Here is a 457,774-nt window from a genome sequence, read left to right as displayed (position 1 = left end):
ATCTTGCCTGGCAAGCATGCAGTTTCATTTGTATTCATGACTGTATATAATACGGGTTTCATTCTACCACTGCATATCAGGTTCCTTGCAAAATTTTTTTCCTCGTTTGTTACCTTTTTCAATAATCACATTACCTATTTATCCAAATCTGTTCCCACCTCAAGATTTTCCAATCCCTTTTTATAAATTCAGTAACTTTTTCCACACTATTAAGAATGCAAAGCCATTATTAAAATATATATACATATTGAATCCTGCAAAATATCTTAAAAGATACTGTTCCTCAAAGTCATCAAGATATTGTTCACTACTTCCTCAATTCTTACTCCCATATCAGTGTCATAGTGGCACCACTTCGTGGTCCCTATAGAGAATCTAGAGCTAGACTTACCCTCACAAATGAAACAACTGGAAAAACTAACAAAGCACATGAGACAATCTTGGTCATCAGGCCATAAAGAGTAGTGGGCCCAGGCACAGTGGTCCAGGCCTATAATCCCAGCTACTCAGGAGACTGAGGCAGGAGGATCCCAAGTTCCAGGCTAGCCTCTGCAATTTAGAGAGATCCTGTTTCAAAATAAAATAAAAATAAAAAGGGTTGGGGATGTAGCTCAATGGTAGAGTGTCCCTGGGTTCAATCCTCAGTACCACCAAACAAAAAAATAAAGAATGGTAGGACCTAAGAGATTGGAAATATACTAAGTGAGCTCTATAACTGTCCCCAACTTACTGCCTAGAGAATTTGGACTATGACACAGGGAAGGGAGATTCAGGAAGATCTTGGCAGTATTTTGTACTGAGGACATGAATCTGGGAGTCTGGGGAGATCAAGGTAACTAGAGTTAGTACACTGGTTAAGGGAAAGCCACACAGAAAGGCAGAATTCTTCCTAGATCAGTGCATGTTTGTGAGGAATCTATACAAGCTAGAAACCATCAAAAAGATTAGAAGGAATAACACCCAGACACATGTATGAAAATTCCTGTTCCTACCCCCTAGGATTTTGTCTTAATTAGTGGGATAAAATCAGTTCTAGACTAGTCTCATCTACAAGAGTTAAAAAACAATACCAGAAAGGATAAAACTATTTCCAAGTAACTTAATCAAAGAACACATCTCATAAATATCTGTAAAAATACAAAAACACCCTGTACCAATAATGTCTGGCATGCAATCCAATGTAAAGAAGCAGGAAAATATAACCAATAATAAAGAGAAAAATGATTAATCAACTGAAACTGATCCCAAAATTACAAAGAATGAATAGATAAGGAAAATACAACTGCATTCACATGTTCAAGAAATTAAAGGATGAACAGAATATGTTAAATAGGAATACAGGAGATAAAAGAAAGAACCAAATCAAATATATAGACATAAAAACTCTAAAAGTGGGAGGAAATTTTAGAAATAAAGAATATCATGTGACTTGACTACACGGTGAGAGTTTCAAAGATGTGTACATGTCAAAACTTAGCAAAGTACACTCTTTAAATATGTGCAGTTTATTATAGGTCAATAAAATTGAGAGAGACAAAAAGAGAGATCCTCAACCCCGACTCTACTTCTGTGAAAGAGATTAGTCTATTACTTATATATGGTGGATTTGAGATATTTAAGTCTCAGTATAGTATCACTTAGAGTCCTCATTGCTTCAGTGGTAAATTCTTCAATCCCCAGTTTCCTTGTTCTCTTAACCCTATAACACTGAACTGACAGTTGCAGAAACGAAAATACAACCCTCAAGCCAGGGCCAGTGGCACACACCTGTAGTTCCAGCTACTCAGGAGAATGAAGAAGGAGAATCACAATCACTATAGCCTAAGAGCTTGTGACCAACCTGGGCAACACATTAAGACCCCGTCTCAAAATTAAAAACCAAAAAATATAATTCTCAGTCTATAATGATACTACTACTATCATTCTCTACTTCTACCTATAACACTTTACCCACAAATGACTAGTTATTGGGGTGGAGGACATGAAAGCAAACAGTCTTTTCAGACTAGTGGCTCAGAGGAGACCAAGTTTCTCAGGCAGTCTCTGATATAAGAGAAACCCTAGATAAAATTTTTCTTGATTCTGGGTATGTTATTATTAGTAGAGATCCTATAGAAAGTTTTTCACTAAGTTGTCTTAATTTTCAGTGTTTTGTATTTCACTTTTGTTTCTTAACAAATATTTTAGCAGACACTGCTGTTCATACATCATTTTGTATCACAAACCTGAAACTGCATATACTAAACACTTTTAGTTTGCTTGAGACTTACTTTTCCTTAATAATTTGTAGATTATTTTATAATGTGAATGTCTTTTTAACATTGTAACCATTCTCAAGTCTACTTATATACAAGTAATATCCAGAAAAAAAGACTTTATAGAAATAAATTTTATTTTCAAACACATTATTTTACATCAGACACAAACCTTGAAATGGGATGTTTTATTTTATTTATTATTTTTTTTGTTTTTGTTTTGCTTTTTTATTTTTTCCTTGGTGTTGAGGATTGACACCAACAGTGCTCTACCACTGAGCTACATCACCAGCTCTTTCCTTATTTATTTTTATTTTGAGATAGGATCTCACTAAGTTGCCCAGGCTAGTCTTAAACTTGAAATCCTCCTATCTCAGTCTTCTGATTAGCTGGGATTACAGGTTTCCACCACCACACTCAAAAGAAATTTAGGATATATCTGAGCACCTTATACTGCTTGAATTTTAGCTTGCATATATGAACTATGACCAACCAGCTTAACTTAATCACAAATGATGTTTTAATATTATTTCCTTACAATATTTTTTATCACATACTCATGATCCTAACAGAAAAAAAGTTAAAGTATGATTATAGTGGATTCAAGGGAATCTGAATTTTTCTATGAAGATATTTAGGCTTAATCATAATGTTCAAGACCATGTACAAATGTTTTGTTAAAGAAGAAAACTCAATCCCATGGCTTCCTACTGTCTCAATCTGGTGTTGAGGATATACATGTCATAGGCTAATAAAATTCAACTGGAAAGGAAGCATACTTTATTAGTCTTTTCTTTCTAGAAAACTCTCCCCAAAAACCTTGGATTGGGCTTCACATTGCCCCCTTGTACTCACGTATGTTGAAGGCAAAACATACCCAGCCCATGGGAAATCCCTCATCTACAATCCCAGTAACATTTTCAAAAAAAAAATATATATATATATATATATATATATATATGTTAGGCTAATTTGGTACTGCTTACCCTTAGCAATCCCAAATTTTGATAATTACTTCTAATCATTTTTGTTTAATTCTATGGATATCCCCATAAAGTTTTGATATCAGAGGTTTCGTTTTAAGCATACAGGTGAGGATATAGACTAGCAAATTACAGAATGAGGAAGGTTTTCTCTGCTGGCACCACTGGAATCCCTTGCTTATTATTTGATTCTTTATCATATCCATGTATAACTATTTAAACATTTCAAAATATGCCCAAATATGCTAGATAAGATTTCCAAGGAATGCCAGAATAGATATATCTATTATCATAACTATGCCTTACGAATGTGCCCATATGATAAGAGGAAAGAGGTAGAAACAGACCTTCTTTCCTGCCTAAATTAATAGTTTTTATACTGCCACAATAATACAAAGGCCAATAGGAACCAATTCATAGGCTCACTCCTCTATACACTGGTATATACATTCTATACTGTCATTCTACCACTTACTTATTGTGTACTTCTTTTGAATCCTATTTTTTCCCAGTGCTATAACCATAAGTCTCATCCCTCAAAACTGATTCTTATTTGGTGCCAAGCATTTTTCATTAAAATTCCAAATTCATTGTTTTTTTTTAGGGATGAGAGTTGGGAAGACATGAAGAGATCAGAGAACAATATGAAGTTGGACGTGCTAGTCTTCATCATTTCCCTGTAAACAGTTTACTGGTTTTTCTCTTACCATCTCTATTCTATTGCTTATATTTGTATGATACAGACTGTGTTCTATAGTTTTAACTATGCCTATAGTCCTGTCCTTGAAAAGTGAATTTAATATCTTCTCTGGAAGTCCAGCATATCTCCTGCAGAGTACATTCTTCATAGGATTCCAAAGGAAACTTGCCAGAAACTGGCTATCCTTAACATAGAATATAGTTTAAAAAAATCAAAACCCAGTTCTTCAATAGCACTGGGGAACTGTAATGCACTTCCCCCACCCCACCCCACACACATACATATCAGAATCTCGGAATATAACCTTATCTTCACAAATGTTAAAGATCTTGAAAAAAGATCATCCTGAATGAGGGTGGAACCTAACTACAATAAGGATTATCCTTATAAAAAAGGACTGAAAAAGAAAAGGTAAGAGAAACACAGACATAAGGAAGATAATCAAGTGAAGATGAAGGCAGGATTGCAATTATGCTGCCCCAAGCCAAGGGACACTCAGAACTACCAAAAGAAGGAAGAAGAGGGGAGGAGGATCCTACTCTAGAGTCTGCCAATACCTTAATTTTGGATTTCTGGCTTCTAGAACTATGAGAGAATTAAACTTCTGTTGGGTTAAGAAACCAGCAATTTGTTAGACCAATCTTAGGAAATCAATACATCATCATAAGTCCCAAACTTCTTCTATGAAGAACCAGATGGCAAACTGGGCACAGTGTCACACATCTGTAATCCCAGCAGCTCAGGAGGCTGAGACAGTAGGAACAACAGTTCAAAGCCAGCCTCAGCAAAAATAAGGCACTAATAAGCAACTCAGTGAGACCCTGTCTCTAAATAAAATATAAAATAGGGCTGGGGAAGTGGCTCAGTGATCAAGTGCCCATGAGTTCAATCCCCAGTACAAAAAAAAAAAAAAAAAGAACCAGATGGTAAATATCTTAGGCTTTATAGATAATACAGTCTCTGTTGAAAATATGCAACCAGATGGGTGTGGCTATATTCCTGTAAAACTTTACTTACAAAAATAAGCAGGCCAGATTTAGCACATGAGCTGTAATTTCCTGACATGATATAACTCATACTTAAATTTTAGCTACACATCTAGATCATACCAATCAATTAAATAATCTAAAACCTATATTTATTTTCTATACACTTATTTCTCTTTCAGAGAAAGAGAAACTCTAACTACTCAAATCCTACAGTTTTTATTTCCAAAATTTAATCTCAAAATACATTTCAGACTTTTTCTTTAATCCCCCCCACAAGTCAACAAAGAGTAGGATCAGGGTTCTGGTAGCCCTCCCCAGACTCTTCCATCACTAAGGTAAGTACAATAAGAAGGCAGTAGTCTTCTTTAACACCTTGGCCATCTCACATATCTACATATTCCTCAGCAGTTAACAGCTAATTACCTCCACTGACCTCTTCATTCTGGACGTGAGAATGTGATTTCTCAAACATACCAATACCAACTATTTTTCCTTTGATATATGTATTCTTATGCCCAGAGCCACCATCCATAAGAACCTTTATTATCCAATGAATCTGAAGTGTGCTTTCTCTTCTTGTTTCATTATCACTTTCTTCTACCCGACTTATGTTGATTTCCTCCCAATGCTATCAAGCACATTTTCCTTCCCAAAGCATTTCTTCCTTCTTTTTCCTTAAGCAACCTTAATTTTATCAAGCCAGCATTTACTCAAACCGTTTTACTCTGTCTTCAGCATATATAAAACTGTTAATCTTCCTTATGTAGGAAAATAAACATAACACATACCCTGCATACCACTGCAACTGCTCTTCTGTGTCCACACGTTAAGATCTCTGGATGAATACTGCTTTTTGCATCCTTCTGCAATGCAGCTCTGTTAATTCCGGAAATTTCCACAGTAAACTCAGTCTGTCAGTTACCATGGAAACTGCCTGCTTCCTGGCACTACTAGCAAAATGAGTATCTTTGCCTAAATCTAAAATGAGGCAAAAGGAAAAACTGAAAAAAGAAAAATGTCCAAAAGACTTGCTCAAACACTCCAAAGGAAATTTTCACATTCTAATATATTCAGAATGTATTAGACAAAATAGGCCTGCAGTATTTTAAAGCAATACTGATTTAAGAAGAAAAAAATATGTATTTTTATAGTCAAGAGTAATATTAAAGAGGACAAGGAGAACATTCATGGTTGTACCTGAATGCCATAGACTACATATTCCCTAGGAGCTAATCCTATGTCAGCTATAATCAGATCTTAACATTATAATAGTTTTTATGGGCTATGCTTCATATAGAAAATGTTAGGAAAGCTGCCATAAACCAACAGGCTATATATTTTCTTAACATCATTTCCTTATTTGGGTCCCAAACTCCAATGGTGGTTAAAAACCCCTTCCCCATTCTCCACGTATATAAGAAATCAGAGTAGTTAAAAGTATATCTCAGGGGACTGGGGTTGCACCTCAGTGGTAGAGTGCTTGTCTAACATGCACAAGACCCTGGGTTTGAGTCCCAGCACTGCAAAAACATTAATGTTGCATTCAATTTCAACATGGCTAGTGAGACCTAACTAATCCAGTCCTAAATTGTAGCCTTATTAGTACTCTCAGAACATTAGACATAGCTGACCATAATCTCTTTCCACCTGCTCTTAGAAAACAGTGCTGAATTTCCATAAAACCAAACACAATTGATTTGTTTCCTCTCAAGTATCTTTCTTTTTCCCTGTCCCTTCAACCTTTAAGTGTTACATTTTCTTAGTGCTCAGTCCTGCATCCAATTATCTCATCAAAATACATATTTACTCTGTTCCCAGGCAGCCTTATAATCTATATGCTGACAACTCTTTAACTTTGTATCTCCAACTTACAATCCTTCCTCTGGCGCCAGAATTAATTTGATAACCAAAGTATGCAATATTGATATACTGAATATATATATATATATATCTTGATATTGCATACTTTAGTGTAGCTTTGATACACACACACATATATATGCATACATACATAGACACACACACATATGTATTTTTTCTTCATATCTCTAATAGTATATTTCACAGGAATCTCATACTTATCTAAAATTGAACTCTTGTTCTTTTTATATCCCTTCATCCACAAATGTTCCTTAGTAGTATGACAAATAAATCCATTCATTAAATCCAACATTCTGTCAAACACTATAAACACCTTCCCCTTTTCACCACCCACATTCAAATTATTATTGATGTTTGTTAATCGTACTCTTTGGAGTTTTCCCATTTCTATCTCCATTATCATCAATCTAATTTCATCATCACCCATCAAATTTCAGTCATAAGACCAGAGCCTTATTAGGGCCCCTAATTCCATTAGGGTCCCCTAATGCCTCCTTCTATTATGATTTCAATACAGCAGCCAGAACAATCACCTTGAAATGTGTATCAAATGGTACCACTCACCAGTTTATAACCTTTCTATAGGTTCCCTCTGCATTTTGGATTTCATCCCAATTTTTTTTTTAACTAAGCACTACATTATGAGGCCCATGTCTCCATGCCTGACTACCTCTTCATCTTTTTAATCATACATACTTTTCCTTCCTTATTCAATCATTTTCTAAATTGGCATTCTTTTCATTCTATGAAAAGCCTAATCTTTCCCATGCTGACAATTTAAAATACTTCTACTGCCTCCATTTGGAACACTTCCTTCAATGAATGTAGTAAAAACTTACTCAGATTTAGAGGCCTTCAATTTGGAAAGCAGTATGGAGATTCCTGGGAAATCTGGAAATGGAACCACCATTTGACCCAGCTATTGCCCTTCTTGGACTATTCCCTGAAGTCCTTAAAAGAGCGTACTATAGGGATACTGCTACATCGATGTTCATAGCAGCACAATTCACAATAGCTAGACTGTGGAACCAACTTAGATGCCCTTCAATAGATGAATGGATTTAAAAATGTGGCATTTATACACAATGGAGTATTACTCAGCACTAAAAAATGACAAAATCATGGAATCTGCAGGGAAATGGATGGCATTAGAGCAGATTATGCTAAGTGAAGCTAGCCAATCCCTAAAAAACAAATACCAAATGTCTTCTTTGATATAAGGAGAGCAACTAAAAACAGAGCAGGGAGGAAGAGCATGAGATAAAGATTAACATTAAACGGGGACGAGAGGTGGGAGGGAAAGGGAGAGAGAAAGGAAATTGCATGGAAATGGAAGGTGACCCTCATTGTTATACAAAATTACATATAAGAGGATGTGAGGGGAAAGGGAAAAAAATCAAGGGAGAGAAATGAATTACAGTAGATGGGGTAGAGATAGAAGATGGGAGGGGAGGGGAGGGGAGGGTTGGATAGTAGAGGATAGGAAAGATAGCAGAATACAACAGTCACTAGTATGGCAATATGTAAAAACGCGGATGTGTAACCGATGTGATTCTGCAATCTGTATACAGGGTAAAAATGGGAGTTCATAACCCACTTGAATCAAATGTATGAAATATGATATGTCAAGAGCTTTGTAATGTTTTGAACAACCAATAAAAAAAAAAAAAAAAGATTTAGAGGCCTTTACTGTGTCTCTACTCAAAAAATTAGGCTGGCCCTCCTTTCAGTCTTTGTTTGTTGCGGGGAGGGTCAGTACTTAGAACTGAGTCCAGGGGAACTCTATCACTGAGCTATACCCTGACCCCTTTTTATTAAGAAAAGGTCTCACATTAAGTTGCCAAGGCTGGCCTCAAACTTGTGATTGTTCTGTCTTAGTCTCCTGACTAGCTGTAACTCTGGGCACACACCACCATGCCCAGTTATACATAATCTTGATGTTTGCATCTACCTCTAAACCTTAAGCTTCATTTAGTAGCAGTAACATCTCATTTTCAGTAAGAAATAACCAAGCCAAAACCACAATAACTCGCAGATGGTGGGCATTCAACAAATTTATGACAGAACATATGCTGGGCTGCTTTGGTTTCTGATGCTATCAGTTGCTCCCAAATCTCAAATGTTCTCCTAGACTCTATATCTCAATATCCATTCCCCAGACTCTCCTTTTTTGCATCCACTCAAGCTCCAAGATAAGGAAAAATTTATATCTGACCATGGTAGCTCCTCTGTCAGGAAAGAGGTAATAGGAACCATCTGTGTAAAGCCACAAGGTTCTCTACATCAGTGATCCTTGATGAGGGATAATTTTGTACCCCAGAGGTCATTTGGCAATGTCTGAAGATATTTTGTTACAACTCAGGGAGGCAGGTGCTACTGACATCTAGTGGGTAGAGTCCAAGGATGGTGCTACATTTCCTACAATGCACAGAAGGGCCACCACAACTTTCTTCCAGCCTCAAATGTCCATAATGCCAAGACTCACAAGATACAAATACTTTAAGATAGAAGAGCCAAAAAACTACCAATCTATAAAGCACAAAATATGTTTTAATTAAACACACACACACTACACCAGCACAAAACTCTTCTTAAGGAGTAAAAATATTTTTAATTCAAAATAAAAAAATATAGTTACTTTTAAGGAATTAGTTTAACACATAATACACCTACACAATTTAATAAATGCTGTATAACGTTAAGAAGAAGGTAAATACTAATTTAAAAATATCTTTGTGATGTACTAAGAAAAAAATGAAGTTACAAAGCAGTATTGAATAAAGCTTTTTGTGAAGATTTTTAAATAAGCTTATAAACTTATCACTTTTACTTATTTATTAAATGAAATCTTAGCAAACTTTTAAAAATATGTAATTGGATACTTTTATTGTATATTTTAATAAGTTTTATACATTCTGGTACCTAATAAGTTTTAGGTACACAAAAATATATTATAATTAACAGGTTTATCTTTGGAGAGAAATATCAAGGGCATGAAGCTTACCTTTTATCTGATAATTTCCTGAACCAACTGAATACTCTTACCAGAAGCATATGTCATTCATTTTTTAAACATAGCATAAACTATCGCTATAGATAGTAAGATTATGGGCCAAATTGGGTTCCTTCATTATACTTTTCTTTATTAAAAAAGGAGAGAAACACTAGATTTTTTTCCTTTTTTTTTTTTTTTTTTTTTTTTTGAGATGGGGTGTTGCTATGATGCTCAGGTGAGTGGGCCTGAAATTCTAGGGCTCAAGTGATTATCTTACTTTACCTCCCAAGTAGCTGAGACTACAAGAGTCAGCCACCACACCCAGCTCATAAATATTCTTTCTAAAGCACAATAAAATGAATATGCTCCCACAAGTCATCTAGGGAAATCCAACTGCTTAGGGGTGGTCTATACTTGCTGTAATACAGCAAATTACTCTAGGTTAATCTTCACAATACATTCAAAATACTTCTTAAAGATATTATGTTTTTTAAAATATTTTTTAGTCATTGCTGGACCTTTATTTTTAATTTATTTATTTGTATGTGGTGCTGAGAATTGAACCCAGGGCCTCACATGTGCCAGGCAAGCACTCTACCTCTGAGCTACCACTCCAGCCCCAAGATTTTATGTTTCTAATACCATGACAAGGGGAAAAAATAGAAACAAAATTTGTCACAATATTATTCTATAGGCATAAGAGCTGAATTCAATACAACTCTGTGTTAACATATTTATCATCAAGTATCTAGAGTGCTAAAACACGCAGGTCCTTTGAGAACAAGGACAGAAAACCACAATTACAACCTATTCATATAACTTTGTTATCATTCTGTCTTTTTTTTAATTGAAGTATTACTTACATATAGTGAAATCCAAAATTATAAGCATAAAGTCCAATGACTGAGTTCTGACAACGGAATACAGCCTTATAAACTTGTAAGATACAACACTCTACCACCCCCAGAAAGTTCACTTGTGCCATTCTTGTCAATCTCCCCAAGGCAAGTACTATTCTGATCTTAATCACCACAGATCAGTTTTGCCTGTTCTGAAATTTCACATACATAGAATCAAACAGTGTGTTCCCTTTTGTGTATTGCTATTGCTTCTCAACATTTTTGGATGGGCACCGATATGGTTGTGAATATTGTTATACTGTCCATTTTATTGGTGAAGAATTATTTACTGAATTATATGCCACAGTTGTTTATACCTTCTGAACATTTGGGTTCTTTCTAGTTTGGGGGCTATTATGAATAAAGTTTTTATGAACATTTGTATAGGAGTTTTTTAGAAAACATTTTCAACCTTTGTAAATAAAAAGTAGAATTGCTAGATCAAGAGGTAGGTTAGGATAAACTTTCTATTGTATTTATATACAGTCTTAACTTTTAGCCATTGGGGGGAAATATAGTAGTATTGCCTTATTTTAATTTGCTAACATCGTTAAGCCATGTTTTTCATGTATTTATTATCCATTCCTACACCTTCTTTGTGAAATGCCTATTCAAATCTTTAACCCAGTTTTGAAACTTGGAAGTTGTAGTAGTTCATTACATACACAAAAGTCCTTTGTCAAGTATATGCACTCAATATTTTCTCTTGATTATATGACTTGCGTATATATGTTTCTTAGAAATGTTTGATGAGCATTAAAATTTTATTTTGGTAAAAATCCTATGAAGTAACTATATATATGTATGTGTGTGTCCACTAGACTTTCTATTCTATTTCACTGATCTATTTCTCTATTTCTTATCCTTCCACAAAGCTTTAATTATTGCAGCCTTATAGTAAACACTGAAATCAACTTATTCTTTTACAATTATTTTGTGTGTTTGTGATATTGAGGATTCAATGTAAGGGTGCTTACCACTGAGCTACATTCCCAGGCCTTTTTTATTTTCAGAGAGTCTTGCTAGCTTGCTAAGGCTTTCCTCAACCTTGTGGTCCTCTTGCCTCAGCCGGCGAAAAAAATTTTGACTATTCTATGTCCTTTAATTTTTCATGTGAATTACAAAATCAAAATATCAAATTACATATATTTTTAAAAGTTTGCTAAGATTTCATTGAATCAAGAAGTTGAAGTGTTAAGAACAGACATACTACTGATATTAACTTCCAATACATGAAAATGGCATCTTCTTTGTTGTTGTTTTTTTAGTGGTGCTAGAAATCAAACCCAGGGCCATCCACATGTTAGACAAGCACTCTACCACTAAGCTATACTTCCAGCCTCAGAGTGTAGAATAGTGATCCATGTTTTCAAGTCTTTACCTCTCAGAAAGAAAAATCTTAAAGTACTTTTCTTTAAATGTATCCCTAACTATTTTAAGCTTTTTCAAGATGCTACAATCATTCTGAAACTTTATTTTCTATGTTTTTTTTTTTTTTAACTAATAAACCTTTTTTTAAAATTTGATTTGGGGGCTGGGGTTGTGGCTTAGCGATAGAGCACTTGCCTGGTACATGCAAGGCCCTGGGTTCAATCCTCAGCACCACATAAAAAGAAATAAATAAAATAAAGGTATTTGCCCAAATACAACTAAAAAATAAACATTTAAAATACAAATTTGATTTGGTATGATCTTCAGATATTCTGTGATTTTGCTAAGGCCACTGAATAAGTCTAGTAATTCTGGTAGACTAGGATTTATTACATGTACAAGCATATCATCTGTTCAAAAACATACTGGCTTGATCTTTCATTACAATCTTTAGGTCTTCTAATTCTTTTTCTTGTTTTATTACTGGCTAGGACCTTAAGTAAAATGAGAAAGAACTGGTGAGTATAAACTTTCTTGCCTGGTTATCAATCAGGAATAAGGCAAAGAATCTTTCATTACTAGTATGATATTAACTGTAGGTTTTTGTTGTAGATGCCCACTAACAGACTGAGAAATGTTTCCTTCTATTCCTAATTTAGTCAGAAATTTTTATTGGTGAATATTGAATGTTGTCCAATACTTCTTCCATGTCTACTAAAATATTTAGAAGCTTTTTCTCTCTTACTATATTAAGAAGTTTATCAATGGATTATATTGATCATTTTCAAATGCCTAATTAAAATGAATTTCATTTGGTTGTGATATGCTATCCTTTCTATACATTGCTGAGGATTTTCAAATAGATGTTCATTAAGCATAGTAGTCTATAATTTTCTTTTTTATATAATGTCCTTGTCTTGTTTTTATATCAGGATTATGTTAATTTCATAAAAACATGTTGAGAAATGTTCCCTATTACAATTTCTGAAAAGTTTTGTAGATTTGACTTTTTTTTTTATTTTTTTCAGTGTTAGGTATGGAAACCAGGCTTTCACACATACCTGGCAAGCACAGTTTACCCAATAAGCTACACTTTACCCAGTGAGCTACACCTAAGCCATTTATTTCTTCTTTTAATATTTGATAAAATTTACCGGGAAAGCCACATAGCCCCCCACATTTCCTTTGTGGGAATGATTTTAACTATAAATTCAATTTTGTTTTATAGATGAAGAGATTTGGATTTTTCATTTTTCTTGTGTTCGGTTTAATTATGTCAATAACTCTGACTAATAAAGGTTGGTAAATTTATTGGCATAAAGTTATAATTTGATTTCCATAATATGCTCTTGTGTTCAGGGGATCTGTGAAAATATGTCCTCCTTCATTCCTGACAAGAATAACTTAGATTTCCTCTTTTCTTTGCTATGTCTTGTTAAAGGTACGTCACTTTTACTGATCTTTCCAAGAAACAACTTTTGAAATGGTTTATATTCTTTACTCATCCATTCTCTATTTCATTGATTTCTGCTCTTAACCTTTATCTTCTACCTACTTAAGTATTTAATTCATTCTTCTTTTCCTTAAAGTTATTTATTACTCTTCTAATGATTCTATGTTGTACATTGCGTAGGCATTTCAATATTTAACAACAACATCACATTCTTTTCCTGATTCATTCAGAACCATAATCATTTTCTCAACTGGGTTTAATTCATGTCTGTTCTATTAAAAACACAATTCCTAAATTAAGAAATATTTAAATTTGGGCATGCAACTCAGTGACAGAATACTTGACTTAGCAAGCACAAAGCCCTGGGTTTTTTTTTTTTTTTTTTTTTTTTGTTCAATCATCAGAACCAAAACAAAACAAATATGTGTGTGTGTGTGAGATCAGTTATAAAAGGGTATAATTCCTTTAGTCAATAAGCTTAATTTTAAAAGCCCGTTTAATAGAGAGATTTCCAGATAAATATGCCTTTAGTCTTCCCTTGCTTCTGAAACATATTTTCACAGGATTCAAACTTACAGTATAAAAGAGAAAAGGAGAAGAGGCAACACTAAAGATGAAATAGCATTAAATTTTTGGAAGAGAAAGTAAACTATAAAACCCACAAAAGTGCATGAATGAAGATTAGGGTTAAGGGCTCAATTTAATGACATTATTAAAATTCTATGTAAGAAGCAATTAGATCCTTAGATGGCCTCAACCAGGGGATGGTCCCTCTTTTGCCTCAGTAGGTGACACAAGGCTATTAATTCTGGAGAAACTACACTGAAAAGATACCAGAGTGTTATGATTTGATTATGAGATCTCCCCCAAAAAGCTTATGTGTCAGTGCATGGAGGAATGTTCAGAGGTGAAATGATTTATATATGATAAGAACTATAAACTCATCAATGCATTAATTCATGATGGATTAATAATTTGTATGGACTACGAGGTAATAACTACAGGCAGGTGTAGTTATTACTGGGTATGATTGGAAGGTGTGCACATGGAGATATATTTTTGTCCCTGGCTCCAGGAGCGCGCGCGCTCGCGCTCTCTCTCTGCTTGTTGGGTGTCATGAGCTAAGCATCTTTCCTCTTCCATGAGGCTTTGCCTTATCTCAGTTCTGGAGCAACAAAGTCAGCGTACCATGGACTGAACCTCTGAAACTGTGAACTACAATATACTTTTCTTCCTCTAAATTGTTCTTCTCAGATATTTTGGTCACAGCAATGAAAAGCTGACTAACAGGCACAGAAATACAGTAAGGTGAATTGTATAAAAGCAAAGGAGATATACCTCACCTTCTTTGCTTAGTATGAGTCCCAGAATTTTAGCAGCTGGATATATACAACTAGGTTTAGCAACATAGTTTACACCCTATCCAACTCTTATGTACCCTTAAACAGAGACAAGAAAAAAAGAGTAGTCTAGCCCAAGAGAAAAAAGGAAAAGACCTCCAGATGCTAACACTTGGGAATCCTCCAAAGGAAAAAAGCAAGTGCTTTTTTTTCACTTCACTGTAAGTAGCACCAGTGAAATTTCAAACTTTCTAATCAAATTCTTGTTGTCTTATTGTCTATATGTGTATGTGTGTGGTGGGGGGGGGGGGGCGGAGGAAGAGAGAAAACACACACACACACCAAGAAACAGCCAAAGAAAAGAACAAAAAGAGAGAGAACACATAAAGTCAAAGGGGAAACAAGTTTTTTTGTTTTGTTTTTTTTTTTAAAAAAAAACAAAACAGGAATTAAAACTAAGAGGTCCAAATCCTGAAGTGAAGGTCCATCAGGAAGGTTCATAAAATAAACTGCTTTTCCTAGTACGAAAGACTGTTGCTTCTACACTGAAAAAGTCCAGTAAGGATAAGGTGGAGGAAAGAAGAAAAGGAGGAGAATAGAAATGGGGGTAGGGGAGCAGATGTAGTGAGATTTCAGACACTAGGAAAAAAGACAAAATCCCACAATCAACCACAAAGAAAACAGCAGTCACATTCCAAGATACAGAAATCACAACTAGAACTGACTTTTTAAAGTAATCCTACAACACAGAAAACATTGGAGCAATGCCTCCAAAATTCTGAAGAAAAATTTCTACTCCAGAATGCTACAGCCAAAAAAATTGTTATGAGGATTAATAGGATGAAGAATTTCCCAACATACAAAAGAAAACAAAAAAATAATTTCTTCAAAAAAAGTACTCTTATCTCAGGAAGATTTAGAAAATATACTCTACTGAAATAAGAGTAGAAACTGAAAAGAAAAAGAAGAAAACATAAAATTCCAGAAACAAAGAATCAAAATCATGCATTCACAAACCATAAAGTGATGTTAAAGTACACCTACTCCAAATTACAAAAATAGTATAGATGGACTGCTGACTCTTAAATAGAAAAAAAGAATTGAGGATCAACTGAAGTATTTAATCATGTTGACAGAAAAGTCAGTGATCCATTTAATAAGGTAATGTTAACTCTCAGGAAAACAAATTTGCTAAAGAACCATAATATTATCATGCTAAGTCTCAACTATAAATAATAATTTGAAAAAATAAATTTTCTTTACATAACAAACTTTCTTAACAGACAAAAGTTTCCAGAAACTTGCCTACACTACAAAGGCAAGGTCCTCATGATACTCTAAACTTAATCAAAACTCAAAACTTGCTACCCAATACAAATAGTTGATAAACTCATCAGGAGCAAGGAATCCAGACATTCAAAAAAAAGTAGGCCTTTTCAGTACTGTGGGTTAAAGAATAAAGTACTAACACCATATTTAATGTCTGCTATGAAGAAAAATGATTTATAACTCCAAAACTAAACTCATTTTTAGTATCATGCAACTCATTCGTTTCTCCAAATAAGTATTCCAGAATAAACATCCACTACCTCAACTATAAAAATCAAGTCAGAGATTTATATCCCTGAATTTTAAGGAGTAGGAGGCCACAGAATAAGTTCAACCACTCCTATTACCTCTGCCACCTTGTTGAGAAATGTTTCCCCAATAAATAGCAGCTGGCTTATGAAACTGTACCACAACCATCCAGGGAACTAACATAGAGTGGATACCACTAAACTTACAACTTTCAGAAGTACAATAATACAAGCTTTAAAATATTATTCACAGAGCAGTATTATTCTCTATAGTCAAAAGGTGGAAACAACCCAAATGTTCAACAACAAATGAATAGCTAAACAAAATATTACACACACATACAAAAAATATTTATCCTTTAAAAAGGAGGGGAAACCCTAATACATGGTGCAACATGAAAGAACCTTGAAAACATTGTGCTGAATGAAATAAACCAAGCACAAAAGAACAAATACTGTTATGATTCCATTAGGTGAGAAATATTAAGTTCAGTGGTCCATTTTCAGAATACAGCATTTATCCTTAATTGGGATGTAAGATCCAATTGTAGCCATTGGATCTCTCTCTCATCCCCCCCACAACTCCCCAACTGACTATATAAAATAGTGACTGTCCCTATTTTAATCCAATTCTATAGTCTTTCCTTTGCCTGCCCCAATTTTAAAATCAGATTATAATCCCAAACTCTTCCTTATCAGTGCTGTGTTAGGGATAAAAGCAGGCAGACTGCCTGCCCTAATGTGCTTGCTAGCCAGGTTCAGTAGCACATCCTTTTGGCAGAAGTAAAGTTTGCCTTACCCACCCACTTCCAAGCATGTTTGATTTCTTGCAGCACCTTGATATTTCTCAGAGTTAGGTAACCAGAGTACTCAAATTCATAGAAACATAAAGTAGAATGATGATTAGCAGGTTCCAGGGAGGAAAGACAAATGATTATATGAGGGGTAGAGTTTCAGTATGAGAAGATGCAAAAGTTCTGGATATGAATAGGGGTGATGGAATACACAACAATGTCAAAGTACTTAATGCCACGGAACTATAGTCTTAAAATGATTTACATGAAAAAAAATATTTATGATATAGAGATATATATATACATATATATATATATATATATATATATATATATATATATATATATATATATATATATATAATTTTATCACAAAAAGAAAGGGGAAAAAAGGCAGGCCAAACAAGCCCTCCTTCACAAAAAAAAAAAAAATCCACAGATTCAACAAATTTGGGTTTTAAAACATCAATTAACTTGTACCTACAAATATTTATACCATTACTACTACTCTAAGTGCTCCATCACAGAAACATAGAAATTCCATATTTTGCCACAATTGTTTCAAAAAAACTTCAGAGATGAAAAAAAAAAACCTGTCTAGCTTATATACACTAATTATTTTTATACTTAGAAATATACCAGAGATGTCATGAGAACTATTTTGAAGGGAAAAAGTAGACAAGGTTACAGTCCTCTCCTGGCTCACAGTCACAGCAGTCCTTCCATGAGTTCTTTCCTGAGACTTCATATGAAGAAAAGTAATACAAAAATAGCTTAATTCATTCATATTCTTGCTCTCTCTCATCCCCCTCACAACTCCCCAATTGACTATATAAAATAGTGACTGTCCCTATTCTAATTCAATTCTTAATTTGAGATCAGAGTTAAATGACAGCCAAGGTCATAGAGACAGTGACAATGCTGGGATAGAAACAAGGATTCCTACATTTCGAAAGTTTTCACAATTTAAACAACAATGTCTAGACAATTCATAATTACTCTTCTACCTTTTAAGATATAGCTTTACTAAGTAGTTTATCATGGAATTTAGAAGATTAGTGATTAACTAGGGACTTTAAAACTACTCCTAGATGCTCTATAGCACAACTTGTGTCTTTGTTCAAATGTAATAAATATAAATGAGATCCTGTAATCCTCTTGCTCAACAGACACCCCTTAAACTTAAAACGTGGTTCCAAAATATTTAAGAGTCAAAATATATCTGTACTCATCATCATTTATTTCCTGTGTTAACTTTTAAACTAGTGTTTCTTCTTGCTTGATGATTCTGATAAGTTATAAAGATAAAAGGGCTGATCATTCAGAAAAACAACTATGTACATTTTTAAGGATTCAGTACACCGACAATATTCAACCATTATTCATCATGATAAAAACAGAATTTAACAGAAGATTTACTTCTGTGTGTCAAATTTATGTACTGAACATGATTTTAGCATAAACCTGCCACATTTATAAGAACATCAAAAAGATTTATATGCTAATGCAATCCAAATCTGATAAAAATTTAAAAGGTAGCCATACATTTTTTTCTTTGATCTTCCTTTGTACTTCTTGGTTATACATCTTAATCTTTTGTTTTAAGACCCAAAAGGCAAAATACTAACATCTGTTAAATCTAGGTAGTAGGTATAAGAGTATCTTTCATAATACTAATTTTCTATGTTAGAAATATTTATAATTTTAACCAATTATAATTAAAAATCAAAATTTTTAGCTGAACATTGTGGCACAGGCTTATAATCCCAGTGCTCAGAAGATTGAGGCAGGAGGATCACAAGTTAGAGGATAATCTCAGCAACTTAGCAAGAGGCCCTGAGCAACTCAGTGAGACCCTATCTCAAAATTCTAAAAAATTATTAAGGGCTGGGGGTAAAGCTCAGTAGTAAAGACTTCTAGGGGCAATCCCGAGTACCCCTCAACCCCCCCCTCCAAAAAAACTTTTGTTTTTGTTTTTTGGTGGTACTAGGGAATGAACCTAGGGTCTAACATATATTAGGCAAATGTGTTACCACTGAGCTACATCCCCAGCACCCCAAATGAACTCTAAATTAGAGAGGATTCAAAGTAAAATAAATGAAGGTTTAGAATTTAAAGAGTTTATTATAATTATTTCTAAAGAAAGGTCTAGTCTGTGCCACATTTTCTCTTCACCTTCCCTCCAAAGTGAAAAGTGAGCATAATTCTAAAGAAAACAAACACATCTGGGGAGAATACTGGCCCTACTTAATCTGATATTTTGAATATTCCAGTTCTAACAGCAGCCATCTCTTAACTATTCACAGAAAAGTAAAGTCAAGCCTATCAAGTGAAGATCCATAATCAGAGCTTCCAATCAATAAATAATCAAGACTTACAAGATACGGGGGGGAGCATTAAGGAGAAAGACAGAGATGCAAGAAAAATGAACCCCTGAGGAAACAGATAATCCAGAGGACAGTTAAAATACCCTACTTTGCATCCATAAATTAAGAATAGAATACTAAGAAAAAGCTACAATCAATCCCTGGAATTTAAGAGCTTGACGAAACAGAATATTCTATAGAAGGGTCAAAAAATTAAAAAAAAAAAAAAAACATCTCCCAGGATATAGAACAAGAAAACAAAGAGAAAAAATTTAAAAAAATAAAGGAAAAATAAAATTTAAAAAAACACAAGGAATTTAGACAGCCCAACATTCAAATAAGTCAGGTTTCAGAAAAAGACCATAGGAAAAACATAAAGGAATACACCAAAAGGAAAGCAGTAAAAATTTTCTCAGAAACACAGATACTTGAATCTTTAAAAAGCATTCATCATATATGCAGAAAGATGACCCATACCTAGGCATATCCTCTTATAATTTTAGAATACCATTTATAAAGAAACAATGCTAAAAGCACCAATTAGAGAAAGAAATAGGTCATCTGTAACTAACATCTCTACTACAATTAACTAGAGCTACATGATTCCCAAAACATATTGCACTTAGACTCAGCAGAAAGCCATTCTCTATTTTTTCCACCTATTCTTTCCCGTCTTTCAAAATTCCATTCAAATCTTGCTCCTCTATGAAACTTTTCACTACAAAACTTAAAGTGATCTTACCCACCCCTTGCACCTTTCACTTGACATTCAATCAGCATTTTTATGCCTCAATTCTTGAATTGCTGTAACCTCTTGCATTTTCATTAAACTGTTAGTTTTCAGAAACTAAGGATGCTATTCGTGAACTTTTTTTTTTTAGTCTTTCAAAGGATTGCTGCACCCAGGAGAAATCAAATGTGAAATGGATCTGAAACTAGTTCCTGGAACATATCTTAACATCATTAGTTAGTTCTTTTTCCTAAAGTCATGAACAAATTTACATTTAGTTCCATAACAAAATGTTCACAGAAATTTTAAGAGGAAAAACACATAAATAGCAAGAGATATCTTACTTTAATGCTCCCACAAACTGCAAGTTAGGATTTCTAATTGCAAAGTACTATCCTAAAGAGCGATCAACAAAGAGAACAAAGGACACCTTACAGAGGTGCTGGGGAGGTGGCATCTACTATGTATATACCTCCTACGTAATAAAACAATTATAGTTGACCAATGTCAATGCCAGTAGTTTTCTACTCCTGATCCAGATCCATAGATCTAAAATTATACAATTCCAACAAAGTCTAGGTCTAAATTTTTACATACCAGAGTCAAGTTCTAAAGATTCTGTCATAAGGTAAAAGTACCTATTATCATGTCCTCCCAAACATTTAAGAGTTGTTGAGAAAAAATTGGAAAACATAGGAGGTTATAAATTATTATAAATCACTAGTTTAGATAAATAAAACTCAACTCTTTTTAGAAAAATATTTACCCTATATTTACTTGTTTAAAAAAAAAAAACTAAAAAAGGAGATTTTTGTCTACAAATTCTCCATAAATCAAGAAACTTCTGAGGGAAGAGTACAATATGTAAATGTTTCCCTAGTTATAAATCCAAGTTAGGTTGTCTCTTCTGTTCAAAGGTCTTAAAAAAAGAGAGAGACAGATCTATTAAGTTTATTGGTACTTCAAGTATGTGGTTTAGCTGGTAAATAGCAAGAAATATCTTTAAGAATTAGTTCTATATGAGCCTTCACTAGAAATCCTAGGAAATGAAGAAGGAGGAGATCCTTTTAAGAGCACGTCCTTGCTACTGGAGCTCTTACTAATTAAAAAGTACTATGTTTCCTCACTCAATATAGACCTCACCTGATGTTTCAAAGAAGGAAAGAAGGCTGGGGCTTTAGCTGAGCTCTGATAAGAAATCTAATTATAAAAACTAGCCTAATAAAATTGACAGAATTCTTAGTCAAATAATTTGTTATATGCAGCTTTCATTTAATCTATCCTTTGTTCTAAGGCTACAGGTGAAAGCATAAGTATGTACAAACACATACACACCCCTCCCTTCTAGACATTGCTATTCTAAATATACTTCTGAAGGCAAATAACTGATGTTTCTAATAATATTTTCAGTGAGATGCTACAATATCAATTCTATTTTTAATTAAAAATATTCAGTGAATAAATTTTTTTAAATCACTGACATCTGTATAATTATATCATTCTTTCAATTTGCCATGACATGGAAAATCTTGGAGAAATTTAGCTTATTACTAGGTGAATGGTAAGGATTTACACAGGTACAGGACAGATAAATTTCCTAAATATATATTGCCATTTAACTGGAAATCTAGAAGGAAAAAGATAAATAATATTCTCAGAGAGTTTAATAAGCTAACAATGAATCTAAATCTTTGGCTCTTTTTTCCCAAGTAAACTTTTTAAAAAAAGGAAAATCATGTTTATCAACTTAAGACAACAGAATCCATAACTTTACACTTAAGTTGAAGCAGTAATATTTCAAATGGTCCATTAATATAATGGAAACACCAACCCCTCAGCTCAGAAAAATTCATAAAATCCAATAACTTTAAAATCTTAAGTTGAGCTTTTTAATTTGATTACCGAGAATACTCACATGTGTGGGTTTTGGACTCCTGTAGTATTGGGATTCAGAGTAAACCTTGTTGTGGATTTGACAGGTGGATTTGCAAAATTCAACTTCAGTGCTTTGCGTTTACCTAAGAAATAACAAATAAAAAGTGAAAGTTTCAAGTACCATAAAACAGGTACTATTCTGAGGGTATAAGAAACTTATACTAAAAAGGCAGAAATAAACACTTGCTTTAAAAAATAATCAATGCAGGATAATATTCTGAAAGGCAACAAAGAATTTCTCAGAATTAAGAAAAAGCAAATAAAATTATCTAATGGTGTTACTAACCACAATCACTCACTATGCTACATGCATCAGGTAATGATGTTCAGTGCTTCAAGTTTATACTGTTCAGAAGTAATAACACTTTCGCAAAGAAAAATAATAGTTGCTGTAAGAATCATTTATTTCAGCAGATAAACTGTAAAATATTGCCACCTCTCAGTGTAATAATTTAATGCCTTCAACTTAATAAAAATCATTTTCCCTTAAGTTTAATATAAACAACTGAGTAAGGAATATTAAGAATTCTGCAACCAAAATGAGCTAAAAGGATCATGGTACAGTCAACTTCCAAGTTAATAACACAGGTATTCCAAATACTTATTTTCATAAATCAGTTTATTTGAGATCAGAAGGGAATAGATAGCAATATTTTTATTATACAAAGCCAGGAAATGCAGGTACTACTTTTATAAATTCATAAAATTTATAAAAATTTTTTTATAATTTTTTTTTTTTTTTTTTTTGCTAGTACTGAGGACTGAACCCAGAGGTACAATTACCACAGAGTTACACTTCTAGCCTTTTTCATTTTTTTTTTTTTTTTTTTTTTTGAGACAGGATCTCACAAAATTGCCCAGTTTGGTCTAAAACTTTACGACCCTCCTGCCTCAGCCTCCTGAGTCACTGGCATTACAGATGTGTGCTATTGCACCTGCACCTGGTTTCTTAAAAAATTCATATACGTTTATCAATCCAATTATCCCCAAATAATCACTGTTTACTTTCTATTGCAGATTTTTTTTCTATGCAGATACAGACATGTATTTTCCACTGCAATTTAAATCAGATCACATTGTTTTTAACATATTTTACTCATAACCACATTCTTTCAATATTAAAAAATCTTACAGGGCAAGGGCTATAGCTCAGTGGCAGATCACTTGCCTAGCATGCGTGAGGCACTGAGTTCGATCCTCAGCACCACATAAAAATAAACAAAATAAATACATTCTGTACATCTACAACTACAAAAAAATAAATAAATACATCTTATACAAATATATCTTTAGGATTTAAACAGCTAATTTTTAACAGAATTGGTTTTTTAAGCACTTGCAGCAAATCTGTTTCTTTTTTTTAATTTGGGTTTCATCATGTTCATACAGGATATGCTTTTGCCTGCATTCACTCGCCACAGTTTATTACATATGTACCTAGTTATTAAAAAAAAAATCTTTAAAATCCGAGCATTTTTACACTTCAGTAGATTTAGAAGACTTATTAGAGGGCTCAAACTCTAGGCATAAGATCTGAAAGCTGGAGTGAGCCATGCTAGTTGGAGGGAACTGCAAGGGTGAGAGCACAGTGCTCACTGCCATGGCTCACACATCAGCTATTACGGATGGGCCTTTCTATAGGAAAGACTTCTCAAGAACCCCACACACACCCAATCTCAGAATAAGAAGAGTACAACATGAATTTTCTACATAATTTGTCCTTTCAGGTATCTAATACTTATTTTAAAATCATTTTTACCTGACAGCAAGTAGAAGAGGGCATTGAAAGTGCTTATACAGAGTGGCCAGAGGGCATAGCTCAGGAGTAGAATACTTGCCCAACATGCACAAGGTCCTTGGTTCAATCCTCAGCTCCACCAAAATAATAATGATAATCAGGTACTCAAAGAAAAAATGACAGATTTCACTATAATTAAAAACAACAAACTCAAGGCCACGCATCACTGTGCCTCCCTGTAATACTAACACTCAGAATGCTGAGGTGGGAGGACCATTTAAGCTTAAAGAGTTTGAAAATAGCCTGAACAACATATTGAGATCCCCATCTCAAAAAAGAGGAATAAATGAAATTATGTATGTATGTATGTTTGTGTGTGTACACCACACAAATCAAGAAAAAGAAAATTAGGCAAGGATATGAACATAAGACAAACTGGAAAAAAATATGAAAAGGTACAATTATTAAAAATGTTAGAACTTTTTTTTTGCTCATGTTAAGACTGGCAAGTCTGAAGGTCTTACATTAGTTACAGATATGTTAGAGATATGAATACATGTATTGATCAATGTGACTAGATAAAATAATCAGTAATACAATAAATTGCTGGCAGAAAACATAACTTTCCAATAGGAGCTTAGTCATATACAAAAAAATATTTTTCTTTTAATGAATATGCCCTTTATTTCTTGAAAATTTCTTTGTAATACTTGGACAAGACTATTTTCAGGCCTTGAACCCCTGTGGAATTTCCTGTACTGGATTCTGAAATTGCTTCAGTCTAATGGTTGATTCCTTCTATTTCCTTCCTTTTGAATGGGAATGTCTGTGTTACTCAGCAGCTGTCCCATTACTGTGTTTTAGAAGTAGATAATTTCTTTTCTAGTTTCTAGGTTCACAAGTAGGGGAAGATTCTTGTGTCAGAAGGAATAATACTGTGAGTCTCATTCTTACCTGACTGGTATAATTCTGATGATGAGATGTGGGATAGATCAGATACTGTAAAGATACTGTAAAGAGGTAAAACTTTGGGGATGTTGGGGAAGTGTCAACATATTTTACACACAGAATGCATATGACTGACTCCTTGTGTTCTAAATGGTGGCTCCCAAATATACCAAGTCCTAAATCCTTGGGAACTATGAATATTTCATTATATGGCAAAGTGCAGAAAAGATTTAAAAAAAAAAAAAAAAACTTTGCTATAATAATTTTGAATGAGCTCAAACCCAACAATTTTCCAAATCAAAAGTTGAGTGCCACCTTTCATATGGTATGTGTTTGAATTTACATAGTATATCATTCATGATCTCCATGTGGAGAAAAATTGATAAAACACTAATGAAATGCACAGCATAGAAAGAATGAAGAAAACATCCAAAGAAAAATACCAAAATGGTCCTTTCTTCAAAAGTTCAATTTGGGGGTACAATAGGTAATTTCTACAAACAAAGGCAAATAATAAAATATATTATTACAATTAAAAATTTCTCAAACTCTTTTTTGAAGATAAGTACACTTAAATCAGAGAGAGAATGTGGATTCTTTTTTAGTACTGTATTTGCACTTAAAAAAATCAGGGATTTTATTGGCTATTTACTTCATAAACAAACATACACAGAGTTTAACAGATTGGGGCTTAAGTTACATAAATTTAAACATACACTGTTTCAGAAACATTTGTAATTGTCTTGTAAACATCCAAGTACATAGTCCAATCTCATTGATTAACAAATATTCTAAGTAACTGTAAAAGTTTAAAGTCTCTCCAAGTAAAGAATCAGAACCTAAAATTAGTGCCAAAGAGTACAGATCAAGTTATACTGCCTGTTCTCATGTATGCACCCCAACTCTCCAAATGATGATCAGTTCAAGATGAACACATATGATAGTCTTGAGGTAAAGGTAGGCTCCAGTCAGTTGAAGGTAAGAAGGTGAGATTCAGGTATGGTAGAAGGGAGTAGTTTTTACAATACTTAAAAAGGGCCTGTTCAGGCTCTCTATAGAAATCAGTGTGTGGCTGGGGAGGTTGGTGCATGCCTATAATTCCAGAAGCTCAGGAGACTGAAGCAGGAGGATCACCAAAGCCAGCCTCATCAAAAGTGAGGGGCTAAGCAACTCAGTGAGACCTTGTCTCTCAATAAAATACAAAAATAGGGCTGGGGATGTCGTTCAGTGCTCAAGTGCCCCTGACTTCAATCCATGGTACCCAGCCCCCAACCCCCCAAAAAAGGAAATAAGTGTGTGTGCATGCACATTTTAATCATCTCCCCCTCTCCCATTCACTTTACCTACTAGAACCTCTACCATGCTGGTCCTTCTTTTATTTCTTCTCTTTCTTAAGGGCCCAAGGGATCAAACTCAATCAAATTCAAGTCCATGGTGACTGTTGTTTTGATGGTGGGGTTTGAACTCAAAGCCTTGTGCATGCTAAACACCCACTCTACCACTGAGCTATATATGCAGCCCAATATTCAGATACTTCTAATCACCAAAACTACAATTATAGGACATTACTATTGATTTTTTTTTTCCAAAGCCCAAAACAGCTTTCACTAGGAGAAAAGGATGGAAGTGACACTATCAGTAGTCTAGGAGTTTCAGATGGCAACAGAGATTAAAATGTTTGTATGACACAGTTTAAAATAACTGATCAAAAAGATTATAAATACGTAGCCAAATACAATGGCTCACGCCTTTAATCCCTGTAACTCTGTAATCCCGACACAGGAGGATGGTGAGTTAAAATCCAGCCTCAGCAATGACGAGGTGCTAAACAGCTCAGTAAGATCTGACTCTAAATAAAATACAAAGTAAGGTTAGGAATGTGGCTCAGTGGTACAGTGCCCCTGTGTTTAATCTCCACTACCCCACAAAAAGAGAATATGCAGCACTATTTAAACTAGTTTTTCACATCATCTCTATACAATGTCTTCTCAAAGTCCTCATGAGAAAAGCACTACTAAACATGGGATCATCAAGTATATTAAGAACCATGATTTTGAAGATCAGGGATTTGGCAAACTAATTACTGAAGCCTAGGAAATCCTTTGCTCTAATTCTGAGCAACTCGCAGATTATTAAATTAGAAGGAAGAATTATCGCTCAACTTTATTTAGCTTTAAACAAGATGACAACAGCCCTGATAATTCTCCCTCTACTAACTTCTCAAGCAATACTTAACATCACCTTATACAATCAACATAGATGACCCTATACTTTGGTTCAAACTTGGCCAAAGACCCCAAGGTTAGCAATTAAGAATCAGCCATTCATATATGGCATCTATGGAAATTTCTTCATCCTAGGTTACCAAAAACATCTTTTATTCACCTTTTACAGATAAGGAAATGGTATCATTTTCTCATTATTCATTAAGAATTGGGGTTATTTATAGTTTCCAAAAACATCAAATCTGTTGTCAGAGATACTATGTTTATGATGGGTCTACCCAGCCATCCCCTCTCACACTCAAGAAACTATTTCCACCATCACATTGTGAATAATTTTTTGTTCTAATTTTTTTTATCTTTTTATCTCTACAAATCACCTGCAACATAATAAGAACCTAAAACAAAACCATACAACTTTATACTCAACTTTAGAAATGGAGAAATAAAGTAAGAGAAATGAACTTACTTTCATTCCCATTTCTCCCTTATATTAGAAATGGGAATGAGGACCCTAACATTACTAGCTTTTGCTACATGCTAAATGATCACCATTAAAATACCAGTAGCTGGGCACGTTGGTGCATGCCTATAATCCCAGCAGCTAAAGAGGCTATGACAGGAGGATCTCAAGTTCAAAGCCAGCCTCAGGAATGATGAGGCGCTCAGCAACTCAGTGAGACCTTGTCTCTAAATAAAATACAATGTGGGATGTGGCTCAGTGGTTGAATGCCCCTGAGTTCAATCCCCAGTATCAAAAAAAATTACTAGTAAGCCTAAAAATAGATACTTCTTTGATCTAGAAATCTACACTTCTACAAAACTGGGATAAAAACATTCCTTTACTTGACAGCACCACTATGATAAGGATTAATATACCTTCAATATGCAATGGTTGGCAAATAATAGGTATGAAAAAGTGATAATACCTGGGATATTTGCTGTAGTAAAACCTAACTAGGGCTGGGGATGTGGCTCAAGCGGTAGCGCGCCCATCTGGCATGTATGTGGCCCGGGTTCGATCCTTAGCACCACATATAAACAAAGATGTATGTCTGCCGAAAACTAAAAAATAAAATATTAAAATTCTCTCTCTCCCCCGCTCTTTAAAAATAAATAAATAAATAAATAACCTAACTGAAAAATTACTAAATTCTTCAGAACAGAAAACTAAAAAAAAAAAAGTATGCCTAATAGCTTTTAAGCCAACCAATATTAGCAGCAAGAAAGGAATTAAACTTGATTTGTTTAAACTACTATTCCATAAAAATCCCTGTTCCTATCCAAATCCAATATCCAAAGGTACTCACTCAGAAACTAGAAAAAGCAATATAGAATAGTAAAACCAGTCTTCCTAGTTTGGAAACTCAACTACACTTACTAACTATGTAGTTAATGAACTACTCAGTCCTTGGGCAAAAATGACTTCACCTCTCTGCATTGATTGCATACTTAACAAATGGAATTAAAATTATCTTCCTCATAGAGGCATTGTAAGATGTAAAGGTACTGCTAGGCATAAATGTCAGCTACACAGTCACTAATTTTCCCCAGGCTTATTATCAATTAGGATATTGATAACATCATTACCAATGCCCAGGTATATATGATGGCAAAGTCCTGAACTAAAGTGCCATTATATCACTAACAGCCATGTTTCCTAAATATTAAATATTTCCCCATCTGGTAAGCTTAGTCTTCTGAGGCTCCACTGCCAAGGAAACAACCAAAATAATTCACCTCCAGTATTCCCACTCTCTGGCAAATGATTCAGAGTCCTTTCCTTGGGTAAAAAAGACAGTTTACAATCTGGAATATCATGAATTCTGTTATTCCTCTATCAATTTTCAAAAAGGTACTCCTTTGATAGAAAGGTTCAATATTAACAGCTCCTGGCAGATTCTTACGATCTCCAGACAAAAGCAAAAGAAGCATTCAACTTATAGACTACTATGAAGTCCTTGTCTGGTTACCAAAAATCTTTAGGAAGTATTTAAAGGCTTAAAAACCCCACACTTGCTCCCAAGTTGTTCACCCAAAAAAGGAGAAAAAAAAATTTAAACTCATTTCAATGGTAAAATTAGAGAGTTTCATAGAATGAAATTCATAAAACACCCTAAAAATTGTCTGAAACCTATTAACAGAAATACATTCTTCCTTTTCTGATTTAGCTAATCATCAATAATCAAACATTGATTATATTTGCCCCCAGTGATCACCAGTAATTTTATTTCAATTATGCACAGTGTCATCATTACAAGATTCTACAGGTAGACACACCTACCTGTATCAATTAATTAATATCAATAACAGCATTTCTATCAGATTCTGAAATACCTCCTTTGAATATATAAACAAGCAAATATATAATTCTTCAGGTTAAGTTGTAAATCCCTCTGCCAAGTACTGAATAGTTTAACCCCCTGAAAAATACCCAGGCGAGGCTAATCCAGGAAGGCTGTACTGTGATTATCAAAAAGAAAAAAAATATCAAGGACTAGAGATGCTTGTCCACAACAGTGGTATGACTGCTCAGATTCTATTTAGCAGAATCTTGCTTTTGGATCTCTATAATCCCATTCTCCTGTGAGGTCTTCATACAAATACACCTTTGCAAAACAAATACACCTTTGTCTAAGCTACACAGTCCAAATTGAAAGGGTCATAAAGATTATAAAAGGGCCTTACTTATAAACAAAAAACATGAAAAAGCAATAAGCAAAAGAATACAAATAAACCATTAACACGGAAAATCATCAAGTTTTCCTAGTTTTACAATAAATTTAAAATACAATTTTTTCTTTAATACCACACAGAAATAGAAAGAATCCTAATATCAACATTAACAAAGGTATTACCATCAATTAGTCTGTAACTTATCACAGCTGTACTTTTATTTGTGGTTATTTGATTAATGCCTACCATAGCAATCATACTTTTGTTATCTGCCAGAGGGCAGAAATTCTATTTTTTTCTAACATGCCTCAGTGCCTAGAATTATGCCAGATACATAAATCTTTGACATTTACTCAGTAAACAAGTGAACATACACAGAAGAATGAACCATATTACTGCTGTGAGTATAAACTGGCCCAATCTCTAAAAGGCAGTATCTAATAAACACCTCAAGATAACTTTATGACTAACCAATAATTCAATTTCTATAAATTTATTCTAAGGAGCCAGGACAGTGGTGCACTACCGTAATCCCAGGATTTATGAGGCTGAGGTAAAAAGGATAGATCTCAAGACCAGCCTCAGCAACTTAATAAGAACTTGTTTCAAACTAAAATTTAAAAGGTTGGGGATGTAACACAGTGGTCGAGCAAACCTGAATTCAATCCCCAATACTTAAAAAAAAAAAAAAAAATTCTGAGGAAATTAAAGATTAAGCAAATATGTTGCTTAAAGCAGTGATAATAATGCTATATTACTTTAAAAATTATGGTACATCCATAACTGGAATATTACACTGTTACTAAGGGGAAAATGATTAAAAATAATTAACACTAGAAAACATTAATAATGTAATAGGAACTTTTTTAACAAGGCAGCAAGAAATTGGATTAATAAATTATCATTTTAGGAAAACATGTTCAGGTATGATAATTTATTTGTACACACACAAACTGTCACTTGTGATTAATCCAAGGTGCTAGAATAAAAAGCAAGCTAGACTTTCTTTTTAAAATTGTTTTTCCCCCAAGAAAAAATATTTTTTGTTGTTGTTTTAATTACAATCTCCTTGCCGTTATTGCAGACCTTTCTAAAAGGAGACACCTTGTTCTCTAAACTTAATCTTAGACCTAGAAAACAAGTTTGTTTTTTTTTAATGGTCTAAATATATGTGTGTGTGTGTGTGTGTGTGTGTGTAGGCACTTTCATATACCTGCTGAAACAATTTAGACATTTCCACATTTCCATCATCTTTTAATAATTCATAAATAATTTTTGTGATTTTTGAAGCATATGTACCACCTAAATTTAATATCTTTTTTTAAATATTAATTTTTTAGTTTTAGGTGGACACAATATCTTTATTTTATTTTTATGTGGTGCTGAGAATCGAACCCAGTGCCTCATGCATGCTAGGCAAGCGCACTACCACTTGAGCCACAGCCCCAGCCCTAAATTGAATATCTTAATCACTAATAAAACAAGAAAACTATTCAATACAACCACAACTCCATGCACCAATGCATCTGCAAGCCTACTCCATGAAAATCTAAGAGTTGGAATTCCATAGTTACACAATTAGAAGTTCCAAATGGATACATAAAAGGTGCAGCTGTTACTATTAACATATTTCTACCTTAAATTTAGGGAAAAAGAGAAAGAATGTGTTAATTCTTTTCATCCCTAATTTATCCCAGCTCATTTAAAGAGTTATTTTATCCCTTCATCTTTCATATTCTCAATTAGAAAGGCCTATCTGCTACACAGCATTAATTCCACTCATAGAAGCACTATTGCTACACACGGTGCTGAGAGTTTTAGCCAGGAAGAAGGAAGGAATGTTTACAGCTTAACAAGTGTCAGTAAAGGTACACAGTACTTTACCTAGGTGCCCAGACCACTTTAAATCAATGTAATGCCTAAAATTCTGCCAAATCCATAGGACAATTTGTTTATAAGCCTCAAATTTGTGCTTGAATCAACAAGAGCCACATAAAGTCAAGTAAGCATAAAGCCTACCTTGAACAACCCCTATACAATTTTCTTTGTAGAACTGTCAACAGTGTAGAACTTTCTTCATAATGCACCAGCCATTGTGATAGATTATAGTGACCTCTGCCTCTCAGACTCCTCAACATTCTCATTAAGCTCACTGTGAGCACACCTAAGTTTTAAGTTACTGTCACACTATGCACCAATAGAAATACATTAAGATTTCTGGAAAATCATCCACATAACTGCCTCTTATTTTGTGGCAGCCATCTTTCTAATGGAACAAGAAACATAACATTCATGCAAACTTATGAAAGCTATATCAAGAAAAGTCCCAAGACTTATTCTGTTTTCTATTCCCAGAGCCCATGGAGCTCTCATCGTGGAGACACAGATAGTCTCAGAAGAATACCTTCCTTAAACGTTAGTAAGGAACTAAAGTGTTCGCTAGTCATAGGTCCATATTTATTTTTCCTTTTTAGTAAAACCCACAACACCCTATATCTCTACACTTCTTAAATTCTCCACCACCCATTATTGAAATGAGGAACTTAACCACATTTTCTAACAATACCATAAGTAGTTTCTCAATCAGGACTGTCGAACCTTTTTTATAAGTGTCATGATGTGATGAAAAGATTTGTGTGACATGACAAAGAAAAAACAATGATGTTCTTGGCTGAAAGACACTAACCTGAAGCTCCACTGAGTGGCCCCAGGGCTACAAAGATTTACACTGGGGATTTACATTTCAGCTAACAGGTAAAGTATTCACAGCAACACACAAACAAAGAGCTACCAAAACAAACAAATATGACTTCTCCTTGGAAAGTTTACTTAAAATAATATTATTAACCACAAAAGCAAGCCAGATTTTTGTCAAAGGTAAATTTGATGTGTTCTTCCCTATCTGCCCCAAAACCAACAAGGATTCCCTTTAATCATAAGTAACTATTCTGGACTTCAGTTCTGTAAGAACTACATTAACAAGCAGATTAGAATAAAGAAAGCTATAAGATACAATTTCATAGTCTAAGTACCATTTGCTCAAAGAAACAAAGCACAGTCAAATTTAAATGAAATCCAACTGTGTTATTACCAAGGCAAATAAGAGAGGTAGAAAATGAACAGGCATTTTCTATACAAAGCTAGTATTGTATATGTACAAACAGTAACTACAGCACTATTATACTCCTCTCCCTCATCTGAATAGCTTCTTTTGACCCTCATGAAATACCTCCCAATTTCAAAAACATTAAGACGTGAATAAGACTTTTGCTTCTCAATGGACATAATTAAGAACTATCGGTTGACCATAAATGTATTCTATAAATAGAGGGGTTTTTTTAAGGTTAGACTAAATTAAGACTAATTATGAGTGAAAGGCACTCAAAGAGGATATGTTGTATCCTATCTACTTCAAGTGTATGTAGTACTGGAGAATATCCTGACTGAAGTATGTTTCTAATTTGTTACTTAAAACTTGTACATTCTTAGAATCCAAGACAGAAATCAAAGGATCAAGTCAGTTTTAGAACAACATGAGGGAAAGACCTGAAGAATTTAAAACTGGATGACAGAATAAAAACAGTGAAAAGGAGAGCTGGCTAAGAAATTATTACTGCTGAGGGAGGAATGACCCCCGTTGGACAAAAACTTACTGGGTGCTAAAACAGCAATGCTAGTTGGAAAATAAGGTTTTGTATTTTATTGTTTTGTTTAGTTTTGTTCTGCTTTTATATATATTGGTTAAGCACTCTGACTTCTGTTCTCACCAAACTGCCCATTTTTTGCAGGGCGGGGGATGGGGGGATTGAACCCATTGTTGGTGCATTCGAGGCAAGCACTCTACCAACTACCAAACTGCCTTTCAATTCTTATTCCCAAGTACTGGGAAGGTACCTGAAAGACCTGAGCATTCTAAGCACTGAATTTGAATTTAAAAAGCTAGATTCTATTGGGATTGGCAGGTATAAAAAGCTAGATTCTTAATTTGGAAGAAATCAGTCCTGCATATCCACTATTCTTCAATTTCATTTAGAATGTCATACTTTAATGTGGCTTTTGATTAACTTCAGAGATTGACTTTTTTAATTAGGGAGAAAAAATCCTTTGATTAATGAGTAAATCAATTCATGTACCAGTTATGAAGGACAGATGTCCAGTTTTTACCTTCTCATAACACAGAAAGCCCCAATAGATTTTTGTGCATAATGTGTGTGCACATAGACACACACTTTCATAACCTTCAATACTGTCACAGTTAGGTCAGAGATGATCAATGCTTAATTCTACAATTTGCTTCAATGCTATGCTCCAAACACAAACTTTGATTTTTGGCTAATCATAGTGATCACTTGCAGGGCCCATAATGTTAAGAAATAAGAGTTATCTAAACCTAATGAAATAATTTGGACAAAATTATTAATATTAAATCTTAATATTAATATTAAAATATTAAAATTAATTTTAATTAAATTAAAATATTAAAATATTAAAATTAATTTTAATTAAATTAAAATTAAAATATTAAATCTCTGATTAAGTTAATGGGAAATGCAGACCACAAAGGAACATGTTAAATAGCATTAAAAGATGTATAAAATACAACAAAATAAAATGTAATTTATTTTTCAATAAATGACAAGAAAAATGAGAAAAGAGGGAACTATTATAGATTTGAGGAACTTAAGAGATATCAACTAAATAAAATGTGTGCCTGGACCTTGTTGAAATTTTGACTTGAACAAATTAACTGTAATTAAGGTAACAAACTCTTGCGGTAATGTGAACACTGGGTTGCTATTTGATAACTTTGTCTTATTATATAATGCTATGATAATAATATTGGAGGCTAAATATATTAGGGTCCTTATCACTTATAAGACATGTGACCGACATTTATATGGATGAAATAATGGTAATCAGAATTTAAAATATTTCAATAGACTGCAGGGAGTGCATGCAACTCAGTGGTAGAGCATGTGTTTATTAATGTGCAAGGCTCTAGGTTCAATCCTTAGCAGTTCCCTAAATATTTATTAAATAAAATACTACAGTATACATTGGTGAATGGAGGAGAAACAAAATAAACAACACTGGTCATGAAATGATAACTGTTGATACTAGGTAACAGGTACATTCAGGGTGTCATATCATTTTTAAGTATGTCTGAAAAATTCTATCATTAAAAAATTCATTCAAGTATAATTATATTCTTTATTCCATCCTGTCAAAAAGTGGGCATGGGAGGGAAATACCTTTTGCTAAAAATATCAACTTATTCTTCAGACAGTTATATACACAGTTGGCCCTCATGCAGCTCAGTTATGCCACTTGTCCACTAACTACACATCTCCCAACCTACTAATCTTGTTCGACTGCCCCCCTACCCCCCAACACACAAGTCATTTGAGAGGTCTGGAGCAACTCATTCCCTACATCTGTCTAAACAGGGACAAAGTTTTTGTTTCAAATTAAACTTTTTTTTTTTTTCCCTAGTGGGAGATTCCCCAATTTATAATGTTCAGTAAGATTTAGAACTATCTGGTACCAGACAATCAGAAAAAAAATACAAATGCCAGACCTCATAAGCATTTGCTGTTGAAGACCACTCAAAAGCCATTTGGATTAGAAAACCATTTATATGAGCACCCCTGCTTTCCCCCACACCCAAGAATCAATAAAACACTGTTCTTTTACAATGTAACCAGTAACAAGACCAAGGTTACTCAGGTCTGCTACAAATTAGCTCTATGTGTAAATTTTACTTAAATTCAATGCTCCAGTTTCCTCATCAGTAATAACAATATACCCACTTCATAAAGTTGTTATCAAAATTAAGTTAATATAAAGTGCTTAGAACCAGTTTTATTTATTTATTTAGTATTTCTACCACATGACTTCTCTACCCATACTTAACCTCTCAAAGTCATATTCTTCTTCAAAATAGTCTCTAGATTTACTCCATCTTTAAAAACCCAGGGTTTTTATTATTGCTGATACCTATGTAAACTATATAGATACAAAGAGAGAACGTATACACAAATATAGATTCTTAACTGTTACACTTGAGCCTCTGCTACTTATCCTTATAAGAGCTTCACTGAAAGAGGGTGAGTATACTTGTATACACTTGATCTTCTTTTTTGATTAATGTTTACCTGGCAGTTTTACCTCATAAGAAGATGAACACCAAGATGGGATCAAATTTCTTTTAAAATATCCTTTTAATCTGGATATTTCTGTCTAGATTTAGAAAAACTCATAAAACCATATAGTGAGAATTCAAATAATTACCTAACCTTATTTGAAAACCATCACCCGAAATTTGCAAGCTAACATGGAAACCACTTTAACTGGGGATTCAATGTAGTTGTGAATAGTACTGGGAAACTTTTCCACATTTCTACTTTGAATCTCTTCAACCACAAAAATATTGTCAAACATCTCTTTGTTATTAATAGTAAAGTTCAATTGGCATATGAAGGTGAACTTTCTGTAATGTGGAAGAATTCACCATTTATGTATTTATTTTTTTCAAAAACACCACACATTGGACTGGGGTTGTGTAACTCAGTGGCAAAGCGCTTGCCTAGCATGTGTGAGGCACTGGGTTCGATTCTCAGCATCACATATAAACAAATACAGGTCCACTGACAACTAAAAATTTTTTTAAAAAATACCTCATATTAAGTTTCTCCAACTTATTTTTAAGGTGCAGCAGCTGTTAAAAATCTTCCTTCTTTTAGGAACAAAACTCATTTTCAGAATTCATGTTCCAACCAACTTCCAAGGTCAGAGATAATTAGTAACAACCCCATTGGAATGGTGTAAATTATAAAGAGAACAGGTGAATCTCCATTCTGCCTAAATGAGACTACTACAATCCTTAAACTAAGTATAAAAGTTGTTTATCCAAGCAGATAGACTTTGTATTGGCTGTTTATATAAGTCCCCACAGATAGTAATAAACATACTGGATATCAGCCTGGCTTACAGCTAATCCTACAAAAATTTCATTTTTCAACTAACTTTGTTATCTATATAATTTTAAATTAACTGTACTAACACTTGATAATAGCAAATGTGGTTATTTTATTTCCTAAACTGCTAAAAAGCTCTGCTGCATTTAATAATTTTAAAATGATAAAATTTTGGTCATTAGTTATAGACTGTTGCTACACACACACACACACCAGGGATTTAGAAATTAAGCTGAATTAGAAAAACTCTTAATTTTAAGCACAAGACTTGATCTTCCTTCCACTCCTTACTTTTCCTGGTTAACTATACCCACACCCCACTTTATTAGAAGTCAAAATATCATCCTTTACACTTTATATTAACTCAGTAAAACTTATTAATATATACCCCAAATTTCTGAAAAGATTGCCAAAACATCCTTCCTCCTCTTTTTGTTGTTTTACTGTTATCACCAATTTAAAAACTACTAGGGATATTTATTGTAAAAGAATAGTTTTACAATTAAATGAGTCATTTCATTTCCTCCAAATACACCAATATAGAGTGTCACCTATAATAATCACCACCTGTAGTCTAATTTCAATTAATTCCATCAAGGATAACAGCTCCTAAGCATATAATTTTCTAAAGAAAGATTCTATTGCTATGCAAACATTCCCAAGGAGAACAATTCTTAAAAGACACAATGGAGGGGTAGTGGTAGCACTGGGAATATGGTTTAGGGACTTTTTTTTTAGAACTGCCTAGCAGTTTTTAGAAGGCCTAGCAATTTTTAGAAGACCACAGTTGGATCCCCAGTCAGGGCAGAGACAGAGGGGGGCACAAAAAGTTTTTAAAGCCACCAAAAATATAAAAGGCAAAGGCAGTACTACCCAATATTTTCTGTAGAGCCCAAGAAGTCTTCAGCTATGAGCCAAAAATAATACAGCAGTGCGGTGGGGGGAGGGGGAAACTAAAAGTACCTTAAATAAAAATTAATTTATTAAAGGAGTTTATAAAAAACTTCTAACTACTCTCATTCAGACTACCACAGGATTCTGTTAGACATTTTCGGGGTTGGGGGTGGGGGGGAGGAACCTATGCCCAAGGATCTTTAATGGGCCAAAGCTCTTATCCAAAAAATAAAAATCAGAATGCTGGGCTGGGGATGTGGCTCAAGCGGTAGCGCGCTGGCCTGGCATGAGTGCGGCCCAGGTTCCATCCTCAGCACCACATACAAACAAAAGATGTTGTGTCCGCCGAAAACTAAAAAATAAATAAATAAATATTTTTTTAAAAAATCAGAATGCTGATAATACTAGGTAAAGTTGATGTTTATAAAAGGAAAAAAGCATTTTATGAAAGCAAGTAAATCATATTCTAAAGAACTGTAAGTAAGTTCATTAAGGCCAATGAGATATAATTCAAACGTGATCATAAATTACATAAATACCTTTTCATGCACAAAAGCATTATTCTCCAATGATTAACCTACAAGTGTTCCAAATCATTAAAAGAACTTTCTAAAGGTAGAAAATTCTACATTTTGAATTCTGTATTTACAAATACAAAGGGTTCCCACACACACAGTACTTATATATTGAAAAATTCAATGATCCATCAGGATTAACTATATACATATTATATATGTCATATATAATATATATATTAAATATATATAAAACATTGTTATCTTAATAAGTCTAACTTATTTTCTTAAATAAACATATATTTAGAAAACCAAATATCAGATAAATACACAAACTTTAATTTATAAAACAGAAGATCATGAGGTCTACAGTGGGTTTATTAAACTTCTCCACGAATGTGGATGTCAAATTAAATATATAATCTCACACCATTTGTGCATGTAAATACGTAAGTCTCCAATAAAATTCCACTAACTTATTACAGGCAATTATAATAAACTGATTGGAATAGAGTGATATAACAATCTAAAAAACAAAAGCTATGTGAAAATCAAACAATGGGAAAAATTAATCTTTCAGAGCTTCCATTAATCATCAGAATCATCTAAAAGTAAATCTTTTTAATTTGTGATAGAGAATTAAGCATTTAAAACAGTATTCAAACTTATAAGACTTTTCAACATTATCTAATTTTGTGCTTAATGCCCTATCCTACCATTAATTTATGATACATAATTATTCTTTATAAATTAAATATAAGTTTCTCTGCTAATTCTGAAATACCCCTAGAATAAAACTGGAGTTTCTGGAAACTAGAGTATACAGAGGAGAAATCACTTCTCTGATGATTTTTAAGAAATGAGTAACCTCTTATAACTAAGTTAATGTCTGCCTTCTAGAATAAACAGAAAATTGTATGCAAACATTATGAAATTGTACTTTTAATTTTTAAGCCATAAGAGCAGACAAGCCTTGTTTTAAAAAAATAGGATTAACACATATATAAGTAACTGAAAAGTCATCCTAAAGATAGATAATGATAGCTACACTGATAATATAGCTACCAACCTCATGCTGGCCATCCCTACCAGCTCCCTAGCTCCTCCTCTCCCTGATGTGTATGCTCTTTGTCCTGAGTCTTCCACTGAGGTCTGAGCCAGCACAGACAGCTGGGTGGGTAGGCCCTTTGCTGGATTTCTGAGTCAATCTCTGATTAAGAAAGCAGTGATTGCACAGGGTACAGTGGCACATGCCTATAGTCCCAGCTATTCAGAAGACTGAGTCAGAAGGATTGCTTTAAGCATAGGACTTCAAGACCAGCATGAACAACACAGCAAGAGCCCTTCTCAAAAATAAATAAATAAATAAATCAGTAAATAAAAGTTTAAAAAACAGTTATCATCGGGCTCACAGCATGCCTTATGCTCGTACCCTCTCATGGAATAGCAGGAGCAAAAGTGCCCCACCGGGCTTTAGCTCCTAATCAATTTTCATGTAGCATCAGTAGCTAGATGCTTATAATCAATAGAGGATCAACTCTATTCCACTATACTGTAATCTGCTAAGGCCAGGTACCTATGGTATTCATCTTTTGTTCAAAATCTCACTTGCTAGATGGTTCCTAGGTGTCTAAAATGTGCTTCAGAAATAAATAGACATAACTGCTGAATCCCAAAAGCTTGAAAAGAAAAGTAGGAGTCTCATAAAGGGAAGAGGAAGAAACTAAAAGGAAAATGTGAAAAACCAGGACAAAGCAGTGTGAATAGAGAGTTTGAGCAACAAAGTGGAGATGCACATGCCTCTCCCACATGATTATGTTATAGTCAGTTCTGCTATCCCAAGCCTCCTTGTTAGAGTCTTCCAAATTTATCAAAGCAAGCAGCACTGTAAATCTATCATTCCTACAAAAGGGGAAAAGATAGAACCATTTGGAAAGTCCAAAGACATTTTAAATCTATTTAGAGTTATCTGCAGAAACTGTACACATTTTTAAAATTTAACATAATTATTTTTTTTCCTATTTTATGTACAAAATACAACTAAGTTAGAGAAAAGAGAAATAGTATGAATAGAATGTTAACTTTTAGAAAAGTCAATGCTTTTTTCTTGAATTAGAATTTAAGTCAACAAAAGTTAAATTGTCATGTTATATACAAACAGAAATATTTTGTTAAAATGTAGATAAAAGCTAAAAATTATCAAATTGTATTAAAGTTAAAATAGCATAAATAGGAGTTGTAACTTCATTAAATATATATAAATATCATATTCATAGGACACTATGGGCAGGAAATCATGTATTATTTTTAGTTTATTATTTAAGGAAGAGAAAAGTGATAAGAATGGACCGATTAAAATCTATGACCTAGGACATAGCTGCCTTATCTCTCATTTATTATATATTCACATCATGGGTATAAACCATTCAAGAAATAAGTTTTTGCTCACTATATTTCAAAGGAAGTCACAATGGTCAACCCCCAAAACTAAGCATTTTGATGCCATAAAAAAATTTTTTTAATCAGTAGAAATATTTTTTCTCCAGATTAAATTTTTCCCCCATGAACAAATTTACTAAAAAATGATACATATCAAAGACTGGTCATCATTCTTTCCCAGACCATAAATAAGCAGAAGATAAAATTACATACACTATACTTTAGAATATTTTTATGTTAACTGAAAAGTAGTCTCCTTGAGATTTTTTTTAATATTTTTTAGTTGTAGTTGGACACAATACCTTTATTTTATTTATTTTTATGTGGTGCTGAGGATCAAACCCAGGGCCTCGTATGTGCCAAGCGAGTACTCTACCGCTAAGCCACAACCCCAACCCTCCTTGAGATTTTTTTAAACTGTACTTTATGTGACTAAGTTTAAGGTCCAAAATGCATTTGTTTTAACTTTACCTACACTGCGTTTCTATAGAAAATCTATTCTGTATTCTTTCAAGACTAATGTCCTAATTCAGAATGATGGGAACGGGAAAGAAGGAAGAGGAAGAAAAAAGTTTTGTTTAAAAAAAATTAAAATGCATCAAATATGTTTTTTAAAAAAGCAAATTTTAAAGCACAATATCTTTGAATGTAGTTAAATAATTTCTGCACCACCATCTTAAAAGTGAAATTTCTTCAACTTACAATTTAAATTACAAAGCCTGAATGCTGATTATATTTTTCTATATCTATAAACATCTATCTGAATATCTATATACATTTTTTTCCTACTTCAAGTAAAAATAAGACCAATTTATAAGAATGTAACAAAATGAAAAATGGAAGCTCTTTTCATGTCAATTTACCATGGTTGGTTAGTTAAAACAATAGTGGACACATTCCCAATACCAAGATGGATATGAAAAAAATAAGTAGCAGAATATCAAAATTTGTAGCTTACTTTGTGCCTTTTCACAGAAGTTTATCTGAAAGCCTAAAGTAAAAGAGATAAGTTCCAGTTCATTTACTGTAAATCAAACAAACCAAAATTAGAAAATGACACTGTATTTCTATGTTACATTTTGAATAAAACTAATTCAAGAAAAGTTCAAATCACATTACCCCCACATTACAGAGACAATGATAACACTGGGGCTCTTTTGAATAGATGTATCATATGGCTCTGAAATCAAGTTTAAATTGTGTCACAATGTCTAATCTTTATCTTCATATCTATTCAATAAAAAGAGTAGTCTATTAGCCCTTTGAAGTTTCAGATAATTCCATAAATTTCTGCAATATTTTCATCCTATGAACTCAATTATATTGTTAGTTTACTAACTCAAATTATTAATTTAGAAGCACCCATGATAAATCACCACTCATGGTTCAAGTTTTAGTAATTTATAAACTATAAAATTTTTAACACAGATAAAGTAACATTTATTTCCAATCAATCAGCTGACTTCAAATGATAAGACAAAAAAACTACTGAAGAAAAGCTAAAATTATCTACAGAAGGAAAAAAAAAAAAACTTTGCCTGATAATAAGGCAAAGTAAGTTACAGCAAGAAAAATAAACTTGAAAGGTATATTAAAAAAAAAAACTATGAATTTCCACTTAGAAACATGCACACATTTTCCAACAGGACCTGGTTATAACATACATACACTATATATAAATGTAATTTTTGTAAAATGGACCCAGTACAATAAGCCATTTAAAACAGAAACCTTTACAAAATATTGTTTTATTCCCCTTGTTTATTGAAATGTGGTTTCTTTAGTCATCTACTTATGCTTGTGTTTATTACTGATTTCAAGGAACAAAATGAGGAAAATCATTTAGTCTGTGTTTACACAAATTCAATGAAAACACATAGGAAAAAGAACCAAGACTGAAGGAAGGACATTTTTTAAGTAGTCCTTCCCATCCAATTATCAAAATTCTTAGGATTCTCAGAAGAGCCAGCTATCAATGATGATGTACAAAACTGGAAAAAGCTATCATTGATGATGTACAAAACTGGAAAAATGCTAATATAGCCAAGGTTCCTTTGATACACCACAAAAATAACCCACAGCCGAGTACCTAATCATACAAATGACAAAGCAGGAGGAAATGGGAATGGAAAGACTTCATGGGAAAGAAGTCCTGCTGGCAAACCTGAAAGGTATACACTTGCCCATCTCTCTACCCTAAGGTCAATATGCTTCCACACAGAACATGCTGCAGAAAAATTCAGGAAGAAAAATAAGAAACCCATGAGTCTTTACACTAGTCAACCAGCATCCCAAAATGAGCAAGGTATAAGTCAGAAGGAAAGGGTTCTCTGGAAGCAACAGTGGGAGAGAGAGCAAAGGAGATTCTCCACTAATCTCAGAAACAAGACACTCTTCCCCATTGCATTAGAAGAAAGGAAAAACTCACCTCCCACAACAGGAAGACACTAGGGAAACACTGAAACAATCTTAAGGCAACAGGTAATCTCCTCTTTGTAACCGTAAATATGGTGAAGAGTTGCTACTAAGAAGAAAAAAATAAATGGTAAGAAGAGAAATGAATAAAATAGCAATATAATTGGCAAATAGAGCAAGAAAAATAAACTTGAAAGGTATATGAAAAAGCAGGAGTTGGAACTAAATGTAAAGTTGTGCAAAGAAAAAGTTACAGAATAAAATATAACAAATACAAAACAGTCTGGGATTGTGGCTCCGTGGTAAATCTGCTTGCCTAGCACGTTTTAGGGCCTGGGTTCCATCCCCAGCACTGTAAAATTAGATAGAGACAGAAGAAGTTTTCTTATATGTGACTGAAAATGATAGATGTCACCAATTATTACTCTTAACACATGAGAAGCTAAGCCCAATATATACTAAAAACCTGAAGTTCTGTCATCAGTACAAAATCAATCCAAATAGCTAAAGGGGAAGGTGGATTGAAATTCTTAATGCATAACTGTTAACTTACTCTTTTTTACCTGATTATGGATGAAGTTACCTACTTCATCCATAATCAGGTAAATCCACTTTGAGTGGATTCTGAGGTTTCATACAGTCACCTCTCTGCATTATTCCTCACTCAGCAAAGACTTGATAAGCAGCAAACCAAGAGCTAATTAACCATGATGGTTCACCATTTCTTTGGTAATTCCATGACTTTTTAAAATGCACATCAATTAAATAAGGTAGAAAGAGCTACTTTAGGCAGATCATTTTATACTGCTAAAAGATTGATTGATTTATCTGAAGAAGTCAGAAAGTGCTTTCAGCACAAATTTGAGAAAGTGCCAAATAGCTCTACTAGAGCGTGTGAAACATAGTGGAAAGAAAATGGTGAGGAAACATTCCAATATCCTCAACTTTACAAAATGCAAGTTTGTGGCTATGCTACAATGACCGCTAACATTCATTCACATGGTTTCAATTTTTAGCTTTCCCTTATCTCCTAAATTCTCTCTTCCCATTCTACATCTCTGGGAGTGCTAGATACCAGCTTAATCTTGTTGATAATAACTGATTAATTTTCAAAGTTTTGTGTATCTCACACTGGCAAGTTGTCTGTACAGTGGGACTTAATTATTTCCACTTCAATTTCACCACTACAAGTGAAGAGAAATCTGAGTTTTGATCATTTTTTCTGGCGCCAGTCAACTTTAAGTAAATCCTAGATCATTCCAAGAATAAATACCAAGACATATAGGACAAAATGCTAGTAAGCCGAAGAAAGAAATAAAGTTATAAGTACGGAAGTTTCTCCTCCTTTTTCTCTCCAGGTCTCTCACACCCTCTTTCTTGTCCTCCTCACACTTTTCCTTCGTTCTCACTCCTCTTACCGCAATTCTGAGTTCCCTTAACTGGCAACAATCTGAAACTTATAATTTACTGTATTTATCAAATAAATTAAGATAGTCTATAGTAGTTTAAAAGGCTAACAGCTCAGTGCATAGCTGAGTACCTGGCCCAAGCCTGTAATCTCAGCAACTCGGGAGGCTAAGGGAGGAGGATCATAAGTTCAAGGCGAGCCACAACAACTTAGCTAGACCTTCTCTCAAAATACAATAAAAATGGCTAGGGGTGTAGCCCAGTTATGGTACAGCACCCCAGGGTTCAGTCCCAGTACCAAAAAAATAAAATTATAAAAGATTTAAGTGTGTATATAAATATAAGGCAAACAGTGTTAGAAAACAAAATGAAAAGTGTCAGGTCAGAATTCTATCTTCCAACTGAGTTACTTAAAAGTTATTTCACTGGAAACTAAATTTCATTTCATTTGAGCCGTAGTTTTCTCATTTATACATAAAATTACTCTCAGATAATCTTAGAATTTGAAATCTTGCTTTTATAATGGCCCTTTTGGGATTATGCAGTTATCTCTGTTCCCCTTCCTCTATGGTAGTAGTATTACCTAGTTTGGGACAGAGCATTAAGTGGTTTCCCACCATCTCCATGGTTCCTTCTGATTCCCTGGACATTCTGGATTTTTATGCTAAAACTGCACTATAAACTACACTATGAACCTACACTAACATAAAAGAAAGCAGCTGCCTTACTGGGGCATGCCCTTAGATTATGCTACATAATCTTTCTTCTGTCATAATGTAAATAGTTGTTTGCCACCTTCCAACTTCAACTTCAAAATTCTGACAGGTGCCTTTCACGGCAGCTACCCACAGCATAGCACTACAGCCCTAATATCTAGCGAGTTATGTAAAATTGTCCTATATTTGTATTTTCATTGTACTTAAAATGAGTTCTGCAGGTTTATTTCCTGATGGTTTTTTGCTTTTTGATTTCCTTGCTTCAACTTTCTAAAACTTTATCAAAAAGCAGCCTGCCCAATATAGTGATTTCGGGTTGTTTACCAATCAGAGCCAGTTGTTATTTTACAAAATACTAATCAAATCCTTTCCACATTTTTTAAACTCGGGATTTTATTGTCCTTATATGCCAGCTCTTCTTCTCCCTGTGGGAAATGACTACCTTATTTATTCTACCTAAACAACACCATATTGTCATCTCATACCTCACACCTAAACAACACCATATTGTCATCTCACCCCTGTTTCATGACCCTAGGGATGGTCACCCCACTCTAGGTCTGTGATATTATAACATATTTATTAGTTTTCATTCCATGACTTCTTGCTCTAAACTACCCTCCCAAAGCAGGTCATAGAAGTAAATTCTTTTCCCCAAGGGAACTCTTAGAAACTCTAATCAGCCCTCACCTTTCTGTCCTGGATCTAGCCATAAAGAAATTCTCTGACCTGGGTTACTGGTGTAGCACAATAGTAGAGCACCCAGTCAGCATGTCTAAGCCCTGGGTTCAATTGCTGGAAGGAAGAAATTAAATCTCTGACCTACTCTTAACCTACTACATTAGGTCATAAGACCCTCCTTATTCCAGAGGGGTCCTGCCCCATAATCTGGAGGGAGGAATGTTGCAGGAAAAGGCCAAGATGAATGCTAAAGCAACAAGCATTGCTAGGTTTCCCCATCCAATCTATTAGCACTGATGTTAATGAAACCTCCACAAAAACACAAAATGACAGATTTCAGGAGTTTCTCGAGAGCTGAAACATAAAGGTTCCTGGAGAGTGACCTGTAAGCTCTAAGTTCCTTCCTTCATGCCCTACCCTATGCGTCTCTTCATATCCTTTTGTTTCCCTAAATTCTGTTCAGATGCTCAAACAAATTGATTAACAAGAGGAAGGGTTTGTGAGAGCTCCCAATTTTATAGCCAGTGGGTCAGAACCACAAAAAACCACCTGGGCTTTTGACTAGCATCTAAGAGGAAGTGGGGAAGTCTTCAACCTATGGTCTGACATTATCTCCAGGTAGAGCTATGAGAATTTAACTGGAAGACACCCAACTAGTATCTGCTGCTGTAGAATTACTTGCTTACTGGTGGGGAGAAGTTCCGGAATCTTTTGAGGTCACAGAATTCTTCTATATTGATTGCTATGATATGAGAACAGAGGAAAAAAGATGCTTTATTTGACAGAAGACCTCAACCACAACTCCTCCTAGGCACAGCCTGGTGTCTTAAGGATGCTAACAAAATGAAAAAGTCAATACTTCTCTGTGACAGGAACCTAACCCAGATCCCAAGGAAACTGTCAAAAACATCAGAGGAGTCACACAGTGTCACTTATTTTTTAGCCAAGACAACCATAAACAGACACAGACATGTCAGATATACATACTTATTAGAGAAAAAAATATACACAGAGAAAAGAAATATGTCTGGCAACACTTGGTTCTTCTTTTTTTAAAAATTCTGAGTGATTTTGAGTAAGATGAAACACAATAAAGCTTGAAAAAGCTCCTGCAGTATCTACTTAAGTCCTCTTTCCCTTGATGGGGAAAGATGTGTTGTTGTTAAGAATCAAGCTGTGTATGATGTAATTGTTTTCTTCTTTCAAAGCCCATCTTGAGTGGTGTTCACTACTGACCAATGCTCCCTTTCACTGTGTAGCCAGTTAGGCCAATCTTATGACTCCTTGCCCTTCAATCCTTTCTGCAAATTGTGAGCACCAAGTCAGGTAATGACAGAAAAAGAGCTATGTCCATTGTTAGTTTCACATTAAAAAAAAAAAAAAAAAAAAACTCTGAATTAAACTCTCAGACTTGCTAAGAGTGAGAAGAGACACCCAAGGACTTTCTGGAGCTAGACATGACCATTAACAGAGACAGTGATCTACCCAGTTAACAAATTTAGTCAGAACAACAATATATGCTATTAACCTTTATGCTAAATGGGTTCCTTTTATATATTATACAGTGTTAAGAGGATTTTAGTACCTACTCTGACATCCTGGACTAAGGCCTAAATCAAGACTTCTATTTACTTGTAGATTTCCAATTAAAATGTCTCTAAATTCAAAAGATCACTATAAACATTCCAGCAAGTTTAGAACTCTAATATAAAGGAGCATCAAGAAGTACCAAGGCTTCAAAATCAACCCAAATGGTGCCTGGTTCCTTAAAGATTCTCTCCCTGACAGAAGCCTAAAATAATCTCTCTCATCTCTTCCTCTATATGTGCCACTGTGGCAAAGATTCTTTCTTCAGACTTGACTGGCTGAAATGATTTAGAGTTCACTGTGTATGAACCTACAAACAATAGGAAGAACAAAGGTACTAGTCATTCAGGCAAGTTAAAACCCACCTCTACTAGAGCACATTATTTAATGTAAGCATTGGTTGCCTAACCTATGTCCAACTACTCTTAAAGTGTGGTGATGAAAATCAAATCAAGTAAGGTCAGAAAAAAAGATCTATGGCAATTGTTAGTTTCTTTTTCCTTTTTTTTTTTTTTTTTTTACTCTGAATTAAAGTTTCCCAGGTTGTATAATGTAAGCCATCTCCCAGAAATTACAAAGAAGACTGACGTGGATTATATAGGATGGAGTTGATTATTATATTCAGACTCCTTAAAATAAGGAAAGCTCTCTGGACCCAAATCAATCTAGCTCTCAATTTTGGAAGAAATTGAGTGAAAGAAATGTAGTACTAAAAAAATGACTCAAAAAACAGATTAATATTCCTTCTTAAACAAATTTCTGCATGCATTCACTCTGATATGATACATTACAGAAAAATGTAAGGGAATATGTATTCTAAGAATAAGTTGTTTTTCTTACCTGTTCTCATTAAAATTAAAACAGTCTCATTTTAAGGGAATATAAGAGAAATCCAATATGTGCTTTGAAAAAGGACTAACTTGCTAACCTGAACTTGTAGCAGGTTATGCTAAATAGCAAAAAAAAAAAAAAAAAAAGGATGCAACACACTGGGAAAAGTCAGCAATTCCAGGATTTGAAAACTCATCACTGCACAATTCAGTTCTTTGACCACAGAAAGTGTAAAAGTAGATAAACATACCCAAAGAGATACGGTGTCATACACACGTACTTCTTTTTTTTTTTTTTTCTTGGAGACAGGGTCTCATGTTGCCCAGGCTGGCCTTAAACTCAAGATCATCCCACCTCAACCTCCCTAGTAGCTGGGACTATAAGCCCATGCCACCATGCCCAGCTTATATTTTGTATATTACTGGGAGAAAACATACATTGATTTTAAATACTCACTTTTTCTTAACAGATACACTTCAATATAGTTTTATGTGTGTGTTATTTAAGTAGAATCAAGTTATTATGCTTTTACTTAGGCTATATACATAAAACAATCAGCTGAGGGTAAATAGGTAAGGACTAGACAAAAAGCTTCCAAGTATATACTCAAGTTTAAGACCTGAGAAGAAAAAATAGGAAGAAAAACTGCCTACATCAGCACATTAAGGGATTCTGAGGCACGTACAACACATACTTTGTAGCTATTTACTCTAACAAGTACTTTTATAAATGCCTCAATGTTTTTCAGAATTAATTATAGGTGCTAAGAATTGTAATCATTTTAAGAAAACTGACATTTCTCAGTCACCTGAATAAAGTTTAGGAAAAGGCTTTATTTTTTCCTGCTTCAAGCCATATACATATATAATACAAACTTTTTTTTTTTTTTTTTTTTTTTTTGGTACAGGGGATTTAACCTAGGAGCACTTTACCACTAAGCTACATCCCCAGCCCTTTTTCCTTTATTTTTTTTTACTTTGGGACAGGGTCTCACTAGGTAACTTAAAGCCTTGCTAAGTTGCTGAGGCTGGACTTGAACTTGCAATCCTCTGGTCTCAGCATCCCACTCCACTGGAATTACAGGTATGTACCACCACATTCAGCACTTGTATCAAATCTTTATGAAAACTTTGTTTTAACATTTACATTTTATAAATTTATTCTTATATTTACTTTATAATAAATTTTACTTCTTATGTTTAAAAGAACTTTTAAATCCATTACATTTTAAATGGCTGGTGAATAAAGCAGGTAAATACATGTCTAATAATGCTTATATATTTATAACTATTTTATAATTTTCAAAGCAATTTCACATGCATTAATTTAATAATGCAATTCTCAAAACAGTCTATAGGTTAGGTATTATCTCTAGATATGTTCATTTTTCAGTTCAGAAAAGTGAGAGAGGGCTGGGGATGTGGCTCAAGCGGTAGCGCGCTCGCCTGGCATGCATGCGGCCAGGGTTCGATCCTCAGCACCACATACAAATAAAGATGTTGTGTCCGCGGAGAACTAAAAAATAAATATTAAAATTCTCTCTCGAAAGAAAGAAAGAAAGAAAGGAAAGAAAGAAAGAAAAGTGAGAGAATTTTCCCCAAAGTACAACTTGTACACAGCATGGCAGTTATCTGTGCCTATGTTTTCTGGGTCCAAATCCAGTGTTCTCCCCATTTCAACATCCTTTTTTTTTTTTTTTTTTTTTTCTTAAACATTACTACCTGCAAGGTAAAGCTAGCTACTAATAATTAAATTTAAATTTAAATCCAGAAGCTGTTAAACTATCAGCTAACTGATAAGCTCTTTTAACTAGAATATGCTATTTTCCAACATGCCAACAATAAATTAATATCATGTTCTATACATGAGCTCTCCTCAACTGAGTTTAACTGCCCAGTATAGTAAATCTGCTTCTCTTCACATGCTTCCTACTAAATGGCTAAATTCCCTGGGCTTTTGAATTGCCACAATAGAAAATTCAAGCCCTGTCTAGAAAAGTTCTCAAATGTAACAAGTCTATCCCATGCTTTAAATTTACCAAATTTTTTTGGATTTAAGAATCACACTAGCTAAGCAAGGTGGCACATGCCTATAACCCCAGCAGCTCAGGAGGCTGAGGCAGGAAGATTGCCAAGTTCAAAGCCAGCCTCAGCAACAAAGCAAGACTCTGACTCAAAATACAATATAAAAAGGGCTGGGGATGTGGCTCAGCGGTTAAGTGATCCCCATTTCAATCCCCAGTAACAAAAAGTAAAAAATAAAAAAGATAAAGAATCATACTATCACAGAGTAATCTAATATTTAAAAAAAACTCCCAATTAAATCTACTTGATGACAAATTGTTAATGAAATGTTAAGAATTAAAGCATAGCTGGGTACAAAGCTGCATATTTGTAATCCAAGAAGGTTTAGGTAAGAGGATCACAAGTTCAAAACCAGTCTGGGAAACTTAGTGAGACTTTGGCTCAAAATAAAAAATAAAAAGGGGTGGGGATATTAATTCAGTGGCAAAGCAAAATACCCTGATTTCAATCTCCAATACCAATAATAATAAGCATATGTCACAGTAGCTTATTTGAGTATTTTTTTCCACAAATTCGAACTTATCCTAATGTCAAATACATTTTTATTAAACCATTTACCTATTTTGGTAAAACAATCTATATTATTGTAGTTTTAGTCACCCAAGAATCAAAGTATAAAACTATCAACTTGTAGAGGATGAATGTGTTTGTGAATGGGTATGAGAGGAAAAAAAGAAAAATCAGGATGAATGAAAATACTCAAATGTATGAGTGATAACAAAATCAACAACTACTCCCCATCATAAGGAATAATGGGAAGAATGCTAAAAGAAAAAAAAAAAAGCCAGATTACAAGTCACAACTGTTAGCACAAAAAAGTAACCAAATGATGTTATGAAGCCAAACTCACCATAATTTCCCTTCCAGCCATCTACACATTAAAAAAAAAAAAGCATAGCAAATTTATAACTAGACTTCTAATTCATAACATTACAATCATTTGAGAATCCTCAGAAGATATGGAAAAGACAGAAGATCTGGAGTTTGCAATAGAATAAAGTCTCCTCTAGAATATTCTAAAAAAGAAATTGCTCAATAATGAAATTAACAGATTAAAGAGAAAGGTAGGACCAACTAATAATGAAATTTAAAACACTTCTCAAAGTACCTGTGAGGTAAGAATTATTCTTGCCTTTCCAACTGAGACACAGGCTTGGAGAGATTTAAGAACCTTGCCTGTACTAACAAAAAGTTTAAATCCTGGCAAGAAGATACAAATCTAGGACTTCAGAGCTCTGATTCTTCAGTACTATGATGTAAAGAATACAATCCCAACTTGGATCTCTCTTGGACTACAAAATGTCAAGCCACAAAAAACTACAGAGATATCCAATACCCACCATGGCATCCATCACACAGAAAAAATGTCCAATATCTGTTGAATGAAATGTATTCCATACAACCCACAACCCTGCTGGCTGGATGGGCATGGTCATGAACTCCCAGAAAGGCAGCTTTGGATAGCAAGTAGAAGCAGGTGGGGCAGAAGGGAATGGCAGTACATCAAAACATCTTTCAAGGACCACTCTGGGAAGTTTGATCTAAAGCCAGAGGAGAAGTCAGGAGCACTGGTGCCTGTAGTCTCAGCTACTTAGGAGGTTGAGGCAGGATGATCAGTTTAGCTCAAGAGTTGGAGGCCAGCCTGGGAAGCATAACAAGACCAGGTCTCAAAAACAGATAAATAAATAAATAAAATAAAGTCAAAGGAGGTCATTGGTATATAATGTACGGGAAGCTTGGTTCCAATGTAGAAAAACAAGTAAGACAGATATCTTCATTGGTACCTAAGCTCAAGTTTTATAACTTGGGATTGGGCTAGACAACATTCTGAGAATTTCAAGCAATTCTCATTCTAAGCAATCTAAAGAGGTTCAAGAACAAGCTACGGTTAGCATGTTCATGCACTGATCAAAGATAGACACAACACTATTTAAAGAAAATTCAGGGGCTGGGGATGTTACTCAGCGGTAGAGAACTTGCCTGGTAAGCGTGAGGTCCTGGGTTCAATCACCCAGAACAAAAAAAAAAGAAAGAAATAATAATAATTCAGGAATAATTCAAAGAGAGGTCTGGGGCTTCCTCACCCTTTTAAAATGGGTTCAGCTTATTAGATAGTTCAGATTACTGGATTATCAAAACGCAGAGGTAAGGGAGGAGAATAAAGAATATCAGAATAACTCCTAACCACAGGACTTATTTTCAGGTCCTAGAACACTTCAAGTTCTTCCCTGTTTTGGAACCTTCAAACTCATTTGTTCCCTCTGACTAGAACCTCTTCTGTTCTCCCCAAACAGGCCATCTCTTAACATCTTAACAAGCCAACTGCCCTCCCCTATTGTCTTTCATCACAAAACCCAGCTTATTACCCTCATAACACTTTCCTCAATTAGCAATTTTTCTTATTTATCTGTATATTGTCTCCTCTCCTCCATCTTCACAGGAAGGTAAGCACTATGAGATGAGATAGTCAGATTCACTCCTCTCTATATATTCAGGACTCAGCACTAGAGTACTATGATTAGTTCTCAACAGATGCTCAATAAATATTTTTTTGGAACAACAAAAATATATACACCTTTTTCAAGCTATCAGCCTCCACCGCCCCCCAAAAAACCCTCAAATTTAAAATATCTTACCAGTTTTACAAGTCACTCATTTCAGACAAGCCATACAATCCTAAATCATCATTTTGCTGTTTCATTTCCCTCTACCATCAACTACACTGTAAAGCTGTGAGATCAGGAAAACAATCTTGTACTGTCTGCATAACCTGCTATGCAACATAGTGAATATCCAATAACTAATTCAATTTGAATTAATTAGCTTAGGGCCTACACAGAAAGTGTCCTCTGAGTTCTGACATCATCCTGTCTATATATCATTTTTTTTTTTTATGAAATACTATGGGGAGGGATATAAAGATGAATAAAAATCCTGTCCCTGCTTCCTGAATCACAGCATGCTTTCATAAACACAAAAGACTCAATAAATGTCTGTTGAACTCTAACTAGACACAGTAGCTCTTTAGGAAGAATATGATCTAAAAGTAACCAAGTTTATACTGACTACCAAACATAACCCCACCGATTCTGCTAATAATTCAACATAAGTAGTTCGCTTAAGTTGTCAAAAGATGCCTGAGTCTCTGTTTTAAAAATAGCATTACTACTATTCAAAATTTCCCAGTAAACTTAAGGGTTTAAACTAATGGGCTCAGGCCTGGTATTTTTCATAATACCCCCCTGTCAAGAGTCATACAGAGCAAAAAAGCCTTTCCCAATGGGAAAAGCCATTAATTGGAAGAACTGCCTCAGATGTCCAGATACTATCATTTTGACCTCTGTCTTTCTACTTCCTGTTATCTCTCCATTTAAACCGAATTTAGTCTTCTATTTTTATCTTATTTTCAGCATGCAATGCTAACACAGAAATCTAACCTGGAACAAATGCCCCCCTCCCTCAGGCCAATGGCTAGCTACCTACCTTACAGGTGGCACAGGACTGAGCACCCCCCGCCCCGCTCCTCCCAGAGAACAGACACCCTGCAAAAGTTTGGAAACGTAGGTTCCAACAGCCCCGTGAACCCCAGAGGTCAGCTAGGTGGTCTGGCTACAGCTGCGCCCTGGCGAGAACCAAGATGGCCTTGAGCTGGCCCCACTGCGGCGGCGGGTAGCCGCGCTAGGGCGGCGGGGCCGAGGGGCCCCGGGCTCGGACGCCGCCGCCTACCTGCGCGGTCGCAGGGACCCGGAGCCAGGCCCGGCAGCACCTCCCACCCGCTTCAAGTCCTAGCCGGCACGTTCCCGGAAACCGGGGCCGGCGGGCGCCAGGTAAGCGGCGACCGCAATCGGGGCGACCGCGGGGGCGGTCCCGGGCCAGGTGGGCCCCGCCAGCCGGCGGGGAAGCGGAGCAGGGCCGAGCGGCCGAGCGCAGGCAGAGGCCGCGGCCGGGCCTTCGCGGGTCGAAGCCCGGATCCAGGCCCGGCCCAAGGCGGCCGACAGCGAGGCGGGAAGCCCCGGAGGAGGCAGTGAAGGAGGCGCGGAAGGCTCGGGAGGCTTCCTCAGCCGGGTCCGGAGGCGTTCGCGGCCACTAAGGCAGGCCGCGACGACGCCGACGGCCGCGAGAGTGGGCCAGGGTCTCAGCGCGGGAGCGTTCCTTACCCTGCATGCTGCTGACGGCCGGGTGGCCTGGCGCGGGGGACCCCACGGGGCCCGGGGTGCCGCTGCCGCTGCCGCCCCCGGAGCCGCCGCCGCCGCTCGGGCTCGGAGCCGCCATTGTTGGGAGTGAGGAGCCGAGCGGCGCCGCGGCGGCTGCAATGCAGCAAGCTCGGCCTCTCGTACCGCCGAGGGCGCGGCGTGCGCCGCCTTGGCCCCGCCCCCAGACACGCCCTGGTCACGCCCCCACGGTCACGCCCCCGCCGGAGCCTGGAGCAGAGTTCCCTGCAGAAGCTGAGGTGCAGGACTTGATAGGTCCCAAGTGCCAGGGGCCAGAAAGACAGGGCAAAGATCCTGAACCCAGGACTGCGGGCCCGCGAAGTCTAAAGTAGTTCGCAGAATCAGACGTGTGTACGCATTTCGGGAAAAAAGAGTGTTCATAGCCTTCCCACAGAGTTCTGTGACCCCAAAAGTTTAAAAACCGCTATCATGGAATCTAAGACCCCAAAATTAGAATAGCAAAGCTGAAAAGGAATCTCGGAGTTCAGTCTTCTTGTCTAGTCTCTGCTACATCACGTCTAGAGAGTTAATCTAACTATAGTTTCAGTTTTGTCTTGCCTAATATCCCATCCTCTTTGCCCGCAGAGGCGAGGATTGATAACCAAACTGCTGAATCAGAGACTACATTTTAATAATTATACCCAGATAATTTATATACACATTAAATCTTACTAAACATTATCGTAAACATCCAAATTTCCTGACCCCCCCTCAAATATACCCCTCAAAACTGAATTCCTAACCCAAATCCTCTATGCCTCATAAGATCAGTCATAATCATTAGCATAAATTATATTAAATGACAGCCCCACCCCACCCCCAATAAAAAAAACAATATTAGGTTTCTTCCAATGCTTTGCACAGAGACTGACTTTAGGAATTCAGCCATCAAAAGCAGAAAAATAGTTCTTTGTGAAGATAGGGATTTGTGGGCCAACCACAATGTAATTGGAATGATAAAGACATGGGTTTCTGAAGAGAGGTGTCTTGCCTATAATATAATGACCAGCTATCCTACATTCCAATGAGTCTAAATCATGGAACTGAATGTTTCTGCCCTTTGGAAGCATTGTGCAATATGTACCAGGACCTCCTCAAAACTCCCCCATCCAGATTTTATCCAACACTAGAATCTCCTCAAAGTATGTTGGAAATATGTCCTAAGTCCAAATAGCCCTGCCTACTTGCTCCAAACTTAACCTCAACTGTGACCTTGATTGCTTGGATCCTAACAGTAGCTATTCATGACTTAGGGAAGTCAACTGGATACAAAATAAAGGCAAATTGAAGATGAGAATGGTTAAGTGTGCTAAATGTAGAGTCCACTCTTCTCCCAAGGGCCTGGCTGAAAAATATCTCCAAGTCTGTATTGTTCTAAACTTTTCACCAAATCTCTATTTAAAAATCAGTAGCCCAACTTATGCTTATTGGTCCTGAGACATAGTAAATGTGAAGTCCTTGAAAGGAAAATCCTATCAGAACCCAAAGGAAAAGTTCCCATCCAGGTTGTTCAGCATAAAGTCCAGGCTAAATAGTCTATCTACCTCTTCAGCATAATGCTGTTGGAAAAGGAGACAACAAATGACAAACAAAAGGAGAACTGTCTAACTGTCTAACACTGTCTCCTATTAAAGTTCAGGTTAAAAGGCAACTCTTTTTTCTTTTTTATGGGGATTTATATTTTAGTGCTGGGAGGAGTAAGTATTAAAAAATTGAATGAAATACTTCTTCCAAAACATCAATTTAGAGCTGGGTTTGTGACTCAGTGGTAGAATGTTTGCCTAGCATGTGTGAAGCCCTGGGTTTGATCCTCAGCACCACATATAAATAAATAAATAAAAGTATTGTGTCCACATACAACTAAAAAATATTTTTTTTAAAAAAAAGCATCAATTCAACTGGACAATGATTAGAAAAGATAGATGCAGAAATATAAGGAAACCTCCTCCCAATACAATAGTTTCCTTTGACTTGACTGCATTGGCACACACACAAAAGCACCAACAGCCCCACAATTTACTGGCAATAATCCCAAATATCATATTCTTTCATCACCAGACTCCAGAGGCAGGATGATCAAGTACCACACAGTTTAATTGAGCAGTCTTTTGGATAATTTATTCTAATACCTGTTTAGACTGTCATCTATGCATCACTGTGGTGCATCATCTCATTTCTCATTTTTGTTTCCTTGGGGTCTGCAGGGGTACTAAAATGCGGCTTGGGGGAGTTTTAGTCTTCACACCCCCATAAGAACCAAAGCATCCTACCCCATTGTTTGATATGATAATTGTTATAGTCACAGTCTTTAAGTGCCTATGTAAAATCCTCTTTTTCAATTTAACTATTTATTTTACAGTGCAGGGCCTCAAGCATATTAGTCAAGCCCTCTACCACCAAACCAATTATACATACTTCTTTAATAGAAATTTAATATACACTAATCTAAGATAAATTCCCTTAAGGCAATACTAGAGATTAGGCAACTATCAGAAAATATACACACATGTATAATGGTTTCTAATATTGTTTTAGATTATGTATAAGTAGTTCAAAAGGAATTTAATCAAATAAGAAACACATTGACCTGATGCAGTTAAATGAACATAAATGAGAAAACATGTTAGTAGCTGGGCATGGTGGCACATGCCTTTTATGACAGCGGCTTGGGAGGCGGAGGCAGGAGGATCCTGAGTTCAAAATCAGCCTCAGCAACTTATCAAGGACTGAAGAAACTTAGTGAGACCCTGTCTGTAAATAAAATATTTTTAAAAGGGGTGGGGATGTGACTCTAGGTTCAATCCCTGGTACAAAAAAAAAAAAAAAAGAAAAAAAGAAAAATTTAAAGTTAGTGACAAAGAAATCTAAGAGAAAACATCCAATCTAGCAGATTCATTAAGAGAAGTTGAATTAAAAGAGCCATCTAGAAGTATTTTCTACTAATACCTAATGCTGGATTTGCAATAAAACTGACAGACTTTGCATTGCTGTTGTTATTATAAACTAGTAAATGAGAACCGGGAATAAGAATCGCTGATTAAGTCTGCATTTGGGCAAAACCGAGAAAGGACTTTGATTTGTTTGAATTCATGAAAGCCTTAAAAGTAGGTGATTTTAAATTCTATATTCACATTTCCTTTTATATTTGTGTTTTGTATTTGTTATAAAATGTGTCCCCCTTCCCAAAATCATTGTCTGAACTCCTAACCCCAATACTATAGAATATGATTATATTAGACAGGGTCTTAGAAGAGGTACTTAAGATGAAATAAGATTGTAGGAATGGGCCCTAACCCAACCTGACTGGTGTTCTTATAAGGAGATTAGGATATAGACACACATAGAGGGAGATCTGTGTGAAGAAACTAAGGACAGATGGTCACTGACAAGCCAGTAAGAGAGATTGCAGTAGAAACCACCCTACCAACACCTTGATCCCAAACTTTCAGCCTCCAGAGCTATGATCAAATAAATTTGTGTCTAAGCCACACAATTTGCAGTACTTTGTTATGGAAGCCCTTGAAAACAAATACTGCACATAGTTCAAAAGAAAATGAAATTATTTAGAATAAGTTTAGTTTTTTTAGCAATAATCATACATCAGAGAGTGGAAGGCAATTAGGCAATATGTATCAGTAGCCAGGAATATCACTGTTACAAGAAATTCTTAAGGAGATCCCTAAATGAGCCTGAAAGCCGAGGCTCTGTTAAGTAATGATTTTTCCTTCCCACTAGAAAGTAATGGAATGACAGATTTATATCATTGCTAAAAGCAAGACATAGCAAAACCAAAATGCCCTGTCCTAAAAGAGGCTGCAGACCAAGAATAATGTTTCCATGCTCCCTGCTTAGGGGTCTTTTGTTGAGAATGCTAGTTTGCTTGTTCATTTTGATTCATGTCTCAATGGTTAGATTGGGTATATTTTTCACTTCTCATTCCAACTAAAGCAAAAGCAATTTATGAATTGATTTCACCTTAGGACCCCAAATTTCAGCCTTTGAGTAAGTAATAAGAGTCAGATACCACTCTGTGGATGAAACAGCCACCAGATGTTTCCCTCTAAGGGCTCAGGAGTTAACTTTGAGCAAAACTCATCTGTCCACACCCAAATCACCAAAGGCTCAGGACCAAGCCATCCAACAACTGAGGTTGCAGCTACAGGCAAAAGGCTATAAGCAATGCAGTGTTCTGAATATCATTTGAACATTGTATTTAAATGTAAATACAGGGCAGGTGAGAAGGTTGACCCATTTCCTGCCATCAAAAGAACCAGTTCCAACTGGAAACACATAAAAGGAGATATTATTAATTTTTAATACCAATAGTCATATATGCATATAAAGATTTATAGGCATATGTTTATCACAACATTATTTTTAAGAATAAAAGAATGGGCTGGGTGTGGTGGTACATACCTGTAATTACAGTTGTTCAAGAGGCTGAGGCAGGAGGATAACAGGTTCAAAGCCAGCCTTGGCAACTTATCAATGCCCTAAGCAATTTAGATTCTGTCTCAAAATCAAAAAGGTGTGGAGGTGTAGCTCAGCGGTTAAGCATCCTTGGGTTTAAGCCCTGGTACCAAAAAAAGAACAAAAGAATGGAAATATCTCACTTTAAGTCACAACCAACAAGTGAAAAGTAACATGGATAGTGTTAGCCTTGGTCTGACCAGATACAAATACGTTTTGAAAGGATATAATTTTATTCTGCCAGAACTACACCCACAACCTGGCCTTGTATTCTATATTCTGTTGCTCCAACTTCACTTAAAAAGGTTGCAGTGGGGTTGAACTGCAAGCCTGGCTGAGGTAGGAGGATCTCAAGTTGGAGGCCATTCTCAGCAAATTGGCCAGTCCCTAAGCATCTTAGTGAGACTCTATCTCAGGACTTCTTTTCTTTTAATGAATGGATAGTATCACATTGTATGGATATACCACATTTTGTTTATCCATTTGTCCATCAATGGACATTTAGGGTTATCTTCACTTTTTGGTCATTATGAACAATGCTGCAATGACCATTTGTGTACAAATTTTTCCTTGGACCTGTGTTTCTCAGCTCTTTCTTATACCTATGTAGCAGTGCAGTTGAGAGATCTTATGGTGACTCTATGTTTAACCCTTTGATGAAGTGCCAGACTCTTCCAAAGTGGCTGTCACTTACATTTCCATCAGAAGAGCATGAGTATTCTACTTTTTCACGTACACACCAAGAATTGTTATTATCTTTTTTTAAATTATAGCCATCTTGGGGCTGAGGCTGTGGCTCAGTGGTAGTGCACTTGCCTGGCATGTGTGAGGCACTGGGTTCAATTCTCAACATCCTGTATAAGTAAATAAAATAAAGATCTATCAACCACTAAATATATATATATATATATATATATATATATATATATATATATATATATATATATTTTTTTTTTTTTTTAAGTAAATTTATTGGGCTGGGTTGTGGCTCAGTGGCAGAGCGCTTGCCTAGCATGTGTGAGGCACTGGGTTCAATTCTCAGCACCACATATAAGTAAATAAAATAAAGCTCCATCAACAACTAAAAAATTTTTTACAAAAAAGTAAATTTATTAAAAATAATTATAGCCACCTTTGTGGGCATCAATATGTCCTTTGGAATCTCATATATAATATGCACTGAATTGGACATTAACAGACATTCTACTTTTTTGTAAGCTGAAAATGAAAATGTTCTTTTCGAGAGAAGATATCACAATATGAACTCTCTTGGGATCACATATCAACCACTTTTGATTCAACCAAATCGCATCAAATTCAACCCATCAGAGCCCAAGAAAGCCTCCCACTTTCCAAGGAGAACAGGCAGGATGCTAAGTTACTTACACATCAGTTATCAGTTGCTAAACTCTATTAATAGTGGATGAAGCACTTAAGTAATATAGATGAACTGAAAGATTATTGCTGGACACATAAGAAATTATTTTTGGATTGTTGCAAAAAATTCAATCACCCAACATTTGGAAGTAATAACAAAATAAAATTGTACACAGCACAACATGTGAATGACCAGGAGGGAATATATCAAAAGAACAAAAAAACAATTGAATTAGCCTTTGCAAAAAGAAAAAGTAGAGACACTTAGGGAAAATGTTTTTTCTTACATTATACAGATGCTGAGAGTCTTATTAACTCTAAATATATCTTTTAAAACTATGCCACATTATGTCCTAGAAACACTTTATATTTTTGGTTTGTTTGTGATACATAAATGGAAGAAAACTTTTAAATTATTTTAATATCTAAAGAGCATAAAGCCAATAAGTTAACACAATGAAATAAAATGAATAAAATATTAATAAAAATAAAGGGCCTATAAACTTACACTAATAGATTTCATGCATAATTATAGTAACACACATTGAAATTATACTAATAAATAATATTTTACTTCTAAAATTGACATATAAAAGTGTTCAATGATGTATTGTTTTCTGTTGACCTTTCCAACTTATGAGGTATCCCAGTAGTTCAAATAGAGGTCATCTTTACTTAACTCATTCATTTGAAGTTTTTCTCTCCCTCACTCTCTTTCACTTTTTAGCATAAAAATATCAGACTTCCAACTATAGCTCACAAAACAGAGGTACATTCTAATATCAATTTAGAGTTGCAAGGTTCTTATATGATACTATGTCAAATTTTGTTTTAAATAAAAAGGTAAAATTTTCTAAACTAGAATTGTGCCACCTCCTATCTCCTTTATTCACCTTTTCCTTTACATAAACTATCATTTTATATATAAAAATAATTGAAGGTTTTTCTGTCATTAATGTATCACAAACAAAAATATGAAGTATTCATGGGATATCATGTGGGATGATTTTCAGAGATGTATTGATAATAATAGTAATAAGTCTCTCCATATATGTTACTTTTCCTAAGTCTCTCTACTTTTTTTTTTTTTTTGCAAATCCTAATTCATATTATTTTGTTCTTTTTGACATCTTGTGACATATAGCATGCATTAATAAAAATCCAATCTCCCACCAGGCACAGAGGTGCATACCTATTATCCCAGTGCCTCAGGAGGCTAAGGCAGGAGGATGGCAAGGTCAGCCTCAGTAACTTAGCAAGGCCCTGAGCAACTTAGCAATACCCTGTCTCTAAATAAAAAATAAAAATGGACTGGGGATATAGTTGCATGCTAAAATATCCCTGGGGTCAACCCCCAGTACCAAAAAAGAAAAGAAAAAGACAAAGATATCTGTGTGCAGGGCCATATGCCTATAATCCTAGCTACTCAGGAGACTGAGATTGGAGGAACACAAATTAGCAAATTTGAGGTCAGCCTGAGGAACTAGCAAGATCCTATATCAAAAAAAAAAAAAAAAAAAAAGGAAAGAAAGAAGAGAAAAAGAAAAAAATATATAAAGAAAAGAACCAGGAAATGTAACTCTGGTAAAGTGCACCTGGGTCCAATCCCCAGTTCCATAAAAATGAGGAGATGTATATTGAATATACACAAAATCTTTTCAAGTCTATTTGAAAGGATACTCAAAATTCTAAAAAAAAAAAAAAAAATGGATGTCTAAAAGTAATCAGGTGATGGCAAACAGGATTAAGAGGGAGACTTTGCATTATACACTCTTTGGATGCTTATGAATTGCCAACATAATGAATGTAAAATTTAATGAAAATGAATGAAGTACTATGTAACTAAATCAGGAATAATAATTGTCCATTCTTGGTATGTCAGCAGCATCATTACAAAACAGTAAAAAATATTTCTCATCATATATTCATAATGTTTTTAAGTTGCATTAAAAATGTGATTCAGCCGGGCATTGTGGTGCATACCTATAATATCAATGACTCTGGAGGCAGGAAGATTGCAAGTTTGAGGCCAGACTCAGCAATTTAATAAGGCCCTACATAACTTAGGAAGACCATGTCTCAAAATAAAAAAATAAAAAGGGATGGAAATGTGGCTTAATGGTTAAGAACCCCTGGTCCAATCCCTGGTACCAAATGATGTACTGAGTTTGTTTGTTTGTTTGTTTTTAGTTTTGGTACCGGGGATTGCACTTAGGCATGATTTACCACTGAACTACATCCCCAGCCCTTTTTATTTTGAGACAGGGTCTTCCTAAATTGCTTAGGGACTTGCTAATTTGCTGAAGCTGGCTTTGAATTTGTGGTCCTCCTGCCTCAGCCTCCCGAGTTGCTAGGATTATAGGCAAACATCCAATTAGTGGTGACAGATGAGTCCTAGGTCTTGCCTTCTCTCCAGGGAAAAAAGAAGCTTGGTTTTTCTATTAATCCAGATGACCTTCAGGAGCCACTCCATTCTCCTGGAAGTGTCTGTCAGAAGGAGGCGAATTCATTCTGAAAGAAAAAATGCAGGCAGAATTTCAAGGTGGCCCACATCCAGCCATCCCCCAACAGGCAGCAGGGACAGATGGGGCCTCCCACAGCTCAATGTTGAAGGGATTTTCAGGAGTCCCAGCGGGCCTTCAAGGTAAGGAGGATCTCATAGATGTACCAAGGGCAAAGTCTGACTCTCCAAAGTCAGCAGAGCCATCAGCTCAGCAAAGGGCACCTTCAAGTGAAGGAGGCACCCAAGTGAATGCAGGACAAGCAAAAGTCAGTTAACAAGGGGTCAGGATGGGGTTCTTACGACAGCCAAAAGAGGAGAATTCTGGATGGTGAAGGGTGTATGGACATATGTGGCCTCTTGCCCGATCCCTCCAAGCTCAGAACCTGGACAGAACTTCCTAAATGTTAATGGAGCCTTAGTCATTTAATGAGATAAAGAATCACCTCTAGGTCTGTGCTAGAGTATGCATGAGTAAGCATCAGGGAGGCCCTGGGTTCCATCTTCAGCCCTGCAAATAATTTTAATAAACAAGAATTTAAAAGAATCATCTGTAGAGTTCAGAAGCTTTCTAAATCTGCCTCTGACCTGCTGGACCTCTTTTTCTGGAAGGAACTGAAGCTCAAAAAGGTGATCAATATATACAGAGGTCTTGAGGGGTAAGATCCCAGACTTTTGTTGAGAAGGTTCTATGGCTAAATCCCTAACCCCTTCTTGATGGGGAGGCCAGATTCTGGATACCTCATTACAAGGACAGTGGTTAAGCTCAGAGGCACTGGTAAAACTTTTAAAAAATAAAATAAAACCAAATAAAGATTGATTCGACAGTGAAAACCAAGTCAATGATAGCTGGGTATCTCTATGAGGCAACATTCTCATTTACTTTGGGTTTTAATTTGTTACAGTATTACAGAAGGTGTCACAATGTACATAACTCACTTCACTTAGCTGAGACTTTATCACATTACTGATAGTTACAAATCTGGTTCCCCCTACCCAGGATATATGGATATTATGTTGAAACACTGTGGCATAAATAGTGTGGTTAAAAAGAATCTTTAGGCTGTGTTATAATAGCTTTTTATTACCATTCACTCCAGGAATCTCCTACCCTAAAATAGATGGCATATAAACATTGTATCAATAACAGCTAGATTTTTTCCTACATGCCAGACATTATTTGTTCTAGGTATTTTACTCATGTTTTCTCATTTGATTCTTGTAACAATCCTAAGAGGTAGATGATATATTTTATTGATGAGAGAACTGAGGCACTTAAAGATGACTGAGCGTTATTATAATGTACATTATTATTATGTTATTATAATGTATCATTCTACTAAAGGGATTTCTATGCTAAGAATTTCTAGGTGAAAGGAAGAAAAGAATTGGTTCTGTAGTAGCTGTTCCCAAAGGCATCCTATTGTCATTCAACTGGGTGAGTCCCTGTGTTGTGCTACCATCATTCCTGATGTTCACCAGATGTCAGAGGTACTGATTTATAAGTTTTGGCAACTGCTATAGTTTGGATATGGAATGTCCTCCAAAAGCTCATGTGTTAGAGATTTGGTCCTCATTGTGGCACTATAGGGAGGTAATGGAACCTTCAAGGTGTGGAGCCCCCTGGGAAGTCTTTAGGGGTGTGTGTGTGTGTGTGTGTGTGCGCGCGCGTGCGCGCAGCATGTAACTTCCAGGGTGGCACCACAGTCTCTTTCTCTTTTTTACTTCCCAGCCGTGAGGTAAATGGTTTTACTCATCCACACAATCCCTGCCATGATGTGCTGCTCCACCACAGGTCCAAAAGCAAGGGACCCAACTGATCATGGACTGAAACTTCTAAAACTGTGAGCCCAAATAAACCATTTTTTTTAAAGTTGATTGTATTGGGTGTTTGTTACAGTAACACCAACACGGCAACAAGCCACATCAATTTCTCTCTCTCTCTCTCTCTCTTTCTCTCTCATTTTTTAAAATTTATTTATTTATTCTAATTTCTTATATATGACAGTAGAATGCATTTCCGTTTCCTTCACAGAGAGCACAGTCTTTCATGTCTCTGGTTGTACACAAACTAGAGTTATACTATTTGTGTCTTCATACATGCACTAGGAGGGAATGATGTCCATCTCATTCCACCGTCTTTCCTAGGCCCCTACTCCCTTACTTCCCCACCCTTCTCTTTGCCCTATCTAAAGTTCCTTCATTCCTCCCATGCTCCCCACACCACCCCAATATGAGTCAGCCTCCTCATATCACAGAAAACATTTGGCATTTGGTTTTTTGGGATTGGCTAACTTCACTTAGCATTATCTTCTCCAATGCCATCTATTTACATGCAAATGCTATGATTTTATTCTCTTTTAATGCTAAGTAATATTTCTGTGTGTGTGTGTGTGTGTGTGTGTGTGTGTGTGTGTGTGTAGATAAAGAAACTGTGGGAGTGAAGCAGGTGGCATGACTATACCAGACCTCAAACTTATACTATAGAGCTATAGTAACAAAAAAGGCAAGGTATTGGGACCAAAATAGACTGGTAGACCAATGGTATAGAATAAAGGACACAGAGACAATCTCACATACATACATTTATCTCATATTAGACAAAGGCGCCAAAAACATAATGTGGAGAAAGGATAGTCTCTTCGACAAATGGTGCTGGGAAAATTGGAAATCAATTTGTCTCTTGAAGCTTATGTTAATGAATGACCATGGATTGGGAGGTTGCTTTCAGATCAGTGTCTAAAGCATCACTTTGGAAGTCTGTTTAAGAAATCACATTTCCAGGACCCAGTTTTTTTTTTTTTTTTTTTTTTTTTTTTTTTTTGTAGTTACTTGGAATGGAACCAGGACCTCAAACATGCTTTGCAAGTATATTACCACTGAGTGATATTCCCGGCCCTTTTTTATTTTGAGGCAAGGTTTTTCTAATTTGCCCATACTGGCCTTGAACTTGCAATCCTCCTGCAGCAGCCTGCTGAGTAGCTGGGTTTCCAGAGTGTACCACCATGTCTGTCCAGGCCCCACTTCTCAGAGAATCTGATTTAGGGGAGAAGGCATAATAATGTGGGTTTAACACTCTCTGTGTGAGTTTGACATACAGCCAGATATGCAAACAGGGGTTTTTACATTTTTTTTGGTTAAGCACTTATTATGGGTAAAAGTATTTTGAAGATAAATAATTATTCTTTGTACATATTTATTAATGAAAAATACAGATATTATTTTACCTCTGTTTTATGTTCTATAAAACATATGCAGAAAGAATGAGGTAAGAATGAAGAAATAATATTTTAAAATATGTGTGTTATTAATTAACTAATCTATTTATTTATTTATTTTATCTTTTAGTTGTAGATGAACACAATACCTTTATTTTATTTATTTATTTTTATATGGTGCTAAGGATCAAACCTAGGGCCTCACACGTGCTAGGCGAGTGCTCTACCGCTTGAGGTTGAGCCACAACCTCAGTTCCATGTGTGTTATTTATTAAATAAAGTTATCACTAAAAATAAAATGGACAATGAATTTAAATATGCCTATTATCTAAGCAAATCTTGGTTTAACACTCTGGGATACAGAGATGTTTTTAAGGTCACGTTCTAAGTTTATTTTATTTTTGATACCCAATTTTAATGATTGTGAAGAGTGAAAAATAAACTTCACAAACTTTATCCAAATGGCTAAAGCAGATCATTGGTGGCACATATAAAATAATATTTATTTCTTCAATAGCTTCTGCAAATTTAGCAAACAATTTTGATGAAATGTCACTACTAATTTCTAGTGAGGCAGTAGCTCTTGCAAACTAATTGAAAGATAGTTTTAATAATTGTAATTGTAACCTGCATTCTAATAATTGTAACCAATGGGCTTAAAATGAAAATCACTAAAACTTTTTATATGGAACATTTTATGTACTGATTCTCATGACACCCATCTGTAATCACAGCAGCTCTGGAGGTTGAGGCAGGAGGATCACAAGTTCAAAGCTAGCCTCTGAAACTTAGATCCTGGATCAAAATAAAAAATAAAAAGGGGCAGGAGGGGATGGGAGGGAGCAAGGGGGTTAAAAAAAATGGTGGAATGAGATGGACATCATGACCCTAAGTACATGTATGAAGACATGAATGGTGCGAATATACTTTGTATACAACCAGAGATATGAAAATGGTGCTCTATATGTGTAATATGAATTGTAATGTATTCTGCTGTCATATATAACAAATTAGAATAAAAAAATTTTTTTTAAAGAGCTGGAAATATAGCTCAGTGAAAGAGTGCTCCTGGGTTCAAGCCCCAGTACTGCAAAAAAAAAAAAAAAAGAGAGAGAGAGAGAGATGGATAAACATTTCTTATTGGCTTTAATAGAATTTCATGAAGTACTTGATATAATATTGTATGATCTTAAACTCTGATAAAGTTTCTTCATATTCTGTAGCTATATACATACATAGATACACACTGAATACATATATTATCTGTAAAAATTACATATGTTGTATATGTAAAAATATTTGAATATGTGTGATCTGTGTATATATACATATATCACACATGTGCATGCACAGGTATTTAAATATAGTATATAAATAGAATATAATACATAATATATTTACATAAAGTATGTTTATTTATATATGGTAGCATAAATATATAAATATATTGATACATATGTATCTATCTATATATATATAGAAGGAGAGAGAGGGAGAGATAGGTAACATTCCTTTTTAATGGTGGTAGATAGAAATGCACAATTTCTAGTAGACTTTTTAATATTTGAAATTATTTTGCTTGCTTTTCATCAGATCAACTGGTTTGATGCTGTCATTACTTCCCATTGTATCTGAAAAGAGGCTCAGGCTAAAAGTATATTTCTGCCATTTTCTTCTTTTCTAGTGATCACATTACAACTGTTATCTTCAAACTGAGATTTCCCTTGCAGGGAACTTTTTGAATCGTGTGTCCATTTATTAAGGTTAGTTTAGTTAAAACTAGGTAACATTATGCACAAACCCACTGAATCTACCATGTGTCAACTTCAACCTGTGGCTATATTGAGAGCAAGTGAAAATGAGCAGAACTCACCCTCAACTGTTTCATGGCGTGGACCTCCTCTTTCCTTGCAGTACCTCCCATACTTTCACCCAAGTCTATTCAATGTTTGACCAAATAAGGGGGCTTGTCAGTGTATTATATCCAATCTTGGTGAAGCTGAAATTCTTTCTCATCTAAAGGAGTCTGCCTAAGATGCAATGACTTTTCAACTACAAAAATAAATGTATAGGTGTTTGGGGGTGTAGCTCAGTGTTATGGTTTGGATCTGCCATTTCCCCTGAAGCCTTCTGTGTTGAAGGTTTTGTTCGCAATGCAGCAATATTTAGAGGTGGGCATTTTGGGAAGTGGTTGGATCATGTGGGTTCTGATCTCATTAATAGATTAATCCATTGAGGGATTCATATTTGATGGCATTATTGGTAAGTAACGAAACTATGGGCAGTGGGTCCTAGTTAGAGAAAGTAAGTCAATAGGAGCATGTTCCAGAGCATATATCTTGTCCCTGGCCTCTTCCTCTCTCTCTCTCTCACTTTGCTTCTAGGCTTCATGAAGTACCTCACCCTGTCCTTCTTGCTCACCATAGGTCTAGCAACAACAGGGCCAGCTGACCAAGGACTGAAACCTCTGAAACTATGAACCTAAATAAATCTTTCCTTCTCTAAGTTGATTCTCTCAGATATTTGTTCCAGGGATAGAAAGCTAGCAAATATACCTCCCATGCATGTGGTTGTGGGTATGATCCCCATCACAAACAAAAAAAGTCATAGAAGTATGTACAATTATTATGTGTCAACCTAAAAATATACATGGATACACTCAAGGAAAATGTCTGTCCCTACAAATGTTTGCATTAAAGGGTGTTGGTAATTGAAATCTCGAAGTTGCAGGTTGAGAATCTTAGCCTAAAGACTTAAAGTACTTATGAAGGAATTTGTTTTGGATATAGAAGCATCAGGATTCATCCACAAAATATTTTTAAAAAGTGTAAACTTCAGGAAGTGAGCCAGGTTTGTGGTCCTCTGTGTCATTTGGAGATACTTTTAGAAGTCATTTCCCAGCACCACCTGAAACTTTTTGGACATCTTTTTTTACTGGGGGTTGCGGGGAGACTGGGAATAAAATTGAGGCCAGGGGACACTTAATCATTAAGCCACATCCCCAGCCTTTTTTTTTTTTTTTTTGTATTTTATTTAGAGACAGGGTCTCACTGAGTTGCTTAGGTCCTCTCTAAGTTGCTGAGTCTGTCTCTGAACTTGCAATCCTCCTGCCTCCCAAGCTGCTGGGATTACAAGCTTGTGCCACCATGCCCGGTTACTTCTTAGACATCTTAATGATCTCCTCATAATGAACTTATAATCAGAACACAAGAATAATAGCTGGGCACAGTATATCTGAAATCATAGTGATTCAGGAAGCTGAGGCTGGAGGACCACAAGTTCCAGGCAGACTTCAATAACTTAGCCAAGCCCTCAGCAACTTAGTGAGATCCTATTTCTAGATAAAATTTTAAAGGCAGCAGGGGCAGTGGGTGGGTGGGGTGTGGTGGTGTAGATGTACCTCAAAGGTAAAGCAAACCTGAGTTCAATCCTTAGTACTGAAGCCAGAATTAGACAAGCAGTCAGTGTAGATAGGTAAATCAAGTCAGGTTAGATCAAGGAGGCCAGTTTTGAGTGAGTCTGGCAAGTTGGAGACTGTGCCCTGAGGAATCTTATCAAGAATCTGCCCCTGCTCCAACCTGTTGCCAAGGTAAACTGTCCCAGGAATTTCTCCTCCCTACAGGGAGCTATAATGTTGTTACAGTATCCTTGGCTACTGCATCCTGCCCTTTCCCCTTCAGCCCACCTGTTTCCCACCTTTTGGCTGTCCCACTGAGCATTCCTGGGCCTAGTCACGCACACAGGAAGGAGAAAGATAAGGGGGGAAAGGCAGGAGAACAAAGGAAGCCTAGGACATATAAAAGGGCAGAACTCCTCCCCTCTTGGGATACCAGGATACCAGCTATGGCCCTCTCCTCCTTCCCTGGAGAAGTCTACCCCTTTTTAAATAAACCCTGCTTTATATGCTTGCCTGGGCATGCTTCTCCAATGTTCAAACTTCAACATGAGGGGAAGCAGGACTGATGGTATCAGTACCCCCTCTCCAAAAAAAAAAAAAAAGGAAGAAAACAAAAACAAAAGCACAGAGTTAGCATTTGTTTAATTCTCTGGTTTCCAAATAGCCCATAGAAGACAATTCACTTCTGCCAATTCACTATGTGCTCCATAGAAGTCATCAGGATACAAACCATATCTTAATGGCAGAGGCAGAGCACTTGGGACAGGTTTCTGTTCTGGCTCTCCTTTCCCTGAACAGTCCCTTGGTCAGCCCTTTCCATAAAGCCTGCACTGATCGCCTCTAATGATACCCATGTACCTTTAATCTTGAGTCAATCTAAACCTCTTTCTCAGTTCAAATGTGTCTTTTCACATTTCTGCTCCTAGGTTTCTGAGAATTGGTGAAATAACTGACCTGGCTCATAATAATTTCATACAATTTAACTTCATCTTTGTATGAATTTAAAAATCTCATAGTAGATTGTGTAAAATCTATTACACAATCATTTTAAACAGTTTGTTCTGTCTGTTCTGCTTTATTTGGGGCCAAATGCAGTAGAGAGGGGAGATCCTGCGTGTTATGATTTAGATAGGAAGTGTTCCCCCAAAACTCGAGACAACACAAAGAATGTTTAGAGATGAAATGATTGGGTATAGAGCCTTAACTTCATGAGTGCATTAATCCATTGATAAGGATTAACTGGCTGGTAACTGTAGACAGGGAGGGTGTGGCTGGACAAGGTGGGGGGGGCTATCTTTGGGGTTTATATTTTGTCCCCTATAAGCAGAGCTCTCAGTGCTTCCTGATTTCTATGTCCCGAGCTGCCTTCCTCTGCCGTTCCTCTGCCATGATGTTCTGCCTCACCTCAGAACAACAGAGCCCCGGAGCAGTGGAATTAACTGGCCATGGTTTGAACCTCTGAAACCAGGAGCCCAGAGACACTTTTCCTCCATGTTGTTCTTGTCAGGTCTTTTGATCCCAATGACAAAAACATTTACTGAAACACTGGTATTTGAAGTCAGAAAAATCAGAGTTTAAATTATGGTCAGTAGCTGGGTGAGGCTTTTTATTAGGCAGGATCTCTGAATCTCAGTTATACATTTTGTTTTTCAAATTTAAAAAGTAAATATCTTTTAGTTACACACACACACACACACACACACACAAATTCTTGGTCCTGAAGTTTTATTTTTTTCCTTTTTTACCCTTTTTCCTCATAATTTTGTTTTATGGTTTCTAGTTCATGTCTTTGAACAACTCAGAAATTTTATTTTTAAAATCTCCTTTAGATTGCTCAATTTATTTATTTACTTATTGATGCTGGGAACTGAAACCAGGGATTCATACATACAGATTGCTCTATTATTTCTAATTCTTGGAGCACAGGTTCTTCTTTCAATTTTTTGTAACTGCCATTTATGATGGATTTAAAAAAATTATTATTTTTAATTAATGAATTATAATTGTATATATTTATGGGGTACAATGGGATATCTTGCTATTATGTATAAAGTGTGAAGGATTAAAGCAAGCTAATAACATATCTATCATCTCATACATTTTTTGAGCTGAGAATGATGAAAATCTATTCTTAGCAATTTTGAGATACACATTAGTAACTATAGTCACCATGCTATGCAATAAATCTATAAAACTTATTCCTCCTAACTGAAACTTTGTACCCTCTGATCAACGTTTCCCCATTCCCCCTCATCTCTAGATGATGGATTATTCTTCACATGGCTTGTAATTTTTGACTTTAAGCTCCACTTCCGTGAAGTTTGTTTCCTTATTTTTTGGTCCTAGGAATTGAAACCAGGGGTGCTTAACTACTGATCCCCAAACTCAGCCATGCTTTTATTTATTTGTTTTTGAGACTGGGTCTTGCTAAATTTCTTAGGACCTCACTAAGTTTCTGGGACTGACTTTGAACCTGTGATCCTGCTGCCTCAGCCTTCTGAGCTGCTGGGATTACAGGCCTGCACCAACCATGCCTGGCTTCCTATGGGTTTTCTATATGATTTAGGTTGTATGAGTGCCTGAGAACTTTGTTATTAAACAATTGACATCTCTTCTATTCAAGGACAATTAACTATTCAGTAGTTGTCCCTCCTTTCCTCTGCAATACAATTTCTTACTGAATCATTTTCCTGCTATCAATTCCCCTCCCACATTGCAGTTTTGTCTCTTCTCTTCTCAGTTAAATAAACCCTACTTTTCCTACTCTTCTCTTTTGTTATTGTCCATGGGTTTTATTCTTCAAATTTACAAGACAAGAACCCAGAAAAAAGAATGGCTGAAACAAAGAATCCAATTTCATGTCAAAACTCCAGTTTCACAACTTATCCTCCTTACTTTGATGTATTTTTCCCCACAATGCATCATTACCCAAAATGCTTATTATTACTTGTGCATTTATTAATTGTTTAGCTCATTTTACAAAATATAAAGTCCTGTGAGGGCCAGAACTTTGTCTGTCTAGTTTTATACACAGTTGACGAAACAGTGCTGAGCACAGAAGAGGCATCTGATGTTTATTGAATGAGTAAATAAATAAAAGTAGATGATACCTTTTCAGTATTCTTTATGCCTGTTGCCCTATTTAATAAATATCTTTGCCACTTCAATCTGTTCAGAATGAAGGTAAGTTTTAAGCCTCTTCCCAAATTGCTGGTGTATAAATAAATTATTAAATGTCAAGTGTCATATTCATATTAGCAGCAACTGACTGCTAGTATTAGAAGTCTCAGCCTAAGATTCATGGGTTCCAAGAATGGCCTTCAGAGATCTATTAGATCCTTGAATTTGAGAATAAAATGTTAATATGCAGCTTCCTTCCTTCCTTATTTTTTTTTTTTTTGGTACCAGGATTGAATCAGTGGCACTTAATCACTGAGCCACAAATCCAGCCCTTTTTAATATTTTATTTAGAAACAGGGTCTTGCTGAGTTGCTCAGGGATTTGCTAAATTGCTGAAGCTGACCATGAACTCAGGATCCTCCTGCCTCAGCCTCCCAAGCTGCTGGGATTACAGGCATACACCACCAGGCTTGGGAAAAGTCTTAAAGCTTCCATTAGGTTCACAAAAGGGTACATGGTCCATATAAAGCTTTTGAAGTACTGCTAGTGTCTTTGGATACCGATCAGCTAAAACCTACTACTGTTGAAGATAAAACATCATCTTTGCCTCTAAACCATCTTATCTCTTTGCTTACCTAGAAGGAAAGCACCTTGGTGTTGAAGTAACACCCAAGGCTAGTATCCATATAAATGTCCTGTAACTTGTTAGTCATGCTATCCTCAGGAGCTCACAAAGTAGCACTGACATACAAGTCAATATTGGAAAATTCCATTCAGGTTTCTTACATTTGGTCTTGTTTGGCCCCAGGGACCTACGGAGTATGTCAAATACTTTTCTACTGGTCGGTTTTAGAAGTATATGAAGAAATCATGCCAGCTCCCTGGAGACAATATCTTTAATTCCTCTGAACATGGGACAGGCAGAGAACATTTCATTATACTGATGTTTTTGAGTACTCTCCTGTTTGCCATTAGCTCAGATTTCGACATGACACTTCTGTTAATGCAACTTAGTATCACAAGACGATTATTGTGGGCCAGCTAGGGAAGGTCTGGAAATCAGCAAGGCTGGAAACTGGTGAGAAGTCTTAGGGTCACAAATGATGTGGAATCGAGACCAGGTAGTTAGAGGTAGTGAGAATGGAAAGAGGGCAAGGTGTCTGCCCAGACCTGAGGACTTGGCGATTGTTGTCAAGTGGATGAAGGGGAGGGAGGAATCAAGAATGACATTCGTAAATTCGTAAATGCAGTAAAATGAGAAGGGGCGGGTAGAGGAGAAAGAGGAGAGAGACACAAGTGGCAAGGGACCTTGGCACCTCACTTCAGTGCAACACTGAATGAAAAGTGGAAGGAGAGATCCAAGAAACACATAGTTTTTGACAGTTGGAGGAGAAGCAAAACAGATTAGGGCAACTTAAATGCTCCAGGAAGGCCAATTGAGGCAAGAATAGCAGAGAGGAGAGAGAGACACTGGGGTAAAAACCATGAATAATGGCAAATGTCATCTTTGGATGAGAGACTGAGCAAAGGGGTCTGAGCTAGGCAAGAGAATTATCTTTGGAGACTTCGCAGTGTTTGGCCCACTGCCTTGAACAGAGTAGGCGAACGACGTCTGTCTGGAGAACAGTGGAGGAATGCACCAAGCTTAAATGAATGGAGGAAGGAAAGAGTGGCAGAGTAGGCTCTGCAGCGGACTACAGCAGCCTAGATCCTGGGCGGCGGCGCGAGGCCTTGGGGCGTGGCTCACTGGCCGCCAATCGGAGCCTCAACCTCAATTCAGGCTCCGAGGCCCCGCCCCCTAACCCCGCCCCGCCCCACTCCGGCGCCGCGCGTCTCTCTCCGCTGGTGGCGCGCGCAGCTGCTCAGCTCCCGGAAGTGCGCCCGAGTCGGCGCCTCGGGCCGAGGTGAGCTCGTGGGCTGGGCTGGGCTGGCCCGGCTGTTGGTCGCTCCGTGACGGGCCTGGCTTCCCCCCCGTCAGCGAGAGACTCAGGCGGGCCACCCGGAGCGGCGGCGGAGTCAGCGGACGCGCGCGTTTGTGCGCCAGGGAGCGCGCTCGCGGCGAGGGCGGGGGAGGGGCCGCCCGGGCTGTGCTTAGGCTCCGGGTGCGGGGGACACGCCTGCAACCCGACCTGGCTCGGCTCCTGGGGGTGTTGCCGGGTCTGTGCGCCGGGAATGGAAAACGTCCCCGCTGCTTTCCACGGACGACTGAAAAATGAGTCTCAGGAGGAGGGCTACCGACCTGATGTAACCTAGGGTCTTTCTCATCAGGGTGCTATCGGTGGGGGTCAGAGGACTCAGGGTGGAGACCCTTCCACTGGTTAGCACAGTCTAGTCCAGGCACTAAATGCCAGTAGCTGCCCCCATCCATTTATGACAATCCCAAAAGTGCCCCCCCACCCCCAGCCTCCCAAATTAAAAAACGTTGGCAGTGCTCCTCCCCTAATCGCAGGCTTTAGCACTTTCTAGGTTAGAATTTGGTTCACTTGTGAGCCTCCAAGTTTCCAGATCTGTGAACTTTAATAGGTAACCTTGTAGGGTGATTGTGAAGATCAAAAATACCGTGAGCAGAGTTTAATAGAGGATAATAATAGCTGCTCAACAAATGGTTACTTATATGTGTAACCATGTAACTTATAAGAAAGCTTATATATAGGTGCACATTTAAAAATTCTGATTTGTTAAAGTCTTAATAACAAGTATGCATTTGTGGTAGGTAATTTAGGTGTTTTTGGTTGGTTTTTTTTTTTTTTTTTTTTTTGATAACTAATGGGAGCAGATCCTCCGGAAGTCGATGGGCTATAAACTCATAAGCCCTCTATTAAGTGAAATAATTTTGAAACTTAAAAGACATTTTTCTTACTACTATAATAGTGTATATTAATTAACACCAGATGTATAGTTTTCCCCTTAATGGCATTTCTCCTAAATGTTATCTAAATTGCTGTCATAATTCAGGAAACAACTAAATTTGAATAAGTTTACACATCAGTATCTTGCTGTTTGAAATCTTGGCACTTGTTATTTAAAACTCAGAAGCCAAATTCATTTAGATAATGAAGGATTTTTGCACATAAGCATTTTAAATTTTTATTTTATGTAATACATATATTATGCTTTTCCTTTTTTCTTAAAGTGGTGCTGAGGCTTGAACCTAGGGTCTTGAGCGTGCTAGGCAAGTACTGTAGCCCTGAGTATGCTCCTAGTTCCTCATTCATTTTTTTTTTAAAGATATTTCTTTGAATGTAGGTTTCCCTGTAAGAAATACTTCAGCTGCTTTCCACAAAGTTTGAGATACTGTTTTTATTATCATTTATTATGAAAATGTATTTTAATTTTCTTTCCTATATATTTTGACTATGGGTTATTTTAATAATTTCCATAAATTGGGATTTTTCTAAATATTGTTATTCATTTCTAATTTAATTGCACTGTGGCTAGAGAATATGTACTTTAAGTTTCCAGTCTTTTGAAATTTAATTATACATATGATCTGTTTTGATAGTGTTTATTATGCAAAAATCAGTGTATATTCTGCAGTTGTTGGGTCTAGTGTCTTGTAGATGTTAATTAGTTGGCTATAATGTTATTCACATTTTCTATATCTTATTGATTTTTGGTTTTGCATATTTATCAGTTACTGAGGAAGGATATAAAAATCTCCAACTCACACTGAAGATTTGTCCTTTAGAATTGTTACTAGATACATACACATTTAGGGTTATGTGTTTTATGTGATTTGAATTATTTGTTCTAGTGGAATATTACCCCCTGTCCTCTAGAACTGGGGGCTTCATGCATGCTAGGCAGGAACTGTACTGTTAAACTACACCCCCAGCCCTGAAATAGTCTTATTTCTCTTCATATGACATCTACTTGTACTGGTATAGCCACAGTAATTATTTATTTTTCATGAATTATTTTTCGTAAGGAAATGACTCTTTATTTTTCTCTTTGTCTTGGTCACATACTAGCCATATCAACTTTCCTATGTTTGCTCTTTGCATAGACTTTTTCTCATCCTTTTATTTTCAACCTATCCATATTTTTATATTTAAATTGTCTCTTGCAGATGGCATATAATTGGGTCTTGCTTTTTACAGTTAGATAAACTCTGTCCTGTAATTTGAGTGTTTAGTCTGTTTATATTTGCAGTTTTTGATATTGCTTCCCTGCTGCCATGAGTTGAGCATGCCTTTCTGCAGTGATGCTTTACCTCACCTCAAGCTCAAAGTAGTGGAGCCAGTTGACCTTGCACTGAAACCTTTGATACCGTGAGCCCAATAAACCTTTCCTCCTAGTTGTTTGTGTTTGGTATTTGGGGATGAAAAGCTGACTAACACAAGTGTTAAGGGAGTCTTTTCATTCTGGATTGTTGAAAACTCTGGTGTCTCTCATTATCAATTGGCTTCTGTCTTTTGCTTTTAACACTGTCACAACTGCTCCTTGTTAAACCTTGCAGTTTCTTCATACTGATTGCAATCCAACCCTTATCCCAAGAGCTTATGGGGCCATCCTCTTCTTTTTTGATTTTTAAATGATATTCTGATAAGGAAGAATTATTTTTGAAGAATGTTGCTTATTACACCTCAAGAAAAATGCAGCTATTAAAAAAGCTAGAATTGTGTACTGATCTCTGATTCAACCAGAAATCCAGGTGACTTTTGTGTGTGTGTGTGTGTGTTTTGATTATTGCCATTAGTATTATGGAGGACTGATGATTTTTTGCTCCTTCATAACATTTACAGACTGACTACTAATCCATTGTTAAAAACACCTGCATGAAAGTTAACCATAAATATGAAATATGAAGTTACTGATCCTTTTAATATATATATATATATATATATATATATATATATATATAAATAAATATATATATATATACTATGTATATATTTTTTTGTTTTTGTTTTCTACTGGGGATTGAACCCAGGAGTGCTTTGTCACTGAGCTACGTCCCCAAGCCTTTTTTGTTTTTTATTTAGAGACAGGGTCTCACTGTGTTGCTTAGGGCTTCACAAAGTTTCTGAGTCTGGCCTTGAACTTGCAATTCTTCTGCCTCATCCTCCCAAGTTGCTGGCATTACAGGTGTGTGCCACTGGACTCTGCTTAAATATATTAATATTAACCTTGCCCTTACTGCTACTCAGTTGCTATCTTCTGAATTTCTATGTTAGTCATCTCTTCATCACTGTGTCTGAATACCTGAGATAAACAACTTAGATGGAGGAAAGGTTTATTTTGGCTCACAGTTTCAGAGTTTTCAACCTATTGTCACTTAGCCTTGATGCTTTGGCATGTGGTGGCACGGTATATGTATCATAGTGGGAGCATGAAGCAGAGGGTGCCTGTTCATCTGTTATGGAAGCAGCTCATCCTTTCAGCCTATATTCCTAGGGCATGAGTGTCTTTGTCCAGCTTCATTTTATAACCTGCAGATACAGAAATGTTTTGCAGAAGAGCTGTTTACCTGGAAACCAATAGTAAAAATGCTTATGTAGTGCGTTTCCTTCTTTACATGGTCTAGATATTTGATGACCAAGGGAGAACATTATACAGCATCAGGGCAATGCTGGCTCTTTAGATAATGGTATCAAGTTTGCTCTGAGGTTTCAAGTTTGCATCTTTCAAAATAGAATAGTGTATATGTTGAGCCATTTCAAAAGACCCATGATTGACCTTAGGGCTATTCAGGTAGGGCATATGCATTGTTCTTTTTGAAAATGTGTTTTTCTCCTCTGTGTAGCACTCAATATCATCCTCTCTTTAGCATTCCTGAGAGGATTTGGTTCTTCCCAGAGACAATCCCACCTCAGAAACACTTCTCCTAAAAGAACTTGTAAAGCCAGACAATGCCCATTGACCTGGGGCAGGCCCTAGGCCTGCTGCCCTCATTGTCGAGGAGTGAAGACTTTTCATTCTCTGGACCAGATGCTGCCCCTCAAGGGGAGCTCTCCAGCCCTGAGACTGCACGCCAGCTCTTCAGACAGTTTCGTTACCAGGTGCTGTCTGGGCCCCAGGAGACCCTGAGACAACTTCGAAAGCTCTGTTTCCAGTGGCTGCGGCCAGAGGTTCATACCAAGGAGCAGATCCTAGAGATTCTCATGTTGGAGCAGTTTCTGACCATTCTCCCTGGAGAGATCCAGATGTGGGTGCGGAAACAGTGTCCAGGCAGTGGAGAAGAAGCAGTGACCCTTGTGGAGAGCTTAAAAGGAGATCCGCAGAGACTGTGGCAGTGGGTAAGCAGAAGTATTATTATCTGTGAGTGAAGCACAGAGCTTTTCTGGTGCTCATCCTGTATATTGTCTTATTTCTGATACCATTTATGACACCAAATGTGTGGGATTTTCCACACCAAAAACCAATTCTCTGATTCTCTGACACAAACTGAGCATTCAGCATTTCAGTTCAATTCTGACATTATCTGGAGTTAGCACTTATACCACCCATGCAAGGCCCACTCCCACAAGACTGTTCCCCAACTTCAGATGCCAGTTTCAAGTTCTAGGCATGAGCTGTCCTTCTGAAAATCTGGCTATGATTGGGCAGTTCTCACAGTTTCCTCTTCAGATCTGATAATTAGAATGGCATACAGAATTCAGGAAAGCACTGTACTTACTGTTTCCAGTTTACTATAAAGGATACAACTCTCTAGCAGTCAAATGGGAGAGGTACATGGGGTGTTTCCCTTCCCTCCCCTCTCCTGGTGTACTTAATAGTACCTCAGTCAATTCAACAACGTGGAAGCTCCCTGAGCTCCAGCATTAAGAAATTTTTATGAGGGCTGGGCTGTGGCTCAGTGGTAAAATGCTTGCCTAGCATGTGTGTGGCACTGGGTTCGATCCTCAGCATCACATAAAAATAAATAAATAAAACAAAGCTCCATTAACATCTAAAAAAAAATTAAGCAAAAAGAAAAGAAAAAGTTTTTGTGAGGGTCTCACTGTTTCTACACAATTGATTAAATCATTTCCATTGGTGATTGAAGATCTTCAATTTCTTTCCCTTCTCCAGAAGTTAGGATATTGGGGCATTGAAGTTTCAATTCTTTAAACTTCACATGGTTAGTTTCTCTGTCAATCTACCTTCATCCTGAAGCTATCTAGGATTCACTAATAGTTAACTCATTGGCATAACTTCTGGTATGGCTGATAAGGCCATTATGAATAACAAAAGACATTTCTTTTAGGAAGTTACAAGGGTTCTAGGAGCTATATGCCAGGAATCAAGGACAAAGACCATTTTTTTTTTTCCTTTTTTTGGTACTGGTGATCAAACCCAGGGATGCTCTACCAGTGAGCTGCATCCCCAACCCTTTTTTTTTGTTTGTTTGTTTTTATGTTTTAAGACAGGGTCTCACTAATTTGCCCAGCCTGCCTCAGACTTGAACTTGTGATCCTCCTGCCTCAGCCTCCCAATTAGCTGAGATTACAGGTGTGGGCTACTAGACCTGGCCTAATTATGTTTTTTACAACACATCTGCATTTCTTCATACCTCACCTAATTCTGACTCTGTGACTTTCAATGCTTAAGCCATTAGGGATTGAAGATAAAGTCTCCCTTCCCATTCTATGTTTAGAACATTTGAGTTATTAAAAAACACCTGAGTTTTAATTGGTGGAGAATGTCTAGTAGAAACAATATAGTGGCATGTTTTAGAGGTCTCCTAGGCTGATTCAGGCCTTAGCTTTTAGTGTCTCTTCTGATAGTCCATTCATTGTTTCCTGCTAGACTAAAAGTAGAAGCTGGTTTTCTCTTTCTCTACTTATTCCGTATCTTCTAGGAAGACTATCTTCCAGTCTGTTACAGGAGGCTTGCTCCATATGCTTTAGAAATCCTAACTCTGCATCCTTTAGTAATTAGTGTTGTCTGTTCTCTAGATAAGCATTCAAGTTCTAGGACAGGAAATCTTATCAGAGAAGAAGGAATCCTCCATATGCCAAGTGGGTGAAGTGGAGCCCCAGCTTGAAGTGGCACCTCCAGAGTTGGGACTTCAGAGTACATCCACAGGACCTCGGGAGCTGCTCAGTCACATGGTGAAAGAGGAATCTGAAGTGGAACCAGAATTAGGTGAGGAGCAGTTATCCATGGCGGTGTGTGGTGCTGTCTTGGAGAAATTTAGGGATTGTGGTCAGTAGGCCTAGTGTTAGTTGAAATGATACGGTGTCCCTGAAAGTTTGGAAAAGGTAGATTTACATGTACCAGTTTGACTTGGACATTCAATTTTGTATTTTAAACCACTTTGTGTTGAGGCCAGACCATTTGGATTTTGGTTCTCAGGACAGAGAGTGGAAGAAAGAAAGAAAACTGGAAGTTTGGTGGGGGAATTTGTTAGAAGGTAAACTCAAATCCTGAAATTCGAATGGCAGAATGGATTGTTCTAATTTGTGGGGATTATTTTCTGTACTCTCTGGGGAGTGGTTAAGGAAAACATCTAGATTCTGAAAACTTCCTTTTCTCACTGCAGCTCTGGCTGCTTCCCAGCTTCCTGCCCAACCTGAGGAAAGGCTCATTAGAGACCAGGACTTTGGAGCTGCACTTCTCCCTGCTGTCCCCCAGGTGAGCTGGGTCCCTGCTCTCTTCCCTGGAACCAGGCTTCAAGGGTTTGTCATTGGGCAGGAGGATTGCCAGGGGTACAGTTACTGAAGGGGAGTAAACAGGAAGACCTGGTTGGGTAACAGTTATAGTAAATATAGAATGAACTCTGTGTTTTTACTTAAGACAGAATGTTTCCTAATTGTCATCTGGAGTAAAGGAATATGGCAAATCCTGTCTCTACCCAAGTATGGTCATCTCTTTATTACTTTTAGGTTATGTTAAGACTGTCTTGGTTGGGTGTGGTGGCACATGCCTATAATCCTGGCTATTCAGAACCTGAGTTAGAAGAATTGAGAATGGGTAACATAGGACAAAACAAAAACAAAACAGAAAAGAAAAGAAAAATCTATTTCCTAGTATAGTTTTCATGGGAGTCATTTTAATTTGAATGGTTATTTCTAATGTACAACAGGTGACTCGCTGACTTTATGTAAAAATAAAATAAGCAAACTGACTACACATATCTAAAATGTACAATTTGGAAAGTTTTGACATCATATTTGGTCCTAATACCATGACCACAATCAGTATAGTAAATATACACACCACACTCTAAAGTTTCCTCTCTCCTATCCCTTTTTGCCTTCCCACATCATCCCGAGATAACTAAGGATCTACTTTCTGTTACCGCACATTAGTTTGTGCTTTCTCAGATTTTATATACAATGGAATCATGCCAATAAGTCTTATTTTTATTTTCGTTGTTCTACATATAGTATATGTTTTTTGTTTACCTTAATATATTCTCACTTTAAAAAAAATCTTTATTTTATTTGTTTATTTTTATGTGGTGCTAAGGATTGAACCCAGTGCCTCACATGTGCAAGGCAAGCACTCTACCTCTGAGCTACAGCCCCAGCTCTCACTGGTTTTATTTAATTTTAATTTTAACTTTATTTATGTTTTTTTGTGCTGAGGATTGAATGTAGGATTTTGTGCTTGTGAAGCTTCATTCCCAGCCTGGATAGTGGATATTTTTGTATTTCCATAAGTGTTCTTGAGCTTCGCTCTGGGATGCAGTAAATTGGTTGGACAAAATTTGTTATACAGTGGTTTCCTCTGATTTGGAGGAGATGTGTTTCAGTACCTCTAGTGGATTCCTGGAACCATATATAATTTTTTTTTCATATCCTTAACATGCCTATGATTAACTTACAAATCAGGAAAGATTAGAGGTTAATAACTAATAATAAATTAGAACAATTATAACAATATATTATAATAAAATATATCTGGATGTGGTCTCTCAGATATCTTATTGTTTTGTTCTTAACCCTTGTGGTGTGATGTGAGATGACACAAGACCTGTGTGATGAGATAAAATGAGGTGAATGACTACATATTTACTGCTCACTTTGGCCATAACTTGTGCAACCTCAGCATATGAGTTTTAAAAATTATCATGTTGAAAACTTTCGTATTTTTCACTTAAAGGAAGCACTTTATGACTTCTCTTTGACATATCCACTACTCTTATATTTTGGGCCTTTATTATGTAAAATAAGGGTCATTGAAAACAAGCACTGGGATACCATAACAGTGGATCTGATAACCAACATGGTTACTAAATGACTTTAACAGGTGGGTAGTGTGTACAATGTGGATATGCTAGACAAAGGGATGATTCTTGTTCTGTGAGAGTTTTTATCTTGCTACTTAGAATGATGTGCAATTTAAACTTACGAATTGTTTATTTCTGAAATTTTCCATTTAATATTTTCAGACCACAGTTGACTATGAGTAATAAACCATGGAAAGTGAAACTTGGATTAACGGAGATTACTAGTTTTTGTTTTTGCCATAGTAGGGATTGAACCAGGAGTGGTCTACCACTGAGCTACACCCCAGCCCTGTTAAATTTTATTTTAAGATAGGGTCTTGCTAAGTTGCTGAGGCCTGCCTTGAACTTGCAATCCTCCTGACTCAGCCTTCCTAAGTTGCTAGGATGACAGATGTGCATCACCATGTCTGGCTAAGTGGGATTACTTTATAGAAAAGCCTTTAATATAGGGTTAATTTTACCCCCTCCTGTGGCAGTAGCCTTCTGAGTATTCTGCCTACTACCTCTTACTCTACTGGGTTTTCCACTCTAGCTGGTAGAAGTAGCTGTGTGAGTTTGAATGTTCCCTCTGATTCTTTCGTGTGATCCTTTTCTCCGACTTGAGGAGGACCCCTCTGTAGATCTCTCAACCTCTCTTTGTATAGCTTCTTCGTCTCTGATCTTCAGCCCTGCTAACTCTAACCACAGTGGCCTCTTCAGACTCTGAGCTCCTTCTGCTTAATTCTGGGGGCCTCCTGACTCCACTTGGGTTCCTCCTTTCTGTGCTGCTGCCTGGGTTCTCCAGGAATTATGTTTGGACAACTATAGGACCATTTGTTTGCTTGCTTTCAGGGACCTCTTTTCTGCTTAATGTGCAACATCTGGAAGCCATCACTTCATATATTTTGTCTCCCTTTTTAGTTGTTCAATGCAGAAAGAGAACCTAGTTCCTGATACTCTATTCTGGGTTTAAAACAAAGTCTCTGGGACAGGTGTAATTGTTTATTTTTATGTGGTGCTGATTATGTTAATTACTAACTTTGAAAAGTTGTATTTGATTTAAAAAATTCTTCAGGAATCAATACATCTCAATTGAAATATTGTTTAAAATTTTGAAAGTTATCTTCTTGGGACTTGTTTTGGGAAGTACTTCAGAGTAAAGGCAAAAATAGAGAAGGCTATAAATAATAGGTGGTCCTTGATGCCATATCTAGACCAGGGTCTGAGTTTCAGCTTTCTGGGTTGAGAGACTTAGAAAGTAGAATACCAGTGTTGCAGTTTATCTTTGGCAGGAGAGGAATATGCCTTTTTTAGTGGCAGGAGAGGAATATGCCTTTTTTAGTGAATCAGGGTTCCAGAAACCAAGTCAAGATGTTAAGCAGGAGGTTACTTGGTGAAAAAGATTTGGGATGCTGGACATATACTTCAGTGCTAGAGCACATGAGAACAAAGGTTTAATCTCTAGCTGAATGAATGAATGAATGAATGGATGAATGAATGAGGTATTCTGTGAAATATTTCAATCAGGCATAGAGGATTATTGCCTCTTACATACAGTATCCCTATGACAGTCATATATAACTTATTAATATGTTTTAACTAGTGGAGTACACGGACATTAGCCATTTCCTGTTCTGGAGAACTTTAAAAGATCAGAATACTTGGCAGCACCAATCCATTATTGACAATTACATATACATATACATGTTTCTACCTGGAGCTAGTAACTGATTATGAATCACTCAAACAAACATCATCCCCACCCAATCCCAACATCCCTCCCCCAAACTAAAAACAATTATCTGCCTCAGGAAAAACCTTGATATTTAATGAATTCATTGGAAGTTTGAAGGAAATTTTAAATATAAATAATTACTTCTGATCTAATGCATGCATTAGGAGCTTTGTGAATAATACTAGAATAAAGAAGTGGGGTCACTATCACTACACAGTAGTACTTTATCATCAGAAACCATGACTAAGTTGGACCCTCATCTAGACTGGAGGGATGGATGCATTTACCTCCCAGATATTTTTTTCAAACATGTAGGATAGGAGCACTCCTTGTGAAGTCAGGTGTCATAATGTCTTATCAATCCACAAGATGGTGCTATTTCCACACAAAAACAGAGCTGTTTGGAAGTTGGACTTTTTTTCTTCTCTCTAAATATGAGAAAAGAGCAAGATGGCTAGTATTTGCATTCTGTGTCTTAAGTGGGGGCTTCATTCATACTCTTGAGCATCTTGGCAGCTCCTTTGAGTAAGTGTGTCACTTTAAGCTGGAGGTACACTGTTCAGAGACTCCTGAAAGTAACTTTTCTGGCTTTTGAATAAACTGATGAACCCTTGTGGGCTTTGAGGCTAATATCCTTTTTTGTCTTGTACTGATGATTCTTCTTGTCCCCATGGAATAGGCCCAAACCATAACACTATCTTCTTTGATGCCTAGGTCAGATTTGGTTCAGGACTGAGAATGCCATTCCTGAGGGATATATGTATTATATGTGATAGGAAGATGACTTCATCATTCCTCTCCTCATTTATGCCTCTGGCTTATTACAACATATTGCCTGGCTATAAACTTAAGGGTCCCTGAAAATAAACAGAATCCCTTCCTTAGTTTTCCTGCAAAGCCTGGGGATGAGTCCGGGAGACTTCAGAGAATGGTAATAATATATCATCTACTGAGGACTTGGTCTGAGAGCTTTATTTTAGCCTGACAATGTATGTTGAGTGCCTACTGTGTCACAGGCAGTGGAGAGTAGGACCAAGTCCTTTTCTTGAGCAAACTGGCCATCCAGTCAGACATTACTGAGCTTGGTGGCTGTGTCCTTTTCTTTACTAACACTGAAGTGAGGATCCATGTGTTCTGACCATGAAGACTAAGGACTCCTGTTTTCAGCAAGATTTGCTCAGGCTGGTTATCTTCAGGAGGTTATTAAAATAGCCTTATTTATAGAGCATTAACAAAATAAACTGCCAGCCGCTCATACTTTTTTTTTTTTTTTTTAAACTGGTATGGGGGATTGAACCCAGAGGAACTTTACTACTGAACTATATATCCTCAATCCTTTTTACTTTTTAGTTTGAGACAGGGTCTTGTTGAGGCTGATCTTGAACTTATCATCCTCCTGCCTCAGCCTCTCCAGTCACTGGGATAATAGGCATGCACCAGTATCCCTGGCTTAGTGCAGACTTTTAAACATTTTAAATTGAAATTCATATTAAAAATGTGGTTCTAGGGCTGGGGTTGTGTCTCAGTGATAGAATGCTTGTCTAACATGTATGAAGCACTGGATTTGATTCTAAGCACCACATATAAATAAAATAAAGGTCCATTGACAATTAAAAAATATTTAAAAGTGTGGTTCTAGTTATAGTTCTAGTTTCCTGCCTTTTTCCACACTAAAAGATTCAGATTTTCCTTTATAAAATTATTTTGGCTGAGCATCTTCTAATTCAAGACTTTTTGGTGTCTCCTTTCTCCTTGAGTCATTTCCACCTGTTTTAGTCAGCTATTTCACTGCTGTGACTAAAAGACCTGACCAGCACAATTATAGAGGAAGAAGAGTTTATTTGAGGGCTCACAGTTACAGAGGTCTTAGTCCATAGAAGGCCAGATCCCTTTTTCGGAGTTTGAGGTGAGGCAGAACATTATGGTGGAGAGCGGCCGGGGCCCAGAGCGTGACTCGCCCGCTTTGCACTGCCTCTTCCACCTCTGTGTCTCGCTGCCGTCGCTGTGCAGCCATGTCCAAGGAGAAGCCCAAGGAGGGTGTGAAGGCGGAGAATGACCATATCAACCTGAAGGTGGTGGGGCAGGATGGCTCAGTGGTGCAGTTCAAGATCAAGAGGCACACCCCATTGAGCAAGCTGATGAAGGCCTACTGCGAGAGGCAGGGCTTGTCAATGAGACAGATTAGATTCAGGTTTGATGGGCAACCAATTAATGAAACAGACACTCCAGCCCAGCTGGAGATGGAGGTTGAGGACACCATTGACGTATTCCAGCAGCAGACCGGAGGCAAGGCCTCCAGAGGGACCACTCCACACCCTGCCATCGTCCTTGCATTTGTTATTGAATGGTGAGCGACCACGCTGATCACAGAGGAGTCCGAGAAAGACAAGAACACTCACCAAAACGATCCTCGAAGCACTTCAAGTGCAGCTCAAAACTCTGCAGGGATGAGTCTACAGCTTGCATTGGGCCAATCACATTGTTCTCTTTGTGAAATGAGTTTTAAAGTTTTGGGTTTGCTTTTGTTCTTGGTTTTGTTCATTGCCCCTCTCAAAACATGTTTTCCTTCAAACCTGTGGCCAAATGTTGGCTTTCAGTCTGTGGCCAGGCTCTCACCCCTCGAGTAGTGGTTACTGCTGGAGCTACTTGTCCAAATCACGTGAAGAGCTCATGTTCACACTGTGCATCTGAGGGAGAGTGTTGGGGGTGGAATTCCACCAGGCGCATTATTAAAATTCTAAAAGCTGAAAATGACAGACTTTATCAAGCATATGGTATAGTTGAAGGCAAAATACTGGAATACTTCTTCAAAGGTAAAAAACAAAATAAGTCCTTCAGTAATAAGGCCCAAGTGCTTTCTGCTCCTGAGTGTGTCCCCTCTGGGTCTGAGGCCCAGGATGACACCTCTGCACTCAGTGCCTGGGTGTGGTTATGTGGGCAATGATTGGCACAACCAAAACCAGCTTTTATCTTTTCAAAACTAGGAAATAATTACCATATTTCTCATTTGTTAATTGTATCATGGCCTCAGATTTACTTCTAACAGATAGTTATGGTCTTTATATAAAGTAAAATGAAATATCACTGAATTTGCAATTATGTTATAAAGAGCTGCTTCAAAGTGTGCTTGCAAAAGAAACCCACAGAAAGGTGACTTTAGTGTTCTTATGGATTTTTACTTTGCCATTGTTCAAATAAGTATCGAAATTATGCATTAGAATAGTTACTCCAGTTCTGTGAGATACTTGGGAATCTATACCAATTAAAATGTTCATAGTTCTGCCTATCGTCGTGTAAGGATCCATTGCTGCTTGATGGTCATTCTCTGCCTTTTATAGTCACCTGACAGTGACCCATCACCTCGCTTGCTTGAGATCTTGCAGAAATGTCCTAATTTCCTGTTTTGCTGTATGGGTTCTGGTGGGATGTTGTTGGCTCTGTTGTTTGTTCACCAATTTGTACATTATGTTACCCTTTACTACTATAAACAGTAAAGATAGTTTGGTTAAAAAAAAAAAAGAAGAAGAACACTATGGTGGAAGAGTGTGGCAGAGGGAAGCAGCTCATAGGTGTGAGCGGGGAGCAGAGAAAGAAGCTCCACTAGCCAGATACAATTATGTACCTCAAGTCCACACCCCAATTTCCACCTCCTCTAGCCACACCCTACCACTTCAGTACACTCAGTTAATCCTTATTAGGAGATTAATTCACTGATTGGGATAAGACTCTTACAACACAATCATTTCTCCTCTGAACCTTCTTGCATTGTCTCATATGTGAGCTTTTGGGGAACACCTCACATCCAAACCATAAGACTACCTTCTTTGATGACTAGGACAGATTTGCTTCAGGATGAGAATGCCATTCCTGAGGGATATATATATTTATTGTATGTGATAGGAGGATGACTTCATCATTCCTCTCCTCATTTATGCCTCTGACTTATTACAACATAAAGACTGGCTATAAACTTAAGGCTCCCTGAAAATAAACAGAATCCCTTCCTTAGTTTTCCTGCAAAGCCTGGAGGATGAGTCCGGGAGACTTCAGAGAATGGTAATAATAAATCATCTACTGAAGACTTGGTCAAGAGCTTTATTTTAGCCTGACAATATATGGAGAGTAGGACCAAGTCCTTTTCTTGAGTTTAGTGCTAGTAGAGGTGATGATTAATCAAATACGTGTGTGTGTGTGTGTGTGTGTGTGTGTGTGTGTGTGTGTTTTATACATATATATACGTACACATATAAGTATTTAATAAACTGATGATTGCTATAAATGAAATGTATGATGTGCTTTGAAAACAGTAGACACTGTCTTGTTTCTTCCAAACCTCCCTACAAGTTTTTGAGTTCAGTACTGTCATTAGGTGAGGACCAGAACTCTAAAAGGTTAAGTAACTTGCTCGAAGTTATACAACTAGAAATTAGCAAGGCTGGGACTTGAAGCCCCATATATTCTATTCCAAAGGATGGTTGCTAATCATTCCAAGTTTCCAATGGTCTACTTCATAGTGGGGAGATTGAAATTAGAATTTATAAAAGTAAATCCTAGCTGGGTGGCATTCCCAATTTTGTTTCTAGTCTGGTTCCATGGGAAAAGATACCTGCTTTGTGGATAATAGAGGGGTAGCTTGCTCCAGAAAACATCAGTTTTCCCCTGACTAGGAATAAAACTAATTTGATGTTAGGCTGTGCATACAGAACTGTTGAGAAATTCCAGGGGTGAATGGCTGCAACATCTGTCTTTTGAATCTACCAATTTTTGTTTCAGAGTAAGGCTTACAAAACAGTTGGTTTCACTATTGACTCTTCTCACATTTTCGCTGATTTTTACTTGCTTTCCCAACAAGTTCCTTTTAAATTTCTTTGTTTTCCTTCTTGAATTTTCATTAAATAATGAATATATCAGGTTCTATTGCCAAACTCATATTATAAGCACTTGAAAGAGTTAAAAAAAGGAACAGTATAGAAAAGGCTTCTCCTGTATGTTTTCCACTCTTAAATACCTGCAGTCTCCCACAAAACCAGAACTTAAGCCCTAAGTGTTTTCTAACCAAAACAAAAAATACTGATGTGAAGTATTGTCATTTTCCCCTTTCCCTGTTTGTTTCTTGACCCATTCTCCCTTATGTTCTTAGATCTGCTGATGAGTAGGATCCTACAGCATATTCCATTCTTGTCAGCTTTCCTATAGGAAAGAAATGTAGGTTTAAACACCTTCATTGGAGTGACAGCATTGTATTTTTTCCAGGAGCACTGGAGACACCTGGATTCCAGTCAAAAGGAGCAATACTGGGATCTCATGCTGGAGACCTATGGGAAAATGGTCTCAGGAGGTGAGGGCATGGGTCAGCTTTAACAAAAGGAGATGGAAAGAATGGAAAACTGTTAGGCATTTTCTTTGCACTCAAAGATATCTGCTCAAATTTAAGTTCTGTGGGTAAAGGAAGTCATTTAGAGACACAGTTAGGAACTGGAGCGAGTTGCAGAGTTATAGTCAGAATTTCCTTGTATTAAAAGTGTTCTGTATTCCAGAACATTTTTGAGAGTTATGTACAGTAACATCTTTAATTTATGAAGTGGGTATTTCTCTTTAAAAATGATGGAAGTGAGTGCCAGCTCAGCACTTGCTCATTGTTACAGAGCTCTTAAGTGCCAAATTAAGATGGGATTAATTGTGATTGGCTCAGAATCCAGGCTCTTTCCTACTAAATCACACTGCCTCAGAATAACCACTGGTGAAATCTCTATCACGATCCTTTCACCAGCCTGACAGTGGTCTGCTAGTTACCTGTCCAGATTCTTGTTTTTGTGGCCTTTACATATGTCCTGGTCTAATAGTGAAAACTGGTGTCTTAACCTTTTCCATGCACTATTCTCAGGTAAGCTTCCCTAAGTGCTCTTGGAGCCTTCACATTTCCCTTCATGCTGGGGTGTTCCTTTGAGAAACAGCTTGAGCTCCCAGACATCCCCATTCATGAAGGCCCACATGCTTATCTTTCTGTCACAGGCATTTCCAACACTAAACCTGACCTGACTAATTCAACAGTGTATGGGGAAGAGCTTACAGGGCTGCAGCTTCAGAAGATCCCACGACTCACTTGTGTAGGTGAGTGATTTATCATTGCTCTGGAGCTCTTTCTTATTTCCTGTTTTAAATTGAAGGTGGAAGAGGATGTATTAGGACTTTAGTTTCTATTCCATTGATTAGACCTAGCCTGATTGGGCCAGTCTGGTTTGAATCCAAAGTTAAGTGTCCTTTTCTCTGGCTATAGGGCTGTTAATTCATATATTTAATCATGAAAGGAAGATCACACACACATTGGATTTGCTGTCATCAATCTTGTCTCTTGTAATAGCTTTGTTTCTCAGAGTTAAGAGTTACACATTGAGGACCTGTATGTAGAGATATAGCAAGAACTCCATAAAAAAAGATTTTATAATAACCATTATTGTCAATCCTAGCAAGAAGGTTCAAAGTAACTAGAATTTTCTCATTCTGGTTATAGTGAATAGTAACCACCTACCCTCAGCAAAATAAAATAAACAAACAGAGAAACATGTTTTTTTAATTTCTTCATACCTAACAGTCATTAAATAATTCATATTAGTCATGTATTTTAAGACTGGGGAAGAAGAAATTTGAATGTATTCTGTTGTAAAATGGCAGTTACCCTTTGCTTTCTATACTTTTTCTAAAACATGGCAATTGTGCAAAACTTAGTTATCCAACCAGTACATACACTCCCATCCCTGTTCACACACTTTTACATATGTAATAAATCCCAGAACCCTAGAAGAAGAAAAGGAAAGGATGGGAGAAGCAGTTCTTGGCCACAGTAGTCTAATTAACTATTTTTCTTTGCTAAAGCATCAACTAAGACCTAAGATTTTCTTTTTCTTTCTTTCTTTCTTTTTTTTTTTTTTTTTTTTTAATTTGGGGGATCTAACCCAGGTCTTTGCACATGCTAGGCATGTACTATACATGTACCTTTGCTCTACACCAACCATAATTTTACTTCTAAGCTGTTCTTTAATGGTAAGACTGGAAATAAAAAGATGCTTGGGAAAAATAATGAGTTTAGTTTTTATTTATGTCTCTTTTAGTCAGCTTTTTTGCTGCTGTGACCAAAAGACCTGAGTAGCACAATTAGAGGAGGAAAAAGTTTATTTGGGGGCTCACAGTTTCAGAGGTCTCAGTCCATAGACTGCTGGCTCCATTCCTGGGGGCTCAAGATGAAGTTGAACATCATGGTGGAAGAATGTGGTGGAGAGAAACAGCTCAAGACATCACACCAAGAAGCAGAGAAAGAGAGAGCGCTCTGCTCATCAAGTACAAAATATATAGCCCAAAGGTACACCGCAGCCTACCAGGCTACAGTTATCACTCAGTTAATCCTTGTTAGAGAATTAATTCATGGATTGTATTAAAGCTCTCATAACCCAATCATTTTCTCTCTAAACATTCTTGCATTGTCTCACACATGAGCTATGGGGGACACCTCATATCCAAACCATAATGTATTATACCAAAATAAGTTGGAAATATAGTTTTAAAAGATATAATATGAAAGTAAAGTAAGAAGAAAAAAATGAGTGAATATTTTTATTGTGACTGGATAGGAAAATTTTTTATAAGTATAAAAGTGATGAAAAAATTATTTAGGAAAAGATTGATTGGCTTGAGAATCTTTAAAAAGTAAAATCCCCCACAACTTCTATACATAAAAATAACCCCAAATGGAATCAGGGTAACTATGCTGAAGAAAAACATTTTTCAGAAACATGACAGATAAATGATATTCTATGTTATTTTTCTTAATATAGAAAAAGTTAAAGCAGGTTAATAAGAAAAATAACTTCATAGTGAGAAATGGACAGCGGTTTGGGATATTAAAAAATAGCTCATAAATATGAAAAATATATATCCTTTCATAACTAAGAATTTAAAATTTAAAACAATGAAAATGCATTTTTCACTGATGGCATATATTTATTTTTTCATATTTTATAGGTACATTATAATTATACAAAATAGAGGGATTCATTGTTACATATTTGTGTACACACAAAATATAACAATATAATTTGCCAACATCATTCCCCAGTATTTCCCTTTCCCTTTCCTTCTCCCTCTTCTTGGCCCCTTTCCTCTATATATGGCATATATTTTAAAAGCATTGAATATTTGAGTCTTTATTCAGCTCCCCCTCTGCCCTGTTTCACATACTAGAATATGGCAGAGTTGTTCAGGAAATCAGGTTGCCAGTAGGTGTCAAGAGCTTTAATATTCATGCCCATTGACACAGTAATTCCACTTTGAAGAATTCCTTTAAAGTGTTAAGCAGAATTGTGGGCAAAAACTTATGAAGAAAAGTGATTATCACAGCATATTTATAGTAGCAAAGACATAATAAACAACATAGATTTCCACAGTAAGAGGATTCTTAAATACTTCATGTGTTTATTATGACACCTTCCTAATGGGCCATTACTCAGTTCTTTAAGATGCTATTTATAAAAACTTCTTAAAAGAAAAGTGACAGTACCTTTGCCATTTGAGTGGAACATGTTCTAAAGCTTTGAGGATAAACAAGTTCAGTCCTAGTTCTGTAGCAGAAGCCTAAATCTCTGGCAGATAATTGGAAAGACATGAATCCATGAAAGAGAAAGTTAAACAGCCTCTTTAGATCTAAGGGATAATTCATAAAAGTTGAAAAAATCCTACAGCCAAAATAAAAATCTTTATCATATGCATCTGTAAGCAGTAAATAATTGAAAACCTACATTATGAGAAAATAAATATAACTGCTTATGTGAGTTCATAAGGCATAGATAACTGGGTACAGTGGCCCACATTTATAGTCCCAGCTACTTGAGAGGCTGAGGAAGGAGAATCACTGAGTTTGAGGCTAGCCTGAGTTGAGTGAGAACTCATCTCTAAAATAAAGCACATGTAAATTCTGGATTCAAGCAAAGACTGAAGAATTTACTTTTACACTCAAGTCCTGTTGCATTGCACCCATAGGAAAGTAACATCTTAATGAATTTCATGAATTTTTGAATTACTTGCAAATGGGGGAATCCATGTTAAATTGACCAGTGCTACTCTTTACAATTTAAATGCTACATAACCAGATATAGAACTATATATACAATTTAATATCATCTGTATCTGAAATAGCAGTTACAGTAGATTAAATAAATAGTCTGGGAGGAAGCATATGTTCACTTCTATCTGGTTAATACAATTGAGGTTGATTTGGTTTTCCTGTATGTACTTTTTTCTCCTTCCAAATTCTTTTTAGTGATCATATTTATCTTTTATATGTAATCAGATTAAAAAAAGATCATTTTAAAAAGTACTTCTGGTGCATAGTATACTTTTCCTGGCCCTTAAGAAATGCTTGCTGCTGATTTGTGGCGGGGGCGGGGGCGGGGGGGGGGGATCAGAAAAGCCTGCTGTGAGCCCTCATTTGCTATTCAGAAGTTCTTAGCTCTAGAGCTGAAACACATAGTCCTGAATCCAGTGCAGTTGAAGCAAGTGTGGAGCATCAGGCTGCGTGACAGTTTTCTTTTTGTCTCACTAATGCTATCTTGGTAAGAAGAATATTTTCTGGTGACCCCATCTTTGAGAGATGAGTTAGAAAACAGGGCATAACATTGAACCATTTCAAATTTTCTTTCAGGAGATAGACAAGAGAACGACAAAGAGAACTTGAACTTGGAAAATCACAGGGACCAGGAACCGCTGGTTGCTTCATGTCACACCTTGGGTGAGGCACTTCCTCAGCCTGCCTTGAAGGATTTCTTCAGTGAAGATGAATCTGGACACTTTGGAGAAGGAGAAAATCTTCCTGAGGCACCAGAAAACCTTCAGGGTGAGGGGACAGGGGAACAACTCTCTCCTCATGGGAGAAGTTCTGAGAAGCAAGTAGGTCAGAATATGCCAAATCCTCCTCCAGCAGAACTGTCTGCTTTGTGGTTGGAGGAGAAAAGAGAGGCCAGTCAGAAGGGGCAGCCTCGAGCCCCCATGGCCCAGAAACTCCCCACCTGCAGGGAGTGTGGGAAAACCTTTTATAGGAATTCACAGTTGGTTTTTCACCAAAGAACTCATACCGGAGAGACATACTTTCAGTGCCCCATCTGCAAAAAAGCCTTTCTGCGGAGCTCAGACTTTGTGAAACATCAGAGAACGCACACAGGAGAGAAGCCCTGTAAATGTGATTACTGTGGGAAAGGCTTTAGTGACTTCTCAGGATTGCGCCACCACGAGAAAATCCACACAGGAGAGAAACCCTATAAATGTCCCATCTGTGAGAAAAGCTTTATTCAGAGGTCGAACTTTAATAGACATCAGAGGGTTCACACAGGAGAGAAACCTTATAAATGTTCCCACTGTGGCAAAAGTTTCAGCTGGAGCTCAAGCCTTGACAAACATCAGAGATCCCACTTAGGAAAGAAGCCTTTTCAGTAGCCATGCTCGCTCAGACCCCGTGTGTCCCCAGCTCTATTTTAAAAATGCTCAGCCCCACCTGGAGGAACAGCATTCCTAAGAGGATATCTTATTCTCTTTTCATGGATTGGAGGGAGAGAACCTGGACATGATTTTGGATTAGAAGGTGTATCAACCTCTGGATCTGATTTTACAGTGGCTTAAATTCTTGCTTCTTTATCAGGAGAAAGAATAGTTTTTTTGTTTCAGGCCATCTCTTCTTTTGGACCCGATGCAAAGTTTCACTTAGAGGTTAGTTTTAGAAGTGCTCCCTGGAGATTAACCAAGTGGCTGCAATCACTGCTTGTGGGAAGAACCTCAAATCAGCCCTTGAGGATTGGGGTTCTAGAGCAGGTATCCTGATGCAGAAGGGGAGGCATAGAGGGCCAGTGAGCTCACATGGGTAAAAAAGTTAACTTCCAGTGTCTTTGGTTTGAAATAAACTTGGGTGAGTCACTCCCTAATGTATCTGTGTCTGAAGTGTTCATTGACTGTAACCCAAAACATATTTTTTGGTGTTTTTTTGTACAGGGAGTTAAACCCTGGGGTGTTTAACCACTGAGCCATAACCCTTGCCCTTTTTAATTTGCTTTTTTTTTTTTTTTTTTGAGATGGGTCTTACTAAGTTACCTTGTTACCTTGCTAAATTGCTGAAGCTGGCTTTGAACTTGGGATCTTCCTGCCTCAGCCTTTCGAGCTGCTGGGATTATAGGTGTGGACTACCATGTCCTATCCTCCAAACATATTTTTCCATTGAAGAATGTAAGTGGGAGTTGATCTTCAGGACCAGCCCATATAAACCTACAAGTTTGTAATGTTTCAGCACACCAATAGGAAAGTGCTCCACTATAGTTCAGGCCATGAGTGCAGGACCAGTGCTGGGCACAACTTTTTCTCAGCTATATCTGTCTTTGGTATGCCTTTTTTGAATCTCCCTGCCACTCGATCATGTGCCTCAAACTTCCTCTTTTTCTCCCAGCATGCTACTTGGTTTGTCTTATTTGCTACTGTGCTCTATGCTTTAAAATGATCTTTATTATCTTATTTTGCCAGTAGGTGTTAGGAAGAAATCGATAGTATTGATCTAGTTTTTAATACTGTCTGGAGGTTTATTAACATATCTATCTAACCCATCCACTGTCCTTGTCTTCGAAAACTGCCTGCCTCAAAGTGTCCTGCTTTCATTACAGTGAGATGTCTCTCCTCAACCACCTTAGTGTTCTCAAGGGGCCCTCTTGCCCTGTTTTGGTGAGGGTCAGGAGCAATGATGCTAATGAGAAGGGCAGAGCGGTTTCTCTGAAGACAGGTTAACCAATACGAAGGAAACTAGAGGATGTTGGTAAATAATGGGAAGTACTAGTTGTTGGGGAGGAGGGACACAATTTCAGTTAGAGTTCCTGGAGTCCAAGAGCAATTTGTTAACTCCGTTATAGCATGAAGATGAGGAGTAAAACTCCACTTAAGGGGAGGCAGATCTGTAGGGAAGAAAGCAGGAAAATCATGGAAAAATTTGGCACTAGATTCTATATGTTGCATAACAGTGATTTATAGAATTATGGGACTTGGGTTATGTGTGTGTGTGTTGTGTTTTGCTAGAAATTGAACCCAGGGCCTGTTTGTGCCAGGCAAACACTACCACTGAGCCACATCCTCAGCCCAATTTGGTGTTTTAAATCCAGTTCTCAAAGTATGGCCTCCAGACCAGCAGCAGTGTCATTTTGTTAAGGCTATGAAATCAGAAATTCTCAGTTCCCTGGAGGACTTGTTAATACCTGCTCTAGTTTAAGAACCACTGTATTAAGTAGCAGTTAATAATAATAATAAAGTCTGCAAGAATATGAAGCAATAATGATCCCAGAGGAAAGCCTCCCAGACTTTTCTTAACCAAATAGCCTCTTGGAGTCGTGAAAACTCATCTATTAGAGGAAGAGTTTCTCCCTCTTAAGTGATCTCAAAATAATAGAGATACAGAGAAACATCCTGCTTGCTTGTTCACAGTTGTATCCTCACAAAATTGTAGGGGTTAGACAAAAACAGTAGATATGTGCATTAATAAAGATCAACATCACATATGTACTTCCCTTAGCCTTTACAGCAGGGATCATTAAAATGACCCGTTGTTTGTTTCTGTAAGGTTCATGGGAATGTAGCCTCACCTGTTCATTTACATATTGTCTAGGCTGCATTTGTGCTACAGTGGCAGAGTAGTTGAAACAGAAAATATGACCTGCAAACAAACCCTCAAATATTTGCTATCTGGCTCTTTACAGAAAAATTTGGGTGACCCTCTAATCAAGTGTAGTATTTCTATAATATGCAGGCAAATCACCCAGACATCTAAAGAAGATGGAGATGCTGATTCACAGGTGGTGCCAATTCTGCTTGGGGTCCTTGGGAGCTACAGCATTGAGGATAGTAGCATCATGTAACAGGGCTTGTGTTTGTGGCTTGTTTCTCTTGGACTTTTCCTAATCCCTGATGACTCAGAAACTCTCAAAAGTCTGGACTAGACACAGTTGAAGAATAAATCACTTTATTAGAAGAGGTTCAGTACTACAAATTCTCCTACCAGAGTTCCCGGGCCCAAAAGCCAGCTCAGCTTCACTTTTAGGCACCCTTCTCTCATATCCCATAGGGGAATCCCGCAGAAGTTGAGTGCTTGTGATTTCTTATCTAAGTGTCTGTGGTAACCCCTCTCCCACCTGTCTGTCAGGGAGCCTCTGGCCTACCGTCTTTTCTTGTTTTCTCAGAAAGCTAAATCTGGAGAAGTAAGGCTACCCCAGCTAGAACCCACTTGGAAGGATTTTCCTTAGTCTTCAAGTTGAAAGTCCACACGTAAGTGGGTCCCCGCTGACAAGTCTTGTACACTGGACAAGAATAGACACTGCGGCAATCCTGCTTGTCTGCAGGAATGGCCTTGATGAACATCACAGGCATGGAGGGTGTCAGGTCCTTCAGCTTTGCCTCTGTAATGATCCCAGCCTGAGGATAAGAACATGAGAAGAACCGTCTTAGATCAGACCCAGAGCCCAGCCAGCCATCCTTGCTTCCGTTAGAAGATACAAGGAACGAGAGAATGGGATGTCCTTGGCTGCCTTTCTGCCTGCGCTCTTCTGGATTCTCTCAGTCACCCACGGTGGAAGGCATCTGATACTGGGAAAATGCATTTCTATCTTTTCAGGCTAAAGTCACCTCTTGATATAGAGTTCCAGAAGTTTTTTATTTATTATTGGTGCTTGACTTTGCCCTAGTTTTTTCATTCATTTTTTTTTTTTAAGACTATTGAGTGCAGCTGTTTGACGGATGTCATACTAGGTGTTGGGAATTTAAAGAGGATGAAGACACAGATGCTAACTGTGCAAATGCTTTAGCTCTTAAGGCTTTGATTATGTGCTGTTTCTGCGTCTCCAGTTTCATATGCGATTTCATCCACTTCTAGATTATGTCAACTTTTTGAGCAGAGAGAGAGATATAATCTGACTTTAATCATATAATAAAGATATAACCATTTTAACTTTCCAGATGGAGCCTCCCTAGAGTTTTCTTCCATCCTTGTAGCATTCTACCACTGAACTCAACTCAACTCACTCAACTCCCTATGATTTTCTGAGATGTCTCAATAGAGTTATCTAGTTGACTTGAGTTTTTCCTACTAGTCCTGAGAAATGTTCTGAGGAAAAAGAGAGTCCCTTAGTTGAATAAATTTGGGAAATGGTGCTTATCACACCATTGAGATGTACTTGAAGCTCGATAATGTACACTTGGCACACTGAAGGCAAGAAGTTCTTGCCGTAAAGATGAATACTTTAACTATATTTAACCTGGTGTTTTCTAAACAGGACCACAGGAACCCTCCCACCCACTTTTTTTTTTTTTCATAGTCTGTTCATCTCATAGATGCTCTTTGGAAGATGATGATCCAGAGTGATTCACAGATTCCTTAATGCTGTCCAAGTTGTGTTATGTCATGTGAGACCCTTATGTTGTAGACAGTGTTTGGTTTGTTTTCAGGAAGTTTATTTAAAGGGAAAGACATGCCTTTTCAGTTCATTTAGAGGCTGATACAAGGCATGGTGAGTACCAGAATGAAAATGAGCGGTGGGGGCCCCCTTGTCCTACAAAATTGAGTGTTTATGATTAGCAGTAAGAGCAGGAATAGAACTTTTTTTTTTTTTTTTTTGCATACTCTAAAACCAACCCCTTTCAATTTTTTTGGTTGTTGTTCTTGGTGTTGGGTATTGAACCCAAGGATCTCTACCACCAAGCTATACCCACATTTTTATTTTTTATTTTGAGACAGGGTATCACTAAACTATCTAGGTTGGCCTCAAACTTGTGATCCTACTACCCTGGCCTTCTGAGTAGCTGCATTTACAGGTATGCCCCCCCCACCACCACATTTGGCTAAAACTAATCCTCTTTAAGTTTAAAATTTATTGTTTTTAACATGTTCACAAAGCTGTGTAATCATTAGCAATCATTATTCAAGATTATTTTTATCACCCCCCAAAGAAACTCTGTAACCATTAGCATTTACCGTTAGCACTGATTGAACTGGATATTCAATCCTGTTTGCTTCTGTTTCATATATTTTGAGGGATCTTTTGTTAGGTGCTTATATGTTTATAGTCATTTTATCTTCTTGATGGCTTGACCTTTTTGTCATAAAATATCCTACTTTGTCTCTAATTTCTCTCTCCTACATTTTCTCCAGGAATGTAACAGTGTTTGTCTTATAAAGTCTACTGTATCTGATAATAGTTTAGTCCCTTAGCTCTTTTTTTGGTTACTGCTTTTCATAGCACATTTTCTTCCATCTGTTTACTTTCAACCCATTTGTGTCTTTGAATCTTAAATGTCTCTTATAAACAGCATACAATTGGATCATGTGTGGGTTTATCATTTGGTTTCTAAAATTCATTCTGCCTTTTCAATATGAGGATTAGTCCATTTATATTTAATGTAATTCCTGATCAAATAGGACTTAAGTCTGCTACTTTGGTATTTGCTTTTGTTCCTCATTCTTCCACTAGTGTTCTTTCATGTTCATAGATATCTATCTAGTATCACCCTGATACCAAAACCAGACAAAGACACATCAAGGAAAAAAAATTGAGACCAATATCCTTAATGAACATAGATGCAAAATTCTTAATAAGATACTGGCAAATTGCACTCAAAAATATACATATAGGTAGTACACCATGATCAAGGGGGGTTCATCTCAGAGATGAAAGTTTGGTGCAACATATGGAAATAAATAAACATTAATCACATCGGTAGACTTAAAGACAAGAATCACATGATTATCTCAATAGTTGCAGAAAAAGTATTTGACAAACTACAACATTCACTCACATTCAAAACACTAGAAAAACTAGGGGTAGTAGGAACATATCTCAATATTGTAAAAGCTATATATGCTAAGTCCAAGGTCACTATCATTCTAAATGGAGAAAAATTGAAAGTATTCCCTCTGAAAACTGGAACAAGACAAGGATGCCCTTTTGTAACTTCTATTCACATAGTCCTGGAAACTCTAGCCAGAACAATTAGAGAAAGAAATTAAAGAGATGCAAATAGGAAAAGAGGAACTCAATTATCCCTATTTGTTGACAACATGATTTTTTATTTAGAAGACCCAAAAGCTATACCAGAAAACTCCTAGAACTCACAAATGAATTTAACAAAGTTGCAGGATATAAATTAACACCCATAAATCAATTGTGTTCCTATACATTGGTGATGAATTAAATGAAAAAGAAATTAGGAAAACTATCCCATTCACAGTATCCTCAAAGAAAATAAAATATTTGGGAATCAATCTAACCAAAGAGGTGAAAGACCTCTACAATTAAAACTACAGGACACTAAAGAAAGAAATTGAAGAAGACCTTAGAAGATGGAAAGATCTCATGTGTTCTTGGATAGGCAGAATTAATATTGTCAAGATGGCCATAGCACTATAAAGAATTATGCAATTCCTATTAAGGTTCCAATTATGTCATTCACAGAAATAGAAAAAGCAGTCATGAAATTCATTTGGAAAAATAAGAGGTCCAGAGTAGCCAAAGCAATCCTTAGTAAGAAAAGTGAAGTAGGAGGCATCACAATACTAGATCTTAAATTATACTACAGTTATAGTAAGAAAAACAGCATAGTATTGGTACCAAAACAGACATGAAGACCCATTATACAGAATAGAAGACATACATACAAGCCTACATAAATACAGTTATCTCACATAGACAAAGGCACCATAAACATACATTGGAGAAAAGATAGCCTCTTCAACAAATGGTGCTGGGAAAACTGGAAATCCATGTGTAATAAGATGAAATTAGACCTATATCTCTCACCCTGCACAAAATTAAACTCAAAGGTGATCAAGGACTTAGGCATTAGACCAGAGATCCTGCACCTACTTGAAGAAAAAGTAGGCCCAAATCTCTATCATGTTGGCTTAAGAACTGGATTCCTCAATGAGACTCCTAAAGTACAAGAAGTAAAATAAAGAATCAATAAATGGGATTTTTATCAAACTAAAAAGCTTCTTTACAGCAAATGAAACAGTCAAGAACATAAAAGAGAGCCTACAGAATGGGAGAAAATCTTTACCACTTGCACCTCAGCGCATTAATCTCTGGGATACATAAAGAACTCACCAAACAAAACAAAACAAAACAAAACAAAACCCCAAATAACCCAATCAATAAATGGGAAAAGGAACTGAATGAACAGACACTTCACAGAAGAAAAAATATGAATATATGAAAATATATTAAAAAATGTTCAACATCTCTAGCAATTACAGAAATGCAAATTAAAACTACACTGAAATTTCATTTTACTCTAGTCAGAATGGCAATTATCAAGAACACAAGCAATAATGTTGGTGAGGATGTGGGGAAAAAAGGCACACTCCTACATTACTGGTGGGACTGCAAATTGGTGCAATTACCCTTGAAAGCACTATGGAGATTCCTCAGAGAACTTGGAATGGAAACACCATTTGATACAGTTATCCCACTTCTTGGCATATACCCAAAGGACTTAAAATCAGCATACTATAGTGATGCAACCACATCAATGTTTATAGCAGCTCAATTCACAATTGCTAAGCTATGGAAGCAACCTAGGTGCTCTTCCACAAATAAAGAAAATGTGGTACATATAAAGCACAATGTGGTATGTTTACATATGAATACCCTACCAGTGTAATTCCACATCATGTACAACCACAAGAATGGGAAGTTATACTCCATGTATGTATGATATGCCAAAAGGCATTCTACTGTCATGTGTAACTAAAAAGAACAAATTTCATTCTGCCTTTTCATTATAAATTAGTCCATTTATATTTAATGTAATTACTGATCAAATAGGACTTAAGTCTGCTACTTTGGTATTTGCTTTTATTCCTCAATTCTTACATTAGTCTTCTTTCATGTTCATAGATATTTTCTAATTCACTATAAAATTATTTCACAGTGGTTGCCTTGGGGATTATAATAAACATTCAACATATAACAGTATACCTCAGATTAATTCCAACTTAATTTCAATAGTATATAAATCCTTGCTTCATTCCCTCCCTCTGGGTTGTTTTCATCATTCAAGTTCTATATTTATTTATATATGTATTTTATGCCTGTCAACACGGATTTATAACTATTGCCTTATACAGTTGTCCTTTAACTCAGACAGGAGAAAAATAAAGGTTATAAATTAAAAGTGCATTCATATACTTTTTTCTTCAGGTGGACTTGAGTTACTGTCTAGTGTTCTCTTGTTTCAACCTGAAGGATTCCCTTTAGTATTTATTAACTGGTTCTTTTTCAGTTATACAGAACATTAGGATTCATTTTGATATAATTATAAAATCATGGAATATAAATTGTTCTAATTCAGTCCCCAGTTTCCCTTTCCCTTCCCTCCTCTCTCCCCCATTCCCTTCCTGTACTCTTATTTCCCTCTAGTATTTCTTGGAAGGATGGTCTGCTAGTGACAAATTCCTATTTCTCTCTTCTCCATCCTGGAAACGTCTTATTTCTTCATTTTTGTTTTGCTGTGTATAGAATTCTTGACTATCTTTTCTTTTAGCTTTTTGTCTATGTAATCCCCCTGCCTTCTGGGACTCAAGGTTTCTGATGAGAAGTCAGTTATTATTCTCATTGATGAGAATGAGAGATGAGAATGGTAAGCAATGAGCTGATTTTCTCTTCTGCTGTCATGCACAATGGCACAGGCCTATAACTCCAGTTACTTGGGAAGCTGAGGCAGGGGGATTCTAAGTTTGAGGCCTGGTTGGGAACTTTTTGGGTCTCTAACTCAAAATAAAAAGGGCTGGGGATGTTGCTCAGCTACAGAGCATTTGCCTAGCTTGTTTGAGGCCCTGGGTTTCAGAACTAGTACCCCCCGCACAGACATACACACACACACACACTCGCGACACACACACACACACACACATGCACCAAAGAAAAGAAATGGCTACAAAGTTTCTCACTGGCATTCAGCCATTTTTTCTTGAATAACTCTTTGGATTGCTGAAAGCCTTTGGTTAGTTTCCAGAGTTTTGATAAAAGTTCATTCTAATTTTTTTTTTTTTTTTGCTAGTACTCTTTTATGGAAGGGAAAATTTTGGTAGACTTCCTGACTCTTCCATTTTTTTCTGTATGTATGGTAGTGAGGATCAAACCCAGGGCCTGACACTTGCTAGACAAGGGCTTGCTGTACACTGAGCTATATCCTGAAACTGACTTTCATTTTTGCTGACATCTTTCTGAGATAGAACACTTGAAAATAAGAATTAATGGGGGACAGATGTTGATTTTTGGAAAATTATAAAAATTTACCATAAGGTATGAAAAATGAGAGGTTAGTGATTAGAACTGACATACTTTTTACTCTTCCAGAGTGTTACTGCCCTTCCTTCTGGGCTTCTTTCCTGTTTCCCTTTTTGTACTTGTCTCATTTTGGTGTTGTTGGGGATCCTAGTTCAGTGCTCTGGGCCACTGTGCACCTGGTAAAATCTGTATGAGATCTCAATGGACAGACTTCTACAAACGTTCAGATGGAGAGAGAAACCCTCTTAAAATGTGGGCTGTTTGAACATTGTTTTACTTTACTGTCCTTTCTGTTGGCTCTCTCATTGTTTTCCTAGGACTGGTCTAACAAATTGCTGTATGAGCTTTGGTGGCTATAAACAAACTTGCTTTCTCACAATTTGGGAGGCTGGAGGTCTTAAGGAGTAGACAGGGTGGTCCATCTGGAGGCTCTGAGGGAGAAACTTCTAGTATCTGGTGGCTGCTGGTAATCCTTGGCATTCTTTGGCACCCACATCACACTCACCTCTGCTGCTGTATTCATAAGGCATTTTCTTTAATGTCTCCCCATGGACTTCTTGAAGGGTCCAGTCATTGGACTTAGGGTCTGTGGTTATCCAGTATGGTTTCATCTTACATCTGCAAAGACCCTATTTCTAAATAAATAAGGTTTCATTTTTCTTCTGGGTGATGTGAATTTTGGGGGAACACCGTTGAACCCTATACATTTTCATATGCATATTCATAGAGCTTCCTGTGATATTCAAGATCTTTTAATAGTTTTGCATGGTTAGATTAGTATTGTCTTCTGGGAATAGTTTAGTGTCATCCACCGAGTGGGATACGGCACGAGGTAGTCTTTCTAGATCATGTGTATACCAAGTGTAAACTTGCTTTAGAGTTATCCTTTGCTCATTTTGTTACTTCAGCCATCTGTGCCTGTTTGCCAGTTTCTTAACTGTGACTAAACATCTCTAATCTATGGTGACTTGGCTAATTTTTATTAGCTTTAAGTGAAGATTTTTTTTTTTAAATTCACTTTAGATGTCTTCTATGGGCTCTTTTTTGCTGATGTAGAACAATATAAAAGGCAGAAGGAATTCCTGCCTATCTAGAGCTCATAGATGAGGAAGGTGGGACCAGAGAGGTTAAATAATATCCTGAGATCACATGGCAGCAGAGATGCCTGTCCCTAGCACTTTTCAGCACAGTCGATGTGCCAGGTGTCTTTCAAGAATCTTACATAGTATCTCCTTCGATTTTCAGTGTCTCTACTTTCCCATTTAAAAGTTGAGTACACTGAGATCTTATGAGGTAAAATGACACTCAAGATCACAGAGTTAATAAATGGTGGTGATGATTTTCGGAGTGAGCCAGTCTGGCTTAGAGTGCTTGCTTTCAGCCGCTCTGTTCTACTCCATCTGCAAAGTCTATGTTCTCTCCACTACCCTTGACTGAGTAAAAATGACCTCCAAGAAAGAAAGGTTATCTAGGTAGGAAGATTCAGGGGCATCTCCTTTAGTAGTCAGACTTTATGGGAGGCAACATTTATTTAATCAGCCCACCAGAGAATACTCCTTGGCTTGTCCCAGGTCTTACCTGTGTGTCCCAGCGGGCACCTTCCATGAAGAGGCCGTGAATGTAGGCCCCTTCCCGAGGAGGACTCCGGAACTCCTCTCTGTTCTTCTTTGTCACATCACACTGCAGGGCCATCTGGTCCAGTGGCCACTCGTTTTTACGAGCCATGGACTGCATGATGGCAGTCAGGAAGGACTGGGGATTGAAGAAGCCTGTCAGCCACACAGTGGAGGGCATTGCAAAGTCACCTGTCCACGTCTCCAGCTCCTTGATTCTGTTGAGGAGATCTAGAAACCAGGCTGCTAGGCCGGCTGTGGAAGGGTAGGCTCGCCTGGCCCAGGGCTCTGGCACCATATCTAGGTACAGGGCGTTCTGTAAGTTTTCCATGTCGCCGGTCATGGTCAGCTCCCCCTGAAGTGAGAGAGTGAGAGGGGAAAGAGTAAGGGGACAGGAGGTCCTTGGAAACAATCTGCCTCAGATTCCTCTGGCTCGCCCACCCAGGAAATGGGAGGTGTCACTGGCAGTGGATGCCACAAGGACTGTCCTGTCCAGTATTCTTTGCAAAGTCTGTGTCACAGAGAGTGGTCCTTAAAAACATTCCCTGCTCCAACGATGTTAGTCTCAACTGTCTGTGTTAGTGTTTTGGAAAACACTATCCCACCGTGGACCTTAAACCATCTGTGAGTGACATGTGCTCCAACCCTACTCCAAAGCTTGACTCTCCTGCAGCCCTCCAGGCTTCTGCTTGCAGCTCAGAAACACAGAAGCCAACGGATGCAGTGGCACACGCTTGTGATCCCAGCGGCTGGGGAGGCTGAGGCAGGGGGATCTCAAGTTCAAAGCCAGCCTCAGCAAAAGTGAGATGCTAAGCAACTCAGTGAGACCCTGTCTTTAAATAAAATATAAAATAGGCCTGGGGATGTGGTTCAGTGGTCAAGAGCCCTGGGTCCCTGAATTCAATCCCCAGTATCTTCCCTGCCCCCCACAAATAAAGGAAAGAAATACAGAAGCCAAAGCCTACAAAGACCTATGTAATCCAATAGATCAGGGTGATGGATATACAGTCAACTTTAAGGGGATCCTCTTTCAACTGCTAGATGGAATTTGTAAAGAAAGGTTTACATCAAAAAACATCTTTAAATTAAACTTTGCAATATTGGTTCTGTCAAATTTCTTGCAAATTGGTTCTGGCAATTTCTTGAAGACCCCATCTCATTTTTTAATTTTCCTTTCTATTGTTTTTAAATTTTTAATTGGTGTATTATAGTTATACATAATAGTTGGGTTCATTACGCTATATTCATAACCATTGGGTTATTATGCACATAACCCAATTTGCTGTCTTCGTCCCCAATACCTTCCCCTTTCTTCTCCTCTGCCCCAGATGAACTTGTTCTTCTCAACTGATCTCCCATCATCATTGCTATTATTTTAATTAGTGCATTATCATCCTATATAAGCGGGCTTAATTGTGGTATATTTGTACATGCACATAGCATAGTTTGCTAGATTTTGCTCCCCAGTACTTCCCCATGCTCTCCCCTCCTCCCTTCTTCTTCATCCCGAAGGCCCCATTTCTAATGCAGTGGTTTCCAGGTTGCTGTGCATTATAAGGGTACTCTGCAGGGTCTGGCTCACTCTGTAAGTGCAGAGTGCCAGCCTCTGTGTGCAAACCCTCTCCCTTGGGGTCTTGATTTGCCCTTGCACTTGCTTGTGACTTGCACTGTAGAATTCTGGGTCCGAATCTTTCCCTTAACTTTTGGAACAGTTAAGAAATGTTAAATGCACCTACCTCATGATGAATGCATTTCAGTGACCTGAATGATATCCAGAGACTCCTGATTAATAGGATGTACACTAAATTAATAGATTCTTTATGAACTTCACATAGATAGTTATTACACATATTTTTTTTTCTTATTTTGTGTTATTGGTGATGGCATCCATGGCCTTGTACATGCTAGGCAAGTGCTGTACCATGGAGCTACATCCCCAGACCTTTATTTTGAGAGAGGGTCTTTCTAGGTTGCCTAGGGTGACTTCAAGCTTTTGATCATCCTGACTCAGCTTCCTGAGTGGCTGGGATTACTGGTGTGTGTTCACGGTTTACACATACTCTTTCTACACTGTAGATTCTAATGGATGAACTCTTTTAAAGTAAAAATACCTTAACATTTTAAAGGAAATACAGACATCCTTAATCAGCTTAGTGCTAGACGGGTCAGTCTACATGAGTGAATACAGCCTGAATCACAGATATGTTGCCTTTCAAGTAAGAGGACTCTATTAACAGTAATAGAAAATAGGTTTTACCCCTGTGCCTACTTAGATTTATTGGGGTGGTGGTGAAGGAGTCTGAGGTCATATCAAGGCTCAATAGGAAGTACGAGGGTACCACATCTACCACCAAAGTTATTACTTTTAACTACATTCAAATTAGGTGAACAGGTTTCTTCTTCTTCTGAGATTTCCTGAAGGATCTGCTGAAATGAATACTATTATGTTAAAATAGAAAAATATTTTTCTCACTATGTGGAATCTCTGCAAAGAGGATGTAATTTATTTCTTGTCTTCTTGAACCCACACGAGACTTCTGAGACTTCTGAGACAATATGGTCTTTCTCTTGTCTGGAGTTATGTGATAACTTATTGTTATAATTTATAAATGAATTTAAGTTTTCTTTCAAATATCCAATTACTTAATAAAATAACATTAAGTGTAAAGATTAGTGCAAAGAAAAAAAATATCAACGATGATTCTACTTTTTGTTTCATGAGACTCCTATCCTTGTACTACCTGAGGACCTTCATGATAATGGTGAACAAAAGTAATGATGGTGGACATCTTTGCTTTGTTCACAGACTTAGAGAGACAGCATTTAATGGACTTTTACCATTAAATACAATAATTTATTAGGTGTTCTTCAAGTTAAGGAAATGACCTCTTTTATCTGGTTTTCTGATGTTTAAAACAACTGGAAGTTAAATTTTGTCAAATGCCTTTTCTGCATGTATAAAGATGATCACATATTTTTTCATATAGTACACTAATAGGGTGAACTTCTTGGACTGATTTCTTTTTAATGTTAAAACCAACCTTGCATTCCTGGGATAATCCCATTTGGTCACACTGTATAATCCTTTTCTTATATTGTGTGATTTGAATTATTAACATTTGGCTAAGAATTTTTGCATTTGTGTCTATGAGGAATGTCAATCTGTCATTTTCCTTTCTCATAATGTCTTTGATTTTGAAATCAACTTAATTCTGTTCTCATAAAATTTGTTGGGAAGTATGCTCTCTGCTTTATTTTCTCTTCCATTTTCTTCTTATCTTCTTCTCCTCCTCCTCTTCTTCCTTCTTTCCTCATTCCTCCTTCCTATTTTGTTAGCATTGCTGGGGATTGAACCCAGGTCTTCATACAGGGCTAGGCATGTGCTCTACCACTGAGTTATACCCCAAGCTCATAACTCCTTTATTTGATGAGCTCTCTCTCTCCACCAGTACCACATAGTCCTAATTATTGTGACTTTATAAAGCGAACTTTGTTATTTTCTTACAGCAGCCCATGTTAAGACAACCTTGGGGAAGAGAACCAGGAGAGTTTAGTAGGGGAAGTAACTGTAGTAGACTTAAAAAATGACCTTGAATGGGTGGGGATGTAGCTCAGTGACAGAGTGCTTGTCAGACACACTCAAAACCCTGGGTTCCATCCCCCACACCACACACACACACAGCACATGCACGCACACACACAAAGACCTTTAAGAGCTACAAGCCATTTTAGGAAAGAGGACTAAAGTTCCCCTTTGGAAGTCGGAATCGGGGAGGGGGGGGCTGTTCTTTATGGGAAAACCACCTGATACAAGGCAAGTCCTTACCCACTGTTCTTGGCCAAACACTGCAGTGCCCAAATAAAAATGTTTTAGGCCTACCATGTCACATCTGGCTATTTAAATGCAAATGAATTAAATTGTAAATTAAAATTTTTGTTTCCAAGTCCCATTAGCTACATTTTTCTGCTCTAGCCACATGTGACCTTATTAACCCAGACTGTCTGTTCAGAAGCTTTACAGGACAACACTTTCTCCGACAGAAAGACTGTTTCTATTGGTCATGTGAACTGTATTATGTATGTTTTTGCCAGGCCTGTGTTTAATAAAAATGTTTTTGTACATATAATATCACTGTTTGCTTGCCAATCTGGTGAAAATATATATACAAAAGTCATGATTTATTACAAAAAACAAAGTACAAAGGAGTTAATAAAATATAGACCATATTGATTTTTTCCTTTTAAAGTTTTCAGTAGCCAGTATATGTCCATGGTTATGAAATATTTTTACAAACAATACAGCAATATAAATAATGCTATCAAGTTTGCTTTTCTACAAAATCATTTTGGGTATTATTAGATTGAAGCGCATCTATGGAAGTATGTTGTATGTATGAGTATCATCTGTCATGTGAGTTGAGGGGGAATAAAGGACCTCACCCTGGAGTTGTTCTATAACATGACCCAACAGGACTCACAGTGGGTGAGGTCCTAGACTTGCTCACAGCACTGGAAGGGATATAAAGAAAATGGCTCAGTCTTTGCCAACTCTGCCAAAGTGGGACAAACACAGAAGTCAAATGGGTCCCTGGACACTGCCAGCTGCCATTCATGTGCTTATACAGAGAAGTCCTTTGTTTTTGATTATCTCCAGGGGCTAAATTGACACTGAGTCTGTGTTACCAGGACTCAGTGAAGCCATGTAAACTCTTTTCTTGTGTTTTGTTGCAAGAAGAAATGATGTGCTTAGAAAAGATTAAAATGCATGTAATGCAGGGGGCTTTTAGGGCAGTGAAAATACCCACTTTGATACTATGATGGTGGTTTGATACATATGAGATATGTCATTATTTATTTGTACAAATCCATAGAAAGTACACCAAGAGTGAATCCTAACGTGAACTATGGATAATGACTGATAACAATGTGGTAATGTAGTTCCTCAATTGCAGTGAATGTATTACTGTGGTGGGGGCTGTTGCTAGTGGGGAAGGGGCAGGAGGCACATGAGAAATCTCTGTATCTTTTGCTCAATTTTGCTGGGAACTTAAAACTGCTCTAAAAAATAAGATCTAATTTAAAAAAAATGTAATACAACACTTAATTTTTAACACCCTTCAGAAATCTAAACTCATTTTGATTGCAAAGGAACATAAAATGTGTGACTTGGCTTTCTTAAAAATTTCTCACATCTGCTTATAATAAGATTATAATTTATTCCGACAGTGATTTTGCACTTACTAATTGAATGTGCAAGTGGTGGAAACTTCAAGAATGTACTGTCTCTTTGGTTTCCCCAGTTTAATGGGGATGTAGAAATGATTTAGAAAAAGAAGAAATCATCCACCTTAAAGTTAGGTTTCTGAACTCAGGAATTTTCATGACCTTGAGCAAAAGTCAAGAAGTAGTTGAGAAAAAGCAAGAGAGAACCCCATCCCCCACCCCAGTTCACTAAATATACCAGGCTCCCCTCCTGTGGAGGAGAGGAATATGCCCACAAACCCCAGGCCATTACATCCTGAAAGGTGTCTCAGAAAAAGACATTAGTTTCCCAAAATGTTGACAGATCTGTGGAGGCAAGGGTGGGTGGGACAGGAAGATTCTGTGGCCAAAACCTGAATATATGGACCCATCTGAAAGGCTCAAGCTACACTACAGTACAGAAACCTGCTTGCATACACTCAAGCATAAGTTTCCTAAACTCCTCTGGTCTGGATCTAGGGAATACCAATTAACATCCACATTACCTGCTCATGGGTTGAGGCCACAGAAAGAAAACTTAAAACGCTGGACTTTGAAGAAGATGCTGCATTCAGGGTGCTGTGACATGCTTCCTTTATTTTCATGTGGCAAGGGAAACTGGGAGAACTAGGTCCGTGGCACCTTTTCCTGGCTATGATGAAGGCTGTCTGGCTGCGACCTTAACTACTTATTCATCCCTAAAAATAAATGCTTTCATGATATTTCTTTGGTATAATACAGAAAAAAAAAGAACCCCCAACCTTATTTTCTCTAGACTTTCACTCCTTTAAGCCAGGGAGCTTGTTAGAAGTTCCGATTCATAGGCTACAGTCCAAACCTAAGGATTTAAGTCTCTAGGGGTGAGGGGTAGGAAACCTCCATTTGGAAAGGGTTCCACTGGGCATCTCAAGCAGCTGCTGCCCTGGGCTCACAGCCATGCAGTAGCATTCAGGCTACAGAAACTAGGGACAGGACAGTAATGCCCAAAACAGCTCCCTCCTTGAGAGGCTCCATGCTACACTCTGTCCTAAGGATCAGCTCCCTTCAATTCTTTCTTCCCTAGGGAGATGAGAATGTAGATGGCTATTTATTTATTTATTTGGTACTGGGGATTGAACCCCGGGGTGCTTTACCGCTGAGCTACATCCCCAGATCCCCAGTCCTTTTTATTTTATTTTAAAATTTGAGTTAGGGTCTCACTAAATTACTGAGGCTGGTCTTGAACTTGTGGTTCTCCTGCCTCAGCCTCCTGAGTCTCTGGGATTATAGGGGTGAACCACCATCCCCTGGGAAGATGTTCTTGGCAACATGCTTTCATTTGTATTAAGACACGGGGATGTGAGGAGATTGGAAGGAAATAGAAATGGTAAGGGTCCCACCACTTTCCGTCTGGCTTGAAAACTAAGGTTGACAGCAGTGGTGCATCTTGGGTTTGTGGGAGAGTGCCAGATGACCAAAGGCACATGGACCAGGGCAGCTAGTTACCAGTGGGTGATGATTAAGGAGCCAAAGCAAGTAAGGCAACCCTCCCTCCCAGACCTGAACTATTAAGTCAACCCAGAGTGTGGGAGTGAAGACCAGAACAGATTCCGGCATCAGCAAGTCAGACTTCACGTCTTAACATCTTTGAACATCTTTACTTATTTAGAAGCATTTTTTTTTTTTTGGTTGATCAGCAGAGGAAATCGATCACTGAAGCATAGAAATAGTCTGATGCCATCAAACATTTGAATAATGAAAAATAGTTGCCCAACCCTGTCCATGTCTCCATCTAAGATATCATTCCCCAAGTGAAAGGGAATGCAAGCCACAGAAGTGAGCCATTAGCCTCTAAGAATAGATTCTGGGCTCCTCTGCTTTGCGCCTCTGAAGCCCCCTTCTCTTGTCACCTGTCCTAACTTATCCTTCTTCCAAAGCCTCCTCCATACCACTTCCATGGGGGCCTTTCCTTATCTCACATACCTGTTCTCCTTTCTTCTCTAGCTTCTCTCTATGTGACATTTAATTAATTCTGCCATGTATTATAATCCATTTGACTGTTTCCCCAAGACTGTCCTTCTGGAAGGTGAGGCTCCACTTTCAGTCTCCTGAGACTTGCATGAAGAGCTCATCTGTCAACATAGCTTGAACTGGACTCCACCCCTTGCCCCTCCATCTTTGCCCAGCCATACTCTGTGATTCATGACACAGAGTCACAGCAAAGGCTCACAGAAGAAAAAATGCATGTGAATGAATCGAAAGTTAAATGGCTAAATAGGCTGCATCCAATTTCATCGATTCAATAAGCTAAGATTGCAGCAAAACTTCTGAAGATAATTGCTAATATATACCTGCTTACCACAGTAACGGAGACGCATGACAGGCAAAATCCTTATTTACATTTGAGATTGTTAAGTGGCATTTTGTATTTCATTTGATTATAAGCCGGTACAGGATTTGGAAACACTGGCAAACTCTGTGGGTCTTCAACAACCCACCCATTCTTTTCTCATCTTTATTCTCATTTTTCTACACCCATATGGGGGGGGGGAGAGAAAATCAAAAGGTTTCTTTAAAAAAAAAACCCTAGTAATCTAGATTTTGTAGTTTGTTTCCTAATTTTTATATGTCTATAGGTGAAAAGTTGACCACTGTTCTTCCTACACACATGGGGCCATAACTCCAAGAGCCAGACACGAAGCCACCAGCAGTTCCACACCCAGACCTCCAGGGCTCGTGTGAGCTTTAATCATCAGCTACAAAACTAGGTTCTTACTTTCCCTCTGTTTGGGATTACGGTTATTATTTTTTATGACACTGGGGGGGTTGAATCCAGGGCCTCATAGTGATAGGTAAGTGATCTGCCACTGAGCTACTGGCCCAGACCCAGATTACAATTCTTTTAATGAACATGCCTGTGTAAATGGACCACACTCACCTTCCTCAGTTCCTCAAAGGTGGCAAGATCTCCCATTTACCTGTCATCCAAGTGAACAGTCACAACAGACTCCAGGCTAGATTCTTGACATCACCTTGCAGTGAATAAAGTAAACTTGCCTAAGTCATTTCTAGAAGAATAGTAGACTTTCTTTGCTCAAGAGAAATGTCAGAGCGTGGGCAGTATCTTGTTCTTCCAGACAACTTCATGGTCAGATTTTGGTTTCTGGACTAACATCTTTTGGGCATTTAGGTTGCTCTAGAACAAATGCCTTCTGGTTCCTAGGTTCTCTCATGTTGCTTTTTTTTTTTTTCTGTTGGGAAAGATGTATCCTCTACCCATGCCTCTCCCCCTGTAGATCTCACTCACCTTTAAGCCAAGATCCAGCTCCCTCAGTGAGCGCTGAATCTCTCTGGTGAGGAGGTTCATCCGCTCACACTCCTGGAAGGCAACTACAATGTAGGGAGTGCGCTCCTCCACTTTGGCCATCAGTTCTGGGATGTTAAACTCATCTGTCACCCGCTCTAATATTTCTTCCAGAAGGACCTTGACCTGCCCCACGGCAGAAAACACACGATTAAGGAGGGTACTCTGATTTTCCGGAAGGACTCCATCTTCCTGCAATATGGCGCCAGAGAGGTCAATCACCCATCACCTGCTGCCTTCCGCCTCCAGGTTGTGCTCTTGTGTGCTTGCAAAGGTCAATTAGGTCAGGGGTTGAGGACTGATTCCAGGAGTACCTTTTAGCTTGCCAGCTCTCTGAGACTTGTATGACCAGCTTGAAAAACTAACACAGATGATTCTCTTAAAAACTGGGATTGAAAAACTCAGAGGCTGACCCAGTTAGCTACGGGAACAAAACTAGTAAGCTATAAGTAGACTTTGACCTAGGATGGCCCTTGTGGGTCATGTGAAGCTGAAGTGATGTGAGCAGCAGTGATGAATGTGTGTATGTGTATGTGTGTGTGTGTGTGTGTGTGTGTGTATAAATTGCATTTGTACTGACCATGTACAGATTGTGTATAAATGTATAAATTGCATTTGTACTGACCATGTACAGATTTGTCCTTGTCGTTACTCTTCAAACAATATAGTATAATAACTATTTACATAGCATTTAAATTATATTAGGTATTACAGGTAATCTAGGGATGATATAAAGAATACAAGAGGATGTGCATAGATTATATGACCTGCCCCACTATGCTATTTTACATAAGGGACTTGAGCATTGTGGACTTTGGCATCCTTGGGGGGTGGTCCTAGAATCAAATCCCCATAGAGACTGAGGAGTCACACATGCACGTACACACACACACACACACACACACACACACACACTCCGTTCTCTGTTTCAGTTTGGTGATACTGTGGTTTCTAGCCTTGAAGAGGCACCATCATCTATCATGTAAACCTTCTCTTCTACCCACAATTTCTTTCCCCATACAAACTGTCAGCTAATTAGACCAAGGGAGTTAGAACAACCAGGGTCTGTCTTCTGGAAAATTGGAATTGAGGTGCAGAGATTGTGGGTTATTCGGGGGCAAGCACTTGGAGGCTGAGTCTGCCATTTTGGAGCAAATGAGTAAGCCCGGGAGGTCTGTCAGCAAAGAAAGAAAAATGAAACAAGTGCAGACATAATAGGCCATATGGCCAGCAGATTGGGATGTAGGGAGAGGGCGGGAGAGAGCATGTGAGTGAGCACCAGCTCTTCCTGGAGTCCCAAGAGAGCCAAACTCCATACGCCTGCCGTGGACTCTGCTGTTTTGATCGGTTCATCTTCTTGGTCCACTTCTTCTAGGAGCAGGTCCCTATTTCCTTTGGGAAATGACCTCTTCCCCATTGTTCTGGAAGACAGTCACTGGGCCCAGCCTCTCCTGATTCAAATTAGGCCAGTCAGATTATCTTTCCCAAGAGCAAAAAAATATGAAACCCGGCATCCATGGATCCAGTGGGAGGGAAGATGGAGGTTCCTTGAAAGGCCTGTGCACTCTGCTTTCTCCCTGGGACCTTAAAGCCATCATGGTCTTTGTTCTTTCTTAGGTTGACTTTTTTGATCTACTGAACCATTTCTTGACTAATTCAGCTAGATCAGTGTCTGTTCCTCACAACAAAAGAGCCCTGACTGGGCCGATACAGCACCCGTAAGCATGACTCATAGGCATAGATGCAAGTCACTTAGACTTCAAGTTCTTCATCCATAAAAATTTCTAAGAGTCTTTCCATCAGCCCTGATTTCCCAACTCCCAGGGTTGATGCAAAGATCGAATCAAATAAGCTGATGGATGTGGCAGCATCTGAAAGCTATAAAGAACTATATAAATGTAAAGAATGATTAATTTCCCCCTTGCCTTGTGTGGTTAACATACAATACATTCCCCAGGAAAGGAGCTGATGTAGGGAAAAAAAGAAACTAAAAACCCATCACCCCGTCACGAAAGGGTCTAGTGCTGTCACAGCAAAGACAGGAATGGAATTTTAATGGTACCACAAAGTGACTGCCAGAGTGGAAGATAAACGGCTAACAGTGTATCATATTTCTGTCTTGAGTCGAATTTGGAGAAACAACTCTCTGTCAGTGAGCTGCCATTTGGATTTTATTCACAGAATTGAAAAAAGACAAGTCAGGAGGTATTTTTGCAAAATACATTGAATTTGGGGACACAGAGTTTCATCCCATCTCTGATCAGGCTGTGAAAAGTTTGGCAGCCAGGAAAGCGAGAGGGTGGATAGGGAAGTGAACAGGTTACAGACAAATATGGGAATCACTTGCTCAGGGAACTCCAGGCCCCTTTCAGATAGGAGGAGTGGACTCCAATCTTCTTGGTTTCCAGGAGCAACTGGTTTTGCTTTTTTAAAAATGTGTGTGTGTGTGTATGTGTGTGTAATTGAACCTAGGCATTCTCTACCACCGAAATACATCTCCAGTCCTTTTTATTTATTTTTAATTTTGAGATAAGGTCTCACTAAGTTGCCAAGGCTGGTCTCAAATTTATGATCCTCCTGCCTCAGCCTCTGAGTCACTGGGATTACAAGTGTGTGCCACTGTGTTCAGCTGCTCTTTTTCTTTTCAGAAGAGTAATAGATACATACCAGAAAAACCTAAACATTGCAGATACATATGATATTAGAAGCAAACCCCTCCCACAATCTTAGCTCTTCCCCCAAAGGGGACAACACTGTGAAAAAGGGGTTTTTTTGTTTGTTTTTATTCCTGCAGATATCTTTCAATGCACATAACTCTATCTATCACCTATCCATCCATCTACCCACCATTATTTATCAATTATCCATTCATCTATCCATCCGTCATGTCTGAGCCTCTTCTCTCTTTCTCTCTCTGCCCCCACTCTTCCCTGCTTTTCGCTCCCTCTTTCTCTCCCTCCCACTAATAGAATCCTATTATGCACCCTTTCAGCTTGCTTTTTCTACCTTATAGAAAGTCTTGGACACAATCCCTTGTTATTACAAGTGGACTTTTTAACAGTATGTACTATTTAAACATCCCCAAATTTATAAGTCATTTCCCTACTGGTAGATATTTGGTTTGTTTACTATTTCTACTGCTATAAACAATTATGCAATAAATAAGTATAAATACTTTATAAAACCCATGCAGTTTTGAGTGTTTCCACTGGATGATTTCTTAGAGATAGACTCATGAATAAAAATATGAACATTTTAAATTTGGATAAATTATTGTCAAATTATACTATAAATTAAACTTCCATCAACAGAGATAAGAGTACTTATTTTTTTATGCACTCACTACTGAATATTATCATAATTTAAAACCCTTTAACGATTAGGTGATAAATAAGATTTCACTTTACTTCTTCTAGACATGAATGACACTGAGAATATTTTGCCATTTTTATTGGCTGTTTGTATTTCTCATATAAACTTTCCTCATGCTCATCTTCTTCCTCCCTTCTTCTCTCCGGGTTCTTTTTCCATAAGTAAGAATTTCATACATTACAAAAATCTGCTCAATGCCCCATATCTGGGCTGTAAATAGGCTCTCATAGTTTGGCTTTGACTTTGTTCATGATGATTTTTGCTTTGCAGATGTTTTAAAGTTTTCAAGCCATCAAATTTGCCAATCTTTTTCTAAGGTTTTTTTTTTTTTTTTTTTTTTTTTTTTTTAAGTTGCAAAGTGTCTTCCTCTTTGAAAGATCATAAAAAGCATTCTCCTGAGATGTTTCCAGTGCTTTTTAGGTTTTTATGTTTCACATTAAAATATTTCAGCCATCTGAGATATAGTTCAGTAAAAGGGAGAAGAGAACCTACTTTTCTTTGCTCTCAATTACTAGCTAGTTGCTAAGCCTAAAGGAATCCAGTATTGGAGGGATTTGAGGGCCACCTCATCCCTGAGGAAGAAAAGAAAGTCATACACCCAATCGGTGCTATGGGCTGAATTGTCCCAGCCCCCCGCCCCACCCCTCATTTACATGTTGAAGTCCTAATCCCCAGTATCACAGATCATGACTGACTGTATTTGAAGATAGGGGATTTAAAGAGGTGTTTAAGTTAAAATGAGGTCATTAAGGTAAGCTCAAGTCTCACTGGTGCCCTATAAAAAGGGGAAATATGGACACAAAAATAGAGAAGAACAAGGCTTAAGCATAAAAGCCATGTGAGGACACAGCAAGGAAGTGGCTGTCTGCTGGTCAAGAAGAGAGGCCTCTGGAGAAGTCAGCCCTACCTATGCCTTGGTTTTAGATTTCTAGTCTCTAGATGAATGAGAAAATTAATTTCTGCTCTTTAAGCCACCCGGTCTGTGGTGTTTTGTTATGGCAGCCCAAGCAGACCCCTCCTGATGAGTAGCACATCCGTCTGCTCAAGAGAGTCATCAGGAGGGGAGCAGTGTCTCAGACACTGTCATCAACTGAACCACTGTGTCCTAGAGAGACAATTCCAGGTTGAACTGGAGATAGTAGCTGAGAGCTGGTTGCCTTCTCCTGAACTCCCCTACCCCCCCCCCCTTTTCTTTCTTCTTCCTATCAGCACAACAACTTAGCCTTGTGCCAGCTTCCTTTCTCAGAGATGTTAACTGGGAGTAGATTTAGGTTAAGAGTTTGAAAGTGTATGTAAAGTATGCAATTCCTGGTCATTTGATCTCTAACAACAAAACACTGTCTCTGAGCTTTGGCTCTTTGCCCTTCCTTTGGCCTGCTACATGGATGGGAAGGAACAGAGCTCATAAGAAGATATGAATGATATGAAAACCACTACCATGAGCATAGGGGCATTGCACAACAGGTCACGTGCCCAGTAGACTGCATGCTTCTCCCACACAGTGTCACAAGTGGCAGTTGATCACAGTTCCTACCATTTCTGGCACACATCATACACATTCACCACCACCACCACCACCACCATCACCACCATCATACCTTGAGTTATCTGGGGGAGGGGTAAGGAAACAACAAAGGTTAGAAGCTTCTTTGAACCTGACCTGAAGAATCCTAAGTCTAATACTTATTGAGTTCCAACCTTTCATTTTTACAGTTAAGAATACTTTTCCCTCTGGGTGGTTAGATTCTTTCCTTTATTCTTAAATCATATCATAGGGAAGAGTGGAATAGGCAGAGCAGTATGATCTAAAGATTTCTCATGTGCTCACCTACATCAGAATTAATTCCTGTTCCTAACCCTAGATTTTAGAATCAGAATTTTTCTTTCTCTCTCTTTCCTTCCTTCCCTCCCTCCCTCCCTCCTTCCCTCCTTTTCTTCCTTCCTTCCTTCCTTCCTTCCGCATTGGGGATTGAACCTAGAACCTTGTGCATGCTAGGCAAATGTTCTAGCACCTAACTACAATCTCAACTCTTAAAGAGTCAGAATTTCAAGCTCAATTTTAGACATTTTAAAGGTTGAGAATTGCTATTCTGATGACAGCATTCCATGCCATTAAAGTGCAAATCCTTTGGTATTTCACTTTCTTAAAAATCAGTCCCTGCAATGAAAATCCAGGCTCCCTAACCCTTGGTCCCCCCAAAATATTTCCCTAACCCAATAGTATCTCTGATTAAAGGAGTCCAAGTAGTGTCATGGGTGGATGGGGTTGACAAATGTACTCTCTTGGAAAAATTTATCCGAGAAGTTTCCCTGTGGTGGCCCTTTTTCTTTTCTGCCCTCTGCTATCCCCTCATCAGGAACAGGGCCTCCAAAGTGCCTTGAGTTATCCTCAACCCATACCCAAGTCTGTTTTTCTACACCATAATTCACCTCCACATTCCTAAAACTTTAGGAGATCCTTGTGTAGAAGCACTTAACTGGTGTTCAGAGACTCTGGCTAGAAGTTATTCAAAGAGAAGTTCTATTCATTAAAAGGAGTATTTTTCCGAATGGACATTAGTTGGTAGAATGAGGGTGGAGCATTAGAAGCATCCATCGTTACTTGGTTTGCCAAAGAATCCTGAGTCAATTTTCAAGGTTCCCAAACCACCTGGTCTTTCTTCACTTTGGCAGACAAACCAAATAAAAACCAATATTCTGTAAACCTGTACACTGCCCACCCCAAAGGCTTCCTATGATTTAACTAGAGGGTCAGTGTTTTGACACGACCAATCTGAGAGGGGCTCTTGGAGGTAAAGGGCCAACACTTCAGGTTGGTAGTACTGTGCCTTGTGTATATTATTTATCCTCTGTACCACCAATGTGGCCAATAGGAGTAGGGTGCTTCTCTACAGTCCTGGGGCTCCCCCAGTTTGATCTCAGGCAATCCCCACCACTCACCTTTTCTTCTCTTGTGGCACCGGCTCTGTCTCCTGTTTGGCTGTCCCGAGGCTGCAGCTCCAGCACGGTGTGGAAGAGCTTTTCTGAAGTCTGGGTTAGGAAGCCGATCTCTGCATTTGGGTGAAGGCCGTAGAGGTAGGGTGACTCTGCAGGCAGCTCGGCATCAATGTACTGAAATCAAGGGCAAGCTCACTTAGAAAAGCAATCAAGATGCACCTCCCACCTCCTACAGCAGCTCCTTCTCGGCAGGGGCACATTCTCTTTGGGGGCACATTCTCTTCCCCAATCTGTCATTGACTTCACTTATTTTCTTATGCCAGACCAGCTTCCCAGAACAGAACTTTCACATTCACTACACCCCCCTTCTTTTGGGGGGAAGTTTAGACAATGCTATCCATCTCCATTTCCAGCCCTTTCCACTGCTCACTGATATATCCTTGTTTCCGCAGGACTTCTATAGTATTTAAAAAATATATTTATATTTATATTTACATTATTGGTATTTTCACAAGCTGCAGAAATGATCCCTGAAATCTTTTCCCCCATGGTGTTTTTACTTGAAGTCTTTTAGGATATGAAAAGTCTTCCTTTTAAATTCTTTCTCTTCCCTCTGTTTATCTTAACCAGAGATGGCATGCTTTAACACATATGTGGCACTGTGCAACCCAAAGTCAGTGTGTGATTTGGGCTGTTGGATGAGCAAGTTTGGCTGAGAACAGAAGAGTTCACAGCCCTGGTGAAAAGCATTGCAATTAAAACATTATAAAAAAGCGAGTCTCCCCAACAACAACACATCTAATGTCCACAGTCTGCGACGTCTGAAAAATCCTGCTCAGTTTGTAAGGGTCACTTTCTCCTCTGGATGTTTTGAGTATTCCTTCACAAATCTGTTTATAATAATAAGAAACTAGCTCCCACGTTATGCTTCAAATATGACTCTGATGATTACTTTGTGTTAGTGACGTCTCACCTAGATAAACATTGCTCATTGTTAAAGGCAAGTTTGCATGTTTATCTTTGTATTTCCTCCAGCACTCAGGACAATCCTGGGCCCTGATGTCCTATAGCAATCTGTTCCCTCACAGATCAAAGAGAGTTGTAAAGAAAGGAAAGCCCAGCTTAGTTGTTTGGACATGTACAGACCATGCTACTACGAAATTCAGATCCACTTGCTTATCTTACTTGGCTCATCCCCTGCTCCAGCCCCCTGTCGAACTATCCCATGGACACTAGGGGATGCTCTTGCACTGTTTTCCTGGGTAAAGCCTTGCTGCCTTAAAAGGTAGCTAACAAAACCCAATTCCTCCTATTTTCCTTAAGGAGTCTTACTATTTTCAATTTCTTCTCATAGGTATGGTTTTTGTGGATCAAATAACTTTTATAATTAACTCTCTTATACTTAATATTTCTATGATCAGCATTTTCCTTGGGTTTGGTATCAACTTTGGTAAACTTAAGATCTTTTAGGCATGATAAAAAATCTAGCAATAATATTTTTTTTTCAAAAATTATCTTTGAGTGTGTTTTCTATGGCAGAGAAAGTAGTTTAAGTAGGCAAAGCTGAATGTTTTAAAAATAGCTGTAGAAATATTATGTGAAAAACTAAAGTAACAGTAAGAAAAATCTCTATGAGAACTATTTTCCTGCATGTGGATATGGATGCCTTTATTCATAGCATCAACAGAGAATGGGAGGGGAGAGCGATCTGTCCACAGATGGTATAAAGATATTTAGAATCACTGTTAGAAACTTTATTTAAAATTTGCTAAGCTCTTACTTGAAATAATAATGACTTTGTCAATATCCTGAATAAAAACAACCAAACAACTCTCTTAGATGCTACTTGCAAAAAAGAAAAACAAATAGAATTATTTTTTAAAATATTTATTTTTTAGTTGTAGATGAACACAGTATCTTTATTTTATTTTATGTGGTGCTGAGGATTGAATCCAGGACCTCACACGTGCTAGGCAAGTGCTTTCCTGTTGAGCCACAACTCCAAGCCCAACAAATAGAATTATTGAATCAAATGACTAGAATAAAAAAAGATCCCTAAAGTCTCAATTTTATAATTAATGTGAGGCTAGGCCAGAAATTCACTCTTAAGTTGAATAAGAGAAACTTGGGGTGAAGAAACCAAAGTTGATACAAACTCACCTCTTTAAGTCCCTCTTCTCAGGACCCTGCCTCAAGCCTGTAGCCATGTCCCAACATGAACAGTCCTGATCATGTGGGGCAGATGGGAGGATTACCTAGACCTTGTGTGCACCATCATGCTATCGGGTACACAGAGCAGAGCCTTACCTGATGATAACCATTGTAGTCCAAGTTGCTTGGGAGTGGGAACCCTGGGGCCAGACACAGTTCCCCTTCTAACATTTCTGGTTTAATGAATTCCTCCAGGTAGGTTCTGCAGAGTCTCCTGTCCCAGTCATCAGTGATGTGGCCCCCATACATGATCTCACCAAACAGGTAGCGCAAGTCATCATAGGGTACCTGAGAGACAGGGAAAGAAAGAAGGAGAGAAAGATCCACATGCAGATGCTGGGGCTGGCTTGACATGCGGACAGAGCATAAGCTACAGGATGGGATGTTTCCTCAGGTAAGGAGCAACCTCGTATTTATTTGCATACCCTCAGTGCCCAGAAGTGAAAGGCATTTTATCTAAGTGTTTAAGTTCACTTTAACACTTGAGAAAACATATCAAAGGGCAAGAAGAGATAAGGTGCCAACCCCTCACACAGATGCCTTCTCTCTCGCATGGTCATTAACCGTGACATTGAAGTCAGGCTCTTCCTAGAAATGCTTTAAATAGGTAAGTGTCAAATGGAGGGAAGCAGGGACCAGGGAACTTTTCTAATTTTCTGCCATTAATGACAAGATTAATTGTTCCCTTTAGAATTTTGAAGGGAATAAAATACAAGTTATACATTTTCTAAAATGAAAGTTAGGGTGGGCAGGCACTTGGAAAAAATAGTGATATGGGCAGGTGGAGTTCCCAGGACCCAGGGGGCTGGAGGCAGAAAGATTTCCCAGAGCATGTTGGTCCGATTCATTTTCCCCAAAAAAGAAGAGGTGTTGGCCCTGCTGATGCTGTGTTTGGTCCATGGACAAGAAGAGACTTGATGGTGTGAACATTCCTTTAAGTGGAAGATCATCAATTTTAGTGCAAGTTTTCCCTGAATATGAGTTATCACAACAGCAGAAGAGGTGGTATAGCAAGGATTTGGTTCCTTCTTCAATTTTGGCAAAACCATAGGGTGAAGAGCTGTATGCCCAAGACAAGGTCTTCATCCTTGGCTAATTACATTGGGAACTCACATTAGCTAAGTATGAGGTCTCTTCCTGCCAACCCACAGACCACCTGTTATGCTGTGAGTACACACAGCGGTCTGGTGGGTACCCGGACAAAATCTCATGGGACCAACTCACACCAGGCGTGAGTCACTAGTTTGGGTTCCTAGCTTCTTCGCCTCTGATTTCATTATGATATTTCTCAGTCTCAGACTGGTCCTGGGGTCTACACCTCCTCTTCCCACTCACGTAGGATACAGACCTCTCTGGGAATCTCTCCCACCTCTGTATGGGAATGACACATCAACTGAGAGGTGACCCTCCTGACTTACACCTGCATCCCTCTCCTTTACCTTTGCATTGGCCTCCAGGAAATTGTAGAGCACATTCACTGAGATGGTAAGGTCTCCCGTGTTAAAAGGATAGGACCGATTCCAACCTTGAGGTCCAAACTTCCGTCTTTCTGCCACCACCGCGTGAAAGTAACAAAGAGCAAAGAGGATGCTCTTAAACTCTGTCTCCCTGGAGCACATCTCCAGAGTGTCCTGAAAGGAAAGCATTGTTTGCAATATTGACACAACAGCTTCCCTTCCCTGGGTCAGACTCTGGTGTTATATTTGGGATTCATCCTGGTTAGGGTTTGAGTTATAGTCAGATGATGATTTCACTGAAGATATGTGGGGGACAAACTTGAGAGAACTTGTAGAGGGGTTGGGTTTTAGTTTAACGTTTGAGTTAAGGTTTACATTCAGGTTATAATTGGTTTGGTTTATAGTTCAAATTTGCAGATATGGATATACTAATGAGGTTAGCTGGTATAATGAATAGAAAACAGGATAGTGGACCACAATGTCCTTGAGCACTGGGGTGTGGTTGGGGACTCCCCCAGTATCATCTCTAAACCTTCCCTTCCTGCCATACTTTTCTTGTTTATCATGAAGCCTCAGTAGGTGTAATTGCTGCCTATGTGACTAAGGAATCCCTGGCTCATTTGCTGGAGGAATGGCTAAGATGAGGGAATGGTTGGGAACTAGAACTATAAGAGATGGAGGAGTGCTGTGATCTCCAACCTCCTCACTGCTCCCCCAAACCTGAGCATGGATGACCCAACATGAGGCTGAGGAAACTGGAATATGGAGGACTCTTGGCTGAATAACAGGAGGCACAGGAAAAGATTTAGCTAGTGAAGGAGAAAGAAAAAAGAGAGAGATGGAAGAAAATAGAAAAAGGCGATGAATTAAAGGGAAGCATTGAGGCTGTGCTTAGCAGATTTTTCAGGGTGATGGTAATGTGGCTACAGAGGGGGAATGCCTGTCTTCTTAAGGGATGATAGGATGGGAACCCCAGAACTCTTTGGAATTAAAAATAGTATCCTCTAAGTGAGATTTTCTGTTCAGGATGGAGCAAGAGGTGGCAGCTGGAGCCTAAGACAGACACTTTCAAATCTCCCACTAATTGAATTTAGCTCAGTCCTGGCATTTCTTCTAGGACTCGCCTTTTGACTTTGCTCACATGGGCAGCAGCAGACGAGGAGGCAGGACAATGGGCTTTTGGTGAGTCTAATTTCCCCATGTAGAACACACAGATACAGTTTCTGTCTCTTTCTGGACATGTGGGGTCTCTGCAGTGCCTTAATGGGTTAATGTTATGGTTTGGATCTAAATGGTTCCCCAACAGCTCATGTGCTGAAGGTTTGGTCCCCAATGTGGCAGTGTTTGGAGGAGGCACCTTTGGGAGGTTGACTGTATCATGAGGATTCTGACATCATCAGTGGATTGATGCATTGGTGGGTTTATAACGGGGCTTTTAGGAGGTGGTGGAAGGAGGTAGGGTTTCGCTGGAAGAAGTAGGCACTCAAGGTGTGCCCTTGGAGGGTGAATCATATCCTTAGCCCCTTCCTGTCTCTCTTTCTCCCTCTTTGCTTCCAGGATGCCATGAGGTGAGCAGCTTTGTTCCACCATGCCTTCTCCCCCAGGACGTTCTAAATCATCACAGGCCTAGAATCAATGGATCCAAGTGACCATGAACTGAAATCTCTGAAACTGTGAGCCCAAATAAATCTTTGCTCTTGTAAGTTGATTGTCTCTTTTTTTTTTTTTTTTTTTGTCAGAGTGATAAAGAGCTGACTGATACAGGCACCACGCTTGTCACAAAGGCATTGGTGTGAAAGGTCAGAGGTGGTATAGAGGACGAGGCCATTGCCTTGTGCAAGTAAAAACTTAATAACTGCTCTATGGATAGAGCTGTTCTCTACAGACATGTAGGATGCTTCATTTGTTACTTCTCACACATTAAAAAAAAACTGGGTCTTGCTGAAAAGTGCCTTGAAGCACAAAGATAAAAAAAAAAATCACACATCAAAATGTTCAAGCTTCTGATTATGGCATATTCACATAAAAGCCAGAATAAAATAATCATCTCCAAACAGCATGGCTACCAGGGAAGCAGGAGTAAAAAGTGTTTCATTTCTAGGATTTGTCTCTTAGGTGGTTAGAATGGGGCTCTGAAGGAACAGGGTTAGTGTTATAGAGGCTTCTGTTCCCGGGCACTCGTGAAAGCAGAATGGAGAAATTAAAACTCTTGTAACCAGTGAATATAGACATAGAGCTATCTCTCTTTGTCAGAATGACTTACTAAAGGTGACCATAAATGATGAGCAAACCAACTGTTGTAGGAACAGAATGACAAGAAATAGACAGCATCTTTTGGGATATATTTCCCAGTTGTCCAATGTTGAAGATTAGATATCCAGTTTGCAGGGAGAAAACCCAAACACAGTGGTCCCTGGGGAGGAGGACCAGACAAAAGCAGGTGTGGCTAAAGATGATAATAATCCTACTGAGGCCCAACATGAATCAGTGAGAGGAGTGGTATGTGAGGCTCTGCTGCCTTCCTCCTGACTGCCTAAGACCCTCAAGTTGAAGAGTCAAGAATGGTGTGCTACTGGAGCCTTTGACAGAGCTGGCTAATGGCATCCTAATAACTTTTATTCCCCCAACTTTTAATTAAAAGAAAGAACTGTGCCACGGGCTGGGGTTGTGACTCAGAGGTAGAGTGCTCGCCTAGCGCGTGCGAGGCCCTGGGTTCAATCCTCAGCACCATATAAAAATAAATAAAATAAAGGTATTGTGTTAACTACAACTAAAAAATATTAAAAAGAAAAAAGAATTGTGCCAAAGTACATGTGACATACAATTTGCCACTTTCACCAGTTTTATGTGTGCCGTTCAGAAGCATCTTGTGCCCTCATATCACTTTGCAAGCTAGTGTCTTGTGAGGATGGGATTATCTCTGCGTGAACCAGCTATACCTCTTATAAGAAAGACTATAGATTTAAAACTTCAGAATTTATGTTTTTTTGCCAGTAGCAGTGCCACATGCTTGTAATCCCAGTTACTTGGGAGGCTGAGGCGGGAGGATGGCAAGTTCAAGGTCAGCTTCGGCAACTTAGTGAGACCCTGTCTTAAAATATAAAAAGGACTGGGGGTGTAGTGTAGCTCAGTGATAGAGCACTTCCAGTTTTAATCACCCATACCCCAAACAAAACCAAACAAAATAAAAACAAACAACAATGACAAAAACCAAAACAAAAAAGGGAGGGAGACCTGTAAGAATAGGGGTGGGAAGAAGGGACTGGGGAGAGAAACAGGAGGTACTGGGGCATGAAATTGACCACATTATGTTAGACACATGTGCAAATATATAAAAATGAATTCCAGTTTTATTTGTAATTATAATGCACCAATAAAATTAATAAAATTAATTTATGTTTCCTCTATGTGAAATGTAGCCAGAAAATTTAGAGGTTTTAACCTTTGTACTCTAGCTCAGAGTATCCGGGAGGTTTGCCAAGGTCTGTTTAAGAAAAAAAAAAAAAAAAGAAAAAGAAAAGAAAAAAAGAATGAAAAGAAAGAAAATTCCCTGGACAAGGGAATGTGTCGGGCAGGATGTTTATTATCAAAAACTTAAAGCTAGAATATCCTGAATTTTTTGATAATGTCTTTGTAATGTCCTCTCGTTCTCTATTCCAGATGATGTGTGGGGTTTGGAGTTGAGTTGGATAAAGGTCTGAAAAAGGATACTGAGTAAGTTTGCCTTTCAGAACTTTGTGAAGCTTCCTTCTCCAAGTTGGACTGTGAGACTCCTACACTATGCGAGTATCATGCAGTTAATAAAATCCCGTTAGACTCTTGACTGCCACATATTGTAAACCAAGCCAGGCCCCAAAGGGTCAATGGCTCTGCTGGTTTTCACTGGGCTAGCTGGAACAGCTGTCCTGTCCAGGATGGCCCATCTCCGGTTCCTAGGTGACCTGTCTGGGACAATAAGTTTTAGCATGGCTTCTATGAAACCAGAGTGTCTTTGGGGCTATTATAAGATGATATCAGAGAGGAAAACCTCCTAGATAGCTCCTAGAAGCTTATCCTAAGACTCTAATAAGGTTTGGTGTGGTGGATGAACTTTAAGGTGACCCCCACCCCTACCCCCGCCCTTGCCCTTTATGTCTTCACCTTTCCGTAAAGTGGAATTCCCCTACGAGGAAGCAACAAGAAATGGTGCCTTCCAGAAAAGATGGAAAAGACCTGAGCTGCAGACTTCACAGGTGCCTCAGGATCAGCCACCCATGGTCCTGGACTTGGCTTTAAAGAAACACTCTCCAAGTCTTGGAATCCCCAGTAGTGGAAATTCCAGTAATGTAGCAGTCTGGTTTTGAATCATATGTCTTAGCATTCTGAGTCTCTCTGGAGCAGAGTTCTCAAACCTGATCATGTATGCATATCACCCAGAGGGCTTGTTAAAGTACAGATTCCTGATCTCCATCCCAATTTCTGGTTCAGTAGGCTCAGGTGGTGCCTGAGAATTAACATTTCTAACAAGTACCCAGGTGATGTTGATGCTGCTGGTCTGGGGCCCAACTTTAAGCATGTGGCTGTATTCCAAGTCTAGATTCATACCATTGAACACCTAGATTATTTGAATCCTTGATCCTCAAGATGCATGTAGATGGGAAGTGACATCAACTGAATGAGAACATCATCCCCCCTGATTGAAGACAGGATGTTTAGCCAACAGGTGTGTTTAACCAACAGGTGTGTAAATCAATTAGATTTATAGCATCCTGCTCTTCGCCATCTTGGAATATCAGTGCACAGTAGACTTGCAGAAAGCTCACCCACACCATTTTGCCAAAGAATGGTCCTATGCTCAGTTCCTCTAGGTGCATCTGATATTGGGAGCTGGGTTGTACCGAGTGGGTGCTGGGTGGAGGCCAGTCACCCAGGGAACACATTTCACCCATATCAGCATTCGTGCATAGCCAATCAGCATCCTGTCCCATGCCCGGGTGCATATTCTTCTCCCACCCAACTTGAGTCAGCTCTTTGTGAGGTGGGGTGCTCTTCCTCCCTCCCTCCCAGGGCAGTACCTGAGTGAAGTTGTCCAGGGCCTTGTGCAGGTTGGCCTGCATGCCAGTGGGGGGTTCGTTGGTGATCTTGATGGAGTTTTCCAGGATTCCCTGGGGGATGATGTGGCCCTCTGGGGAGGGAGCAGGCTCGGCACTGATGAAGACCCTGAATTCAGGGTGGCTGTCATTGCTGTGCTCCTCCAGCTTCTTCTCCAGGGTGCTGAGCCACTTGGCCACTAGGTGGATGTTCTGGCAGAAAGGAAACCCCACAATTCAGGTCTCTGCTTAGTTCCATTGACAGTAAACAGTTATCTGAAAGGCAGCTAGAGGGGGCACGTGGCTTCAGTTTTAAAAAATGTTGTTCCTATGTACATATGTAATCATCTCATGGTGAGTCTCACCTTTGTGTACATTAAAAAAAATTAAAAACCCAAGAAATTAATTAAAAAAAAACTATGGGTAAGTGGCAGATAAATCACAGAGGGAAGGGAGCTGGGAGTGGGGAGAGAAAAGGGGAAGGAGAGGTACTGGGGTCTGAATTAGAGCAAGGTGTATTGCAGGCTTGTATAATTATGTCTGAATGCATTCAGCTGTCATGTGTAACTAAAAAGAACCAATTAAAATGTGGTAAAACAGACATGATACAAACTTTACCACTTCAACCATTTTAAGTGGATACATTTTTAAATGTTCAATGGCATTATGTGTACCCACATTGTTGTGCCACCAAATGTCTTGGGACAGCAGAAGTGTCTTAACCCACATCACAGAACGAGTCTTGGGATGTCCAGTTATGGGGACCTTCTAGTCCTATCATCTGTCAATGTTTTCTAGCACAGTGTTCTCAAACTTGGCTGCACACAAGAATCCCTGAGGGCTTGATAAAACACAGATTTCTGGGGCCAACCCCAGAGTTTCTGAATCGGTAGGTCAAGAGCTGAACCTGATATGTACCAACATGTCATAATGAATCCGACTATTAGGCATAATTATAATGAGCTATTAAAAATAAATTAAAGAAAAGAGTGGACCCTGAGCATTTGCATTTCTAACAAGTTACTAGGTGACGCCAATATTTGAACCCTTCAGAGTTGCAAGGGGGCGCCTGGGCCAGCACTGTTGGCATTACCTGGGAGCTAGTCAGAAATGCAGAATCTTAGGTCCCACCCAGACTTACTGAATCAGCGCATTTTAATGAGATCCTCCAGTAATCTGTACCCGTGCTAAAATTTGAAAGGCACTGATTTGAACTTCTTCTAGCTAGCTTTCCAGAGTCGTCTCTCCCCATCTTCAAACCATTCTGTTAATTGTTGCCAAACTTATCTTTCTAAAACACACTGAGTCATTGCTGCTTAAGACCCATGGAGGCTCCCTACTCCAATCTGAAGCTCCTCTGCTGGTCTTTGAGCCTCTCTCTTCTCTTGAATCTGATTCCTATCTGTCTGTCTGCTTGTCTTCCTATTCAAACCTACATTTATTTCTTAGCACCACTCTGCCGAATGCACCTCTCACTTTGGTAAAGATACTCACTTGGCTTCATTGCAATATGTTTCATTATGATGGATAGATAAAAGTTCCTCGATCAATATTGGAGGAAATAGGCTTGCAGAGCCTTAAATACACAGATCAGCACTGAGCACAGTATTAGGACCACGGTAATTTGGTCTCTGAGTGCTGTTTTCTCCTCTATAGAAAGAGAAACGACAATCGTGTTTTCCATACTGATTTCACAGAGTTTCTGCAAATAACCAAAGGTAATGAATTTGAAAGAGCTCTCTATCCTGTAAAAGGCGGTGTGAGGGTTGGTAGTGGTTTTTAAATGAAAATTTGTTTAAAAATTCATTTATAATCACTCTGTTGGAGCAGAGAATTTAGTGGGCTACTTGGAGAGCCAGTGTTCCTATTAGTGGCAGTTGCTTCAATTCAGCTGCTTCTTTGGGAACTTCTCTGCCAGGCAGGAAAAGGCAGGGCTAGGAGAAAGAAGCACTGTTGCCTGGGTGGATTCAGGGAACTAAGTCTGCCCTACTAGGTTTAGGGGCCTGGATATGCCATGTCCAGGGTCTGTGAAACCAAGCTCTTGGCTACCATAGCCAGGAAGGAAGACGGGAGACAGCCCCAGCCTTAGTCCCACACCAGCTCCCCAGAAGCCAGCTCCCCCAGGAGAGACACTGTTGGGGTAGGATCCTCCAGCAGCATTTCCCAAAGGGTAATAGACTTTGGATACTCTGGGGAAACACTGGATTAAACAAAACTTCTATAACCACAGGAGTCTCAGAACCATTCACCTACTGATATCATGGAGTGTTCTCCACATTTTGAGAGAGGAACCTGTTAACTGTTTTCCCTTCTTTTCAAAAACTCTCTCAGGTTCCTGGGCTTGGAGACACTGTCCAATAGGACTCTGGTTCAGTCTAGTTCATTATACCTGAAGATTCTTAAAAAACTGGGGCAGCTATGAGTTCTAGGAGAGATTTTATAAACCAGCAGGGATCCACTTCACAGTCTGGACAGATCATATCTCGTCGGTACTCAAAAAATGCTGCATTCAGGGGGAAAAGGTAATCATCTAGATTGTGTGGTACTTATTGGGAGAAATGATTTTCCTTAAAAGTGCCCAGTCAGCAGGGTTAAAGAGGGACCTTTGAGAGCTCTCAGGAGCCACATCAGCACAAGACATGGGAGTCTGGGTTGGCTAGCAGCAGGTGCTGGGGGAGAGAACTCTCTGTTAGTTATCTGAGTGGGCTCCCTGGAGGCAGAACTGCAGTCCCAGAATCAGACTCTGACCTCCATGCTGATGTCTGGGTTTCCAAAGGCATCAGTGCCCAGGATGAGGTCTCTTGGCAAATGAACCTCAGATGGCAGAGTTGGGTAACACCTCCCTGCTTGTGGGAGGAAGCAATTGTCATGTTTTATCCTGGGATTGCCACAGCTTCTGAAAAAAGAGTCCCAGGAAACCGCAGATCTTTCAGCTGCTAGGATCCCAACAAATAACAGGATGAAGACTCAAGAACAAGATAAGATGCGGTGAATTATCAGGAGACAGATAAAGTACAGGGAAGTGAAAGCCAGGACAGGAAGAGAATGGTCTTTTCACTTGTTGTTTAATTTCTTTTCTTTTTTTTTTGTACCAGGGATTGGACTCAGGGGCAATTAACCACTGAGCCACATCCCCAGCCCTTTTTATATTTTATTTAGAGACAGGGTCTTGCTCAGGGGCCTCCCCAAGTTGCAAGGCTGGCTTTGAACTTGTGATCCTCCTGCCTCAGCCTCCAGAATCTCTGGAATTACAGGCATGCACCTCTGCGTCTAGCTCTTTAATTCCTTTATTGATTCACCCAACAGGCTTGTGTCGGACATCTACTATGTTTAAGGCAGTGAGCTTGGCGATAAAAATTAAATAAGGAACATCACTTTCCCTAAGGAAACCTAGTGATGGGGCAAATCATATAATAAATCATGTCATCCAACATAGCAATGGATGGTTGAATGAAGTGATTTTAGAGTGCTACGGGAGAAAAGAGGAATAAGCCATTTTTCTGCTGCAGCCTCAGAATCCATGTGAATTGCATGAAAGAGGATTGAAAGGACAGACTTCGCTAGAAGAGTGGCAGCTTTTCCCTCCTTGTAACTGGTGAAATTACCAGCAATAGATATTCTAGATTTCCAAACACCAACATGAGCTCTCAAAGAAACAGCTAAGGTGGTTCTAGTCATACTTGTAGGTATGAGAGTCTAACACGTAACACCAATGCATAAGAAGGGATCCTCAACTGAAAGAATCCAGCCACCAAGCCTTCAACTCAATGCCAACTTTCTGAATGTGCATCAAAGTGGAAATTCACTTTATTTTGTAAGCAGAACGAGTTAAGCCAGAGACAGTGGTAGTGCAGGTGAGTGGGGGAGAAGAGTTACTGGAGATGACGTGGGGAAGAGGACATAGTGAGTGAGGGAATTGTAAAGAGAGACACTGGTATGGAAGGACAGGTGGGCGAGAGGGTAAGAGTGTGCAGAGAGATGCAGAGATTTGGGGACGAAGTTCAAACAGGCACCCAAGACTGACCTAGATCAGGGCAAGGGGCCATACCTGCAAAATAACCCAGTGGCCTTTCTTGGCAGCTAGATCCAGTGCAGCCTCAGCCACCACCTCTTGTCCTTGCCCCAAAGACACATTGTGAAAGTTCCGGTTGTTGAATGTATATCCGAGTTTCTTTCCTAAAAGAAGCATGAAATTGGCATTATCATTTATTGAGTCGAATGATCTGTGTGTTTAATGTTCATAAGGAAAGGCGTACTTCCATATCACCCCTCAAACTCAGGCGTGCTTGAACCCATATCTGAGCCTCATTTGTTGACTCTGTCTTCATGGGAGACCACAACTGTCTTTCTCTCTCTCTCTCTCTCTCTCTCTCTCTCTCTCTCTCTCTCTCTTTTTTTCCCTGACACTGGGGATTGAACCAGAAGTGATTTGCCACTGGGTTACATCCCAACCATTTTTATTTTATTTTGAGACAGGATCTCACTCAGTTGCTCAGGCTGGCCTTGAACTTGTGATCCTCCTGCCTCAGTCTCCCAGTTCACTGGGATTATAGGTGTGTGCCACCATGCCACACTCATCTTTCAGGTTTTAAATCCCAGATAAAAGGAAGCACGATTCATATAAAAAAATCACTTTACCCCTCCTTCCTCACTGAATCCTACAAATGGTTTTGGATGCTGATCTCTACTTTGTGGCTTCCTTTTGGATCCTGGGCCTCGATCTACAAACCTTCAGAGTGAGTATATGAAAGGGTCCAAAAGCAAGATGTGAGTGTGGTTCCTTCTGGGTTGATTTATCCTCTGATTATATATATATGACATCTTCCTTGGGACTTTATTGGGAGGTGTGGTCAGTGGGGGCAGGATTCAGTTAATTCTAGCCTCCTGGACTTTACAACATATTAATCTCCTCCCCTACTATGCACAATACAGAAAAAAATGATCTCATTTTATTTTTGCAAGAATTAGAGAAATGGAGGCAAGAAGCAAGACAAGTAGGAGCTTGGACACATAGATGTGGATGCTTTATTGTTATCTTGATAAAGGTTCCTGGTGTTGGAAATAGTGAAGGAATGACCATACAAAGAAAAAATCACAACTGTACCACTGCAGCAAGGCCAATGTCCACGAGTTGCTCTCCAAGGCCAAGGAATACCTAACATAAAAGAATCACCTTAATATAGAGGAACAATTTTGTTTACACATTAGCTATTAGTCCAATCCAATAAAGTTCAGAGAAATTATATGCTATTCTTTAGATAAAAGAGTCATAAAGATGTGTAATACCATGAAGGAATCATTGAGCAATTTTTTTTTCTAAGAAGGTGAAGTAGGTGAGAGAAAAGAGAATAAATTTAAAAAGAAAAAAAAGACTCAAAATATGTACTCAAAAGATTTACTTTCAGAAAAAATTGAAGACCTTATTTGATGCTTGTCCAAGATTGGATATTCCTTTTAAATAGTAAAAAGAAAATGTAGAGACTCTCCTTCAACCGTATAGGACAAGCAAGATGATGACTTTTTATACTGAGAAATAGTTATTATAGATTCAACTGAGATGAACCCAAGAAATACCTTTATTAAACGCTATAAATCCTCTGTGGCAATGCGTCTGATGTCAGCTTTAGAACTGGGGAGATAAACAAGTAATACCAGAGAAAATACCAGGATAAAAGGTGCTAGGATTATTAGATGGCTTCTGTGACGTTTCTGCTCACAAAAGAGCCCATTTATTCTCTTTATTAGCAAGAGAAGGAGATGGGGAAAGAGGTGCTTAATAAAGATTAGTTTGAAAACTGCAGACTGGAGGGGTCATGGGTGAGGGCAAGTCTATCACCGTAAAGCCCAGCCAGGATCAATCTGCATCAATCTAAGCCTGAGGCATGACAATAAGGTTGAGAAGAGAGAAATGGGTCTTGGAAATATGGAGAAGGGGAAAAATTGATGGGACTCTCACTGATTCATCTCGCAGCCACATGTGACCGTATCACATGTGAGTCTCGTGGTGTGTGGGGTGAACCTGCAGAGTCCTTCTACTTCCGCCTTTGAGGCCTCTCCAGACATCTTCTGAGTCATAAGCAAGCCCTTCTTCTGGGTCATAAGCAAGCCCTTCTATCTTCTCTTGGCTTGTCACGGTCATATTGTTTTGTGCGATGGCTTCATGTCCTACCTCCACTGTGTGTGACTCATCTCTCCCTTTTTGACCTTCCTTCCAACTCTCCAGATGGAAGTGTCACCTGGAACCATGGTAAACACCATTTAATCTCTTCATAGTGTGCTGCATCTTCCTCCTGGATTTTTGGGAAACATTGTGACTCCTATGGCCCCCTTCTCTAGTTCCATATCTCTATGGGAATGCAAACACTTTTCTAGTAGTCTCTTGCTCCCTGTGAGCTATTTCTTCTCCACCCTCATATAAAAACCCTTCTCCCTTTAAAACAAAGGCTACCTGGCTAGATTAGCTACTAACTTTCTTGTTCTCTGACCAATTTTTAGTGAGACTTATTTTTATGAGAGGCATTTGTGCTTGATTAATTGAAGCTTCTTGTGTCAATTATCCTGGTAAACTTCAATGTCATTGGGAATGACTTGGCCAACGTCCAGCCTCATGTTTCCTAATTCTTCATTGTCATAAAATTTAGCTCCATTCCATTTCTGCTACTCACACCCAGTGGCTGCACTCAGGACTTGATCATTACTGAGAACTCCATGGCTAAAATTCTTTCATATCCACGGATCACTATTACTTCCTACTTTCCAGATTGTTTACGCTCTTATTTCCTCACTACCTGGTTTTCTACGTCCATGAAATGTCCAGTCTGATATCTTATTGGCTCTTTTTAAATTTATTTTATTCCTGAGACAAGGTCTTGCTATAATGCTCAGGCTGGTCTTGAATTCCTGGGCTCAAGCAATCTTCCTGACTTAGCCTCCTGAGGTGCTGAGACTACAGGTATGCACCACTGTGCCTGGCTCATCTATTTTTTTTCTAACTTCACATTTGCCATTTTATTTATATATTAATATGAACCAAAATAATCCTTCGTTGGAATCATGATCTTATAAAATCCTCAATTCCATTGCCCCCTTCTACTTTTTCATTACGGAACTTTTATAAAACCTTGACTCTGAATGAACCCAAACAGTAATGAAAGAGAAGAGTAATATAGGTAGAAAATTGGTGCCACAACAAGCTAATGATCCTTTTTAAAAATATTTATGTTTTTTAGAAGTAGTTAGACACAATACTTTTATTTTGTTTATTTATTTTTATGTGGTGCTGAGGATCGAACCCAGGGCCTTGCACATGCTAGACGAGAGCTCTACCACTGAGCTACAATCCCAGCCCCGACAAGCTCATGATTCTTAACCTTGGATCTACTGGGTACTTTTTCCATGTGTCCAGAAGTCAACGATGTCACTATGCGGATCTGATTTTAAGCCTCCTAATAGACCCCCATCCTTCTTATTCTCAGCAATTTGCTTCAGTCTTCCCAACTCATGCCATTTGGTAGAAACTCCTTTAATTTCTGCCACTCGATCTGTATGGTGTTGTTTTGATTCGCTTATTCACTGATTAGAACAATTTTAGAGGAAGAAAAGTTTATTTGGGGCTCATGATTTTGGAGATGGCCAACTCCACTGCTGTGTGTCCAAGGTAAGGCAGAACATAATGGCAGAAGGGAGAGAGAGGGGGGGGCGGGGCGGGGGAGGGAGACATCCACTCATCAGGGGCAAAGTATATATCAGAAATGCCCCAATGACTCACCTCCTCCAGCCACAACCAACCTGCCTACAGTTATCACCCAGTTAATCCCTTTCAGTGGGTTAATGCACTAATTAGGTTAAGGTTCTCACAATCCAATCATTTCACCTCTTAACTTTATTGCATAGTCTCATACATGTGCTTTTGGGGGACACCTCATATCTAAACCACAATAGTTGTCCTCCTCTTTTCTGTTCTACAAACCCCATCATCCAAATCCCATCTCCTTTCAGATCTTCCACCTTCATCTCTCTTCTCATTCATCTGCTCCCTGCCAGGAGAACAAGTGAGTTTCTGTCAACACAAAAAACAACACTCCCTCCATCCTGAAGGCACTCTGAAAAGAATGGACTTGCCCCAGCCCAATATACTTTTAATTGCCTCTTACAGAAATGAGAACACAGGTAAGTGCAATGAAAAAGAAACCCGGAGCAAGGAATCGATAATGTGGCTGCCAAAACACTCTCAATGAAATCTGCTTCTTTGAACACATTTGGTAGCAGGCTTACGCCAATCGAAGCAAATTCTTCATTCCGACCAGAACACTGGAAAAAGAAAAAGGGGGCAACGAGGAGCCAAAAATGGGATATATAGCTTTTGTTTCTGATCACAAAATAGACAGGGCAGAATTCACTTTGTCAAAACCAGGTACTTGGATAAAGGAGGAAGGAGCAAGACCACGTTACAGATGAGTGAATGGAAAACCAGAGAAGATGCCTGTGTTAAGGGCAGCGAGGGGAGGGCCAAAGATGAAGCTTGGCTTTGAAAGGATGTGACAGGAAGATACAAGGGAAGGAGCACACTGAGCTGCCTCAAAGAACAGACGAAGCATCTTCGTCATTACAAGGCCGCACAATGCTAACTGGGCTTTCAACTTTTCAAAGTCTTCTCACATCTGAGATTCCATTTTTATCCTCACAGCAACCTGAGGGGGGGTGTGTGTAGGAAGGCATCTTGGATGAGAGAAAACAAGGAAAAAGTAGATGAAGCAAAAGTGAAAACACGTGTTGGTTCCTTTGGACAGGAGGTGATGAGGAAAGAGAGAGAGAATAAAGGTAAAAATTAAAGCCCTGTTAAAGGATTAATTGGAGGATGAAGGAGAAAAAGCAGAGAGGGTGAATGAGGGTAGATTTCACCTGAAAACAAAGACCCAACAAAGTGGATGGAATTTCTTTCTTCTCCTCCCCTCCCCGCTCACCATTATTCAGGAAAGAAAATCCCAGAGAAGACCGGGTTGTGCAAAGGGGCCAGAAAAGTAGAGATGATTTACCAAGGATGAGACTATGAACTTCAGGAGCCTGGGGGACTCCCAGCTTTGTCTGTGCATGGGAACATGAAGATTTGGGGTGGGGAGTGGAATGAAGACAAAGGAACAAATCTTTAGTCTGACTCTTGGGATTTTTGACCTCTACCTAACCTTAAAGACTGCTGTAGTAAGACAAAGGACTAGAGAAACGAGAGAGGTAAGAACACAAATGCTCAAAGACGGGAAAGGATGCCAACATTTCAAGAATCTAAATGGAAGAATACAATGGACTGTCTGATATTCAGACTCTGCACAAACAAAGCAAAGACACAGTAAGTTTATTTAATATACTGGGGTTAGGGGAGATTGGGGAAAAGCGTTGGTGTCAAACATGAAGATTCCAAGCCTGAGAACAGAGACTCACTGGGCAAGCTGATTAGATTCAGGATGTGGGAAACGTGTGTCCTCAGAATATGTGTTCTAAATGGATGAATTAGAAAATAAATCATACCGTGAAGAGGGCAGGAGGGAGAGGGGCACAGGTGTCTAAGTAATCTCTGGCTGATGAACAGCAATACTGCTTCTAGAAATATGCATGGAGCTTATGCCAAGGGCAAGCCGGAGATAATGTATTCAGAGACAAATAAGCAATATGGATCAGGGAGGGGTCAGTTTGCCTGACTGACAGAAAGCTTCAAACTACATGATGGAATAGTTGGAGGTCAACTGGCTAGGAACACTAGGAAATTGCTCATAAACACAGTATATAAAAGCCTCCAGGAGGGAAAACACTGAATGAAAATGAGGAAACTAGGTTTATCTCTATAAAAGGAGCAAAGCTTCTAGTGGACAGAAGGAATGCAGAACACTCTGCAAGACTGAGAGTCAGGAATAACTTAGCCATGACCATAGTTCTTATGACAGTCCTTCATTTATCTGTTAATTCATTCCCCAAATACTTACTGAGTACATCTGTGGTAGTTTCACAATTAGGCTCTGGTAAAGAGACGATGTGCAAGATGTCAAGGTCCCTGACCTCAAAGATGTCAGTGACAAGCAGGCAGGCAAGCGTAAAGTGAAATTATCCATGATTAAATTAGAATTGTATTAAATGCCCTGGTGCAAATATATAGAATTCTATAAGAATGTATAATTGGGAAGCAAATCGTCTTGCAGGGAGGAGGTCAGGAGAGGCTGATCTTTGCAGGATGAATAGGCATTGGACTGTCAAGAATATTTCAGATAAAAGGAACCATTTGTGCAAATGTCCTAGTTCAGGAAGGCTTGGTGAATGACTGAGGATCTGAAACAGTCAGGTGGCTGGCGTAGAATGAGCATGGGGGAAGGTAAGACCTAAGGCTGGACAGAAAGGACAGTCTGTAAATGCCACATAGATCATGTTAATGATACTGGACTTAACCTTTAGAACAATGGGATTCCACTGGAAAGTTTTAAGTACAGAGTGATATGACCAGATTTGAGGTTTAGCAGGATGACTCTGGTGGAAGGGTTCAGAGGATTGCAGGAGAACAGAGATGAGTTAGGAGGCTATTCTGATAATCCAGGTGAGAGATCAATGGTGATTCAGACTAGAATCTAAATGAAAATAGAAACAATTGAATGGATTGGAGACACATTTAGTAGGTTGAATCAATAGGACAAAATGTGGTGAGAGTAGAGGAAGTTTGTTTAAGAGGATTAACTGACAACTTGGTGAATAATGGTGGCATTTACCAAAATAATAGAGGAAAATTTCTGGAGCTAAAATGACATGCCAAGAGATGAGTGGATGAATGGAAAGGACCCACACCCAGACACTCCTGAAATTTCAGGACATGAGGTAGAGAGATGATTCCAGTTTCCAGGGAATAAAAATGGTTCACTAACCAAAAAAACAAGAGAATATCATTCTACTGGCAAATGACCACGCATGAACAAATTGGCTTTTAGAAGACAACAGAGTCACACATCCAAAGTTCTGAGTAGAAATCACTTGGTACTCGAAAAACTATCAAACAATTATTTGGGCTAAATGGAAGCATTTTTAGATACACAAGACTTTGGAAATTTTACTTCTTATGATTCTTGTCTGATGAGATGGAAAATAGGAAATAAAATATGTGGGCTATAAAGATAGTAGAACTAATACAGAATACCAAGAAAATAAGTCCCAGGATGTCAACTTCGTAGGAAACTGAAATATAACTTTTCTATATTAGAATAGGCTTGTCACTGGGCTCTAGGAAGAGTATGTTCAAGAATAAAATGGATTCCTTTCAATGTATAGAATGAATAAGAAGCCAGTGTAAATAGTAAATGGAACTTTTTTCCCCTCCAAGAAAATAAAAGGCGATTTGCAATTCCAGGGGAAAGAAAAAAACTAGAAGCTATCAAAGAAGATTATCATTTACATATGAAGTAAACTGAAATTTTACATGATTTTAAACCTCTACACTAGGAACATTCTTCTTTGAAGACACCTAGAGATTATGATATGGAATCAAAAAGAAAGGGATGTAAACCTAGTCATTACTTGCCTCTGTAGCAGGTAATATGTTTGTATTCATTAGGATACATGTGCTATTTATTGGTTTTAAAATTTAAAAATTAACCCTTAGACCAGATATGCATAAAATTATTCATGGTAACAGGAGAATGAATATGAATTTGTTCTTGATTGCGTAAAAATAAAGGCATAGCTAACACAAGTTAGAAAAATGGAAACCTTAGCTCATAGACAGGGAAGTCAAGAGAAATTACCTGAAATTCATGGCACAAGAAATTAAAATTTTAACTAACAGTACTTAAGTTACAATATATTCAGTAGAGGAATTAAACATTTTAATATAGAGATCTCAATTTGGGAGGTGTTTACCAATAAATTGTATAACTTAGATGAAATGAACAAAGTTCTAGAAAGGAGAAAATTACTGATACTTGATCAAGGTGAAATAGGAAATCTGAATAGACACGTAACTGGAAAAGAGATTGAACTAGTAATTTAAAAACTTCAGAAAAGCTCAGGACTCAGATGGCTTAACCATTGAATTCATAAAAATTAATTCTTATGCTATGATTTGGATATATTTTGGGTTTCTTCCCAGGGTCCCTGTGATTGGGGGCTTTGTCCTTTGGAGTGGTGGTATTAGGATATGCTGTGGAGTCTTTAAGAGGTGTGGACTAGTGGGGATTCTTGTGTCATTAAGGGTATGGCCCAAGAAAGGGATTATCTTGTGTTTTTCTTGAGTTCTAAGAGAACTGTTACATAAGCAACAAGTTCAGTCTGGCCCTCCCTCTCTGTTTCCTGTCTTCTCTGTGATTCTCCCGATATATGGCCCTGCCATCCACCATCAGGCCTTTGCCAGAACCTGCACTGTGCTATTTGGAATTTCAGCCTCACAAACTATGAGATAAATCAACATTTTTTCTTTATGAAGCTAACTGCCTCAAGTATTTTGTTGTAGTGACAAAAAGCTGATGTCAATCTTTCACAAAATCTTTTAAGACAAAAAAAAAAAAAAGGAAGGAAACACTATTAAACTCATTCTGCTATATAAACTCCTAGGATTATTCTGATACTAAAGTCAGACAAAGACATCCGTGGAAAGGAAAAAAATAGGTCAATATCCCTTATGAATCTCCATGTCAATATCTTCACTGGGGATGTTGGCACACATCTGTAATCCCAGCAGTTCAGGAGGCTAAGGCAGGAGGATCACCAAATTTCAGGTCAACCTCAGCAACTTAGTGAGATCCTGGCTGAAAATAAAAAAAATAATAAGGGCTGGGGATATAGTTTAGTGGTAAAGTACCCCTGGGTTCAGTCCTCAATACTCCACCCCCCCAAAATATATCCTCAACAGAAGATAAGAAAATGGAGTTCAGAAATATATAAGAAAATTTATACACTGAGGCCAGTTGGAATCCCAGGAGTTTAAGTTTTGTTAATTTAAAAAAAATAAAGAATACAATATACTATTATGTTGGCTGTTTATCACTGTGACAAAATACCTGAGAAAATCATTGAGAGGAAGGAAGATTTATTTTGGCCCATGGTTTCAATCCATGGTCACTTGTCCACATCATTTTGGCCATTTGGTGAGGCAGAACATCATGATAGAGACCATTTAGTGCTCACCTAATGGTACTCAGGAAGCAGAGACACAGAGAAAGGCAAGGGACAAGTAATACCTTTGAAGGCATGACCCCAGTGATTTGCCTTTTTAAACTACGACCCGCCTCCTAAAGTTTTTATTACTTCCCAATAGTACCACCAGTAGGAGAACAAACCTTCAATACATGAGCCTTGGGGGACATTCCAGATCAAAACTATAACAGCCCAATTAATAGAATCAATAGAAGATATATTATCACTGTACAGTAATCAAATGCTTGCAGGAGAAGCATTTGACAATTTTTAACACCTTTTCACCATATGAGGAAATAAACTCAACAAACTAGAACTTGAAGGCAACTTCTCTAATCCAATACGGGACTTCTGCCAAGAACCCACACAGCTAACGTCAGACTTAACGGTGAAGACTAAATTTTTTCCTCTAAGATCAATGACAAGAATATCAAAATTTGCCACTCCTACTTAACATTGTACAGGAAATTCTAGCCAGAGAAATTAAGAAAACAAAACAAAACAAAACAAAAATCAACCAACCAAACAAAAAGGCTTCCAGACTGGAAAAAAGAAATAGCAGAACTCTCTGTACTTATAGGTGACATGACAGTGCATCTGGAAAATCCTAGGGAATCCACTAATAATAATACTAGGTCCAATAAATAAGTTTGGCAATTTTTTAGGATAAAACTTTACTCGAAGTGAAACTGAAGTGGAGGAAACCATTTCATTTACAATGGAATAAAAATAAACTTAGAAATAAATTTAACAAAGGGAGTGCAAGATTTGTGCACTTAAGGCTACACAATATTGTTCTAAAAACTGAATTAGAAAATTAAATAAATGGGAAGGCACTCTATGTTCATGGATCAAAACCCTAAGTATTGTTAAGGTGACAATTTTCCCAAAATTGACCTATGTGCCTAGTACAATCCCTGTTAAAATCTGAGCTCTTTAATTTTTGCTGAAACTGAAAAGCTAGTTTTACAATTTATATGGAAATATGAGAGACCTCACGTAGCCCAAATAATCTTGAAATAAAGAACAAAGCTGAAGGACTCATACTTCTTGATTTCAAACTTACTATAAAGTGACACATGGATCATGAGAATAGAATTAAAATAAGTTTTTATATTTATGGTCAATTTAATTTTGTTAAGAGTTCTAGGACAATTAAATCATGAAAGAGTAGTCTTTTCTGTAAATGGCACAGGGGACAATTGGATATACACATGCCATGGGGCAAAGCTGGACCTCTTCCTTACACCATATGCAAACATTAACTTGAAATGAATCACAGACCTAAATATAAATCTCTTAGAAGAAAACATGGGAGAACAAATATTTGTGACTTTGGGTTGGGCAATAGTTTTTAAAATGCAATACCAAACCCCACTTATCCAAAGAAGGAAATAAACTGGATTTCAACAAGATTAAAAATTTTGTGCTTAAACAAGTAAAATGAACCTCCATAGAATGGGAGAAAATATTTGCAAATCCTATGTATGATAAAGACCTTGGATTCAGAATATATAAAGAACTCTACTACTCAACAATAGAAAGACAAATAACCAAAATTCTAAAGATGGACTAAGGATTTGGATAGATATTTCTCTAAAGAAGATATACAAATGTCCAATAAGCACATGAAAAGATGCTCAACATCATTTGGGAAATGCAAATCCAAACTATAGGGAGCTATACACTTCATACCCACTATGGTAGGTAAAAGATGAACAATAACAAGTGTTGAAGCTGTGGAGAAACTGGATTCACATATCACTGGTGGGCATATAAAATTGTAAGCTGTTTTGGAAAACAGTTTTGAAGTTCCTCAAAAAGTTAAAACATAAAGTTGCCATATGATGCAGCACTTCTACTCCTTAGGTATATACCCAAGAGAATTGAAAATATTTTTAACGCTTTTATTATAATTGAAAACACTTGTGCACACACAAAGTTGTATGTGGATGGTCACAGCAACATCATTCATGATAATGAAAAGATGAAACAGCCCAAATGCCCATCAACAGATGAATGCATAAATAAGAGGTAGTATAGCCATATAATGGAAGATTATCCAGCCACATGAAGGAAGTTCTGATACATGTTTTGACCTTGAAAAACTTTTGTGAGATGAAAGAAGCTAGTCATAGGAGAAGCATTTATTGTATGATTCCATGTATATGAAATGTCCAGAACAGGCATATATTAGACACAGAAAGTAGATTGATGGTTGACTAGCTCTAGGGAGGTGGTGGGATTCAATAGGGAGTGATTGCCAGCATATATAGCATTTATTTGGGGGAAAATAATATTTTTTCCAAATTTAGAATGTTGCATAGTTTTGTGAATATACTAAAATACTTTGAATTGCATACTTTATTTATTTATTTATGTGGTGGGGTTCTTGTTGTATTGCTCAGGCTAGCCTTGGACTTGTGATCCTCCTGCCTCAGCCTTCCTAGTAGTTGGGAATACAAGGGTGCACCACCATGGCTGGCTGAATTATGCACTTTAAATGGGTGAATTGTATGGCTTATGAATTATATCTCAGCAAAACCTGTTGAAAAATTTGGGAGAACAGATAGAGTCTTGGTGAGTAGTAGCATGTCTCATTTGTATCTATGGGATTTTAATTTATAGAGATAAGGGGACAAGAGGAAGCTAATGCCACTGAAGGGGTATTTTTTTTTTTATCACATTTTATCACATTTCCTGAAAGAGACACATTATACCATGCAGGGCCAAGTGGGGGAAGTACTAGGTTTGGTCAGGAGGTAAAGGGAGCAAGGGTAAATCCAAGTCAGAGCCTTTCTCAAGGTTTTCATAGGGAACACAAGGCAGGGCAGGGTAAGTAGATCAGGACTGCTTAATATGATTATTTCTGGTGAGCGTTGGGGCATCTGGACTGTCCCTATTTGTCTGGTACCTGACTGTGGGTTGACTTAGGGCAGGAGGAATACTGGGCTTGGTGTGTGAGAGCTCACCAAGGAGATGGGTGGACGTCTAGACTGGTTAGTTTGCACAGGAGAAGTGTGCTCTCAGGTGACCCCTTTCCTATCTGGAAGACCAACCTGGGAGCTTTGAGAGGGGCAGTCTCTCTCCCTATCCACAAGGTCATTAATGTCATTGCATCAAGAAAGCAGAAAACAAAACAAAAGTAAAATAAAATGAAATAAAATAAAAAATTAAAAAACTCATAAAACTCTAATAAAATATTTTTTAAAAAAATAAAAAATAAGCTTAAAAAAGACAGTGTGGTCTGTATACCTACTGTGTGACACATGGATGCCAACAGACACACGGAGTTTCAGATAACAGTGGGAGCTAGATTCCTACTTCTCATCTCATGGAATAAATAGGTCTCTAAAACTGATTAAATTTAGAAATGGCGACAAACGATCACTAGTATGAATCAGAAAAGTAACTCAGGAGGACTAAACTTAGAAATGGTCAAAAACTGTGTCTGGAAGAAAGGACTTGGTATGGGGAAGGCCGGAGCTGTTTTTGTTTTTTTTTAAATTCAACTTTATTATTCATTCTTTAAAAATACTGTGAGCAGGTGTTACTTGATTCTTTTTAAGAAACTGTGAAAGTCCATATTTAGTTAGTGAATAAGGAATAGTTAATTCCTTCTTTCAATTATACAACTCATCTACTCTATAGGACCAGGGTAGTTTTATCTCCCAAGGCATGTGCTGTGTTTTCCTTTCAGTACACAATGAATAAAAGACTGACTACTCAGGAAGTTGTATTACATAGTCTGCATTTTTGTTTTATAAAAACTCATCACGTCTTTATTTAACTCTGAAAAAAAAATACAGTTTTGCTAGTTTTATAGTTTGTGTTAGTCATTCATTGGCTCACTCCTTCTTAAATCATTGGCTCATGGTATCCTTGGGTTCTTCTTGCACAGATTCAACCAACCATGAATGAATATTAAAAAAAAAATTGTGTCTGCATTAAACATGTACAGATTTTTCTTGTTGTTCCCTAAACAATGTAACAACTATTTCCATAGCATTGGGATTATAAGTCATCTAGAGGGCTGAGGCTGTGGCTCAGAGATATAGAGCGCTCCCCTAGCAGGCGTGAGGCACTGGCTTCCATCCTCAGCACCAAATAAAAGTAAAATAAAGATATTGTGTCCACCTATAACTAAAAAATAAATATAAACAAATAAGACCTCATCTAGAGGTCATTGAAAGTATATGAGAGAAGGTGCATGGTGGTATGCATGCAAATACTACATCATTTATATAAAGGACTTGAGCATCCATGGTTTAGGTATCTGTTGGGGGTCCTGGAACCGATTCCCTACAGGTACTATGGATGAGTGTGTGTGTGTGTGTGGGGGGGTGGGGCAGGCATTACACCCATGACATAAAAAAACACAATACTAAGAACTAGAGATAACAAGGTTGAAAATAATACCCAAGGGGTGCTCACTCAGAGAGACAGAAGTCACCAGGCAATGACAATGTGGCATTCGTAGAGATAGGGTGCTCTAGAAATACATGGGAGGGGAGCCTACAACCTCAGGAATCAAACAGGACTTCTTAGAGGTGATGATGTTAAAGTCAACCCAGCAGGATAAGTAGACCGAGGCTAGGGAAGAGAATGTAGGAGGGGAAACAGCATATTTTGGAGAATGAAAAGTAATTGAGTTTGGTGCAATAATGTAGAGTGTAAAAGGAATAGGTAGGCAGAGGAACAGGCCCCTGAATATGTCCATTTGCTCATCTCTGGAACCCACGAATATGTACTTCACATAGCAAAGAGAATTCTACACATGTGAGTAAATTAAGGATTTCGAGATTCAAGAATTATCCTGGATTGTCTGAGTGGGTTCAATGAAATTGAACCCTACACAGCACAGAGTGGGCCTCTCTCTCAGATGATATTCTCTAGTTTTGCTTCAGCAATGACCTTGATTCTCTACTGTTTATAAATGGAGAGTATTGCATAGTGAACCTTGAATCTGGAAAAGAGAACCCACAGACCCAAGAGTAAAGGGGGCTAGTACAACGTTGGTTCCAAGAGGAGGTTTTCCTTACCTTGATTTTCCACATCTTTCAGTGGATCTACCCCAGGGGACAGGATAAAAAACATTGGAGTGGCTGGTCCTGATTCTTCAAAGGAAGTTGCAAAATCTAGTGCTCTTCCCATTACGTATTTGCTTCCTAACTTCTCCTCAACAAAATCTCTGCCAGAAAGAAAGTATACACACATATAGTCAGAAAACGATAACATTTGAGAAATGGAAGCCTCTAGAAAAGAAAGAATAGGCCCCAGATCGTGGATTAGGTAGCTATAGAGCTAGGACTGGCTACAAGTCCACAACTTGTCAACACTTACAAACTGTGCTGCTAGTTGGAGGATAGCTCATCTAGATCAGAGCTCCTTCTGTACTACTGTCCAACCAGGTCACTACCAACTCCAGCCTGGCGCCCTCTCACGTCAATCCATCCATAGGGTTGATTAGGACCAATGCCTTCTGAATACTTTTTGGCAGCTAGACCACCATTCTCTAGATCCTTGCTATGCACCATTCCTGCCCAAGATTTAGAGCTCTACCAGATTCTTTCTTTGCTCTCATCTTTCGTCATTCTCCGTTTTCTTTCCTCTCACTCCATTGAACAATGCTTCCCTTCTGAAGTGGCCCATTTTGTGCTAAATAAATCCTCACAGCTGCAAACGTTTTATGACGGTCTTGCCAAACTCCTGACCTTCACTGAGACTTCCACTATCCCCCGAGGACATTATTTCTTCATGCAGCCTTCTCCTCTGGGCTCATACTCCTGCACCTGAGGATTGTCAGTGATCAGGGTTCTGCTCACTGTCCAGTGCTATTTTTAAACCATTACCTTCCCATTATCATGCTTCCAGTGAGGCTCATTATCCCTGTCTCACCACTATCCATGCACATCATTGTCATCTATCGCCCCATTTGGCCACACTTCTCATTCACTGAACACTCGAGCCTTAGGCTCCTGGACTTCCTCTCCTCTTGCCTGGGTAACATCAATATCCATGTGGACAATCCTCTATCCTCTAAGTGACCTCAATTTGAGTAATCTTTCATTTCCTTCCCTCTTCAGCTACCTAATTCCATGGCTACACCTTCATCCATATCATTACTTGGAAACTTCTCTTATGTCTGATGCCATAAAGGGAGCTATCCCTTTTTCTAACACTGTGTATCCTTATACTTGTTTTGGTGATGCACCTTTACTTCACCTATTCTTTGCCCTGGTGCCATTACAAATGCAGGAATTTCAGTATCCTGGCCTTTCTGGTATTTTCCCCCATACCACCTTACTTTATTCATTTTCCTATCCAGAATAGACTCTGTGACCTATATAATTTCTTTTTTTCTTTAAAAAATAATTTCATTGATGTATAATCAATATACCCTACAATTCACTCATTTTTAAGTATATTTTTCAATGTTTTTAAAGTACATTTACCAAGTTGCACAATCTTACCATAATCTACTGTTTGAACTTGATTTTCATCACACTATAGATTCCTTATAATTGATTCCAATTCTCATGCCCTCATCCTCAGCAATCACTGATCTGCTTTCTGCCTCTGCAAAATACATGACCTATGACTCCTAGTCATTTTCTTGCCAACATCCTTACCTTCCTTGCCTAATTCTTATTTCAACACACCAATTTGAGATGATCTGAGCTCTGGATCAATGTAGCTCTGAATGTATACCTGGGATTCTGGAGAAAATCATCCAATGGTGAAGACAGGTGCCCCTACAAGTGCAAGATCTTAACCAGATCGTAACCAGGCCCTTCAGTGCCACTTGGAGCTCCCTGGTCAGCCTTCCCTCCCATTTTTCACAGATCCATTTTCCAACATTCTCCACTCTCTTCAAATATTCAACCTTGCCCCTCTCCCTTTCACACAAATTCAACTGATGGTCTTCCAACTCTTCAGAGAAATGAGAAGCCAGCAGATAAAAATTATCCTCAATTTTCTGCCATTCATTTATTACATTACTTAAAGCTATAACCATCTTTCTTTCCCTTTTAAAAAACATGTGATGAAAGAGATGTTTTTCTTGCTAAGGATGAACTCTCTGTTCTTTGGAATTTTGGTTGTTGATAAAAAGGATCTTATTACCGTACACACATGGCCTAGACGCTCAACCGCTATGGTTTATATTATTAATATCCCCCTAAAAGCTCATGTGTTAGGCAATGCAGGGATGTTCAGAGGTGAAATGATTAGATGATGGGCTCTGTAACCTCATTAGTAGATTAGTCTGCTTGACAGATTAATAATTTGAATAGATTGCTGGGTGGTTTAACTGTAGGCAGCTGAGGTGTGACTGGGAGAAATAGGTCACTGGGGACATGGCCTGGACAATATCTGCTCCTTGCCCCTCTGCCCCACCCCTCTCCTTCCTGGCTGCCATGATCTGAACAGATTTTCTCTTCCATGTCCTTCCGCCATGATGTTCTGTCTCTGTCCTAAAGCAATGGAGTCAGCCAACCATAGACTGAACATCTGAAACGGTGAACCAACATAAATTTTCTTCCTCTATAATTGTTCTTGTCAGACACTTTGATCATAGCAGTGAAAAGCTGGATAACCCTTTAGCCTTGCCGTCCTGAGACTGTCTTTTGGAGTGCCTGTCCCAGGCCTCCCACCATCCCATGTTCTCTACCTCATGGCGTAGGTCATCCGGTCAGGCCGCATGGCCCTCATCATGCAGAGGCGCTGAAGGGCTGTCTTGTTCTTCCACTCCTGGGGGAACTTCTCCTTCTCGGGACATTCCGACTCCACAAACTTCTTCCAACTTTTGGCAGATCCTTCAATGTCTCGATCCAGATTAGAGAATTCTTCCATTGATGAAAGTGCCTGGGAAATTGCAAAGAATCTTGCTCCAAAATACAGTTTCTCTAGAAAGCTATAATTTGCTGTGTGTTGCATTGGAGGTTGAAAGGCAAGTGGTGTTATATACACAACTCTGTCTCATGTACAGTCTGTTTGGAGTCTTGGATCTTCCTCCAGGAAAAAAAAAAAAAATCAAAGAAGAGAGAGGATTCTGACCTGCTCATCCTCATCAGACTTCCCCCAGTAATATGTAAAATTAGCAAATGACCAGTTTTCTGAGACTATAGACAGCAGAGACTGAGCCACACTTACTTGCATGATATTACATGGAAAAGAGGGGCATAAAGGGGTACCATTACTATTCTGGTTGTGCTACATGGACGCCTAAGTCATAGGCTTCTTCTTTCCATCTGTACACTCACTCTGCCACCAAATCCTGTCAATTCATCTCTCAAAATATCTCATTGACTTTGTATTAATGTCAACTACTAAAATTTCCATGAGTTGTCTATTTCTGTATGGATTAAGTCAATTTGGACATAGCTAAGTAATGAAATCTTTTCATGTATTTCTTCCCCCCAATTCATCCAGTTTACCAGGTATGCTGCTGTGTTCTACCTTGTCTCAGCTTACCAGTCTCCTATCTGGAAGTATGCCTGACTCGTTCCCCACCCAATTCTTCCTTTGCACTACTTCTACCACATGCAAGACTCTGTGGTCTTCTCCACTAAATTTTACTCCTTGCTTTTCTTGTGCTGATCATGCTTTCTATTTTTTAAGGTTCTCTGAGTTGTCAAGGGCCAGTTCAAAGTCAGCGACTTTCCCCAGGCACAGACTCTATAACGTAGAACATGTAGTCCTTCCCCTGGGGTGGAGCACATAGAGCTGCTCACAGAGTTGGAAACTTTACTAAACCTTCAATCAGTTTCAGATGTTTGGTTGCTGATAGCATTGAAGCCTTATCCCTCCTTCTTCCTCTTCTGCTCACATCTGGGCAAGCTGATCACTAAGCCTGGCCATTTCCTCCTTAGGTGCTAGAGGGATGTTGTACCAGGTAAGCCCCTGCCTGTGCCCAGGGGCACCTGCTCCGGACTCATCCCCTAACTACCATAAGTACCCCAAGGTGGTTTCTTTTCCTGGCTCTCTCAAGCCATTTTTAGAATGCTTGGGATTACCCCTGCTTCTGCCAGAGGCCTCATTATTGGATTAATCAACTTTTACGTATCCTTTTGGTATATGTGTGGCATCATCAGTCTTGACACAGGAACTACATTTTGGGTGGATGAGTGTCTATCCTGTTTATCCAGAGTGCCCACCAACACCACTAACCTAGATGCTTACTGACCTGCAGTCCCTTCATCATTATTCAACTCTGCTGATGTGTTTGGTTTCTCCAAAGCTAGACCGCATGTTTAAAGCACCTATGACAGTGCCATGAATTTTGAAAAAACCTAATCCTTTCTTGTTATTTGAATCCCTTCATTCATTGACTCATTCATGATTCTTTTAACATTTATTGCATGCCTGCTACTTCCTAGGGACTTGGAATCACAATGGTGAACAAAAAGACATGGACCTTCAAGGAGCTTACAAGCCTAAATTGAGGAGGAAGGAGATGAGTGTGGTCTTGGGAGATGTATAGAGTTCTGTCGGGTAGAGATGGAAGGGAGGGGCTTTTTATGAGAAGGATCAACAAGAGCCATAGTCTGGAGGGTAGGGCATGGCAGAAAACAGTGTGGTTGCAGGATAAGAATCTGGTGAGAAGGGCAAGGTGAAGTTGCAGAAGGACCCATCCACTTGACCTGGACTTGCCTATTCTCTTCCTCCAGGGGGATGAACACAGATCCTTTCACAGGTACTCTGTGACTCCTGGATTTCATGCTGACCACTTATAGCAGGGAGACCACATTTTCATTCATGCTGAGAAGCAGTGAATGAGACAGTGGAGGAAGCTCAGATAAACAAGATTTCTGGTGATGAGCTCCGGGACTTGGAGACTGTTTTTATACCTTCGTGAGTTTTGGATTTTTTTCCATCTGGAAAGTGAGGCCAAGTAATCACCTGTGGCTTCTCTTACTCTCTCACTCTCAAGTAGATGCAAAGTTTTGAAAACTATAAAGTCCTCCCTGGTCCTTCCTCCGGGGCTGGATAGCTATTGAATTGCAATTACCGGTTTACTTATCTGTTACTCCCACAAGATTGTGTGTTCCCGGTGGGCAAGAGCTTTCTAAGGCACTGCCCGGCACTTAGTGAGTGCTCGATTAATAAAGTTTGACATCTGGGTGGCCAGTAGGAGGGCTCTTGGTGGACCGAGAACAGCTGCCGCTGCTGTAATGATTTCTGTCTGTGCTGGGGAACCGACTTTCATCTTCTTCCAGATAGCCACTCACCTCCTCTCCCCAGCTTACATCATCATTAACCCTTCTGCAGGCCAATTACCCCCACAGCATCTCCATAAAGAGGAGAAAACTACACTGTGATCAGCACCCCCAGCTGCCAAGAACTGGGTCTGAAACACAGTTTCTTGAAGCTCTGGGGTGAACACAATTGCAACGTTTAATCTCCCAAATGAGGGAAAGGGATTTCTAGCCTTCTAATAAGCTAAATGGAAATGACTAATTAACCTAATTACTTTGGACTGCACAGCAAAATACAACTGAGCTAAACTGGCAACCAGAGTGGTAGTGAGAGGCCTTTTCAAAGGTTAACAAAGAAATTCATCACAGATGAGATTTCCTAATGAAGAGAACATTCCTATTACCTTACAGTTCAGCATTTGATGGGATTGAAAAAAAAAAACCCTTCCAAAGGATAATAATAAAAGCAGGATTTTATCAGAAAGATCTCATCCATTTCCTGCTTATTAGTTCTTCTGGGGAAACAAGACAATCAACCTTCCTCATTAGATAGAATGCTTTAAATTTTTTTTAATATTTATTTTTTAGTTGTAATTGGACGCCATGCCTTTATTTTATTTATTTATATGTTGTGCTGAGGATTGAACCCAGGGCCTTGCACATGCTAGGTGAGCCATAACCCCAGCCTCTAAAATTTTTTTTAAGATCATGTCCTATTTAATTATACTTATTTTGTTGCTTTAGGCTAAAATCCAACCAGATATTTTAAAAGAGTATTTATCAAAGTCCATGTATACCACATATCGCATTGTCCCTCACCTGTGTGCATCCTGGATTGCAATTGAGTTTTGAAGGATCTGGACTTTGCTGCTTCACACAACAAACTCATATAGAAAGATAAAGCTTTGCTCATTTGCAAAAGACTTTGAACAGCCAGATGAGCCCCGCCCACAAAACAAAACGAAGAGCAGAAGGAAGCCAAGCCAAGCCAAGCCAACCAAACAACACATTTTGTGAAAAGAGGAATGGAATGAAATTGCACAATAGCTTTTGAGTTGAGCTATGTAAAATGAATGCCTGTGAATCACTTATTCTTCTTGACTTTTACTGCAGAGGGCTTTGTGTGATAATATAGAGAAAGGAAACTGGACTAGGCCCAATTGGGCAACTTAGAGTTCCTGAAAGTTTTTCTTTCTATATATAATACAAATTCTATTAGGCACAACTGGTATCAATGACAGCTATATGCGTCTTACAGGGTAATGAAGAATCATGATTGTTATAGGATAAATCGTGCCCATCAAAAAGATATATTGAAGAACTAGCTTCCCAGACTTGTGAACATGACTTTATTTAGAAATAGAATCTTTGTGTTGATGTAACTAATTTAAGAGGAGGATATAAGGGTAGGCCCTAATTCAGTATGACCGGTGCCCTTATAACAAGAGGAAAAAAAAAAACCTCCACAGAGGAAACCAACTTTCATCTTCACCATGTGAAGATGGTAGAGTCAGAGACTGAGATTGGATTTATGGTGCCTCAAATCAAGACACCATAATCTGCTTCCACTTACTGAACATTAACACAGTCTGACAACCCTCGACAAAGGTGCTAGGTAGGATGGCCATTTTGCAGATAAGGAACCGAAGGCTCAGAGTGTTAAGGTAGGAGATATGGCACACGGAAGGAACCATGTCTTAGGGTTCTCAGCTCAACCTAGGCCCTCGCAGCACGGTATCGTAAGCCCCTTCTTGTGAAGGAAAACATGGCCATCTTGTGGTTAAAGTGAGAAAGCTAGATGACCACAAAGGGAATTCAAGATCACTCACGAAGGGAAAGCTCTCAGTCTCAGGTATGTGCAATAGCCCAAAAGACCGACCTAAAAGTTAACTTGTTGCTGTTGAACCTATCATTAGCATTGTGGTTTGCTCCCCTTCTATGCATTTTCTGAGGGAAAAAGAAACATACATGGGCAGTAGAAAAGAAATTATATAAAATTCAGCTGTCATTCCAGGTGCCAATCAACCTCAGATCCAGCTAAGGGAGAAGGAGAGAATAAAAGTGAGGCCTATTGTGTAGATAGTGCTTTGAGCCACTCTACCCTCCACCCACTCTACCCTCCCAATATGTTACTTTCACTTTCAATAAGCCTCTGCCTTTCCTGCCAACCTCCTGGGTCTCCTTCAATTCTTTGCTCTGGAGGAGGAGAACCTGGACTCAGGACCCCCTGGAAACCTCTGCCCTTGCCCTGGAAACAAGAGGACTAAGACAACATATGAGAGGCCATTTGCACACACGTACTTGAACTGGAACCCTGGTGTGTCTGATTCCAGAGCCCGTGTTGACAAATCCATTTCTCTCATTGTTCTAGTTCTGCAGATGGGCTCATTCAAAATTGCTTTTCAGAACCTATTTTTCCATAAAGTAATCAGACATATGAGTTGTTGTTTTCAAGGTCTGGGATCATATTGTCCAAAAGGTAACCACTGGTCACGGGTGACCATTGGTCACTTGAAGTGTGGTTATTGTGACAGAAGGATCGATTTTTTAAAATCTAAGATAGTCTTGTCACATTAGCTAGACTGTCCTTGACCTCCTAGGCTCAAGTGATCCTTCTGCCTCAGCTTCCTGAGAAGCTGGGACCACAGGTGCACGAGGCCATGCCCTGAATTTTTAATTCTATTTCATGTTAATGGCTTTAAAATTGGAATGTAGAAACTGGAACTTATTTTAGTAATAGGAAAACTTTTAAAGATGTTTAAGCTGACTTGGGTATAGGAACCAATTGTTTCAACTCTTAACTTTAATGAAGTTGAAATACAAGTGTTTTGAATGAATATTTAACTTCTAAATTGAGATGAGCTTTATGTATAAAAATTACACATCGGATGTCAAAGACTTAGCAAAAAATATAAAATTGTTTTCTAATTGACAGTTTAGATCCTAAATGTCCCCCAAAAGTTTGTATGATTAAAAAAAAGGCTTGGCCACTAGCCTGTGGCATTATTGGATGGTAGTGGAAACTTCAGGGGGTGGTAGAAGGAAGTTAGGTCATTGGGGGTGTGCCCCTGAAGGACATTTTGGGACCCTGGTCTCTGCTCTCTCTCTCTCTTTTTGGCTCTCTGGTTGCCATGAGATGAACAACTTTCTTCTGCTATTCACTTTTGCCATGTTTTTCTACCTCACTAAATGCTCAGAGCAACAGAGTCAAGCAATCATGGACTGAAACCTCTGAAACTGTGAGCCAAAGTAAACATTTTCTCCTTTTAAGTGGTTTATTCCAGATATTTTGTCACAGTAATGGAAAGCAAACACAATCATTTTATAAAAGCTGTGCCCTGAAATGATAATATTTTGGCTGTACCGGGTCAAAGAAAATATTTATTTTATTAAAACTTATTCCATTCATTTCTTTTTACATTTCTTAATGTGGGTAATAAAAAAATTTAAAATTACAAATGTGGCTTGCATTACATTTATTTTGGACAGTGCTACCCTAGAATAAATACACTCTAAAGTGTTATCTATTTATTCATATTCTGTGCGGTAGAAAAGTTGATGGTTTTCCCAGATATCTGCATTTATTACATAAAGGTTTTGTAAGTTTGTGGTTTTGGTTGGTGTTGTGAAGAAGATCCTCCTTTGTTTCTTTCCCAATGTATTATTTCCCTTTTCATTCACCAGATTGGGCTCAGGATGATGAATGAAGTTAAATAAAAATTAAATTCCACCTATATTATTTAAATCAAGGATCAGCAAACTATAACTTACATGCTCAATCTGGCCCACCACCTGTTTTGTAAATAAAATTTTACGGGAACTCAGCCATGTCCATTCATTTCCACACTGTATGTGTCTTTGGCACGGTTGAGTGGTTCCCTCAATATTTACTATGTGGTCCTTCACAAAAAGTTTGATGATTCCTGATTTGTATATAGTCCTAAGGTTGATTGAAAGGATAGCTATAGACTCTGAAAAAGAAGTTAGGAGAGGATTTTAAGCAATGGTAGCATTAGTGGAATTAGCCTAGAATTTCTTAAGACGACTCCTTTGAAAGAGGAAAGCCTGCACATAAATGATTTATTTCGGGGCTTTTGTTATAAAGTAAATCAGCTTGGATGGATCTCAAGGGAATTATGCTAAGTGAACAAGCCCATTCCAAAAAGTTATGTGCCATATGTTTCCACTCAAATAACATCCTTGAGATGACAAATGTTATGTAAATGGAGAACTGATTCGTGGTTGGTTGGTAGTAGGAACTGGGTAAGGAAGGAAGACACTGTGACTATAAAAGGCCAACATGAGGAAGCTCTGTAAAATGGAACTTTCTGGGTCTTGACTGTGGTGGTGATTACATGACTCTTCACATGTCCTGTAACTAAACACACACAAGCACGCACACACGAATTTCTGTAAAACTGGTGAAATCAGACTAAGATTGGTGGATCATGTCAATGTTAATTTCCTGGATATGTGATTGTATATAGTATTATAAGATGCTAGCATTGCAGGAAGCTGGGTACAAGGGATATCTTTGTATTATATCTTACAATTGCCTGTGAATCCACAATTACTTAAAAAAAATCTGAGTAAGATATATATGAGAAAGAAAACCCAATCCCATTGCTGTAGACTCATAATTCTTTGTGAATCAAGTCTCTGTAAAATGCAACAAATATGGAAGATCATAAGTAGGATTCATCTTATGCAGATGCCATTCCATAGGTGACTCCTCTGGTAGGGACTGGACTCTCTGGAGTTGGGATTCACTCAGTTGTCCTTTCCAGCAGGCATCATGTCAGGTTCTCTTAATGTAGGCACAGTGCCTATTGAAAGGACTTTATTGATTCTTTTCAACATTCATACAATCCCAACTTAACTGCACAATATGGAATGAAAATGGGCTCGGCCCCCAGCCAGGCCAAAATGTGAGTTCTGAATTTGCCACTAGTAAGAAGTGGGACCTCAATTTCCTCAAATGTTAAATGGAAACACATAATACCTATTGCCAAGTCGGACATGGCCGTGAAATGAGACCCTGCCTTTCTGAGGCACTCAATAAGCATGAACTCCTATCACTGCCAGCATCCCAGGTTGGAATGCATTCCCTGCTTGGAGTCTGAGTTCAGATTCAGGTGGAGATGTCTGCTTTTTTAGAAATGCTACTGCAGCAGCAGCTCCACATCAGTCCCAGGAACTCACCACAGAGCCCACATTCCAGTCCTGAGCCTTGGTAGATGAAGGCAGCTCAGAGAAGTTTATAGGGACTTCAGGTTCCTTTCTCCCCTGGAGGCACAGCCCTCACACACCCAAATGCGTGCTCAGAAGATTGAGCCTGCTGTGGGTGTACAGGAAAAGGGACACAGCTCTATACTTGAGCTCAAAAACTGAGATCCTGGTTGACACCGTAGGGACAAGTATCAGGAGGAAAGTAAGAGATGAGAACTTGACTTTTTCATAGGAACCAGTACTGACCTTGACACCTCCCCAGGCCTGATGGGAGAGGAACTCCACTGGGCTAGGGGTGCCTGTCTGCGCTGGAGATCGAAGCAGGAAGTCCAGTTCTGCTGCACTGATTTCCTGGTTCATGAGGAGGATCTGCAAAGGAGGGAACATGACACCATATTTCTTTAGCTTGTGGTGGCCTCAGGTTCAGGGGATCTTAGGGATTGTCACTCAGTGTAATTATTGCTGCCTCTAACACTAGAGCTTGCCCATCAATTTTGGTTATTTAGAGAGGATGGAGTGGAAGAAAGTGTATATTTATGCAAATTACTCCTATGTGCATCTGTTTTCAACCCCAATATCACAGTGACTTAAATATACCCAGTGGATGACTATATATCTTGGTTAGCAGGCATTTATTATGAATCAATCATAAATGCCACGGAGTATGTGCCTGAAATTTAATTGAGCAGATGACACATACAAATGACATGATTTGAGGAAAGTGCCAAAGTGACATATGAACACACGCAAAATAGAAACACACATATGAATCAACAATGTGAATTTATGCAAAATAGAAGCACATATGTGAATTAAAAATAGGAGAGAGGTTCCTGAACAAGGGAGTGGCCAGCAAGCCAGAGGAAGGAAGGGTTTAAATTGACTAAATTTTCTATAAGTAGTCCCCCCCACCCCCCAGCCCCGGCCTCCGCCCCCAGTACTGGGGAATACACCAAGGGGCCTTGTATTTACCAGGCTAGCATTCTATCACTGAGCCACATCCTAAGTCAGTTTGAATTAGGTCTTGAAAAGCTGAGAGATGGGAATATTGAACAGGAAGGTAGGACTTTCAGATGGGGGGGGCGGAATGAAAAATGCAGAGGCTTGGAAGGGAATTACAACAGAGTGTGCAGGAGGGGAAAAGCTTTTGGCTTGGTTAGAGACATGATTTTCAGTGAGAGGTAGAACCCCTGTATTTTCAAAGTCCAAGCTATCATTTAGGCTGGCTTGGGAATTACAGAACATGAGAGGACTAAGAGATGCTCACATCTATGAGCTTGACTTTGGAACGTGGAGTCAACACAAAAATGATACAATATCTGATTTTGGAACTGGAAGTGGCCTTTGAGACAGTCTAGTCTGTGCTACCAAGGTATATATTGAAAAAAAAATTCCCAATTCTAAATAATTAGGGGGATCAGTGAAAGGAAGTAAATTTTTATGACTTTTTGATGTTGAAATTAAATGGAAGACCAGGGTTTCTCGTTCAAGATGCAGCAATATTAGAAGTCTCCAATTTTCCCAGGCCTTTAAGAACCAAAGCTGTTGAAAATTTTCTAAGGCCATGGTTGCTACCATGTCTTGTGTGATTTCTTAACCCGGGAGGAGGTTAGGTCAGTAAACTTATTATCTAGATAAATATTGATGGAACAAAACTTCGGATGGCATTGGAAAATCTTCTAGTTTTCAGTATGGCCCTCTAGTTCCATCTTCGGTGCCAGTTTTGATTGACTAGTAGTGGCTGCTGGAGGGATATTTTTAGAAGGATCAGAGCTCATCCGGGATCAGCAAGAAAATGTACCATGATTGATTCAGCGTATCTGTCATGAGGGGGACAATGTGGGGGCAGCATGCATGTATCCTGTCGGAACTTCTTTGGGAAGAGATGTTAGAAGAAGAAAGTTTCAGGGCTGTGGCATGACTCAGGCAGTGGTGGAGCACTAATTTAGGCCCTGGGTTTCATCTCCAGCTAGTGGGAGGCAAAAAAAAAAAAAAAAAAAAAAAAGAAAATTTCTTAAGACCTGATGACTGGGCACTAAAAATGACCTATCTTTTAGAAATTATTTTTTTTTTGTTTTACTTTTACCTGAAAGGTGAGTTGGGCAAGGTAGGTCAACTTATCGCACTCGAAGAGTCCGCGGGTCGTATACTGGTACACAGAAAAGGTTATGTTGTCTATTAGATTGGCGACCCGTTCCTTGAGACTCTCACCAGGAGCGGCCTTCTCTACAGCCTTCTGAAAGACGATGCGGAAGGCCTGAGGACAGAAGGGTAGCATCTTGGTGACTTACGTGAACCTCCTTTTATTATATGAGGGGTCAATTTTTCCAGCCCACCCAATGAAAACTTATCCCCGTATATCTGGGGAAGACAAGAAGAGACAATGGTAACAAGAGAAGATGCTTTAGCTCTTAGTTTGCTCAGATGAACAATTAGATTGTTACGGGGCTGCCACTGTTTGAATGTAGTTTGTGCCCTATGAAAGTCATATTGGATTTTTAATCCCTAGTGTGAGGTATTAGGAGAGTGGAAGCTTAATTTGCCTATGGAATTAAGAGAAAGGGAATTTGGGAGGAAGGTAAAACTGGATAAGATCATCAGGGTGGAACTCCTAACGTTGAATAGAGATTTTTTCTTGTGGGTGTGGGGGGGGAGGGTAGTACCAGCGATTGAACTCAGGGGTACTCAGCCACTGAGTCACATCCCCAATCCGTAATTCTGTAATTTATTTAGAGACAGGGTCTCAGTTGTGAATGCCTCGCTTTTGCTGAGGTTGGCTTTGAACTCGTGATCCTCCTGTCTCAGCCTCCTCAGATGCTGGGATTACAGGTGTGTGCCACTGCACCCCCTAGTGGTGGATTTTTAAGGAGAGAGACCAGGAAACACACATGCCTTGTCCCACTTCAATAAGGACGCTGCCAGCAATAAGGCCATCACCAGATGTGGCCTCTTGACCTTGGACCAAGAACTGTGAACAGAAATAAAACTCTTTTCTTTATAACTTTATAACTTCCCCAATCTGTGATGCTATTGTTCTTTTAGTAAAAGAAAAGGATCAAATACAAGGACACACAGAGAAGAGCCCAAGGCTTTGATCAGTGAAGAACAAACATCCAGTAGTCAATATACTTTAAATTCAGTAAGTTTTTGTTGGATAACTACCTGAATAGAAAGTAGACACAGCTGGGATTAATGATGCTCTACAGCATGGGATAAAATTCTTGGGGGCAGAAACAATCCTCTGTTACAACTTTGTTGAACTGACCCTTGCACATAGCAGTCAGTGAGAATATTTTTAGTTAATGATTTTTCCTTTGATAATGATCAGAGTCTCAGATATTATTTGTTCTTTTCCTATTAATTTTGCAGTCATTTGAAGAGTCCTTGAAAAGTGTCCTTTTTCCCTTATGAACCCTTCTGCAATGGTGGGGAGTACAGCCAGCTTTGGGTTCTTCTTTAGAACTATATATTATCGGTATGATGGCCAGTAAAAAAAAATCACATAAGTTAATTTTCTCTTGTTTTAAACTTAAATAATGACTCCTCGTAAAAGTGAATATTTGGAATGCTACCCTTCAAGTGTGACATGAATAGAACAAATCCTTAAAGAAAATAAAAGCCAAGATACAATTGGACCTTTTAGATTCTTGGTTCTACAGATTTCTAGTTTCTTCTCTATTTTCCTTTTGTGGTTTTAAGAAGAAGAAAAAGAAGAAAAAAATCTAAAGTCCTTTTGAGACCAAGTATTTGAACCTAGATGGAAACCAAGTAAGATTTGAGTCTCAGTAGTTCTTCATTTGCAAAATAGGAAAAAAAATGTGAATTTCTCTCTCCATTCACAGATCCACATTTCTTCTTGTTAACAAAGCCCTTGGAGTCTTCATCTCAGCAAAATCTTCAAACCAATCCATTGTGATGTTTGCCTTCACTTGGTAGATTTTAGGTGAAATATTAGTTGACTATGAGCTGATGAAGCCATAGCTCTCTAGAACCACACAGAGCAATTTGAGAAGCTTCCATGTGCAGAATAGGTCCATGGAGATGGATGGGTACTTTTCCAGGTGGTTGCTATAGCTTTCTTCTAAGGCTCTATCAAAATAACAGTAATCAGCAATGAACCTCGAGTTACTAAGTTTAAATAAAATGATTCCTGATTCAGGAAGAGAGTTAAGGAAAATGAAAAATCTGGATACATCCAGGATATTTTCTTTACACTAAGCTCATTTGACTGTCGTTTTTTTTCCATCCCTGTTTCTCTCCCTTTGTGGTTATGAACAACTCTGGTGCTGGGCCTGATCCTCACTCCCACAGCTTTCTCCAGAAGGTCTGTTCTGCCCACATGGTCTGGTTATTAACTTACCCTCCCCTGGTAGATACTCACAAGCTTTTGGAACATTTTTAGGGCCCATGAGTGATTGCCTAGAGTTTTGTCTTTCTACTTGTATAAAAATAGTTGCATTTCTCAAAATCGAGTCCAGCTCTGTGCATATTATAGGTTTGAAAAAGAATGGTTGAATGAATGAATAAATTTGCTCTGCTAATGCCCAAGAGAATGAGGGACGCTCTAGATCAAGACTGTCCAACTCAAATGCCTCCAGGAACCAGGTGTACAAGACCAAATAGGGAGGAGGAAGACTACCAGGACACAGAGGGCAGGTGCCCACCTAGGGAGAAGCAGCTACAAATTCATCCCATGTGGAATGTGAGTACAATGTTGTCAATCTTCCAAATTTTCATGAGAAGCCCAAAATTGGTATTTATGTGAATTCTCTTTATATTATTGTAATATTATTTGTGGTACTGGAGATGGAACCCAAGTCTGATGCATCTAGGTAAGCACTCTACCATTGAGGTATACCTTCAGACTAATCCTCCTTATTTTAAAATATTGGTAACCTATTCAAGTATTTGAAAAGCCTTCTGTGGACCAAAGAGAAGAGATCAACAAGACCTTGGGTTCCCTGTTTGAAACCCGTGATCTGTGTTCATCTTGCTTCTGTCTATCAGATGATCCCTTTCCCATCTCATGGAGAAATGGTATTCCTCAGTCATGCCTTTCTATAAAGTGCACACGGCAGCTACGCTGGGCCTCCCATCAGTCTGCAGGATATCCTAGGGAGGTGTCCTCTCATCTATGACACTGTGGTGCCTTCTATGTATGTCTCCCAGCTTTTGGCTGAGTTTTGAAGAAAAAGTTACTTTGCTTTCATTCCCATCTTAACCACATGTTGAACTTCAAGTTCATTCAAAACTTGCATTTGGATGAATTTCTGCTTGTGTAAAAGCAAGGACAAATATTTTAACGCATTCTTGCTCAAAACGCTTTGAAAGATGGGACATGTGGCTCCTGGCACACTGGTCTCTCTGGGGTTTTCATATTCTGAGAATGTCCCTCCTTTGTGTGCCAGAAATGAGAACTGCAAAATTGACCCTCATATGAAAATCGAATCTGTAGAAACTCCAGTAGCTAGCTTTTAAAAATCAAATCACAGGAGACTTTCAAATGCATTGTTCTTTTGAAGACCCATTCCACAGCTATTTATCATTCAGAATTTCCATCTGTTTTCAATGATCTAGTTGATCAATGAAAGGTAGTTGTCCTTGGCAATTCTTCATAACCACATGGAGACCCAAAGTGCACCTCTTTCTTTTTTTTTAAAAGTAGTGCTTCAGAGTTTCCTAGATCAGGATGCTGTTGCTGCAGAGCAACTGACAACATGTTTTAGCCCATATTTTCATGAATTTCATCTCAGATCGTTTTCCAAGTCACCGTGGTAGGCTTCTGATAGTCAACTTCAACTACTCTTGGAACTAGGGAGATGACCCTGTAGTTAATAGGCTTATGCTAACTTTTATATCTGTTTTTGAAATATCTTATATTTCTTTCACATGTTTTCATAATCTGACTATACAGCCAAGGATCGAGTTTCTCCTAAAAACATAAAATATTATAACCACATGTCTTCCAATCTGCAGAGACTTTGAGTTAAGGGAAAAGGATTGGGAAATGGTGAAAACCCTCTCCAATTAAATGAGCCCCAGGTACTGGGGGTCTTCTGATTTCTCAGGTATTCATCACCATATCCACACCTTGACCTCCACATGATGACTTAGCATGTAATACACATACTGAGGAGTGTGTGTGTGTGTGTGTGTGTGTGTGTGTGTGTGAAATCTCTGTGTCCATATACATCTGTTCTCTCTGTCTCTCTCCTATTTGTGCATGTGCATGTCCTCTCTGTTGGGTCAAACCAATGAAGTTGCTCAGAAACGTTTGATCTCCTCTTAATGCTTCTTTAATTGTGGTCATTTGATGAATTCACTAGGGGAGAATGATAGTTTCCGAGGTTCACTTAAAATTTATGGGTTTTATTTTTTCATGGGTAAGATGAGTTTAGTCAGCACTTGAAATTTGCTAACAACTTTGGCTTCAGGAATATTGCAACAACCATAAAACAGTTGCTTTGGGGATATTAAAGTAATAAGAAAAGTAATTTAAAGTTGACTGTTATGATGACCTGCACTGGTCTTTCATCAGTACAAGTGGTGTGCATATTCAATCCTCTCTGGGGACAGGAATAATTTCTGACATTTCTCTGATATCCTCGTCCACACATCCAACATGCACACATCCAGTAGCCACCCGTACTGAATTTGCTTATGGAATGAATGAAGCTAAGCCTTGCGGTGGCACCTGCTTCTGTTCCAATGAATTATATAAGACTAAATTAAAGAAATGAGGACCTATAACGCAGGTCTGAAGCCAATGAAGCAGTACTCCTGGCCTTGATCTTCAAGATCTGCCGTAACTAATGAAGCACATGGATAAGCTCTCATGGGAAATTACATTAGAGACCTAACACCGCTTGATTACGATTATTCAAAAAAAAAAAAAAAAACTCCAGGTATAAATCACCTTGAGAGAGAACTGATACATTGGGTGTATCTTGCTGAGGTCATTCATGATGAAGTAGAGCAGAGAGGCTTGGGCAGCTGCTGGCCGATAGTGCTCTCTGGCCTCGTTGATTTTTACTTCAGTCACCCTGGCTTCCTGGACCTGTTGAGAAAATAAATAGCAGGCCATTGTTCAAACTAAATAGGGCTTCCAGAGAATCAAGCTGATCTTTCTGTGTGCGTGGTGTGTGTCTGTGTATGGGGTGGAGTGAATGGAAATGGGAATAGTGGGAAGAAGTTGGAAAGGCCCTGTATCAAGCTTGAATGGAAGGACAGTATTCACAATCTTGCTCTCACAGACTGAGCTGTCGGTTCTCATAGTTAGGAAATATGCCAGCTTCTTAGCTCCGAAAAAATATATATATTGCTTTAAAATGAACTCCATGCCAAGCAGTGGAAGTCCATGGGAAGAAGCAAAATAATTTTCTTTAAAAAAAAAAGTTTAATGAAATAGTGAATACATAAATTCACAAAGAAAACCTCTTTTAATGGAGTATTTTTATTTTCAGAAAATTTCTTATCACCGGTAAAAATAAGAAGAGAAACCTAAGCAACAGGAAGAGAGATTTCTTCAAGAACATGTCACTTAAATACGAACCTCAATGCTCTCTGCCCTCAGACTCCAAAATAGAATCAACTACTGATAACTTGTGAAAGTCCACAAGAAAAAGCAATGATCCCTATTAAAGAGGTTTTCACAAGAAGAAGAAGTGCTAACAAAGGGGACAGTTAGAAGGCCTCTTCCAATGAAGTGAACACCTCCTAAATCCCAGAAGGATTAGCACTCTGAGAAATGAAGATGACTGAACAACTTAAAACAGAAAGACAAATACTGCATATTCTCCCTCATTTCTGGAAGCTAAAAAAAAAAAAAAAAAACTGATCTCATAAACACTGGTCTTTAAAGTCTAGAAAGGACTGGGAAGGCAGACAGAACAAGTATGTCCTTGTTCCAGAACAAGTAGATATAAAAGAAGCATATAATAAGGTCATTACCAAAAGAACAGGCATATGTGAAAAAGAACTAACTAGACTTCTAAAAATAAGACAGTTATTTAAATTAAAAAACTGTACAGGTAAATATAAGAGGCTTGAGTTGAAAAGAAAGAAACAGACTGGAAGAGAGACCTAAAGAAATCATTACAAATGCAGCTCAGAAACGAAGGTAGAAAATATGTAAGTTTATGAGACTTGGAAGATAGAATGAGAAGATTCAGACAGTCCTAGTAGGAAGAAGTAGAGAATAGAAAGAATGAAACAGAGACAATATTTGAAGTTGTTTTTTTTTGTTGTTGTTGTCCTTGTTGTACAAGGGATTGAACCCAGGGGTGCTCATTACGTTGCCCAGGCTGACCTCAAACTTCAGATCCTTTTGCCTCAGCCTCCTGAGTTGCACCATGATTTCTGATTGGAAGTTACTTTGGGAGCTATATTTGGAGTTAAGAATTTTCGAAAATTGATAAAAGGCTACAGTGCTTATCTTGAAGAAGCATATCAATCGTGAGTACAATGAATAAAAAAAATAAATTCTGACTGTGGTGAAATTCGGAAACATCAAAGAAGAAGGGAAACTATTAAAAGCAACTAAAAAAGACAAAGCTGAAAAGGAATAGCAATTAGACTGAAAGCAGATTCTCAGCAGCAACAAGACAACATTAGCTATATTATAAAACAATAACAGAAGTTGGGAGGGAATGATCAGAATTAAAGTACTCTCTAATCTTTATGCTGTTTGGCAAGAAGCAAATACATTGCTTAATTTTGGACTCTTTAAAAATATATTTTTAAAGTCACATATATTTTTACATATAAACAAAGCAAGGTTAATCCATAAAGTAAAATAAAGTGAATAGCTTTAAAATTAGGAAAGATCTATAGAAGTTACCATAGTCTCTATAGCAAGCAACATGGAGATTCCTCAAAAAACTAAAAATAGAATAACTAGATGATGCAGCAATCTACTACTGGGTATGTATCCAAAGGAAATGAAATCACATCAAAGAGATATTTGCACACTCATATTTATTGCAGCACTATTTACAATAGCTAAACTATGGAGTCAACCAAAAAACAATGAACAAAAGAAATAATATTACATTTCCTGTGCTAGTTGGAAGACAGCAAGTGCTCAATAAATGTTCACTGGTTTTTACACAGCTGATTCATCCTCTGACCTACTCGTATGTGAGCTAGATTTCTCCTGCCCAGAGCAGAGGACTTTCTGCCATCATTGCTTTACAAACTCTTTGGTCCCCTCTGGAGAGGCAGAGGTCATAGATAAATGGCAATAAAAGCTGAGAGGCACATCCTCTGCTGAGCCAGGGTTAGACTATACCCTTCTTTTTTGGGGATCATCACTCCAACCTGAGTGAAGAGCTGTTATCCCACAGGGGGTCTGATCTGGTTTATCTGCTCTGACCATTACTTTTCAAGTTTTCTACTTTGTCTCTACTTGGAAAAGTCTTTCATATTTGGAGAAACCCCAGTAAGTCAGCAATAAGCATATTCATTCCAAGGTTCACTGTTCCCGGGCACCGTTAAGATGTATGTGATATCTGAATCAGAATGAGTAATCACAACTGGTCTTCTGATCCAAGAGCAGGACTGGGATTGCAAAAGGGCCTATACCGGTTTGAGTGTCCGTTGGGAAAGGATGAGAGACTGGGCCTCTCTTCCTTATCAAGTCATCTTCTAGTTCTCTGCAAGGGGGAATAAAAACCTTCCAAATGTTGTGAAATGGATGAAGGAAACTATCTGCTCTAATTGTTTCCCAGGATGATAGAGAGTTTGAGAACTGAGTTTTCCTGCCCTGTCATTGAAGTTTTCTCATTAAAATCAGACTTGGGAGATTTTGCTAGTCCAGTGGGTTTTCTTAGGATGCAATCATGCCTGAATCTCAGAACTTTCACAGCAATGTGATTCCTTAGCTTCAGGGCCATTCCACAAACTATCTGAGGCATTCAGTTTGAAGTCCGATTCCCTGAACAGAAAGCCAGGACTGCACAGGGTTAAGTTTGTGGAGCCCAGATGTCAGAAGCATTTTCTAGAAAATGGAAACTGTAACACAGAAGTGGAGGTAGTCATTGCTTGGAAGAATGGTGGGAAGATGGAAATGCTATCTGTTACTCTTCTTTTTTTCAAAAAGTCAGACTGAGGGACTGAGCAGAGAAAAATCACAGGAGGACCCCAATGGGGGGCTGCCTCCCTGGTCCATCTAGAATAAAGTTACCTTTCTTTCCACCTCAGCAGCAGTCTGCTTGGTGATCTCCAGATTCTCCACCAAAGCTGTTTCTCCCAGGAAGTTCCCAGATGCCGAGGAGAGGCGCGAGAGCAGATTGTCTTCTAATGTTTTGAGTGTGATTTTGAATCCATTTTGCTGTTTTGTGAGATCTGACTGCAAATAAGGAGGAAGAAAGAGTAAGGCAGAGATGCCCAGGGCATCCTATTGCTGGGGAGAGGTTTGAATTAAAAAAAAAAAAAAATCATTCCTGGAGCCAGAGTCCCTGCCCTTCGAGACTGTAAAGTGGAGGCCAAGTAGTGGGGTGCTTGAGACCACAAGCAACAGGAGATGAGCAGATAAGTCAAAACCCAACAGTACCCTACACTGCTGCCCTCCATATCCACATGTGCAAATTCAACCCACCGTGGACCAAAAATATTTTAAAAAATTGTGTCTTTCGTGAACACATACAGGCTTTTTTTTTCTTGCCATTATTTCCTAACAATACGGTATAAAAACTATTTGTACAGCATTGACCTTGCATTAGGTATTATGAGTAACCTAGAGATGACATAAAAGTACAGGGAGGTTGCAAGTGTGTTATATGCAAATACTATTAGACCAGTGGCTTGAAACTCAACTGGTCTTGGAATCAAGAGGGATCCTGAAACTCATCCTCCGCTCAGACAAAGGGCATGAGACTTGGGCTAATTTTTCTCTTTCCAGTGGGGTTAATATCATCCCTATTTGCGGGATGTTTGTGCTATCCTTAGCACAGTGTTGATATACTCAGTGTCACTAAATGTAATTGATTGCTGCGAATAGAGGGAAAGGTCAAGTTTTAGTTCTCTAGCTTGTCCTCTTTATCACCACTTTACTGCCCCCAAATGAACAGCTCTCCTATGCTTTGCTTGCATGAAACAAAACAAAACAGCAGAAACTCATCTTACCCAATTTAGTCAAGATCATTGCAAGAGCCTTCTCCAAGGCTGGAGAGAGACTGGCATCCAAGTGAATCCCACCACATTTTCCCCTTTCTGATGGTCAGGCTTCATATTCCAAGGGACTGGGCACCTTTTATTCCAGTTTTGGGAGCCAGGGGGTTAAGTTCAGGCAGCTCTAGCTCTTTTGTCCTCACGCAGCCTTTGGATCCATGGAAAGATCCAAAGGCTACATGTGGAGGCTTCAGCTGTGGCCACCCTGGTCTACCTCAGTCCTATCTCAAGACCAGAATTTGCTGCTCACTTGGCTGAGAATTCTCTGTTTCAAGCAGCTTTCGAGTTATTTAGGAATTAGTTCAAATGCCAGCTCCTCCTAGAACTCTTTTTGGTTACCACTATTTAAACTAGCCCCCTAGCTTTCTAGTATCACCCTGTTTTATTTTCTTCAAACTTCTCATCCCTGGAGACTATCATGCAAAGTGAAATAAGCCAATCCCCCCCCAAACCAAAGGTTGAATGTTTTTGCTGATATGTGGAAGCTAACCCATAATAATGAGATGGGGAGGGAGAAGAAGAGAAGTTCAGTAGATTAGATAAAGGGGAACCAAAGGAAGAGGGAATAGAAATAGGAAAGACAGTGGACTAAATCTAACATGATTTCATTATTACCCTACGTGCATATATGACTACATGACCCATGTGATTCTACGTGAGGTACAACCAGAAAGTGAGAAGTTATACTCTATTTATGTATGAGGTGTCAAAACGCATTCGACTGTCAAATAAACAAAAATAAATAAGTAAGTAAGTAAATAAATAAATAAAATTAACATGACTTTCCTATGAACACCTGTGAAAATACCTTAGAGAACCCCACCATCATGCCCACCCACAAGAATGGGGTCCGAATTAGAATAAGATATACCTCATGCTTGTATACTTTATCAAAATGGATTCTATGGTCATGTATAGCTAAGAAGAACTAATAAAATTAAAAAAATAAATTACATTATGTGCATATACCAAAAAAAAAATCCTTATCATCTGCTGAAATGATATCATGTCTTGGTTTACATTCTTATTTTGCATATACTTCTACTAGGCCATAAGCTCCATGTGGACAGTGCATGGTTTTCTGTGGTCACTGCTCTATCTTCTGTACCTATCACCTTGACTGTTATGCAGTTGGTGCTCCATCGGTGTTCAAAAAAATAAATGATCACAGAGGCAGAGTCCCAGGGAAGGCCTGAAATCAATCCCAGGGGCACTGCCATTTTAAACCCATGTAACCTAACCTAATCGCGATTCAAGAAAAGAGAAAAAAAGAGATATTCACCACAGACTGAGTTGTCTTTCCCCTAAATTCATAAATTGAATTGTCAAAGCCCTGACTTCCTATGTGACTATATAGGAGACAGTGTTTCTAGGGAGGTGACTGAGGTTAAAGGAGGTCCTAAGAACTCTAGTCCTGTTCTGTTGGGATTAGTGCTCTTTTGGGGGAGATGCCGGAGAGCTTTTTCTTTCTCTCTCTACGCATGCACCAGAGGAGATTCAGATGGGGGAGCACAGTGCACAGGGAGAAGGTGGCTGCCTACAAGTCAAGAGGAGAGTCCTCACCAGAAAAGACCATGGTGACACCCTCATCTCAGGCTTCCAGCGTCCAGAACTGTGGAACAGTAGATGGCTTTGCTAAAGCTACCCAGTCTATGGTGTGTTGTTATGGCACCCAGAGCTGACTGAGGCACAACCCTAGCGGGGTCGAACCCACTTCTGTTACCACTGCAGATTTGATTCCACTTAGGCTGGACATAGGCGTGTGAATGTATGGGATCAGAGTCCTGGGCCAGGCCCTGCTCTTGGCTGTAGGAGTGTCCCTTTTCCTGCCTGTCCTCTGCTTTAACTCACTATATCCTCTTTTTCCTAACTTGGTGTTTCTGGGTGGCTCTATGGGGTTGGGTTTCTTCCACCATATTGCAGAGTTCACTTTCTTGGTAGCAAGGAGAGCAGCCCCAACCCCTACTCCCAGAGTAGGGTGCACTGCAGGATCTAGAGCAGAGCACCTCCCTTCCTTGGGGAACACCCCACGTACCTTCAGCTGCTCCAGATCTGGCCTCTCCATGCTGACCACGGCGGCCAGCAGCTGGTCCTCCAGGCCATCTCTGGTCACGGTGAAGTTGATCAAGGTGGCCTGAGCCTGCAGCTCGGGCTGGTAGTGAGGATTGGCCAGCTTGGTGTGAAGGATGAGCCGGAACTTGGGATTGTATTCACACTCTTTGTCTCCAATTTTAATGAATCTGGAACATACAGGCTCATGTGAAGGTGGGGTGATTTCCTGTGAGATTTTTTTTTTTTTCAAGATCACAGCCAACAATGTGGCTATATTCAGATGTACTTTTCCTAGGCATGTCTAGTGTGCACCCTTGGGTCCTTCTTTGCCGTAATTTAGGGTTCAGGTTTGGAAGGGAACTAATTTTCCCTTGGCCACCACATTTGATATGTGCACTGTGCAACCCTAGAGAGAGCCATTCTGGTGGTGGTCAGTACAGATTAGGATATTATGGAAAAGCTCCAGCAGATGGCAGTAAAGTGTTTGGAGGAAGCAGCATCTTGTACTTTGCACAAAGGTGTTTTTAGGCTATGATAGGTCATACTTTTTTTTTTCTTTTCCTCGTGGCCGACAAGAGAATGACTTTGATGGGTGAAAATAATTAAACACATAAATGAGCATGGAAAAGCAGCTTAGGGCCTGAGCAGTGGGTGAGACTTTTGCTACAGTTGGATATGGTTTGCCCCCCAAAAGTTCACAGGCCGGAAGTTTGTTCCCCTGTGTTATGATATTGATGTTAAGAGGCAGGACCGAGTGGAAGGAGGTAATTAGGTCACAGGGGTGGGAAGGGATTTATGCTGTTTCTCTGAAGTGGGTCAGGGCTGGTGGGAGTGGATAAGTTCTGAAGAGAGTAGGTTGCAAGATGAATGAGCCTGGCTCCTCAATCAGTGTCTTGCTTCCTGTTTTGCCATAGGATCTCTCTGTCCTTCTTACATGTCCTCCTGCCATAGTGCCATCTACAATATTGTGATGTAACCAGAAGGCTCTCACCAGAGGTCTAAAGGATGGCTCTGCCTGATCATGGACTTTTAGCCTCAAAATTGTTGAGTTAAGCAAAAATTATTTTCTTTATAAACTATCCAGCCTCAGGTATTTTGTTATAGCAACAGAAAATGGACTAAGATCCTAAGTCGAGCATGCCTTCATGATAATTATCACTCCCTGTCTTAGTGAGGATGGCTTTTCTACTTCTTCTCATTTCCCTTGTGCATCATATCCTCTTTCTGCCCTATTCTTGCTAAGCCTAAATCCATAATGGCACTGAAGATGAAACTGAATTGTGTACCTGTGGGTGTGGGAGGGGGTGCAGGAAATCAAACCCAAGGGCTTGATTGATTGCATATTCTAGGCAAGTGCTCTACCACTGAACTGATGTGTCCAAGGCACATCAAATGACAGGAGTTGGGTTCTCAGAACCCAGATGTCTGACTTGGATCAAATGTTCATACTTACATGTCAGTCTGATTTTTGACCACTTTCCTTCCAAGGTTCCTCCTAAACTGTACACTGTGGCCATTTAGAAGGAAGTCAATGGGTTGCTGATTGATGAAAGCAAAGTTCATGCCAGGAAGCCTTCTCTACCAGAGAAGGGCAGCTAAGCAGCCCTCTGCTGGGAGACAGAAAGGTGTGCTGGCTACAGGGAGCTACTTGACGAGAGCAGAGGAGAAGAGATTCTAGCAAAGCAGACCTCTCCACATTTCTAACTGGGGTGGGGAACCAGCTCTTCACACAGGGGCAGCCACATGGCTTGAACCTTACCGTCCTTTCTTAATAACTTCTCTCCCCAGCAGAGGTCCCAGAACAGGATCAATGGACTCCTCCAGGTTTTCAATCAGCACCACGTCTCCAGTTTCCAGGGCACGCTCGATGGTTTGCAAGTAGCTGGGGGAGCAAGTCAGGCAGTGTGAGCCTGTGGCCAGGTGTGCACTCAGAGGCAATTTAATAAGACGACCGTGGCCTCCAAGGCACAGTAGTACACTTGGAGGAACAGCTATTTGAAACGTCTTCCGTGGCCCCATTTTTTCTCTATTTCAAGTGACATTTATGTAATTTTGTACATTTTTAGAAATGGGGAGAAATTACAAAATACGAAAAAGATTATGGAAATTCATCATAACTATATTAGCAATGTGGCATTTACTGGGTGTAACTGGACAGTCAGTGATCCTTTGGTAACTGTGGGTGTTCCAGACCCCTGTGGACACCAGAATCCGCAGGTGCTCAAGTCTCTTCTATAAAGTGATGTAATATTTGCATTTAACCTGGACACATCATTCTGTATACTTTCTACATACAATACCTAATACAAAGTAAATGCAATGTAAATCATTGTTACACTCTATTGTTTAGGGAATAATGACAAAGGGAAAAAAGTCTACATGTGTCCACTACAGGCACAGTGTTTTTCATATATTTCTGTTGTGTGGTTGGTTGAATCTGTGGATTTCTGTCCTGCAGATACAGAGGGCTATGTTGTATTTTCAAATTTAGTTTTTATATGGCATCTTTATTGAATTCATATGGCATCTTTACTTTAAAACCCAGTTTTCATAAATAAAATATAGTTTAAACATTTCCCTGTGCTATTAAATATTCGCCCAAAGCAAATGTTAATGACTGGATATTAGACTTTTATTTATATAACTTAACTTATTTATCAATCAATCAATGAATATCTAGTTTACTTTTAGCTTTTCAGTGCTTTATAGCATTTAATAAACACATAAAAATGAATTTCCCCAAATCAATTTATAAGTTTGATGTAATTCCAGTTCAAACAGAACAAAAACATTTTACATAACTTGAGCAAAGATTTTGAAGTCATCATAAAGGAAAACAACAAGGCTAGTTAACAAAAATAAAATGATGAAAAAGAAAGGAGACTCATATTATCTAATGCTAAAATATTTTATATAACTTCAACAATACAGGTATGTAAAAAAAGTCCCTCTCTTTCTCTCTCTCTCTCTCTCTCTCTCTCTCTCTCTCTCTCTCTTTCAATTGGGTATTGAACCCAAGGATGCTTTATCATTGAACTACTTCCCCAGTTTTTTTTCTTTTGATATAGGGTCTTACTAAATTGATGAAAGTCTCATTAAGTTGTTGAGTCTGATCTTGAACTTGGGGACAATCCTGCCTCAGCCTCCTGAGTCGCTGAGATTACAGGTATGCACCACCATACCCAGTCAAAAGAACTCTTAAAAGACAAGTATTGAAAAGTTAGCAAGTTAGCAATGTTTTTGAATGATAAATTATAGAAAGTATTATTTCTTTTCTCTTTTTCTTTCTTTTTTTTTTTTTTTTTGCAGTACTGGAGATTGAAACCCAGGTCCCACACCTGCTGGACAAGTGCTTCACCACACCACTAAGCTACATACATCCCAGCCCTTTTAACTTTAATTAATTAAGTAATGTGCTGGGAATTGAACCAAGGACTTTGTGCATAGTAGCTAGACAAGTGCTCTACCACGCAGCAACAATCACAGTCCTCTTTCCTTTTATCAGTAACTACTTCTCGCTACCTTTTCCACAATTATAATGCATTACTCTTGTAATGAGAAATACTACAATTAATGTGATTGAATTTATGACTAAATAATTTAAAAGCGAGGTCAGTAAGCTAGTATAGTATGAGACACATAAAAAGAACAAAAATGCTGTTTAATACAATAATGATACAGTAAAATGGCATTTCTAATTAATCGAGAAAAGGATGGAAAATGTAATAGGTTACATTGGGACAGCAGCTAACCACTTGGAAAATTAGTCTGCATCTCATTTAGGGAACTTAAAGTATGATTGGATTTCAGTGTAAAAAGAAAATTCACAGAAAACTAAAATATAATAAAATTTCTGGAGGAAAAAAAAAGACATTTTTCTAAAGATGATCCACAGAAGAAATGGGTGATAAGTCTGAACAAATAAAAGCAAAATTAAATGAACAATAGTATGTCAAATCTCACAAATAAAAAGCCTAGACAGGTTTTTCATTCACTTGACAAAAGAAGATTACACATTGTATGGATAATACAGCATTTGCATTCAAATAAAGTACAACAAATCTAAAAAATCATCCAACAGAAAAGTAGTCAATAGACATGAACGGAGAATTAATTGAACAAATATTTATTGAAGGCCAACAAAGTGTTAGGCAGTGTTTGTGGTAGTGGGGATGTAGCAATGAGCAACACCCCCCCACCACCACCTCCAAAAACAATTCCACTTCTATCTAAAATGCATTCTGTTGACTAGAAAGGGATATTTTAACCAAAGTTTGGGAAGAAGATTAAGGTTAGATTATTCTGTGACTGAAGATGTAGATAAAAATATATCATGTCATTCCTGGGTGTTCATTTGCTCTGTTTTACAATTATTATTTATAGTTCATGAGATTGAACCTAGGGACCCTCTACCAATGAATTACAACCCCAATACTTATATTGGACAGGGTCTTGTTAAGTTGCAGAGCCTGGCCTCAAATTTTCTAGCCTCCTGCTTCAGCCTCCTGAGTAACTGGGATTAAAGGTGTTTAACTGTTATTTTTAACATTACACATTAGGTGTAAACAACCCTGGGTGAACTAGACCTGTGGGAGAGCATGTTAGGGACACACGACTAGAGAAGCAAACCTCACCTCACTTGTGCTATGTTGGATAAATCTCAGGTCTCTCAGTGAGGATAACCTGGGTTCAAATATTGCCTCTATCACTTAAAAAAAACAAAACAACTATTTAGTGGACTATCATATGCCACAAAACAACATTTTAGTCAGCAAGCGATTGCCTATATGACAGTGGTTCTATAAGTTATGCCACCTAGTGACATCATACCTATCTCACTTTGTGTAAAAATGTTCCATGCCAAAAATCAATGAAATTGAAGAAAAAAAAAATTAAAAAAAATTTTTAAATTAAAAATCAACAAAACAAAAAGTTGCTTCTTTGAAAACATAAATAAAAATGATATATATTTAGCCAAGCTAACAAAGAGAAAGAGAGAGAAAACTCAAATTACTAAATTCATGATGAGAAAGGAAATATCACAACGGACACTATTGAAATACAAACAATAATCACAAACTGTTTTGAACAATTATACTCTAATAACATAGAGAATCTTGTAGCTCAGGAGGCTGAGATGAAAGTATCACAAGTTCAAAGACAGTCTCAGCAATGGTGAGGTGCTAAGCAACTCAGTGAGACCCTGTCTCTAAATAAAATACAAAATAGGGCCAGGGATGTGGCTCTGTGGTCGAGTGCCCCTCAATCCCCAGTACCAAGGGGGAAGAAAAAGAAATAAAAAGAAGAAAAAAAAAGAAAAAAGAAAAAGAAAATCTTGAAGACTTTGACAAATTTTTAGAGACAAATGACTCACCAAAATTGAATCATGAGGACATAGAAAATTTAAACAGATCAGTTTCAAGCAATGGAATTGAAGATGCCATCAAAAGCCTGCCAACAAAGGAAAGCCCAGGGCCAGATGGATTCTCAGCTAAGTTCTACCAGACCTTCATAGAACTAACAACAGTCCTTCTCAAATTCCTCCATGAAATAGTAAAGGAAGGAACCTTGCCAAACTCGTTCTATGAAGGTAGTATCACCCTGATACCAAGACCAGACAAAGACACATCAAGGAAAGAAGACTTCAGGCCAATATCTCTGATGAACACAGATGCAAAAATTATTTTTTTTCCCAGTACTCTTTATTTATTTGTTCTTTTTAGTTACACATGACAGTAGAATGTATATATTATACATACATGAAGTACAACTTCCCATTCTTCTGGTTGTACATGATGTAAAAATTATATTGCTCATGTATTCATATAGGAACACACCAAAGTTATGTCTGATTCTTTCTACTAACTTTCCTATTCCCATCCCCCCACTTACCTCCATTCCCTTTAGTCTAATCAAAGTACTTCAATTCTTCCCTACCCACCACCCTTATTGTGAAGTAGCATTTGCATATCAGAGAGCACATTCAGTCAGCCTTTTTTTTTTTTTTTTTTAGATTGGCTTGTTTTATTTTGCATGATAGTCCCTAGTTCCATCCATTTACTGGTAAGTGCCATAATATCATTTTTCTTTATGGCTGAATAATATTCCACTGTGTATATATACCACATTTTCTTTATCTATTTATCTCCTGGAGGGCACTAGTTTAGCTATTGTGAATTGGGCTGCTATAAGCATTGATGTGGTTGCATCACTATAGTATGCTAATAGATGCAAAAATTCTTAATAAAATACTGGAAAATCACATACAAAAACATATTAGAAAGATCATGCACCATGATCGTGTGGGGTTCATCCCAGAGATGCAAGGTTGGTTCAACAAATGGAAATCAATAAATGTAATTCATCACATCAATTGACTTAAAGACAAGAATCACATGATTATCTCAATAGATGCAGAAAAAGCATTTGACAAACTCTAGCCAGAGCAATTAGACAGAAGAAAGAAATTTAGGTGATACAAATAAGAAAAAAAAGGACTCAAACTATCCCTATTTGCTGAAGACATGATTTTATACTTAGAAGACCCAAAAACACTTCACCAAAATCTTCCAGAATTCATAAATGAATTCAGCAAAGCTGCAAGAGGTAAAATTAACACCCATAAATCATTTGTGTTCCTATACATCAGTGATGAATCAACTGAAAGAAAATCAGGAAAATGATCCCTTTATAAAATAAAATAAAATAAAATATTGGGGAACCAATCTAACAAAAAAGGTGAAAGACCTCTATAATGAAAACTACAGAACACTAAAGAAAGAAATTGAAAAAGGTCTTAGAAGATGGAAAGATCTCCCATGTTCTTAGATAGGCAGAATTAATATTGTCAAAATGGCCATACTATCAAATTCCAAAGATGTACTTTATATAGAGAGAAAAAGCAGTCATGAAATTCATTTGGAAAAATAAGCCAAAGCAATCCTTAGCAAGAAAAATAAAGCAGGAGGCATCACAATACCAGAACTTAAATTATAGTAAATTATACTACAGAGCTATAGTAACAAAAAATGCATTGAAGACCCATGGTCCAGAATAGAGGACATACAGACAAACCCACATAAATACAGTTATCTCCCATACTAAACAAATGCACCATAAACATACATTGGAGAAAAGATAGCTTCTTCAACAAATGATGCTGGGAAAACTGGAAATCCATGGCATTTGCTGGTAAATGGATAGAATTGGAGACTATCATGCTGAGTGAAATAAGTCAATCCCCCTTAAAACAAAGCCTGAATGTTTGCTCTGATATGTGGATGTTGACACACAATAAGGTGGTGGGGAAGAAGAGAAGTTCATTGGATCACACAAGGGAGAAATGAAAGCAAGGGAGGGGGAATAGGAATAGAAAGACAGAAGAGTGAATTGAACCCAACTTTCCTATGTTCATGGATAAGTACATGTCCAGTGTAATGCCACATTAGGTACAACCACAATAATGAAAAGTGATATCCCATGTATGTATAATATGTCAGAATACATTCTATTGTCGTGTGTATCTAAAAAGAACAGTAACAAAAAAGAATGCTCTGTGATGTTCACACGATGATAAAACTGCATACTATCATCACGAATCCCTATCATTAAATGACACGCGTGACTGTATTTTTCATTATGGGAAAATACACAAAATATAAAATTTACCATCTGCACCATTTTAAGGGTACATTCATACCGTTCTATAATAAGCACAAGTATCCATTCACAGAAAACTACTTTTTGTAAATTCTGTACCCACTCTAATTCCCTAGTTAGAGGTGGGGTAACTTGGAGGAGAACCAGGAAGGAACTTGTGTGAGATCAGGAGAAGAGAGACAAGCTAGGGGGCCCCTAATGTCTGCTCCTGATATTTCTTTTCTTCTTAAAATTTTTTTTTTGTTCTTTTCAGTTACACATGACAGCAGAATATATTTTGATGTGCCATCCATACACACTTACATTTCTTTTTCCTGCATCCATGGCAAAATGGTGACTTTTGTGCTCAGTTACTTACCCTTTCTGACCGATCTGGGTGACCCGGAGGTCTTCTCCATATTTGGTCTTGATCCACTTAATGCCTTGTAGCTGAGGGTCCACCATGAGCGGCCAGCGCTCACAGTTGATGAGGATGGTGGCATTCTCCATGGACATGCGGTCTGCCGGGAGGCCCTCATTCTGCCAGGCGGCCACATCGGCATCATCTGTCAGCATTCTCAGGGGATCCAGGGTTGGGGTGACTGGGATGGGAACCTGGTGAAAGTGAACACATGTGTTCAGAATGGAGGAGCATTTTCTCAGTGGGGGGGAGGTGGACTCGGATCTCACTTTAAAAAGCAAGATCAAGGTTCCTCCAAAGAGTGTGCATGGGGGTGTGATCATTTTTGGAATCAGGTGTTTTGTTGAAGTCCTGATAGTCTTTTTTTTCTCTTGATGGATAAATAATAATAAAAAATCAGCCCATTGCTCTTTGTTATATTCACCTAAACCAAATTTCTGCTAGAGGTGGGTTATATTTTAATATAGAACCTCCTACATTTATTTTTCTACCATGTTTCCCGGTTACCAGCCTGAAACTTTCATCTGTTGCACCACCTTGCAAAGGGGTAGAAAGGCTTACTTTCCCGCCTGCCCCAAACATCCTATTCCCAGGGTTGCTCACAGGACCCTCTCTGCACATCTGCCTGCCAAGAGCATCCACCATCCCTGAGAAATCTCCCCCATGGCTCCCTTGAGGGCTCCCAGACTCTTCCTTTTCTTCTCTTTTGGTCTCTATCTGCTTATTTAATTTTCCTACAAGCAATCTTTTTCATTGATGACTCATATACACTTTTTAAAAACTAGAAGTAAAATTCACACAACAGAAAACTAACCATTTTAAAGGTGTCGAATTCAGTGGCATTTAGAACATTCGCAATGTTGTGCAACCATCAGCTCTGTCTATATCCAAAACATTTTCATTGCTCCAAGAGGGAACCTCGTACACATAAAATAATCACTCCTCATTTCCCTCTACTCCAAGCTCTTGGCAACTACTAATATGTTTTCTGTCTCCATGGATTTTCTGATTATGGATATTTAATATAAATGGAATCAGACAATATGTGACCTTTTGTGCCTGGCTATTTTTATTTAGTGACATGTTTTCGGGAGTCAGACATAGTCCCTTTCAACCCCTCTATCTCTCTCCTCTCTTTGCTGTGCTTTGCCCAGTTGCCCCAGGAAAATCTCTTCAAACCATCTCCTGTCCCTTAACTTGATCTATTAAGGGCACAAATGGCCGGTGCTATGCCATCAAACAAACCATTAAAGAGAAATCAGCCCCTTCAAGATTCTCATCCTGGGATCGGATTTTTCTTTTAATCTTATTCACAGTGGCGTTATTTTGAGAAGGCATTAGTATTTTTTTTTAGCAGAGTGTCTGTTATAGTTTGAATGTGCCCCTGAAATTCATGTGCTGAGAACTTTATTTGTGATGCCACAGAGCTGGGAGGGGGCCCTAATAAGAGGTGATGAGGTGACGGATGCTGGGCCCTCCTAAGGGGATTTCTGTCCTTACCATGGAGTGGGCTAGTCATTGTGAGAGTGGATTTGTTGTAAAAGTGAGTTTGGCCCCCTCTTGCTCTCTAGCTCTCACCCTCTCTTGTATTTTTGGCTCCCACTCTGGGATGATACAGCACAAAAGCCCTCACCAGATGTCAGAGCTCTTGGGCTTCAAGACTCATAAAGCATAAGCCAAAAAAAAAAAAAAAAAAAGAAATCTCTGCTCTTTATAAATTACCCAGTCTCAGGTACTCTGTTACAGAAGCTGAAAACAGACTAAGGAGTCTATGGCATAGAAATGTTTAAGAACCCCGAACAAAGCCAGTAAAATCTTCACCAGCTGCTACAAAGCAGCTCATCTTCATTTGCTCAATTAATGATGGTTCTTTCAATAATTTCCTCTTTTCCACCAGTGTTCAAGATGAACAAAATAACAGTTTAATTAGTACTTTTAACATGACTAGTTAACACAATGAGTACTGCTATGTTATAATAGCTTAACTAGTACTTGTACCATTCCAAGTACTATAATAGTCTTTAAATCACTGTTTAGCAAATCATCACAGAAGTAGGATTTTATGAGATAATCTGGGAAATCAACCATTTATCCCCGCTCTCAAATGCATCTGTTTTGTTCTGGGGATACAGCTACCAATGAATTTTGGAAGACATCCCTTACTGTACATTGTGAACTTTTGGTGCTGATGCTTCCCATAGCTGAATTTTATGAATTTAAGATCCTCTGTGAACATGTTGGTGGTATCCTGATCTTGGATGACTTCTGAGACTCCTTTAGAATGGAGGGTAGGGCACACTAGATACTCACTGAATATTTGTGAACTAATGATAATGAGTGATGTGAATATGCCATGGGAATATTAGGAATTATTCTGACTATAGGATCCAAGTGCAGCTTGGATTCCCCTTTGATTAGAAACTAGCACCTCGCCTATTTCATTCAGTTGGGTGGGAGAGGTGTAGAGGAAGGACCCGGGAGTAGGTTCATCTACTTATATAAAGACCACCTGTGCAGCCCATGGCAAAATCACCTGAGCTGTGGTGGCGTGTCTCAGAGTCCCAGGCACAAATTAGGCAGCTTTGAGGCCTGGTGACAAGGTGCAATGAGTAGCTGCTCCTATGACATTTGGCTCTGGAGCTGAAAGATCGGAGAAAAACAAAGGTTTTGTTCGGGTCTCCTGGATTTTACTATTTTGAGAAGGGCCAAGAGAGAGCTTCTGGCCAGAGGACCCAAATTCCCATGAAGAACTTCATTAAGAAGTGAGATTCTGTCCTTGGCTGGCCTAAAGGGTAGTGGGCCACAATGCAAGGCAGGGTAGAAGGACACGGAGGACACCCATGTCCCAGGCCTGGTGCTAAAAGAGTGGTATTAGGAGTGAGTGTGCAAGAGGGCACCAGAAGGTTTGAGTTCCTGTGGTCGTGTGACCTCACTGGTGTCCATGTGTGGACACAGGAGCAATTCAGGAAGTACGTACTTTCAGCTGGTTCAGGTAGGGTCGCCAGGTCCCGTCCATGAGGCTCTGCCGGTATTTTTTGGTAAAGAAGCCAAGGTACGAAATGAAAGCTGTAATAAGCAAAATGTCTCCACACAACGTCCTTTCCTGCTGCTTGAAGTTCTGCACAGCTTCTGCCCACCTCACGTTTTCAGAAGCGAGTCCCCCAACCTACCATTTCAAAGGCCAGAGAGGAGAGAAGACGCTGTCACATGCCGGGCAACAGCAGTGGATCTGACCACAGAGATCACTCATTGCACGTTCAGAGCAGGAAGAGCCAGGACATCATTTGTTTGACCCTTTCAATCAGTGCTATTTGTCCTGATTTCAGCAAACAAGCCCTTGTTCTGTGCTGTGCCTTACGAGGACTACAGAAAGATGACTTTTTTTTAATTGGTGCATTATGATTATTTATAACGGTGGGATTCATTATGGTACGTTTCTATATGCACATGACATAATTTGATCAATTTCATTACCTCGTACTTCCCCTTTTCCTCTCCCCCTACTCCTGGTTCCTATCCTCTACTGGATCCCTTATAGTTTCATGAGGTTCCTCTAAAAACTACTTTCTTCTAACTTCCATATATGAGTGAGAATATATGACGTTTGACTTTCTGAATTTGGTTTATGTTGCTTAACATGGTGGCCTCCAATTCCAACCATTTTCCTAGAAATGACATAACTTTGTTCTTCTTTATGGCTGAACAAAACTCCATTGTGTGTGCATACACACACACATACCCACACATGCGTGTGTGCGCGCGCACACACACACACATACCCACACATGCGTGTGCGCGCACACACACACACACGCACGCACACATATTACATTTTCTTTATCCATTTGTCTACTGATGGGCACTTAGGCTGGTTCCATAGCTTGGCTAGTATGAATTGTGCTGCTAAGAACATGGGTATGCATGATTGCTATTAGTTGGATGAAAAACAAGCTTTTAGGCTCTGCCCTTTTTCCCCTGTGGAGATGGACACCACCCACTTTACAGGTTGTTGGGAAGATTAAATATGATCTGTATGTTAATCACTTAGCACCATACCTGGTCTATAGGTACCTCTCCCTTCCTCTCTAAATGCTGGCCTGCCTTCCATTGCATTTTTCATTATACAATGAAAATAAATAAAATCAAATCTGTGTGCTATAAATAATTACCACGTGGTAAGTAAGACACAAATTGTAGAAGTACTGTGCCAAGGACCACAGACTTCGGAACACACCCTGATTGACCTGGCCCACTTTGGGATAGCAGCCTCTCCTTGGGAATAGAGCCATCTTTCCACCGAGGATTGCAAGGTGTCTCATGGAGCTTCGTTCCTGTGTGAGGACTTGCCCTTCATTTTTCCCTTGAAAGAAGCCACCATACAGTGTCAGAACTGGGAAGGACCTGAGGAATTCGCTAACTTCACCATTCCCATTCCATTTTTAGATTAGACTAGAAGGGTGTAAGTATTTCCCCACAATCTGCTGGTAGAGAAAGAGGTGGTTTCAGAACACGTGCCTCATGTTTCTCCAGCCTAGTGCCATCCTGCCTCCCATGAGAACCATCTCAGAAAGTGCTCTAGCCAGGTGCAGCAAATTGTGCTGAGTTTTGGAAACCCATCAGGGAGCTGAATGGAAGGCAAGCCAGCTAGGAAATCTGGATGATTTCTCGCCCAATTCAGTTGAACGGAGGGTCTCTAAATTATGTAGAGGCTGGTCCCACAAGCAAGCACAGACACACACTTGTGGTACAGCCTTTCTTTACTAATGCATGACTCAGTTTAATGGTGGCAATGACTCATTTCTCCCTAAATTAAAAAATATGGCTTTGTTACACAAATAAGTGGTGTCTGGAATAAATGTAAAAAAGAATCGATTATATTTCCCTTCACTGGTAGGGATGGTGCTGCTAAGACTCTCAACTGAAGAGTAACCTCATTCAATGGACTGCTTTGCAAGATCTTAACTGATAAAGATAAAACTGATAAAGTGCCATTGTGCTGGGTTTTGTATCCAGGCTTTAAGAGACTGAAACTGTCCACTTTCTGTCTTGGAGTCCTGGGTCACTATGGAAGATATCTGACTAGCCTGCAGGAGAGATTGCATGGAGAGGCCCTGAGACTACACTCTTATTATCAAAACATAGCATAAATAAAATCTTTAGAGCTTGCCTATAAAAATACATGCTTCCTCTAGTAATGTTTCTGCACACATGCAAGCTTAATTGCATCTTGCATGGGTGTGACAGATCCAGCATTTCCTTCCATCCGACCATCTCTATAAGCAATCTCTTGGCATGACCAGGGTGCATGTCCACACTTTCCTGAGGTCTCAGTCCCTGCATCCCAGCACGTATTAATGTTTCCCCGCAAGATGGGCAGTGCTGAGCTGTGCCATCTATTTCGCACCTTCACAATACTCCACAGAGCTGCTAATGTAACGGGAGCTCAGGCTGCCGAGGTGTGCACTCACCAGGCGGTTTGCAAGGGAGATGGTGCCTGCGGTCATTTCAGCTTCTTGCTGACATCTGAGTTTGTCGGCCGTTGCTTTCTCAAACTTGGCAGTGAGCTTTGCCAGGTTTTCGTTAAGGTGCTGTTTAGGAAGGAGCACAAGGTCTGTCAGTAATCCCAGCTCAGGTCACCTCCAGTGCTTCTGAGATGAGGGTTCATGTGATTATAGAAGAAGTGGGTTGCGGGGAGCTTAAGGGCCTGGGAAAGCAGGGTAGGAAAGGAAAGGAGCCAACTAAATGATCTCAAGTGGAGTCCCAGGGAAGAAGTTGGCTTTATACCGTAGTGAGGCTATGGAGTGGGAATGCAGAGATTTCCCATCCAAGGTGAGAGAGCTGAGCTTCCACACTCCAACACCTCAGTCATGTGGTAAAGGCTATAGGAGGTGAGACTGATGTGGGGGGTGGGGTGCATACATCCCACCTCTCTTTGTATTGGGGAAAATTGGCTTCTTGTGGTCTGTCAAAATGGTGCAGGTCTTGCTACTAAAAGCAAAAGCACATTAAAACTGGGGGAAACTAAAACATGGTCCAGAGGATACCAGGGCAGTTCTTCCTGGATCACTGACTGTACCTTCTGTGTCTAGTCAGGACAGGGCTGTCTAGGCTGACTAGAAGGCCTTAGACCTATAGGACAACTGTTATATAACCTCATTGCTTGTCTCCCGCTATTTCAAAGTATGGGAATATTTTTGAAAAAGTCATAGTTTTGATTTTTAAAAAAATTATTAAGAATCTAGGACTGGGGCTGGGGTTGTGGCTCAGCGGTAGAGCGCTCGCCTAGCATGTGCAAGGCCCTGGGTTCGATCCACAGCACCACATAAAAATAAATGAACAAAATAAATGTATTGTATACAAATAAAAAATAAAAAAATAATCTAGAACTGGAGCATAAAGCATCTGATGCCCTCAAGAATACATATTTGTATGTATAAAGAAGACACAGGAGATACCTACAAATGTGTCCCATGTGGGTGCAGTAACTGGGGTTCAGGCTGTTCTGTTAGCCATTACTAAAGTCACAAGAGAAATAAATACAAGGCCGAGTTTACACAGCCAAGTAGGTTTAAGAGCAGGTGGTGAGCCATCTGATTAATGATGGCCGACTGGCCACTCATTTCCCACCTCTCTTCCCCAGACTTCTCTAAACTGATTGCAAAGCAATTAAAAAAGCCATAAAGCCCTTAACAACAAGCAAACTGGTGAAGGCTGTTGGCGGATGAGGCTTTCCAAAAGATCTTTGGAGGGTCATGCTATGGAGGGAGTGCAGAGCAGGAGGAGGAAGGAGGAAGCTACAGCTCCCATATCTCACCAGAGGGTGAGCTGATGAGCCTACAGAGGCCCACTGTGAGTTGGAGATTTTGGGAATGAGAGGAGCTGGAAATAGGGGGGCTCATTGGGAGCCTATGGATCCAATTCATATCTCCATCCCCATGTCCAGCATTCAATGCCCCTCGGCACCTAGGCCACCAGGCAAGAGAGTCAACAGGGGCAGAGAAAAAGCACCATATTTTGGCATTTAGGGAGCGTCCAACATAACTTATTTGATTTGGAAAACAAATATAGCAGTCAGCTCTGCACTTATTTGCAGAACTAGAATCAGTGGGTTTTTTTTTCCTTTCTAAATATCTTTATTAGAATATTATAACTGCACATAATAATTGGGCTCATTTTGACAAAATCATACTGAATGGGATTTGGTTTACTTCATTTCAGTCCCTAGTACCCCCCTTCCCTTCTCCTGCTCACTCTCCCTATTCCCTTTCTCTAATCCTACTGGTCTTCCTTTCACGTGTTTATTTATTTATTTATTTTTAAATTTTTAAGTTGTAGATAAACACGATATCTTTATTTTTATTTGTTTATTTTTATGTGGTGATAGGGACCGAACCCAGCGCCTCAAGCACGCAAGGCAAATGCTCTACCACCGAGTCACAACCCCAGCCAAATATTTATTTATTTTTGATCGCTGCCTTACACATATACTTAAAGGTGGAATTCACTGTGGTATATTTATACATGCACATAGCATGATTTTGTCAAGTTCATAGAATCAGCTTTTGAACACTACCTCTTATAAACATGAAAGAACAAGAAGATGTTAATGAAAACTTAGATTAAGGTAAATAAGAGGAAAATGAGGGTCTGGAAAAAGGGAGATAATTCAGTAACAATAGCAATGTTAAAACCTTTTCCAACTATTTTATCAGAGATGTGCAAGATATTTCACCCCTCAAATGAGAACAGGATGCTACCAAGACAACTCATTGGCAATGACCAGTATTGCACTGTTAATTTACAACATATTAAGTTCAAGGGAAGGGCTAAAAGAGGAATTTGAGGAAATCTCCTAGAAATTACAAGAAATCATACAGTGACAAAAAGAAGGGAAAGAGAGGACCATGTCAGGAGGGTTGTCATCCAACCGATATGCATTATGAGTTGAAAAAGAAGACAGAAGGATGAGATAATAGCAAGTAGCTGAGGACAGTAAGTCTTTACATGCAAAGCACAATGAATACAAAGAGAATGACAGCTAAGCACATCAGTGTAAAATTTCAGATACTAAGAATAAAGAGAAGGTTGAAAAACTTCCAGAAAGGCGAGGGTGGGTGGGGGAACGGCATTCACAAAGGAATGGGACCCCAATGGTTCATTACACTTCTCACCAACAACAGAATAAAGCACTCTGTGTCTCAAGGAGAAAAAATAGCAACTTGGAATTCAAAACTTGGCAAATTAATTGTTACTTCAGTTAAAAAAAAAAAGGCATTTCCAGACTTCTACTATTCAGACAATTTACCTCTCTCTCTTAAGTTTTTTGAGAAAGTTTCTTGAGGATAAACCATAGAAGAATTAAAGAAGAAACCCACTTTACGCATCCTGAATATAAAATTCTGTACTGGGAATTATCCTTAAATTCTAACCACAAAGCATGCACGTGGCAGGTATTTACGTGTGTGCATGTGTGAGTATGTATGTGTGTGTGTGGAGAGTGTGTGTGTGTCTATGAGTGTGAGTGTGTTTGTGTGTGTGACTGGAGAAGGCTGGAAGGGCTTTAACAGCAAATGGGGAGGAATTTTCTTGCTCTGAGTGAACCTGCATATTAGGGACAGGTGATGGCCCTTGTCCTCTGGTATTAGCAGGGACAGTTCACATGCTCTTGATGTTAATAGGCACATGAATAAGCAAAGGATGGAGAGGAGGTGGTTAAAAGCAAGAATATATATATTTTTCCACTAGAAAATATTTTGGCAGAACAGAAGTGCCTCCCTAAGGTAGCCAAGGATTTTAAACATATTCTTATTGCTTTCACAGGTTGAGTGGGCTCATCATGTGAATGTCGGCTACTGAAAAGGTATAAACATTTTGAAAACATCCCCTTTGCACCAAATGTTCTTTTAGTTAAACTAGCTTGAGTAGAGAGTCTCAAAAATTCTCTTGTTATACTTTCCTGGGAGAGACTGAAGAACATGAAATTATTGGGAGGTCTTTTCCTCCCAGAAATCTGGAATGGGGATATCATGGTATTTTACCCTTGGTGTTCTTTGAGGAGGAACTGCTATGGAGATTATCACCTGTTTTAAATAAATGTTCCATGAACATCTGGATTTACAAAGCAAGTATTTTAGAGATCAGCTGCTTTACCAAAACTAATATTATTATTATTATTAGTGCTGGGGATCAAGCTCATGGCTTCACATATGCTAGGAAAGTGCTCTACCACTGAGCTACATCCCCAGTCCCAAAGTATCTTTCAAAAATAGAGATTGGTGGCAAGGATTTTCGAATTAGAGACATTAGTCACATGTTTTCAATTAACAATCAATAAGCCCACGCCACATGAGGCATGCCGCACGTCTACAATCCTGCTTTTGACAATTTGTAAGACCTGCTTTATCGTCATGACAAATGTGCAGCAAGCATCTCATTTGCCTGGAATGCAGGTGTAGAAATTAAATATCCAGAAAATTGTTTGGATTGAAGTTGATTACGGGAGCGACTGAATTCTTGCGTGCAGTAGACATGCATGTGATAGAAAGTGTGCGAGGCAAAGGAGGGCAGGAGAGGCAGAGGGGCAGCAGCGAGACCTCAGGCTGTTCCTGCTGCTCCCTCTGTCCTGGGCAGGTCTGGCTTCAAGCTTTACTTGTGCAATATCCTTTAATCCTCACAACAATCCAGTGAAGCCAGTTCTATTACTGTGTCCATTTTACTTTAGGAAACTTTAGTTTGGGCATTCTGAAGACACCACCAGTAAATATCACAGCTTGGTTTGGAATTAAAGTCTATTGATGAACATATTTTTAATTGCTGTGCTATCCCCAGGATTCTAATGTCTATCTTTTACTTTTGAAGTTTTCATTTTCATGGTCAAGGTGAAGTTCAAGGGGACTCCTCTCTAAAATAGATGTGAACCCAAGATCACCATCCCCTTCCCCCAGTGCTGGGTGAAGCAGATATGCTAGTGCTACCTATGTGATGTTTAATATAGCTAATGACCCTTATAGTTTTATAGTTTTGGACAATGGAACACCCCCCGAAATCACAGAATACTGCTTGCTTTTTTTCTCTTTTTCTCCAGTACTAGGGATTGAATCCAGGGGTGCTCTACCACTGAGATACATCCTAAGACCAGCTCTTATTATTTCTTTTATTTGGAGACCATGTGTCACTGAGTTTCCCAAGCTGGACTTGAACTTGTGATCCTCCTGCCTCGGCCTCCTGAGCCACTGGGATTACAGGTGTGTGCCACCATGCCCAGCTATACTGCTTGCTTTTAAAAGCATCTATAAAACAATGCAGATAGCATAAGACATGTCCACACTGCTGAGTGTGAGACCGACACTGTTGGCCAGAAATGAAGCTAATTAGGTACCAAAGGTGAAGCAAGGTGGCTAAAACCTACATTTCAAAGGGGATGAGGAGGAAAGAATCTTGAAGTCTTAACTTTTTTCTCTTAACTATCAAATGTGCAAAAAATATTAAATTCACTTTAACATTTAACATGGTTAATAAGAGAACAGTCAGCTCCATGATAATACTGTGTGTCTATGATATATCTACCTATCTGCCGCCCTTTCTTTCTTCAGAGAAAAAGGAAAAAATCTTTTGAGACCAGAATTGTAAGCCAGTGGTTCAGGGGATTTGTCTTGTTTGGCCTAAAAGATGTTAGAAAAAGAAATATAAAAAGTTGCCTCTGTTGACAAATGAAATTTTGTTTAAAAAAGGGGGGGGGCTGGGTTGTGGCTCAGCGGTAGAGCGCTCGTCTAGCATGCGCGAGGCCCTGGGTTTGATCCTCAGCACCATATAAAAATAAATAAACAAAATAAAGGTATTTTGTACAACTACAACTAAAAAAAATAAATATTAAAAAAGGGGGGGGGTGTTTCCTATTTCCCCTTAGATATCATTTTAGGCACTGGATCATGGCCAGAGAATGGTGTTTGAGAGGCTGCACTGTTTGCAATGGGGTGAAGAAGGGGCTGGGGTCCACTCACAGCAATCTTGGCTTTGATGGCCGCCAGCTTCTCCTGAGCAGCTGTGAGCTCCGAGGTGGCTTTGCTTAAAGCCTGGCGCTTGGGTTCCACATCACAGAACACCTCATAGAACCTCACAATGTTGATGACCCAAGAGCAGAGGCCCGAAGCTGCGTAGGACTTGGTGGCCACGAACTCAGGATTGAACTCAGGGTCTTGCAGATATGGTCTGATGGCTTTGAGGCAATTCTCGTGAATGTTCTCCTTGTCAAAGTGGATCAGGGAATCCAGGAAGCTGTCCACTTTGGTCATGGTGACCTTAGCAGCCTTCCAGCTCCGGTCCTTGGGCACCTTGCCCCCTGGGGCCATGAGCACCATCACTGCGGCACTGACGTTGCTGACAGCTGGAGGTGGGGAACCAAATGACTTCAGCTCTGTCAGGTTGGTCTGAGAAAAGAGAAGGAGGTCATTAGAGGGAAAAACGAATGAGTTTTCTTTGTCCTCTTGGCCACTAATGGAGTTAGGCTGGGGAGCAATCAATCTGAATGGGCTGCTTTGAAGCCTGCAGCAGCCCTCTGAATTTTAAATATCATGACTCATCAAAAGGAAACCAAAGCTACTCCCCAGTGACTTCAGACTTCCCTGAATGGTTAGACGGGGACTCAGCTATGTTCTTTCAATGCTTTAACTGACTCTCAGCCCCATTAGAAACACACAATTATTTCACATTCAGCTGAAAAACTATAGGGATGCCAACATACTCTGAAATATGCAGCATGACATGAATAAAAGATAAGGTTATTATAAATTAATTTCCACCCCGGATTGAAGAGAATAGCACTGAAACTCAACTAATTTTTTTTTTCTTTAATTAAACTGCTTTGTTCCATGAGCTCGTTCTAACTACTCTTGACTGTCCTGATAGCAAAGTGGCATTTTTTTTCTGCCAAGAAATAATTCAGACAGAAAGCCAGGCACGGCTCCTGAGTCAGCTGCCCCTGCCGGGTCTCAGGTTTGTCCTTTGTTCCAAGTCTCACTTGCTCTGGAGAGGTGTGGCTAAAAGGACTGACCTTGGCAAATCACTTAAACTTTCCGGGACTTGATGCCCTCGTGTGTAAATTGGGGTCAGGGGCACCCACTAATTCATGTATAAAATTGTGTTCTAAATGCTCATGAAGTTGATGTGAGACTCTCTGTGATATTCCACGGGAAGCCCAGGAATGAAACCACTCGCTTATGGGGGAAGATCTTGATTTCAGAGATGAAAGCCTTTTCCGAATTTATTCAAGGTGCACTTGAACCTGGAAGTCCACCAGTGAAGGGGGCTATTTCTAGCTCCTAATGGAAAGACTGAGGAAGATGCTCCTTTTGTTCCTGAACTGTTTTCACATGTGGTTATGACTCCCCGGCAGGGGCAGAAATGAAGGATGGCATAGGTGTGAGAGGGATGCTAGCACACCTGTGGTGGTAGCCTCCATGGAGGTGAGAGAGGGCAAAGGGAGAAAATAGGAACAGGCAGAAATAAGAAATGGCATCATTTAAAAATTAATGCTCTGGGCATGATGGTGCATGCTTGTAAACCCCAGTGGCCTGGGAGGCTGAGGCAGGAGGATCGTGAGTTCAAAGCCAGCCTCAGCAACTTAATGGGACGCTGTTGGAAGGAAGGAAGGAAGGAAGGAAGGAAGGAAGGAAGGAAGGAAGGAAGGAAGGAAGGGCTGGGGATATAGCTCCGTGGTTGAGTGCCCCTGGGTTCAATCCCAAGTACAAAAACCAACAACAAACAAAAAACCCTAAGAAATGATCTGAACATGGATTCTCAAGACAATAACAATGGGGCAGGCAGCAATGATACTACTAATAGAAGCCCAAGGTTGGCAGAGACATTTCTCAAGAGGCCACCATCGAGTGTGCAAACGTTGGGCAGCCTTGGTTCCACTCCTGTCCTAGGGCTATTACTTTAGCTGTGGCCTTGACTGCTTTTCTCCAGGTACCTGCCTAATTAATTTGTCCTTTCCCCCCAATTTTCTCAAACTTCTCAGGATGGTCCACATTCACCTTCTTTAACACCAACTGCTACCTTCTGCCTTCTACCGCTGGTCCTCACCAGCTGCCCGGCCTCGGGGCTCCTCCATGCTGTGCTCCACATTTTTCTTTTTTATTCCACAGCATCTGTCATGCTGTATCCCTTCGTGTAAATTACCTCTTCCTTATGCTGATGGTGTCTTGCCTCTGCTAGAATATGAGCATCCTAGAGACACAGCTCTTCTTTTTTTTTCCTGCCTAGTCCACTAAAGGCAGTCCATAAATCTTCATTGAGTGAATAAATAAATAAACAAATGTACATCCAGAGTCATTCACAGGACAAAAATTTAATAAGTGCCCAGTACTGTTTTATGGGATGAAGATACTTAGAACACAAGAAAGGAAAAGTCCTTTTACTTATTCAGCTGGGGGAGATGGTTAAACAAAGAGATAATCTTTGATATTTTTGACAGTGAGAAGATAAACAAACCAGGGCTAATGGATAGAGACTACTTGGAGGGTGATGATACCATGTTAGCTAAGAAGGTAGGTCTGCAGAGGCCTCTTGGAGAACCTGACTTTCCAGCTGGGAGCTAAAAGATAGGAGCAAAGCAGTTCTAGAGAGATCTGCAGGACTATTCCAGGCTGCTGAGTCAGCAATGGAGAGGTCAGAGGCAAGAAGGCACTGGGCCATGATGTAGGGGTCAGAGGAGTCAGGAGATTGGTGGAGATGAAACTGAAGGTGCAATCAGGGCCAGACCATGGGGACCAGGCACCATGGGAAGAGTTAGGATTTTATTCTAATTTCAGCAGGCAGCCACTTGGAGGCCTTAGACAGCAAATGAAATTATCTGCTTTACGCTTTAAGAGGGTCACAAGAGAAAATTACAACATATCTAGCTTTGCAGATCTTTATTGCTTTGGTTTATGATTCTAGATTCTGGCAGCAATTCGAACAAAAACAGGTCAGAATGCTCCCTGACTGCACCAGTGGGTTTTGTTTACAGCCAGAGAAAAGGAGGTGACCTACAGAAAGCAGAAAGAAGTGAGGTACAGAGACGGCGCCACAGGTTACAGCTTGACCTTGGCCTTATTGGAACCTGCTTTGAACAGTGGGTCCTTGGTTGGCTGAAACTCTGCTGAGGGGATGGGTTAAGACGTGGTCATTCATTACAAGAGGAGGTTGTAGACTCTCTTCACTTCAAGATAGGCTTCAGTTCACTCTGTATGGAGAAACCTTTAGGCCAAATTTAAAATATGTTCAGAGGCATATTTTAATGAACAATTAATAACTTATGAATGTTATTAATTATTTTTTTATAAAGTGTGATTTTTAAATAAGCAATGTACTTTTCTCTCTTACAGGTACATAATTGATTGGGCCAACTTCCTAAAGGTCAAACTTAATTCAGTTTAACCAGAGTGTGTTGTAGTGTGGGGGACAGGGCTGGGGTGTGCCTGCACTGTCAAGGGAAGCTGCTTTAGTCATTTACGAAGGAGACTGAAGAGGGCTTGGTCCAGGTTTTTCCCCAGTGCACGTGATGAGAAATGATTGGAACTGGAACCCATTTGGGGTAGTATAGTCAGAGCTTACTGCTAGGCTCAACAAGAAGTGAATAAAATTCTTCAGCAGGATTTTTTTCATCCTTCAGATGGATGAACCCAATTTATACAAAACAAATCGAATCTCAGGAAACCTAGGTCATTTCCAAAAATTTACCTCATGCAGGATGCTTTGATGAATGTGATTCTATATACAGCTGTGTGAAAAATCTTAGAGTCATTTTTTTTTAAAGATAATAATATTCCTGGAAGTGGATTGGTTGGGTCCAAATGCAGAAACATTTTTAGCATTCCTTGTGTATACCATCAAGTTATTTCCCAGAAATTTCAATGACAAGTGCTCAAGAGAGCCTGACACATGCCCATTCTTTTCAATATTTAATTTGATAAGTTGAAAATGATATCACAACATTGGTTTAATTAATTTACATATCTATATAGTCATGTACGCACACCCAGACACATGCATATCCCTGTTTATGTTAACCTTCTTTTTCATGCAAAGCATCTTGAACATTTTAATGTTATTAATTATTTTTATAAAGTGTGATTTAAGATATGAAATGCAGTTTTCTCTCTTACAGGTACATAATTGGCTCAACTTCCTATTGTTTCACATTTAATAGTTGATTAAAGGATATTAACTTTTAATGATATTAGAGACAAAAACCAAAAATCCAAACTGGACTTCAATTAGATTTGTATTTGACTTATGAATAAATTGGGGGAAACAGTGGCATCCTTATGAAATTGAATCTTTCAGTATACAAACTTGGCATATGTTTATTCACATTTTTTTAATCCACTAAGGATGTGCAGTTTTCTTCACAGTTTCAACAGATTTCCTTACACTTATTTGGACCCTGTGTTTTGGTTGTTACTTTGAAAATACATTTTCCAAATGGCTTTTGTGGATATTACGGAAGCTATTACATTTTGTAATCTCTTTTGTAATAAGCCCTTAACCTTTCACATTTATTTACTATATTTTATAACATGTATGAAGAATAAGACATTTATCTGCTATTGCATAAGATTCATAGGATTGATATTTTTTTCATTTATTATTGCATTGTTTAGGAATCTAGGATAGATTTTTTTTAGTAACAGTAGAGAGGGGGGCAACCACAGTGTCTTTTCTATGTCAATGGGAGTGTCTCTAGTGGCCTACTATTAAATAGGATGTTTTGCCCTTGGATTGGGATTGATTGCCTTCTGTTAGCAAAAAAAATCTAATTATCCTTTTATCCCTACTTTACTAAGAGCTTTAATAAGCAGTGAATATTGAACTGTGTTAAATACCGTTTTGACATTTCTCGGACTAAAAAGCTTTTCTCCCTTGCCGTATACTGGATAAACCTTTCTGGTTGCTGGCAAATGGGTGTTTGAACACATTGCCAAAGTTGACGGACTGGTATTTTGTATGCACATACCTTATACCATCATTCATAAATTAATCTGAGGCTGTGTCTATCACTTTTAGTATTGAGCTGCTCACCTTAAGGAGAACTTGAGAAGTTCTGCAGGGAAGAAGTTTGTCTATTATCCTAGCATTCCCCAAATGAATAGATTATAAAATCTATGTTTATGTTACTTGTTAGGTTAAAAGACAAAGAACAGACTGGGAGAAAATACACACACACACACACACACACACACACACACACACACACTCACACACCAAGGAATTAATTGGAAACATTTGTAAAGAATAACTGTAAATCAATAGCAAGAAGAGAAACAATCTCAAAAGAAATGGGCAAAGAACCTGAACAATTGATGAACCAAAGAAGGTCTAAATATTTGGAAAGATTCTTGGTCTGTTTAGATTGAAACCATTTAAAATTAAAGTATTATTTATACAGCTTTCTCTGGCTTCTGTAGCAAATTACCACAAATGTAGCAATTCAAAACAACCTAGAGTTATCAGTGTGCGGTTCTGGAGGTCAGAAGTTCTACAGTCAAGGTGTTGGCAGGACTGGTTCTTTCTGAAGGCTCTAAGGGTCAATCCATCCCATGTCTCTGCCAGTTACTAGATACTGTTGCTCCTTGGCTTATGGCCCCATAACACTCCAACTTTCCACTCCTTCTATCATCAGTCACCTTCCGTCTCTCTCTTTTGCAGACCCTGTGATTACAGTTAGAGCTCTCACAATAATCCAGGATAATCTCCCTACCTCATGGCCTTTCACTTCATTATATCTGCAAAATCATATCTGCCATATACAGTAACATTCCTATGTTCTTTGGATTAGGATGTGGCTCTCTGGGGGAGAGGCATTATTCAGTCTGCCACTTTGTTCTACCAAACAGTTGTACTTATTTGGCCCAGAGAAATACTTGCACTTATGCAATTAAGGTATATGTACCGAGATATTTGTCTCAGGAGGAAGCCCTACAAACTCAATGAAAAATGAATGAATACAATACAGTACAATTATAACATGGAATACTACTTGCAATAAATAAACGAGGTTTCAACATAGGTACTCACAAGAAATGACCTTGTTTCAAGAGAGAAAATAACTTTCCACATATAAGTGAGTTCATGCAACATTTTTCTTTCTGTCTGGCTTATTTCACTTGGCATAATATTCTTCAGGTTTAACCATTTTCTCACAATATAGCAGCATCTCTTTCTTTTTAAAGGCCAAGTAGTAATCCATTGTATGTGTTACATTTTCATTTCATATCTCTCTCTCTCTCTCATACACACACACACACACACACACACACACAAACACATACATACACACACACAAAAAATGTTATACTACAAGATAAGCTGTTCGATTTGTTAATTTTCTTGACTATAGTAATTATTCACTATGTATACCAAATCATCATGTTTATACCCTAAACATATACAATAAATAAACAAGAGAAAGTAAGTTGGTAGCATCTATTTGCATTTAAAATATGGTATATTTTATATAATGTATATATGGTATGTATGCATTTGTTCAAATGTAAATGCATAGAAAAATTGTTGAATTAGATACACCCAAATTATCTTCTGGGAAAAAACTGGGGCTGGAGTAGAAAATGAGAGTGACTTCATATTTGACCCTATATAGCCTATAGTATTTGAATTATTTTTAACAATAAAAATGCCGTTACATATTATGTGTGTAATAAAAATAAATTTGCTATAAAAATGCATGGGAAATAGAAAATTACAAGTAATTTTGTGGAGGGAGAAAAGGCCATGACATTGCAAGATATACCATTCCTAAACTAAGGCAGGAAAAAAAAACAACTATGGAATTTATTTCAGTTTAGCTATAAAAGCAATATAAAACTGCTGAGATGGAGACAGAATGTGCAGAGACGTAGTACCCGCCTCTGGATTTACAGGTATTCTTTATGTATGAGCTAAAAATTTATAGTTAACTTTGAAAATAATGAGCAAACAGGGAAATGGTCCTTAAATACCAAAGTTCTGTGAGTGCAGAAGGGTTTGTGGTGTCCTGGAGTCTGTGGGATCATGAAGCAAAATATGTCCTTATGACATGTTGTACACTCAGGTCCATTCTACTCCATCAAAAAAAGAAGTGCTATTTGAGACTCTGTTATGGTCTGGGTACGAGGTGCCCCCAATGAGCTCCTGGGGAGGCAGAAATATTCCGAGGCACAATGATCACATTATGGAGGGCTGTAACCTAATCAGATCATCCTAGTTTGACTTGATGCACTGGGTGGCGACTGTAGGCAGGTAGGACATGGCTGGAGGAGGTAGGTCACTGGAAGAATTCCTCTCCCCAACCCCTGCCAATTCTGTTTCCAGTCCCCACCATAAGCCCGGCAGAGTTCCTCTACTGGGCTCTTCCCAGGATATGCTGGCCTCACCTGGAGCTCAGAGCAATTCAGTAGACTCTCTATGGACTGAGACCTCTAGAAACTGAGAGCCCCAAATAAACTTTCCCTTCTCTAAGCTGTTGTTGTTGGTCATGGTGACCAAAAGCTAACTAAAACAGAATCATTAATAGGTTGCCCACCTGCAGATTGTGAACACTGGCCTACAGTTAAACTTCTTGGTGATGTCATGGGACTATTAAGGATGGTCGACTCACCCTCAGAACCCTCACCTGGGGACTTCACTTTATATTTATTTATTTAAAATTTTGAGACAGGGTCTCATTAAGTTGCTCAAGTTGGCCTCAACCTTGAGATCCTCCTGCCTCAGCCTTCCAAAAAGCTGGGGTTACCGATGTGGACCGCTGTGCTTGACTTTCAGGACCCCATTTTTGTACCCACCACTCAGATACACTGCAAAGATTGTTCCTTTCTGGAGTGTTCTTTTCTACTGCCTCCATCTAGTAAAATATTCATCCAATAGTAACTGATTAATTAACTGTGTCTTCTTTATTTCCTACCTGGCCAGGCAGTTCACTCTGCCCTCTTCTTTGCTGTCAAGTCATTGAAAATGTTTAATTTTTATTTCTGTTAGGTAATGCCTGCACAGGTTTGTAAACTCTACTGGAGCTGCAAGTCTTAGAACAAAACACCTCCCCAGCTTTAGCTCCCAGAAATCACCCCGTAATTTATTCCATGATTACCTCCAGATTTTATGCATTACTGATAGAGAAAACGTTTAGATTGCTGTTAAAAACATTTTAACATTATCAAGTGACTTAGTACTCTAGAAAATGAATACTTTATTATTTTTTGACTTCATTTTTCTCTCAATGTCTTCCTCTATTGTAGTTATGTCACAGTTTTAGTTAAGTTAGCATTGAGTGTGATTATAAGTATTGCATCAGGCTAGCAGGATCTCAGTACCTAAGGCCAGAAAGGAGATCACAAAAAAACTACAGGCCAATATCTTTAATGAACATAGATGCAAAAGTCCTCCACAAAATACTAGTAATCCAGATTCATCAAAAGGATCACTCAGCATGATCAAGTGGATGAAAGAATGGTATTTGCAGATTAATATAAATGTGATAGAATGCACTAACAGAATGAAAGACAAATCATTTGATCATTTCAGATGCAGAAAAAGCATTTACCAAAGTCAACATTCTTTTAGGATTAAGACACTCAGCAAATTAGGCGTGGAATGAATGGATTTCAATACAATATATTGAATATAATATATAATTGAATACAATATATTCAATACAATATATAATAAGTCAAGAGTTAATACACTTAATGGAGAAAAAGTGGAATCCTTTTCTCTATGATTCAGAAGACAAAAATACTCATTCTTGACACTTCTATTCAACATAGTATTGGAAGTCATTGGAAGGCAATAAGGCAAGAGAGAAATAAAAGGAATGCAAATAAAAAAGGAAGAAATGAAATTATTGCTGTTTGCTGCTTGCATGATCTTACATATAGAAATCCTAAAGTTTCCACTGGAAAAAAAAACACCTGTTAGAATCCAAAAACAAATTTAGTCAATTTATAGGATTACAAAATCCACAGTCAGAATCAGTAGCATCTCTCCACACCAAAGAATGAGCTTTTTCAAGAGGAAATCAAGGCAATAATCCCATCTACAATGACTACAACAAAACGAAATCCTAGAAATAAATTTAACCAAGGTGAAAGAATCAAAAACACCAATACATACTTGTTTATGGACTGGAAGAATTAATATTTTTAAAAAGCTACCCAATGTGATCTGTAGATTCAATGCAACCCTTTCTGATATTCCAATGTAACTTTCATAGACATAAATTCAATTCATATGGACTATCTCTCTCTCTCTCTCTCTCTCTCTCTCTCTCTCTCTCACACACACACACACACACACACACACCCCAAATAGCAAAGACAATTATAAGCAAAAAGAACAAATCTGGACACATCACAATATGTGATTTTTTCTCTAATGCTAGGGATTGAATTCAGGGCTTTGTGCATACTAGGCAAGCACCCCACCACTGAACTAGATCCCCAGGTCTTTTTATGTTATTTTGAGACAGAGTCTCACTAAATTGCCCAGGCTTGTCTGGAACTTGTAATCCTCCTGCTTCAGTCTCTCCAGTAGGTGAGATTATAATTGTGCCTCTCTGTACCTAGCTCACAATATCTGATTTTAAACAATACTACAAAGTTATAGTAATTAAACACCATAGGTCTGGCATAAAAATAGATCTGGTGAATGGAACAGAATAGAGCCCCCAAATGAACCTACGTATGTACAGTCAATTAAATTTAAACGAAATGTCAAGGAAATACAATGGGAAAATATAGTCTGTTTAATAAGTGGCATGGAAAAAACTGGATATCTCTAGGCAGAAGAATAAAGTTAGGCCCCTATAGCATACCACATTAAAAAAAAGTCAACTCAAATGGATTCAAATCTTTAAAATAAGACCTGAAACTATAAATTTCCTACAAGAAAACATAGGAGAGAAATGTACAATGTACTGTTCTGGGCAATGATTTTTTTTTTTTTCAGATTGGACTCCAGAAGCATAGAAACCAAAAGCACAAGTGGATCAATTGGATTACATTGAAATAAACTTTAAATAAAAAAAGAAACAACAAAACAAGGAGACAGCCAGTGATTGAATGAAGATATTTGCAATCCAACTGAGGAATATTAAGTCTGAAACATGTGAGGAACTCAAGAGAAAGAAAATAGTCCAATTAACAAATGGTCAGGGTCCTGAGGGGGTGGCTCAATGGTAGAGCACTTGGTTCATCCCCCAGAATCTCCAAACCAAAACAAAAGACAGAGGGGAAAAGACATGGGCAAAGGACATGAATAGACATTTCTCAAAAAGACCAACATGAGTGGCTAAGAGGTACAAGGGGAAAACAAACAAACAACCCCCCCCCAAAAAAAAAGACAAGCTCAATGTCACTAATCATCAGGCAGATTGAGATTAAACCCACAGTGAGGTATCATCCATACCTATTAGAATGGCTACTATAGAAAAGATGAAAAACAAGTGCTGGTGGGTGTTATGGGCTCTACGGGCAAGGACCAAACAGACTCCATTTTACCCTGGGACTCCATACCATGTAAGAAATGCTTCTCCCATGGGAAAGCCCCGTCTCTGTACCCATTAATTGTCACCTAGCATAACATACTTGGAAACACAAAATGGCAATTCTTATACAATATAAAATTGTTCTCTTTGGTTTCCCTTTTCCTTGGGCAATGTACCTTGTCAGAGATTGACTGTCTAGACGTTAGTAACCATTCTCTAACATATACTGAACTAGGGTTATTTTGACCCTCTTCCCTTCTGCTTGCTTGCTGCTATGCCAACCTGGAAAGTCCCTTGAGAAATACCAAGGCACCCATTGCATTGTCTCGCTAATTGCTCAGTTCAGCTTCTATACCTGCTTGCTTGCAGCTACGTCAACCTAGATGTGGTTTTTGCCTTTAAATATTCTAAAATGCTCAGGCTCTGGGCTCTTCCTTGCAGAGACAGTTATGGGTCCTGAGAGGAGCAGTCACCTACCAGCCTGCTAAATAAAGACTCTTCCATTTGGACAAAACTGGGACTTGGTGTGTTTTCTGAGTGACCTGCCCCACAACAGTGAGGAGACGGAGAACAGGGAGCCCTTGCATACTGTCAGTGGGAGTGTAAATCAGAATAGACATCATGGAAAATAGAATTGCCAGATGATCCAGTAATGCTACTCTGGGTATTTACTCTAGGACTTCAAACCAGTCTGCAAAGAGGTATCCACACTCCTGGGGTTTGTGGCAGCATTTGTTACACCAGATAAGATATGGAATCAACCTCAGGACCCAAGTGTCTATCACTGGATGAATGCTTAAAGAAAATGTGATGTGTCAAACTCTCGACAGGGGGAATACATCTGAGTTTTTTGAGGTCTACTGCACAGTGTGGTGAATATATTTAATAATTAAGTACCATGTATTTTGATACCACTAAAGGAATAAATTTCAAATCCTCTCATAAAAAGTGTTAAGTATTTGAGGTGATGGATACGCTAACTAGCTTGATTCCATCATCCCACATTGAATTAAAAAATCATAACATCACTTCATACCCCATAAATATGGGCAATTATAATTTGTCAATATACAATAAAGACAAATAATAATTGAAAAGATTACTCAGACTGCTCTAATGGGCAAAGACAGCACTGGAGCAAGGGTGGACACAGACTTATGAAGAAGCTGTTAACAGCCCAAGGAAGAGATGATTGATGGTGGCTAGGACCAAGTGGCAGCGGTAGAGATGATATAAAGCATTCAAATTCTGGATATACTTTGAAATTGGTCAAGTTTGTTAATAGATTGTATAGGAGTGTGAGATAAACAGCACATTAATTCCTTTTTCTTTTCTGTGTCATAGGGATCAAGAACTTCAATGACTTGCAGGGCATGGTGCCATGTGCCTAAATCCCAACAACTTGGGAGGCTGAGGGAGGTGGAGTTTGAGGCCAGCCTCAGCAACTTAGCAAGGCCCTAAACAACTTTGTGAGATCCTGTCTCAAAACACAAAGTAAAAAGGGCTGAAAAGGATGGAAGGAAAAAGGCACACTCATATATTGCTGGTGGGACTGCCAATTGGTGCCACCACTCTGGAAAGTGGCATGGAGATTCCTCAGAAAACTTGGAATGGAACCACCATTTGACCCAGCTATCTCACACCTCAGTTTATACCCAAAGCACTTAAAATCAGCATACTACAGTGATGTAGCCACATCAGTGTTTATAGAAGCTCAACTCACAATAGCTAAACTATGGAACCAAACTAGGTGCCCTTCAACAGATGAATGGATAAAAAACAATGTGTTATACATACACAATGCATTTGCTGGTAAATGGATGGAGCCGGAAAATATCATGCTAGGAGAAATAAGCCAATCCCAAGAGAACCAAAGGCCTCATGTTTTTTTCTGATACGAGGATGCTAATTCACAACACGGGGCGGGGTAGGGAAGAATAGAGGTGCTTTCGATTAGACAGAGGGGACGTTGTATCTTATTTCAGACTTATATCTTAAACATTTATGAAGGAGCCTTAGAAAGCTCTTGTGCCCTGTGTGGTACTCAAAGGTCAAAAGGACCCTGGGTTGCCACACTGGAAGATCTAGGGATTGGATTCTGAAGATGTCAGTTCAAGTCCTGACTCTAATATTGACACCTGTGACTGTGGGAAAGTGAGTGACCTTGCTGAGCCTTGGTTTCCTCATCTGTGAAGTGCTCTTTCATGTTCTGGTTGGTTCTATGATGAACATCTATGGGATTTCTGTGGTAGCTCTTGGACCCTGACACAAGAGTCAGTTAAATGAGTATTTGTTTACTTAGTGAATAAAGCAGTGGCATCTGGGGTCACCCGAACCCTCCCGACTCTGCCCTTATGTGTCTTGAGAACACCAGGACACCAGGTGGTCTTTGGCCCACCCCTGGAGGTGGTCAGGTGTGGCAGGCAGTCTTCCTACCTTGTTGAGGGTGTTGAGGGCGGCCTGGGCGGCCGTGAGTGCCGGCTCTGCTTTAGCCAGATCTTCCTCACAGTCCTTCTGCTTCTGCTTCACCTCTAGCATGATGAGGGCCACCTTCTGCTCCTCCTCATCTGCGATGGCTTTCTCTTTGCTCACTTTATCAGTTTCCACGCTGACCACCTGAATCAATTTGTCTGCATCTTCGTTCTTCTGCTGTAGCTCCACTTCCTGGGTGGCCAGCTTGGCTTTCAGATCATCCACCTGCATCAGAGAAGTAAAGAGGCTTAGCAGGAGTAAGGCAGGCATGACCCTGAAGACCATCTCTGCAGAACAGAGAGCCAACTCCTGATGCAAACAAAGGTGCAAAGCTATGTACCCCGGTGAAACCCAGCTCTCTGATCTAGGAAAGGAACTGGACTCTCTCTCCCCTTTGATGGAATATTCTAAACAACAGGCACTCTGATACTTCTCCTTGATATCTCAATGTTTTAGGCTTCTTCTCACTGATATTGGTATGTCTTTTAAAATTTCATGCACCAAATAACAACAAATTATTTTTTCTATGGTGCTGGAGATTGAACCCAAGGTCTTGTGCTTGCAAAGCAAGCACTCTACCAACTGAGCTATATCCCCAAATGAATTTTGCACATAGAAAGTCCTTAATAAATATCAGTTGTTTAATTAAAACTGGCCAATGTGTTGGTATTGGCACCAAAACAGACTGGTAGACCAATGGTACAGAATAGAGGACACAGAGACTAACCCACATAACTACAATTATACTAGACAAAGGTGCCAAGCACACGCATTGGAGAAAAGATAGCCTCTTCAACAAATGATGCTGGGAAAACTGGAAATCCATATGCAACAAAATGAGATTAAACCCCTATCTCCCACCATGCACAAAACTTACCTCAAAATGGATCAAGAACTTCTTAGGAATACAACCAGAGACCCTGTATCTAATAGCAGAAAAAGTAGGCCCTAATCTCCAACATGTGGGATTAGGCCCCAACTTCCTTAATAAGACAACTGTGGCACAAGAATTAAAATCAAGAATCAATAAATGGGATAGACTCAAACTAAAAAATCTTCTTCTCAGCAAAAGAAACAATCTGTGAGGTGAACAGAGAACCTATATCCTGGGAGCAAATCTTTACCATCACACATCAGATAGAACACTAATCTCTAGGGTATATAAAGAACTCAAAAAGCTAAACACCAAAAAAACAAATAACCCAATCAATAAATGGGCCAAGGACCTGAAGAGACTCTTCTCAGAAGATGAGGTACAATCATCAACAAACACTTGAAAAAATGTTCATCATCACTAGGAATTATAGAAATGTAAATTAAAACCACTCTAAGATTTTATCTCACTCCAGTCAGGATGGCAGCTATTATGCATACAAACAACAATAAGTGTTGGTGAGGATGTGGGGGGGAAAGGTACACTAATACATTGGTAGTGGGACTGCAAATTGGTGCAGCCAATATGGAAAGCAGTATGGAGATTTCTTGGAAAATTGGGAATGGAACCACCATTTGACCCAGCTATCCCTCTCCAGGGACACAGCCACATCAATGTTTATAGCAGTACAATTCACAATAGCTAAACTGTGGAGCCAACCTAGATGCCCTTCAATAGATGAATGGATTAAAAAATGTAGCATATGTACACAATGGAATATTACCCAGCAATAAAAGAGAATAAAATCATGGCATTTGCAGGTAAATGGATGGAGTTAGAGAAGATAATGCTAAGTGAAGTTAGCCAATCCCAAAAAACCAAATGCTGAATGTTTTCTCTGATATAAGGAGGCTGTTCATAGTGGGGTAGGGAGGGGGGGAGCATGGGAGGAATAGATGAACTCTAGAGAGTTCAGAGGGGTGGGAGGGGAAGGAAGGGGGCATGGGTAATTAATGATGGTGGAATGTGATGATCATTATTATCCAAAGTATATGTATAAAGACATGAACTGGTATGAATATACTATGTATACAACAAGAGATATGAAAAATTGTGCTCTATATGTGTAATAAGGATTGTAATACATTCTGCTGTCATACATAAATTAAAAAATTTACATAAAAAACTAACCAATGTGGGATTTTCCTAGGATATACAAAAAGGAGGATGTCTATGGTGTTGTCTGAGAGACTAAATATACAGATGAACAATGGCAAGACTGTATATAAAAAACAGAACTCTGACCCACAACCTTCAGGAAGACTTACAATAACCCTAGAACAATCAGCCTCAAATGGCTAGGACTTGATTAATAATGGATGACTGCCTTCATTTTTTTTTTCTTTTTTTGAACTCAGGGGCACTCGCCCACTGAGCCACATCTCCATCCCTATTTTGTATTTTATTTAGAGACAGGGTCTCACTGAGTTGCTTAGCGCCTCGCTGTTGCTGAAGCTGGCTTTGAACTGAAGATCCTCCTGCCTCAGCCTCCTGAGCCACTGGGATTACAGGTGTGCACCACTGTGCCTGGCTCCAACTTCCTTCATTTTTGTCTCTTATTCCAATGTAGGGCCAATCAAAACAAAACAAAACAACAACAACAACAACATCAACAACAACAACAAAACCCCCAACACATCTCCCTGACCAGTTATATAGGATGCCTACTTCTAGTGAACCCACCTGTCCCTTCCCTGGCCTGCTCTCAGTGTGCACTGGACATCCTTCTCCTTCCTCATCATCAAGCTCTTCCACTTCTCTGCCTGGTTTTGGCTCTCTGCTAAATACCAGTGATGGTGGCAGATTCCCTGGCCTGTAGCAAGCTCTCCCTAAATAGCTTGGATACTTCTCCTGGTTGGTCTTCATTAATTTCCACAATCCTCAATAGAAATAGATGACCAGGTTAAAATAATGTGATAGCAAGAACTCCGGTGGTCCAGGCCACCCGATTCCCCTATCCAGCCTCTGAAGTCAAATGTCATTTGGAGGCATATGATGAAGTGATGGGAACATCAGTGCTGGCAAACCATCTATTTATCTCATGAGCTGGGAAGAGAGGAATGGTCTTCTGTTTACACTCAAAATCAGCAGTGCAGTGGTTTTCATAATGTTGCTTCCTGGACTAGCATCAGCTTTACATAGGAATTTATTAGTCATGCAAACCCCTAGGCCCTATTCCAGACCTACTGAGCCAGAAATTCTGGAGGTGAGGCAAGGCAATCTGTGTTTTACAGGCCCTGCGGTTGACTCTGATGTCCATGTAGGTTTGAGAATCACTGATGGAGTGTAACGGCCTTTTTCAGATGCACAGGGAAGACACAGACCTGTTTATTTCTTGAAAGTCGAAAAGCTATTTGTATTTGCAATATGGCTCATAAACTTTCCATTCCAGAATGACCTCTTGCCTTTATTTTTTTCCTGCGGCCTATTGCACACAACAACCAAAGATTCAGAGCTCCTGGAATACGTCAAACAGATTCAAAGGCTTTATGATGCAAAATAATCAGGGCGAATATAAAACTGAGGCTTAGACACCACTGATAATTCCCTTTTCATGGCAGATCAAAAGGAAAGAAAAGGAAAGGGGGAAAAAAAAAGAATGCTCTTTAATTTTGTGTATTCATGGAAACCGGAGACTTTGTGTTAACCTCAAATAGAGGCTTGCACCCTAGAACTCCTCTTATATTCACATGTTGGAAGGTTAATCTGTTTCCATCTCCCGTTGTTCAGCTGCAGAGAGTTATTTCTACAAGGACAAAGATGCAATTGTAAATCAAAATGATTGAGTTGCATAATCACTCCAGTCAGCAAACACACCAGTAACTTTTTGTTCCTTTTTAAATCTTGGGAGATTTGAGAAAATTGAAGTGGTTTTTTTTTTTTTTTTGGTTATTGTTGTTTTGTTTTGTTGATTGCAGATATGGCTTGTGACCTCAGCCCCAAGGTAAATAATCCCCTGCCCTGTGAATGGGAGCTTAATAGACCTTCAGCTATGACATGGGGCAACATGAGGGTCCTGCCAGTCAGAATTAGGCCACTCCCCTGAAAATCAGAGAAGGCAGAACTCAGATTAGTTTTATGATTCTTTTGCAATAGAATAGGGAATTGGAACAGATTACTTTAAGTCTTTTTTGACTCCTTTTCCTTCTTTATTCAAAACACCTGAGTCACACTTTGGATTTCCACCTTATTTAGACACCTCCAAACCTGGATGGGAAGATTAAGAGGGACAGTGCCCTGATCATAGGAGAGACCCTTTCCCTCAGTCCTGTTGGCCCCCATGAATTGGGAACATGAGTGGAAAATGGGGGAATTTTGGCAAAGACGGGTGACAACATGGGTGTTGCGGGTGGCCCCTTCTTCAAGGATCAATAATGACAGAGAGATCAAGCTGCTCGGGAACTTTCCCCCCAGAACTCCAGCCACCTTGGTAATGATGTGAGGAGAAATCAGAGGAGCTGAGCAGGGGGTGTCAAAGGCACACATGACTACCCACATTGCCCAGGGTGGAAAATCCTGCTGGCTCCTCTGGATGTTTGGGGAGGGAGGGAAAATATCACCATTTGCCAAAGAAGAGGAAGCAGGGTGATTAGCAGCAATGAATAGTGCCCTATGGATTGGCAGTCTAGAGAATTCTTCTGCTTATTCTGTGTCTCTGTAGTCACTCAACACTTCCTGATATGAATTGGGATTTCAAGGAAGTTTCTCTTGGGTACATGTGTTTTTTTTTCCTTCCATCTCTGCTACGTTGACGGGTCTGATAAAAACTTTGCATCCTATTCTGGAAATATAGTTGAATTTTCATTTTGAAAAACGTGCCCTTCCCAAGACCTTATGATTGCTGGGGAGGACTGATTTGTTGAACAGGACATGTTACAACAAACTAGTTTCAGCTCTGTCCAAATTAACCTCTGTATTTGACTTTTTAGTAGTTTAAAAGAAGTTACCTGCTTTTATTTAAGCAGGTCAACAATGAAGTGAATTGTTTGGTCTAGACCAACTTAAGGTAAATTTTGTTGTCATCAAGAGTCCTGATAACTATTTCATGTGTTCTTAAGGTTTTCTCTTTCTTCTTTCCCTCTGCTCCTGTTCTTTCCTATCTTTCCTTTCTTCCTTTCATTTTTGTATTTTTCTTTCTTGCTAAATGAATTTTGAATTCTTTCACTTGCACCCCCCCAAAAAAAAATCCAGACAAAAACATCATGAATTAATAAATCACTAACTTCAGGTAAATTTGGTGGCATGAGATTATTTGAGAACCCCAAGATAAGCTGAATTTAATTTACATGGATCACAACACTATATTATACCGCATAAATATGTACAAATATCATGTGTCAATCAAAAAAATTGAATTTAAGAAAAAGCATTCAGATTAACAGACGTGTGAGTTAAATCCTATATGCAGGGAATTGGCAATAGCCTTTAGGCCTTTTGTGAACATTTCTTCAACCAACAGTCTCCTCTTCCTCATGAATATGCCTGAATTTTATATAGAAATGATGATCCCAGTGGTTTCTGGACAGTGCCAGGGAGGGACAAAGGCACCCAAGTCAGGTTGAGGGCTCTGAACATGCCAGGAAACAGACCACAATTTGCACCAACCATGAAGCCTGAAGTTAAAGTTGATGCAAAGACAGAAGAAGATGATACCTAAGGACCCTCCAGGGCCAGCCTACCTTCATGAGAGCCAGTGAAATCTGGTGAATCACACCATGATGTTTATCAGTTGCTTCTTGAAACCTCACACTACCACAGAGAGGAGAAGGTACAAAGATCCTTGACAGGAAAACACTTTGAGGTAGAGTTTGAACTGTGAACTGACTGCCCTCCAAGAACTAAGTTTTTAACCTATTCCAATAGCGTAAGAAGATACTTGATGCTGGATAACTTATAAAACAAAGAGGTTTATTTGGCTCACGAATTCTGGTGGCTGAAGGGTCCAAACAGTATGCATCAATGTTCTGGTGTTGAGGGTGCCCTAGCTTCATCACAAGATGGCAGAAAAGTGGAAAGCAAAGTGGCTGTGTGTAGAAGAGGCTAAATATATGCAATGGCTTCACTTTATAACAATTCACTCTTTCTGAAGCTAAGTAACTCTGCAAGACCATTCATCCTTTCCAGGGCTAGTGACCCCAGGACCTAATTACCTTGTATTAGACCCCCACCTCTAAAGTTTCCACTACCTCAGCACCACCAGGATGAAGACAAAGCCTCTACATATGAGCCCTTGGGAAACCCCCAAACATACCCAAGCCACAGCTCCTGAAATGACTACTCATACTGAAATGCAAGATTTCTGCTCTTCAAGAATCAAGATGACGAAGAACTAAGTCAAATTCAGTTATGTTGAATCGGAAGCTACATTTGTGATCAACTCTTAAGTATGAACTGTAAGGCTAAAGATAATAAGCTTTAGATTATCACAAATGGTTGATTTTTGTCACTCGGATCACAAACATTACTACTTTGGCTACAACTAAGATGGCTAAATAAAATTATATCCTGAGCCATTTAGCCTGCTCCCACTAGGTTATAAGTATTGGAACTGTCATAGTCAGGCAACAGGAGTCTAATGACAATATGATTCAAGTCATTATCCTTATGTTAGTTATGATAGTACACATTAGTCTCTTTCTACCATAGAAACAGTTACAGATGAATAGTTTACTCCAGAGTTAGGAACCCCAAATGCCATTTTTAACTAGAAGAATCATCATTATAACCATCAATAGGCATTTATGGAATCTATTCCATGAGTACATTACTGCCCCAAACCACCTTCCACCCCCACTCTGCACTTGTAGGCGATTTGAGGGCTGCACATTTGCTAATTTGTTTATCCAGCCATCATCCTATGACCTACCTATTTAGCTACTAACTTAACAGAACACCTGCTATGTGCTGGTCTCTGAGATAGAACATAAATGGATCCTGCTGTTTTTCTTTGAAGAACTGATAACAGCATAGTATGATATATGCAGAAGAAAGAGAAGTCAAGGAAGAAACCTCAGAGAAGGAAATTCATAATGACTTGGAGATTAGAAAGAGATGGGGGGTGGGTGGGTAGCAAATGGTTTAGGTCTTGGCAGGGATGAGGTGACAAGGTGAAGGCACAAGGAAAGGAGTTTTGGGGGAGTCGCAAAGAGCACCTATGAACTCCAGAGTCCAGTGTGGAGGAGGGAAAGGATGGAACAATATATAAAGGTAGCACTGATCAACAGCACTGCTCATTCATTTGTTCAACAAATGTAAAATGAGTGCTCCCTCTGTGCGGGCACTCTTAGGCACTGGGATATATGGGTGAACAGAACAGACAAGGATCTTGTCATTACAGACCCTAGAGCCAAAGGATGGAGATAGATAACAAACAATAAATGCAACTCATGGAGTCCATGATAGATTATGTTAGATGGGGGTGTGTGCTATAGCAAGGGAACTAAGGGAAGGGCTGTGATTTAAAATGAGGTCATCGGGATAGGACTCATTGAAGAGGTGGCATTGGGCAAAGAACTGAGCCTTGGTGATGTTAGAGGGAGATGTCCAGGGAGAGGGATAAGGCCAGTGCTAAGGCCTAGTGTCTGAGCAGAGAGCAAAGGGAAAGTCTGATAGAGACAGAGGTCACAGGTACGGGGTGATAGATGAGGTCTGAGAGTCACAGGTAGAGTCACAGCTAGAGAGGAGCTCGGTCCCCTGGAGGAGTGGGAATTAGCATTAGGTTTTACATAAACGCATGACATGGTCTCATTTATGTGTTAAATTAATCAACTCTGCCTGCTCAACTTGACGATAGACTATAGAGGGACCAAAGTAGGAGCAGATCCATGAGTTTGAAGGGTATTATAGCTACCCAGGTAAAATAGGGTCAGTGGCTCCGACAGTGAGGGGGTGGGTGCAGAGATTTGGGGGTGTACTTTGAAGTTACAGCCCCCAAACTTCTTATGGTTTAAGTGTGCATACAAGAGAAAAGAGCAATAAGAAGCATCAAGGATGATCCCAAGGATTTTGTCCTGCGTGGAGGATGCCACAAGTCGTGGGTAAGGCAGGTTTGGAGTCAGGGAGAGACTGAGTGTTCGGCCTATTGAAATAATCCTATTAATAAGTGTCTAAATGAAGACATTGAAAATAGGGATACAGAAGGATGGGCATATTTCAGAGATCTTTAGAAACACATAGGACTTTTTGTTTTCTTTTTTGATTTTTTGATACTGGGGTTTGAACACAGGATGCTTTACCACTGAGTCACAGCCATTTTTATTCTTTATTTTGAGATAGGGTCTCACTAGGTTACTTAAGGCCTCACTAAGTTTCATAAGCTGACAGCTGGTTTTGAACTTGTGTCAGCCTCCTGAGCTGCAGGGATTACAGGTGTGTGTCACTGTGCCTGGCTAAGACTCGTTCATTCTTAAATGTTTAAGTGACAGAGTCTGGGATAATTCCCAGGTTTCTGGCCTAGGTAACTGGGTAGCCAGAAGTATCATTCATTAAAGTGGAAAATACAGATGGAAAAGATGGCCTGAACTTAATGCCAGGACATGGGAGAATAGAGCTGGATTCACCTAACAATATCACCAGTCTTCTTCTTATTAAATAGAGGTCACCTAAAACAGGAACACAGACCTGTGTGCCTTCATCATTGTCTGCTCAAGGACCGTGCATCTGCACAAAATAGATTACCGCTCTAGAGAGGGTCAGAGTGTCTCCTGTCCCTTGCTCCCTGGCCGCCATTCTTTACACAACCAACCAGCAATTCCTAGAGGATAAATGGGCAGGAAGTAGAGCAGGGAATGGCTGGTAGAAATGTAGAATGTTCTAGGAGCATTGAAGGAATGAGGAAACAAAGGAAGGGGAAGAGGTGGGAGATGTTGAAAGAATCTGATAGTACTACATTCTAGAATTGTGTTCCATAAATTCAGAGACTGAGAGGAACAGAAGGTGACTGATGGACAAGATGCTGCCTTTCCAGGGCTGGGGATGTGGCTCAAGTGGTAGCGCGCTCGCCTGGCATGCGTGTGGCCCGGGTTGGATCCTCAGCACCACATACAAACAAAGATGTTGTGCCCGCCAATAACTAAAAAATAAATATTAAAATTCTCTCTCTACCTCTCTCTCTCTCTCTCTAAAAAAAAAAAAAAAAAAATGCTGCCTTTCCATAGCAAAGATGAACAATCCGGTAAATTGCTTTTGTGGTCATGACACAAGTGGAAAGGGAGTAGTAACGTAGGGTAATTTGCATATGTCATTTGCTGTTGGACATTGAATTTGAAATGATCTCACCTTGCCTGAAGGTAAATAAAGAAAAAAAAATTATCTGTACAACACTACAGAACAGAGGAAGAAAGCAATAACGTCTAGAAGATGGAAAATCGACACCACTTTGAAAATGGTCCATTATCAGACCTAGAAAACAATACGGTGGAAACCGTTTGGCGTCATCCGTAGAATGGTTCGGTGAAAGAGTTTCAGGAAAAGAGAAATTAAAAGGCAATAGGGTATACCATTTGCTTTTTACCGAAAAGCAGAAAGGATGAGATGTGGAAGAGCTGTTAGGAAATTAAAAATGCAATGAAATGATGAAAGTCTTCATTGCAAAGTACAGGAAGCAGAGTAGCATCGCAGACCGTTAAATCAGTATTGTTGTAAGATAAACTTGAAAAGCTGCCCTAGAACACAAAGAAAAAGGCCAAAGGGATAGAAATAATGAGCAAGAACATAATGGATAAAGGGATCAGGGAAATCATTCAGCAAGCCAGTGCTCCGAGAGGAGAGACCAGACCAGATGGACAAAGTCAGATGACAGAAGAGGGCTTTCCTCAGTCCCAGACGGTGTGGGGATCACAAGGGCCCACTTCACCCTGCCAAATAAACTCAGATCCTTTAGACAGATTATGTTTCTGAATCAAGAAGCTGAAGTAGATGAAGATCGGTATGGAGGCTTCTCAAAAGGCTAGGCCTGGAACCACCACATGACCTAGCCGTACCACTCCTCGGTGTTTCCCCTGAAGAATTAGTCATTATCCTATAGAGATACCCGCACACCCATGTTTATAGCAGTACAATTCACAACAGCCAAACTATGGAACCACCCTAGGTGTCCATCAACAGATGAATGGAAAAAGAAAAATGTACTATATATACACACAATAGAGTTTTATTCAACCATAAAGAAAAATAAAATGATGTCATTTTTCAGAGAAATGGATGGAACTCGAGACCATTATGTCAAGTAAAATAAGCCAAACTCAGAAGGTCAAGGGTTGCATGTTTTCCTCTCATCTGTGGAAGCTAGCAAGGAGAAAGGAAAGAAAGATGGGGGTGGATCTCTTAAAAAAAAAATCAAAGAAAAATCAGTAGAAGAAAAGGACCAAGGGGGGGGGGTTGGAAGTACTGGGAAGTGAACTGGACACATTATATGGTTATATTGTTATTGTGCGCCATGTACAAATATGTAGCAACAAATCTCATCAGTGCATATAACTATAATGCACAAAAAATGTGGAACAAAATAAAGAAACTGAAGTGGAGAGGAGAGGCAAGTCAAAAGAGGAATTCCAAAGACAAAATCATATTTTTTAAAAAAATATTTTTAATTGTCAACAGACATTTATTTATTTATTTATTTGCCGAGAATCAAACTCAGTGCCTTACACGTGCTAGGCAAGTGCTCTACCGTTGAGCTACAACCTCAGCCCCCAAAGGCAAAATTCTGAGACCAAAAAAAAAAAAAAAAAAAAAAAGGCTTAGACATCCACAGGAACATGTGACCTCTAGGAACTAAGTTGATCACGATTTCATCACCCGAACGAGGGTCGTCTCTGCTACTGGTAAGCAGAGAAGAGAAAGGGGCCATCAATTGAGCAGTGATCCTCAGGGAGCCAAGGCAGGGGCAGAGCTGGTGCCAGAGCGGTCCCCGATTCTCAAGGGCAGAAGAGCAGGTTGAAATAGACCTGTTCCATTTTCAAGAGTTACGTAGAAAAATCTAACAAGGGCCGGAGGACAGGGCCTTCTTAGGGTGGCCAGCAACTTGGAAACATCAGAAGAAAGCCTGAAATGAGGCAGAAGTTAAGAAGTGGGTCCCAACGGCTCTTTGACAGATAACACAGGAAGAAAAGAATCAAAACTCTTATGGCCCCGAAACTGCTTTCTCCACCATTCAATGGAAGGTGCTACGGTTTGTGTGTGGATTTTTCTTTCAAAGGTTCATGTTCTGGAAGCCATGTCCCTGGTGTGGTGATGGAATCATTGAGAGGTGAGGCCTGGTAGACGGCAACTAGGTGACAGGGACTCCACCCTCATGAAAGGGTTAATGCCATCTTTCAGGAGTAGGTTTGATTTCATGGGACTGGATCAATTCACATGAGAATGAGTTGTCATAAGGGTACCTGGCATCAGTCCTGATCTCCTCTTCTGTAGGCACCACACACCTCTTCTATATATGCTCCCACCAACCACTGTAAGATGCTGGTGCCATGAACTTGAATATTCAGAATTGTTAGCCAAATAAACCTCTTATCTTTATAAAACACACTGCCTCAGGTATCTTGCTATAGAACACAAGACAGACTAAGGCAGGAGGAAAGTGAATTGGAGAGAAAAGGAAAGTGGAGGAAAAGAAGATTGCAAAGAGGGAAAAGAGAAGAGGTGGCTCAGGGGATGCCAGCATCAGAGGGGGGCAGACCTGATATGAAAGTAAGGACATGTATCTCTGTTGGGGGAGGTCAGCCTTAACATTTGGCACTGTTTCTGCCGCAGATTCCTGGAAAATCATAAATGTTTCCCATATCTTGATTGCAGTCCCTCCATTGTGCTGGTTTGGGGCCATTTCTATTCCTCTAAGTCCTCTGCAGGCAGGAGAGAAGGGCATGACTCACCTGGGCAGAGGTGCTATGAAGCTTCAGAAGCCCATTCTCGAGTCGCTCCATTTTAGACTTTAGCTCCTTTCCGTTCCTGCACAACAAGCTCTGGTAGAGTCTGATGAACTCCAGGAAGGATTTGGGAGTTGTGTAGTTGTAACGCTGCTCATTGCTCAGATAAGACTTGGAGGTTTGGTTGACGCTCGCGTGGACGAAGGCCATGAACTTGCTGATTGATTGCTTGACTGTGGGCTAAAATCACACAGCAGGAATAAGGAGATCATTTTGCCATGAAGCTCGAAGGTGACAGCCCACCCCAGATCTTCCTTCACCACATGGAAAAACTGTGTCCCAGTTTCATTCTAGCTGAGCTTGAACTTTAACCCTGACCTCTGGATGCGAAATCCTCTGTGCCCTGAGGTGAGGAGGACATGGAGGAGTGTCTCCTTTCCCCCCTCTCACCTCAATGGTCTCCGTGTCCTGCAAGAAGCGGAGGCTGACAGACTCCAGGGCTTGCTGAGGCCACTCATGGAACCAGTCGATGGCTGTGCAGTTCACAATGGCCGGGAACTTCCTGCTGCGGACCCTCAGCTTGTTCCCCACGGGGGAGAAACAGAGAGTCACCTGAGAAGTCAGAAGGATGGAGAGAGCAAAGAAAGGTACCAGAGAAACACAGAGAAGGAGACATGACAGAATGGCAGTCGTCAAAAAGACAAGCAATAATAAATGCTGGAGAAAGAGGGACACTTCTATATCCTCAGTGGAATCGTAAGTTAGTACAACCGCTATGGAAATCAGTATTCAGGCTCCTTAAAAGACTGGGCATGGAACTGCCATCTGACCCAGCCATACCACTCCTCTGTAGTTACCCTGAAGAATTAAAGCCACCTTATTCCATTGACACATACATAGTCAACAGCAGCACGCTTTGCAGTAGATAGACTGTGGAGCCAGCCTAGGTGTCTATCAAAGGGTGAATGAATGAAGAAAATGTAAATATATATATGGGAGTTTTATTCAGCCATAAATAAAAATGAAATTATGGCATCTTCAGGAAAATGGATGGAACCAGAGACCGTCGTGTGAAGCAAAATAAGTCAAACTCAGAAGGTTAGGGTCGTATGTTTTCTCCCATATATGGAAGCTAGAGAGGAAAAGGAAATGAAGGTGAGGGTAGATCTCCTAAAAATTGAAGGGAGATCAATAGAGAAAATAGACCACAGGGAGGAGAATGAGGAGGCACGGAAGAAATGCTGGGGAAGGATATTGGCCAAATTATATCGTTATGTTGTGTGTATGTGAGAATATGTAACAAAAGGTCCCATCCATCTGTATAACTATAATGTATCAATAAAAAAAATGAGGTGGGGGGAGAAGCAGACATGGCTTTGTGTTCCTGATCTTCCAGGGAACTGTGAAGCACATCTAGCAGAGACCACATCCATACACTCTAGCCAGCTTTCCTAGCAAGAGGTCAAGAAATTAAGAGAGGGCACGGTCCACAAAGCAGATGAGAAAGTCATCTTTCCAGTGGTGCTCAGGCTGACAAGGGCATTGAGCTCTCACCCCTACCCTCAAGAAAATCAGTAAGGATGGCCATGTCCAAAAATATCAGTAGACTCCCATGAACCATTTCTGGTCCCTGTCTACCCCGTGGGTCAATCTTTCTTTACCTTCAGCTGCCGTCGGACTCGATCTATGAAGAACTTCCAGCAGTTGTCCCTGTTGTCAACCAGACCTTGGCTCCTGACTTCATTCCGCACGTTGTTTATGATGTTCTCAACTTCATCATCCGAGTAGAGATCTGGGATCTCTCCTGGGAATAAACAGAGGGCGGATGGGCAGCTTTGGCATCTTGCTAAATGATGCAATCAGACATGGATGGTTATCTTACCTTGGAGCACGGGTCTCTTGGTGTTTACACCAGGTTCCACCTCTCTTGCTGGTGAGCTGGAGAGACACTATGAATGCACTAGACCCAGGATAGGAGAGTGTCTAGCAATGGATGGGGCAGGGAGGAGGAGGGCATTGGCACTGGTATAGGGCACTGTCCTGGCATTGACAATTGGTAGCATTTCAATAGGCTTTTCTTCTTTCACGTAAAACACTTATTTAATAATTACTGTATTGTTGGCCCTTCTGGAAATTTTGTTCTTAAAGAGCTTAACATTTACCTGGAGATGTAAAATTTATTTAGTTTTAAGATAGTGGGTGAAAAGAGCCATAAGAAACATATATTGCAAATCCTTATATTTCAGAAGAGAGAACTATCATTTTCTATAAGAAAGGAGGGGGAGAAAGCAGTAGTGGTTTCATGGAATTTGGAATAAAATAAATATGATACCTAAAATCCATGGGGAAAAGATGAACTATTTAATAATTCAATATGTAGTATTAAGAACTAAAAAAATCATGGTTGGGTTCTTATTTTACATTGTATGCTAAGGTAAATTTAAATGGGTCATTGATTTAACTATCAGGAAAAAAAAATCCCCATAAAAACAAAAAAGAAAATATTCTCATAACCTCTGAGTGGGGAAGGACTTTCTAATTATAACTCAAGTAATTTATTTTAGCAGAAAGATAAATTTGATGCATAAAATTTGATACATTTGGCAACACAAAATTTTTTTTTAAAAATTCATGGTTGAAATACCATAGGCAAAGAATAACAACAACTACAGAGGAAAAATTAAGAAAAATACGAGGAAAAATTAAGAAAATATGTTAATTTAGATTATTGTCAAATGATCAATCTCTTTAATATGTAAAAAAATTGTCTACAAATAAAAGATCAGAAAATCAATAGAATGATAGAATGAAGAATATGGAAAGGGAGTTTACGGTAAAGGAAATGAAAATGTCTCTTGAACATATGAATAGAGGTCTAACCTTACTTGTAACCATAGAAATGCATATCCAAACTGCTTAGTTACTTTTAAGCTTATACAAATTAGGATGTCAAACATGAACAGACACTCAGCCTCATAATAATAGAAATGTACATGGAGACAACCCTGATTATCATTTTTTACCAGATGGGCAAAATTCTGAAAATTAAATAAAACACTGTATTAATGAGGTAGCATATGAGAATAAAATTATATGCTCGATCTCACTGATAAATAAAAATTTAAGAAATTCTAACTATTGTATAAAAGTCAATAAATGGTGACTAAGTCCAGCTTATCCTGGAAATGTGAAGTTAGCAAATATTAAAAAAAATTTATGAAATAGTTCACTGTTAATAGATTAAGGAAGTAAAACTGTGTAACTACTGAAATAGATACATAGGATTTCTAAAACACTGTTGGAAAACTAGAAATAAAGATATTTCTCTTAATTTGATAATAGATATCAATCCCAGCCCCAAACAAACATCCTAGTAGTAAAATACTTAACATTCCCTTTTAAATCAAGAACAAGACAAATACAATCACTATCTTGTTTTCTGTTTAACATTATATAGGAGGTCTTAAACTGCACAAAGTTGAGAAAAAGAAGGAAGATGTATAAGGAGAGTGAAGAAAGTAATAAAACTATTATTGTTTGAAATCTAATTTTATACATAGAAAACCTAAGAGAATATCCATATAAATAATCAGAACTCATAAGAATGTTCAAAACAAGCTTACTGGATACAAAATCAATATTGGAAATTAAATTGCATTTTTGTTCTCTAGTAAAAAACAAAAGGCAATTTAAAAGTTATTTAGAATACCAGCAAACATTATAGGCAGCTAAGTAATAAATACGTAAAATGATGAGCAAGATCTTAATGTAAAAATCACAACATACTACTGAATGGAAAAAATGAAACCCTTAATAAGTGGAGAGAAACACTGTGTTCATGGGGATTGATGTGGTAGTAACACTATTACAAAGATACAATTCCAATAAAAAAATCAAATGGGTTTGTGTTTTGACCTTGTTAAGCATATTCTAAAATGTACACGAAAGAGTAAAGGGTAGGGGGAGGGACAACGGGAGGAAATACTGGGGAAGGATGGGGTCCAAATTACATTGCTGTATCATAAGCATGTAACAATGAATCCCATTATTATGTAATAATGGAGGTAAAAAGGTAATATGTAACATGTAACAATGAGTCCTGATACTATGAAAATTATAATGCACCAATAAAATATGGAAAAAGATACTAAAAAAATAAAAAATAATAAAACTTGATAAAAAATGACATTCTTTTGGAATAACCAGAAGGAGGGATTTGCTATGCCAGAAATCAAATTTCTTTATAAAGATACATTTTTTGAAGCAATGTGAAGTTAGTACTGGGCTAAACGATTACAATGAATGTGTACCACCTAGAAACACATACAGATATGAACAGGAAATTGATGTACAAAATCAGGATACAAAGGTATAGAGAACAAATAAGGAAAGCTAAGATAATTCAATATTAGTATAGCAAATGCAATTAGATCACTCTATGAAAATAAATTCAAGGTGAATTAAAGATATAAATATGAAAAGTAAAACCCATATGATTAAAGAATTAAAACACAGGCAATTATTTTTATGGCATTGGGTTAGGAAAAAATTTCTGAAATAGATCCTGAAAAGCACAAAGCATTAAAAAATAACATTAACTTTTATAACATCAGAAATTGGTATGATAAAGGTCAGACATAGACTTTGAAAAGATACTAACAACCCATATTATAAGAAAAGGGTGAGTATCCAAAGCATCTACAGAACTCCTATTGAGGCAGGGAGATAGGTCTTCCATCGACAGCCAGGATAAGGGCCTTGGAGAAGGTAAGGAGGGGAGGGGGCATCATGCCAACCTGAAGGGAAACCTCAGGTCTGGGGGACTGACTTAGAATTCCTAATTCTGTTCCTCACAGCTTCAACCAGAGCAGCCCCTCTTTAGTCACCTTTGTCCCTACCCCTAGCAACATTTGATCACAAAGTAGACCCTTACCTGAAGAGTCTTCTTCTCCCTAATGTGTCAAACCACAAGGTTGGAACTGTCCCCTAATTATGTAAATAAGAGATTGAAATTATGCACTTATGATTGGCTTATTCAGCTTAAAGCTTTAAAGCGTTTGATTGGTCCATGCTGGCATCCCTGACTCTACCAATCACTTGCACTGGGTTATCAGATATACCTTTTAAAAACACCTAGACCATAGACACCTGTTGGCATCCTTCTCTTGGGGCCTCTCCTCTTTGGGAGCTCTTTTTTTCTTTCTTACTTCAATAAATCCTGTTACTTTGCTCTCACCCTTGTGTCCATGGATTTCATTCCTCAAATTCATGAGACAAAGACACCACCCTTCCATGCTCTATGTGACCCTATGAATCTATAAGAGAGTCCAAGAGCCAAAGGACCAATTCTATAAATAGGCAACTCACAGAAGAGGAACAGGAATGGCCAAAGAACACTCAAAAAGATGCTCAGTGTCACTAGCAAAAAAGGGAAAAAGAACGAGTGAGATTTCCTTTCATTCCTATTGACAAAAATTAACACGTCAGATAAACCAAATATTGGTGAGGTTGGAAGGAAACAAGTATTCATGCACCAGAAACTAAATTTGCATAACTACACTAGAAAATAATTTGACATTTTATTTAGCAATGTTGAAATGCAGGTACAAGGCAATCTAGTGATCTAGTTTCTGAGTATCTATTTAAAGCAACTCTGGCAAACTGCACAGGTTTCTATTTTGCAACATTGTTCATAATTGCATGGGTGTTTTGTTTTATTACATTTTGAGCTCCCAAAATACCTTGTAAAGAAATTATAGAAAAACAAGGGAAAAAAAGTCAACATGGGTGGTGAGAATGGGAAAGGAGTGAGTTTTATACTTTTAAGAATTTAGTCTGGGGAAATACTCTGTGATTGTTACTTGCATTTCAAGCGAGAGAAAGGTGATTTACAATTTTCTTTTGGAGGGAGAGACTTGGTCATGTTTGAAAGACAAGACTTTTCCTAAAGAAGAGATGGATTAGAACAAAATTTTGAATTAGGAACTACAGGGGGTAGGTTCTTAGTTCAGTCTGAAGGATTGGTCTTGGAGAAGTGGAATGGTAATATTGGAGAAAGGGAGAAATATACAAAGAAACGAAAACTGAGATGCGTAAAGGTAGTTGAGAGGCTCATCCTGAATGAGATAAGTTTCTTCAAATAAAAGAGATGAGATTGGGAGAGAGGAATGAAGGAAGCAGTAACATAGCTAAAAAGTTGGAAACACTATATATCATGTGTTTTCATCAGCTTTTTCATTGCTGTGATCCAAAGACATGACAAGAACAGTTTTAGGAGGAAAAGTTTATTTTTGGCTCACAGTTTCAGAGGTTCGGTCTGTGGTTGGCTGGCTCCATAGCTGTGGGCCTGGGGTAAGGTAAAGCATCATGGCGGAAGGTGTAGAGGAGGAGAGCAATGGCAACCAGGAACTAGAGAGAGAATGGGAGAGAGGGAGAAAGAGCGCCGGAGCTTGGCTCACCAGGGACAAAATAGAAACCCAAAGGAATGCCACAAGTGACCTACTTCCTTTAGCCACACCCTACCTGTGTAAGTTACAACAGCAGTACCTTCACCTTATGAAAAAACAAATCCTGAATATATTCTCTGACATAAGGAGGCTGATTCATAGTGGGATAGGAAGGGGGAGCATGGGAGGAATAGACGAACTCTAGATAGGGCAGAGGGGTGGGAGGGGAAGAAAGGGGTCATGGGGTAATTTATGATGGTGGAATGTGATGATCATTATTATCCAAAGTACATGTATAAAGACACAAATTGGTGTGAATATACTATGTATACAACCAGAGGTATGAAAAGTTGTGCTGTATATGTGTAATAAGAATTGTAATGCATTCTGCTGTCATTTATTTAAAAAAAAGATGCAGGATACTGAGGAGGCAAATGCAGCAGGCTGTGACTCTCGACCTCCTTTTTGTATGGTTTGTAAGCAAAGAATGGTTTTTATAATTTTTGATAATTGGATATATTGAATGGCACATGAATGTTATTTGAAGTTCACCTTTTATTGTCCATAAATAACTTTACTGTGTGCAGCTGGACTCTTAGGTATTATCTGGGGCGATTTTTGCACTACAATGTCAGAGTGGAGTTGGTGTGACAGAGATGTGTGCTTTGCAAAACCTAAAGTATTGACACTTCCTGATGCTTTGTAGGAAATGTCTGCTGACCACCGCTTCTGAGCTACCCGGAGCCAAGATGCTGAAAGCATGTAGTTAATTTTGAGATTTTCCAGGCTCATAGGATGGTGGTGTTTGTCACAGGATCCCAAGAACCTGTAAGAAGGGATTGCTCGATGAAATATCTAGGGATAAATGCCTCTGAATTCCTAGCAAAGTCTGATTTTCAGATGTGTTCCTCCAGTTTCTCCTGACAATATTCCTGTCACTTATTCTGTGATGTGCCATATCGTGTCGAAAGCAGGAAGATGAACTGCTGGTGGTGGGGGGGGTGGACTTGTGATGGGAACAGAGGCAGAAGCTATTGAGACATCTGAAAACTTTCCTCCTGAGGCCTGAAACTGGGAAACACTATTTTTGCCTCCAAGTGCTTGCAGGTTTTCTGTGGTCATTAAAATAGTTTTGTCGTTAAAATAATGTTTTGCAAAACAGATGAATGCTCATCTCCTCTGTGTTAGTTTCAGATTCCTCAGAGGACGTAACTGCTTGAGTGAGAAGAGACCCTGAGAGTTTCACAAAGTTCTGTTAACTGAAGCGTGGTGATTAAAAGGGTAAAACTAAGGGTTAGATGCTCCATGACCCCAGTCTTACACTTGCTTATGAGTTTCAACCCGACCACATTCTGATAGTTTTCAAAAATAGTTCCTGGGTCTCAAGGGAGCAGTGTGACAGTTATTTCGGTATGTCTGTTCCTCTCTATCCATGGCAGGAAGACTTCTGAAAGCCTATTGTCCCTTGATAGTAAGTAATATGTATGATGGCATGTCATTTTCCTGATATTACACACCTTTGTTCAAGGAATGAATGCCTCCTGAACACTAATTATGGTCCAGGAGACGGGCTGAGCACAGAAGGTATGAAAGAAGAAAAAAAAAATACAGCCTCTGCAGGTGGCTACAGTTTTACCTGCTTTGTTTTACTTCCTAAACTGGATGATAGGTATTTAATCATTCTGTTTTTGTATCTCTGAATTATTTAACAAAATAAAATTAACCAACACAATATAGTCTTTGCCTTTCATGAATTTATAATCTTGTTTCAATATAAGGATGATATCAACTGCTTTAGGAACATAGAGGGGACTTACATAGGGGTGACAGTGGATCAGTAGAGAGATAACACTTAAGTGTGTCTTCTAATATGGGTAGGAGTGAATCCAGACCAAGAAAGAGAAGGAAACGAGGTTCAAAATGACCATCATGAAAAAGGATGTCAGAAAACAGCATAATATGCTACTTCAGTGTTAGACATTTCCTGATACAAAAGGGGCTTGGGTTTTATCCTGCACCCAGTTAGGAATTAATACAGGAATTGTACTTTTGATAAGCCCTGTCTAAAGTATAATTCCAGGGGATTGTCTGCAAAGGAGAGAGATGAGTTAAGAAGTACCTGCACTTGTTGAATCAAAAAGTGATAACATCAGAGTCAGAGAAGATATGGATTCAGAAATGTTTTGGGAGAAAAACTGGTGGCCATTGTTTTTGCCTTGGATATAGTGAGGGAAAATTTAGCCATGTAAGGAAATCCACAGACACACAAAGTCGAGAAGAACCTGTATGGGACTTGGGTACCACAACGAGGAAACAAAACGCTGATTACTTAAGCATCTTTTTGCATCACCCTCTTGGGATTTCTGTTTTTGCATCTGGAGAATGTGAGTTCAAAGTTGCACTACTTGTGATCAGATCCAATGAGTCCACAGAATACATTCAAGAGGTTCAATGCGTGCTTTCTGGCTGTCCTTTTGCTCCAAGTTTTGTGGGTTTTTCCTTTCTTTCAGATAAACTGGGTCAGAAGTTAGCTTATACAACAGCATAGAAGGCTCATTCATCTATGGAAGCCCAGTTCCAGTTGCTCACAGGAGAACCCTCTAATGCCAAGTTCATTACAAATCTTACCAGACTCTGCATCTTCATGTGATATGTGTAGAACACTAATATGGCAACCTAGAAGATGAGGTAATCTTTTCACATTCTATATACCAACCGGATATTGGGCCAAATATAAAAAGAACAGTCTGGGTCAGAGGTGGAGACTGAACTGTGCCTATGACTTTAGAACAGAAGGGGCCCAGTTGGCTCTACACTCTTCCCTAGACTATACAGAGGCTACCTGTTTCTCAGAGAAGCATAGGACCTTGTGACTGGAGCATGGGAGCTTAATAAGTGATTGTTGAATAAATGAAGAAGTGGAAAATGATCTAGCCTAAGTCAAGGAAAACAGATCTTAATTTTAGAGGGAGGTAATTAAGACTTCTGAAAAGTGAAAGGAAATTCCAAACATAAAATTTCAGAGTAAAATGAAGTATGAAATCTTTCAGAGTTAGGATAGGAAGAGACATCACACCTGGACTAGACTGTTCTATTTACCAATAGAATATTGGTCCAAATATAAGGTATAGTTTCCTAGTTTCTTAGCCAGTTAGTGCTTATTGGGCAGGGGTACTGCAATAAATGAACGGACTTTCTAGAAGGGTGGAAAATTAGAGGGGGACTTGGTAATTCTCTTTTCTTTTACTAAATTAGGATGGGGACTTGCTAAACTTGGGTCAAGGATCAAGAGAACAACTTTTGTAAGAGTTCCTTAAATACATGACTTTGATGATGTACATTTTTCGTAGTCTATCATAACAGGCCAATAAGAACATAGCAAGAATGAAACTTTTCAGGTCCAGCAAGAGTCTATATTTAATGCACAGTGTCACAGCATCTGCATGTTCCCTATTTAAGATGGTGGCATCCAAGGGATATGGCTCAGAGATATGCTTTATCTACTTGTAACCTGGGTGGCCACCCAGCTTGTAAGAGGTGTATCATTGACATCCGAACCTAATGCCCCATGCATGCTAGGCGAGCCCGCTACTGCTTGAGCCACATCCCCAGCCCCTAACTGTGCTTTTATAGACAACCTGGAAGGATTTATAGATGACTATGAAGTAATGGGTTATGGTCAAGGGAGCCCAAGGTATACTTTCCTAGTATTTATCATGCTTTTCAAGGATGGAGTAATTACATGACCCAACCCCATTAAAAAATTAAGAAGATGGTGAGATTTTGAGAAGTCCCTGCAACCTTGGTTGGCCTAGCAATCAGTACAATCTTGCCAGAAATTATTTATTGGTAAATTAGGAAATTATTTATAGGTAAAATTAGGACTAAGAGATGCTCTAGTCTTCCCTGTTGAAGTGGTCCAGTTAAACAAGGCTGTGATCTTAGCCACTCAGAAGGCTGAGGCAGGAAGATTGCAAGTTCAAAGCCAGCCTCTTCCACTTAGCAAGGCCCTAAGCAACTTAGTGAGACTGTCTCAAAATAAAAAAATAAAAATAAAAAGGGCTGAAGATATTGCTCAGTGGCTAAGCACCCCTGGGTTCAATATCCAGTACTCCTCCCCACAAAAATGATTAGGAGAAAAAAAATGTGCTAATCTTAACTATACCTCTACCTTAACATGTCTAGGCAAAGCTTGCTTCTTTTTGACATAGAAGCCTTACAAGGAAACTGTGAGCTGGAAACTCCATGCCTTTGGAGGAGGCTGACTTCATTAAGTTTTCGCTGGGCAAGGCTTCAGAAATTCATTTGCACTTGAGAAAAGTTGTTGTCCAGATGAAAAATTAAAGATACTTAATTGAGGACTAAAACTTCATTTGGCAAAAGTCTAACAACTTCTATGTCCCAGGCATTATTTTAGGAGAAGGTGATCTGGCTGGATTGGTGCCAACTGAATAACAGAGCGAGGCTGGCACCAGGCCTGACGTCTCCAAAGCTACACATTTTTGGAAACACACTTTTACTCTCTTAGGCAGTTTTAAAAACTAGGCTGTAGGATAGTTTCAGAGTGGTAGGCCAATTGGATTCCTTTTTGTTTGTTTGTTTTATTTAATAAAATAATAAAAGGTGAGATAATATTGTAGGTTAACTACTACAGTGATGAGATGTTAAAGGCAGTATTTAGGAAGGGAAATATCCAGTACCCCCAACCTCTCCCCACCAAAAAAAAAAAAAAATGATGAGGGAAAAAAAGCGCTAATCTTAACTATATCTCCACCTTAATACGTCTATGCAAACCTTGATTCTTTCTGACATGGAATCCTTGCAAGGAAGCTATACCTGCAACTCCAGAAAATGCACAGGAGTTGGTAGGAAAATGTCTGCATATAAAGCTAATGTAAACAGAACAGTCTGGGGAAGAAATGAGTGTGGGGAGCCAGCATGCTAAGGAACCTGGGACACAGACCCTCCTCAGAAACAAGACCTGCTAGTGCATGGTCTGGACTGGGACCAGAGGCTCTTCGTGGAACAACAGTGACAGAGCATGAGGTGGATTGCCACAAAATATGAAGCAGGCTATGTTCTGAAGCAGTGAAGCTCGTATGGATTGTTAGGAGCTATCCTGAAATAAGTTACTTACGGCCTGGGACAGATGAGGGACACAAGTACCTGGGGACCATATTGACTTTATAAACTAAAGAATGTTCAATAGATCTAGGGGATGGATTGTGGAGAAATGGACTTTTGAAATTCTGGGAAGCTGAAGGAAGAAATTTTGTTCAGGAACATCTTGGAATGCTGTTTTCTTTTCCCTGGTGAAGAGGTGGTTTTACAGAGGCTGCATTTGGTTTAAGAGCCAGGAATATATGTTCTCCCTTTAATTGATATAAATATATACATGTTTATATAGATGCTTAATGTATGCATTTTATTTTCTTATGTACTCTATTGTCTCATGTAAATTTGAGTGTATGAAGTGTACATATATATTTATATGACTTTGGGGAATTATATACTCATCAATAAGAACAATAATGCAGCAAGAATCAAGCTTTTCTCTGAAGCCCTATCTTGCACAGATAGTGTCACAGGGCACTAGACAACTCCTGTCAAGGTCATCAGGAACTAAGGAAAATGATGTGGAAATATTCTACATCTGTTTCTGCTTCCAGCAGGTTCTGAATCTTTGGTGAATTACATTGGCAACCCAATTTTTTCCAGTGTTGGGTATTCATTATCTCTGTATTTCTTCCTGCCAATACCTAACCTTCAGCTTTTCTTCATGATGAATATAGAGAAGAAATAGCACCTTTTCTCTGACTAAGCAGATTCCCAGGTTCTTACCTGCTTTTCTTCCCATAACCTGATCTTGTCCCAGTAAGACAGCCTCAAGATTATTGCCTGATTTGCAATGCAAGTAGAATCTAAGAGCCAGGACAGTGGGCCCAGCACCAAACCTGGGAAGGGCTTCAATGACCCAGTCCTTCACTGTTATCAATTTTCTCCCTCATTTCTATGACTCATCATTTCTGACCTTGGTGGTTGTCTCCACACTCGAGTGCAAATAACCTCTTACCAGATGCCAAGAGATCGTTGATGAGCACCAGGAACCGCTCGTCAGCCACCTGGGCATCAGTCATGAGGAACACGGTGCTGAGATTCTTCACCCCAGCTTTCAGACACAGGCCAGCCAGGTCCACCTGTGGGAAAATCGATACCAGAAATCCTGAGAAGGGGACCTTCTTGAAAGAGATCCCCAATCCACTCTTTAGAAATGGAACCATTTTCTTATCTATCTTAATTGGAAATAAAGCAAGGTGACAGTGGGAGGCAAGGAGAATGCTACCTTGCACTGACAGGTAGGAAAATCTGCCTCCCTCACTCCCAGGCTCAGTGCCAATGGAGTTGGGTGAGTAAAACCACATAGGGAGGACCTCTAATTCATACAACTGTGGGGACTCCTTAATGAGCTCCTGGAGTTTTTGATTTGTGTGGATATAGGAGAGGTGGTCCTTTCCAAAGGATGGAGGTGTTCTCTGTTCATCTGTTTTACTTGTATTATTATGCAAGCAAATGACCTGCTCTAGAAGGCAGGTAACTGCTTTTGGTCTTGACAGAAGGATTTTGTTCTTGGGGCTATCTCATGTTGGCAGCCTCTTGCGTTCTTATGACTAGCTCCAGCAAAAATTTTGTTGAAAAAAAAATATAGATTGGGGAATACACTTTCCCTGCAACAGACGATCAGCTGTAGGCGATCACACATTCAAAACTATGGATGGATGAAGTTTGGGGCAAGGATGCCAGGCCCTGAATTTACCCAGCATGGTCAGTCACGGTTCTTTTGCTATATCAACTTCACAAAGCTCAGCCATTGTCCAGTACCTTGCTCTATTTTCTTTCCTTTTAATAGTTTTTTTTTAGTTGTAGATGGATGCAATATCTTTATTTTGTTTATTTATTTTTATGTGGTGTTGAGGATCGAACCCAGGGCCTCACACATGCGAGGCAAATGCTCTACCACTAAGCTACAGCCCCAGAACCCCTTGCTCTCTTTCCTATCACCAGTCAGAGATTATTTCCTAACAGCCTCCTACATTCTGTTCCGATAATAGTGGTCCTCTTTGTGCTTTGAATACATCCCTGGCTGCTCGGCCACAGTGACTTATTTTAAAAATGGACATGTTTCTTTCTCTTCCTCTCTCCCTGCTCCTCCCTAATCTCTCTCTCTCACTCTAATCTCAGGGAAACAGGATTACCTTTCTTCCCATGCTAGACAGAGTTATCTGTTCTTGAGCACACACCCCATCACAGGAAAGAAGCAATCCAGACTTTGGGGATGGCACAGGAAGATCTCAGAAATGACTATCTCCCAAATGAACAAGTGAATTACATCTCCAACAGAGAACGCTGGAATATAGCCTTTGAATCACCTCTTTAAAAGCCCCCTGCTTCCCTTGATTGGCAGAATCACAGCCTCTGGAACAGGAATCCCCTGTGCTTCTCCTTTCGGAGCAAAGCAATAAAACTTCTTTTTTCCTTTTTCTCAAAACTGTGTCCTTGTTATTGGATTGGCATAGGGGGCAAGGACTGCGCTTTCAGTAACATTGTTGCAGAGCTTTCTTGGTATCCAAATAATTCAAGATAATACACTTCCTTTTAGATCAATGGTTCTTACCTTATGCTTTTACAAAATGATCTAAGGCAGTGTTTTTTAATTCTCATTAGAATCATCTGGAGGATGCTTTGAAAAACCCTAATGCCCAGGCTATTTCTCATGCTAGTGAGTCAGAATAGCTGGGGATGGGATGCAGCCATTGGCATTATTTGAAGATCTCTAGCGATTCTGGGATTTAGCCAAAGTCTCAGTGTAGAACTACTGTCTTACATCATTCTGTAAATGCATAGCTCCCATTACTATGCTGTCTTGTTTTATCTTTTTTTTTTTTTGAAACCCTGAAGAAAGACCTAATGTGAACCTGATGTATGACCTTGGATACAGGCAGTGTCAAGAGCCTGAGCTGTGGCTTCAGAGCAGAAGCCAGCATGTACCTCTCCCATCAGTGGCTGGAATATTATGAGAGCAGGTGGCTCAGGGCTGGCTGGAGTTCTTCCAGGAACAGGAAAGGCAGAGCATCTCGATATAAATGACACCATGACTTTCTATTGTGACTTGGTTGTGGCCATGCATAAAAGTGAGAGGACTACACAAAGGATCTCTGAAGGTTGTATGTGTCCTTTCTTCACTTTCCAGAACATGCATCATGCGTGGCTCCTAAGGGCTGCTCTATGAAACCAGAAAATGTCCCTGCAGGACCTGAGGGGGCCAGTGATTATTGAATCCATCTTTTAAAATCTGAATTTCTTAATAAAACTTGGGAAGACTGTTGGGATTCTTCCTGCATGTACTAGGGAAGCTAGCAAGCTGCATGCTGAATTTGATATAGATTTGGGGCAAAAGCTGAGGCCCCACGGATGTCGTAAGGGCAGCTGGGGACCTGCAAAGGCAGACCTTGGAGAGGTCACTACACGCAGGCTGAGTCTCATAAGAAAAGAGCCCCTCCTGTCACCAACCCAGACACTAAGGAGAAAATGGACAATTAAAGGGAGACTCTGGACAGGGGAACTAGAGAGCTAAGGAAGGTTGACAAGGAGTCGTGGGTGGTTGGACAGAGGCTGAGTCTACTCCCCAGCCGGCGGGCCTTCTCACCTTGAAGTCAGGGATCTGGTAGCCTTTGCGCAGCGTGATCTGGAACACATCCATGGAGCTGATGAAAGCCGCCAGCCTTGTCAGACTCTGTTTGCCGCTCCCACCCACGCCAATCAGCAGAGCATTCCCCCGTGGGGACTCCAAGATGCGATTGATATGGCAGCTACAGAGGAAGAAGCAGAGGCCTGCTGCTTTGATCAGACTTTTCCCAGTACGAGGCATATAACCATCTTAGGGGGAATAGGATCCTTCCTTGGAAGCAGTGCATCATGGGCTGAACCATGGGGACCTGATAAAATGTCCCCAAACCTGGCTCTGCCTTCTTGCCCAAGTGGACTAAAGTTGCTGTTGATTTGCTTGAATCCATAGCCTTCAGTGAACCAGGGAGAGACAAGTCCAGGCCAGGCAGGCAGCACTTCAGGGGTCAGCCACAGGGATGGATGGGGAGGGGCCCAGGATTCTTCTCCCTCTTCTCCCCATTAAGCCTGACTTTGCCCGCCCCCCAGCCCCACTTCGCTTAGTCTCCTCTATTTGTGCTTTTGGGCAAGAAGAGGGAACAGGAAAAAAGAGAAAAGTAGAAGACATATTACTAAAATAATAATAATAATAATTAATATCAGGGGAGGCTTGGGGACATGGCAAGACCAGAACAGTGTGTTCGTCTTAGGAAAGAAGAGGAGCGTGAGGCAGGAAGGGTAAGAACAGAGCCTGACATAGTTTCTCTCTGCCTCCTTCAGTCCTTGGTGGATGTTGATGCTCTTGTAATGAATGTTTGCAGATTCTAATTGCCAACCCGCAAGACACCCACATCCTTGGCTTCTGGATTCTTCCCCTCATGGCTTAGCTTCTTCTCATCGCCCTCAGTGCCCACCTCAGCATGGGGAAATGTTCCAGGTCTCACGCTGGGCTTAGACCACCCTCTCCAAAGGAAGCCACTGCCCCGGTCCTTCCAAGCCTTCCTCAAACGCTACTCTGCATCAAGCCCTCCAAACTCTCTCTAGGAGACACTGCCAACCTTTTCTTTAAGCCCTCTCCTGGGTGCACGTTATTTATAAAAAGAAATCCTGTTCCCGTTTCATGTCCATCTTGAAAACAATGGCTATGATTGCACAAAATGTATAAAACCACTGGAAAAATACACAATTGGCTGCTGTCTAGTAAGAAACATTATTGATATTAATAATTAATTGGCCTTGTGGACTTTTCCTTACTATCTATATTTTTTGTAAATACGTAGTTATGCATACATACATTCATTACACCTAAAAAGTCAATATATTTATATCTCGTCAATTTTTAAAAATTGGGTTTAGGTTCACTCTTTAGACTGAAGGTAGTGTTTTGAACCATTTTTTTTTCATTTAGCATTATACTCTGATTATTTCCCTCTGACAGTAACAATCTGCTGCATCTTGCTTTTGATGCTGGGACAATATTGTATAAAACATGAATATTGGTATAAAAGTAGAATAGGTTGCTTATCTGTAATAGCCTACTGTTGGATGTTTAGATTGTCTCCAACATAGTTCAGCTATAAATAATAAAATATAATCTCTTTGTTTCGATCTCTAATTTTTTTCCTTGGGATAAGTTCCTAGGAGTAAAATTGCTGAGTCAGGCAGTAGGACACTTTCTGTAGCTTTTGATATGTTCCAGAAAACCACCCCCAGAAGATAGCACTAAGTTTTACCTTTCTAAGGTAAAACTGATCAAAAGGTGAATCTGTGGTATTGCAGGATGAGGATTTATTGGATTGTATTCACTGAATTAGAATATAAATCCGTGAATGTAGGTGTTGGTGATCTTGGGACAAAAAGAAAACGATAATAAGAATTCAGGTAGCATTTGGCCAAATAGAACAGGGATCCATTTGAAATTGAATTTCACAGAATACATTCCTATTTCCTGTCTTATGTTAATGATATTATGATTAGAAATGCTATACCCAAATTAAGTAATGGTGCAGTGACTTAAGGTCTGTGTGACATCAGTTTGGAGGGAGGGCTGGGAAGTAGTTTTGGTGGGTGGGGTTTGACAAGTTACAATAAGTAGGTGTGAGGTCACAGGGCTCATGCTGAGCTTCTTTGTGATGAATTTTCTTATTAGGGCAAATTTCTTGCATGTACTGATGACTTGGTCAGAATTAGCATAAACTAACTGTGGGTCCGCATTGTATTTGTTGTTGGGAAGGAAACGGCACAAGTATGTGTGTCAACAATCAGTACCAGGTGCATGAAGGGGGGCCTGGTGCCCAACCTCACACATGCATGCATGCAAGTAGACACACACACACACACACACACACACACACACACACACACACACAAACACACATACATAAATCTTTGCCAATTTAGTGGCTAAAAATATTATTGTTTTAATTTTTTATGGAATTGAACATTTGTCATGCTTATTGATCCTTCTATATTTTTTTTATTTTGTAAATTTTCTGTTCATGTCCTTTGCCCACTTTTAAATTTAAGTGGGCTTCTACATTTGTAAGGACCTTTTATGTATGTTTTGAATTACCCTCCAACTTTTCACTATTACCTTTTAGTTTTCTTTAAGGTATTTTGGATGCACACAAATTTTTATAATTTAAAATCATATCTCACTGAATTTTATGTAGTTACAATTCATTCATCTAAGTGTTTATCATTTACTGACCTGCATTTAGTGTTTTTTTAAATGATTTTACTTTTTTACTTTAATAATTTAATTAGAAGATTTATACTCTGACTTTTTCAGCTAGCATTATGCTTCTCTTGCTCTCTTTTTAAACCATCATTTCACAACATCTGAAGAGTGTGCCTACTTGTTTGGTATGCATTTTCGTGCTGGCACATTGAAGATATCCAACAAAATGTTATTAAAGTAAAATAGAACATGTCCATGCCTTAAACTCAGTGTCACATTTGGGACGATGTGCGTAATTATTCATGGTGCTATGTGCTTTGTGTCATGGTCATTTGCTTTGTGTCTCCTTTGTGAAAGGTGCTAAGATATCCAGGTTCTCTCTCCTGATTTAGAAAAGGGGAGGTGGGAATGGATTCAAAATGGAGGAGAGGGGCAATCTTGGGGGGAAGATTTGGACTCCAACTGGGTTCTCCGGGATGTCCAACACCCAGCTGCATTCTAGAAGGCCTGAACTCAGTTTTGCTCATGTCATTCAACATCTAAAATGGAAAACACATCGTTAGTGATGAAGTTTCCAGAGAAGAATGGCTAAGTCTGCAGTTGTCAGCATCAGGTTCCAGCTGGGGATTCATTAACAACCTCCGAGGAGGGCAAAGGGTTCTGCATTTAAATTACAAAATTTAAAAAGAAGATCAATATTCTAAAGAGCTCCTGGGCCAGCCAGCCACACCAGTCTATGTTAAGCTCTTTACTGAATTTCTGGGAGATTAAAAACAAAAGCTGAAGATGCAACACAGCACAGCTGGAGAAGGCTGGTTTATTGAAGACTACACACACACACACACACACACACAAATCCCCTGGAGAACTAATAAGATACTTTGGGCACAAAAGAAGTACATCTGAAGTTCTTTTTTGCTAATGATTGCTAAGTGATTCTCAAAGAAAAAGAGAGAGCAGGCAGAAAATCCACGTGAGAGTGCGAAAAAACAAAGAGGCAAAGAAAAAGATGAATGAAGACGGTGTCAAAAGTGGGTGAAAAGATCTAGTTGAAGGTTTTAAGAAAAGGCAGAAGGAGAATTTGCTGAAATTATGAAGGTGTTGTGAATGGATAATTATGATTGTAATGCATTCCACTATTGTCATGTATGTAAGAAATAAAAAAATAAAAATGAAAATAAATGAAGGAATTCAATAGAAGAACAAATTCAGTGGTATTATGGAGAATGGAAGCAAGAGCACCAAGAGAAAAATGAATATGTATTGACTGCTTTCTCGGGGGTGAAGCATTTCCCATAGGCAGCAACAACCTTACCACAAGGGTATTTTTATTATTCTCGTTTTACAGATGAAGAACGTGAGGCTTGGGGAAGTTAGGTGTCCTTGCCAAAACACCCCAGCCAATTGGGTTTAAAGCAAGAGAAAGGAAAGAAGCAATATTGGGAGAAGGTGTAGGGGCATCCAACAAAAGAAAATACTAAAATGTTCTAGTGACAAGAAGAAAATAGACAGATGAAGTCAGAATGAACATAGATCCTACTGCACCATTAAAATAGGCTGGCTCTCACCTTGTTCTGCATCCCCTGCCCCACAGGACTCCTGGGTTCCTCAGAAAGCTCATACAGATAATTTTCTTCTCCTGTGCCACTCCCAACTTGGGTCTCAGGGCGGGTGGGATTTTCCCGGAGCAAGCCCTGAATGCTCTAGTCTTGGACACCAGAGGCTGTGGCATCTTGCTGCTTATCATTCATGTTTCTCAGTGCATTGTTTGGCCTCCCTTTTTTGTGGTCTAAGGATATGTGGCCGGTAGGGACAGCACAGAGGGGTCAATGAGCCCACAGGGAGGGGAGGGAAGGGCAGGGCAAGGGGAAAGGAATGGGACATGGATTTTTTTTTTTTAAAAAACACAAATGTACAGAAAATTATACATCCAAATACATTCTGTGCTTCAGCATTGCCCCCTCAAGACAGTTCATTTTCCCAGTTGTTTTGCCATCCCTAAAAGTGGCTCAGGCCTCTCTTTGGAAATGATCTTTAGACTCTGTTCATGAGTCTCAGGAGAAAAGCCAGTTCTCATAACCAGCCCTTATTTTTTTTTCCTAAAAACAATATCCGTCAGTTTGATCACCCATGTTGGGAATCACTAGCTGTTCTCCCAAATTAAATTCACCCTTAAAGGGCAAAGACTCGCCTCAGTTCCAAAACTGATGCAGAGGTGCTGGTAGCTCTTAAAGAGGAGGAAAAATACTGGTTGCACTATCACGGGGTTAGTTGGTAGACATTTTAAGCCCTTATTTACTGAATACCTACTATGTGCTAGGAACTTTCCAAGGTACTAGAGATTCGACAATGAGCAAGACAGGCTGTGCACTGGATTTGTGGAGGGTAGGGGAAGCTTATGGGAAAACGTCACATGTGAAGGGCAAGAGCACAGACTCTGGACCCAGACTGCACAGGTGTGAGACTTGGCTTCCTTTCTATGAGGTATATGACCTCAGGCAACTTCTCTTCTCATTTACAATATAGGGAGAACAATAGGCCTTACCTTCTTTAGGTCTTTTTATAAGGACTAAATGAAATTGATATATTCAAAGCACTGTGAACCTGACCCATGGTGATTTTTATATCTTATGTGTCATATCAGATACTGCATTTTTGGTGAGGCCTCTGGATCACTCTATTTGAAATTGTATTCTTCATCTCCCAGCATCTCCCCCTTCCCTTTATTCTCCTCTACTTGGTTTATTCCTATATGATATGTTAAAAAGTTTTATAGAGCACCTGCTAGATTCCAGACAATGTCCTGGTATTGGGGATCTGTAGTCAATAAAACCAAGATCCCCCATACCCATACTATGGTGGGCTAATCCATAAACATGTGTTGGATGAATGGATGGATGCAAGCCAAGAAAGTAGACACAATAGTAAATCATGAAAAAATGCAACAGGGTGTCCAGTAATACAAGCAATGTCAACTGACCTTAGCAAGAGGCGAGTCTGTGGTGATTACCGTGGGAACCGCTTTGTTCAGATGGTAAGCAGTGGGTTGAGGAGAATTAGAGGTGAGGAGGTATGACAAGAATGGATAATTTCTTTGGTGAGTTTTGCTGAAGAGAAATGAGGGGTAGTAGATGGGAAGGGATACGAAGATCAAGGAATATTTTATTATTTCCTGGATAAGTGGTAACATGGTAGGTGTGTATGTACATTAATGTGCATACAGAAATTAATGATGGGGTAACATGAAAAAGGAGAGAGAGAAAAGAGGGGAGGGAGAGGGAAATGGAGAGGGAGAAGAAAAAGGAGAAGGAGAGATAGAGAGGCAGAGAAGATAATTATAGGAAGGAGTAAAGTCACTGAGAAGATGAGAGGTGTTGGGATCCCATCCATATGTATGAAGGGATCAGCCCCAGGTAAGAACTAAACTCATTAATTAAAACAGCAAGGAAGGCACAATTTTGTGGGTAGGATGTGTATGAAATACATGGGCTGTACAGGTATCCCAGGTAGGCAGGTATAAGAATTCTCAGTGAAACAAGAGATGTGGTTGTTAGCTGGGATTAAAGAGAGGGGAGAAGTGTTAGAAGTTTGAGGAGAAAGGAAAAACATATAATTCAGTTATCTTGGAAAGACAAAGGAACAAAGTGTTCAGGATCCTGGAGGAGGAATTCTAGCAACGTTGGGGGGCCTACTTGATATTGTGGCCACAACACTGAAGCAAATGTAGTCAATTATTGTTATGATTTGGATCTGGAGTATCTTCTAAAAGCTCATATGTGAAAACATGGTCACCAATGCATCAAGATTCAGAGGTCACACTTTTAGGGAATGATAAAATCGTGAGGTCCTGTCAGCTGATACTGGGAGGAAGTAGGTCACTGGGAGTGTGCCCTGGAATGGTCTGTCTTTTCCCTGGCGCCTTCCTCTACGAGATGAGCCACTTTCCTCTGCCACACCCTTCCACCATGATATTTCTGCCTTGGAACCAGTTGACCATGGATTGAATCTTCTGAACCATGATCCAAAAGAAATCTCTTCTCCTGTGAGTTGTTTTGTTCACAGCAATGCAAAAAAATGACTAGCACAAACATGGTGAGGGATTCTTCTTCAACCATAAACAGCTGGATGAGGATAGGTGTGGCTCAGCATTGAGGAGTCACCTGTCAACTGTCACGGGGAGGGGGGGGGAGAAGTAGCACGGAACCTGGATTCCGTGTGCGTTGAAAGAGCTGTGGTTTGTTAAGGACAAAAGGAGAAATGACTTGAATATGCCCGGGGGTGGGGGTGAGGGAGGGGGTAAGGAGGAGACTTACAACTCCCTAGACTCTGGGGTACCTGGGCCCAGGAAGGAAACAGCTTTCCTCCACTCAGGGGTCCATTGGTTTTTTTCAGATCCACCAGAGAAGGATGAACTCAGAGAAATAGAAGATGAGGCAGATTTTGTTTCACGAAAACCATAGGCAAAGAGGGAGGATTTGGGAGGGCAGGGAGTGTGGTGGACGGAACTCAGACTGGGGAATGCAGAGCAGTTCTGGGGATAGCACTGGTAGTGTAAGTGGAATTTATCTGGAAAGTTTGCTGATTACTTCCAATCATTCATTAGATAGCAACAACACTTAAAAGAATGATTAATATTTGAAATGTGTGCACTTGAACAAAACCCCTATAACATTAAAAAAACGGTTCCTTTTTTACTAAATTATTTATTTATTCTGATTTGTTATATATGGCATCAGAATGCATTTCAATTCATAGTATACATATAGAGCACAATTTTTCATTTCTCTGGTTGTATGCAAAATAGAGTCACACCATTTGTGACTTCATATATGTACCTAGGTAATGATGTCTAATTTATTCCACCATTTTTCCTACCCTCTTGCCCCTCCCTTCCCCTCCCTCCCCTTTGCCCTATCTAAAATTCCTCCATTCCTCCCATGCTCCCCCCACTCCATCACCATTATGAGTCAGCATCCTCATACCAAAGAAAACATTCAGCCTTTGGTTTTTTGGGATTGGCTTACTTCATTTAGCATGATATTCTCCAACTCTATCCATTTACCTGCAAATGCTATGATTTTATTATCTTTTAGTGCTGAGTTATATTCCATTGTGTATATATACCAAAGTTTCCCTATCCATTCATCTACTGAAGGGCATCTGGATTGGTTCCACAATTTAGCTATTGTGAATTGTGCTTCTATAAACATTGATGTGGCTGGACAAAGGCACCAAAACCATATTTTGGAGAAAAGACAGCCTCTTCAACAAATGGTGCTGGGAAAACTGGAATTCCATATGCAACAAAATGAAATTAAGCCCGTCTCTCACCATGAACAAAACTCAACTCAAAGTGGATCAAGGACCTAGGAATTAAACCAGAGACCTTACGTCTAATGGAAGAAAAAGCAGGCCCTAATTTCCATCATGTTGGATTAGGCCCCAACTTCCTTAATAAGACTCCTGTAGTGCAAGAATTAATCCAAGAATCAATAAATGGGAGGGACTCAAAATGAAAAGCTTCTTCTCAGCAAAAGAAACAATCAGGTGAATAGAAAGCCTATAGAATGGGAGCAAATCTTTACCACAAGCACATCAGATAGATATATAAAGTATATGATATATAAAGCACTCAAAAACCTTAACACCAGAAAAACAAAAAACCCAATAAATAAATGGGCTAAAGGACTGAACAGACACTTTTCAGAAGAGGATATATAATCAATCAACAAATATATGAAGAAAAGTGCTCAACATCTCTAGCAATTAGAGAAATGCAAATCAAAACTATTCTAAAATTTCATCTCACTCCAGTCAGAATGGCAGCTGTTATGCATTCAGACAACAATAAGTGTTGGCGAGGATGTGGGAAAAAGGTACACTCATACACTGCTGGTGGGACTGCAAATTGGTGCAGACAATATGGAAAGCAGTATGGAGATTCCTTGGAAATCTGGGAATGGAACCACCATTTGACCCAGCTATCCCTCTTCTCGGTCTATACCCAAAGGACTTAAAAACAGCATACTACAGGGACATGGTCACATCAAAAACTGTTCCTTTGATCAGTATGAGTGTAGGGTTGGGGACCTTGAGCTGTTCTGGTGCCTCTTTTCTGATCGCAGATCTTCTCTTGGTGTCATTACCATCATGGCCAGGGACAGTAACTGGCAGGCATGGAGACAGATACAGTTTTGCCTGAGTCCAGCACCTGGTTTTTTTCCTAGGGCCAGTGGCAGAAGCCTGCAGCTACTGCTCCACCATCTTGACCTTCAAGGAAATAGCAGTAGCTACTTTTCTGGCCCTCCCACAGGAGTCCTTAAATAGCCAAATGGGATGCCTGACACTAGAACAGAGAAGCAGCTGAGGAAAGGCAGGAAGAGAAGCTCACTTACATGTGGCGCATGGCATCCTCAAACAGAACCAGGTCCATCACTGTGTTGACTTCGTTGTGGTTCTCCAGGGCTTCCACCAGAGTCTGGGTCAAGATTTCCCACGATTGTACAGGCATGTACTTGGGCTCACCAATACCATTGGCAAAGTGGCAATATATGTTCAGGCTTCGGGTCTGTTCCACGGTCTCCTCAATATCCTGGTATTGAGACAGGAACAGGGACCTTTCTTATTGACTCCCAATTCTGGTTCCACACAACAGAGTGGAGAAGTCTATTTATTTTCCTCCCTGCACACTTTTTGAAAATTAAGTATTAGTGCTGCTTTTAACACTTCTTCCCTCTCGAGAGGCCCTTATAGAGTAGATATTTTTCCTTTACCAGCGCAGTGAAGTCATGGATATAGTTCATTATTCCCTGCGGGCTGAGAATAGAAAATGGAAGGTATCTTCCTCCTAAGCCCAGGAAGAGTGCTGCGATCAGAAGAATGGAGGAAGACACAGGTGGATTTCTTCAAGCAGGGGTTATTTCACCAGTGTCAGGTGTAGGGATCAGGGCAGGATGGTCTCAATTCTCTACATTTATTCCAACAAGTCTAGCACCTTGATCAATGGCATTATCATAAAATTTCCTTTCCTGTTTCTTGAGAGATTGCAAACCATAGTTTTCAAGTTCCAACTCCAGATGTTTTGCCAGGGGGCTTGGTTCTCAGGAATCTGCTATTAGCAACCATTAGATAATTGTTTTATTCATAGGCATATAGATAATCTTAAAGAACTTAAAATAGAACCACTTATTTATAAAAATTTTCCTAAGCATTTATACTTACTGAGTATCAAATCATACCCACAGGATAAGCGTTACTATGGGAATAAATACCAGGTATAGTTTGATTAATTTAAAAGATATGGGCTGGGTGTAGTGGTGCATGCCTGTAATCCCAGTGTCTCTTAGGAGGCTGAGACAGTGAGCTCAAAGCCAGCCTCAGCAAAAGCAAGGTGGTATGCAACTCAGTGAGACCCTGTCTCTAAATAAAATACAAAATAGGGCTGGGGATGTGGCTCAGTGGTTGAATGCCCCTGGGTTCAACCCCCGGTTTCTTCCCACCCCAACAAAAAGGTGTGGACTCTATGTCTACTTACTACCAAATTACCCAATGAGTATTAAATATATGACTATTTTTTTAATATTATATTAGAGGAAACAAAAAGAACTACTTACTTGTCAAAATCCAAATACCTGAGACTTCAGGTAAGAAGATAGGTTTTAGATAAGGTAAGTCCTAGAATAAATTTCCTAAGACACAAGTAGGAAGTTCCATGAGTGCAAACTTTTATCTTAATCTGCCATTCTTTTATCCTACAGTCCAGACTGGAAGCCCTAACTGTGAATCACCAGGTAACCAGCATTCTCTTCACCAGCAGGGGCACTGCTGAGGACATATCACTAAAGGAGTAGCCTTACAAGCACCTGGGACAAGATCCTCCTAATGTAGGGAAAGCGAAGATGACAATAAAACTTAAAGAGAAACCAGAACTGCTTCCTGAGCAGAGGAATAAAAGGCTAGAAAGAATTAAACATCAAAGAGTCATTCTACAGAATTCTGAAGGTGCTTCAGGACTGTAGAAAACCATTACACTGTGTTATAGGAGTAACCATAAATGCTCCTGAATTTTGTATAACATGTAAATGCAAAGCCAGAGAGCTACTTTGGGTCGTTTTACAGTAAAGTAATGCAGGAATACATTGACCCAGTTTGAGAACAGGCTCCCATACTGGGGGTGAGTTCTGATGGCAGTCAATTTACACTGAGGATCTAGCGGAGAAGAAACAAAAGGTGAGTTTTGAAAAAGCCTGATCTACAAAGGTTCTTTGATGAACAAAACAAGTCTCCAATTTTATGATCAGAGACATGCTGCACAGAAGGGTGAGAGAGAGAGAAAATCAACCAACACGGTGAATCAAAAACTCCTTAATAGCAACATGGTATCACACAGGGCCTTGAACCAGGGAACTTTAAGCTTTTGATGGTGGAAACAGGATTGTATCACTTCTTGGGTGGGAATTTGGCAACTTTTCCTTTGTTACTAATATCAGGATTTGGTGGAGCAAGGATGCTTCAGGCTGGCATTTCAAATGTTGGGGGAAGGATAACAGCAGTAACAATTATATCTAAGTCTGTGATCAAAAGGATGCACCCTTCCTATACAAAACCCAGTTAGGGAATTGGACTTCAAAAACTGAGTGCTGTTAAAGTGCTAGCTCAGACCAGCTTATGAAGACAATCCAGGCTTATCTGCAGAACTAGCAATGAGTACATAAACTGGCTAATGCTGCAATGCTCAGAGGAGGGCATCTAAGATGTGAGCACTCTGAACATCAGGATCCTTACAAACAATGACAGAAGTGAAGGAATTTAGAAACTCTAGCCTAGGAAAAAGAAGACTCAAATACGTTATGTAAAATTCTGTCTGACCACTCAAAAAATGCCACATAGGTTGGAATACACTGTCAATACCTTCAGAGGTAGATCCAGCATCTTATCAGGAAAAATGGTGCTAAAACAGAGTGAGTGCTATGGTTCGGATGTGGTGTATCCCTCAAAGATTCATGTGTTGGCAGCTTGGTCCCCAGTGTGGCCGTGTGAGATATAGTGGGACCTCTAAGAGGTGTGGCTTAATAGGAAGTGATTAGATCACTGATGGGGAGCTGCCCTCTGAAGAGACTGCTGCAGGTCTTATGGGATAAGCTATCAGTTCTTGCAAGAGTGGGTCGTATTAAAGACCAAACGTGACTCCTGAATCTTTTTTCATTTCCTGCCTCACCATAGTTCTTCTACAAATGTTCCTGCCATTGTGTTGCCATTCACCATGAATCCCTCACCAGAGACTGAATTAATGAGGCCACTCAATCTTGGACATTCAGCCTCCAAAACTGTGATCTCAATGAACCTCATTTCTTTACAAGTAACCCAGTCTCAGGTATTTTGTTATAGCAATAGGAAGCAGACTAATACAGTGAATATAAGAACTACAACATACAATTATACTCAAGTTTGATTATTTCTAAGTTCAAGAGAGGACAGATAAGCAGTATTTGGAGAATATGGATCTTTGGTCAACAGAAGTATCAGTGTAGCTATGGAGTAATTTTTGACACTGATAATTTGATATAATCTCTGATGGTGTTAATATACCAAATTCTCCCAAGGCATATCATCCTTTCTTTAAGAAAAAAATGGGCCATTCATTCTTTGAATAATTCCTTTAAATAATAGTTCAATGGAAAAATAATTTCAGAAGTTTACGAAGGAAAAATAAATTTTAGGGTCTACCACATTTGCAAAATAGTATGTGAGTTAGAATCATTCTAGATTTCTGAGTTTTAATGTGCCAAGTGCACTGTGAATTCCCAAAAGCATGATATAACATGAAGGGCTTTCTTCACTCATTTCATGATGGACACCTTCTTTCCAATTGTTTAGCAGGGCACATTTTAAGATGTCGCTCTTGCTTTGGGTCAGACCCCAGCTGGGTTGTGTGATGAAGATCAGGCATCCCACAATTTCAGAGGGATGATATCAAGTTTTTCTGGGTTTGTAACCAATACATATCAGACATAGCCAAAAGGATTAAGGCTCTTTGACCCCCGTGAAGGGAAGACTCAGTAGGGGAGGGTCAATGGTCCCAACATGTTTAGATGTTTGTCATGTCGACCTAAGACCTAATGGGTGGGAGAATAGATTTGAAATCACTTTTACAATAAATTTTTCCAAATGTTCCAATTTTCAAAATGGTTCCAAATGTTCCAATTGTCAGAATCACTCCCAAAGTCCAGTTAATAGCACTTCTGAAATGGCTTCCATGGGAGAGGAGATAGTATGTTCTTGGGATGCTGGAATGTCATGTGGGATGACCAGCCTGGGAGCACTTGGGTCAGCTGATCGCTGTGGACCTCTCGGCACTGAGATCTGCAATGAGTTCATGTCTATTCTTACCCCTCTGTTTTTCGCCTGGACAAAACAGTGATAGAATTCATTTCTTTAACCTAATCTCTGACCTTTCCTTAGTTAATGAACTGGATTGTGTCATTTGGGCGATCATGTGCATATTATTATTGATTTAAATGTAAAACAGATCCACAGGGAAATACTTACATCAAAAATTTTCTTGAGTACTTCTATCTGGATTTTATCAAAAAGATCAAAGTCCTTTTCTTCTACCATCTTATCCCGATAAACCCGATTTGATTCATGCAGATAGAGCTTCACTAAGTCCTGTGTGGACTTTATGCATTCCACCGGAGAAAAAAGAATGCCCTTCGAGAAGAACAGACAAAATAACATTAATAGCAATTCAGAAGTACAATAGCTAAAAGAACTTTCTGGAACATTTTGTTCAAACTGGAGTAATGCCTGAAATGATCTCACTAATGAGTGTATCATAAAGTGTGGGTGTGTGTGTGTGTGGGCGGGGGGAGACCAAGTGTTGGAGGCAGACAGATCTGACCTCAAATATTGTCACAACCATATAGCAACTAGGTGGGCAAGGCATGTGACATCTCTGAGCCTTAATTTGCTCACTTTTCAAACCAAAATAGCAATGTTGACTTTCTGGAGTTGTTGAAATAATTCAAATTAACGTGCCTAGGATGATGGATCTCACTCCGTAAATTGGAATTATGGTTTTCTGCTCATTATTTTTAAAAATGTTGCAACAGCTATAATTTTTCCAAGCCGGTTATGTGACAGACGTTGGACTAGATGTTTTCCAAGACAAAGCTCATTTAATCTTCATAATGATGTTATGAAATAATTTTTTTACTGCATGTATCTTGTATACCGGGGAGACTGGGACTTAGAAATATGGAAAAAACATGCCCAGTATCATAGAATAGATTATAAGTTGCCTTCCTTCAAAGCCACAACGTTTAACATCAGGTCTTTCTTAGGGTCTATAATTTTGACTACTACTTTTCAAATGACCACAATGAGGTCAGAGTGGTTTCTCACTATAATTTCGATTCTACAAGTGCCATTTTGAAAACTGATTGATGTCATGATTGACCAGGTAAAATCAGAACAACGAGAAAAGACTGCAATAGATGTGGCAAACATTGGCAGATCCGCAATTGATTTAGTCATCCCTCTACCATTCCCTTTCCTATATGTTACAGTGATTGTTCCAGATATTTACTTTTCTTTTCAAATTCCTCTGTCACCTCACTCTGCTACCCTTAGCCCAAATCCTAGTATTTATTTTCACTGGAGAAATGGAGACCACCAGCCCCTAACAACCTGAACAAATCCTCTCACTTCAGACTCATCTCTGTGTTTGCACTCATTGATTTCTTTCTTGTCTTAGAATAAATGAGGGTCATTTATTGGTTCCTTATCATTGACAGAATGCTATTCAGACTCATCTGCAAGGCATAAATATCTGGTCACAATGTGATCACTGATCTGCTATCTCATGGTCACTTTTATCATTACTTCCTTTAAAATCCAGATATCACATTGAAAACTCAAATTGTTTTCTGATTCTGTATTCTTTCTGCACCTCCTCCACTCCTTCTTTGTTTTGCTTTCTGTGCTCAACATCTAGTTCAATTGGTCCCTCTTTGTTGAAGTCTTCTAAGACATCTCCTTTCCTGCCCAATGACATTCCTTCTGATGTGCCCCACAGAGCCCTTTATATATAAATCTCCAGTCAGGAAAAATTATTATTTTCTCAAATTATTATTTTTTTTCTTTCCCAAATTTGCTTCTCATGGCTCATGGAAAGTGTTTCGAAAAAAGGGAAGTTGACAGACTTCATTTTGGTGATGGTTGATTTTATTATTGTACTACTGTTCTCTAGCATGGTGCCTGATGTGTAGTAGATTCTCAATGAATTTTTATTGAAAAAAATTTGTAGCTGGATATTAAATCCTTCAAACACTGTAATACAGCATAGCAAGAACCTCTATCAAAATTTCTGTTTTTTGGAAGAATGAAATTATGGCATTTGCTGGTAAACAGATGGAACTGGAGACGATCACACTAATAAGTCAATTCCAAAAAATCCAAACGCTGGATGTTCTTTCTGATAATGTGGATGCTGACTCACAATGGGTTGTGGGGAGGAAGGAGTGAAGGTTCACCAAATTGGGCAAGGGGGAATCAGGGGGAGGGTGGAGAGATGGGAATGGGAAAGCCAGTAGAATAAATGGTCATGACTTTCCTATGTTCATATCTGAATATACGACCATAGTAACTCCACATCATGTACAACCACAAGAATGGGAAATTATATTCCAAGTATGTATGATATGTCAAAATACATTCTACTGTCATGTAAAACTAAAAAGAACAAACAAAAACAATGTTCACTGCAGCTCAATTCATAGCTCAACTGTGGAACCAATCTAGTGCCCTTCAGCAAATGAATGAATAAAGAAAATGTGGTACATATACCCAATGGAATATTACTCAGCCATAAGGAAGAATAAAATGATGGCATTTGCTGGTAAATGGATGGAACTGGAGACTATCATGCTAAGTGAAATGAGCCAATGCCCCAAAACCAAAGGCCTAATGTTCTCTCTGATTTCTGGATGCTGACTCACAATAAGTGGGTGAAGGTGGGCAGCGAGGGAGAAGAGGAGGTTCATTGGATGGGGCAGGTTGGAGTGGGGAGAAGGCAGGGAGGACAGGGGTGGGAAAGATAGTAGAATAGTAGGAGATAAGACCAAATGAGTAAAAAACAAAAGAAAACCCTGACTCAGAAGATCTAGCTATTGAAATGAACAGACACAAGCTGTAATAAAACTATGATTAATATGGCAACCATTCAATGAAAAAGAAAAGGATTTTCTTAAATAATAAAAGAGAGAAAAAATAAAATAATAAAAAAATATTATTAGTTGAGTGGAACATAATAATTGAGAGGAAAGGGAAAAGAATAGGTAGAATATATTTAGAACAAATAGCATAAGTAATTTAATCCAAAATATATTATTATAAAAATAACAATGAATTAAACAGTATAATTAAAAGATAATAGGCTGGATTTAAAAAAAACTACCATATCCTGCTTAGGTTTATTCTTAAATATAAAAATATAGACAAGCTGAGCATAAAAAGTGAAAACAGTGTACAGTTGGGCTTCTGTAACCATGTGTTCTGCATCCGTGGATTCAAGTAACCATGGATCAAGAATATTCAGAAAAGCTAGAGAGAAAAAATTAGAATGAATACCAGTGGAGCAGAGGAAGAGAATCAAGGAAAGGGAGGAAGGAAGGAAAAGGGGAGGCACTGGGGAATGAAACTGACTAAATTATAGTACATGTGTAAATATATCACCATGAATCCCACTTTTATGTATAATTATAACGTGTGAATACAAATTAATTTAAAATATTCAGAAAATTTTTTACCTGTACTGAAAAGAATAAACTTTTGGGGGGTTTCCTTTTTCCCTAAACAATAGAGTACAGTAACTATCTGCATAGCATTGACATTGTAATTTAAAAGTGATTTAAACTATATGGGAAGCTATGTAGTTTATATCAAATACTACACTATTTTATATAAAAAATTGAGCATCTGAAGATTTTGGTATATGTGAGGGGTCCTGCAACCAATCCCCCATGGATACTAAGGGATTAATCTTATGAAGATACTGACTAAAAGAGATTATGGAGTAGTCCTACTAATATTATACAAGGTTGAGTTTAAAACAAGGATCACTTTTAGAGATAAAGAAGTAAATTTAATAAGTAAGAAAAAAAGAAAGATACTAATTACAAATATATCCTAGTAAATAATTATATTAAACTCACTATAAAATAAAAAAGATATGTTAAGTTATGCACCTAATAACATAGCTTCAAAGTATAAGAAATAAATATAACAGAAATAAAAGAAAAAATAGATATGTCCACAATCACAGAAAGAGGTTTTAATATGTCTTTTTAAAAAACATACAAAAAAGCACACAAAAAGTCTTAAATAGAAAATTTAAATAACATGGTTTATAAACTTGTCCTAATTAACATGTTGGGAAACTACACTAAACTACACTAAACATCTTAGAATGCCTTTCTTTTTTGGACTAGTGATAGAATCCAGGGACACTTAACTACTGAGCCACATCCCAAGCCCTTTTTATTTTATTTTTTATTTTGAGGTAGGGTCTTGCTAAGTTACTAAGGGCTTCTCTAACTTGCTGAGGCTGGCCTTGAACTTTCCATCCTCCTGCCTCAGTTTCCCGAGCCACTGGGATTACAGACATGCGCCACCTTGCCTGGCTAGCATACATTTGTTAATGTGCATGTTTATTATATTTTGAATGACAGCAAATCCCAATACATTTCAAAAGAACAAAAATCATATAAAATATTTTTTTTTTCTGAGAACAGTGAAAGTAAGCTAGTTATTAAAGGAAAGATAACTAGAAAACCTTTACAGTTTTTGAAATAAAGCAATATGCTTCTAAACATTCCATGGATCAAAAAAATTAAGGTGGAAATTAAGAAATATTATGAACTGAAGATAATAAAAATACAGCATATAAAAGCTGTTATGAGATGGCTGATGGTATAATTGGAGATAAATTTACAGCCTTAAAAGTGGGTGTTTTTCCAAATGCCAAATGTCTTCTTTGATATAAGGAGAGTAACTAAGAACAGAGTAGGGAAGAAGAGCATGAGAAGAAGATTAACATTAAACAGGGATGAGAGGTGGGAGGGAAAGGGAGAGAGAAGGGAAATTGCATGTAAATGGAAGGAGACCCTCAGGGGTATACAAAATTACATACAAGAGGAAGTGAGGGGAAAGGGGGAAAAATATAAGGGGGAGAAATGAATTACAGTAGAGGGGGTAGAGAGAGAAGAGGGGAGGGGAGGGGGGAGGGGGGATAGTAGAGGATAGGAAAGGCAGCAGAATACAACAGACACCAGAATGGCAATATGTAAATCAATGGTTGTGCAACTGATGTGATTCTGCAATCTGTATACGGGGTAAAATGGGAGTTCATATCCCACTTGAATCAAAGTGTGAAATATAATATATCAAGAACTATGTAATGTTTTGAACAACCAACAATAAAAATTAATTTAAAAAAAAGTGGGTGTTTTAGAAAAGACAAAAGCTGACAACTAATGATATCAGTGGCCATGTCAAGAAGTTAGAAAAAGAACAAACTAAGCCCAAATCCAGAATTAAAAAGAAAAAAGTAAACATTAATAATATTAAAAACAGATATCAAATTGAGGCAGTCAAGAAATAGTAATATTGTTATACTTTTTGAGTTTTGTTTTTTTTAAGAGTAGCAAAATTGACAGCTCCCTAGAAAGGGTGACAGGAAAGAAAAAGAGAGGGGGCACATGTAATTGGTAACCAGAATAAGAAAAAGGGCATAATGTCTGATGCAACAGACGTTTAAAAGATAATACAAGCAATTAAAAACAAGCTTATGCCAATAAATTAGAAGTTGTTGAGAATCTGATGTCTTACCATGACTGACACCTGAAGAAACAGAAAATCTGAATAGTTTTATATGTATTAAGGAAATTGAATTCACAATTTAAACCTTCCATAAAGAAATTCCAGGTGGTTTCACTAGGAAATTCTTTCAATATTTAAAGAAGACACAATATGATGTTTTACCAAATCTCCTAAAGAGAAGAAAAAAAGGAGACACTTGACAAAATATTTTATGAGGACTTTATTACTTTAGAGTATTAGAGAAAGGAAAGTGAAAAGACAATCTCATATATATATATATATATATAATTGAAAATTTATAGGAAAATTTAGCAAATGGAACCCAGGAACATATTTAAAGGACAATGTGTAATTACCCACTTGAGTTGATTCTAGGAATGCAAAGTTTATCTAATACTTAAAAATAATCTGTGTAATTTATCATATAACCAAGATAAATGAGAAACATGATTTGAGTATTCCGACTGATGCATGAAAGACCACTTAAGTTCCCACACACATTTGAGATTAAAACTTTTAGTAAATCCTAGGAAATTTTCTTAATCTGATGAAGGGCACCCACAAAAACATACAGTAACTATCATATTTAATGATAGGCTATTAAGATCTTTTCCCTCTAAAATTTGAAACGTGACAAGATACCACTCTCACTACTTCTCTTCAACATTGTATTGACAGCTGTGGCCAACACAATAGGACAAGAAAAAGAAATCAAAAGATTTCAGGGTTAGAAAGAAAGAAAGAAAACTTTTACTTTTAAACTGACACCATGATTGAAAATATAAGTGCAAACATAATATTGAACAAAGATACAAAGTGACATTCACTAACATTCTATTTGCATTAAGTTCAAAAATAAGTCAAAATGATATATTGTGTTAAAAGTCTAGACCATATTGAGGAGAAAGGGGAAAGAGTGAATGAAAGAAAAGAAGCAAAAGAGGTGCTTTGGAGATGCTGGAATGTTCTAAAATGTGATCCAAGTCATGGTTACATAGGTATAACCTGTAATTTCTTTATGGAAGGTTTATTTATTTATTTATTTATTTATTTATTTATTTTTTATTGGTTGTTCAAAACATTACAAAGCTCTTGACATATTTCATACATTAGATTCAAGTGGGTTATGAACTCCCATGGAAGGTTTAAATTATGAATTCAAATAGGTGTGATCACTTGGTGATAATTAACCAAGATGGATGTTTATGGCTCGTGTGCTTTTCTGTCTGTATGCCATAATGTAATGAAAGTTTATTAAAAAAAAAAAAAAAGAAATTCCATTATCTCCCTTTGGCTCCACCCATGCGTTTATCTCAGCCTCTTTCTCTTTCTCATCTCTTCTGGGTATCAATCATATATAAAATGGAAGTCAGAAAAAATCAGCAACCAGGAACTCTGACTTCTGGGATTTTTGTGTTTGACAGTAAAGCAAGCCATCAGCTGATCTTTATAACCCCTGTTACCGTCAAACCGTCAGGAAGATAATTAAGGGCTGAGTAAATGTGAGCCTGTTAAGTACAAATTGTGCACCATCTCAGAAGTGTGGTCCAGGGATGGGAACAGTGGTTAATGATTTCTGCTACTCGCAGTCCTGCTCAAGTCCGCTGTGATTTGGATGGAGTGAAGGAAGCGCAGAGAAGCACTTATTACTGCGACTTGGATCAAGCTGGGTTCTCTAGACAGGGCCTGGCTCCTAACAGGCATTTGACCATCCCCTTCATCTCTCCCATCAGGCCTCAGACAAGCAGTCAGGAAGCGGGTGAGAAAGACAGAGGAAGGCTGTGGTCAAGCTCTGAGCTTGAAATTCCCCTCCGGAGGACGAGGATGGGGGACTGTGAGGCTGAAGGGAGGCAGTTCCCCAGAGTGTGATGTCCTCTCCTATGCTGTGGCAGGAGGTTGACAGCTGGCAGGCTGCAAAGAGGCCAGGCTGGGATCCAGAGCCCAGGGGGTCGCCACTCAAGCTGCCTGAATCAGACAAAGACACCGGCCAGGGGGAAGAAGATATCCACCTGGCTATCTCTGCTTTCTGGTTTCTCCTTGACACTGTACCAGTTACCATGAAAACAAAGTTGGAATAGCTGGTCTTTCTTCAGGAAGCCTTTCATCACCCCAAATTACCTGGATTAAACGGCTGAACATTCTAGTTGTGTGGCTATCCATGCTGCTGCTTGCCAGTTATATGATCATGCTTGAGGGACTTGATTGCCTGTGTCACAGTTTTGTCATCTCTAAATTGGAAATACAGTCCTTCTTCTGTATTATCCGGGGGAGGCTGGTTCCAGGACCCCCTCAGATACCAAAATCCATGGATACTCAGGTCATTTATGGAAAATAGAATAATGTCGTATAAAACTTAATTTGAATCGTCTCTAGATTGCCTAATATGATGTAAATGCTACGTGAATAGTTGCTGTACTCTATTGTTTAGGGAATAGTGATAAGAAGAAAATCCTTTCTCTTTTGTGCCATTTTCCTTCTCAAGCATACTGGAATCATTTATATGACCTTATCTCTGAGATGCTGAGCCTTCTTCAACCTAAAGGAACCAACTTAGTAAATGCATGCTCTTTTCTGAGGCATATTGAAGTTCCAAATAAAACTCTGTCCTCACAGAGGCCCAGGTGCTGTATATCTGTCTGTGTTCAGGACTCCATGTAAACTGTGTCCTTGCCTAAAATCTTGGCATTTGCCATTTATTTTATTGATAATGGGAGACTCTGGAGCATCCCTAAGACTCTTAGGGCATCTTGAAGCAGGTGAACTCACCTGGAAGATGTTGGCAAAATCCCGGAGGTTAAAGATGTAGTGGAATTTGATCGCTGTGGGCAGGAACGTGGTGGCGATTTTCTGGTGGAAGGTGAGGGCCAGGTTAATCAGCTGGGGGATGGACTTCTGCAGGAAGGCTGGGAAGTGTCCAAGCTTCAGATGCTGCATCAGGATGGTGCTGTAGATGGAGGAGAGGGCATCTGCTCCCGGGAAGGAGAGGACAAACACGCTGAAGTGACGCTGCATAGGAAGCAAAGACACAAGGTGGAGGCCGTGAGCTGGACAGGCTTGATCCCAGAATCAAAATCACCACTTTGGGGAGGGCGGGGGCTGGGGCTGGGGCTCAGTGGCAGAGCGCTTGCCTAGCACACGTGAGGCCCTGAGTTCGATCCTCAGCACCACATTATAAAAATAAAGGAACTGTGTCCATCTACAACTAAAAATAAATAAATAAAAAATCACCACTTCCAGACTAGGAAAAAATAATGGAGAATTCTTAAAAGCGCTCAAAATGCTACATCTTGGTCATTTCACACGACCCCCAAATTGAGGTTCTATATAAAATGATTGGGGGAATCAATGGCTATGGTGGATCTTTGATCAAAGATGGGAACACAGGGTAACAGGAAAACAGAGTTCAAATCTGAACGTGATACCAAGTGTCCATATGACCTGGGGTGAGTCATTTCATCCCTCTGAAGTTCCCCCATCTCAGGAATGAGGGAGTGGAATCAAATGAACCCCATGACCTCTTCTATCTATAAAAGCTTTGTGACTCTGGGTCTAGGAGTTTCCCTGTTTCACTAGAAATGCATGTTGGCGTCCTGAGAGGCTGGACAGTAATCACTTCTTATCAAGTGAGGTGAGTCCTGATAAGGTGATGTTAGGACCACATACTACTTTACTTGGCGGCACCCTACCTGAAGCCGTGGGTTGATGGTGAAGCTGCCGGCCGTAGGATTCATGCAGGAAACATACTGTACATTCATGACCTCCTTCAGGGACAGCTTGCTCCGATCATACCTGGAAGATTCAGAAAATTCCAGTGAGAGTTGTGGGAAGGTCTGTGCAGGTGAGCATTGCACGGAGTTAAGTAGGATGTGCCCTATCATTCATATGCTTGGGTAGGAAAACAAACAAAACCCAGATCCCCTGATGGAGATGGAGACGAGAGAAGCGCCTAACACAAATTTTTGAGAATCTCTCTAGAAATCATATAGAAAAAAAGAGATAATAGGACTGGACTAAGAGAGACGAGGCAAATCAGGGGCATGTGTTAGCCCAGAGGGCAAAGGAAACCTGTATTTCCAAAAGGAGAGAGTGGTCATCTACACCAAGTGCAGAGAGAGTAAGAAAGACAGAACTCCAAAAGGGTCGCTCTGGTTTTGGAAAAAAAAAATGCAGTGAGTGGTTCAGCAAGAAAGACTCAGTAGAGGGAACAGAAATAGGTTAATGAATGGGAAAAGGGGTGAATGGGAAAGTAGGAAGTAGGAACAGACGAGAGAAGTTGGTTATGCAGAGGGAGGTAGACAGAAAATGGTAATCGAGTATGAGGATTGCTTTTTTTTGTTGTTGTTGTTGTTTCGTTTTTTTACAACATAGTAGAAGAAATCTGTGCAAGTTCAGATGACATGAAGGAGCCGGCAAAGAGACAGGAAGACTAGTTGAGGAAGTGAGGATTTGGGGAGTGGGAGACAGCAGAGCCACGTTGTGGTGGCTAGTTTAGCTTTAGGTAAGAGGGAACAGGAGGGCAGAGCACAGGATGCAGGAAGATGCAGTAAATTGTACAGATGTGGAAATAAGAAACGGAGTTAGTCTCAGTGCTGAGAGGGCCACATCACCCACTGAGGTGGAGTGGGAAGTTGGAGGTGTGAAAGTTGGAGATGGTGTGAAACAGCTATTTCTGAGAGACACAGGTAAGACAATATAGTAGCATTTCCAGGAAGCTCCTACTTCCTCTTTAAGATTTGTGATCATGAATCTAAAGTAAAACTAGTTATCTGAACTACCTCTCCACCAACTTCGGGAAAGCCTCTGAAGAATGCAACTTTTGAAATGAGTCTTTTCCTTTCTTTTTCATTTAAAGTTATCCCTTGGGCTTATTTTTAAAACATTTTATTAACACGTGTTAATTATTCATATTAATGGGATTCAGTGTGATATTTCCAGATGTGCATACAGCAGGCACTGATAAAAGCCAACCTCTTGCCAAGTGTGGTGAGGCATGCCTACGATCCCAGTGGTTTGGGACACTGAGGCAGGAACATGGAGGGTTCAAAGCCAGCCTCAGCAATTTAGCAAGGTCTTAAGCAAGTTAGCAAGACCCTGTCTCAAAATAAAAACTAAAGAGGCATGGGGGTGTGGCTCAGTGGTTAAGTGCTCCTGAGTTCAATTTCTAGTACAAAAAAAAAAAAAAAAAGAAAGAAAAGAAAAGAAAGAAAAAAATTCAACCTCCATTTCCCCATCTTTTTCTCCCCCAAGACAAACACCCTCTGCAATATCTAGCCATTACTGAGATGAGTTTTAAAGAAATAACAGGTTTCTTTCTTAGCTGAGAGAATAGTACATCCTCTGGCCTAATTTTCACCCGGACCTAAGTGTCCTTGTTTGAAAGAGTACTCCAGAGGAACAGAGAATCCTATAAGGAGTGTGGTTGACCCCTGAGACTCTCATCTGGCCCCAGAGCGGAACTGAGATTTGCTATTTCAGCCCAAGAGTGAGTGGCCCCCAGGCTGGCCTTACGTTTTGCCCACCCCCACCCGTTGCCTGTCCTCTTACCAGTGCCCATAATCTAGATGCTGCCTGATGACGGTGTGGGGCTGCACTGTCCCATAGGCGTCCACCTCTGGCATATTCATGTCATCGATGAAATAGACAAGCTTCTTGTTGCCCGGAGGGCCATAATTCCTGCCAGCCTTCTTTTCTAGAGGTTTCTCCAGGACAGCTGAGGAGAGATGCAGCGAGAGAAGGAGGATCAAGCCTCAGAGGCCACTACTGAGACAGCACAAAGGTTGAGAATGAGACATGGCCGCTGCATGTATAGGATGCATGTGTGTTCAGACACCCACACCCACACCTGCTGGTACTAGGTTCAGGCTTTCCACAGGACCAGGAAGTGAAGTGGAGATTACTAGGCAGGGATGATGACGACACCTACCAGGCGTTGAACGTCTTACTATACAAGCGCTGTGCTAGGTTTCAACCAATACTTATTATCTCATTTAATTCTTATGCATGACCTTAAGGTTTCCCATTTCAGAAGAACTAAGCAATGCTTCTAAGAGGGGAGCCTGGATACAAACCAGAACAGTTAAACTTCAAAGTTCTTGCTTCTCTCTGGCTTAATATTTTCATTTTTTTTTTTTTTTTGAGATTAGGAATTGAAGGTATCCTCATAGTCCCAAGGCCAGGTACCCCAGGAAATCTTCAAATAACTGGATCCTGAGTAGACCTGTTCTTTCCACCCAAGGTAGCAAAGGGGCACCTATGCCAGGATTAGATCTAGCCCCTTCCACCACGAGGCTGTAAGAGAGGAACCGTTGGCTCTTTTGCCAACAGTTTTGCAGAGAGTTCACCCAGTGGTTTCTCATGTCAGAGAATTTCTTGGATGCCTCCAGTGTCATGAACAACCCCCTCCCCTGCCCTTAGCATTCTGGGCCCCTGTCACGTGCCTTTCTGGAGTCTAAGTGAGGAGACTTTCTTTTGGACTTGTTTCTTCAATTATCAAACCCAAGGGAAGGAATCAGCACAGTTTTCAGCCTGACCAGACTTGTTTAGAACAAACTAAAGTAACAGGGTGGAGATAGATATCTTTTTTTTTTTTTTCAGTGAAGCAATTAAATATTTATGGATTGAAAGAACCAACACTTTTTATTACAGTTGGAAGCTCTAGGAACCGTCTGATTTCTTCTCTTGAAAAACAAGTTTGTAAACAAGGAGAGAGTGTCAATAGACATAGGAAGGTGACAGATAGAAAGACAAGTTCCTTCAAGAAGCTTGAATATTCTAATTTCCTGGTCCTGTGTTCAATTAAGTGTTGCAAATATGAATTAAATTTAAATTTAATTAGCATTCAATTAACATACGCTATCAACCAATTAATCACCCAACACCTTGGTACCCCCTAAAGATATAACAACCATATATGAGATCTGTCAAAATAAAATGTAATTAATGGGCTGCCAAGGACATGCTTTGGGGAACAGTCCGGCGAACAGGAAATTCTCAACTTAAGAAGGCTCACTTTCGCCTCCTCCCAAGGCAATGATATTCAAATCAAGCCCTGGAATTAAGCACACCCTGTAATTTTGGTCGATTAAGCTCTTAATGCATCGAAAGAATTGTTCAGGAGGAAAAAAAAAAGGCGTCAATTAGCAAGAAGTGGCCTTGGAGTGCACGGGATTATCTCAAACGGGTGATGCGAGGTTCTCCAGAGAAACCTAGGAAAGGCGGACACCGTTGTGATCCCTTTTTTCACCAAGTCTGCTCTGCATCGTGTCTGAGATGGAATGGCATGATATGTTCTTTCTCCAGCTGCAACTGGAGGAGTAGGGAGAGTTTAAGTGGAGAAAAAGTTTTGAGGTTGAAGGCCTGAGGTAAGAAGCAACGTGACCTTCTTACTGCGTTTCTGGCTGAATTCTGATCATCACAATCAAGTCTGGAGACCCCAGTTTATACCCAGGCCCTCAGTTCATATGTATGTTCTTAGGAAATTTCTCCTTGAGACCTGTATGGAATGTCTGAGTTCATCCGTGGCCACTTGAAGCAGTACCATCTGTCCCACCAGGGTCTGTGATTTATTCATGCCATTCCCCAGGGTCCCATGTGAAGAGCAATTGAATTTCCAAAGTGGATTCTCCTTTACCTCATGTCACCCTCTCTGTGGCTATGGTCCTGTCTATCGGCTCTCACCTGGTAGCTGTGACATCCTCCCCAGTGATCTCCCTGCCTTTCCTCTGGACTCCTTGATCCACTGTATCCTCAAAGCTGCAGATGGGGTACCTTCATGAAGTGTGGGCCGGATCATGCCGGGATCCTGCTTAAGGATCTCCATGACACCTCATCTCAGTTGGAAAGAAAAGCCAGTTTGGTTATTTCTGTGTTTAAAACTTGCTTCTGTCACAATATCAGACCTTAAATTATACTACAGGGCTGTCCTAATAAAAAAAAGGCATGGTATTGGCACCAAAACCGACATGAAGACCAGTGGAACAGAACAGAAGAAATAGAGACAAACCCGCATGAATACAGTTATCTCATCCTAGACAAAGGTACCATAAACAAACACACATCAGAGAAAAGATAGCCTCTTCATCAAATGGTGCTGGGAAAACTGGAAATCCATATGTAGCAAAGTGAAATGAGACCCCCTATATCTCACTATGCACAAAACTCAACTCAAGGTGAATCAAGGACCTAGACATTAGACCAGAGACCCTGTGTGCCTACTAGAAGTAAAAGTAGGACCAAATCTCCATCATGTCAACTTAGGAACTGACTTCCTCAACAAGACTCCTAAAATACAAAAAGTAAAATCAAGAGTTAATAAATAGGACTTATAAACTAAAAGCTTCTTCATAGCAAAGGAAACAACCAAGAACGTGAACAGAGAGCTTACCGGATGGGAGAAAATCTTTACCCCCTGCACCTCAGATAGAGCATTAATCTCCAGGATATATAAAGAACTCAAAAAAACATAACACCCAAAACTCAAATGACCCAATCAATAAACAGGCAATGACACTGAACAGATATTTCACAGAAGAATAAATACGAATGGTCAACAAATATATATATATATATATATATATATATATATATATATATATAAACGTTCAACATCTCTAGCAATTAGATAAATGCAAATTAAAATTCACTGATATTTCATGTCTAGTGAGAATGGCAATTATCATGAATACAAGCATAATAAATGTTGGCGAGGATGTGGAGAAAAAGGCACATTGATATATTGCTGGTGGGACTGCAAATTTGTGCAACCACTCTGGAAAGCAGTATGGAGATTCCTTAGAAAACTTGGAATGGAGCTACCATTTGACCCAGTTAACCCACTCCTTGGTATATACCCGAAGGTCTTAAAATAAGCATACTATAGTGACACAGCCACATCAATGTTTATAGCATCTCAATTCCCAATAGTTAACTTATGGAACCAACCTAGATGCCCTTCAACAGATGAATGGATACACAATGGAATATTACTCAGCCACAAAGAAGAATGAAATGATGGTATTTGCCAGTAAATGGACGGAAATGGAGACTATTGTGCCAAGTGAAATAAGCCAATCCCCAAAAAGCAATGGCCGAATGTTTTTCTGATATGTGGATGCTGACTCACAATGGAGGGGGTGGGGGAGGGGGGAAGAAGGAGTAGAGATTCACAGAATTGGATAGGTGGGGGGGATGGGAATGGGAAAAAACAGCAGAATGAATCAGATATAACTTTCCCGTGCTCATATATGAATATGCAACCATTGTAACTCCATATCATAGGCAACCACAAGAATGGGAAGTTATACTCCATGTATGCATGATATGTCAGAATACATTCTACTGTCATGCATAAATAAAAAGAACCAATAAAAAAATTACAAAAACTTTCTTCTCTGTTTTTCTCTTCTATTGCTCCAGCCAGCCTGCTCCTGATACACTCATTGATTCACTGCCCCAGGACCTTTCCTCTGATGGTTTTCTTCTGCCTGGGATCCTCCTCTTCCAAATGCCAGCACAGTTTGCTCCTTCCCTTACTTATTCAAATTCCCCCCTCCCTTTTTTTTTTTTCTGGTAAGACTTTCTTGGTACTCTATTTAAAATCAACTCCCACCTCTTCCGGGCCTCTGCTTTGATTTCTTTATAACATCACCGATTACTATCTTATAACTTTTATTTATCTTGTCTATCATCTCACCCACCTCCTCCATACTAGAACTGAAACTCCATGAAGACAGAGATTCTTCTTTTTTTTTTTTTCTCCATATCTTGACCTCCAGGACTTAGAAAGTATCTGACACAGAACAGAATGCTCAGAAATGAGTTGGTAAATTAGGGAATGAATGAATGCATTTCATTGTTAAAACAAGCCCCATGAGATAGGCAAAGAAAGTTGTTATTTCTCTGTTGCAATGAAGGATGGCTTTAGTTAGTTGCTGGGACCAAAAGACCTCACCAGAACAACTTAGAGGAGGTGGCTCATGGTTTGCGGTGGCTCATGGTTTCAGAGGCTCAGTTCACAGTTAGCTGACTTCAGAGCTTTGGCCTCAGTGAGGCAGAACATCATGGCAGAAGGGAAGCAGCCCAGGACATGGCAATGAGCAAGCCAAGAGAGAGCGATCTGCTGACCAGGGACAAAATGTAAACCCCAAAGGCATGCCTCCAGTGAACTACTTTTTTCAACCATAAAAAACCTGCTTACATGTACCACCCAATTAATCCGTATCAGTGGATTAATCCACTGATTAGATTACAGCTCACATAAACTAATTATTCCACCTCAAAATATTCTTGCATTGTCTCACACAAGAGCTTTTGAGGGACACCCCATATCTAAGCCATAACAAGAACATAGAGGCTAAGGCAGGTTCAATACCTTGCTGGAATAGAATCCAAGTGTTTAGATACTGATTCTAATGCGTCTTACTGGGCAGGAGAGCCCACGTAAGCCCTCATGTCCCAACATTCTTCAAGCTGTTCCTGACCATTCTGGTCTCATTGGTTCCCTGCCTGTGAACTTGAGAGGAGTTCATTCATTCATTCATTCATGCATCACTACTAGGGACACATCTGTAGTAAATACTGGACATACGCTAAACCAGGAACCCCTCAAACAGCCCCATGATATATTTTCATTACCTCTGAAACGTCTCCTAGGAAATGAGAAAAGAGGTTTAGAGAAATTAAGGGATTTTATTCAAGGTCAAACTACCAAGGGACAAAACTTGGATTTTAAGCCAAGTCGGCCTGGCTGTGGGACTTCACGTAACCAGGATTGCAAATCACTTCTTAAACATTAATTACTGCAATATGGCTTCTGCCCTTGAGAAATTCTCAGTTTAGTTAATTCATTGCACATTTTTTATAGATATCATTAATAATTAATCATGTCTTTTTTGCAAAGCAGGATTTGTGTACATTATTGTAATGCACAAACAGAATGCTTCAAACTATTTTCCTTTCATATTATCTAATTCTTCATGTGTTAAGACATTTCAGTCATATTGCAAGGGCTTTGTATTTATTCTTTTAAAAATAGTATACTTTGCATGATTATAAAATTTATACATATTCATTTAAGAGAGATTAGAAAGTATAGAAGAGTCACAATGATGAAAGTGACAACTGGCCATAATTCTGTCACCTAGCAGTTAGCATTATTTTCAATGTTTTGGTGTATTTCATTCTAGTTGCTTTTTCCTGTTAGATTTTTTTCCTCTACAAAACAGAATGAAACTGAATATACTGCTTGTATATGTTTTTATTTTTATTTAATATATTTTAAAACTTTTTATATGATAATAAATACCCTCTTAAAACACAATTTTGTCACATTGTGTTTCAAAATTTGGATGCATAAAAATGTATGAAATTATTTCTCTATTGTCTGAAATGTGTGTTTCCAATTTTATTTTACTTTGAACCCCCTACAATTTCAAGCAGAAAGTCTTGCTCACTAGACGATAAATCATGGATAATTTAACTTTGGTGTGTGTGATCTTCTTTTTGGAAGACATTCAGTGACAAGAGAGTGATCTGTCTGTAATAATGTAAAATCTCACTTTGAAGCTGAGAGTTTGATTATATCTTATAGAGTACTGTCTGGCCTTAGCTTTAGGTTAAGACCTAAAGGTTACAGAGATTTATTTTATATACAGTTCCAGACATCTGAGCTCTTCTCTAATTAGTGTAATTAAGCACTCAAATATTTGTTGAACTAATAATTCAAATCACAGTTGAATGGCAAGATAATTTAGGATGAGCCCTTTCCCCTTACAACTAAACCATAAGCCCATGAATGCCTTAACCAAATCTTTTTTCTCCTTTTCTGTTGCTAAACTGTTCTGTTTGTAGATCTTTACAAATTCTATTATTTTAAAAATACTATTTACATGTTCACAAAGAATGAGGAGAGATTAAAGTATCTGAAGAGACATAAAACAGGCCAATTAAAGACAAAAAAGGGATTGCAAAACAACATGGAATGAGAGGAAATTTATTTGCACCAGTAATCCATACTGATTGTAACCACATAAACATTTATCTCACATTTTCCTTTGTGAACTGCTTATTTGAAAGTCAGAACTAAATTTGTGTTTAATTACAGTAACCATGTTGTCCCAGATTGCTGCTGTAAATCATATATACTTACAGTATCAACTGAGATTTTACAGAAGTTATAATGTAAAAGGACTTTGGATCATAGTCACCCTCAATGAAACTCAAGGGTGGACCACTGAATTGTTAACTCAGTGAAAGGAATGAAAACACTGTAATTGGGTTTGTGGACTTCAGGGAAGCTGGTGGATTGGTGGATGCATACAAATCTCTGCCTCTCTCAACTGGAGATATCACTATTATTAATCTGTGGTTTGTGCATGTGTTGGAGAGTAGTCAATCCAAGGCTTTTAATGAGTCAAAAATCCAGTTTTTCAAAAATGATTTGTTATCAATATTTGCTGTCAAAGAGCAAGATGGCCATGTGTCTACACACCAGGTGTGCAGAAGCAAAGTTGGCATTCTATTTTGGAAAGGAAGAGGAACACCTTACAGCCTTCTGAAAACAGAAGGTCCATTTAGCGTGATGGAGTAAGGCCGCTTTGCTATTAACTCACAGGGTAACTCTGAGGGAAGCCAGGGAACACCTTTAAGCCTCATTTGTTCATCTTGTGAAAACGACAAGTATCATCAGATCCAGTGATGGACAGAATGCCGAGCCTCATTCTCTTTGATCCCTTTTCATCTGGGGTGTTCATGTGACACAGTTGAACAGTAAGACACAGGTGTAAATCTATGAAGTTCCTGGAGAGATATCATTTCTTGACAGGCACATTATTTTTCCTCTTTATTCCCGCCCCCCCCCCCCATTTTGAATGCAGATGTGATGGCTGAAGCAGCAACCATTCTGCCACTTTGAAGGAACAGCCACGGGAATATGAAATGTTTCAGCATTGATATAATTTTAAGTTGATCTAGAGTTTGTAACTGTTTACCTTCAGACTTCCTGTTGTGTGAACAAAAATCTCTTTGTATGCCACTAGCCCCAGATTTTCTGCTACTTGCCGCCCAAAGCATTACAGATAGTGAGTCTCATAAATTGGGAAGGATTAAATGAACAAAAGGGGGTAAATCCCCTAGCAAAGGGTGGACATATTATAAATGTTAAATAAAGTTTATACAGTCTATGCTGGGGAGCTAATCCAGTGCCTGAAGCACAGCCTTTATTTGTATTTCAAAGAGTTGTGAATTTGTGGTTACACAAGCACTCAACTCCAGAACCAGATGTGAAACAGAGGTGAGATGCAGGTATTACCAAACAGCTGCCTGGTCTGTAATAAAAGACCATCTGGTGTTGAGAAAAATTATATTTGCTGGGCTAGCAGGATATGTGAGTTGCAAAATGTACCCCTGGAGATCTCTAGGAATTGACCTGCTGGGTAGAGTTATTGCCTGTTTGAAAGCTGCAACGTTTCTCCCAAAGACATTATTATTTTTTTCAGCATCATAGTTTTCATTAAAGGTTCTTTTTTTTAAGCAAAGGAAGTTTTCCTTGTGTTCTTCTTGTTTTGACAGTCGAGACTTAGAAATTATTGTATAACATACTTAAATTTGAGAAGTGTTTTGTTAATGTTATTATAATAATAGCTTCTATTTATGAAGCACTTACTATATGCTAGGAATCATTCAGTGTTTTACAAATTTTGTCTTACTCTTCAAGGATGAACTATTGAGACACTCAACAGCATGGATAAATCTCAAAATCATGCCAAGTGAAAAAAGCAGGCAAAAAAGAGATGCATATTATATGATTCCATTATATAAAATTGTAAAAAAATGCAAAAATTGATTTACTGTGAGAGGAAGCAGATCAAGGGTTTCCTGGAACAGGGAAAGGTGTCAAAAATTGGGAGGAAGGGATTACTCGAGGAAGCTTTTGGAGAAGAATATGTTTATTATTTCAATGATGATGATGATTTTGTGGGTGTATATCTCACAACATTCAATTGTATGCTTTTAATATATGTAGTTTATTGTGTGTCTGTTATAATTCAATAATTCCTTTTTAAAAAGAAAAATGTGTAGAAAATGATGCTACCTTTCAACAGGACAATGGATAATGAGCTGTGATTTAATAATCACACAATGAAATTCACAGCAAAGATAAACAAAGTAGATCTGCATGTATCAAAACACCGATTTTAAAATTATGCTGTCAAAGTAGATACTAATTTTTATTTAAAACTTAAATACATACAACATTGTATATTTTGTGAGCAAATACGTGTATCAAAAATTTAAGCATGGCATGATGCATACTGACTGTAATACTCTCGTTAAGGAGGAATAAGATGGACGAAGGGATGGGGGCAGCAGATCAGTTGTACTTACATACTAAGACCACAGCAAAAATGACAAAATTTTACCATCTGTTAAATCTTGGTAGTGGTACAAGGGCATCTGTTATATTATTTTCTGTACTTTTTCTACACGCTTGAAATATTTCATAGTTTTAAAAAATGTTTAAGTAGTTACCCATCCCACTCAATGTCTAGTTCCCCTTGCCAGGGACAACTGCTGTTACCAGCTTTTTAAATGTCCTGGAGATATCTAAGTATAAGTATGTAATTAGATATAAGTTTGTGTGTGAGTATATGTATGTGTGTTGCATATATGTAAATTTATATATATGTATTTTAAAAATAATATATGAGTCACTTTTAAACTTATTTTTTAAACAAAATACGATTTGAAATATACTACATAGATTTCTATCTTCACTTTCTCTCTCAACAAAACTTTGGAAATAGCTCCAACTCAGTGTATACAGAATCTTCTCATTCTTTGGAATGGTGTTTATATTCTGTCAAATGAATAATTAGGCCCTTTCCCATCTTCTCTCATTACAGACATATTATAAACACACATTTGGCACTTCCATTTGGGTGCGCTACCTGTCTTTTAAAGCAGACTATGCCATGTCACATTCAGTCTTTTCTTAAATACACAGGGTCTTATGTACAAACAGCAGCTAAAACACTGGGCTGGAAAAAGAGTGATAGGTTCATGAAACAGATGCACTAGTTCGCCTCTTTGCTGAATAGATACCCGAACAACTATCTTTTGAGCTCATTCTTTCTCTCTCTCTGCCTCTGTCTTTCCCTCCCTCCCCTCTCTTAATTCCAGAATTCCCTCTTCATACTGGATTTGGGCTCCCCCTTTTCTAAGGGTTGGTAGCACCCTTTCTCCTGCCATTTCTTTGCTCATAAAATATTTCAGGCGAAGGAGCCATATAATCAAGATTGGGCTGTGATAAAGCAGGAAGAAAGAGGCCCCAGGTAAGGGAGCACAGCATTTCTCTTGCTGCATGGCCTTGGGACATATATGCAGTCTACTCTAGGGCTTTGGCTGCCTCTGCAGCTCCTAGTTAGTCCTGGAAGTCATTAGAAGTCTACTTTTTCTCTCCCTTGGTGTGAGAGGAGGGATGACATTAAGGTGTAATTCTGTGAAGAGGCCATTAGGGAATTAATGGGGGACAGAAAGTGTCACTACTATCATGTATAACTAAAAAGCACTAATAAAAAATGTAAAAAAAAAAAAAGGTGCTGTTCTGTTGCATGTCCAGCTACAGTGACAGCCAACCTTCATCCTGGCTCTATTTGATAGCATTTTGGGGACATTGTTGAGTAATTCTCCTGTATTCCAACAAGAAGAAAGAAAAATTTTCTCTAGGTTAGAGAGAATGACAAGACCTTGAGAATGACAGGCCCAGGCAGGGTGAATAATTACTTTCCTCTTCTTTAGCTTAAAATTTGTACCCTGTATTTAAATCTATCTATTTATTTTTTTACATTATGAAACCATTTTAATAGGAATATTTGAAGAGTGCTGGAAAACTTGAACAGTACTACTAATGATTACATAATATCTGATATTTGTTGTGCTTTCCAGTACTTTCTTAGCAGGGAGAGAGGCAGCAGAGCTGGCTCGTTCAGAACACAGACTCTGAAGTCAGACAGTTTGGGTTCAGAGCCTTACTCCTCCAGCTACTGGATACAGTACAGTAGCTTATTGAACTTCTCTGTGCCTCAGTTTCCTCATCTGTAAGATGGAGGCAATGCAAGTATTTATTTCCCAGGGCCCATTAACATTAAATAAGTAAATTTTAAAAAATGGTGTGTAAAAGTCTAAAGCTAGATGAATGCCTGGCATACACCTAGTGAATGTTGATAACTGTGAGTGCAGGTGTAGCAGTTGTTCGAATGGGGGAAATCAGCAGAACTGGTAATTGAATGAGTTGTTGTACCGAAGGCTTACAAACAGGTTTCCTTGAAAAAGAAAGAATAACTATACGAGGCGGACAGACAGTTGTTCATATTTGAACCATCAAGTCTTCTTACCCGCCACGGCTAGGTGCTAAGGTGACAGTGACCAACCACATCACGACACCACATGACATGATGACCTCATGGGGTAAAGATGAAACCAGAAGTTTCCTGGAGGTGATTGGCGAAACCAAAGGAATATTGTAACCTGGTTTTTAATAAGGCTGTTATTTCAAAAATAAATTAATAAACATGAAATCAAGTAAATTACATTAAGAGCAATAGTGATAAATATTCAAAACTTATCACAACCTAATTCATTTACCATATTTTTTCATTAACTATGCCCTTGAGGTTATTTCCATCTATTTTACCTAAAGTGAAAACACTTTAGAATGGCATGCTGTGGTACATGTCTTCCTGACACTGTGTGGACTGCTATTGCATTGATAGCTTACAATTGGCCATGGTGGTATTATTTACACCACAGAAATGGGTAAATGCTACAAATAAGGGCTTGATTTGGTTTGCACACCCAAGATCGTGATAGAGGAAATTGTTAATAATGCAGAATAAATGTAAAAGTGTATCATATCTGTGGCTGTTACAGTTATGAAGAACATAAAGAATAGAAGAACTATGCCTTTAGAATTCAGATGGAAGATGCTCACCTCTTTGACAAATGAGCGAAATTCTAACATGAGCCTTCAATCATTTCACTTATGCTTGTTAACACTCATGTTGGAGCTGCAATGAACTGCTGGATTGAGACAGGCCTTGTGTGACCTTTACCAGCCCCACAGCAGATGAAGCCCAGCAGCTAGTTTGAGACAGAGGTGATGATATCTCACTGTCACTACAGGGAAGTGGTTGGTGGCATGAACTTATGTCAATACAGTCAGGCACTTCACTACTGAAAGATGTAGAGAACAAAGTCAGTGCGGCTACCTTTCAGCATTTGGAGCTGGCTAGACTCTGGTTCTGGAAGAGCTGGCAAAACTGTGCAGAAGGAGGGTAGCACAGTGAGCTGTCTTTCCCATGGGAGCTGGTGGAACTAGAGTGTAAGCTGAGACAAAACTATAGCACCCACTATTTGTTGACCTGGGGTTCACACCTGCAGAGATCATAGAAAGACTGGGCAAAGTAGTCCAGGCTGGGCAAGTTTGGTCCAAATGAAGTCTGCTTTGCAAGTCTGTTGGCTCAAGGCTTGGATAATAAAGTAAGAGAGAAAAAGTCCCATGTTCACCTTCCATGTTATAAACCATAGCTTGAAGTGGATCAGTTTTGCAAACAACTATATATGGAACGTCTTACTTTTGATGAATTTTGCATTAAGGCATAAGAACCTACTGTAGCATCACCTGAAAGCTCAGGTCAAGTAACAGAGGGTGGGGCAGGGCTGTTGCTGTTTGGAAATTAAGGATAGGGTTTATTGTTTATCCCCTGCTTGACCTCTCCCCTCCTTTGGTTGGAAGATTGGCTCAGATGTATCTTCAAAAGAAAGCTGTTTCTAGTTAGTATCTATGATACGGATCTGGAATGTACCCCAATATCTTGTGTTGAAACCATAGTAGTCAATACAGGAAGGTTCAGAGATAGGGTTTTTAGGCCATGATTAGAATAGGAGGGCTCTGACCTTTATCCAATGGACTAATCCATCGATAGATGAATGGACTACTGGGAGGTACTAACTAGTGGGAGGACGTAGGTTACTGGGGATGTGCCCTAAAAAGTTAGTCTCCCTCCACCCCAGCTCTCACTGTGTCTGCCATGAGCTGAGCTGCCTTCCTCCACCATGCTTTTCCACCCTGATGTCCTGCCTCTCTTCAGGCCCCAAACAATGGAAATCAGCTGACCACGAACTGAAACCTATGAATCCATGAGCTAAATTAAACTGTTCCTTCACTAAATTGTTTATGTCAGGTATTTTGGTCACAGTGACAAGACGCTGACACCACATGTATTGAGTGTTTCTGTCAAAAAGGAGACCCTGCTATAATAGAGAATTAAGGCTCTTCTAACTCAACTGCACTGTGCCCCAGGTGTCAACGGTCACCCCTGACTGCCATCCTGGACATTGCTTCACCTAGAGGGGGAGGAAAACATCTGCAGTGAGCGTCAGAGCCTGAAGTCACACCTGAAGGTCCCATCCCCATTTAAAGCCCAGCGTGTAAACATGTGGTGAAAGGCACGCTCTCCATGTGGATTCAGAGGACTGGGTGTGTCAGGCACCCTGCTTCTTGGTGGTGACCTTGGGTCATACATCCTCTTACCCGAGCCTCAGTTTCCCCGCCTATGAGATACAAGGGGTGGATAAAAGGATCCCTAGAGATACTTCCAGGGCCTGCAGTCTACAAGTCCATGCAGATCTTCAGTGGGGTTCAGCTGTGTCATCAGGGTACTGCAGGACTCTGTCCTGAACACCTGACCCTGGAGGATTTAATAGGCCAGGGGGGAATGTGGGGAGAAGGGCAGGGGAAAAGGCAGTGTTGGAAAAGTGGGACAGAGGAAGGAGAGGAGAGGTGAGAGGGAGCGTGTGGGAGGAAATGTGCAGGGCTGGTGCATGAAGGAAGTCCCACTAGTGATCACAGGACACTCTGCTCCAACCCTGCGTCAGGTGACAGACACCCCATGGCCCAGCCCTCTCTGAGCCCCTTACCCTGCAGCATGGCCGACGTGGTGTAGTAGTTGAAAGGCACGTTTTTCACCAGGTATTCCTCCGGGTCGAGGCTGGCCAGCTTAGCTGCCACCAGCACGGATTTGCCTGTGCCGGCGGGGCCCACTAGCATGACCGGCCGCCGCCGCTCCATGAGCCGCTCCAGGAAGTAGCACACACGAATGGTCTCACTGGTGTGCACCAAACAAGCCTGTAAAGGAAACATGAGAGCATGCCAGGGGCTGGAGGGAGAAACAGGTGCAGCAGGACACAGGTTCTGGAGCAGTCAGAAGGGGGGCTTCTGTCACAGTGGAGCTCAATAAATAAGTGTAGGGCCAGAGGGTCTTTCCTGATATCAGCAGTTAAGTCTATCCTCTGGACTCATTCCTGGCTCTCTGTGGTTCAGTAGGAGCATCCCATCTCTACCTATTGCTTTCTTCTGTGTCCCTGTGGCCTTCCAATGTATTATAGAATCTTCTTGCCCCTACCATCTCTTCTTCTCTGGATGCTAGGCGGGTCTGGTATTTGTTTGCTCTCTTTAGGGGAGCCTGTAGATTCATTATAGCTATAATTTGAAAATGCATGTAGCTGGGACCTACAGGTTCCTAGCAAGGTCAAACTCTTGGGTACCAGGAGAAGATTACCACTAAAATGTGCTGCGGATCCTCAGGGGAGAGGGCCCGTCATTGTCTGCTCAGCCACACTCACCTGCAAAGGCATCTCAGGGTCGAATTCAAACTGGGGGATGAGCTTGGACCAGGGCTCGAATTTCTTGGTCTCGGGGTCTATGTAATAGTCAAAGACGGTTCCCTGGGAAGGAAACTTGACTGTCTTGAACTCCGTCACCCACCATTTGCTGAACTCTGCCCGGTAGTCCACAAGCTGCAAAAGCAAAGCAGGTCAGACAACAAGGTCTTTCAAAGCTCAAGAAGTCTAAGCAGGTGGCTCTGACGTCGACAGAGGTTGGGGTAGGGACACAAATAGCTCCTGCCTGTGCTGACATTCTGCATGGACCAATTCCTCCAGGAAGGATGGTCCTTTCCTGAAGATCAGCCCTGACAAACCCAGGTGTGCAGGGGCTGCCCTGGGGCAGCTACAACTCTGGACCATGGCCATATTTGGGTATGAGTCCCAGAATTTAGGTGGGATTCATGTATTGGAAACTTAATCCCCAAAGTTATATATGAAGGGTGCTTGTAGTCAAGGATTTAGGAGATAATTGGGATTGGATGACATCATGAAGGTGGAGCCCCATGATGGCCTTAATGACTGTGTAAGAAGAACAAGAGAGACCCAAGCTAGCATACTCTTTCTGTCTTGCCACGTGATGCCCTGTGCCATGCTATGATGCAACAGGAAGGCCCTCACCGATGCCAAGCTAATGCTAGCATGCTTGTGGACTTCCCAGGCTCCAGAACTGTGAACTAAATAAATGTCTCTTCTTTATAACTTACCTAGCCTGTGGCATTCACTCATAGCAATAGAAAATGGGCTAAGATAAATGTGTACAAATGCCCTTGTGTGACCATGTTGCTGAGCCATTCTGGCACCGGCACTTGTTCTAGTCATCCAAGAGTACAGAGGAAGGAAGGTGTAAGAACACAGAAAAGAGTGGGTACCCTTGGCCACAGGAAGGCAAGCAGATACCAAGAGCTCCTGAAGACAGAGACTGGCTCCCATCTTCCTAGACACCGGAGATTGAGCAATTTTCAGGAAGGCCATCAGAGGTGGCTGCTGACACTTTGGGCACACAGTGCAGGTGAGCAAGAAGAGTCTCAGGAAGGGAGCTGGGTATGTAACTGCAGAACACCATTTTCTGTGCCTCAGTTTCCTCACCATTCCCACTGCCCCTGAAAACCCCCCAGGAGAGCAAACCCACCCTTTAAACATGGAGACATAAGAAAAAAATCCCACAAAAGAAAGAGGCCCAGATTGGGCATTGTAGGAAATATATACAGAGGTCAAGACAAAGGGGTCAAAGGCTGGACAGACCAGGGAGCTGGGTGCATGGGAGGAAATCTGGACTCTGACAAAGGTGTCCTCCTCATTTTTACTGTCTGTTAATTAAGTAGGATTGAATTCTTTTGCTTTAAAATGAGAATGGAAATAGGCCCTTAGGTATGGACAGATTTATTTGCTGTTCTGATTGTGATTTTAACTCAGATGAAGGGGACACTGTAGTTTGCTAATATTGTTCTCTCTAAGCAGAAGCCTAGGGAAAAACCTTCATTTTAGACCTTCCTATGAAAAGCTGGTTTTAGGTTTCCTTACAAACTTCTGGAAAGAGACAGGATATGGAATTATGTTCCTTTCCTCACTCTTGAGTCCACCTTGAGCGACCTGGTCAGCTTCTTAAGCAAGCTGTTAGCTGGGCCACACTATCATCATCTAACCCTCCTGTAATCTGGCACTTGAACTCAGTTTCTGCTAAAAGTGGACACTTTAAAGTCAGATGGTGACTGCTGAGCAGATCCAATGGTTCTTTCTCTTTTCTTTTCCCATATTTTTTTATTGGTGCATTAGGCTATACATCATGGTGTGGTTTGTTATTATATGTTCATACATGCAAACAATATAATAATATAATTTGGCCAGTATCATTGTGCAGTATTTCCACTTTCCCTCCCTCCTTCCTCTCTCTGGTCCCTTTCTTCTACTCTACTGATCTCCCTTCAATTTTCATGAGATTCTTCCCCCCTGCCCCTGCCCCTTCATTCCACCCTCGACTTTCTGAGTTTGGCTTATTTTGCTTAACATAATGCTCCCAAATTCCATCCATTTTCCTGCAGATGACATAATTTAATTCTTCTTTAAGGCTGAACAAACTCCACTGTGCATATGAACCCCATTTTCCTTATCCATTCATCCTTTGATGGACACCTAGGTTGGTCAATGGTTCTTTCTCAATTCATCTCTATGGGCTTCCCCATCCCCCCAGCAATGGATGTTAGGGACTCCTCTTGAATTCCCCATCTTTGTGTGTGTGTGTGTGTGTGTGTGTGTGTGTGTGTGTGTGTGTGTTTAAATTGCAGTACTGAGGATGGAACCCTGGGCCCTTCTACCACGGAGCTACATCTTCAGCCCTTCTATTTTTTATTTTGAGACAGAGTCTTGCTAAATTGTCACCTTGAACTTGTGATCCTCCTGCCTCAGCCACCGAGTGGCTGGGATTGCAGGTGTGCACCTCCAAGCCCAGCTTCCTTCTCCCTTTAACCTGGATGATGCTAAGACTTCACTGGTACACTACCGGAGATTTTGAGGACCAATTTCAACCCATTTGATCTTCATGATGCTCTAAATTATGCTGGCTAATTAAAATTATCCCAATTTTCTATTTAAAGGCAGAATTGGGAGTCAAACCCAGGTTTTCAGTCTCCCAATCTGGTGCTCTGTCTACCATATGCCTCCGGGAGTTCATTTTCTATGACTGTTGCAAAGTATTCAGCCAGGATAGTGTTTTTTTTGTTGTTGTTGTTTGTTTGTTTTTAAATGATTCTTTTGCTTGAGTGGTGGTTCTCTTCTGTCTTTCCACCTTGCTTTAATCACAACTTTTAAACTGTAAGCACCATTGGTGTCCCTGATGCCAATATTTTGGCCAATTTCCTAACTCTGGTTTTCAGCACTATTTTTGGTGTTTTGCTTTAATGCAGATTGTGCAGGGGGCTTGGACATTCTCTGCTGCTAAAAGCTTTCTCCTGTGTCCTTTCCCTAGGTGCCAACATGGCTGCCTGCAGCTCCAAGTGTTCCAGAGCCCAGGAAACGGGTGGTGGAGGATGCTTTCTCCTGGGCTTTTAAAAGCAGTGGAATGGATTCAAAGTTTTCAATACAGAGATAGAAAAACGGACCAAGTCTCTTCACCCTGCTATCCCACTGCCTGGTTGGTACCAACATGGAAGAGAAGCCTGGCTGCTGTCTGACATTTCATCAACTGAAAGGTCGGAGACTGAATTTGATGGGAAGCAATAAGCTATGCATTCGAGATCCCTGTGATGTTCAGCCAAGTCTCATTCATTCTGCTGGACTCTTCACCTCCTTGCTCTAAGGGGAATGTAAAGCTGTCAACAGAAAAGCTGCAAAGACTGCAGAAAATTCTGCACAAAATTCTCAGATATCAAACTCCTGGTTTGTGGATCCTTGTGCCCTTTGGGTGGGGGGAAGGTACACTTCTGGAGACACCATGATAACTGCTTTCTAAAGGACACATTAGGGAATGATGGGCAGTGGGGTGAGTATTAGAACCAGAGCTTATAAAAAGGCAAAAGAAGTTAATTGATAATTCTTTTGGTCCCAGCTTATTTCCCTTTTGAATTTCTCAAACATAACTTTGCCTTGTGAGGCTGAATTTTTTTTTTTTTTTGCCTTTCTTTGAAAGAGCCTCACAATCAACCCAGACCAGAAGGGAAAAATCATAACTTTCCAAAAACTGCAGCTTGGTCTGATCCCCTGTTGAGAGAGAGAGGCACCAGACACTTACTATAAAAATGAATATTTATGTGAGGAGAATATTAGCAATAAGCACATATGCATGCTAGCTCTGTTCTAAGAGCTTTGCACGTGTTCATGTTGGGTGATTAGAACAGCATGCATTCACTTAATCTTCACCATCATCCTAGGAAAGGGCTACCTTGTCATCATCTTTTGGACACATGGGAAGAATAAAGTAGGGAGAAGCTAAATTTCCTGCCCCTGTTTTCCCAGGTAATAGTGGCAGAGTAACAATTCAAAGCCACAGTCCATGTTGGTTTTTTGTTCTGTTTTGTTTTGTTTTTTTTTTTTTTTTTGTATGTGTGTGTGTGTTTAGGTTGTTTTTTAAAACCACTTTATTATGGTATGATTGATAAACAAAAGACATTACATATTTAATGCACATAACTTGATGAGTTTGGAGATAAGTATACAATTGTGAAACCATTACCACAATGATGCATAAACCTACCATCATCTTCAAATTTTCTTCAGCTTTATTTATTATTGTTGTTTTTGTTATTGTTTATGATAAGTATGCCAAACAAAATCTATAGTCTTCACAGTTTTTTCCTAAAGAAGAAGGAAAGCCTTCCATTTGAGGTGACATGGACTAACCTAAGAGACATCATGCTCCGTGAAATAAGCCAGACACAGAAAGACAAATACCACCTGACACCATGTATATGATGTAAAATAGTCAAACTCAGAGGCAGAGAATGGAATCTCTGAGTAGCTAGGAGCTGGAGGACAGGGGAAATGAAAGGTATTGGTCAGTGGGTACAAAATTTCAATCGTGCAGGATGACTAAGTTGAAGATAAATAACTCTTATGTATAGAGGGGTTCTTATTGTTAACAATAACTTTTTGTATACTTTCTTTGGGGGGTACTGAGGATTAAACCCAGGGGTGCCTAACCACTGAACCACATCCATAACCATTCTTACAAATATTTTATTTAGAGACAGAGTCTTGCTAAGTTGCTTAGGGCCTCACCAAGTTGCTGAGGATGGCTTTGAACTTGCAATCTCCTGCCTCCCAAGCCCCTGGGATTACAAGTGAGCATCACTATGCCCATTGTATACATAAATATTTGCTAACAGAGTCCACTTTCTTTTCCTCTATATGATATTGCACGGTAGCTAGAGTCAATTTTAAGAGATTTGTCTGCAGAATCTTGAAGATGTTGTTTCTAGGTAAAATATGTTTTATTTATAAATAAAGACAGGATCAGGTGCATTCAAGGTGTTATGGCTCTAGATTATTTATAGGTGAAGAAAAAAGGTTGAAACACAGAAAGGATTAGGGAATAGGATGTCAAGATGTTCCAAGCTCACATCCCTGTCCCCAAACAACTTGAGGTTACAGCAATAAACACCATGAGCTAACTACTGCTTTGGTTTTCCACTCCTAGATGCCAATTAACATTTGGTCTAACCTTCCTTGGACAGCCCTATGTTTTGAGGCTGTGGGGTCGTGCTGGTTAGCCCTGATCTGGTACAGATCAGTGCATCCTCTGGAAGATGTTTAGAATGCTGAAGGTATTCCCTCCACTGGAGTTCCTACAGCACGGCATCCTTCCACCTCTCTCTATAACACACCCCATCGCCTGACAAAGTTGTATACATATTCCAGCGGTTGTTCAGACTCCAACACTGTACACCTTTCCACAAAAGCAGAGGTGCATTCACTAACTCAAAAGGCAACGGCCCCAAACACACCACAACCTTGTGTGGTCCATCCCTGAAGGCTTTTGCACAGGCATTGATGTCTTTAGCAACAGAGCAGGCGGTAATTAACTAGAGTCTAATGTTTTCATATTTATTCCAACATGAAACTTTCCTGTCTTCCAACTCTGGATGGAGGGTCTGATTTTGCCGCCGCGCACTTCCACGTGAAGGTTAACCTCAGTACATCCTCTTACCTGATCTTGAACCATTGCTCCACCGAAAGCCCAGATGGCAGCAAACACAAAATAAAGCTCGTAGGTTTCCTTGGGGCAGTCTGCAGGGATGTCCTCCTTGGTCAGGAGGCATTCGAGAAGGTAGCACACCATCTGAACCATGCTCTGCTCTGGGACTGGAATTATCTTCTTAAATCTGTGAATAAAGACCAGGACACGCTCTTAAACACTATGGATGTTCCATTCTAGAAGAGCCATTGGACAACTATGGAAATCCCCTTGGCTTCAGGGGCCTCAGAACTGGTCAAGTTCTTTGGGGGTTACAGAGGACTTTGATGTTACACAAGCCAGTCCTCAGTTATTCTTGGGTCAGCTTCTTCTGAAAAGAAGCAATGATCTGGCGATCGACTGAGAAGGTTCCATTTCTCATCTTTCTTTCTTCTGATTCCCTCTCCCTCTCTCTTTCCTGCTCCTTGCATGGACCATCCCTTCTCAGACTTTGAGGAAAGTAGAATGCAACAAAACAAGTCAACATCTCACTTTTTTTTCTCTTCTTTTAATTTCTTCAATGGCCAAAAAGGACACGTATGAATATATAACAACAAATCCCACTATTATGTATAATTATACTGTATCAATAAAAATAGGGAAAACACTGTCCAAAAGGACCTGAAAAGGCACTTTGGGAACAATTTTGAGGTCTGTTCTTTTACATCTTCTCCTCAGTGGTTTTCTTCCAACACACTGAAACATGTTTCTGGGGCCAGAGTCTTGTCTGGATAGTAGAGGGGACAGGGAGAGATCTGACTGCTCTCAAAGGGAAATATGGTAACAATGGGCCACTGTCCTCCCTTGGCTGCCTTCAAGAAAGGCAAAGAGAGAAGCAAGCTGGTATACTCAGGTAGGAGAAAGTTTGAAGAGCAGCCTTAATAGAGAGGGGAGGGAGCTAGATTGGACTAGGATTGAGGGTGTTAGGTGCAGGACAGGCGGGTCTGCAGGGCATGCCAAACAAAGCAGCAGAATGACCTGGATTCTCAAACCCTCTGTCTGGTTCTTTAACACCTGTTTGCTTCAAGCCCAAATGCCCAAGTCCCCGCTCAAGGCTGAACACTTAACCCCCCCTTGTGCCAATAAGGCAGCTTGCAGAACCAGAGACCCCATTAGATTTGGGCTATAAAAACTCCCTGTGCCTGTTCCTTTCCTTTATCATAAAGTTCATTCAGACTCAGGTGGGTAAAAAAAATTTCTAATCAAGCTTCTACCAGCTTCCCCTCAGGAATTATCAACTCCTGGCTACTGATGATACCTCCAGTCGAGACCTATGCCAAATGGACTGACATCATCATGGATCCATGGTGGCAAGGAACCTTTATTGATACTGGTCTTCTCTGCCCTCCTGTGGGGGCTCCTTACTTCCCTCCTCTCTTTCTCCCACACCGCCCCATTTCAGCAGGAAGCAGCCAGAATGAGTCGATGTCCACTCTCATTTAATAACAAAGAAGGGGGAATGTCGGGAGTCGCCCGGGCTCCAAAGACTAACTTCCCCATCCTCCAAGAAGAGCTGTCCAATGGTGAGCCCTGCTGGCTCACATGATTCTTACCCACCAATCAGAAAGCACCCCTGCCAACTGTCAAACCATTCAACCATTAAACTGTCATAACTGTCAAACCACCCCCTGCTCTATAAATATGCAGAGCTGTTCCTCAATAAATGGGCATTTTCTCCATTGACAAGCCTTGTTTGTTCTTTCAATGATGATTTTTATGTAATCCTGAACTGAATGGAATTCCTTATTTGAAAATGTACCTTCTGTGACTTTCTCCTGGTCTTCTATTTGTACTTTAGATCTTGACTTTGGAGGTCTTAACTGAAAGGCAGATATCAAGAGATGCACAAAAGACATCTTATGTCCAAGGAACCAGGAGTGTGTACATGCACACACACACACATATTCACACAGGAACTTATCTGTCCCTGGGTACTCTCTCCCTGCATGTGTACATAGGGTGTACACCACAGACTCACACACTCAACCCACACTACCACAGTCTGAGCTCCCAGGATGCCCAGGGAATGGGTCTGTTGTTACAAGATGAATATCATCATCTATTGCCACTGTAGAAGTCACTCACTACCTTTGGGCCTGCAAGTGGTCCAGTGTGCTCTTCTCATCAGTGTTTTGTGTTTGTGTCTACTTCTTCTTTTTTTTAATCTTTTGGTTAGCTTTCTGCTTTTTTAAAAAAATCTTTTGGTTAAGCTTTCTGCTTTTTTAAAATTGATTTTTTAAAAAATAAATGACAGCGGAATGCATTACAATCTTATTACACACATACAGCACAATTTTTCATATCTCTGGTTGGATATAAAGTATGTTGACACCAATTCATGTCTTCATACATGTACTTTGGATAATGATGTCTATCACATTCCGCTATCCTTGCTCATCCCCTGCCCCCTCCCTTTCCCTACCACCCCTCTTCCCTATCTACTTCTTATCTTTACCATAATGTTATTACCATATAATACTCTAGGTGTTATGAGTAATGAGAAAACTTAGTCCTTGATGGTCTGTCCTTCAATTTTCCAATGCATATTTCTAATAGGTGATAAAAGGAAACCATCTTAGGCTCAGTGTTGAGTAAGGCACCATAATAGTGGGTACCAGGAGCCCTTACAGTCCCCAGTGAGATTCCAGACAACCTAGGTGGGATTTGCAAAAATGGTCTCGCAACCTTGACCTTTCTACCTTCTCAGTGGTATTGAGGATCCAAGTGGGAGGCGCTGGGGGGAGGCTGTACATACAAATACAGGATTTGGAGAGAGCTTTGGCATATAGTGAGTGCAACCTTCCCCATAGGGAAGGCTGGGCTTGCCCCCATAGAGAAACAGGGCAAAGAAACTTCAACTGAACTAGTCCAGGCTTGTTTACTTTCCCCAGTAAGCCCCATCAAGCTTTGTAGAACTCACAGTGGTGTGTAGAGAGGTTTCTTGCTGGGGCAGCTTGAGCTCCAGTCTATTAAAGCCAAACAGGAATGAATATTTCCTGGAATCCAAGTGTGAGCTGCATGCATGTGGGGTTGTTTGAGAGGCTGGCTAATGGGGCTGTTGGAAGTATGAGGTACTGGAGGTTTTTGTAAGGAGTAGCTCACGACTGGATGAAGGAGAGGCACATACTTTCTTCAGGGAATGCAGACGAGAGATCTTTAGTGATGGGGAGGGATCCACAGAACTCCCAAAATCCCCCAAAGAGAAGGCATCAGATTTTAAGATCGGTTGTAGTTATCATAGCCATAGCCACACAGGTGTAGCCAAGTGATACCTCTCCTGTCTCTCTATACCCTTCAACCCTGAGAAATCAGAAGATATAATTTCTGAGAAAAGAGAAAAAGAAGTGAGAACACTCCCCTTTCCCATTGAGCTGCAGGGCAAGGTAGAAGCTATCATTGTAGATAAGGCTTGCTTCTTTAAATTTTCCCTGGACTTGTGTGTGTGTGTGTGTGTGTGTGTGTGTGTGTGTGTGTGTGAGAGAGAGAGAGAGAGAGAGAGAGAGAGAGAGAGAGAGAGAGAGAAAGAGAGAGAGAGACGCACACACACACTACAAGTGGCCAGAAAATTGTGGACATTGATTTAGATCTCAGCTAGGGTGGGAGGAGAACAAACCACATAAAATGGTTCTGAGGGAACAATGAAAAAACAAGGTAAGGTCGATTTATACTCAGCCCTTGTCTAATAAAATAATTAATATGTGTTGACGTTGCACAGCTTGTCTTAACAGGGTGGCATAAAACCAGCATCAGGATACTGTGTCTCTATAAAATAGAAATAAGGCCTTGAAGTAAAAGCATCTGTTACTTATTAACTGCCACATCACAGAGCTCTGCTCCCTCATGTGTAGCCTTTTCGGAGAGCTGCGAGAAAAAAATGAAATAACACCCCAGAGCGGACACCCATGAATGACAACTATTCTTCTTCCCTGATAACTATAGATTTCAACAACTGGGGGGCCAGTCTGCATAGACTTAAAACAGCCAATCTTCGAGGCTTGTTTCAAAAGCTTGTGTATGTGCCAGCACAGATGTGCACATGTGCACACGCACACGCATGTGCCTGCACACACGATATGCAAATACACAAGAGTTTTGGTATCTCTCATCTTAAATGCAGAGAGTGGGGATAGCCTGAATTTTTGCTAAAGACTATATTGACAAGTGTCCCAATCAAAGATAAAGAGCAAGGTTGGGCTGCTTTCCTAAAGCCTTACCCTAATCTGGTGATATAGCCCATTGCTGACCTTGCTCATTTGCTTGCCCATTATAGCCACCAGTCAGAATTTGCTCACTACCAGGGCAACATTAGACTCCAAGGCTTTAGAGTTTGTGGATGATCAGGGGCTGAAAGCTTTCCAAACCCTTGAAAAAGATACCGGCATTTGGGGAAAAAAAAATTATTGACCCTGAAATATAAAAACATATCAAAAATACATTATGTTGGGTTGAAGCGGTAGCGCACTTGCCTGGCATGTGTGAGGCACTGGGTTCGAACCCCAGCACCACATAAAAGTAAAATAAAGATATTGTGTCCATTGAAAACTAAAAAATAAATATTAAAAAATTCTCTCTCTCTCTCTCTCTCTCTCTCTCTCTCTCTCTTTAAAAAAAACACACACTATGTCGACTACTAGATTACAACTCAGTTTTATTGATACAAAGGTCACTTCTAATGTGGGTGGATTATTTTAGGGTAGGGGCAGATTGCCTGGGGCCCTTCATATTGCCATCCCAGTCTGGGGTTTCCCTTTCCTCTGCCTCTGCATTTGTGGGTGACTGGACAACTGGTGCCACAATCCTATCCTGTGCTTGACAGGCAGGGATCAATTTGAGTGATGGGCTGTAAGTTCTTGGAAACATAATCCCGACCCCAAACTTTGGAATCTTCAGGAACTATGGATCTCAGAGTCTTGGGCACTAGCTTTTGATGCCTCTTCTTGGCTGAATTAGGGGAATGGGTGTCATGTTCATAGAATAATCTATCAAATGAGAGAGGTGGGGGAGGGGGAGAGAAAGAGGTTTCCAAGCACGGGAACCCCTTTATGACTGATACATAAGATATTCTTACTGTCATAACTATCCTCTTGGTTAAGAGTCATTAACCTTATTTGAGTGATAGGTGGTACCTGCTATAGTTTGTATCTTGAGTTTCCCCTAAAGGCTCCTGAGTTAAGGCTTTGGTCCCCAGGGAGGTGCTATTTGGAGGTGGTGGAAACGTTAAGATGTAAGCCCACGCAGGAAGTCTTTATACCACTGGGACATGCCCTCGAAGGGGGTGATGAGTGATTTTTGCTCTGCCATGTGTTCCTGACATGATGTGCTGCCACACATTCAAAGCAAGGGGGCCAACTAATCATGGATTGAAACTTCCAAAACTGTGAGCCAAAACAAACCTTTTCTCTTTATAAGTTGATTATTTCAGGGTTTTTTTTTTTTGGTAAATTCAATATTTTTAAATGTATTTTAATCAGTTATACATGAAGTAGAATGCATTTATGCACTTTGATGTATCCTACATAGATGGGATATAATTTCTCATTTTTATGAGTGTACATATTGCAGAATCATATTGGTCATGTAGTCATATATATACATAATGTAATAATGTCTGTTTCATTCTACTAACTTTCCTATCCCCAAATCCCCTCCCCTCCTGTCACTTCTCTCCACCTTAAGTAAGGTAACACTATTCTTCTCTAGTGTTCCCCATCTTATTTTGAATTAGCATCTGCATATTAGAGAAGACATTCAGCCTTTGGTTTTTTGGGATTGGCTTATTTCGCTTAGCATCACATCCTCCAACTCCGTTCATTTACTGGCAAATGCCATAATCTCATCCTTCTTTAAAGCTGAGTAATATCCCATTGAATATATATACCACATTTTCTTTAACCATTCATCTCTTGAAGAATACCTTGGTTGGTTCCATAGTTTAGCTATTGTGAATTGAGATGCTATAAACATTGACGTGGCTGCATCACTGTAGTATGCTGATTTTAAGTCCTTTGGGTATGAACTGATAGTGATGGAGAACTGACTCGCACAGGTGATCAGGGTTTGTTGCTTTTACTTTTGCAAAACCATAAGAGCAGAAGTGACCTCCCAGTATTCAGTGGGGAAGGACAGTTCAAATACAAATTATACCCAATTCCTGAACTGTGAACCCAGAATCAGAAACAGAAAGCGGGCCCCATGTGTCCCTGACAGTGTCATCTTCATTTCTAGGCCTGTTGGTCTGGCCTGTGGATCATTTGTAAGAGAGACAGGTGCTTTCCTTGTGAGCAGAAGGATTTGAGTCTCAGGACTACCATCTGATATTATAGCCACCTGCCTCCTTCATGTACATACACCAGTGTGGCTCTTATGAAAGGCACTTTAAACCTTCCTTCTCTTCAGTCACCTCTCTTCTTGCCTGAACTGACCATAGGCATTTCGTGGCCATCCTAATGTGTGTTCCCCTCTGCCATCTGCTGTGCCTGGAGGGTTCTGATTTTGGGATCAGAACAGAACATCAGCAGGGCATCAGCTGTGAGCCAAGGATTCTGTGCGGCTGGGCTCATGTGCTACCTTTGTTTCTGGGCTTACCTGGTTCTGAGTGTGTCCAGACAGGTTGGAAGATACTTGTCAAACAGAATGGTTAGGTTGGCTCTCTCTGTCTGGATTTCCCTCTGGTCAATCCAGCTGCTCACTGCAGGATTCCATCCCAGGTCTGCTGGGTTGATGTAGAGGATCCCTGGGAGGAAAGAGAATGCTGGGCACTGAGGATTCCATACAGGTCAAAGTATGCTTTCCCCAAGGAAAAGAACAGAGACCTGGCCTTGGTCAGAGGGGGCACATGTGTTTACTATTGAGGATCAAGGCCAATTGATCCATGACAGATGAAGGAAGAGCTGTGTTGAGAAGGACCCTGAGACCATAAGTCAAGGCTTGGGAAGAAAGAAAACTATGACTGATCAGCAAAACTTGTCACAGTGTGGGAGAGTGCAGTGGATTGAATAATGGTCTCCTAAAAGATAGGACCACATCCTAACCATTGGAACCTGTTACCGTGAACTTATTTGGGAGAGGAGCCTTTGCAGATAGATGTAATGAAGCTAAAGGTCTTGTGATGAAGTTACACTGGATTATCTGGATGGGACATTTACAAGTGTCTTTATACGAGATAAAGGAGAAGAGATGCATACAGATGAGGAACCCATGAGAAGAAGGCACAGGTTGGAGTTATGGGGGCCATAAGCCAAGGAGAATGGAGATGGGTGCTACAAGCAGGGGGGGGGGTCTCTCCTACAGCTTTTGGAGGAAGTGCAGCCTGGATGACCTTGATTCTGGATATCTGACTTGCAGAAAGGTGAGAGAATAAATTTCTGCTGGTTTGAAAGCCACCAAGTTTATGGTGATTTATTGCACTTGTTACTGTGACACTAGGTAACTAAAACAGAGTGGGAGAGAACTCTCCTGACCTGTGTTCCCAACCTTAATCCAGGTTCTTAAAGGGGATCCTGATATTGAGGTAGAGATCAAAAAGTTATGAGTTTTTATTTTATTATTATTTGATGAACTATTTTAACAACTTTATTTAGGCATAACTGATATACAAAACACTGTACCCTGAAGTAAGCCAATCCTCCCAAACCAAAGGCCAGAGTTTTCTGTAATAAGTGGACGCTAATCCATAATGGGGGGGGGTGCATGGGATGAGTGAAGGAACTTTGGATGGGGGCAAAGAGGAGGGGGATAGGGGTATGGGGGTAAGAAAGATAGTGGCATGAGACATTCATCATTACCCTAGGTACATGTATGATTGAATGAATGGCATGACTCTAATTTGGATACAACCAGAGAAGTGAAAGATTCTGCACCATTTGTGTACAATGAATTGAAGAGCATTCTGCTGTCATATATAACTGATTAGAACAAACAAATAAATAAATAAACACCATACATATTTAATGCAAACTATTTTGATGAATTTGGGACACCCAAATCCACCTGTGAAACCATCACCACAATTAAGTTAATAAATGTATTTATTACTTCCAAAATGTCTTCACCCTCCATAACTGAAACTTTGTACCCATTCAGCAAAATCTCCCTTGTACCTTCCTGCCCAGGGCCTGTCAATTACCATTCTCCTTTCTATTTCTTTAAATTTGATTATTTTCCCCAAATAAGTTCTTTTAACCTCTAGGCTCTGCTAATGAATTTAGTTAGCAGAGATACAGGAAAATGAAGGTAATGTTGCTATTTTCCATGAGGATTTAATGAGAAATGATGATTTGACATGGAGGCTGGAATGAGCCTCAAAGTAGCCTAATTTGAGACACTTCTGTGCAGTGGACATTTGTCTGGCTTGCAGGCTATTTCCCTTCCCATTGCTACATTTCTGAATAAACAAAACCACTGACTCTGGTCTTATAGTGCCCATTTCCCCTTGTGAATGTGGATGAGTCCTGAGAACTAGGCTGGAGTTTTGAATGAGCAGGTTTCTGACTTCCTTTAGAGCCAGAAAAACCCAATGTCCAACTCAAAGTACCCATCTCAGTTGAGCCGCTTTACCCGCAGGGCCATACCTGCTCTGGAGACGGTTGCTGGAGTGGCCGTGCGCAGGTGGCTGATCTCAAAGAGGAGCCGCATTGTGGGGTTAAGAGGGATCCTCTCATTGCTTGCCAAGGTCAGTACCTGGAAACCACAGGAGGGATATCCCATTAGGGAGGTGTTAGGACACACTGCCAGCCGGTGAGGATTTGGTGGATTGTTGTTGTTATTATTATTATTATTAGTAGTAGTAGTAGTACCGTGGATTGATCTCAGGAGCACTCAGCCACTGAGCCACATCTCCAGCCCTATTTGGTATTTTATTTAGAGACAGGGTCTCACTGAGTTGCATAGCACCTCTCTTTTGCTGAGGCTGGCTTTGAATTTGTGCTCCTCCTGCCTCAGCCTCCCGAGCCCTTGGGATTACAAGTATGTGCTACCTCGCCTGGCTTGGTGGAATATTATTGATTGGATTACGGATGTTCTATGGTTTGAATAGGTTCCCTGGAAAGCATGTGTTGGAAGCTTAATTCCTAATGCAATTGCATTGAGGAGTGAGGCCTTCAGAGGTGATGAGACCATCAGGCATCTGCCTTCATAAATGGACCAATGCTAATTTTAAAAGGGCTTGAGGCTGCAGTTCAGTCTCTGCTCTCTTGTGCATGCTTTCTTGCCCTTCCCCCTTCTACCATGGGATGAGCACAGCAAAAAGGCCCTGGGCCCTGGATCTTGGACTTTCTAGTCTCCAGAACTATGATACAAATAAATATATTTTCTTTATAAAATTCCCAGTCTCCAGTATTCTGTGAAATTAACACAAAACAAAGTCAGGATGATTATTTTCTTCTTTTTGATTGCAAGTACTTTCTAAATTTTCTACAGTAACCCTCTTTCTCTCTTCCTATCTCCCTTCCACTCCTTCCCCTCTATCCCCTGTGTGTATGTGTCTGTTGAATATGGGGAAAAAAGTTATTTAAACAGTTTAAATCGGTGCCAATAATTTGAATGAACCAGACCATACCGGAATAATAAAACTATTAAAAGAAAAGAGCTTCAGTTTCAAGTTTCTGCTCTTCCTTCTTAAATAGTCTCACAGGGAGGGTGTGCACTTATTCTAATGGTTCTGTGAATGTTGCAGCCATCTGAACACTTCCAATGTGGATGGGCTTTCTGAACGTGTCTAGCTACCAGCTTAACAGACGTTTTACAGGCCGTTCAGTTAGCTTTCATTGTTTTATGAAAAAATAACACAGGCTCACAATGGATAGATATTTACCGCTATGGAGGGAGTTTGACGGGCTCAGAATGTTTCTGATCCATCATTTTCTGATTGTTAGAAAAGGAAAAGTATGAGGAAGAAAAAATGACTTGAATAGATGATTTATGATTTCTTTCCACTCTGAATGTCAAATGAATCTGCAGGCAGAAGTTTCTGAAGGAAACAGAACACCATCCCCAGAGTGGGCCCTTGAAGCAGGTCAAGGTGGGAACATAAGCAGTCAGTCCTGAGATGTCTGCAGAAGACACCAGCAACAGCTGCAATCCCTGGGCCAGCCACTGTGAGGCGTCTAGATTTCCAAGTGCACCTGCAGCATGGAGCACTGGTTGCATTGATGGTTAGGGATGACATGGGGATTTCCCTCCCCATTTGCTTTGATACCTTGTTGTCATCCATGACAGTATTCAGAGATTCAATCCACATTGGATCTATGTCACCATCCAGTAAAATCCACTTAGGTCCCTCATGGGAGATGTTGGCAAGCTCCCGCATGATGGAAGAGAACAACCCTAAAAGGAAGCACTGGTAACTTATTTTCCATTTGACATCAATAATCTTTGTCTTAACAAAGCTTTGCCCCACTAGCACTCAAAAGGAGGGGTAAATAGAACAGGTAGATCAGACGAGGCTCTGTGTCTTGCTCTACCGAAAATTCTCTTTGACCACACCAGAGGTGTGCTCTCTCTGGGTCTCAGGGTAACTTCCTGTGAATCATTTCAGCAAGTGACTGTAACATGACAGAATGACATTTAACTTGGTTAGGTGAAATTTTCACCCTTCATAATTGCAGCCCTGGTAAATCTTGCCCAAGACAGGACTTGGGCTTCTCCCTTGATTCATATTATCATTACATGAAATTTAAACACTAACTTAGATTGAATTGATTTTATGATATTAAACTTTCCCACTCAATAATACAGTTTGCCTTTCTTTTTCTTCATTTATTCAGTTATTGTTTATGTCTACCATACAATTTTATAGCTTTTTTTTTATATATATCAGGGGTTGAACCCGGGGCACTTAACCACAGAACCACATACACAGCCCATTTTTAAAATATTTTGAGACAGAGTCTTGCTAAGTTGCTGAGGCTGGCTTTGAATTTGCAATCCTCCTAGTCACTGGGATTACAGGTGCCTGCCACCATGCCCAGAAATTTTATCACTTTTTAAGAATACCTCTTTAGTTAAGAATATTCCTATGTATATCATCTTTTTGATTGTTATTGTGAATGGGATTTTCTCCCCCTATATTTCCATGTTTAGGTGGATATTTATTGTATAGAATATAGAGATAAGCTATGAAATTTTACATATTTATTTTATGTTTGGTTAACATTAATAAATTTTCTTATTAACTCTAGTGACTTTTTTTTCAATAAAGTCCTGTGGGTTTTCTAAGCATAAAGTTGCAAAATGAGCAAAACAATAATGTTTCTCTTCTCTTCCAATTAATGCCATATATTCCCTTTTCTTGTCTTACTGCATTTTCTAGAATATCAGCAGACAATGCTGAATAATAATATTGATAATAGGCTCAGTAACTCGTTTCTGATTTTAATAGATGACTTTAGTGTATCATTATTCAGAGTGATTTCATTTTCCTCTTCATTTGAGCTACCACATTTAAGGGATATTTTTCTATTCTTATTTTGTTTAGAACTTTTAGTAATGGCTTTGGGGTTCATCAAATAATTTTCTCCTTTTACATGTCAATACTTTTAGCTAATGCTTTAAAAAAATTGATCTATCCTTATATTCCTGAATAGATTCTACTTTGTTTAATTGTGTCATTCCTTTTTTTTAATAGTAGTTAATTTTTATTCTAATTCTACCATAGGCAAGAACACATAGAATTCATAAGTGCAAAGTTTTTCTGGTTCTTGGATATTTTATTTGTACTTATTTTACTCAAGAAATATAAAATGATATTTTTGTTTTTTTAATTTTTAAAAAATTTTAGTGCATTACAATTATCCATAACAGTGGGGTTCATTTTGACCTATCCATAAAGGTGTATAACATAGTTTTCTCCATTTCAATCCCTTGTACTATGCATTTTCCTCTTCTCTTCTTTCTCCTTGGCCCCTTCCTGTCGGTAATTAGTCTCCCTTCTATTTATAGATTTTGTAAGTTGATACACTATTACAGCTGTATTATTCTTTTGAGATTCTGTTGGATTCTATTTACTGATATTTTATTTAGAAAGTTTGCATCTATATTAACCTATATCAATGAGTAAAACTGAACTTTTATTATTATATTTTTGTTGTTCCACATGCAAGTTGATTTAAAGATTATTCGGGGGCTTGGGATGTGGCTCAAGCAGTTACACTCTCGCCTGGCATGCGTGGGGCGCTGGGTTCAATCCTCAGCACCACATACAAATAAAATAAAGATGTTGTGTCCACCGAAAACTAATATATATATATATATATATATATATATATATATATATATATTCTCTCACTTTAAAAAATATATATATGTATATATAAAAAAAAGATTATTCGGGCTCCATAAAATGAACTAATTCAGAGCTATCCTTTTTATGATTTTTGAAATTACTTGTTTTTGTTCTTTTACTTTCTGTATATTTTGTTTAAATTAGGTTACTCAATTTTTCTACTTGTTGTTGAATACATGTTGTTAATTTATATTTTGCTAGGTGATCTTATTTTTCTTCTAGTTTTTCAAATATGTGTCATCTACTTAAATAAGCTAATCTTGTTTATATTTACTATTATATATCCTTTCTAATTCCTAATCATATATAAGTATTTACCCATTTCCCCATTAATTATGTACACAATGAACATACTGTTCTTTATGTAAAAATGTTCATATTTATCTTCTCTAAGATTTGTTTTGCATCTGTTCAGACTAATTTCAGATTTTATCTTTCTTAATTTTCTTTTACTCATTTTCTTCAAGTTTAGTTTGAGCAATTGCTTAATATAGATGCTAACTTCCTTTATTTCTAGCCTACCTTCCACGATAAAATTTTTCCTTATAGGGTTTAGAGGTATTCCATGGATTTCATATAAAGTATTCTTTTTATTAATTCTGAGAGGCTTGGGAATTTAATTTTTTTTTTTTTGGATCCAGAGGTAGAGAACATTTCTTGATTCGGAAGTAGTAAAATTAATCTGGATAATTTTCTTGTTAGTTGTTTTTAATCCTGTTGCAATATCAGAGAATGTGGCCTATAAATTGATGCTTTTGAATTAAATATAGCTTCCTCTGAAGCCAACAAAATTTTTAATTTTTGGAAATGTTCCATGAACCAACTAAGAAAAAAATATTTTCTATTTATAGGATGCAGAGTTCTGTGACTATGTGTTATATTGAGCTTGATGATGTATTTACAAATTCCTTTCTATATATACTTATTTTTCTGTCTCCTGGAATTTTCTAATTTTGAAAAGAGTATATTAAAATAACCCACCATATTTTATTTTTATCAAGTTTTTCCTAAAAACTTTATAAGCCTATATGCTATTTACTTTACAGATATCTTATTCAGTGACTATAGATTTGTGATTATTATATCTTTGTTAATTTCACCAACTTCAATGAATACATTTAATAAAAATTTTAGTCATAATCCCAACAAAATTTAAAATGTGGAATTATATTATTGAACTTAAATATAATATGGAAAAGGAAGTGCCTAAGACTATCCAACAAAATTATAGGACTATTGAAGACTATTGAAGAACTAACCTTATCAGGTATTAAAATATGCTATCAAATGATTGTTACTAAAATAGACTGACATTAGTACAGGATTAGGTAAGTAGGGGAGTGGAACACAACAGAAAGCCCAGAATCAGAACTCAGCACGTAGAATTTAATAAATGACAAGCTGGCGTTTAAATTCAGAGGGAAAGGATGGTTTATTTAATCAACGATACTGATACTGGCACAATCAATTACCCATCTGGAAGAAAATAAAGTTCATTTTCTATTCTACCTCATACTAAGCCCCAAAATAAATTCCAGATGGATTAAAAAAATGTTAATGTAAAAAATCCTTATTGACCAAATTTATGATACTACATCTGTAGCTGAAAATTAGAAGGAGTTATAAACTAAATAGGAATCCCAGATGCTAAAATGACTAGACAGACATAATTTTCCTTTTTTTTTTAAAAAAAATGTATGGCTCAATATGCCATAAAAAGTCTATGGAGCAAATGATTCATGGGGAGGGGGGCATTCAAAGTGTGAATAACAGATGAAGAGCTAATATCTTTGATATATGAAGAATTCTTACCCACTGATTCAAAATAGCAGGGAGAAATGAAACACAAGAAGACCAAAAAGAATGAAAAGATGCTAGGCCTCACTAACAGTCAGTGAAATAGAAATTAGAGATGCTGCTCATTACAATTTTCCCTGCTCCAGGCTTTTGAGGGACGCTCCTAAATTAAAGACATCCAGATAGTTTGGCTCTGATGGAGGCAGACATTGAAACAGCAGGCGGGAGCTGGATTTCCTCATTCTAGAAGCACAGAGTGAACAAGGGTCCGGGGTCCTTTTAGTCACCATGGAAGGGAATATGGAACCCTCTTGAGGTTGAAAGGACATCTGAGCATCATCACCAGGGACCTGGCGAGGGCAGTGTTCCCTGGCATGCACCCTCCCCATCAATGCTGGGGCCCTGCTGATGGGGGAGAGGTGTGCCTGGGGCATGCCAGCCTGCACCCCTTCTTTGGAGGTGAACCGTGGGCTTCCCTACCTCGCCACGCCTTAAACCCACTCACCGCCAGGCAGTGTAGGGACTCCATACTGCTGTGGGCTCCAGAATCATCAAATACCATTGAAAACCTGCCCTGCTTTATTTTTATTTAGGAGACCTTTCCAAAAGGTAACTGAAAGAGGTCTCCAAGGAGGGAAAACATCTGAAAAGCTGAGGTTCCCTTCCAGCCCAAACTCTTCTTTTTCAATGGTGTTCACATCTCCTGGGGTCCCAAGCTCATCATTCAAAGCCCTCTCGGCTGCAGTTCACCCCAGGATATTGAAGCCTGTCCAAAGGGACTGCAGGATAGCAGGAGCTTTCTCCCCGGGAGACCCACTCTTACCATCCTTCCATTCTCTTGTGGCTGGATTGATGATGCCAAAGAGTTCATCATTTGTGACTGCTTTGGGGTTGAGGTCGGTCCAGACAGGGCGGCGTTTCATGATCTGATAGGTCTTGTGCAAGGACCTCAGCACCTGTGACTTGCCGGTACCAGCCGCACCCACCACAAACACAGAGTGCCTCACTGCCAGCAGCTCCTCCAGCTGGACCACCTGTGGGGACAGGAAGATGGACCTGAGGGACCAACCTGTCACTCAACTACATGCCCACGGCTCTTCTGGGAGCCAGTCTGAGGTGAGAACTGCAGTCAAAAGAGGAAGCATTATTTACCCCCCAAATGTATTTGGAATGAGTTTGGGATAATAAGGGCAACACAATTTATTTATTTATGTGTTCCTCATGCAGTCATGTAATTATTAGTCACCAATGGAGTGCTAGACAGTGTACCAGAAGAGGGAGATTGATTTGCAATCTCATAGTCTGATGGAGAAGAAAGTTATGTTGACAGGTCTGTTCCCCAGTATTATGAGGGTATGAATATGTACAAATATATAATAAAGAATCCCAGTATTCTGTGTAATGTACCAATAAAAAAACTAAACAAGGGAAATCATGTTGGCAAATTATTATGATGTAAGGTGACTATTTATTTATTTTAGGTACTAGGGATTGAACTCAGGGGTGCTGAGATACATCTGCAGCCCTTGTTATGTATGTATTTTGAGACAGGGTCTGGCTAAGTTGCTGAGGCTGGCATCCAACTTGAGATCCTCTTCCCTCATCCTCCCATGTCTTTGGGATTACAGACATGTGCCACTGCTCCCAGCTAATAGAGGTGTTTATATAGTGCTATGGGAATGGAGAGGAGGGAACAATTGATTTTGAAAATAATGGGAACAAGGAAGAATTCCTAAAGAAGGGTGCATTTGAGCTGGAAGCCCAGGATGAGTAGGAGTTTAACTAGAAGATGCCCAGGAGGGATATTTCAAGTAGAGGTAACCCTAACCCAAATCCTAACAGATCATCAAAGTCTTGCAATGTGACAGAGCCTGATGTGGTTGGTTGGATGGGTTACTGGGATGGAGGAGAGTATTGGCATTGAAGGTGACTCTTGGTCTGTCTGGCCTCCAGATGCAGCTTTTCACAGTGTCGAAGGAGTAAACTTACCGGAACCAGGCTACTGTTGACCCTCTGCCCTTCAAAGGTTCTCCATACCTTTAGTGACAAAGACCTAAATCCTGAGACTGGTTTACAAGACTCTTTTGCAACCTGGCCCAGGTCAGCCTCCACTCTTATCTCTCATCCCCCAACCTGCACTTTCTATCCAACAACTACTTGGAGCTCTTCAATCGATAATTTTCTTCCCTGTGCCTTTGAACGTACTCTGCCTCCTGTTTGGAAGTTTCCCTTTTTCCTGCCAGCCTCTGGCCAACCCCTGTGGGAAGCCTTCCATGTGGGGTAGGTGTGCTGGACTCACAGCCTGCATCCTAGTACTTGATGATATTGCAGTAGTTACTTCTCTGTCTCAGCACTTGCTGATCAGTTCACTGAAGGCACAAAGGTCTGGGATTCCTCTCTCTCCTTCCAGTGTCTTAACAGAGAATCTGGCACATGCCAAGGACAGAACAAATATTGGTTGAAAATATGAAGGATGAGGCTGGGCATGGTGGTGCACACCTGTAATCCCAGCAGCTGGGGAGGATTGTGAGATAGGAGAATTGCGAGTTCAAAGCCAGCCTCAGCAAAATCGAGGCACTAAGCAACTCAGTAAGACTCTGTCTCTAAATAAAATACGAAATAGGTCTGGGGATGTGGCTCAGTGGCTGAGTGCCCCTAAATTCAATCCCCCCTCCAAAAAAAAAAAAGGATGATTGGAATGGTCTAGATTTTTATATCATGAATGGTCTTGTGTATCATGAGTCAAAATATTATCTGAATGTTATAGTAGATCAGGTTTCTTCATATTTTGCACAATAAAACTTTCTCAGGAGAGGAGTAGAAAATGCACCCAAATATTCTCAGGGTGATGAGAAAATGGAAAGTTTCTCCCATGCATTTAATTTATTTATTATATACTTTAAAATGGTAAATGTTGACTCACGCTTTAAGAATTTAAATGATACTCATATTAAAAAGAATTTTAGAGTTTTATAGCCAGGGAAATAGGACTAGAGTGGCAGTAACTTGTTCAACATGAAGGCAGCAGATAAATGGCTATTTCGAGGCAAGATGGCCAATTTTACTTGTGGCAGGAGAATGGACTGAGATGTTAATTTGCATTTTGTTTCCCAGAGCATCAGATAAATATTGTTTGAAAATATGAAGAATGAGACTGGGCAAGGTGGTGCACACCTGTAATCCCAGCAGCTCAGGAGGCAGAGACAGGAGGATTGTGAGTTCTCATGCTTTAAGAATTTAAATAATAAAATTTGTTTTAAGGTTTTTTTGTTTTGTTTTGTTTTAGTTTTTTTTTTTTTATCTCTATCTCAAGGCATTACTTTTTCTACGATGCCAAGCATTGTGGTTCACACCTATAATCCCAGCAGCTCAGGAGGCTGAGGTGGGAGAATTGTGAGTTCAAAGCCAGCCTCAGCAACTTAGTGAGGCCCTAAACAACTTAGCAAGAGAGAGAACTTGTCTCAAAATAAAAGTAAGTACGAGTTAGCGGCCTTGATGCAGAATCTTCCCAGAAAATAATGAGGAAGGAGAATCTTCAAGGGAGTGATGCTTAAGTTATGAATGACAAGAGTCACCGTGTAAGGACCAGCAGGGGGAAGCTGTCCAGGTAGAGTGAGAGCGGTAAGCTTGGAGGGAAGGGAAAAAATGGGAGGATGGTAGAAGATGAGATTAAGCAGGGTCAGACATGCAAGGATTGGTAGTTGATGTTTTATTCTGAGTATGATTGAAAACATTTGGAGAGTTTTGAACATGCTGTTGACCTGAGGTCATTGGGTTTTTAAAAAGCAAAGAAGAGGAGGAAGAAGAGGAAAAGGGAGATAAGAAAGAGAAGAGGAGGAGGAGAAAGAAAAACAGGAGGAGGAAGACAGGAAGAGTAGTGGTTGTGGGGTTTCTTGCTGCTGAGTAGAGACTGTTTTATACTCCCAGGTGCTGCGGTTTGGATGAGAGGTGTCCCCCAATGGCTTGTGTGTGAGACAATGCAAGTAGGTTTAGAGGAGAAATGATTGGATTATGAGAGCCTGAACCTAATCAGTTAATCAATCCCCTAACAGGATTGACTGAGTGGTAACTGAAGGCAGATAGGGTGTGGCTGGAGGAGGTAGGCATTGGAGGGTGTGCCTTTGGGGTATATATTTTGCATCTGGTGAGTAGAGTCTCTCTCTCTCTGCTTCCTGATCATCATGTAAGCTGCGTTCCTCTGCCATACTCTCTGTCATAATGTTCTGACTCACCTTGAGCCCCAAGGAATTCAGCCAGCTGTCTATGCACTGAGACTTCTGAAACCATGAGCCCCTGAATAAATTTTTTCTTTTCTAAAATTCTTCTGTCAGACTTTTAGTCACGGCAGTGAAAAAGCAGGTTTTTCCTTTTGTTTTCTCCCCACATACAATCAAGTGAACAATGGCATCATACCCTGATACTAGGAAGACTTAAAATCACTTTCTGACAGGCGTTGTGATGCATGCTTGTAATGCCAGCAGCTCAGGAGACTGAGGCAGGAGGATCACAAGTTCAAAGCCAGCTTCAGACATTTAGAGAGGCCCTAAACAACTTAGCAAGATTCAATCTCAAATTGAAACATAAGAAGGGCTGGGGAGGGACTGAGGTGGTGGCTCAGTGGTAGAGTGCTTGCCTTGCACATGTGCAAGGCCCTGGATTCAATCCTCAGCACCACATATAAATAAACAAATAAAATAAAGGTATCATGTCCATCTACAACTAAAAAATATTTTAAAAAAAGGGGGGGCTGGGGATGTGGATTGGTGGTTAAGCATCCCTGGGTTCATTCCCTGATGCCAAACAACAACAACAACAAATCACTTTCTACTGAGGGATACCTAGGCTGATTTCATAACTTGGCCATCATGAATTGTGCTGCTATAAACATGAATATGCATGTATTACTAAAGTATGTGGGTCTTAATTCTTCTGGATAAATAACAAGGAGCAGGATAGACAGGTAAAGAAATTGTGGTACACATACACAATGGAATTTTAGTCAGCCATAAAGAAGGAATTATGTATTTTGATAGTAAATGGATAAAACTGGAGAACATTATGTGAAGTGAATGAAGCCAGAAGCAGAAAATTGAAGGTTGTGTGTTTCCTCTTCTATGCAGAAGCTAGAGAGAAATAAGGGATTCAGAAAAAGTGGGTGGTGGGCTGGGGATGTGGCTCAAACGGTAACATGCTCACCTGACATGCACGGGGCTCTGAGTTTGACCCTCAGCACCACATAAAATAAAATAAAGAATAAGGGGTGGTGGAAAAAATCTCATGAAAGGGAGGGGAGAGCAGTATAGGAAGGAGAGTGAGAGGGCAGAGGAAGGATGAATGAAAGTACCCACACTGGGCCATGTGCAGGTAGGAGCAGATCATAATGAATTCCACTTCTGTGTAGGACTATAGGCACCAGTGAAAAATAAATCCATTGAAAATCACTTCCTAATTCAACCTTTTTTCACTTCAGCCCCTTTCTTGAGATATATTTCACATACCATAAAATTCAGCCCTTCAAAGCGTACAATTCCATGTAGGTCTCTGTGTAGGGTAGGAGGACGGAGGAGAAGTTCTATGGACATTATCAGACCTTGGCCTTCATCTTTGTCCCTTCACCTGTGGATGCCTGAGCTGAAACTGGCCTTCTATTGAGGGCCCCAGAAGAGAATGGAAGGGCTCTAATTCGGAATACCAATACCCCAATAGTAGTCTCTGTTTCCCTAGAAGAACTTTATTAAATTTTCTTAAAGACTTTCATTTTTTCTTTTTGGCTTTGAGTTAAATGCCTGTTTGTGGATGGCCTGCGTTACTTGGGAATTGGGATTTGAAAGAAGATAATGTGAAAAGAGTGTGGAAAGCCAAGTAGCAAAATTATAGGGTAAATAGATTTGATGATGCTCCCTCCACCCCCGGCTATGTTGATTCTCTTTTTCATTCCTGCCCTCCTGAAACTCCAAGCCCAGAGTTTCTCCAGGGTTCTGCTTGGCAGAATAGCTGCCTCCTGGCCCCTCTTTCCCCAAAGCCCTTTCAAAGTGTTCTGCAGCCCCCTCTATTCCTTTGGATCTAACCCTCTTCCAGAAATGTATTGTAGTGCTCCCTTTCAAGTTTTTAGTACTCTACGAGTCTATTCCTCTTTCTTAACAAATAAAGATTTGTAGTATGTAGTACCACTTTTAAAGGATTCTGGGATGCCACCAGAGCCTCACACGTCAGCTTCGAGAAATTATTTCCCTCAAATTCAAGTGGATGGTGCAAATAAAAAAGGGGTAGAGGCATCATCTGTTCCAAGTGGAGAGTCCTTACTTTCCTTTTAATTGAAAATCAGGGAGCAGTTGTTACAAAGAAGATGTAAGGAAAGAAGGAAGCACGATGTCACCCAGCTGTTAAGTACACCGAGAGAAAGGGTAAGGCTCTGAAAGGGGAAAAAAAGATGCAGAATATGGAGGAAGGACGGGCCATGACCAGATCCCAGAAGGTCTGGCAAGATGTGGGCTGTCCTGATTCTAAGACCTCATCCTTACCACACGGCATCCTGAGAACCTCATCGCATTTAACCCATCTCTGGGGTGAGACTGTCTCTTAGGATTAGACCCTTTCATGGAAAGCTCTTGACCTGGCATTCAGGGCCCTGTGTATCATGGTCCCATATTGTCCTTTGAGTCTTATTGCCTGTGTCCTGCTCTCCCCTACTCTGGCACCCATCGCCTTAATACCATTGCCTTTAGCAACACTGGACTTCCTGCTGATGCCTGTACAATCTACTTCCCGCAATATGCCCCTTTGCTGATCCTTTTCTCTCTACCTTGAAGGCAATCCTACCCTCTTTTCCACTTCTAAAACCTGTACTTTGACCTTGGAAGGAGGGACATAGGGATTGGGGAGATGGGGCCAACTGGCAGAAACAGTCACAGCTGCAGAGGACCAGGTGATGCTCTGCTCTCTTTCCCATATATGAAAGCAGGCACCTGCTTGCCATAAAGAGGATATATTTCACTTCATCCTTAATTCTATTTATATATATTTGGGGCTTAAATCTCTACCAGTGAAACTACTGTGTACCAGAAACAGCTTCTGGAGTGGAGTAGAAGGGACCTGCCCCTTAGCCATAGTTCCTGCAAGGGAGCACATTCCCTTCCAGGAGATATCTTAGTGGAGCACCTTGGAAAAGTAAAATGCTTCATCTGCATCCTCTGCCTCCGGGGGTTGTTGAGGGATCAAATTCGATACACAATATAAAACCACCTGCGAACTCTAAAACAGTGCAGATGTATTTCTTACACATGTTATTGCACAGGAAAACACTCTGTCCACGTCTATTTGAACTTCGGGACCCCCGCCCTTCTTTGTGGCACTTTTTCCTCCCACTCTAAGCTTGACTTATACTACATGTGCAGGCATTTCTACTACCACGACATTTTATTCATCCTGAAAACATTATCTTCTGCACAATGACACTGTAAAAAGACAGACTCGTGGGAAAATAGGGTGGGGATAGGACATACAAAATATGGAGAATTTTGTATGCAAAGCCCTCAAAACTCAAAAACTGAGTTCTAACCCCAGTGAAAATGCTAGCATAGTTAATTCCCTCAGCAATTGCACCCTGTCTCACAGTCAGTACATCCTTTGCACGCTTAAACCTGAGATCCTGTGCTTCTTTATTCCAGGGGTGGATGCTGAGTACGTTTGATTTTGATACAGATAATATTAATCACAATTGAAGATCCAGTTCAGATGGAGCCTTCTTTACTAATTCACTAAGGGGAGATGGCTGCCCCGTAGCAGACAAAGAGCCGTTCAATGCACAGTGGCTCCTACAGCCACTAAGCTAGTTCTATTTGTACTAAAGGTCCAGCTTTGTCCTTCAGGTCTTTACTGTGAAATCCATCAGTTTCCTCTTGATGCAGATGGCAGGGTTTCCTTCATTTTTTCTCTGATAGGAAAGGGGGAGGGAAGGATAGGATCATATAAAGAACCAATCAAATATAAATTAATAGACAAGCAAAAGGCAGTCGTATGGAGCTGAGGAAGGAGAAGGGGAGAGGGGAGGGAGAATGAGAGAGGAAAAAAATGAGAGGGAAAAGGTGGGTTTGTGAACTGAAATCAATTTCCATGCATGCATGAGTTTGTCGGGATGAACCCAACTACTGTGTATAACTATAAAGCTCTGATAAAAAAAAAAATAGCAACACAAAAGAATGGCTGAAATAGATTAAATTACTTCTAACTGGATAATCTCCCTATATCTAAAGAAACCCTTTGGATTAAGGATGATGGGACAACTCATGGTCTGAGAACAACATGAAGAGACAGAGCTCAAGAGGACAAGCATCAGGTACCTTGAGCACAAAGTTGTCCTCAGCCTGGAGCTTCAGGTCCACTACCGCCTTCCTGACCAAGGCTTCGAAGTCCAGGTTTCTCCTTCGGGGGACGTCCAGGGCAGGGAAGAGGTCCCCAATCAAGCCCATGAAGACAGGCATGTCATCTGTCACAATCTTGGGGATGTTGAAGTCTCGCAAGGAGCGCATCAAGACTTGGTCCTCGGGACGGTCGGGGTCCCCTCGCTTCAGGGATCCTGCCACCACGAGAACAGACTTGATGGCCCGCAGGCCCCAGTCATAGTGATCCTGTGGGCAAGTTATGTAGATGAGACCCAAGTTGCTGGGATGCAGAGCGCCGTATGCTCAGGTTACAGAATTATACGTAACCCATGTCCTAGGTCAATTTTGGAGTCCAGGCAAATGCCTGGGAGAGGATTCAGGACTTAGAAAATCCCGATCACACAGCTCCAGGTCCTGGTCTGGCATTTTCTGGCTCTGAGGCAGGCACAGCCCAGACAAGGGATGAGGCTTCAGGGAGAATCAATACTTCAGGAAATGAGATGAAAACAGAATTTCCTCCCCCTTGGACAGAATTCAGAGGGCAGAGAGAGCCTGTGTTGTGACAGCAAAGGTGATCAATGCAAGAAGACCCCAAAGAGAAGCGGAACTCACTTGGAACAGCTCAGGGAAACTTCATCGCTGTCCTTGCCACCAAGAAATTCTCCATCCAAGGCATAAACCTTGTAGATGCTTAGACATATTTTGTTAAAGTGCTTTTCCCCTAAGGGGAGCCTGTCTTAGCCAGAGGCTACACTGAGGGAGAAACTGCAGTGAGAAGCAGGAGGCTAGCTATACCTAACTCTTTTCCCAGCACCGTTTTCATTTCACGGCCCTTCAGGTAGCGACTATTCTCTCCAAGGATTTTTGTTAGCCATTTCAACGCTTCTTAGGGGACAATTATGTCTGTGAGGTGTTGCTAAGTATTCTAGTGAAAAATGGAGTTCTTCGGTTGAAGATTTTTTTTAAAAAAAATATTGATCTAAAAAGTGAGCACCTATCTTGATTTCAGAAGCACTCAGAGCTTGTAGTATGTTTATGGGCACAGTGATTCTCTACATTAGAAATTTCTAATCCATTGGCCCCAGAGCCTTTCCAGAGTCGGGGCTTTGGTGGGCCTTTTGTTCATCATCCTCTCTAGAGGTCTTACCTGTTTGGAGAGTAGCTCTTTGCACAACTGGTAAAGGGTAATGAACTTCCTGGCTAACAACCGAGCTTCAATGAATCCTTCTGCCACCAGCATGATCTCACAGATCAACTCAAAGTCTGGAACAACCATTGCACAAGGCCTGGGGGCAGGGAGACAGAGGTGGAGACAGTTTCCCAGCCACAGAGTTGAAGAGAGTTTATAGGACAAGAGACATTGACTGAGATCACACACAGAGGCATCTGTGAGCTCAAAAAACTCATGGAAAAATCTTTGCAATTATTTCATCTAAGACTTCCAAGTTAGAGTTGAGTTAGTTAAGGATAAAGGAAGCATATTGTCTTACTCAAGGTGATAGACAATATTAGCAGATGGGGTAGTGCTGGGCTGTAAGTCGGGTCTTGTATCTTGAGACCTATGCACTTTACACAACGCATGGATCCATAAAGCAAGTTATCCAGGTTAGACTGGGGCCCAGATTGAGGAATTGATTCTTTCTGGGTGTCTTCAAGAAGCTGAGAGTCTCCTTAGTCCTCATCTTTAAGATGTATGTATGCTCCCAATCCCAGATACTAAGGGCTTATTCTGTATTTATTTGCAAACAAATGTAAATTTCTAATGCTGAGGTCAAAGGTAGGTACCTATTAACTCCACATTGACTCAAAATGGTATATGTGTGAGAACACAGAAAGAGAGTTTTGTCTCTATATAAACATTTTTTTTCGTGATTTTTAAAACTCTGGCACTAGAGGCATTTGGTTTTAGAATAACTTATTTTTATTAGTTGATTAGGTAAGTAATTGGAGCCTAACATGGCTACAATTCTTTAACTGCGTTTTCCCTACACTGATGCAAAATTTCAAAATCATTTCATTCAAGTCCACAATTTTCCTTGAAATATTTTGCATTTCATTCAAATTCCAAGGAGCTACCAGATACTTATTAGATTCTCAAGATTTATTTGGTAACTTGGACAGAAGGTCAGAATAGACATTTGCACAAGAGAATGTGATGTGGCCATGAGAGATAATGCTATAGAAGGAAAACTATTAAATGTCATGGGAAAACATTAATCAGTGAAGACAAGAAACTAAACAATATAGAGTTGGATCTCAGCAATGTTCTGCCAATGCAGTAGCAGAGGGGACATGCTGAGCGGTGACACTGATTATTTCTGGATGACAAGACTGGGCTTGGGAGGAGCAGAGACTCTGGATTCAAGCTTCAGTTTTTCCATTTACTAGTCAGGCTACTGGCCAATTCTAGCAACCAGGTTGACGATCCTGGACAACTTGCTGAATTTATCTGTTTTCTCGTATAAGGGAGAAACTAGTAGTATCTACCTCATAGGAACTTTATAAAAATTAAATGTAAAAGTAGAGTTTGTGTTTATTGTTTTTAAAACTATTTTTTCTCATTTTTTCCAAATTTTCTTCTATGAATATATGTGATGGTCTGAATGTTTGTGTCCTCCTAAAATGCATGTAGTGTCCTCCTAAAATGCATGTCCTCCTAAAATGCATGAGGGCATTGGGAGAAGAGCCCTTTGGGTAGTGGTTAGGTCATGAGGGAGGTTCCCCTGTGGACTGGATTAGTGCCCTTATAATAAGAGAGCAGACACAAGGAGAACTTGGCCATCTGCGACTTGGAAGCAGGCTTTCCCTAGAACCCAATCGCATTGGCAACTTGAACTCAGACTTCCAGCTTCTAGAACTGAGAAAAATAAATGTCTGTTGTTTAGGTACTTTGTTATAGTAGCCTGAATGGACTAAGACAGTTCCATTTATCTTTAGGGAAAAAATGTAAAGAATAATTCTTACAAAAAAAAAAAAAAAAAAAAAAGAACAGCCAAGTGTGGTGTGCACTCTTATAATCCCAGTGGCTTGGGAGGCTGAGGCAGAAGAATCACAAGTTCAAAGCCAGTCTCAGCAACTTAGTGAGGCCCTAAGGAACTCAGTGAGACCCTGTCTCTAAGTAAAATATTTAAAAAATGGCTGGGGATGTGGCTCAGTGGTTGAGTACCCCAGGGTTTAATCCTTGGTATCAAAAAAAAAAAAAAAAAAAGCACAATTCTTATTTGGGGAGAGAAGCTACCTGTAATATTGTTTGTAACACAAGGCTCACTTAATAAATACTTTGTATAAACAAATAGCATGCAATGCAGTATTCTGCTGCAATGTAGACAAGTTGTTAACATTCCAATGCTTCTTGGGCAAAGTTGGGACCTGCCTGAATAAGGATACACCCAAACTACTCATGAGACAGGAATTTGCCATGACTGGAGTGGTTTAAAAGTGAGAGGCTAGGGGTTGGGGCTGTGCTTAGCAGAAGAGCACTTGTCTTACATGTGTGAGACACTGGGTTCAATCCTCAGTGCCACATAAATAAAATAAAGGCATTGTATCCTCCTACCAAAAAGAAATTTTAAAAAGTGAGGGGCTAATGGATACAAGGCCTCCCAAAGCTTCAGAAGTGTATAAAAGTGTGAATTTCACCTGGGCAGAAAGCACTGGGTCTCACTCCAAGATATGAGACAGTGGTGTCATTGCTCCCCATGGTTTACCTACCTCTCCTAAGTTCAGTAAGCAGAAAATCAGAAAGCTGGGAGCACCCTTCAGTTTTCCCTCTGTCGGGCCAACCTCATGTTTTTGCAAAAAGAATGTAGACTCCAACTCCTGCTAGGAGATGCATTGGTGTTTTCTTATCAAAATAAGGAAGATTTAAAAACATAGCAATATGCATGGTGGCAAGGGTGAAATAAAAGAGGTGTTTCTGTGCATCACTACTAGGGGTGTAATTTGGTACTATGGCTTTTTAGAAAGCAATTTGGCAAAGTGTATCAAGAACCTTAAAAATGTTCTTACTCGTTAACTCAGTAATTCCACTTCTGGGATGTTAGCCAAACAAAATAATCAGGCATGCAGAAAAAAGAAAAGATTTATATACAAAAATGTACACTGCAGCATTATGTATGAATTTATTTTAAATGTTAGAAACAGTCTTAATATTCAACCATGAGAGACCAGTTAATTACATTGTGGGCCATGTACTTGATTAAAAAAAAATATGCCATCATGAAATGAGATTCATTAAACATATCTAATAGAAGAAAGTATTGTTGATAGACTATGAAATGAAAAAAAAATAAGACAATACAAAACTGTACACAGGCCACAAATATAGGTTACAAGTGTAATAAAATTCAAATACACACATAAGGAACTGAACACAATTAAGCAAAAAATCATTTTACAGTTGATGACATTACAGAAAAAGCAGATTTAAGAAATTGACTTTCTAAATGTTCCAAATTTTCTCTAATATATGCATCATATATTTTCAGTGGAAAAATAGTCCCTCCGTGGGGGTGAAGCTTCTGCTTACCTGAAGAGAGCCTTGAGGTTCTCGGGCAGCTCAGTGCGGCCGGCGTAGCCTGGGTTCATGGTGATGAAGATGCCCACGGAAGGATTCAGGCTAATCTCCTCCCCAAGGAAGTTGAACCACTGCTTCTTATCTCTAATTGCATCTTGGATGCTTTTTACCTGGTGGGCCAATCAGAGGACAATGCCTCCAGGTGCTTTAGGGACTCCCCAGTTACGTACACCACCAACAACTACCCTGTGGTCCATTTCACTGAAGGACAGCCACCATGAACACACCCTGGACCCTTTGCTGATGAGAACTGGGTAGTATCTAAAAGAAATTTGCCGGGCGGGGTGGTGCATGCCTGTAATCCCAGTGCCTTGGGAGGCTGAGACAGGAGGATCAGGAGTTCAAAGCCAGCCTCAGCAATGGCAAGGCGCTAAGCAACTCAGTGTGTGACCCTGTCTCTAAATAAAATACAAAATAGGGCTGGGGATGTGGCTCAGTGGCCAAGGGTCCTTGAGTTCAATCCTTGGTTACCCACCCTGCCTCCCCCCCCCAAAAAAAAAAAACAGAAGAAAAGAAATTTGGCTGCCCACACCCAAATTTATAACAATGTAGCTAACAGGATGAGAGTGAACAGCAAGCAGGTATTACTTTGTGAATGTAAGTTTCCTCTGTATAATAACTAAAGCATATTAGTACCAGCCACATGCCAGGTGCTGTTCTGAGCACTATTTTTTTTTTCCAGTGCTGGGGATTGGATTTACAGCCTTGCACATTACCATTGAGTTACACACCCAGTCCCTGAATTCTTTTTATGTGTTAACTCCCTACAATCCTTGGTGGGGAGCATTTTAATTCCGGTCGGTCTGATTGCTCTAGGTTAAAACAGAAGGTCAGAGAGATGGAGAAGTTTGCTCACAGTTAACAGAAAGGCTAACTGGGCTTCAGATTTGGGTCCAGGGAAATAGATGCTGGCCTGTGCTCTTCCCCCACTGTGTGGTGGTGAGATGCCAGTCCCTACCTCCTGGGCTTGTTCTAAGAATTAAATGAAGTCTGTAAGAGCTTGCTGTACAGAAAATGCTTAAAAATAGAAGCATACAGAGACGATGTTACTGTGACCGTTGTCACTGCAGTTGTGGTCCTTGCCTTGACAACTCCTCCCTACCTTTCCCCCAGACGTTGTCTCTGGCATGATGCACAGGCTGAAAGAAGATGGCGGCTCCTTTGTGGAGCATCCAGTCTATGATGAGGAGTGGCAGGAACCACGTGGTACAGGTAAGCTGGGGCCCCATTCCAAAGGGCTCTAAGTGCCTTTCTAAAAGAGAATCAACTTTCTCTTACATCAGTTCTGGAGCCAGAGGGATATTGAAGCTGAAGCTTGACCTGGTCAGAGCTATATTGGTTATAGATCACTTTTATGGTAGCAGGAAGACAGGCAGAAATGAGATTCAGCCACTTAGTTTTTCACACCTGGTGCTTTGAAAGACACATGCAAAAATGATCAGCAGTAGAGGAATGGAAGTCAAAAGGCCAACACTTGCAAGCCAGCCTTGTTCAGCCAGACCCGAGAGTGTCTCGGAGAATTTCGAGTCTCTCGGGGTTCGTGAGAGCAAAACCAGAATGTCGGGGACCAGTGGGAGGTTTCTCAATGAGCTTCTAGCATGTGCACAAGCTCCAGGCTGGAAGGACAGATAAGGGTAGTTTATGTCTGTGAAGATGGGGCTGCAGAGGTGAGTGTGTGTGTGTGTGTGTGTGTGTGTGTGTGTGAGAGAGAGAGAGAGAGAGAGAGAGAGAGAGAGAGAGAGAGAGGAGAGGAGTAGTAAAACAGCTGGACCATCAGCTATCTATGGGCAAGGCTATCTCCCGGCACCGAGAAGGGCAGCATTTGCCACCGTGTGTGACAACTCCGCAATTAGGATTCATCTCCCATTTCAAAGTGAAGCTCTAATGACTGAACGCATTTGAGCTCACAGTAATTAGTGTGAGAGTGAAACTTCTTTTCTCCCTGCAGAATACCAATGCCATCCTGGCAGAGGCTGTCTCTAGCATCCAGCACACTGGCCAAACAGATTGAGCTCTGCTGATCTGTGTGGGGCTCACAGCTCAGCCCAGGTCTGCTGGGGAGCCCCTTGTTGTCCTTGTCACTCTGCAAGTTGTATGGCTGGTAAAGGTTGGTCTCCTCCTTTGTGGCCAGTCCTCCCATCTATAAAACATACAGAACACTATTGTGGCTAGGGAGCAGGGAAGTGAGTTTAATTAGCATTTACAAATTGCTCTGCTACCTCTGGGTGTAGACTAAAGGCCAGAGCCCAGGACCCTTTCTGCTGTTGGTTCTGACTCAGCATTCTCTCTGCAAACACCAAAGCCCAGAAACCTCACACGCAGCAAGAATTTACGATGCGCTTTTGAATTGGAGGCATCTGTGCTTTTGTGTAAAATTCTGTAGGGGGCCCCTGGAGGGAGAATGCTGAACAGACTGGAGGATGTGGTTAATGTGGAAGCATTGGTGCTCACACACATTTCCTTTAGCTTGGCTCATGTAGGGTGGAGACCGTTTGCCAGGACTTTCTTCAGGATAAACCATTGCAATGTGATGATGATCAGGGTCCAGAAGTCATGGATAAAGTCCAAACTTTGAAACAAAATCCAGAAGCTTCAGGATGTCAGTGGGGAGAAGCAGGTGGGCTGGAAAACTAGATTCAATGCAATCTCAGCCAGGAGGAAGTGCACACACATGTAGACACAGACTGACAGCTAAAGCTGCTAGATATTCTCTGCACTCTCGGGGGCCTGTTTCTCCATACAGACTCATCCATTTTTGCAGATTTTAAAGCCACAGGGAATGATAAAAAATAATAACTGAAAATAGTTTGAGCACTTGATGAGTACTGAATATTTTACCTAAATTATTCCATTCAAAACTTTCAACAGCTATATGAGATGGGTTGGTCTTAGATCCTCATTTTATAGATGTGGAAACTGAGGCAGAAAGCAGTTAAGAAATCATCCGTTGCTTATGTTGCTTATGTAAGATGTTAGCTGTACGGGAGGCTGGAGGAGGGATATACAGGGACTTTATCTGTAACATTTTTGCAACTTTTCTATAAATTTAAAATTCTATAAATCTAAAATTCAAAATAAGAGGTTAACTGAGAAAAACAGGAAGTCTGGCTGCTATCCAACAGTTGGTAAGTGGGAAACCCTTATCGAAAATCATGCAGTCTGGTGCCAAAGCACTTGCTTTTCACCAAGTCCCCTTCTACCAAAAAAAGCACCATGCCAGTCACACACTAGGACCTCATCAGATATAATCACGGGTCACTTAATGACAGGGGGATAACTTGAGAACTATGCCATTAGATGATTTCATGTTTGCATGAACATCACAGAACATACTTAATTCAAACTAAGATGGGTGCAATGCCATAAGGTGATATCTTACCGGACTCTTGTCATATATACTGTCTGTCATAGGCTGATACATTGCTATGTGGAGCATGACTGTCATACATTTTCAGAGTAATGTGATTTGCTTTGAAAATAATACTGGTTATTATGATTTCTACAAAATAACAAAAATTATTTTATTAACCGTTTTATTTTAAAAAAACAAACAATGTGGAAATCTTTGTAGAAATCAGCAAACTGAACGGGGAGAGATTTTATATGCCACCCCCATTTGACAGTATCTGGAGCCATTTTGCTGATAATTGAACTAAGGATGCTGCCAGCATCCATCTAATAGAGGCCAGGGATGCTCCTCTACATCCTGCAACACACAGGATAGAACTTTACAACAGAGAATTCTAAGCCCATAACATTAATAGTTCTGAGGTTGCCAAACCTTGATCCACACCAGTTATTTCCCACGATTGGGAGATGGAGACCAAGAAGGTATCAGTGACTTGCCACCATCTACAGAATGTGCCTGGACCCAATCAAATTCCTATGAAAATTCTTACCCCCACCCCAGATTGAACAAATAAAAAAATTCTGGAGGTGTGAGTCCAAACGTGCATCTTAACAAGCCCTCCAGGTGGTCCCCATGTGTACTGAAGTTTGAGAACCATTGAAGTCTGGTCAATTGTTAGATTTCTCCCACACCTGCTCTAGTTTCATACTGACCTGCTTTTCCCTAGATAAGGCTGAGTCTTCTACCTCCTTCTGCCCTACCTAGCCTGAAGTCTTGTCTCTGCAGATGACCAGTCAGCACCAACTGGGCCCAGTCTTGGGTCTGTGATGTGAACCCACACTCTACAGTTCTCAATGATGGTTTTCTTATTTGATAGCCCCACCTCTTATCCGGGTCCTAAAGTTTGCTGAACATGCGAACCGTGTCTTTAAAATACCAATGCCTAAGTCCTACCCCTCACTGGTTAAATCACAATCTTTTGGGAGTGGAGTCTGTTCCAAAACCATCCAGGCAGTTCTAATGTGCAGCCTAGGTTAAGTCAGACTGGGCTGTGGCACCAGTCTCCAGTTCATTATATGTAGGAATCACAGGGGGCTTGTTAATGTGACGATCTTGTGGCAGGCCAGCGCTGGTTTCACATCAGACCTGTTATCCACACAAGCCCCATGTGCTCTTCTGACCACCAGGCTGCTTTCTGACTTGAGAAGGCTGCCTTCCCTCTTAGACCAGAAGCTGGTGATCAAATTCTTGTTCCTGCCTCCTCTCCCACAGGCTAGGGCCTTACCTCTGACTCATGCAGTGAAGCATTTAGGTTGTCCTATCTCTTTGCAAGTGACATAAGTTAAGGAGGTCACAGGTTGGCCCTATACTATGTGAATGCTCTCAGTTTTTTTCTGCACGCTTTCTACTTTGACCCTTTGATTCTAGGGAAGTGGCCCATTCTGTGGCCCTTCCGTGGGCATTATTTTTTCAAGCCTTCACCCCAGATGCCACGTTTTATTAAAATCCTGCCTGGCTCACTTCATGATTCCCATTGAAATGACTGGAGTCTGCTGCTTTCAGGCAGCACAACCCACTCACTCCTTTGTACATTTTTTTCATATCTCTGTGTGTGCTTGTGTGTGTGTGTGTGTGCACACGCACGTGCGCATGCATGTGTTTTACATTAGAACTTTAGTTCCTTTATAAAGTGTGCTACTTGGGACATTCCTTTGGTTCTGAGATCAGAGCACTTGTTCTGTGCCTGGAGTTTTTGGAACTGTGCTATGATGGGCTCCTTTGCTAGCTGATCTTCTGCTTCTAACTGCTTCCTGCTTCAGCCTAGCCCACAATCTGAACTTGTAGGGGAGAGAAGGAAGGGGCAGGGATACCTAACTAAAGAACATGGCAGTGGGGTTGGACAGGGGGAGGTACAAGATGATGGGGTGTGTTCTGGTGACAGATGTCTCAGGGCTCAGATCATCCAAGGTCTAGAAAGCTGATTGCAACAATAATAAAGAGTCTCTGAAAAGAATTAAGTAGTATCTTATACATTTTAAAAACAGCAGAGTAATTTCTCTTGGAACTGCCACCCTGAGATTTTTTTTTCCAAAATGTATATGCAATTCTGTTTGACCAATATGACAGAGGCATGAAAATATCCACCAACAAAGACACTGAAGTACAATCACTTTTGCGGTAGCTATTGGGACGAAGAGCACAGAAGGGTGAGGAAAGGAGAAGGGGAGAGGGAGGGTGGCGGAGAAGAACTGTCGGCAGCTGGTGCAGTTTCTGAACCAATATGCCAGCCTGGATTACTGTGTGAATAATTAAGTGCAATTTTCTCCTTGGATGGGTATACGATTTTTAAATGTTACCAGCTCAGACTTTACCCCGAGCTGCTGTCAGACTACTTTCTTGAGGATGTCTTCTATGGGTGTGTTCCTAGACCAGAGTATGAGGGACAACGTATGGGAATTCCAGGTTAAACTTATTTCACTTAATTCCAGGAATAAAAGGGAATTAACTAATTGCAGGATACCCACGACTAACCTTGTATAGAGCAGTTTCAAAATCAGGAAAATTCATTGTCTACCAAGTAGTGGGGCCAATGACTGTTGAGCCCAGTCTCTACTGTTAGTTCCTGGTTAAGTATGGTAAGATAGCTTTAAGATGGTCCAGTTGAGAAAAGGTGAGGCTGGTAAGGAGACCTGAGGAACCAGGATGTAGGTCTTCCTTCTTTTTCCCATATGTCCCAGTCATCCACTTTGCTTTAATCCCTTTCTTGCAGTGTTCAGGTTATAATGACAGCAATCACCTTTATCACTACCTCTCCATCATCAGAATTACTTCTTGAATATTGCAAGTATCTATGTCTGTTTCAAGAACTAATTGTTATTTTTTTTTTTTTTTTGAAGTTAGGAGTCAAGTTCTATTCACCTGGACAACTCCACCCCTGTTCTAGTACAGTGATTACTAGGCTGTAGGTGTTCAATGAACACTTCACGGATGACTTGGAAGACAAATGGTATGCTGACATAAGCTTGACCCAAAATTGACTTCATTGAACAATATTGAGGCTAAACTCCTCATTCATGTGTCATTGCGTGAATTAGGCTGTGCTAATAGAGGTGGAGTCACTTACTCCAAGACTTTGACAGGATATGGAAGAGCTGAAATCTAAATCCTGGTCTATAGCTAAAATATAGAGTCTTTCTAAAGAGCGGGCTCCGCCATTTTGGTCGATCTTTTCTGCATTTCTATGAAGCACTTAAGACAGACATTGCTTACCCTCATTTGACAGAGAAGGAAACCCTCTGGTGGCCAGAAAATGGATGCACCTTGAAGGGTAAGGGCATACAGTGGTAAGGAGGAAGGGAAGTGGTTGCTGAGGGGAGGCTGAAAACAGAGGCCACAGTGCTCAACATGAAGACCACAAGGCTGCCCCAACTTCTCCCCCAACTTCTAGTCCCGTACCTGCACTGCCACTACTGACAGGACCTCCACGGAGATTCGATTAAACTCGTCAAAGCAGCCCCAGGCACCAGTCTGAGCGAGGCCTTTGTAGATGTTGCCGCAAGACTGCAAGGAAATAGACAAGGATTAAATTATCAGCAGCTCCAGGCTTATCAATGCCCACCTAAAGTCTTCTTCCATCCTCTTTGTTATAGATACGTCCAGTGCCCTGAAAACCCCTGGTCAGAGGCTTGTATTAAATTTTCAAGAACGATTAAATTTTTGATGGCGATGGTGTGCCAGCATAAACCGCAGAATCAAACAGAACCTTTACAAGATACTTGAGTGAAAAATCTCTTTCAAATGTCATCAGGGTTGCATTACTGTGGATTCTGCAGCTTTCGAACTCCCAGGCAATGAATAAAAGATGATTTTTTTTTTCTTACACCATATAGACAAAAAGCCTTCCACTCAAGTCTTTGGCATGTACTGATGGAAAAGTTTATGTCTGTATCTTTAAATTCAAGCTGGACTACCCAGGTTTCCCTAGAGTGATGAAGAGCTGGAGGTGTGGACGGCTGCAGAACCAGGAAAATATTCTTTCAGATGGGAGGTGAGCAAGAAAAGAATTTCAAAGGGAAGAAGGCATTTTTGTCCTAAAAGTGAAAAAGTGTTCTAACATTTAATGCGAAGTAGTCAACTGTAGAGCAATACCATACACAATGCCCATGTAAAACTGAAGGTGCTTTCAAGGTCACTGGCAAGATGACAACCTTAAAATGCTTGGAAAACGCAATTTTAGTGGAAGTCCCATTCATTTATTCGGTGGGGATTTTCTTACTGTCAGCTCTATGCATAGATCATGCTAGATACAGGCAAACTCAGACCTTTCGAGAACTTTCAGGTAAGTTTGCAGAGGCAATGATATAAATAAAGGAGGAAAAATGCTACATGAATTCTGAATTCCAATGGGTACTACAGAGCACTAATGTTACGGAGTTCAGAGAGGAGTGGATCCAAGTGCTCCAGTTTTGCCAAAGAGGTAGTACCAAAGCACTTTGAAAAATTTATTTCATGAAACACTAGATGTTCCTTGAAGAAAGGTTTTGTAGTCAGGTCCTGTGTTCCGGAGCCTATTTTTTTCCAGATTACAATTAGGCACTAGTAGGCTGAGGGGATGGCTTCCTGGTAGAGCACTTATCTAGTATGTGGGAGGCCCCAGTTCAATCCCCAGCACAGGAAAACACACACACACATACAGAGCCAGGCATGGTAGTGCACACCTGTAATCCCAATGGCCAGGGAGGCTGAGGCAGGAGGATGGCAAGTTCAAAGCCAGTTTTGGCAACTTAGTGAGGTTCTGAGCAACTTAATGAGACCTTGTCTCGAAATAAAAAATAGCAATGGGTTGGGGATGTGACTTAGTGGTTAAGCACCTCTGTGTTCAATCTTTGGTACAAAAAAAAAAAAACAAAAAAAAACGACAACCACACACACTAAAATTTTAAAGGTTTTGAAGTTCTGCAACAAAAATATTGCTTTATTCTGGCAAGCATCATTTTAGTGGGAAGATCATAAGAACATTGTCAGAAGACCCAAGTACCAGAATTTGCAGCCTTAGAACACACACGAGAAATGCTGGCTTGTATCTGTGTGGGCAGCAAAAGAGAGGAAAGAGTTTCCAGAAGGAGGAAAGATAATGGAAGGAAAACGAGCTAAATAAATGATGTGTCCAGGGAGAAATAAAGGTGCCAATTTGGATGGAAAATTGAATTACTAAAGAGAGTCCTGGTTATAAAAAGCCTTGAATTATTATAAAGGATCTTTGGAGGAGGTTTGGAGCAGAGAACATGATTAAAGCATCATTTTGACAGAATCAAACATCCCCATAAACCAGGTTGGATGTGGAGCAGTCCTTAAAGAAAGAAGGAAAACAACTCCCACCTCTTCCTAAGCTCCTGAAATTGATAGATTCATCTATTCATTCAACGACTATTTATTGAGCATGTACTATCTGCCAGAGAATATTCTACGTTATGAAGAATCAGCAATCAAGAAGACAGACAAAGACTCTATTCTTGGGGTCTTACATTCTATAACAGCAAAAAAAAAATCAGATAGGGGTAAGCCCCCTGGGAATCTTAAAATAAGGGCAACATAGTGATCCAGACTGAATAGTCAAAGGTTATACCTCTGAGCAGGTCAAGTGAGTTCCAGGCACTGGCTTTGTGTGCTTTAGATTATTCCATATCATTCTCAAATAATCCTATAGGTAAATATTTATCTACTCTCTACCTACTACCTACGTGTCTGTCCATCCATCTGTCCATCCACCCATCCTCATTCACCCATCCATCTGTCTGTCCATCTATCTATATATATCTGTATGCCTGTATGTCTCAACCTGGTAAGTGGTGCAAAAACTAAGTAGAAACTCAGGAACCGACATTCATGCTTTTAAAAGCTTTTTAAAGTTGTGGATCCCTTTCATCAAATGGAAACCTAAGATATAAAATTTTCAAAAGTAGACTTTCTATAGGTAGCTGCTTGTCACCCCACTCATTACTCCCTGAGGACCTGTCTCAGAACCCCGGACGCCACACCACCCCATTTGTTCGCCCCACATACTCATGGTGTTATTAGCTAGGCAGTGACCTCACCAGGCCATGAGATAGGGAGCTTCTGGACAGAGATCCAGGCCAGAAGGACAGGGTTCAAAAGCCTGGAGGTGAGGGGCATGCTGTAGGGAGCTACAGTGTTGCTGATAGGACAGCACTGGGGGAGGAAGGACACCACATGGCCAGGGTGGCCCAGGTTTTCAGCTGGACCTCAGAGAAAATGAAACCGTTTTTACTGAAGGGATGGGAGGGATTTGACCTGGGAGGAACAGAAGTGCTAATCACAATACAAGAGAAAGACATCCTAACGGAGATGTTTGCTGCCTCGTCAGAGGCTGAACTAGAACTTGGGTGAAGTTGGAGAACAGACGTGTGCATTACGTAAAAACGGACACTATGAAAAATGACTGGGGTAAATGTGATTGGGAGACCAAGAGATCAGAGAGTCGGGTGGAGAGCTGTGGCGGGGTCATGTTTTAGAAGCCTTGGGAGTTGGGAGTCTCAAGGGAGTCTGAGGCTCAGAAAGGCTCAGAGTAATTCCAGACATTCTCAGGTTCAAAAACCATTCGATGTTTCTCCAATAGCATCTTCAAATTGAGGTCAGGGGGGAAGTATTGCTACTGCAATATCCAGAGCATCTCAGCACTAAAACTGCAACCATTTCTGGAGACAGTGGCTAGATTTATGGGGTTTCTATAGAGGAAAGCAATGACTTCCCCTTTTCCCCACATCTTCATACTGTTCTGTGGCCATGCCAGTCCCCCGGCACATCTAATCCTCATGGAACTAAATGGGCAGATGCCCCTTATTGAACTCCTGAGGCATGGGGGTGCTGGGAGCCATCAGCCAAGTAGGTATGACAATTTCCTTGCCAGCGTACCCCCATGTTTCTTTAGTGGAAGGACTCATGGAAATAGGACATTTTGCAGCGACATTGCATGTAAGGTGACCTTGCTCAAGGACCAGGGCGGATCCGTGTTTAGGGTGTTCCCGGTTTAGGATAATCCGAGTTTAGGGTGTTCCCCGTTTAGAATAGGGCGTATCCTGCTGCCTGAGTTCCCCTTGAGTTCTCACGGGATTCAGAATATATTTGGGAGACAGAAGCCCAGTGGAGGTGTGGATTTGGGCAGAGAACGTGGATTTCCCCAGAACGTGTTTGTAGATGGCCCATGTGAGTTCGGGAATAAAGAATTGCTGTTTGAATCTACAAGCTGTGAGTGGCTCGTGATTTGTGCCCAGCCAGACTGCGGCACGGGGGGACATGAGAGGGTCTACAACTACAGCCCAAACTAAACTCTTCAGCTGCTCTGTTTGCTGTGCTATCCTCTGCAATGTTCTCACCAAAGACCTTTCCTCCTTCCAGTCTCCCCAACTTAATTCATATATATATATCTGCTTTTACTTCTATTCTGCAGGAGTGAAAGGTCTTTCTCAGCCTAGTTCTTCAAAATTAGATTCTCTCAATGGCTTCTGGTCCTTTCCTTCTTTACTCATCACCTCTAAGGTACGTCGGCCATTGTTGCATGCTTATTTCTTCTGGCTTTTACTCTAGAGAGCCATGAATGGAATTTATATGGCCAGCTCCTGCAAGAAGAGCTCAGGGGAGTCAAGGCAGACTGAGGGTTTGGAGACCGGTATTGTCTCCATGTAGAACTCAATCCTGGCTTCAAGGCTGACGCTGTAATGGGTTAGTTGTGTTAAAAATGCCACACCCCAGATCTCATGTGCTCCTTAAGGTCATCAGCACCATCTGTGGATTTCCTGTGTTCTGGAATGTTCCAGGGCTTGGAACTTGTAAAGTACACATTAGCACCCAGGATTGTGCTGTCTGGGTGCTAATCAGCTCCTCTGATTATTTAGCATGCGTTTTGGCCCTCCTGATCGCCTGACCTATCTATCCATCTTTCTGGTTGACCTATCAGCTATTAGTAACCCATCTATCATCTATTTATCCTACCTATCAATCAACCATTCACCATGTATAACCCATCAATTATGTATGTATGTATCTATCTATATATTTCCTTATCTGTAGCATTTGTAGGGTTCACTGTTCCCCCCACTTTCTTTCTTTGTCCTAACCAAAAATAGTGGTTAATTGCCTTGGCCATTCTATGACCTAGCCAGCTGCAGGATGTATCCAGCAGGCCTGAGCCCATGCCGGGGCTTCGAACATTCCCATCACTGTGTTTAGATTATTGCTCAAAACACTGAAAGAAACTGGTTTTCAGCTCTAATCAAAAATTCCTTAAACCTTCATATAAATTACTGCATGTACTGACCCCCTTGCCAAAGACACTCTTAGGTTGAACACCCCTTTTCTCTTGCTGTCAGGAGAAGCTGAGGCACTCTAAGTTCCTCTAATGAATATTTTGGATTGATCACCAGGGCATTTAGTGCCCTCTCCTCTTCCCTTTCCCTCCCTTCCTTCCCTTCGTCTCTCCCTCCCTCTCTTTCCTGTGTGCTGGGGATTGACACAGTGGGCTCATGACTTTGTGCTTGGTGAGCAAGTGCTCTACCACTCAGCTGCACCCCTAGCCTTCAGTGCCTTCTTTCTTTGGAATCCCATCCAGCCCCATCTTGAGACAGTTTGGGGCACTCCCTTGTGGGAAGTCCCCTACGGCTGCCTCTGGGATGACTCCAGCTGCAGATTTGTCAGGATGAAACATCATCTATTTTTGGTATCCTTCCACAATGCCCAACCCATGCTGAGCAGTACCCAACAAATTAGCTTGATTTCACAATCAAAAGTAACTCCTGAATGACCAAGGGACAAGGAGGCTTGAGAACAGCTTAGTGAGGTTGTCCGGCTACCAGGGATATTTGGTGCCCAGCATGGGTCACCTTTTTTCTGGTGTGTGGCATTAAGACTGTACCTTTTGATTTTGCTCTGCTCTGTGTCTGGTCTAGATTTGATGGCTGAAGCTTCTCTCATAGTTCAAATGAACCAAGGAACCACTCCTCCTCCTACCTTGTCCTCTGAGAGGATTGAGTGGGGTTAGGGCTCAGTGATCAGTTTTGAAAGAATTGGGTAAAATGGCCTTGGTGATCCCTGGGTATGTAGTCAACTCATCTCTTCTGTTTGCTATCTAGGTGTGGCTTTGAAGATGTCCACTGATTGTCTTCCGTCAATACAGCACATCTTCTACATCAAAATAAGTATGCCTTTCAGAACCTTCTCCCCGGGAAACTACTTATTGCAGCCATACTGCCAGTTCTCCACTACAGAAGAATCTAGAAACTTAAAAATCATCCTTAAGATTGAATTTATTTCTTTATGGGGAAAACTGTATTTCCTTCCAACCTGATTTAAAAAGAAACATTATCTGATTGCACGCATCGAAGAAAAGCAGCTGTGCTATAAAATTCAGGGGACGTGGACCCAGGGAAGGGCAGTTTTGTTTGCTTGCTGTGAGAACACATAGTGCTGCAGGACTTTGCTAGTCTTTGCACAGAAAAGCCACACACGAGAGAAATTATTAGTTATAGAAGGGTCTCATTTAAAAAGCCCCGTAACTCTTTAACTGCAAGAGTTACGTTGAAATCTCTAGAATGATTTCTGCAGTAAACTGATTTTATAAGTGACGTATCACATGATTTATATATTTAATGCAGCAGTTTCTATTTTTCTACTGTAGTTATCTTATTTATAAAAGGGAGGTAAGGCAGTGGACAAAAACACATAAAATATAACAAAATAAAAATAATGGGATGGTGGACAGTGAGGCAATCTATTACTACAGATTTAGAAAATGAATTCAGTGTGAACAGAACGTTTCTAGCAAAGAAGGGACCTCACGGGCCTTTTGTTTCTCTAGCTTTTCTCTGTGACACAACCTGGAGCACATTAGTTCTTAAGAATGACAAGTTGTTGAATAAAGCACATTAGCTTTGCACCTGACTCCTGCAGGCATCTCTTGCAATGAGTGGGGTCGATCTATTCTATTTTAGAAGTCACACTTGGTCTCATAAAATATGACAGGGAATGGCTGCATTCCAGAGAGCTCAAAAACAGTGCCACACAAAGACAGGAGTCTTCATCAGGCCTATTATGAGCCTTTCTGGGCTTCAAGATCAAATAGTAAACTTTATAGGGCTTTAAGTGTAGGTTGTTTCTTCATTTTACAGATGATGAAGGGAAAATCCACGAGGTAAAGTCACTCATCTGTGGACACAGAGCTCATTAGTAGAATCAGAATGTGTGAGGCTGTGCCTCCTTGTCACATAAGAGGTTTGCAGAGAGACCCACAGGTTCAGGGTCAAAGATTCTCAGATTCACTGTGAAGGAGCCAACAGAAACCCCTTTGTCTGAACTCTTTAACCTCGGGGAGATGGCCAAACAAGAGTGTGGATAAACCTTGTGCCTGGTTTGTGCTACCGCCCCAACTCCTAATCTCTCCCAAAGCTGGGTTGACCTGTACCTTGTAGTCCATCTGCTCCGAGCAGTTAAACACATAGACCATGATGCCCAGTGCTCGGCCCAGGTCCTTGGTGGTCTCGGTCTTGCCTGTGCCTGCGGGTCCTGCTGGAGCTCCACTCATGGTCAAGTGCAGAGACTGGGTGAGGGTGATGTAGCACCTGCCAAGCACAGGAAGGCAAATGTCATCCTCAGTGAAACAGGTGGGCCCTGCAGAGTCCCAGAGAAATCCAGGTTCAAGGCCAGGCGAGATCGGACTCGCTTCTGTAAAGGAATGCTCAGAGCCCAGCCAACTCCATCTGCTCCCCACAGAGCTCTGAGGACTTCCCAGAGGGCCACCTGATGGTGGCACCCCTCCCTAAAGGGCATCAGCAGATCTCTGCCAGGCCCACCTTCAACTGCCCCAGGTTCACTGTTCTCTGCTGCTCTGCTCCCTCCCCCAGCACAGAAGCCTCTAGCCACAAGGAGCTACATTGGCTTTCCAGACACGGTAGGACTGAACTTGACCCTCTCTCCTCCCCTCATCTTGGATCATGTCACCTGGCTAGTGGTTGGCACCCCCTAGGGACTCATAGTTGGCATTTCTTCACCAGGCGTGATTCCCAACCCTGGAGAGAGTGAGCAGATGAGCTCCTACTCGTGCATCTTCTGAATGTACTCTTGTGAGATACACAAAGCGGAGCTATCTCTTATTTATTGTTTCATCTCAGAGCCTAGCATATAGTCCCTGGTACATGTAAGTGCACAGTAGCTATTTATGAAATGGGAATAAACCCATAAATGAATCCATCAATCATTTAATTTACTTAATCTTCCTGGGACTCTGTTACTAATGGCAAGAAAATGAACCTCCATTTTAAGATTATTTCTGGCACTTTACAAAAAGATGCAGAGTTCCACTGGTCTCACTTCAAAATGTGTCTTTTGGGCAATAAGCACATGAAAAAGATGATCATACTCCTTGGTCACTAGGGAAATGCCAATTAAACCCCCCATGAGATATCATTACGTAGCCCTAAGATGGCTATAATCCAAAAGACAACAATAATAAGTATTGGTGAGGACGCAGAAGAACTGGAAAATTCCTACATTGCTGGTGGGAATGTCAAACGGGATAGCCGCTTTGAAAGACAGATTAAAAGTTTCTTAAAAAGTAAAGCTTAGCAGGTGATTCAGAAATTCTTCTCTTATGAATTTATTTATTCCTCCAAGAGAAATCAATTTGCTTGTTTATTGACCTTGTTCATGTCAGCAGTATTTTTAACAGTAAAAAGCTAAAAACAAGCCAAATGCCTGCCAACAATGAATGGATAAACAAAACGTAATAAATTCATGCAAGAGAATACTCTTCAGCATTATAAAGGAATGAAATGATGACCATGGTACAAAAACAGATGAATTTCAAAAACATTATGCTAAGTAAAAGAAAAGCCAGACACAAAAAATTATATATTGTTATTCCATTTAAATGAAATGTCCAAAAAGACACAGAGAGAGAGACAGCCAGCAGATCAGTGGATGCCTAGGGATGGAGATGGGAGTAGAGATTTACTGCAAATAGTATGAGGGAAATGTTCCAGGACTGGATTGAGATGATGCTTGAACAACACATATTTACTAAAAATCATTGAATTGTATGCTTGTCATGCGTAGACTTTGAGACCTGCAAATTATGCCTCAATAAAGCTGTGAAAATTACACCATTGGTCTAACTTTGTAATACCCAGCAAATCAATATGTAGACTCTGAACTTGCAGGCTGGGTGGTCCAATGAGGTATCCAAAGTTAATTCTGTTTCTGAACCTGATGTCTCAGGCTGACCAAAGACAGACCAAAGGCAGTTGACAAAAACACATACAATATAACAAAATAAAAATAATGGGACAGCGGACAGTGGGGTATTACTACACATTTAGAAAATGAATTCAGTGTTAACAGAACATTTCTAGCAAAGAAGGGACCTCATGGGCCTTTTATTTCTTTGGCTTTTCTCTGTGACACAACCTGGAGCACATTATTTCTTATGAATGACAAGTGTCTGAACAAAGCACATTAGCTTTGCACTTGACTCTTGCAGGCATCTCTTGCAATGAGTGAGGTTATTCTCTTCTATTTTAGAAGTCACACTTGGTCTCACAAAATATGCTAGGGAATGGCCACATTCCGGAGAGCCCAAAAACAGTACCACACAAAGAAAAGAGTTGTCATCAGAGCAACGTGTGGGTCTCTGCCTCTTGTGCCAGATGGTGCCTGGATCTCTACACACTGCACTGAGCCTAGCTGCAGAATGGTTTTGAAAGGACCTGAAGTCAGTTCCTTTCTTCTCCTCTAATGAACTGCAAAATTCCTTTATCTCTCTCACACTTTGAAAGTGAAACCCAGGAAGGCAGATTCCATAAGAAGAGAGGAGAGGTGTGTGGGATCATTATTTTCATCTCACATTTTCCTGTGTGATGGGATACAGGGACTCCATGGATCAGGCGAATTTGGGTTATATTTAACTTTAATCCGTGGCCATCCAGGATCCTGCAGCTGCCTGACTTTTTCTGTGGACATTAGGACACTGACCATCAGACAGGCCATGAGGGGAGATGAGTCAGGGTGAAAGTGAAAAGTTGGGTCTTGTCTTTCTTGACCACTTTTACCATTCAATTACTTTTTTCTCCTCTCAAACATTCATGGCTGGATCTTCATGATCCTACGTACAGCCATCGGGACACTTGAGTTTCTGGCTCCAGACTGCCCATACCATCCACCTCTCTGGATTCCAGAGCCACTGCAGCCCTGTACCCTTCAGAGGGAAAGGCCTGAAGGAGCAGAGTCCTAATCCCCCTAGGAATCACCTCACCATCTCCACTCTCCCCTACTTTCTGTCCCCGACAGATGCCTTCTCCGCATCTAAAGCACCATCCCATGTCTCCTTTTTCCAGAGGCACAGGGAACACAAGAAATTTGGAAATCTAAAAGGTTTTACCAAATAGATTTTCATAGAAAAACTTAAGAATCCTTTGAAAGAAATCTTTGGGATTAGATGCACTCTTGTTTTGAGCATCTAGTGAGTTTCTGGTTATCTCCAGGAACACTGTGGGGGAAATGTCAAAATATGATTTCTTCCCCAATGACAATAAAACTTATGATCTGAAAGAGATTTCCTAAGTGGATTAATCCAATTCTCATATTTTACAGATGAGTGGACTGAGGCTCAGGGAGAGAAACTGGGCTGTCTACTAACTAAGAGAGGACGAGTAGGGTTTTAACACAAAGTTCTTTTCCCGCCCCGGGGTACCATCATTTATGGTTTTTTTTTTTTAAATTTTGATTGGTTATATATGACAGCATAATGCATTACAATTCAAAGTACACATATAGAGCATAATTTTTTCATATCTCTGGTTGTACACAAAGTAGAGTCACATCCTTCTTGTCTTCTTACATTACTTAGAGTAATGATGACCATCACATTCCACCATCTTTCCTACCCCTATGCCCCCTCCCTCCCCTTTTCCCCTTTGTCCTATCTAGAGTTCATTTAATCCTCCCACCCCACCCCACAGCATATTGTGGATCAGCATCCTTAAATCAGAGAAATCATTCAGCAATTGGTTTTGGGGATCGGCTAACTTCACTTAGCATTATATTCTCCAGCTTCATCCATTTACCTGCAAAAGCCATGTTTTTATTCTCTTTTAATACTGAGTAAAATTCCATTGTGTATATATGCCACATTTTTTTATCCATTTATCTACTGAAGGGCATCTAGGTTGGTTCCACAGTTTAGCTATTGTGAATTGTGCTGCTATAAACATTGATGTGGCTGTGTGCCTGTAGTATGCTGTTTTTAAGTCCTTTGAGTATAGACCCAGGAGAAGGATAGCTGGGTCAAATGGTGGTTCCATTCCCAATTTTCCAAGGATTCTCCATACTGCTTTCCATATTGGCTGTACCAATTTGCAGTCCCACTAGCAATATATGAGTGTGCCTTTTTCCCCACATCCAAACCAACACTTATTGTTATTTGTATTCATAATAGCTGCAATTCTGACTGGAGTGAGATGAAATTTTAGAGAGTTTTGATTTGCATTTCTCTAGTCACTAGAGATGTAGAACATTTTTTTCATATGTTTGTTGATTGAGTATATATCTTCTTCTGAGAAGTGTCTGTCAAGTTCCTTGGCCCATTTATTGATTGAGTTATTTGTTTTTTTGGTGTTGAGATTTTTGAGTTCCTTATATATTTTCTAGAGATTAGAGCTTTATCTGATGTGTGTGTGTGCTAAGAATTTGTTCCCAGTTAGTAGGCTCTCTATTCACTTCACTGATTGTTTCTTTTACTGAGAAGAAGCTTTTTAGTTTGAATCCATTTCATTTATTGATTCTTGAAATTAATTCTTGTGCTATAGGAGTCTTATTGAGGAACTTGGGGCCTAATCCCACATGACAGAGATATGGAATAAAAGGCATTTCTGTATATCAGTGACAAATCCTCTGAAAGGAAAATGAGGAAAACTACCCCATTTACAATAGCATAAAATAAAATAAAATACTTGGGAATCGACTTAACAAAAGAGGAGAAAGATCTCTACAATGAAAACTACAGAACGCTAAACAAAGAAATTAAAGAAGACCTTAGAAGATGGTAAGATCTACCTTGCTCTTGGATAGGCAGAATTAATATTGTCAAAATGACCATACTACCCAAAGCACTATGCAGATTTAATGCAATTCCAAACAAAATTCCAATGACATTTCTCATAGAAATAGAAAAAGCGGTCATGAAATTCACCTGGAAAAATAAGAGACACAGAATAGCTAAAGCAATCCTTAACAAGAAGAGTGAAACAGGTGACATCACTATACCAGAACTTAAACTATACTCCAGAAAAACAGTAACAAAAACAGCATGATATTGGCACCAAAATAGACTTGTAGATCAATGGTACAGAATAGAGGACACAGAGACTAACCCACATAACTACAATTATATTAGAAAAAGGTGCCAAAAACATACATTGGAGAAAAGATCGCCTTTTCAACAAATGGTGCTGGGAAAATTGGAAATCCACATGTAACAAAATGAAATTAAAGCCCTATCTCTCACCATGCACAAAATTCAACTCAAATTAGATCAAGGACCTAGGAATTAAACCAGAAACACTGCATCTAACACAAAGCTTTGTAAGGCACAAAGAAAAGAGAGGAGCCGTTATATCTCTCTGCTACCCCCAGACACAACCCTGCTCTAGAAAACCCTCTGTAGTCTATTAAAGAGTCCATTCCTTTAAATACCCAAGTCAGCTCCTTCAATCTGCTCCTGCTTCTTAGTGTGGGCTGGTAGTTGATGCTACAGCCTTTTAACGCAAGGACTCAAATTAGGTAGAATGACTTCCAACCTTGTTTCCATTATGCTGTGTCTGGTAGACTTGGCCAAATTACTAAAAAAGTTTTGGGTTAAAAAAAAAAAAGTGTCATCAGGGTCCTGCTCTGGTTTGGATGTGGTTTGTCTTTCCAAAAGTTTGTGTCCTGGAAGCTTAGTACCCAGTGTGGAGATATTAAGAGGTAGTAGAAGATTTAAAAGGTGGGGCCTACTGGAAGGTGGCTAGGTCATTGGTTAAAAGGCGGGACCTCCTGGAAGGTGGCTAGGTCACTGGTGTGCCTTTGAAAGAGATTAAGGCTGGTCCCCAGAGTTTTTGCAGAAGTGAATTACTACAAATGAAGCAACACCATCTCCCCCTTGCTCTCGGGATTCCTATCTCACCATGTTATCTCTGCACATAGGTCTGCCATTTTGTGATGCCATCAACCACAAGGTCTTCATCAGAGTCTAAACAGACAGGGTCACCCAATTTTGGATTTCCAGCCCCCCCCCCAAAACCATGAACCAAATAAATCCCTTTCCTTTATGTTATTTTGTTGTAGCAATGGAAAACAGGTTAATATAGGTCCATCACATGTGACCCTTTCTTCTGGCATATTTAATTTCATTATTATTTTTTTTACAGCAGTCCCTTCCACAATGGGACAATTCCAATTGTTTGAAAGGTCTTCCTAACATTGAGCTAAAGTAGTCTTCTTTTCTCTGGGAAAATGACTTTTAAGAGTTCTAGTTTTATCTGCCTCACCAGGATCTTAGGATTTTAAGATGGGACAAGATATTTAAAGTTAACTTGAAAGGGGGCTGGGGTTATAGCTCAGTGGTACAGCACTTGCCTTGCACATGTGAGGCACTGGGTTTGATCCTCAGCACCACATAAAAATAAAGAAATCAAATAAAGTCATTGTGTGTGTCTTCAACTAAAAAAATATTTTTAAAAAAGTAACTTGAAAGGTAGAAATTCAGTCCACTTTTAGTGGTGTTATTTTTTGAGGTAACAAGTAATTGAAATATAGTTTTTTTTCTCTCTCTCTTTTTTATAGAGTTGTTCAACTTGCAGATACAGAAAAATATCAAATATGCTGTGTATTGATTTTGACCATGAAGAGCTGTTGCTATCACAAAAATTTTGTCTGGATAATCTTACAGTTGGTGGAGTCAGGGTTGTCTGTATTAATTTTCTATGGCTGTGTAAGGAATACCACACACTTAGTGGCTTAAAACGACACCCATGTATTATGTCACAGTTCTGTGGGTCAGAAGTCCAGTTGGGTTCTCTGCTTAGGGGCTCATGAGACCAAAAATCAAGGTGTCAGCTGGGCTGGGCTAGTATCTAAGGAGATCTGCTTCCAAGCTCATTCAGGTGCTTGGCAGAATTCACTTTCTTACTGGTTGTGGAACTGAGGCCCTGTTGGTTGCTGTTAGCCAGGGGATCTCTCAACTCCCAGAGTCCATTATACCTTCCTTGTCATGGTCCCTTCACAATTAGCAATGGGTTGTCAAATTCTCCTTAGGCTTCAGAGTATTGTGACTTTCTCTTTTGTTTTTACCAAAACAAAGCTCTGCTTTTAAGAGCTCATATGACCTTATATTAGGTCCATCTGAATAATTTCCTTTTTTAACTGTAGGTTATGGTTTGGATTTTTAAATGTCCTCCAAAGGCTCATGAGGGAAAGACTTGGTCTCCACCTTGTGGGACTGCTAAGAAGTTGTGGTGCTGCCTTTAAAGGTGTAGGGCCAGTGGAAGGAAGTCAGGTCACTGGGGTTGTGTCCTTGAACAGGATATTGGTCACTTCCTTTCTATTTATATGTATATACACACACACACACACACACACACACATACTCTCTGGCCTCCATGAGGTGGACAGGCCTTCTTCATGCACTCTGCCATGATGTACTATGCTGCCACAGTACATCATTTTTTTTTGTTACTATAGGGCCAAGTAATCATGAATGTAAACCTCTGAAAGTGTCAGCCCCAATGAACTTTTCCTCCTTTGATTTTTTTTTCCTCAGATGTTTCTGTTACAGCAGTGGAAAGCACCTTATTACAAACACGATCATGAAAATGATATCACCATAGACATGACTTTCACCCACATTCAAATACGAGGGGGTTTTACAAGAATTAGAGACATTGAGGGTCAGTCTTGGAATTCTGACTACGGCATGGTGCAATAATCATAACTGAGGAATGAATGTGGTACAAAAATATCTACCTGAAGAGAAGCCTCCAGTAACATGCCCTGGACTCAGATTCTTCCTGATGTTTGATATCTTTGATGACAACTCGAATTAGCAAATATTCATCCTGGAGATATAACCCAGTGGTGGAGCGTTTGCCTAGCATATACAAGACCCTGGGTTTAATTCCCAATATCACAAAAAAGAGAAAAAGAAATAATTGACTAGCTAGAACTAGATAGAAGATGGACCAAATTTCTGAATAATTTTACAATTCAAAATGATAAGCTAGACTCAATAAAATCAAATTTAAAATGGGAAATGCAAAATAACCTTCCAAACACTTGACTGTATAGAGAAGGGGAGGGAGATATGATTAGAAGGCAGTTCACATGAACAAGACCCAGAGATTTTAGTAGGTTGCAAGTTCATTATGACAAACAGCATTAATAGAAAAAAAGTCCTTAGTGTCAAGCAAAACCTAGTCTGTTCCTTTTATAACATTTGAATATTTGACTTTAAAAATTTTTCTTGTTTCACATCCACACAAAGACTTTCATGGAAAAGTTCATGGCAGTTCTATTTATAATGACCCCAACTAGAAACAATCTGAGTGTCCACCAGTGGTGCATGGACAGACAGAATAATTGTTCCCAATTCTAGTATATATTACATATATCATTTGGTTATAAGATCCTTTCAAACAGTGCTTATATTTTCTGCTTACACTACCTCATAAGTGACTTTCTCAAAATGTGACAGAAAGAACTGAGAGGAATTTCTCCAATGTCCCACATATGATTACTTTAGAATAACAGCATGCCTAGTCACTAAGCTCAAGTAGTTATGACTATGTTCTGAAATACTTGGGTGTCTTAAATATGATCAGGAATTCTAGAAGTGACTTTGAAAACCCAAGAGAATCAAGAGTAAAATTCTTAGAATTTGTAGTGTATAGTAAAATGTGCAGAATAGAAAATAAACATACAAAAAAATCATTGTTTTTCAATATACAGGTGAAAAAAATGGTTAAAAATGTAATAAAGTTACGCTCACCTTTGTTAGGTACAACACCAAAAGCATGGCCATTAAATAAAAATGGATAAATTGTAGCTTGTCAAATTCAGAACTTTTGTACTTCAAAAGATGCTATTAAGAAAATGAAAAGATAAGCCATAGACTAGGATTCAGTAGTTACAAACACGTATGTATTATATCCAGTATATACAGGGAATTCTCAAAACTCAATAAGAAGACAAAAGACCATCAAATAATGGACAATAGATATAAATGGACATTAAACCAATGTCTAATAAACATGTGAAAAGTGCTTGTCATTAATCACTAAGAAAATGCAAATCAAACCTAAATGAGAACCATTCACATCCACCAGAATGGCTACAATAAATCTGACAGTAATAAATGTCATCAAGGAGTGGAGCAATGGGAACCCTTGCATGTCACCAGAGCAAATGTGAAATGAACCGTTCCCTTTGGGAGACAGTGTGGCAGTTTCTTAGAAAGTTAAACACAAACGTACATAGAACCCAATACTTTCCCATCCAAGAGAAACAAAAACATATCCACACAAAGACCTGCATGAAAAGGTTCATGGCAGTACTGTTTATAATGATTCCAACTAGAAACCATGCAAGCGCCCACCAGTGGTGTATGGACAGACAGAATGTCGAACACCCATAAGAGTTCAAGCTCTGATATCTCCCTGCTCAGCTCCTGGAGCTGGTGATGCCTCAGCAAGCTGGACATATCTCCTAAGGAGGTGAGATAACTCTTTTCTATTTATGTTGGCTTGAGTTGAACCTCTACTACTTGTAACTGAAAACATTTTGATAAAAAAGTTGATTCATTTTACTCGACAGTCAAAAAGTTTTTCAAAGAATTAAAAAAGATTGAATGAAAAAGGTAGAGTGAACTAGAATAAAATGTAGATGAATATTAAATTTATCTTTATATGAATATGGACTTTCTCAGCATAAAAGTAATCATAAAAACAGAGAAAAGTGAGAAATGATAGTAATAATACTTACACCGAGTAGAAAATCTAATAGTCAATAAACACGTGATTCTGAATCCTGTAATTAAGGTCACCTAAATCCAAACAAGACATAATTTTGACTAATAAAATTAATTAAAATGTCTACAGTAATATTTAATGCTGTTTAAGATATTGTTCACTCAATACTTTCATAATCCACCGGTAAGAACAGCTTTATGAAAGTCCATAGTTTCATAAAACATTATTTTTCAGGAAAAATTTGTAAGTATGTATCATCTAATTGTCTTGCTTCTTGAACTCTATCCTGGGGAAATAATAATAAATTCTGGCCAAAAATTTACACATGATTTCATGCTTTAATAGCAAATTCTTAGAAATAACTTAAATACCCATAATATGGTTATGCTACATAAGGTATGGGATACTTGCAGATAGACTATAATTCAGCATTTCAGTGTTTTAGAAGGATAGTTAGAGAATGCACAAAATATAGTGCTCAGTAAAACAAGCAATCTAGCTATTTTATACGTAGCATATAGCCTTAATTTCATCTTTTAAAATCTACCTGTAGAAGATAATAGACTAAATATTAACAAGGGTTATCTCTGGGTGACTTTTATGTTCTTTGTTACAGGTTACTAAATTTTCCAGATTTTTCTCTAATAAAAATATCAGAGAAAAACTTCAAAAGAAAGTGTGAGGTTTTGCAAGTTATGCCCTTGTCCAGCAAACCACCTTCAAAGACTTTGACATCAATTATGTCTCACCTATGTGTAGTAGTTCCTGAGAAATTAAGAGGCACTCCAAATTAGTACACAGTTGATTAAAACAGTACTTAACACAGAATAGAAAGGGGGCATTTGTGTGTGAAGGTGAAGGAAGGGGAGAAGGGGGAAGGAGATCATCCAAAGGCTAAGAAACTACTTATGAGAATTGCTTTTGTTCAGCCTGGAAAAACATTTCCATTTATTTCTTCAACTTAGTGTTGTGCCAAAGTCCTGCGACAATGGCTGAGCCATGGTACCTACTTATATATTCAAGTCCCATCCAGGCAGTGGGAAATTCCAAAGAAACAGGCATAATCAACCAGATGTACTGTACTACGGGTGTGCTTTTAATGAATGTGCAAAGGTTGTACGGATCAATTGTCCATTTGATTAATTCTTCTGGCAGGAGAGAATTAAATGTACTTACGCTACACCCCAGTAAAGGTTGAATGCTCTTTAAAATGTGATTTTTTATGTGGAGGCCAATTTTCTTTTCTTTTTTTTTTTTTCTGGGTAAAATATTTCTTGAGATAATAATAGAAGTCAATGAGAAAATGGAATTTACCATATAAATATTGAACTACGTAGTACTTTTGTCAGAAAGGTACCTAATGGGCCCAACAAGGTCAAGGTCTATAATAGTATTCACCATTCTTGCAGCAAACCTTCCTTTCAATTTGTTATTTGCTTCATTTCACAGAAGAGGTGATAAATCCCTATTTTAGAAATAATTCATTGTCAAAACTTTACCCTTTCCCTCTGTAAGGCATTCAGCATAAGCATATTAGAGACCTCTAAATCCAAAAGAAGCAATTATCTTCTTCAACTCTCAGGCAGGTGCAAAGACCCGGGGAAACAAAAAGAGAATTGTACTTTTTATCATTTGGAATGATAATGTCTGATAGGTCAGTGGGAAAGAAGGAAATATTCTGGATGGCACAGGGAAGCTGAGTAGAGAGAGAAATCATTTCCTTGCATTCGCTCAGGAAGTATACCTTGAATGTTTTTGATGTCCTGGCACAGTGCTAGGTCCTGAGTGCAGAGCAGAGAGGGAATCACAGTCAATGTTATCATGGAGTTATATAGTCTACTGTGGGGGAAAGACATGAATCAAGTTGCTCAAATATATCATGGCTTCATTATTTCTGTTTCAAGTGATATAAATTTTCAAACAAATTAGCTCATATTCCAAGATAGCCAAAAAAAAAAAAAATTCATTGCAAAAAGACTGTGCCAGATTTCCTCTCTGCTAGTGACAGAAGTTTTGCTGAGAATCACATAAAGCCAAAGACATTTGAGAGTTCAGTTTAACTGAAGCTAAAAGTGGGAAAAGTTTTCCTTCAACTCACACGGTCAGAGCCCCTCCAACTAACTGGGCCCAAGCAAACCCAGGTGAAATCATTCAGACGACAGACCTCCCAGATTTTGCAGCTGCCTTTACCATCCCACCTGCAGAGAGATCTGCAAGGGTCCTGAGCAGAGCCCTACCCTGAGTCAACTGGCCTTTCTTGATCCAGTCTCTTCTTATGTTGGAGGTTTTCAATATTCAACCATCATTCATTCATTTGAAAAATAGTAATTCAACACCGACTTGGTACTGGGTGATCTTGCACACGGGGACAAAGGATCCTAGTCACAGAGAGGAGTGCAGACAGCTAGCAAGCAAGAAAGGTCATTTCAGAAGGTGAGGGAGAAGATGAACAGAAGATGCCCTCAGGGTTATCTGCTCTCTGTGTGTTTGTAGGTGCAGGAGACTGTCTTTTAGAAACTAAGAGTGGTCAGGGAAGACCTCTCAGAACTAAGAGAAGAAGAAAGCGTGAGGCGTCACCAGTGGAAGAGAAAGCCCCGGGCAGGGCACTGCAGATAGAAGAAGGACATGTCTGTGAAGGCTCAGTAGTGGGGTAAACCTCCAGGGATCAAGGAACAGAAAGGAGGCCGTGTGGTTCAAGTGGAGGGAGTGGGGCTTCCAGATGTGGATAGGAGTCACCAGGTCTTCCAGATGTGGATGGGAGTCACCAGGTCTTCCAGATGTGGATAGGAGTCACCAGGTCTTCCAGATGTGGATGGGAGTCACCAGGTCTTCCAGATGTGGATGGGAGTCACCAGGTCTTCCAGATGTGGATGGGAGTCACCAGGTCTTCCAGATGTGGATGGGAGATACCAGATTTGACTCTAAGTGCAGTGGAGAGCCACTGGAGACAGTGACATGGCCTTTACAGGGTCTCACACAAAAGAGAGAGACTGTTGTAAAGGGGGAATGATTTGAGTGGAATTCTGGGCAGAAGAGGCCTTTCAGACTGGGTAAGAAAATGGGTTAAAAACAACACTGGGGCTGGTGACCAGGATAACCTCGTCCAGGGATGATGTTGAGTTTCTCATGTGTTATTCATTCCATGAACAGTGATTAGGATTTAACTGATTTGGAAATTTGCATCAGATATTTGGAAATGTGTTTGAGGATTTGGCCACAAACCAGGTGATATGACTTAACACAGGAGAGAGAAAAAATTAAGAGAAAGATGACATAGATTCTATCTGGCAACTTTAACCTCTGCAATTCATGACAATCTCTTCATTACATAAAAGTTGTTTGCTTTAGTGAGCCAGTCATGCAGATATATCACTCTTTCTGAATGAGATGAGACTTAGTGTTTAATGGTGTCATGGGGAAAGGGTATGAACTTTTAGCAGAATTTACAGAAATCTCAGAAGAATCAAAATGTCACTTCTCACGACATTATTGCCCTTCCTTCTCTCTCCTTTGCCCAAGCCCTTGCTGACAGATATATTTTCATGAAGCACAGGTTTCCTTCTTTTGCTCCTCTGATAAAAAAATTGTCAACGGTTTACCATAAATGATATTCTATAGTCTGACTCTGAAATGGCTGACTAGCTTCTCAGAGTCAAGAATCTATATTCCTCTCTTAGAAACACACCCTGAGTTTTCCCATTTCCATGACTACCTACAACCTTCCATTTTCCAGGAATGCTTATTAGTAGCTCTTTAACTTTGGTAGATCTGTTTTAACAATTAGCAAAAACTACAGATCCTCTTGATAGAAAAAGGAGCACATCAACCCCTCTCCATACAATGTTGGAGACACACTGGAAGCAACTTTACAACCTCCTACTGAAATCCAACGCATCCTTCAAGGTCCTGATCAGATACCCTTTCAGTCTTCTTCTCCCCTCTGGGCTCCGAGGGCTCACCCCTGTACCGTGTGTTTGGTAATCTGTAGCATAGAGCTTTCTGCCCTATTTTTTTCCCATGGATTTGTACTTTTCTCCTTTGTGCTACTTAAATTTTCATTTAATATGCATTATTTCCCCGCCATGAGAAGGAATTTAAGAGCAAGGACCATTTTATCATCTTAGTATTACCAGTGACTAGTTCAGTGTCTGGCATGAATTCATTCAGGTATGAATTCATATGAATGAGAGAAAATAGGTCTCCCTAAAAAAGTTATAAGCACCTAATGATCAGAACTCCGTTGCTTATATTTCTATATTCTCAGAGTGAGCGGCACTAAGTAAATGTGGCGGTTGATTGATCAACTGATTGATAAGAGAATAATAGGGCTCAATCACTGAGCCCTTATTATATGCTAAATTCTCCATAAGTATTCCTCTTTTATTATTACCAAAATCATGTGAGATGTGAATTACTACCTCTGTTTTGCATACGAGGAAACCAAATATTCGTTTAATATTTTCATGGTTAAACAGCTGGTATATGTTAGAGCTGGTGGTCTAACCTAGGTACGTATAACTCCTCAGAAAGTCATGACTCAGGTTTGTTCCAAGGAAGATTCTGCCCCATTTCCTTTCAGTTTTATTTTGCATCTGCTTTGATGAGTCACATTCTCCCCTTCCAACTCTGTGAGTAATAGCAAGTGATGGTGACCTTGGCCCTAAACACTCACTGAATAGCCTAAACCCAATAGCAGTAGGGCTGTTTGTGGCACTTACCTGTCAGTCAAAGGCGTGATCACTAGGCGAGGTGTATTTCCCAGGTATTCATAGGAATAGAGAAACTGGGCATCACAGATGTTGGCAAAGCAGTGTTTGGCCTCATCATCCCAACGGTGGCGTAGCTGGGACAACCAGAGGAAAGCCTGGGCATTGTCCACCTAAAGAAAGGGTACCAAAGCAGGTGGGTGAACCACAGCATTCAACAGGTAGCAGGTAGCTCCCTCGTATCAGAATTCATGAGTCCTTGGATAGCTTGTGTGCTGTCTGTCACTCAAGAGTGTGGCATGCTATGACCATCACAGCATAGAAGGCACAAGCTATCTAATTTCAGGTGTTCCTTAACTTAGGATGATCTTTTGGCCTGATAAATAACAGAATTATTGAAATTGCACTTAACATGCCCAACCTACTGAATACCATAGCTTAGCCTAGACTTAAACTTCTCAAAATATTTATAGTAGCCTACAGTTGGGCAGAAGCATTGAATATAAAACCTATTTTATAATACAGTGTTAAGTCTCATGTGATTCATTGACTCCTATACTGATAGTACAGTTTCCAGTGAATGCATATAATTTTGCACCATTGTAAAGTTAGAACAAAGTGTAAGTCAAACCATCTTGAGTAGAGGAACATCTACACACTGTTTTGCTGTATGTTCTAAAAGGTAGAAGGAGCCACCATGATCCTTACCCAGTTGGTGTGCAGACCCCAAGACCCTATATTTTAGCCACGTGTGAGCTGCTCCCTTGGTACAGTTGCCCACACAGAGGAACACCCCTGGATATTTTAGACCTACCTTTTGAGCAATCATCTTGGCCACCACGTCCCGGGCATGCACATCAATGGTGCATATGGTCATGATCTTTTGCCGGTCCCCCTTGGAGAGCTGGCCAATCAGCATGGTGATGAGAGTTTTGAGCTGGGCCACTTGCTTCTTGTAATATTCCTTCATGGCATTCTCATAACCTTCCTCCAGTCTGGCAAATGCAATGCCCACCTCTGTTGTCCACCATATTTGAGTGCAGGTCAGGGCAACCTGTGACATCAGAGTGGTTGGTAAAGCTGTTACCAGGGTTATTTCCAACCAGCCCACTTATAAGACAGCCCGTGCTCAGAATGTAATTGTGTGGGTGACAGAGGCCCCTTCCCGCCCTCTTCCACCAGCATTGACTAAGTGAGCCATCTGCTCTAAACCCTTGGGTACGTGAAATGATTAGAACACAAGTAGGGATGGCACTTTTTGCTCCTGAAAAAAATGTATCATTTGTTTGACAATAACCAGAGTTTGGTCAATGCCAGTGGCTTCTAGAAACAGATCATTCCAATTCTACTTCCTGGAGATAGCATTTTTCCCAAGCTGGAGAGGATAACAACTTGCTGACTGAGCATCTCAGTGACACTCAATATTTGCTTCATTCTTCTGGATCCTCTTACGGTCAGAGGATTCTAATTTAGTAGGCCACTGCTGATCATCTGTGCCCATATTTGCTTTTCCATAAGACTCTCACTGCATCTTTAAGTTTAAAAAACATATAATTTTAAAATGGCTACTTTTTAAAGGCAATGATGAATAATAGCAAAATTCAGTATAGTCAGTAGGATTTGCATTTTTTTTCAGAGATTAAACATAAATAAGTGGGAGAGGGGGTTCAAATCGATATTTTTCATTTGCTTTTATATGGAAAATGCAATATTTTGAGTATTCATGGTAGAAAATTGAGAAAAACTGCTCATCTGTACTTCCACATGGCGTGGGAGACATTGTTCTAGATGGTATTTATGGTAATAGTAGAAGGCAACATATCTTCTTGTCTCAAGATTCCGATCAGCAATTCTGCCATGAGGAATCCTGATGGGAGTGATTCATTTTGTAAAATAGAGACTCTTGTGGTAGTAAGTTGCGGGAAGCCATCCGTGAAAACCACGTGAGGATCTTCTCCTGGTATGAAGCCAGGGAGATTTTAGATTTAACCGTGGGAACTATCTGTGGCTCTCCCATGCAATAGATGATCCAAGGCACATGACCTTTACCTTTGCTCTGTTAGGAAGATCTCTCTTCAATGGGCGTAACCTGTTGGGAACTGGACAGCCCACCTTTAACCTTTTTTGGAGAAGAACAATCTATGGAAGATCTTTGATATAAAGACCTTCTATAGAATATAGATATAAATATAAATAAAGCAGGCACAGGCCCCATTTTGCCATAGTATATGAGCTCGATCCGAATGATTGGCTTGCCTGTCCTGCCCCTGCTTTTTGAAATTATTTTCTGTGTCCTGTGTTTTTTTGGTCATTCTATTTTTCCCACCTTTTATTTCTCAGGGGAAACCCCATTTCCATCCCCTGAGCAGGACGAGGGTGAGCGTAAGTAATACCATCCCTTAGGTCTCATTATGAATACCTGAGCCGGGTAGTCAAACAGCCACTGCTCCCTTGGCTTTTCCTCATAGGCAGTTACTCCTTCTGTCATCTGGTGCCTAACAGTTGCTTTCATGTGAGCAAGCACGTGGTTCAACCATATTTCTACCTGGAGGAACAACTCTGGGTTAGAAACTGTGAATCTAAAAAGCTTTGATCAGTACTACAGGTTTTCATCACCTAGTTTGGGGGCGGGGAGTGAAGAGAATGCAGCCCAGGCATGGTATATGACCCCAAAGCCCTACCAGAAGGCACAGGGAGACACTGGGTAGTGTAGCCTGAGCTGGTGATAAGTGAAAACTAGGTAGATGTGCTCAGTTTGGAACACACAGGACAGGGAAACAGGTTACAGGGGTCAGGGACTACTCTACTCCCTAGAGTTCACACAAGGAAATTCAAATCTGGTTTTGGGCCAGATTTAGTTAAGTGGATTCTCAAGGACTCGTCCATACTGAGTATGGAGTTATACACCAGGAATGTATTTCCCCACTAACTATTTTCAGGGTCTACAAAAAGAACACATTTTAAATTAAACTTCAGGACTGCTAGCCATCCCCATTTAACTGAAATTTCAAATTATTTTCTGGTACTAGAATTGCTTTCCAAAATAGAGGTGGATAAAGCTTGGAATCTTATAAAAGACCCCACTCCCAACAGGGGTTATTCTGCACTAGATTAGAACCCTCAGGAGCAATGCTGTGCTGGATCAATTAGGATAATGAACAAGGCAGGATTTACAACTTTAGTGGTGTTGATGCATAGGGAAGAGGTTTAGGAGAGAATAGACTTGGGCTTTATGTGCCTCGATTGTGCATGGAAGATTTGGAGGTGCAGTAGGAGTTCCTGAACAGGGTGGTAGCTAGCTCTCCTAGGGCTGTGAGGGGAAGTGACTCTGAGGTGTGTTTGTGCAGACAGGGAACATCTCAGGAAAGTGGGTGATTTCAAAGGACACTTTCTCCAGGGGAAGGTGTCAGGGTTCCAGAGTTCCCTATGGGCTGCTCCAGGGTCGTCATGCTAACACCTCCTGGTGCAGCTAATCATCCTTGAATCCTTTTCTGGTTGACTCACAGAATTGTTTATGTGCATTTTATTCCTCTCAGCACAGGTCTTTGGTTAAGAAAACAATATGAATGCTGTCATGTGTCCTTCCCAAAGAGAAGACAGCCGGTCACTAGAGGCTGCTCCAATGTCAGTTCAAGCTGGTTGTCCCAGGACACAGACAGAAGCTCTGGCCCAAGGCCAGCTTCCCCAGAGTTGATGCTAACCATATTTGAATGCTGATGCATGAGAAAGGCACAGGAGGGGGAAAGAATTATCACATTACCTGCCCACTGCAGTTACAGGGCTCACTGAAGGCAACATACTCCTCTTCTTTGCTGTACATGCCAAGACTTGTCTTGGTTGGGTTCTCACTGGCATCTAGCTGGAATTGCATCTTGGCCATGTTGTCAAAAAGTTTGGAAAGGTGACGCTGAACCTACGAAAGGAAACCATGCCAAAGGATTGGAGAATGTATCCAGAAACAGCTTATTAAAGTTTTCCAGAAGCCAGCCATGTGGCAACCCTTATAAAAAACAGAACGGTAAACACCAAGCATTTAGAAGGATATTTGTGGGAAAGATGGAGGAAAGGAAGATGGGAATTAAATGAATTGGATAGAAGTGGCCAAAGGAATATAAAACCATTGGGAACAGTGCACTAGCTACAAACTGATGGAACCACATGGTTTGATTGATTCCTACTTGATCTGCTAAAAGGTAGGACCAGTTTAGAGAGCATATGATGTTTGATTTGTTAGCTTTCATCCTAGGGAGACACGATCGTGAAACAGGGGATGAGCAGGGGATAGTCTGGCAGAAGAGAGCAAATCTGGAGGGTCAAGAGTAGGGGTGACTTTGAAAGAAGCTGTACCCTTGTTGGAATCTCTTTAGTTCAGCAAACAAAAACCAGGAGGGTGCAAAGCAAGAGCAAGCATGTTCACACCAAGCAGAAAGCCTGGCTCCGTGGCATCTCATGGTAGAAAGTCCTTCACAGTAATGCCCAGGGCAGTGTGTGGGGAGGGAAGATGAACACAGCCACACTGTGGTGCTCAAGCAAAAAGATGGCAGGTTGAAGGAAAAAAAATAAAATAAAATAAACAGAAAAGCTGCCCTCGGAAGAGCTTCTTCAAAAGATACAAAGGACCCTCAGTCTGCTGGTTTGTGGAATGACAATGCTAAATTTACAAAATCCAACTCTCCAGCCTATGAGATGAGAGGGAAAAATCTAAGAGTATTCGGGTGAATTGTGAAGGTACCAGAAGAAGATGCCCCCACACTTATTTGGGATGGACACCTTGATAGGCTGGGCCTTTATTTATCCAAGAACAAAAATAAGGGACTTTAAAAAAGCAACCCTCATGGGACTGAGGAAAATATCATGGAAGAGAAAAGAAGGAGAAAACAAGAGTTGAGAAATTAAGTAAAAGAACATGTATTTTTTTTAAAGTTTTACTAAGCGAAGCAAATAATTTTGAAACAAATATCGGTTTGTTTTGCTTTCAGTTCAATGAAATCAGCATGAATTCTATAAAATACAGGGTGAAAGATGAGTTGGTTGAGAAATAAAGTAAAAAAAAAAAATCTAACAGCAGCACAGCTCGGTTTATAACAGTGTGGATAATAGGAAGGGGCTGGATTGGCACAAGAAAACCAGGGTGGTAGACAAACTTGAGAAAGTGTTGAAGAATAAATGCCAAGGAAGAGGACTGGGGTAAGAGCATGACTAAAGAGAAGGCAATGTCTCCAGCACAAAGAAAATAGAATCTATGATGGAAATTTGATGAACCCGAGGGAAAGATAGTCAGATAATTGAATAGAAATATGAATTTAAAACCCAGTAGAAGAAAACATTTTTCAAGATAACAAAGGCTCTAGTTTTTAGAGAGGGGAAAATCCTCATCAAGTGATGGGGGAGTTCAAAAAATAAAGTAAATACCTAAGCAAAAACAAATTTTAAAATTTTATTTTGAATTTTGATTTCCATCTGGATCCAGAGAGAAAGACTGACTCAGAAGGTTTAAAAAAAAAATAAAAAGCAGGCAGGCCTCAGGGGACTGCTCTATAACAGGGAATAGCACAGCAATGTCTGTAGGGATTGAGGGGAAATTACTGTGACCCATGACCTCTAAATCTAATTGTTCCATCACAGACATATGAAACACATAGACTCACAGATGTAGGAGGAGTGGAGAATTATTCTATTATGCTTCAACCCTTAGGATACAAGGGGGAGCCCTCAAGAATTTACTGAAACCAATGAGAAATAAATCAAAATATTTCAAAAATGAGTACCTTGTGTACTACAAACATACAAAGGTTGGGAGTGATCTGATCCTTTCTATACACAGAATTAGTGAAAATATAGTTGCAAAACTGAAGGCTGATACAACTCATATTTTAACCCCTTCATGTCTGTGCTACTTTAGAAACACTTCAATCTGTAGGAAATAATAAAAAGAAAATAAAAGACACTGCTATAGGAAATACTCTCTCCTTAGTACTTGCTTCTTAATAACAAAACCATGTGCATGGGTACCATCGATTGGCTCTGTTGGAGAAGCTCTCATATACTGATAATGGTGATGCAAAAGGGTAAAATTCCTTATAGAGGGAAATTTGGCCATATCTAACAAGACTATATATGCATTCACCCTTTGAGTTAGCATTCACACTTCTAGACATTCACCTGGAAAATAGATCTCCAGCAATACAAAGTACACAATTATTCAGTGATACACCATTTGTAATTGTAAAATAGTGTAAATGACCTGTGGCCAAACTATGATATATTGGTTCATGGAATATGATGCCAATGGAAAAAAGTAAAATAAGAGTGATATCTCTCAATTGATATGGAATGATTTCCAGGATATACAAGTGAATGGAAAAAAACCCAAGTCCAAACAGGCATACAGTATAGCATGCTGGCCTCCTGTGTAAAAAAAAGAGGGAGATAAGGAAATGTACAGGAATGATTATAAATAGGCATCTGCTTATTTTTGCAAAGATAAACATAGAGAAGATAAGCAAGAAATGAATGAAACTTGCCATCTCTAGGGAGTGGAGGGGGGATAGAGATGATGTGGGAGAATAGAGAAAGGAGGAACACTTCTCTGAGAACACAAAGCTTTTGGTAATGGTTTGGTTCTTAGAATCAAATCAGTATTCTAAAGGTTCAAAAAGGAAAATAAATAAAGAGAAAAAAACTAAAACTGAAAGCAGAAATAAATGAATGCACATATACTTCAGGATATGTATGGATAACAAAACTACATGAAAGCAGGAAAGAACTCGTCCAACTAATTCCTGAGCACAGTATTTTGGCTGTATATCCTCAGTCTAAAGAAAATTTTAAAAAACTATAGTCTCTCCTCAGGGCGAGAAGGGAGCATGCAGTAGGGACAGCTCATTTCCTCATATTCATCCTTTTGAGATGCAGACTGTCTGGTTGACAGCAGTGACTCTCAAAATGTGGTCCTCAGTCCCACAGCCCCACTGGGGAAATTCTTAGAAGTGCAAATTCTTTGACCCATCCAGATGTACCAAATCAGAAACTTTGGGACTAAGACCTGAGATCTGTACTTAAGAGACCTTCCGGGTTTTTCTGATGTATTTTCAAGATTGAGAACCATTGTTTAGAGCTTCCAATACCTATAGTGTTTCAATTAGCCACCTTAATACTCCAAATACCTTATAACACAGCAAGATTCTCCTATTTCATATTCTCCTATTTCATATTTCATATTCTCCTATTTCATCCCGTAAGCAGTTTACTATACCTGTGCCCTTGCAATGAATGTGCCACCTTTGTTAGTGGCCCAAAGAAATACTTCTGTGAAGAAATTCTTCTATGAAGAAGTGATATGCCCAAGACTATGACTAATGATGGCTGGAATCAGAGACTAGAACCTAAAATTCAGGACTTATTTATGCATGCTGTTTTCCATTAAACCACCTCAACTTTCAATTAATAAACCTTCCAAACTTATTTCCCCATAGAAGTTACAGCTATTGCTCTTCTTAATATATGTTTCTATTCTTAATTGATACATAACAATTGTACGTCTTTGTGGGTACAGAGTGATAGTCACATGTCATGATCAGATCAGAATAATTGGTACATCCATCACCTTGAACACTTATCATTTCTTTGTGTTGAGAACATTCAAATTCCTCTCTGCAAGCTATTTAAGAATATTCAATAATTTTTTTGTCAATCATAGTTATCCTACAGTGCTACAGAACATTAGAAGTTTTTCTTGGAATTCACACACCTATACCTATTAACCATCCTCTCTCCACTCCTTCCCAATATCTTTCCCAGGTTCTGGCAATCTCTGGCCTATTCTCTACTTCTTTGAGATCAACTCTGGCTTTTGAATGTGAAAACGTGGTATTTGTCTTTCTGTGCTTAATTTCTTTCTTTTTTTTATTGGTTCTTTTTAGAGATACATGACAATAGAGTCCAGTTTGATATAATTATACAATCATGGAACATATCTTTTTCTAATTACTTATTTCACTTAACATAATGTCCTCTGGTTCCTTCCACAGTACTGCAAAGAACAGAATTTCATTCTTTTTTTATACAGTTGTCATTGTTGATTGCTATTTACTGGATCTCTCTTCAGAATTAGATTCGAGGCTTTTTTTTTTTTTTTTTTTTTTTTTTTTTTTTTGCATTCTCAATGCATCCTCAGTTCTACTTTAGGGAATAGCTGCTAAAGGGCAGGAGGACATCCTGGGCTGGGATAACTAATGATGGGACCGAAGATGGCTCTGAGGTTAGTGAACCATCACTGGTGGCAACAAGGGCCTGAAATGAAGGTCTCTTCACTGCCAGAGAGGGTGCAGCTACTCAGTCCTTCTGGACCTTCCCCCCACTTTTTGCAGGTGCTCCCCCAGCTTACCTGTTGTGGATCTGTGCCATTAGAAAGGATGTCTAGCAGATCAGAAGAGGAGAGAAAATAAAACCGAGGGAAGGCAAGCCTCTTGGTATCTAGGTACTCTGCCAGGGCCTTCTCACATAGGCACAATCTGAGGGCACAGAACACGGGATCTGCTCGTTAAGAGTGCCTAGATCCAAAGGTGCACACACATTACCCAAAAGCAATCACAGTCGGCCATCCGTATCCACAGGTTCTGCACCCGAGGACTCCATCAACCAACTGTGGGTAGAAAATATTCAGAACTGCATCTGTACTAAACATGGACAGACTTTTTCTTGTCATTATTCCATTGATAGCACCGTATAACTATTCACATAGCATTTAGATTGTATTAAATATTATAAGTGATCTGGAGATAATTTAAAGTATATAAGAGGATGTGTGGTGATTAGACACAATACCATGCTGTTTTTACATGAGGAACTTGAGTATATGCAGATTTTTGCATATTTGCAGGGTGTCCTAAATATCTGCAGGGGGTCCAGTGGATGCTGAGGGATGGCTGCATATGCAATATTTCAGATATATACAGAAGTTAGCAATAGAAATGCTTAGGAATGATTGCAAACGCACATAGTCGCACATTCACAATAACAGCCCATATTACCAAACAATATAGGAAAAGCAAGAGGCACTCACAGACACTCATTCACGCACTCAGGCAATTAAATAAAGTAAAGGCCTCAGAGATAGAAGAGGAAAGGGAACTACTGCCTCTTTCATGATGAAAGGGGCAGCAATTGGACCATCACCTGCTCTGAATATCCTCCAGTTTTTCATAAAGACCCGATTTGTTGGTGGCTTCCACAACATTTGGAGTTTTCTGAGCATCATAAGCTAGCTCCTTAAAGTCAAGGTCAATGCCTTCAAATCTTTTAGAATCCTACAAATAAAAAAAAAATGTGAAAAAAATTTTAGCAAATTGTTCCCTTCAACTCCAGGAAGCTCCCCACATATCAGAAGCAGAAATCTGTTCCTGGGCCATCTTATATAGCAATTGGACTCCAAGGAGGAAATATGTTACCTTGAAACAGAAGTTCTCAGACATCTCAGTCATGAAACCCCTTGATTTAAAAAAAAAATTGTTGAAGAGTCCAAATGGCTTTTGTTTATGTACCAAATATGTCTATCAGTATTTTATATCTTATAGAATATTTTTAAAAAAACCTTTCAGTATTAATTTATTAAAAAAATATAAACCCTTTATGATAGCAAAAAAATAACATTTTTAAATCTAAAACAATTATATTTTCCAAAACAAAAAATTAACTTAGAGAAAAAGTGGCATCTTTTCACTTTTCTTTTTTCATTAAAATTTAGTGACTGACTTAATAGAAGTTAGTAGGATCCTCACATCTGCTTCTACACTGTTTGGTGATACTACAGCCTCCATAGCTCCATTGTACATTCATAGAAGAATGAGAGTAACAAAGGCAAATGATGTTTCAGTATGATCTCTAAGATGGTTTTATTTTCGAGCATCCCTTCAAATGTGTCAGGGACTCCCCACCCCCCACCTCAGGCATAAAATACATGATTCCTGAGATGAGTGGATCTAATGTGCTTTCTAGGCTCATGAAAATATTTATATAGCCAAAGTAAAACTTTAATTAGATGCCATCATCTATCTCCCTCTGCAAATACATACAACCTTGCAATGTCGGTATGATGATTGAGAGACTAATATATGCAAAGCATTTCAGCCCAACATCTGGCACTTAGAAGGAGTGTGTGGTTTTATTATTATGAAACAATAATCATAAAGGTATGTGCTGTGTGCATTGCTTTAATGAACTCTCTGAAGTAGGCACCAGAATTTTTCCTAATTTACAGATGAGGAAACCAAAACACTAAGAGGTTAAGTAATTTTCCCAAGTTCCCACAGCTGAAGGTGAGAGAGTTAGGACTGAAGCCCAAACCTGCCATTCTTGCCCCCTGTGATCCACATCATCTCCCAGGAACGCTTAAAAACTAGAGGCTAGGTAAATTATGCTCCCTTAATAAGATGTTCTGCTTATATTAAAAATGAAACTGCATCAAGGTTATAGTATTGAAAATATCTGGTAGGGATGTTTGAAGGAAAAGAACTGAACAGGAATTGTAATTTCACTGAGGGCAATTATGTGAAAATAGGTATATATATGCACAGAAGTTGGAAGATATTCACAATGAAAGAAAATAGTTACCAGTGGGGGTGAGAGATTATGACGGATTTTATTGTGCTTTGAAATCCCTTCCGTTATATTGTTAATACAAAGAAAATAAATGTATTTTCATGCTTTGTACACAACCTTGTGGCACTGTTTAGATACTAAGTCCTTTAATATTTTTAATGAAAAGTTCTCAAACATCTCCTACCAAAGTCTCCACCTATGTTCTTGTCTGCTTCTAATTAAGCCTGCTCCTCCTCAATCGCTGGCATTTGAGATAAATAAAATCTGGCTTATTCAATAAGGCTTAATTACAACTGCTATGACAGAATGTCCTGTTAATTTTCACTGCACGTGTACAACCCCTAATCTACATTATTACACTAACTGTGCTTTTGTACCATGAGATGGAAAACTGCAATGTTCTGATGGGTTGTGCTTTAATTTCTCAACAAGACCCGGAAAACCAGTGACATTTTAGAATCACACTAATTTGTAAGCAAAGAACTCAAGGTGCTGAAGGGATGCAGAAGATGTTTGGGGAAAAAAAAAAAGAATTGGAGTCCATTGAGGGAGGGGTTAGTGAGAAGCACATTCATTAGGGCTAATTAGAAGGGGCAAACACAAGAAGAACACGTATTTTAGGGAAATCCATTGTTGAGTATTTAGCTGACAGCTGGCATTGAGTGTGTTGGCACAGACCAGGGGTTTACAGAATGGCTCACTGCTGAGAAAGGAACTTGAATTTGTCTGGAAACTCATTTTTGGTTAGTACCTGCATTTTAATGATCTACGGAGCAGCCCATGAGGAGCTCACTCCAAACAATATTTGCTAATATTTTCCACCTCCTTTCTTGTGTGCATTTAAAAGGAGAGGGGGAAAAAAATAGAAAGATAAAACCAATTCTCCTTTCTTTTTTCTACGCATCTAAAGACAAACTGATCAGTGTGCAGTGCATTTCATCTCCTCTCTTATCCTCTGCTTGATTTTTGGTGGTGGATGTGGTCAGGTTGTGGGAAGAGCCCTCCAAAGCAAGGAGGCAGAAAAGGAAAGAATCCAGATAGTGTAGGACCTGGGTCAGAGAATAGACAGAGTGGGATTTCCTTAGCAGATACCTGGGGCAGCTGAGCCCGGATATCATCCGATCCAATGAATATACTTTCCAGGTGAGACCATGTGCGCTGCACCTCAAACCAGGTAGAGATGACAGCATCTGCTGTGGACAGCTTCTTCTGCCAGCCAGACACTTCCTCCAGGAAGAAAGCAACATACTTGGACATCATCAGGTTCTGAAGTTGGACTTGATTGTCCTCCAGAACCTCAATGAGATCCTCATCAGACTGCAACAAGGGGACATTGGTCCGTGGGTGGGGCTCATACTGGAATTCCATGCCAGCCCAGGTGGTCTGCAGCTCCTTTAAGATCTTCTCCATACCCATCTCCTTGACGGCCTTGTCCACGATGCCCCGGACCTCATCCTCAAAGTGGTGCAGCTGGAGCTGCAGGAGGTGTGCAAGGGTGGTGTCCTTGTCCATGGTGAAGGTCATGCCCGTGGCCTGCACCAGCTGCCTCCAGTGCCGCTCCCGGATGGCTGGATTCTGCAGCTCTGCCACCGCCCTTAGGGAGGTCAGGGTGTTCAACACGGTGCTTTCTAGTCCTGTAAATGCATCCCAGGCCCTTACCTCCTTGTCAAGGTTACGAATGTGCCGGGTGAACTTTTTGCACTCTAAGTCCATGGTTTCCACGTTGATATCCTTCCACGCCGTGGTCTCCCAGGCATGGATGCTGGAGGTCACCATCCCAATGGTGTCCCAGAGCTCCTTCAGCTGGCAGGCCTCCTTCCTGCATTGGCGCAGTTGCTTGTATTCGGGAACATTGACCTCGAACAAGCTGGCGGACTCGGAAATGGAGGCCATGGTGGATTCCATCTGCTGGATCTTGATGTGCCAGGCGTCCAGCATTGGATGCGGCTCGATGCTATCAAACCTACAAAACACAATGTGTTCCCTTGGTAAGTACAACACACAGGGTTGGACTCCTAGAATCTCCAAGGTAGGTAACACCAGATGACATCTTTAAATGCTTCGCATTCTAGGGAAGAGCAGTGACTTTCACCAAACCTTCTAACCTTGGAAAGAAAAGACTTTCAGGCAAGGTTGGGGTGTGGGAGCATTCAAGGGGAACACCAGGCTTCGATCCTGTCTTCACATCTGAGAAGGTAACAAAAATATTGCCTAGTCAGGTTGTAGAAGGAAACACCTCCTCATTCAAGCCTCTGTCCTTTATTTAGCTTCTGCAAGACTGCTTGACCTAAAACAGCATGGTCATGTTCCTGCAGAAGCTGGAAAGCCATAGCCACCTTCCAGGGAACTAGTGGTGGTCAGTCTTTAAGTGAGAGAGCTGACACTTAGAAGTCCAAGCCCAAACTGTTCCATCTAGGGCCAGGGTTCTCAGTCTTGGCTAAAAGGATCTTCTAGGCACTTTAAAAGATCCTTATGCCCAGACTTCTCCCTAGAGCACTTAAATGAGAATCAATGGGATTGGGATCCAGGATCTAGTATGTTTTCCAACTCCCCTGGTGATTCCAATATGCCAGGGAGGAGCTCACTCCTGTAGATTGCATCAGCATTAGATGACAGTGACCCAACTTGGAGAACCTCTGTTAATGGCCATGAAGGCTGAGTTCAAAGTCCTCACTGGAGCCCTAAATAGTTACAGTACCATTTGGTGGTACTGGGAATTGAACCCAAGGATGTTCTATCACTGAACCATATGCCCAGCCCTTCCTTCCTTCCTTCCTTCCTTCCTTCCTTCCTTCCTTCCTTTCTTTCTTTCTTTCTTTCTTTTTTCTTTCCATGGTCTCACAAAGTTGCTGAAGCTGGCCTTGAACTTGTGATCCTCCTGAGTCGCTGGGATTACAGGTGTGCACCAGCAAGTGTGGTGTTTCTTAGGATATGGAGGGGAGGTAGAAAGGAAGAGAATGACACATAAGTTCTTTTTTTTTTTTCTTTTGAACTGCCCCTTCTTTCAGTTGCCTTTAGAAATATGTGACTTTGGAAATGGAAAGTCATCCTAATTAAAGTCATTAAGTCATCTACCTGAACTGCTTGCCACTTATGCCAGGTTACCAGGTGACACAGTGACAGTCATGCATATCATTAAATGAGTGTCAGATTAACTTGGATGTGTGTTATGTTTGATTCCCACTCATTCATCTAAATCCTTTTGGCTCATAGACTGCGGTTGTAGATCTACATCATAATAGAGTGAGACCAAACATCACTTCTCTGTCAGTGATATTCCTCAGCTCCCAGGTATTTCAAAGCAGAACACAAGCCTGGAGTTTTCAGAATTGAAGAGCACCTTCTGTCTACGTAGATGAGAAGCTTTACCCGCTGTGAGGAGCAGCAGATGAAGGACTAGCTGGAAAGAAGGGAAACATCTTCATGACAAGTGGCCCACCAACCAGGATCACCAAACGAGAGGATTATTATGTGCATTCCTTTTCAGAGATTAATTGTTGGTCTGTATAGGTTCCTCTTTTTATCTTGACTAGAGGGAACTTGGAATGTAAAATCAGCCTCTCGGTGTTAGGACAAAGATCTACAAAATTCAGACAAACTCAAGAAGACTGTTTAATTTATTAATGGACTCTGATCCAGAATAATTTACTAGATATGATCTATTAGAGTATTTGCTTGGTACACAGAAGATAATAAATGCTTGCTAACAATTCCTTCCATATCATGTACGAACATCCTTAAATCAATGTTGGTTCCTTAAATATTTGTAAGAGGTAAGTATTTGTCATACCTATTTCAAACTTCATTCACCCTCTTGGCATAATTTTTGTTTATTCTTTAAATTTGTAGATAGTCATCTTCCATAGCTCAATGTTCATAAAAAGGTTATTTGGCCTAAGCTTTAAAAGGAACTTCTAGACATGAGGACACATAGTCAGTCCTCTTATCATTTCAAAACTTTAGGGCAAATTGTCAGAATATTCATATACTTGATTCATGTGTCTAATAAATCCGAAGCAGTTCTCGAAACCTGGGGGGAAACGATACAGCTTAAGAACAAGAAATTGGTAGGAAGGAAAAGGGTGTGCTGAGTCTTTGAAACTGAAATAATAATGCAAAGAGTATTTGAATCCCAAAGAGAAATGGCTGAGAAGTCTGCATGAATAAAACTATAATTAAGAGGAATGGAAATATGGTGCTCCTGTGCATGATCTTGAAAGAGTGATTGATGTGGGCTGCACCCAAACGTGAGCTTAGGGAGAGAGAGAGAGAATAAGTGACTTCAGTTGATTTTTTGGGGGAAGCTAGTTGTTGATCAATGTCAATGTCAGTACCATATCTGTACAGAGGAGGAAGGTAGGCACACCTCTGCATAATCCCCAACAGGTACCTAAATCTCAGCCTGTCCCACCTGAACTTGTGACCCGCAGTCCTTCACATTCTGTTCCTGCCCATCTCAGTGGACAGTGGGGCAGTACCATCTTCTGTCCATACTGAAAGACATGGACTCCTCTTCTCCCTCATTGCCACCCATCCTCAATACGTTCTGCTGATTCTCTCTCAATTCCACTTCTCTCTCTCCATTATCTCTTCCACTGCTTCAGTTCAGGCCTTCCCACTTCTCATCTGGGATGTTGTAGCCTCCTTTCCATTAAGTACCTGGTCTTGAGTCTGTCTTGCTGTGGCTTGTCCATACCCACACACAGTAAGATTTATTTTATGGGTGGGTCCCTAACCTACGATGGTTTGACTTTGAGTTTTTTGATCTTGGCATGGTGAAAACATGATATTCATTCAATAGAAACTGTACTTTAAATTGTGGATTTTGATTTTCTCCAGGATGACACTCTCTCATGAAGCTAGGCAGCCTCTGTGAGTCTCAGGTGCCAGTTAACTCCATGACTGTGAGGGGAAAGAGCAAAGACTCTACAGCGAGCCATGTTGCTGGGTGGGGTGCATTAAATACGTACTCAATGTGAACTATCTGGACACAATTCCATTGGTTGTACAGCTGTTTCTGGAAGTTTTCAGCCTCTCTGCCTTGGTATATATTATTCTCTTTTCTAGAATACCCTCACTTGACTCTTCTTTTTTTTTTTTTTTTAATCCCAAACTGCTCTTACATACTTGCCATTGGCTCAAACGCATTTTCTTCCAGAGAGTAGGAGCTGCCTCAGTTAAGATGGTAGCCAGGACATAAATTTTATTACTCATTATTGAAAGTGTTCATGAGGCAGTAAATCTTGGAGGTCAGAGAATGCATTTATCTCAAACTCCCAACACCTATGCCACTTTTTGTTAAGTCCACTGTTGAGATCACAGCTTTATCTACTCTATAGAAACCTAATCGGGTGAATGAGTCAGAATAACTGAAAGAACAGGGTCAACCTGAACAGATATCATGGCTTAGGATATGGATATGTTCTTGGGAGATTGAAAGACTCTTACTGCTCTTTTCTCCAGCTTTTGAAGAGACAACAGACACTTCTCCAACAGAACCAAAGCCCTTCTTTTCTCACGGCTGTCTGCTGTGAGGTCATTTGGAAGGCCTCGTTTTCTCTAGTGGTCACAGATAGAGGACAGCTGCCAGTGGGAGGGTATCTTCAAGAAGATACCAGCTCTTCACAGAATCTGGTTGCCAGCTGAAAACACTAATGGTCTCCATTCACCTGGAGCTGACAGACAAAGAAATCCCTGGGTTACCTTGGTCTTGGTATAAGAGGATTGTACATCATGGAGCCATTCTTTAAGGTCAGGAAGACTATGCTCAAGGTCAGAAAGACCAAAGTGAAGCGGGGAAACTGCCAGAAGCATGCGGCATTCCTTCTATTTATGAAGAAGGAATTAATCACCAATTTCAAGAGTTGTAGAAAGTCCTTGCATCTGGGTATGGTAGTTTAGCAAATTACTGTGAAGTGTGAAAACTCAGCTTGGCATATGCTGGTATAATTTAAAGTTAAGAACTAAAGGGAGAAAGTGAAATTGGACTTGAACATGGAGAAGAGGGAATCTCCACCCAAGCAACCTGTCAGATGGCAAGGGCCTAAGAAGATACTTATTTTCCTTTTCCTTCTCCAGTTCAAGGACATCAGAAGCTGGGCTAACCTGTGTAACCTAACCTGAAACTTCCACTTACAGAGAGATGCGCCAGTCTGCAGTTCAGAAATTCGTAAATGTTCTAAAATGGAAGGAACCCTTACACACCCAGTATCCAACCGTTCTAAAAACTCTCACGCACCAAAGTAAGAAGCAAAATACACGAGTTGACACCATTTAAGATTCCCCTTAGCAATAAATCCACGATTCTGCTCCAGTCCTAATGGTTTTCTTGACAAGAAGAAAAATACATCAAAATTGCAGTAACGTTTGGTTTCCAGCACTGCTGTGAGCAGTTCTTTTCAAAGCATTCTCTATTCTAAAGATTCATCTGCATGTCAAATTAACAGATGTGAATTTGGAAAACCCAGCTAAGAGTAGCAATATCCTAACAGCCAGCAGATATGAGTGTAAAGAAGAAAAACAAATGCAGCTATTAAATAAAAATAAAATAAAAACCCAACAGTTGATCAATACACACACATGATCTAACAATGAACGGGGGATACCAGGTTCATAACAGACATACAGCAGTGTAGGAATTCTGACCATGGAAATATAGAGGGAAGCATTCCTCTGGTAAGCAAACTCCCAGGGGGTAATAGGCACCCTGTTTCCCATGCTTAGGATGCTCTGCAGTTTCTCCTAGGAACCAGTAAGATAACTAATTACATGTGCAAGATCTAGCTGCTGTGGCAATACCCTGCATGAGGAGGCTCTGTGCTAGCGTCTTACCAGCCTTGACCTTGATCTCAGGCACATAGCTCCTGGGAATAAAAGAACTTGCTTGCAAAATAACTACAATGTTTCACCAAGCCCTAGTGCTCCTGGACCTGCCCACCTAAGGGTAACTTCAGACAATGAGCTTTCCTGAGAGCTGCACAAAGCTCCTAACATTGCATATTGTAACTGCAAAATATAACTGGAGAATAAGCAGCCTTATTGATACAATAAACAATAATGTAGTTATGCCACTTGCAAAATGTAACTGCGGAATAAGCAACCTTATTTGATACAATAAACAATAATGTAGTTATACCACTAATGACCTAATGTAACCTACTGGTATAAATAAATCTGACTGCTTAGAGGAGTAGTCATCTTTCCTGCCTCTGCACCTTATCTCTGTGTCTCTTTTTATTCTCATTATACAGCAACCCACCAGTGTGGATTCCTTTTGTGCTGTCTCAGAAGTCTCTCTGGGAAGATATTTTTGCAAACATTTGTGGAATTTGTGTGAATGTTTTTGAAGAGGCAGTTGAGGCAAAAAACATAATGTTTATGACTGCTGCCATTGAGGAGATTGTGGATAACACCAGGTAGCTCAAGAGCCCACTTTCCCTCACCAGCACTGACTCTTCACAGTGTTCAACCTTGAAAATTCAATTGCATGCCCAAAGGACAGCCAAAAGAATAAGGCTCGGACTCTGAAAGAATAATCCTCAAGTGAGTTCTACAAAATGTTTTGAGCAATAGATGTTTCTTGGGAACAAGGTCTTGGTTCCTAAGGCAATGATTCCAGGACACAGAATCATCTGGAGTTTTATTCCCTGGCATGATTATTTAAAGGAAAATAGTTGCTGTCCTTAATAGAGTGGTGGTTCTCAACCTTGGCTGTACATGGAATCACCTGGGGAGCTTCCCAAAACACTGACACACAGGTTTCACCCAGAGAGTCTGTAGGATAATCTGGACCTTGGTTGTTTTAAAAGCTCCCCAGGTGATTCTTGTGTGCAGCCCAAGATGGCAGCACAATTGCTTTCAAGTTGTGTGTTTAATATATTTATATTTTATGGGTAGTTCTGTCCATGATTCTTAATGGTCTTCTCTTGTTCTTTACAGCACCAAGAATAAAGCTTTGAAGGTGGCAGCTGCTTGGTGAACATCAGGTGAATGAACGATGAGAATGAGCTCTTACTGGGGGCGGTGGGGAGAAGGGTGTGAGGAGAAACTGGTCAATGGGTACAAAAATCACAGCCACCTGGAGGGATAAGGTCTAGTGCTTCATCACTCAGAGGGGTGGCTGTAGTCATGAGTACTGTGTGGCATAATTCAAAACAGCTGGAAGAGAGGAGTCTGAGTTTTCTCATCACCAAGAAATGATAAATGCTTGAGATGACGCATAGCCTCAGTGTCCCGAGTTGAGCATTCAACCAAGTATAAATGGATCAACACATCAAACGGGACCCTATTAAAGATATGCAGTTGTTATCTGTGAATTAAAAATAAATTGACAGAAAGAATAGGCCTTAGCTGGGTGTGGTGCACACCTGTAATCCCAGCAGCTCGGGAGGCTGAGGCAGGAGAACCGCAAGTTCAAAGCCAGCCTCAGCAATGGCCAGGTCTAAGCATGTTAGTGAGACCCTGTTTCTAAAAAAAAAAAAAAAAAAAAAATAGGGCTGGAGATGTGGCTCAGTGATTGACTTCCCCTGAGTTCAATCCCTGGTGCCAAAAAAAAAAAAAAAAAAAAGAGAGAGAGAGAATAGTCCTTTGCTAAGTGCCAGGTAGAACACCAGCTATCCTAGTTTTCCCAGAACAGAGGGACTTTCCTAGACATGACACTTTGAGTCAGAACAGAACCAGCACACCACCAGAGTTGGTCACCATGCATGTTGTCAGGCACAATGTTTAACGTTTACAGAAGTTAACTCTTTCATCCTAATCCTAAGTAGATATTATGATTATCTGCATTGTACTGAAGGAAACTGAAACACAGAAGTATTAAGTAACTTGCCATAATATAGGAATAAGGAGTAGTTTGGAAATTAGGCCCCAGAAAGCCAGAAGCTTCAGTCATAATGCTACATTCCCCCAAAATAAAGTTGTAATATTTTTTGTTGTTGTTTAGTTTGTTGATTTGTTATCTTTTAACTTTTCTCGTCTCTTTTTTTTTTTTTTTTTTTTAAGGTGGGGAGGGCTGGGTATTGAACCCAGGGCGTTCTACCACTGAGCTACTTCCCCAGCCCTTTTTATGTTTAGTTTTGAGATAGGGTCTTACTAAGTTGCTGAGGATGTCCTCAAACTTATAATCCTCCTGCCTCAGCCTCCCGCGTTGCTGGAATAACAGGCATGTGAGCCCTTGTGCGTGGCTTGCTTTACTCTTTCTGTGGATAAGTAATATTTGAAAATGAAAAGGTTCTTCATTCCTTACATGGGGTATTTCCAAATCTGTCTACCCAGCAAGAAGCTCAGCTCTGGGAAACAGAGAACAGACCATAGAGCTGGAATGAAGGGAGGAAAGCTACTCCCGCTAGCATATAGGTAGACAAAGGACCATTCAGAACCGCTTGTCACTTTACCACAGGTGATCCCCTTGCAAATGGAGACATAGAAGGTTCTAGATTATTTTTAAAAGGAAAAAATATCCATGCAACCTTTGATCAGGCAGGTCACAATAGGACTCTGCCCACATTAGCACCACATCTTCACCAAAGGGCCTACGTGGAAGGAAATACCATTGACAAGTTTTCATCTGCCGAAAAGTGGCAGGAAGACCACCCGTGACTTAAAGACTACAATGTCCACAGGAGAGAGGGCAGCAGGGGCAACGGTGGTCCATACCGGAAGGGGGCTTCCTTGTGGAATTGCTCCCAGAATTGCTGTTGTTCCAGGTCGAAGGCTGTGCACCTCTGGCGGAGGAGGGTCACTTCGTTCGCCTGCAGGGGGGCCACCTGCTGCCTCACAGTAACGGCCATCTTCTTTATGTTGCTCCATTTCTCAGGCAGCTCCTGCAAAGCAGACCTCAAAGTGGTCAGAACCACAGAGCTCCCTCCTCCTGCAGGCCTGAAGCTGGACTTCGCCACGCTGTCTCATCTCTGCTCTGGGATCATACATGATGTGGTGGATTCATTCATCCTTCTCCACGTGCCTGATTTACCCTGCTGTGGCCTACTCTGTCCACTGTGGCCTCCTCTTGACTCCCTCTCACCTTCAGCCTCCAACCCTGCAACTTTTGCTCTTTTCTTTATTCTGGCTCTCTGATTCTCTTTTATGCCCCACATTTCCTCAGCGACCATCTTAAAAATCACTCAGAACTGCTTGTTTCCTCTGAATCAGAAAGTTGGCTTATCTCTAATTCTGGAGGGAAAAATTATCTTCTTTCATATTAATTCTCTTACATATCCCCAGCATCACATTTTTCTGCATTTACAGAGTTTCTAGAATGTGCTGGACATTACATGGTGTTACACATGATAGTTCCTTGAGCAATCATCGGACCCCAGTTTTTAATTATTTCACCCCACTTTGCCCCATTCTAAATCCTAATATTTCTCTTCTTATTGGTGCATTATAATTATGCTTAATTATGGGGTTCATTGTGATAGAGGCACACATGCATGGTGCATATTTGATCTGCTTCATCTTCTACACCCTTTCCTTTCCCTCTCTTTGTCTCCTCAGGTTTCCTTCCTATAGTCTGTGGGTGTCTCTTCTATTTCTATGAGGTTCCTTTTGTCCTTACTAGGTGCCCAATGTGAGACAGAATGTGTGAACCTGGGCTTTCTCAGTTTGGCTAATCTCACTAAGCAAACATAATTTTCTTCTTCTTTATAGCTGAATAAAAGTCCAGCACGCGCGCGCGCGCACACACACACACACACACACACACACACTACATTTTCTGTATTCATTCATCTGTTGATGGTTCCCTAACTAGGCCATTGTGAGTTGTGCTGCCATAAACATGGGTATGCCTGTATCACCGTAGTACACTGACTTCAATTCTTTGGGATAAATACCAAGGAGGAGTGTAACTGGGTAATATGGTGGTTCCATTCTTTGTCTTTTGAGCAACCTCCAGGCTGATCCCCGTGGTGGTTGTACTAACGCACATTCCTGCCAACAGTGCATAAGTGTTCCTTCCCAGCATTTATTATTTGTATTCTAAACTTCTATTTCCTTTATGAAGAACACACGAACTCACTGACCTCCAGTTGCTCAAACACGGCTTCCGGCAACTCTTGTTCATAGGTCTTCAGCAATTCGATGGTTTGCTTGAGGGGCTCAAACATCTCATCAGTGCTGTTCTGTCGTTCTTTAAGAGCCATGAGGTGCCCCATGATCTCAACCAATCCTTGGAAATCTCCTTTCTCGACTTTCTTGAGTAAGCCAATCTCGCTACTTTTTATAAAAACTTCAAGGTCAGCCAGGCTGGTGACACAAACAAAACATGAGAAGCTGAGAAACTGATGTGACTCCCTTTTTGAAAAAATACAGGCCTCTACCTCAGAGCAAGGCCTGTCCAAAGGGGGAGGGGGATGACCCAGCATTCCTAGGCACACAGCCACCCTGCTGAGTCATTTGTCCTAAATAACAGGAAAGGCCTTCCGGAGCCAGATACCCCTAACTACAGTCACCAGAGAGCCTTGACTCAGCAATGCAAGACCAAAGAGTGCTTGAGACCTAGTTTCAGACCACAGCAACAACCAATCAGAGTGAGACAGGGAAAATATCAGAAATGCCAGGTGACCCTCCCAGTAGTTTATGGTGGTTGATAACATGTTGGGAAACCATGTAGTTTAGCACGTACACCCCTCGTGGCTTGAACCAATCAGTTCTAACAAATCCCCCTCTTGTACTAACCAATCACCCCTACCCAACTTGTTCCTGCCAGTGAATGTGCTAATCAATGTTAAGAGTTGTTTGATTTTCCCACGGTGTGAAATGATTTGCTGGGTGATGTTGTGATGCATAGATTAGCCCCCCCAGAAACTAAGAACCAGGACTCACTTCTTGGGACTGCTGTGTCGGAAACGGTTGTAGTCCAGGCTCAAGCTCGCAATAAAGACTCTTGTGTGATTGCATTGGATTCGGCTCCTGGAGGTCTACTGGGGTCCCACGAATCTGGCATTACAAAGCCAATCTCCTTCCACTCTTAGAAAGGGATATTTACTTTATATCCTGTTATGGTTTGGATGTGAGGTGCCCCCCAGAAGCTCATATGTGAGACAATGCAAGAAAATTTAGAGGAGAAATGATTGGGTGATGAGAACCTTAATCCAATCAGTGAATTAATCCACCGAGGGGTTTAACTGAGTGGTGACAGAAGGCAGGTAGGGTGTGGCTGGAGGAAGTGGGCATTGGAGGCATGCCTTTGGGGTCCACATTTTGTATCTAGCAAGTGGAGTTTCTTTCTGCTTCCTGATCATCACGTGAGCAGCTTCCGTCTGCCCTATTCTTCCACCATGATGTTCTGCCTCACCTTGAGCCCTGAGGAATGCAGCCAGCTGTCTATGGACTGAGAGCTCTGAAACCTTGAGCCCCCAATAAGCTTTTTCTCTTCTAAAATTGTTCTTGTCATATATTTTAGTCACAACAGAGAAAAAGCTGGCTGAAACATTTCCCTAACAATAATAGCTATTGTTATAGACAGCTTACCATGTGCCAGGCACTGGCTGTGTGGACCTGTGCCCTGAGATGAATAGGGTGTTTTTCACCAGTGGGAAAACTATGAAAGACCAAGGTTGAGACTTGTACCATTAGAAGAAGCCTCAGAAGACATGGCATCTGAATGTGCTGTGTAGCCTCAGGCAGGATCCTGAACCAGTAAAAGGTTATTAGTGGAATAACTTGTGCAATAAGGTCTAGAAGTGAGTTACATCAGTATTAACTTCCTGGGTTTTGTCATTTTACTATTGTTAGATCAGATGTTAAACAGGAACTCTTTGTATTATTTTTGTATTTTTTGGGCTAAGTCTGAAATGATTTTAATGTGGTCAGTCCAGTCCAAAAATAAGACAATTTTTTAAAAATGTAAATGCTCTGGCCTCTGAAGTCATACACATTTGCGTTTCGTTTTGACACTTATTAGATAATGGGACCAGGGCCAAGTTATTTAACAACTCTGAGCCTCAGTTTCTTTACCTAGATGATTGGATGAATGATTTCATTCTCTCTAGGGATTGTGAGAGTTAAATGAAGTTCATTCTGTAACTCAACAAATATTCACTGAGCATGTATTGTGAGGTTTTAGTTACTTGCAGATCTCGAGGTAGAATGATAAATAAGATGAAGTCTCTGCTTGTAGGAAGCTTATTTTTAGTGAGAAAAGTAATAGGAAACAAATAAATAGAATAAATTGTGTATTTTCAAATAGTAATGAGTGCTAATGAAAAACATCAGAAAAAAGGAATGAAAACTCATGATAGGACTGTTTGGTATGGGATGGTAGCAAAGACCTTGCTACGAGGTGATATTGAGGTAGAAAGATAATTGATGTAAAGGAGTGAGCAAAAAAAAAAAAAACAATAGGAGAAGAGAACTCCATTCAGAAAGAATGGCATGAGCAAAGGTACTGGAGCTGGGTTAACTTTGGTTTGTTTGGGGGAAAGGAGAAAGTAATGGTGGCAGAAGCCTAAAGGTCACAGGAAGAGGCCAAAGAAAAAGATTCGGAGGACTAATGAGGGATCAGATAACATAGGGCCTTATTGGCTATAATTCCAGGCTTTATTCTAATTAGAAGAATTCTGAGTAGGAGCATGACTGATCTAATTTACATTATGAAAAGACCTGTAGCTGAAGGACAACAGATTTTAGCTTTGCAGGTTGTGTTGCTGGTGATGGCGGCAATGTTGGCGGGAAGACAAGACTGCAAGCCAGGAGGGTAGTTGGGGACTATTAGGGTTGTCCCGGTGAAGATGTTGCCTTTGACCTGGATGGTGGAGGTGAGATGAGGTCAGATTCAAGATAATTTTGTACATGGAGCCAATAGGGCTCAGAGAGGGATTGGATGAAAGGTGTAAGGAATTGAGAAAAATAAACGTGACCCCCAGGGCCATGTGGTAAAGGGTGACATCATTTACAGGTATGATAAAGTAATGGGAGAGTCTAGTTATTTTTGTGTGTGGGGGAAACGGAAGAGGAATATGTCTTGAATATCTTACGTCTGTGATCGCTACCAGACACTAGACACCAAGGCAGATATTGATTAGGAAGTTAGGTGTAAGTCTGGAGTTCCAGAGAGATGGAACTTCAAAACAGAAACTTGGCAGTTATCAGCACATATGCTTTTAGTTTCATCCATTGATTTATTCATCGTTGTAGTGCTGGGGATGGAACCTAGGGCCTTCGAACATGCTTGGCAAGTGGTCCACCATTGAGTTACATCCTCAGCCCCATAGAGGTTTTTCAAGCACAATGCTTGTAGATAAAGAAAAAAACCCAGGACTGAGGCTACCATAATTTTAGTATTTTGAGGATTTGGAGACAAATGAGCCCAGAAAAGGAGATCAAGAAGGTATAGCCAACCAGGTACAGGGGCGCATGCCTAGAATCCTAACTACTCAGGAGGCTGAGGCAGGAGGATTGCAAGTTCAAGGCCAGTCTCAGCAACTTAGTGAGATTCTGACTCGAATTTAAACACTTTTTAAAAAAGGCCCAGCTAATGAGATGCAAGGAAAAGAAGAAAAGAGAGGAATCCAGAAGGCTACATGAAGATCCTGTTTGGGAAAGTGGGAGGATTAACTGTGCCAAATATAGCTGAAGAGTCAAAGTAAATGAAAACATGATGTCCACTGGTCTTGGCCACATGGAAAGCACTGGTCATTTTGACAAGAAAGGTTTCTGTGGGGCCATAATGGCAAAGGCTGCATGGACAGTAGTCAGACCATCTCTAGTTGTATGGAGTTCATGAAAATATGAATAATCATCCCAACAAAATAACTGAAATACTTAGGTGAAGACTTTAAACTGAATTTAAAATGCATCTCTAAAGTGGCATGAAGTGAAGGAATCTCTAGAGGCTGAAAATAAGAACACTTGGAGGTAGGCAGGCTCCACAGCCGCTTTTACATAAGTTTCAACCAAACCTTGGAAATCTTAAGCTTGTATTTTGGTTGCTTTATGGGCTGAAGAGTAGGTGACTTGGCTTAGAATTCACTCAGTGTGAGGAAACCAATAGGAGGGGACATAAGAGGTTGGGGAAACTTGCCAAGGCCTCTGCACTGGGTAGACATAGCAGGTTTCAGTCCAAGTGGTCCAGGCTTGGTAGAGTCCCTTGAGGATTGCCAGGAGCAAATGCAAATCCTTACCAAAGGATGACAACTAGGACCAGTCCTCAAAGGACTCCCCACAGGTAAAATTCCAAAGAATATTATTTTCTTGGAAAAAAAATCACAAACCAGATGTGGGGGCACATGCCTAGAATCCCAGTGACTCAGGAGGCTGAGGCAGGAGGATTGCAAGTTTGAGGCCAGCCTGGGCAATTTAGTGAGACCATGTTTCAAAATAAAAAAAATTAAAAAAAAAAGGACTGGGGATACAGTCCAGTGGTAAAGCATCACTGGCTTTAATCCCTAGGGCCAACCAAACCAAACCATAAGATGCACAAGGAAAGAAGTCACCATGAGTAGGAGTCAAATAGACAAATAGTAAAATTGATACTGAAAAGACCTCATATAGTGAAATTCAGATGCAGAAAGAAAAAAATGTAAAATATGATATGTTTACAAGACATAAAGATTCTCGTTTAGGGGTCTTGCTTCTTTGCTTCTGTCCCACATAGCAGGAGAAAGTGACCTTCTTTGTGGTTTTTTGGTCATCAATTCAAGACTAAGAAAAACAGCTTCTTCCAACTGTGGCCTATACAGAAATACTTTCTTAAGGAACCCACCTCAGAGCCTAGGTAGCTTCTTACGGTCTCTGTAGGTACCTATCCCTGTACCTGACCTGGCCTGACTTGCCCTTTACATTCAAGAATAAATTTGGTGTTGCACTGGGAATGAAGATGTGAATGCTGTGTAGAACTTTGTATGGAAGGATGGATAAAGAAAAATCACAAAATTTACTGAGCTAAATAACCACAATATTGTGAAAGTCAAGAGTATTAACTCTAGAATTAGGAGAATTAGGTCTCATGATGACTTTGTTTTGTGAAGAGAAGTGTAGGAAAAGTTTTTCATGTATGTCCTAGCATTACAAAAATTATTACACAGATTAAAGGGCAGTTTCAGGACAATGAGACCAATAATTTTTTGTAGGCCTGTGTATGTTCCTTCAATAGCACCAAAAAAAAAAAAAAATGCTTTCAAGTTGATGAATCAAAAAGTGTCTAAAAAAATATTCTAAAATATTTTAAATAATTAAATAAAAGAGAAACTTCAACATTTAAGCAAAGAATAAAAGAGCTTAAAAGCTGTACCATCAAAGAAACATTTAGAACAACCAAGTAGAAGATCCCAAAATGGAAAATGTAATTAAAATTTATATTTCAAAGAATGGATTAAACTGGAGATGAAGACAAAGTTGAAAGAGAAAATTAGGCTGCTATATGATAGAAATGAAAAAGAAATGTAAGTTTAAAAACATAGGAGACGGTGAAAAGATTTAAGTCTAGCAAGAGCCCTAGAAGGAGGAAATCGGGAAAATGGGTTAAAAAAAAAAAAAAGGGTAAAAATGTGAGGATAGTCTGGCTAGGAATTTTCTTGGCTTGCTGAAAGACAATGAATGCAATATCAAGATGGTATAAACAGATACGATACTAGATAGGATGAACATAAAGAAACTCTCACAAGAGGAAGTGAGGGGAAAGGGGGAAAAATATAAGGGGGAGACAGTACTGTATCATACGCTGTGAATGTTAAACCTCTCGTACCTGCTTTATGATACGTGGTAGTGACCGTGCTTTATCAGAGCTGTTTTTAATGTTGTTACTCTAGAATGTTTTCTTTTCAGATGATGATTGAGAAGCTAATAAAAAAAAAAAAAATGGTGCCAGGTATCACAACAGTAACAGAACTTTGCTGTTTTCTCGGGTTTTGTTTTGTTTTTGTTTTTTTTACTTTCCCCCCTTTTTTAAATGGAGTGTGCTGGGTGTGTCTATGATTCTGTTCAGATGACTGCAGAACCTGGAAACGCTGTTGCTGCTGCTGCTGCAGAATATACTGCTATTATTGGTCTTTTTATATAAATATAAATATAAATATAAATATATATATATATATATATATATATATATATATATATATATACACACACACATATATAGATAATTTGAATTTTTGGAAACTTTAGCTGTGCTGTCAACTTTGGAAAAGTATCCCAGTTTACCGTGTTGAGTTGGCATTGTACAGAAATTAACAGCCATATTGGTCTAGAAATGTTAAACTTAATTTTTTTCCATTTGTACAGGGGTAACGCACTGTATTAAATATGTAAGGTCTTATCTACGTGGGTTTGATTACAGAAACTAATAAAGTATTCTCTAAATAATGAAAAAAAAAGAAACTCTCATAAAGATACTTCAATATTAAACTGTGCATTATTAAAAGAAAAAAATCTTAAAATTAACTTCAGAGCAAAAACACATTTTTACAAAAAAAAAAAAAAAGAAAGAAAGAAAGAAAAAGAAGAGGTATAATGATGGCAGATTACTTAGCTGCAAAAATGGATGCCAGGACACGTAGAATAATATTTTTCAGCAATCAAAAAAATTTTATTTTTCCAAAACCATTGTTTTAAAGAACAAGGGCAAAATAAATACACTTCAGATGAATAAAGAATGAGTGTTTCATTCATAGATCCTTATTAAAAAACCAAAATTGATAGACTTCAGCAACAGGTCTGTAATGTAGAAAGATATAAGGTGCAATGATACTGATAAATATGTTACTGAATATAAAAAGTAGGGGGGCTTGGTGGTGGAGGACTAGCCTGGCATGTACAAGGTCCTGGATTTGATCCCCAGCATTAAAAAAATAAAATAAAAAAGAAATCAGGTGTAAATATTTAAAATAATGTATACTTTGAGGAGTTTCAATAAATAATAAAACAACTATCTAAATTACTAGGAATGTAAAGATCTAACTTGATGAATGAACAACAGAGATAGGACTATTCTTGTTTTGTGTTTTTTGAGGATAGTAAACATGCTGGTACAGTTATTTATTTTAAGGGTGATTATTTAAAAGCTGTGGAATGGGAGACCTACATAGTATGACATTCAAACTAGCAGAGGGAAAAATGAAATAAGAGAAAGGAAAAGAAAACATTTAAAAATTCAATCCAAGAGTACACCAGAAAGGAGAAAAAAAATAAAAAAAAAGAAAAGGAATAGAAAGCACATATTAAAATGGTAGAATTAAATCCAAATATAGTACAGTAAACATTAATGAGGAAAGCCTTCCAGTTAAAGGATAAACATTGTTAAAATGGATAAAGAATTCAGTTCTACACTGATTATAAAAATCTCTTAGCATAATTGTACAGCAAGGTTCAAAGCCGAAGGATAAAAGAGACACACCAGGAAAATAACACACAAAGGAAAATTGGTTTAATGTAGTTAACTACATTAACACAAGACAAAACAGACTTTATCAAAAGAAATATAGTTAGTGACAAGAAAGATTCTTTAATGTCTAGTTAAATGGTTCAGTTTTTGAGGAAGACATAAAATGTCAAACTCTGTAGGCCCATAGAACATAAACTAAAAATATAGGAAACACAAAGGGACAGAATTACAAGGAGAAATTAGCCACATTTAAACAATTATCTTGGTAATTGATAAATTAAGCAGATTGAAAAGGTCAGATTTGAATTGAACAATTAACAAGCTTGATGAAATAGGCATGCACGGAAATTACAGTAGCTATAAAGTACACACTCTTTTCTAATGTGCAAAGAGCATTTATAAACGTTGACTACGCTGCAAGTGTACAAAGCGAACTTCGACAAATTTCAGAAGACTGTTATTACATCCCCTGACCACAATGCAATTAAGTTAGAAATTAAAAAAAAGAAATATAACCAGAGGAAAAAAACCCTATGTTTGTAAATTTATGAAGGTCTAAAACCATTGTAATGAATATTTCAAATATTTAGTACTATATAATAATGAAAATATTGCTTACTAAAACTTGTGAGATATAAGTAACATTGCATGTGGAAGGGAATTTATATCTTAAAATGCTAGCCTTCGAAAAGACAAAAGGCTCAAAATCAATAAGCAAATCATCTATCTGAAATAAGCCAAATAATAGAAAATAAATCCAAAGGAAGAAGGAAAATTAAATAACAAACATAAAGTAATAAATTATTGAAATCAAAATCAAACTATAGTAAAGAGAATCAACAAGTTTATAAGATAGTTCTTTGTAAATCTTTGGCAAGACTAATCAAAAAAGAAAGCCAAAGACACAAAATAAAAATGAATAGAAATGAAAAGGGTCATACCGTAGGCTCTGCAGAGATTAAACTGTTAAGAGGAAATTATAAATTTTACAACCATAATTTGATGACATATATGAAATGGATACATTTCTAGAAAACATGACTTCCTAAAAGTGCCTTACTAAGGAAGAAGAAATCTTAATATCCTTATAACTATTACAGAAATTGTAGCTTACAATCCTCTCACAAAGAAAATTACAAGCCCAGATGCCTCTATAAAAGATTTAAATCAAATTTTCAAGGATCAAAAAATTCCAATATTACACCAGCTCTTCCAGAAAATAAACAGGAAGGATTAATTCCTAACTTATTTTATGAACGCAAAACCATGAAACCCAAATCAGACCAAGATAGTATTAAAAGGGAAAAATGAAAGCCCGTCTCCATCACAAACATAGGTACAGCAACGCTCGGCAAGATATTTGCAAACAAAATCAACCACTGGATATATTGGAAAGGATAAAACTTCGTGTTTGGTTTATCTCAGTCACGCTAGGTTTAGTTTAATTTTGGAGATCAAATACTGATGTTCACCACTTTAAACATTCTGAGGAAATAAACAATTATCTTAAAGGACTTAGAAAAAAGCACTTGATAAAATTTTACATCCACTTATGTAAATGCTCTTAACAAATTAGGAATAGAAGGAGAGTTCTTTAATCAGATAAAGAGAATCTATTTAAAAAAAAAAAAAAAACTCAAGGCAGACATTATACTCAGTAGTAAAAAGTTGAAAATAACTCCTCTAAGGTCAAGGATAAGTTGGGATGTCTATCATCACCACCTCTATTAAACATTATACAGGAAGTCCTAGCCAGTGCAGTAAGATAAGAAATGGGGTTATAAAGCATCAAGACTGAGGAACAAGAAACAAAACAGAAATCTGTCTGTGACGAGGATGTACACAGCAAACTCAAAGATTATACACAATTATTAGCATTAATATTTTGTTAATGGAGCAGGGTGGCTTGATGCAAAATCAATATTCAAAAATCAATCCCATTTCCATAGAAAATCTGGGGAACATCATGCTAAGTGAAATAAACCAGACCCAGTAAGTCAAGAGCTGAGTGTTTTCTCTCATATGCAGAAGCTAGGCCAAAATAAGGGAGAAAAAAAAAAAGGATGAGGGGAATTCCACGAAAATAGAAGAGAGATTAGAAAAGCAGAGGAAAGGGGTTGGGGAGGGGAAGGAGGAAGGATTGGAAAAGAGAAGAATGGTGGAATGAAATTGGCCAAATGAGGCTATGTACATATGTGAATAAATCATGGTGAATCGCACTTTTAAGGACACCTATGAATCACTCATTTTAAAAGCTATAAATAAATACAAGGAAGAGCAGTAGAAAAGAGGAAAGAGAAGAGGGGGAGGGAATTGGGAAGGGGAAAGGGAAGTACCAAATATAATGGACCAAATTATATCCCATGTTTGTATTATTATGTCAAAAAGAGCCCCACTACTAGGTATAACTGTAATGCATTAATAAAAAACGTTTTACACTAGGAATCAAAAAATAAAACACTGAGGAATAAATCTGAACAAAGATATTCAAATTATTTTAAAGGTAACAATTACAAAATTTCACTGGTGGACAATGAAAGGACATTAAGTGGAAAACTAGCATGTTCCGGAACAGAAACACCCAACACCAGGAAGATGGTAATTCTCCTCGAATTGATCTATATATAGTCAATGCAAATGCAAACAAACTCTCAATAGCCTTTTTCTCTCACACACTGATGAGTTGTACTGAAAAGTAATGGCTAAGAATTGCCCAGATATTCTTCGTGAAAATGAACAAAGCTGGGACTTGCCCTACCAGATACCGAGATTTATTACAGATACAGAGATTTATTATTACTGTAATAAATCTGGTGATTGGTATTTCAGTATTCATGCAGCCACAGACAGGGACTACTCAATGTGAAAGAGAACGTTCTGAAATTTTAAAGGAAAATAAAGGTTCCATTAGGATCTCTGGGAAAAAGGGGATTCTTTTAACGAAAGGGGATTCGTTAATACAAGAGAAGAACAACCTAGGGGTAAGATGGACACATTCGGTTACATCGACATGAAGAATTATTCATCAAAATACAATCATTCCTCAATAACCATGGTGCATTGGTTCCAGGACCCCCTCTGGATACCAAAATCCATGGACACTCAAGTCCCTTATATAAAATGAAATAGTATATGCCTCTACCCTATGTATATTCTCCCATATTTTTAAAACATCTCTAGATTATTGTAATTATTTAATATAATGTATATGCTATGTAAACAGTTGTTATACTGTATTTCTTAGGGAAAATGACAATAAAAAATGCCTGGACATATTCAGTACAGATGCAATTTTTTTGAATTATTTTATTTTATTTTTTTATCAAAAATTTTATTTTTGATCCCTAGTTGATTGAACCCTATGGATAAAAGGGCCATCTAAACCACAAATGAAGAGAGAAGACAGACCACAGAATGAGAAATGACATATATATATCTACAAGGTACTAATATATATGTAGTCTCTTATCATATGTATTCACTTATCATATATATGTGTGTATATATATGTATATATATTCACTTTCTCCTTTTAGATATGACAGATATAGCAGTCTGTTCACATGCTATTGAGAATATACACAGGAAAGAATAATTTTGGAGATAGGGAATATTTAGGGTGCATTATTAGTCCATTTTCTGTGGACTGGGTACTTTATAAAGGAGGGAGGTTAATTTTGCTCCTGATTTGGGTGGCTAAATGGGGTTCAAAGAGCATGGTGCTTGTTGGGAGCTGCCACATAGGAACTGAGCGCCCCCTAGCCTTGAGTGAGGGAAATGTGGAGACTGGCTTCCCTCACCAGAGGCAGGTGAGTCCCCATTTCCCCACAGCAGAAGAGCTCAGCTTTGGGAGTGGGTGTTACCCAGTGGGAGTGGGCTGCCCCTTGTAACATGAGCCCTCTGCCTTATATGGATGGAATGTTCTTTCAAACAGCCTCCCCCAATAAAACCTGGGTTCAAGGCGTGCTCCCTTCTCTTTCTTGCCTGCCTTGCCCCCCTGTGTGGGAGCTGGGTCAGAGGAGCTGTCATGGGACCTAAAGAAAAATGTAAGTAACTTCTCTTTGTGTGATTATTTTGTGCCAGCCCAGTTCACCTGGAGTGGCCTTGACAGATGAGTCATGTGTCATGACAGAAGCTGACATACTTGCAAGGGCTCTCTAGCTATATCACAACAGCGAAAAGAAATATGGGATTCAGTCATATGCAGAAGGGGCCAAGTATATGGTGCAGTCGCTGTCCTGAGAACTAATTAACTTCATGAGACCCGCATTAATCCCTTCAATGTGATGCTCCCATGACCCCAAACCTCCCCACTAGTTCTCACATCTTAAAGATTCTACCTTCCCAACCCAACCAACCCTGGGGAAAAATTTCCAGTACACCAACCTTCGGGGAATACACTCAAACCATGTTCAAACTATAATCCTTGAGTAGGTAAAAGAGGTTGGACTTCTAAAAGCAAGGACAGCTTATCCTCTGTCACAGGTGGGGAAGATGGATGTAGAGCTTCAAATGCAGGCAGGCTGGTAGACTTAGGGAAAAGCTGAGCCAGTTCTCTCATGATTTCTTTTATTTTCTCAGTGAAATGAGAAGCAAGGTCAAAAGGGCAGAGAGGATGATTGAAGTTTGAGAAGAGCAAGGAACGAGGAGTCTGGGAAAGTTAGGAAACTTGTAGGAAAATGCAAAGGGCTTTTTAAATTTATTTTTTAATTGATTCTTTTCAGTTTTATATAACATTAGGATATATTTTGACATCATCACAAAAGCATGAGATATAATTTGCTCTAATTCAGTCCCCAGCACTTCCCCCCTCCTTCCCCTTACTCCCCTCCTGCTATTCGACTGATCTTCTGCAATTTATTTACACTTTTCATAAGTGAGTGTTTTGTGGATGTTTTCGATGTCGGGATGCACTGTGCTGTATTCATGTATGTGCATAGGAAAGATCAGTCAGAATCATCCACTGTTCTTCCCTTTTCCCATCGCAAAAGGCCTTCTTGAAATGGATGCTCATAAATGTAATGTGACAAATATTCAAACGTAATTCTAGTCAGGAGAATAGTTTGTTTTTGTTTGGCAAAGATAAACTGCTTAGGAGCAGATGTGGAGCACTTGAGTTTAAATAGTCCAGGGGTTTGCAAAGTGGGAATGGCAGGGAATGGGGAGCTTGCATGATAGACATGGGGAAGAAGTTGGGGTCAAGGAATTAGAGCTCCTGATGGGACTGAAGAATTCTGCATGGTGGCTGCAGAATGGGAAGATACCAGATGTGGTCAGAGAATGGAATGTTATACCCGGTCACCCCCCCTCTTTTTTTTTTGTACCAGGGATTGAACTCAGAGGCACTCAACCACTGAGCCCCAGTCCCAGCCCTATTTTGTACTTTATTTAGAGACAGGGTCTCACTGAGTTGCTTAGTGCCTTGTTTTTGCTGAGGCTGGCTTTGAACTCTATATCCTCCTGCCTCAGCCTCCTGAGCTGCTTGGATTACAGGTATGAGCTACGGCACCAGGCACACCTGAGCTTTTGAAGAGAGTGCAATTGCTTCCCCATCTTTCCCTCCTCTGACTGACAGCCCAACGTACAAGAACGTAGAGGTCACATGGCAGAGGGCAGGGGCACTGGAGTGGGGTCCACTAAATAAGGGACAGGTGTAATGGAGACTCTATGCTGATGTTGGGTCACCAAGGGTGATTGTTGGGCAGAAGGGTGGGAAAGGAGGAACATGAGCCACATGGAAATATCTGCAATGACAAGGAAGAATGACTAAGAGTGACTGTGGGAATTACAAGTAGCAGTTAGCACTGTCGGACAGAAGTCACTTCAGAGAAGCTGGAGATTTGGAGGGAGAATGGTGGTGAACTGGTCTGATACCTTGCCCACCTCTAGACTTCGTGGTAAAAGGGAGGTAGGAAAAAGAATCAGCCTCCATTCGGGAGGATCCACAGGAAGGCAGTGTTCTTAGAGGAGAGACAGGTTTCAGTTAGAGCAAAAAAGTGTTGAAGGTGGACAGAGATATCAGTGGGTGTTTGCTGAAGGGGACAGCAAAGGATGGGTGGAAGGATACAGGTGCAAGGGCTCTAATTACCTAGCATAGAGGATATACTCGGTAAAAAGCAGTTTTTATTTTTTCTGTTTCCTTTTTTTTTTTTCTAATCCTCAAGAAAATTTTAAAACATATTCCTCAAGCATAGCAAAGGAGCCAGTTAAGGAAATCACCGACTTAATGTTAAAGCCGGAAGTCTCCTTGGAGGAATCCTGCAGTACTTGCTTGTCTTTTCAGAGATGAGGAAACAGGGTTCCAGATCAAGACCTCAAGCCCCCTCACTGGTCTACCAGATGTCTAACCTGGTAAACCACTTGTCAGATCCTCTGAGGCTTTACCTGGTTCAGGTCATGGTTGGCATCCACCCTAGGCTTTTGGACCTGTTCCCATCTGGGTCTTAAAAACCCTAGAGGGACTGCTCCTTGCAAGCACAGCCAATTCCTTGAGATAGTCAGGCCTGACCAAAAGCTTATCTTTCATATGCAAATAGACTAATCCTGAGCTCAGCCACCTCCTGCAACTGTCTGTTACACTCTAGGCTACTACACTTCTGCCCTAATCCCTCCAGGGACAGGTATCAGAAAACGAGGGATAGCTACTGTGCTGTGGAGCCCCCTGAAATTACTCAGACTTGCCAATCCTAAACCAGTGTGCTCTGCCTTACTACCCATTCCTTTCCACGAAAACCACTGTAAAGACTACTGCTCACCTTTCCTTCCTTTCCTGACTCCTGACATGGGTGCTTTCCTGTAAGGCCCTGCTTTCCTCTTAGAACTGTGAAAAGTGAATGATATTTCTGATGGCAGCCATCTCCTGGCCTGTTGGTCTCACCAAACCTAAATAATAACAAAACCTAAGTGCTAAAACACACCTACGTTCTTGGATTACCAGGCCTACAGGAATGGAGGAATGAAGGAACACAAACCAGCTGTACCCCCAAGCAGAGCTTCTTCTGGGGGTAACCATTGCTGCCCTGATACACACTAGCCTTCCCTCATCTTGCCTCTAAGTTCCTTGATGAGCAAAAGCTCTCATGAATGTAGAAAATTGGTTCTGTTTCCCAAAGAAAACCTGGGAAGCCTTGTTCAAAGCATCTCCAGAATGTTTCCCTGGGGTTTTCTAGAATCCGGGGACACCATCCTTGCAAAGTCTCTTGGAGTTTGATTTTATATAGATAAATTCTCAGCTTTGCTATTTCCTGGCTGTGCTTAGCTCTAGATCATGAAGCAGGGAAGCCGCAGCATCAAGCAAGACCAGCACCGAACCAACGAGAGGGGTCCTTTGTCTTCCTGAACATGTCATCTGGAGGGTGACTGCTGAACAGAGGGGCTGTGCCTGCCCCCCCCAGGAGTCAGGGTGGAGATAGGGGTAGAAATTCTGACTGTGACAGTTCTCTGGGGACAAGGTGAAGTGATCAGTGGGCTGCTGACCATCTTGACTATTCATCCAGATGATGATTCTCTGGATTAAAGAGCACAGTGCCGAACTGGGTGGTCTAGGTCCATGGTGGGACAGACAGAATCTCAGACTCACTCTGTGGTAGCTAGAAAGGCACAGACAGGCCTGGAGGGGCATAGGGTTCTAGTGACTTCCATGTTGGATCACCTGAGGCAACAAGTAATTGGTAGAAATAAAATCTAAGAGGCCCATTAGACCCCCTCTGCTTCCCAGGCTTAAAGAGATTTCACAGTGAGAGTTGTGAAGGGAGGCTGAATCTGCGATTATTGTCTCTAAACATTATTTACCGCTTACCGGGTGCCATTCCCCCACTGGGCACCAAGTAGAAAATGAAACAGAGGCCTTAGCGGGTGAGCAAAGGAAAGCACAGGACTGAAGTTACCATGGTGTCCAAAAGACTGGAGCCTCTAACCAGCTGTTTTGATTTTTAATCTAATCAATGAATCCGTGGGGGAAAATTACAAAGACAGTTACGAGCATGGTGCTACGGGCAACCTGGGATGCTGTGTTACCTGTTAGTGACATAGTCAACAAGGTGCTGTTTGAACATGAGGCTCCACCTCTTAATTATATTCAGCAGAGACGCCTTAAAAGGTCGCACATCAATTTTCATCCAGCTGTCAAACACCTTGACGGGCTCCAGTTTGCACACCTCTGCATAGAGCTTTTCATAGGAGTCAATTTGCACTTTGAACTGTTTGAGGAGGGGTGGGTTCTCGGGGATGCCGTCTTCTGCATGGGCTTCCATCTCCTCAGGTGAAAGAACATGCCCATACAACAGAAACTGACCCAGAATCTCCTTCCGGTCCTCCACGTAGAGATAGGAATACTGGACAAAGGTGTTTCGATAGCCACAGCAGAGGGTCATCATGCTCTGGATCCTTTCCATGAGTGTACTCCGCAGGGTGGCCAAATCAGCCATGTCCTCCAGATCAACCTGGGGAGGTGAGACAATAGCAGGCAGGGGTTATATCAGTGCTTGGTAGGAAGCTCCAGATGTGGTGGAGGGCAGAGGGGTGCAGACAGAGTACCTGATAGTGAGGAGAGCCAGATTGTGGGGAAAGCCGTGGCACCAAGGACGACATCCCAAAAATGCTGTTGACAAGACCCTCAACCATGTCATAGAAGCCCCCCTTCACTCCAGACTCCAGCGATGGATAGAAAACTAAGTCTGGGACAGCAAGGCTAAGTTGTACTTCAAATATTGGGGTGAGTCCTGCCTTACATTCTGAAAAACAAAAGACACAAACCAACAAAACAATGATGAATGGATGAGACGTCAAAGCAGAATAACGATTTCAAACACACAAAGCATTTCTTTAGAGTATAGAAAAATGGGAAATATAAATTTTTTCCAGAAAAGGTGAGGGGGAAAGACTTGCAGTGTTTCTCAACAGGGGGAACCAATAACACTTTGGAAAAACCAATTTTTGTGCAGGGCTCTCTTGGGCATTGCAGGACTTTTTCTGTCTCTTTCCTCATTGGTCGATCCATTGATTGACCAAGCATAGCCAGTCCCCTTCCATATTTTCAGGTACCACTTGGGGTTACTGGGGCCTCTCTTCGAGAAGAGCTTGATTTTTCAAAGCCAGCTCTTTGAAACAGCCCATTTCTTCACTGACAGTCACTAGCTGAATGGGGTATGCTTGTGGATGGTTGCACAAGGCTTGAAAAACAAAGAGAAGTTACCATCCTGCCCTTCCAGCTCCTTTTCTAAAAACACAGAACTTATTTTAATTCTGTAGTCCCAGAGTGATAAAAATTTTAAAAACAGTATAAATAATTCACAAATTCCCGATTACTTGCTAGGCCAACTTGCCTTGCTAAATTTACATCATAATACAAGATGGGAACACCACATTCCAAGTCAAAGATAAATGCTTACGCTTTTATCAATAACCATTTATTTTCATATATGTATTTGGTTGTAGAAACATTTAGAAGGCTGTTATGGGTTGGGTACTGTGGGTGGAGAGACAACCCGCTGAAATCCATTGTCTTCTTATTCCCTAGAGTTAGAGAATGAGACCAAATTTCTCAGTTCTACTTGCAGCGGGGGTGACAGTGTGATTTCCTCACCAGTGGAATGTGGGGACAAAGCAACAAGGCCACCTTTGGACTGAGAACATCCAGAGACAATTTGTGAGCTTTTTCTATACATTCTTTTTTCCTCTCCCATAGACCTGGATGTGTCTGTGATCTGGCTCAATCACAAAATGAGGACAAAGCCCCAGAGAATAGTGGAAGTACAGGATGGGAGGAACCTACTGGAAAAATGGTAACAATCCCTTTGGACCACCACTTAGGGGTTAGACTTCTTTGTTGTTTAAGCCCCATTATTGATGGAGGTGTTCTTACCTTAGTGATTCACCCTGATAAAATATCTATAGAATTTACCTTCAAAACTGGAGGAACAAATGATGAATTTCTGCTATGAGACTCAGGAGAGACCCATCAAACCCATATTTGACTTAAGGGAATACAGGTTTATCCAGAAAGCATGATAATAATACTAATATAAAATAGTTTGAATAAAAGACTGTGAATTACCTTTATGCTATTACCATCTCTTATTTGAAATTCTTAGAATTAGAAATGTTTCCGATTTTGGATTTTTTTTCCAGTTTGGAATATTTGCATAGACTTTACTGATTGAGCATCTGCAAACCAAAAAATAATCACTAAAATCCCAAACTCTGGGCACTCAAGAATTTAGAATTTCAGAGCCTTTTGGATTTCAGATTTTCCAAATGGGATGTGCAATGTACATATGTTCTCATGGTATATTATGTATTACTATTCATATTATATGTTAACAAATTAATAGATAAAATTGCATACAGTTTACAGGATCTAGGAGACTTTAAAGAGCATTTTGACTCAGAGACTTGTCTCATGTGCTGACAGGGGAAGCTAATCCCTAGATTGGATATAATGCAAATGTAATCAGAAGAGGCAGATTGTCCTGGATCCACACTCTTGGTATGAGTAAGTTGTTTTAGAAGGAGAGAAGAGGAAGAACCTTCCTTAATGGAGTGTATAGCATTTACCCTATTTATTCAGGATTTACACTTTGAGAATGACAGGCAGGCCAACCCAGGCTATGGAAATGGTATGGGCTTGACCACATTCAAGAAGCAAAAATGGTACGCTGGACCTGAAAAGGAAGAGCTCCTCTCTTTAGGCTGCTTCATTCCTCCTTTGGTAATCAATACCTTTTAAATTTTATCTGTATTGTCTCTGTTCAGGCAGCCACGAAACCCAGTGCCTTCCTACTCAAAGAATCTGAAGGCCCTATGTGGTGAAGCAAAGGTGTTTCGCCCTCCAATTTTCATGGAGGAGGGTAACCCTGGCAATCTTGGAGAAAGGCTGCCAGCTCTTCTCTCCATCCCCTTGTTCCCACTGTATCCTTCCCTCAAGAAGACAAGTGGCATGTCAGACAGCCCAGGTCAGGAGATCCAGGTACCACTGGGCAAGAGTAGAGTCGGGACATTGATGTACGATCTCCACGCACTGCCTGTACCACATGGGGCGTCTCCCTAGGTGCAGGAAGGATTGAGTGAGGAGGCTCCCTGAACCTCTAATCTCAGAGAAAGTTTGACCAGTTTACTAAGGCAAGTACTACTTTAGTACTCCCAATGCAGGGGCCTTAGGACCAGTTCACCTGTCTTGGTGCCGGGTATCCCATGCCCCATTAGTTACTTGCTCCTGCTTTAGAAGATGATCTTCCACCTGGCTGACTATGCTGGATCCCCTGGGTCCCACTGACAGATATCCTTGATTTGGAGCACCCCTGCATCATATAGACCAAGATCATGCATATACCTCAGCCTCTCCACTTACCAAAAGTCCAAGAGCCCTTTCTACTACATTCAATGCTGGGCCTTGCTCTTCTCTGTATTCTCAACCTGGGTGTCTGCATGTGCCCTCTTATGGGCTGGATATTGTGTACACATGTTGGCCTACTGATTTTAACTCTGCATTTGATGTCTATCTTTGGGTTAGACTTGACATCTCTTACTTTCACCTTCTGGCTTCAAAATACTCTTTCCGCCTTGATGTTCTGACTTATCCTTCAGGATGACTCTTACAAGGCAACTCAGAACCTTCCAGAATGTGAAGGTGTAATTCAACTTTTAGTCCTGAACTCTTCTGCACTTTCTCAGCATTCCCTAAGCCAAGGTTAGCCCTTACTGGATTTTTGATTCGGTGCACCTTACCCCAGTTTATCAACCTTAAATGTGAAGTTCTTACCTATTTTTTTTATAGCTTCAAAGAAAGCCGATTACATTCTTAGCATTCCTTTTTCCTTCTCAAAGTTACCTCCCTTCTGCTTCTTGTCTAACTTTTTTTTTCCACCTAGAAAACCTTCTGTTTCTTCCACTTAACCTGACTGCCACAACCTCAAAAAGCAACAGAGACAAAGTAACTTGAAGCCGGAAGGCACAGAATGCCCTCTTCCATCACCACATGAGTCAAGGGTAAAGGAAGCCTTCATTGCTAACTCTGCTTCCTACTGCTTCAAGGTTCTCACCCACTGCTCTTTATGGGAGATGGACTTCGACTGAATGAACTTTTATGTTTTTTGCTTTTGTGATGGGCTTCGCCATCTTAGAGACTGTTTTGTCACCTGGTCTTTAAAAAATCAGAAATCTTACCTCTTTGAACCATTTAGAAACTCAATAACTTGGCTAGTTTATTGTGTACCATTCACAAAACATCCACGGCATCTGAGGAAAGTCACAGAACACTCAATGGTGCCTCACTTTAACTCAACAGATGCTACTGATCCTCTCTTCCCAATAATAACCCACATCCATATGCCAATAAGTACCCGTGTTTTCCAGAAGGTACTTGAGGGAGCACTCAATGGCAAGAAAGAATCCATCCAGCAACATATCATCAAGATAGTTAACATACGTCTCCCAGGTACTGGAGGCTGGGTCTGCTGAAAAGAGACCCAGGTTTTCCTACAAAAGAAAAAAGATATAAACCATGTTTAATAGCATGAAATATCTGACATAATCATCATTCATAGGAATGAAAACAACACCTGGAGGAAAAAAAAAAGGCTTTCTATGAAGAATTGGCTATTGCATGTCTATGGAATTCATTCTTGTCTCATGGGGTGTGACCATTGATGGAAAGGGATGCAAAATTTATTCCATGAAGGAAATATGGGTCTCCTCCTGTTCCTGAGGAAGGTCACCTTCTCAGAAGGAGTTCTGATAGATGCAAAGTGTGTGCTTTGTAGAGATGGCCGATGAACTGCGAAGGAACATCAGAGCAGAAGGTAAGGTAGGCAGAGGAAGGAAGTCTAAGGGTAGAAGGCTCTATGGTTCAAAGTTCAAAGAAATTTTAGGTTCAAAGAAGGAAGGGTCTTCCTGGATAATCTTTAACAATGAGCTCCAATGTTTTGTAGTTGAGTTCTGATATTAACTAAAAGCCTTCATCATACACGCACACATAAAAACACATAACATTAAAAATGCCTCTCTCTCACCTCTCTCTCTCTCTCTCTCTCTCTCTCTCTCTCTCTCTCTCTCTCTCTCTCCATCTCTTTCACCTATGCAGCTCCTGATCTGGAGGATGCCCAACATCACCATGGTAACAAGACTTGGACATTAAGGAGAGGGAGTTTAAATGCTAAGCAATGACAAGTACAGACATTCCATTTACTTTTCAACATTTTCATTATTAAGACTTTTTATAGCATCTCTCCAATTATCTGATATCTTTGGAGGAGGCAGTACCTAAGTTACAGAAGTAACTTTCCCGGATGACTCATGCCTACCCCTTCAGGAAACACTGCCATGCTATAAATCCCCCTGGATTTAAACAATCTTATGATCCTGCTTTTAAGTGACACAATTCTAAAGTTTTTAAGATGTATTATCAACACCTTTCCTTCCTGAGTAGATTTAATATTTTCTTAATGATTTAAAGTCTATCGCTATGCAAATCATAGCAGAGGATGATGCAGTTGCTTGTAAGTGTTAAGATGTGTATGTGTGCTTCTACTTGAAATAACTTTCAGAGTTTATGACGGTCTTATATGATTGTTCTGCCTTCTTATTACTGAGCTGTTAATATAACTATACATACCTTTCACCTTTACTTATGACTTCAAAACTTTACTAGGCTAAGGAGCAAATGTGTTGGAATTTTCTGTGAAGTTGGCATAAATAGGTTTCTAGTCTTGGCCAAGGTGTAAGAATGAGATTGTATTTGTCCTTCTGTCACAAACAGCTATAGAACTGGACATGATACAAGAAATAACTTGTTTGGGGTACTTTGTATTGGTCACTACAGAGGTGCAGTCCTTGAGAGAAGGAAAATATTCAAGAGGGACTTCATAACCATGTGGCTTTCTACCTGAAGGCACTTTCCAAGCCATGATGTAGGACAGTGGACCTCAACTGGAACATCTGTCTTGATAGAGAAGACAGAAACTGGAGCTAGGGTTATTGAGGCGGCTGGGTGCTCTTGAGTCTCTGACCCAGCAGAAGCTGTACATGTTTAGGGCAAGATTGCAAGATCTGGCTGAAAACTGTTACAGGAGGCCCTAATGTGAAGTAAAATTATGTAGGACATAAAGTACTGAACGATGTTAGAGTCCTATTAGGGATGATGAAAAAACCCTTGCAGATAACTCAGGAACTCAAGTCGAGACTCCGTGATTTAGGATCAGAGCTGTGCTATTCTAGAGTAGGTGCTCTGTAGACCTTTGCTCAAAAAGCTTTAAAGTGAACCTCAACAGGATCAAGGGGATTTATCAGAAAGTTAACTGACTACCAAAGCAAAAACCCAAACTCTTTAAAGGAAATTACATTCGGATTCTCGAATGGCATCCAACATGCACCTAATAAAAAATTGCTAGATATGCAAAAGAGAGAGAGAGAGAGAGAGAGAGAGAGAGAGAGAGAGAGAGAGAGAGAGAGAGAGAGAGAAAGAGAAATAGAACATTTAATCCAAGGAGAAAATAGTCACTTAGAAAATCATCTGGGTAGGTTCTTGAATTTGTAGCTGACATAACAACCTTGAAATTCTCACTGGTTAGACTTATTTTATGTGAGAGAAAAACAAATTTGTTTCATTAAAAAAAGACTCAGGAAATAACGTAGATTTTTAAAACTAGCAGCCAAGAACATCTTGTTTGTAAAAACAAACAAGCAAAAGACTCCCCAAATTTGATGAAAAGCTTACAGATTCCATGCAAGATGAGTACAACGAAAACCCACTTATGTACATCATAGCCAAAATGAAAAAAAAAAAATCAGAGATGGGAATCTATTAAAAGCATCCTGAGAAAAAGCAATACATCACCTACAGAGGAACAAAGAAACAAATTCTGGCTGGCTTCTTATGAGAAACACTGGGGGGTTGAGGACAATGAATAACTTGTGAAAGGAAAACAAAACCACACAGAATTATATATCCAATGAAACTATCTTTCAAAAACAAAGGTAAAATAAGGACATTTTTATATGAACACTGAGAGTATGTGCCATCAACAGACTCGAACTTCAAGAAATACTGAGAAAATTTCTTCAGGAAGAAGAGAAATAACCCCAGAAGACAATTCAAATCTCCAGAAAGGAAAAGCAAGCCTGCAAATGGCAAGGATGTGGGTAAATACAAAACACTAAAAAATATTTTTAATGCAAAATTATAATGCTATACTGTGGGATTTAATGTATATATTAAATATACTGCCATATTTAACATCTATAAATATATATCAGATATGTCATGCAATAGTAGTGCAAAAGATGGGCTGAAGGATTAAATTGAACTATACTGTTGCAAACTTTCTGAATTTTATAGCAAAACTCTAAGCAGATTGGGAAAACTTTAAGATGCATATAGGAACCTAGAAAAATCACTAGAAATGCAATGCCACAATGTACAGATGCAATGCTAATGAAGAAATTAAAATAGAATACTAAAAGGTATACAGCTAGCCAATAAGAAGGTGGGCACAGAACAACAGAGGAACAAAATATAAATGGTGCAAATAGAAAACAAGTAGCAAAATGATAGAACTAAATTCTAATATACCAACATTTGCATTTGAATGTAAATAGTCTAAACATTTCAATTAATATGCTTATCATTGAACTGAAAAAGTAAGAGTTGTTGGACTAAAAAGTAAGCTTTTACTATGCACTGAGTCTAAGGAGAAGAAATTTTAGCACAAAGAAACAAATAATTTGAATATAAAATAGTGGGAAAGATGAGTACTGCAAAAAATATAAATAATGAATTAGGAGCAAAAGGTGACACTATGATCAGGAAAAAATAGACTGTAAGACCAGGGAATATCATTAGAAATAAAAAGGGAACTTCATGATGGTATGGTCAATTTATTAGGAAGTTATAACAGAAGCAAATGTGTTTGCACCTAGTAGCAGAGTTTTAAACATGTGATAAAAAATTTTTGATAGAACTAAAGAATTAAGTAGATAGATCCACAACCATAGGTGGAGATTTTAACACTCCACCTCTAGTAATATCATAACAATAAAGATTGCTTTGAGCTTATGTTTATAAAACACTATACCCAACAACAGAAGAATACACATTATTGTCAAGTGCCCGAGAAATATTCATGAAGATAGATCATATTCGAGGTTGTGCAACAAGTCTCAATTAATTCCAAAATATAAAATAAAATTTCATGGAACATATTCTCTGACCATAATGAAATTAAATTAGATATCTATCTCACTAATATAGCTGGAGAGGCCTTGAATATGAGGAAATTAAACAACACACTTCTATATGACTATTAAGTTGAAGAAGTAAGACCAAAAAAAAGGAAATTAATATCATCAAATTCCTGCAGTAGAAAGAAAGAAAGAAAGGCTGAAAATCAATAACCTAAGTTTTACCCTAAGAGGCAAGAAAAAAAGATAAGGAATTTACTCTAAAATTAGAATGTAATTACAAAAAATAGAAATAGGTGAATTAGAAAATATAAAGACCAGCAGAGAAAGTTAATAAAGACAAGATTTGGTTCTTTGAAAAGATTGATAAAATTCAAGAAAAAAACAGAGAAATCATTCCTGTAGAACCTATAATCACATAATGATAATAAGAAATAATTATGAATAATTTTTGCCCCCAAATTGATAACATAGATAAAATAAACAAATTTGCTGAGAAAAACAACTTGAAAAACTGAAAAAGGGTGATATGCAAAAATCTGTCAAAACTATCTTTTATCTACCACCTCCCCCCAAAAATCATCATCAAATACTTCCCCCCAGAAGCCAACTCCATGTCCAGAAGTATTCTCTGGTGAATTCTGTCAAACATAAGGCAAAGATAAGATCAGCCTTCTATAAAATTTTCAGAAAATAACCAAGGAAATATTATGCATTTTATAAGGCTACTATCATCTTGACACCCAAACTAGATAAAACATCAAAAGAACAGTAAATATCAATACCATTCAAAAACATAAGAACAAAAATTCTTGAAAATTAAGTCAAATTTCATAAAATATATACAGGATAACAAAACATATCCAGCTGGTTTTATTTAAGAAATGCAAGGTCGGTCTAACATTTAAAAACTCAATACACCCATCAAGAGAATAAAGGGGAAAACTATGCAACCACCTTGGAAGGTGCAGAAAGATCATCAATAAAATTCACCATCCAATCATGGCATAACCTTTGAGCCAAGCAAGAACAGACAGTGAACTTCCTGATTCTGATAATGAATAGCCACAAAAACCTTCCAGCAAATTTTTATACTTAGTGGTGAATTATTAAATGCGTCTCCAGATTATTGAAAATGAGGGAAGAATATCTAAATGTTCACTCTCACCACTTCAGCATAGTACTGGAGATCATAGCCAGAGCGATAAAGCAATAAAAAAGAAGTAAATTACATAAAGCTTAGAAACAAAAAAGAAGGAAACTTGTTTCCATTTGCAAGTGACATGACTATTTACACAGATAATCATAAGAAATCTATAGCATAGCTACTGCATTTAATAAATTTAGAACGGTCACAAATACATTATCAACATGAAAAAATCAACTATACTTTTATATACTAGCTAATAGTAGTTGGAAAACAAAATCAACAAATGATTCCATTTACAGTAGCACTCCAAAACATAAAATACTTAGTGATAGATTTAATAGAAAATGTTGAAGAAACTATAGAACATTGCAGAAAACAATTAGAGAGACCTAAGTGAAGAGACATGCCAGGTTCATGGATTGTTATTAATTTACAGATTTAATACAATTCCAATAAAAAATAATTTTTTTCTAGAAATTGGCAAGCTGAATTTAAAATTTATGTGCATATGCAAAGAACCTAGAAGATAAAACCAATGAAAAAGAAAAACTAAGTTGGAGGACATATTGTACCTGGTTTTAAGACTTATCAATAATATTATAATAATCAAGAAAGAGTAGTATTGTTAGTAAACAATTTTATATTGGTATTTTATATACCAACTGACAACACACACACACACACAAATTTGTATGGGTATTTTAAGTAGTTAATTGGTTTTCAACAAAGATTCCAAAAATTCAATAGGGAAAAGTGTTTTCAAAAATAGTCTTGACAAAATTGGCTATTCATATGCAAAACAACAAACTCAATTCCCATGTCACCTCAAAAATAAATATTAACTCATGACAGATCATAATATTAAATGTAAAAGCTAAAACTATAAAGCTTCTAAAAGAAAATCTAGAAGAACATTGTGGCAAACTTGGGATAGGTAGTTTTCTTAGGACTTAAAGGATGAGGGAGGGAAGAGGGTAAATTAGATTACATCAAAATTTGAAAGTATTTCTCATCAGAATACACCAGTAAGAAAATGCAGAAGGGAAAAATTTGGAGAAAATATTCACAATATACATATCTGACAAAAGATATGTAGCCATAAAGGATTCCTCGAACTAACAACATTGTTAAAACGTGTAAAAGATGTAATGTAAATAGACACTTCAGACAGGAATGTCTGTGTGCGTGCGTGCGTGTGTGTGTGTGTGTGTGTGTGTGTACACACACACACACACACACACATACTGGAATATATATACATTGAGTCAATCAGCACATAACTGACATTTTTGGAAACACAGAGGATATATGCATGGATGGATGGATGGACCAATGGAGGAAAGGAAGAAAAATGAATGAAAAGTGGATGCATAGGTTCAAATCTAGATACCGAATTGCTGAATATGGAGCCAGAGGGGTTAAAAATAATTCAAGTTGAGGATTTCAAAGGCAAAATTTAGGTAATGATTTCTCACACTAAACTCCAGTCATCATTAGTGCTTAAGGTCGGCCGATCTTACTGTGCTTCAAACCACAGATAAGCCATACATAATAACTGCCGATTCATTCCTGACTTCTGGCATCTGTCAACCTGTAGACACGGTCTTATGGCTACTTCAGTAGAAATGGAACTGGTCGCATTATCCTTTCCCATTGTTTACAATGAAGCTTTGGTTTTTGATGATGGGACATGAAGTCACCTTGGTCACAATGCAGGGACAAGCCTTACTGCAGGGAATGCTGTATTCCGCAGTTTTTCCTCTTTTTGAATACAGTTAGGGATGCCTGGTACTCTTCCATGCCTCAGGGCTCTATAGAGCTAATTATAAGAATGTTGCCGGAGGACCACACCAGGTTGCAGGGGTGAGCTGGGAACAAGGGTGGTTGGTGCAGCAGATAATCCAGGATTCTGCCCTTGGCATCTCCTTATATACCCTTGGGGTTGGGTGTGAGACTGAAGTCATGTGACGACTAAGTGGTGTCGCCACTAACGTGGTGTTAATTTTGACACACTGACATCAGGATGTGACTCTTCATTGTCCCTATTAGCTTCCCTTATTTTGCTCTCAGTATGAACTTTTATTCTTGACTGCAGAAGACACAGTCTCTACTGATCATTCTAATTTCCAGAGCACTTTTTTGCATTCACGCATGTATCTTGGTGCTTTCCCTCTAGTCTCAGGACGTGGGTCTGAGAGGCTGGTTATTACCTGAACAAGGGCGTGAATCTTAATGCCAGATTCTTTGATGAGACTGTAATATTTTTCCACCCGATCACGCTGATCATCCAGGGACAGAAGGCATTCCTTTTTCCCATCTTTTCTCTTAAATATTGGAGCCACCCACGTTTTCATGATGCTTTGAATCTCTTCCACATTGTCTTTTGTTTTCTGAATTCTTTGTTCAAGATCATGAATACTGTTGGTGATTTGAATGACATAATCCCAAATGCCTGCTCCCCAAAAGAAATATAATGAAACAAAGCACCTTACAGTGAAGGGCTACTCATTATGAGAGATAAGGATTTAAAGCTTGCAGGTTTTATGAGAATTTTCTGTCCAGGTTACTTCATTATCATCAGAATATTTTTCTTCCAACTTGTATTAACAAACCAATTCTTACCATAATCCTGACTACAGAGGAAGGCAAACAGAAGTGACGCCTACCACACTCACAGCTGGTACATTTGCCCAGAAATGTAATTTTACAATTAGTACCAGTGAAACATGATGACTTTATTCGGATTAATCAATTTTTTAGTACTTTTAATGCATTCAAGGTTGAAAATGTCATTCCCTCTTATATATTGAATAAAGTCCTAAATTGTTTAATATTCCAAGATTTTCAAATTTTAACTTTTCTGAGGACCCTTATTTGAATTAATCTCCTTCCCCTGTGACTTGTCATTTGTTACTTTTAACCCTAGGATGGCTTTTTTTAAAAAAAAATCATGGACAGGTGGACAGGTTTGTTTGATTTGGGTTGTACATATGCCTTTTGTCTTCACTACAGATGAGCTCTTTGAGGGTAGAGAACGGTCCCATATAGCTCATGTCATATCTCCCTGCATATAGTCCCCTGAATGTGCTAACCAATCAAATGAAAATTTACTGAATTGAATTGGGGGACAGTACAGAAGTAAATGCACAGTGACCTCTTTAAGATATTTGCAATCTAGTTAAGAAAACCCAACAATGATGATAAATATAGTTAAGAGCTCTCATTTATGGAATGCCATGCATATGCTAGAGATCATGGTGCATCTTAAGTAAATTAAGCTTTCTAAATTGACCAGTCATATCCCAAGAGGAGAAAGAAGAGGAATACCAACCCTCTTTGCTTCTCTACACGGCTATGTGCCCAGGGAGAAGACAGATTTGGGTTTCCTGACCTGGTTTTAAAACTTATTGCCAGGGAATGATTTGAGGTTCTATTAATGTTATTAGACCCCAGAATCCTAATGGTTCTTTTTAGACTGCAGGTGGTGCCGTTACCTTCTGTTTTCCAGTTTAGAGTCTCCTGTGCAGCTTTCAGCTGGAGATCAATGGTTTGCAGCTCCCTCTCCACTAATGGAAATTCCACCTCTAGCAGAGTTGTCATAACCTTGTTGTACCAATTTGCCACCAACTCCAAGTTGGCTACGAGTTGCCGATAGAATTCCCTGGAGGAGAACATGGCTGCTGCTGTCTCGGGGAGGTGCTTTGTCTCTCTGGACTCGAGATAGCTCATCTCCTTCAGTACTGAAATCAGCTGGAGGAAAGAATCAACACCAGTAGTTATCGTTCAGGACTGCCTGAGTGTGAGAGAGCTGTCACATCCGTCAAGGATTGGAACATCCCTGGGGACCCAAAGACCTTCTGGGCCTCTTTTTTTTTTTTTTTTAACTTCAATTCCTGACAGTTCCTTAAATCTAGTCTCAGAGAAGGAAAATCAAGTATTAGGGAGAAGGTAGATGACTCAGAAAGCAGCAAGATTTACCCAGATACGTAAATCACAAACAAGACCAGGAAGAGGGAATCCAGGAACAGCAGGGGAGAGCTCTGCCTTCGGTAGTGTGGGGACACTTGGCTGCATTTGGCTGCTGGCCAAGCCAGTTCCACTGAGGGCTGCTGGCCTGAAAGAGGAGGATCAGCTGGTCGGGCCACCCGTATGCATGCAAAAAGCCTCAAATGTAGACTTCCGGTGTTCTCTCCAGAGGAGATCATCAGTCACTGAGAGACACTGATGAGACTGAGAGAAGCATTTGATACAAGTTTAATTGTTAAATAGCATCATTTGGAATATTTCACAATGTCTGTAACCCTGTGCTGGCATTTCTTTGTGTTTTAATATATTAAAAAAGTCAAGAAACACAAATCATCCAGGCCTCTCTGAACTTCTGTGGAGCCCCTGAGTTTATTGGCAACCGAAGAAATGAAAAGCCAAGTAGACATGGTCTAAAGAAAATCCGGAAAGACCTTGACAGAAAATAGTGTGATTCTGGGCACCCTCTTTGCCCTTGTCTATTTATCAGTGTGTTTCTATCTGAACCTACAAGGACTGGTGATGTACAGGTATAGGTGACAAAGCAAGCACAAAGTCACAGTTCTCCCCACTTCTGCCTCATAGAAAGACATCCCAGCTGGGCACCATGGCACACACCTGTAATCCCAGTGGCTTAGGAAGCTGAAGCAGGAGGATCGAGAGTTCAAAGCCAGCTTCAGCAACAGCAAGGCACTAAGCAACTCAGTGAGACCCTATCTCTAAATAAAATACAAAATAGGGCTGGGGATGTGGCTCAGTGGTGGAGTGCCTCTGAGTTCAATCCCTGATACCAAAAAAGATAATAAGAAAAAGAAAAAGAGAAAGAAAGACATCCCAACTCCTAGTTCCTCTTCCTGTGGCTCTGGAAGAGTTCTCCATTTTTGACCAGCTAATCTTAGGCAGAATGAAGATAAATACTACCCATTTGGAGGGAAAATGAACTCAAGTCTCCTGGTTTACTCTGAAATGAGCTCAAGATGCATATTAAAAACTTAAGTGTAAAAAAAATGTGAAAGAAAAAAAATAAAAGAAAATAGTGTGATTCTATGATATTGAGGTAGAAGAGACCATTCTGAACATAAAACCACAAAGTGAAACATAAAAATTTATGTGTAGAAAATACCCAACACAGGGGCTGGGGTTGTGGCTCAGTGGCAGAGTGCTTGCCTAGCATGTGCAAGGCACTGGGTTCAAGTCTCAGCACCACATATAAATAAATAAAGGCCCATTAATAACTAATAAAAATATTTTAAAAAAGAAAATACCCAACACAGATTAAAATGACAACTGGCAAAAACTATTTGAAGTTGTTTTTTTTTACAGTTTCTTAATATTTAAAAAATATTTCCCAATTTTTCTAACAAATTTACAAGAAAGTGGGGGGGCACTTCCACCAGAAATTGGGCCAGGGGACACACAATTCATAGAAAAAAAAATGCAAGTGGCCAATGAATACAAGACTATTAGTCATCAGATAAATTAAAATTTTAAAAATTGAGATTTGTTTTTGTTTATAGTTCTACAGTCTGGAAACTATTGTAGGAAATGGAAGCGATTTTGTTGGCAGGAGAATAACTGACTACCACCTTTCTGAAAAACAGGTGGATAATATACATGAAAAGTCACAAAATATGAATATTTTATAGCATAGCAGTTCTACTTCTAGGCATTTATCCTAAAGAAATAATTAAGAATGTATATGACAATAACTAGGGATATTTATTATAGCACTATTTATACCAAGTTTTATCCAACTTCAGAAGTCAAGGGTTAGAAAATTCACTATTAGTTATGTCCAACTGAAGAAAAAAGTTAAACTACAAGCACTTGTCAACTTTAGGGATGTAAATATGCAAAAACAAATGTTCATCTTACATTCAATAAAAACAAATGTGTATCCTACCATTCAACTGACTGATGAAACTGGAAAGTAATTTAAATAACCAATAATTGGGCATATAAAATTTTAAATATACTTTACATAAATTTAAAAAAAATTAACCTAAACAATTCTCAATCTGTACCTAGAAGGGCAGATCTCTGATCACATAAGTGCATTACTGCTTATTCTTAGAAAGTAGCAAAACTATGGCCACCCTAGTGGGATGTCAAGGGTGACTATAGTTCTTTAGTTTGTTACGCTGCTGGCTGTCCCTTCTCAACTCCTATTATAGTTTAGGTATTTGTTTCCTCTTACCCTTTCCTTTCTTTTCTCCATCCTCTCCCTTCTATTGCTTACAAACACATCCAAAGGCCCCAGTACCTGCTATACGTACAACCTGCTTTTCGGCTCTGTCTATAGTGCCGTGATGGTTTAGATATGAGGGATCTCCCAAAAGCTCATGCATGAGAAAATGCAAGAAAGTTTAAAGGTGACATGATTGGATTTTGAAAGCTTTAACCTAATCAGTGTAAATAAAGCTTTAACTTTAATATTCTGCTAGGGATTAACTGGGTGGTAACTGTAGGCAGGTAGGAGGTGGGTGTGCCTTTGGGGTTCATATTTTGTCATGGTGAGGACAGAACTCCCCCTATCAACCTGTGCTTCTTGGTGGCCATGTCCTGATCTGCTTTCCTCTGCCACATTATTGAACCATGATGTTCTGCCTCACCTCAAGCCCTGAGGAATGGAGCTGGCTAGCTATAGACTGAAATCTCTGAAATTGTGAGCCCCCAGTATAAACTTTTCTTCCTCTAATTGTCCTTGTCAGTTCTTTTGGTCACAGTGGTGAAAAAGCTGACTAAATCAAGTGCATTACCAGGGAATGTGCCACCAAGGCAGAAGTAGGTGCCTGCTCAGCTCAGTGCTGCAGATAGATAGATAGATAGATAGATAGATAGATAGATAGATATCTGAGTGATACACTTCTTAATTATTATTTTCTCCAGAATTAAGCTTTCTGTGGTTTCTAGTTTCCACCCTCCTAACCATATAGATCAGAGATGCCCAAATTCAGCACTATTGACACTTTGGGGACAAGTAATTCTTGGTTGTGGGGCACCATCCTGAGCATCATAGGAAGTTTAGTAGCATCCCTTGGGTCAGCTTATTAGATGCCACTGACACCCCCTCCAAATCTAACAAGCCAAAATGATTTCAAATGGACAAAATTATCCCAAGCTGAGAACCACTAATCCCATTTTCCCCCCTAAAGTTACTCTTTAGAAATTTATCATATGCTATCTAATAAAGATAGATTTTTGCATGCTAAGACTCTGGATCCCACCTATATGTGGGTTCTTTGAGGTGGAAACCAAGTCTTAAAATACAATTGGTGAAACCTTCAGCATTTAGTCAGTGGCCTTCACATGCTGTAAGTATTCCAAGTAGGGTTTGAATGTTTGGTACCAAACCATCAGTGATATTTTGCAATACATTTATGAGCCACGAAATGTCAGTGGTCAGCAATGTCTCAGATGATGTCTCAGGCCACATATACAACAGAGTTCCTATTGCTTAGTGATGTCATAGCTGTCTTAGCTTGTATTGCTACACCCTGTGATGCACAATGACAAATTTGCCTAGTAATGCATTTCTCAGAAAGTATGTCATAAGCGACTCATGTCCATGTGTCTTCTTCAGTAAAATCAAAGCAAATAGGTCGATCAGCTCTAGAGAAAAACATGAACATTGATGACTTAAGAAACTATTACACCCTAAGATTCATCCCCCGCCCAAGAAATCCAGGGTGTCTATTCTTCTGAGCAACTTTTGCATATTTTTATACCTTTTTGTCTTTCATTAGTAGAGTTAAATGAAACTCTCCAGGAACTCAAAAGGAAGTTATTGCCTCTCAGCTGACCTGTGGGTTAAAGTTGACAGTGATCTGCTTCGTCTCTGGGTCACGTTGCAAAAGTGGTCTGGAAAGATTGTACTGTGACTTCTCTGCTACCGTACGACACCAGTCCTCATACAGTCTTGTCTCGTATCTGCAATCATCAGAGACAACAGCCACCTCTTACACACCCTCCCAGCTCCCCAGCTTTTGGCCATTCTCCAAAACACGAACTGAAGAAACTATTAATCACTGATCAGACCACGCTGGGTCAGTTCCTGCATAAAACTAGTGATTTCGAATGGTGACTCAGCTTCAATCAGAGGAACATAGAAAGATTACACGTGCTCTTTTCAGGGGGATATGGGAAGTTGTGATTAGTCGCAGTACATGTTGGAAGAAGGTCCAGGTAACATTGGGTTTCACACTAATCTTCGAGCAGCTCATGGACATTCATCATTCCAAACATCTACTAGGCGTGGGCTTGGGGAATAAACAATGGCAATGTGACCAATCGTGAAGAACACAGATAAACAGATCGCTGTAATATAACATAGTTGAGTACAACCCTGGAGAATCGTGCATTGCATCAGGCGTCTAATGTCACAGGCAGAGGACTGCAGAGAGAAAAGGAGCACATCAGGGAATGATCAGAGGTGGCACAATGAAGGGGGAGAGAACATTCCTGATAAAAGCAATGCTTGGCTGAAGGGTAGGGGCATGCCTGTGTGCTGGGGACAAGGAGTAGATTGCGAGTCTGAGGCTGGATATGGTGAGAGGAAGGCAAAGGCCACATCATAGAGGGCTCTCTTCACATCAGGTTAAGGGAACTACTAAAAGGTCTCTGGCTGAGGCGGGGATGTGATGACATTATGGGATTGGGCAACGGTGTGGGCACTAAGGGGCACTCATCTGGAGGCAGGGAGAACTGTTAGAAAGCTGCTGTGTCAGTTCAGGCCAGGGAAGTTCAGTCTCTTGTGAAGATGCTGAAGGTGGGAACAAAGAGGAGTGGAGATGCTTGACGCTGTTTTGGAGGTAAAAGGGGTAGAGTGTGTGTCCCTGGTAGGTGGAGGTGCCACCAATTGATTTGTGCAACACAGTGCTAAGAAAAATCAGGATCAGAATCATAATGTCTATCTTCCTACTCTCCCGAATCAGAAGATGAGACCAGGGGCTGTTTCTAGCCGTTGCACCTCCCCAAAGACTTAGCTTTTAAAGCAAGATCAACTATGAACCTCTATAAAAGTTTCATTCTGATGCTTTTTCCATAAGAAGGATGCAGGAAGTATTTCTGGGGTTTATTTCCTCTCTGTGCAGCATGAACTATTGCATTCCGCTTAGTGAGCAGCGGCTGTGATATTCCAGGACTCTCCTGGGAGTGCCGTGAGTGGCACCCCACTCTTTCTAGCTCTGCAGGGTTTCTACTCCCAGGAAATCTACACGGGAAGAGTATTTGTGTATAGAATACAGCAGCATTCCCCAGAGACCCTGTGCATTAACCCAGAAATACTGTACTCACACACATTGTAGCTATAACATAAAACACTGTGACATTTCAGAGCTTCTAAGGAATCGGTACAAACTTAGAACTAGCAAAAGGCCCTGTGTGGGGGGAGGGTATGCAATTTGCAGAACCATGTGATTCCCCAAAGCTGCTGCTTACTTTTCCAGCAATGAGAGCATATCTTCATATTTTTGTATTATTCTCTTCCCTTCAGCAGATTCCATGCAACTGTGGGCACCCAGGAGAAAAAAAGTGAAACAGAATTAGAAGATGGCGAAGGAATTATCTCGGGAACAAACTGCATTTCTGCATCTCACACAGAAGGCTTTGGGGGCTGATTCCCAAATGCCCCTAAATGAGTTGACATTCTTCTTCTTCTTCTTCTTCGACAGCCTCCTCAGGCCACTAGGGGGCAGCTGTACCTGCTAGAACACAGGTGGTCCCACAGGTGGTATGCATGTTATGCCCTTTCCTGCCCAGAACTCTCCAGACCCCTCATCTAGCTGAGTTAGTCATGCAGGAGGTAAATGAGGTCCCTTAAAATTATGAATAAAAGGGAAACTGAGCTATTAAAGAAAAATTCTAGATGCCATAGTTTTCCATATTTAAGAAACGATTAATTTAGCATTGTGTGTATATAAACGTATGTAAATAACAATGTTTTATATATAATGTTATATATAATATAGACAATATAATTATATATAATATATAATAATATTATGTGTGAAACATCACTTTATTTTTAACATATAATATATATTTAATATATAATATATTATGTATAATGATATATAATAAAATATATATAATATAATATATATAATGATATTTTCCCTTCTCTAAAATCCATCCAGGACACATGATCAGAAACACTGATAATCCTTAATATATTTACATGAGAGTCTTACACACCTCTCATCACCCAAATGCATGCACACACAATGCACATATATGTGTGTGCACATAGACATACATGCATGTGCACATGTGTGCTCACACACACTCAAAGGCCTCTGCAGAAATGCTGAGGCCCACAGAGGAGTGAGCAGAGTCTAACCTGCCGCCCTGTTACCCATAACTGCTCCCTCTGCTTTTGACACTTGCTGCAACATGAAACAAAAGTCCAGCTCCTGGGAAGATGGATGAAGTATCTTGAATTTCCAGAAACTGTCACAGTAACTGTTTGGAGGTCTAGTTTTTTTTGTTTTTGTTTTCTGTGCTGCTACCAAAGTGAGGCAGCTTATTGTAATGATTCTTTAAAATTCATTTGCTCTTTAAACTATCACTGGGTTTCTTCATATGATCCCTCACACCCACTGAAGAAGCACTGGGCTCCCAGTCATTTCATGCCCTTTTGTGGTGAATGAGCAGCAAGGAGAAGCAGAAGTGCTCCAGGCCAGGTGGACCGGCTCACACCTGGCTCTCACTTTACAAGCTGCAGGATCTCTGCAGGCCTCCCAATCCCTGGATGTCAATTTTGCATCTGAAAGAAAATAACGCGGAGAGAAATGAGGCTTCTCACATGTGGAATCTGGCAGTGGCTTGGTGGGTCTGAGAAGTCACAGGAATCAGTATAGCAAGATTCCCAGTAGCTACCACTTCCCTTCAGGGTGAGGACTCCACAACACTTTTAATAACTAATAAGTCTATACTGCAGAGCACAATACACATTTGAATTCATTTTTAAAGCAAATGGGAATTTTCATGAGACTTGTAGAGTTTGCCATCGTGTGCCACCCACAGCCCCTCTTGGGACCAGGCAGTCTGACCATTCCCTAAATTTCCCCAACCCCAGACCCCTATAGCCAGGTGTGTTGGCTGCAGATGATGCACAAATGCCTCCTATTGGAGAATAGTTCTGCCAAAGATAGACACCTTGTTCAAGGTCAAGCCCTTCCCAGGAAACCTCACATCCAAGGACTAGCTGATGTTGGGGGTGCAACAGCCAGACAGTTCTGAGGAACTGGTCCTCCCTAAAGGATCTGTTGAAGTCTTATTTGCAACTACACAGCAGTTCAGATTCTCCCTCTGCTCAATCTCTTTTCTCTTACTGCCTCACAGCTGCTATTTCTGAGAGCATCTTTGTCAGTAACTACACTTGCCTGCTTTCTCGGAGACAGACCAATGACAACTTTGCAGTCCATATCCTGGAAGCAGCCCAAACATCCCTCCCCACCACATTCACTCCCCTCCACTTTAAGGGACATGTCTGAAAAGCATGAAGGATTAGCTGTGCTCTACTCCTGGCCAAACCAGAGACCCCTGGGAAGAGCTCTGGGCTAGAAGCGCTAAAGACCCAGACGGATCTTTCAGTCGTCTCCTTGGCTGTCTCTAAGAACTTAGGTGAGTCACCTCATTCCTTTCTGCCTGTTTTCTTTATCTGCAGAATAAAGAGCTCGCCTAGACTGGAGCAGATGCTCCAAATGGCCACACACTGGGCAGACCTCGCCCACAGGCATGCTTTGTTAGATCTGTGCAGAGTTTGGGGAGAAATGGAATCCTTAATCATTTTAAAGTTCAATATTCAACACTAACGATTTCCAGTTTTGCTGGCCATGGTGGTGCATGCCTGTAATCCCAGCGGCTTGGGAGGCTGAGGCAGCCAGCTTTAGGAATTTAGGGAGGCTCTAAGCCACTTAGTGAGACCCTGTCTCCAAATTTAAAAAAATAAAAAATAAAAAAAAGGCTGGGGATGTGGCTCAGTGGTTAAGCACCACTGGATTCAATCCCTGGCACCAAAAAAAAAAAAAAAAAAAAAAAAAAAAAGTCAGCTTCTATCCAACACTCAAGAATATGGGGGCTGCTTTTCGAGATGGTGATACGCAAATGGAGTGGTGGCAGCCCCCTGAGGACCCCATCCCACTCTCCCATACCCTCTGCCTCACTAGTTATTATGCCTCTTGGTTGCAGAAGGTCTTTAGTCTTGCTACCTGAGGGTCTCACAGTTCATCCTAACTTCCAAAAGCCTGTGATGCCTACAGCCATAGTTCCTTTGCTTCTGTTGTGCTTGCTAAAGACAAGTGCTTTCAACACAGCCCAGTCTTTTAGAAAGAGGGATCAGAGAAAGACTTCCTGTACCTAGGGAGCATCCTAAGCATGATGTCCCAACTAGCTACTCTCACTCCCTCCTAGTGGCCTTTAAGTATCTCAGTTTCTAGACTCAGCCACAAAACAGGCCCATGGTTTCGCATCCGGGTTACCATCAGAAGCACATGAGGAACTTGCTGAAGAAGCAGATTCACAGTCCAGGCCAGGCTCATATTCAGCAGGTAACAGGTGTGCCCCAGGGTGTTCTATTCAACAAGGTCCTCACACTACAGTTTAGAAAGCACTGGCTTCATCTTCAGTAGCCTCAGCTGCAGAGTCATTGAGTCAGAGAAAGGGAGAGATGTGCAAGACCTCCACAGAGCTTGAAATCCCTGCCTTATTTTCCTCTAGAAATGAATGTCACAGAGCAAAGCCTGCTAGCCTGTGGTCGGTTAAGCCTCACTCAATACTAAGGGACCCGGAACTCAGTTCAAATGTATGAGTATCTTTACTATTTGGCTATAGGTACCTAGACCATCGTTGGAAATGGAAAGAAATAAAGATGGTTTTCATGCCTCAGGCAAGTGAGCTGCATTTCTACACTCAAAAAATGCACCACAGCAGGAACAAACCTGACATTCAGGAATGAGATACTCACCGATGCGTGATGCGTTTGAAGTTGCCGAAGGGACCCTGGATACGTTGCCTCAGCTCCTGTGCCCAGCGGAGGCCCCCGGCCACAGCAGGCATGTTCTTGTGCACCGGGGAGAACCCTGGGGACATGGCACAGCCAGACTGAAGTGAGGCTACAGTCCCCTATAGCTCCCTCCACCCCTCGGATACTTCCTGCCAGTTACTTCGATATTGCTGCATCTACCTCCACACTAAGGTCACCTAGGCTCACACTGAGGAGTTCCTGCAAGCTCACTAGGTTCTGTTAAAGAGGAAATAAAAGCAACCCTGGAAAAAATATGAGAGCATCAGAGGACATGGGTTCCCTGCTGAGACATTCTGATTTAATTGGTCTGGGTGCTTGGTCATAGGTGATTTTTTTTTAGAAGCTCTGAAGATAATTCTACCTCTAGAATTTGGTAGAGATAATCTCTCTACCAACAGGGTGGAGAGATACTGCTTTGAACAGACAACTCTCTCTGGGCCTCAGTTTTCTCATCTATAAAATGAGAATAATATCTTCCCTGTTTAATGAACTTGGAAAGTTTCCAGGAGAATTCAACAAGGTTAAGAATGACACAAGTCATGTGAATCATAAAGCATCTGAGCAGGGTCGGTGCCACCTAGACACTCTTACTTTAGTTCATGTGGTTTGTACATTTACCTATAACTACTTGTTAAGATTTACCAAATGTGAGATTTTATTTAAAAAAAAATAAACAAACACAGTTTTCAACTTCCCTGGTAAAATGAGAAGATTGGCAACAATCCAATGCCAATTCTAACTAGCAATGGGATCCTAAGAGTGGACACTTCCTTTACCACTCCCTAATGTCTCACACTCAGCCCAGGGTCATTATTTTCACTTCCTGTGAGTCTTCATGATCAGAAAAATTCTAAGATGACCCCAGTGAACCTCATCCTTCCTTGCATAATCCTCTCCTCTTTAAGTGTGGATAGAAACTGTGGCCATGGTAAGATGCCATCCCATGTCCATATTACATTATGGAGCAGAAGGAAGAGGATCTTGGGTGGACCTCACCTTATCAAGCAAACTGGTAAAACAGAGCTCCGGCAAGAGGTGGAGGAGGATGTCAGAGATTGGCAGCGTGGGAGAGTTCAGTGTGCCATGGCTGGCTTGAAGATGAAAGTAGCTATCTAGTGAGAAGTGTGGGTGGCTTCCAGTTTGGGGGAGAAGCTTCTGGTTGATAGCCAACAAGGCAGTGGAGACCTTAGACCTACAGTCACAAGCAACTGGATTCTACAACAGGAATAAACTTGGATGTGGATTTATCCCTCTGAGAACCTCCAGATGATAACTTAGCCTGGCCAACTCCTCGATGTCAGCCTCAGGACGTAGAGCCGAGATCTCAGATACACCGTACTGGACTTCTGTCCTTCAGGAACTGTGGGCTGAAGGATGGGTGCTGTTTCAAGCTAGGAGCAGTTGTGCATGTTTCCCACACAGAAACAGAAAACCCATATGGCTCCTGAAGAGTCTGGGTTCTCATACTCTGTTCTTGACTATAAGAAGTGAGGAGAGTTGTCCTACATGAAGCTGGACCAACCAACTGTCTGAGAATGATTTCTTCAGTGAAGGCCATTCTTAGTGACTTCACTCTGAAACCTGTTTCATAATCAAAATGGTCCTGGTTTTTAGCTACTTATAAACCTTAATCAAATTCCCATTGCCCACATAATACGGTCTTTCAGATTCCTTAATGTGGGACTCGGAGCACTTCACATTTGGACTGCAAACTCCATGATTGAACTGCTCTCTCTCTCTCTCTCTCTGCATATTTTGTTTGGTCATAGGCAGCACTGGCTGATCATCTTCCACACTGTCTCATGTCTTTTCTTTGAAGCCCTTTGCCTCTTCCCCTTTGCTCTCAGTCCCCCCCCAAATTTTAGGGCTCAGCTCCATACTCCTCTCCCATAAATTTACCTGGGAATCTCTCAGCCACAGTTCACCTTGCTTTGTCCTTATGAATCAGGTGGCACGCTATTCAGACCCTATGAACAAACGCCTTTCACTATTCATTATTTCATTAAATAGTTGATTATTCTTGATCATAAAATAACTAAGAATAAAATAACCACAAAACAGTTATTATTTTATCCCTTAAACCAGACTTGCCATTACACAGAGTGCCTGCAAAGAAATCTTGCAACGACTCAAGAAATGTTTGTAAAGCTGAAACAAACTCACTCGTTTGACTTTCAAACAAATACAATAGGGCATTGAACTGTAGTAAGAATGGAGACATCGCACCTCTGCAAGGTAACGAGCTGCCCTTTGTCAGGCTCCTGCGGGTTCCTCCCACCAGAAGCATGGTTGCCATGGCAGTGGAAGGGAGAAGAAACTTTTCTCTGGTGTGTATAATCTATTGTGAATAGCGGTATGCTGAAGATTAATCAGTGTGGCAACAGTAATCAGGGGTCCACTCATATGTGATGCCAAGGTCACTGTGGCGTTCAAGTTGTCACTGCTCTAACTCAGCCTGCCCGTCTCAGCCCCAGATACAGGATGCCTACGGTGCACTGAACCCTGCAATCACTCAAGATGGTCTGGAATTTCAAGCAAAAGGGTCATGTTTGCCCTTCTTGGACAGTGTCATAGACCCATATATAGACATTTAACAAATATGAGGGGGGATGCATTGAACCTTTCCCGTAACCGAACTTCCCTATCAAAACCCCTTGGTAACAAACATACCGAGTTCTGCCTCTTCCTGGATGTGCTGACTGTAGATGGTCCTCACCGCATCCAGCTCTTCACTGAACATTCCCATGAGGACGAGGTATTTATCTGATACATCCCGCGCTACCAGTGGTCTGTCCAGGAGGTTTCCTGCTATGTCTAGCAGCTGAAGAAGAAAAGGTCACACATTAAACATTTCCAAGCTTCCATAAATCCTGCTTCTTGGTTTTTCCTTCCTATGTCTATTAATGCAAGAGGGGTGCACAATTGATGCAGAATCAGAGCAGTAATTATTAGTATGAGATTATTCCTACTGTTTCCCCTTATCCTTTGCTTCTAAAATAGACGTACTCCTGTCTCCTGGGCTACCTACCCGACTCTCTTCTCTCATAAAAATTGGAAAAAAAGGAAAACTAAGGATGCTAGGAAGGTTAAATTGATCTAAAGGTCGAGGTTTTAAAAAGGTTAAATAATAACCTAAAACAGAAGAGAGGTGATCGTGGAAAAAGAAAAGAAATGAGCTAAGTAGGTTGGGTTTGGAGAGAATTTGTAGAGCTGAAAAGTGAGAGTGAGAGCCGGAAAAACATTGCAGAGAAGAGTTGCACTGAGAAAGGAGGTAATAGTTAAGGATAATTTGAAGATGTATTAGAACAGCCTTAACCCTCTGGTGCTTCCTGAAGCAGCAGAATCAAGAAGTAAAATGCATTTAATTACCTCTTGGTTCCTGGCTTGAGTTTCTTTGATTGTGAGGCTGCTCTGAGGCCAGACCATGCAGGATATCAGGTATATTTAGGACATACCAATACACTGCTTCTAAACTTGCCTTCCAGTATAGTCTCCCATCTCTATGGGTTCTTCAAGTCAGAGGTTGACCAGGGACAGGCAGTGGGTGATAAAACCTGGCCTTTGACCTCGGAATGTGGTACATTTCAAAAAAGGCGTTTTGTTCTTCTAAAATCAACTAAAGTTGAGAATACATGTGTCCACAGTTTAAAATATTTATTCTCTGACTCTGTGCAGAAAAATGTTTGCTAACCCTTGCTTTTAAGAGACACAGTGTCAGGGCTGGGGATGTGGCTCAAGCGGTAGTGTGCTTGCCTGGCATGCGTGCGGCCCGGGTTTGATCCTCAGCACCACATACAAACAAAGATGTTGTATCCGCCGATAACTAAAAAATAAATATTAAAATTCTCTCTGTCTCTCTCTCTCTCTCTCCACTCTCTCTTTAAAAAAAAAAAAAAAAAAAAAAGAGAGAGACAGTGTCAAGGTTATATCCACGTATCTATCCTGGAAGCTGGGTAGACCCCATTTGTCTGAGACCTCATGCTCGTTCTGTTGCCACCTTATTTCACATTGGGACATGCTCATCACCTTTTTTCTTTACTGCCTTTCGAAGTCTAGAGCAGGAGAGAGAGTGAGCTCCAGGAGGTGACTGGCATGAATCAGAGAGGGTTTTGGATCTCCAGGACATGTCATGGGGAACGATCATGACATGCAGGGAAGAGCCCATATAGATGGGGGGTGCTGTCCTAGATCAGATTGGGGTGGGGTGCAGTCCTGGGTCAGATATGTCTCAGGTCAGACAACTCAAAGGCCCTTTAATGATTCCACTGTACTCTGAGGAGTTGATAAAGGTATCAAAGCTTTCCATTGAAGGTTTAAAAACAGCTTTTCCTCAACAAAAATCACCTAGATCCCTGGTAGAAAGTAGTTGCTTCCTGAAGGAGGTATAAGAGAGTGGGTCTCCACTGAGTCCTGTGGCTCAAATCTCCTGTTGGTAACGTGTAGACCTGTCAGCTGAGGAAGCCCTGCAGCCAGCCTACATTGTTTGACTCCTGGTCTTTAGCCTGGATGTACCTTGGCTGGCCATAACCTCTAAGGTACATAGTGGTTGGATGATTGTATGGCAGTAACAGGGTTAACAGAAGTCAGAGGATCTCTCTGGTCATCCCCTATTCCCATAACCCTGAAAAAGCACTTATTTTCATGAAGTTATATCCATTGGAACTTTTGCTTTGGCTGGAGGAGGAGAGAAGGGTTTTGACTTCTTGTTGGTGAGTTGGCCAACAAGGGAGATCAAAGCATGTTAAAGGGCCTTGGGAACCACCTTGGTTGGCCTCACTTTCTATGGGCAGCTGAGGAGAGTCATGGCCAGAAGATAAAGAATCTGCTTTGATGAGAGTCTTTTGAGACTCCATATAAACAGCGCTGCTTTAGGCACAATATTGGAAAGAGCTCCCTTTTCTTCTACCCAGACTCTTCAGTAGGGGGATTAGAATTTGCAGAACCCAGAGAGATATGTTTTGGCCTAAATGTACGTATTTTCATGGTGGGAACCGTCTAACAAGCAGTGGAAAGACTTCTTCAAACACCTTCCTGGACAGATGAAGTTCCCCAGGGATATTATAGACATGGGGTAGAGACGCACAATGATTTCATAGAGCCACTTGAGAATACATGGAAGGGCTCTATTGAAGACTTCTTGAACGCTCTTGTTTAGAGGAATTCATATGAGTGGAATGGGCATTCTCAGTGCATGAATAGAGTTATGGTTTCAAAATTAGTTCAAGTGCTTGAAGAGGAACTCCTGGAAATTTTATTCAGTGAGTTATGAAAGATAAAGTGATTATTAAAGTTTACACACACACACCCACACACACACAGGCTAGTAAGACCTGGACTATTTGGGTTACTTAATATTCCAAAATAGCACAGATTTATCCAGCCAAGGTTTAAACTCTCTTACAATACACTGATCATGTAGTCTCTATTTGGACATTTTCAGTGACCAGAAAGTAAACTACTTTTCAAAGAAGTCCATTCCACCTTCAAGTTTTGAAGGATATCTATCTCTGTCCTCAATTGCCTCTCTGTAACTTCCTCCTGACTCTAAAAGCCTCTTCAGAGTTTACGTTAGATCTGTCCCGTGTTATCACATCTTCCAGTCTCACAACTCCACGTGCTCTGGACCACCCGATCTGGACTAGATAGAGTGAGAGCACAGGTCTTATTCTGGTGACTGACGCTGGTCCTGTGATCTGTTGCAGGATCACAGGTAAGTGGTTTGCTCCAGTTTGCATCAACTGGGTAGCACTGGCTAAACAGCCATGGTATTGCAGAGCCATGGTTTCAGATGGTGACCACAGCAGACTTTCTCACTTGTACTGGTTAGAAGGTGATAAAGTGTGGCGCTGAAGAGGGCATTGCAGAAGAAACTCTTTCAAAAGGTGTTTTCTAGTATCATGTTTTCAGAGAAGCATAAGTCATCAGTCTGACTCTGCATACTCCCTTGCCATAGGACATTTACATCCCTATCTACCAGACAGAGAAGAAGATTTTTGGGAGCAAAATAGTTGGGATACTATCCTTACCATCCTCTGGTAAAGGCTGGGGGAGTATGGAGCCCGGGGATGGCTTCTGTCCCACTTGTACAAACCTTAAAGGCATGCTCCAAGCCGGGTGTGTCATCGAAAGCTTGAATAAAGATGGTCCCCAATCTTCGGTCAAGATCTTCTACTCTCTGGTTAAATTCAGAGATGTCATTTTCAAATTCCTGAGGAGAGAAAAGTATATGTAAGAAAAACACCAGTCCCACTATGGTCTTCACTATTAACCTTTGTGCTTGAATCAGCCATGCCAAAGGTTTATTTTATTTTTATCCCCTAGAATTCATTGTGCTATGACTTGGGATACTATCCTTACCATCCTCTGGTAAAGGATGGTCCATGTAGAGAGTTACCCTGTTATTGAAGCATTTTATCTACACACGCTGGGCAAAATGGCAAAGTGAATCAAATGTGAGGTCGGGACCTTTATCCCTCTTTCTGTGCCCATCTCTTCCACATCCTGGAGCCCCTTCTCTCACCCACAACATCAGCTCAGACAACCCCACCATACATCACAACAGCAACATCCCAGCAATGGGGGCTGATTCCAACATTACTGCCTACTGTCTTTTCTTCCCCAAGTCAAAACCTGATTTTTTGACCAAGTTAATCCAGCCATTAGAAAAAAAAAGTAAGCGAACTAAATAAATATATACTATTTCCTCTAAGTAGAACCTAATTGATTGAGACAGCAACTAGCCATTGTTGTAGAGGTTGCTAAATTTAGCAAATAAAAACACTCAGCACCCAGTGAATTTGAATTTCAAATCAACAATGAATTTCTTTAAAAAATGTAAGTATAATCCAATTACTTTGTTGGGTCTGGCAACCCTCTTCTTAGAGTACAGCAACTTTCAGGAAAAATTTTGTTGGTTCAAAACTCTGATTTGTGCAATGACTACTTGTAATGGTTTAAAAATAGTAATGCATATTTTAAAAAGTAGGAATATATAGTATAGTTCTATTTCCGAAACCCAACCATGTTGACATGATGGTATGTTTCCTTACAATCTTTTTTACCTGTTTCTGGGAGTTTTAAAATTTTATTTTATAGTTGCAAACACATGGTATTTACCCTGCTTTGAATTCCCTCATTCATTCATATTCTCTCTCTCTCTCTCTCTCTCTCTCTCTCTCTCTCTTTTAGAATAATGGAATTTTTTTTTTTAAAGCGCCATCTCTTGGGTCTGGATAACCAATATCTCTTGTCTGAAGTTACCCAGAGTAGATTACTATCCTAATTTCTCTTTCCTTTTCCTTCCCATTCTCTTGAAATTTCTTATTCAATGACTTTGTCTTTCTTTTTAGGAAATTCCATTCCCTATTTCCATACTGGCTCCTTTTCTGTTTTGCTCCTGGGCTTTAGAACCTATAGGTCTTCATTTTTCAGAGCTACAGGTGAGATACCAACTCTTGGTCTCACTCCTGGGAAACACATCCCTGGATTTTCTTTATCCTCAGTGGGTGACAGTTTCACTAATTTTTCCCCAAGTCACTGATAAACTTCTGTCCAGGTATGTCTAAACATTTTTTAATTGATTTTTTAAAAAATAAATGACAGTGGAATGCATTCCAATTCTTATTACACATATACAGCACAATTTTTCATATCTCTGGTTGAAATATAAAGTATATTGATACCAATTTGTGTCCTCATACATGTACTTTGGATAATGTTCACTTAGCAGTTTCTGCTTCAAGCTTAAAACCTCCCCCACCCACACTTTTATTGAGGTATAATAGGCCAATTAAAAATTGTACATGTAAGGTATAGAACTTGATGCTTTGGTATGTTACATACCTTAAAATACACACAACCAAGCTTTAGCATATCGATCACCTCATGTAGTCACAGAGTTACCATTTTCTTCTGTATGTGTATGTATGCAGGGTGGAGGGTAAGTACCTTTGAGATCTACTCTCTTAGAAAATTTTAGGTACACAGTAGATGATTGTTAACTATCATTACTTTGTACATTAGATGTTTAGAAATCATTCATCTCTCATAACTGAAACTTAATACCCTTTGATAGCACTTTCTTCCTATAGCCAGTAGTGACCTCTATTCTCTGATTTTGAGTTTGACTGTTTTAGATTCCACCATGAGTGAAATCATGCAGTATTGGCTTATTTTATTTAGTTTAAAATGTTTGAAGCCACCTGGTGACCACAGCTTCCATTGACGTTTCCACACCCAGCTAGCTTAGTCTGGAGCAGTTAATGGTGGAGAAAGGCACTTTCTGATCTTTCTCCTAGCACAAAGAATAATTAGGATCTCTTTAATAACACATTAATAATAATAATTTCTCCAGATACAAGCAGTAACTGATATAACCAATAGAACACAGAGGCAAATAAAATGCATAGAAAAAATGAAAGTAAATGCCAGGACCTTATAGGCTAAAGGCATCTGAGATAGGGACAAAGCTTACAGGTTAGCCCCTCTGAGCCCTACCATGTTCGAGGGGTCCAAGAAGTCATAGGAGCACTCTGAGAAGACCTTGTACATCTCTTGAAATTCCTCGTACATTTGCTGGACCTGCTGACCTAAGGAATTCCCTCTGATGCCACTAAACTCAAGCTTTCCCAGTTTGTGGAAATCCAAGGCTGTCTTCAGAAGATCCTATGGGAACAATTCACAAATGAGTTAAAACCATCATCATTATCATCATCATCACAACCATGGATGGGGAGAGCTGGAAATGATATGGGGGTGGGTGGTGGTTGCTTAGGAAAGTGCAATGCCTGATTAGTTTTGTAACCTTATTATTAGATTGGGTTGGTAAAAATAACTCCTAGTTAAACGCGTTTACAATCCAAAAAAGAAAGTGGAGATAGATAAGATCCGCAGACACCAAGATAAATAATGGAATGCATGCTTCAACTTTTCTCTTTGTGCTCTAGAATGAATTATAAAACATAATAATCACACAACCACTTCATGATTGATGGATTTACCACCAATTTTTATTTAAAAAGTTGATTTTGAATGGCTGTTATCTCCTTCTAGAATGACAATTGTTTAAGGGAATATGGACGGGAAAGCAGACCCTCCAAATGGTTCAAAGGACACATACACGGGGTAACATCAGCCTTCTTAGCAATGCCTTCTGCCAAGCAAAATCTCTTGAAGAGCATCTTTGCCCATCATCTGCAGCACACTGTGCCATGGCACCAGTAGGGAACAGAAGTCACTCACTCGTCCTTTCTGTTTTGGGTTTCTTTGTCTTTTACAGGATAACAGTAATATATTAGGGCATGGTTGTGAGAGCTAAACCAGTTAATGCAGGCCCTAGGATTTAGGCCACGGGTGGCACACCGTATGTGTTACTGTCACTATTGCTGAAATGGCAGCATCCCCAGCTGTGCTCAGAATGAAATGACAGGTGGGTGACACAACCCAGAAGCCTCAGGGAGAGGTCCCTCCCAAGTCCGTAAAGAGTTCCTCTGCTGGTACAAAGGCCTCCTGAGCATGTCTAAGACCACAGGCTGAATTTATCCCTCGTGAGTACCTGTCTAAAATCACAAAACCTCCAAACCGAGATACATGTGCTGGCAGGACTTCCCATCTATGCACAGGAAGGAGGAAGGTTAAGGTTACCTTTGTGTCGTTTGGGTAAACATTTTGTGTGGACCCCTGGGAGGGGGTCCTCTACCTTGAGGAGGTTGGAAGGGCAGGAACAGAGTATGCTGAGACACCGACGTTGGACAATACAGTAGGTCCTGGTAGCAGTCTAGAAAATCCCCATGGCCAGTGGCTATGGTACGATTGACCAAAGGAGCTGCTTAGCTCCTTTCTCTCTCTGGTTCACCAAGTCCAACAGCAGTGACAGAGTCACTGGAAGTGAGGAGAAGTGGCTGATTTTTTCCCCCACTTTTCCCAGGGGATTACCCATGAAGCCTTAGGCAGACATCAAGTAGTCCACTTTTTTGCTCAGCTATGTTGGGGATGGTCAGCATCAAGCAGCTAGAAAGGGCTGAGGGAGTGGTAGTGTATGGGAAGGTCAGAGAGAAGGGAGGAGGACACCGGCCAAGGAAGAGAAGATGTACATTAGAACTGGGGCTCTTGCTAACCTTGGTAAGGGATGGAGAAGTTGCTATTTTAAAATATTAGAAGGAAACATGGGGAAGCACTTCAACACACTGGTATGGGCTACATTTTTTTTTTTTTTTTTTTGGATAAGACTCTCAAGACACAGAAAACAAAAGCCAAAATGGAAAATGGATTATATCAAAGTAAAAAGTTTCTACATGGCAAAGGATACAATCAACAGAGAGACATAAGGGGAGAAAATGTTTGCAAACTCGTTCATCTGACAAAGCATTCATATCCAGAATATACAATATGTATAATATATTTCTTATATAATGTATATAACAAAACCTCAAATGATGAAATAATAAATTGGATAAAGGGTATTTCTTCTCAAAAGAAGAAATTCAAGTGGCCGATGCATTTATGAAAAAAAAAATGCTCAATTTCACGAGGTATCAGGGGACTGTGAGTCAAAACCACAATGAGATATCATCTCACCCCCATTAAAATGGCTGTTATCCAAAAGACACACAAAAAAATAAATGCTGGTGAGGATGTAGAGAAAGAAAACGCTCATGCACCGTTGAATATAAATCAGCATAGCTGCTATACAGAACAGTATGGACGTTTCTCATACAAATGAAAAAAAAAAAAAAGATCTATCACATTATGCAGCTATCCCACTTCTGGGTATCTACCCAAAGGAAATGATATCAGCATATCAAAAAGACACCTGCATGCCCATGTTTGTTGCTGCATTATGCCATTCACAATAGCTGAAATATGGAACCAGCAGAGATGTCCATCAATGGATGAATAGATAAAGAAAATGTGGTATAAAATTTTTTAAAAAAACGATATCTTATAATTTGCAGAAAAAAATAGAACTGGAGGACATTTTGTTAAGTGATATGAGTCAGATGCAGAGAGACAGGAATGCCATGTTCTCTCCCACACGTGGATATCCAAAAAAAAGTTGGTCATAATGTACAATAGTGATTACTAGAGGCTGGGAAGGATGTGGGGAGGGGGAAGTGGGAGTCAGATTAAAGGTACCCACACAGAAGTAGATATAAATAGTAAGTTCTAGTATTCTACAACACAGTTGTGGTGACTATAATTCAAAATTATCTATCATAGGTTATGAGTAAGCAGAAGAACTCAAAGGCTCCACACAGAAAGCAATGGTAAGAAGACGGAAACATTCATTACCTGATTTGTTCAGTACATATTGTATAATGTATTGCAATATTACACTGTTCCCCATAGATGTGTATAATTATCATGAGTAAGTCAAAAATTATTTAAAATGTTTAAAGAGAAGGAAGCGTTAACTATCCTGACTAGATCATTACATACTGTATACGTGTACTAAATTATGACGCTGTTTCCCATAATTTTGTACGATAGAAATAATAAAAATACATGTTCAACTTTATGTAGTGGGAAGAAAACTGAAGTGAATTTTATTTGAATGAAATTGACATCGACAGTCATCAAATCTCTCAAAAAGGGCTTAGTTGTCATTGGTTTCATAGGAGAAAATTGTACTCATTCTTCACAATTGCATGAATTTGTCAGTTTCAGTTTTTAGGAAATACTATCTGACCCTCTTAAAAGATACATCCATTTTGATATGTTTGGTTACATCAGAAAACAAGCTGAGAATTTTGTCATACTATTACGAACACTTGAAATATGGTCTTGGATGGTCAGTGAAAGGTGTTTCATCTCTCCTCTAACAGGTAAATTGTAGGTATTAGAGAGAGGGTTAATATTCTACCTTTAGAGAAAGTCTAATTGCTGAAAACAATGTTATCCTAACTTAACAAGCATGGGGGTGGGGGGCATGACCCATTTATTTAGGGCTCAATTAAAGGCCTTAAGGCTTTTCTTATTCTCCCCCTTTCTACCTTTCCCGGAATTTTCCATCCCTTTTATCATTTTTTTTTTAATTCATTATGGTAGTAAATACATGAAATTCGTTACACTCTACTCAGGATGAAAACATCATCCTTGGGAGAGAACAAGTGGCACTGTAGATAAAGCCTGGGATCCGGGGGCCAAAAAAAAATCTTCTCACACTGTGGTGTTTTAATATAATTGCTTAACGTTATATTATACAATTTGCTTTATTTTCCATCCATGTTTCTGAGTAGGTGGTAAATGTCCCAAAGGGGTCCCGGTATCACCAGAGCCCGGAAGAGTCCTGGATGCTGAACAGACATTAGCTGAATGAACGGGTGCCTCCCCATGGTGCTCTGACAGAGCGGCACCCATCCAGAAGACTGCTGAAAGGGTGACAAAGCACCAAGGAACCAGGGCCTCTGAAGAGCGGTTGGTGAAAACAAGGAAAGTGAGGTTGGAGGAGAGAAACACAAGGCCAGGCCTTTGGATGTCAAAAGGGCCCTTGACTAGTTCAAAGAACCTTCTGTGGACCCACTTTCAACCGTTGAATGAAAGCCGAGGAGCAAAGGAGACAAAGAAGTAGATCTGGTCTCACGGTGAGGGTCGAACCCATGAGATTTCTGATATGTGATGGTTTTAACTTACGAAAAAAAAAAAAAAAAGATGACAATTTCCCGCGGCTTCATTTAATCAAAAGGAACCATCTAGCGCCTAAACGTGCCCAGCCTTAGAATGGGTTGATGAGAGAAGGAGCAAGCTCCCATCAATGGATGGGCTCTAGCAGAATTTGACAGTAGTGGTATTGTTGAAAATATTCTGAGGCAGGTGGGAAATTGCCTCACCAGTGTAGACAGAGATTTATCATACTGATCCTAGCTAACCCTTTGATTCTTCAATGACTTAGATGTAAACTTTTTTCCCCCACTGGTTATTTAAAAGTTCTCCAAAAAAAAAAATGTGTACAGGGCAAATTTAAGCCAATAAGAGGTTTAAATAATATTTTAACATATCCATTTTTATTCATGACGGTAGTAAATACATGAAATTCATTCCACTATACTCAGGATGAAAACATCGTCCTTGGGAGAGAACAAGGGGCACTGTAGATAAATCTTGAGTTCACACCACCCTGTTTCTGCCACTTACTAGCTCTGTGGCTTCAAGGGAGACACTTGACTTTTCTACAGCTCCCTTTCTTTTCTTGTAAGTGGGGACAATAATATTTAACCTGCCATGGGGTTCCCAAGTTACATGGAAAGTGCCTTTTATGGGACTTCAATAAATGGTAGCCATTATACTTAATTATGATCATCCTGATGTCAGTAGGAGAGGTTGGTAGATATTAGATGCATAACAGATTTATAAAGGGGGTCATTTTGTCGCTCCTTTCAAAATAGACATCCTTAAGAGCTCTGGGATTCCGGGTGGCTCACTGGACTGATTGGGTCCTATTCCTGCGAAAAACAGCACAACATTTAACAGTGGTGGCAAGCGGAGGGTGACTGGGAGGGTTCAATTCGGGCTGTGGCCCATGAAGTGAAGAATCGACATCAGGTATAATGGCAGGCTCCACCAACAGCAATCCTATTCCCGAAGGAGAGGTCACGCTGCCCGTCTTAAAAGAAATGTCTTCAGAATTCATTAAGGGAGAGCACAAAGCAGACATTCACAGATGAAAATCTCAAAAGGTCATTTGGAAAAAAAAAGACTGTTTTCTTTACCTCTCGACTGCCACCGACCTTATGCTGCTAATGGTCTCATCTGCGATCACGTGTACAAGCTGGGCTAAAAGGGAAGCCAGTCCAATTAGGCTGGGAATGAAAGGAGGCTGAGGAGTGGTTGGAGATGGAGGAAAGAGCAAAAGGAAATGTGGTGTGTATTAGGTCAGCTTATTACCTATCTCCCTGCTAATCACTTTGCATAGAGCCTCAGCAGGAAATCATTTAGTCTCCAAGTGAAACACAGCTTTAGAGCAATTTTATAATGAAAGAAGTGAGAGATCTCTCCAAGCTGCTTACTGCATTGTTTGCAGGGAAGAGGCTGCAGGCAGAAACATAAACAGGGGATCGGCAGAATCTACAATATTATGGCACAAAAATGAACCCTGTGTGTGTGTGTGTGTGTGTGTGTGTGTGTGTGTGTGTGAACACATACATGTGGTGCCTGCCGGAGCTTCTGTGAGAAGCTAGATCATGGAAGAAACCCAGAGGCAACCGAAATGTCTCTTTTTCTTTGATTTTTTTTTTTTGACCGTTGATTCAAATGGCAAAAATTTTAAATACTTCTGGGATTTCCTTCGGAAGTCATAAAATCGAATAAGGCTGTTTCGTGGAATGGGAATCATAATTTTACCTGAATGACCTATTTAGGTAAAAAGACCTGGAAATCATAAAAATAGGGTGCACAAAGAGCAGAATGTATAAGGATAGAGTGAAACTATGAAGCTAGTTTGAGACCTTCCAAATGGGAGGGAAGGAAGGGAAGAAAGAAAGGGAAATAGACCTTTATAACTCCCTGGAAGATATCAAAAGTTTGGTGAAAAGACCACATGCCCTAGCTGGGGTACATATTGTAGATAAATCACTCTGAGCCATGCAATAGCGGAAGAGTTAACTTACATATCGGATTTAATTGTGCTCGTTTGTTAAAGTAAGGGCATTGAGAATAAGCTCTTATGATGATTGCAAGGATACAGACTGTGGAAGGAGAGAGGCTCTTGAAATATACTACTTCTTCATTTTCCTATTCTTCCTAACCTCCAGGAGAATGAGCTGTCTAGGTGATTAGTTATCAAGATAGGAATGAGGAAGAGATTGGCATCCTGAGAATGCAATTAGTCCATATACTGCAGACCTGTTGGAAACTGTTCAGCAATATAACACCCTTCCTTCGAAGCAGCACCTTCTGGCCCCATCCACCTTCATTTACTGAGCACCCAGAAGGGAAGAGTGGACCTCTTCTCTTGTGGGAAAAAAAAACCAAAAACCCAAAAAGTTAAAAGCATCACAAATCAGAGGAAAAAAGTGGGCAAATCATGGAGATGAAAAACCAGCCTTTCACAGTATAACCTCTTGGTTTGAGCACGCACAGAGCAGGGCTCTAACGACATTGATGTCATTTCTTCATTTGGCTCCAGGTATTTATTACTTGCAGTTACCATCATCTCTGTTGTCATACATTGTATTAGAACAGAAGACGAGGATGACTAAATTCATGCTAATTCTTGCTGGAGAGAAGCAGATTAATCCCATTTCAAACAGGCATCGATCACAGTGATACACAGAATGTTAACTAAAGGGCTACATGAAATATGCCAGGAGACAATCGATCGATCCTCCCCTGTCCTGCTGCACTGAGCTGAGGGACTGAGAAGGGAGGAGGAGGGAGGAGGGAGGAGGGAGGAGGAGGCCTGCAAAGGGCAAGGGGGATGAGTCTCTGCCAATGTGTGGGAGACAAAAAATAGAGGAAATGGTGGCGCTGTGCCCACGAGCAAAAAAGTAAACTTCAGAGAGACAGAGAGCATGGTGGCATTCAATTCCTCCTTTAATTAAACTGGGGCAACTGCTTTTTTATGCATGTGTGCCCTTGATTCAAAAAAAAAAAAAAAAAAAAAAAAACTCAGCAGCCTGAGAGTGAGCTATTGTGAGGGTAATGATTCCAGCGAGGCTGGTGGTGTCTCTGCTTATGTTTACTGAATATACCCAGTAGATTAGGTGCCCTAATGTTAGAATAGCTGTCTATATGCAAAGTCACATCATTAGCATGTGTGCACAGGGCCTGAGGACTCTGCCCAAGCAGTCATTCTGAACCTTGCTCTCTCACCATCCCTGGGCCATTCTCAGGGCTGGACAGAGGCAATTATTCCTCCTCCATGATCAGTGGAGGCTAGGGGCAGGCTGGAGTCCAGTATCCATCACCTTAGCTAAATAATAGCAAAGGAACTGATGCGGGAGATGAGGGGAATAAAGAGTGGAGGGGTCAGTCATCTTTGTATCCCAGTACCCAGCTCAGTGCCTGCAGATTGGTTATGCTGGATCTGTATTTTTAGAAATAAAGTGATCAGACTCTGTAATATTCTCTTATCCTTATCATCCCATGGTCTTATTTTGCTCATCCTCAACTCCTTCCCAACACATCTTCTTTACTCCAAACCTCTGCTAGTTGGGAACACGATTCTAATTCCTTCTCTTGGCTATTATCCTTATCATGAATTTGGCTTTGAATGTATTAAACCAGGATAAAAGTATATGTTCCATTTTTTATTCCCATCATCCTTCCGCCAAAGTCCATTCAGCACATCTATAGCTGTAAGATGTTCACCATACTAAATTCTGAAGATTGAAACAATTAAAGAAAACCCTAGTATATGAATTAAAAGTCACATTTTGGACAGGGAGGTTGAGGACCAGGGATTGAACCCAGGGGCATTTAACCACTGAACCCCAGCCCCAGCCCTTTTTTTGTATTTATCTAGAGACAGGGTTTTGCTATGTTGCTGAGGCTGGCTTTGAATTCATGATGCTTCTGCCTCAGCCTCCGTAATCAGGGGAAAGACAAATGTGCATTCAAAGTGTGTTTCTCACTTGCATAGGGATTCACTACTTTGGGGATTTTTAGACCCCACTGGGGGGTGCGGGGTGGGGGGAAGAGCTCAAAGCAGCTAGTTTGTGGGCTTGGCCCGTTACACCCAGATCTGCTCACTTTCATTTTGCACACCTGATGTACCAGTTCAAGTTTATTTGAAGCCAAGTTTTAAGATGATGGACAATCTGAAAACCAACTGGATTAGCTGACTGATTCCTTGGGTCTTCTTCCTAAGTGGGTCTGTGATCAGAATTTTGTCAACTTCTGATAGAATCACTACTACATAATGGATCAATCCAAGTGACAACTATTTCTCAAACCCTCATTATGGGTTCTTCCAACCAATGGAGGGCTGGTCATCAGGTTGTGTTCCCTTAGTATGCACTGAGGTCCCTGGACTTACTCCTCTATGGGGCTGGGGGCTGAGGTGAATGGATGTACTCACTGCCACCGTGCACAGTCGGCCCAGGAAGCCATCCAAACGCACAAACACCAAGGAAGACTGAAAATCCCACTCCTTGACTTCCTCATTCTCTTTGAAGTAGGTATGGAGATTCTCCCTTCTGTCCTGAAACTCCTGCTTCAAGAAGCTCAAGGTGTCTGAGACCACTTGCAGTTTTCTCTGACTTTCTTCCACCTCGATTCTCAGGACGTCTTCTGGACTGAGGTAATTAGAGGCCTAAAATGCAAGCAGATTAGTGTCACTGAGTCTGAACTGCAGACACAGGACATCCCATAACCTGGCTGACACCAACTCAGAACTGCATAATTGTCCAAGTAATGGATTTTACAAGTACAATATAGGAACGCATCTGACTCTACCCTTAGTTCCACGAGTGGACTGGATCTGGGTTTAAGCCAAAGAGTCTTTGTGACCATTCACACAATCACTGTGATTGGTCAAGTGACCTGTCAGGCAAGGAGACACAGTGGGACTTTGGGGGACCAGCTGGGGCTAAGGCAGGTGTTTGCTGCTAGGTATTCTTTAATGAATAGCAATATCACTCGAGTGCAAGAATTGTTCAGGCCATAACTACTTCTCTGTCTCCAAGAGATTTGAACCTAGAAAGCTGAGAAGCTGGAGCTGTTGAACAGTAACGTTCATCACCTCAGGGAATGGCAGAGAAAGCTGGGCCCTGGTGACATCATCCAAGGCCACATTGCAAGTTGGGGCTGAAGCAAGCCTACCTCAGACTTTCGAGAACAGGAGTGAATCAGTTTTCTTCTGGTTGATGCATCTTTTAGTTGGGTTTATTAGACTTTCAACCAACAAAGTCTTGACTGATAAACATGGAGTGAGTGATGGCAAAGTGCACATGTAAGAATCAAACAACCTGGTCTGGGACCTTATGTGGGTGTCCTTGGGTGGGGCAGTTAATTTCCTGAGCCTTAGCCCATGTCTTTAAATAAATAATAGTAGTAATAAATAATAGCACCCTTCCTGTCTCCCCCTCAAGGTTCAACTGATAATTGATCAAAATCAAGAATGTGACAACATTTTGTAGCCTTAGTGTGCTCCTTGAGTTTTAGTTACTATGAGGTTCTCAGGGTTGCAGTTCCTTAGGGACACACTGATAAAAAGAAGCCAATGTGGGGAGAAGGTTACCCGAACCTTCTTGAGGTATCTAGCTCTATTTACAGACACACTCCTCAACTCCTCAAGGTTTACACTGCCTTGATTGATTGATACTACAAGTGTCCATTCAAAGAAGGAGCAAAAATATATAAAGAGGCGGCTTCTTAACAGTTCACATATACCAAGTTCTTACCATGTGCAGGGCACATGCATTATTGCATTAAAGCTTCACAATTAGCAAGCACCCCTTTCAAATGAGTCCTTGTCTTTGTAACATTGTGTAGAGAAGAATGAGGCAGGGAGCAAGGTGTTTCCCCAGCACATAGCTAACAAGTAGTGAGGCCAGGGTTTGGCAATATAATCTGATTCCAGAGGTTATATTCTTGCATGGGTGTGTATGGAGGGATGGTACTGGGAACTGAAACCAAAACGAGGGGCACTTTACCACTGAGTTACATCCCCTGCCCTTTTAATTTTTTATTTTGAGACAGGGTCTCACTAAGCTCCTAAGGCTGGTCTTGAACTTGTGCTCCTCCTGCTTTAACCTCCTGAGTCACTGGGATTATCAGTGTGTCCCACCATGCCTGGCTCGGAGGCTATATTCTTCATTGCTATACTTTGCTCCAAACTTTGCACAGGCCGTGAAGGAGGTTGAAATTCACCCAGCCTGCCCTTTTCTCCACCCTAGGGCTTAGGGAGAGGGTCAAGGAAGGCTGCCTCCACCCTCAAGTGTTCTGGTATTACACTTTGTGAATTATTGACTTGTGAAAGTACAGAAATTAAAACGTGAGAACTCTTTGCACCATAAGTATTTCCCTGCCCTGAGAAAGCACCTTTTCCTCTTTTTAATGCCAATCAGCTCCCAAGGGAAATGTTGTTGGAATGCCCAGGTAGCCCACCTGCTGGATGAGGAGGTTGCAAATCTCTTGGAGCAGCACTGTGAGCCTCCCTGGGGAGCGATAGCACTTGCATGTGGCCCAAATCAGACAGACCACATGGAGCAGAGGCCGCAGCTTGGACTTCACCTGGGGAAACTCCACACTCTCCAGGACTTCCAGGTGGTGGTGCAGGGGTAACAGGTGCACGTGAATGTCCTGCGCCTCTTTCAGAGCTGAAAGGAATGGGAGATGGTCACTGATCTCTGCTTAAGGCACAAATTACCAGGTGAAGCCCTGGTGCCTGGGAAATGAAGGATTTGCAAAGCCAAAAATGTAATTTCTTCCTAAACAGAGAAGGCAGAGAGAAAGGCTGGTTCCAGAAAACTCTCTAGCTCTCATGCAGAATATGGGGATCTTCTGAGCCTCAAACAGCTAGGGCAATTGTTGGATGAGTTCTCTTGGATACTATTCCTCTGTCTGGATTTCTCCCTGGCCTTCCCAGCCCCAGTCTGGTGCTGTGTTAGGGCAGACACTTCACTTAATGAATGTTGGATGATTACTTCACAGCTGATATCTCTAAGATAATACAAAACGGATGACAGGGAACAAGTTTTAGAATGAAAAAGGTCTGCCTTCAAATGCTGGCAGAGACACTTAGCCATTGTATGACCTTGAGCACGTTTCACCTCTCTAAGCCTCAAAAATAGTCTGTCTGCATCTAATTTCAAGGGTCCCTGTAAAGCAAAGGGAAGAACAAAAAGACTTTGTGAACAACTAGCACAGTGCCTGGACCCTACCAGGTGTCTGATAAATGGTAGTGTCTCTGATGAACATTTCTCAATAAAAACTCTCACTGAGCTCTTATGAAGAAGTCACTGGGAATAGAGGAACTAGTGCAGACCCATGATGGCAAGGTTGTAATGATTTTTCATGCCTGGAAATCTCCTATCATATCCTTTGAATACAGTCAAGGAAAGAGAAGGGATATATTCAGTCATCTTGGGGTAACATAGAAAGGAAGCAGGAAACCCAGCAGCACTGGGCACTAACACCTGCAGAGCAACTAAGAGGGAGTATGAAAGCCCACTGAGCAAACTGAACTGGAAACTAGCATCTGCAAAGTGGTTCTTTCCCAGGTGGGTAATCAGGCAGTATCACAGAACAGATGGTTTCAGGTTATATTTTGTGGAGGTGGTGTTTGCATTCATCCTTAAAGAAACACCTACTTAGCAAACAGATCACAATATTCCAGGAATTGTTCTATCTAGCAGACATATACATCTTTTTTTATTTTATTTTATTTTATTTTTTGGTACTGGGGATTGAACTCAGGAGCACTCGACCGCTGAGCCACGTCCCCAGTCCTATTTTGTATTTTATTTAGAGACAGGGTCTCACTGAGTTGCTTAGTGCCTCACTTTTTGCTGAGGCTGGCTTTGAACTTGTGATCCTCCTGTCTCAGCCTCCTGAGACACTAGACATACACATCTTATAGAAAGTCCTGCTGGCTTTTTAAGTGAATGTATTAAGACTTGCCTAGGCTCATTCTGTGGATTGAACAGTCCTGTCTAGCTGAGCAAAAAGATGACATCAAGTTAGTTACCTTGAACTCCTGACTTGATGGTTGTGAGGCTCACTGGACATAGGAATATGTTGACGCGCGTGTTTGTACCTTACATCCCATATGGGTTGATGGGATGCAGCATGTGGATGGGAAGTCAAATATCATGCGAAATTGGTAAATTGGTTAGAGTTGGGGGCTGATGGTGAGCTTCAGAACCACTGAGCTGGGCAGGAGATTTGAGAATCCAACAGCCATTCCAATGAACACATATTCTATGTGATGTGAGGAAGAAGAGACTGCGACCATTGTACTACTGGCTCATTCTCTCTCTCTGATACTCTGTATTTTAAGGCCTTTAAAGGAGCCAAAATCTCCATTACTCACACAAATAGGCATTCCACTGAGAAGACACAAAGAGCACTCTAGTCCAAGCCAGGTGCAATCACCTTGTCTTACAAAGACATAGCAACAGACAGAGCTAGGCTACACCTTTTAAAAATATATACAGTTGAGATTGGTACCAGGTCCCCCCATGGATACCAAAATCCAAGGATGCTCTCAAGTCCTTTGTGCAAGTCCCCTATATAAAAATGGCATGGTATTTGCATATTACTTACACACATCCTACTGTATACTTTAAATCATCTCCAGATGGCTGATGATGCCTAATACAATGTAAATACTATTGGAAATAGTTGTTCTACTGCATTGTGTGTGTGTGGGATTGGGGATGAAATCCATGACCTTCTTGAATGTGGAAAGCATGTACTCTTACCACTGAGCGATACTCCCAGCCCCACTGTTATAAAATTTGTATTGTTTTTATGGTTATATTGTTATGTTTTAGATTTTTTTAAGATATTTTCAATCCTCAAGTAGTTGAATCCACAGGAGTGGAACCCTTGAATATTGAGGGCTGACTGCAAATATAAATAGCCAATTGCACAGTGATGTCCAGTGGTTTGCTGGTAAATCTTTAACAATGGTCTCTTCAGTGACAAATGTCTTTATGTGTAACATTTGCTAGTTCCTGTGGTGCAGATATTCCCAATATTACCATCATGTCTGATTCCAAGTCACCAATTTGAATTCACTGAGTGCTGCTTGGCGGGTGGGAAAGTTAAGAACAGATGCAATGGAGCCACTGTGGGCCAGCCCAAGCTGCCTCCAGAGCAGCACTGGACTTGAACTTCTTCCCCACGTACACACACCTTCCATCATTCATGACTGCGGCTTTCATTCAAATGTGTCCCCTCCCAAACTCAGGTGTTGAAACTTAATGTTGACTATGATGGTACTAAGTAGATGACCAGGGCACCTCCCTTGGGAATGGGATGCAGGTTCTTCTCAAAGAGGCTTCAGAGAGTGCTCTACTAGTTTGCCTTTCTACCTTCCACCATGTGATGACACAGCGCTCTTCTTCCTGACCCCCAGAGGATGCACCAAGAAGATGCCACCTTGGAAGCAGAGGGTAGCCCTTACCAGAAAACTGAACCTTCCGGTTCCTTGATTCTGGTCTTCCCAGCCTCCAAAATAGTGAGAAATAAATGTCTGTTCTTTATAAACTATCTGGTCTTTAGTCGCCTGTTGCAGAAGCACAACTGTAAGACAACTGGCCAAGACAACTGGGCCAAACGTGCTCTCCTAGGAACCAGGGAGACAACTCCCTAATCAATCTTTATTGCCCTGTTTTTCCTCCCCTAGGAAACGTTACTTCTTCTTTTCTAAGGTTTTTTCATCATTCAATCAATTCCACTCCGACAATCCTATTTCCACCCATTTCTTCCACCCATTCAGCCCCCTTCTTTATTTCTCACTGCTCTCCAATACATGCTTATAATTCAGAAATACTTCTTTTCCTCTCCCTCTAGTCCAACCCTGAACCAATGAACTACCCTGATCGTGACTAGTAAGAATAATGCACATAGTATATCTGTTCAGCATAAAGGAAGCCAGATGCTCTGAAATTAAATTGGAAATGATAAAATCAATCAACAGCCTTTAAAATCTTTTTATTCTTGTAGACCCTGCCAAAATTTCTGACCGAGTCTCTGCCTAACACCTCTAATCAAATTTTCTCTTCTTCCCTCATTGGAATTGAATTACACTTCTAAAGGATTCCTACCATTATAGTAGTGTTTATTTTGTACTATTATAATGGCATTTTTTTTCCTAATTACATTGTCAGTATATATTCTTCTGAAAAGAATTTTCTAAAGTTGGCCTCGGGAAATGAGTCTTTTGCACCTATTAATCTATGTGAATAAATAGTTTATTAAATCCACACAGGTATATTTGGGGTACTAAAGAACCAATTTACAACATACTTTTATTACATGTTATTTCATTTCAGAGTCCCAAATCTTAGGCTTTTGCACATTTATTTGTGTTGCAGCTGTGTCAACCTGTTAATATTGCTCCCTTCATATTTTTCCACTAAATTTTCTTCCATATTAGCCTAAATAAAATCATTGTTATATCCTCCATATCCATGGGGGATTGGGTTCAGGGACCCCTGTAGATACCAAAATCTTAGGATGCTCAAGTTCTTTATATTAAACATCATAATGTTTACATATAACCTCCATCCATCATTTTATAAACTATGTCAATGTAAATTCTATGAAAATAGTTGTTACACTGTGTTATTTGGAGAATAATGACAAGATAAAAGACCTGCATGTGTCCAGTGCAGACATAAGTTTAAAAATTATTTTTAATCCCTGATTGGTTGAATTCATGGGTGCAGAACCCATACATATGGAGGGCTGACTGTATATAAAATGGAAACTTTAAATCACCACCCAGAATGGAAAATCTTTGCCCAAAACAGAGTGACCATTTGAGACATTTTACCAACTACCTGTCCACACACCTCTCACCATCTCTCATATTAACAGTGGTAGGCATTATGCTTTGAGGCATGCCTGAATATTTGAAATGAAACATAGCCTGGGAACAAGAATGGATTCCTCTGAGACACAGAAAGTCTCAGTGAAGCAGTAAACTGAGACCTCAAGAGACATCTTTTTCCAAGCTAGCTTTACATATTAGCAGAGCACATAAAGGGCCCAGGATGACCTCAAAAACCAACTTCTTGGGCTGGGGATGTGGCTCAAGCAGTAGCGCGCTCGCCTGGCATGCGTGTGGCCCGGGTTCCATCCTCAACACCACATACAAACAAAGATGTTGTATCCGCCGATAACTAAAAAATAAATATTAAAAATTCTCTCTCTCTCTCTCTCTCTCTCTCTCTCTCTCTCTCTCTCCCTCTCTCACTCTCTCTTTAAAAAACAAAACAAAACAAAAAAACAAAAAAACCCCAACTTCTTATTCAAGGTCTTTTTTATCATATAACTCATGTCAGAAACACCCTCACTAACTTTTAGTCCTTTTAGCTAAGTGGTTTCCATACCCCATGCCACTAGGAGAAGATGGATTGAGAGATTAGATATTGGGCTCTGGACACAGGACACTGTCTTCTTTAACAAAGCAAAAAGACCTTGCTAGTGTTCTATTCTGGACTTACATGGGAGAGATAATTAATTTTATTATTATTATTATTATTATTATTATTATTATTATTATCATCATCATCATCATCATCATTATTTATTTTTTTCTTTTTTTTGTTTCTTTTTTTTTTAAATATTTTTTTTATTGGTTGTTCAAAACATTACAAAGCTCATGGCATATCATCTTCCATACATTTGATTCAAATGGGTTATCAGCTCCCATTTTTACCCCAATTACAAGTTGCAGAATGGAGAACAAACCCAAGGCCTTGTGTGTGATAGGAAAGCACTCTATCACTATATCCCATAACCTTGGAGATTGTATTTAGAGAAAGTTCTGGGAGAGAAAAAATATTTGAAAAAACTCACTGCTTAGATTAAGCTGAAATTTTGTATGAAACTGCAAATAACTTTAAATGCAAATTTTGACCTATAGTACTATAGAGCAAGGAGGAGGTTTGATAGGAAAAGAATGAAGGGGATCAAAGTATGCCAATGAAAAAAAAAATTACCTGCCTCTAATCATAGACTTTACCAGCTTTGCAATACTGACAAGGGCCGATCTTGTCTGATGTTCAAAGGGACAGGAAATTGCTGTCCCATATAACCATAGGAACAGAAAATGCAGAACAGAGCTAGAAACACAACAGAGATTTCTCAAGGAGTCAAGGGTGGAGGAACCTGAATTCCAGAGATGAGAGATAACAACACAAAATGTATCTGTGTAATGTGGTGGGGTCAACAAAGCCCTTCTACCTCGATTATCTCATATGGACTCAGAGAGATACAATAAGTAGGAAGAGTGTGTCCTATAACCATGCTACACACCTGAAGCTCAGAGATGTTGGCTGATTGTTCCCAGGGTCATAAAGTTATTGAACTGAGTAAAATTCTGTTTAGATGCTCCTCTGTTCCCAGATTTGGTATCCTTGCTACCAGTTATATGTGCCAAGTTGGAACCCTATAAGGGCTTGAAGATGCTGACATTAGAGACCAGTGCATGCATTGCTAAATAGGAAATTTGAGTCAGTATATTTGTGAGAGCATTTGCTGGTCCTCACCTGCGACGACGTCTCTGAACATGGCTTTGAAAGCTGGTAAATAGCTGCTATGAAGCTTATCCAGGAGCCCAGCCATGCCCCTCACTTGAATTGTTTGCAGCTGATTATGAATGTATTCCAGATCCTCATACCTGCAATACCACAGAGAAGGGTGAATCCTGGTGAGCATCATGGAATGCAAATCACACCGTGGTGACCCACCTGCACACACAGGCAGAGAGGACCCCAGCCTCAGGGTGCTCCAGCCCACAGAGCTTGGACATCTGTTCCAGAACAATGAGGGCAAAAGCCTGATTTGGGAACACAGGTTCAAAGGGGGGCAGCTCCAGGAAACACTGCTGTGACCATCTGGTGGTTCAAAGCCTGGCAGCTGGAGGTCATTAGCTCTAGCAGTAAGGCTGGGGCAGGGTGAGAGAAGTGCTGCCGGAGCAAGGCTGCTAGAGAAGGACCTTGCTGGGGGTCAGCAAATGGCCAGAAACTGGGCAAGAAGATGGACCATCTCAGCATGGTGGTTCAAACAGGGCTGGAGCCCTACAGGCAAGCCTGGTCATGGGATATGGACACTCTCCAATGTGAGGGCAGCAACATCTGCCTCCAACATCTGTCTGTCTCCTTTTGAGTAAAGGATTTATCAGCACAATGATAAAGAAGAGCAAGAAAATGAGGAGTGAGAGAGAAAATAAGCAGGAGTGGGAGCCATAATGAAGTATTTCTGTTCACCCAGGGCAGGTGACACATAATGGATGATGGACTTTCTAGCCCTGCTATTAATGAGCGGAGACCTAGGACAGGCTATTTTGCAACCAACTTTAAAAACCCTTTCCCTCTTTCATATCTTTACAAAAGGTAAGTGCACCCAGCCTCAACTGTCCAAGGAGAAGAGAGTAGAAATGAACAAAATAATAATACAAAAGCTGATTAATTTTACATGGAGTAGAAAGAGTCTTTGATGGCATGTCAGAAGTTGGACTCAAGATAGGAAGGATGACTATGGAATCTCGTGGAAAGAGTCCCTCTTCCAATACACAGAAAAACTACTCTGACCTATGAGGTTGAGCTGGAGGAGAAGCATTTAGAGGAAAGGACCAAACTCAGTGGTGACCGCCTCCCACCAGGCCAGCTTTCACTTTGTCTGTGAAATATCTTCCCTGTTCCCAAAATTCAGGCCTCTGCCTCACTGTTTACCTTCTCTTCCAAAATTCCAACTCCACCTTTGGGGTGGGATTCTCCCCTTGTAAGAGTGGTTGAGAAGACTCTCTCTTGAGTACCACCTGGACTTGGTGGCTCCACTTGATCACTGCAGACTCAATGGCATAGATGACTGACTTATCTATGGCATCCAAGCTGTGAAAGACAAGAGAAGTTTTCCTGGAATGTGGAAAAATAACTTAAGCCTGGGTGTATTAGTCTGTTTTTCATGGTTATATTGAAATTCTTGAGACTGGATAACTTACAAAGAAAAGAGGTTGAGTTAGCTCATGATTTCAGAGGCTGAAAGTATAAGCATCCCAAATCTGGCATCAGGTGAGGGCCTCTTGCCTGATGGTATTAGGGCAGGGGTGTGTGTGAAGAGGGATCACAAAGCAAGACAGGAAGCCCAAAGCCCGACAGCAGGGGCCAGTCTTGCTTTTTTATCACAATCCATCTGGAAGGAACCAACTGGGCTTCCACAGGATCTAGGTTAGTCCCCTCTGAGGGCAATGCGATGACCCTGATGACCTAACTATCTTGCATTAAGCTCTGTCCCTTAAAGGTACCAACAACTCCAACAGCACCACACTGAGGACCAAGCTTCTAACACATGAGCCTGTGTGAGAAAAAAACTCATACCATATTCAAATCATTATACTGGGTGTCCTCCAGAAGAGAATCTCAAATCTTTTAAAAACAGGTGAGAAACTCCACCTAACCTGCACATTGTTAAATCTTTTTTTTTTTTTTTTTTGTAACAGATCCTCTTGAGTAGTCAATGAAGTGTACAGATTCCGTCTCAAGAAATCATGCTTATTTGCATATATATCCAACATTACTTATATAGATATTCAGGGGCTCACTCACTATTCTGAAGATCAGCTTAAGAATTCTGAATGCCATTAAGACTACCTGTCAATGGAGGAATACTCCAGAGAGGAAACATTTAGATGACCACCCAGCCCTTGTTTGAATCTCACTAGTAATGGCAAACTCCCAACTTAACTAAACATCTCATTCTTTTCCAGGGAGAAACGTTGTCTCTACACTGCACAAAATGTACCTCCCTCCTACTTCCTCAGTTTGCTCTGAATTCTAATGTCTGCAGCAAGAGAAAACAGGTGACCCCTCCTTTGCCAGGCAAACCATCAGCTCTGGGAATACCACCATCATGACCTGACTTTATCTCCATTTCCCCCCAAAAATGGGATTTCCAACTTTCCCACCCATACATCTTTTTTTGTTTGTTTGTTTGATTTGTTTTAAATAACTTCATTGTATTTGGAAGGAAGTAAAATTGTGTTTTTTTTTAAATTTATTTATTTGCTCTAACTTGTTATATATGACAGCAAAATGCATTTCAATTCATAGTAAATTTGTTTTAAAAATTACATTCTGGCTATCTTTTTGTAAAGTCCTAATTGAAAATTGTACCTATCAAACACCAAGGACACTATAACAAAAGGGAGTTTATCGTTCATATTTTCAGGTAAAAAAAAAATACCCACCTTCACTTAATTTAATTAAATTCATATTTGTCGAGAAATGATACGGCCCAGTGGTTATGAAAGCCATTAAATGGAGAAGTTACTCACTTCCCCCAAAATGATCTGGCCTTTGGGGAAATTATCCAATTTGAACAAAGGAGTTCAACTCAGCAAGAATTACATATATACATGCTGAATGTTATTAAGTTAGCGTATAAAGGGACCAGAAAAAAAGGTAGTTTAAATTTTACTTATTTTGAAAATTGGATATTTTTATTAAGCCACAATAAGTTTTCTAGTTAACGGGGAAATTACTTCAAATTATATACATGGCAAATTACTTCCAATAGAAAAAGAAAAAAAAAAAAAAAAAAGAAAACCCTTGTGAGGGAGTGTATTGCTGTTACACTTGTTACTTATCCCTCAGATGTCTCCTGGCTCCTGGATACACAATGTATATAGTAAGGTATCCAGAAACTCCTGGCAATATGGCAGACCAGGTTCCAGCAGAAAGGCCACCTGTTGTCACAAACACATAGAAACGATGGATAAAATATAACATAATATATTATTTATATACAGAGCCTGTCTGGAAAGAAAAAAATAATAACCAGGGGACAGAAATGAAGCCACGTCTAAGCTGGAATGATAGATGGAAGCTGATGGTGGACATAACTTAAGGCTAGGGTTTGAATGCCCCCTTAGAGACAGGAGGCACGGACTCCCCAGCTTAGCCAGATTTGCTCCTATTTGAAAGGGAAAAATAAAATAAACATAAAATGAATCCCCAGAACCTGAAAAATGCCTGCAGCTGCTGTGGGAATGAGAGGCTGGGACTATAACAAGAGCTGCCACGGTTGATTCTGTGATATCAGGGGCTGAGCAAACAGGGAACCGGGTCTGCACCCATGAGAAGCTGCTTTCCTGATAAGGGAAGTACTGAAATCAGTGTGGCTACTCTGAACCCCCCAAATGATTCTCAATGGAAAGAAGGCAACGTTGCCGTAGCTTTTAAAGATCTCAGGCAGAGGGATGGAGGCAAAGGAAGTAATCAGCACAAACAGGGAATCTGAGGATGTTGCCAAAGGGAGCAGGGTGCACTTAAGTGCAGAAGGAGATGTGCAGAGTTAGGAACCAAAAAGTCATTCAAAGAAAACCTTCAGAGAAACCAGCTTCCCCCAAGTCTCAGAGGCCCATGTGGCCTGGCTGGAGGGACTTACTTGGTCTCACTTCCTGAATCCACAAACTTCAGTTTTTCGGAGCCCACCGGAAGAGGCAGCAAAGTTTTCCCCTTGACTTGCTCAAGGATGACCAGGAGGTCCCACTGGAGGGTGTGGGCGTGCTGCCGGACGTCTTGACATACCATGTGGGGCCAATCCAGGTGGTTCTTCTCATTGGCCAGGACAGGAATGACGACCTGGAACAGAGGGACGCAGGGAAGAAAGGCAGGCCCTTCCATTTCGGAGACTTTAAAAGACTGACTATTCTGAACAAGGTCCACAAAGCTATATTCAATCTTTGGCAGGTCACTGTGCCAAAAGGCCTAATTCTAAAGTCTAGAATTTTGTGGGGCTTTGACATCTGGTAAAATCAGGAGGACCTCAAATTTGCCTACCCACAAGTTTTCTTTCCCATCCTGCTCCCCCAGGTAAGACCCTGGAGCTAAACAACCTGGATGAAGAGAACCAGGCACATCCCTGAGTTGCAGGCTTCAGGTCCCTACCAGCGGGGGGAACTATTCAAAACAGCCCATCACAGCCTCCCACGGGAACCAGGGACACCACGCCTCCTGGATACTACTAAGTGTTCTTCCCACAGCCCCTGGTTGTTCACTCTGTTCCCAAGTGAACCCCCCATGCAGCTCCGCAGCTCTGCCTGGTACAGTGTTCTCCCCCTCCTCTAGACTGTGAGTATATGTGACTAATAAACTGCTGCCCATGTCACCTATGCTATCGTGGATTTTTTTTTTTTTTTTTTTTTTTTTTGGTACTGGGAATTAGACCAGGGATGTTCTACCACTGAGCTACAATCCAACCATTAAAAAAAAAAAAAAAAAAAAAAAATTTTTTTTTTGATGCCGGGTCTTGCTAAGTTGCCCAGGCTAGCCTGGAACTTGTGATCCTCCTGCCTCTGCATCCTGAGTAGCTGGGATTACAGGTGTGTACCACGGCACCCAGCTGGGGTGTTTTGGGTTCCGCCATCACCGTTATCCTGGGGCAGGAATCCCTTCCTTGTCAACATGGTGAATAGAAGCTGAATTAAATAATTCCAAAGGTCAGGAGCAAAATAAACAAACAAGCAAGCAAATAAATAAATTTGATTAAATTAAATTAAAGGACTAATGTAGGTAAAAACGGCCATCTATTTACAGTGGGGTACCAGAGGGACTTTTAAAAAGTAAGCAAAGTTGAGCATCTTGAATCCATCTTAGGGTGAACATTAGCTGATTTTTGGCCACCCAACAGAGTTCCTCTTCTTTAAATACCAGTCCCTAAATCTAGAGGTGGATAGGGAACCCACTATGAGGCAGGGAGAGTGGGTCAAAGTCTTATTTCAACTTTTCAAGGAAGAGACACATTCTCTTTTCTCCTAGCTTTGGGTGGTCATCTTGTACCCATAGGGAGTCTTTTGGGGTAAAGTCAATAAAAAAGCAGAGGGAACTTATAGATGGAGAAAAACCACATCCTGAGGATGGTTTCGAATTCCAGAATCAAGCTGCTTCTGAAATTTCTGAACTTAATTTAAGTTCTATTGCTAGCAACTTAAAGAGTTGTCCATTCAACGCATGAGGAAGCTCTAGCCTGTAAAAATCTCCCAGGGAGTGGAAAGGGAAGGCTAGAAAGACAGGCAACGTGATGGGCAGGGGTAAGGATGAAAAGGAAGCAGGATGCAGGTGCCTGGTTAGGTTCTGCATGCAACCAGTAAGTCCTGGGATCTTCCAAACAGAACAGATAGAGCCAGCATGTTACGTTCCAGACAATGGTGGTTCCTGCCTGGTCTTTCTAGAAACATTCATTGAGATGAGGACGCATGACAGGTGCACTGAGACATCAGAAAGCAAAAATATAAAGTTGTACACTAAGATCTATGACACTGGGGCTGAGAAAAGATCATTTGGACCCAGGACAGACAGCCTAAGAAGAAAAGAAGGTGCACTGAATTTTTTTCTAGGATCTCAAAGGCAGGGACTATATATCTCATATGAATCTTATATATCCACAGTTCTTCCTAGGGTCTGGCATTTAGGGAGCATCACATACAACTTTATGAATTCACACTTGGGTTGGATTTTTGGTGGGGACGGGTACTAGGGATTGAACTCAGGGGCACTCGACCACTGAGCCACATCCCCAGCCCTATTTTGTGCTTTTAATTTAGAGATGGGGTCTCACTGAGTTGCTTAGCGCCTTGCTTTCACTGACTCTGAACTCGCGATCTTCCTGCCTCAGCCTCCCTAGCCGCAGGGATTATAGGTCGCGTCATCACGCCCATCTTGAGTTGGATTTTGGAGAGCTCAGAGTGATAGAAAAATAATAAATGTGAACTGTCTATGAAATAGAAATCTACTCATTCATTCACCTATTGAGCATTTACTATGTGCTTGTGCTGTTCTAGGTGCTATAAGGATACATCACTAAACAAAATAGATGAACGTTCCTGACCTCATGAAGTTCATATTCCAGGGAAGAGAAAGTCCATAAGCAATGTGCTCTGTGACTAAAAATAAAACCTGGGAGGTAGATGAAAAGTCTGAAGTGGAGGGGATGTCACTATAATTACTGAAGTCAGTGCAGGCCTCAGTGAGAAGATAACATTCAATAAAGGTAGGGCTAAGGGAGAGTGCTCTGCAGAACCTTGGGGGAAGTACATGGCAGGTAGAAGGTACAGGCAGTGCAAAGGCCCTGAGGTGGAAATATTCCTGATTGAATCAAGGAAAAGTGTGGAAGCCAGTGAAACTGGAACAGGTAAGCAAGAATAGGAGAATATATATATATATATATATATATATATATCTATATATATATATACACATATGTAATATATATAAATAAAGAATATCAAGAGAGACAGAGACAGAGAGACAGAGAATGTATAAGGAATGAGTCCCAAAGTCCTCAATGTTAAGAAGTTGGGAGGAATGAATTGTAAACTGTTAGTACAACCACTATGGAAATCAGTATAGAGGTCCCTCTAAAGACTAGGATGGGGTCCACCATTTGACCCGCTATACCACTTCTTGGTATTTATTCTAAAGAATTAAAGTCATCCCACTATAGTGATACAAGCATATCCATTTTTTATAGCAGCACAATTCACAATAGCCAAATTATTATGGGAACCAGACTGGGCATCGCTCAACATCTATATAACATGTTATATATATCTATAGAATGATATTATATATATATATATATATATATATATATATATATATATATATATATATATATTTAATGGTCTATCTAAAGAATGATATATTATGTCATTTGCAGGAAAATGAATGGAACTTGAGAGCATTTTGTTAAGAATGTCAAACTCAAAAAGTTAAGTGTTATATGTTTTATCTCATTTGTGGAAGCTAGAGGAAAAATGGGGCAAGTTGGTAAGATAGCTTGAAAATGGAAGGGAGACCAGTAGAGAGAGGGGGGCTGTGGGAGGGAAGAGGAGAGGGAAAGGGGATATACTGGGGAATGAAATAGAGCAAATTATATTGTTGTGTTGTGTGCATGTACAAATATATAACAGCTAATTCCACCACTGTATATACTTATAATGCACCAATAAAAATGAAAAAATAAAAAAATAGTACTTGCAAATAAGAAATAAGAAGAGGGAGAAGGAGAAGAAGAAGAGGAGGAGGAGGAGGAGGAAACAAAGAGGAACCGCCATCAGGAAACTGAGAAGGAATAGTCCTGGTGATAGTCACAAATCTGAAGATTGGTGTCCTGGAAGGTAAATGAAGAAAGTGCTTTTGGGAGAAGAGATCAATTGTGAGTGGTGATAAACGCTGCTCACAAGTCAAGCAGGGTGAGGACTGATGAATGGCCATGCGAGTTGGCCGAGTGGAGATCACTGGAATCATTGTCAAGTTCTTTTATTCCTCCTCTGGGAAGTACGGGAGTAAAAGTCTGATAAGTATGTGATAAAACAGGAAAAGATGGGGACACAGCAAGAAGAGACGCACATTCCAGAAGTCTGTCTGTAAAGAGGATGATAGAAATAGGGTGGCAGATGATGAGGGAAATGGGATCTTTGTTTGATGAAGAGTAACTCGTAGAGAGGGGAAAAATAAGAAAAGAAGAGTGTGGGGGGGAATTATGAGAGTAGGATTCAGGACAAAAAATGACCATTTTAATCTTAGGGTTGGCATCAAAGTCTGCTTGTAGCAACCAAAAGGGAAGCAGAGGGTACGAGAGCATGGGCATTTTCCTTGTTTGTTAAAGAAAGAGTCAAAAGTATCATAGAGGGAGGTTAAAAGAGGAGCTTCAGACTGTTGGAAGGTAGAAAAAAGAAAGCTATGAAACAGTGATTCATCAGAGTAAGGAAATAGCTGGAATGGAAAAACAAATAGGATGTCTTCCTCTGGGAAGCAGAAAAGATCCACTAGGGGTTCAAGGTCAAGAACATCAAGGGGAGCCAGTTGGTTTTCCCTAGCCCCATTCAGCTTTCATGGTGCAGGTGTGGAGTGTGCAGAGGGCTGGATTTCACAGTGAGGAAGAAGTCAGGAAGCAATGCAACGGAATAGTGGAAAGGATGGAGTATGACTCTCAAGCTAGCCAGGGGAAAGAACACGGTGTGGGATAGTGGGATAGGGGACCTGACCCAAGCTTGGACTTATGTGGAGATAGTGTTTGGAAAATGTACAAGCCCATGCCCTGGAGGTCCTGGCAAGGTCAGGGGTTGTTTGTAGCCAGAGCATGAAAAGGGGAAAGGCAGGGTTAGTGGCCAGAGAAGGAGGCCCATGGAATTGGATCCTGACAGTGGTGATTATTGGTAATACGGGGCCTGGGAATGGCCAGGGAAGGGGCGCTGAAGCTAGAAAGGGCAGGATCACAGGAGGACAAAGGAACTAGGAAGCCATAGAGGCCAAGTTTTTGGAAGGATCCTTTATATGTCTATGGAAATAATCACATGTTTGGAGCAGCAGTGTTGGGGACAGTCACATGATCCAGAAGTCAAAGTCATGAAGAAATGACGGCAGTGTGATTAACCCAGGATATGAGGTCAAAATGGATGACCCTGATGCTAAGAAATTCAAACTGGAGGTTTATCAACCTGAATGGAAAAGCCATTCTACCTCCAGGCTCACAGGAAGAAGGGCCCTGGGAGGAAATTCAGCTAAATCCTCTGGGGAGAGCCTATCTGGGCCACAGCAAGGTAACAAGGATCTGAGGAGGATTGTGAATGGGACACAGAGTGGCAGTGATTCTCATCCTTTACAGAACACCTATGTGTGACGCACTCTGTTTCGGGTGTCCTAGGATATTAAGACCAAGACAACTCTATAAGACAGTGTAGGTCTGATGGCTGGGTTAATCCACTCACATCCTAGAGCTGACTGGGACAGAACTGGGGTTTGAACACTGCCCTGTCGACTTCAAATTCCTCACTCATTCTCCAAAACACAGAAATTCAAAGAGGCAGCCATGTCTCAGAAAAACAGAAAAAATAACCTGGCAGCCAGGCATCAAGTGGTTGGCAGGAGGGAGAAAGAATTGGGGAAACCAGTTACTAAATTCTGTTAATTGCTCCTTCAAATGATTCTGAGATGTGTTTTCCTTTTTATTTCATACCTGTGTAATGGGATGAAAATAATGTTGAAATTATAGCTTGTTGTTCTTGTCAACGCCTCCCTCCGCCACCAACACACACACACACACACACACACACACACACACACACACACACACAGCAGGGAGACTTCTCTCAGACAGGTGGATTCTTTGGCTTTAGTGGTTGAGACAGAGGAGAGCAAGTGGACTGGGGGGCCACCAGGCAGGGAGAAGGGGAGGGGACTCAGCAGATAGGAGGGGTGAGCAACACTTTCCAATGACACTGGATCAGCTACAGGTTATGTAACAGAAGTGGATGGGAGGACAGAGGGTTGAATGAACTGAGGATGCCTATCTTAGCTTTTGAAAAATGCAAGTAAAGGACCTGAGTGATTTTAAAAATAAATTACTTTATTTTAAATTTTAAATAGATAATACATTCACATCGTGCAAATTTTAAAAGATACAAAAGCTTTTAAAGTGAAAAATATAGCTTCTACCTACTCCTGTTCTTCAACCACTCAGATCCCCTAGACTATGGATCACTTTATTAAAGAGGGTCCTCTTTAATAAATTTTAAATAGATAATACATTCACATCGTGCAAATTTTAAAAGATACAAAAGCTTTTAAAGTGAAAAATGTAGCTTCTACCTACTCCTATTCTTCAACCACTCAGATCCCCTAGACTATGGATCTCTTTATTAAAGAGGGTCCTCCCTCCTTCCCTCCCCCTTTCCTCCCTTCCTTTCCCCCCTCCCCCTCTCTCTCCCTTCTACCCTTTCTAGAATCTTCACTCCTCTTTTTAACATAAATGGCGGCATACTATATATGTAATTCCGGACCTGTTTAAGCAGTTATTTTATTTTGCAGCATTATTCAGAATAGTCAAGATGAAAGTGAACTAGGTATCCCAGAGGAATGAATAAATGAATAAAATGTGGTATATACATACAACCGAATATTATTCAGCTTAAAAAAAAAAGAAATTCCTGCCATATGTGATAACAGAGATGAACCTTGAAGGCATTAGCCTGAGTGAAAGAAACCAGTTACCAAAGGACAAATACTGCACAATTCCACTTAGATGCCTAGAGTAGCCAAATTCATAGAGACAGGCAGTACAATGGTGTTTGCCAGGAGCTGGAGAAAGGGGATGCCGGAATTGTTTGGTACATGAAGGGTTTCAGTCATGCTAGATGGGAGAATCTGGGGATCTGCTCTATATGCTTGACCATATTGCACTGTATACTTGGAAATTGTTAGGAGAATGAATTCTGTTATGTGGGTTTTTCACCAAAATTAAAAGCATTACCTTAAGGGGTATTCCCTATCAAATCATTCTTTTTAACAGTTCCAACATATTTCACTGTATAAATGGACTATAATCCATTCACCCAGCTTTCAAATGAAGAATATTCAATTTGTCTCCAATCCTTTTCAATGCACCAAGAAAAAATCTTGAATATGTGAGGATTTGAATTACTTTAAAATTACTTTCGCTTGCTGGACTGTACTTCCTTAGCCCCCACAACACAGCTCTGAGATGGGCACATTGTCCCCCATATGCACTAGTTTGTCCTGTGTCTGAATCTTTGTTCAAGCTGTCCTCAAACTTTGAAAGATACCTTGATCCTTACTTACTCTGATCCTTCTTGTTCAAGAGCCAGTTTAACACTTAAGGCTAAGAGTGCTTCTCAGACCATGCATACCTCTCCTTTCTGAACCCGGAGGACACTTTCTAACATCATTCATTAGGGGACTTGACCCAAGCTTGGATTTATGTGGAGATAGTATTTGGAAAATGTACAGTGATAAGACCATTGTGATGTAAAAATGCTTTCACACTACTGATAAGATTAGCTTCTCTAGTCCCCTGAGAGCTCTTCTACCCATACTGCCCATTTCCTGGAATTCTCCTTCCTCACAGCCTCATGATAAGCCAACTAAGGAGCTAACTAACACCTGATGTCACATCCAGGGCTTGGCTCCAGCTCTGGAACAACTTTTAGGGAAGCTCTACCCTCACCCCAATCAAAACAATTTTAAATATTTGGAATATATGATTAATTACATGTTTTGGCTTTTTAAGCATTTCACGGATGGGAACTTGTCTTGTATTATTTGGTATTCCCATAACATCTAACTGGTTCTCTGTACACACCTGTTTCACAATTGGCAGGACCCAGAGCGTTAGTCTCCAGAAGCACATGTGTCCAACTGGCAAGGAAATTGGCTCCCATTCCAGAAGGTCTAAGTAGCCCAAGAATCATTCCTGAGCACTCCCATGAAACCTCCTGCATTCTCCAGGGCTTCAGTATAGTGCCACCAAGCATAATCCACATCTCAACCTTCCTCCCTGAATTCCAGGCAGATCCCTCCAAAATGCCTTCTGGGCATCTCCAAAAGTTTTCTCAAACTTCTGCGGGCACAGGAATGGCTTTTGGCAAATGATTGTGTGATGAATGAATGAGGTGAAAATTGAAACCGACACCTCCATCTAAACTCCTATGCAAAAGTAAAAACTTTGCTTTTCATTCCTCGGGTGCCTTAGAAATGCCCCCTTATTCACCACTTCCTGTCCTCAGCCCTTCCTGATTTACAGAAGGGATTTAAAAAATTGACTTAAAAACCGGTCAGGACTTGGGCACTCTTCAGATTCGGGCCTCTTCTCCACTTTGGCTTGAACTGGGACCTGAACTCAAGTCAGCTCCTTCGCGTTCAGCTCTGGCTTGGCCTCCACTCAAGACTTCCTCTGGCTCCCATCTTACAGCTCACCCATCCCATCCACGCCTACCATGTCTTCTCCTGATTTTAGTTTCCATCCAGCTCCAGCCCTTCCTCTCCCACTCTGCCTCAGCCCCCATTTTCCTTCCTCATTCCAAAATTGGGCTCCTGGTCAGGGCTCCAGCCCTTGCCTTGCGCCTCTACCTATGACCCCGCCCCTTAGCCCTCCCCTACAGCTTCGCCCCTCCCCCTATGGCCCCGCCTCCGCGCCTCACGGCTCCTCCCCCTCCCCCACCCCAGTTTCAGCCAGAGCGGGGCCACCAACCCACCCTCACCTCGGAGAACAGCGCAGCCAGGTGCTCCAGAGGCGCCGCGGGCAGGTCCCCGCAGAGCACAGCGCCGCGGAGGCTGTGGGGCCCCGGAGGCTCGGGTCTGGTGCGCAGGAAAAAAAGCCCCTTAGCACGGGCAGGGCCAGACTCGGGTCCCGCGTCCAACCCGGGTCGCACCACCAGGCCCCCGGGCCCAGGCCGCACCACCAGCAGCGGCCGCGGCTCCTCCGCAGCATCGCGCCCCAGGAAGGCCTGGAGCAGCTGCTCCGCTTCAGCCGTCCCTGAGCAGCGCTCCCAGGCTCCCGCCACCGGCCGCAGGCTCTGAGCCACGCAGGCCCCTAGGAGACGCAGTCTCGGGTCGGCGCAGGGTTCCGGGTCCGCGTTCTCCGCTGCGAGCGCGGCCCGCTCCTCAGCGCTCGGCATCGCGCGCGGCCTCCAGCTGCACCGGTTTCCCTAGCGACGGGGACGCGGCCAGGACTTCCCTCCTCTGCTCCCCTCCTATTGGGCACAGGGCTCCTAGCCCCGCCCCTTCCAGGCTAATAAGGTAGGCGGGGAGCCGCGGGAATGGGCGGGGACGCGTCGCTGTTGCTAGGAAACGAGCCTAGGCTCCTGCTGAATTGCGGGTTTGGTGGCTTGGAAGTGCAAAAGGGTGACTGTGGAGGGCCATGGTTTATTGGTCGGGTGCATGGATAAGAGGTCAAACATACAAATACTGTTAATTCATATCCCATCGTCTTATATGTAAGAAACCTATAAAACCTAAAAACCTTAAATTGAGCTTTTTATAGGTTTTTATTGGTGTCCCATATATAGATAGAATGATAGGACATATTAAGGATCCATTTGGCCAAGGTCAGAGTCAGTTCTACAGAGGTCTCCAGACGCTGCAAACAGTATGATTCTCTTATTTGTATCCTAAATATGTACTCTAGAAAACTTAAACACAGTGCCAAATCATAATGTAGATGTAAGGAAATTCAGTGAATTTTTAAAATTTATTTCTCATGATGATAACTAAATACATTAGAACAATACTAGTCCAATACAACTTTCTGCAATGATGGAAGCACTCCATATTTGTTCTAGCCACAGGTGTGCCATAAGGGACATGAAGTACATTGGTGCCACTGATGAATTGAAATTTTAAGTTTATTTGAAGATAAATAGGCAAACGTGGCTAATCATTATCATGTTGGGAAGCTCAGCTTGTAACTTTTAATATCAGGTTTTAAAAAATATCTATTTTATTTATTTATTTTTATGTGGTGCTGAGGATCGAACCCAGTACCTCACATGTGCTAGGCAAGTGTTCTACCACTGAGCCACAACTCCAGCTCCATAATATCAGGTTTTTTTTAAAGTTTACTTTTCAGTTCCTTTCTTTGCCTGTGTTTTAGGCATGTGCTTCATCTGCCAAAAGTGTAGTCATAATCTGAGATCCCCTTTATTTCCATAGGCAAGGACCCCAAATCAGTTCTTGTTATATGTAGTGAAGCTCTTGTAAATCTGAAAGATGTTCAGAGCCTCCTCATCCTGTCCTATTATATGCAAAACTTATCTCCAAAAAGAAATAGCATGAGGAGTTTTTCCTAACCTTAGAATTAGCAATTATCATCTGCTGATTTCTTCTCCATGAGCAGGATAAAGAGCTTGGCTCTTTATATGCATGGAAGATTAGGGTATATGGGTACCAAAGAAATGGACAAGTGAGTCAGCACGAGGCCTGCAGATTTGTAAGGAGCTCCTTCTGCCCCTCCACTCTGGTTTTCGTAACTTCCCAGGGACTGCAGAGTTTCTGGTAAAGTAGATGTTTATAATAGGCTTCAAAGGAATATTAACAGAATAGCACTTATCAAAGGCAGCTTGGCTAACAAGAGCCCCTCAGGAAAACACCACTGCCTAGAAGGTGAAATGATTGATTTCATAATAACTGGGACACAGGCATTGCTGTGATAAAAAATCTTCACTTTCAAAAATGAATCTTTATGTCTGTAAAGACTGTTTTATCACTGCTTGATTAAACAATAATCGGGCCAATTTTGAAGAAAGGGACAAACTGGGGCACTAACATTATTTTGAAAATGAATTTGATAGTTGACACTTCAAAAAAGCATCAGGAAAAAAATGGAAATGTCAGAGGCATCTTACATATATAATTTTATATAGTTTCTTTTTTTTTCTTGCACATAGGGAGCATCATTATCATTTTGATACCTAGAGCCTCCAAATGTGTCAGTCTCACTGATGCTTGGTATGCAGAATGAAGTGGGGATCATTCACTTTCAATAAATCCTTCAAATAAAATCTGTGCCATCCCCCGTGTGGCTTTTTTTTCCCTTCATTTCCTTTGTCCCCTTGCTCCAACATACAAAAAATTAAAACAAAAGAGCCCATGAAGATCGCCTGAAGATGTCTGTGTAAGGTTGAAGGCTCCTGAACATTGCAATCCCAGTTTTTATTTTTGTTTTCCTCCATAGGATATCTCTCCATTTTGTAAGATTGTTTAGGGGAAACATTTCTTTAGGATTTATTGAAAATAGTTATTTTCCTTACATTGTATAATTATGATAAGAATCATAAAGCAAAAAATATATCAATTATCTATTGCTGTGAAACAAATGATACCAAAATTTAGCAGCTTAAATACCAATATACATTTATCACCTCGCAGGGTTTTTTGATGGATCAAGAATGTTGGAGCAGTTTAGGTGGGTGGTTGTGGCTTAGGGTCTGTTATGATATTGCAGGCAAGATGTCACCAGGGGCTACATCATTTGAAGATTTGAGTGGGCTTGGAGAAGCCACTTGCAAGATGACTCACTCTCATGGCTAGCCAGTCAGTGCAGTTGTTTGGCAGGATGCTTCAATTTCTCAGCATGCAAGAGGGCAAGAGTATCTTCCTAACATTACATCTGGTTCCTCCAGACCAAGTGATTGAGAAGAGAAAAAGAAGCCACAGTTTTCTCTTATGACTTAGCTTTGGAAGTCATGCACTGTCATTTCTGCCATAACCCTTTGAATTACGGAAGTTTGCCCTAGGCAGTGAGAGAGGGTACTACACAATGATGTGAATGGCAGAGGGCAAGAATCAGGGTGACATCTCAGAGGCTGGCTACTACAAAAGACATTAAGGACAGTATTGAATTTGCGTAAGATGTTCAGATTAAATAATTTACATTTTTAAAAATTAGGAACTTGAACTTGTTTCCACCAGCATACCATTTTGTAAAATCAGAATTTTTGCTTGAAATAACTGCCTGCTCAAGATGTTTAATAATAATCTCTTTAGATTCTGAGATTCTGAATGGTCAACAATGGCAAGAAGTTTGTTCACACAGGAAGTAATGCAAAATTTAAAGCCCTTTTTACAATTGTTCAAAAATTAGCAGTTGACATCATTATACACAGAATCTAACGACTGTTCTTTTCTTCTTTGACAAATGTTATGTTGAAATTTCTTGTGATGCTGTTAATGGACATTGAATCGAAGCCAATCTTTCCATATCAAATATTTTAAAATAATGATGAAATACTAATTCAAAGAACATCCATTCATTATTATAATAGTCTCCTTGCAGATATTCTCAATGTCACTAAACAAGGACATCAGACATGAATGGGGAGATGTATATATGTGTAAAAGGAGAGTTTGGATTACCTGTGACTCCATCTAGGAGACATGCATAAGAACACGAATACTTATATTGTTAATAATGAGACAAAATAATGGGAAGCAAACCAAGTGTCTATCAGTAGAAGGATGGATAAATAAATTATGTATTATTCATGGGATAAGATACCCTACAGCAGTGAAATGGTAGTCCTGTACATAAATATGGATGAATCTTAAAAGCAAAATATTGAATTAAAAAGGCAAGTTGTAGAAGAATAATTCAGTGTTATATTTACTAAGGTTTTAATCCAAATAAAATGAATAATATTTTATTAGAGGGGGCATATGTAAGTAGTAATGTAAACATGAATAAGGAAATGATTTCACAAAACACAGATTTCAAAGAAACATAGATTGTGAAGGGCACACAGGCCTTTTAAATTTCTAGGTTTTAGAAATGTTTTATTTCTTAACCTAGCTTGTGGGTCTTCATCTTTATCATTCTTCTTAAGCTGTAGACATATATTATGCACTTTTTTGTGTTCATGTAACTCACTCTCAAAAATAAATAAAAAGGAAATATGTCATCTCTCGTAATCTGAATGTTACAGGGAAATTCATTCTGGTTATGAAAATAATTGTATTATTACTCACTTAAACTCTCATAATTCATTATACTTGTAAAATTACATTCAAACATCTTGACAATTAAATTTCATGATTAAGTCTATTACTGGTGATTTCTTTGTCATCAAATCTAATAGGCAGTGCTCTTTATCTTACTTAAATTCTTGGCTCCATTCCTATTTGACTCCTGATTCATGTGGAAACATCTTCTTTTGACTTTATGACAAGCACGCTTAGTTTTTCTGCCCCCTGTGTGATTGCTTCTTCTCATTCTCCCTTTGACCTTCTCTAGACTTATTTCAGTATTGGTGTTGTATAGGCATCTGCCTTACATCCTCTGGTCTTCTCCTTTTAAAATCTCTCCTGGTATGAATTTATTCTATGGAATCTTGGGTTATTATGTTCCATTTGTACTTTTGGATCTGGCTTTCTGGTGATGTAAACTGATAAAATGTGCTAACAATTGCAAGTAGACAATACATTTTGAAATACTAATTGTGATTTTTTCATTCCCATTTCTGTGTGCTATCCTCTGGCCATCCACTCAGTGAATTAGCAACACTTAATGCCTCAGGGGAGTGTGGATATAGCCTAAAGCAGTCCGTCCACTCTGAACAATTTTTAGACATATAGAAGAGACAATAGCAATGAAAGTCATGCTATTTATTTCCATATATTTCAATAGCCAAGCACTTAGAGGGAGAAAAGGTTTCTATTGTTGTGCTTGTTTGTTACAGTTGAATATAGAGGACTGGAGGTTAGAGTTTATTTGCTAAATCATAGATTGGATAAGAATGCAGGGCCCTATGATAAGCAGACTTCCTTACAAAAATGAGATAAGAGCTTTTCCTGACTTTGGGAGAGGAGTTGAGGAACCAAGGAGAGAAGTATGGAACACACTGAAATTAAGAGTCAAGCCTGAGCCACATGCCTGTGATCTCTCTGATGAAGGAGGCTGAGGCAGGAGGATTGCAAGTTTGAGACCAGCCTAGGCAATTTAATGACACCCAGTCTCAAAATAAAAAATAAAAATAAAAATAAAAAAGACTAGGGATGTAGCTCAGTGGTAAAGTCCAATCAATCAATAAAATAAATCCATTTGTTTAGTCTCTCAAGCTATCACTCTTGGTTCTTAAATGTGACTTTTGTGGCTACGGAATATGTACCTTCACCATATGCTGATACAACTATTTATTGTCTACTAGTATATACTTACCAGAACCCAATCTGTATTTAGTTTTGCGTTTTTTTTTTTTTTTTTTTGTCAGAACTGGGAATTGAAACCAGGACCTTGTACATGCTAGGTAGGCTCTCTTTCTCTCACTGTACCAGTGGGCTATACCTCCAGCCCTTTTAATTTTGTTTTGAGGCAGGCTTTCACTAAGTTGCTGAGGCTGGCCTTGAACTTCTAATCCTTCTGCCTCAGCTAGCATTACAGGCATGAACCATACCCAGCTAGTCCCATTGTTTTATACCATTTCTGTTTTTCTGTTTCTGATTGTACAAGGACAGTGAGGATCTGGAGTGTGGGCTAGGGTTAAACTGGAGGATAGAGAGGATGAAGTGTTACTTTGGCTCTTGGACACACTTAGCTCCCATGATTAACATCAGGAGTCAGAAAATTCAACTCACTGCTTGTTATTGCAAATACAGTTCTATTGAAACACAGCCCACTCCTTTATGTATTGTCTATGGTGTTATTTAGTTATTTCTTCACAAAGTGCACAGTTGAATAGTTGTAACTATACAGGGATTATTTGGCCCTAAAACCTAAAACATCTAACTCTTTATCAAAAACAGCTTGATCAGCAACTACCAAATCTTTTGATGGGTAAAGACTCCAGCAAGGGAAGGTACAGAGCAGTCTGTTTCATTAAGTAAACCTCAAGATGTTCTTTGCTGTAAAACAGGACTCTACCTGCTCTTTTTGGGACTGTTCACTATTTTTTTTGGGGGGGGCTACTTCCACCTCTTGGACTCTCCTTTTTTTTTAATCAGCTTTTTCACTATTGCAATTAAGAAAATACATGACAAGAACAATTTTAGAGGAGGGAAAAATTTATTTTCCCTGAGGTCTCAGTCCATAGCTGTCCAAATCCATAGTTCTGGGCCCAACATCATGGCAGGACATCATGGCGGAAGGATGTGAAAGAGAAAAGTAGCTCAGACCATGGGAACAAGGAAGCAGAGAGAGAGGGCTGCACACTCCAGGGACAAAATATAAACCCTGATGTCATGTCCCCAGTGACCCACCCCCTCCAGCAACATCCTACTTACTTACAATTACAACCAAGTTAATCCATATCAGTAGATGAAGTCATTTACTAGGTTATACCTCCCATAACCCAATGTCACCTCTGAGTGTTCCTGCACTATCTCAGACAGGAGCCAAACCCTAACACCCTTCCACTCCATTCCCAGTCCAGGTACTAATGTTGTGCTCAACTCCCAACTCTATGCCTCATGATGTGACTTGGCCTGAGCTCTGTGTGTTCAGTTTCCTGGTCTTAAGTCATCGGGCCGGTGATGGCATGTGATTCCAGCAGCTCAGTAGTGAAGACCTGAGTCTCAGTTGGATTGTTGAGGTAAACAAAAACTTCCTATGTTCTCCTGGATTCCAACCAAGGAGGATGAAAGGCAAAACTCATCATGCAGGCATCTGGGCTCCACAAAGGGAAGAACTATCTGGAAATGGAATCAAGACAATGGAAATCAAGAGACAGAGAAGAGAACTTAGGTTCACTCTGATATGCAAAGGCTAACTCACAATAAGTGGGGGGTTAGGGAAGATTAGAAGTACTTTGGATTAGACAAAGGGGAATGAAGGGAAGGAAGGGGGGAATAGGAACAGGAAAGACAGTAGAAGGAATTGGACATTACTTTCTTATGTTCATATAGGAATACACAACCAATGTAATTCCATATCACGTACCACCAGATGAATGGGAAGTTGTACTTTATGTATACTATATAAAAATACATTCTACTGTCATGTATAGCTAAAAGAAACAAAAACAGAAAGAAAATAGGCGCCAGTGACATTGGAATGATAGATCCAGCACACACTCTGGACAGGTCAAGACATTCTCTGCCCAGTAGGTCAGCTTCAGTTATGTTTTCTGTCCTTCTCAAACAAGAGTCACAACTGATGTAGGTGGTGAGTAAAGAGAAGTTTTAATTTAATTCCAGGTGTTAATTGGTAAGGGGGCAGGGTTCATCAAGGAGACAGGAGAGAGAGAGAAGATAAAAAGGGGGACTGAACTGGCATAATCCCATAGGAGATGTGAAGGGTAGACCTTCACTGCTTTGCTTAATACACAAAGATTCCAGATCACATAGCTCTTGTTTCTCACCCTGCTTTTGAATAAAGGCAGTAAACCAGAAATTAATACGGGTAGGTTTCCCTGTGTTTATCCACTGTTTAGTGTTTAATTCCCAGGAGGATGAAAGAAAGACCTACTTAATTAAACGTGCTAAACAATAACAATTCTCACTTGCTTTTCACCATATTTGTCTTTGCAAAAAAATAAGCTATGAAAAGTCAACGAAGCTATTTTTAAAAATGAGTTCCACATACTCCTTAATTATAATAATCTGTAGAATGTAACTGTCCATTTTTCACCCCAGGATATGGGTGGGCAGAACAAGGAATGCTGCAGACTAAGAAGCACACGCACACCTTCTTGACTCTTTGTGATTGTGGAATTCTTGGGTTTTGGGGTGAGCTTTAGCTCTTAGGTATGGTCCTTTTGATTTTGGAGGAAATTACACTTCTTAGAGACCCAGGGAGTCAGCCTTTCTGATGGCACTGGGCTTATAAATTTGTAAAGTATGTACTCATTTGTGAATGCACAAGTGAGTGAATTCATATATGCATTGTTAAAAGACTAAATAATCGTGTTCACCTCAGTGGTGGTCAGGTAGAGGGGTGTCATTTTGCTTCTAGGATGCAATAGACCATTGTCTACGGAGAGGAGCTTTCCAAGGGGTTAGGGATCAGTGCACCTTAAAGGTGCTGCTCTCTATGCCAGTGGTTCTCTACTGCATCTGCACCCTAAAATAGCCTGAGGATATTTTAAAATATTGACAGGGACTGCCACTGTCACTCAGTGGTAGAACGTGCTTAGCATGCACGAGGTCCTAAAGTGCATGGGGGAAAAAGAAAAGAAAATCACCAGTTTCTTGTCCTAGTGTAACTGAAGCATTATCTGGGACAGGGTCCCAGTCTTGGGTGTATGTTAAAAGGCCTTCAGCTGATTCCAGTGGAAGTTTTTCCCTCTTTAGGGCCAAACTAATGGGGAGAGCTGACTCCCCTCTTTCTTCTTTTTTAAATGTAATATGTAATGTAATATATATATATATATATATATATATATATATATAAATATATATATATATATATATAATTATATATAATGTGTGTGTATTTAGATAAAATATAATAGTCTTCCTCTTTGAATAATATATCTACCTAATGCATTTACAGTTTTAAATATATATGCATATATTTTTACATTTTATGTGTGTGTGTGTATATATATAAAACAAATATAAAAGAATAAATAAAAAGAACCAATTTTCAAAAACTTAAAAATAAATAAATAAAATTGGCCAATTGTGTAGATGGTAGTAACCCTGAGTTCCTCCTATTAGAGCAAGGGGCAGTGGTGCTTTAGGGATAAAATAGCCAGACTGCCACCCAGGTGTGCTTGCTTGCCAGAGTTGTTTGGTAGCATACCCTTCTGCAGAAGAAAAGCTGGTCTTGCCAAGCCACCTCTGAACTCCTGTGTGACTCCTTGTGGTACCCTGGTATTTCTAACAGCATTAAACCAGGGCCTCATATACCTCTACTCCTGGGCTATATCCCCAGCCTTCCTCTCTTTCTCTGACTTAACATGTCTTCATCTGTTTTTCTACCTCTACCAGTCTTCCTTTGTTTCTTCAGACATTTTTTTTGTGTGTGTGTGTTTGTGTGTGTGTGTGTGTGTTTGTGTGTGTTACTGGGAATTGAAACCAGAGGCATCTACCCTGAAATGCAACCCCAGCCCTTTTATTTTTTATTTTGAGATTGGCTACGTTTCTCAGGTTGGCCTTGAACTTGTCAGCCTCTTGAGTAGCTGGGATGACAGGCATGCGCCCTGTCCCAAAACATTCTTACTTATATAAATCTGGAGAGTGGGCAGAGACCCTAAGAGAAGACTAAGTTCCCTCTTCTTCCACTTGCCGCTTTAAGATCCCTTCAGATTCAGAGGCCATAATTGAAAGGACTTGCAAGAGCTCTGGAGTGGGAAGCTGATCCCAGCTTTAAGCAACCCTGGGTTACAATGGTCAGGTCTTCTTTGCTCATGGTCTGGGCTCATGCTTCTCAAAGTGTGGTTCTGGGCAGATAGCAGCCATAGCAGCTCCTGGGAACTGATGAGAAATGTGAATTTTTCAGTCCCCAACTCCTTCTACTGAAAAGGAAACTCCAGGAGTGGGTCTGTCACCAGAGGAGAATTGCACGAAGTCCTGAGACGGGGTCCTTGACTCAGGACGAGTGGAAGACTTAACATGTCTTGACAAACATCACAGAAAATAATTTATGGGATTTATGTAGGAAAGCAAGGATGACTCACTCAAGGGAAATTGAGGTTATCTCTAAAGTAAGAAGCGATGCCTTGGTCTGGGGTTCGAATTTTTTTATGGAGGGACACATCAAGGGGGTTGAAATAGGGGCAGAGTCAGGATGGAGGTACACAGTTTCACACCAGCTTTCCTTGAGCTCATGCCTTCCCCTGGCATTATGCTACATACACTCTGTGGGTGCGGGTGTGGGTGCAAGGACATAGCCGAGGTTGCTCAAGAGTTTCTCCTTTTGCCTTCCAGTGGTTTGTGGGCAGGTTTCTTGCATTCCAAGGATTCATGGTCACTTCTATTTTGAGACTCAGTGTATCTCCTATTTCTGGTTTCAGCCAATGTGTTTTCAGAACACTTCCAGGTAATTTTGCTGCATGCTGAAATTTGAGAACTAGGCTCCATGGGAGGAACATTTACTGGTTTCCTCTTCACAGGCCTCTCTGCCGTGAATAGAAGTTCTCCAAGCCTCTGAGCTCACAATCTGCTTGGGACCCATATTTATCCAAGTAAACAAAATGCTGCTTGCTGAAAACAACAAGCCCAAATCTCAATGACATGTGTGGAAATAAACAAAGACCACCCAAGTGAGACGCTGCAAAGCTATTTAATCAGAGTTGGCCGTTTTGAGGGAGCAGCTACCATTGCTTGTGCTTGGGGGATACTTGCTGGCAGGCAGAGGAGTGGGAAAGATTTGCAGTGTCAGGAAGGGACTGTGTCAGGTGTACCCTGATTGGAGGTTCTTGGCCTGCAGGAGCTGCTCCCTAGAAATGGGGCATTCCTGTGACAGGCTAGAGATTCCTATTTGTCTTCCTGAGTTGGCAGTAGGGGCAAAAATTAGGAAACTAATTAAAATTAGAAAACATTGACTATGATGTTTAAATTTTTTTTTAATAGCCACTTGACTGGGTTACAGGATGATTATACAAATAGCTGGTGAAACATTATTTCTGCTTGTGTCCTGAGAGTGTTCTCAGAGGTTGCCAATGAAATGGGTGGACTATGGTTATATAAAGCAAATGGCCCTCCCCAATGTGGGTGGGCAACTCTTAAAACAATGTTTAGATGTTTTTGGGTTTTTTTCCCAGCAAAGTAAATAGTAAAAGTAAAAGAATAAGAATATTTCCACTGCCTATGTTTTGAAAAATGGGCATGGCTCTCAGCATTATTAAAACTGGTGGATCTTCAGTGACCTTATAAAAGGGGCATCACTAGTATGGCCAACTTACAGAGGAAGAGAGGCCCAGAGGTTAAGTTACTTGCCCATCATAATCTAGCTCGCAAGTGACAGTGTAGGTAATCCTACACTGTCCCAAATCTACCGTCTAAACACTACTCTAAAGTCTGTGTCTGACAAAAATATGGGTCTAGGGAAGGTTTCTCACCCAAGAGGCAGGATTCACAGGCCTTGAGAGGAAGCATCTGTCTCAGGCACTGTAAGAAGGACATTGGAAGTGTAGGATGTGGGAAGTCCAGATGAATGATCAGGGCGTGCAGAGGTGGTGGGAGAAGTGCCTCTTCTAGGTATGGGTTTGCTTGCTCATAGGACCCAGGGTGTTTATCTCCAAGGACATAAGAGCAGTTAGAAGGCTCACCTGTTTTTCACAGCTTTATTTAGGAATAATTCACATAAAACACTCTGCCCACATTTAAAAATCTGAAAGATTTTGGCATGGCTATACATTCATAAAGCTGTCAACATGATCAAAATAGTGAACATAGTTATCCCCTCAGAGTTTCCTTGGGCTAATGTCTCAGTTTACCTCTCCTTATTGCCTCTTGCCCCCAGAAATACTGATCTATTTTCTGTCTGTCTAGATTGTTTACATTTTCTATAACTTTGTATAAGTAGGATCAAGGAATATGGGCTCAGGGCTGATTTCCTTCACTTGGCATAATCATTTTGTGATCTATGTTACTGTGTGCATCCAAAATCCGTTTCTTTTTATTGCTGAGTGGTGTGCCATTGTATGGATGTACCACACTTATTTTCCTACTCATCTGTTGAGGAGCATTGGGGTTGTTTCCAGCTTTTTGTTACTACACATTTTTATATGGACTTATGCCTTACATCTCTCCTGAGTAAATACTAAGAAGTAGAATGACTGGACTGGTAGATATGTGCTTATCTTTAAAAAAGTTCTGCCCAACCGTATTCCAAAGTGCTTGTGTAACAGTGTCCACATTATGCTTTGAATATAGCCCTTGCTGCTCTGCCATGGCAACTTATTTTTAAAACAGACAGGTTTCTTTCTTTTCCTCTCTCCCTAATCTTTCCTCCTCCCGAATCTCACGAGAAACGGGATTACCTTTCTTCCCCATTTTATTATTATTCCTACATAAGGGCAGATTTATCTGTCCTAGAGCACAAGAAGTAATCCAGAATTTGGGGACGGTACCAGAAGATCACAGAAATGACTATCTCCCAAATTAACAAGTGAATTACAACTCCAACAGAGAACACATGGAATGTATAGCCTTTGAGTCACCTCTTTCAAAGTCTCCTGTTCCTGCTGATGGGCAGAATTACAGCTTCTGGGACAGGAGTCCCCTGTGCTGCTTCTTTGCCGGAAAAGCAATAAACCTTCTTTTTCCATTTTCTCAAAACCGTGTTCTCATTATCGAATTGGCATCAGGGACCAGGACCCAGCTTTGGGTAACACTTGTACCATCTTACATCCCAGGCGGAAGTCAGTGAGCATTTTAGCTCTTCTATATCCTTCCTTGCTGTTGCTATGATTAGTCTTTTTAATTTTTTCAATTAAAAAAATTAATAGTCTCACTGTGCATTTAATTTGAATGATTAAATGATGTTGAGTGTATTTTCATGTTCTTAGTTGACATGCACACATCTTCTTTTGTAAAGTGCCTGTTCGAGGGACTGGGGATGTGGCTCAAGCGGTAGCGCGCTCGCCTGGCATGCGTGCGGCCCGGGTTTGATCCTCAGCACCACATACAAAAAAAGATGTTGTGCCCGCCAATAACTAAAAAAAAGTAAATATTTAAAAAAAAATTTTCTCTCTCTCTCTGCCTCTCTCTACCTCTCTCTCTCTTTGAAAATAAAAATAAATAAATAAAGTGCCTGTTCGAATATTTTAGCTGGTTTTTTTTTTGGCTAGGATGTTTGATTTATTTTCTTTTGAGAATTGTTTATATATTCTGGATACAAGTCCTCTATCAGATATAAGGTTTGCAAGTACTATTTTTCCCCAGGCTATAACTTGTCTTTTTGTTTTCAAAATTCTTTCCAGACAGTGAGCTGGAACAATCATAGGGCTCACCTTGTCTGTTTCCCATCTTACAGGGATCTCTGTCTTTTGTTACCTGATATCCAATTTATTCAGGCTATTGTTTCATATACATATATATGAAATATATATGAAATATATATGTATATGTATCATATATATTTTAAAATTTATGGTTTAAATATGAGTTATCCCCCAAAGCCCTTATGTTATTGCAGGAATATTTAGCGGTAAAAGGATTGGATTATGAAAGCTATCACCTAATCAGTCCATCCTGGTTTGAATGGATTAACTGGTGGTATCTGCAGGCAGGTGGGTGCCTTCTCCTCTAGAGGAGGCAGATCACTGGGGACATGACCTGGAAGTTGGCATATTCCCTGGGATCTTTCCCCTCCCCCTACTTCCTGGCTACCAAGAGCAGAGAGATGTCCCTCTGCCACACTCTCCTGCCCTGATGTTCTGCCTTACCTTATGCCCAGAGCAATGGAGTCAACTGATGGTGGACTAAATCTCTGAAACCATGAGCCCCAAATAAACTTGACCTCCTCTAAGTTGTTCTTGTCAGGTATTTTGGTTTCAGCAATGGAAAGTTGACTAAGGCACACACATACACATATACACTCACAATTTTTTTTTACTTGTTTCAAGTGGGAGGATAAATCTCATGCCAGTTATTCCATCTTCTATACAAATAGAAGTCCCTGAAAGCCAGACTTCAGAAGCTTTGATATACAAGGGAGACTATAGGATCTCTTGATTGACAAGAGGTATACCCATTGCAGGAATGTAGGATGGTTTAGCACTCTCTGAGACAGGAGAAAAATGTATATAGTTACATGGTTAACTATACATTCCCCATACACAACTATTGTATAGAAAGTAAGTCACCATCTATTCTAACATTGATTGAACTTACTCTAATCTAAGTGCTATTTTAAGGTTTTTTAAAAACATTATTTTATCCTCACAAAAAAAACCCATGAATCGGTACAATTGTAACTTCTGTTTTATAGATTAGTTGACCAACGCATGAAGATCTTAAATATAAGGTCTTTGGATAGCAAGTGTCTTAGCTCCAAAGCCAAAGTCTCTTCTACTGTCTTATGCCATCTCTTGTGCTTTGCAGGAAGATTTCTCCCAACTGAGTTTTATATCCACTAGGGATAGATGATATCGAAAACGTACACGTGTTGACTACCACCCTGACAAATATGAAAACAGGAAGATTTGTGTCTTCTGCGGTGGGATTGACAAGGCCTATCATGTGAAACTTCCTGGGATGACATGTCAAACAAAAGCTACTGTTTTATGGGGCCTAGATGGCTTTCTGGTGCATCCTGTACAGCCCTATCTAGTGAACTTCTTTGGGGATGGAGATGACCTTAATTTCTGGGGAGAGACAGAAGAGAGAGTGATGCTTGGCCTAGAGGCAACTTAATTTTCACAGTTGTGGATTTGTCGGTTTCATCAGAGTCTGAGAGCAAAATCAAAGAGACAGTGACAATAGTAGTAAGGGGTGAGCTGTTTACTTCATTGGTCATCATGGGGGTCAGAAGAGATCAGATACAACTAGAAAGGCAGAATATAAAGGTGATGGCAGAACTGTAGACTTTCTCTGGACTTCACTGATGTTTTCCAACAAAGGCACAGCATAGCCTCATGGTTGGCCATTGAACCCAGGAAAAATAGAGAAAGGTCTGGTCTCCAGGGGCTGAGGAATCTCATAGCTGCTCACAGACGCTCTTTTTCCCCCCTGTATACCCAATTTAAGTTCAAAGAGAATGGCCTCTGCCCTCCATTAGCTAAATCCCAGTCCTGGGGGTTGGAGCTTTGAATGAATAAAAAAGACACCCTTCCTCCACAGGTCCAGAGAGGAAGAGATGGTTGGGATGGCTCAGAATGGAGGGAGGAGCCAACCAGCTCAATTTCACCTGGGCTGTCTTTCCACCCACTGCACTCTCCACCTTACCTGCCCCAGTACATATGTTTGAACATGCTTATTTGCAGGATTGAGTAAATAAGACTGGGCTACAACTTTTCTTTTCTAAAAAGAAAGGCAGGCCATTTCGCTGCTGCAACTAAAAGACCCAGAGGAGGAAAGATTTATTTGAGGGTTCACAGTTTTAGGGGTCTTAGTCCCTAGAAGGCCAGATCCATTTCTCAGGGCTCGAGGCGAGACTGAACATCACGGCGGAGAGTGTGGCAAAGGAAAGGAGTTCACATCATCATCAGGAAACAGAGAGAAACTCCATGTGCCAGATCCAAAAATATGCCCCATAGCCACACCCCAATGAAATAATTTTCTACAGCCACGCCCCACCCGCCTCTAGCCACCACCCACTTAATCCCATCTGGGATTAATTCACTGATTAGGTTAAGGCTATAACCCATCATTTCTCCTCCAAACCTTCTTTCACTGACTCACGCATGAGCTTTGGGGCAATACCTCATATAAACCATAACACCATTTTCTTTCTCTTTTTTGCTTTTCTTTCTCTGAGATCTTTCTTCTTTACGGTTAGCCTCAGCTGACCTGGAACATTCCTTGAGATGGAGTTGCCTGGGTCTATGAAGGGCTGGCATTCTGATTCAGAGCACTGTGTCCTTGGCTTAACAAAAGTCAGTCTCCCCAGCGGCCCCCACCTTATTCTTCATTCAGCTCTTAACCATAGGAATCTTCCATGAATTTCAGCTGAGTTCAGTAAAATTCTACACAGGCCTCAGACAATAATAAATGTTTATTTCCTTTGTTCTCTTCTCATTCCCTATATATTCCTCAGTGAAAAGGAATATATTTTTGAAGTGAGAAGTAGATCTTTGCAGTGAGGAGTAGAAGTTTGAAGAGGTGATTGAAATGTTTGGGATTTAGTATTTTATCTTTCTCTTTCTGCTGTATTTTGAGGATTTTAATCAACTGCCACCATAATGTTTTCTTGGTGACACAACTTCTCAGGGGCCTCAGAGCTACCAGTGGGAGCAAAGACTGGTTCAGCTAAGAGTCTTCAGAAGCTTTACTATGAGAAAAATCATCAGGGAGGTGAGCAAAATGATATCTCAGAGCCAGTTCAGCAAACCCAACTTTGTCAGCTGTTTAAATAGATTATGTTCTGCCCATATTGTACAATGAGGTAGGATTTATCCCCAATCTTTTTTCGTATTTCCCTTTTTATTTTATTTTTTTATTTTTGTGATAGTGGAGAGGGAACCCAGGGACTCTCTACCACTGAGCAACATCCCAGCCCTTTTTATTTTGAGTCAGGGTCTTACTAAGTTGCCAAATCTGCCTTCAAAACTTGTGATCATGTTGCTCAGCCTTTAAAGTAGCTGGTATTACAGGCATGTACCACTGTGTCTGACTATCCCCAATTTTCAATATTGCAAGGAGATGTTCATGTCTACATTTCTTGTCCATGATCTTGTGGGCTCCAGAAATAACCCTGGCCATTCCCCTCAGGTCAATGTATTACTCATTTATTGGTACCAGGACTTTTAGAATTATAGATGTCAAGCCAAATACTCATTGTGAGTAGTTAAGAGCTGCCCTAGATCTGGGAAGGGAAGGAATCCATGTTCTGACTATTTGATTTGGAGATTATGTGTTTTTAGTCAACCAGCCAAACTGTGGTTCAGAGATATTGTTTACTCAGAGCTCATTGACCCATAGAATGCTTTCTTTTTAAATGTGTTAATTGACATCACTTTAAAATCAGCATGTTCTTTAATGCTTTAAAAATACAAAATACGGGTCGGGTCATTCTGGGCTGCTATCTGTAATGTTATGATGGAGCTGAAAAGTACAATTCTCTTTAGATGGGACTTTTGCTCTTCAATTTGACAAAGTCTTTATCATCTCCTAATGAATCTAACAAATATATATTAAGCAAAAATTAAAGAGAGCCAAGGAATGGTGTCTCCCTAAAGGCAGTAGTAGTTGACTTATTTATAAGGGATACAGCAGGGAGCGATGGGGACTGAGCAGACTGTGGAGGGCATGTCATTTATAAAGGACAGCTGCCACTCACCCAGACCCCCCACACACATTGCAACCCCTAATCTACTAATTCTCCAACTACATAGAGAACTGTTGCAGGAAAAGAAAGAAACTACTAGAGAGTGATAAAAGCTCTGTTCAGAAAACAAAGAAAAAGGGTGCAGGGGCTGGAGTTGTGGCTCAGTGGTAGAGCGCTTGCCTAGCATGCATGAGGCACTGGGTTCCATCCTCAGCACCACATAAAAACAAAATAATGTGTCCATCTAAAACTAAAGATACATAAATTTATATATATATTAAAAAGGGTGCAGGGCTAAGAGCAGGCTGATGGTAGACATTGCCCTTTAAGGTGAATGCACAGGACAGTCCCTCCCAGTTATTCTGAACTCTACCTAAATTAAGCCAACCCCTGTGTGAATAAGGTGGCACCGATAGAGAAGAGGCTTCTATTCAGAAGGGCTTAAAACACTTCCTGCTGTTTCTAGGAATGGATAGCATCTTTATCCAAACTGAGTCTCCAACTTCATCCCTTTTAAAAATTAAAAGAATAAATCCATTGAGAAAGCAATACATTCTCATTATAGAAAATTAGGAAATCCATAAAAGTACAGAAAATTTTGAAATCACCCAGAGTCCATATCACTGTTAATAATTTGAAGAATTTTTTCCCCAGTCATTTTGCCATGCTCCTACCACACTCCTGTATGTGTGGCACACATTCATAGGTAATGATCCAGTTATCACCAGAGATCTGAGGAATTCCCAGAGAGAGGGACCTCAACTCTGGACAGTGGAGTCCTTGGAGTACATGATGCAAAAGAATTTTAGCCCAAGCCAGATAGAGACACAAACAGATTTATTTAGGAAAACAGATAGACATTCAAGGGAGAATGTAATCTGCCGCAGCCTGGCTGGGCACAAATCATCAGCCACTGAAGCAGGAACAAACTTTATTTCTGAACTCCACCAGCACACTCCACACACGCTCCCCGGGGAACGCTCCCGAACACCACGAGGCTCCTCCAGGAACCACCAACTGGAACTCCCTCCTCTGGCACTTCCCCAACCAATGGGAACTCTCTGGGAATCCCTGCGAGAACTCCAAGGTTCTGGGCAACCCCAGGTTCATCTTATTAAGTGAGCTCTGGTCTCTGCAGAATTTTCTCTCTTTCATTTTCAGTTTGGAAATTGAAGAGAAAGACTGCCCTTGGTCTGGTCTGAGGCATGTGCCTGCACGGGTGGCTGGGGAAGGGTTGGAGTCTGTTATGGGGAAGTGTGTGTGTGGTAGACTGTGAGCCAGGTTGTTGCAGAACAATGAGTCAGAGGTGCACTTATCACCCCTGCCTCCTGCCACCTACCTTGCTCTCTCTTGGAGAGGCTCTGTTCTTCGTTTATAAAAGTCTCATCCCTCTTTTGTAGTGCATCAAGAGTACAATGGAGTTTCCCATCCCTGTAATTTTACATTCCTCCTTCTTGAGTATAATATCCCTTTTTGAGTCTGGGTTATTTTGCCTCAGCCCTGTACCAGGTGTGTTATCTGCATGACCATTGTGGCAGGCAAGTATACCTAGTGTGTCCTCCCTAGACAACATCCCCTACTCTTCAGGTTTTTCTTAGAAAATAAGAAGTCATTTTGTTACTTCTCGAGCTTAATAATGGAGAGTCTAGTCTATTATAATGTGAACTTTAAAATGACTACAAAACTACAACTTCTTCTAGTCTCTGACTCAGACTTACTTTGGACTGGCCAGTGGCCATGGGAAAGAGGGACTGCTTCTCTGTTTCCTCTGTCTGGAGCTACTCTTGCTCCTTCTCCTCCTCTTCCTCTCTCTCCTCCTTCCCCCCCCCCACCCTGCCTTCCTCTTCCTCTTCCTACAGTGTTCAGTCTGCCCCTGGGGGCTATGCAAGGTGTGATGTTGTGGCAGATTGAACACAGAAACAGACATCAGAATCTGGTCATCTTCTGGTACTGTTCTTTAATGTCTATTAAAGAACTTTGCAAAAAAAAAAAAAATATGAAACAACTCCACTCCCCATAACTTACTTTTTGGAAAATGTAGTTATTTGTGATCGAAATGTTATTTATGTTAACATAAATAGCATAATCCAATAATCATGGATGTATTGTTGTTGTAAAATCAATTAGTAAATATACTTTTTAAATTTTATTGACAGATTATAATTGCACATATTTATGAGGTACAGCAAAGAGATATTTTGGTATATTTATACATTGCATATTGATGGAAGGATATTTAGGTTCTCCATCATCTCAAACATTTATCTCATCTTTGTGATGGGAACATTTAAATTTTCTCTCTTCTAGCTATATTGAAGTATGCAATACAATGTCATTAATGCTATTAACGACAATCACCCTTTGGTATATTAGAACACCTGACTTATTCCTTCTTTCTGGTTGCAATATTATTAAATACATTTTAAAAGTTCTTCATTTTAATTTCAAGTGTAGTAAACATGTTTAGATATGTGCTACACAAGCAAAAGCTCACTAGGGTTCTCAATAATTTTGAAGAGTGTGTGAAGAATTCCTGAGACAAAAGGGTTTGACAACCACAGTTGAAAGGCTTCAGATACAAATATACGAGCTTCAGACTTTATGGCTATAACTCAAATGTGCAGACCTGTTCTTGTCTCTATTTATCTGCACTGGTGGTCCTTTGCTATGAGCTCTGACATACCCAATCTTTGGAAATATCTTTCAAATTCCCAGCCAGGGTACTCATTTTCTGGGTATTATGTGCTGGTGACCTGGGGTTGAGAGGGGCACCCCCTCTCTGTGTGGTCCCATCTTGCTTGTGTTGCCATGCTGCCACATGTTGGCATGGAACATTCATCAGGAGCTTACTTCCCAGAGGTCTAGGCAGAAAACGATTTAGAAGTCCATTCTGTCCTCAAAGCCTCCAAACTAAATGGGTGATTCTGTTGTCTGCTTCTTCCCATCCCCTATGAGCCCATCCCATGGGGTGTGATCATGATTGGGGCTTTCTCAGAGATCTGAAAATTTCCTCTCTTTGATTGTCCCTGAGACTTTTTTCCCCAGTGAGGGAAGATATGACTGTCTGTCCTTTATAGCAGGACCTGTTCCTCCCACATCATGTATGCTATTGCCTCTGTTAAAACAACCCAACAAAAAAAAACCTTATTGTAAAAAAACCCTCAAGTTTTCCAAGCTTGATTCACTGATACTCAAAAGTCAGCTTTCAATGTTAAATATAAGATTTTCTCTTTTCCCTAGGTGACTCCTATTCCCAATGCATGACAGTTTTGGCACTGTGAGCTTGAGAAAGTCCATTTTAAAAGTCAGACTCACGAAGACTTCTTCCTCTGGTCTCTGTCTACCTTTTTCCCTAGGAGTGGTGTAGTTAGATGGTTACCATTATTGTTATTGGTGGGGGGAAAAGGAGTGGAAGGGAAAGGGGGGTGAAACCATCAGAATTTAAAATTGTTATTTTGCTGCAGGGAATATATATATATATATATATATATATATATATATATGAAATAAAATATTAGTTACACATGACAGGGAATATTTTAATGTGATCCCACAGAATCTACCATCAGAAGTCATGCCCACCATCTTCTCTGGAGACCTGGGATTGGAACTAAAGAGTAGATGCTTTTTCAAAGGATACTTTCTCAACATTTCAGGCATGTCCCACTATGAAGAAGCTTACTTCATTTTCTGAAAATTGGCTGCAACTCTAGAATGGGTATTTCCCACCATTTCTTAGTATCTTTGACCACTGATGATAGAAGAGGATCTTTTCCCCAGATGTAGCGTATTATGTTTTTAAAAGAGACCCACAGCAATATCGCCCATCAACTTTCTTCTCTTACAATGAACCTTGCTATACACTTCCTTCAAACAAGCCATCTGTTTCCTCTCTCTTCTTGGTTCTGGGAAGAACTGCACAAATAGTTAACCCAAAGAGTATATTCTGTGACTTCTGAGACTACATCATATAAGAAGATATGGCTTTTGGCTGGGTCGTTCTCCTGATCTCTCTACTACCTGTTCCTTTCTTCCTCTCTCTCTGGACACATGCTCTTAGAACTCAGCTGCTATTGTTAGGAGGGACCTCTGGTGTACATTCCAGATGATGGCTCCTTTTCTTCCTCTTCCTATCAGGGCCAGCTGATAACTAGCAATAGCAGTCAGGCATATGCGTGAGAAACTCTTAAGATGATTTCTGCTTCACTCACTGTCTGACTACAACCGTGTACTAGATCCCAAGTAAGGACTGTCTGGCCGAACCCAGTTGGCTTCCGGAATCATGACAGTCAATAACAATAAATACTTGCTATTGTTTTATGCTATTACATCTTGGGGGCATTTTGTTATGAAACAACAGATAAATGATACACAAAAGGAGTCGTGGAGATTTTTGGATTTTCTCCCAGCAGTGTTGGAATTTAGGCACAGAGAGATTATGCCAATTAGCCACAAGAGCTGGAAGATTATGCAGACCTAAATGCTGAAGGTTTATCCATATGTGAAAGGAACCATGCAAATGAGAAATGGGAATTTTCAGAGAGGGAAATGAAAGGGCGTGATGGAAGTTTAAAGACTTTCTACTTCTTAGCTTCTGTAAGGCTAGTCGTACATTCAGGCCTTGTATCTTATGAGCTGCTTTTATAATCTACAATAAAAATAAACAGTGACTCTATTCTCATTATTTGCCTTAACTAATTTCAGTGTCTTTTAATTTCTTCCTACCAAATAACTCCTGCATAAGATACTCACTAACCAATTTGAAATGGAAGTGGACATTAGCTTCATATGCAATAAATCAGAGGCAGAATGCCTTAATAGTTTTGCTCTGGTAATAGAGAAGGGGACCTTTATACCTATATACTCCTGGCCTTTGGCTCTAAGCACAACATGGCAACCATGGTGGTCACTGATGCTGCTCACTGTCTATTTACTGTTCTCTGCCTTCCTGGAACATGGTAGAATCACATTTCCTGACTCCCCAAGCCAATCCCTAAGTAGTGTGGGACTATATAACCAGATCCAGCCAGGAATGTATGGTAGAATTGCTCTGTGCCACTCTGAGCCGCCACTGAATTGTCTTTTCCAGACTCTCTATTGTTCTCTTGCTTTTGCCATGTTTCCAGTTGATATTGCTGAGAGTGGCTGCTCCATCTATTTCTGCGCTCTTGAGTAGGAATGAGAAAGTGCAACAGTAACCCAGCTGATTCACAGCACAGTGGGACTGAAGAGTAATTTTTGGAGGTTTAAAGGAGTTGTAGGAGTGTTTATCATCATAGCATAATCCTGCCTATTCTGCTTGATTTCATTATCCCTCACCATACATACACACATCATATATATATAACTTTAAATTATATATATATATATATATATATATATATATATATATATATATCACATATATATATATATATATATCACTTCAAATTTTTTTCTGTATTTATTTTACTGGTGTGTTATAATTGTACATAACGGTGGAATTCATTGTTACATATTCCCTTTGAATTTTGACACACTCCAGTATGTGTAGGTTTTAAAGGTTCCCATTCAACCTTATAATGCCATTTAAGGCATGTGCCACAGCATCCAGCTTGTATTCTATTTCCAAGGGCATAACAGTTAAATCATCAACTGTTGAGAACTTTCTATGAAAATGCAATCTTTGGGATTTGCCATTTAAGAGTCATATAATACCTATGGAACTTTCCTATATATAGTTATACACCCTGCCTCAGCTTTCTCTTCATTTCCTATACTCAATTTTCTGGAAACTTATTGTATTCTAATCATTTCCCTAAAGCTTGGTCAGGCTATACAGACCAAGGCTACTCCGATAATCCAGTCTTTATTCTGGGCATATGGCTAAAAACTCTCAAAATTGAAAAAAAAAAAAGTCAAAATGATGGGCATCTCAAACTCAAATGTGTTTAGAGTTACGTAGGGATCCTGATACAATGCAAATTCTAAGGTTCCATTGCAGGAGATTCTGATTCAGAAAGTCTAGGGAGGGCACTGGCCATCTGCACTGTAGTGAGCTCCCAGGGGATACTCATGTTGCTACTCTGTGGACCACACTCGAAGTAGCATGGCTTCAGATGATGCTTTTTAGTTTTCTCCAAGTCTAAAATGAAGACCAGTGTGTGAACCAATATCTTCTATGGAGTAGAGGAGATCTTCTTCATAATTGCTGTGATGAGCTAGCATGAGTAACACTTATAACTGGTTCAAGAGAGAATTACTGAAGTGTGCTCCATTGGGAATGGAGGAGGACGGAAATCTTGTTAATCTGCACTTGTTTCATATCTTTACAACGTGGAGTTCAGATGAAGGCTGGGGGTGAAATTTTTTTTCCTCCTGTTTGTAGGCAGAGGTCTGGTCCTGAATCACAAATGATCCTTCCTTCCTTCCTTCCTTCCTTCCTTCCTTCCTTCCTTCCTTCCTTCCTTCCTTCTTACCTCCCTCCCTCTTCCTCCTCCTTCTTTTTGGTACTGGGATTGAACTCGGGTGCACTTAACCGTTGAGTGGCATTCCCAGCCATTTTTATTTATTTATTTTTTTTTAATTTTGAGATAGTTGCTAAGTTGCTTAGGGCCTTGTTAAGTTGCTAAGGCTGGCCTTGAACATTCAGTCCTCCTGCCTCAGCCTCTCAAGCCACTGGGATAATAGGCTTGTGTTCTATTTCCAAGGGCATAACAGTTAAATCATCAACTGTTGAGAACTTTCTATGGAAATGCAATCTTTGGGATTTCTTTGACAGCCAGTTGTTGAACTTGGGAACTCACAAAAAGTTATGTGAAACAGAGGCCTCATTCTTCTTTCAAAATATTTTCGCTTCCTCTAGAGCTATCTTTTTGATTCAATGGCAGATAGGTTGACAACTGGGTAGATAGTGTCTTGTAAGTGGTGGCCCCAGCCAAGTATTTTATGCCTCCTCATCCATCCCTCTCTATCCTTTGTTTATGATCAAAATCAGCTAAAATCCTCAATTCCCTGAAACATTTTAACAAAGTCATGCAACAGTGTAGATTGCCTTACAGTCTACTCATTTTGGTTTAAATGAGAAAATTGAGATTTGAAGGGGAGAAATAAGTTTTTCCAGGTCACACAGCAGAACCCGAGCAGAACCCTGGCAGAGCCAGTGCAGTGAAATCCTAACCCCTACCCAGTCCAGTGTTCAACAGCATACACTTCTTAAGGAATCAGAAAATTGAGATGAGCAGGAGGAAGGAAGACAGCAATGTGGGCACCCAACGTTCTTTCGGCTACCCAGAAGCCCAGACACAATTTGAATGTTGTTCTGCCATCACTAAATTGTAAACTATCAGACCTGGGAAGAATGTATCCCATTCTCTAACTCTTACAATAATGACACCGGGCAACATGTACATAGTATAAAATTCATCAATTCCCTTATTTTAGGAAATTTAAGACATTGCTTTTCCAAATTCTGCTCCCAAACCCCTTCTGCTTTTCCCATTCCTGATACTTGCAGCCCAAATGTGACTGTCTTTAGTCTTGGGTCCTCAAAGGAAAAATATTTCTTGCTTCTTCCTGGAGGTTTTGAGCCTCATTCTCATATTCAGAGTGGAGAAAGAAGATCATTAGTGTCCAAAGTGACACTGCTGATGAAAAGCTGTCCAAGATCCCTGGATCTCAGTGCGTCCAAAGCAGGTTTTCTTTGGTCTTGGCTTGTTAATGATGGTGTATTCAAATCTCCTTTATTTAGACCTCACTGACTTGGAGTCAACAGTAATTGTGACAGGGACTAAACTGAGATTTACCTCTTAGGATTAAAGAGAGAAAGTTGAATAAATTGTTAGAGTTAATGCTATTTAAAGAGAGATAGGTAGCCTATTTAAGAAAAAAGTCTGCAGCAGTGGATGGAACTCAGTGGTAGAACACAGGCCTAGGATGCTCAAGACCCAGTTCACACATGACATACACACACACACACACACACACACACACAGATGTTTTAAAGTATTGTAGAAGCACCATCTATAGCATGTTCAGAACCCTGACCTATACCTCTTGGCCATTTTATTTATATGTTATGCTTAGCTGTACCATGATCTGAAAATTTTAAAATCTGTTGTTTGTTTGTTTTGCAGTGCGGGGGATGGAATCCAGGGCCTCTCCCATTTGAGGTAAGTGCTCTACCACTGAGCTAGTTATACCTCTACCCCATCTCTTGAGAGATTATATTGGGGAATATGTTTTAGTTTAAGCAATATAACTAAATTGTACTTCTCTGAAAGAAGAAAGAATCTTCTACTTCAGAGTTTTGTTTTCTTTGGGGTTTCCTTTTAATAATGGAGATGGCTTAGTGAAGTTTTTTATACTCACAGTGTGTGCCTGTGTGTATTTACTCTGAGTTGTCCTGGGTTGGAGACACTCTGACTTAGAAGCAATAATACTGAAATAGTGATTGTTGTAATGCCTAAATATAGTTCAGAATAGGTGTAGTTATGTGTTATAGTGTTCAAGAATGGTAAACAGGTTTGAAACTTCATCTTAGGTAATAAATGACATTGATAGGAGAAAATAAGATGATTTTTCATGTAAGCCCAATGCATCCAGTGAGAAGGATTTTATTTTAAAGGGGATGGAGAGTTGGGAAGAGAGTGTGACTCACTGAATTCTGGGAGCAATGGAGATGCTGAAGTTCGGGGTTAGTCAACCATCCTGTTAGGTAACACTGTTTTTGCTCATCCTGTACCTAAGCTATGATGAATAATGGACTACCTTAACAGCAAAGGTGAGAAAGTTCAAAGAAAATAATATACAAGATGCGGCTAGAGAAAGAGAGCCCTGAAAACACACAACTCCAGATCTAAAATCAGTTACCATGGTGCAACATGATCCTCTGGATTAAGTGGCCTGGACATGAAACTACTTTCATGCTAGCCATAGCACCTAACTTTCAAATCCAGCTAAGACCTAAGGTCCAAGCACAGTGGATTTATGAATATGGACACAACATTAGAACTTGTGACTCTGTTTTGAATTGTATACTTTGTCCATGGTACCTGTCCTGGGTCCACCTTCCTACATTCCTTTTGTTCCCCGTTTTCAAAAGTACTATTAAATTTTAATGTGTAAACTGCAACATTTACCTACATACACACTTTGGTGATTGTAGTAAATCTATATGGTTGTGCACCCAAAACCACAACCCAGTTTTAAAGCCCTACTCACCCCAAATGTTCCCGAGATCCTGTTTGCAGCCGATCCCTGCTTCCACCATCCCCTCCAATGATCCTCTACATCTTTTTCACACTTTTCAATTAGCCTTGGTTTGAACCCTGTAAAAGTAAGTAGGTGGCTACTTTCAGAGACATGGGTTATGTTGAAACAGCTTTATTTTTTTTTTTTAATCCATAAATATCTGTTACCGACAAAAGTGGAAAAATCCTTAAGACTAAATCTTACTAAAGTGATACCTGTTTACAGTACATATAGAATGTGCTTTGACAGGTAAGTAGGACGATGAGATTTGTACAGAAGCAGTAACAAGGGCACTGCTCGCCATGAAGCTTACATATGGGTAATGAAGAAACTGTGCAAAGGTACGGATAGAAAGGTACTGTTCATCAATACTACCATATAATAAACATAGAATCCATAAATTGGGCTAATGCATAAAAATGTTCATTAATCCCCCCCCCTTAGGAAATCGTGTCCCCAAACTAAAAATATTACAGTAAGAATTGCTTTTTTATTAGAGAATTTCAAGAACTCTTTACTACAAAATGTCCAGTGGAGTTATAGAACTAGAGGAATATTTGCCACTACGAAGCAAATGAATGGGTCCTCCCGTGGAGTGGCTCTCAAGGGTCACTGCAGGGTGGGCAGCACAGTTGAGCAGGGTCTTCCTCTCCCTCCGCAGGGAGGGTATTAAGGAAACATACAGCATCATTTTTCTGAACAATGGAAGGTTTATGTGATTGCCGATTTACAAGATGGTTTGGATGATACCAACTTGGAATCTCCATTCCTGCTTCACAAGCCTTCATGGGGAGGACAATAGTGTCACAGGAGGGGCTAGAAAGATACTAGAGTGGGGTGAGTGCCCACCTCCTAGCAGCCCAGGTGGCGGCGCCTCCTCCTCTCTGGTTGGAATGGAGCCTCCACGTCCAGACTTGGTCTTCAGGATGCATGTTCCAGAGTGGGATTTAAGAACATTCTTTGCCACACAGAGTCTTTGCCAACTCTGGGGCTCAGAATGTATTTCCCAGCTGTCCTCAGATACAAACTTCATGCCCCAAATTCACAGGCCGGCTCTGAACTTTCCTCCTCCAGTCCATTCCCTATCTGAAATTGGAATCGCCTCCCTCCAGCTATTAAAGGGCCACATCAAAAATGAAAACTCCAGACTCAGAATTTCCCAGTGACATAGACATCTGGGTGGTTTAGGTGTGTGTCTACAGGAGAGGCTTCCGTGACGCATGGTTGGTGACCTTTTGAACGGTTACACCCTTCATTTTCTGGTCTGAGAGTAACTGTGGGTGGCTGAGCCCATTGAGCCCACCCCAGGCTTTGGTGAGGAGTCTGGTGGCTGTCTAGGGCTTCTGAGGATGTCACCAGGGGCAGGCAGAGTGGGATGTGTGCAGCTCAGTTGAGGTGGAAAGGATATGGAGAAAGGATGCTAGATGAGATGCTGATGGACATGAGAGCCCTAGAATGTAAGAGCTGGGTGAGACTTTGAGGCTCATCTAGACAAAGCCCCTTGTTTTACAGATGGGGGAAACTGAGGCACTGAGCAGGTACATGATTCCCCCTTGGTCACATGGCAAGATGGAGAAAAAGCCAGGGCTGGAAGCCACATCTCCGGAGCCACAGCCCTCTGCTTTCTTTTTCTCCCCAAGTCTGCCGTCTTCCAAAACCAAATACAGAGCCCAGGAAGACTTCTTTCACATTGAGTCTGCCATTAAAATGCTGCATTTTATAAAAAATAACATTTGAACCCTGAAAAATACTTCGTTAAAACACAACATGCTTCCTTGAAAATATTCCAGAGCAAAGTTTCCCCTGATTTGGAGAGAATGACAGGAATGTGAATGGGAGGTAATATGTCCACACTTCTTAGAATAGGTGCCTTCCGGGGTCCAAGGGATTGGCAGCCCTTTCAAACTTTTACCTTGGGTCAAGTCCACAGATGCCTGTGGAAGGAATCAGGGTGGAAGGCTGGTGGCAGACAGAGTATCTCTGAAGAAAATGGATTGAGTTTGGTGGCAGGGACTTGGGATGGATACTCCTCTATGCGTTGAGATCTGTAAGTCTTTCAAATCCTTTGGAACAAATGGGGGAGGGATGGAGCGGAGGTTGTGATGCACACTATCAGGAAGGAGAAATGAGTAAGAGCAGTTGCTGAGAGCCCCCAAGGGTATGAATCTTTGGCCAGAGCAGGAGCCTCTGGGCTAGTAGAAGCCTGGGGCAGGGGCTTCACGGGTCTTGCAGCTATAGAAACCAAGGCTGATATTTTAGCCATGATACCTCTAACCTAGCAACCCTCTCCCTTCCCTCCCAAAGATCAGCAGGGGAGAGCCCTTGGCTCTACACCCTGGGCTATCACCTTACAGGTGTAGGAATTGAAGTATAAACCAATGAGACCAAAAAGAGGACTCGAACAATGTCTGATTCTTCCCCAGTTTTTACCCAAAGCTCTAGTTCTTGAAACTAGAGACTCTAGCAGGACCAGAGAAAAGAAATTAGGGATGGAGGAAGGTAAACGGAGGAAGAGGGAAATGAGAAGAAAGAGAAAACTGGCCCATGAGAGAGACTGAGGTTGAGAAGAGAGTGAGCTTAGAGAAAGAAGGGGATACGTTTCAGCTGGGGAGAGGGTTGGAACTTTCTAAGAGGCAGACCCATTGCCCAAGACACTAGGGAATCCTGAGGGAAGAAGCCCAGTTCAGAGGTTAAGGGATCCTAGGCAGGAGGAAGCAAGACAGGAAAGATGGAAGGGCATGAGGGATCTTGAGATCTTCAGGAGGAACACACAGAGCAGGAGAGACCTGTGCCGACTCCTGTCCATTTCTATCAGAGCAATGGAGACATGCAAGAAAGAACAAAAGGAGCAGAGGGAAATCTTGGGCTTTAGGCTTCCTTTACTAGGGTGGGGCAGGGGCACTTTATTATGAAGGAGGTGTTGCTCCTCTGGGGGTAGCAAAGGCCACTGACCTGGTGGGGCTGGAAGTTGTGAATCTAGGTTCCAGCCCCAGAACCCTCTCTTTATGGGAACTTACCTGGTAATGTGACTTTGCTTATTCCATCGATATGATGGGACAACTGAATTAACGAGACACAGCACTCCCCCCTTATTGGCAGGGGATATCCTCCAAGACCCCAAGTAGATACCTGAAAATGCAGATGGTACCAAGCTCTGTATATATGTTTTTTTTTCTTATACATGCACATGTGTGATAAAGTTTAGAAATCAGACATGGAAAGAGATTAGCAACCACAGGTAGTAATAAGATAGGATAATTATAGCAATATATTGTGATAAAAGTTATATGAGTTCAGTTTTTCCTCTATTAAAAGAGTCAAGACAAATATTAATATTTTAGGACCATGTTTGATGGAAACAGGGTGATGCAAAACTGTGAATGAGTGGGGGACTGCTGTCCCTCTATGCCCCAGTTAAAAGACATAGTTTTCTGGATTTTGCTGTAGGGGGACTGAATTGGAGCATGTTTGTACACCTATCTCTATGCAAACCCATCTCTCTCCCTTTTTCTCTTGCTTTCTGTTCTTCACTCCCTCTTTTCCTCCTTCCCTCCTTCCCGACTCAAGGGTGAGACAGGAAAAAAAAAAAATCCTTTAAAAGAAGTAAGGGTTCTAAGCAGAATTTTCTGCTCCAACGGACACCAAAGATTTTCAACCAGACAGTGGTAAGGCTGGAATGAGAAGTTTTCTAGGACCAACCTGTCCAACAACCCTTGAGACAGACACCTTGTCAGAGACAGGGCTGAGGGAAAAGCATCCCCCTGGGGGATGGAGAACTTGGTGGCTAGAAGATGCCTAGATGGGATGTGCCCAGCTCTCTGGTTTAGTGTGTGCGTGTGTGGACACCCGGGGAGGACATTCTCACCTTACCCATGTCCTGTCCTCATCCCCTCGGCCAACAAGTGGCTCTGAAGGCTTAGGGGCCAGCTGTGAGACACATCTTTGAATCCGGGAGTGATCCGCTGCTATATTTAGACTGGTTACTTGTTTTCTGAGCCTTCTTAGAAGCCTCCAGCCTTCTAGAACAAACACTCATAAACCCATGGGGACCAGCCCTTAAGAAGGTTCATGTGTTTGTGGGGAAGAAAGCAGAGTGGACCCTGGCTCCCTGGCACCGCAGTCCCAGGGACACGTGCCCAGTGGGGAAGCGTGAGGGCTGCATCTTCGTCACCCCAAACCTCCATCCCCTCAAGATTCATGCCAGGCATTCCTGTTCACTCTGGGAAGTGAGCCTTGGGGAGGGGAGGAGAAAAAGAGCTTTGCAATTTCTTGAAATCCGTAAGAGGAAGCAGTCCATTGATCTCTCTGCTGTTCGTGGACTTGATTAAATATCCCCAGGGTAGATACTGAGGAATCCTCCCACCCTTCTTTTTTATAAAGGGCCATCCATGCAGAACTGAGGGAATGTCAAATTCCAGTTAAGGGCACAGTTGCTGGAGTCTGTTTTTTCTCTCCTCATGCCTTTACCAAACAGTCTGGGACTGATTTCCCCCAGCCCCAGCTGGGGGAAGGTGCCCTGGCTCTGAGAATGGAGGAACCCCCATCTCCCTTCCCCTGGTCTTGGGGGGAGGGTACAGACACTGCTCTGTTCATGGTTAGTTGCCCAGGAGCGGTCAACCATTGTCCACTCTCTAGGTTGAAGACAGAAAAGGGGCTGGGATGGGCTGGCAGTGGAGCCCCTCACAGAGAGGGTGGGCGTGGGTCTGCCTGATGCCCACTGCAGGGAAAAATTAATGAGGTGTGTGTGGAGAGGGTGGGCTAGTTAGCCCCCAGATCAGCAGCCCAGAAGACCATTGTTTAAATGCATTTGACAATGTGTCTGTACCCCTTTGGGCCACCGGTCTGAGAAAAGAGCAGCCAGGACAGAGTAATGGAGCTGCGGGTAGATGCAGCGGGGGAAGGGAAGCCAGAGTGGGAGAGGGAGTTCTGAACCCAGAAGGAGCCCAGCAAATGGGCTGAAATGGGGGAAAGAGGAGTGTGAATGGTGTAGGACAACTACCTCAGGGATGTCCTTCTTGTTGGGGGTGCTGAGCACCCCTTCTCTAGAAGCATTTGCCTCTGTCCTGCCTAAGCTCATGGTAGAGGACAAGCAGAGACCTGGAAAGATGGGAATGGTGAGCCCCTGAGATCCTGGGCATCACAGTGGCCCTCCCCACCCTGCCTCTCTCTGACCACCGAAGGTGCCTCCGGGGAGCAAAACAGGGGTGGAGAAGGCAGGCCTGAGTGGCGGTCATAGTTCAGACTTAGAGGCCTGGAAGAAATGTGGGGATGATCAGGAAGGGCACTCCTGAAGTCCCTGCAGCTCATTGCTACTCCCCTTGGGCTAGGGGGACAAGAGCTAAAGCCCCAGAGAACTTGAGGGTGAATCAGGTAGGCCTAGGGAAAGCCAGTCCCCTAGAGGAGGGGGGCCAGGGCCTCCAGTTGGAACAGGACAGGGGATCCTAACAGCAAAGACG

At 39.9% G+C, this 457,774-nt stretch overlaps 3 protein-coding genes and 1 pseudogene across 5 annotated transcripts in view; 2 read left to right on the top strand and 2 right to left on the bottom strand.

The window, feature by feature from the left end:
* The window catches only part of Map2k4 (mitogen-activated protein kinase kinase 4), a 124,117-nt gene extending 69,424 nt beyond the window's left edge, over positions 1-54,693 (bottom strand). For both annotated transcript variants that reach the window (XM_076869360.1, XM_076869357.1), the window contains exons 1-2: positions 54,556-54,693; positions 22,249-22,351 (exon numbers count right to left, since the gene is read on the bottom strand). In XM_076869360.1, the coding sequence (XP_076725475.1) occupies positions 22,249-22,351; positions 54,556-54,670 (218 nt within the window). In that variant the 5' untranslated portion in view covers positions 54,671-54,693. The remainder of the gene's footprint in view (positions 1-22,248; positions 22,352-54,555) is intronic.
* Positions 54,694-74,558: 19,865 nt separating this feature from the next.
* On the top strand, positions 74,559-95,525 carry Znf18 (zinc finger protein 18). Of its 2 annotated transcripts, none has more exons than XM_076870352.1 (7): positions 74,559-74,595; positions 78,462-78,930; positions 80,572-80,761; positions 81,159-81,250; positions 89,818-89,902; positions 90,577-90,675; positions 94,256-95,525. In XM_076870352.1, exons 2-7 carry the CDS (start codon positions 78,544-78,546, stop codon positions 95,041-95,043), a joined length of 1,641 nt encoding a protein of 546 aa, XP_076726467.1. In that variant the 5' UTR covers positions 74,559-74,595; positions 78,462-78,543; the 3' UTR covers positions 95,044-95,525. The 2 variants fall into 2 exon arrangements, with proteins under 2 accessions (XP_076726467.1, XP_076726468.1); XM_076870353.1 differs by having other exon boundaries at positions 74,572-74,595; positions 78,438-78,930.
* On the top strand, positions 86,577-86,930 carry LOC143410381 (small ubiquitin-related modifier 3 pseudogene; annotated as a pseudogene).
* Positions 95,526-97,815: 2,290 nt separating the features above from the next.
* On the bottom strand, positions 97,816-426,399 carry Dnah9 (dynein axonemal heavy chain 9). Its single transcript, XM_076870265.1, has 69 exons — positions 425,983-426,399; positions 417,369-417,565; positions 414,656-414,814; positions 413,471-413,601; positions 407,352-407,563; positions 405,322-405,555; positions 396,804-396,971; positions 394,399-394,515; positions 390,978-391,128; positions 388,248-388,362; positions 384,719-384,787; positions 383,083-383,209; positions 378,751-379,006; positions 377,467-377,708; positions 370,272-370,407; positions 366,469-366,665; positions 365,950-366,374; positions 350,636-350,858; positions 349,269-349,435; positions 340,704-341,574; positions 338,190-338,320; positions 337,399-337,525; positions 332,773-332,925; positions 331,432-331,557; positions 329,827-330,066; positions 329,025-329,185; positions 314,718-314,874; positions 307,700-307,804; positions 300,847-301,004; positions 297,466-297,604; positions 296,277-296,564; positions 288,761-288,971; positions 284,056-284,183; positions 282,431-282,539; positions 280,446-280,593; positions 273,834-274,008; positions 268,154-268,327; positions 267,449-267,656; positions 254,018-254,183; positions 252,160-252,262; positions 251,240-251,479; positions 243,143-243,304; positions 238,990-239,186; positions 229,958-230,120; positions 227,327-227,450; positions 216,469-216,611; positions 215,258-215,419; positions 214,814-215,047; positions 202,973-203,233; positions 190,020-190,445; positions 184,488-184,607; positions 181,997-182,185; positions 178,978-179,213; positions 172,720-172,842; positions 170,944-171,148; positions 167,923-168,087; positions 164,656-164,796; positions 159,826-159,996; positions 157,986-158,108; positions 149,984-150,177; positions 147,354-147,502; positions 133,202-133,329; positions 129,139-129,366; positions 124,067-124,258; positions 122,724-122,915; positions 120,420-120,590; positions 114,051-114,233; positions 105,489-105,878; positions 97,816-98,043 (listed from the first exon to the last, which is right to left on the bottom strand). The coding sequence occupies exons 1-69, from the start codon at positions 426,397-426,399 to the stop codon at positions 97,816-97,818; spliced, it is 13,461 nt and encodes a 4,486-aa protein (XP_076726380.1).
* Between the last annotated feature and the right edge of the window lie 31,375 nt (positions 426,400-457,774).

Source organism: Callospermophilus lateralis, chromosome 11 (genome assembly GCF_048772815.1).
Source record: "Callospermophilus lateralis isolate mCalLat2 chromosome 11, mCalLat2.hap1, whole genome shotgun sequence".
NCBI lineage: Eukaryota > Metazoa > Chordata > Mammalia > Rodentia > Sciuridae > Callospermophilus > Callospermophilus lateralis.
The sequence above is the reverse complement of the archived record's forward strand: the minus strand, read 5'-3'. Positions and strand labels throughout refer to the sequence as shown.

Coding starts and splice junctions, on each gene's coding strand:
- Znf18 (XM_076870352.1), top strand. CDS start 78,544: ATGCCCATTGACCTGGGGCAGGCCCTAGGCCTGCTGCCCTCATTGTCG. Junction 78,931..80,571: donor CGCAGAGACTGTGGCAGTGG/GTAAGCAGAAGT, acceptor TCTGTTCTCTAG/ATAAGCATTCAAGTTCTAGG. Junction 90,676..94,255: donor CCCACGACTCACTTGTGTAG/GTGAGTGATTTA, acceptor ATTTTCTTTCAG/GAGATAGACAAGAGAACGAC.
- Dnah9 (XM_076870265.1), bottom strand. CDS start 426,399: ATGCCGAGCGCTGAGGAGCGGGCCGCGCTCGCAGCGGAGAACGCGGAC. Junction 164,797..167,922: donor CTGCTGAGGTGGAAAGAAAG/GTAACTTTATTC, acceptor TTTTCTCAACAG/GTCCAGGAAGCCAGGGTGAC. Junction 114,234..120,419: donor GTGCCACAAGAGAAGAAAAG/GTGAGTGGTGGG, acceptor GCCGTGGGGCAG/GTCAAGGTCCTTCTGGAAGA.